The sequence below is a fragment of the Tripterygium wilfordii genome, chromosome 23, assembly GCF_013401445.1.
Source record: "Tripterygium wilfordii isolate XIE 37 chromosome 23, ASM1340144v1, whole genome shotgun sequence".
NCBI classification, from domain to species: Eukaryota; Viridiplantae; Streptophyta; class Magnoliopsida; order Celastrales; family Celastraceae; genus Tripterygium; species Tripterygium wilfordii.
The window spans coordinates 7,248,812-7,825,527 of NC_052254.1; the positions used below are offsets into that span (position 1 = coordinate 7,248,812).

General features: G+C 40.3%; 1 non-coding gene across 1 annotated transcript; it reads right to left on the reverse strand.

Moving 5' to 3' along the window:
- Positions 1–29,686: 29,686 nt before the first annotated feature.
- LOC119993896 lies at positions 29,687–29,791 on the reverse strand. Its single transcript, XR_005466591.1, has one exon. It is a non-coding gene; the product is annotated as a small nucleolar RNA R71 (small nucleolar RNA).
- Between the last annotated feature and the right edge of the window lie 546,925 nt (positions 29,792–576,716).

Sequence of the window (576,716 nt, forward strand, 5' to 3'; positions counted from 1 at the left end):
GTCCACGTTGAATGGGCGTATCCATTGCCACTTCCTCAACCAATCCTTCTTTCCTCAACACCATAAACAACTGGCCCAACGGCATTGCAATCTCTGATACCCATCTTTTTGTAGCACAAAATTCTTCAATGGCATTCACCCCCTCCTTCTCATGATTAGGCAATGGATTGTTGTTGACATTTGGTTTATTGATTGCACTAAGATCCAGCCATTTCGCTTCAATCATCCCCTGGACTATCCTTTTGAATTGTAAACACCCTTCAGTTGAGTGCCCGGGTGTACCTCCGTGATATAAGCATGTAGCATTAGGATCATACCAATGGGGATATGGAGGTTGGTGGACCCGTCCCGGAACAGGAGCCACTGCTCCTTGCGCTTGAAGTTTCGTGAAGCATTCAGCATAGGTTATGGGCAAAGGATCGAAATGCTCAACGGGCCTTCTGGGTCTTTGGTTTTGGAAATTTGGACGAGGATTTTGGTAAGTGTTTGGGTTTTGAAAATTTTGGTAAGTGTTTGGGCTTTGGAAGTTTTGGTAAGTGTTTGGGTTTTGCGAGTATTGATTGGGTGATGGTGTATTGAATCGGGGTGGATAAGGATTTTGGGTGTGGGTATGATTATAGTAGGCTCCTGGGCTTGACATTCTCGGGGCATTGCTTCTAGGGCGATAATCTGAAGTAGGCACACCATAAACAGCTGGATTTGAATCAAAAGTCACAGAATGCACTTCCGCCTTCTTGCCTTTACTTGCTTTAGCCGGGTCTGATTTATCAAGGGTGGGATAATACAGAGTACCTCTCTTCATGCACCGTTCAACTCGTTCGCCTGCTTGTATCATATCAGCCAAGTTATTATGGCCACCTCCCGCCAAATTAGAAGTATAAGGCTCCTGAAGAGCATCAATGAAAGCGTTCAACAAATCTTTTTCTGAAAGGGGCGGAATTATCTGGGCTGCCAAATCCCTCCATCGATGGGCAAATTCCCTAAAGCTTTCCCCACTCTTCATTGTTGTGTTCTGCAGATCGTAAATGGTAGGGATCTTTTCTTCATTATGCTTATACTGCTTCATAAACATTTCAGCCAAATCCTCCCACGAAGCTACTGATGAAGGGTTAAGGGTATTGAACCACCTTTGAGCTGCCCCAGTCAGACTATCTTGGAAATAATGCATCAACACTTTCTCATCGCTTGCATATGGCTGCATGCGTCGACAATACATCGTTAAATGATCCAAAGGGACTCCAGTGCCATCAAACAAACTGAATTTTGGTAATACAAAGTCATGTGGAACATTCAAATTCTTCACCAAGCACAAATTGGCTGGGTTCAGCATCCCTACAGCATTGAAACCCTCCATGGCTCTTAATCTCTTCTCTAACTTCTTAATAGCATCCATTGAGCTACTTTCTTCATTCTGGACTCCCTCAGTTACTACCCCACCAATAAAAGTTCCCGCGGTATCAGCACCAACTGGGAAAGGATTCTCATGCCCAGGAGGATCAACTTGATGAATGTAAGCTGGGTTCTGAGTAGTTGCCTGTTGAGAAACATATTGATGCTGGTGCAAACCTGGCAAAGATTGGTTACGGACAGGAGTGAACCCGGGTGGGTAAACTGGTACTTCTTGGTGCAAATGATTCTCAGGAACCTCTGGTGTTTCAGAATTTTCAACTACTCCCTTTCCTTTCATCAGCAACGCCATATTCTTCATTAATAGGGCCATTTGCTCCTTCAGTTCAGCTATGTCCTGATTCTGGCTATGCTCACCCATTTCCTGCTCCATATTCTGAATAATTCTTGATTGTAGGCGAGTCTGATAGGGGTGTCGATGGTGCTTCTTGGGCGCTATGATTATTTATGATTTTTCTGTGCATTATGAAAACAACAACATTAGTTCTCATTTATTTTAATTTAAAGATGCGCATGCATGTGATTATTATTTATGCAAGTCCTAAGAAATCTTTGCAACCCAAGAAAATAATATTGGCAAAATATCATTCCATTCAAAATATTGTAGCTCGAATTGTTTACATCTTTACTCATCATCAATCTCAATAACATCAGAATTAGCTGACTGCGTTTGAAATATCTTCTCCCTAAGTACATACAAGTCTTTGTGTAAATCTGTCAAAAACAAGGAAACCCCAGCCAATTCCGGCGCCTTAAATGCCCGATTTACTTTCAGATCTTGTACCCGTTTTTCATAGCTGTGAGCCCATTCTGATAATTGCAATGCTCGACTCATAATTAACTTGATCTTGTCCTCTGTGCCTTGTTGCTTCTGTTGAAATTCATTCAATTCATCATGTAAGAAATCATTCTGTTGATTCAATTCTTCTACCTCCGCCTCTTTTTGCTGAATGAAATCTTCATCTGCCTCATACAACTTCTGGAATTTTTGACTTTCTGAAAAGGCATACTCCATTTGTTCTTTCAGAGAGTTGATCTCCACCTTATTCCTCTTTAACTTATCAACTTTGTCAACTATCTCCTTCTTAGCATTGTAGCTTAACTCCTCCAATGTCACAATTGTTCCCTTCATTTGAGTAATTTCCTTTCGCGCCTCTTGAAGTTCTCCTTTCATACTGCTCACTTGCTCCTTCATCTTGGTATACTCTTCCTGAAGATTGCCCCTTTCTTTTTCCATTTGCAAATCTTCTTGCACCTTCATTTTCTTGCTCTTGACAAACTCAGCTTTCATCCTTCTAAACTTTCCTTTATACTTTTTATATTTCTCAGTCATAGTTTGCAGCATTTTCCACATTATCTTCGCCTCTTTGCCAGGATATCCAGATGGTCCTCTAATCATTTCATCATCACTTGATGTGTCCTCCATCTGTAAATCTCCATCCATTTCCTGAATTTCTTCTTCCACCATTACTCCTGCACCTCTGTCTGGGACAAAATCTGGATAAGAAACCCTTCCATCTTCATCTTCTTCCTCAATGACCTCCTTGAGTATGGCTTCATTTTCCTGAGAATGCTTTTCTTCCCCATTATCTCTTCCACCTAACTTTCCTTTTCCTTTCCTTCTTCCCTCATCAGACATATCATAATCTGTATAAGATTTTCCTCTTTTTGCGTGCCATGCCTTGTACTGAACAGTTCCATAAATATTTCGCGGACCTTTTCTTACTCCTTGAGGGGTACTCCAGGCCTCCACTATCTTTCGTACTAACGCCTTTGCTTTTTCCTCTTCAAGGGAGAATTCAAACTCCTTCAACTGAAAAGTGACTGGTCTACATGGATTCCCACCTATTTGTTGGAGAAACATGGCCGGTGCCTGACTTGTAATTCCCCAAGGGCCTATAAGTGGAACCCAATCGAAATCACCACACCTATAAATCAATCCGTCTGTTTTATGCCATGGGGCTCTCATGTATACCTTCTTTTCATCCAAACTAGACAAAAAACAACTCCACTTCTCCATTGAAGGCTTTAAAGGCTGCAATCTTGCCTTTTCGAAATCACTAATAGGATCTCTCAACTGACAATCATCTTTTTGGAACTGCACAAAAGGAGCCCCAACTGTCTTGTCATACTTTAGGTGACTAATAAGCCAGATCCCAAGCAACTGAGCACACCCAATAAACCTCCCTTCCGTAGAAACACGACAGTGATTAAGGGACCGGAAAGTCTCACATAATATGGCAGGCACTGGAGTCGCTTGATGCTTAACATGATTAACCATCTTAATCACACCTCTATCTATATTTCCACCAGCACATGGAAAAATCACGGTACCATATATGACAATTGCAAAAGCAAATCGTCCTTCTTCCTTGTGGAAATTCTCTTTAGCAAAATTCATCAATATTTCTTCTGGAAAAGTCCACCTTGCACCCTTTGTACTTCCCATTTCTTTAATCTTCTTCACTGGTAAACCCAAAAGCTTAGAGATAACTACTTCTGCAAAAGTTTTTTCTCCTGGGTTATAGATTTTATTAGCGTGCAATGTGTACCCCAATAATTCGGCATACTCTTCCATCAATGGTGATAAATCTATTGACCCAAAAGTGAAGCAACGGTATGCTGGATCCCAATACTGCATAGCCGCCTTCAGGAGAGTTACTGGCGTCTGGATAGTCAACAGATGATCAATTCTCCCAAACATACTCCTAAACGCTTTCTTTGTATTCATATCCTGCTTCTGCCAAAACTCAAACAAAGGTTCTGGTGCTCGAGTATGGAATGCAACCTTCTTCACTGGTCTCAACGACTGATCTTCTTTCAAACTATCTCCCAACTCTTCTTGTAGCTTTTCTAACTTGTCTCTGATTTCTACTGGATCACCCAACTCCACCGTGCTTGTTCCTATGGGCTTGATCATTCTGCCAATATTATCTAGTTAGATTGCAAAGATGTGCTCTAACGTGTATGCATGATCAATGATAAAGAAAGAAAAAGAAAAACAATCATGGATATTAACAGCACAGGCTAGGTTAGGATACAAGCAAAACAATATAAGAGAGGGAGTAAGTTACACCAAAAATAATGAGCATGATTAAGGCATATAACAAGAAATACGACATAGTATGGACATGCGAAATAAATAGTTAGGGATAGAGATGCCCCCTTTTGTTCCTAAAATGGGTAATACCGCCTAAAAATGTCTGGAGGTTTAGAACCATGGCTACGGTTTATCTATGGTGCATATGGGTGGTCTAACTAACTAATCACGAGGTCTCTGGATCAGGTGGCTTTTGCTCCATTGGATCACAAAAGCCCATCCCTTAATGTCATAAGAGGACGTCAATCCAGGAAGGTGTCTTCCCCCACCCATACAGGGAAGTGAATCCCATGAAAGTGGTAGGTCAACCTTCACTAATCACTAAGTAATCCGGGTATAGGGTTATGTGTGTGCAATGATAAGTGAATGTGTGTGCGGGGGGCCTACAAACCAATATCCCTAACATTTAAATTCCACAAAGCCCATATCTGATGAGAAAATCTACAACATTGAACAAATCCATCAAATTCTTCAAATTTAATATACAAATACAAATAGAACCTAACATAAAAACTATACAAGAAAAGCACAAAAATCAATCACACAGGCTCAACCCCTTTGGTACAAAAACCAATGTCCCCAGCAGAGTCACCAGTTGTCGCAACCGGGGTCACGACGCGGACCGGCGATGAAAGGATGAAAAATGACTTAGAGTCGCCACCAATTGATTTAAGTGCAATTGGACACTAAAAAAAATGGTCTGCAAACCAGAAAATGGGTAAGGGAGTCTATTGAGTGTGGGGAAGGTGTTAGGCACCCCACACTCCCTAAAAGGTTACCTAGATTGATCTATGTGCTTTTTCTTGAAAAGTTGTTTGTCCAATATAGATGATATTTAGATTTGAAAAGATAACATAATTAAAGCCTAGGCAGGAGCTAAATGTCATCAAGTCCTCCTCCTAATTAACTTCAATTTAGTTACCATTATATTTTCGAGTACAAATGATACATTAATTTGAAGAGATAACATAATTAAAGCCTAGGTAGGAGCTGAATGTCATCAAGTCCTCCTCCTAATGAACTTTAATCTAGGTATCTAATAAATTAATTTATCATTATGTTTAGAAATACAAACGACACTTTAATTTGAAAAGATAACATAATTAAAGCCTAGGCAGGAGCTGAATGTCATCAAGTCCTCCTCCTAATGAACTTTAATTTAGGTATCTAGTAAATTAATTTATCATTTGTTTTTCGTTTAAATAAAGATAACACAATTAAAGTCTAGGCAGGAGCTGAATGTCATCAAGTCCTCCTCCTAATCGACTTTAATGTAGTATCCATTAATTTGTTTTTTATGAAAAGTCGGTAAAGACGCGGTTGTTGAATTGCCGGATTTGCGGAAAATGATCTATGCATACAATTCTAATATAGATTCTAAACATGCATCCTAAACTAATAACCCCTAACATGCATACTAATCAATTTAAATATGCATAAATATAAATTACACTACTCTACACTATTTTCATTATTCCTTCCACTATCCTATTACATGGCTTATATTTACAAGTATAGACATATTCAAATAAAAACAAGATAAAACTATATACAAAATAACAAATAATAAAGAATACGAATACAAATACAAATATGACCACGGAGCCCGGTCCATTGCTAAAACCCAATCCAATCTCCAAATATATGTTTCGGCCCAAATGAAGTCACGTCCGGCCCAAGTGGAATAAAGCCCGGTCCAGGCCCCAATATCGAACACAAAAATAATGGGGTCAAATAGGTATTCAAAACCAATATTAATTCAAATTAAATTAAGTATACATTATAAGCACACACATACAAACACACATATTCAAATACACCTATACAAAGATACAAAACGAGATGTATACATACAATGCACACATATATATACACGCCCACCGCATATATATACACACAAACAAACAAATTCATACATCCCCCACCATATATATATATATACACACACACGGACACAAACCCGTATATATATACATTCACAGATACATGCTCAGATCAAAAAATAACAAAGGCCATATTTCATTCAAGATCAACCATAGATATTCTAGCAACGCACGGACAAGTTAAAATCCAACTCAAATTAGTATATCACATACAGGAGACAGAGTTTCGATCATTCATCACCACCAGATGATAAACACATACGCACGTACTCACACTATGAATCCGAACTAAGCATAATGACATAGAACTACACACACATGGGCATAACAAATATATTTTCAGAAACTTGCAGAAAGGGATTCACAAGTATCTTCAGAAACGGTATCATTAGAAACATAGAGTTTGAGGAAGGTTGAACATATGGGCAAGCTTTTTTACTGTCACAGACATGGAAGCCAACCAATACAAACTAGAATCAAGACACAACAAAGAAATGAAATCAGATTTAGAGGGATGGATAACTACCTTCTTAGGAGGATGAAACCCGATTTACGTCTTAGCTCCTTCCGTCCGTCTTCTTCTCCCAACGGTTCCTTTCTCTTCCCCTTTTCTTCTTTTTTCCTCCCTTTTTCCTCTATATGCCGGTTGCCTTCTTCTCCTTTTCACACCAAGATTCTCCAAACCCTCTTCTCTCTTTTGTTTTTTCCTTTCTTTTTTTTTTTCCTCTCACCCGATTTTCTCCCTCGAGAAACCAAATCCCCTTTTTCTCCCCCTTTTTGTGCGGCTGCCCCTCTCTTTTTAACATATCTTCTATTTCATAAAAATCCCAAAATGCCCCCCAAAACCCTATTTTTCTCACCTTCTCTAAAACCTCAAGACTTACATTTTTGTCTTTTCCTTATTTTTGTGAAACCCTAATAAAGGAACCACCTTTCTCTCTTAAGGATTTTCTTTTGTTTATTATTTATTTAAATGTCCTATTTTTAGATATTTTCTAGGGTTTAGTTATATTGGGCTTGGGTTGGAATTTTTATGGGCTTATGGTCCAAGAAATAGGGTTTAGGATTTTTTGCATGCTTATGGGTCCAAGAAACAGGTTTTGAATTTTTTGTGAGATTACGGGCTCCAGAACGGGCTTTTGATTTATTATTATTATTATTGTAATTTTTTAATTTTGTTTAATTTTTCCTATTTTTAATTTTTAATTTTTAATTTTTTTGGTTTTCTTTTTGGGGCCGGACGAAAACCGGGTACTACAGCTGCCCCCCTTTGTATGTCTTTTATGAAATAAAAGACAAACAAAGGTGTAGTCAACCGAGTTTCGTACGGGAACTGAAATACGCGGGATCACTGTGGCCATTCCCGGCTTGGCCAACTGTTTGTGCAAGAAAATAAGGGGCACGGGATCACAAGGCCATTCCCGGCTTGGCCAAATGTTGGTGCAGAAAAATAAAGGGCACGGGATCACAAGGCCATTCCCGGCTTGGCCAAATGTTTGTGTAGAAAAATAAAGGGCACGGGATCACAAGGCCATTCCCGGCTTGGCCAAATGTTTGTGCAGAAAAATAAAGGGCACGGGATCACAAGGCCATTCCCGGCTTGGCCAAATGTTGGTGCAGAAAAATGAAGGGCACGGGATCACAAGGCCATTCCCGGCTTGGCCAAATGTTTGTGCAGAAAAATAGAGGGCACGGGATCACAAGGCCATTCCCGGCTTGGCCAAATGTTTGTGCAGAAAAATACAGGGCACGGGATCACAAGGCCATTCCCGGCTTGGCCAAATGTTGGTGCAGAAAAATAGAGGGCACGGGATCACAAGGCCATTCCCGGCTTGGCCAAATGTTTGTTTGAATTTATGCAAGAAAATATCCCGGAATGTATGAATGCAATGAAGAAAATTGTATTTTCTTTTATTCTTATCATTTTGAAAATTTGATTTTGGTTAATTGTCGTAAGCACCATCACCCCTATCATCCTACAATCATCCATCATGAGAAGACTGCATCTTTTGATTCCACCCTATCTTCAATCTGCCATGTTACGCTTATGCTTGTATCTTTCATTCTCTTTTTGTCTGGTCTTTCCATCGATTTGCTGCTTCCATCTTATTTCCATCAAATCCGACATACCTTTAATGCCAAACCAAAGCTTTTCGGCTCCAGAATCTCTTGGGCCCCACTATGTCTTTTAACGTCATTTAATTTCTTTTAACTCTCTTAAAATTAAGAACACCACAATCTCTCAGGCTCCACCATGCCTTTTAGCACCATTTAATTTCTTTTAGCTCTTTTTCATTCAAGAACACCAAAATCTCTTCGGCTCCACCATGCCTTTTAGCGTCATTTAATTTCTTTTAGCTCCTTTACAGTCAAGAACACCAAAATCTCACAGGTTCCTGCTAAGAACAATGTCCTAATGCACTTGTCATGATTCTTTTATTACTTCACTTAACTTCCAAATAAATTCAATAGTATGGCAATGTACTACACGAGATTTCTGAAGGCAAGATATATAAGCAATAAAATCGTGAAGAACACAAGCAATGAATAAGGAATTTGGGAATGAACTGAATAACCTCAGAGAATTTTATTTAGAATAGATAGATAACAGGAGAAACTGATCAATTATATATATGATTCAAGAGGGTTAGAAATAAAGGAAATAGCTGAAATTTTTACAGGATATGAGATAACTTTGATACCGCACAAAACTGCCCCAGTTTTGTGTGCCCCCATTTTGCAATTATTGAATCTGACTACTTTCATATCAATCTTCTCCTTCATGGACTCATCATGCATACCCCCGAACATAACCAATTCACCTTTGTATATCCTCGCTATCTGTCATTCATTGTATTCATCTCAAATCACCGAAAGGCCTCTGCCTTCTTCTCCTTAGTTGTTTTCATCACACCTTTCTGATCTCAATATTATTTGAAGCTCCCAGGAAGGGTTTTCATTTTAGTAGAGACTTTTCTTTTTCCCCTAATTTTTGCCTGAATCGCCCACGAGGGGTTTTCACTCCAGCGGGATTTTTATGGCTCTAATTTCTGCCTAGACCGCCCTTTCGGGTTTTCAATCTAGCGAGCTTTTTAACTCTAATTTTTGCCTAGATCGCCCTTTCGGGTTTTCAATCTAGCGAGTTTTTTTTTTTTTTTTTAACTCTAATTTTTGTCTAGACCGCCCTTTCAGGTTTTCAATCTAGCAAGTTTTTTTTTTTATATTTTTTATTTTTATGGGTAATACTTTTTGATGGCGTCTGCATTCACCGGATTAGGCAATTCTTCTCCATCCATTCTTGTCAAAATTAATGCCCCTCCTTCAAAGGCTTTCTTCACCACATATGGTCCCTCATAATTCGGTGTCCACTTCCCTCGGTGATCCTTTTCAGGCGGCAAGATCATCTTCAACACTAAATCTCCTTCCCTGAAACTGCGAGGTCGAACTTTCTTATTATGTGCCTTTATCAATCTTCTTTGATACAATTGCCCTTTACAAATTGCTCATAATCTTCGTTCTTCAATCAAATTCAACTACTCATAACGCATTCGAGTCCATTCTGCTTCTTCCAATCCTGCCTCCATAACTACTCGAAGGGATGGAATCTCCACTTCGATAGGCAAAACCGCTTCCATGCCATACACCAAAGAGAAAGGAGTCTCCCCAGTAGATGTCTGTATTGAGGTCCGGTAACCATATAGAGGAAAAGGAATCTTTTCATGCCAATCTTTGTAATTCTCTGTCGTCTTCCCAATGATCTTCTTGATATTCTTATTCGCCGCTTCGATAGCCCCATTCATCTTCGGACGGTAAGGAGTCGAATTATGGTGATAAATTTTGAACTGGTCACAAAAATCCTTCACCATTTTGCTATTGAAATTCGTGCCATTATCAGTGATAATTCTTTCTGGGACTCCATATCGAAAAACAATCTCTTTTCTCAAAAACCGAACAACCACGCTACTTGTCACATTAGAATACGAAGTAGCCTCCACCCATTTGGTAAAATAATCGATAGCAACCAGAATAAACCGATGCCCATTAGAAGCCTTCGGCTCAATTGGACCAATGACATCTAATCCCCACATTGAAAAAGGCCATGGTGATGTCAACACATGCAATGGATTAACTGGAACATGTGTTCTGTCTGCATAAATCTGACACTTGTGGCATCTGTTTGCATAACTTATACAGTCCCTCTCCATGGTTAACCAATAATACCCTGCACGTATAATCTTCCTTGCCATTGCATATCCTCTGGAATGAGTCCCACATATTCCTTCATGAATTTCCTCCATAATTAGTTTAGCCTCCGCCATATCGACACAACGCAAGAAAACTACCCCATCATTCCTTTTATAAAGCACATTTCCATTCAAGAAGAAAGATCCCGCCAATCTCCGGATGGTGCGCTTATCATTCTCTGATGCCCCTGATGGATATTCTTTCTTTTCAATGTACTGTTGGATATCATGATACCACGGTTTACCATCAGGCTCTCCCTCTAAATTTGAACAGTAACCTCGAATTTCTCGTTTCTCAATTTTAATTAGTTGCACTTCCCCTTTTGGGTCTACATCAAACATTGCCGCCAAAGTTGCCAAAGCATCTGCTATTTGATTTTCTTCCCTGGGGATATGATCAAACTCAATCCAATCAAAAAACTTGACTAACTTTTTGATATGTTGGTAATATGGAATGAGCTTGTCATCTTTAGTTTCCCACTCATCATTCAATTGCCTAATCACCAACTGTGAGTCACCATAGACCTGTAGCCTCCTAATCCTCATATCGATAGCAGCTTGAATTCCCATCGTACATGCTTCATACTCAGCCACATTGTTAGTACATTCGAAATATAACTTAGCTGTAAATGGGATAATATTCTCATCAGGTGATATTAACACCGCACCAATTCCACATCCCATGATATTAGAAGCCCCATCGAACAACATAGTCCATTTTGCCAAATCCTTCTGATTCCCCTCTTCTATCGACACAGTCATGACATCAATATCTGGAAACTTCAAATCCATAGACTGAGTATCATCAATTGCTCCATCTGCCAAATAATCTGCTATTGCACTCCCTTTAATTGCTTTCTGTGTAACATACAAAATATCATATTCTGATAACAACATCTGCCATTTTGCTATTCTCCCTGAAAGAGAAGGTTTCTCAAAAATGTATTTGATAGGATCCATCCTAGAAATCAACCATGTAGTATGATAAAGCATGTATTGTCTAAGCCGATGTGCAGCCCAAACCAAAGAGCAACACGTTTTCTCCAACATCGAATAATTTGCTTCACAACTAGTAAACTTCTTGCTTAAGTAATAAATGGCATGCTCTATCCTTCCCGATGAATCATGCTGTCCAAGCACACATCCCATCGAACTATCTGAGACAGTCAAATAGAGAATAAGCGGCCTGCCAGCTACAGGAGGCATCAACACTGGAGGACTTTTCAAGTATTGCTTGATCTTTTCGAATGCAATCTGACAATCTTCGTTCCACTCAGTAGAGTTACTCTTACGCAATAATTTAAAGATAGGTTCACAAGTAGCTGTCAACTGTGAAATGAATCTGGCAATGTAATTTAACCTTCCCAAGAAACCCCTAACTTCCTTTTCTGTCCGAGGGGGTGGTATCTCCAAGATCGCTTTCACTTTATCAGGATCTACCTCAATTCCTTTCCTGCTTACAATAAAACCTAACAACTTCCCCGAGGTCGCCCCAAATGTGCACTTAGCTGGATTCAACTTCAATTGATGCTTCCTTAATCGATCAAACAACTTCTGGAGATTCACAATATGATCTTCACCTTCTTTGGATTTTGCTATCATATCATCGACATATACTTCCACTTCTCTATGCATCATGTCATGAAACAAAGTGACCATGGCTCGTTGATAAGTAGCACCGGCATTCTTCAGACCAAACGGCATGACTTTATAGCAAAAGGTTCCCCATAGGGTAATAAAAGTCGTTTTCTCACGATCCTCTGGTGCCATCTTGATCTGATTGTAACCCGAAAATCCATCCATGAAAGAGAAAGTTGAATGTCTAGCTGTATTATCCACTAAAACATCAATATGGGGAAGTGGAAAATTATCCTTCGGGCTTGCATGATTGAGATCTCTATAATCGACACACATCCGTACTTTTCCATCCTTCTTGGGAACAGGTACAATATTTGCCACCCATTCAGGGTATCTAGCCACTGCTAAAAAACCAGCATCGAACTGCTTCTTCACTTCATCTCTTATCTTCAAAAGCATATCTGCTTTCAATCTCCTTAACTTTTGTTTCACTGGGGCACATTCTGGAATCAATGGTAGCTTGTGAACCACAATACCTGTATCAAGACCGGGCATGTCCTGATAAGACCATGCAAAGACATCCTGGTAACTATGCAACAAATCTATCAATTTCTTCTTATTCTCTCCTTCGAAGGCAGCTCCTACCTTAACCTCCTTTTTCTCCGTTTCAGTTCCCAAATTAACAACTTTAGTTATCTCTTGGTACGGCTTTATTAGTTTCTCTTCCTGATTGACTTGTCTTAACATTTCAGGTAAAATCTCAATTTCTTCCTCTATTTCATAGTCAGATTCAACATTGCTAATGGGTGCATCAAAATCTGGTTCATTAAGTTCGTCATCTTCGTTATCATCATTTTCAATCCTGTGAAAGAAATGAATAAAAATGGTTTTGAGAATGGAGAACAAAACTTAAATGGAAATGGAGAAACATGAATATGGATGACTGTCAAAAGACTTTCATTTCATGGAAAAGGGAATATGTACAAAGATTGAACATGCAATCGCCATACTATAAGATTTATTGAAAGCAAAGTAAAGCATGCTCATTACAAAAGACCCAAACGAAGGCCGTGAGCTGGGCCCACGATGGTAGTGCACTCGGGATTACTCTTGCAGGTTCTTGAGAGATACTGGGAGCTCCAGACTGGTCCAGTTGCCTAATTTGAAATTTGAAGGACGCGAGATGACAAAGCAAGGTCTAGCAGCTGAACTCTGTTCCTCTTCCACCACAACAACTTGGAACTCCTCAAACAGATCACATATATTTGTCAAAATTGCCCCAGTTACATCAGTCGAGTTTTCAACTGGCAGTTTTCCAAAAACTGCCCCAGTATCAGCCAAACTTATCTTGTTCTGCATCCCTCCATACACAAAACTGTCATAAAGCCAAGGAATCGATTTAGTTTCAACTTCCAACTCCTTTCCTTCCAGACGAGCAAACCTCTTCGCCTGCTTTTCTGCTTGTGCACGGTTCCTATCAGCTCTAGTTGGCTTATAACCCAAACCCCAACGTTCTGGATGTTTCACCATTTCTACTGGCTTCTTAATTCCTTGTCGATTCTTACCGAGTCCTTCTCCCGGGCGAAACCCCTTTTTCAACATAAATTTTGCTACATTCTTCGTAACCTTGGATACTTGTGGCTTTAAGGGAGAAAGTCCTTCCTTCACATAGCTAGCACTAGCAATTTCAAAAGATTGGAATGAACTCTCAATCCCTTATGTCGGAGCATCAATAGGAGAATTATTAGACAAACTAGCAACCATCCATTCTGACTGGCCCTTTACTATATAAACCCTTCCATCATGAACAGACTTGAGCATCTGATGCAATGATGAGGGAACGGCTCCTGCTGTGTGAATCCAAGGTCGTCCCAACAGGCAACTGTAGGTTGGTGAGATATCCATTACCACAAATGGTACATTGAAAGTTACGCTTGCAACCTGTAAAGGTATTTCAATTTCTCCCATAATCTCTCTACGTGTTCCGTCGAATGCTCTTACTACCATCGGCACTGGTCTTAAATAAGATCTGTCAATCGGCAACTTTTCAAAAGTCTCCTTTGGTAAAATATTGAGCGATGACCCGTTATCCACCAAAATACTTGCTAATTCCTTTCCACGACACATGGCTGAAATATGCAAAGCTTTGTTGTGCCCCATCCCTTCAGGCGGAATATCATCCTCAGTAAAGGACAACAAATGGGACGCCAACACATTTCCCACGATGCCATTAAAAGAGTCTGTAGGAATCTTGTCTGATACATACGCCTGATTTAACATTCTCATCAAGACTTGTCGATGCGGTTCAGAACTCATTATCAACTCCAAGATCGAAATCTTTGCAGGGGTTTTCTTCAATTGATCCACTATCATGTACTCACTCTGCCGAATAATTTTCAGGAACTCCTGGACTTCCACATCAGTTACAACTTTCTGTTTCTCCTCTGGGCTTACAAAAAGACCTTCTTCTGGAATAGAACCTGATCCTTCAACTTCAGGTATTGCTTTCCCTTTTCTTTTGCGTTCAGCTTCAAGATCCACTACCGGATTCCCTTCTGGCTCATTTCTCGTGTAACATCTCCCACTCCAGGTAACTCCACTAACACCAGAAATATTATCTACCATTTCTCCTTGCTTTCCTCTAACTTCAGCCTCATAATTCCATGGCACAGCCTTGTCATTCTTGTACAAAGGATCTATCTTTGGTTTGAGTAGCCCAACTGGTGGCGCATCTTCCACATAATACTGCAAGACAAATTGCGGAGCACGGTTCGGCCTAGGCCCCTGATAATATCCTCCTATAACACTGACTTCATTTGATTGGCCTTTCACCTCAAACTTTATTATCTTCAAATCCATCAACTCTTGTACCTTCTCCTGAAAGCCACAACAATTCTCAATAGCATGTCCCCTTTGTCCTCTATGGAACTCACAAGTCTTCATGTCATCCAAAAGTCCACGTTGAATGGGCGTATCCATTGCCACTTCCTCAACCAATCCTTCTTTCCTCAACACCATAAACAACTGGCCCAACGGCATTGCAATCTCTGATACCCATCTTTTTGTAGCACAAAATTCTTCAATGGCATTCACCCCCTCCTTCTCATGATTAGGCAATGGATTGTTGTTGACATTTGGTTTATTGATTGCACTAAGATCCAGCCATTTCGCTTCAATCATCCCCTGGACTATCCTTTTGAATTGTAAACACCCTTCAGTTGAGTGCCCGGGTGTACCTCCGTGATATAAGCATGTAGCATTAGGATCATACCAATGGGGATATGGAGGTTGGTGGACCCGTCCCGGAACAGGAGCCACTGCTCCTTGCGCTTGAAGTTTCGTGAAGCATTCAGCATAGGTTATGGGCAAAGGATCGAAATGCTCAACGGGCCTTCTGGGTCTTTGGTTTTGGAAATTTGGACGAGGATTTTGGTAAGTGTTTGGGTTTTGAAAATTTTGGTAAGTGTTTGGGCTTTGGAAGTTTTGGTAAGTGTTTGGGTTTTGCGAGTATTGATTGGGTGATGGTGTATTGAATCGGGGTGGATAAGGATTTTGGGTGTGGGTATGATTATAGTAGGCTCCTGGGCTTGACATTCTCGGGGCATTGCTTCTAGGGCGATAATCTGAAGTAGGCACACCATAAACAGCTGGATTTGAATCAAAATTCACAGAATGCACTTCCGCCTTCTTGCCTTTACTTGCTTTAGCCGGGTCTGATTTATCAAGAGTGGGATAATACAGAGTACCTCTCTTCATGCACCGTTCAACTCGTTCGCCTGCTTGTATCATATCAACCAAGTTATTATGGCCACCTCCCGCCAAATTAGAAGTATAAGGCTCCTGAAGAGCATCAATGAAAGCGTTCAACAAATCTTTTTCTGAAAGGGGCGGAATTATCTGGGCTGCCAAATCCCTCCATCGATGGGCAAATTCCCTAAAGCTTTCCCCACTCTTCATTGTTGTGTTTTGCAGATCGTAAATGGTAGGGATCTTTTCTTCATTATGCTTATACTGCTTCATAAACATTTCAGCCAAATCCTCCCACGAAGCTACTGATGAAGGGTTAAGGGTATTGAACCACCTTTGAGCTGCCCCAGTCAGACTATCTTGGAAATAATGCATCAACACTTTCTCATCGCTTGCATATGGTTGCATGCGTCGACAATACATCGTTAAATGATCCAAAGGGACTCCAGTGCCATCAAACAAACTGAATTTTGGTAATACAAAGTCATGTGGAACATTCAAATTCTTCACCAAGCACAAATTGGCTGGGTTCAGCATCCCTACAGCATTGAAACCCTCCATGGCTCTTAATCTCTTCTCTAACTTCTTAATTGCATCCATTGAGCTACTTTCTTCATTCTGGACTCCCTCAGTTACTACCCCACCAATAAAAGTTCCCGCGGTATCAGCACCAACTGGGAAAGGATTCTCATGCCCAGGAGGATCAACTTGATGAATGTAAGCTGGGTTCTGAGTAGTTGCCTGTTGAGAAACATATTGATGCTGGTGCAAACCTGGCAAAGATTGGTTACGGACAGGAGTGAACCCGGGTGGGTAAACTGGTACTTCTTGGTGCAAATGATTCTCAGGAACCTCTGGTGTTTCAGAATTTTCAACTACTCCCTTTCCTTTCATCAGCAACGCCATATTCTTCATTAATAGGGCCATTTGCTCCTTCAGTTCAGCTATGTCCTGATTCTGGCTATGCTCACCCATTTCCTGCTCCATATTCTGAATAATTCTTGATTGTAGGCGAGTCTGATAGGGGTGTCGATGGTGCTTCTTGGGCGCTATGATTATTTATGATTTTTCTATGCATTATGAAAACAACAACATTAGTTCTCATTTATTTTAATTTAAAGATGCGCATGCATGTGATTATTATTTATACAAGTCCTAAGAAATCTTTGCAACCCAAGAAAATAATATTGGCAAAATATCATTCCATTCAAAATATTGTAGCTCGAATTGTTTACATCTTTACTCATCATCAATCTCAATAACATCAGAATTAGCTGACTGCGTTTGAAATATCTTCTCCCTAAGTACATACAAGTCTTTGTGTAAATATGTCAAAAACAAGGAAACCCCAGCCAATTCCGGCGCCTTAAATGCCCGATTTACTTTCAGATCTTGTACCCGTTTTTCATAGCTGTGAGCCCATTCTGATAATTGCAATGCTCGACTCATAATTAACTTGATCTTGTCCTCTGTGCCTTGTTGCTTCTGTTGAAATTCATTCAATTCATCATGTAAGAAATCATTCTGTTGATTCAATTCTTCTACCTCCGCCTCTTTTTGCTGAATGAAATCTTCATCTGCCTCATACAACTTCTGGAATTTTTGACTTTCTGAAAAGGCATACTCCATTTGTTCTTTCAGAGAGTTGATCTCCACCTTATTCCTCTTTAACTTATCAACTTTGTCAACTATCTCCTTCTTAGCATTGTAGCTTAACTCCTCCAATGTCACAATTGTTCCCTTCATTTGAGTAATTTCCTTTCGCGCCTCTTGAAGTTCTCCTTTCATACTGCTCACTTGCTCCTTCATCTTGGTATACTCTTCCTGAAGATTGCCCCTTTCTTTTTCCATTTGCAAATCTTCTTGCACCTTCATTTTCTTGCTCTTGACAAACTCAGCTTTCATCCTTCTAAACTTTCCTTTATACTTTTTATATTTCTCAGTCATAGTTTGCAGCATTTTCCACATTATCTTCGCCTCTTTGCCAGGATATCCAGATGGTCCTCTAATCATTTCATCATCACTTGATGTGTCCTCCATCTGTAAATCTCCATCCATTTCCTGAATTTCTTCTTCCACCATTACTCCTGCACCTCTGTCTGGGACAAAATCTGGATAAGAAACCCTTCCATCTTCATCTTCTTCCTCAATGACCTCCTTGAGTATGGCTTCATTTTCCTGAGAATGCTTTTCTTCCCCATTATCTCTTCCACCTAACTTTCCTTTTCCTTTCCTTCTTCCCTCATCAGACATATCATAATCTGTATAAGATTTTCCTCTTTTTGCGTGCCATGCCTTGTACTGAACAGTTCCATAAATATTTCGCGGACCTTTTCTTACTCCTTGAGGGGTACTCCAGGCCTCCACTATCTTTCGTACTAACGCCTTTGCTTTTTCCTCTTCAAGGGAGAATTCAAACTCCTTCAACTGAAAAGTGACTGGTCTACATGGATTCCCACCTATTTGTTGGAGAAACATGGCCGGTGCCTAACTTGTAATTCCCCAAGGGCCTATAAGTGGAACCCAATCGAAATCACCACACCTATAAATCAATCCGTCTGTTTTATGCCATGGGGCTCTCATGTATACCTTCTTTTCATCCAAACTAGACAAAAAACAACTCCACTTCTCCATTGAAGGCTTTAAAGGCTGCAATCTTGCCTTTTCGAAATCACTAATAGGATCTCTCAACTGACAATCATCTTTTTGGAACTGCACAAAAGGAGCCCCAACTGTCTTGTCATACTTTAGGTGACTAATAAGCCAGATCCCAAGCAACTGAGCACACCCAATAAACCTCCCTTCCGTAGAAACACGACAGTGATTAAGGGACCGGAAAGTCTCACATAATATGGCAGGCACTGGAGTCGCTTGATGCTTAACATGATTAACCATCTTAATCACACCTCTATCTATATTTCCACCAGCACATGGAAAAATCACGGTACCATATATGACAATTGCAAAAGCAAATCGTCCTTCTTCCTTGTGGAAATTCTCTTTAGCAAAATTCATCAATATTTCTTCTGGAAAAGTCCACCTTGCACCCTTTGTACTTCCCATTTCTTTAATCTTCTTCACTGGTAAACCCAAAAGCTTAGAGATAACTGCTTCTGCAAAAGTTTTTTCTCCTGGGTTATAGATTTTATTAGCGTGCAATGTGTACCCCAATAATTCGGCGTACTCTTCCATCAATGGTGATAAATCTATTGACCCAAAAGTGAAGCAACGGTATGCTGGATCCCAATACTGCATAGCCGCCTTCAGTAGAGTTACTGGCGTCTGGATAGTCAACAGATGATCAATTCTCCCAAACATACTCCTAAACGCTTTCTTTGTATTCATATCCTGCTTCTGCCAAAACTCAAACAAAGGTTCTGGTGCTCGAGTCTGGAATGCAACCTTCTTCACTGGTCTCAACGACTGATCTTCTTTCAAACTATCTCCCAACTCTTCTTGTAGCTTTTCTAACTTGTCTCTGATTTCTACTGGATCACCCAACTCCACCGTGCTTGTTCCTATGGGCTTGATCATTCTGCCAATATTATCTAGTTAGATTGCAAAGATGTGCTCTAACGTGTATGCATGATCAATGATAAAGAAAGAAAAAGAAAAACAATCATGGATATTAACCTGCACAGGCTAGGTTAGGATACAAGCAAAACAATATAAGAGAGGGAGTAAGTTACACCAAAAATAATGAGCATGATTAAGGCATATAACAAGAAATACGACATAGTATGGACATGCGAAATAAATAGTTAGGGATAGAGATGCCCCCTTTTGTTCCTAAAATGGGTAATACCGCCTAAAAATGTCTGGAGGTTTAGAACCATGGCTACGGTTTATCTATGGTGCATATGGGTGGTTTAACTAACTAATCACGAGGTCTCTGGATCAGGTGGCTTTTGCTCCATTGGATCACAAAAGCACATCCCTTAATGTCATAAGAGGACGTCAATCCAGGAAGGTGTCTTCCCCCACCCATACAGGGAAGTGAATCCCATGAAAGTGGTAGGTCAACCTTCACTAATCACTAAGTAACCCGGGTATAGGGTTATGTGTGTGCAATGATAAGTGAATGTGTGTGCGGGGGGCCTACAAACCAATATCCCTAACATTTAAATTCCACAAAGCCCATATCTGATGAGGAAATCTACAACATTGAACAAATCCATCAAATTCTTCAAATTTAATATACAAATACAAATAGAAACTAACATAAAAACTATACAAGAAAAGCACAAAAATCAATCACACAGGCTCAACCCCTTTGGTACAAAAACCAATGTCCCCAGCAGAGTCGCCAGTTGTCGCAACCGGGGTCACGACGCGGACCGGCGATGAAAGGATGAAAAATGATTTAGAGTCGCCACCAATTGATTTAAGTGCAATTGGACACTAAAAAAAATGGTCTGCAAACCAGAAAATGGGTAAGGGGGTCTATTGAGTGTGGGGAAGGTGTTAGGCACCCCACACTCCCTAAAAGGTTACCTAGATTGATCTATGTGCTTTTTCTTGAAAAGTTGTTTGTCCAATATAGATGATATTTAGATTTGAAAAGATAACATAATTAAAGCCTAGGCAGGAGCTGAATGTCATCAAGTCCTCCTCCTAATGAACTTTAATCTAGGTATCTAATAAATTAATTTATCATTATGTTTAGAAATACAAACGACACTTTAATTTGAAAAGATAACATAATTAAAGCCTAGGCAGGAGCTGAATGTCATCAAGTCCTCCTCCTAATGAACTTTAATTTAGGTATCTAGTAAATTAATTTATCATTTGTTTTTCGTTTAAATAAAGATAACACAATTAAAGTCTAGGCAGGAGCTGAATGTCATCAAGTCCTCCTCCTAATCGACTTTAATGTAGTATCCATTAATTTGGTTTTTATGAAAAGTCGGTAAAGACGCGGTTGTTGAATTGCCGGATTTGCGGAAAATGATCTATGCATACAATTCTAATATAGATTCTAAACATGCATCCTAAACTAATAACCCCTAACATGCATACTAATCAATTTAAATATGCATAAATATAAATTACACTACTCTACACTATTTTCATTATTCCTTCCACTATCCTATTACATGGCTTATATTTACAAGGATAGACATATTCAAATAAAAACAAGATAAAACTATATACAAAATAACAAATAATAAGGAATAGGAATACAAATACAAATATGACCACGGAGCCCGGTCCATTGCTAAAACCCAATCCAATCTCCAAATATATGTTTCGGCCCAAATGAAGTCACGTCCGGCCCAAGTGGAATCAAGCCCGGTCCAGGCCCCAATATCGAACACAAAAATAATGGGGTCAAATAGGTATTCAAAACCAATATTAATTCAAATTAAATTAAGTATACATTATAAGCACACACATACAAACACACATATTCAAATACACCTATACAAATATACAAAACGAGATGTATACATACAATGCACACATATATATACACGCCCACCGCATATATATACACACAAACAAACAAATTCATACATCCCCCACCATATATATATATATATATATATATATACAATATATATATATATATATATGTATATATATATATATATACACACACACGGACACAAACCCGTATATATATACGTTCACAGATACATGCTCAGATCAAAAAATAACAAAGGCCATATTTCATTCAAGATCAACCATAGATATTCTAGCAACGCACGGACAAGTTAAAATCAACCTCAAATTAGTATATCACATACAGGAGACAGAGTTTCGATCATTCATCACCACCAGATGATAAACACATACGCACGTACTCACACTATGAATCCGAACTAAGCATAATGACATAGAACTACACACACATGGGCATAACAAATATATTTTCAGAAACTTGCAGAAAGGGATTCACAAGTATCTTCAGAAACGGTATCATTAGAAACATAGAGTTTGAGGAAGGTTGAACATATGGGCAAGCTTTTTTACTGTCACAGACATGGAAGCCAACCAATACAAACTAGAATCAAGACACAACAAAGAAATGAAATCAGATTTAGAGGGATGGATAACTACCTTCTTAGGAGGATGAAACCCGATTTACGTCTTAGCTCCTTCCGTCCGTCTTCTTCTCCCAACGGTTCCTTTCTCTTCCCCTTTTCTTCTTTTTTCCTCCCTTTTTCCTCTATATGCCGGTTGCCTTCTTCTCCTTTTCACACCAAGATTCTCCAAACCCTCTTCTCTCTTTTGTTTTTTCCTTTCTTTTTTTTTTCCTCTCACCCGATTTTCTCCCTCAAGAAACCAAATCCCCTTTTTCTCCCCCTTTTTGTGCGGCTGCCCCTCTCATTTTAACATATCTTCTATTTCATAAAAATCCCAAAATGCCCCCCAAAACCCTATTTTTCTCACCTTCTCTAAAACCTCAAGACTTACATTTTTGTCTTTTCCTTATTTTTGTGAAACCCTAATAAAGGAACCACCTTTCTCTCTTAAGGATTTTCTTTTGTTTATTATTTATTTAAATGTCCTATTTTTAGATATTTTCTAGGGTTTAGTTATATTGGGCTTGGGTTGGAATTTTTATGGGCTTATGGTCCAAGAAATAGGGTTTAGGATTTTTTGCATGCTTATGGGTCCAAGAAACAGGTTTTGAATTTTTTGTGAGATTACGGGCTCCAGAACGGGCTTTTGATTTATTATTATTATTATTGTAATTTTTTAATTTTGTTTAATTTTTCCTATTTTTAATTTTTAATTTTTTTTTTTGTTTTTTTTTTGGGGCCGGACGAAAACCGGGTACTACACCTAACTACCACAATTTCCTCCTAAGAATAAAACAAACGATAAACTTTAAAGAAATTTCCCTAGACACACAAAAAGTTACTTTTCTTGTCTCCTGCTAGGAAAGTGCTGGCGGCAGAACTGTACAATGATCACGGGCTTGCTGAAATGATTACCCCTCTCGGCCTAGTAGGGGGTCTACATCATAGTCAGAGTCTAGGTTGTCGGCATGCTCTGGATCGTCGGATAAGATTTTGATAGGAGATGAAGTTGATGAGCCGGATGAGTCCAAAGCTTCAAATAGCTGTCTTTTTAGCTCTTCACGAGAATTTCCTTTTAGGAGATCTTTGAAGAGATCAATGAGATTACTATTCTTTTCACTGACCACAGAAGTAGTACTTCAAGGTAGACTAATTACTCCCCTATTTTCAAATATACCCTTCTGATCAAAAAACTGATACTTATCCCACCATTTCACATAGATCCTTCGGTTAAGATAAGTAAAAGCTTCTTCCTGATGGTATTTTTTCAAAGAGTAGGGATAAATATCATAATCCCATTTTACTATCCAAGGAATTTGATAGCATGCAACAAATAGTAAGTTAAGGTTTTTAACCCCTTGGTTGAACTTATAGAATTTTTCTTGAACCTGCGAAACATTTTGGGGTAAACATAATGGAATTAAACCCCAATCCCAAAACCAACGGTAAAACCAGTTTGGAAATTTGTAATGGGCAGGGTCTTTTTCTAACTGGAATTGAATCCACCAGCTAAATTTTCTGGCTTTATTATTGTAAAAGAGAGCGCTGCTCCATGCTTCGACATAGTCGAAATAGTTGTATTGTTTTGGTAAATAACCAAAGTGGCGAAGTTGCCTGAAAGATATCGGACTGGCCAAACCCCAATCTTCAAGAGTCATGATCTTTTTTATTATTAATTTTGAATAGGCCCATTCCGCTCCTTTGACAGTAGGCTCAAAAATAACTGAACCAGATTCTATTAGAACCTGTTGGTAAAAGAACACGTCTTTGGGATGATTTGCAGGATGCATATCCCTGAAAAGGTAGAGCTAGGCAATCTCAAGAGGATTAAGGTTCATATGATTTACCTCCACTGAAACAATTTGTTTGGAAGTAACCTGAATAAACGGGTAGGTAAATTCTTTGTTAGAAGCTGCTGGTGCTGCGAATTTGTAAGCTTCTTCAACTAGTCTGGTAGACTTGTCAGATGACGAAGTTGCCTCTCGTAAAGGAGAATTTCTCGTTTTCTTGAAATTAGGGGATTTCATTACTCCTTTGAGTTTCCTATCCCTGCAAGAATTCTCTGGTTAGAAAATCAGGTAGAGAGTTTAACTCTCCTTTAATATATTCAATATCAAAATCAAACACAGATAGAATTCCTTGCCATCTAGCAAATATTTGTTTAGAAGCTAAATTTTTAACATCCTTAGTAAGAATGTCCTTAGCAGCACTACAATCTATTCATAGCAGGAATTTCTGGTTTATTAAATCATATTCAAATTTCTGAATTTATAAAACTATGGCTAAGACTTCCTTCTTAACAGTAGAATAATTTACTCTACTTCCTGACCATACTCCTGACGTAAATCTAACTAATTTTTCTTTGTTGTCGTATCTTTGCTTTAGTATTCCTCCATAGCCTTTGTCAGAGGCATCGGTTTCGACGATTTTATAAGCATTGGGATCTGGTAATGCTAGGCAAGGAATTTCCTTGGTCTTACTTTTGATCTTCTGCACGGCTCTAGTATGAGCCTCGGACCAATCTGGAGTGTTCTTCTTTTTTAACCTTTCAAATAGTATCTTAGCGTCAATCGCTAGATCTTGGTAAAAATCGGAAAGATAGTTAAGGCTTCCCAGAAATCTCTACAACTGTTTTTTATCAGTTATTTCATCCGGAAATTTTTCCAAAAAACTTATGGCTCTTTCAATGGGCTTAATTGAGCCATATGTTATATCATGCCCCAAGAATCGAATCTCAGTTTGGAATAATTTCATTTTTCTGGCAGATACAACAAGTCCATCTTTCTCAATGATTTTGAGAAAATGTTCCAGATGTTTTACATGCTGGTCTAGCGATTTTGAGAATACTAAAACATCATCAATGTAAACTATCGTAAAGGTTGAATAAGGGTTAAATATTTCATTCATAATCCTTTGGAATTCCGAAGGAGCATTTTTTAAACCGAATGGCATTACATTCCATTCATAGTGCCCAAAAGGAACTGTAAATGCCGTTTTGTAACGGTCCTTTTCGTCAATTTGAATTTGCCAATATCCCGATTTCATATCAAATTTTTAAAAGATAATAGCATCATATAATCTGTTTAACAGATCTCTTTTATTTGGAATGGGGTATCTAATCCATTGAAGCACCTTGTCTAAGGGCTTATAATTTATGACTAGTCTTGGAACGCCTCGTTCCAATTCAGCCGCATTTTCAACATAAAAGGCGGGACAACTCCAAGGACTCGAGCTTTTTCGAATGAGTTTTTCTGTTCTAACTCAGCAATCTCTGTTTTACAGAGTTCCATATGTTTTTCATTCATAGCAATGGGTCTTGCTTTAGTGGGAATTTTTCTCTCATCAAAATCCTTTTCATAAGGCAATTTTACCACATAACTCTTTCTGTCCCAAAAGGCATTCGGAATTTCTGAACATACTCGAGTAACAAAGGACTTAGTGATTTCCTCTATTCTTTTCTTCATCTCAGGAGTAGCTAGTCTTTTAATTAATTTTTTAGACTTTATTTCTTCGCTTAAAGAATTAATAAAGTCTTGTTTATAATTAATAGATGTTAAGATTACATCTACTATTTTCTGAACTGGAGGTTCAATGAAATCGAACCTTATCTTATGCCCCTGAATTTCAGAGCATATTCCTGTTTCATCTATTCTATTAATCAGATAGAGTTTCAGGAGAAACTCATTTCCTAATATTACATCATGTGAAATATTTTTAACCAGAACAAAAGGCACAGAAATACATACCTGCTTCTTTCTTCTGAATGTAGTTGGTGCTGACTTCTTTTTCCTATACTTTGGAGTGAATTCTTTGTAATGTCGTCGATGTTTATATTTATACTTCCTGTTCCCCCCAGATTTTTTCTCTCCAAAGTTAGAGGGATAACCAATTTGGCGGCAGAAATCACCAAGAGCATTTTTGCCCATTTGCTTTTCCTTCTTCAACTGCTTTTGTAATTTAAGTTCATTACATAGGGTAATTCCTTCACGCATAACTTGGTTGGATAATTCTCCCCAAGTAAGCATATTATAGGGTATTACCCCTTTATACTGAGTCATAAGACGATTTCGTATCCTTTCATAGAAAAGGATAGGTAATTCGAAAAGGAATTTTTCCTTCCAAAAATCTGAATTACAATCGCCTCTCTGCATAACTTTAGTAAAGAAGGTATCTTTATACCATTTATAATAAGAAAGATCTGGACATCTTAAATTCATCAAGGTTTCACTTGTCCTGTCTTGGTTTAACCAAGACTCTCCCAGAAAATGATTCAGGATTGTATAAATCAGAGTATTTAAACACTTCTTTTTTGGCAGCCAAAATTTCAGCTTTCCCGGTATCAGAAATACGGTAGTCCCACCAACCGTTTAGTTGGCCTGCGAAGCCTAAGACCAGTGCTTTGGTAATGTCTTCTTCTGATAGTCTTCTAGCATGTGCGGCTGCGGCAAACATAGCCATATGATGGACCTTTGTCAGTATTTGATATTCCGACAATCCATCAATATTCCATTCTACGACTGAAGTACCATCAAAAGATATTTGTTCTCTAATTGGTTCTTCATGTAACATGTCCATTGGGGATGGACGAGGATAATAAGGCTTAGAGCTTGATCCCTTATCGATTTTGTTAACTTCTAAATCATGAATCATTTTTTCTACGTCATGAAGGGCCTCATTATTCTCTGCCACCTCGTCTTCTGTAACTTCTGAGCTACCAACACTCAGCACTGCTATTTCAGGCTTTTTTGACGAAGAACTACTCTCGTCTTTGCTTCGGACGTTACTTAGGATTTCTTCAATCAAGTCCTTATATGGCTCTAATTTTATCTGGTAGTCAGATCTTATCTGAGGTACCTGGGCTGATTTCGTTGTTGACTCAAGTTTTACTTGGTCTTTATCCTTTTGAATAGATCTTTCTATTCTGGTTAATTGCTTTCCTACAGTTTGTAGGAAATAATTTGTATAATTATTTTGATTTAGAACACTCTTAATATCTCCTTCCAATTTGAAGGGAGTAGCAGGAATATCCTGAGCATCCTTTTTAATAATTAAATTCAACGGTGGTGGATGCACTGCAACCATCTCTCTTCCTTGAGTAGTGACGAATTTCGTCTTAATTACCATTACCTCTCTAAAATTTTCTTCGTCCATTTCTAGATTTCTTTCGTTTAATCGATTTGAGGAAAATGGTTCTGAAGTTTTTAAAGTATAAGCAGACTCCGGCCATTGAGGTATATAAGTTTCCCTTTCTACGAAGCCCATCTTCCTGTGCAGCTCTCGATAGAACATCAGAAACGTAGGAGGGTTTAAACCTTGGATTTTATGACGAAAGATACAGGCTGTGTACATAGAGATCCATCTTCGCCTCATTGGCTCCGGGGTTCGTCTGAAAAACCAATGTTGAGCGTAGCTATTCCTTTTAAAGGAATACTGAAGCACCGCTATTTCGGTCTCTGTGAACCCAATAAGATTTTGCCCGATTTGGATCTTTTCTTCTTTGGTTAACGGAGGACCGAACATGGGAATTTCAATTTCATCTACTGTTTTCTTTGAAGATTGTCCTCTTTCGAGAACATTCAAACTGTTCTCATCGATATACCCCATGTCAGATGGGGTTGGAGACGGGACTCTCCTATATGTGGGATGGCTTATATTTTCTTCGGATGTCACTACTCCGTCTATTTTTGGAGTACTACTGATGTGCCAAATATATACATACATTTGCACATCCTTTACACATAAGTTCATCCCATTTTGAGTTGATTAAGAGTTGATATTGCCTAAGAAAGTTATATTTGCATATTGTAGGTGTCAAGGCAAGAAAGGAAGGAAAAGAGTGCAAAATGAAGATTTTTACTCCAGAACCGATTGCCGATCGATCGGAGCCATTCCCGATCGATCGGACCTGCCAAAACAGCCTTTAATTCATGGAGACAGATTGTATTTCCGATCGATCGGACACTGTTCCGATCGATCGGAGGTACTATTCACAGCATGCGTTCGCGAAAAAGTTCCGAATTCACTTGTTTTTAAGCCAAAACGACCCCAACTTGTTTTGAAAACGACATAAGAGTTTGGGGAAGTATAAAAGGGCAAAAAAATAGGGTTTTGGGGAGTTCTTGGATGTTTTTTCATTCTACCGCCATTGGAGAGCTTGGAGCCACCATTGGAGCTTGGAGAAGAAGAGGGTCTACAAGGGGGTTTTCTCTCTCCTTTTCTATCCTAGTTTCTATGGTTGATTTCCTTTGTTTAATGATGTATTTTGCTTCCATGAGTGGCTAGATTTGTTACTAAGGACTTAATGTAACCAAACCTTGAAGATTCAATAAACTTGGTTTCCTTATTTCTTGATTTCTCTCTCTCTCTTGATTGTCTATGGGTGTGATTAATGCTTTTGAATGTTTGGCCATCATTCAATTGATTTGTTGCCTAGATTGAGACCGGAAGGAGATATCTAGGGTTTGCCTCAAGCCATAGATGACATAGGGTGCATGAACCATAGGACTATAGGTTTGTGACGTATGCAATTGCTAAATGATTTCCATAGTTCTTAATGGGTTTTTGATATATTAATCCGATTGTTAGGAATAACAGGGATTTATGTTGAAAATATGTTTGATGTATCTAGGAATAGAACATTGAATAGGTTGGGAAATCGATTGTCATTATAGAGAGAGGAATTAGGGATTAAGGGACCAAGGGAATTGAATTGGATAGGTGAGGTGACGTTAAGTACCTTAGTGCTTTCCATCCTTGATTTCATACTTGTGTTTGATTTGTCTTTGTTCTTTTGCTTTAGTTTAGTTTAAAAACAAAATCAATCTCATATCCGTTTCCCCAATTTGCATAGTTGTTACTAGTTTGAAATTGATCTTGATTGCCAACACATCCCTAGTGGAAACGATAATTTACTCATCTCTTTATTACTTATACGATTTGTGCGCTTGCAATTAAATCCATATCAAGTTTTTGGCGCCGTTGCCGGGGATTGAGGCAATTGTTTTTTGTGTCAAATTAGGTTTTCAATTGAGTTAATTGGTTTTTATTTTTTTGTAGAAATTCTTTCTCTTGTATGAGCTTGGGAAGACGTTCATTTGATCCTGAATTAATTGCTATTGATTTGGAGACTGAAAGGACTCTTCACAATCTTAGACGGGAGCTTATTAATAATCAAATGGAAGGCATGAGAGACAATCAAGGAAGGGGGAATGTTGGTGATCTTGGTGGAGCTTTAATTGTGAATGATGGTAATGGTAATGGTAATGGTGGAGGTGTTAATGGAAGAAATGGTGGTGATGAGGTTGGAGGCCCTCCTAGGCAATTTGATCCTCGCTCTCTTGAGGATTGTGCTAGGCCTACTTGGGATACAAATCCTTCAAGCATCCGTTATCCTCCTATCAATGCTACTAATTTTGAGATCAAGCCGGCTATCATCAACATTATCTCTAACTCGGTGGTTTTCTATGGTCTTCCTCATGAAGAGCCCAATGTCCATCTTCGCTCTTTCTTGCATGTGTGCACTACTTTTGGGATTAACGGAGCTTCTAAGGATGCTATTCTCTTGAGGTTATTTCCATTCTCTTTGAGGGATAAAGCTAAGGCATGGTTGATGTCACTTCCTCCCAATTCCATCACTACATGGGATGAGCTTTCGGAGCAATTTCTATCTAAATTTTTCCCTCCGGCGAAAGCGGTTCAAATCCGGAATGATATCATGACTTTCTCCCAATTTGATCTTGAATCTTTCCATGAAGCTTGGGAGAGGTTCAAAGCTATCTTGAGGAGTTGTCCCAATCACGGACTTGCGGAGTGGATTGTTTATCAAGCTTTTTATTCCGGATTGAGTATGTCCACAAGGAAAATGTTAGATGCAGCTGTGGGTGGTTCTTTTATGACTAAATCTCAAGAGGATGCTCGTAATTTGCTTGAGAAGGTTGCCAAGACGAATACGTCATGGCCTACGGAGAGGCTACCACAAAGGCAAGGCAATTCAAGAGATGCCGATGTGATGTCCGTTTTGGCCGCTATGGCTAAAAAGATTGATGCTTTGACGGTGAATTCTCCTCAAGGAGTGCATGCGGCTCAAGGAATGCCTTTCGTATCTTGTGATTATTGTGGTGCTAGCCATCAAACCGGAGAATGCTTGATTACTAATGCATCTTCTTCTCAAAGTGAGCAAGCTAATGCTATTAGAGGTGGGCACTATAATCGGCCAAGAAATGATTCATACTCAAATTTCTACAATCCGGGATTTAGAAATCATCCAAATTTTTCTTGGAGCAACACTCAAAATGTGCAGAACCCTCCTCCTCAACAAATTCAGCCCCAAGAGAAGAAGAGGGACATCGATGAAATGTTTGCTAAGATGGCCGGGAGTATGGAAGCATTAGCCAACAACACAAACAGCTTCATTAGCAAGACTGATTCTGCATTACAAACTCAAGCATCATTGATTCAAAATCAAGGGGCTTCCATTAGAAATCTCGAGATACAAGTGGGGCAACTAGCTAATGCTTTATCATCTAGAGAAAAAGGGGGACTCCCTAGCCAAACGGAGGTGAATCCGAAAGGGAAAGATCATTGCTATGCTCTTACTCTACGGAATGGGAATCTAGTGAAAACTGCTACTGATCTAGATGCTGAAAAAGCGAAAAAACAAAAAAATGTAGAATTGCAGGAAAATGCAGCTGAAAAGTTACAGAGCCCATCTCCGATCGACCGGACATCCTCTTCGATCGATCGGACCACAATTCCAGCTGAAGATGAAATCGAGACAGAGCCAAAATCCGATCGATCGACCCAATTTTCGATCGATCGGACAATTGCAGATCACGCTGAAAATGTTGAAAAAACACAGAAGAGCAGGGATGTGCAACCCCGGTATGTAGTTGAGTTTGATTGGCCCGATAGTTCTCTTCCTGCACCTCCAATCAAACCTTATGTGCCTCCAATTCCATTTCCTCAAAGTTTAAAGAGCAACAAGAAGAATGATAATCAATTTTCTAAATTTTTGGAGGTATTCAAGAAGCTTCAAGTGAACATCCCCTTTGCCGAAGCTTTAGAGCAAATTCCTTGCTATGCCAAATTCATGAAAGAGATCTTATCCAAGAAGCGAAGGTTGAAGGAGCATGAAAAGATACAATTGACCGAAGAGTGTAGTGCCATTGTGCAACAGAAGCTCCCAATTAAGCAAGATGATCCTGGAAGTTTCACAATCCCGTGCACCATTGGAAACACCTTGATTGAAAGATCTTTATGTGATCTTGGAGCTAGCATCAATTTGATGCCATTATCGGTAGCTAAGCAAATTGGGATGAAGGAGATTAGTCCAACCACGGTGTCTTTGCAAATGGCGGATAGATCTATCAAGTATCCTATTGGCATGGTGGAGGATGTTTTAGTGAAGGTGGGTGATCTTATGTTCCCGGTGGATTTTCTTATCTTGGATATGGAAGCCAATCCCACCACTCCCATAATCTTGGGAAGGCCATTCTTGAGCACCGGGAGAGCTTTGATAGATGTTGAAAAAGGGAAGCTTACTTTGAGAGGTGCGGGAGGTGATCAAATCACTTTTAAAGTGTTTGGCAACAAAAGGCAAGAGGAGGTTTCTCAACAATGCCTCCAAGTGGAGCATATTGACATGGTTATCCCCGACACTCTTAAAAAGGATGCTCCATATATTTCGGTGGAAGTTTTCCTAGGCCAAGACTCCAAAGTGAAGCATGAAATTCCCAAGGCAGCCACCCAAGCTGAGAATGATGTATCAATGTCTCTAGTTGATGAGCCCAAGGAGAAGAAAAAGAAGAGGAAGAAAAAGAAGAAGAAGACCAAGACCAAGAAAATGAAGAAAAATGCATATCCTAAGGAAATGGTGGTGATGAAAGCTTATGCTCCTTGCATGGCACCTAAGCAATCAAATGTCGATCCTAAGAAGCCATCAAGGGGAGTCTACACCACAACCCTCAAGGATCCCGATTGAATTCACAAAGGGGAGTCGGGTTGAAGACTTTAAACCAAGCGCTTTCGGGAGGCAACCCAGGTTTTATTGTTCTATCTCTATCTTCTTATTTCTATTTTCACCTATTCCATGCATTGAGGACATTGCATATTTTAAGTGTGGGGGTGGGAATTTAGGTTTCTAGTTTTTGTAAAAAAAAAATAAAAATTTTGACTTCAAATGCCTTATGCCGTGTCATTCTTGAGTGTATTTGGATGAATTTTTTGATCTTTGAAGCATGGATGAATCTTTCTATGGACATTCTTTCCAATTGAGTCTTCCTATCTTGAAAATTGTTTTGTCCATTGTGTTTTTGTGATATGGAACACTTGATTGTGGGGTAGGAAATATGACTTGACCTTGGCATTTGTGGTTGTTTGAGAACAATTTGATTCTAAGTAGCACTACTTGAGCAATGAAAAAGAAAAAAAATATATAGAAGAGAAAAAGAATAGAAAAAAAGAAAAAAAAATTATGTTTATGAATAAGTGGTTTCTTTCATAAGTTTTCTACTGAGTAACCGGGCCTCTTGCCTAGCAAGCAATGAGTTTCACGTAAAAAGGTAGGAAATGAATGTTAGAGTACCTTGGTGACTAGTTTAACCTCGTAGCCTTTTTGACTCGGGTAATTAGATCCGTTGGGGTGTCTTAACACCTAGTGCCCTAAGCCAACTGGATTGGGAGACATTGGTCGAAAGCTCGTTACATGGGTCATTTAGAAAGCTTAAGGAGGTTGAGCATTGCACAAGTCACCTTTGAGAAGAAAAAGAAAGAAAAAAAAATGTGAATAAGAATGAAGTTTGAATAAATGCTCATTGTATTTGCTCTTTGATTCTTATTGTTCTTGGAAGACTACATGGCCATTGTTTATGTCACTTTGAAGCCAAATATCAAATGAAATCCATTATGTGCATCAATTCTTGAATTTATAAGCAAAGTGGATGAGATAAGATTCTTGAAGGAATGCTTTTATTGCTTTGATTGCCCTAATGCTTGATTTGTTAGTGTGGATAAGGTTGCAATTGAGAATCCATTTTATACTCTTGTTGATGACATGAGTTTTGGCATTGAAGTTGTTTAATGTTTGTGGGTATCATTCTGGTAAACCCTCAGGAGACACAACTCCTCCTATTAGGGGCACCTAGGGGTTTAAAGGCTTGTGGCACATGCTAAGTGTCATCGTGAGCCCTACGAAAGTGGCATAGATTAGTTACTTATTTAGAGTAGGTCTTAGTTGTTTTATTTTTCATTTGAGCTTAACGGAAAATACTCTTTCCCTCCTTCATTCATTCTCAATTTGCTCGAGGACGAGCAAAGATTAAGTGTGGGGGTGTTTGATGTGCCAAATATATACATACATTTGCACATCCTTTACACATAAGTTCATCCCATTTTGAGTTGATTAAGAGTTGATATTGCCTAAGAAAGTTATATTTGCATATTGTAGGTGTCAAGGCAAGAAAGGAAGGAAAAGAGTGCAAAATGAAGATTTTTACTCCAGAACCGATTTCCGATCGATCGGACCTGCCAAAAAAGCCTTGAATTCATGGAGACACGATCGATCGGAACAGTGTCCGATCGATCGGAGGTACTATTCACAGCATGCGCAGTTTCGCGAAAAAGTTCCGAATTCACTTGTTTTTAAGCCAAAACGACCCCAACTTGTTTTGAAAACGACATAAGAGTTTGGGGAAGTATAAAAGGGCAAAAAAATAGGGTTTTGGGGAGTTCTTGGATGGTTTTTCATTCTACCACCATTGGAGAGCTTGGAGCCACCATTGGAGCTTGGAGAAGAAGAGGGTCTACAAGGGGGTTTTCTCTCTCCTTTTCTATCCTAGTTTCTATGGTTGATTTCCTTTGTTTAATGATGTATTTTGCTTCCATGAGTGGCTAGATTTCTTACTAAGGACTTAATGTAACCAAACCTTGAAGATTCAATAAACTTGGTTTCCTTATTTCTTGATTTCTCTCTCTCTCTCTTGATTGTCTATGGGTGTGATTAATGCTTTTGAATGTTTGACCATCATTCAATTGATTTGTTGCCTAGATTGAGACCGGAAGGAGATATCTAGGGTTTGCCTCAAGCCATAGATGACATAGGGTGCATGAACCATAGGACTATAGGTTTGTGACTTATGCAACTGCTAAATGATTTCCATAGTTCTTAATGGGTTTTTGATATATTAATCCGATTGTTAGGAATACCAGGGATTTATGTTAAAAATATGTTTGATGTATCTAGGAATAGAACATTGAATAGGTTGGGAAATCGATTGTCATTATAGAGAGAGGAATTAGGGATTAAGGGACCAAGGGAATTGAATTGGATAGGTGAGGTGACGTTAAGTACCTTAGTGCTTTCCATCCTTGATTTCATACTTGTGTTTGATTTGTCTTTGTTCTTTTGCTTTAGTTTAGTTTAAAAACAAAATCAATCTCATATCCGTTTCCCCAATTTGCATAGTTGTTACTAGTTTGACATTGATCTTGATTGCCAACACATCCCTAGTGGAAACGATAATTTACTCATCTTTTTATTACTTGTACGATTTGTGCGCGTGCAATTAAATCCATATCAACTACTCATTGAAGATATCGATGGTCTTGCTTCTAAAAATTCTTTTTTCAGATTTCCAAGGTCTAGTTTGTCCGATCTGTTTTTAGAGAATTTTATCTCTACACTACCATCATTATTTTCTTTTATTTTTTCTAGCACTCTATTCTCCCTTTTAGGAGGTGTTACTGATGATTCTAACTTCCATGTTTCTGGAAGTTTAAAACTTCATTCCATGAAATCGTTTTTGGAACAACCTTATTCGATTTAGCTATATCTGTTATAAACAGAGTAGTTTCACCCTTTCTATTAGAAAGAGTATGTGGCAGTGGTCTAACCTGGGGGGCTATGGTATTCATAGCTTTGTAACATACCCTGTAGATCAGGGCTACAGGTTCAGATCCGGACTGCATATCCAATCCATTTAACTGGATGTTTAGTTCCAATGATTTTAGTATATTTGTATCTGTCAGCGATACACTAAAATTTGGAAAACGGGCAACGCGACTAGGGATTACTCAATTACGACTCTCTCTTTGAAGATTGTCCTCTTTCGAGAACATTCAAACTGAGTAATCCTTAGTCGCGTTGCCCGTCTGAGCCGAGAAAGGCGTGTTGTGGCGTAAAATCGTTGACAGAAAGGTTATTGACATACCTGGAAGACATCATGAACCTTCTTAATAGGAATAAGACATCTAGCTCAAATACTAATGCTAATAAGAATAAAGAAATTATTAGGTATGATAATATTGAAGAAAAACTGCAAAACTGGAGTCTACCTCCAGTTTCTGCTCAAAAAATTTATAAATCTGTAGGATCTTCTATTTTTAAATGTGATTATATTGTTAAAACTGTTGAAGAAACTATCTCTTTAAAAGAAGGAGATGATACTTTCCGACTCTTATCAGAAAATCTGATAAAAGAACATCAAGAATCATACAAGTATATTCACCTGGACATGGTGCAAATTGCATTGAAACCATTAACCCGGCTCGGGTTAAACACTTCGGTGTTGATATGTGTCAGAGATAAAAGACACAACAAATTTCAAGATTCTCTTCTGGGATGTGTAGAAACTACACTATGCGATGGTCCTGCATATTTTGCCTGTTTTCTGAATTTTAGTGTATCGCTGACAGATACAAATATACTAAAATCATTGGAACTAAACATCCAGTTAAATGGATTGGATATGTAGTCTGGATCTGAACCTGTAGCCCTGATCTACAGGGTATGTTACAAAGCTATGAATACCATAGCCCCCCAGGTTAGACCACTGCCACATACACTTTCTAATAGAAAGGGTGAAACTACTCTGTTTATAACAGATATAGCTAAATCGAATAAGGTTGTTCCAAAAACGATTTCATGGAATGAAGTTAAACTTCCAGAAACATGGAAGTTAGAATCAGCAGTAACACCTCCTAAAAGGGAGAATAGAGTGCTAGAAAAAATAAAAGAAAATAATGATGGTAGTGTAGAGATAAAATTCTCTAAAAACAGATCGGTCAAACTAGACCTTGGAAATCTGAAAAAAGAATTTTTAGAAGCAAGACCATCGATATCTTCAATGAGTAGTACTCCAAAAATAGACGGAGTAGTGACATCCGAAGAAAATAGAAGCCATCCCACATATAGGAGAGTCCCGTCTCCAACCCCATCTGACATGGGGTATATCGATGAGAACAGTTTGAATGTTCTCGAAAGAGGACAATCTTCAAAGAAAATAGTAGATGAAATTGAAATTCCCATGTTCGGTCCTCCGTTAACCAAAGAAGAAAAGATCCAAATCGCGCAAAATCTTATTGGGTTCACAGAGACCGAAATAGCGGTGCTTCAGTATTCCTTTGAAAGGAATAGCTACGCTCAACATTGGTTTTTCAGACGAACCCCGGAGCCAATGAGGCGAAGATGGATCTCTATGTACACAGCCTGTATCTTTCGTCATAAAATCCAAGGTTTAAACCCTCCTACGTTTCTGATGTTCTATCGAGAGCTGCACAGGAAGATGGGCTTCGTAGAAAGGGAAACTTATATACCTCAATGGCCGGAGTCTGCTTATACTTTAAAAACTTCAGAACCATTTTCCTCAAATCGATTAAACGAAAGAAATCTAGAAATGGACGAAGAAAATTTTAGAGAGGTAATGGTAATTGAGACGAAATTCGTCACTACTCAAGGAAGAGAGATGGTTGCAGTGCATCCACCACCGTTGAATTTAATTATTAAAAAGGATGCTCAGGATATTCCTACTACTCCCTTCAAATTGGAAGGAGATATTAAGAGTGTTCTAAATCAAAATAATTATACAAATTATTTCCTACAAACTGTAGGAAAGCAATTAACCAGAATAGAAAGATCTATTCAAAAGGATAAAGAGCAAGTAAAACTTGAGTCAACAACGAAGTCAGCCCAGGTACCTCAGATAAGATCTGACTACCAGATAAAATTAAAGCCATATAAGGACTTGATTGAAGAAATCCTAAGTAACGTCCGAAGCAAAGACGAGAGTAGTTCTTCATCAAAAAAGCCTGAAATAGCAGTGCTGAGTGTTGGTAGCTCAGAAGTTACAGAAGACGAGGTGGCAGAGAATAATGAGGCCCTTCATGACGTAGAAAAAATGATTCACGATTTAGAAGTTAACAAAATCGATAAGGGATCAAGCTCTAAGCCTTATTATCCTCGTCCATCCCCAATGGACATGTTACATGAAGAACCAATTAGAGAACAAATATCTTTTGATGGTACTTCAGTCGTAGAATGGAATATTGATGGATTGTCAGAATATCAAATACTGACAAAGGTCCATCATATGGCTATGTTTGCCGCAGCCGCACATGCTAGAAGACTATCAGAAGAAGACATTACCAAAGCACTGGTCTTAGGCTTCGCAGGCCAACTAAAAGGTTGGTGGGACTACTGTATTTCTGATACCGGGAAAGCTGAAATTTTGGCTGCCAAAAAAGAAGATGGTACAGCAGATTGTTTAAATACTCTGATTTATACAATCCTGAATCATTTTCTGGGAGAGTCTTGGTTAAACCAAGACAGGACAAGTGAAACCTTGACGAATTTAAGATGTCCGGATCTTTCTCATTATAAATGGTATAAAGATACCTTCTTTACTAAAGTAATGCAGAGAGGCGATTGTAATTCAGATTTTTGGAAGAAAAAATTCCTTTCTGGATTACCTATCCTTTTCTATGAAAGGATACGAAATCGTCTTATGACTCAGTATAAAGGGGTAATACCCTATAATATGCTTACTTGGGGAGAATTATCCAACCAAGTTATGCGTGAAGGAATTACCCTATGTAATGAACTTAAATTACAAAAGCAGTTGAAGAAGGAAAAGCAAATGGGCAAAAATGCTCTTGGTGATTTTTGCCGCCAAATTGGTTATCCCTCTAAACTTTGGAGAGAAAAAATCTGGGGGGAACAGGAAGTATAAATATAAACATCGACGACATTACAAAGAATTCACTCCAAAGTATAGGAAAAAGAAGTCAACACCAACTACATTCAGAAGAAAGAAGCAGGGAAAGAGGAGCTTTGCCGGCGGCAATAAAGATAGAAAGCCGGCTACGTGTTACAGGTGCGGACGAATAGGTCACTATGCCAACAGATGTCGAGTAAAGACGGCGATAGACTCCCTGGAACTAGACGAAGGTATGAAGAAATTTTTAGAATTAGCCTTGCTAAATAATAAAGAAGAAGAAAAAAGAATTATGGAATTAACAGATGACTCCGAAATATCGGAAGAATCAGATAGTGAAGGAGAAGAGGAAGACTGTGATTGTGGTCTAAATGTTATAACAAGAGAAGATAATCTAGTATTAGATCTAATAGATCAAATACAAGATCCGGAGACTAGAAGAAAATTCTGGGAAAAGTTATTGCAGTCAAAAGACAGAGGTTTAGCCTCTAAGATAGAAGGTAAAATGACTGCCATCCCATATGATGTAACACAGATTATTAATAAAATAAAAGAAAAATCTGTATCGAGAAAAACCTCTACAGATGATCTTCAACTAGAAGTAAAACTTCTTAAACAAGAAGTAAAATCACTAAAAGATCGGGTTGGCTCTCTAGAAGAGTACTCCATGATAAATCAAGAAAATGAGGATTTAGACCCTATGATGGAAATGTTAAAGAAAGAAGCGATGGGTGAAACTCTAGGAGAAACAAGTGGAACAAAAAATGAGGAAACTCCTCAAATAAGTATAATAGAGTCTACTGGGCAAAAATGGTTTGCTCAAATAACCATTTCAATTCAAAATGAATATGTATTCCAGGCAAAGGCCTTAATTGATTCTGGAGCAGATGTCTGTTGCATTCGAGAAGGCCTAGTACCTTCAAAGTATTTTTCCAAGACCACCCAAGTAATTAGATCGGCTAATCGGCAACCTCTACAGGTAAAGTATAAGCTGGAAAAGGCAGTAGTCTGTAACAATCAGGTATGTATTTCTATGCCTTTTGTTCTGGTTAAAAATATTTCACATGATCTAATATTAGGAAATGAGTTTCTCCTAAAACTCTATCCGATTAATAGAATAGATGAAACAGGAATATGCTCTGAAATTCAGGGGCATAAGATAAGGTTCGATTTCATTGAACCTCCAGTTCAGAAAATAGTAGATGTAATCTTAACATCTATTAATTATAAACAAGACTTTATTAATTCTTTAAGCGAAGAAATAAAGTCTAAAAAATTAATTAAAAGACTAGCTACTCCTGAGATGAAGAAAAGAATAGAGGAAATCACTAAGTCCTTTGTAACTCGAGTATGTTCAGAAATTTCGAATGCCTTTTGGGACAGAAAGAGTTATGTGGTAAAATTGCCTTATGAAAAGGATTTTGATGAGAGAAAAATTCCCACTAAAGCTAGACCAATTGCTATGAATGAAAAACATATGGAACTCTGTAAAACAGAGATTGTTGAGTTAGAAAAGAAAAAACTCATTCGAAAAGCTCGAGTCCTTGGAGCTGGCCCGCCTTTTATGTTGAAAATGCGGCTGAATTGGAACGAGGCGTTCCAAGACTAGTCATAAATTATAAGCCCTTAAACAAGGTGCTTCAATGGATTAGATACCCCTAACAAAGAATTTACCTACCCGTTTATTCAGGTTACTTCCAAACAAATTGTTTCAGTGGAGGTAAATCATATGAACCTTAATCCTCTTGAGATTGCCCAGCTCTACCTTTTCAGGGATATGCATCCTGCAAATCATCCCAAAGACGTGTTCTTTTACCAACAGGTTCTAATAGAATCTGGTTCAGTTATTTTTGAGCCTACTGTCAAAGGAGCGGAATGGGCCTATTCAAAATTAATAATAAAAAAGATCATGACTCTTGAAGATTGGGGTTTGGCCAGTCCGATATCTTTCAGGCAACTTCGCCACTTTGGTTATTTACCAAAACAATACAACTATTTCGACTATGTCGAAGCATGGAGCAGCGCTCTCTTTTACAATAATAAAGCCAGAAAATTTAGCTGGTGGATTCAATTCCAGTTAGAAAAAGACCCTGCCCATTGCAAATTTCCAAACTGGTTTTACCGTTGGTTTTGGGATTGGGGTTTAATTCCATTATAATTACCCCAAAATGTTTCGCAGGTTCAAGAAAAATTCTGTAAGTTCAACCAAGGGGTTAAAAACCTTAACTTACTATTTGTTGCATGCTATCAAATTCCTTGGATAGTAAAATGGGATTATGATGTTTATCCCTACTCTTTGAAAAAATACCATCAGGAAGAAGCTTTTACTTATCTTAACCGAAGGATCTATGTGAAATGGTGGGATAAGTATCAGTTTTTTGATCAGAAGGGTATATTTGAAAATAGGGGAGTAATTAGTCTACCTGGAAGTACTACTTCTGTGGTCAGTGAAAAGAATAGTAATCTCATTGATCTCTTCAAAGATCTCCTAAAAGGAAATTCTTGTGAAGAGCTAAAAAGACAGCTATTTGAAGCTTTGGACTCATCCGGCTCATCAACTTCATCTCCTATCAAAATCTTCTCCTACGATCCAGAGCATTCCAAGGTCTAGTTTGACCGATCTGTTTTTAGAGAATTTTATCTCTACACTACCATCATTATTTTCTTTTATTTTTTCTAGCACTCTATTCTCCCTTTTAGGAGGTGTTACTGCTGATTCTAACTTCCATGTTTTTGGAAGTTTAACTTCATTCCATGAAATCGTTTTTGGAACAACCTTATTCGATTTAGCTATATCTGTTATAAACAGAGTAGTTTCACCCTTTCTATTAGAAAGAGTATGTGGCAGTGGTCTAACCTGGGGGGCTATGGTATTCATAGCTTTGTAACATACCCTGTAGATCAGGGCTACAGGTTCAGATCCGGACTGCATATCCAATCCATTTAACTGGATGTTTAGTTCCAATGATTTTAGTATATTTGTATCTGTCAGTGATACACTAAAATTCAGAAAACAGGCAAAATATGCAGGACCATCGCATAGTGTAGTTTCTACACATCCCAGAAGAGAATCTTGAAATTTGTTGTGTCTTTTATCTCTGACACATATCAACACCCAAGTGTTTAACCCGAGCCGGGTTAATGGTTTCAATGCAATTTGCACCATGCCCAGGTGAATATACTTGTATGATTCTTGATGTTCTTTTATCAGATTTTCTGATAAGAGTCGGAAAGTATCATCTCCTTCTTTTAAAGAGATAGTTTCTTCAGCAGTTTTAACAATATAATCACATTTAAAAATAGAAGATCCTACAGATTTATAAATTTTTTGAGCAGAAACTGGAGGTAGACTCCAGTTTTGCAGTTTTTCTTCAATATTATCATACCTAATAATTTCTTTATTCTTATTAGCATTAGTATTTGAGCTAGATGTCTTATTCCTATTAAGAAGGTTCATGATGTCTTCCAGGTATGTCAATAACCTTTCTGTCAACGATTTTACGCCACAACACGCCTTTCTCGGCTCAAACGGGCAACGCGACTAAAGATTACTCAGTTACGACTCTCTCTGGACACCACTCTCCTCCACAACAGGAAAAAGAAACTTGGCTTCGATACTAAACTAACCAGGATATAGAAATTGAAAAACTAATAACCACTAAGAATATGAAAAATTTCCGGATGAAATAACTGATAAAAAACAGTTGCAGAGATTTCTGGGAAGTCTTAACTATATTTCCGATTTCTACCAAGATCTAGCGATTGACGCTAAGATACTATTTGAAAGGTTAAAAAAGAAGAACACTCCAGATTGGTCCGAGGCTCATACTAGAGCCGTGTAGAAGATCAAAAGTAAGACCAAGGAAATTCCTTGCCTAGCATCAATGTGGACCGTTGTACTCTATTTAGTGTTCTTAAAAGTCTAACTTGCTAGTTGAGCCTATGTGCAACGTTTCGTAAGGTAAAGACGTGAATAGACCAAGTTATGTCTCAAATTGCTCAAAGACGTGAAAAGCTCCTCTATGGAGAGAGTTGAGCAATTCCAAAGCATCAATCTGGACCGTTGTACTTTATTGAGTCCTGTTAAAAGTCTAACTTGCTAGTTGAGCCTTCGTGCAACGTTTCATAAGGTAAAGACGCGAATATACCAAGTTATGTCTCACATTGCTCAAAGACGTGAAAAGCTCCTCTTTGGGGAGAGTTGAGCAATTCCAAATCATCAATGTGGACCGTTGTGCTCTATTGAGTGTTGTTAAAAGTCTAACGTGCTAGTTGAGCCTTCGTGCAACGTTTCGTAAGGTAAAGACGTGAATAGACCAAGTTATGTGTGAAATTGCACAAAAACGTGAAAAGCTCCTCTATGGAGAGAGTTCAGCAATTCCAAAGCATCAATGTGGACCGTTGTACTCTATTTAGTTCTCTTAAAAGTCTAACATGCTAGTTGAGCCTTCGTGCCACGTTTCGTAAGGTAAAGACGTGAATAGACCAAGTTATGTCTCAAATTGCTCAAAAACGTCAAAAGCTCCTCCATGGAGAGAGTTGAGGAATTCTAAAGCATCAACGTGGACCGTTTTACTCTATTTTGTGCTCTTAAAAGTCTAACTTGCTAGCTGAGCCTTCGTGCCACGTTTCGTAAGGTAAAGATGCGAATAGACCAAGTTGTGTTTGAAATTGCACAAAAACGTGAAAACTCCTCTATGGAAAGAGTTGAGCAATTCCAAAGCATCAATGTGGACCGTTGTACTCTATTTAGTGCTCTTAAAAGTCTAACTTGATAGTTGAGCTTTCGTGCCTCGTTTCGTTAGGTAAAGACGCGAATAGACCAAGTTATGTCTCAAATTGCTCAAAAACGTCAAAAGCTCCTGTATGGAGAGAGTTGAGCAATTCCAAAGCATCAATGTGGACTGTCGTACTCTATTTAGTGCTCTTAAAAGTCTAACTTGCTAGTTGAGCCTTCGTGCGACTTTTCGTAAGGTAAAGATGCGAATAGACCAAGTTGTGTTTGAAATTGGACAAAAACGTGAAAACTCCTCCATGGAAAGAGTTGAGCAATTCCAAAGCATCAATGTGGACCGTCGTACTCTATTTAGTGCTCTTAAAAGTCTAACTTGCTAGTTGAGCGTTCGTGCCATGATCATACTATATTTTACATATTTTTTGCACCTCAATTTACACTTATTTTTGTCTCTATTTATGGGAATGGACATGAATATTGCATAATTAATCTTTGGTTTGGTTTGTAGGTTAATTTGCACAAAATGGTGAAAACAAATATTTCTTGGACCTATGATTTAAGGCCAACGGAGAAGCCTACAAATTCAAGGGTTATTTCAAGTCCAATCCTAACCAAACAAGAAAAGAGGGCATTGTAAGGTTTCCTAAAAAGAAGAATAAGAAGAAAATCAAAAGAAGACAAATTAAGCAAAGAAAGGACAAAGGAAGGACTTTTGTTGTTCAACTCAAAGAGACTTCTCGGGCAAGCAAGTTAAGCAAGGAAAGTGAATCTTTTGAAGAGTGAGAGAGGGAAGGCAAAAAAAAAGGAAGCTTTGAAGAACTTTGAAGGAAATATTTTGACAAGAAGAAAAAGGAAACAAAGAGACCGAGTCATACAAGGAATTGGAATTGAAATTTGGCATTAATTGAAGGAAGCTTTTGTCACTATAAAAGGGAGTCCTCTAGCACAATAGAAGACACGAATTTGGAGAGCCACATTCTCTCTAGCTTTTCTTTTTGTTCTTGTTCTTCTCTCTAGCTTTTCTCTTTGTTCTTGTTCTTGATTCATGGTGTTCCCATATTTAGTTTCCTTGTGTTCTTATAACATGAGTAGCTAAACTTCTTTGCTAGGGCTTGATGTAGCCTAGTATGATTATTGCAAGTACTCCAATTAATTGAATGCATAATTTTGGTTCATGATTCTTGTCTTTAATTTCTATGCTTATAATCTATTGTTTGTTTGGTTGATTGGCCACCAATTGAATGTTCAATTAGATTCATCTAGCTAGGACTAAGGAACGAACCGAATTCACCTGTCTTAGTGGAAATGAAATTAGGGAAATCAATTGTCGACTGCCATGAACAAGGTTTAGGGGATTGATTGGTTGTTATAGTTCTCTAGATCGTAATGAGTTATTAGCATTGGATTAAAAACTACGAACCGAACAGGATTAATCCATTGTTATTAATATTTGTTGGCACCGCGAACGAACGAACCAACATATTTAAGAAAAAATCAACCCTTGAATCGGAACCATAATTGTGTGTTTGTTAATTGGATGCTTGTGATAGGATTACTAGGTGAAATCATTGCCCTAGTGTTCTTCTCTTATTGGATACAAAATCTGAATTTTATTTCTTTGTTTTTATTTTATTTTATTACATCAATCATTCTTCCTTTTTCCCCAAATCTCAATCATTCATCACGTTAGGTACATTAATTAGATTAACTATTCTCCGTGGAATCGACCTCGTACTTGCATACACTATACTATTCATAGACTCTTGTGCACTTGCGAGAAATATTACATCATGCCACTTTTTGAAAGGTAAAGACGCGAATAGACCAAGTTGTGTTTGAAATTCCACAAAAACGTGAAAACTCCTCTATGGAAAGAGTTGAGCAATTCCAAAGCATCAATGTGGACCGTCGTACTCTATTTAGTGCTGTTAAAAGTCTAACTTGCTAGTTGAGCCTTCGTGCCACTTTTCGTAAGGTAAAGATGCGAATAGACCAAGTTATGTTTGAAATTGCACAAAAACATGAAAAGCTCCTCTATGGAGAGAGTTGAGCAATTCCAAAGCATCAATGTGGACCGTTGTACTCTATTTAGTGCTCTTAAAAGTCTAACTTGCTAGTTGAGCATTCGTGCCTCGTTTCGTTAGGTAAAGACGCGAATAGACCAAGTTATGTCTCAAATTGCTCAAAAACGTCAAAAGCTCCTGTATGGAGAGAGTTGAGCAATTCCAAACCATCAATGTGGACCGTTGTACTCTATTTAGTGTTCTTAAAAGTCTAACTTGCTAGTTGAGCCTATGTGCGACGTTTCGTAAGGTAAAGATGTGAATAGACCAAGTTATGTCTCAAATTGCTCAAAGACGTGAAAAGCTCCTCTATGGAGAGAGTTGAGCAATTCGAAGGCATCAATGTGAACCGTTGTACTTTATTGAGTGCTGTTAAAAGTCTAACTTGCTAGTTGCGCCTTCGTGCAACGTTTCATAAGGTAAAGACACGAATATACCAAGTTATGTCTCAAATTGCTCAAAGACGTGAAAAGCTCCTCTATGGGGAGAGTTGAGCAATTCCAAATCATCAATGTGGACCGTTGTTCTCTATTGAGTGTTGTTAAAAATCTAACGTGCTAGTTGAGCCTTCGTGCAACGTTTCGTAAGGTAAAGACGCGAATAGACCAAGTTATGTGTGAAATTGCACAAAAACGTGAAAAGCTCCTCTGTGGAGAGAGTTGAGCAATTCCAAAGCACGAATGAGGACCGTTGTACTCTATTTAGTGCTCTTAAAAGTCTAACTTGCTTGTTGAGCCTTCGTGCCACGTTTCTTAAGGTAAAGACGCGAATAAACCAAGTTAAGTCTCAAATTGCTCAAAGACGTGAAAAGCTCTTCTATGGAGAGAGTTGAGGAATTTCAAAGCATCCATGTGGACCGCTGTACTCTATTTAGTGCTCTTAAAAGTCTAACTTGCTAGTTCAGTGTTCGAGCCACGTTTCGTAAGGTAAAGGTGCGAATAGACCAAGTTATGTTTGAAATTGCACAAAAACGTTTCGTAAGGTAAAGACGCGAATAGACCAAGTTATGTGTGAAATTGCACAAAAACGTGAAAAGCTCCTCTACGGAGAGAGTTGAGCAATTGCAAAGCACGAATGTGGACCGTTGTACTCTAATTAGTGCTCTTAAAAGTCTAACTTGCTTGTTGAGCCTTCGTGCCACGTTTCGTAAGGTAAAGACGCGAATAGACCAAGTTAAGTCTCAAATTGCTCAAAGACATGAAAAGCTCCTCTATGGAGAGAGTTGAGGAATTCGAAAGCATCAATGTGGACCGTTGTACTCTATTTAGTGCTCTTAAAAGTCTAACTTGCTAGTTCAGCGTTCGAGCCACGTTTCGTAAGGTAAGGACACGAATAGACCAAGTTATGTTTGAAATTGCACAAAAACGTTTCGTAAGGTAAAGACGCGAATAGACCAAGTTATGTGTGAAATTACACAAAAACGGGAAAAGCTCCTCTATGGAGAGAGTTGAGCAATTCCAAAGCACGAATGTGGACCGTTGTACTCTATTTAGTGCTCTTAAAAGTCTAACTTGCTAGTTCAGCGTTCGTGGCACGTTTCGTATGGTAAAGACGCGAATAGACCAAGTTATGTTTGAAATTGCACAAAAACGTGAAAAGCTCCTCTATGGAGGGAGTTCAGCAATTCCAAAGCATCAATGTGGACCGTTGTACTCTATTTAGTTCTCTTAAAAGTCTAACTTGCTAGCTGAGCATTCGTGCCACGTTTCGTAAGGTAAAGACGCGAATAGACCAAGTTATGTCTCAAATTGCTCAAAAACGTCAAAAGCTCCTTCATGGAGAGAGTTGAGAAATTCCAAAGCATCAACATGGACCGTTTTGCTCTATTTAGAGCTCTTAAAAGTCTAACTTGCTAGTTGAGCCTTCGTGCCACGTTTCGTAAGGTAAAGATGCGAATAGACCAAGTTGTGTTTGAAATTGCACAAAAACGTGATAACTCCTCTATGGAGAGAGTCGAGCAATTCCAAAGCATTATTGTGGACCGTTGTACTCTATTTAGTTCTCTTAAAAGTCTAACTTTCTAGTTGAGCATTCGTGCCACGTTTCGTAAGGTAAAGACGCGAATAGACCAAGTTATGTCTCAAATTGCTAAAAAACGTCAAAAGCTCCTCCATGGAGAGAGTTGAGCAATTCCAAAGCATCAACATGGACCGTTTTGCTCTATTTAGAGCTCTTAAAAGTCTAACTTGCTAGTTAAGCCTTCGTGGCACGTTTCGTAAGGTAAAGATGCGAATAGACCAAGTTGTGTTTGAAATTGCACAAAAACGTGAAAGCTCCTCCATGGAGAGAGTTGAGCAATTCCAAAGCATCAATGTGGACCGTCGTACTCTATTTAGTGCTCTTAAAAGTCTAACTTGCTAGTTGAGCCTTCGTGCCACTTTTCGTAAGGTAAAGATGCGAATAGACCAAGTTGTGTTTGAAATTGCAGAAAAACGTGAAAACTCCTCTATGGAAAGAGTTGAGCAATTCCAAAGCATCAATGTGGACCGTCGTACTCTATTGAGTGCTCTTAAAAGTCTAACTTGCTAGTTGAGCCTTCGTGCCTCGTTTCGTTAGGTAAAGACGCGAATATACCAAGTTCTGTTTGAAATTGCACAAAAACGTGAAAACTCCTCTATGGAAAGAGTTGAGCAATTCCAAAGCATCAATGTGGACCGTCGTACTCTATTTAGTGCTCTTAAAAGTCTAACTTGCTAGTTGAGCCTTCGTGCTACTTTTCGTAAGGTAAAGATGCGAATACACCAAGTTGTATTTGAAATTGCACAAAAACGTGAAAACTCCTCTATGGAAAGAGTTGAGCAATTCCAAATCATCAATGTGGACCGTCGTACTCTATTTAGTGCTCTTAAAAGTCTAACTTGCTAGTTGAGCCTTTGTGCCACTTTTTGTATGGTAAAGATGCGAATAGACCAAGTTACGTTTGAAATTGCACAAAAACGTGAAAAGCTCCTCTATGGAGAGAGTTGAGCAATTCCAAAGCATCAATGTGGACCGTTGTACTCTATTTAGTGCTCTTAAAAGTCTAACTTGCTAGTTGAGCCTTCGTGCCTCGTTTCGTTAGGTAAAGACGCGAATAGACCAAGTTATGTCTCAAATTGCTCAAAAAGTCAAAAGCTCCTGTATGGAGAGAGTTGAGCAATTCCAAAGCATCAATGTGGACCGTTGTACTCTATTTAGTGTTCTTAAAAGTCTAACTTGCTAGTTGAGCCTATGTGCAACGTTTCGTAAGGTAAAGACGTGAATAGACCAAGTTATGTCTCAAATTGCTCAAAGACGTGAAAAGCTCCTCTATGGAGAGAGTTGAGCAATTCCAAAGCATCAATGTGGACCGTTGTACTTTATTGAGTGCTGTTAAAAGTCTAACTTGCTAGTTGAGCCTTCGTGCAACGTTTCATAAGGTAAAGACGCGAATATACCAAGTTATGTCTCAAATTGCTCAAAGACGTGAAAAGCTCCTCTATGGGGAGAGTTGAGCAATTCCAAATCATCAATGTGGACCGTTGTTCTCTATTGAGTGTTGTTAAAAATCTAACGTGCTAGTTGAGCCTTCGTGCAACGTTTCGTAAGGTAAAGACACGAATAGACCAAGTTATGTGTGAAATTGCACAAAAACGTGAAAAGCTCCTCTGTGGAGAGAGTTGAGCAATTCCAAAGCACGAATGAGGACCGTTGTACTCTATTTAGTGCTCTTAAAAGTCTAACTTGCTTGTTGAGCCTTCGTGCCACGTTTCGTAAGGTAAAGACGCGAATAAACCAAGTTAAGTCTCAAATTGCTCAAAGACGTGAAAAGCTCTTCTATGGAGAGAGTTGAGGAATTTCAAAGCATCCATGTGGACCGCTGTACTCTATTTAGTGCTCTTAAAAGTCTAACTTGCTAGTTCAGTGTTCGAGCCACGTTTCGTAAGGTAAAGGTGCGAATAGACCAAGTTATGTTTGAAATTGCACAAAAACGTTTCGTAAGGTAAAGACGCGAATAGACCAAGTTATGTGTGAAATTGCACAAAAACGTGAAAAGCTCCTCTACGGAGAGAGTTAAGCAATTCCAAAGCACGAATGTGGACCGTTGTACTCTATTTAGTGCTCTTAAAAGTCTAACTTGCTTGTTGAGCCTTCGTGCCACGTTTCGTAAGGTAAAGACGCGAATAGACCAAGTTAAGTCTCAAATTGCTCAAAGACATGAAAAGCTCCTCTATGGAGAGAGTTGAGGAATTCGAAAGCATCAATGTGGACCGTTGTACTCTTTTTAGTGCTCTTAAAAGTCTAACTTGCTAGTTCAGCGTTCGAGCCACGTTTCGTAAGGTAAGGACACGAATAGACCAAGTTATGTTTGAAATTGCACAAAAACGTTTCGTAAGGTAAAGACGCGAATAGACCAAGTTATGTGTGAAATTGCACAAAAACGGGAAAAGCTCCTCTATGGAGAGAGTTGAGCAATTCCAAAGCACGAATGTGGACCATTGTACTCTATTTAGTGCTCTTAAAAGTCTAACTTGCTAGTTCAGCGTTCGTGCCACGTTTCGTATGGTAAAGACGCGAATAGACCAAGTTATGTTTGAAATTGCACAAAAACGTGAAAAGCTCCTCTATGGAGGGAGTTCAGCAATTCCAAAGCATCAATGTGGACCGTTGTACTCTATTTAGTTCTCTTAAAAGTTTAACTTGCTAGCTGAGCATTCGTGCCACGTTTCGTAAGGTAAAGACGCGAATAGACCAAGTTATGTCTCAAATTGCTCAAAAACGTCAAAAGCTCCTCCATGGAGAGAGTTGAGAAATTCCAAAGCATCAACATGGACCGTTTTGCTCTATTTAGAGCTCTTAAAAGTCTAACTTGCTAGTTGAGCCTTCATGCCACGTTTCGTAAGGTAAAGATGCGAATAGACCAAGTTGTGTTTGAAATTGCACAAAAACGTGAAAACTCCTCTATGGAGAGAGTCGTGCAATTCCAAAGCATCAATGTGCACCGTTGTACTCTATTTAGTTCTCTTAAAAGTCTAACTTTCTAGTTGAGCATTCGTGCCACGTTTCGTAAGGTAAAGACGCGAATAGACCAAGTTATGTCTCAAATTGCTAAAAAACGTCAAAAGCTCCTCCATGGAGAGAGTTGAGCAATTCCAAAGCATCAACATGGACCGTTTTGCTCTATTTAGAGCTCTTAAAAGTCTAACTTGCTAGTTAAGCCTTCGTGGCACGTTTCGTAAGGTAAAGATGCGAATAGACCAAGTTGTGTTTGAAATTGCACAAAAACGTGAAAGCTCCTCCATGGAGAGAGTTGAGCAAATCCAAAGCATCAATGTGGACCGTCGTACTCTATTTAGTGCTCTTAAAAGTCTAACTTGCTAGTTGAGCCTTCGTGCCACTTTTCGTAAGGTAAAGATGCGAATAGACCAAGTTGTGTTTGAAATTGCAGAAAAACGTGAAAACTCCTCTATGGAAAGAGTTGAGCAATTCCAAAGCATCAATGTGGACCGTCGTACTCTATTGAGTGCTCTTAAAAGTCTAACTTGCTAGTTGAGCCTTCGTGCCTCGTTTCGTTAGGTAAAGACGCAAATATACCAAGTTCTGTTTGAAATTGCACAAAAACGTGAAAACTCCTCTATGGAAAGAGTTGAGCAATTCCAAAGCATCAATGTGGACCGTCGTACTCTATTTAGTGCTCTTAAAAGTCTAACTTGCTAGTTGAGCCTTCGTGCCACTTTTCGTAAGGTAAAGATGCGAATACACCAAGTTGTATTTGAAATTGCACAAAAACGTGAAAACTCCTCTATGGAAAGAGTTGAGCAATTCCAAATCATCAATGTGGACCGTCGTACTCTATTTAGTGCTCTTAAAAGTCTAACTTGCTAGTTGAGCCTTTGTGCCACTTTTCGTATGGTAAAGATGCGAATAGACCAAGTTACGTTTGAAATTGCACAAAAACGTGAAAAGCTCCTCTATGGAGAGAGTTGAGCAATTCCAAAGCATCAATGTGGACCGTTGTACTCTATTTAGTGCTCTTGAAAGTCTAACTTGCTAGTTGAGCCTATGTGCAACGTTTCGTAAGGTAAAGACGTGAATAGACCAAGTTATGTCTCAAATTGCTCAAAGACGTGAAAAGCTCCTCTATGGAGAGAGTTGAGCAATTCCAAAGCATCAATGTGGACCGTTGTACTTTATTGAGTGCTGTTAAAAGTCTAACTTGCTAGTTGAGCCTTCGTGCAACGTTTCATAAGGTAAAGACGCAAATATACCAAGTTATGTCTCAAATTGCTCAAAGACGTGAAAAGCTCCTCTATGGGGAGAGTTGAGCAATTCCAAATCATCAATGTGGACCGTTGTTCTCTATTGAGTGTTGTTAAAAATCTAACGTGCTAGTTGAGCCTTCGTGCAACGTTTCGTAAGGTAAAGACGCGAATAGACCAAGTTATGTGTGAAATTGCACAAAAACGTGAAAAGCTCCTCTGTGGAGAGAGTTGAGCAATTCCAAAGCACGAATGAGGACCGTTGTACTCTATTTAGTGCTCTTAAAAGTCTAACTTGCTTGTTGAGCCTTCGTGCCACGTTTCGTAAGGTAAAGACGCGAATAAACCAAGTTAAGTCTCAAATTGCTCAAAGACGTGAAAAGCTCTTCTATGGAGAGAGTTGAGGAATTTCAAAGCATCCATGTGGACCGCTGTACTCTATTTAATGCTCTTAAAAGTCTAACTTGCTAGTTCAGTGTTCGAGCCACGTTTCGTAAGGTAAAGGTGCGAATAGACCAAGTTATGTTTGAAATTGCACAAAAACGTTTCGTAAGGTAAAGACGCGAATAGACCAAGTTATGTGTGAAATTGCACAAAAACGTGAAAAGCTCCTCTACGGAGAGAGTTGAGCAATTCCAAAGCACGAATGTGGACCGTTGTACTCTATTTAGTGCTCTTAAAAGTCTAACTTGCTTGTTGAGCCTTCGTGCCACGTTTCGTAAGGTAAAGACGCGAATAGACCAAGTTAAGTCTCAAATTGCTCAAAGACATGAAAAGCTCCTCTATGGAGAGAGTTGAGGAATTCGAAAGCATCAATGTGGACCGTTGTACTCTATTTAGTGCTCTTAAAAGTCTAACTTGCTAGTTCAGCGTTCGAGCCACGTTTCGTAGGGTAAGGACACGAATAGACCAAGTTATGTTTGAAATTGCACAAAAACGTTTCGCAAGATAAAGACGCGAATAGACCAAGTTATGTGTGAAATTGGACAAAAACGTGAAAAGCTCCTCTATGGAGAGAGTAGAGCAATTCCAAAGCACGAATGTGGACCGTTGTACTCTATTTAGTGCTCTTAAAAGTCTAACTCGCTTGTTGGGCCTTCGTGTCACGTTTCGTATGGTAAAGACGCGAATAGACCAAGTTAAGTCTCAAATTGCTCAAAGACGTGAAAAGCTCCTCTATGGAGAGAGTTGAGGAATTCCAAAGCATCAATGTGGACCGCTGTACTTTATTTAGTGCTCTTAAAAGTCTAACTTGCTAGTTAAGCGTTCGAGCCACGTTTCCTAAGGTAAGGACGCGAATAGACCAAGTTATGTCTCAAATTGCTCAAAAACGTCAAAAGCTCCTCCATGGAGAGAGTTGAGCAATTCCAAAGCATCAACATGGACCGTTTTGCTCTATTTAGAGCTCTTAAAAGTCTAACTTGCCAGTTGAGCCTTCATGCCACGTTTCGTAAGGTAGAGATGCGAATAGACCGAGTTGTGTTTGAAATTGCACAAAAACGTGAAAACTCCTCTATGGAGAGAGTTGAGCAATTCCAAAGCATCAATGTGGACCGTTGTACTCTATTTAGTTCTCTTAAAAGTCTAACTTGCTAGTTGAGCATTCGTGCCACGTTTCGTAAGGTAAAGACGCGAATAGACCAAGTTATGTCTCAAATTGCTCAAAAACGTCAAAAGCTCCTCCATGGAGAGAGTTGAGCAATTCCAAAGCATCAACATAGACCGTTTTGCTCTATTTAGAGCTCTTAAAAGTCTAACTTGCTAGTTGAGCCTTCGTGCCACGTTTCGTAAGGTACAGATGCGAATAGACCAAGTTGTGTTTGAAATTGCACAAAAACGTGAAAGCTTCTCCATGGAGAGAGTTGAGCAATTCCAAAGCATCAATGTGGACCGTCGTACTCTATTTAGTGCTCTTAAAAGTCTAACTTGCTAGTCGAGCCATCGTGCCACTTTTCGTAAGGTAAAGATGCGAATAGACCAAGTTGTGTTTGAAATTGCACAAAAATGTGAAAACTCCTCTATGGAAAGAGTTGAGCAATTCCAAAGCATCAATGTGGACCGTCGTACTCTATTGAGTGCTCTTAAAAGTCTAACTTGCTAGTTGAGCCTTTGTGCCTCGTTTCGTTAGGTAAAGACGCGAATAGACCATGTTCTGTTTGAAATTACACAAAAACGTGAAAACTTCTCTATGGAAAGAGTTGAGCAATTCCGAAGCATCAATGTGGACCATCGTACTCTATTTAGTGCTCTTAAAAGTCTAACTTGCTAGTTGAGCCTTCGTGCCACTTTTCGTAAGGTAAAGATGCGAATACACCAAGTTGTGTTTGAAATTGCACAAAAACGTGAAAACTCCTCTATGAAAAGAGTTGAGCAATTCCAAAGCATCAATGTGGACCGTCGTAGTCTATTTAGTGCTCTTAAAAGTCTAACTTGCTAGTTGAGCCTTCGTGCCACTTTTCGTATGGTAAAGATGCGAATAGACCAAGTTATGTTTGAAATTGCACAAAAACGTGAAAAGCTCCTCTATGGAGAGAGTTGAGCAATTCCAAAGCATCAATGTGGACCGTTGTACTCTATTTAGTGCTCTTAAAAGTCTAACTTGCTAGTTGAGCCTTCGTGCCTCGTTTCGTTAGGTAAAGACGCGAATAGACCAAGTTATGTCTCAAATTGCTCAAAAGGTCAAAAGCTCCTGTATGGAGAGAGTTGAGCAATTCCAAAGCATCAATGTCGACCGTTGTACTCTATTTAGTGTTCTTAAAAGTCTAACTTGCTAGTTGAGCCTATGTGCAACGTTTCGTAAGGTAAAGACGTGAATAGACCAAGTTATGTCTCTAATTGCTCAAAGACGTTAAAAGCTCCTCTATGGGGAGAGTTGAGCAATTCCAAATCATCAATGTGGACCGTTGTGCTATATTGAGTGTTGTTTAAAGTCTAATGTGCTAGTTGAGCCTTCGTGCAACGTTTCGTAAGGTAAAGACGCGAATAGACCAAGTTATGTGTGAAATTGCACAAAAACGTGAAAAGCTCCTCTATGGAGAGAGTTGAGCAATTCCAGAGCACGAATGTGGACCGTTGTACTCTATTTAGTGCTCTTAAAAGTCTAACTTGCTTGTTGAGCCTTCGTGCCACGTTTCGTATGCTAAAGACGCGAATAGACCAAGTTAAGTCTCAAATTGCTCAAAGACGTGAAAAGCTCCTCCATGGAGAGAGTTGAGGAATTCCAAAGCATCAATGTGCACCGCTGTACTCTATTTAGTGCTCTTAAAAGTCTAAGTTGCTAGTTCAGCGTTCGAGCCACGTTTCGTAAGGTAAAGACGCGAATAGACCAAGTTATGTTTGAAATTGCACAAAAACGTTTCGTAAGGTGACGACGCGAATAGACCAAGTTATGTATGAAATTGCACAAAATCGTGAAAAGCTCCTCTATGGAGAGAGTTGAGGAATTCGAAAGCATCAATGTGGACCGTTGTACTCTATTTAGTGCTCTTAAAAGTCTAACTTTCTAGTTCAGCGTTCGAGCCACGTTTCGTAAGGTAAGGATGCGAATAGACCAAGTTATGTTTGAAATTGCACAAAAACGTTTCATAAGGTAAAGACGCGAATAGACCAATTTATGTGTGAAATTGCACAAAAACGGGAAAAGCTCCTCTATGGAGAGAGTTGAGCAATTCCAAAGCACGAATGTGGACCGTTGTACTCTATTTAGTGCTCTTAAAAGTCTAACTTGCTAGTTCAGCATTCGTGCCACGTTTCGTATGGTAAAGACGCTAATAGACCAAGTTATGTTTGAAATTGCACAAAAACGTGAAATGCTCCTCTATGGAGGGAGTTCAGCAATTCCAAAGCATCAATGTGGACCGTTGTACTCTATTTAGTTCTCTTAAAAGTCTAACTTGCTAGTTGAGCATTCGTGCCACGTTTCATAAGGTAAAGACGCGAATAGACCAAGTTATGTCTCGAATTGCTCAAAAACGTCAAAAACTCCTCCATGGAGAAAGTTGAGCAATTCCAAAGCATCAACATGGACCGTTTTGCTATATTTAGAGCTCTTAAAAGTCTAACTTGCTAGTTAAGCCTTCGTGCCACTTTTCGTATGGTAAAGATGCGAATAGACCTAGTTATGTTTGAAATTGCACAAAAACGTGAAAAGCTTCTCTATGGAGAGAGTTGAGCAATTCCAAAGCATCAATGTGGACCGTTGTACTCTATTAGTGTTCTTAAAAGTCTAACTTGCTAGTTGATCCTATGTGCAACGTTTCATAAGGTAAAGACGTGAATAGACCAAGTTATGTCTCAAATTGTTAAAAGACGTGAAAAGCTCCTCTATGGAGAGAGTTGATCAATTCCAAAGCATCAATGTGGACCGTTGTACTTTATTGAGTGCTGTTAAAAATCTAACTTGCTAGTTGAGCCTTCGTGCAACGTTTCATAAGGTAAAGACGCGAATATACCAAGTTATGTCTCAAATTGCTCAAAGACATGAAAAGCTCATCTATGGGGAGAGTTGAGCAATTCCAAATCATCAATGTGGACCGTTGTGCTCTATTGAGTGTTGTTAAAAGTCTAACGTGCTAGTTGAGCCTTCGTGCAACGTTTCATAAGGTAACTACGCGAATAGACCAAGTTATGTGTGAAATTGCACAAAAACGTGAAAAGCTCCTCTATGGAGAGAGTTGAGCAATTCCAAAGCACGAATGTGGACCGTTGTACTCCATTTAATGCTCTTAAAAGTCTAACTTGCTTGTTGAGCCTTCGTGCCACGTTTCGTAAGGTAAAGACGCGAATAGACCAAGTTAAGTCTCAAATTGCTCAAAGACGTGAAAAGCTCCTCTATGGAGAGAGTTGAGGAATTCCACAGCATCAATGTGGACCGCTGTACTCTATTTAGTGCTCTTAAAAGTCTAACTTGCTAGTTCAGCGTTCGAGCCACGTTTCGTAAGGTAACGGCGCGAATAGACCAAGCTATGTTTGAAATTGCACAAAAACGTTTCGTACGGTAACGACGCGAATAGACCAAGTTATGTATGAAATTGCACAAAAACGTGAAAAGCTCCTCTATGGAGAGAGTTGAGCAATGCCAAAGCACGAATGTGGACCGTTGTACCCTACTTAGTGCTCTTAAAAGTCTAACTTGCTTGTTGAGCCTTCGCGCCACGTTTCGTAAGGTAAAAACGCGAATAGACCAAGTTAAGTGTGAAATTGCACAAAAACGTGAAAAGCTCCTCTACGGAGAGAGTTGAGCAATTCCAAAGCACGAATGTGGACCGTTGTACCCTATTTAGTGCTCTTAAAAGTCTAACTTGCTTGTTGAGCCTTCGTGCCACGTTTCTTAAGGTAAAGACGCGAATAGACCAAGTTAAGTCTGAAATTGCTCAAAGACATGAAAAGCTCCTCTATGGAGAGAGTTGAGGAATTCGAAAGCATCAAGGTGGACCGTTGTACTCTATTTAGTGCTCTTAAAAGTCTAACTTCCTAGTTTAGCGTTCGTGCCACGTTTTGTTTGGTAAAAACGCGAATAGACCAAGTTATGTTTGAAATTGCACAAAAACGTGAAAAGCTCCTCTATGGAGGGGGTTCAGCAATTCCAAAGCATCAATGTGGACCGTTGTACTCTATTTAGTTCTCTTAAAAGTCTAAATTGCTAGTTGAGCCTTCGTGCCACGTTTCGTAAGGTAAAGACGCGAATAGACCTAGTTATGTCTCAAATTGCTCAAAAACGTCAAAAGCTCCTCCATGGAGAGAGTTGAGCAATTCCAAAGCATCAACGCGGACCGTTTTACTGTATTTAGTGCTCTTAAAAGTCTAACTTGCTAGTTGAGCCTTCGTGCCACGTTTCGTAAGGTTAAGATGCCAATAGGCCAAGTTGTGTTTGAAATTGCACAAAAACGTGAAAACTCCTCTATGGAGAGAGTTGAGCAATTCCAAAGCATCAATGTGGGTCGTTGTACTCTATTTAGTGCTCGTAAAAGTCTAACTTGCTAGTTGAGCCTATGTGCAACGTTTAGTAGGGTAAAGACGTGAATAGACGAAGTTATGTCTCAAATTGCTCAAAGATGTGAAAAGCTCCTTTATGGAGAGAGTTGAGCAATTCCAAAGCATCAATGTGGACCGTTGTACTTTATTGAGTGCTGTTAAAAGTTTAACTTGCTAGTTGAGCCTTCGTGCAACGTTTCGAAAGGTAAAGACGCGAATATACCAAGTTATGTCTCAAATTGCTCAATGACGTGAAAAGCTCCTCTATGGTGAGAGTTGAGCAATTCCAAATCATCAATGTGGACCGTTGTGCTCTATTGAGTGCTGTTAAAAGTCTAACGTGCTAGTTGAGCCTTCGTGCCATGTTTCGTAAGGTAAAGACGCGAAAAGACCAAGTTATGTTTGAAATTGCACAAAAACGTGAAAAGTTCCTCTATGGAGAGAGTTGAGCAAATCCAAAGCATCAATGTGGACCGTCGTATTCTATTTAGTGCTCTTAAAAGTCTAACTTGCTAGTTGAGCCTATGTGCGACTTTTCGTAAGGTAAAGATGCGAATAGACAAAGTTGTGTTTGAAATTGCACAAAAAGGTGAAAACTCTTCTATGGAAAGAGTTGAGCAATTCCAAAGAATCAATGTAGACCGTCATACTCTATTTAGTGCTCTTAAAAGTCTAACTTGCTAGTTGAGCGTTCGTGCCACTTTTCGTAAGGTAAAGATGCAAACAGACCAAGTTGTGTTTGAAATTGCACAAAAACGTGAAAACTCCTCTATGGAAAGAGTTGAGCAATTCCAAAGCATCAATGTGGACCGTCGTACTCTATTTAGTGCTCTTAAAAGTCTAACTTGCTAGTTGAGCCTTCGAGCCACTTTTCGTAAGGTAAAGATGCGAATAGACCAAGTTATGTTTGAAATTGCAGAAAAACGTGAAAAGCTCCTCTATGGAGAGAGTTGAGCAATTCCAAAGCATCAATGTAGACCGTTGTACTCTATTTAGTGCTCTTAAAAGTCTAACTTGCTAGTTGAGCCTTCGTGCCTTGTTTCGTTAGGTAAAGAAGCGAATAGACCAAGTTATGTCTCAAATTGCTCAAAAAGTCAAAAGCTCCTGTATGGAGAGAGTTGAGCAATTCCAAAGCATCAATGTGGACCGTTGAACACTATTTAGTGTTCTTAAAAGTCTAACTTGCTAGTTGAGCCTATGTGCAACGTTTTGTAAGGTAAAGACGTGAATAGACCAAGTTATGTCTCAAATTGCTCAAAGACGTGAAAAGCTCCTCTATGGAGAGAGTTGAGCAATTCCAAAGCATCAATGTGGACCGTTGTACTTTATTGAGTGCTGTTACAAGTCTAACTTTCTAGTTGAGCCTTCGTGCAACGTTTCATAAGGTAAAGACGCGAATATACCAAGTTATGTCTCAAATTGCTCAAAGACATGAAAAGCTCCTCTATGGGGAGAGTTGAGCAATTCCAAATCATCAATGTGGACCGTTGTGCTGTATTGAGAGTTGTTAAAAGTCTAACGTGCTAGTTGAGCCTTCGTGCAACGTTTCGTAAGGTAAATACGTGAATAGACCAAGTTATGTGTGAAATTGCACAAAAACGTGAAAAGCTCCTCTATGGAGAGAGTTGAGCAATTCCAAAGCACGAATGTGGACCGTTGTACTCTATTTAGTGCTCTTAAAAGTCTAACTTGCTTGTTGAGCCTTCGTACCACGTTTCGTAAGGTAAAGACGTGAATAGACCAAGTTAAGTCTCAAATTGCTCACAGACGTGAAAAGCTCCTCTATGGAGAGAATTGAGGAATTCCAAAGCATCAATGTGGACCGCTGTACTCTATTTAGTGCTCTTAAAAGTCTAACTTGCTAGTTCAGCGTTCGAGCCACGTTTCGAAAGGTAAAGGCACGAATAGACCAAGTTATGTTTGAAATTGCACAAAAACGTTTCGTAAGGTAACGACGCGAATAGACCAAGTTATGTATGAAATTGCACAAAAACGTGAAAAGCTCCTCTATGGAGAGAGTTGAGCAATGCCAAAGCACGAATGTGGACCGTTGTACCCTATTTAGTGCTCTTAAAAGTCTAACTTGCTTGTTGAGCCTTCGTGCCACGTTTCGTAAGGTAAAGACGCGAATAGACCAAGTTAAGTGTGAAATTGCACAAAAACGTGAAAAGCTCCTCTATGGAGAGAGTTGAGCAATTCCAAAGCACGAATGTGGACCGTTGTACCCTATTTAGTGCTCTTAAAATTCTAACTTGCTTGTTGAGCCTTCGTGCCACGTTTCATAAGGTAAAGACGCGAACAGACCATGTTAAGTCTCAAATTGCTCAAAGACATGAAAAGCTCCTCTATGGAGAGAGTTGAGGAATTCGAAAGCATCAATGTGGACCGTTGTACTCTATTTAGTGCTCTTAAAAGTCTAACTTCCTAGTTCAGCGTTCGTGCCACGTTTTGTTTGGTAAAGACGCGAATAGACCAAGTTATGTTTGAAATTGCACAAAAACGTGAAAAGCTCCTCTATGGAGGGGGTTCAGCAATTCCAAAGCATCAATGTGGAACGTTGTACTCTATTTAGTTTTCTTAAAAGTCTAACTTGCTAGTTGAGTCTTCGTGCCACGTTTTGTAAGGTAAAGACGCGAATAGACCAAGTTATGTCTCAAATTGCTCAAAAACGTCAAAAGCTCCTCCATGGAGAGAGTTGAGCAATTCCAAAGCATCAACGCGGACCGTTTTACTGTATTTAGTGCTCTTAAAAGTCTAACTTGCTAGTTGAGCCTTCGTGCCACGTTTCGTAAGGTTAAGATGCGAATAGGCCAAGTTGTGTTTGAAATTGCACAAAAACGTGAAAACTCCTCTATGGAGAGAGTTGAGCAATTCCAAAGCATCAATGTGGGTCGTTGTCCTCTATTTAGTGCTCGTAAAAGTCTAACTTGCTAGTTGAGCCTATGTGCAACGTTTAGTAAGGTAAAGACGTGAATAGACGAAGTTCTGTCTCAAATTGCTCAAAGATGTGAAAAGCTCCTTTATGGAGAGAGTTGAGCAATTCCAAAGCATCAATGTGGACCGTTGTACTTTATTGAGTGCTGTTAAAAGTCTAACTTGCTAGTTGAGCCTTCGTGCAACGTTTCGAAAGGTAAAGACGCGAATATACCAAGTTATGTCTCAAATTGCTCAATGACGTGAAAAGCTCCTCTATGGAGAGAGTTGAGCAATTCCAAATCATCAATGTGGACCGTTGTGCTCTATTGAGTGCTGTTAAAAGTCTAACGTGCTAGTTGAGCCTTCGTGCCATGTTTCGTAAGGTAAAGACGCGAAAAGACCAAGTTATGTTTGAAATTGCACAAAAACGTGAAAAGTTCCTCTATGGAGAGAGTTGAGAAAATCCAAAGCATCAATGTGGACCGTCGTATTCTATTTAGTGCTCTTAAAAGTCTGACTTGCTAGTTGAGCCTATGTGCGACTTTTCGTCAGGTAGAGATGCGAATAGACAAAGTTGTGTTTGAAATTGCACAAAAAGGTGAAAACTCTTCTATGGAAAGAGTTGAGGAATTCCAAAGAATCAATGTAGACCGTCGTAATCTATTTAGTGCTCTTAAAAGTCTAACTTGCTAGTTGAGCGTTCGTGCCACTTTTCGTAAGGTAAAGATGCAAACAGACCAAGTTGTGTTTGAAATTGCACAAAAACGTGAAAACTCCTCTATGGAAAGAGTTGAGCAATTCCAAAGCATCAATGTGGACCGTCGTACTCTATTTAGTGCTCTTAAAAGTCTAACTTGCTAGTTGAGCCTTCGAGCCACTTTTCGTAAGGTAAAGATGCGAATAGACCAAGTTATGTTTGAAATTGCAGAAAAACGTGAAAAGCTCCTCTATGGAGAGAGTTGAGCAATTCCAAAGCATCAATGTAGACCGTTGTACTCTATTTAGTGCTCTTAAAAGTCTAACTTGCTAGTTGAGCCTTCGTGCCTTGTTTCGTTAGGTAAAGAAGCGAATAGACCAAGTTATGTCTCAAATTGCTCAAAAAGTCAAAAGCTCCTGTATGGAGAGAGTTGAGCAATTCCAAAGCATCAATGTGGACCGTTGTACTCTATTTAGTGTTCTTAAAAGTCTAACTTGCTAGTTGAGCCTATGTGCAACGTTTCGTAAGGTAAAGACGTAAATAGACCAAGTTATGTCTCAAATTGCTCAAAGACGTGAAAAGCTCCTCTATGGAGAGAGTTGAGCAATTCCAAAGCATCAATGTGGACCGTTGTACTTTATTGAGTGCTGTTAAAAGTCTAACTTTCTAGTTGAGCCTTCGTGCAACGTTTCATAAGGTAAAGACGCGAATATACCAAGTTATGTCTCAAATTGCTCAAAGAGATGAAAAGCTCCTCAATGGGGAGAGTTGAGCAATTCCAAATCATCAATGTGGACCGTTGTGCTGTATTGAGAGTTGTTAAAAGTCTAACGTGCTAGTTGAGCCTTCGTGCAACGTTTCGTAAGGTAAATACGTGAATAGACCAAGTTATGTGTGAAATTGCACAAAAACGTGCAAAGCTCCTCTATGGAGAGAGTTGAGCAATTCCAAAGCACGAATGTGGACCGTTGTACTCTATTTAGTGCTCTTAAAAGTCTAACTTGCTTGTTGAGCCTTCGTACCACGTTTCGTAAGGTAAAGACGTGAATAGACCAAGTTAAGTCTCAAATTGCTCACAGACGTGAAAAGCTCCTCTATGGAGAGAATTGAGGAATTCCAAAGCATCAATGTGGACCGCTGTACTCTATTTAGTGCTCTTAAAAGTCTAACTTGCTAGTTCAGCGTTCGAGCCACGTTTCGAAAGGTAAAGGCACGAATAGAACAAGTTATGTTTGAAATTGCACAAAAACGTTTCGTAAGGTAACGACGCGGATAGACCAAGTTATGTATGAAATTGCACAAAAACGTGAAAAGCTCCTCTATGGAGAGAGTTGAGCAATGCCAAAGCATGAATGTGGACCGTTGTACCCTATTTAGTGCTCTTAAAAGTCTAACGTGCTTGTTGAGCCTTCGTGCCACGTTTCGTAAGGTAAAGACGCGAATAGACCAAGTTAAGTGTGAAATTGCACAAAAACGTGAAAAGCTCCTCTATGGAGAGAGTTGAGCAATTCCAAAGCACGAATGTGGACCGTTGTACCCTATTTAGTGCTCTTAAAATTCTAACTTGCTTGTTGAGCCTTCGTGCCACGTTTCATAAGGTAAAGACGCGAACAGACCATGTTAAGTCTCAAATTGCTCAAAGACATGAAAAGCTCCTCTATGGAGAGAGTTGAGGAATTCGAAAGCATCAATGTGGACCGTTGTACTCTATTTAGTGCTCTTAAAAGTCTAACTTCCTAGTTCAGCGTTCGTGCCACGTTTTGTTTGGTAAAGACGCGAATAGACCAAGTTATGTTTGAAATTGCACAAAAACGTGAAAAGCTCCTCTATGGAGGGGGTTCAGCAATTCCAAAGCATCAATGTGGACCGTTGTACTCTATTTAGTTCTCTTAAAAGTCTAACTTGCTAGTTGAGCCTTCGTGCCACGTTTTGTAAGGTAAAGACGCGAATAGACCAAGTTATGTCTCAAATTGCTCAAAAATGTCAAAAGCTCCTCCATGGAGAGAGTTGAGCAATTCCAAAGCATCAACGCGGACCGTTTTACTGTATTTAGTGCTCTTAAAAGTCTAACTTGCTAGTTGAGCCTTCGTGCCACGTTTCGTAAGGTTAAGATGCGAATAGGCCAAGTTGTGTTTGAAATTGCACAAAAACGTGAAAACTCCTCTATGGAGAGAGTTGAGCAATTCCAAAGCATCAATGTGGGTCGTTGTCCTCTATTTAGTGCTCGTAAAAGTCTAACTTGCTAGTTGAGCCTATGTGGAAAGTTTAGTAAGGTAAAGACGTGAATAGACGAAGTTCTGTCTCAAATTGCTCAAAGATGTGAAAAGCTCCTTTATGGAGAGAGTTGAGCAATTCCAAAGCATCAATGTGGACCGTTGTACTTTATTGAGTGCTGTTAAAAGTCTAACTTGCTAGTTGAGCCTTCGTGCAACGTTTCGAAAGGTAAAGACGCGAATATACCAAGTTATGTCTCAAATTGCTCAATGACGTGAAAAGCTCCTCTATGGAGAGAGTTGAGCAATTCCAAATCATTAAGGTGGACCGTTGTGCTCTATTGAGTGCTGTTAAAAGTCTAACATGCTAGTTGAGCCTTCGTGCCATGTTTCGTAAGGTAAAGACGCGAATAGACCAAATTATTTTTGAAATTGCACAAAAACGTAAAAAGTTCCTCTATGGAGAGAGTTGAGCAATTCCAAAGCATCAATGTGGACCGTCGTACTCTATTTAGTGCTCTTAAAAGTCTAACTTGCTAGTTGAGCCTTTGTGCGACTTTTCGTAAGGTAAAGATGCGAATAGACCAAGTTGTGTTTGAAATTGCACAAAAACGTGAAAACTCTTCTATGGAAAGAGTTGAGCAATTCCAAAGAATCAATGTAAACCGTCGTGTTCTATTTAGAGCTCTTAAAAGTCTAACTTGCTAGTTGAGCGTTCGTGCCACTTTTCGTAAGGTAAAGATGCAAATAGACCAAGTTGTGTTTGAAATTGCACAAAAACGTGAAAACTCCTCTATGGAAAGAGTTGAGCAATTCCAAAGCATCAATGTGGACCGTCGTACTCTATTTAGTGCTCTTAAAAGTCTAACTTGCTAGTTGAGCCTTCGAGCCACTTTTCGTAAGGTAAAGATGCGAATAGACCAAGTTATGTTTGAAATTGCAGAAAAACGTGAGAAGCTCCTCTATGGAGAGAGTTGAGCAATTCCAAAGCATCAATGTGGACCGTTGTACTCTATTTAGTGCTCTTAAAAGTCTAACTTGCTAGTTGAGCCTTCGTGCCTCCTTTCGTTAGGTAAAGACGCGAACAGACCAAGTTATGTCTCAAATTGCTCAAAAACGTCAAAAGCTCTTGTATGGAGAGAGTTGAGCAATTCCAAAGCATCAACGTGGACCGTTGTACTCTATTTAGTGTTCTTAAAAGTCTAACTTGCTAGTTGAGCCTATGTGTGACGTTTCGTAAGGTAAAGATGTGAATAGACCAAGTTATGTCTCAAATTGCTAAAAGACGTGAAAAGCTCCTCTATGGAGAGAGTTGAGCAATTCCAAAGCATCAATGTGGACCATTGTACTTTATTGAGTGCTGTTAAAAGTCTAACTTGCTAGTTCCGCCTTCGTGCAACGTTTCATAAGGTAAAGACGCGAATATACCAAGTTATGCCTCAAATTGCTCAAAGACATGAAAAGCTTCTCTATGGGGAGAGTTGAGCAATTCCAAATCATCAATGTGGACCGTTGTGCTCTATTGAGTGTTGTTAAAAATCTAACGTGCTAGTTGAGCCTTCGTGCAACGTTTCGTAAGGTAAAGACGCGAATAGACCAAGTTATGTGTGAAATTGCACAAAAACGTGAAAAGCTCCTATGTGGAGAGAGTTGAGCAATTCCAAAGCACGAATGTCGACCGTTGTACTATAATTAGTGCTCTTAAAAGTCTAACTTGCTTGTTGAGCCTTCGTGCCACGTTTCGTAAGGTAAAGACGCGAATAGACCAAGTTAAGTCTCAAATTGCTCAAAGACGTGAAAAGCTCCTCTATGGAGAGAGTTGAGGAATTTCAAAGCATCCATGTGAACCGCTGTACTCTATTTAGTGCTCTTAAAAGTCTAACTTGCTAGTTCAGCGTTCGAGCCACGTTTCGTAAGGTAAAGACGCGAATAGACCAAGTTATGTGTGAAATTGCACAAAAACGTGAAAAGCTCCTATATGGTGAGAGTTGAGCAATTCCAAGGCACGAATGTGGACCGTTGTACCCTATTTAGTGCTCTGAAAAGTCTAACTTACTTGTTGAGCCTTCGTGCCACGTTTCGTAAGGTAAAGACGTGAATAGACCAAGTTAAGTCTCAAATTGCTCAAAGACATGAAAGCTCCTCTATGGAGAGAGTTGACGAATTCGAAAGCATCAATGTCGACCGTTGTACTCTATTTAGTGCTCTTAAAAGTCTAACTTGCTAGTTCAGCGTTCGTGCCACGTTTCGTAAGGTAAAGACGCGAATAGACCAAGTTATGTTTGAAATTGCACAAAAATGTGAAAAGCTCCTCTATGGAGAGAGTTTAGCAATTCCAAAGCATCAATGTGGACCGTTGTACTCCATTTAGTTCTCTTAAAAGTCTAACTTGCTTGTTGAGCCTTGGTGCCACGTTCCGTAACGTAAAGACGCGAATAGACCAAGTTATGTCTCAAATTGCTCAAAAACGTCAAAAGCTCCTCCATGGAGAGAGTTGAGCAATTCGAAAGCATCAACGTGGACCGTTTTACTCTATTTTGTGCTCTTAAAAGTCTAACTTGCTAGTTGAGCCTTCGTGCCACGTTTCGTTAGGTAAAGATGCGAATAGGCCAAGTTGTGATTGAAATTGCACAAAAACGTGAAAACTCCTCTATGGAAAGAGTTGAGCAATTCCAAAGCATCAATGTGGACCGTTGTACTCTATTTAGTGTTCTGAAAAGTCTAACTATCTAGTTGAGCTTTCGTGCCACGTTTCGTAAGGTAAAGATGCGAATAGACCAAGTTATGTCTCAAATTGCTCAAAAACGTCAAAAGCTCCTGTATGGAGAGAGTTGAGCAATTCCAAAGCATCAATGTGAACCGTTGTACTCTATTTGGTGTTCTTAAAAGTCTAACTTGCTAGTTGAGCCTATGTGCAACGTTTCGTAAGGTAAGGACGTGAATAGACCAAGTTATGTCTCAAATTGCTCAAAGACGTGAAAAGCTCCTCTATGGAAAGAGTTGAGCAATTCCAAAGCATCAATTTCGACCGTTGTACTTTATTGAGTGCTGTTAAAAGTCTAACTTGCTAGTTGAGACTTTGTGCAAAGTTTCGTAAGGTAAAGATGCGAATATACCAAGTTATGTCTCAAATTGCTCAAAGACGTGAAAAACTCCTCTATGAGGAGAGTTGAGCAATTCCAAATCATCAATGTGGACCGTTCTGCTCTATTGAGTGTTGTTAAAAGTCTAACGTGCTAGTTGAGCTTTCGTGCAACGATTCGTAAGGTAAAGCCACGAATAGACCAAGTTATGTGTGAAATTGTACAAAAACGTGAAAAGCTCCTCTATGGAGAGAGTTGAGCAATTCCAAAGCACGAATGTGGACTGTTGTACTCTATTTAGTGCTCTTAAAAGTCTAACTTGCTTGTTGTCTCAAATTGCTCAAAGACGTGAAAAGCTCCTCTATGGAGAGAGTTGAAGAATTCCAAAGCATCAATGTGGACCGCTGTACTCTATTTAGTGCTCTTAAAAGTCTAACTTGCTAGTTCAGCGTTCGAGCCACGTTTTGTAACCTAAGGACGCGAATAGAACAAGTTATGTTTGAAATTGCACAAAAACGTTTCGTAAGTTAAAGACGCTAATAGACCGAGCTATGTGTAAAATTGCACAAAAACGTGAAAAGCTCCTGTATGGAGAGAGTTGAGCAATTCCAAAGCACGAATGTGGACCGTTGTACTCTATTTAGTGCTCTTAAAAGTCTAACTTGCTTGTTGAGCCTTCCTGCCACGTTTCGTAAGGTAAAGACGCGAATGGACCATGTTAAGTCTCAAATTGCTCAAAGACATGAAAAGCTCCTCTATGGAGAGAGTTGAAGAATTCGAAAGCATCAATGTGGACCGTTGTACTCTATTTAGTGCTCTTAAAAGTCTAACTTGCTAGTTCAGCATTCGTGCCACGTTTCATAAGGTAAAGACGCGAATAGACCAAGTTATGTTTGAAATTGCACAAAAACGTGAAAAGCTCCTCTATGGAGAGAGTTCAGCAATTCGAAAGCATCAATGTGGACCGTTGTACTCCATTTAGTTCTCTTAAAAGTCTAACTTGCTAGTTGAGCCTTCGTGCCACGTTTCGTAAGGTAAAGACGCGAATAGACCTAGTTATGTCTCAAATTGCTCAAAAACGTCAAAAGCTCCTCCATGGAGAGAGTTGAACAATTCCAAAGCATCAACGTGGACCGTTTTACTCTATTTTGTGCTCTTAAAAGTCTAACTTGCTAGTTGAGCCTTCGTGCCACGTTTCGTAAGGTAAAGATGCGAATAGACCAAGTTGTGTTTGAAATTGCGCAAAAACGTGAAAACTCCTCTATGGAAAGAGTTGAGCAATTCCAAAGCATCTATGTGGACCGTTGTACTCTATTTAGTGCTCTTAAAAGTCTAACTTGATAGTTGAGCTTTCGTGCCTCGTTTCGATAGGTAAAGACGTGAATAGACCAAGTTACGTCTCAAATTGCTCAAAAACATCAAAAGCTCCTGTATGGAGAGAGTTGAGAATTTCCAAAGCATCAATGTGGACCGTTGTACTCTATTTGGTGTTCTTAAAAGTCTAACTTGCTAGTTGAGCCTATGTGCAACGTTTCGTAAGGTAAAGACGTGAATAGACCAAGTTATGTCTCAAATTGCTCAAAGACGTGAAAAGCTCCTCTATGGAAAGAGTTGAGCAATGCCAAAGCATCAATGTCGACCGTTGTACTTTATTGAGTGCTGTTAAAAGTCTAACTTGCTAGTTGAGCCTTCGTGCAACGTTTCGTACGGTAAAGATGCGAATATACCAAGTGATGTCTCAAATTGCTCAAAGACTTGAAAAACTCCTCTATGGGGAGAGTTGAGCAATTCCAAATCATCAATGTGGACCGTTGTGCTCTATTAAGTGTTGTTAAAAGTCTAACGTGCTAGTTGAGCTTTCGTGCAACGATTCGCAAAGTAAAGCCGCGAATAGACCAAGTTATGTGTGAAATTGCACAAAAACGTGAAAAGCTCCTCTATGGAGAGAGTTGAGCAATTCCAAACCACGAATGTGGACTGTTGTACTCTATTTAGTGCTCTTAAAAGTCTAACTTGCTTGTTGTCTCAAATTGCTCAAAGACGTGAAAAGCTCCTCTATGGAGAGAGTTGAAGAATTCCAAAGCATCAATGTGGACCGCTGTACTCTATTTAGTGCTCTTAAAAGTCTAACTTTCTAGTTCAGCGTTCGAGCCACGTTTCGTAACGTAAGGACGCGAATAGACCAAGTTATGTTTGAAATTGCACAAAAACGTTTCGTAAGGTAAAGACGCGAATAGACCGAGTTATGTGTGAAATTGCACAAAAACGTGAAAAGCACCTGTATGGAGAGAGTTCAGCAATTCCAAAGCACGAATGTGGACCGTTGTACTCTATTTAGTGCTCTTAAAAGTCTAACTTGCTTGTTGAGCCTTCGTGCCACATTTCGTAAGGTAAAGACGCGAATAGACCATGTGAAGTCTCAAATTGCTCAAAGACATGAAAAGCTCCTCTATGGAGAGAGTTGAGGAATTCGAAAGCATCAATGTCGACCGTTGTACTCTATTTAGTGCTCTTAAAAGTCTAACTTGCTAGTTCAGCGTTCGTGCCAGGTTTCGTAAGGTAAAGACGCGAATGTTATGTTTGAAATTGCACAAAAATGTGAAAAGCTCCTCCATGGAGAGAGTTTAGCAATTCCAAAGCATCAATGTGGACCGTTGTACTCCATTTATTTCTCTTAAAAGTCTAACTTGCTTGTTGAGCCTTCGTGCCACGTTTCGTAAGGCAAAGACGCGAATAGACCAAGGTATGTCTCAAATTGCTCAAAAACGTCAAAAGCTCCTCCATGGAGAGAGCTGAGCAATTCGAAAGCATCAACGTGGACCGTTTTACTCTATTTTGTGCTCTTAAAAGTCTAACTTGCTAGTTGAGCCTTCGTGCCACGTTTCGTTAGGTAAAGATGCGAATAGGCCAAGTTGTGATTGAAATTGCACAAAAACGTGAAAACTCTTCTATGGAAAGAATTGAGCAATTCCAAAGCATCAATGTGGACTGTTGTACTCTATTTAGTGTTCTGAAAAGTCTAAGTTGCTAGTTGAGTTTTCGTGCCACGTTTCGTAAGGTAAAGATGCGAATAGGCCAAGTTATGTCTCAAATTGCACGAAAACGTGAAAAGCTCCTCTGTGGAGAGAGTTGAGCAATTCCAAAGAATCAATGTGGACCGTTGTACTCTATTGAGTGCTCTTAAAAGTCTAACTTGCTAGTTGAGCCTTCGTGCCACGTTTCGTAAGGTAAAGATGCGAATAGACCAAGTTATGTTTGAAATTGCACAAAAACGTGAAAGGCTCCTCTATGGAGCTAGTTGAGCAATTCCAAAGCATCAATGTGGACCATTGTACTCTATTTAGTGCTCTTAAAAGTCTAACTTGATAGTTGAGCTTTCGTGCCTCGTTTCGTTAGGTAAAGTCGCGAATAGACCAAGTTATGTCTCAAATTGCTCAAAAGCGTCAAAAGCTCCTATATGGGGAGAGTTGAGCAATTCCACATCATCAATGTGGACCGTTGTACTCTATTTAGTGTTCTTAAAAGTCTAACTTGCTAGTTGAGCCTATGTGCAACGTTTCGTAAGGTAAAGACGTGAATAGACCAAGTTATGTCTCAAATTTTTCAAAGACGTGAAAAGCTCCTCTATGGAGAGAGTTGAGCAATTCCAAAGCATCAATGTGGACCGTTGTTCTTTATTGAGTGTTTTTAAAAATCTAACTTGCTAGTTGAGCCTTCGTGCAACGTTTCATAAGGTAAAGACGCGAATATACCAAGTTATGTCTCAAATTGCTCAAAGACATGAAAAGCTCCTCTATGGGGAGAGTTGAGCAATTCCAAATCGTCAAAGTGGACCGTTGTGCTCTATTGAGTGTTGTTAAAAGTCTAACGTGCTAGTTGAGCCTACGTGCAACGTTTCGTAAGGTAAATACGCGAATAGACCAAGTTATGTGTGAAATTGCACAAAAACGTGAAAAGCTCCTCTATGGTGAGAGTTGAGTAATTCCAAAGCACGAATGTGGACCGTTGTACTCTATTTAGTGCTCTTAAAAGTCTAACTTGCTTGTTGAGCCTTCGTGCCACGTTTCGTAAGGTAAAGACGCGAATAGACCAAGTTAAGTCTCAAATTGCTCAAAGACGTGAAAAGCTCCTCTATGGAGAGAGTTGAGGAATTCCAAAGCATCAACGTGGACCGCTGTACTCTATTTAGTGCTCTTAAAAGTCTAACTTGCTAGTTCAACGTTCGAGCCACGTTTCGTAAGGTAACGGCGCGAATAGACCAAGCTATGTTTGAAATTGCACAAAAACGTTTCGTAAGGTAACGACGCGAATAGACCAAGTAATGTATGAAATTGCACAAAAACGTGAAAAGCTCCTCTATGGAGAGAGTTGAGCAATGCCAAAGCACGAATGTGGGCCGTTGTACCCTACTTAGTGCTCTTAAAAGTCTAACTTGCTTGTTGAGCTTTCGCGCCACGTTTCGTAAGGTAAAGACGCGAATAGACCAAGTTAAGTGTGAAATTGCACAAAAACGTGAAAAGCTCCTCTATGGAGAGAGTTGAGCAATTCCAAAGCACGAATGTGGACCGTTGTACCCTATTTAGTGCTCTTAAAAGTCTAACTTGCTTGTTGAGCCTTCGTGCCACGTTTCGTAAGGATAAGACGCGAATAGACCAAGTTAAGTCTCAAATTGCTCAAAGACATGAAAAGCTCCTCTATGGAGAGAGTTGAGGAATTCGAAAGCATCAATGTGGACCGTTGTACTCTATTTAGTGCTCTTAAAAGTCTAACTTCCTAGTTCAGCGTTCGTGCCACGTTTTGTTTGGTAAAGACGCGAATAGACCAAGTTATGTTTGAAATTGCACAAAAACGTGAAAAGCTCCTCCATGGAGGGGGTTCAGCAATTCCAAAGCATCAATGTGGACCGTTGTACTCTATCTAGTTCTCTTAAAAGTCTAAATTTCTAGTTGAGCCTTCGTGCCACGTTTCGTAAGGTAAAGACGCGAATAGACCAAGTTATGTCTCAAATTGCTCAAAAACGTCAAAAGCTCCTCCATGGAGAGAGTTGTGCAATTCCAAAGCATCAACGTGGACCGTTTTACTCTATTTTGTGCTCTTAAAAGTCTAACTTGCTAGTTGAGCCTTCGTGCCACGTTTCGTTAGGTAAAGATGCGAATAGGCCAAGTTGTGATTGAAATTGCACAAAAACGTGAAAACTCCTCTATGGAAAGAGTTGAGCAATTCCAAAGCATCAATGTGGACCGTTGTACTCTATTTAGTGTTCTGAAAAGTCTAACTTGCTAGTCGAGCTTTCGTGCCACGTTTCGTAAGGTAAAGATGCGAATAGACCAAGTTATGTCTCAAATTGCACGAAAACGTGAAAAGCTCCTCTGTGGAGAGAGTTGAGCAATTACAAAGCATCAATGTGGACCGTTGTACTCTATTGAGTGCTCTTAAAAGTCTAACTTGCTAGTTGAGCCTTCGTGCCACGTTTCGTAAGGTAAAGATGCGAATAGACCAAGTTATGTTTGAAATTGCACAAAAACGTGAAAGGCTCCTCTATGGAGCTAGTTGAGCAATTCCAAAGCATCAATGTGGACCGTTGTACTCTATTTAGTGCTCTTAAAAGTCTAACTTGATAGTTGAGCTTTCGTGCCTCGTTTCGTTAGGTAAAGTCGCGAATAGACCAACTTATGTCTCAAATTGCTCAAAAACGTCAAAAGCTCCTGTATGGAGAGAGTTGAGCAATTCCACATCATCAATGTGGACCGTTGTACTCTATTTAGTGTTCTTAAAAGTCTAACTTGCTAGTTGAGCCTATGTGCAACGTTTCGTAAGGTAAAGACGTGAATAGACCAAGTTATGTCTCAAATTGTTCAAAGACGTGAAAAGCTCCTCTATGGAGAGAGTTGAGCAATTCCAAAGCATCAATGTGGACCGTTGTACTTTATTGAGTGCTGTTAAAAATCTAACTTGCTAGTTGAGCCTTCGTGCAACGTTTCATAAGGTAAAGACGCGAATATACCAAGTTATGTCTCAAATTGCTCAAAGACATGAAAAGCTCCTCTATGGGGAGAGTTGAGCAATTCCAAATCATCAATGTGAACCGTTGTGCTCTATTGAGTGTTGTTAAAAGTCTAACGTGCTAGTTGAGCCTTCGTGCAACGTTTCGTAAGGTAAATACGCGAATAGACCAAGTTATGTGTGAAATTGCACAAAAACGTGAAAAGCTCCTCTATGGAGAGAGTTGAGCAATTCCAAAGCACGAAAGTGGACCGTTGTACTCTATTTAGTGCTCTTAAAAGTCTAACTTGCTTGTTGAGCCTTCGTGCCACGTTTCGTAAGGTAAAGACGCGAATAGACCAAGTTAAGTCTCAAATTGCTCAAAGACGTGAAAAGCTCCTCTATGGAGAGAGCTGAAGAATTCCAAAGCATCAATGTGGACCGCTGTACTCTATTTAGTGCTCTTAAAAGTCTAACTTGCTAGTTCAGCATTCGAGCCACGTTTCGTAAGGTAACGGCGCGAATAGACCAAGCTATGTTTGAAATTGCACAAAAATGTGAAAAGCTCCTCTATGGAGAGAGTTTAGCAATTCCAAAGCATCAATGTGGACCGTTGTACTCCATTTAGTTCTCTTAAAAGGCTAACTTGCTTGTTGAGCCTTCGTGCCACGTTTCGTAAGGTAAAGACGCGAATAGACCAAGTTATGTCTCAAATTGCTCAAAATCGTCAAAAGCTTCTCCATGGAGAGGGTTGAGCAATTCGAAAGCATCAACGTGGACCGTTTTACTCTATTTTGTGCTCCTAAAAGTCTAACTTGCTAGTTGAGCCTTCGTGCCACGTTTCGTAAGGTAAATACGCGAATTGACCAAGTTATGTGTGAAATTGCACAAAAACGTGAAAAGCTCCTCTATGGGGAGAGTTGAGCAATTCCAAAGCACGAATGTGGACCGTTGTACTCTATTTAGTGCTCTTAAAAGTCTAAGTTGCTTGTTGAGCCTTCGTGCCACGTTTCGTAAGGTAAAGACGCGAATAGACCAAGTTAAGTCTCAAATTGCTCAAAGACGTGAAAAGCTCCTCTATGGAGAGAGTTGAGGAATTCCAAAGCATCAATGTGGACCGCTGTACTCTATTTAGTGCTCTTAAAAGTCTAACTTGCTAGTTCAGCGTTCGAGCCACGTTTCGTAAGGTAAAGGCGCGAATAGACCAAGTTATGTTTGAAATTGCACAAAAACATTTCGTAAGGTAACGACGCGAATAGACCAAGTTATGTATGAAATTGCACAAAAACGTGAAAAGCTCCTCTATGGAGAGAGTTGAGCAATGCCAAAGCACGAATGTGGACCGTTGTACCCTATTTAGTGCTCTTAAAAGTCTAACTTGCTTGTTGAGCCTTCGTGCCACGTTTCGTAAGGTAAAGACGCGAATAGACCAAGTTAAGTGTGAAATTGCACAAAAACGTGAAAAGCTCCTCTATGGAGAGAGTTGAGCAATTCCAAAGCACGAATGTGGACCGTTGTACCCTATTTAGTGCTCTTAAAATTCTAACTTGCTTGTTGAGCATTCGTGCCACGTTTCATAAGGTAAAGACGCGAACAGACCAAGTTAAGTCCCAAATTGCTCAAAGACATGAAAAGCTCCTCTATGGAGAGAGTTGAGGAATTCGAAAGCATCAATGTGGACCGTTGTACTCTATTCGTGCCACGTTTTGTTTGGTAAAGACGCGAATAGACCAAGTTATGTTTGAAATTGCACAAAAACGTGAAAAGCTCCTCTATGGAGGGGGTTCAGCAATTCCAAAGCATCAATGTGGACCGTTGTACTCTATTTAGTTCTCTTTAAAGTCTAACTTGCTAGTTGAGCCTTCGTGCCACGTTTCGTAAGGTAAAGACGCGAATAGACCAAGTTTTGTCTCAAATTGCTCAAAAACGTCAAAAGCTCCTTCATGGAGAGAGTTGAGCAATTCCAAAGCATCAATGCGGACCGTTTTACTGTATTTAGTGCTCTTAAAAGTCTAACTTGCTAGTTTAGCCTTCGTGCCACGTTTCGTAAGGTTAAGATGCGAATAGGCCAAGTTGTGTTTGAAATTGCACAAAAACTTGAAAACTCCTCTATGGAGAGAGTTGAGCAATTCCAAAGCATCAATGTGGGTCGTTGTACTCTATTTAGTGCTCGTAAAAGTCTAACTTGCTAGTTGAGCCTTCGAGCCACTTTTCGTAAGGTAAAGATGCGAATAGACCAAGTTATGTTTGAAATTGCAGAAAAACGTGAAAAGCTCCTCTATGGAGAGAGTTGAGCAATTCCAAAGCATCAATGTGGACCGTTGTACTCTATTTAGTGCTATTAAAAGTCTAACTTGCTAGTTGAGCCTTCGTGCCTCGTTTCGTTAGGTAAAGACGCGAACAGACCAAGTTATGTCTCAAATTGCTCAAAAACGTCAAAAGCTCCTGTATGGAGAGAGTTGAGCAATTCCAAACCATCAACGTGGACCGTTGTACTCTATTTAGTGTTCTTAAAAGTCTAACTTGCTAGTTGAGCCTATGTGTGACGTTTCGTAAGTTAAAGATGTGAATAGACCAAGTTATGTCTCAAATTGCTCAAAGACGTGAAAAGCTCCTCTATGGAGAGAGTTGAGCAATTCCAAAGCATCAATGTGGACCATTGTACTTTATTGAGTGCTGTTAAAAGTCTAACTTGCTAGTTCCGCCTTCGTGCAATGTTTCATAAGGTAAAGACGCGAATATACCAAGTTATGCCTCAAATTGCTCAAAGACGTGAATAGCTCCTCTATGGGGAGAGTTGAGAAATTCCAAAGCATCAATGTGGACCGTTGTGCTCTATTGAGTGTTGTTGAAAATCTAACGTGCTAGTTGAGCCTTCGTGCAACGTTTCGTAAGGTAAAGACGCGAATAGACCAAGTTATGTGTGAAATTGCACAAAAACGTGAAAAGCTCCTCTGTGGAGAGAGTTGAGCAATTCCGAAGAACGAATGTGGACCGTTGTACTATATTTAGTGCTCTTTAAAGTCTAACTTGCTTGTTGAGCCTTCGTGCCACGTTTCGTAAGGTAAAGACACGAATAGACCAAGTTAAGTCTCAAATTCTTCAAAGACGTGAAAAACTCCTCTATGGAGAGAGTGGAGGAATTTCAAAGCATCCATGTGGACCGCTGTACTCTATTTAGTGCTCTTAAAAGTCTAACTTGCTAGTTCAGCGTTCGAGCCACGTTTCGTAAGGTAAAGACGCGAATAGACCAAGTTATGTGTGAAATTGCACAAAAACGTGAAAAGCTCCTATATGGTGAGAGTTGAGCAATTCCAAGGCACGAATGTGGACCGTTGTACCCTATTTAGTGCTCTTAAAAGTCTAACTTGCTTGTTGGGCCTTCGTGCCACGTTTCGTAAGGTAAAGACGTGAATAAACCAAGTTAAGTCTCAAATTGCTCAAAGACATGAAAAGCTCCTCTATGGAGAGAGTTGAGGAATTCGAAAGCATCAATGTCGACCGTTGTACTCTATTTAGTGCTCTTAAAAGTCTAACTTGCTAGTTCAGCGTTCGTGCCACGTTTCGTAAGGTAAAGACGCAAATAGACCAAGTTATGTTTGAAATTGCACAAAAATGTGAAAAGCTCCTCTATGGAGAGAGTTTAGCAATTCCAAAGCATCAATGTGGACCGTTGTACTCCATTTAGTTCTCTTAAAAGTCTAACTTGCTTTTTGAGCCTTCGTGCCACGTTTCGTAAGGTAAAGACGCGAATAGACCAAGTTATGTCTCAAATTGCTCAAAACGTCAAAAGCTCCTCCATGGAGAGAGTTGAGCAATTCGAAAGCATCAACGTGGACCGTTTTACTCTATTTTGTGCTCCTAAAAGTCTAACTTGCTAGTTGAGCCTTCGTGCCACGTTTCGTTAGGTAAAGATGCGAATAGGCCAAGTTGTGATTGAAATTGCACGAAAACGTGAAAACTCCTCAATGGAAAGAGTTGAGCAATTCCAAAGCATCAATGTGGACCATTGTACTCTATTTAGTGTTCTGAAAAGTCTAACTTGCTAGTTGAGCTTTCGTGCGACGTTTCGTAAGGTAAAGATGCGAATAGACCAAGTTATGTCTCAAATTGCACGAAAACGTGAAAAGCTCTTCTGTGGAGAGAGTTGAGCAATTCCAAAGCATCAATGTGGACCGTTGTACTCTATTGAGTGCTCTTAAAATTCTAACTTGCTAGTTGAGTTTTCGTGCCACGTTTCGTAAGGTAAAGATGCGAATAGACCAAGTTATGTTTGAAATTGCACAAAAACGTGAAAGGCTCCTCTATGGAGCTAGTTGACCAATTCCAAAGCATCAATGTGGACCGTTGTACTCTATTTATTGCTCTTAAAAGTCTAACTTGATAGTTGAGCTTTCGTGGCTCGTTTCGTTAGGTAAAGTCGCGAATAGACCAAGTTATGTCTCAAATTGCTCAAAAACGTCAAAAGCTCCTGTATGGAGAGAGTTGAGCAATTCCACATCATCAATGTGGACCGTTGTACTCTATTTAGTGTTCTTAAAAGTCTAACTTGCTAGTTGAGCCTATGTGCAACGTTTCGTAAGGTAAAGACGTGAATAGACCAAGTTATGTCTCAAATTGCTCAAAGACGTGAAAAGCTCCTCTATGGAGAGAGTTGAGCAATTCCAAAGCATCAATGTGGACCGTTGTACTTTATTGAGTGCTGTTAAAAGTCTAACTTGCTAGTTGAGCCTTCGTACAACGTTTCGTAAGCTAAAGACGCGAATATACCAAGTTATGTTTCAAATTGCTCAATGACGTGAAAAGCTCCTCTATGGGGAGAGTTGAGCAATTCCAAATCATCAATGTGGACCGTTGTGCTCTATTGAGTGTTGTTAAAAGTCTAACGTGCTAGATGAGCCTTCGTGCAACGTTTTGTAAGGTAAAGACGCGAATAGACCAAGTTATGTGTGAAATTGCACAAAAACGTGAAAAGCTCCTCTATGGAGAGAGTTCAGCAATTCCAAAGCATCAATGTGGATTGTTGTACTCTATTGAGTTCTCTTAAAAGTCTAACTTGCTAGTTGAGCCTTCGTGCCACGTTTCGTAAGGTAAAGACGCGAAGAGACCAAGTTATGTCTCAAATTGCACAAAAACGTCAAAAGCTCCTCCATGGAGAGAGTTGAGCAATTCCAAAGCATCAACGTGGACCATTTTACTCTATTTTGTGCTCTTAAAAGTCTAACTTGCTAGTTGACCCTTCGTGCCAAGTTTCGTAAGGTAAAGATGCGAATAGACCAAGTTGTGTTAGAAATTGCGCAAAAACGTGAAAACTCCTCTATGGAAAGAGTTGAGCAATTCCAAAGCATCTATGTGGACCGTTGTACTCTATTTAGTGCTCTTAAAAGTCTAACTTGATAGTTGAGCTTTTGTGCCTCGTTTCGATAGGTAAAGACGCGAATAGACCAAGTTATGTCTCAAATTGCTCAAAAACGTCAACAGCTCCTGTATGGAGAGAGTTGAGAAATTCCAAAGCATCAATGTGGACCGTTGTACTCTATTTGGTGTTCTTAAAAGTCTAACTTGCTAGTTGAGCCTATGTGCAACGTTTCGTAGGATAAAGACGTGAATAGACCAAGTTATGTCTCAAATTGCTCAAAGACGTGAAAAGCTCCTCTATGGAAAGAGTTGAGCAATTCCAAAGCATCAATGTAGACCGTTTTACTTTATTGAGTGCTGTTAAAAGTCTAACTTGCTAGTTGAGCCTTCGTGCAACGTTTCGTAAGGTAAAGATGCGAATATACCAAGTTATGTCTCAAATTGCTCAAAGACGTGAAAAACTCCTCTATGGGGAGAGTTGAGCAATTCCAAATCATCAATGTGGACCGTTGTGCTCTATTGAGTGTTGTTGAAAGTCTAACGTGCTAGTTGAGCTTCCGTGCAACGATTCGTAAGGTAAAGCCGCGAATAGACCAAGTTATGTGTGAAATTGCACAAAAACGTGAAAAGCTCCTCTATGGAGAGAGTTCAGCAATTCCAAAGCACGAATGTGGACTGTTGTACTCTATTTAGTGCTCTTAAAAGTCTAACTTGCTTGTTGTCTCAAATTGCTCAAAGACGTGAAAAGCTCCTCTATGGAGAGAGTTGAAGAATTCCAAAGCATCAATGTGGACCGCTGTACTCTATTTAGTGCTCTTAAAAGTCGAACTTGCTAGTTCAGCGTTCGAGCCACGTTTCGTAACGTAAGGACGCGAATAGACCAAGTTATGTTTGAAATTGCACAAAAACGTTTCGTAAGGTAAAGACGCGAATAGACCGAGTTATGTGTGAAATTGCACAAAAACGTGAAAAGCTCATGTATGGAGAGAGTTGAGCAATTCCAAAGCACGAATGTGGACCGTTGTACTCTATTTAGTGCTCTTCAAAGTCTAACTTGCTTGTTGAGCCTTCGTGCCACGTTTCGTAAGGTAAAGACGCGAATAGACCATGTTAAGTCTCAAATTGCTCATAGACATGAAAAGCTCCTCTATGGAGAGAGTTGAGGAATTCGAAAGCATCAATGTGGACCGTTGTACTCTATTTAGTGCTCTTAAAAGTCTAACTTGCTAGTTCAGCACTCGTGCCACGTTTCGTAAGGTAAAGACGCGAATAGACCAAGTTATGTTTGAAATTGCACAAAAACGTGAAAAGCTCCTCTATGGAGAGAGTTCAGCAATTTCAAAGCATCAATGTGGACCGTTGTACTCCATTTAGTTCTCTTAAAAGTCTAACTTGCTAGTTGAGCCTTCGTGCCACGTTTCGTAAGGTAAAGACGCGAATAGACCAAGTTATGTCTCAAATTGCTCAAAAACGTCAAAAGCTCCTCCATGGAGAGAGTTGAGCAATTCCAAAGCATCAACGTGGACCGTTTTACTCTATTTTGTGCTCTTAAAAGTCTAACTTGCTAGTTGAGCCTTCGTGCCACGTTTCGTAAGGTAAAGATGCGAATAGACCAAGTTGTGTTTGAAATTGCACAAAAACGTGAAAACTCCTCTATGGAAAGAGTTGAGCAATTCCAAAGCATCTATGTGGACCGTTGTACTCTATTTAGTGCTCTTAAAAGTCTAACTTGATAGTTGAGCTTTCGTGCCTCGTTTCGATAGGTAAAGACGCGAATAGACCAAGTTATGTCTCAAATTGCTCAAAAACGTCAAAAGCTCCTGTATGGAGAGAGTTGAGCAATTCCAAAGCATCAATGTGGACCGTTGTACTCTATTTGGTGTTCCTAAAAGTCTAACTTGCTAGTTGAGCCTATGTGCAACGTTTCGTAAGGTAAAGACGTCAATACACCAAGTTATGTCTCAAATTGCTCAAAGACGTGAAAAGCTCCTCTATGGAAAGAGTTGAGCAATTCCAAAGCATCAATGTCGACCGTTGTACTTTATTGAGTGCTGTTAAAAGTCTAACTTGCTAGTTGAGCCTTCGTGCAACGTTTCGTAAGGTAGAGATGCGAATATACCAAGTTATGTCTCAAATTGCTCAAAGACGTGAAAAACTCCTCTATGGGGAGAGTTGAGCAATTCCAAATCATCAATGTGGACCGTTGTGCTCTATTGAGTGTTGTTAAAATTCTAACGTGCTAGTTGAGCTTTCGTGCAACGATTCGTAAGGTAAAGACGCGAATAGACCAAGTTATGTGTGAAATTGCACAAAAACGTGAAAAGCTCCTCTATGGAGAGAGTTCAGCAATTCCAAAGCATCAATGTGGATTGTTGTACTCTATTGAGTTCTCTTAAAAGTCTAACTTGCTAGTTGAGCCTTCGTGCCACGTTTCGTAAGGTAAAGACGCGAATAGACCAAGTTATGTCTCAAATTGCTCAAAAACGTCAAAAGCTCCTCCATGGAGAGAGTTGAGCAATTCCAAAGCATCAACGACGACCGTTTTACTCTATTTTGTGCTCTTAAAAGTCTAACTTGCTAGTTGAGCCTTCGTGCCACGTTTCGTAAGGTAAAGATGCGAATAGACCAAGTTGTGTTTGAAATTGCGCAAAAACGTGAAAACTCCTCTATGGAAAGAGTTGAGCAATTCCAAAAGCATCTATGAGGACCGTTGTACTCTATTTAGTGCTCTTAAAAGTCTAACTTGATAGTTGAGCTTTCGTGCCTCGTTTCGATAGGTAAAGACGCGAATAGACCAAGTTATGTCTCAAATTGCTCAAAAACGTCAAAATCTCCTGTATGGAGAGAGTTGAGCAATTCCAAAGCATCAATGTGGACCGTTGTACTCTATTTGGTGTTCTTAAAGTTCTAACTTGCTAGTTGAGCCTATGTGCAACGTTTCGTAAGGTAAAGACGTGAATAGACCAAGTTATGTCTCAAATTGCTCAAAGACGTGAAAAGCTCCTCTATGGAAAGAGTTGAGCAATTCCAAAGCATCAATGTAGATCGTTGTACTTTATTGAGTGCTGTTAAAAGTCTAACTTGCTAGTTGAGCCTTCGTGCAACGTTTCGTAAGGTAAAGATGCGAATATACCAAGTTATGTCTCAAATTGCTCAAAGACGTGAAAAACTCCTCTATGGGGAGAGTTGAGCAATTCCAAATCATCAATGTGAACCGTTGTGCTCAATTGAGTGTTGTTAAAAGTCTAACGTGCTAGTTGAGCTTTCGTGGAACGATTCGTAAGGTAAAGCCGCGAATAGACCAAGTTATTTGTGAAATTGCACAAAAACGTGAAAAGCTCCTCTATGGAGAGAGTTGAGCAATTCCAAAGCACGAATGTGGACTGTTGTACTCTATTTAGTGCTCTTAAAGTCTAACTTGAATGTTGTCTCAAATTGCTCAAACACGTGAAAAGCTCCTCTATGGAGAGAGTTGAAGAATTCCAAAGCATCAATGTGGACCGCTGTACTCTCTTTAGTGCTCCTAAAAGTCTAACTTGCTAGTTCAGCGTTCGAGCCACGTTTCATAAGGTAAGGACGCGAATAGACCAAGTTATGTCTGACATTGCACAAAAACGTTTCGTAAGGTAAAGACGCGAATAGACCAAGTTATGTGTGAAATTGCACAAAAACGTGAAAAGCTCCTGTATGGAGAGAGTTGAGCAATTCCAAAGCACGAATGTGGACCGTTGTACTCTATTTAGTGCTCTTAAAAGTCTAACTTGCTTGTTGAGCCTTCGTGCCACGTTTCGTAAGGTAAAGAAGCGAATAGACCATGTTAAGTTTCAAATTGCTCAAAGACATGAAAAGCTCCTCTATGGAGAGAGTTGAGGAATTCGAAAGCATCAATGTGGACCGTTGTACTCTATTTAGTGCTCTTAAAAGTCTAACTTGCTAGTTCAGCATTCGTGCCACGTTTCGTAAGGTAAAGACGCGAATAGACCAAGTTATGTTTGAAATTGCACAAAAACGTGAAAAGCTCCTCTATGGAGAGAGTTCAGCCATTCCAAAGCATCAATGTGGACCGTTGTACTCCATTTAGTTCTCTTAAAAGTCTAACTTGCTAGTTGAGCCTTCGTGCCACGTTTCGTAAGGTAAAGACGCGAATAGACCAAGTTATGTCTCAAAGTGCTCAAAAACGTCAAAAGCTCCTCCATGGAGAGAGTTGAACAATTCCAAAGCATCAACGTGGACCGTTTTACTCTATTTTGTGCTCTTAAAAGTCTAACTTGCTAGTTGAGCCTTCGTGCCACGTTTCGTTAGGTGAAGATGCGAATAAGCCAAGTTGTGTTTGAAATTGCACAAAAACGTGAAAACTCCTCTATGGAAAGAGTTGAGCAATTCCAAAGCATCAATGTGGACCGTTGTACTCTATTTAGTGTTCTGAAAAGTCTAACTTGCTAGTTGAGCTTTCGTGCCACGTTTCGTAAGGTAAAGATGCGAATAGACCAAGTGATGTCTCAAATTGCACGAAAACGTGAAAAGCTCCTCTGTGGAGAGAGTTGAGCAATTCCAAAGCATCAATGTGGACCGTTGTACTCTATTGAGTGCTCTTAAAAGTCTAACTTGCTAGTTGAGCCTTCGTACCACGTTTCGTAAGGTAAAGATGCGAATAAACCAAGTTATGTTTGAAATTGCACAAAAACGTGAAAGGCTCCTCTATGGAGCTAGTTGAGCAATTCCAAAGCATCAATGTGGACCGTTGTACTCTATTTAGTGCTCTTAAAAGTCTAACTTGATAGTTGAGCTTTCGTGCCTCGTTTCGTTAGGTAAAGTCGCGAATAGACCAAGTTATGTCTCAAATTGCTCAAAAACGTCAAAAGCTCCTGTATGGAGAGAGTTGAGCAATTCCACATCATCTATGTGGACCGTTGTACTCTATTTAGTGTTCTTAAAAGTCTAACTTGCTAGTTGAGCCTATGTGCAACGTTTCGTAAGGTAAAGACGTGAATAGACCAAGTTATATCTCAAATTGCTCAAAGACGTGAAAAGCTCCTCTATGGAGAGAGTTGAGCAATTCCAAAGCATCAGTGTGGACCGTTGTACTTTATTGAGTGCTGTTAAAAGTCTAACTTGCTAGTTGAGCCTTCGTGCAACGTTTCGTAAGCAAAAGACGCGAATATACCAAGTTATGTCTCAAATTGCTCAAAGACGTGAAAAGCTCCTCTATGGGGAGAGTTGAGCAATTCCAAATCATCAACGTGGACCGTTGTGCTCTATTGAGTGTTGTGAAAAGTCTAACGTGCTAGTTGAGCCTTCGTGCAACGTTTTGTAAGGTAAAGACGCGAATAGACCAAGTTATGTGAGAAATTGCACAAAAACGTGAAAAGCTCCTCTATGGAGAGAGTTCAGCAATTCCAAAGCATCAATGGGGATTGTTGTACTCTGTTAAGTTCTCTTAAAAGTATAACTTGCTAGTTGAGCCTTCGTGCCACGTTTCGTAAGGTAAAGACGCGAATAGACCAAGTTATGTCTCAAATTGCTCAAAAACGTCAAAAGCTCCTCCATGGAGAGAGTTGAGCAATTCCAAAGCATCAACGTGGACCGTTTTACTCTATTTTGTGCTCCTAAAAGTCTAACTTGCTAGTTGAGCCTTCGTGCCACGTTTCGTAAGGTAAAGATGCGAATAGACCAAGTTGTGTTTGAAATTGCGCAAAAACGTGAAAACTCCTCTTGGGAAAGAGTTGAGCAATTCCAAAGCATCTATGTGGATTGTTGTACTCTATTTAGTGCTCTTAAAAGTCTAACTTGATAGTTGAGCTTTCGTGCCTCGTTTCGATAGGTAAAGACGCGAATAGACCAACTTATGTCTCAAATTGCATAAAAACGTCAAAAGCTCCTGTATGGAGAGAGTTGAGCAATTCCAAAGCATCAATGTGGACCGTTGTACTCTATTTGGTGTTCTTAAAAGTCTAACTTGCTAGTTGAGCCTATGTGCAACGTTTCGTAAGGTAAAGACGTGAATAGACCAAGTTATGTCTCAAATTGCTCAAAGACATGAAAAGCTCCTCTATGGAAAGAGTTGAGCAATTCCAAAGCATCAATGTAGACCGTTGTACTTTATTGAGTGCTGTTAAAAGTCTAACTTGCTAGTTGAGCCTTCGTGCAACGTTTCGTAAGGTAAAGATGCGAATATACCAAGTTATGTCTCAAATTGCTCAAAGACGTGAAAAACTCCTCTATGGGGAGAGTTGAGCAATTCCAAATCATCAATGTGGACCGTTGTGCTCTATTGCGTGTTGTTAAAAGTCTAACGTGCTAGTTGAGCTTTCGTGCAACGATTCTAAGGTAAAGCCGCGAATAGACCAAGTTATTTGTGAAATTGCACAAAAACGTGAAAAGCTCCTCTATGGGGAGAGTTGAGCAATTCCAAAGCACGAATGTGGACTGTTGTACTCTATTTAGTGCTCTTAAAAGTCTAACTTGAATGTTGTCTCAAATTGCTCAAAGACGTGAAAAGCTCCTATATGGAGAGAGTTGAAGAATTCCAAAGCATCAATGTGGACCGCTGTACTCTATTTAGTGCTCTTAAAAGTCTAACTTGATAGTTCAGCGTTCGAGCCACGTTTCGTAAGGTAAGGACGAGAATAGACCAAGTTATATCTGAAATTGCACAAAAACGTTTCGTAAGGTAAAGACGCGAATAGACCAAGTTATGTGTGAAATTGCACAAAAACGTGAAAAGCTCCTGTATGGAGAGAGTTGAGCAATTCCAAAACACGAATGTGGACCGTTGTACTCTATTTAGTGCTCTTAAAAGTCTAACTTGCTTGTTGAGCCTTCGAGCCACGTTTCGTAAAGTAAAGACGTGAATAGACCATGTTAAGTTTCAAATTGCTCAAAGACATGAAAAGCTCCTCTATGGAGAGAGTTGAGGAATTCGAAAGCATCAATGTGGACCGTTGTACTCTATTTAGTGCTTTTAAAAGTCTAACATGCTAGTTCAGCAATCGTGCCATGTTTCGTAAGGTAAAGACGCGAATAGACCAAGTTATGTTTGAAATTGCACAAAAACGTGAAAAGCTCCTCCATGGAGAGAGTTCAGCAATTCCAAAGCATCAATGTGGACCGTTGTACTCCATTTAGTTCTCTTAAAAGTCTAACTTGCTAGTTGAGCCTATGTGCAACGTTTCGTAAGATAAAGACGTGAATAGACCAAGTTATGTCTCAAATTGCTCAAAGACGTGAAAAGCTCCCCTATGGCGAGAGTTGAGCAGTTCCAAATCATCAATGTGGACCGTTGTGCTCTATTGAGTGTTATTAAAAGTCTAACGTGCTAGTTGAGCTTTCGTGCAACGATTCGTAAGGTAAAGCCGCGAATAGACCAAGTTATTTGTGAAATTGCACAAAAACGTGAAAAGCTCCTCTATGGAGAGAGTTGAGCAATTCCAAAGCACGAATGTGGACTGTTGTACTCTATTTAGTGCTCTTAAACGTCTAACTTGAATGTTGTCTCAAATTGCTCAAAGACGTGAAAAGCTCCTCTATGGAGAGAGTTGAAGAATTCCAAAGCATCAATGTGGACCGCTGTACTCTATTTAGTGCTCTTAAAAGTCTAACTTGCTAGTTCAGTGTTCGAGCCACGTTTCATAAGGTAAGGACGCGAATAGACCAAGTTATGTCTGAAATTGCACAAAAACATTTCGTAAGGTAAAGACGCTAATAGACCAAGTTATGTGTGAAATTGCACAAAAACGTGAAAAGCTCCTGTATGGAGAGAGTTGAGCAATTCCAAAGCACGAATGTGGACCGTTGTACTATATTTAGTGCTCTTAAAAGTCTAACTTGCTTGTTGAGCCTTCGTGCCAGGTTTCGTAAGGTAAAGACGCGAATAGACCATGTTAAGGCTCAAATTGCTCAAAGAGATGAAAAGCTCCTCTATGGAGAGAGTTGAGGAATTCGAAAGCGTCAATGTGGACCGTTGTACTCTATTTAGTGCTCTTAAAAGTCTAACTTGCTAGTTCAGCATTCGTGCCACGTTTCGTAAGGTAAAGACGCGAATAGACCAAGTTATGTTTGAAATTACACAAAAACGTGAAAAGCTCCTCTATGGAGAGAGTTCAGCAATTCCAAAGCATCAATGTGGACCGTTGTACTCCATTTAGTTCTCTTAAAAGTCTAACTTGCTAGTTGAGCCTTCGTGCAACGTTTCGTAAGGTAAAGACGCGAATAGACCAAGTTATGTCTCAAATTGCTCAAAAACGTCAAAAGCTCCTCCATGGAGAGAGTTGAACAATTCCAAAGCATCAATGTGGACCTTTGTACTCCATTTAGTTGAGCTTTCATGCCACGTTTCGTAAGGTAAAGATGCGAATAGACCAAGTTATGTCTCAATTTGCACGAAAACGTGAAAAGCTCTTCTGTGGAGAGAGTTGAGCAATTCCAAAGCATCAATGTGGACCGTTGTACTCTATTGAGTGCTCTTAAAAGTCTAACTTGCTAGTTGAGCCTTCGTGCCACGTTTCGTAAGGTAAAGATGCGAATAGACCAAGTGATGTTTGAAATTGCACAAAAACGTGAAAAGGTCTTCTATGGAGCTAGTTGAGCAATTCCAAAGCATCAATGTGAACCGTTGTACTCTATTTAGTGCTCTTAAAAGTCTAACTTGATAGTTGAGCTTTCGTGCCTCGTTTCATTAGGTAAAGACGCGAATAGACCAAGTTATGTCTCAAATTGCTCAAAAATGTCAAAAGCTCCTGTATGCAGAGAGTTGAGCAATTCCACAGCATCAATGTGGATTGTTGTACTCTATTTAGTGTTCTTAAAAGTCTAACTTGCTAGTTGAGCCTATGTGCAACGTTTCGTAAGGTAAAGACGTGAATAGACCAAGTTATGTCTCAAATTGCTCAAAGACGTGAAAAGCTCCCCTATGGCGAGAGTTGAGCAATTCCAAAGCATCAATGTGGACCGTTGTACTTTATTGAGTGCTGTTAAAAGTCTAACTTGCTAGTTGAGCCTTCGTGCAACGTTTCGTAAGGTAAAGACGCGAATAGACCAAGTTATGTGTGAAATTGCACAAAAACGTGAAATGCTCCTCTATGGAGAGAGTTCTGCAATTCCAAAGCATCGATGTGGACCGTTGTACTCTATTTAGTGCTCTTAAAAGTCTAACTTGATAGTTGAGCTTTCGTGCCTCGTTTCGTTAGGTAAAGACGCGAATAGACCAAGTTATGTCTCAAATTGCTCAAAAACGTGAAAAGCTCCTCCATGGAGAGAGTTGAGCCATTCGAAAGCATCAACGTGAACCGTTTTACACTATTTTGTGCTCTTAAAAGTCTAACTTGCTACTTGAGCCTTCGTGCCATGTTTCGTAAGGTAAAGATGCGAATAGACCAAGCTGTGTTTGAAATTGCACAAAACCGTGAAAACTCCTCTCTGGAAAGAGTTGAGCAATTCCAAAGCATCAATGTGGACCGTTGTACTCTATTTAGTGCTCTTAAAAGTCTAACTTGATAGTTGAGCTTTCGTGCCTCGTTTCGTTAGGTAAAGACGCGAATAGACCAAGTTATGTCTCAAATTGCTCAAAAACGTCAAAAGCTCCTGTATGGAGAGAGTTGAGCAATTCCAAAGCATCAATGTTGACCGTTGTACTCTATTTAGTGTTCTTAAAAGTCTAACTTGCTAGTTGAGCCTATGTGCAACGTTTCGTAAGGTAAAGACGTGAATAGACCAAGTTCTGTCTCAAATTGCGCAAAGACGTGAAAAGCTCCTCTATGGAGAGAGTTGAGCAATTCCAAAGCATCAATGTGGACCGTTGTTCTTTATTGAGTGCTGTTAAAAGTCTAACTTGCTAGTTGAGCCTTCGTTCAACGTTTCGTAAGGTAAAGACGCGAATATACCAAGTTATGTCTCAAATTGCTCAAAGACGTGAAAAGCTCCTCTATGGGGAGAGTTGAGCAATTCCAAATCATCAATGTGGACCGTTGTGCTCTATTGAGTGTTGTTAAAAGTCTAGCGTGCTAGTTGAGCCTTTGTGCAACGTTTCGTAAGGTAAAGACGCGAATAGACCAAGTTAAGTCTCAAATTGCTCAAAGACGTGAAAAGCTCCTGTATGGAGAGAGTTGAGGAATTCCAAAGCATCAATGTGGACCGCTGTACTCTATTTAGTGCTCTTAAAAGTCTAACTTGCTAGTTCAGCGTTCGAGCCAGGTTTCGTAAGGTAAAGACGCAAATAGACCAAGTTATGTTTGAAATTGCACAAAAACGTTTCGTAAGGTAAAGACGCGAATAGACCAAGTTACGTGTGAAATTGCACAAAAACGTGAAAAGCTCCTCTATGGAGAGAGTTGAGCAATTCCAAAGCACGAATGTGGACCGTTGTACTCTATTTAACGCTCTTAAAAGTCTAACTTGCTTGTTGAGCTTTCGTGCCACGTTTCGTAAGGTAAAGATGCGAATAGACCAAGTTATGTTTGAAATTGCACAAAAACGTGAAAAGCTCCTCTATGGAGGGAGTTGAGCAATTCCAAAGCATCAATGTGGACCGTTGTACTCTATTTAGTGCTCTTAAAAGTCTAACTTGCTAGTTGAGCCTTCGTGACACGTTTCGTAAGGTAAAGATGTGAATAGACCAAGTTATGTTTGAAATTGCACAAAAACGTGAAAAGCTCCTCTATGGAGGGAGTTGAGCAATTCCAAAGCGTCAATGTGGACCGTTGTACTCTATTTAGTGCTCTTAAAAGTCTGACTTGATAGTTGGGCTTTCATGCCTCGTTTCGTTAGGTAAAGACGCGAATAGACCAAGTTATGGTTGAAATTGCACAAAAACGTGAAAAGCTCGTCTATGGAGAGAGTTCAGCAATTCGAAAGCATCAATGTGGACCGTTGTACTCTATTTAGTTCTCTTAAAAGTCTAACTTGCTAGTTGAGCTTTCGTGCCTCGTTTCGATAGGTAAAGACGCGAATAGACCAAATTATGTCTCAAATTGCTCAAAAACGTCAAAAGCTCCTGTATGGAGAGAGTTGAGCAATTCCAAAGCATCAATGTGGACCGTTGTACTATATTGAGTGCTCTTAAAAGTCTAACTTGCTAGTTGAGCCTTCGTGCCACGTTTCGTAAGGTAAAGATGCGAATAGACCAAGTTATGTTTGAAATTGCACAAAAACGTGAAAAGGTCTTCTATAGAGCTAGTTGAGCAATTCCAAAGCATCAATGTGGACCGTTGTACTCTATTTAGTGCTCTTAAAAGTCTAACTTGATAGTTGAGCTTTCGTGCCTCGTTTCATTAGGTAAAGACGCGAATAGACCAAGTTATGTCTCAAATTGCTCAAAAACGTCAAAAGCTCCTGTATGGAGAGAGTTGAGCAATTCCATAGAATCAATGTGGACCGTTGTACTCTATTTAGTGTTCTTCAAAGTCTAACTTACTAGTTGAGCCTATGTGCAACGTTTCGTAAGGTAAAGACGTGAATAGACCAAGTTATGTCTCAAATTGCTCAAAGACGTGAAAAGCTCCCCTATGGAGAGAGTTTAGCAATTCCAAAGCATCAATGTGGACCGTTGTACTTTATTGAGTGCTGTTAAAAGTCTAACTTGCTAGTTGAGTCTTCGTGCAACGTTTCGTAAGGTAAAGACGCGAATATACCAAGTTATGTCTCAAATTGCTCAAAGACGAGAAAAGCTCCTCTATGGGGAGAGTTGAGCAATTCCAAAGCATCAATGTGGACCGTTGTACTTTATTGAGTGCTGTTAAAAGTCTAACTTGCTAGTTGAGCCTTCGTGCAACGTTTCGTAAGGTAAAGACGCGAATAGACCAAGTTATGTGTGAAATTGCACAAAAACGTGAAAAGCTCCTCAATGGAGAGAGTTCAGCAATTCCAAAGCATCAATGTGGACCGTTGTACTCTATTTAGTTCTCTTAAAAGTCTAACTTGCTAGTTGGGCCTTCGTGCCACGTTTCGTAAGGTAAAGACGCGAATAGACCAAGTTATGTCTCAAATTGCTCAAAAACGTCAAAAGCTCCTCCATGGAGAGAGTTGAGCAATTCCAAAGCATCAACGTGGACCGTTTTACTCTATTTTGTGCTCTTAAAAGTCTAACTTGCTAGTTGAGCCTTCGTGCCACGTTTCGTAAGGTAAAGATGCGAATAGACCAAGCTGTGTTTGAAATTGCACAAAAACGTGAAAACTCCTTTATGGAAAGAGTTGAGCAATTCCAAAGCATCAATGTGGACCGTTGTACTCTATTTGGTGCTCTTAAAAGTCTAACTTGATAGTTGAGCTTTCGTGCCTCGTTTCGTTAGGTAATAATGCGAATAGACCAAGTTATGTCTCAAATTGCTCAAAAACGTCAAAAGCTCTTGTATGGAGAGAGTTGAGCAATTCCAAAGCATCAATGTGGACCGTTGTACTCTATTTAGTGTTCTTAAAAGTCTAACTTGCTAGTTGAGCCTATGTGCAACATTTTGTACGGTAAAGACGTGAATAGACCAAGTTATGTCTCAAATTGCTCAAAGACGTGAAAAGCTCCTCTATTGAGAGAGTTGAGCAATTCCAAAGCATCAATATGGACCGTTGTACTTTATTGAGTGCTGTTAAAAGTCTAACTTGCTAGTTGAGCCATCGTGTAACGTTTCGTAAGGTAAAGACGCGAATAGACCAAGTTATGTTTGAAATTGCACAAAAACGTGAAAAGCTCCTCTATGGAGCTAGTTGAGCAATTCCAAAGCATCAATGTGGACCGTTGTACTCTATTTAGTGCTCTTAAAAGTCTAACTTGATAATTGAGCTTTCGTGCCTCGTTTCATTAGGTAAATACGTGAATAGACCAAGTTATGTCTCAAATTGCTCAAAAACGTCAAAAGCTCCTGTATGGAGAGAGTTGAGGAATTCCACAGCATCAATGTGGACCGTTGTACTCTATTTAGTGTTCTTAAAAGTCTAACTTGCTAGTTGAGCCTATGTGTAACGTTTCGTAAGGTAAAGACGTGAATAGACCAAGTTATGTCTCAAATTGCTCAAAGACGTGAAAAGCTCCCCTATGGAGAGAGTTGAGCAATTCCAAAGCATCCATGTGGACCGTTGTACTTTATTGAGTGCTGTTAAAAGTGTAACTTGCTAGTTGAGCCTTCGTGCAACGTTTCGTAAGTTAAAGACGCGAATATACCAAGTTATGTCTCAAATTGCTCAAAGACGTGAAATGCTCCTCTATGGGGAGAGTTGAGCAGTTCCAAATCATCAATGTGGACCGTTGTGCTCTATTGACTGTTGTTAAAAGTCTAACGTGCTAGTTGAGCCTTCGTGCAACGTTTCGTAAGGTAAAGAAGCGAATAGACCAAGTTATGTGTGAAATTGCACAAAAACGTGAAAAGCTCCTCTATGGAGAGAGTTCAGCAATTCCAATGCATCAATGTGGACCGTTGTACTCTATTTAGTTCTCTTAAAAGTCTAACTTGCTAGTTGAGTCTTCGTGCCACGTTTCGTAAGGTGAAGACGCGAATAGACCAAGTTATGTCTCAAATTGCTCAAAAACGTCAAAAGCTCCTCCATGGAGAGAGTTGAGCAATTCAAATGCATCAACGTGGACCGTTTTACTCTATTTTATGCTCTTAAAAGTCTAACTTGCTAGTTGAGCCTTCGTGCCACGTTTCGTAAGGTAAAGATGCGAATAGACCAAGTTGTGTTTGAAATTGCACAAAAACGTGAGAACTCCTTTATGGAAAGAGTTGAGCAATTCCAAAGCATCAATGTGGACCGTTGTACTCTATTTAGTGCTCTTAAAAGTCTAACTTGATAGTTGAGCTTTCGTGCCTCGTTTCGTTAGGTAAAGACGCGAATAGACCAAGTTATGTCTCAAATTGCTCAAAAACGTCAAAAGCTCCTGTATGGAGAGAGTTGAGCAATTCCAAAGCCTCAATGTGGACCGTTGTACTCTATTTAGTGTTCTTAAAAGTCTAACTTGCTAGTTGAGCCTATGTGCAAAATTTTGTAAGGTAAAGACGTGAATAGACCAAGTTATGTCTCAAATTACTCAAAGACGTGAAAAGCTCCTCTATGGAGAGAGTTGAGCAATTCCAAAGCATCAATGTGGACCGTTGTACTTTATTGAGTGCTGTTAAAAGTCTAACTTGCTAGTTGAGCTTTCGTGCAACGTTTCGTAAGGTAAAGTCGCGAATAGACCAACTTAAGTCTCAAATTGCTCAAAGACGTGAAAAGCTCCTCTATGGAGAGAGTTGAGGAATTCCAAAGCATCAATGTGGACCGTTGTACTCTATTTAGTGCTCTTAAAAGTCTAACATGCTGGTTCAGCGTTCGAGCCACGTTTCGTAAGGTAAGGACGCGAATAGATCAAGTTTTGTTTGAAATTGCACAAAAATGTTTCGTAAGGTAAAGACGCGAATAGACCAAGTTATCTGTGAAATTGCACAAAAACGTGAAAACCTCCTCTATGGAGAGAGTTCAGCAATTCTAAAGCATCGATGTGGACCGTTATACTCTATTTAGTTCTCTTAAAAGTCTAAGTTGCTAGTTGTGCCTTCATGCCACGTTTCGTAAGGTAAAGACGCGAATAGACCAAGTTATGTCTCAAATTTCTCAAAACGTCAAAAGCTCCTCCATGGAGAGAGTTGAGCCATTCGAAAGCATCAACGTGGACCGTTTTACTCTATTTTGTGCTCTTAAAAGTCTAACTTTCTACTTGAGCCTTCGTGCCACGGTTCGTAAGGTAAAGATGCGAATAGACCAAGTTGTGTTTGAAATTGCACAAAAACGTGAAAGCTCCTCTCTGGAAAGAGTTGGGCAATTCCGAAGCATCAATGTGGACCGTTGTACTCTATTTAGTGCTCTTAAAAGTCTAACTTGATAGTTGAGCTTTCGTGCCTCGTTTCGTTAGGTAAAGACGCGAATACACCAAGTTATGTCTCAAATTGCTCAAAAACGTCAAAAGCTCCTGTATGGAGAGAGTAGAGCAATTCCAAAGCATCAATGTTGACCGTTGTACTCTATTTAGTGTTCTTAAAAGTCTAACTTGCTAGTTGAGCCTATGTGCAACGTTTCGTAAGGTAAAGACGTGAATAGACCAAGTTATGTCTCAAATTGCGCAAAGACGTGAAAAGCTCCTCTATGGAGAGAGTTGAGCAATTCCAAAGCATCAATGTGGACCGTTGTTCTTTATTGAGTGCTGTTAAAAGTCTAACTTGCTAGTTGAGCCTTCGTTCGACGTTTCTTAAGGTAAAGACGCGAACATACCAAGTTATGTCTCAAATTGGTCAAACACATGAAAAGCTCCTCTATGGGGAGAGTTGAGCAATTCCAAATCATCAATGTGGACCGTTGTGCTCTATTGAGTGTTGTTAAAAGTCTAACGTGCTAGTTGAGCCTTTGTGCAAAGTTTCGTAAGGTAAAGACGTGAATAGACCAAGTTATGTGTGAAATTGCACAAAAACGTGAAAAGCTCCTCTATGGAGAGAGTTGAGCAATTCCAAAGCACGAATGTGGACCGTTGTACTCTATTTAGTGCTCCTAAAAGTCTAACTTGCTTGTTGAGCCTTCGTGCCACGTTTCGTAAGGTAAAGACGCGAATAGACCAAGTTAAGTCTCAAATTGCTCAAAGACGTGAAAGGCTCCTGTATGGAGAGAGTTGAGGAATTCCAAAACATCAATGTGGACCGCTGTACTCTATTTAGTGCTCTTAAACGTCTAACTTGCTAGTTCAGCGTTCGAGCCACATTTCGTAAGGTAAAGACGCGAATAGACCAAGTTATGTTTGAAATTGCACAAAAACGTTTCGTAAGGTAAAGACGCGAATAGACCAAGTTATGTGTGAAATTGCACAAAAACGTGAAACGCTCCTCTATGGAGAGAGTTGAGCAATTCCAAAGCACAAATGTGGACCGTTGTACTCTATTTAACGCTCTTAAAAGTCTAACTTGCTTGTTGAGCCTTCGTGCCACGTTTCGTAAGGTAAAGATGCGAATAGACCAAGTTATGTTTGAAATTGCACAAAAACGTGAAAAGCTCCTCTATGGAGGGAGTTGAGTAATTCCAAAGCATCAATGTGGACCGTTGTACTCTATTTAGTGCTCTTAAAAGTCTAACTTGCTAGTTGAGCCTTCGTGACACGTTTCGTAAGGTAAAGATGTGAATAGACCAAGTTATGTTTGAAATTGCACAAAAACGTGAAAAGCTCCTCTATGGAGGGAGTTGAGCAATTCCAAAGCGTCAATGTGGACCGTTGTACTCTATTTAGTGCTCTTAAAAGTCTGACTTGATAGTTGGGCTTTCGTGCCTCGTTTCGTTAGGTAAAGACGCGAATAGACCAGGTTATGTGTGAAATTGCACAAAAACGTGAAAAGCTCGTCTATGGAGAGAGTTCAGCAATTCCAAAGCATCAATGTGGACCGTTGTACTCTATTTAGTTCTCTTAAAAGTCTAACTTGCTAGTTGAGCCTTCGTACCACGTTTCGTAAGGTAAAGACGCGAATAGACCAAGTTATGTCTCAAATTGATCAAAAACGTCAAACGCTCCTCCATGGAGAGAGTTGAGCAATTCCAAAGCATCAACGTGGACCGTTTTACTCTATTTTGTGCTCTTAAAAGTCTAACTTGCTAGTTGAGCCTTCGTGCCACGTTTCGTAAGGTAAAGATGCGGATAGACCAAGTTGTGTTTGAAATTGCACAAAAACGTGAAAACTCCTCTATGGAAAGAGTTGAGCAATTCCAAAGCATCAATGTGGATCGTTGTACTCTATTCAGTGCTCTTGAAAGTCTAACTTGATAGTTGAGCTTTCGTGCCTCGTTTCGTTAGGTAAAGACGCGAATAGACCTAGTTATGTCTCAAATTGCTCAAAAACGTCAAAAGCTCCTGTATGGAGAGAGTTGAGAAATTCGAAAGCATCAATGTGGATCGTTGTACTCTATTTAGTGTTCTTAAAAGTCTAACTTGCTAGTTGAGCGTATGTGCAACGTTTCGTAAGGTAAAGACGCGAATAGACCAAGTTAAGTCTCAAATTGCTCAAAGACGTGAAAAGCTCCTCCATGGAGAGAGTTGAGAAATTCCAAAGCATCAATGTGGACCGCTGTACTCTATTTAGTGCTCTTAAAAGTCTAACTTGCTAGTTCAGCGTTCGAGCCACGTTTCGTAAGGTAAGGACGCGAATAGACCAAGTTATGTTTCAAATTGCACAAAAACGTTTCGTAAGGTAAAGACGCGAATAGACCAAGTTATGTGTGAAATTGCACAAAAACGTGAAAAGCCCCTCTATGGAGAGAGTTCAGCAATTCCAAAGCATCGATATGGACCGTTGTACTCTATTTAGTTCTCTTAAAAGTCTAACTTGCTAGTTGAGTCTTCGTGCCCCATTTCGTAAGGTACAGACGCGAATAGACCAAGTTATGTCTCAAATTGCTCAAAAACGTCAAAAGCTCCCCCATGGAGAGAGTTGAGCAATTCCAAAGCATCAACGTGGACCGTTTTACTCTATTTTGTGCTCTTAAAAGTCTAACTTGCTAGTTGAGCCTTCGTGCCACGTTTCGTAAGGTAAAGATGCGAATAGATCAAGTTGTGTTTGAAATTGCACAAAAACGTGAAAACTCCTCTCTGGAAAGAGTTGAGCAAGTCCAAAGCATCAATGTGGACCGTTGTACTCTATTTAGTGCAAGTATAACTTGATAGTTGAGCTTCCGTGCCTCGTTTCGTTAGGTAAAGACGCGAATAGACCAAGTTATGTCTCAAATTGCTCAAAAACGTCAAAAGCTCCTGTATGGAGAGAGTTGCGCAATTCCAAAGCATCAATGTGGACCGTTGTACTCTATTTAGTGTTCTTAAATGTCTAACTTGCTAGTTGAGCCTATGTGCAACGTTTCGTAAGGTAAAGACGTGAATAGACCAAGTTATGTGTCAAATTGCTGAAAGACGTGAAAAGCTCCTCCATGGAGAGAGTTGAGCAATTCCAAAGCATCAATGTGGACCGTTGTGCTTTATTGACTGCTGTTAAAAGTCTAACTTGCTAGTTGAGCCTTCGTGCAACGTTTCGTATGGTAAAGACGCGAATATACCATGTTATGTCTCAAATTGCTCAAAGACGTGAAAAGCTCCTCTATGGAGAGAGTTGAGCAATTCCAAAGCATCAATGTGGACCATTGTACTCTATTTAGTGCTCCTAAAAGTCTAGCTTGCTCGTTGAGCCTTCGTGCTTCGTTTCGTAAGGTAAAGACGCGAATAGACCAAGTTATGTTTGAAATTGCATAAAAACGTTTCGTAAGGTAAAGACGCGAATAGACCAAGTTATGTGTGAAATTGCACAAAAACGTGAACAGCTCCTCAATGGAGAGAGTTGAGCAATTCCAAAGCATGAATGTGGACCATTGTACTCTATTTAGCGCTCTTAAAATTCTAACTTGCTTGTTGAGCCTTCGTGCCACGTTTCGTAAGGTATTGATGCGAATAGACCAAGTTATGTTTGAAATTGCACAAAAACGTGAAAAGCTCCTCTGTGGAGGGAGTTGAGCAATTCCAAAGCGTCAATGTGGACTGTTGTACTCTATTTAGTTCTCTTAAAAGTCTGACTTGATAGTTGACCTTTCGTGCCTCGTTTCGTCAGGTAAAGACGCGAATAGACCAAGTTATGTCTCAAATTGCTCGAAAACGTCAAAAGCTCCTCTATGGAGAGAGTTGTGCAATACCAAAGCATCAATGTGGACCATCGTACTCTATTTAGTGCTCTTAAAAGTCTAACTTGCTAGTTGAGCCTTCGTGACACGTTTCGTAAGGTAAAGATGCGAATAGAGCAAGTTATGTTTGAAATTACACAAAAACGTTAAAAGCTCCTCTATGGAGGGAGTTGAGCAATTCCAAAGCGTCAATGTGGACCGTTGTACTCTATTTAGTGATCTTAAAAGTTTAACTTGATAGTTGAGCTTTCGTGCCTCGTGTCGTTAGGTAAAGACGCGAATAGACCAAGTTATGTCTCAAATTGCTCAAAAACGTCAAAAGCTTCTCTATGGATAGAGTTGAGCAATTCCAAAGCTTCAATGTGGACAGTTGTACTCTATTTAGTGTTCTTAAAAGTCTAACTTGCTAGTTGAGCCTATGTGCAACGTTTCGTAAGGTAAAGACGTGAATAGACCAAGTTATGTTTCAAATTGTTCAAAGACGTGAAAAGCTCGTCTATGGAGAGAGTTGAGCAATTCCAAAGCATCAATGTGGACCGTTGTACTTTATTGAGTGCTGTGAAATGTCTAACTTTCTACTTCAGCGTTTGAGCCACGTTTCGTAAGGTAAAGACGCGAATAGACCAAGTTATGTTTGAAATTGCACAAAAACGTTTCGTAAGGTAAAGACACGAATAGACCAAGTTAGGTGTGAAATTGCACAAAAACGTGAAAAGCTCCACTATGGAGAGAGTTGAGCAATTCCAAAGCACGAATGTGGACCGTTGTACTCTATTTAGCGCTCTTAAAAGTCTAACTTTCTTGTTGAGCCTTCGTGCCACGTTTCGTAAGGTAAAGATGCGAATAGACCGAGTTATGTTTGAAATTACACAAAAACGTGAAAAGCTCCTCTATAAAGGGAGTTGAGCAATTCCAAAGCATCAATGTGGACCGTTGTACTCTATTTAGTGCTCTTAAAAGTCTAACTTGCTTGTTGGGCCTTCGTGCCACGTTTCGTAAGGTAAAGGCGCGAATAGACCAAGTTAAGTCTCAAATTGCTCAAAGACATGAAAAGCTCCTCTATGGCGAGAGTTAAGGAATTCGAAAGCATCAATGTGGACAGTTGTACTCCAATTAGTGCTAGTAAAAGTCTAACTTGCTAGTTCAGCGTTCGTGCCACGTTTCGTGAGGTAAAGACGCGAATAGACCAAGTTATGTTTGAAATTGCACAAAAACGTGAAAAGCTCCTCTATGGAGAGAGTTCAGAAATTCCAAAGCATCAATGTTGACCGTTGTACTCTATTTAGTTCTCTTAAAAGTCTAACTTGCTAGTTGAGCCTTCGTGCCACGTTTCGTAAGGTAAAGGCGCGAATAGACCAAGTTAAGTCTCAAATTGCTCAAAGACATGAAAAGCTCCTCTATGGCGAGAGTTAAGGAATTCGAAAGCATCAATGTGGACAGTTGTACTCCAATTAGTGCTAGTAAAAGTCTAACTTGCTAGTTCAGCGTTCGTGCCACGTTTCGTAAGGTAAAGACGCGAATAGACCAAGTTATGTTTGAAATTGCACAAAAACGTGAAAAGCTTTTCCATGGAGAGAGTTGAGCAATTCCAGAGCATCAATGTGGACTGTTTTACTCTATTCAGTGCTATTAAAAGTCTAACTTGCTAGTTGAGCCTTCGTGCCACGTTTCATAAGGTAAAGATGCGAATAGACCAAGTTGCGTTTGAAATTGCACAAAAACGTGAAAACTCCTCCATGGAAAGAGTTGAACAATTCCAAAGCATCAATGTGGACCGTTGTACTCTATTTAGTGTTCTTAAAAGTCTAACTTGCTAGTCGAGCCTTCGTGCCACGTTTCGTAAGGTAAAGATGCGAAAAGATCAGGTTATGTCTCAAATTGCACGAAAACGTGAAAAGCTCCTCTGTGGAGAGAGTTGAGCAATTCCAAAGCATCAATGTGGAACGTTGTACTCTATTGAGTGCTCTTAAAAGTCTAACTTGCTAGTTGAGCCTTCGTGCCACGTTTCGTAACGTAAAGATGCAAATAGACCAAGTTATGTTTGTAATTGCACAAAAACGTGAAAAGCTCCTCTATGGAGGGAGTTGAGCAATTCCAAAGCATCAATGTGGACCGTTGTACTCTATTTAGTGCTCTTAAAAATCTAACTTGATAGTTGAGCTTTCGTGCCTCGTTTCGTTAGGTAAAGACGCGAATAGACCAAGTTATGTCTCAAATTGCTCAAAAACGTCAAAAGCTCCTCTATGGAGAGAGTTGAGCAATTCCAAAGCATCAATGTGGACCGTTGTGCTCTATTTAGTGCTTTCAAAAGTCTAACTTGCTTGTTGAGCCTTCGTGCCACGTTTCGTAAGGTAAAGACGCGAATAGACCAAGTTATGTGTGGAATTGCACAGAAACGTGAAAAGCTCCTCCATGGAGAGAGCTGAGCAATTCCAAAGCACGAATGTGGACCGTTGTACTCTATTTAGTGCTCTTAAAAGTCTAACTTGCTTGTTGAGCCTTCGTGCCATGTTTCGTAAGGTAAAGACGCGAATACACCAAGCTAAGTCTCAAATTGCTCAAAGACATGAAAAGCTCCTCTATGGAGAGAGTTGAGGAATTCGAAAGCATCAATGTGGACCGTTGTACGCTATTTAGTGCTATTAAATGTCTAACTTGCTAGTTCAGCGTTCGTGCCACGTTTCGTTAGGTATAGACGCGAATAGACCAAGTTATGTTTGAAATTGCACAAAAACGTCAAAAGCTCCTCTATGGAGAGAGTTGAGCAATTGCAAAGGATCAATGTGGACCGTTGTACTCTATTTAGTGCTCTTAAAAGTCCAACTTGCTAGTTGAGCCTTCATGCCACATTTCGTAAGGTAAAGACGCGAATAGACCATGTTATGTTTGAAATTGCACAAAAACGTGAAAAGCTTTTCTATGGGGAGAGTTGAGCAATTCCAAAGCATCAATGTGGACCGTTGTACTCTATTTAGTGCTTCTAAAAGTCTAACTGGCTAGTTGAGCCTTCGTGCCACGTTTCGTAATGTAAAGACGCGAATAGACCAAGTTATGTCTTAAATTGCACAAAAACGTGAAAAGCTCCTCTATGGAGGGAGTTGAGCAATTCCAAAGCATCAATGTGGACCGTTGTACTCTATTTAGTGCTCTTAAAAGTGTAACTTGCAAGTTGAGCCTATGTGCAACGTTTCGTAAGGTAAAGACGCGAATAGACCAAGTTATGTCTCAAATTGCTCAAAGACGTGAGACGCTCATCTATGGAGAGAGTTGAGCAATTGCAAAGGATCAATGTGGACCGTTGTACTCTATTTAGTGCTCTTAAAAGTCCAACTTGCTAGTTGAGCCTTCGTGCCACATTTCGTAAGGTAAAGACGCGAATAGACCATGTTATGTTTGAAATTGCACAAAAACGTGAAAAGCTTTTCTATGGGGAGAGTTGAGCAATTCCAAAGCATCAATGTGGACCGTTGTACTCTATTTAGTGCTTCTAAAAGTCTAACTGGCTAGTTGAGCCTTCGTGCCACGTTTCGTAAGGAAAAGACGCGAATAGACCAAGTTATGTCTTAAATTGCACAAAAACGTGAAAAGCTACTATGTGGAGAGAGTTCAGCAATTCCAAAGCATCAATGTGGACCATTGTACTCTATTGAGTGCTCTGAAAAGTCTAACTTGCTAGTTGAGCCTTCGTGCCACGTTTCGCAAGGTAAAGAGGCGAATAAACCATGTTGTGTTTGAAATTGCACAAAAACGTGAAAACTCTTCTATGGAAAGAGTTGAGCAATTCCAAAGCATCAATATGGGCCGTTGTACTCTATTTAGTGCTCTTAAAAGTCTAACTTGCTAGTTGAGCCGTCGTGCCACGTTTCGTAAGGTAAAGATGCGAATAGACCAAGTTATGTTTGAAATTGCACAAAAACGTGAAAAGCTCCTCTATGGAGAGAGTTGAGCAATTCCAAAGCATCAATGTGGACCGTTGTACTCTATTTAGTGCTCTTAAAAGTCTAACTTCCTAGATGAGCCTTCGTGCCTCGTTTCATTAGGTAAAGACGCGAATAGACAAGTTATGTCTCAAATTGCTCAAAAACGTCAAAAGCTCCTCTATGGAGAGAGTTCAGCAATTCCAAAGCATCAATGTGGACCGTTGTACTCTATTTAGTGTTCTTAAAAGTCTAACTTGCTTGTTGAGCCTATGTGCAACGTTTCGTAAGGTAAAGACGCAAATAGACCATGTTATGTCTCCAATTGCTCAAATACGTGAAAAGCTCATCTATGGAGAGAGTTGAGCAATTCCAAAGCATCAATGTGGACCGTTGTAATCTATTGAGTGCTGTTAAAAGTCCAACTTGCTAGTTGATCCTTCGTGCAACGTTTCGGAAGGTAAAGACGCGAATAGACCAAGTTATGTCTCAAAATGCTCAAAGACGTGAAACGCTCTTCTGTGGAGAGAGTTGAGCAATTCCAAATCATCAATGTGAACCGTTGTACTCTATTGAGTGCTGTTAAAAGTCTAACGTGCTAGGTGAGCCTTCGTGCCATGTTTCGTAAGGTAAAGACGCGAATAGACCAAATTATGTTTGAAATTGCAGAAAAACGTGAAAAGCTCCTCTATGGAGAGAGTTGAGCAATTCCCAAGCATCAATGTGGACCATTGTACTCTATTTAGTGCTCTTAAATGTCTAACTTGCAAGTTGACCCTTCGTTCCACATTTCGTAAGGTAAAGACGCGAATAGTCCATGTTATGTTTGAAATTGCACAAAAACGTGAAAAGCTTTTCTATGGGAAGAGTTGAGCAATTCCAAAGCATCAATGTGGACCGTTGTACTCTATTTAGTGCTTCTAAAAGTCTAACTGGCTAGTTGAGCCTTCGTGCCACGTTTCGTAAGGTAAAGACGCGAATAGACCAAGTTATGTCTTAAATTGCACAAAAACGTGAAAAGCTACTCTGTGGAGAGAGTTGAGCAATTCCAAAGCATCAATGTGGACCATTGTACTCTATTGAGTGCTCTGAAAAGTCTAACTTGCTAGTTGAGCCTTCGTGCCACGTTTCGTAAGGTAAAGAGGCGAATAAACCATGTTGTGTTTGAAATTGCACAAAAACGTGAAAACTCTTCTATGGAAAGAGTTGAGCAATTCCAAAGCATCAATGTGGGCCATTGTACTCTATTTAGTGCTCTTAAAAGTCTAACTTGCTAGTTGAGCCTTCGTGCCACGTTTCGTAAGGTAAAGAGGTGAATAGACCAAGTTACGTTTGAAATTGCACAAAAACGTGACAACTCCTCTATGGAGAGAGTTGAGCAAATCCAAAGCATCAATGTGGGCCATTGTACTCTATTGAGTGCTGCTAAAAGTCCAACTTGCTAGTTGAGCCTTCGTGCAACGTTTCGGAAGGTAAAGACACGAATAGACCAAGTTATGTCTCAAATTGCTCAAAGACGTGAAAAGCTCCTCTATAAAGTGAGTTGAGCAATTCCAAAGCATCAATCTGGACCGTCGTACTCTATTGAGTGCTCTTAAAAGTCTAACTTGCTTGTTGAGCCTTCGTGCCACGTTTCATAAGGTAAAGACATGAATGGACCAAGTTATGTGTGAAATTGCACAAAAACGTGAAGAGCTCCTCTATCGAGAGACTTCAGCAATTCCGAAGCACGAATGTGGACCGTTGTAGTTGATTTAGTGCTCTTAAAATTCTAACCTTCTTGTTGAGCCTTCGTGCCATGTTTCGTAAGGTAAAGACGCGAATAGACCAAGTTATGTCTCAAATTACTCAAAAACGTAAGAACTCCTCCATGGAGAGAGTTGAGCAATTCCAAAGCATCAACGTGCACCGTTGTACTCAATTTAGTGCTCTTAAAAGTCTAACTTGCTAGTGGAGCCTTCGTGCCACTTTTCGTAAGATAAAGACGCAAATAGACCAAGTTATGTCTCAAATTGCTCAAAGACGTCAAAGGCTCCTCTACGGAGAGATTTGAGCAATTCCAAAGCATCAATGTGGACCGTTGTACTCTATTGAGTGCTATTAAAAGTCGAACGTTGCTAGTTGAGCCTATGTGCAACGTTTCGTAAGGTAAAGACGCAAATAGACCAAGTTATGTCTCAAATTGCTCAAAGACGAGAAAAGCTCCTCTACGGAGAGATTTGAGCAATTCCAAAGCATCAATGTGGGCCGTTGTACTCTATTGAGTGCTGTTAAAAGTCCAACGTTGCTAGTTGAGCCTTCGTGCAACGTTTCGGAAGGTAAAGACGCGATTAGACCATGTTATGTCTCAAATTGCTCAAAAACGTCAAAAGCTCCTCTATGGAGAGAGTTGAGCAATTCCAAAGCATCAATGTGGACCGTTGTGCTCTATTTAGTGCTTTCAAAAGTCTAACTTGCTTGTTGAGCCTTCGTGCCACGTTTCGTAAGGTAAAGACGCGAATAGACCAAGTTATGTGTGTAATTGCACAGAAACGTGAAAAGCTCCTCCATGGAGAGAGCTGAGCAATTCCAAAGCACGAATGTGGACCGTTGTACTCTATTTAGTGCTCTTAAAAGTCTAACTTGCTTGTTGAGCCTTCGTGCCATGTTTCGTAAGGTAAAGACGCGAATAGACCAAGCTAAGTCTCAAATTGCTCAAAGACATGAAAAGCTCCTCTATGGAGAGAGTTGAGGAATTCGAAAGCATCAATGTGGACCGTTGTACGCTATTTAGTGCTATTAAATGTCTAACTTGCTAGTTCAGCGTTCGTGCCACGTTTCGTTAGGTAAAGACGCGAATAGACCAAGTTATGTTTGAAATTGCACAAAAACGTCAAAAGCTCCTCTATGGAGAGAGTTGAGCAATTGCAAAGGATCAATGTGGACCGTTGTACTCTATTTAGTGCTCTTAAAAGTCCAACTTGCTAGTTGAGCCTTCATGCCACATTTCGTAAGGTAAAGACGCGAATAGACCATGTTATGTTTGAAATTGCACAAAAACGTGAAAAGCTTTTCTATGGGGAGAGTTGAGCAATTCCAAAGCATCAATGTGGACCGTTGTACTCTATTTAGTGCTTCTAAAAGTCTAACTGGCTAGTTGAGCCTTCGTGCCACGTTTCGTAATGTAAAGACGCGAATAGACCAAGTTATGTCTTAAATTGCACAAAAACGTGAAAAGCTCCTCTATGGAGGGAGTTGAGCAATTCCAAAGCATCAATGTGGACCGTTGTACTCTATTTAGTGCTCTTAAAAGTGTAACTTGCAAGTTGAGCCTATGTGCAACGTTTCGTAAGGTAAAGACGCGAATAGACCAAGTTATGTCTCAAATTGCTCAAAGACGTGAGACGCTCATCTATGGAGAGAGTTGAGCAATTGCAAAGGATCAATGTGGACCGTTGTACTCTATTTAGTGCTCTTAAAAGTCCAACTTGCTAGTTGAGCCTTCGTGCCACATTTCGTAAGGTAAAGACGCGAATAGACCATGTTATGTTTGAAATTGCACAAAAACGTGAAAAGCTTTTCTATGGGGAGAGTTGAGCAATTCCAAAGCATCAATGTGGACCGTTGTACTCTATTTAGTGCTTCTAAAAGTCTAACTGGCTAGTTGAGCCTTCGTGCCACGTTTCGTAAGGAAAAGACGCGAATAGACCAAGTTATGTCTTAAATTGCACAAAAACGTGAAAAGCTACTATGTGGAGAGAGTTCAACAATTCCAAAGCATCAATGTGGACCATTGTACTCTATTGAGTGCTCTGAAAAGTCTAACTTGCTAGTTGAGCCTTCGTGCCACGTTTCGCAAGGTAAAGAGGCGAATAAACCATGTTGTGTTTGAAATTGCACAAAAACGTGAAAACTCTTCTATGGAAAGAGTTGAGCAATTCCAAAGCATCAATATGGGCCGTTGTACTCTATTTAGTGCTCTTAAAAGTCTAACTTGCTAGTTGAGCCGTCGTGCCACGTTTCGTAAGGTAAAGATGCGAATAGACCAAGTTATGTTTGAAATTGCACAAAAACGTGAAAAGCTCCTCTATGGAGAGAGTTGAGCAATTCCAAAGCATCAATGTGGACCGTTGTACTCTATTTAGTGCTCTTAAAAGTCTAACTTCCTAGATGAGCCTTCGTGCCTCGTTTCATTAGGTAAAGACGCGAATAGACAAGTTATGTCTCAAATTGCTCAAAAACGTCAAAAGCTCCTCTATGGAGAGAGTTCAGCAATTCCAAAGCATCAATGTGGACCGTTGTACTCTATTTAGTGCTCTTAAAAGTCTAACTTGCTTGTTGAGCCTATGTGCAACGTTTCGTAAAATAAAGACGCAAATAGACCATGTTATGTCTCCAATTGCTCAAATACGTGAAAAGCTCGTCTATGGAGAGAGTTGAGCAATTCCAAAGCATCAATGTGGACCGTTGTAATCTATTGAGTGCTGTTAAAAGTCCAACTTGCTAGTTGATCCTTCGTGCAACGTTTCGGAAGGTAAAGACGCGAATAGACCAAGTTATGTCTCAAAATGCTCAAAGACGTGAAACGCTCTTCTGTGGAGAGAGTTGAGCAATTCCAAATCATCAATGTGAACCGTTGTACTCTATTGAGTGCTGTTAAAAGTCTAACGTGCTAGGTGAGCCTTCGTGCCATGTTTCGTAAGGTAAAGACGCGAATAGACCAAATTATGTTTGAAATTGCAGAAAAACGTGAAAAGCTCCTCTATGGAGAGAGTTGAGCAATTCCCAAGCATCAATGTGGACCATTGTACTCTATTTAGTGCTCTTAAATGTCTAACTTGCAAGTTGACCCTTCGTTCCACATTTCGTAAGGTAAAGACGCGAATAGTCCATGTTATGTTTGAAATTGCACAAAAACGTGAAAAGCTTTTCTATGGGAAGAGTTGAGCAATTCCAAAGCATCAATGTGGACCGTTGTACTCTATTTAGTGCTTCTAAAAGTCTAACTGGCTAGTTGAGCCTTCGTGCCACGTTTCGTAAGGTAAAGACGCGAATAGACCAAGTTATGTCTTAAATTGCACAAAAACGTGAAAAGCTACTCTGTGGAGAGAGTTGAGCAATTCCAAAGCATCAATGTGGACCATTGTACTCTATTGAGTGCTCTGAAAAGTCTAACTTGCTAGTTGAGCCTTCGTGCCACGTTTCGTAAGGTAAAGAGGCGAATAAACCATGTTGTGTTTGAAATTGCACAAAAACGTGAAAACTCTTCTATGGAAAGAGTTGAGCAATTCCAAAGCATCAATGTGGGCCATTGTACTCTATTTAGTGCTCTTAAAAGTCTAACTTGCTAGTTGAGCCTTCGTGCCACGTTTCGTAAGGTAAAGAGGTGAATAGACCAAGTTATGTTTGAAATTGCACAAAAACGTGACAACTCCTCTATGGAGAGAGTTGAGCAAATCCAAAGCATCAATGTGGGCCATTGTACTCTATTGAGTGCTGCTAAAAGTCCAACTTGCTAGTTGAGCCTTCGTGCAACGTTTCGGAAGGTAAAGACACGAATAGACCAAGTTATGTCTCAAATTGCTCAAAGACGTGAAAAGCTCCTCTATAAAGTGAGTTGAGCAATTCCAAAGCATCAATCTGGACCGTCGTACTCTATTGAGTGCTCTTAAAAGTCTAACTTGCTTGTTGAGCCTTCGTGCCACGTTTCATAAGGTAAAGACATGAATGGACCAAGTTATGTGTGAAATTGCACAAAAACGTGAAGAGCTCCTCTATCGAGAGACTTCAGCAATTCCGAAGCACGAATGTGGACCGTTGTAGTTGATTTAGTGCTCTTAAAATTCTAACCTTCTTGTTGAGCCTTCGTGCCATGTTTCGTAAGGTAAAGACGCGAATAGACCAAGTTATGTCTCAAATTACTCAAAAACGTAAGAACTCCTCCATGGAGAGAGTTGAGCAATTCCAAAGCATCAACGTGCACCGTTGTACTCAATTTAGTGCTCTTAAAAGTCTAACTTGCTAGTGGAGCCTTCGTGCCACTTTTCGTAAGATAAAGACGCAAATAGACCAAGTTATGTCTCAAATTGCTCAAAGACGTCAAAGGCTCCTCTACGGAGAGATTTGAGCAATTCCAAAGCATCAATGTGGACCGTTGTACTCTATTGAGTGCTATTAAAAGTCGAACGTTGCTAGTTGAGCCTATGTGCAACGTTTCGTAAGGTAAAGACGCAAATAGACCAAGTTATGTCTCAAATTGCTCAAAGACGAGAAAAGCTCCTCTACGGAGAGATTTGAGCAATTCCAAAGCATCAATGTGGGCCGTTGTACTCTATTGAGTGCTGTTAAAAGTCCAACGTTGCTAGTTGAGCCTTCGTGCAACGCTTCGGAAGGTAAAGACGCGATTAGACCATGTTATGTCTCAAATTGCTCAAAGACGTGAAAAGCTCCTCTATGGAGAGAGTTGAGCAATTGCAAAGCATCAATGTGGACCGTTGTACTCTATTTAGTGCTTCAAAATTCTAACTTGCTTGTTGAGTCTTCGTGCCACGTTTCATAAGGTAAAGACGCGAATAGACCAAGTTATGTGTGAAATTGCACAAAAACGTGAAAAGCTCCTCTATAGAGAGAGTTAAGCAATTCCAAAGCACGAATGTGGACCGTTGTACTCGATTTAGTGCTCTTAAATGTCTAACTTGCTTGTTGAGCCTTCGTGCCACGTTTCGTAAGGTAAAGACGCGAATAAACCAAGTTATGTCTCAAATCATCAATGTGGACCGTTGTACTCTATTTAGTGCTCTTAAATGTCTAACTTGCTAGTTGAGCCTTCGTGCCACGTTTCGTAAGGTAAAGATGCGAATAGACCAAGTTGTGTTTGAAAATGCACAAAAACGTGAAAACTCCACTATGGAAAGAGTTGAGCAATTCCAAAGCATCAATGTGGACCGTGGTACTCTATTTAGTTTTCTTAAAAGCCTAACTTGCTATTTGAGCCTTCGTGCCATGTTTCGTAAGGTAAAGACGCAAGTAGACCAAGTTTTGTCTCAAATTGCTCAAAAAAGTCAAAAGCTCCTCCATGGAGAGAGTTGAGCAATTCCAAAGCATCAACATGGACCATTGTACTCTATTTACTGCTCTTAAAAGTCTAACTTGCTAGTTGAGCCTTCGTGCCACGTTTCGTAAGGTAAAGATGCGAATAGACCAAGTTGTGTTTGAAAATGCACAAAAACGTGAAAACTCCACTATGGAGAGAGTTGAGCAATTCCAAAGCATCAACATGGACCATTGTACTCTATTCAGTGCTCTTAAAATTCTAACTTGCTAGTTGAGCCTTCGTGCCACGTTTCGTAAGGTAAAGATGCGAATAAACCAAGTTGTGTTTGAAATTGTACAAAAACGTGAAAACTCCTCTATGGAGAGAGTTGAGCAATTCCAAAGCATCAATGTGGGCCGTTGTACTCTATTCAGTGCTGTTAAAAGTCCAACTTTCTAGTTGAGCCTTCGTGCAACGTTTCGGAAGGTAAAGACGCGAATAGACCAAGTTATGTCTCAAATTGCTCAAAGACGTGAAAAGCTCCTCTATGGAGTGAGTTGAGCAATTCCAAAGCATCAATCTAGACCATTGTACTGTATTGTGTGCTCTTAAAAGTCTAACTTGCTAGTTGAGCCTTCGCACCCCATTTCGTAAGGTAAAAATGCAAATAGACCAAGTTCTGTTTGAAATTGCACAAAAACGTGAAAAGCTCCTCTATGGACAGAGTTGAGCAATTCCAAAGCATCAACGTGGACCGTTGTACTCAATTTAGTGCTCTTAAAAGTCTAATGTGCTAGTTGAGCCTTCGTGCCATTTTGGTAAGGTAAAGACGCGAATAGAGCAAGTTATGTTTGAAATTGCACAAAAACGTAAAAAACTCCTCTATGGAGAGAGTTGAGCAATTCCAAAGCATCAATGTAGACCGTTGTACTCTATTTAGTGCTCTTAAAAGTCTAACCTGCAAGTTGAGCCTTCGTGCCACGTTTCGTAAGGTAAAGACGCGAATAGACCAAGTTATGTATGAAAATGCATAAAAACGCGAAAAGCTCCTCTATGGAGAAAGTTGAGCAATTCCAAAGCACGAATGTGGACCGTTGTAGTCTATTTAGTGCTTTTAAAATTCTAACTTGCTTGTTGAGCCTTCGTGCCACGTTTCGTAAGGTAAAGACGCGAATAGACCAAGTTATGTCTCAAATTGCTCAAAAACGTCAAAAGCTCCTCCATGGGGAGAGTTGAGCAATTCCAAAGCATCAACGTGGACCGTTGTACTCTATTTAGTGCTCTTAAATGTCTAACTTGCTAGTTGAGCCTTCGTGCCACGTTTCGTAAGGTAAAGATGCGAATAGACCAAGTTGTGTTTGAAAATGCACAAAAACGTGAAAACTCCTCTATGGAAAGAGTTGAGCAATTCCAAAGCATCAATGTGGACCGTGGTACTCTATTTAGTTTTCTTAAAAGTATAACTTGCTAGTTGAGCCTTCGTGCCACGTTTCGTAAGGTAAAGACGCAAGTAGACCAAGTTTTGTCTCAAATTGCTCAAAAAAGTCAAAAGCTCCTCCATGGAGAGAGTTGAGCAATTCCAAAGCATCAATGTCGACCATTCTACTCTATTTAGTGCTCTTAAAAGTATAACTTGCTAGTTGAGCCTTCGTGCCACGTTTCGTAAGGTAAAGACGCGAATAGACCAAGTTATGTCTCAAATTACTCAAAAACGTCAAAAGCTCCTCCATCGAGAGAGATGAGCAACTCCAAAGCCAACGTGGACCGTTGTACTCAATTTAGTGCTCTTAAAAGTCTAACTTGCTAATGGAGCCTTCGTGCCACTTTTCGTAAGGTAAAGAGGCGAATAGATCAAGTTATGTTTGAAATTGCACAAAAACGTGAAAAGCTCCTCTATGGAGAGAGTTGAACAATTCCAAAGCATCAATGTGGACCGTTGTACTCTTTTTAGTGCTCTTAAAGTCTAACTTGCTAGTTGAGCCTATGCGCAACGTTTCGTAAGGTAAAGACGCGAATAAACCAAGTTATGTCTCAAATTGCTCAAAGACGTGAAAAGCTCCTCTATGGAGAGAGTTGAGCAATTCCAAAGCATCAATGTGGACCGTTATACTCTATTGAGTGCTGTTAAAAGTATAACTTGCTAGTTGAGCCTTCGTGCAACGTTTCGTCAGGTAAAGACGCGAATAGACCAAGTTATGTCTCAAATTGCTCAAAGACGTGAAAAGCTCCTCTATGGAGAGAGTTGAGCAATTCCAAATCATCAATGTGGACCGTTGTACTCTATTGAGTGCTGTTGAAAGTCTAATTTGCTAGTTGAGCCTTCGTGCCATTTTGGTAAGGTAAAGACGCGAATAGAGCAAGTTATGTTTGAAATTGCACAAAAACGTAAAAAACTCCTCTATAGAGAGAGTTGAGCAATTCCAAAGCATCAATGTGGACCGTTGTACTCTATTTAGTGCTCTTAAAAGTCTAACCAGCAAGTTGAGCCTTCGTGCCACATTTCGTAAGGTAAAGACGCGAATAGACTAAGTTATGTGTGAAATTGAACAAAAACGTGAAAAACTCCTCTATGGAGAGAGTTGAGCAATTCCAAAGCATCAATGTGGACCGTTGTACTCTATTTAGTACTTTTAAAAGTCTAACTTGCTTGCTATGCCTTCGTGCCACGTTTCGTAAGGTAAAGACGCGAATAGACCAACTTATGTGTGAAATTGCATAAAAACGTGAAAAGCTCCTCTATGGAGAAAGTTGAGCAATTCCAAAGCACGAATGTGGACCGTTTTACTCTATTTAGTGCTCTTAAAATAACTTGCTTGTTGAGCCTTCGTGCCACATTTCGTAAGGTAAAGACGTGAATAGACCAAGTTAAGTCTCAAATTGCTCATAGACGTGAAAAGCTCCTCTATGGAGAGAGTTGAGCAATTCCAAAGTGTCAATGTGGACCGTTTTACTCTATTTAGTGCTCTTAAAAGTCTAACTTGCTAGTTGAGCCTTCGTGCCACATTTCGTAAGGTAAAGACAGGAATAGACCAAGATATGTCTCAAATTGCTCAAAAACGTCAAAAGCTCCTCCATGGAGAGAGTTGAGCAATTCCAAAGCATCAACGTGGACCGTTGTACTCTATTTAGTGCTCTTAAATGTCTAACTTGCTAGTTGAGCCTTCGTGCCACGTTTCGTAAGGTAAAGATTCGAATAGACCAAGTTGTGTTTGAAAATGCACAAAAACGTGAAAACTCCTCTATGGAAAGAGTTGAGCAATTCCAAAGCATCAATGTGGACCGTGGTACTCTATTTAGTTTTCTTAAAAGTATAACTTGCTAGTTGAGCCTTCGTGCCACGTTTCGTAAGGTAAAGACGCAAGTAGACCAAGTTTTATCTCAAATTGCTCAAAAAAGTCAAAAGCTCCTCCATGGAGAGAGTTGAGCAATTCCAAAGCATCAATGTCGACCATTCTACTCTATTTAGTGCTCTTAAAAGTATAACTTGCTAGTTGAGCCTTCGTGCCACGTTTTCGTAAGGTAAAGACGCGAATAGACCAAGTTATGTTTCAAATTACTCAAAAACGTCAAAAGCTCCTCCATGGAGAGAGATGAGCAACTCCAAAGCCAACGTGGACCGTTGTACTCAATTTAGTGCTCTTAAAAGTCTAACTTGCTAATGGAGCCTTCGTGCCACTTTTCGTAAGGTAAAGAGGCGAATAGACCAAGTTATGTTTGAAATTGCACAAAAACGTGAAATGCTCCTCTGTGGAGAGAGTTGAACAATTCCAAAGCATCAATGTGGACCGTTGTACTCTTTTTAGTGCTCTTAAAGTCTAACTTGCTAGGTGAGCCTACGCGCAACGTTTCGTAAGGTAAAGACGCGAATAAACCAAGTTATGTCTCAAATTGCTCAAAGACGTGAAAAGCTCCTCTATGGAGAGAGTTGAGCAATTCCAAAGCATCAATGTGGACCGTTATACTCTATTGAGTGCTGTTAAAAGTATAACTTGCTAGTTGAGCCTTCGTGCAACGTTTCGTAAGGTAAAGACGCGAATAGACCAAGTTATGTCTCAAATTGCTCAAAGACGTGAAAAGCTCCTCTATGGAGAGAGTTGAGCAATTCCAAATCATCAATGTGGACCGTTGTACTCTATTGAGTGCTGTTGAAAGTCTAATTTGCTAGTTGAGCCTTCGTGCCATTTTGGTAAGGTAAGGACGCGAATAGAGCAAGTTATGTTTGAAATTGCACAAAAACGTAAAAAACTCCTCCATAGAGAGAGTTGAGCAATTCCAAAGCATCAATGTGGACCGTTGTACTCTATTTAGTGCTCTTAAAAGTCTAACCAGCAAGTTGAGCCTTCGTGCCACATTTCGTAAGGTAAAGACGCGAATAGACTAAGTTATGTGTGAAATTGAACAAAAACGTGAAAAACTCCTCTATGGAGAGAGTTGAGCAATTCCAAAGCATCAATGTGGACCGTTGTACTCTATTTAGTACTTTTAAAAGTCTAACTTGCTTGCTATGCCTTCGTGCCACGTTTCGTAAGGTAAAGACGCGAATAGACCAACTTATGTGTGAAATTGGATAAAAACGTGAAAAGCTCCTCTATGGAGAAAGTTGAGCAATTCCAAAGCACGAATGTGGACCGTTTTACTCTATTTAGTGCATTTAAAATTCTAACTTGCTTGTTGAGCCTTCGTGCCACGTTTCGTAAGGTAAAGACGCGAATAGACCAAGTTATGTCTCAAATTGCTCAAAAACGTCAAAATCTCCTCCATGGAGAGAGTTGAGCAATTCCAAAGCATCAACGTGGACCGTTGTACTCTATTTAGTGCTCTTAAATGTCTAACTTGCTAGTTGAGCCTTCGTGCCACGTTTCGTAAGGTAAAGATGCGAATAGACCAAGTTGTGTTTGAAAATGCACAAAAACGTGAAAACTCCTCTATGGAAAGAGTTGAGCAATTCCAAAGCATCAATGTGGACCGTGGTACTCTATTTAGTTTTCTTAAAAGTATAACTTGCTAGTTGAGCCTTCGTGCCACGTTTCGTAAGGTAAAGACGCAAGTACACCAAGTTTGTCTCAAATTGCTCAAAAAAGTCAAAAGCTCCTCCATGGAGAGAGTTGAGCAATTCCAAAGCATCAATGTCGACCATTCTACTCTATTTAGTGCTCTTAAAAGTATAACTTGCTAGTTGAGCCTTCGTGCCACGTTTCGTAAGGTAAAGACGCGAATAGACCAAGTTATGTTTGAAAATGCACAAAAACGTGAAAACTCCTCTATGGAAAGAGTTGAGCAATTCCAAAGCATCAATGTGGACCGTGGTACTCTATTTAGTTTTCTTAAAAGTATAACTTGCTAGTTGAGCCTTCGTGCCACGTTTCGTAAGGTAAAGACGCAAGTACACCAAGTTTTGTCTCAAATTGCTCAAAAAAGTCAAAAACTCCTCCATGGAGAGAGTTGAGCAATTCCAAAGCATCAATGTCGACCATTCTACTCTATTTAGTGCTCTTAAAAGTATAACTTGCTAGTTGAGCCTTCGTGCCACGTTTCGTAAGGTAAAGACGCGAATAGACCAAGTTATGTCTCAAATTACTCAAAAACGTCAAAAGCTCCTCCATCGAGAGAGATGAGCAACTCCAAAGCCAACGTGGACCGTTGTACTCAATTTAGTGCTCTTAAAAGTCTAACTTGCTAATGGAGCCTTCGTGCCACGTTTCGTAAGGTAAAGATGCGAATAGACCAAGTTGTGTTTGAAAATGCACAAAAACGTGAAAACTCCTCTATGGAAAGAGTTGAGCAATTCCAAAGCATCAATGTGGACCGTGGTACTCTATTTAGTTTTCTTAAAAGTATAACTTGCTAGTTGAGCCTTCGTGCCACGTTTCGTAAGGTAAAGACGCAAGTACACCAAGTTTTGTCTCAAATTGCTCAAAAAAGTCAAAAGCTCCTCCATGGAGAGAGTTCAGCAATTCCAAAGCATCAATGTCGACCATTCTACTCTATTTAGTGCTCTTAAAAGTATAACTTGCTAGTTGAGCCTTCGTGCAACGTTTCGTAAGGTAAAGACGCGAATAGACCATGTTATGTCTCAAATTGCTCAAAGACGTGAAAAGCTCCTCTATGGAGAGAGTTGAGCAATTCCAAATCATCAATGTGGACCGTTGTACTCTATTGAGTGCTGTTGAAAGTCTAATTTGCTAGTTGAGCCTTCGTGCCATTTTCGTAAGGTAAAGACGCGAATAGAGCAAGTTATGTTTGAAATTGCACAAAAACGTAAAAAACTCCTCTATAGAGAGAGTTGAGCAATTCCAAAGCATCAATGTGGACCGTTGTACTCTATTTAGTGCTCTTAAAAGTCTAACCAGCAAGTTGAGCCTTCGTGCCACATTTCGTAAGGTAAAGACGCGAATAGACTAAGTTATGTGTGAAATTGAACAAAAACGTGAAAAACTCCTCTATGGAGAGAGTTGAGCAATTCCAAAGCATCAATGTGGACCGTTGTACTCTATTTAGTACTTTTAAAAGTCTAACTTGCTTGCTATGCCTTCGTGCCACGTTTCGTAAGGTAAAGACGCGAATAGACCAACTTATGTGTGAAATTGCATAAAAACGTGAAAAGCTCCTCTATGGAGAAAGTTGAGCAATTCCAAAGCACGAATGTGGACCGTTTTACTCTATTTAGTGCTCTTAAAATTCTAACTTGCTTGTTGAGCCTTCGTGCCACATTTCGTAAGGTAAAGACGTGAATAGACCAAGTTAAGTCTCAAATTGCTCATAGACATGAAAAGCTCCTCTATGGAGAGAGTTGAGCAATTCCAAAGTGTCAATGTGGACCGTTTTACTCTATTTAGTGCTCTTAAAAGTTTAACTTGCTAGTTGAGCCTTCGTGCCACATTTCGTAAGGTAAAGACGGGAATAGACCAAGATATGTCTCAAATTGCTCAAAAACGTCAAAAGCTCCTCCATGGAGAGAGTTGAGCAATTCCAAAGCATCAACGTGGACCGTTGTACTCTATTTAGTGCTCTTAAATGTCTAACTTGCTAGTTGAGCCTATGTGCAACGTTTCGTAAGGTAAAGACGCAAATAGACCAAGTTATGTCTCAAATTGCTCAAAGACGTGAAAAGCTCCTCTATGGAGAGAGTTGAGCAATTCCAAAGCGTCAATGTGGACCGTTGTACTCTATTGAGTGCTGTTAAAAGTCCAACTTGCTAGTTGAGCTTTCGTGCAACGTTTCGGAAGGTAAAGACGCGAATAAACCAAGTTATGTCTCAAATTGCTCAAAGACGTGAAAAGCTCTTCAATGGAGAGAGTTGAGCAATTCCAAATCATCAAGGTTGACCGTTGTACTCTATTGAGTGCTGTTAAAAGTCTAACGTGCTAGTTGAGCCTTCGTGCCATGTTTCGTAAGGTAAAGACGCGAATAGACCAAGTTATGCTTAAAATTACACAAAAACGTGAAAAGCTCCTCTATGGAGAGAGTTGAGCAATTCCAAAGCATCAATGTGGGCCATTGTACTCTATTTAGTGCTCTTAAATGTCTAACTCTCAAGTTGAGCCGTCGTGCCACATTTCGTAAGGTAAAGACGCGAATAGACCAAGTTATGTTTGAAATTGCACAAAAACGTGAAAACTCCTCTATGGAGAGAGTTGAGCAATTCCAAAGCATCAATGTGGACTGTTGTACTCTATTTAGTGCTCTTAAAAGTCTAACTTGCTAGTTGAGCCTTCGTGCCACGTTTCGTAAGGTAAAGACGCGAATAGACCAAGTTATGCTTGCAATTACACAAAAAAGTGAAAAGCTCCTCCATGGAGAGAGTTGAGCAATTGCAAAGCATCAATGTGGACCGTTGTACTCTATTTAGTGCTTTTAAAAGTCTAACTTGCCTGTTGAGCCTTCGTGCCACGTTTCATAAGGTAAAGACGCGAATAGACCAAGTTATGTGTGAAATTGCACAAAAACGTGAAAAGCTCCTCTATCGAGAGAGTTAAGCAATTCCAAAGCACGAATGTGGACCGTTGTACTTGATTTAGTGCTCTTAAAAGTCTAACTTGCTTGTTGAGCCTTTGTGCCACGTTTCGTAAGGTAAAGAAGCGAATAGACCAAGTTATGTCTCAAATTACTAAAAAACGTCAAAAGCTTCTCCATGGAGAGAGTTGAGCAATTCCAAAGCATCAACGTGGACCGTTGTACTCAATTTTGTGCTCTTAAAAGTTTAACTTGCTGGTGGAGCCTATGTGCAACGTTTCGTAAGGTAAAGACGCGAATAAACCAAGTTATGTCTCAAATTGCTCAAAGACGTGAAAAGCTCCTCTATGGAGAGAGTTGAGCAATTCCAAAGCATCAATGTGGACCGTTATACTCTATTGAGTGCTGTTAAAAGTATAACTTGCTAGTTGAGCCTTCGTGCAATGTTTCGTAAGGTAAAGACGCGAATAGACCAAGTTATGTCTCAAATTGTTCAAAGACGTGAAAACCTCCTCCATGGAGAGAGTTGAGCAATTCCAAATCATCAATGTGGACCGTTGTACTCTTTTTAGTGCTCGTAAAGTCTAACTTGCTAGTTGAGCCTATGTGCAACGTTTCGTAAGGTAAAGACGCGAATAAACCAAGTTATGTCTCAAATTGCTTAAAGACGTGAAAAGCTCCTCTATGGAGAGAGTTGAGCAATTCCAAAGCATCAATGTCGACCGTTGTACCCTTTTTAGTGCTCTTAAAGTCTAACTTGCTAGTTGAGCCTATGTGCAACGTTTCGTAAGGTAAAGACGCGAATAAACCAAGTTATGTCTCAAATTGCTCAAAGACGTGAAAAGCTCCTCTATGGAGAGAGTTGAGCAATTCCAAAGCATCAATGTGGACCGTTATATTCTATTGAGTGCTGTTAAAAGTATAACTTGCTAGTTGAGCCTTCGTGCAACGTTTCGTAAGGTAAAGACGCGAATAGACCAAGTTCTGTCTCAAATTGTTCAAAGACGTGAAAAGCTCCTCTATGGAGAGAGTTGAGCAATTCCAAATCATCAATGTGGACCGTTTTACTCTGTTGAGTGCTGTTAAAAGTCTAATTTGCTTGTTGAGCCTTCGTGCCATTTTGGTAAGGTAAAGACGCGAATAGAGCAAGTTATGTTTGAAATTACACAAAAACGTAAAAAACTCCTCTATGGAGAGAGTTGGTCAATTCCAAAGCTTCAATGTGGACCGTTGTACTCTATTTAGTGCTTTTAAATGTCTAACTTGCAAGTTGAGCCGTCGTGCCACATTTCGTAAGGTAAAGACGCGAATAGACCAAGTTATGTTTGAAATTGCACAAAAACGTGACAACTCCTCTATGGAAAGAGTTGAGCAATTCCAAAGCATCAATGTGGGCCATTGTACTCTATTGAGTGCCGTTAAAAGTCCAACTTTCTAGTTGAGCCTTCGTGCAACGTTTCGGAAGGTAAAGATGTGATTAGACCAAGTTATGTCTCAAATTGCTCAAAGACAGGAAAAGCTCCTCTATGGAGTGAGTTGAGCAATTCCAAAGCATCAATCTGGACCGTTGTACTCTATTGTGTGCTCTTAAAAGTCTAACTCGCTAGTTGAGCCTTCGCGCCTTATTTCGTAAGGTAAAAATGCGAATAGACCAAGTTCTGTTTGAAATTGCACAAAAACGTGAAAAGCTCCTCTATGGAGAGAGTTGAACAATTCCAAAGCATCAACGTGGACAGTTGTACTCAATTTAATGCTCTTAAAAGTCTAATGTGCTAGTTGAGCCTTCGTGCCATTTTAGTAAGGTAAAGACGCGAATAGAGCAAGTTATGTTTGAAATTGCACAAAAACGTAAAAAACTCCTCTATGGAGAGAGTTGAGCAATTCCAAAGCTTCAATGTGGACCGTTGTACTCTATTTAGTGCTCTTAAATGTCTAACTTGCAAGTTGAGCCGTCGTGCCACATTTCGTAAGGTAAAGACGCGAATAGACCAAGTTATGTTTGAAATTGCACAAAAACGTGACAACTCCTCTATGGAAAGAGTTGAGCAATTCCAAAGCATCAATGTGGACTGTTGTACTCTATTTAGTGCTCTTAAAAGTCTAACTTGCTAGTGGAGCCTTCGTGCCACTTTTCGTAAGGTAAAGAGGCGAATAGACCAAGTTATGTTTGAAATTGCACAAAAACGTGAAAAGCTTCTCTATGGAGAGAGTTGAACAATTCCAAAGCATCAATGTGGACCGTTGTACTCTTTTTAGTGCTCTTAAAGTCTAACTTGCTAGTTGAGCCTATGTGCAACGTTTCGTAAGGTAAAGACGCGAATAGACCAAGTTATGTCTCAAATTGTTCAAAGACGTGAAAAGCTTCTCTATGGAGAGAGTTGAGCAATTCCAACTCATCAATGTGGACCGTTGTACTCTATTGAGTGCTGTTAAAAGTCTAATTTGCTAGTTGAGCCTTCTTGCCATTTTTGTAAGGTAAAGACGCGAATAGAGCAAGTTATGTTTGAAATTGCACAAAAACGTAAAAAACTCCTCTATGGAGAGAGTTGAGCAATTCCAAAGCATCAATGTAGACCGTTGTACTCCATTTAGTGCTCTTAAAAGTCTAACCTGCTAGTTGAGCCTTCGTGCCACATTTCGTAAGGTAAAGACGCGAATAGACTAAGTTATGTGTGAAATTGAACAAAAACGTGAAAAGCTCCTCTATGGAGAGAGTTTAGCAATTCCAAAGCATCAATGTGGACCGTTGTACTCTATTTAGTGCTTTTAAAAGTCTAACTTGCTTGGTATGCCTTCGTGCCACGTTTCGTAAGGTAAAGACGCGAATAGACCAAGTTATGTGTGAAATTGCATAAAAACGTGAAAAGCTCCTCTATGGTGAAAGTTGAGCAATTCCAAAGCACGAATGTGGACCGTTGTACTCTATTTAGTGCTCTTAAAATTCTAACATGCTTGTTGAGCCTTCGTGCCACGTTTCGTAAGGTAAAGACACGAATAGACCAAGTTATGTCTCAAATTTCTCATAGACGTGAAAAGCTCCTCTATGGAGAGAGTTGAGCAATTCCAAAGCGTCAATGCGGACCGTTTTACTCTATTTAGTGCTCTTAAAAGTCTAACTTGCTAGTTGAGCCTTCGTGCCACATTTCGTAAGGTAAAGACGGGAATAGACCAAGTTATGTCTCAAAGTGCTCAAAAACGTCAAGAGCTCCTCTATGGAGAGAGTTCAGCAATTCCAAAGCATCAATGTGGACCGTTGTACTCTATTTAGTGCTCTTAAAAGTCTAACTTGCTCGTTGAGCCTATGTGCAACGTTTCGTAAGGTAAAGACGCAAATAGACCATGTTATGTCTCAAATTGCACAAAAACGTGAAAAGCTCCTCTATGGCGAGAGTTGAGCAATTCCAAAGCATCAATGTGGACCGTTGTACTCTATTGAGTGCTGTTAAAAGTCCAACTTGCTAGTTGAGCCTTCGTGCAACGTTTCGGAAGGTAAAGACGCGAATAGACCAAGTTATGTCTCAAATTGCTCTAAGACATGAAAAGCTCTTCTATGGAGAGAGGTGAGCAATTCTAAATCATCAATGTGGACCGTTGTACTCTATTGAGGGCTGTTAAATGTCTAACGCGCTAGTTGAGCCTTCGTGCCATGTTTCGTAAGGTAAAGACGCGAATAGACCAAGTTATGTTTGCAATTGCACAAAAACGTGAAAAGCTCCTCTATGGAGAGAGTTGAGCAATTCCAAATCATCAATGTGGACTGTTGTACTCTATTGAGTGCTTTTAAAAGCCTAATGTGCTAGTTGAGCCTTCGTGCCATTTTCGTAAGGTAAAGACGCGAATAGACCAAGTTATGTTTGAAATTGCACAAAAACGTGAAAAGCTCCTCTATGGAGAGAGTTGAGCAATTCCAAATCATCAATGTGGACCGTTGTACTCTATTGAGTGCTGTTAAAAGTCTAACGTGCTAGTTGAGCGTTCGTGCCATGTTTCGTACGGTAAAGACGCGAATAGACCAAGTTATGTGTGAAATTGCCCAAAAACGTGAAAAGCTCCTCTATGGGGTGAGTTGAGCAATTCCAAAGCATCAATGTGGACCGTTTTACTCTATTTAGTGCTCTGAAAAGTATAACTTGCTAGTTGCGCCTTCGTGCCACGTTTCGTAAGTTAAAGACGCGAATGGACCAAGTGATGTCTCAAATTACTCGTAAACCTCAAAAGCTCTTCCATGGAGAGAGTTGAGCAATTCCAAAGCATCAACGGGGACCATTGTACTCTATTTAGTGCTCTTAAAAGTCTAACTCGCTATTTGAGCCTTCGTGCCACGTTTCGTAAGGTAAAGACGCGAATAGACCAAGTTATGTCTCAAATTGCTCAAAGACGTGAAAAGCTCCTCTATGGAGAGAGTTGAGCAATTCCAAATCATCAATGTGGACCGTTGTACTCTATTGAGTGCTGTTAAAAGTCTAACGTGCTAGTTGAGCGTTCGTGCCATGTTTCGTAAGGTAAAGACGTGAATAGACCAAGTTATGTTTGAAATTGCACAAAAAAGTGAAAAGCTCCTCTATGGAGAGAGTTGAGCAATTCCAAAGCATCAATGTGGACCGTTGTACTCTATTTAGTGCTCTTAAAAGTCTAACTTGCTAGTTGAGCCTTCGTGCCTCATTTCGTTAGGTAAAGACGCGAATAGACCAGGTTATGTCTCAAAGTGCTCAAAAACGTCAAAAGCTCCTCTATGGAGAGAGTTCAGCAATTCCAAAGCATCAATGTGGACCGTTGTAGTCTATTTAGTGCTCTTAAAAGTCGAACTTGCTTGTTGAGCCTATGTGCAACGTTTCGTAAGGTAAAGACGCAAATAGGCCATGTTATGTCTCAAATTGCTCAAATACGTGAAAAGCTCCTCTATAGAGAGAGTTGAGCAATTCCAAAGCATCAATGTGGACCGTTGTACTCTATTGAGTGCTGTTAAAAGTCCAACTTGCTAGTTGAGGCTTCATGCAACGTTTCGGAAGGTAAAGACGCGAATAGACCAAGTTATGTCTCAAATTTCTCAAAGACGTGAAAAGCTCTTCTATGGATAGAGGTGTGAGTGCTGTTAAAAGTCTAACATGCTAGATGAGCCTTCGTGCCATGTTTCGTAGGGTAAAGACGCGAATAGACCAAGTTATGTTTGAAATTACACAAAAACGTGAAAAGCTCCTCTATGGAGAGAGTTGAGCAATTCCAAAGCATCAATGTGGACCGTTGTACTCTATTTAGTGCTTTTAAAAGTCTAACTTGCTTGTTGAGCCTTCGTGCCACGTTTCGTACGGTAAAGACGCGAATAGACCAAGTTATGTATGAAATTGCCCAAAAACGTGAAAAGCCCCTCCATGGGGAGAGTTGAGCAATTCCAAAGCATCAATGTGGACTGTTTTACTCTATTTAGTGCTCTTAAAAGCATAACTTGCTAGTTGAGCCTTCGTGCCACGTTTCGTAAGGTAAAGACGCGAATAGACCAAGTTATGTCTCAAATTACTCGAAAACGTCAAAAGCTCCTCCATGGAGAGAGTTGAGCAATTCCAAATCATCAATGTGGACTGCTGTACTCTATTGAGTGCTTTTAAAAGCCTAATGTGCTAGTTGAGCCTTCATGCCATTTTCGTAAGGTAAAGACGCGAATAGACCAAGTTATGTTTGAAATTGCACAAAAACGTGAAAAGCTCCTCTATGGAGAGAGTTGAGCAATTCCAAATCATCAATGTGGACCGTTGTACTCTATTGAGTGCTGTTAAAAGTCTAACGTGCTAGTTGAGCGTTCGTGCCATGTTTCGTACGGTAAAGACGCGAATAGACCAAGTTATGTGTGAAATTGCCCAAAAACGTGAAAATCTCCTCTATGGGGAGAGTTGAGCAATTCCAAAGCATCAATGTGGACCGTTTTACTCTATTTAGTGCTCTTAAAAGTATAACTTGCTAGTTGCGCCTTCGTATCACGTTTCGTAAGGTAAAGACGCGAATAGACCAAGTTATGTCTCAAATTACTCGTAAACCTCAAAAGCTCCTCCATGGAGAGAGTTGAGCAATTCCAAAGCGTCAACGGGGACCATTGTACTCTATTTAGTGCTCTTAAAAGTCTAACTCGCTAGTTGAGCCTTCGTGCCACGTTTCGTAAGGTAAAGACGCGAATAGACCAAGTTATGTCTCAAATTGCTCAAAGACGTGAAAAGCTCCTCTATGGAGAGAGTTGAGCAATTCCAAATCATCAATGTGGACCGTTGTACTCTATTGAGTGCCGTTAAAAGTCTAACGTGCTAGTTGAGCGTTCGTGCCATGTTTCGTATGGTAAAGACGCGAATAGACCAAGTTATGTCTCAAATTGCTCAAAGACGTGAAAAGCTCCTCTATGGAGAGAGTTGAGCAATTCCAAATCATCAATGTGGACCGTTGTACTCTATTGAGTGCCGTTAAAAGTCTAACGTGCTAGTTGAGCGTTCGTGCCATGTTTCGTAAGGTAAAGACGTGAATAGCCCAAGTTATGTTTGAAATTGCACAAAAAAGTGAAAAGCTCCTCTATGGAGAGAGTTGAGCAATTCCAAAGCATCAATCTGGACAGTTGTACTCTATTTAGTGCTCTTAAAAGTCTAACTTGCTAGTTGAGCCTTCGTGCCTCATTTCGTTAGGTAAAGACGCGAATAGACCAGGTTATCTCCCAAAGTGCTCAAAAACGTCAAAAGCTCCTCTATGGAGAGAGTTCAGCAATTCCAAAGCATCAATGTGGACCGTTGTAGTCTATTTAGTGCTCTTAAAAGTCGAACTTGCTTGTTGAGCCTATGTGCAACGTTTCGTAAGTTAAAGACGCGAATAGACCAAGTTATGTCTCAAATTGCTCAAAGACGTGAAAAGCTCTTCTATGGACAGAGGTGTGAGTGCTCTTAAAAGTCTAACATGCTAGTTGAGCCTTCGTGCCATGTTTCGTAGGGTAAAGACGCGAATAGACCAAGTTATGTTTGAAATTACACAAAAACGTGAAAAGCTCCTCCATGGAGAGAGTTGAGCAATTCCAAAGCATCAATGTGGACCATTGCACTCTATTTAGTGCTCTTAAATGTCTAACTTGCAAGTTGAGCCTTCGTGCCACATTTCATAAGGTAAAGACGCGAATAGACTAAGTTATGTGTGAAATTCGACAAAAACGTGAAAAGCTCCTCTATGGAGAGAGTTAAGTAATTGCAAAGCATCAATGTGGACCGTTGTACTCTATTTAGTGCTTTTAAAAGTCTAACTTGCTTGTTGAGCCTTCGTGCCACGTTTCGTACGGTAAAGACGCGAATAGACCAAGTTTTGTGTGAGATTGCCCAAAAACGTGAAAAGCCCCTCTATGGGGAGAGTCGAGCAATTCCAAAGCATCAATGTGGACCATTTTACTCTATTTAGCGCTCTTAAAAGTATAACTTGCTAGTTGAGCCTTCGTGCCACGTTTCGTAAGGTAAAGACGCGAACAGACCAAGTTATGTCTCAAATAACTCGAAAACGTCAAAAGCTCCTCTATGGAGAGAGTTGATCAATTGCAAATCATCAATGTGGACCGCTGTAATCTATTGAGTGCTTTTAAAAGCCTAATGTGCTAGTTGAGCCTTCGTGCCATTTTCGTAAGGTAAAGACGCGAATAGACCAAGTTATGTTTGAAATTGCACAAAAACGTGAAAAGCTCCTCTATGGAGAGAGTTGAGCAATTCCAAAGCATCAATGTGGACCGTTGTACTCTATTTAGTACTTTTAAAAGTCTAACTTGCTTGCTATGCCTTCGTGCCACGTTTCGTAAGGCAAAGACGCGAATAGACCACGTTATGTGTGGAATTGCATAAAAACGTGGAAAGCTCCTCCATGGAGAGAGTTGAGCAATTCCAAAGCCCGAATGTGGACCGTTGTACTCTATTTAGTGCTCTTAAAATTCTAACTTGCTTTTTGAGCCTTCGTGCCACGATTCGTGAGGTAAAGACGCGAATAGACCAAGTTATGTCTCAAATTGCTCAAAGACGTGAAAAGCTCCTCTACCAAAGCGTCAATCTAGACCGTTTTACTCTATTTAGTGCTCTTAAGAGTCCAACTTGCTAGTTGAGCCTTCGTGCCACATTTCGTAAGGAAAAGAAGCGAATTGACCAAGTTATGTCTCAAATATCTCAAAAACGTCAAAAGCTCCTCCATGGAGAGAGTTGAACAATTCCAAAGCATCAACGTGAACCGCTGTACTCTATTTAATGCTCTTAAAAATCTAACTTGCTAGTTGAGCCTATGTGCAACGTTTCGTAAGGTAAAGACGGAAATAGACCAAGTTATGTCTCAAATTGCTCAAAGACGTGAAAAGCTCCTCTATGGAGAGAGTTGAGCAATTCCAAAGCATCAATGTGGACCGTTGTACTCTATTGAGTGCTGTTAAAAGTCCAACTTGCTAGTTGAGCTTTCGTGCAACGTTTCGGAAGGTAAAGACGCGAATAGACCAAGTTATGTCTCAAATTGCTCAAAAACGTGAAAAGCTCTTCTATGGAGAGAGTTGAGCAATTCCAAATCTTCAATGTGGACCGTTGTACTCTATTGAGTGCTGTTAAAAGTCTAACATGCTAGTTGAGCCTTCGTGCCTTGTTTCGTAAGGTAAAGACGCGAATAGACCAAGTTATGTTTGAAATTAGACAAAAACGTGAAAAGCTCTTCTATGGAGAGACTTGAGCAATTCCAAAGCATCAATGTGGACCATTGTGCTCTATTTAGTGCTCTTAAATGTCTAACTTGCAAGTTGAGCCTTCGTGCCACATTTCGTAAGCTAAAGACGCGAATAGACCAAGTTATGTTTGAAATTGCACAAAAACGTGAAAACTCCTCTATGGAAAGAGTTGGGCAATTCCAAAGCATCAATATGGACTGTTGTACTCTATTTAGTGCTCTAAAAAGTCTAACTTGCTAGTTAAGCCTTTGCACCACGTTTCATATGGTAAAGATGCGAATAGACCAAGTTATGTCTCAAATTGCTCAAAGACATGAAAAGCTCCTCTATGGAGAGAGTTGAGCAATTCCAAAGCATCAATGTGGACCATTGTACTCTATTGAGTGCTCTTAAAAATCTAACTTGCTAGTTGAGCCTTCGTGCCACGTTTCGAAAGGCAAAGATGCGAATAGACCAAGTTATGTTTGAAATTGCAGAAAAACGTGAAAAGCTCCTCTATGGAGAGAGTTGAGCAATTCCAAAGCATCAATGTGGACCGTTGTGCTCTATTGAGTGCTCTTAAAAGTCTAACTTGCTAGTGGAGCCTTCGTGCCACGTTTCATAAGGTAAAGATGCGAATAGACCAAGTTATGTCTGAAATTGCTCAAAGACGTGAAAAGCTCCTCTATGGAGAGAGTTGAGCAATTCCAAAGCATCAATGTGGACCGTTGTACTCTATTGAGTGCTCTTAAAAGTCGAACTTGCTAGTTGAGCCTTCGTGCCACGTTTCGTGACGCAAAGACGCGAATAGACCAAGTTATGTTTGAAATTGCACAAAAACGTGAAAAGCTCCTCTATGGAGAGAGTTGAGCAATTCCAAAGCATCCATAAGGACCGTTGTACTCTATTTAGTGCTCTTCAAAGTCTAACTTACTAGTTGAGCCTTCGTGCCTCGTTTCGTTAGGTAAAACGCGAATAGACCAAGTTATGTCTCAAATTGCTCAAAAACGTCAAAAGCTCCTCTATGGGGAGAGTTGAGCAATTCCAAAGCATCAATGTGGACCGTTTTACTCTATTTAGTGCTGTTAAAAGTATAACTTTCTAGTTGCGACTTCGTGCCACGTTTCGTAAGGTAGAGACGCGAATAGACCAAGTTTTGTATCAAATTACTCGTAAACTTCAAAAGCTCCTCCATGGAGAGAGTTGAGCAATTCCAAAGCATCAACGGGGACCATTGTACTCTATTTAGTGCTCTTAAAAGTCTAACTCGCTAGTTGAGCCTTCGTGCCACGTTTCGTAAGGTAAAGACGCGAATAGACCAAGTTATGTCTCAAATTGCTCAAAGACGTGAAAAGCTCCTCTATGGAGAGAGTTGAGCAATTCCAAATCATCAATGTGGACCGTTGTACTCTATTGAGTGCTGTTAAAAGTCTAACATGCTAGTTGAGCCTTCGTGCCATGTTTCGTAAGGTAAAGACGTGAATAGACCAAGTTATGTTTGAAATTGCACAAAAAAGTGAAAAGCTCCTCTATGCAGAGAGTTGAGCAATTCCAAAGCATCAATGTGGACCGTTGTACTCTATTTAGTGCTTTTAAAAGTCGAACTTGCTTGTTGAGCCTATGTGCAACGTTTCGTAAGGTAAAGACGCAAATAGACCATGTTATGTCTCAAATTGCTCAAATACGTGAAAAGCTCCTCTATGGAGAGAGTTGACCAATTCCAAAGCATCAATGTGGACCGTTGTACTCTATTGAGTGCTGTTAAAAGTTCAACTTGCTAGTTGAGCCTTCATGCAACGTTTCGGAAGGTAAAGACGCGAATAGACCAAGTTATGTCTCAAATTGCTCAAAGACGTGAAAAGCTCTTCTATGGAGAGAGGTGTGAGTGCTGTTAAAAGTCTAACATGCTAGTTGAGCCTTCGTGCCATGTTTCGTAGGGTAAAGACGCGAATAGACCAAGTTATGTTTGAAATTACACAAAAACGTGAAAAGCTCCTCTATGGAGAGAGTTGAGAAATTCCAAAGCATCAATGTGGACCGTTGTACTCTATTTAGTACTTTTAAAAGTCAAACTTGCTTGCTATGCCTTCGTGCCACGTTTCGTAAGGTAAAGACGCGAATAGACCAAGTTATGTGTGAAATTGCATAAAAACGTGGAAAGCTCCTTCATGGAGAGAGTTGAGCAATTCCAAAGCACGAATGTGGACCGTTGTACTCTATTTAGTGCTCTTAAAATTCTAACTTGCTTGTTGAGCCTTCGTGCCACGATTCGTGAGGTAAAGACGCAAATAGACCAAGTTATGTCTCAAATTGCTCAAAGACGTGAAAAGCTCTTCTATGGAGAGAGTTGAGCAATTCCAAAGCGTCAATCTGGACCGTGTTACTCTATGTAGTGCTCTTAAGAGTCCAACTTGCTAGTTGAGCCTTCGTGCCACATTTCGTAAGGTAAAGACGCGAATAGACCAAGTTATGTCTCAAATTGCTCAAAAACGTCAAAAGCTCCTCCATGGAGAGAGTTGAGCAATTCCAAAGCATCAACGTGAACCGCTGTACTCTATTTAGTGCTCTTAAAAGTCTAACTTGCTAGTTGAGCCTATGTGCAACGTTTCGTAAGGTAAAGATGGAAATAGACCAAGTTATGTCTCAAATTGCTCAAAGACGTGAAAAGCTCCTCCATGGAGAGAGTTGAGCAATTCCAAAGCATCAATGTGGACCGTTGTACTCTATTGGGTGCTGTTAAAAGTCCAACTTGCTAGTTGAGCCTTCATGCAACGTTTCGGAAGGTAAAGACGCGAATAGACCAAGTTATGTCTCAAATTGCTCAAAGACGTGAAAAGCTCTTCTATGGAGAGAGGTGTGAGTGCTGTTAAAAGTCTAACATGCTAGTTGAGCCTTCGTGCCATGTTTCGTAGGGTAAAGACGCGAATAGACGAAGTTATGTTTGAAATTGCACAAAAACGTGAAAAGCTCCTCTATGGAGAGAGTTGAGCAATTCCAAAGCATCAATGTGGACCATTGTACTCTATTTAGTGCTCTTAAATGTCTAACTTGCAAAATGAGCCTTCGTGTCACATTTCATAAGATAAAGACGCGAATAGACTAAGTTATGTGTGAAATTCGACAAAAACGTGAAAAGCTCCTCTATGGAGAGAGTTAAGTAATTGCAAAGCATCAATGTGGACCGTTGTACTCTATTTGGTGCTTTTAAAAGTCTAACTTTCTTATGGAGCCTTCGTGCCACGTTTCGTACGGTAAAGATGCGAATAGACCAAGTTATGTGTGAAATTGCCCAAAAACGTGATAAGCCCCTCTATGGGGAGAATTGAGCAATTCCAAAGCATCAATGTGGACCGTTTTACTCTATTTAGTGCTCTTAAAAGTATAACTTGCTAGTTGAGCCTTCGTGCCACGTTTCGTAATGTAAAGACGCGAATAGACCAAGTGATGTCTCAAATTACTCGAAAACGTCAAAAGCTCCTCCATGGAGAGAGTTGAGCAATTCCAAATCATCAATGTGGACCGTTGTACTCTATTGAGTGCTGTTAAAAGTCTAACGTGCTAGTTGAGCCTTCGTGCAACGTTTCGTAAGGTAATGACGCGAATAGACCAAGTTATGTCTCAAATTGCTCAAAGACGTGACAAGCTCCTCTATGGAGAGAGTTGAGCAATTCCAAATCATCAATGTGGACCGCTGTACTCTATTGAGTGCTTTTAAAAGTCTAATGTGCTAGTTGAGCCATCGTGCCATTTTCGTAAGGTAAAGACGCGAATAGACCAAGTTATGTTTGAAATTGCACAAAAACGAGAAAAGCTCCTCTAGGGAGAGAGTTGAGCAATTTCAAAGCATCAATGTGGACCGTTGTACTCTATTTAGTACTTTTAAAAGTCAAACTTGCTTGCTATGCCTTCGTGCCACGTTTTGTAAGCTAAAGACGCGAATAGACCAAGTTATGTGTGAAATTGCATAAAAACGTGGAAAGCTCCTCCATGGAGAGAGTTGAGCAATTCCAAAGCACGAATGTGGACCGTTGTACTCTATTTAGTGCTCTTAAAATTCTAACTTGCTTGTTGAGCCTTCGTGCCACGATTCGTGAGGTAAAGACGCAAATAGACCAAGTTATGTCTCAAATTGCTCAAAGACGTGAAAAGCTCTTCTATGGAGAGAGTTGAGCAATTCCAAAGCGTCAATCTGGACCGTGTTACTCTATTTAGGGCTCTTAAGAGTCCAACTTGCTAGTTGAGCCTTCGTGCCACATTTCGTAAGGTAAAGACGCGAATAGACCAAGTTATGTCTCAAATTGCTCAAAAACGTCAAAAGCTCCTCCATGGAGAGGGTTGAGCAATTCCAAAGCATCAATGTGGACCATTGTGCTCTATTTAGTGCTCTTAAATGTCCAACTTGCAAGTTGACCCTTCGTGCCACATTTCGTAAGGTAAAGACGCGAATAAACCAAGTTATGTTTGAAATTGCACAAAAACGTGAAAACTCCTCTATGGAAAGAGTTGAGCAATTCCAAAGCATCAATGTGGATTGTTGTACTCTATTTAGTGCTCTTAAAAGTCTAACTTGCTAGTTGAGCCTTCGTGCCACGTTTCGTAAGGTAAAGACGCGAATAGACCAAGTTATGTCTCAAATTGCTCAAAAACGTCAAAAGCTCCTCCATGGAGAGGGTTGAGCAATTCCAAAGCATCAATGTGGACCATTGTGCTCTATTTAGTGCTCTTAAATGTCCAACTTGCAAGTTGACCCTTCGTGCCACATTTCGTAAGGTAAAGACGCGAATAAACCAAGTTATGTTTGAAATTGCACAAAAACGTGAAAACTCCTCTATGGAAAGAGTTGAGCAATTCCAAAGCATCAATGTGGATTGTTGTACTCTATTTAGTGCTCTTAAAAGTCTAACTTGCTAGTTGAGCCTTCGTGCCACGTTTCGTAAGGTAAAGACGCGAATAGACCAAGTTATGTCTCAAATTGCTCAAAAACGTCAAAAGCTCCTCCATGGAGAGAGTTGAGCAATTCCAAAGCATCAACGTGAACCACTGTAGTCTATTTAGTGCTCTTAAAAGTCCAACTTGCTAGTTGAGCCTATGTGCAACGTTTCGTAAGGTAAAGACGGAAATAGACCAAGTGATGTCTCAAATTACTCGAAAACGTCAAAAGCTCCTCCATGGAGAGAGTTGAGCAATTCCAAATCATCAATGTGGACCGTTGTACTCTATTGAGTGCTGTTAAAAGTCTAACGTGCTAGTTGAGCCTTCGTGCAACGTTTCGTAAGGTAATGACGCGAATAGACCAAGTTATGTCTCAAATTGCTCAAAGACGTGACAAGCTCCTCTATGGAGAGAGTTGAGCAATTCCAAATCATCAATGTGGACCGCTGTACTCTATTGAGTGCTTTTAAAAGTCTAATGTGCTAGTTGAGCCATCGTGCCATTTTCGTAAGGTAAAGACGCGAATAGACCAAGTTATGTTTGAAATTGCACAAAAACGAGAAAAGCTCCTCTAGGGAGAGAGTTGAGCAATTTCAAAGCATCAATGTGGACCGTTGTACTCTATTTAGTACTTTTAAAAGTCAAACTTGCTTGCTATGCCTTCGTGCCACGTTTTGTAAGCTAAAGACGCGAATAGACCAAGTTATGTGTGAAATTGCATAAAAACGTGGAAAGCTCCTCCATGGAGAGAGTTGAGCAATTCCAAAGCACGAATGTGGACCTTTGTACTCTATTTAGTGCTCTTAAAATTCTAACTTGCTTGTTGAGCCTTCGTGCCACGATTCGTGAGGTAAAGACGCAAATAGACCAAGTTATGTCTCAAATTGCTCAAAGACGTGAAAAGCTCTTCTATGGAGAGAGTTGAGCAATTCCAAAGCGTCAATCTGGACCGTGTTACTCTATTTAGTGCTCTTAAGAGTCCAACTTGCTAGTTGAGCCTTCGTGCCACATTTCGTAAGGTAAAGACGCGAATAGACCAAGTTATGTCTCAAATTGCTCAAAAACGTCAAAAGCTCCTCCATGGAGAGGGTTGAGCAATTCCAAAGCATCAATGTGGACCATTGTGCTCTATTTAGTGCTCTTAAATGTCCAACTTGCAAGTTGACCCTTCGTCCCACATTTCGTAAGGTAAAGACGCGAATAAACCAAGTTATGTTTGAAATTGCACAAAAACGTGAAAACTCCTCTATGGAAAGAGTTGAGCAATTCCAAAGCATCAATGTGGATTGTTGTACTCTATTTAGTGCTCTTAAAAGTCTAACTTGCTAGTTGAGCCTTCGTGCCACGTTTCGTAAGGTAAAGACGCGAATAGACCAAGTTATGTCTCAAATTGCTCAAAAACGTCAAAAGCTCCTCCATGGAGAGAGTTGAGCAATTCCAAAGCATCAACGTGAACCACTGTAGTCTATTTAGTGCTCTTAAAAGTCCAACTTGCTAGTTGAGCCTATGTGCAACGTTTCGTAAGGTAAAGACGGAAATAGACCAAGTTATGTCTCAAATTGCTCAAAGACGTGAAAAGCTCCTCGATGGAGAGAGTTGAGCAATTCCAAAGCATCAATGTGGACCGTTGTACTCTATTGAGTGCTGTTAAAAGTCCAACTTGCTAGTTGAGCTTTCGTGCAACGTTTCGGAAGGTAAAGACGCGAATAGACCAAGTTATGTCTCAAATTGCTCAAAAACGTGAAAAGCTCTTCTATGGAGAGAGTTGAGCAATTCCAAATCATCGATGTGGACCTTTGTACTCTATTGAGTGCTGTTAAAAGTCTAACGTGCTAGTTGAGTCTTCGTGCCTTGTTTCGTAAGGTAAAGAAGCGAATAGACCAAGTTATGTTTGAAATTAGACAAAAACGTGAAAAGCTCCTCTATGGAGAGAGTTGAGCAATTCCAAAGCATCAATTTGGACCATTGTGCTCTATTTAGTGCTCTTAAATGTCCAACTTGCAAGTTGACCCTTCGTGCCACATTTCGTAAGGTAAAGACGCGAATAGACCAAGTTATGTTTGAAATTGCACAAAAACGTGAAAACTCCTCTATGGAAAGAGTTGGGCAATTCCAAAGCATCAATATGGACTGTTGTACTCTATTTAGTGCTCTAAAAAGTCTAACTTGCTAGTTGAGCCTTCGTGCCACGTTCATATGGTAAAGATGCGAATAGACCAAGTTATGTCTCAAATTGCTCAAAGACGGGAAAAGCTCCTCTATGGAGAGATTTGAGCAATTCCAAAGCATTAATGTGGACCGTTGTACTCTATTGACTGCTCTTGAAAGTCTAACTCGCTATTTGAGCCTTCGTGCCACATTTCGTAAGGTAAAGACGTGAATAGACTAAATAGTGTTTGAAATTGCACAAAAACGTGAAAACTCCTCTATGGAAAGAGTTGAGCAATTCCAAAGCATCAATGTGGATTGTTGTGCTCTATTTAGTGCTCTTAAAAGTCTAACTTGCTAGTTGAGCCTTCGCGCCACGTTTCATAAGGTAAAGATGCGAATAGACCAAGTAATATCTCAAATTGCTCAAAGACGTGAAAAGCTCCTCTATGGAGAGAGTTGAGCAATTTCAAAGCATCAATGTGGAACGTTGTACTCTATTGAGTGCTCTTAAAAGTCTAACTTGCTAGTTGAGCCTTCGTGCCACGTTTCGAAAGGCAAAGACGCGAATAGACCAAGTTATGTTTGAAATTACAGAAAAACGTGAAAAGCTCCTCTATGGAGAGAGTTGAGCAATTCCAAAGTATCAATGTGGACCGTTGTGCTCTATTGAGTGCTCTTAAAAGTCTAACTTGCTAGTTGAGCCTTCGTGCCACGTTTCATAAGGAAAAGATGCGAATAGACCAAGTTATGTCTGAAATTGCTGAAAGACATGAAAAGCTCCTCTATGGAGAGAGTTGAGCAATTCCAAAGCATCAATGTGGACCGTTGTACTCTATTGAGTGCTCTTAAAAGTCTAACTTGCTAGTTGAGCCTTCGTGCCACGTTTCGTGAGGCAAAGACGCGAATAGACCAAGTTATGTTTGAAATTGCACAAAAACGTGAAAAGCTCCTCTATGGAGAGAGTTGAGCAATTCCAAAGCATCCATAAGGACCGTTGTACTCTATTTAGCGCTCTTAAAAGTCTAACTTGCTAGTTGAGCCTTCGTGCCTCGTTTCGTTAGGTAAAACGCGAATAGACCAAGTTATGTCTCAAATTGCTCAAAAACGTCAAAAGCTCCTCTATGGAGAGAGTTGAGCAATTCCAAAGCATCAATGTGGACCGTTATACTCTATTGAGTGCTGTTAAAAGTCTAACTTGCTAGTTGAGCCTTCGTGCAACGTTTCGTAAGGTAATGACGCGAATAGAGCAAGTTATGTCTCAAATTGCTTAAAGACGTGAAAAGCTTCTCTATGGAGAGAGTTGAGCAATTCCAAATCATCAATGTGGGCCGTGTTACTCTATTGAGTGCTTTTAAAAGTCTAATGTGCTAGTTCAGCCTTCGTGCCATTTTCGTAAGGTAAAGACACGAATAGACCAAGTTATGTTTGAAATTGCACAAAAACGTGAAAAGCTCCTCTATGGAGAGAGTTGAGCAATTCCAAAGCATCAATGTGGACCGTTGTACTCTATCTAGTACTTTTAAAAGTCTAACTTGCTTGCTATGCCTTCGTGCCACGTTTCGTAAGGTAAAGACGCGAATAGACCAAGTTATGTGTGAAATTGCATAAAAACGTGAAAAGCTCCTCTATGGAGAGAGTTGAGCAATTCCAAAGCATCAATATGGACTGTGGTACTCTATTTAGTGCTCTAAAAAGTCTAACTTGCTAGTTGAGCCTTCGTGCTACGTTTCATATGGTAAAGATGCGAATAGACCAAGTTATGTCTCAAATTGCTCAAAGACGGGAAAAGCTCCTCTGTGGAGAGAGTTGAGCAATTCCAAAGCATTAATGTGGACCGTTGTACTCTATTGACTGCTCTTAAAAGTCTGACTCGCTATTTGAGACTTCGTGCCACATTTCGTAAGGTAAAGACGCGAATAGACTAAATTGTTTTTGAAATTGCACAAAAACGTGAAAACTCCTCTATCGAAAGAGTTGAGCAATTCCAAAGCATCAATGTGGATTGTTGTACTCTATTTAGTGCTCTTAAAAGTCTAACTTGCTAGTTGAGCCTTCGTGCCACGTTTCATAAGGTAAAGATGCGAATAGACCAAGTTATGTCTCAAATTGCTCAAAGACGTGAAAAGCTCCTCTATGGAGAGAGTTGAGCAATTCCAAAGCATCAATGTGGACCGTTGTACTCTATTGAGTGCTCTTAAAAGTATAACTTGCTAGTTGAGCCTTCGTGCCACGTTTCGAAAGGCAAAGATACGAATAGACCAAGTTATGTTTGAAATTGCAGAAAAACGTGAAAAGCTCCTCTATGGAGAGAGTTGAGCAATTCCAAAGCATCAATGTGGACCGTTGTGCTCTATTGAGTGCTCTTAAAAGTCTAACTTGCTAGTTGAGCCTTCGTGCCACGTTTCATAAGGTAAAGATGCGAATAGACCAAGTTATGTCTGAAATTGCTCAAAGACGTGAAAAGCTCTTCTATGGAGAGAGTTGAGCAATTCCAAAGCATCAATGTGGACCGTTGTACTCTATTGAGCGCTCTTAAAAGTCTAACTTGCTAGTTGAGCCTTCGTGCCACGTTTCGTGAGGCAAAGACGCGAATAGACCAAGTTATGTTTAAAATTGCACAAAAACGTGAAAAGCTCCTCTATGGAGAGAGTTGAGCAATTCCAAAGCATCCATAAGGACCGTTGTTCTATATTTAGTGCTCTTAAAAGTCTAACTTGCTAATTGAGCCTTCGTGCCTCGTTTCGTTAGGTAAAACGCGAATAGACCAAGTTATGTCTCAAATTGCTCAAAAATGTCAAAAGCTCCTCTATGGAGAGAGTTGAGCAATTCCAAAGCATCAATGTGGACCGTTATACTCTATTGAGTGCTGTTAAAAGTCTAACTTGCTAGTTGAGCCTTCGTGCAACGTTTCGTAAAATAATGACGCGAATAGACCAAGTTATGTCTCAAATTGCTGAAAGACGTGAAAAGCTTCTCCATGGAGAGAGTTGAGAAATTCCAAATCATCAATGTGGGCCGTTGTACTCTATTGAGTGCTTTTAAAAGTCTAATGTGCTAGTTGAGCCTTCGTGCCATTTTCGTAAGGTAAAGACGCGAATAGACCAAGTTATGTTTGAAATTGCAGAAAAACGTGAAAAGCTCCTCTATGGAGAGAGTTGAGCAATTCCAAAGCATCAATGTGGACCGTTGTGCTCTATCTAGTACTTTTAAAAGTCTAACTTGCTTGCTATGCCTTCGTGCCACGTTTCGTAAGGTAAAGACGCGAATAGACCAAGTTATGTGTGAAATTGCATAAAAACGTGAAAAGCTCCTCCATGGAGAGAGTTGAGCAATTCCAAAGCATCCATAAGGTCCGTTGTACTCTATTTAGTGATCTTAAAAGTCTAACTTGCTAGTTGAGCCTTCGTGCCTCGTTTCGTTTGGTACAACGTGAATTGACCAAGTTATGTCTCAAATTGCTCAAAAACGTCAAAAGCTCCTCTATGGAGAGAGTTGAGCAATTCCAAAGCATCAATGTGGACCGTTATACTCTATTGAGTGCTGTTAAAAGTCTAACTTGCTAGTTGAGCCTTCGTGCAACGTTTCGTAAGGTAATGACGCGAATAGACCAAGTTATGTCTCAAATTGCTTAAAGACGTGAAAAGCTTCTCTATGGAGAGAGTTGAGCAATTCCAAATCATCAATGTGGGCCGTTGTACTCTATTGAGTGCTTTTAAAAGTCTAATGTGCTAGTTGAGCCTTCGTGCCATTTTCGTAAGGTAAAGACACGAATAGACCAAGTTATGTTTGAAATTGCACAAAAACGTGAAAAGCTCCTCTATGGAGAGAGTTGAGCAATTCCAAAGCATCAATGTGGACCGTTGTACTCTATTGAGTGCTGTTAAAAGTCTAACTTGCTAGTTGAGCCTTCGTGCCACGTTTCATAAGGTAAAGATGCGAATAGACCAAGTTATGTCTCAAATTGCTCAAAGACGTGAAAAGCTCCTCTATGGAGAGAGTTGAGCAATTCCAAAGCATCAATGTGGACCGTTGTACTCTATTGAGTGCTCTTAAAAGTATAACTTTCTAGTTGAGCCTTCGTGCCACGTTTCGAAAGGCAAAGATACGAATAGACCAAGTTATGTTTGAAATTGCAGAAAAACGTGAAAAGCTCCTCTATGGAGAGAGTTGAGCAATTCCAAAGCATCAATGTGGACCGTTGTGCTCTATTGAGTGCTCTTAAAAGTCTAACTTGCTAGTTGAGCCTTCGTGCCACGTTTCATAAGGTAAAGATGCGAATAGACCAAGTTATGTCTGAAATTGCTCAAAGACGTGAAAAGCTCTTCTATGGAGAGAGTTGAGCAATTCCAAAGCATCAATGTGGACCGTTGTACTCTATTGAGCGCTCTTAAAAGTCTAACTTGCTAGTTGAGCCTTCGTGCCACGTATCGTGAGGCAAAGACGCGAATAGACCAAGTTATGTTTAAAATTGCACAAAAACGTGAAAAGCTCCTCTATGGAGAGAGTTGAGCAATTCCAAAGCATCCATAAGGACCGTTGTTCTATATTTAGTGCTCTTAAAAGTCTAACTTGCTAATTGAGCCTTCGTGCCTCGTTTCGTTAGGTAAAACGCGAATAGACCAAGTTATGTCTCAAATTGCTCAAAAATGTCAAAAGCTCCTCTATGGAGAGAGTTGAGCAATTCCAAAGCATCAATGTGGACCGTTATACTCTATTGAGTGCTGTTAAAAGTCTAACTTGCTAGTTGAGCCTTCGTGCAACGTTTCGTAAAATAATGACGCGAATAGACCAAGTTATGTCTCAAATTGCTGAAAGACGTGAAAAGCTTCTCCATGGAGAGAGTTGAGAAATTCCAAATCATCAATGTGGGCCGTTGTACTCTATTGAGTGCTTTTAAAAGTCTAATGTGCTAGTTGAGCCTTCGTGCCATTTTCGTAAGGTAAAGACGCGAATAGACCAAGTTATGTTTGAAATTGCAGAAAAACGTGAAAAGCTCCTCTATGGAGAGAGTTGAGCAATTCCAAAGCATCAATGTGGACCGTTGTGCTCTATCTAGTACTTTTAAAAGTCTAACTTGCTTGCTATGCCTTCGTGCCACGTTTCGTAAGGTAAAGACGCGAATAGACCAAGTTATGTGTGAAATTGCATAAAAACGTGAAAAGCTCCTCCATGGAGAGAGTTGAGCAATTCCAAAGCATCCATAAGGTCCGTTGTACTCTATTTAGTGATCTTAAAAGTCTAACTTGCTAGTTGAGCCTTCGTGCCTCGTTTCGTTTGGTAAAACGTGAATAGACCAAGTTATGTCTCAAATTGCTCAAAAACGTCAAAAGCTCCTCTATGGAGAGAGTTGAGCAATTCCAAAGCATCAATGTGGACCGTTATACTCTATTGAGTGCTGTTAAAAGTCTAACTTGCTAGTTGAGCCTTCGTGCAACGTTTCGTAAGGTAATGACGCGAATACACCAAGTTATGTCTCAAATTGCTTAAAGACGTGAAAAGCTTCTCTATGGAGAGAGTTGAGCAATTCCAAATCATCAATGTGGGCCGTTGTACTCTATTGAGTGCTTTTAAAAGTCTAATGTGCTAGTTGATCCTTCGTGCCATTTTCGTAAGGTAAAGACACGAATAGACCAAGTTATGTTTGAAATTGCACAAAAACGTGAAAAGCTCCTCTATGGAGAGAGTTGAGCAATTCCAAAGCATCAATGTGGACCGTTGTACTCTATTGAGTGCTGTTAAAAGTCTAACTTGCTAGTTGAGCCTTCTTGCAACGTTTCGTAAGGTAATGACGCGAATAGACCAAGTTATGTCTCAAATTGCTGAAAGACGTGAAAAGCTTCTCTATGGAGAGAGTTGAGCAATTCCAAATCATCAATGAGGGCCGTTGTACTCTATTGAGTGCTTTTAAAAGTCTAATGTGCTAGTTGAGCCTTCGTGCCATTTTCGTGAGGTAAAGACGCGAATAGACCAAGTTATGTTTGAAATTGCACAAAAACGTGAAAAGCTCCTCTATGGAGAGAGTTGAGCAATTCCAAAGCATCAATGTGGACCGTTGTACTCTATCTAGTACTTTTAAAAGTCTAACTTGCTTGCTATGCCTTCCTGCCACGTTTCATAAGGTAAAGACGCGAATAGACCAAGTTATGTGTGAAATTGCATAAAAACGTGAAAAGCTTCTCTATGGAGAGAGTTGAGCAATTCCAACGCACGACCGTGGACCGTTGTACTCTATTTAGTGCTCTTAAAATTCAAACTTGCTTGTTGAGCCTTCGTGCCACGATTCGTGAGGTAAAGACGCGAATAGACCAAGTTATGTCTCAAATTGCTCAAAGACGTGAAAAGCTCCTCTATGGAGAGAGTTGAGCAATTCCAAAGCGTCAATCTGGACCGTTTTACTCTATTTAGTGCTATTAAAAGTCTAACTTGCTAGTTGAGCCTTCGTGCCACATTTCGTAAGGTAAAGCCGCGAATAGACCAAGTTATGTTTGAAATTGCACAAAAACGTGAAAAGCTCCTCTATGGAGAGAGTTGAGCAATTCCAAAGCATCAATGTGGACCGTTGTACTCTATCTAGTACTTTTAAAAGTCTAACTTGCTTGCTATGCCTTCCTGCCACGTTTCGTAAGGTAAAGACGCGAATAGACCAAGTTATGTGTGAAATTGCATAAAAACGTGAAAAGCTTCTCTATGGAGAGAGTTGAGCAATTCCAACGCACGACCGTGGACCGTTGTACTCTATTTAGTGCTCTTAAAAGTCTAACTTGCTAGTTGATCCTATGTGCAACGTTTCGTAGGGTAAAGACGGAAATAGACCAAGTTATGTCTCAAATTGCTCAAAGACGTGAAAAGCTCCTTTATGGAGAGAGTTGAGCAATTCCAAAGCATCAATGTAGACCGTTGTACTCTATTGAGTGCATTTAAAAGTCTAACTTGGTAGTTGAGCTTTCGTGCAACGTTTCGGAAGGTAAAGATGCGAATAGACCAAGTTATGTCTCAAATTGCTCAAAAACATGAAAAGCTCTTCTATGGAGAGACTTGAGCAATTCCAAATCATCAATGTGGACCGTCGTACTCTATTGAGTGCCGTTAAAAGTCTAACGTGCTAGTTGAGCCTTCGTGCCTTGTTTCGTAAGGTAAAGACGCGAATAGACCAAGTTATGTTTGAAATTAGACAAAAACGTGAAAAGCTCCTCTATGGAGAGAGTTGAGCAATTCCAAAGCGTCAATGTGGACCATTGTGCTCTATTTAGTGCTCTTAAATGTCTAACTTGCAAGTTGAGCCGTCGTGCCACATTTCGTAAGTTAAAGACGCGAATAGACCAAGTTATGTTTGAAATTACACAAAAACGTGAAAAGCTACTCTATGGAGAGAGTTGAGCAATTCCAAAGCATCAATGTGGGCCCTTGTACTCTATTTAGTGCTCTTAAAAGTCTAACTTGCTAGTTGAGTCTTCGTGCCACGTTTCATAAGGTAAAGATGCGAATAGACCAAGTTATGTCTCAAATTGCTCAGAGACGTGAAAAGCTCCTCTATGGAGAGAGTTGAGCAATTCCAAAGCATTAATGTGGACCGTTGTACTCTATTGAGTGCTCTTAAAAGTCTAACTCGCTATTTGAGCCTTCGTGCCACATTTCGTAAGGTAAAGACGCGAATAGACCAAATTGAGTTTGAAATTGCACAAAAACGTGAAAACTCCTCTATGGAAAGAGTTGAGCAAATCCAAAGCATCAATGTGCACTGTTGTACTCTATTTGGTGCTCTTAAAAGTCTAACTTGCTAGTTGGGCCTTCGTGCCACGTTTCATAAGGTAAAGATGCGAATAGACCAAGTTATGTCTCAAATTGCTCAAAGATGTGAAAAGCTCCTCTATGGAGAGAGTTGAGCAATTCCAAAGCATCAATGTGGACCGTTGTACTCTATTGAGTGCTCTTAAAAGTCTAACTTGCTAGTTGAGCCTTTGTGCCATGTTTCGTAAGGCAAAGACGCGAATAGACCAAGTTCTGTTTGAAATTGCACAAAAATGTGAAAAGCTCCTCTATGGAGAGAGTTGAGCAATTCCAAAGCATCCATATGGACCGTTGTACTCTATTTAGTGCTCTTAAAAGCCTAACTTGCTAGTTGAGCCTTCGTGCCTCGTTTCGTTAGGTAAAACGCGAATAGACCAAGTTATGTCTCAAATTGCTCAAAAACGTCAAAAGCTCCTCAATGGAGAGAGTTGAGCAATTCCATAGCATCAATGTGAACCGTTATACTCTATTGAGTGCTGTTAAAAGTCTAACTTGCTAGTTGAGCCTTCGTGCAACGTTTGGTAAGGTAATGACGCGAATAGACCAAGTTATGTCTCAAATTACTCAAAGACGTGAAAAGCTCCTCTATTGAGAGAGTTGAGCAATTCCAAATCATCAATGTGGACCGTTGTACTCTATTGAGTGCTTTTAAAAGTCTAATGTGCTAGTTTAGCCTTCGTGCCATTTTCGTAAGGTAAACACGCGAATAGACCAAGTTATGTTTGAAATTGCACAAAAACATGAAAAGCTCCTCTATGGAGAGCGTTGATCAATTCCAAAGCATCAATGTGGACCGTTGTACTCTATTTAGTACTTTTAAAAGTCTAACTTGCTTGCTATGCCTTCGTGCCACGTTTCGTAAGGTAAAGACGGGAATAGACCAAGTTATGTGTGAAATTGCATAAAAACGTGAAAAGCTCCTCTATGGAGAGAGTTGAGCAATTCCAAAGCACGAATGTGGACCGTTGTACTCTATTTAGTGCTGTTAAAAGTCTAACTTGCTTGTTGAGCCCTCGTGCCACGTTTCATAAGGTAAAGACGCAAATAGACCAAGTTTTGTCTCAAATTTCTCAAAGCCGTGAAAAGCTCCTCTATGGAGAGAGTCGAGGAATTTCGAAGCGTCAATGTGGACCGTTGTACTCTTTTTAGTGCTTTTAAATTCTAACTTGTTTGTCGAGCCTTCGTGCCACGTTTCGTAAGGTAAAGACGCAAATAGACCAAGTTATGTCTCAAATTTCTCAAAGACGTGAAAAGCTCCTCTATGAAGAGAGTTGAGCAATTCCAAATCATCAATGTGGACCGTTGTACTCTATTTAGTGCTGTTAAAAGTCTAACGTGCTAGTTGAGCCTTCGTGCCATGTTTCGTAAGATAAAGACGCGAATAGACGAAGTTATGTTTGAAATTAGACAAAAACGTGAAATACTCCTCTATGGAGAGAGTTGAGCAATTCCAAAGCATTAATGTGGACCGTTGTACTCTATTGAGTGCTCTTAAAAGTCTAACTCGCTAGTTGAGCCTTCGTGCCACATTTCATAAGGTAAAGACGCGAATAGACCAAGTTATGTCTCAAATTGCTCAAAGACGTGAAAAGCTCCTCTATGGAGAGAGTTGAGCAATTACAAAGCATCACTGTGGACCGTTGTACTCTATTGAGTGCTGTTAAAAGTCCAACTTGCTAGTTGAGCTTTCGTGCAACGTTTCGGAAGGTAAAGACGCGAATAGACCAAGTTAGTCTCAAATTGCTCAAAGACGTGAAAAGCTCTTCTATGGAGAGAGTTGAGCAATTCCAAATCATCAATGTGGACCGTTGTACTCTATTGAGTGCTGTTAAAAGTCTAACGTGCTAGTTGAGCCTTCGTGCCATGCTTCGTAAGGTTAAGATGTGAATAGACCAAGTTATGTTTGAAATTGCACAAAAACGTGAAAAGCTCCTCCATGGAGAGAGTTGAGCAATTGCAAAGCATCAGTGTGGACCGGTGTACTCTCTTTAGTACTTTTAAAAGTCTAACTTGCTTGTTGAGCCTTCGTGCAACGTTTCGTAAGGTAAAGACGCGAATAGACCAAGTTATGTCTCAAATTGCTCAAAGACGTGAAAAGCTCCTCTATGGAGAGAGTTGAGCAATTCTAAATCATCAATATGGACCGTTGTACTCTATTGAGTGCTGTTAAAAGTCTAACGAGCTAGTTGAGCTTTCGTGCCATGTTTCGTAAGGTAAAGACGTGAATAGACCAAGTTATGTTTGAAATTGCACAAAAATGTGAAAAGCTCCTCTATGGAGAGAGTTGAGCAATTCCAAAGCATCAATGTGGACCGTTGTACTCGATTGAGTGCTCTTAAAACTCCATCTTGCTAGTTGAGCCTTCGTGCCACGTTTCGTAAGGTAAAGAGGCGAATAGACCAAGTTATGTTTGACATTGCACAAACATGTGAAAGCTCTTCTATGGAAAGAGTTGAGCAATTCCAAAGCATCAATGTGGACCGTTTTACTCTATTTAGTGCTCTTAAAAGTATAACTTGCTAGTTGAGCCTTCGTGCCACGTTTCGTAAGGTAAAGAGGTGAATAGACCAAGTTATGTTTGAAATTGCACAAAAACGTGAAAAGCTCCTCTATCGAGAGAGTTGAACAATTCCAAAGCATCAATGTGGACCGTTGTACTCTATTTTATTCTCTTAAAACTCTAACTTGCTATTTCAGCCTTCGTGCCACATTTCGTAAGGTAAAGACGCGAATAGACCAAGTTATGTTTGGAATTGCACAAAAACGTGAAAAGCTCCTCTATGGAGAGAGTTGAGCAATTCCAAAGCATCAATGTGAACCGTTGTACTCTATTTAGTGCTGTTAAAAGTCTAACTTGCTTGTTGAGCCTTCGTGCCACGTTTCATAAGGTAAAGACGCAAATAGACCAAGTTTTGTCTCAAATTTCTCAAAGACGTGAAAAGCTCGTCTATGGAGAGAGTCGAGGAATTCCGAAGCGTCAATGTGGACCGTTGTACTCTTTTTAGTGCTTTTAAAGTCTAACTTGTTTGTCGAGCTTTCGTGCCACGTTTCGTAAGGTAAAGACGCAAATAGACCAAGTTATGTCTCAAATTTCTCAAAGACGTGAAAAGCTCCTCTATGGAGAGAGTTGAGCAATTTCAAATCATCAACGTGGACCGTTGTACTCTATTTAGTGCTGTTAAAAGTCTAACGTGCTAGTTGAGACTTCGTGCCATGTTTCGTAAGGTAAAGACGCGAATAGACGAAGTTATGTTTGAAATTAGACAAAAACGTGAAATACTCCTCTATGGAGAGAGTTGAGCAATTCCAAAGCATCAATGCGGACCATTGTGCTCTATTTAGTGCTCTTAAATGTCTAACTTGCAAGTTGAGCCTTCGTTCCACATTTCGTACGGTAAAGACGCGAAAAGACCAAGTTATGTTTGAAATTGCACAAAAACGTGAAAACTCCTCTACGGAAAGAGTTGGGCAATTCCAAAGCATCAATGTGGACTGTTGTACTCTATTTAGTGCTCTTAAAAGTCTAACTTGCTAGTTGAGCCTTCGTGCCACGTTTCATAAGGTAAAGATGCGAATAGACCAGGTTATGTCTCAAATTGCTCAAAGACGTGAAAAGCTCCTCTATGGAGAGAGTTGAGCAATTCCAAAGCATTAATGTGGACCGATGTACTCTATTGAGTGCTCTTAAAAGTCTAACTCGCTAGTTGAGCCTTCGTGCCACATTTCATAAGCTAGAGACGCGAATAGACCAAATTGTGTTTGAAATTGCACAAAAACGTGAAAACTCCTCTATAGAAAGAGTTGAGCAATTCCAAAGCATCAATGTGGACTGTTGTACTCAATTTAGTGCTCTTAAAAGTCTAACTTGCTAGTTGAGCCTTCATGCCACGTTTCACAAGGTAAAGATGCGAATAGACCAAGTTATGTCTCAAATTGCTCAAAGACGTGAAAAGCTCCTCTATGGAGAGAGTTGAGCAATTACAAAGCATCAATGTGGACCGTTGTACTCTATTGAGTGCTCTTAAAAGTCTAACTTGCTAGTTGAGCCTTCATGCCACGTTTCGTAAGGCAAAGACGCGAATAGACCAAGTTATGTTTGAAATTGCACAAAAACGTGAAAAGCTCCTCTATGGAGAGAGTTGAGCAATTCCAAAGCATCCATATGGACCGTTGTACTCTATTTAGTTCTCTTAAAAGTCTAACTTGCTAGTTGAGCCTTCGTGCCTCGTTTTGTTAGGTAAAACGCGAATAGACCAAGTTATGTCTCAAATTGCTCAAAAACGTCAAAAGCTTCTCTATGGAGAGAGTTCAGCAATTCCAAAGCATCAATGTGGACCGTTGTACTCTATTTAGTGCTCTTAAAAGTCTAACTTGCGAGTTGAGCCTATGTGCAACGTTTCGTAAGGTAAAGACGCAAATAGACCAAGTTATGTCTCACATTGGTCCAAGACGTGAAAAGCTCCTCTATGGACAGAGTTGAGCAATTCCAAAGCGTCACTGTGGACCGTTGTACTCTATTGAGTGCTGTTAAAAGTCCAACTTGCTAGTTGAGCTTTCGTGCAACGTTCCGGAAGGTAAAGACCCGAATAGACCAAGTTACGTGTGAAATTGCACAAAAACGTGAAAAGCTCCTCCATGGAGAGAGTTGAGCAATTGCAATGCATCAATGTGGACCGTTGTACTCTATTTAGTGCTCTTAAAAGTCTAACTTGGTTGTTGAGCCTTCGTTCGACGTTTCGTAAGGTAAAGACGCGAATAGACCAAGTTATGTCTCAAATTGCTCAAAGACGTGAAAAGCTCCTCTATGGAGAGAGTTGAGGAATTCCAAAGCATCAATGTGGACCGTTGCACTCTATTTAGTGCTCCTAAAAGTCTAACTTGCTAGTTAATCGCTCGTGCCACGTTTCGTAATGTAAAGACGCGAATAGACCAAGTTACGTTTGAAATTGCACAAAAACGTGAAAAGCTCGTCTATGGAGAGAGTTGAGCAATTCCAAAGCATCAATGTGGACCGTTTTACTCTATTTAGTGCTTTTAAAAGTCTAACTTGATTGTTGAGCCTTCGTGCCACTTTCATAAGGTAAAGACGCAAATAGACCAAGTTATGTCTCAAATTGCTCAAAGACGTGAAAAGCTCCTCTATGGAGAGAGTTGAGCAATTCTAAATCATCAATGTGGACCGTTGTACTCTATTGAGTGCTGTTAAAAGTCTAACGAGCTAGTTGAGCTTTCGTGCCATGTTTCGTAAGATAAAGACGTGAATAGACCAAGTTATGTTTGAAATTGCACAAAAACGTGAAAAGCTCCTCTATGGAGAGAGTTGAGCAATTCCAAAGCATCAATGTGGACCGTTGTACTCTATTGAGTGCTCTTAAAACTCCATCTTGCTAGTTGAGCCTTCGTGCGACGTTTCGTAAAGTAAAGAGGCGAATAGACCAAGTTATGTTTGAAATTGCACAAAAATGTGAAAGCTCTTCTATGGAAAGAGTTGAGCAATTCCAAAGCATCAATGTGGACCGTTGTACTCCATTGAGTGCTGTTAAAAGTCTAACTTGCTAGTTGAGCCTTCGTGCCACGTTTCGTAAGGTAAAGAGGTGAATAGACCAAGTTATGTTTGAAATTGCACAAAAACGTGAAAAGCTCCTCTATCGAGAGAGTTGAACAATTCCAAAGCATCAATGTGAACCGTTGTACTCTATTTTATTCTCTTAAAAGTCTAACTTGCTATTTGAGCCTTCGTGCCACATTTCGTAAGGAAAAGACGCGAATAGACCAAGTTATGTTTGAAATTGCACAAAAACGTGAAAAGCTCCTCTATGGAGAGAGTTGGGCAATTCCAAAGCAACCATGTGGACCGTTGTACTCTATTTAGTGCTGTTAAAAGTCTAACTTGCTTGTTGAGCCTTCGTGCCACATTTCATAAGGTAAAGACGCAAATAGACCAAGTTTTGTCTCAAATTTCTCAAAGACGTGAAAAGCTCCTCTATGGAGAGAGTCGAGGAATTCCGAAGCGTCAATGTGGACCGTTGTACTCTTTTTAGTACTTTTAAAGTCTAACTTGTTTGTCGAGCCTTCGTGCCACGTTTCGTAAGGTAAAGACGCAAATAGACCAAGTTATGTCTCAAATTTCTCGAAGACGTGAAAAGCTCCTCTATGGAGAGAGTTGAGCAATTCCAAAGCACGAATGTGGACCGTTGTACTCTATTTAGTGCTCTTAAAAGTCTAACTTGCTTGTTGAGCCTTCGTGCCACGTTTCACAAGGTAAAGACGTGAATAGACCAAGTTATGTCTCAAATTACTCAAAAACGTCAAAAGCTCCTCCATGGAGAGAGTTGAGCAATTCCAAAGCATCAACGTGGACCGTTGTACTCTATTTAGTGCTCTTAAAATTGTAACTTGCTAGTGGAGCCTTCGTGCCACGTTTCGTAAGGTAAAGATGCAAGTAAACCAAGATGTGTTTGAAATTACACAAAAACATGAAAACTCCTCTATGGATAGGGTTGAGCAATTCCAAAGCATCAATATGGACCGTTGTACTCTATTTTGTTCTCTTAAAAGTCTAACTTGCTAGTTGAGCATTTGTGCAAGGTTTCATAAGGTAAAGACACGAATAGACCAAGTTATGCTTGAAATTGCACAAATACGTGAAAAGCTTCTCTATGGAGAGAGTTGAGCAATTCCAAAGCATCAATGTGGACCGTTGTACTCTATTTAGCGCTCTTAAAAGTCTAACTTGCTAGTTAAGCGTTCGTGCCACGTTTTGTAAGGTAAAGACGCGAATAGACCAAGTTATGTTTGAAATTGCACAAATACGTGAAAAGCTTCTCTAGGGAGAGAGTTGAACAATTCCAAAGCATCAATCTGGACAATTATACTCTATTTTGTTCTCTTAAAAGTCTAACTTGCTAGTTGAGCCTTCGTGCCACGTTTCATAAGGTAAAGACACGAGTTGACCAAGTTATGTTTGAAATTGCACAAATACGTGAAAAGCTTCTCTATGGAGAGAGTTGAGCAATTCCAAAGCATCAATGTGGACCGTTGTACTCTATTTAGTGCTTTTAGAAGTCTAACTTGCTAGTTAAGCGTTCGTGCCACGTTTTGTAAGGTAAAGATGGGTATAGACCAAGTTATGTTTGAAATTGCACAAAAACGTGAAAAGCTCCTCTATGGAGAGAGTTGAGCAATTCCAAAGCATCAATGTGGACCGTTGTACTCTATTTAGTGCTGTTAAAAGTCTAACTTGCTTGTTGAGCCTTCGTGCCACGTTTCATAAGGTCAAGACGCAAATAGACCAAGTTTTGTCTCAAATTTCTCAAAGACGTGAAAAGCTCCTCTATGGAGAGAGTCGAGGAATTCCAAAGCGTCAATGTGAACCGTTGTACTCTTTTTAGTGCGTTTAAAGTCTAACTTGCTTGTTGAGCCTTCGTGCCACGTTTCGTAAGGTAAAGACGCAAATAGACCAAGTTATGTCTCAAATTTCTCGAAGACGTGAAAAGCTCCTCTATGGAGAGAGTTGAGCAATTCCAAAGCACGAATGTGGACCGTTGTACTCTATTTAGTGCTCTTAAAAGTCTAACTTGCTTGTTGAGCCTTCGTGCCACGTTTCGTATGGTAAAGACGTGAATAGACCAAGTTATGTCTCAAATTACTCAAAAACGTCAAAAGCTCCTCCATGGAGAGAGTTGAGCAATTCCAAAGCATCAACAAGGACCGTTGTACTCTATTTAGTGCTCTTAAAATTGTAACTTGCTAGTGGAGCCTTCGTGCCACGTTTCGTAAGGTAAAGATGCGAATAAACCAAGATGTGTTTGAGATTGCACAAAAACATCAAAACTCCTCTATGGATAGGGTTGAGCAATTCCAAAGCATCAATGTGGACCTTTGTACTCTATTTTGTTCTCTTAAAAGTCTAACTTGCTAGTTGAGCATTTGTGCCACGTTTCATAAGGTAAAGACACGAATAGACCAAGTTATGTTTGAAATTGCACAAATACGTGAAAAGCTTCTCTATGGAGAGAGTTGAGCAATTTCAAAGCATCAATGTGGACCGTTGTACTCTATTTAGTGTTCTTAAAAGTCTAACTTGCTACTTAAGCGTTCGTGCCACGTTTTGTAAGGTAAAGACGCGAATAGACCAAGTTATGTTTGAAATTGCACAAAAACGTGAAAAGCTCCTCTACGGAGAGAGTTGAGCAATTCCAAAGCATCAATGTGGACCGTTGTACTCTATTTAGTGCTGTTAAAAGTCTAACTTGCTTGTTGAGCCTTCGTGCCACGTTTCATAAGGTAAAGACGCAAATAGACCAAGTTTTGTCTCAAATTTCTCAAAGACGTGAAAAGCTCCTCTATGAAGAGAGTCGAGGAATTCCAAAGCGTCAATGTGGACCGTTGTACTCTTTTTAGTGCTTTTAAAGTCTAACTTGCTTGTTGAGCCTTCGTGCCACGTTTCATAAGGTAAAGACGCAAATAGACCAAGTTTTGTCTCAAATTTCTCAAAGACGTGAAAAGCTCCTCTACGGAGAGAGTTGAGGAATTCCAAAGCGTCAATGTGGACCGTTGTACTCTATTTAGTGCTCTTAAAAGTCTATCTTGCTTGTTGAGCCTTCGTGCCACGTTCCGTATGGTAAAGACGTGAATAGACCAAGTTATGTCTCAAATTACTCAAAAACGTCAAAAGCTCCTCCATGGAGAGAGTTGAGCAATTCCAAAGCATCAACAAGGACCGTTGTACTCTATTTTGTTCTCCTAAAAGTCTAACTTGCTAGTTGAGCATTTGTGCCACGTTTCATAAGGTAAAGACACGAATAGACCATGTTATGTTTGAAATTGCACAAAAACATGAAAAGCTCCTCTATGGAGAGAGTTGATCAATTCCAAAGCATCAATGTGGACCGTTGTACTCTATTTAGTACTTTTAAAAGTCTAACTTGCTTGCTATGCCTTCGTGCCTCGTTTCGTAAGGTAAAGACGGGAATAGACCAAGTTATGTGTGAAATTGCATAAAAACGTGAAAAGCTCCTCCATGGAGAGAGTTGAGCAATTCCAAAGCACGAATGTGGACCGTTGTACTCTATTTAGTGCTGTTAAAAGTCTAACTTGCTTGTTGAGCCCTCGTGCCACGTTTCATAAGGTAAAGACGCAAATAGACCAAGTTTTGTCTCAAATTTCTCAAAAACGTGAAAAGCTCCTCTATGGAGAGAGTCGAGGAATTTCGAAGCGTCAATGTGGTCCGTTGTACTCTTTTTAGTGCTTTTAAATTCTAACTTGTTTGTCGAGCCCTCGTGCCACGTTTCGTAAGGTAAAGACGCAAATAGACCAAGTTATGTCTCAAATTTCTCAAAGACGTGAAAAGTTCCTGTATGAAGAGAGTTGAGCAATTCCAAATCATCAATGTGGACCGTTGTACTCTATTTAGTGCTGTTAAAAGTCTAACGTGCTAGTTGAGCCTTCGTGCCATGTTTCGTAAGGTAAAGACGCGAATAGACGAAGTTATGTTTGAAATTAGACAAAAACGTGAAATACTCCTCTATGGAGAGAGTTGAGCAATTCCAAAGCATCAATGTGGACCATTGTGCTCCATTTAGTGCTCTTAAATGTCTAACTTGCAACTTGAGCCTTCGTGCCACATTTCGTAAGGTAAAGACGTGAAAAGACCAAGTTATGTTTGAAATTGCACAAAAACGTGAAAACTCCTCTACGGAAAGAGTTGGGCAATTCCAAAGCATCAATGTGGACTGTTGTACTCTATTTAGTGCTCTTAAAAGTCTAACTTGCTAGTTGAGCCTTCGTGCCACGTTTCATAAGGTAAAGATGCGAATAGACCAGGTTATGTCTCAAATTGCTCAAAGACGTGAAAAGCTCCTCTATGGAGAGAGTTGAGCAATTCCAAAGCATTAATGTGGACCGTTGTACTCTATTGAGTGCTCTTAAAAGTCTAACTCGCTATTTGAGCCTTCGTGCCACATTTCATAAGGTAAAGACGCGAATAGACCAAATTGTGTTTGAAATTGCACAAAAACGTGAAAACTCCTCTATAGAAAGAGTTGAGCAATTCCAAAGCATCAATGTGGACTGTTGTACTCTATTTAGTGCTCTTAAAGGTCTAACTTGCTAGTTGAGCCTTCATGCCACGTTTCACAAGGTAAAGATGTGAATAGACCAAGTTATGTCTCAAATTGCTCAAAGACGTGAAAAGCTCCTCTATGGAGCGAGTTGAGCAATTACAAAGCATCACTGTGGACCGTTGTACTCTATTGAGTGGTGTTAAAAGTCCAACTTGCTAGTTGAGCTTTCGTGCAACGTTTCGGAAGGTAAAGACGCGAATAGACCAAGTTAGTCTCAAATTGCTCAAAGACGTGAAAAGCTCTTCTATGGAGAGAGTTGAGCAATTCCAAATCATCAATGTGGACCGTTGTACTCTATTGAGTGCTGTTAAAAGTCTAACGTGCTAGTTGAGCCAACGTGCTAGTTGAGCCTTCGTGCCATGCTTCGTAAGGTTAAGATGTGAATAGACCAAGTTATGTTTGAAATTGCACAAAAACGTGAAAAGCTCCTCTATGGAGAAAGTTGAGCAATTGCAAAGCATCAGTGTGGACCGTTGTACTCTATTTAGTACTTTTAAAAGTCTAACTTGCTTGTTGAGCCTTCGTGCAACGTTTCGTAAGGTAAAGACGCGAATAGACCAAGTTATCTCTCAAATTGCTCAAAGACGTGAAAAGCTCCTCTATGGAGAGAGTTGAGCAATTCTAAATCATCAATATGGACCGTTGTACTCTATTGAGTGCTGTTAAAAGTCTAACGAGCTAGTTGAGCTTTCGTGCCATGTTTCGTAAGGTAAAGACGTGAATAGACCAAGTTATGTTTGAAATTGCACAAAAACGTGAAAAGCTCCTCTATGGAGAGAGTTGAGCAATTCCAAAGCATCAATGTGGACCGTTGTACTCGATTGAGTGCTCTTAAAACTCCATCTTGCTAGTTGAGCCTTCGTGCCACGTTTCGTAAGGTAAAGAGGCGAATAGACCAAGTTATGTTTGAAATTGCACAAACATGTGAAAGCTCTTCTATGGAAAGAGTTGAGCAATTCCAAAGCATCAATGTGGACCGTTTTACTCTATTTAGTGCTCTTAAAAGTATAACTTGCTAGTTGAGCCTTCGTGCCACGTTTCGTAAGGTAAAGAGGTGAATAGACCAAGTTATGTTTGAAATTGCACAAAAACGTGAAAAGCTCCTCTATCGAGAGAGTTGAACAATTCCAAAGCATCAATGTGAACCGTTGTACTCTATTTTATTCTCTAAAAAGTCTAACTTGCTATTTCAGCCTTCGTGCCACATTTCGTAAGGTAAAGACGCGAATAGACCAAGTTATGTTTGAAATTTCACAAAAACGTGAAAAGCTCCTCTATGGAGAGAGTTGAGCAATTCCAAAGCATCAATGTGAAGCGTTGTACTCTATTTTGTGCTGTTAAAAGTCTAACTTGCTTGTTGAGCCTTCGTGCCACGTTTCATAAGGTAAAGACGCAAATAGACCAAGTTTTGTCTCAAATTTCTCAAAGACGTGAAAAGCTCCTCTATGGAGAGAGTCGAGGAATTCCGAAGCGTCAATGTAGACCGTTGTACTCTTTTTAGTGCTTTTAAAGTCTAACTTGTTTGTCGAGCTTTCGTGCCACGTTTCGTAAGGTAAAGACGCAAATAGACCAAGTTATGTCTCAAATTTCTCAAAGACGTGAAAAGCTCCTCTATGGAGAGAGTTGAGCAATTTCAAATCATCAACGTGGACCGTTGTACTCTATTTAGTGCTGTTAAAAGTCTAACGTGCTAGTTGAGCCTTCGTGCCATGTTTCGTAAGGTAAAGACGCGAATAGACGAAGTTATGTTTGAAATTAGACAAAAACGTGAAATACTCCTCTATGGAGAGAGTTGAGCAATTCCAAAGCATCAATGTGGACCATTGTGCTCTATTTAGTGCTCTTAAATGTCTAACTTGCAAGTTGAGCCTTCGTTCCACATTTCGTACGGTAAAGACGCGAAAAGACCAAGTTATGTTTGAAATTGCACAAAAACGTGAAAACTCCTCTACGGAAAGAGTTGGGCAATTCCAAAGCATCAATGTGGACTGTTGTACTCTATTTAGTGCTCTTAAAAGTCTAACTTGCTAGTTGAGCCTTCGTGCCACGTTTCATAAGGTAAAGATGCGAATAGACCAGGTTATGTCTCAAATTGCTCAAAGACGTGAAAAGCTCCTCTATGGAGAGAGTTGAGCAATTGCAAAGCATTAATGTGGACCGTTGTCCTCTATTGAGTGCTCTTAAAAGTCTAACTCGCTAGTTGAGCCTTCGTGCCACATTTCATAAGGTAGAGACGCGAATAGACCAAATTGTGTTTGAAATTGCACAAAAACGTGAAAACTCCTCTATAGAAAGAGTTGAGCAATTCCAAAGCATCAATGTGGACTGTTGTACTCAATTTAGTGCTCTTAAAAGTCTAACTTGCTAGTTGAGCCTTCATGCCACGTTTCACAAGGTAAAGATGCGAATAGACCAAGTTATGTCTCAAATTGCTCAAAGACGTGAAAAGCTCCTCTATGGAGAGAGTTGAGCAATTACAAAGCATCAATGTGGACCGTTGTACTCTATTGAGTGCTCTTAAAAGTCTAACTTGCTAGTTGAGCCTTCATGCCACGTTTCGTAAGGCAAAGACGCGAATAGACCAAGTTATGTTTGAAATTGCACAAAAACGTGAAAAGCTCCTCTATCGAGAGAGTTGAGCAATTCCAAAGCATCCATATGGACCGTTGTACTCTATTTAGTTCTCTTAAAAGTCTAACTTGATAGTTGAGCCTTCGTGCCTCGTTTTGTTAGGTAAAACGCGAATAGACCAAGTTATGTCTCAAATTGCTCAAAAACGTCAAAAGAGTCTCTATGGAGAGAGTTCAGCAATTCCAAAGCATCAATGTGGACCGTTGTACTCTATTTAGTGCTCTTAAAAGTCTAACTTGCGAGTTGAGCCTATGTGCAACGTTTCGTAAGGTAAAGACGCAAATAGACCATGTTATGTCTCACATTGCTCCAAGACGTGAAAAGCTCCTCTATGGAGAGAGTTGAGCAATTCCAAAGCGTCACTGTGGACCGTTGTACTCTATTGAGTGCTGTTAAAAGTCCAACTTGCTAGTTGAGCTTTCGTGCAACGTTCCGGAAGGTAAAGACGCGAATAGACCAAGTTAGTCTCAAATTGCTCAAAGACGTGAAAAGCTCTTCTATGGAGAGAGTTGAGCAATTCCAAATCATCAATGTGGACCGTTGTACTCTATTGACTGCTGTTAAAAGTCTAACGTACTAGTTGAGCCTTCGTGCCATGCTTCGTAAGGTTAAGATGTGAATAGACCAAGTTATGTTTGAAATTGCACAAAAACGTGAAAAGCTCCTCTATGGAGAGAGTTGAGCAATTGCAAAGCATCAGTGTGGACCGTTGTACTCTATTTAGTACTTTTAAAAGTCTAACTTGCTTGTTGAGCCTTCGTGCCACGTTTCGTACGGTAAAGACGCGAATAGACCAAGTTACGTGTGAAATTGCACAAAAACGTGAAAAGCTCCTCCATGGAGAGAGTTGAGCAATTGCAATGCATCAATGTGGACCGTTGTACTCTATTTAGTGCTCTTAAAAGTCTAAATTGGTTGTTGAGCCTTCGTTCCACGTTTCGTAAGGTAAAGACGCGAATAGACGAAGTTATGTCTCAAATTGCTCAGAGACGTGAAAAGCTCCTCTATGGAGAGAGTTGAGGAATTCCAAAGCATCAATGTGGACCGTTGCACTCTATTTAGTGCTCCTAAAAGTCTAACTTGCTAGTTAATCGCTCGTGCCACGTTTCGTAAAGTAAAGACGCGAATAGACCAAGTTACGTTTGAAATTGCACAAAAACGTGAAAAGCTCGTCTATGGAGAGAGTTGAGCAATTCCAAAGCATCAATGTGGACCGTTTTACTCTATTTAGTGCTTTTAAAAGTCGAACTTGCTTGTTGAGCCTTCGTGCCACTTTCATAAGGTAAAGACGCAAATAGACCAAGTTATGTCTCAAATTGCTCAAAGACGTGAAAAGCTCCTCTATGGAGAGAGTTGAGCAATTCTAAATCATCAATGTGGACCGTTGTACTCTATTGAGTGCTGTTAAAAGTCTAACGAGCTAGTTGAGCTTTCGTGCCATGTTTCGTAAGATAAAGACGTGAATAGACCAAGTTATGTTTGAAATTACAAAAAAACGTGAAAAGCTCCTCTATGGAGAGAGTTGAGCAATTCCAAAGCATCAATGTGGACCGTTGTACTCTATTGAGTGCTCTTAAAACTCCATCTTGCTGGTTGAGCCTTCGTACGACGTTTCGTAAGGTAAAGAGGCGAATAGACCAAGTTATGTTTGAAATTGAACAAAAATGTGAAAGCTCTTCTATGGAAAGAGTTGAGCAATTCCAAAGCATCAATGTGGACCGTTGTACTCCATTTAGTGCTGTTAAAAGTCTAACTTTCTAGTTGAGCCTTCGTGCCACATTTCGTAAGGTAAAGAGGTGAATAGACCAAGTTATGTTTGAAATTGCACAAAAACGTGAAAAGCTCCTCTATCGAGAGAGTTGAACAATTCCAAAGCATCAATGTGAACCGTTGTACTCTATTTTATTCTCTTAAAAGTCTAACTTGCTATTTGAGCCTTCGTGCCACATTTCGTAAGGTAAAGACGCGAATAGACCAAGTTATGTTTGAAATTGCACAAAAACGTGAAAAGCTCCTCTATGGAGAGAGTTGGGCAATTCCAAAGCAACCATGTGGACCGTTGTACTCTATTTAGTGCTGTTAAAAGTCTAACTTGCTTGTTGAGCCTTCGTGCCACGTTTCATAAGGTAAAGACGCAAATAGACCAAGTTTTGTCTCAAATTTCTCAAAGACGTGAAAAGCTCCTCTACGGAGAGAGTCGAGGAATTCCGAAGCGTCAATGTGGACCGTTGTACTCTTTTTAGTACTTTTAAAGTCTAACTTGTTTGTCGAGCCTTCGTGCCACGTTTCGTAAGGTAAAGACGCAAATAGACCAAGTTATGTCTCAAATTTCTCGAAGACGTGAAAAGCTCCTCTATGGAGAGAGTTGAGCAATTCCAAAGCACGAATGTTGACCGTTGTACTCTATTTAGTGCTCTTAAAAGTCTAACTTGCTTGTTGAGCCTTCGTGCCACGTTTCACAAGGTAAAGACGTGAATAGACCAAGTTATGTCTCAAATTACTCAAAAACGTCAAAAGCTCCTCCATGGAGAGAGTTGAGCAATTCCAAAGCATCAACGTGGACCGTTGTACTCTATTTAGTGCTCTTAAAATTGTAACTTGCTAGTGGAGCCTTCGTGCCACGTTTCTTAAGGTAAAGATGCAAGCAAACCAAGATGTGTTTGAAATTGCACAAAAACATGAAAACTCCTCTATGGATAGGGTTGAGCAATTCCAAAGCATCAATATGGACCGTTGTACTCTATTTTGTTCTCTTAAAAGTCTAACTTGCTAGTTGAGTATTTGTGCAAGGTTTCATAAGGTAAAGACACGAATAGACCAAGTTATGTTTGAAATTGCACAAATACGTGAAAAGCTTCTCTATGGAGAGAGTTGAGCAATTCCAAAGCATCAATGTGGACCGTTGTACTCTATTTAGCGCTCTTAAAAGTCTAACTTGCTAGTTAAGCGTTCGTGCCACGTTTTGTAAGGTAAAGACGCGAATAGACCAAGTTATGTTTGAAATTGCACAAATACGTGAAAAGCTTCTCTGTGGAGAGAGTTGAACAATTCCAAAGCATCAATCTGGACAATTATACTCTATTTTGTTCTCTTAAAAGTCTAACTTGCTAGTTGAGCCTTCGTGCCACGTTTCATAAGGTAAAGACACGAATAGACCAAGTTATGTTTGAAATTGCACAAATACGTGAAAAGCTTCTCTATGGAGAGAGTTGAGCAATTCCAAAGCATCAATGTGGACCGTTGTACTCTATTTAGTGCTTTTACAAGTCTAACTTGCTAGTTAAGCGTTCGTGCCACGTTTTGTAAGGTAAAGACGGGTATAGACCAAGTTATGTTTGAAATTGCACAAAAACGTGAAAAGCTCCTTTACGGAGAGAGTTGAGCAATTCCAAAGCATCAATGTGGACCGTTGTACTCTATTTAGTGCTGTTAAAAGTCTAACTTGCTTGTTGAGCCTTCGTGCCACGTTTCATAAGGTCAAGACGCAAATAGACCAAGTTTTGTCTCAAATTTCTCAAAGACGTGAAAAGCTTCTCTATGGAGAGAGTCGAGGAATTCCAAAGCGTCAATGTGAACCGTTGTACTCTTTTTAGTGCTTTTAAAGTCTAACTTGCTTGTTGAGCCTTCGTGCCACGTTTCGTAAGGTAAAGACGCAAATAGACCAAGTTATGTCTCAAATTTCTCGAAGACGTGAAAAGCTCCTCTATGGAGAGAGTTGAGCAATTCCAAAGCACGAATGTGGACCGTTGTACTCTATTTAGTGCTCTTAAAAGTCTAACTTGCTTGTTGAGCCTTCGTGCCACGTTTCGTATGGTAAAGACGTGAATAGACCAAGTTATGTCTCAAATTACTCAAAAACGTCAAAAGCTCCTCCATGGAGAGAGTTGAGCAATTCCAAAGCATCAACGTGGACCGTTGTACTCTATTTAGTGCTCTTAAAATTGTAACTTGCTAGTGGAGCCTTCGTGCCACGTTTCGTAAGGTAAAGATGCGAATAAACCAAGATGTGTTTGAAATTGTACAAAAACATGAAAATTCCTCTATGGATAGGGTTGAGCAATTCCAAAGCATCAATGTGGACCGTTGTACTCTATTTTGTTCTCTTAAAAGTCTAACTTGCTAGTTGAGCATTTGTGCCACGTTTCATAAGGCAAAGACACGAATAGACCAAGTTATGTTTGAAATTGCACAAATACGTGAAAAGCTTTTCTATGGAGAGTGTTGAGCAATTTCAAAGCATCAATGTGGACCGTTGTACTCTATTTAGTGCTCTTAAAAGTCTAACTTGCTAGTTGAGCTTTCGTGCCATGTTTCGTAAGGTAAAGACGTGAATAGACCAAGTTATGTTTGAAATTGCACAAAAACGTGAAAAGCTCCTCTATGGAGAGAGTTGAGCAATTCCAAAGCATCAATGTGGACCGTTGTACTCGATTGAGTGCTCTTAAAACTCCATCTTGCTAGTTGAGCCTTCGTGCCACGTTTCGTAAGGTAAAGAGGCGAATAGACCAAGTTATGTTTGAAATTGCACAAACATGTGAAAGTTCTTCTATGGAAAGAGTTGAGCAATTCCAAAGCATCAATGTGGACCGTTTTACTCTATTTAGTGCTCTTAAAAGTATAACTTGCTAGTTGAGCCTTCGTGCCACGTTTCGTAAGGTAAAGAGGTGAATAGACCAAGTTATGTTTGAAATTGCACAAAAACGTGAAAAGCTCCTCTATCGAGAGAGTTGAACAATTCCAAAGCATAAATGTGGACCGTTGTACTCTATTTTATTCTCTTAAAAGTCTAACTTGCTATTTTAGCCTTCGTGCCACATTTCGTAAGGTAAAGACGCGAATAGACCAAGTTATGTTTGAAATTGCACAAAAACGTGAAAAGCTCCTCTATGGAGAGTGTTGAGCAATTCCAAAGCATCAATGTGAACCGTTGTACTCTATTTAGTGCTGTTAAAAGTCTAACTTGCTTGTTGAGCCTTCGTGCCACGTTTCCTAAGGTAAAGACGCGAATAGACCAAGTTATGTTTGAAATTGCACAAAAACGTGAAAAGCTCCTCTATGGAGAGTGTTGAGCAATTCCAAAGCATCAATGTGAACCGTTGTACTCTATTTAGTGCTGTTAAAAGTCTAACTTGCTTGTTGAGCCTTCGTGCCACGTTTCCTAAGGTAAAGACGCGAATAGACCAAGTTATGTTTGAAATTGCACAAAAACGTGAAAAGCTCCTCTATCGAGAGAGTTGAACAATTCCAAAGCATCAATGTGAACCGTTGTACTCTATTTAGTGCTGTTAAAAGTCTAACTTGCTTGTTGAGCCTTCGTGCCACGTTTCCTAAGGTAAAGACGCGAATAGACCAAGTTATGTTTGAAATTTCACAAAAACGTGAAAAGCTCCTCTATGGAGAGAGTTGAGCAATTCCAAAGCATCAATGTGAAGCGTTGTACTCTATTTAGTGCTGTTAAAAGTCTAACTTGCTTGTTGAGCCTTCGTGCCACGTTTCATAAGGTAAAGACGCAAATAGACCAAGTTTTGTCTCAAATTTCTCAAAGACGTGAAAAGCTCCTCTATGGAGAGAGTCGAGGAATTCCGAAGCGTCAATGTAGACCGTTGTACTCTTTTTAGTGCTTTTAAAGTCTAACTTGTTTGTCGAGCTTTCGTGCCACGTTTCGTAAGGTAAAGACGCAAATAGACCAAGTTATGTCTCAAATTTCTCAAAGACGTGAAAAGCTCCTCTATGGAGAGAGTTGAGCAATTTCAAATCATCAACGTGGACCGTTGTACTCTATTTAGTGCTGTTAAAAGTCTAACGTGCTAGTTGAGCCTTCGTGCCATGTTTCGTAAGGTAAAGACGCGAATAGACGAAGTTAAGTTTGAAATTAGACAAAAACGTGAAATACTCCTCTATGGAGAGAGTTGAGCAATTCCAAAGCATCAATGTGGACCATTGTGCTCTATTTAGTGCTCTTAAATGTCTAACTTGCAAGTTGAGCCTTCGTTCCACATTTCGTACGGTAAAGACGCGAAAAGACCAAGTTATGTTAGAAATTGCACAAAAACGTGAAAACTCCTCTACGGAAAGAGTTGGGCAATTCCAAAGCATCAATGTGGACTGTTGTACTCTATTTAGTGCTCTTAAAAGTCTAACTTGCTAGTTGAGCCTTCGTGCCACGTTTCATAAGGTAAAGATGCGAATAGACCAGGTTATGTCTCAAATTGCTCAAAGACGTGAAAAGCTCCTCTATGGAGAGAGTTGAGCAATTGCAAAGCATTAATGTGGACCGTTGTACTCTATTGAGTGCTCTTAAAAGTCTAACTCGCTAGTTGAGCCTTCGTGCCACATTTCATAAGGTAGAGACGCGAATAGACCAAATTGTGTTTGAAATTGCACAAAAACGTGAAAACTCCTCTATAGAAAGAGTTGAGCAATTCCAAAGCATCAATGTGGACTGTTGTACTCAATTTAGTGCTCTTAAAAGTCTAACTTGCTAGTTGAGCCTTCATGCCACGTTTCACAAGGTAAAGATGCGAATAGACCAAGTTATGTCTCAAATTGCTCAAAGACGTGAAAAGCTCCTCTATGGAGAGAGTTGAGCAATTACAAAGCATCAATGTGGACCGTTGTACTCTATTGAGTGCTCTTAAAAGTCTAACTTGCTAGTTGAGCCTTCATGCCACGTTTCGTAAGGCAAAGACGCGAATAGACCAAGTTATGTTTGAAATTGCACAAAAACGTGAAAAGCTCCTCTATCGAGAGAGTTGAGCAATTCCAAAGCATCCATATGGACCGTTGTACTCTATTTAGTTCTCTTAAAAGTCTAACTTGCTAGTTAAGCCTTCGTGCCTCGTTTTGTTAGGTAAAACGCGAATAGACCAAGTTATGTCTCAAATTGCTCAAAAACGTCAAAAGCTTCTCTATGGAGAGAGTTCAGCAATTCCAAAGCATCAATGTGGACCGTTGTACTCTATTTACTGCTCTTAAAAGTCTAACTTGCGAGTTGAGCCTATGTGCAACGTTTCGTAAGGTAAAGACGCAAATAGACCAAGTTATGTCTCACATTGCTCCAAGACGTGAAAAGCTCCTCTATGGAGAGAGTTGAGCAATTCCAAAGCATCAATGTGGACCGTTGTACTCTATTGAGTGCTCTTAAAAGTCTAACTTGCTAGTTGAGCCTTCATGCCACGTTTCGTAAGGCAAAGACGCGAATAGACCAAGTTATGTTTGAAATTGCACAAAAACGTGAAAAGCTCCTCTATCGAGAGAGTTGAGCAATTCCAAAGCATCCATATGGACCGTTGTACTCTATTTAGTTCTCTTAAAAGTCTAACTTGCTAGTTAAGCCTTCGTGCCTCGTTTTGTTAGGTAAAACGCGAATAGACCAAGTTATGTCTCAAATTGCTCAAAAACGTCAAAAGCTTCTCTATGGAGAGAGTTCAGCAATTCCAAAGCATCAATGTGGACCGTTGTACTCTATTTAGTGCTCTTAAAAGTCTAACTTGCGAGTTGAGCCTATGTGCAACGTTTCGTAAGGTAAAGACGCAAATAGACCAAGTTATGTCTCACATTGCTCCAAGACGTGAAAAGCTCCTCTATGAAGAGAGTTGAGCAATTCCAAAGCGTCACTGTGGACCGTTGTACTCTATTGAGTGCTGTTAAAAGTCCAACTTGCTAGTTGAGCTTTCGTGCAACGTTCCGGAAGGTAAAGACGCGAATAGACCAAGTTAGTCTCAAATTGCTCAAAGACGTGAAAAGCTCTTCTATGGAGAGAGTTGAGCAATTCCAAATCATCAATGTGGACCGTTGTACTCTATTGACTGCTGTTAAAATTCTAACGTACTAGTTGAGCCTTCGTGCCATGCTTCGTAAGGTTAAGATGTGAATAGACCAAGTTATGTTTGAAATTGCACAAAAACGTGAAAAGCTCCTCTATGGAGAGAGTTGAGCAATTGCAAAGCATTAGTGTGGACCGTTGTACTCTATTTAGTACTTTTAAAAGTCTAACTTGCTTGTTGAGCCTTCGTGCCACGTTTCGTACGGTAAAGACGCGAATAGACCAAGTTACGTGTGAAATTGCACAAAAACGTGAAAAGCTCCTCCATGGAGAGAGTTGAGCAATTGCAATGCATCAATGTGGACCGTTGTACTCTATATAGTGCTCTTAAAAGTCTAAATTGGTTGTTGAGCCTTCGTTCCACGTTTCGTAAGGTAAAGACGCGAATAGACCAAGTTATGTCTCAAATTGCTCAGAGACGTGAAAAGCTCCTCTATGGAGAGAGTTGAGGAATTCCAAAGCATCAATGTGGACCGTTGCACTCTATTTAGTGCTCCTAAAAGTCTAACTTGCTAGTTAATCGCTCGTGCCACGTTTCGTAATGTAAAGACGCGAGTAGACCAAGTTACGTTTGAAATTGCACAAAAACGTGAAAAGCTCGTCTATGGAGAGAGGTGAGCAATTCCAAAGCATCAATGTGGACCGTTTTACTCTATTTAGTGCTTTTAAAAGTCGAACTTGCTTGTTGAGCCTTCGTGCCACTTTCATAAGGTAAAGACGCAAATAGACCAAGTTATGTCTCAAATTGCTCAAAGACGTGAAAAGCTCCTCCATGGAGAGAGTTGAGCAATTCTAAATCATCAATGTGGACCGTTGTACTCTATTGAGTGCTGTTAAAAGTCTAACGAGCTAGTTGAGCTTTCGTGCCATGTTTCGTAAGATAAAGACGTGAATAGACCAAGTTATGTTTGAAATTACATAAAAACGTGAAATGCTCCTCTATGGAGAGAGTTGAGCAATTCCAAAGCATCAATGTGGACCGTTGTACTCTATTGAGTGCTCTTAAAACTCCATCTTGCTAGTTGAGCCTTCGTACGACGTTTCGTAAGGTAAAGAGGCGAATAGACCAAGTTATGTTTGAAATTGCACAAAAATGTGAAAGCTCTTCTATGGAAAGAGTTGCGCAATTCCAAAGCATCAATGTGGACCGTTGTACTCCATTTAGTGCTGTTAAAAGTGTAACTTTCTAGTTGAGCCTTCGTGCCACGTTTCGTAAGGTAAAGAGGTGAATAGACCAAGTTATGTTTGAAATTGCACAAAAACGTGAAAAGCTCCTCTATCGAGAGAGTTGAACAATTCCAAAGCATCAATGTGAACCGTTGTACTCTATTTTATTCTCTTGAAAGTCTAACTTGCTATTTGAGCCTTCGTGCCACATTTCGTAAGGTAAAGACGCGAATAGACCAAGTTATGTTTGAAATTGCACAAAAACGTGAAAAGCTCCTCTATGGAGAGAGTTGGGCAATTCCAAAGCAACCATGTGGACCGTTGTACTCTATTTAGTGCTGTTAAAAGTCTAACTTGCTTGTTGAGCCTTCGTGCCACGTTTCATAAGGTAAAGACGCAAATAGACCAAGTTTTGTCTCAAATTTCTCAAAGACGTGAAAAGCTCCTCTATGGAGAGAGTCGAGGAATTCCGAAGCGTCAATGTGGACCGTTGTACTCTTTTTAGTACTTTTAAAGTCTAACTTGTTTGTCGAGCCTTCGTGCCACGTTTCGTAAGGTAAAGACGCAAATAGACCAAGTTATGTCTCAAATTTCTCGAAGACGTGAAAAGCTCCTCTATGGAGAGAGTTGAGCAATTCCAAAGCACGAATGTGGACCGTTGTACTCTATTTAGTGCTCTTAAAAGTCTAACTTGCTTGTTGAGCCTTCGTGCCACGTTTCACAAGGTAAAGACGTGAATAGACCAAGTTATGTCTCAAATTACTCAAAAACGTCAAAAGCTCCTCCATGGAGAGAGTTGAGCAATTCCAAAGCATCAACGTGGACCGTTGTACTCTATTTAGTGCTCTTAAAATTGTAACTTGCTAGTGGAGCCTTCGTGCCACGTTTCGTAAGGTAAAGATGCAAGCAAACCAAGATGTGTTTGAAATTGCACAAAAACATGAAAACTCCTCTATGGATAGGGTTGAGCAATTCCAAAGCATCAATATGGACCGTTGTACTCTATTTTGTTCTCTTAAAAGTCTAACTTGCTAGTTGAGCATTTGTGCAAGGTTTCATAAGGTAAAGACACGAATAGACCAAGTTATGTTTGAAATTGCACAAATACGTGAAAAGCTTCTCTATGGAGAGAGTTGAGCAATTCCAAAGCATCAATGTGGACCGTTGTACTCTATTTAGCGCTCTTAAAAGTCTAACTTGCTAGTTAAGCGTTCGTGCCACGTTTTGTAAGGTAAAGACGCGAATAGACCAAGTTATGTTTGAAATTGCACAAATACGTGAAAAGCTTCTCTATGGAGAGAGTTGAACAATTCCAAAGCATCAATCTGGACAATTATACTGTATTTTGTTCTCTTAAAAGTCTAAGTTGCTAGTTGAGCCTTCGTGCCACGTTTCATAAGGTAAAGACACGAATAGACCAAGTTATGTTTGAAATTGCACAAATACGTGAAAAGCTTCTCTATGGAGAGAGTTGAGCAATTCCAAAGCATCAATGTGGACCGTTGTACTCTATTTAGTGCTTTTGGAAGTCTAACTTGCTAGTTAAGCGTTCGTGCCGCGTTTTGTAAGGTAAAGACGGGTATAGACCAAGTTATGTTTGAAATTGCACAAAAACGTGAAAAGCTCCTCTACGGAGAGAGTTGAGCAATTCCAAAGCATCAATGTGGACCGTTGTACTCTATTTAGTGCTGTTAAAAGTCTAACTTGCTTGTTGAGCCTTCGTGCCACGTTTCATAAGGTCAAGACGCAAATAGACCAAGTTTTGTCTCAAATTTCTCAAAGACGTGAAAAGCTTCTCTATGGAGAGAGTCGAGGAATTCCAAAGCGTCAATGTGAACCGTTGTACTCTTTTTAGTGCTTTTAAAGTCTAACTTGCTTGTTGAGCCTTCGTGCCACGTTTCGTAAGGTAAAGACGCAAATAGACCAAGTTATGTCTCAAATTTCTCGAAGACGTGAAAAGCTCCTCTATGGAGAGAGTTGAGCAATTCCAAAGCACGAATGTGGACCGTTGTACTCTATTTAGTGCTCTTAAAAGTCTAACTTGCTTGTTGAGCCTTCGTGCCACGTTTCGTATGGTAAAGACGTGAATAGACCAAGTTATGTCTCAAATTACTCAAAAACGTCAAAAGCTCTTCCATGGAGAGAGTTGAGCAATTCCAAAGCATCAACATGGACCGTTGTACTCTATTTGGTTCTCTTAAAATTGTAACTTGCTAGTGGAGCCTTCGTGCCACGTTTCGTAAGGTAAAGATGCGAATAAACCAAGATGTGTTTGAAATTGTACAAAAACATGAAAACTCCTCTATGGATAGGGTTGAGCAATTCCAAAGCATCAATGTGGACCGTTGTACTCTATTTTGTTCTCTTAAAAGTCTAACTTGCTAGTTGAGCATTTGTGCCACGTTTCATAAGGCAAAGACACGAATAGACCAAGTTGTGTTTGAAATTGCACAAATACGTGAAAAGCTTTTCTATGGAGAGTGTTGAGCAATTTCAAAGCATCAATGTGGACCGTTGTACTCTATTTAGTGCTCTTAAAAGTCTAACTTGCTAGTTGAGCTTTCGTGCCATGTTTCGTAAGGTAAAGACGTGAATAGACCAAGTTATGTTTGAAATTGCACAAAAACGTGAAAAGCTCCTCCATGGAGAGAGTTGAGCAATTTCAAAGCATCAATGTGGACCGTTGTACTCGATTGAGTGCTCTTAAAACTCCATCTTGCTAGTTGAGCCTTCGTGCCACGTTTCGTAAGGTAAAGAGGCGAATAGACCAAGTTATGTTTGAAATTGCACAAACATGTGAAAGTTCTTCTATGGAAAGAGTTGAGCAATTCCAAAGCATCAATGTGGACCGTTTTACTCTATTTAGTGCTCTTAAAAGTATAACTTGCTAGTTGAGCCTTCGTGCCACGTTTCGTAAGGTAAAGAGGTGAATAGACCAAGTTATGTTTGAAATTGCACAAAAACGTGAAAAGCTCCTCTATCGAGAGAGTTGAACAATTCCAAAGCATAAATGTGGACCGTTGTACTCTATTTTATTCTCTTAAAAGTCTAACTTGCTATTTTAGCCTTCGTGCCACATTTCGTAAGGTAAAGACGCGAATAGACCAAGTTATGTTTGAAATTGCACAAAAACGTGCAAAGCTCCTCTATGGAGAGAGTTGAGCAATTCCAAAGCATCAATGTGAAGCGTTGTACTCTATTTAGTGCTGTTAAAAGTCTAACTTGCTTGTTGAGCCTTCGTGCCACGTTTCATAAGGTAAAGACGCAAATAGACCAAGTTTTGTCTCAAATTTCTCAAAGACGTGAAAAGCTCCTCTATGGAGAGAGTCGAGGAATTCCGAAGCGTCAATGTGGACCGTTGTACTCTTTTTAGTGCTTTTAAAGTCTAACTTGTTTGTCGAGCTTTCGTGCCACGTTTCGTAAGGTAAAGACGCAAATAGACCAAGTTATGTCTCAAATTTCTCAAAGACGTGAAAAGCTCCTCTATGGAGAGAGTTGAGCAATTTCAAATCATCAAAGTGGACCGTTGTACTCTATTTAGTGCTGTTAAAAGTCTAACGTGCTAGTTGAGCCTTCGTGCCATGTTTCGTAAGGTAAAGACGCGAATAGACGAAGTTATGTTTGAAATTAGACAAAAACGTGAAATACTCCTCTATGGAGAGAGTTGAGCAATTCCAAAGCATCAATGTGGACCATTGTGCTCTATTTAGTGCTCTTAAATGTCTAACTTGCAAGTTGAGCCTTCGTTCCACATTTCGTACGGTAAAGACGCGAAAAGACCAAGTTATGTTTGAAATTGCACAAAAACGTGAAAACTCCTCTACGGAAAGAGTTGGGCAATTCCAAAGCATCAATGTGGACTGTTGTACTCTATTTAGTGCTCTTAAAAGTCTAACTTGCTAGTTGAGCCTTCGTGCCACGTTTCATAAGGTAAAGATGCGAATAGACCAGGTTATGTCTCAAATTGCTCAAAGACGTGAAAAGCTCCTCTATGGAGAGAGTTGAGCAATTCCAAAGCATTAATGTGGACCGTTGTACTCTATTGAGTGCTCTTAAAAGTCTAACTCGCTAGTTGAGCCTTCGTGCCACATTTCATAAGGTAGAGACGCGAATAGACCAAATTGTGTTTGAAATTGCACAAAAACGTGAAAACTCCTCTATAGAAAGAGTTGAGAAATTCCAAAGCATCAATGTGGACTGTTGTACTCAATTTAGTGCTCTTAAAAGTCTAACTTGCTAGTTGAGCCTTCATGCCACGTTTCACAAGGTAAAGATGCGAATAGACCAAGTTATGTCTCAAATTGCTCAAAGACGTGAAAAGCTCCTCTATGGAGAGAGTTGAGCAATTACAAAGCATCAATGTGGACCGTTGTACTCTATTGAGTGCTCTTAAAAGTCTAACTTGCTAGTTGAGCCTTCATGCCACGTTTCGTAAGGCAAAGACGCGAATAGACTAAGTTATGTTTGAAATTGCACAAAAACGTGAAAAGCTCCTCTATGGAGAGAGTTGAGCAATTCCAAAGCATCCATATGGACCGTTGTACTCTATTTAGTTCTCTTAAAAGCCTAACTTGCTAGTTGAGCCTTCGTGCCTCGTTTTGTTAGGTAAAACGCGAATAGACCAAGTTATGTCTCAAATTGCTCAAAAACGTCAAAAGCTTCTCTATGGAGAGAGTTCAGCAATTCCAAAGCATCAATGTGGACCGTTGTACTCTATTTAGTGCTCTTAAAAGTCTAACTTGCGAGTTGAGCCTATGTGCAACGTTTCGTAAGGTAAAGACGCAAATAGACCAAGTTATGTCTCTTATTGCTCCAAGACGTGAAAAGCTCCTCTGTGGAGAGAGTTGAGCAATTCCAAAGCGTCACTGTGGACCGTTGTACTCTATTGAGTGCTGTTAAAAGTCCAACTTGCTAGTTGAGCTTTCGTGCAACGTTCCGGAAGGTAAAGACGCGAATAGACCAATTTAGTCTCAAATTGCTCAAAGACGTGAAAAGCTCTTCTATGGAGAGAGTTGAGCAATTCCAAATCATCAATGTGGACCGTTGTACTCTATTGACTGCTGTTAAAAGTCTAACGTACTAGTTGAGCCTTCGTGCCATGCTTCGTAAGGTTAAGATGTGAATAGACCAAGTTATGTTTGAAATTGCACAAAAACGTGAAAAGCTCCTCTATGGAGAGAGTTGAGCAATTGCAAAGCATCAGTGTGGACCGTTGTACTCTATTTAGTACTTTTAAAAGTCTAACTTGCTTGTTGAGCCTTCGTGCCACGTTTCGTACGGTAAAGACGCGAATAGACCAAGTTACGTGTGAAATTGTACAAAAACGTGAAAAGCTCCTCCATGGAGAGAGTTGAGCAATTGCAGTGCATCAAAGTGGACCGTTGTACTCTATTTAGTGCTCTTAAAAGTCTAACTTGGTTGTTGAGCCTTCGTTCCACGTTTCGTAAGGTAAAGACGCGAATAGACCAAGTTATGTCTCAAATTGCTCAAAGACGTGAAAAGCTCCTCTATGGAGAGAGTTGAGGAATTCCAAAGCATCAATGTGGACCGTTGCACTCTATTTAGTGCTCCTAAAAGTCTAACTTGCTAGTTAATCGCTCGTGCCACGTTTCGTAATGTAAAGACGCGAATAGACCAAGTTACGTTTGAAATTGCACAAAAACGTGAAAAGCTCGTCTATGGAGAGAGTTGAGCAATTCCAAAGCATCAATGTGGACCGTTTTACTCTATTTAGTGCTTTTAAAAGTCTAACTTGCTTGTTAAGCCTTCGTGCCACTTTCATAAGGTAAAGACGCAAATAGACCAAGTTATGTCTCAAATTGCTCAAAGACGTGAAAAGCTCCTCTATGGAGAGAGTTGAGCAATTCTAAATCATCAATGTGGACCGTTGTACTCTATTGAGTGCTGTTAAAAGTCTAACGAGCTAGTTGAGCTTTCGTGCCATGTTTCGTAAGATAAAGACGTGAATAGACCAAGTTATGTTTGAAATTGCACAAAAACGTGAAAAGCTCCTCTATGGAGAGAGTTGAGCAATTCCAAAGCATCAATGTGGACCGTTGTACTCTATTGAGTGCTCTTAAAACTCCATCTTGCTAGTTGAGCCTTCGTGCGACGTTTCGTAAGGTAAAGAGGCGAATAGACCAAGTTATGTTTGAAATTGCACAAAAATGTGAAAGCTCTTCTATGGAAAGAGTTGAGCAATTCCAAAGCATCATTGTGGATCGTTGTACTCCATTTAGCGCTGTTAAAAGTCTAACTTGCTAGTTGAGCCTTCGTGCCACGTTTCGTAAGGTAAAGAGGTGAATAGACCAAGTTATGTTTGAAATTGCACAAAAACGTGAAAAGCTCCTCTATCGAGAGAGTTGAACAATTCCAAAGCATCAATGTGAACCGTTGTACTCTATTTTATTCTCTTAAAAGTCTAACTTGCTATTTGAGCCTTCGTGCCACATTTCGTAAGGTAAAGACGCGAATAGACCAAGTTTTGTTTGATATTGCACAAAAACGTGAAAAGCTCCTCTATGGAGAGAGTTGGGCAATTCCAAAGCAACCATGTGGACCGTTGTACTCTATTTAGTGCTGTTAAAAGTCTAACTTGCTTGTTGAGCCTTCGTGCCACGTTTCATAAGGTAAAGACGCAAATAGACCAAGTTTTGTCTCAAATTTCTCAAAGACGTGAAAAGCTCCTCTATGGACAGAGTCGAGGAATTCCAAAGCGTCAATGTGGACCGTTGTACTCTTTTTAGTACTTTTAAAGTCTAACTTGTTTGTCGAGCCTTCGTGCCACGTTTCGTAAGGTAAAGACGCAAATAGACCAAGTTATGTCTCAAATTTCTCAAAGACGTGAAAAGCTCCTCTATGGAGAGAGTTGAGCAATTCCAAAGCACGAATGTGGACCGTTGTACTCTATTTAGTGCTCTTAAAAGTCTAACTTGCTTGTTGAGCCTTCGTGCCACGTTTCACAAGGTAAAGACGTGAATAGACCAAGTTATGTCTCAAATTACTCAAAAACGTCAAAAGCTCCTCCATGGAGAGAGTTGAGCAATTCCAAAGCATTAACGTGGACCGTTGTACTCTATTTAGTGCTCTTAAAATTGTAGCTTGCTAGTGGAGCCTTCGTGCCACGTTTCGTAAGGTATAGATGCAAGTAAACCAAGATGTGTTTGAAATTGCACAAAAACATGAAAACTCCTCTATGGATAGGGTTGAGCAATTCCAAAGCATCAATATGGACCGTTGTACTCTATTTTGTTCTCTTAAAAGTCGAACTTGCTAGTTGAGCATTTGTGCAAGGTTTCATAAGGTAAAGACACGAATAGACCAAGTTATGTTTGAAATTGCACAAATACGTGAAAAGCTTCTCTATGGAGAGAGTTGAGCAATTCCAAAGCATCAATGTGGACCGTTGTACTCTATTTAGCGCTCTTAAAAGTCTAACTTGCTAGTTAAGCGTTCGTGCCACGTTTTGTAAGGTAAAGACGCGAATAGACCAAGTTATGTTTGAAATTGCACAAATACGTGAAAAGCTTCTCTATGGAGAGAGTTGAACAATTCCAAAGCATCAATCTGGACAATTGTACTCTATTTTGTTCTATTAAAAGTCTAACTTGCTAGTTAAGCCTTCGTGCCACGTTTCATAAGGTAAAGACACGAATAGACCAAGTTATGTTTGAAATTGCACAAATACGTGAAAAGCTTCTCTATGGAGAGAGTTGAGCAATTCCAAAGCATCAATGTGGACCGTTGTACTCTATTTAGTGCTTTTAGAAGTCTAACTTGCTAGTTAAGCGTTCGTGCCACGTTTTGTAAGGTAAAGACGGGTATAGACCAAGTTATTTTTGAAATTGCACAAAAACGTGAAAAGCTCCTCTACGGAGAGAGTTGAGGAATTCCAAAGCATCAATGTGGACCGTTGTACTCTATTTAGTGCTGTTAAAAGTCTAACTTGCTTGTTGAGCCTTCGTGCGACGTTTCATAAGGTCAAGACGCAAATAGACCAAGTTTTGTCTCAAATTTCTCAAAGACGTGAAAAGCTCCTTTATGGAGAGAGTCGAGGAATTACAAAGCGTCAATGTGAACCGTTGTACTCTTTTTAGTGCTTTTAAAGTCTAACTTGCTTGTTGAGCCTTCGTGCCACGTTTCGTAAGGTAAAGACGCAAATATACCAAGTTATGTCTCAAATTTCTCGAAGACGTGAAAAGCTCCTCTATGGAGAGAGTTGAGCAATTCCAAAGCACGAATGTGGACCGTTGTACTCTATTTAGTGCTCTTAAAAGTCTAACTTGCTTGTTGAGCCTTCGTGCCACGTTTCGTATGGTAAAGACGTGAATAGACCAAGTTATGTCTCAAATTACTCAAAAACGTCAAAAGCTCCTCCATGGAGAGAATTGAGCAATTCCAAAGCATCAACATGGACCGTTGTACTCTATTTAGTGCTCTTAAAATTGTAACTTGCTAGTGGAGCCTTCGTGCCACGTTTCGTAAGGTAAAGATGCGACTAAACCAAGATGTGTTTGAAATTGCACAAAAACATGAAAACTCCGCTATGGATAGGGTTGAGCAATTCCAAAGCATCAATGTGGACTGTTGTACTCTATTTTGTTCTCTTAAAAGTCTCACTTGCTAGTTGAGCATTTGTGCCACGTTTCATAAGGTAAAGACACGAATAGACCAAGTTATGTTTGAAATTGCACAAATACGTGACAAGCTTCTCTATGGAGAGAGTTGAGCAATTTCAAAGCATCAATGTGGACCGTTGTACTCTATTTAGTGCTCTTAAAAGTCTAACTTGCTAGTTAAGCGTTCGTGCCACGTTTTGTAAAGTAAAGACGCGAATAGACCAAGCTATGTTTGAAATTGCACAAAAACGTGAAAAGCTCCTCTACGGAGAGAGTTGAGCAATTCCAAAGCATCAATGTGGACCGTTGTACTCTATTTAGTGCTGTTAAAAGTCTAACTTGCTTGTTGAGCCTTCGTGCCACGTTTCATAAGGTAAATACGCAAATAGACCAAGTTTTGTCTCAAATTTCTCAAAGACGTGAAAAGCTCCTCTATGGATAGAGTAGAGGAATTCCAAAGCGTCAATGTGGACCGTTGTACTCTTTTTAGTGCTTTTAAAGTCTAACTTGCTTGTTGAGCCTTCGTGCCACGTTTCGTAAGGAAAAGACGCAAATAGACCAAGTTATGTCTCAAATTTCTCGAAGACGTGAAAAGCTCCTCTATGGAGAGAGTTGAGGAATTCCAAAGCACGAATGTGGACCGTTGTACTCTATTTAGTGCTCTTAAAAGTCTAACTTGCTTGTTGAGCCTTCGTGCCACGTTTCGTATGGTAAAGACGTGAATAGACCAAGTTATGTCTCAAATTACTCAAAAACGTCAAAAGCTCTTCCATGGAGAGACTTGAGCAATTCCAAAGCATCAACATGGACCGTTGTACTCTATTTGGTTCTCTTAAAATTGTAACTTGCTAGTGGAGCCTTCGTGCCACGTTTCGTAAGGTAAAGATGCGAGTAAACCAAGATGTGTTTGAAATTGTACAAAAACATGAAAACTCCTCTATGGATAGGGTTGAGCAATTCCAAAGCATCAATGTGGACCGTTGTACTCTATTTTGTTCTCTTAAAAGTCTAACTTGCTAGTTGAGCATTTGTGCCACGTTTCATAAGGCAAAGACACGAATAGACCAAGTTATGTTTGAAATTGCACAAATACGTGAAAAGCTTTTCTATGGAGAGTGTTGAGCAATTTCAAAGCATCAATGTGGACCGTTGTACTCTATTTAGTGCTCTTAAAAGTCTAACTTGCTAGTTAAGCGTTCGTGCCACGTTTTGTAAGGTAAAGACGCGAATAGACCAAGTTATGTTTGAAATTGCACAAAAACGTGAAAAGCTCCTCTATGGGGAGAGTTGAGCAATTCCAAAGCATCAATGTGGACCGTTGTACTCTATTAAGTGCTTTTAAAAGTCTAACTTGCTTGTTGAGCCTTCGTGCCACGTTTCATAAGGTAGAGACGCAAATAGACCAAGTTATGTCTCAAATTTCTCAAAGACGTGAAAAGCTCCTCTATGGAGAGAGTCGAGCAATTCCAAATCACGAATCTAGACCGTTGTACTCTATTTAGTGCTCTTAAAAGTCTAACTTGCTTGTTGAGCTTTCGTGCCACGTTTCGTAAGGTAAAAACGTGAATAGACCAAGTTATGTCTCAAATTACTCAAAAACGTCAAAAGCTCCTCCATGGAGAGAGTTGTGCAATTCCAAAGCATCAACGTGGACCGTTGTACTCTATTTAGTGCTCTTAAAAGTCTATCTTGCTAGTTGAGCCTTCGTGCCACGTTTCGTAAGGTAAAGAGGTGAATAGACCAAGTTATGTTTGAAATTGCACAAAAACGTGAAAACTCTTCTATGGAAAGAGTTGAGCAATTCCAAAGCATCAATGTGGACCGTTGTACTCTATTTAGTGCTTTTAAAGGTCTAACTTGCTAGTTGAGCCTTCGTGCCACGTTTCGTAAGGTAAAGAGGTGAATAGACCAAGTTATATTTGAAATTGCACAAAAACGTGAAAACTCTTCTATGGAAAGAGTTGAGCAATTCCAAAGCATCAATGTGGACCGTTGTACTCTATTTAGTGCTTTTAAAAGTCTAACTTGCTTGTTGAGCATTCGTGCCACGTTTCGTAAGGTAAAGATGCAAATAGACCAAGTTATGTCTCAAATTTCTCGAAGACGTGAAAAGCTCCTCTACGGAGAGAGTTGAGCAATTCGAAAGCACGAATGTGGACCGTTGTACTCTATTTAGTGCTCCTAAAAGTCTATCTTGCTTGTTGAGCCTTCGTGCCACGTTTCGTATGGTAAAGACGTGAATAGACCAAGTTATGTCCCAAATTACTCAAAAACGTCAAAAGCTCCTCCATGGAGAGAGTTGAGCAATTCCAAAGCATCAACAAGGACCGTTGTACTCTATTTAGTGCTCTTAAAATTGTAACTTGCTAGTGGAGCCTTCGTGCCACGTTTCGTAAGGTAAAGATGCGAATAAACCAAGATGTGTTTGAAATTGCACAAAAACATCAAAACTCCTCTATGGATAGGGTTGAGCAATTCCAAAGCATCAATGTGGACCTTTGTACTCTATTTTGTTCTCTTAAAAGTCTAACTTGCTAGTTGAGCATTTGTGCCACGTTTCATAAGGTAAAGACACGAATAGACCAAGTTATGTTTGAAATTGCACAAATACGTGAAAAGCTTCTCTTGGAGAGAGTTGAGCAATTTGAAAGCATCAATGTGGACCGTTGTACTCTATTTAGTGCTGTTAAAAGTCTAACTTGCTTGTTGAGCCTTCGTGCCACGTTTCATAAGGTAAAGACGCAAATAGACCAAGTTTTGTCTCAAATTTCTCAAAGACGTGAAAAGCTCCTCTATGGAGAGAGTCAAGGAATTCCAAAGCGTCAATGTGGACCGTTGTACTCTTTTTAGTGCTTTTAAAGTCTAACTTGCTTGTTGAGTCTTCGTGCCACGTTTCGTAAGGTAAAGACGCAAATAGACCAAGTTATGTCTCAAATTTCTCGAAGACGTGAAAAGCTCCTCTATGGAGAGAGTTGAGCAATTCCAAAGCACGAATGTGGACCGTTGTACTCTATTTAGTGCTCTTAAAAGTCTAACTTGCTTGTTGAGCCTTCGTGCCACGTTTCGTACGGTAAAGACGTGAATAGACCAAGTTATGTCTCAAATTACTCAAAAATGTCAAAAGCTCTTCCATGAAGAGAGTTGAGCAATTCCAAAGCATGAACATGGACCGTTGTACTCTATTTAGTGCTCTTAAAATTGTAACTTGCTAGTGGAGCCTTCGTGCCACGTTTCGTAAGGTAAAGATGCGAATAAACCAAGATGTGTTTGAAATTGTACAAAAACATGAAAACTCCTTAATGGATAGGGTTGAGCAATTCCAAAGCATCAATGTGGACCGTTGTACTCTATTTTGTTCTCTTAAAAGTCTAACTTGCTAGTTGAGCATTTGTGCCACGTTTCATAAGGTAAAGACACCAATAGACCAAGTTATGTTTGAAATTGCACAAATACGTGAAAAGCTTTTCTATGGAGAGAGTTGAGCAATTTCAAAGCATCAATGTGGACCGTTGTACTCTATTTAGTGCTCTTAAAAGTCTAACTTGCTAGTTAAGCGTTCGTGCCACGTTTTCTAAGGTAAAGACGCGAATAGACCAAGTTATGTTTGAAATTGCACAAAAACATAACAAGCTCCTCTACGGGGAGAGTTGAGCAATTCCAAAGCATCAATGTGGACCGTTGTACTCTATTTAGTGCTTTTAAAAGTCTAACTTGCTTGTTGAGCCTTCGTGCCACGTTTCATAAGGTAGAGACGCAAATAGACCAAGTTATGTCTCAAATTTCTCAAAGACGTGAAAAGCTCCTCTATGGAGAGAGTCGAGCAATTCCAAATCACGAATCTAGACCGTTGTACTCTATTTAGTGCTCTTAAAAGTCTAACTTGCTTGTTGAGCTTTCGTACCACGTTTCGTAAGGTAAAGACGTGAATGGACCAAGTTATGTCTTAAATTACTCAAAAACGTCAAAAGCTTCTCCATGGAGAGAGTTGAGCAATTCCAAAGCATCAATGTGGACCGTTGTACTCTATTTAGTGCTTTTAAAAGTCTAACTTGCTAGTTGAGCCTTCGTGCCACGTTTCGTAAGGTAAAGAGGAGAATAGACCAAGTTATGTTTGAAATTGCACAAAAACGTGAAAACTCTTCTATGGAAAGAGTTGAGCAATTCCAAAGCATCAATGTGGACCGTTGTACTCTATTTAGTGCTTTTAAAAGTCTAACTTGCTTGTTGAGCCTTCGTGCCACGTTTCGTAAGGTAAAGACGCAAATAGACCAAGTTATGTCTCAAATTTCTCGAAGACGTGAAAAGCTCCTCTACGGAGAGAGTTGAGCAATTCCAAAGCACGAATGTGGACCGTTGTACTCTATTTAGTGCTCTTAAAAGTCTAAATTGCTTGTTGAGCCTTCGTGCCACGTTTCGTATGGTAAAGACGTGAATAGACCAAGTTATGTCTCAAATTAATCAAAAACGTCAAAAGCTCCTCCATGGAGAGAGTTGAGCAATTCCAAAGCATCAACATGGACCGTTGTACTCTATTTAGTGCTCTTAAAATTGTAACTTGCTAGTGGAGCCTTCGTGCCACGTTTCGTAAGGTAAAGATGCGAATAAACCAAGATGTGTTTGAAATTGCACAAAAACATGAAAACTCCTCTATGGATAGGGTTGAGCAATTCCAAAGCATCAATGTGGACCTTTGTACTCTATTTTGTTCTCTTAAAAGTCTAACTTGCTAGTTGAGCATTTGTGCCACGTTTCATAAGGTAAAGACACGAATAGACCAAGTTATGTTTGAAATTGCACAAATACGTGAAAAGCTTCTCTATGGAGAGAGTTGAGCAATTTCAAAGCATCAATGTGGACCGTTGTACTCTATTTAGTGCTCCTAAAAGTCTAACTTGCTAGTTAAGCGTTCGTGCCACGTTTTGTAAGGTAAAGACGCGAATAGACCAAGTTATGTTTGAAATTGCACAAAAACGTGGAAAGCTCCTCTACGGAGAGAGTTGAGCAATTCCAAAGCATCAATGTGGACCGTTGTACTCTATTTAGTGCTGTTAAAAGTCTAACTTGCTTGTTGAGCCTTCGTGCCACGTTTCATAAGGTAAAGACGCAAATAGACCAAGTTTTGTCTCAAATTTCTCAAAGACGTGAAAAGCTCCTCTATGGAGAGAGTCGAGGAATTCCAAAGCGTCAATGTGGACCGTTGTACTCTTTTTAGTGCTTTTAAAGTCTAACTTGCTTGTTGAGCCTTCGTGCCACGTTTCGTAAGGTAAAGACGCAAATAGACCAAGTTATGTCTCAAATTTCTCGAAGACGTGAAAAGCTCCTCTATGGAGAGAGTTGAGCAATTCCAAAGCACGAATGTGGACCGTTGTACTCTATTTAGTGCTCTTAAAAGTCTAACTTGCTTGTTGAGCCTTCGTGGCACGTTTCGTATGGTAAAGACGTGAATAGAGCAAGTTATGTCTCGAATTACTCAAAAACGTCAAAAGCTCCTCCATGGAGAGAGTTGAGCAATTCCAAAGCATCAACATGGACCGTTGTAGTCTATTTAGTGCTCTTAAAATTGTAACTTGCTAGTGGAGCCTTCGTGCCACGTTTCGTAAGGAAAAGATGCGAATAAACCAAAATGTGTTTGAAATTGCACAAAAACATGAAAACTCCTCTATGGATAGGGTTGAGCAATTCCAAAGCATCAATGTGGACCGTTGTACTCTATTTTGTTCTCTTAAAAGTCTAACTTGCTAGTTGAGCATTTGTGCCACGTTTCATAAGGTAAAGACACGAATAGACCAAGTTATGTTTGAAATTGCACAAATACGTGAAAAGCTTCTCTATGGAGAGAGTTGAGCAATTTCAAAACATCAATGTGGACCGTTGTACTCTATTTAGTGCTCTTAAAAGTCTAACTTGCTAGTTAAGCGTTCGTGCCACGTTTTGTAAGGTAAAGACGGGTATAGACCAAGTTATGGTTGAAATTGCACAAAAACGTGAAAAGCTCCTCTACGGAGAGAGTTGAGCAATTCCAAAGCATTAATGTGGACCGTTGTACTCTATTTAGTGCTGTTAAAAGTCTAACTTGCTTGTTGAGCCTTCATGCCACGTTTCATAAGGTAAAGACGCAAATAGACCAAATTTTGTCTCAAATTTCTCAAAGTCGTGAAAAGCTTATCTATGGAGAGAGTCGAGGAATTCCAAAGCGTCAATGTGGACCGTTGTACTCTTTTTAGTGCTTTTAAAGTCTAACTTGCTTGTTGAGCCTTTGTGCCACGTTTCGTAAGGTAAAGACGCAAATAGACCAAGTTATGTCTCAAATTTCTCGAAGACGTGAAAAGCTCCTCTATGGAGAGAGTTGAGCAATTCCAAAGCACGAATGTGGACTGTTGTACTCTATTTAGTGCACTTAAAAGTCTAACTTGCTTGTTGAGCCTTCGTGCCACGTTTCGTACGGTAAAGACGTGAATAGACCAAGTTATGTCTCAAATTACTCAAAAACGTCAAAAGCTCTTCCATGGAGAGAGTTGAGCAATTCCAAAGCATCAACATGGACCGTTGTACTCTATTTAGTGCTCTGAAAATTGTAACTTGCTAGTGGAGCCTTCGTGCCACGTTTCGTAAGGTAAAGATGCGAATAAACCAAGATGTGTTTGAAATTGTACAAAAACATGAAAACTCCTCTATGGATAGGGTTGAGCAATTTTAAAGCATCAACGTGGACCGTTGTACTCTATTTTGTTCTCTTAAAAGTCTAACTTGCTAGTTGAGCATTTGTGCCACGTTTCATAAGGTAAAGACACGAATAGACGAAGTTATGTTTGAAATTGCACAAATACGTGAAAAGCTTTTCTATGGAGAGAGTTGAGCAATTTCAAAGCATCAATGTGGACCGTTGTACTCTATTTAGTGCTCTTAAAAGTCTAACTTGCTAGTTAAGCGTTCGTGCCACGTTTTGTAAGGTAAAGACGCGAATAGACCAAGTTATGTTTGAAATTGCACAAAAACGTCAAAAGCTCCTCTATGGAGAGAGTTGAGCAATTCCAAAGCATCAATGTGGACTGTTGTACTCTATTTAGTGCTTTTAAAAGTCTAACTTGCTTGTTGAGCCTTCGTGCCACGTTTCATAAGGTAGAGACGCAAATAGACCAAGTTATGTCTCAAATTTCTCAAAGACGTGAAAAGCTCTTCTATGGAGAGAGTCGAGCAATTCCAAATCACGAATCTAGACCGTTGTACTCTATTTAGTGCTCTTAAAAGTCTAACTTGCTTGTTGAGCTTTCGTGCCACGTTTCGTAAGGTAAAGACGTGAATAGACCAAGTTATGTCTCAAATTACTCAAAAACGTCAAAAGCTCCTCCATGGAGAGAGTTGTGCAATTCCAAAGCATCAACGTGGACCGTTGTACTCTATTTAGTGCTCTTAAAAGTCTATCTTGCTAGTTGAGCCTTCGTGCCACGTTTCGTAAGGTAAAGAGGTGAATAGACCAAGTTATGTTTGAAATATTACAAAAACGTGAAAACTCTTCTATGGAAAGAGTTGAGCAATTCCAAAGCATCAATGTGGACCGTTGTACTCTATTTAGTGCTTTTAAAAGTCTAACTTGCTAGTTGAGCCTTCGTGCCACGTTTCGTAAGGTAAAGAGGCGAATAGACCAAGTTATGTTTTAAATTGCACAAAAACGTGAAAAGTTCCTCTATGGAGAGAGTTGAACAATTCCAAAGCATCAATCTGGACTATTGTACTCTATTTTGTTCTCTTAAAAGTCTAACTTGCTAGTTGAGCCTTCGTGCCACATTTCATAAGGTAAAGACACGAATAGACCAAGTTATGTTTGAAATTGCACAAATACGTGAAAAGCTTCTCTATGGAGAGAGTTGAGCAATTCCAAAGCATCAATGTGGACCGTTGTACTCTATTTAGTGCTTTTAGAAGTCTAACTTGCTAGTTAAGCGTTCGTGCCACGTTTTGTAAGGTAAAGACGGGTATAGACCAAGTTATGTTTGAAATTGCACAAAAACGTGAAAAGCTCCTCTACGGAGAGAGTTGAGCAATTCCAAACCATCAATGTGGACCCTTGTACTCTTTTTAGTGCTGTTAAAAGTCTAACTTGCTTGTTGAGCCTTTGTGCCACGTTTCATAAGGTAAAGACGCAAATAGACCAAGTTATGTCTCAAATTTCTCAAAGACGTGAAAAGCTCCTCTATGGAGAGAGTTGTGGAATTCCAAAGCGTCAATGTGGACCGTTGTACTCTTTTTAGTGCTCTTAAAAGTCTAACTTGCTTGTTGAGCCTTCGTGCCACGTTTCGTAAGGTAAAGACGCAAATAGACCAAGTTATGTCTCAAATTTCTCAAAGGCGTGAAAAGCTCCTCTATGGAGAGAGTTGAGCAATTCCAAAGCACGAATATAGACCGTTGTACTCTATTTAGTGCTCTTAAAAGTCTATCTTGCTTGTTGAGCCTTCGTGCCACGTTTCGTAAGGTAAAGAGGTGAATAGACCAAGTTATGTTTGAAATATCACAAAAACGTGAAAACTCTTCTATGGAAAGAGTTGAGCAATTCCAAAGCATCAATGTGGACCGTTGTACTCTATTTAGTGCTTTTAAAAGTCTAACTTGCTAGTTGAGCCTTCGTGCCACGTTTCGTAAGGTAAAGAGGCGAATAGACCAAGTTATGTTTGAAATTGCACAAAAACGTGAAAAGTTCCTCTATGGAGAGAGTTGAACAATTCCAAAGCATCAATCTGGACTATTGTACTCTATTTTGTTCTCTTAAAAGTCTAACTTGCTAGTTGAGCCTTCGTGCCACATTTCATAAGGTAAAGACACGAATAGACCAAGTTATGTTTGAAATTGCACAAATACGTGAAAAGCTTCTCTATGGAGAGAGTTGAGCAATTCCAAAGCATCAATGTGGACCGTTGTACTCTATTTAGTGCTTCTAGAAGTCTAACTTGCTAGTTAAGCGTTCGTGCCACGTTTTGTAAGGTAAAGACGGGTATAGACCAAGTTATGTTTGAAATTGCACAAAAACGTGAAAAGCTCCTCTACGGAGAGAGTTGAGCAATTCCAAACCATCAATGTGGACTCTTGTACTCTTTTTAGTGCTGTTAAAAGTCTAACTTGCTTGTTGAGCCTTCGTGCCACGTTTCATAAGGTAAAGACGCAAATAGACCAAGTTATGTCTCAAATTTCTCAAAGACGTGAAAAGCTCCTCTATGGAGAGAGTTGTGGAATTCCAAAGTGTCAATGTGGACCGTTGTACTCTTTTTAGTGCTCTTAAAAGTATAACTTGCTTGTTGAGCCTTCGTGCCACGTTTCGTAAGGTAAAGACGCAAATAGACCAAGTTATGTCTCAAATTTCTCAAAGGCGTGAAAAGCTCCTCTATGGAGAGAGTTGAGCAATTCCAAAGCACGAACATAGACCGTTGTACTCTATTTAGTGCTCTTAAAAGTCTAACTTGCTTGTTGAGCTTTCGTGCCACGTTTCGTAAGGTAAAGACGTCAATAGACCAAGTTATGTCTCAAATTACTCAAAAACGTCAAAAGCTCCTCCATGGAGAGAGTTGTGCAATTCCAAAGCATCAACGTGGACCGTTGTACTCTATTTAGTGCTCTTAAAAGTCTATCTTGCTAGTTGAGCCTTCGTGCCACGTTTCGTAAGGTAAAGAGGCGAATAGACCAAGTTATGTTTGAAATTGCCCAAAAACGTGAAAAGTTCCTCTATGGAGAGAGTTGAACAATTCCAAAGCATCAATCTGGACTATTGTACTCTATTTTGTTCTCTTAAAAGTCTAACTTGCTAGTTGAGCCTTCGTGCCACGTTTCATAAGGTAAAGACACGAATAGACCAAGTTATGTTTGAAATTGCACAAATACGTGAAAAGCTTCTCTATGGAGAGAGTTGAGCAATTCCAAAGCATCAATGTGGACCGTTGTACTCTATTTAGTGCTTTTAGAAGTCTAACTTGCTAGTTAAGCGTTCGTGCCACGTTTTGTAAGGTAAAGACGGGTATAGACCAAGTTATGTTTGAAATTGCACAAAAACGTGAAAAGCTCCTCTACGGAGAGAGTTGAGCAATTCCAAACCATCAATGTGGACCCTTGTACTCTTTGTAGTGCTGTTAAAAGTCTAACTTGCTTGTTGAGCCTTCGTGCCACGTTTCATAAGGTAAAGGCGAAAATAGACCAAGTTTTGTCTCAAATTTCTCAAAGACGTGAAAAGCTCCTCTATGGAGAGAGTTGTGGAATTCCAAAGCGTCAATGTGGACCGTTGTACTCTTTTTAGTGCTCTTAAAAGTCTAACTTGCTTGTTGAGCCTTCGTGCCACGTTTCGTAAGGTAAAGACGCAAATAGACCAAGTTATGTCTCAAATTTCTCAAAGGCGTGAAAAGCTCCTCTATGGAGAGAGTTGAGCAATTCCAAATCACGAATCTAGACCGTTGTACTCTATTTAGTGCTTTTAAAAGTCTAACTTGCTAGTTGACCCTTCGTGCCACGTTTCGTAAGGTAAAGAGGCGAATAGACCAAGTTATGTTTGAAATTGCACAAAAACGTGAAAAGTTCCTCTATGGAGAGAGTTGAACAATTCCAAAGCATCAATCTGGACTATTGTACTCTATTTTGTTCTCTTAAAAGTCTAACTTGCTAGTTGAGCCTTTGTGCCACGTTTCATAAGGTAAAGACACGAATAGACCAAGTTATGTTTGAAATTGCACAAAAACGTGAAAAGCTCCTCTACGGAGAGAGTTGAGCAATTCCAAACCATCAATGTGGACCCTTGTACTCTTTTTAGTGCTGTTAAAAGTCTAACTTGCTTGTTGAGCCTTCGTGCCACGTTTCATAAGGTAAAGACGCAAATAGACCAAGTTATGTCTCAAATTTCTCAAAGACGTGAAAAGCTCCTCTATGGAGAGAGTTGTGGAATTCCAAAGCGTCAATGTGGACCGTTGTACTCATTTTAGTGCTCTTAAAAGTCTAACTTGCTTGTTGAGCCTTCGTGCCACGTTTCGTAAGGTAAAGACGCAAATAGACCAAGTTATGTCTCAAATTTCTCAAAGGCGTGAAAAGCTCCTCTATGGAGAGAGTTGAGCAATTCCAAAGCACGAATATAGACCGTTGTACTCTATTTAGTGCTCTTAAAAGTCTAACTTGCTGGTTGAGCTTTCGCGCCACGTTTCGTAAGGTAAAGACGTCAATAGACCAAGTTATGTCTCAAATTACTCAAAAACGTCAAAAGCTCCTCCATGGAGAGAGTTGTGCAATTCCAAAGCATCAACGTGGACCGTTGTACTCTATTTAGTGCTCTTAAAAGTCTATCTTGCTAGTTGAGCCTTCGTGCCACGTTTCGTAAGGTAAAGAGGCGAATAGACCAAGTTATGTTTGAAATTACACAAAAACGTGAAAAGTTCCTCTATGGAGAGAGTTGAACAATTCCAAAGCATCAATCTGGACTATTGTACTCTATTTTGTTCTCTTAAAAGTCTAACTTGCTAGTTGAGCCTTCGTGCCACGTTTCATAAGGTAAAGACACAAATAGACCAAGTTATGTTTGAAATTGCACAAATACGTGAAAAGCTTCTCTATGGAGAGAGTTGAGCAATTCCAAAGCATCAATGTGGACCGTTGTACTCTATTTAGTGCTTTTAGAAGTCTAACTTGCTAGTTAAGCGTTCGTGCCACGTTTTGTAAGGTAAAGACGGGTATAGACCAAGTTATGTTTGAAATTGCACAAAAACGTGAAAAGCTCCTCTACGGAGAGAGTTGAGCAATTCCAAACCATCAATGTGGACCCTTGTACTCTTTGTAGTGCTGTTAAAAGTCTAACTTGCTTGTTGAGCCTTCGTGCCACGTTTCATAAGGTAAAGGCGAAAATAGACCAAGTTTTGTCTCAAATTTCTCAAAGACGTGAAAAGCTCCTCTATGGAGAGAGTTGTGGAATTCCAAAGCGTCAATGTGGACCGTTGTACTCTTTTTAGTGCTCTTAAAAGTCTAACTTGCTTGTTGAGCCTTCGTGCCACGTTTCGTAAGGTAAAGACGCAAATAGACCAAGTTATGTCTCAAATTTCTCAAAGGCGTGAAAAGCTCCTCTATGGAGAGAGTTGAGCAATTCCAAATCACGAATCTAGACCGTTGTACTCTATTTAGTGCTTTTAAAAGTCTAACTTGCTAGTTGACCCTTCGTGCCACGTTTCGTATGGTAAAGAGGCGAATAGACCAAGTTATGTTTGAAATTGCACAAAAACGTGAAAAGTTCCTCTATGGAGAGAGTTGAACAATTCCAAAGCATCAATCTGGACTATTGTACTCTATTTTGTTCTCTTAAAAGTCTAACTTGCTAGTTGAGCCTTTGTGCCACGTTTCATAAGGTAAAGACACGAATAGACCAAGTTATGTTTGAAATTGCACAAAAACGTGAAAAGCTCCTCTACGGAGAGAGTTGAGCAATTCCAAACCATCAATGTGGACCCTTGTACTCTTTTTAGTGCTGTTAAAAGTCTAACTTGCTTGTTGAGCCTTCGTGCCACGTTTCATAAGGTAAAGACGCAAATAGACCAAGTTATGTCTCAAATTTCTCAAAGACGTGAAAAGCTCCTCTATGGAGAGAGTTGTGGAATTCCAAAGCGTCAATGTGGACCGTTGTACTCATTTTAGTGCTCTTAAAAGTCTAACTTGCTTGTTGAGCCTTCGTGCCACGTTTCGTAAGGTAAAGACGCAAATAGACCAAGTTATGTCTCAAATTTCTCAAAGGCGTGAAAAGCTCCTCTATGGAGAGAGTTGAGCAATTCCAAAGCACGAATATAGACCGTTGTACTCTATTTAGTGCTCTTAAAAGTCTAACTTGCTGGTTGAGCTTTCGCGCCACGTTTCGTAAGGTAAAGACGTCAATAGACCAAGTTATGTCTCAAATTACTCAAAAACGTCAAAAGCTCCTCCATGGAGAGAGTTGTGCAATTCCAAAGCATCAACGTGGACCGTTGTACTCTATTTAGTGCTCTTAAAAGTCTATCTTGCTAGTTGAGCCTTCGTGCCACGTTTCGTAAGGTAAAGAGGCGAATAGACCAAGTTATGTTTGAAATTACACAAAAACGTGAAAAGTTCCTCTATGGAGAGAGTTGAACAATTCCAAAGCATCAATCTGGACTATTGTACTCTATTTTGTTCTCTTAAAAGTCTAACTTGCTAGTTGAGCCTTCGTGCCACGTTTCATAAGGTAAAGACACAAATAGACCAAGTTATGTTTGAAATTGCACAAATACGTGAAAAGCTTCTCTATGGAGAGAGTTGAGCAATTCCAAAGCATCAATGTGGACCGTTGTACTCTATTTAGTGCTTTTAGAAGTCTAACTTGCTAGTTAAGCGTTCGTGCCACGTTTTGTAAGGTAAAGACGGGTATAGACCAAGTTATGTTTGAAATTGCACAAAAACGTGAAAAGCTCCTCTACGGAGAGAGTTGAGCAATTCCAAACCATCAATGTGGACCCTTGTACTCTTTGTAGTGCTGTTAAAAGTCTAACTTGCTTGTTGAGCCTTCGTGCCACGTTTCATAAGGTAAAGGCGAAAATAGACCAAGTTTTGTCTCAAATTTCTCAAAGACGTGAAAAGCTCCTCTATGGAGAGAGTTGTGGAATTCCAAAGCGTCAATGTGGACCGTTGTACTCTTTTTAGTGCTCTTAAAAGTCTAACTTGCTTGTTGAGCCTTCGTGCCACGTTTCGTAAGGTAAAGACGCAAATAGACCAAGTTATGTCTCAAATTTCTCAAAGGCGTGAAAAGCTCCTCTATGGAGAGAGTTGAGCAATTCCAAATCACGAATCTAGACCGTTGTACTCTATTTAGTGCTTTTAAAAGTCTAACTTGCTAGTTGACCCTTCGTGCCACGTTTCGTAAGGTAAAGAGGCGAATAGACCAAGTTATGTTTGAAATTGCACAAAAACGTGAAAAGTTCCTCTATGGAGAGAGTTGAACAATTCCAAAGCATCAATCTGGACTATTGTACTCTATTTTGTTCTCTTAAAAGTCTAACTTGCTAGTTGAGCCTTTGTGCCACGTTTCATAAGGTAAAGACACGAATAGACCAAGTTATGTTTGAAATTGCACAAAAACGTGAAAAGCTCCTCTACGGAGAGAGTTGAGCAATTCCAAACCATCAATGTGGACCCTTGTACTCTTTTTAGTGCTGTTAAAAGTCTAACTTGCTTGTTGAGCCTTCGTGCCACGTTTCATAAGGTAAAGACGCAAATAGACCAAGTTATGTCTCAAATTTCTCAAAGACGTGAAAAGCTCCTCTATGGAGAGAGTTGTGGAATTCCAAAGCGTCAATGTGGACCGTTGTACTCATTTTAGTGCTCTTAAAAGTCTAACTTGCTTGTTGAGCCTTCGTGCCACGTTTCGTAAGGTAAAGACGCAAATAGACCAAGTTATGTCTCAAATTTCTCAAAGGCGTGAAAAGCTCCTCTATGGAGAGAGTTGAGCAATTCCAAAGCACGAATATAGACCGTTGTACTCTATTTAGTGCTCTTAAAAGTCTAACTTGCTGGTTGAGCTTTCGCGCCACGTTTCGTAAGGTAAAGACGTCAATAGACCAAGTTATGTCTCAAATTACTCAAAAACGTCAAAAGCTCCTCCATGGAGAGAGTTGTGCAATTCCAAAGCATCAACGTGGACCGTTGTACTCTATTTAGTGCTCTTAAAAGTCTATCTTGCTAGTTGAGCCTTCGTGCCACGTTTCGTAAGGTAAAGAGGCGAATAGACCAAGTTATGTTTGAAATTACACAAAAACGTGAAAAGTTCCTCTATGGAGAGAGTTGAACAATTCCAAAGCATCAATCTGGACTATTGTACTCTATTTTGTTCTCTTAAAAGTCTAACTTGCTAGTTGAGCCTTCGTGCCACGTTTCATAAGGTAAAGACACAAATAGACCAAGTTATGTTTGAAATTGCACAAATACGTGAAAAGCTTCTCTATGGAGAGAGTTGAGCAATTCCAAAGCATCAATGTGGACCGTTGTACTCTATTTAGTGCTTTTAGAAGTCTAACTTGCTAGTTAAGCGTTCGTGCCACGTTTTGTAAGGTAAAGACGGGTATAGACCAAGTTATGTTTGAAATTGCACAAAAACGTGAAAAGCTCCTCTACGGAGAGAGTTGAGCAATTCCAAACCATCAATGTGGACCCTTGTACTCTTTGTAGTGCTGTTAAAAGTCTAACTTGCTTGTTGAGCCTTCGTGCCACGTTTCATAAGGTAAAGGCGAAAATAGACCAAGTTTTGTCTCAAATTTCTCAAAGACGTGAAAAGCTCCTCTATGGAGAGAGTTGTGGAATTCCAAAGCGTCAATGTGGACCGTTGTACTCTTTTTAGTGCTCTTAAAAGTCTAACTTGCTTGTTGAGCCTTCGTGCCACGTTTCGTAAGGTAAAGACGCAAATAGACCAAGTTATGTCTCAAATTTCTCAAAGGCGTGAAAAGCTCCTCTATGGAGAGAGTTGAGCAATTCCAAATCACGAATCTAGACCGTTGTACTCTATTTAGTGCTTTTAAAAGTCTAACTTGCTAGTTGACCCTTCGTGCCACGTTTCGTAAGGTAAAGAGGCGAATAGACCAAGTTATGTTTGGAATTGCACAAAAACGTGAAAAGTTCCTCTATGGAGAGAGTTGAACAATTCCAAAGCATCAATCTGGACTATTGTACTCTATTTTGTTCTCTTAAAAGTCTAACTTGGTAGTTGAGCCTTTGTGCCACGTTTCATAAGGTAAAGACACGAATAGACCAAGTTATGTTTGAAATTGCACAAAAACGTGAAAAGCTCCTCTACGGAGAGAGTTGAGCAATTCCAAACCATCAATGTGGACCCTTGTACTCTTTTTAGTGCTGTTAAAAGTCTAACTTGCTTGTTGAGCCTTCGTGCCACGTTTCATAAGGTAAAGACGCAAATAGACCAAGTTATGTCTCAAATTTCTCAAAGACGTGAAAAGCTCCTCTATGGAGAGAGTTGTGGAATTCCAAAGCGTCAATGTGGACCGTTGTACTCATTTTAGTGCTCTTAAAAGTCTAACTTGCTTGTTGAGCCTTCGTGCCACGTTTCGTAAGGTAAAGACGCAAATAGACCAAGTTATGTCTCAAATTTCTCAAAGGCGTGAAAAGCTCCTCTATGGAGAGAGTTGAGCAATTCCAAAGCACGAATATAGACCGTTGTACTCTATTTAGTGCTCTTAAAAGTCTAACTTGCTGGTTGAGCTTTCGCGCCACGTTTCGTAAGGTAAAGACGTCAATAGACCAAGTTATGTCTCAAATTACTCAAAAACGTCAAAAGCTCCTCCATGGAGAGAGTTGTGCAATTCCAAAGCATCAACGTGGACCGTTGTACTCTATTTAGTGCTCGTAAAAGTCTATCTTGCTAGTTGAGCCTTCGTGCCACGTTTCGTAAGGTAAAGAGGCGAATAGACCAAGTTATGTTTGAAATTACACAAAAACGTGAAAAGTTCCTCTATGGAGAGAGTTGAACAATTCCAAAGCATCAATCTGGACTATTGTACTCTATTTTTTTCTCTTAAAAGTCTAACTTGCTAGTTGAGCCTTCGTGCCACGTTTCATAAGGTAAAGACACAAATAGACCAAGTTATGTTTGAAATTGCACAAATACGTGAAAAGCTTCTCTATGGAGAGAGTTGAGCAATTCCAAAGCATCAATGTGGACCGTTGTACTCTATTTAGTGCTTTTAGAAGTCTAACTTGCTAGTTAAGCGTTCGTGCCACGTTTTGTAAGGTAAAGACGGGTATAGACCAAGTTATGTTTGAAATTGCACAAAAACGTGAAAAGCTCCTCTACGGAGAGAGTTGAGCAATTCCAAACCATCAATGTGGACCCTTGTACTCTTTTTAATGCTGTTAAAAGTCTAACTTGCTTGTTGAGCCTTCGTGCCACGTTTCATAAGGTAAAGACACGAATAGACCAAGTTATGTTTGAAATTGCACAAAAACGTGAAAAGCTCCTCTACGGAGAGAGTTGAGCAATTCCAAACCATCAATGTGGACCCTTGTACACTTTTTAGTGCTGTTAAAAGTCTAACTTGCTTGTTGAGCCTTCGTGCCACGTTTCATAAGGTAAAGACGCAAATAGACCAAGTTATGTCTCAAATTTCTCAAAGACGTGAAAAGCTCCTCTATGGAGAGAGTTGTGGAATTCCAAAGCGTCAATGTGGACCGTTGTACTCATTTTAGTGCTCTTAAAAGTCTAACTTGCTTGTTGAGCCTTCGTGCCACGTTTCGTAAGGTAAAGACGCAAATAGACCAAGTTATGTCTCAAATTTCTCAAAGGCGTGAAAAGCTCCTCTATGGAGAGAGTTGAGCAATTCCAAAGCACGAATATAGACCGTTGTACTCTATTTAGTGCTCTTAAAAGTCTAACTTGCTGGTTGAGCTTTCGCGCCACGTTTCGTAAGGTAAAGACGTCAATAGACCAAGTTATGTCTCAAATTACTCAAAAACGTCAAAAGCTCCTCCATGGAGAGAGTTGTGCAATTCCAAAGCATCAACGTGGACCGTTGTACTCTATTTAGTGCTCTTAAAAGTCTATCTTGCTAGTTGAGCCTTCGTGCCACGTTTCGTAAGGTAAAGAGGCGAATAGACCAAGTTATGTTTGAAATTACACAAAAACGTGAAAAGTTCCTCTATGGAGAGAGTTGAACAATTCCAAAGCATCAATCTGGACTATTGTACTCTATTTTGTTCTCTTAAAAGTCTAACTTGCTAGTTGAGCCTTCGTGCCACGTTTCATAAGGTAAAGACACAAATAGACCAAGTTATGTTTGAAATTGCACAAATACGTGAAAAGCTTCTCTATGGAGAGAGTTGAGCAATTCCAAAGCATCAATGTGGACCGTTGTACTCTATTTAGTGCTTTTAGAAGTCTAACTTGCTAGTTAAGCGTTCGTGCCACGTTTTGTAAGGTAAAGACGGGTATAGACCAAGTTATGTTTGAAATTGCACAAAAACGTGAAAAGCTCCTCTACGGAGAGAGTTGAGCAATTCCAAACCATCAATGTGGACCCTTGTACTCTTTTTAATGCTGTTAAAAGTCTAACTTGCTTGTTGAGCCTTCGTGCCACGTTTCATAAGGTAAAGACGCAAATAGACCAAGTTATGTCTCAAATTTCTCAAAGACGTGAAAAACTCCTCTATGGAGAGAGTTGTGGAATTCCAAAGCGTCAATGTGGACCGTTGTACTCTTTTTAGTGCTCTTAAAAGTATAACTTGCTTGTTGAGCCTTCGTGCCACGTTTCGTAAGGTAAAGACGCAAATAGACCAAGTTATGTCTCAAATTTCTCAAAGGCGTGAAAAGCTCCTCTATGGGGAGAGTTGAGCAATTCCAAATCACGAATCTAGACCGTTGTACTCTATTTAGTGCTCTTAAAAGTCTAACTTGCTTGTTGAGCTTTCGTGCCACGTTTCGTAAGGTAAAGACGTGAATAGACCAAGTTATGTCTCAAATTACTCAAAAACGTCAAAAGCTCCTCCATGGAGAGAGTTGTGCAATTCCAAAGCATCAACGTGGACCGTTGTACTCTATTTAGTGCTCTTAAAAGTCTATCTTGCTAGTTCAGCCTTCGTGCCACGTTTCGTAAGGTAAAGAGGTGAATAGACCAAGTTATGTTTGAAATTGCACAAAAACGTGAAAAGTTCCTCTATGGAGAGAGTTGAACAATTCCAAAGCATCAATCTGGACTATTGTACTCTATTTTGTTCTCTTAAAAGTCTAACTTGCTAGTTGAGCCTTCGTGCCACGTTTCATAAGGTAAAGACACGAATAGACCAAGTTATGTTTGAAATTGCACAAATACGTGAAAAGCTTCTCTATGGAGAGAGTTGAGCAATTCCAAAGCATCAATGTGGACCGTTGTACTCTATTTAGTGCTTTTAGAAGTCTAACTTGCTAGTTAAGCGTTCGTGCCACGTTTTGTAAGGTAAAGACGGGTATAGACCAAGTTATGTTTGAAATTGCACAAAAACGTGAAAAGCTCCTCTACGGAGAGAGTTGAGCAATTCCAAACCATCAATGTGGACCCTTGTACTCTTTTTAGTGCTGTTAAAAGTCTAACTTGCTTGTTGAGCCTTCGTGCCACGTTTCATAAGGTAAAGACGCCAATAGACCAAGTTATGTCTCAAATTTCTCAAAGACGTGAAAAGCTCCTCTATGGAGAGAGTTGTGGAATTCCAAAGCGTCAATGTGGACCGTTGTACTCTTTTTAGTGCTCTTAAAAGTCTAACTTGCTTGTTGAGCCTTCGTGCCACGTTTTGTAAGGTAAAGACGCAAATAGACCAAGTTATGTCTCAAATTTCTCAAAGGCATGAAAAGCTCCTCTATGGAGAGAATTGAGCAATTCCAAAGCACGAATATAGACCGTTGTACTCTATTTAGTGCTCTTAAAAGTCTAACTTGCTTGTCGAGCTTTCGTGCCACGTTTCGTAAGGTAAAGACGTCAATAGACCAAGTTATGTTTGAAATTGCAAAAAAACGTCAAAAGCTCCTCCATGGAGAGAGTTGTGCAATTCCAAAGCATCAACGTGGACTGTTGTACTCTATTTAGTGCTCTTAAAAGTCTATCTTGCTAGTTGAGCCTTCGTGCCACGTTTCGTAAGGTAAAGAGGCGAATAGACCAAGTTATGTTTGAAATTGCACAAAAACGTGAAAAGTTCCTCTATGGAGAGAGTTGAACAATTCCAAAGCATCAATCTGGACTATTGTACTCTATTTTGTTCTCTTAAAAGTCTAACTTGCTAGTTGAGCCTTCGTGCCACGTTTCATAAGGTAAAGACGGGTATAGACCAAGTTATGTTTGAAATTGCACAAAAACGTGAAAAGCTCCTCTACGGAGAGAGTTGAGCAATTCCAAACCATCAATGTGGACCCTTGTACTCTTTTTAGTGCTCTTAAAAGTCTAACTTGCTTGTTGAGCCTTCGTGCCACGTTTCATAAGGTAAAGACGCAAATAGACCAAGTTATGTCTCAAATTTCTCAAAGACGTGAAAAGCTCCTCTATGGAGAGAGTTGTGGAATTCCAAAGCGTCAATGTGGACCGTTGTACTCTTTTTAGTGCTCTTAAAAGTCTAACTTGCTTGTTGAGCCTTCGTGCCACGTTTCGTAAGGTAAAGACGCAAATAGACCAAGTTATGTCTCAAATTTCTCAAAGGCGTGAAATGCTCCTCTATGGAGAGAGTTGAGCAATTCCAAAGCACGAATATAGACCGTTGTACTCTATTTAGTGCTTTTAAAAGTCTAACTTGCTTGTTGAGCTTTCGTGCCACGTTTCGTAAGGTAAAGACGTCAATAGACCAAGTTATGTCTCAAATTACTCAAAAACGTCAAAATCTCCTCCATGGAGAGAGTTGTGCAATTCCAAAGCATCAACGTGGACCGTTGTACTCTATTGAGTGCTCTTAAAAGTCTATCTTGCTAGTTGAGCCTTCGTGCCACGTTTCGTAAGGTAAAGAGGCGAATAGACCAAGTTATGTTTGAAATTGCACAAAAACGTGAAAACTCTTCTATGGAAAGAGTTGAGCAATTCCAAAGCATCAATGTGGACCGTTGTACTCTATTTAGTGCTTTTAAAAGTGTAACTTGTTTGTTGAGCCTTCGTGCCACGTTTTATAAGGTAAAGACGCAAATAGACCAAGTTATGTCTCAAATTTCTCAAAGACGTGAAAAGCTCCTCTATGGAGAGAGTCGAGCAATTCCAAATCACGAATCTAGACCGTTGTACTCTATTTAGTGCTCTTAAATGTCTAACTTGCTTGTTGAGCTTTCGTGCCACCTTTCGTAAGGTAAAGACGTGAATAGACCAAGTTATGTCTCAAATTATTCAAAAACGTCAAAAGCTCCTCCATGGAGAGAGTTGTGCAATTTCAAAGCATCAACGTGGACCGTTGTACTCTATTTAGTGCTCTTAAATGTCTATCTTGCTAGTTGAGCCTTCGTGCCACGTTTCGTAAGGTAAAGAGGTGAATAGACCAAGTTATGTTTGAAATTGCACAAAAACGTGAAAACTCTTCTATGGAAAGAGTTGAGCAATTCCAAAGCATCAATGTGGACCGTTGTACTCTATTTAGTGCTTTTAAAAGTCTAACTTGCTAGTTGAGCCTTCGTGCCACGTTTCGTAAGGTAAAGAGGCGAATAGACCAAGTTATGTTTGAAATTGCACAAAAACATGAAAAGTTCCTCTATGGAGATAGTTGAGCAATTCCAAAGCATCAATCTGGACTATTGTACTCTATTTTGTTCTCTTAAAAGTCTAACTTGCTAGTTGAGCCTTCGTGCCACGTTTCATAAGGTAAAGACACGAATAGACCAAGTTATGTTTGAAATTGCACAAATACGTGAAAAGCTTCTCTATGGAGAGAGTTGAGCAATTTCAAAGCATCAATGTGGACCGTTGTACTCTATTTAGTGCTTTTAGAAGTCTAACTTGCCAGTTAAGCGTTCGTGCCACGTTTTGTAAGGTAAAGACGGGTATAGACCAAGTTATGTTTGAAATTGCACAAAAACGTGAAAAGCTCCTCTACAGAGAGAGTTGAGCAATTCCAAACCATCAATGTGGACCCTTGTACTCTTTTTAGTGTTGTTAAAAGTCTAACTTGCTTGTTGAGTCTTCGTGCCACGTTTCATAAGGTAAAGACGCAAATATACCAAGTTATGTCTCAAATTTCTCAAAGACGTGAAAAGCTCCTTTATGGAGAGAGTTGTGGAATTCCAAAGCGTCAATTTGGACCGTTGTACTCTTTTTAGTGCTCTTAAAAGTCTAACTTGCTTGTTGAGCCTTCGTGCCACGTTTCGTAAGGTAAAGACGCAAATAGACCAAGTTATGTCTCAAATTTCTCAAAGGCGTGAAAAGCTCCTCTATGGAGAGAGTTGAGCAATTCCAAAGCACGAATATAGACCGTTGTACTCTATTTAGTGCTCTTAAAAGTCTAACTTGCTTGTTGGGCTTTCGTGCCACGTTTCGTAAGGTAAAGACGTCAATAGACCAAGTTATGTCTCAAATTACTCAAAAACGTCAAAAGCTCCTCCATGGAGAGAGTTGTGCAATTCCAAAGCATCAACGTGGACCGTTGTACTCTATTTAGTGCTCTTAAAAGTCTATCTTGCTAGTTGAGCCTTCGTGCCACGTTTCGTAAGGTAAAGAGGCGAATAGACCAAGTTATGTTTGAAATTGCACAAAAACGTGAAAACTCTTCTATGGAAAGAGTTGAGCAATTCCAAAGCATCAATGTGGACCGTTGTACTCTATTTAGTGCTTTTAAAAGTCTAACTTGCTTGTTGAGCCTTCGTGCCACGTTTTATAAGGTAAAGACGCAAATAGACCAAGTTATGTTTGAAATTGCACAAATACGTGAAAAGCTTCTCTATGGAGAGAGTTGAGCAATTCCAAAGCATCAATGTGGACCGTTGTACTCTATTTAGTGCTTTTAGAAGTCTAACTTGCTAGTTATGCGTTCGTGCCACGTTTTGTAAGGTAAAGACGGGTATAGACCAAGTTATGTTTGAAATTGCACAAAAACGTGAAAAGCTCCTCTACGGAGAGAGTTGAGCAATTCCAAACCATCAATGTGGACCCTTGCACTCTTTTTAGTGCTGTTAAAAGTCTAACTTGCTTGTTGAGACTTCGTGCCACGTTTCATAAGGTAAAGACGCAAATAGACCAAATTATGTCTCAAATTTCTCAAAGACGTGAAAAGCTCCTCTATGGAGAGAGTTGTGGAATTCCAAAGCGTCAATGTGGACCGTTGTACTCTTTTTAGTGCTCTTAAAAGTCTAACTTGCTTGTTGAGCCTTCGTGCCACGTTTCGTAAGGTAAAGACGCAAATAGACCAAGTTATGTCTCAAATTTCTCAAAGGCGTGAAAAGCTCCTCTATGGAGAGAGTTGAGCAATTCCAAAGCACGAATATAGACCGTTGTACTCTATTTAGTGCTCTTAAAAGTCTAACTTGCTTGTTGAGCTTTCGTGCCACGTTTCGTAAGGTAAAGACGTCAATAGACCAAGTTATGTCTCAAATTACTCAAAAACGTCAAAAGCTCCTCCATGGAGAGAGTTGTGCAATTCCAAAGCATCAACGTGGACCGTTGTACTCTATTGAGTGCTCTTAAAAGTCTATCTTGCTAGTTGAGCCTTCGTGCCACGTTTCGTAAGGTAAAGAGGCGAATAGACCAAGTTATGTTTGAAATTGCACGAAAACGTGAAAACTCTTCTATGGAAAGAGTTGAGCAATTCCAAAGCATCAATGTGGACCGTTGTACTCTATTTAGTGCTTTTAAAAGTCTAACTTGCTTGTTGAGCCTTCGTGCCACGTTTTATAAGGTAAAGACGCAAATAGACCAAGTTATGTCTCAAATTTCTCAAAGACGTGAAAAGCTCCTCTATGGAGAGAGTCGAGCAATTCCAAATCACGAATCTAGACCGTTGTACTCTATTTAGTGCTCTTAAATGTCTAACTTGCTTGTTGAGCTTTCGTGCCACGTTTCGTGAGGTAAAGACGTGAATAGACCAAGTTATGTCTCAAATTATTCAAAAACGTCAAAAGCTCCTCCACGGAGAGAGTTGTGCAATTCCAGAGCATCAACGTGGACCGTTGTACTCTATTTAGTGCTCTTAAAAGTCTATCTTGCTAGTTGAGCCTTCGTGCCACGTTTCGTAAGGTAAAGAGGTGAATAGACCAAGTTATGTTTGAAATTGCACAAAAACGTGAAAACTCTTCTATGGAAAGAGTTGAGCAATTCCAAAGCATCAATGTGGACCGTTGTACTCTATTTAGTGCTTTTAAAAGTCTAACTTGCTAGTTGAGCCTTCGTGCCACGTTTCGTAAGGTAAAGAGGCGAATAGACCAAGTTATGTTTGAAATTGCACAAAAACGTGAAAAGTTCCTCTATGGAGAGAGTTGAACAATTCCAAAGCATCAATCTGGACTATTGTACTCTATTTTGTTCTCTTAAAAGTCTAACTTGCTAGTTGAGCCTTCGTGCCACGTTTCATAAGGTAAAGACACGAATAGACCAAGTTATGTTTGAAATTGCACAAATACGTGAAAAGCTTCTCTATGGAGAGAGTTGAGCAATTTCAAAGCATCAATGTGGACCGTTGTACTCTATTTAGTGCTTTTAGAAGTCTAACTTGCTACTTAAGCGTTCGTGCCACGTTTTGTAAGGTAAAGACGGGTATAGACCAAGTTATGTTTGAAATTGCACAAAAACGTGAAAAGCTCCTCTACGGAGAGAGTTGAGCAATTCCAAACCATCAATGTGGACCCTTGTACTCTTTTTAGTGCTGTTAAAAGTCTAACTTGCTTGTTGAGCCTTCGTGCCACGTTTCATAAGGTAAAGACGCAAATATACCAAGTTATGTCTCAAATTTCTCAAAGACGTGAAAAGCTCCTCTATGGAGAGAGTTGTGGAATTCCAAAGCGTCAATTTGGACCGTTGTACTCTTTTTAGTGCTCTTAAAAGTCTAACTTGCTTGTTGAGCCTTCGTGCCACGTTTCGTAAGGTAAAGACGCAAATAGACCAAGTTATGTCTCAAATTTCTCAAAGGCGTGAAAAGCTCCTCTATGGAGAGAGTTGAGCAATTCCAAAGCACGAATGTAGACCGTTGTACTCTATTTAGTGCTCTTAAAAGTCTAACTTGCTTGTTGAGCTTTCGTGCCACATTTCGTAAGGTAAAGACGTCAATGGACCAAGTTATGTTTGAAATTGCACAAAAACGTGAAAAGCTCCTCTATGGAGAGAGTTGAACAATTCCAAAGCATCAATGTGGACCATTGTACTCTATTTTGTTCTCTTGAATGTCTAACTTGCTAGTTGAGCCTTCGTGCCACGTTTCATAAGGTAAAGACACGAATAGACCAAGTTAAGTTTGAAATTACACAAATACATGAAAAGCTTCTCTATGGAGAGAGTTGAGCAATTCCAAAGCATCAATGTGGACCGTTGTACTCTATTTAGTGCTTTTAGAAGTCTAACTTGCTAGTTAAGCGTTCGTGCCACGTTTTGTAAGGTAAAGACGGGTATAGACCAATTTATGTTTGAAATTGCACAAAAACGTGAAAAGCTCCTCTACGGAGAGAGTTGAGCAATTCCAAACCATCAATGTGGACCCTTGTACTCTTTTTAGTGCTGTTAAAAGTCTAACTTGCTTGTTGAGCCTTCGTGCCACGTTTCATAAGGTAAAGACGCAAATATACCAAGTTATGTCTCCAATTTCTCAAAGACGTGAAAAGCTCCTCTATGGAGAGAGTTGTGGAATTCCAAAGCGTCAATTTGGACCGTTGTACTCTTTTTAGTGCTCTTAAAAGTCTAACTTGCTTGTTGAGCCTTCGTGCCACGTTTCGTAAGGTAAAGACGCAAATAGACCAAGTTATGTCTCAAATTTCTCAAAGGCATGAAAAGCTCCTCTATGGAGAGAGTTGAGCAATTCCAAAGCACGAATATAGACCGTTGTACTCTATTTAGTGCTCTTAAAAGTCTAACTTGCTTGTTGAGCTTTCGTGCCACGTTTCGTAAGGTAAAGACGTGAATAGACCAAGTTATGTCTCAAATTACTCAAAAACGTCAAAAGCTCCTCCATGGAGAGAGTTGTGCAATTCCAAAGCATCAACGTGGACCGTTGTACTCTATTTAGTGCTCTTAAAAGTCTATCTTGCTAGTTGAGCCTTCGTGCCACGTTTCGTAAGGTAAAGAGGCGAATAGACCAAGTTATGTTTGAAATTGCACAAAAACGTGAAAACTCTTCTATGGAAAGAGTTGAGCAATTCCAAAGCATCAATGTGGACCGTTGTACTCTATTTAGTGCTTTTAAAATTCTAACTTGCTTGTTGAGCCTTCGTGCCACGTTTTATAAGGTAAAGACGCAAATAGACCAAGTTATGTCTCAAATGTCTCAAAGACGTGAAAAGCTCCTCTACGGAGAGAGTTGAGCAATTCAAAAGCACGAATGTAGACCGTTGTACTCTATTTAGTGCTCTTAAAAGTCTAACTTGCTTGTTGAGCTTTCGTGCCACATTTCGTAAGGTAAAGACGTCAATAGACCAAGTTATGTTTGAATTGCACAAAAACGTGAAAAGCTCTTCTATGGAGAGAGTTGAACAATTCCAAAGCATCAATGTGGACCATTGTACTCTATTTTGTTCTTTTGAATGTCTAACTTGCTAGTTGAGCCTTCGTGCCACGTTTCATAAGGTAAAGACACGAATAGACCAAGTTATGTTTGAAATTGCACAAATACGTGAAAAGCTTCTCTATGGAGAGAGTTGAGCAATTCCAAAGCATCAATGTGGACCGTTGTACTCTATTTAGTGCTCTTAAAAGTCTAACTTGCTAGTTAAGCATTCGTGCCACGTTTTGTAAGGTAAAGACGCGAATAGACCAAGTTATGTTTGAAATTATACAAAAACGTGAAAAGCTCCTCTATGGAGAGAGTTGAGCAATTCCAAAGCATCATTGTGGACCGTTGTACTCTATTTAGTGCTTTTAAAAGTCTAACTTGCTTGTTGAGCCTTCGTGCCACGTTTCATAAGGTAAAGACGCAAATAGACCAAGTTATGTCTCAAATTTCCCAAAGACGTGAAAAACTCCTCTATGGAGAGAGTTGAGCAATTCCAAAGCACGAATGTAGACCGTTGTACTCTATTTAGTGCTCTTAAAAGTCTAACTTGCTTGTTGAGCTTTCGTGCCACGTTTCGTAAGGTAAAGACGTGAATAGACCAAGTTATGTCTCAAATTACTCAAAAACATCAAAAGCTCCTCCATGGAGAGAGTTGAGCAATTCCAAAGCATCAACGTGGACCGTTGTACTCTATTTAGTGCTCTTAAAATTCTAACTTGCAAGTTAAGCGTTCGTGCCACGTTTCGTAAGGTAAAGATGAGAATAAACCAAGTTGTGTTTGAAATTTCATAAAAACGTGAAAACACCTCTATGGATAGAGTTGAGCAATTCCAAAGCATCAATGTGGACTGTTGTACTCCAATTAGTGCTCTTATAAGTCTAACTTGCTAGTTGAGACTTCGTGCCACGCTTCGTAATGTAAAGAAGCGAATAGACCAAGTTATGTCTCAAATTGCTCAAAGACGTGAAAAGCTCCTCTATGGAGAGAGTTGAGCAATTCCAAAGCATCAATGTGGACCGTTGTACTCTCTTGAGTGCTCTTAAAAGTCTATCTTGCTAGTTGAGCCTTCGTGCCACGTTTCGTAAGGTAAAGAGGCGAATAGACCAAGTTATGTTTGAAATTGCACAAAAACGTGAAAACTCTTCTATGGAAAGAGTTGAGCAATTCCAAAGCATCAATGTGGACCGTTGTACTCTATTTAGTGCTTTTAAAATTCTAACTTGCTTGTTGAGCCTTCGTGCCACGTTTTATAAGGTAAAGACGCAAATAGACCAAGTTATGTCTCAAATGTCTCAAAGACGTGAAAAGCTCCTCTATGGAGAGAGTTGAGCAATTCCAAAGCACGAATGTAGACCGTTGTACTCTATTTAGTGCTCTTAAAAGTCTAACTTGCTTGTTGAGCTTTCGTGCCACATTTCGTAAGGTAAAGACGTCAATAGACCAAGTTATGTTTGAAATTGCACAAAAACGTGAAAAGCTCCTCTATGGAGAGAGTTGAACAATTCCAAAGCATCAATGTGGACCATTGTACTCTATTTTGTTCTCTTGAATGTCTAACTTGCTAGTTGAGCCTTCGTGCCACGTTTCATAAGGTAAAGACACGAATAGACCAAGTTATGTTTGAAATTGCACAAATACGTGAAAAGCTTCTCTATGGAGAGAGTTGAGCAATTCCAAAGCATCAATGTGGACCGTTGTACTCTATTTAGTGCTCTTAAAAGTCTAACTTGCTAGTTAAGCATTCGTGCCACGTTTTGTAAGGTAAAGACGCGAATAGACCAAGTTATGTTTGAAATTGCACAAAAACGTGAAAAGCTCCTCTATGGAGAGAGTTGAGCAATTCCAAAGCATCATTGTGGACCGTTGTACTCTATTTAGTGCTTTTAAAAGTCTAACTTGCTTGTTGAGCCTTCGTGCCACGTTTCATAAGGTAAAGACGCAAATAGACCAAGTTATGTCTCAAATTTCTCAAAGACGTGAAAAACTCCTCTATGGAGAGAGTTGAGCAATTCCAAAGCACGAATGTACACCGTTGTACTCTATTTAGTGCTCTTAAAAGTCTAACTTGCTTGTTGAGCTTTCGTGCCACGTTTCGTAAGGTAAAGACGTGAATAGACCAAGTTATGTCTCAAATTACTCAAAAACATCAAAAGCTCCTCCATGGAGAGAGTTGAGCAATTCCAAAGCATCAACGTGGACCGTTGTACTCTATTTAGTGCTCTTAAAATTCTAACTTGCAAGTTAAGCGTTCGTGCCACGTTTCGTAAGGTAAAGATGAGAATAAACCAAGTTGTGTTTGAAATTTCATAAAAACGTGAAAACACCTCTATGGATAGAGTTGAGCAATTCCAAAGCATCAATGTGGACTGTTGTACTCCATTTAGTGCTCTTATAAGTCTAACTTGCTAGTTGAGACTTCGTGCCACGCTTCGTAATGTAAAGAAGCGAATAGACCAAGTTATGTCTCAAATTGCTCAAAGACGTGAAAAGGTCCTCTATGGAGAGAGTTGAGCAATTCCAAAGCATCAATGTGGACCGTTGTACTCTCTTGAGTGCTCTTAAAAGTCTATCTTGCTAGTTGAGCCTTCGTGCCACGTTTCGTAAGGTAAAGAGACGAATAGGCCAAGTTATGTTTGAAATTGCACAAAAACGTGAAAACTCGTCTATGGAAAGAGTTGAGCAATTCCAAAGCATCAATGTGGACCGTTGTACTCTATTTAGTGCTTTCAAAAGTCTAACTTGCTAGTTGAGCCTTCGTCCCACGTTTCGTAAGGTAAAGAGGCGAATAGACCAAGTTATGTTTGAAATTGCACAAAAACGTGAAAAGCTCCTCTATGGAAAGAGTTGAACAACTCCAAAGGATCAATGTTGACCATTGTACTCTATTTTTTTCTCTTAAAAGTCTAACTTGCTAGATGAGCCTTCGTACCGCGTTTCATAAGGTAAAGACGCGAATAGACCAAGTTATGTTTGAAATTGTACAAATACGTGAAAAGCTTCTCTATGGAGAGAGTTGAGCAATTCCAAAGCATCAATGTGGACCGTTGTACTCTATTTAGTGCTTTTAAAAGTCTAACTTGCTTATTGAGCCTTCGTGCCACGTTTCATAAGGTAAAGACGCAAATAGACCAAGTTATGTCTCAAATTTCTCAAAGACGTAAAAAGCTCCTCTATGGAGAGAGTTGTGGAATTCCAAAGCGTCAATGTGGACCGTTGTACTCTTTTTAGTGCTCTTAAAATTCTAACTTCCTTGTTGAGCCTTCGTGCCACGTTTCCTAAGGTAAAGACGTGAATGGACCAAGTTATGTCTCAAATTACTCAAAAACGTCGAAAGCTCCTCCATGGAGAGAGTTGAGCAATTCCAAAGCATCAACGTGGACCGTTGTACTCTATTTAGTGCTCTTAAAATTCTAACTTGCTAGTGGAGCCTTCGTGCCACGTTTCGTAAGGTAGAGATGCGAATAAACCAAGTTGTGTTTGAAATTGCACAAAAACGTGAAAACTCCTCTATGGATAGAGTTGAGCAATTCCAAGGCATCAATGTGGACTGTTGTACTCGATTTACTGCTCTTAAAAGTCTAACTTGCTAGCTGAGCCTTCGTGCCGCGTTTCGTAATGTAAAGAAGCGAATAGACCAAGTTATGTCTCAAATTGCTCAAAGACGTGAAAACCTCCTCTATGGAGAGAGTTGAGCAATTCCAAAGCATCAATGTCGACCGTTGTACTCTATTTAGTGCTTTTAAAAGTCTAACTATCTAGTTGAGCCTTCGTGCCACGTTTCGTAAGGTAAAGAGGCGATAGACCAAGTTATGTTTGAAATTGCACAAAAACGTGAAAAGCTCCTTTATGCAGAGAGTTGAACAATTCCAAAGCATCAATGTGGAAAGTTGTACTCTATTTTGTTCTCTTAAAAGTCTAACTTGCTAGTTGAGCCTTCGTGCCACATTTCATAAGGTAAAGACGCGAATAGACCAAGTTATGTTTGAAATTGCACAAAAACGTCAAAGCTTCTCTGTGGAGAGAGTTGAGCAATTCCAAAGCATCAATGTCGACCGTTGTACTCTATATAGTGCTCTTAAAAGTCTAACTTGCTAGTTAAGCGTTCGTGCCACGTTTGGTAAGGTAAAGACGCGACTAGACCAAGTTATGTTTGAAATTGCACAAAAAAGTGAAAAGCTCCTCTATGGAGAGAGTTGTGCAATTCCAAAGCATCTGCGTGGACCGTTGTACTCTATTTAGTGCTTTCAAAAGTCTAACTTGCTTGTTGAGCCTTCGTGCCACGTTTCGTAAGGTAGAGATGCGAATAAACCAAGTTGTGTTTGAAATTGCACAAAAACGTGAAAACTCCTCTATGGATAGAGTTGAGCAATTCCAAGGCATCAATGTGGACTGTTGTACTCGATTTACTGCTCTTAAAAGTCTAACTTGCTAGCTGAGCCTTCGTGCCGCGTTTCGTAATGTAAAGAAGCGAATAGACCAAGTTATGTCTCAAATTGCTCAAAGACGTGAAAACCTCCTCTATGGAGAGAGTTGAGCAATTCCAAAGCATCAATGTCGACCGTTGTACTCTATTTAGTGCTTTTAAAAGTCTAACTATCTAGTTGAGCCTTCGTGCCACGTTTCGTAAGGTAAAGAGGCGATAGACCAAGTTATGTTTGAAATTGCACAAAAACGTGAAAAGCTCCTTTATGCAGAGAGTTGAACAATTCCAAAGCATCAATGTGGAAAGTTGTACTCTATTTTGTTCTCTTAAAAGTCTAACTTGCTAGTTGAGCCTTCGTGCCACATTTCATAAGGTAAAGACGCGAATAGACCAAGTTATGTTTGAAATTGCACAAAAACGTCAAAGCTTCTCTGTGGAGAGAGTTGAGCAATTCCAAAGCATCAATGTCGACCGTTGTACTCTATATAGTGCTCTTAAAAGTCTAACTTGCTAGTTAAGCGTTCGTGCCACGTTTGGTAAGGTAAAGACGCGACTAGACCAAGTTATGTTTGAAATTGCACAAAAAAGTGAAAAGCTCCTCTATGGAGAGAGTTGTGCAATTCCAAAGCATCTGCGTGGACCGTTGTACTCTATTTAGTGCTTTCAAAAGTCTAACTTGCTTGTTGAGCCTTCGTGCCACGTTTCGTAAGGTAGAGATGCGAATAAACCAAGTTGTGTTTGAAATTGCACAAAAACGTGAAAACTCCTCTATGGATAGAGTTGAGCAATTCCAAGGCATCAATGTGGACTGTTGTACTCGATTTACTGCTCTTAAAAGTCTAACTTGCTAGCTGAGCCTTCGTGCCGCGTTTCGTAATGTAAAGAAGCGAATAGACCAAGTTATGTCTCAAATTGCTCAAAGACGTGAAAACCTCCTCTATGGAGAGAGTTGAGCAATTCCAAAGCATCAATGTCGACCGTTGTACTCTATTTAGTGCTTTTAAAAGTCTAACTATCTAGTTGAGCCTTCGTGCCACGTTTCGTAAGGTAAAGAGGCAATAGACCAAGTTATGTTTGAAATTGCACAAAAACGTGAAAAGCTCCTTTATGCAGAGAGTTGAACAATTCCAAAGCATCAATGTGGAAAGTTGTACTCTATTTTGTTCTCTTAAAAGTCTAACTTGCTAGTTGAGCCTTCGTGCCACATTTCATAAGGTAAAGACGCGAATAGACCAAGTTATGTTTGAAATTGCACAAAAACGTCAAAGCTTCTCTGTGGAGAGAGTTGAGCAATTCCAAAGCATCAATGTCGACCGTTGTACTCTATATAGTGCTCTTAAAAGTCTAACTTGCTAGTTAAGCGTTCGTGCCACGTTTGGTAAGGTAAAGACGCGACTAGACCAAGTTATGTTTGAAATTGCACAAAAAAGTGAAAAGCTCCTCTATGGAGAGAGTTGTGCAATTCCAAAGCATCTGCGTGGACCGTTGTACTCTATTTAGTGCTTTCAAAAGTCTAACTTGCTTGTTGAGCCTTCGTGCCACGTTTCATAAGGTAAAGACGCAAGTAGACCAAGTTATGTCTCAAATTTCTCAAAGACGTGAAAAGCTCCTCTATGGAGAGAGTTGAGGAATTCCAAAGCGTCAATGTGGACCGTTGTACTCCTTTTAGTGCTCTTAAAGGTCTAACTTGCTAGTTAAGCGTTCGTGCCACGTTTCGTAAGGTAAAGACGCGAGTAGACCAAGTTATGTTTGAAATTGCACAAAAACGTGAAAAGCTCCTCTATGGAGAGAGTTTAGCAATTCCAAAGCGTCAATGTGGACCATTGTACTCTATTTAGTGCTTTTAAAAGTCTAACTTGCTTGTTGAGCCTTTGTGCCACGTTTCGTAAGGTAAAGACGTGAATAGACCAAGTTATGTGTGAAATTGCACAAAATCCTGAAATGCTCCTCTATGGAGAGAGTTGAGCAATTCCAAAGCAAGAATGTGGACCGTTGTACTCTATTTAGTGCTCTGAAAAGTCTAACTTGCTTGTTGAGCCTTCGTGCCACGTTTCGAAAGGTAAAGACGCAAATAGACCAAGTTATCTCTCAAATTGCTCAAAGTGGTGAAAAGCTCCTCTATGGAGAGAGTTGAGGAATTCCAAAGCATCAATGTGAACCGTTGTACTCTATTTAGTGCTCTTAAAAGTCTAACCTTCTAGTTGAGCCTTCGTGCCACGTTTCGTAAGGTAAAGATGCGAATAGACTAAGTTCTGTCTGAGATTGCACAAAAACGTGAAAAGCTCCTCTATGGAGAGAGTTGAGCAATTCCAAAGCACGAATGTGGACCGTTGTACTCTATTTAGTGCTCTTAAAATTCTAACTTGCTAGTGGAGCCTTCGTGCCACGTTTCGTAAGGTAAAGATGCGAATAAACCAAGTTGTGTTTGAAATTCCACAAAAACGTGAAAACTCCTCTATGGATAGAGTTGAGCAATTCCAAAGCATCAATGTGGACTGTTGTACTCTATTTAGTGCTCTTAAAAGTCTAACTTGCTAGTTGAGCCTTCGTGCCACGTTTCGGAATGTAAAGAAGCGAATAGACCAAGTTATGTCTCAAATTGCTCAAAGACGTGAAAAGCTCCTCTATGGAGAGAGTTGAGCAATTCCAAAGCATCAATGTGGACCGTTGTACTCTCTTGAGTGCTCTTAAAAGTCTATCTTGCTAGTTGAGCCTTCGTGCCACGTTTCGTAAGGTAAAGAGGCGAATAGGCCAAGTTATGTTTGAAATTGCACAAAAACGTGAAAACTCTTCTATGGAAAGAGTTGAGGAATTCCAAAGCATCAATGTAGACCGTTGTACTCTATTTAGTGCTTTTAAAAGTCTAACTTGCTAGTTGAGCCTTCGTCCCATGTTTCGTAAGGTAAAGAGGCGAATAGACCAAGTTATGTTTGAAATTGCACAAAAACGTGAAAAGCTCCTCTATGGAGAAAGTTGAACAACTCCAAAGCATCAATGTGGACCATTGTACTCTATTTTGTTCTCTTAGAAGTCTAACTTGCTAGTTGAGCGCTCGTGCCGCGTTTCATAAGGTAAAGACGCGAATAGACCAAGTTATGTTTGAAATTGTACAAATACGTGAAAAGCTTCTCTATGGAAAGAGTTGAGCAATTCCAAAGCATCAATGTGGACTGTTGTACTCTATTTAGTGCTCTTAGAAGTCTAACTTGCTAGTTAAGCGTTCGTGCCACGTTTTGTAAGGTACAGACGCGAATAGACCAAGTTATGTTTGAAATTGCACAAAAACGTGAAAAGCTCCTCTATGGAGAGAGTTGAGCAATTCCAAAGCATCAATGCGGACCATTGTACTCTATTTAGTGCTTTTAAAAGTCTAACTTGCTTGTTGATCCTTCGTGCCACGTTTCATAAGGTAAAGACGCAAATAGACCAAGTTATGTCTCAAATTTCTCAAAGACGTAAAAAGCTCATCTATGGAGAGAGTTGTGGAATTCCAAAGCGTCAATGTGGACCGTTGCACTCTTTTTAGTGCTCTTAAAAGTCTAACTTGCTTGTTGAGCCTTCGTGCCACGTTTCGTAAGGTAAAGACGTGAATGGACCAAGTTATGTCTCAAATTACTCAAAAACGTCAAAAGCTCCTCCATGGAGAGAGTTGAGCAATTCCAAAGCATCAACGTGGACCGTTGTACTCTATTTAGTGCTCTTAAAATTCTAACTTGCTAGTGGAGCCTTCGTGCCACGTTTTGTAAGGTAGATATGCGAATAAACCAAGTTGTGTTTGAAATTGCACAAAAACGTGAAAACTCCTCTATGGATAGAGTTGAGCAATTCCAAAGCATCAATGTGGACTGTTGTATTCGATTTACTGCTCTTAAAAGTCTAACTTGCTAGCTGAGCCTTCGTGCCGCGTTTCGTAATGTAAAGAAGCGAATAGACCAAGTTATGTCTCAAATTGCTCAAAGACGTGAAAACCTCCTCTATGGAGAGAGTTGAGCAATTCCAAAGCATCAATGTCGACCGTTGTACTCTATTTAGTGCTTTTAAAAGTCTAACTATCTAGTTGAGCCTTCGTGCCACGTTTCGTAAGGTAAAGAGGCGATAGACCAAGTTATGTTTGAAATTGCACAAAAACGTGAAAAGCTCCTTTATGCAGAGAGTTGAACAATTCCAAAGCATCAATGTGGAAAGTTGTACTCTATTTTGTTCTCTTAAAAGTCTAACTTGCTAGTTGAGCCTTCGTGCCACATTTCATAAGGTAAAGACACGAATAGACCAAGTTATGTTTGAAATTGCACAAAAACGTCAAAGCTTCTATGTGGAGAGAGTTGAGCAATTCCAAAGCATCAATGTCGACCGTTGTACTCTATATAGTGCTCTTAAAATTCTAACTTGCTAGTTAAGCGTTCGTGCCACGTTTGGTAAGGTAAAGACGCGACTAGACCAAGTTATGTTTGAAATTGCACAAAAAAGTGAAAAGCTCCTCTATGGAGAGAGTTGTGCAATTCCAAAGCATCTGCGTGGACCGTTGTACTCTATTTAGTGCTTTCAAAAGTCTAACTTGCTTGTTGAGCCTTCGTGCCACGTTTCATAAGGTAAAGACGCAAGTAGACCAAGTTATGTCTCAAATTTCTCAAAGACGTGAAAAGCTCCTCTATGGAGAGAGTTGAGGAATTCCAAAGCGTCAATGTGGACCGTTGTACTCCTTTTAGTGCTCTTAAAAGTCTAACTTGCTAGTTAAGCGTTCGTGCCACGTTTCGTAAGGTAAAGACGCGAGTAGACCAAGTTATGTTTGAAATTGCACAAAAACGTGAAAAGCTCCTCTATGGAGAGAGTTTAGCAATTCCAAAGCGTCAATGTGGACCGTTGTACTCTATTTAGTGCTTTTAAAAGTCTAACTTGCTTGTTGAGCCTTTGTGCCACGTTTCGTAAGGTAAAGACGTGAATTGACCAAGTTATGTGTGAAATTGCACAAAATCCTGAAATGCTCCTCCATGGAGAGAGTTGAGCAATTCCAAAGCAAGAATGTGGACCGTTGTACTCTATTTAGTGCTCTGAAAAGTCTAACTTGCTTGTTGAGCCTTCGTGCCACGTTTCGAAAGGTAAAGACGCAAATAGACCAAGTTATCTCTCAAATTGCTCAAAGTGGTGAAAAGCTCCTCTATGGAGAGAGTTGAGGAATTCCAAAGCATCAATGTGAACCGTTGTACTCTATTTAGTGCTCTTAAAAGTCTAACCTTCTAGTTGAGCCTTCGTGCCACGTTTCGTAAGGTAAAGATGCGAATAGACCAAGTTCTGTCTGAGATTGCACAAAAACGTGAAAAGCTCCTCTATGGAGAGAGTTGAGGAATTCCAAAGCACGAATGTGGACCGTTGTACTCTATTTAGTGCTCTTAAAATTCTAACTTGCTAGTGGAGCCTTCGTGCCACGTTTCGTAAGGTAAAGATGCGAATAAACCAAGTTGTGTTTGAAATTCCACAAAAACGTGAAAACTCCTCTATGGATAGAGTTGAGCAATTCCAACGCATCAATGTGGACTGTTGTACTCTATTTAGTGCTCTTAAAAGTCTAACTTGCTAGTTGAGCCTTCGTGCCACGTTTCGGAATGTAAAGAAGCGAATAGACCAAGTTATGTCTCAAATTGCTCAAAGACGTGAAAAGCTCCTCTATGGAGAGAGTTGAGCAATTCCAAAGCATCAATGTGGACCGTTGTACTCTCTTGAGTGCTCTTAAAAGTCTATCTTGCTAGTTGAGCCTTCGTGCCACGTTTCGTAAGGTAAAGAGGCGAATAGGCCAAGTTATGTTTGAAATTGCACAAAAACGTGAAAACTCTTCTATGGAAAGAGTTGAGGAATTCCAAAGCATCAATGTAGACCGTTGTACTCTATTTAGTGCTTTTAAAAGTCTAACTTGCTAGTTGAGCCTTCGTCCCATGTTTCGTAAGGTAAAGAGGCGAATAGACCAAGTTATGTTTGAAATTGCACAAAAACGTGAAAAGCTCCTCTATGGAGAAAGTTGAACAACTCCAAAGCATCAATGTGGACCATTGTACTCTATTTTGTTCTCTTAGAAGTCTAACTTGCTAGTTGAGCGTTCGTGCCGCGTTTCATAAGGTAAAGACGCGAATAGACCAAGTTATGTTTGAAATTGTACAAATACGTGAAAAGCTTCTCTATGGAAAGAGTTGAGCAATTCCAAAGCATCAATGTGGACTGTTGTACTCTATTTAGTGCTCTTAGAAGTCTAACTTGCTAGTTAAGCGTTCGTGCCACGTTTTGTAAGGTACAGACGCGAATAGACCAAGTTATGTTTGAAATTGCACAAAAACGTGAAAAGCTCTTCTATGGAGAGAGTTGAGCAATTCCAAAGCATCAATGTGGACCATTGTACTCTATTTAGTGCTTTTAAAAGTCTAACTTGCTTGTTGATCCTTCGTGCCACGTTTCATAAGGTAAAGACGCAAATAGACCAAGTTATGTCTCAAATTTCTCAAAGACGTAAAAAGCTCATCTATGGAGAGAGTTGTGGAATTCCAAAGCGTCAATGTGGACCGTTGCACTCTTTTTTGTGCTCTTAAAAGTCTAACTTGCTTGTTGAGCCTTCGTGCCACGTTTCGTAAGGTAAAGACGTGAATGGACCAAGTTATGTCTCAAATTACTCAAAAACGTCAAAAGCTCCTCCATGGAGAGAGTTTAGCAATTCCAAAGCATCAACGTGGACCGTTGTACTCTATTTACTGCTCTTAAAATTCTAACTTGCTAGTGGAGCCTTCGTGCCACGTTTCGTAAGGTAGAGATGCGATTAAACCAAGTTCTGTTTGAAATTGCACAAAAATGTGAAAACTCCTCTATGGATAGAGTTGAGCAATTCCAAAGCATCAATGTGGACTGTTGTACTCGATTTACTGCTCTTAAAAGTCTAACTTGCTAGCTGAGCCTTCATGCCACATTTCGTAATGTAAAGAAGCGAATAGACCAAGTTATGTCTCAAATTGCTCAAAGACGTGAAAACCTCCTCTACAGAGAGAGTTGAGCAATTCCAAAGCATCAATGTCGACCGTTGTACTCTATTGAGTGCTCTTAAAAGTCTATCTTGCTAGTTGAGCCTTCGTGCCACGTTTCGTAAGGTAAAGAGGCGAATAGACCAACTTATGTTTGAAATTGCACAAAAAGGTGAAAACTCTTCTATGGAAAGGGTTGAGCAATTCCAAAGCATCAATGTGGACCTTTGTACTCTATTTAGTGCTTTTAAAAGTCTAACTTGCTAGTTGAGCCTTCGTGCCACGTTTCGTAAGGTAAAGAGGCGAATAGACCAAGTTATGTTTGAAATTGCACAAAAACGTGAAAAGCTCCTCTATGTAGAGAGTTGAACAATTCCAAAGCATCAATGTGGAAAGTTGTACTCTATTTTGTTCTCTTAAAAGTCTAACTTGCTAGTTGAGCCTTCGTGCCACATTTCATAAGGTAAAGACGCGAATAGACCAAGTTATGTTTGAAATTGCACAAAAACGTGAAATCTTCTCTGTGGAGAGAGTTGAGCAATTTCAAAGCATCAATGTCGACCGTTGTACTCTATATAGTGCTCTTAAAAGTCTAACTTGCTAGTCAAGCGTTCGTGCCACGTTTGGTAAGGTAAAGACGCGACTAGACCAAGTTATGTTTGAAATTGTACAAAAAAGTGAAAAGCTCCTCTATGGAGAGAGTTGAGCAATTCCAAAGCATCTGTGTGGACCGTTGTACTCTATTTAGTGCTTTCAAAAGTCTAACTTGCTTGTTGAGCCTTCGTGCCACGTTTCATAAGGTAAAGACGCAAGTGGACCAAGTTATGTCCCAAATTTCTCAAAGACGTGAAAAGCTCCTCTATGGAGAGAGTTGAGGAATTCCAAAGCGTCAATGTGGACCGTTGTACTCCTTTTAGTGCTCTTAAAACTCTAACTTGCTAGTTAAGCGTTCGTGCCACGTTTCGTAAGGTAAAGACGCGAGTAGACCAAGTTATGTTTGAAATTTCTCAAAGACGTGAAAAGCTCCTCTATGGAGAGAGTTGAGGAATTCCAAAGCGTCAATGTGGACCGTTGTACTCCTTTTAGTGCTCTTAAAACTCTAACTTGCTAGTTGAGCCTATGTGCAACGTTTCGTAAGGTAAAGACGTGAATAGACCAAGTTATGTCTCTAATTGCTCAAAGACGTGAAAAGCTCCTTTATGGAGAGAGAGAGTTGAGCAATTCCAAAGCATCAATGTGGACCGTTTTACTCTATTTAGCGCTCTTAAATGTCTAACTTGCTACTTGAGCCTTCATGCCACGTTTCGTAAGGTACAGACGCGTATAGACCAAGTTATGTCTCAAATTACTCAAAAACGTCAAAAGATCCTCCATGGACAGACTTGAGCAATTCCAAAGCATCAATTTGGACTGTTGTACTCTATTTAGTGCTCTTAAAGTGTAACTTGCTAGTTGAGCCTTTATGCCACGTTTCGTAAGGTAAAGATGCGAATAGACTAAGTTATGTCTCAAATTGCTCAAAGACGTGAAAACCTCCTCTATGGAGAGAGTTGAGCAATTCCAAAGCATCAATATGGACCGTTGTACTCTACTGAGTGCTCTTAAAAATCTAACTTGCTAGTTGAGCCTTCGTACCACGTTTTGTAAGGTAATGAGGCGAATAGACCAAGTTATGTTTCAAATTGCACAAAAACGTAAAAACTCTTTTATGGAAAGAGTTGAGCAATTCCAAAGCATCAATGTGGACTGTTGTACTCTATTTAGTGCTCTTAAAAGTCTAAGTTGCTAGTTGAGGCTTCGTGCCACGTTTCGTAAGGTAAAGATATGAATAGACCAAGTTATGTCTGAAATTGCTCAAAGATGTGAAAAACTCCTCTATGTAGAGAGTTGAGCAATTCCAAAGCATCAATGTGGACCGTTGTACTCTATTGAGTGCTCTTAAAAGTCTTACTTGCTAGTTGAGCCTTCGTGCCACGTTTCGTAAGGTAAAGAGGCGAATAGACCAAGTTATGTTTGAAATAAAGTCTAACTTGCTAGTTGAGCCTTCGTGCCACGTTTCATAAGGTAAATAGGCGAATAGACCAAGTTATGTCTAAAATTGCTCAAAGATGTGAAAAACTCGTATATGTAGAGAGTTGAGCAATTCAAAAGCATCAATGTGGACCGTTGTACTCTATTGAGTGCTCTTAAAAGTCTAACTTGCTAGTTGAGCCTTCGTGCCACGTTTCGTAAGGTAAAGAGGCGAATAGACCAAGTTATGTTTGAAATTGCACAAAAACGTGAAAAGCTCCTCTATGGAGAGAGTTGAACAATTCCGAAGCATCAATGTGGACCGTTGTAATCTATTTAGTGCTCTTAAAAGTATAACTTGCTAGTTGAGCCTTCGTTCCACATTTCTAAGGTAAAGACGCGAATAGACCAAGTTATGTTTGAAATTGCACAAAAACGTGAAAAGCTTCTCTATGGATAGAGTTGGGCAATTCCAAAGCATCAATGTAGACTGTTGTACTCTATATAGTGCTTTTAAAAGTCTTACTTGCATGTTGAGCCTTCGTGCCACGTTTCGTAAGGTACAGACGCAAATAGACCAAGTTAGGTCTCAAATTGCTCAAAGACGTGAAAAGCTCCTCTATGGAGAGAGTTGAGGAATTCCAACGCATAAATGTGGACCGTTGTACTCTTTCTAGTGCTCTTAAAAGTCTAACGTGCTAGTTAAGCGTTCGTGCCACGTTTCGTAAGGTAAAGACGCCAATAGACCAAGTTATGTTTGGAATTGCACAAAAACGTAAAAAGCTCCTCTGTGGAGAGAGTTGAGCAATTCCAAAAGAATCAATGTGAACCGTTGTACTCTATTTAGTGCTTTTAAAGGTCTAACTTGCTGGTTGAGCCTTCGTGCCACCTTTCATAAGGTAAAGACGCAAATAGACCAAGTTATGTCTCAAATTGCTCAAAGACGCGAAAAGCTCCTCTATGGAGAGAGTTGAGGAATTCCAAAGCATCAATGTGTACCCTTGTACTCTTTTTAGTGCTCTTAAAAGTCTAACTTGCTTGTTAAGCGTTCGTGCCATGTTTCGTAAGGTAAAGACGCGAATAAACCAAGTTTTGTTTGAAACCTGCACAAAAACGTGAAAAGCTCCTCTGTGGAGAGAGTTGAGCAACTCCAAAGCGTCAATGTGGACCGTTGTACTCTATTTAGTGCTTTTGAAAGTCTAACTTGCTTGTTGAGCCTTCGTGCCATGTTTCGTAACTTAAAGATGCGAATAGACAAAGTTATGTGTGAAATTGCACAAACACCTGAAATGCTCCTCTTTGGAGAGAGTTGAGCAATTCCAAAGCACGAATGTGGACCGTTGTACTCTATTTAGTGCTCTTAAAAGTCTAACTTGATTGTTGAGCCTTCGTGCCACGTTTCGAAAGGTAAAGATGCGAATAGACCAAGTTATGTCTGAAATTGGACAAAAAAGAGAAAAGCTCCTCTATGAAGAGAGTTGAGCAATTCCAAAGCACGAAGGTGGACCGTTGTACTCTATTTAGTGCTCTTAAAAGTCTAACTTGCTAGTTGAGCCTATGTGCAACGTTTCATAAGGTAAAGACGTGAATAGACCAAGTTATGTCTCAAATTGCTCAAAGACGTGAAAAGCCCCTCTATGGAGAGAGTTGAGCAATTCCAAAGCATCAATGTGGACCGTTTTACTCTATTTAGTGCTCTTAAAAGTCTAACTTGCTAGTTGAGCCTTCGTGCCACGTTTCGTAAGGTAAAGACGCGAATTGACCAAGTTATGTCTCAAATTACTCAAAAACATCAAAAGCTCCTCCATGGACAGAGTTGAGCAATTCCAAAGCATCAATGTGGACTGTTGTACTCTATTTAGTGCTATTAAAAGTCTAACTTTCTAGTTAAGCCTTCATGCCACGTTTCGTAAGGTAAAGATGCGAATAGACTAAGTTATGTCTCAAATTGCTCAAAGACGTGAAAACCTACTCTATGGAGAGAGTTGAGCAATTCCAAAGCATCAATATGGACCGTTGTACTCTATTGAGTGCTCTTAAAAGTCTAACTTGCTAGTTGAGCCTTTGTGGCACGTTTTGTAAGGTAAAGAGGCAAAAAGACCAAGTTATGTTTGAAATTGCACAAAAACGTGAAAACTCTGCTATGGAAAGAGTTGAGCAATTCCAAAGCATCAATGTGGACCGTTGTACTCTATTTAGTGCTCTTTAAAGTCTAACTTTCTAGTTAAGCCTTCGTGCCACGTTTCGTAAGGTAAAGACGCAAATAGACCAAGTTATGTTTCAAATTGCTCAAAGACTTGAAAAGCTCCTCTATGGAGAGAGTTGGGGAATTCCAAAGCATCAATGTGGACCGTTGTACTCTTTCTAGTGCTCTTAAAAGTCTAACCTGCTAGTTAAGCGTTCGTGCGACGTTTCGTAAGGTAAAGACGCGAATAGACCAAGTTATGTTTGAAATTGCACAAAAACGTGAAAAGCTCCTCTGTGGAGAGAGTTGAGCAATTCCAAAGCATCAATGTGAACCGTTGTACTCTATTTAGTGCTTTTAAAAGCCTAACTTGCTTGTTGAGCCTTCGGGCCACGTTTCGTAAGGTAAAGACGCAAATAGACCAAGTTATGTCTCAAATTGCTCAAAGACGTGAAAAGCTCCTCTATGGAGAGAGTTGAGGAATTCCAAAGCATCAATGTGTGCCGTTGTACTCGTTTTAGTGCTCTTAAAACTCTAACTTGCTAGTTAAGCGTTCGTGCCATGTTTCGTAAGGTAAAGACGCGAATAGACCAAGTTATGTTTGAAATTGCACAAAAACGTGAAAAGCTCCTCTGTGGAGAGAGTTGAGAAATTCCGAAGCATCAATGTGGACCGTTGTACGCTATTTAGTGCTTTTAAAAATCTAACTTGCTTCTTGAGCCTTCGTGCCACGTTTCGTAAGATAAAGACGCAAATAGACCAAGTTATGTCTCAAATTGCTCAAAGACGTGAAAAGCTCCTCTATGGAGAGAGTTGAGGAATTCCAAAGCATCAATGTGGACCGGTGTACTCCATTTAGTGCTTTTAAAAGTCTAACTTGCTTGTTGAGCCTTCGTGCCACGTTTCGTAAGGTTAAGACGTGAATAGACCAAGTTATGTCTCAAATTGCTCAAAGACGTGAAAAGCTCCTCTATGGAGAGAGTTGAGGAATTCCAAAGCATCAATGTGGACCGTCGTACTCAATTTAGTGCTCTTAAAAGTCTAACTTGCTAGTTGGGCCTTCGTGCCACGTTTCGTAAGGCAAAGATGCGAATAGACCAAGTTATGTTTGAAATTGCACAAAAACGTGAAAAGCTCCTCTATGGAGAGAGTTGAGCAATTTCAAAGCGCAAATGTGGACCGTAGTACCCTATTTAGTGCTCTTAAAAGTCTAACTTGCTAGTTGAGCCTATGTGCAACGTTTCAAAAGGTAAAGACGAGAATAGACCCAGTTATGTCTCGAATTGCTCAAAGACGTGAAAAGCTCCTCTATGGAGAGAGTTGAGCAATTCCAAAGCATCAATGTGGACCGTTGTACTCTATTTAGTGCTTTTAAAAGCCTAACTTGCTTGTAGAGCCTTCGGGCCACGTTTCGTAAGGTAAAGACGCAAATAGACCAAGTTATGTCTCAAATTGCTCAAAGACGTGAAAAGCTCCTCTATGGAGAGAGTTGAGGAATTCCAAAGCATCAATGTGTGCCGTTGTACTCGTTTTAGTGCTCTTAAAACTCTAACTTGCTAGTTAAGCGTTCCTGCCATGTTTCGTAAGGTAAAGACGCGAATAGACCAAGTTATGTTTGAAATTGCACAAAAACGTGAAAAGCTCCTCTGTGGAGAGAGTTGAGCAATTCCAAAGCATCAATGTGGACCGTTGTACTCTATTTAGTGCTTTTAAAAGTCTAACTTGCTTCTTGAGCCTTCGTGCCACGTTTCGTAAGGTAATGACGCAAATAGACCAAGTTATGTCTCAAATTGCTCAAAGACGTGAAAAGCTCCTCTATGGAGAGAGTTGAGGAATTCCAAAGCATCAATATGTGCCGTTGTACTCTTTTTAGTGCTCCTAAAACTCTAACTTGCTAGTTAAGCGTTCGTGCCATGTTTAGTAAGGTAAAGATGCGAATAGACCAAGTTATGTTTGGAATTGCACAAAAACGTGAAAAGCTCCTCTGTGGAGAGAGTTGAGCAATTCCAAAGCATCAATGTGGACCGTTGTTCTCTATTTAGTTCTCCTAAAAGTCTAACTTGCTAGTTGAGCCTTCGTGCCACGTTTCGTAAGGTAAAGAGGCGAATAGACCAAGTTATGTCTCAAATTGCTCAAAGACGTGAAAAGCTTCTCTATGGATAGAGTTGAGCAATTCCAAAGCATCAATATGGACCGTTGTACTCTATTGAGTGCTCTTAAAAGTCTAACTTGCTAGTTGAGCCTTCGTGCTACGTTTTGTAAGGTAAAGAGGCGAATAGACCAAGTTATGTTTGTAATTGCACAAAAACGTGAAAACTCCTCTACTGAAAGAGTTGAGCAATTCCAAAGCATCAATGTGGACTTTTGTACTCTATTGAGTGCTCTTAAAAGTCTAACTTGCAAGTTGAGCCTTCGTGCCACATTTCTAAGGTAAAGACGCGAATAGACCAAGTTATGTTTGAAATGGCACAAAAACGTGAAAAGCTTCTCTATGGAGAGAGTTGAACAATTCCAAAGCATCAATGTGGACCGTTGTACTCTATTTAGTGCTCCTAAAAGTCTAACTTGCTAGTTGAGCCTTCGTGCCACATTTCTAAGGTAAAGACGCGAATAGACCAAGTTATGTTTGAAATTGCACAAAAACGTGAAAAGCTTCTCTATGGAGAGAGTTGAGCAATTCCAAAGCATCAACGTGGACAGTTGTACTCAATGTAGACCAAGTTATGTTTCAAATTGCTCAAAGATGTGAAAAGCTCCTCTATGGAGAGAGTTGAGGAATTCCAAAGCATCAATGTGGACCAATGTACTCTTTCTAGTGCTCTTTAAAAGTCTAACCTGCCAGGTAACCGTTCATGCGACGTTTCGTAAGGTAAAGACGTGAATAGACCAAGTTATGTTTGAAATTGCACGAAAACGTGAAAAGCTCCTCTGTGGAGAGAGTTGAGGAATTCCAAAGCATCAATGTGTACCGTTGTACTCTTTTTAGTGCTCTTAAAAGTCTAACTTGCTAGTTAAGCGTTCATGCCATGTTTCGTAAGGTAAAGACGCGAATAGACCAAGTTATGTTTGAAATTGCACAAAAAGTGAAAAGCTCCTCTATGGAGAGAGTTGAGCAATTCCAAAGCATCAATGTGGACCGTTGTACTCTATTTAGTGCTTTTAAAAGTCTAACTTCCTTCTTGAGCCTTCGTGCCACGTTTCGTAAGGTAAAGACGCGAATAGACCAAGTTATGTGTGAAATTGCACAAAAACCTGAAAAGCTCCTCTATAGAGAGAGTTGAGCAATTCCAAAGCACGAATATGGACCGTTGTACTTTATTTAGTGCTCTTAAAAGTCTAACTTGCTTGTTGAGCCTTCGTGCCACGTTTCGTAAGGTAAAGACGCGAATAGACCAAGTTATGTATCAACTTGCTCAAAGACGTGAAAAGCTCCTCTATGGAGAGAGTTGAGGAATTCCAAAGCATCAATGTGGACCGTTTTACTCTATTTAGTGCTCTTAAAAGTCTAACGTGCTAGTTGAGCCTTCGTGCCACGTTTCGTAAGGTAAAGAGGCGAATAGACCAAGTTATGTTTGAAATTGCACAAAAACGTGAAATGCTCCTCTATGGAGAGAGTTGAGCAATTCGAAAGCATCAATGTAGACCGTTGTACTCTATTTAGTGCTCTTAAAAGTCTAACTTGCTAGTTGAGCCTTCGTGCCACGTTTCGTAAGGTAAAGACGCAAATAGACCAAGTTATGTTTGAAATTGCACAAAAACGTAAAAAGCTTCTCTATGGAGAGAGTTGAGCAATTCCAAAGCATCAACGTGGACAGTTGTACTCAATGTAGACCAAGTTATGTTTCAAATTGCTCAAAGATGTGAAAAGCTCCTCTATGGAGAGAGTTGAGGAATTCCAAAGCATCAATGTGGACCAATGTACTCTTTCTAGTGCTCTTTAAAAGTCTAACCTGCCAGGTAACCGTTCATGCGACGTTTCGTAAGGTAAAGACGTGAATAGACCAAGTTATGTTTGAAATTGCACGAAAACGTGAAAAGCTCCTCTGTGGAGAGAGTTGAGGAATTCCAAAGCATCAATGTGTACCGTTGTACTCTTTTTAGTGCTCTTAAAAGTCTAACTTGCTAGTTAAGCGTTCATGCCATGTTTCGTAAGGTAAAGACGCGAATAGACCAAGTTATGTTTGAAATTGCACAAAAAGTGAAAAGCTCCTCTATGGAGAGAGTTGAGCAATTCCAAAGCATCAATGTGGACCGTTGTACTCTATTTAGTGCTTTTAAAAGTCTAACTTCCTTCTTGAGCCTTCGTGCCACGTTTCGTAAGGTAAAGACGCGAATAGACCAAGTTATGTGTGAAATTGCACAAAAACCTGAAAAGCTCCTCTATAGAGAGAGTTGAGCAATTCCAAAGCACGAATATGGACCGTTGTACTTTATTTAGTGCTCTTAAAAGTCTAACTTGCTTGTTGAGCCTTCGTGCCACGTTTCGTAAGGTAAAGACGCGAATAGACCAAGTTATGTATCAACTTGCTCAAAGACGTGAAAAGCTCCTCTATGGAGAGAGTTGAGGAATTCCAAAGCATCAATGTGGACCGTTTTACTCTATTTAGTGCTCTTAAAAGTCTAACGTGCTAGTTGAGCCTTCGTGCCACGTTTCGTAAGGTAAAGAGGCGAATAGACCAAGTTATGTTTGAAATTGCACAAAAACGTGAAATGCTCCTCTATGGAGAGAGTTGAGCAATTCGAAAGCATCAATGTAGACCGTTGTACTCTATTTAGTGCTCTTAAAAGTCTAACTTGCTAGTTGAGCCTTCGTGCCACGTTTCGTAAGGTAAAGACGCAAATAGACCAAGTTATGTTTGAAATTGCACAAAAACGTGAAAAGCTGCTCTATGGAGAGAATTGAGGAATTCCAAAGCATCAATGTGGACCGTTGTACTCTATTTAGTGCTCTTAAAAGTCTAACGTGCTAGTTGAGCCTTCGTGCCATGTTTCGTAAGGTAAAGACGCAAATAGACCAAGTTATGTTTGAAATTGCACAAAAACGTGAAAAGCTCCTCTATGGAGAGAGTTGAGCAATTCCAAAGCATCAATGTAGACCGTTGTACTCTATTTAGTGCTCTTAAAAGTCTAACTTGCTAGTTGAGCCTATGTGCAACGTTTAGTAAGGTAAAGACGCGAATAGACCCAGTTATGTCTCGAATTGCTCAAAGACGTGAAAAACTCCTCTATGGAGAGAGTTGACCAATTCCAAAGCATCAATGTGGACCGTTGTACTCCATTGAGTGCTCTTAAAAGTCTAACTTGCTAGTTGAGCCTTCGTGCCACGTTTCGTAAGGTTAAGACGCAAATAGACCAAGTTATGTCTCAAATTGCTCAAAGACGTGAAAAGCTCCTCTATGGAGAGAGTTGAGCAATTCCAAAGCATCAATGTGCACCGTTGTACTCTTTTTAGTGCTCTTAAAAGTCTAACTTGCTAGTTAAGCGTTCGTGCCATGTTTCGTAAGGTAAAGACGCGAATAGACCAAGTTATGTTTGAAATTGCACAAAAACGTGAAAAGCTCCTCTGTGGAAAGAGTTGAGAAATTCCAAAGCATCAATGTAGACCGTTGTACTCTATTGAGTGCTGTTAAAAGTCTAACGTGCTAGTTGAGCCTTCGTGCCGTGTTTTGTAAGGTAAAGACGCAAATAGACCAAGTTATGTATCAACTTGGTCAAAGACGTGAAAAGCTCCTCTATGGAGAGAATTGAGGAATTCCAAAGCATCAATGTGGACCGTTGTACTCAATTTAGTGCTCTTAAAAGTCCAACGTGCTAGTTGAGCCTTCGCGCCATGTTTCGTAAGGTAAAGACGCAAATAGACCAAGTTATGTTTGAAATTGCACAAAAACGTGAAAAACTCCTCTATGGAGAGAGTTGAGCAATTCCAAAGCATCAATGTAGACCGTTGTACTCTATTTAGTGCTCTTAAAAGTCTAACTTGCTAGTTGAGCCTATGTGCAACGTTTCGTAAGGTAAAGACGCGAATAGACCCAGTTATGTCTCGAATTGCTCAAAGACGTGAAAAACTCCTCTATGGAGAGAGTTGACCAATTCCAAAGCATCAATGTGGACCGTTGTACTCTATTGAGTGCTCTTAAAAGTCTAACTTGCTAGTTGAGCCTCCGTGCCACGTTTCGTAAGGTAAAGAGGCGAATCGACCAAGTTATGTTTGAAATTGCACAAAAACATGAAAAGCTCCTCTGTGTAGAGAGTTGAGCAATTTCAAAGCATCAATGTGGATCTTTGTACTCTATTTAGTGCTTTTCAAAGTCTAACTTGCTTGTTGAGCCTTCGTGCCACTATTCGAAGGTAAAGACGCGAAAAGACCAAGTTTTGTGTGAAATTGCACAAAAACCTGAAAAGCTCTTCTATAGAGAGAGTTGAGCAATTCCAAAGCACGAATGTTGACCGTTGTACTCTATTTAGTGCTCCTAAAAGTCTAACTTGCTTGTTGAGCCTATGTGCAACGTTTCGTAAGGTAAAGACGCGATCAGACCAAGTTATGTCTCAAACTGCTCAAAGAAGTGAAAAGCTCCTCTATGGAGAGAGTTGAGCAATTCCAAAGCATCAATGTGGACCGTTGTACTCTATTGAGTGCTGTTAAAAGTCTAACGTGCTAGTTGAGCCTTCGTGCCATGTTTCGTAAGGTAAAGACGCAAATAGACCAAGTTATGTTTGAAATTGCACAAAAACGTGAAAAGCTCCTCTATGGAGAGAGTTGAGCAATTCCAAAGCATCAATGTGGACCGTTGTACTCTATTTAGTGCTCTTAAAAGTCTAACTTGCAAGTTGAGCCTTCGTGCCACATTTCGTAAGGTAAAGACGCTAATAGACTAAGCTATGTGTGAAATTGCACAAAAACGTGAAAAGCTCCTCTATGGAGAGAGTTGAGCAATTCCAAAGCATCAATGTGGACCGTTGTACTCTATGTAGTGCTTTTAAAAGTCTAACTTGCTTGGTGAGCCTTTGTGCCACGTTTCGTAAGGTAACGACGCGAATACACCAATTATGTGTGAAATTGCACAAAAACGTGAAAAGCTCCTCTATGGAGAGAGTTGAGGAATTCCAAAGCATCAATGTGGACCGTTGTACTCTATTCAGTGCTCTTAAAAGTCTAACTTCCTAGTTGAGCCTATGTGCAACGTTTCGTAAGGTAAAGACGCGAATAGACCCAGTTATGTCTCGAATTGCTCAAAGACGTGAAAAACTTCTCTATGGAGAGATTTGACCAATTCCAAAGCATCAATGTGGACTGTTGTACTCTATTGAGTGCTCTTAAAAGTCTAACTTGCTAGTTGAACCTTCGTGCCACGGTTCGTAAGGTAAAGAGGCGAATAGAACAAGTTATGTTTAAAATTGCACAAAAACATGAAAAGCTTCTCTGTGGAGAGAGTTGAGCAATTCCAAAGCATCAATGTGGACCGTTGTACTCTATTTAGTGCTTTTAAAAGTCTAACTTGCTTGTTGAGCCTTCGTGCCACGTTTCGTAAGGTTAAGACGCAAATAGACCAAGTTATGTCTCAAATTGCTCAAAGACGTGAAAACTCCTCTATGGAGAGAGTTGAGCAATTCCAAACATCAATGTGTACCGTTGTACTCTTTTTAGTGCTCTTATAAGTCTAACTTACTAGTTAAGCGTTCGTGCCATGTTTCGTAAGGTAAAGACGCGAATAGACCAAGTTATGTTTGAAATTGCACAAAAACGTGAAAAGCTCCTTTGTGGAAAGAGTTGAGCAATTCCAAAGCACCAATGTGGACCGTTGTACTCTATTTAGTGCTTTTAAAAGTCTAACTTGCTTCTTGAGCCTTCGTGCCACGTTTCGAAGGTAAAGACGCGAATAGACCAAGTTATGTGTGAAATTGCACAAAAACCTGAAAAGCTCTTCTATAGAGAGAGTTGAGCAATTCCAAAGCACGAATGTTGACCGTTGTACTCTATTTAGTGCTCCTAAAAGTCTAACTTGCTTGTTGAGCCTATGTGCAACGTTTCGTAAGGTAAAGACGCGATTAGACCAAGTTATGTCTCAAATTGCTCAAAGAAGTGAAAAGCTCCTCTGTGGAGAGAGTTGAGCAATTCCAAAGCATCAATGTGGACCGTTGTACTCTATTGAGTGCTGTTAAAAGTCTAACGTGCTAGTTGAGCCTTCGTGCCATGTTTCGTAAGGTAAAGACGCAAATAGACCAAGTTATGTTTGAAATTGCACAAAAACGTGAAAAGCTCCTCTATGGAGAGAGTTGAGCAATTCCAAAGCATCAATGTGGACCGTTGTACTCTATTTAGTGCTCTTAAAAGTCTAACTTGCAAGTTGAGCCTTCGTGCCACATTTCGTAAGGTAAAGACGCTAATAGACTAAGCTATGTGTGAAATTGCACAAAAACGTGAAAAGCTCCTCTATGGAGAGAGTTGAGCAATTCCAAAGCATCAATGTGGACCGTTGTACTCTATGTAGTGCTTTTAAAAGTCTAACTTGCTTGGTGAGCCTTTGTGCCACGTTTCGTAATGTAACGACGCGAATACACCAATTATGTGTGAAATTGCACAAAAACGTGAAAAGCTCCTCTATGGAGAGAGTTGAGGAATTCCAAAGCATTAATGTGGACCGTTGTACTCTATTTAGTGCTCTTAAAAGTCTAACTTCCTAGTTGAGCCTATGTGCAACGTTTCGTAAGGTAAAGACGCGAATAGACCCAGTTATGTCTCGAATTGCTCAAAGACGTGAAAAACTTCTCTATGGAGAGAGTTGAGCAATTCCAAAGCATCAATGTGGACCGTTGTACTCTATTTAGTGCTCTTAAAAGTCTAACTTGCAAGTTGAGCCTTCGTGCCACATTTCGTAAGGTAAAGACGCTAATAGACTAAGCTATGTGTGAAATTGCACAAAAACGTGAAAAGCTCCTCTATGGAGAGAGTTGAGCAATTCCAAAGCATCAATGTGGACCGTTGTACTCTATGTAGTGCTTTTAAAAGTCTAACTTGCTTGGTGAGCCTTTGTGCCACGTTTCGTAAGGTAACGACGCGAATACACCAATTATGTGTGAAATTGCACAAAAACGTGAAAAGCTCCTCTATGGAGAGAGTTGAGGAATTCCAAAGCATCAATGTGGACCGTTGTACTCTATTTAGTGCTCTTAAAAGTCTAACTTCCTAGTTGAGCCTATGTGCAACGTTTCGTAAGGTAAAGACGCGAATAGACCCAGTTATGTCTCGAATTGCTCAAAGACGTGAAAAACTTCTCTATGGAGAGATTTGACCAATTCCAAAGCATCAATGTGGACCGTTGTACTCTATTGAGTGCTCTTAAAAGTCTAACTTGCTAGTTGTACCTTCGTGCCACGGATCTTAAGGTAAAGAGGCGAATAGACCAAGTTATGTTTGAAATTGCACAAAAACATGAAAAGCTTCTCTGTGGAGAGAGTTGAGCAATTCCAAAGCATCAATGTGGACCGTTGTACTCTATTTAGTGCTTTTAAAAGTCTAACTTGCTTGTTGAGCCTTCGTGCCACGTTTCGTAAGGTTAAGACGCAAATAGACCAAGTTATGTCTCAAATTGCTCAAAGACGTGAAAACTCCTCTATGGAGAGAGTTGAGCAATTCCAAAGTATCAATGTGGACCGTTGTACTCTATGTAGTGCTTTTAAAAGTCTAACTCGCTTGGTGAGCCTTCTTGCCACGTTTCGTAAGGTAACGACGCGAAGAGACCAAGTTATGTGTGAAATTGCACAAAAACGTGAAAAGCTCCTCTATGGAGAGAGTTGAGCAATTCCAAAGCATGAACGTGGACTGTTGTACTCTATTTAGTGCTCTTAAAAGTCTAACTTGCTTGTTGAGCCTTCGTGCCACGTTTCGTAAGTTAAAGACGCGAATAGACCCAGTTATGTCTCGAATTGCTCAAAGACGTCAAAAGCTCCTCTATGGAGAGAGTTGAACAATTCCAAAGCATCAATGTGGACCGTTGTACTCTATTGAGTGCTCTTAAAAGTCGAACTTGTTAGTTGAGCCTTCGTGCCGCGTTTCGTAAGGTAAAGAGGCGAATAGACCAATTTATGTTTGAAATTGCACAAAAACATGAAAAGCTCCTCTGTGGAGAGAGGTGAGCAATTCCAAAGCATCAATGTGGACCGTTGTACTCTATTTAGTGCTTTTAAAAGTCTAAGTTGCTAGTTAAGCGTTCGTGCCATGTTTCGTAAGGTAAAGACGCGAATAGACCAAGTTATGTTTGAAATTGCACAAAAACGTGAAAAGCTCCTCTGTGGAAAGAGTTGAGCAATTCCAAAGCATCAATGTGGACCGTTGTGCTCTATTTAGTGCTTTTAAAAGTCTAACTTGATTCTTGAGCCTTCGTGCCACGTTTCGAAGGTAAAGACGCGAATAGACCAAGTTATGTGTGAAATTGCACAAAAACGTGAAAGCCTCCTCTGTGGAGAGAGTTGAGCAATTCCAAAGCATCAATGTGGGCCGTTGTACTCTATTTGGTGCTTTTAAAAGTCCAACTTGCTTCGTGAGCCTTCGTTTCGAAGGTAAAGACGCGAATAGACCAAGTTATGTGTGAAATTGCACAAAGACGTGAAAAGCTCCTCTATAGAGAGACTTGAGCAATTCCAAAGCATCAATGTGTACCGTTGTACTCTTTTTAGTGCTCTTAAAATTCTAAATTGCTAGTTAAGCGTTCGTGCCATGTTTCGTAAGGTAAAGACGCGAATAGACCAAGTTATGTTTGAAATTGCACAAAAACGTGAATTGCTCCTCTGTGGACAGAGTTGAGCAATTCCAAAGCATCAATGTGGACCGTTGTACTCTATTTGGTGCTTTTAAAAGTCTAACTTGCTTCTTGAGCCTTCGTGCCACGTTTCGAAGGTAAAGACGCGAATAGACCAAGTTACGTGTCAAATTGCACAAAAACCTGAAAAGCTCTTCTATAGAGAGAGCTGAGCAATTCCAAAGCACGAATGTTGACCGTTGTACTCTATTTAGTGCTCCTAAAAGTCTAACTTGCTTGTTGAGCCTATGTGCAACGTTTCGTAAGGTAAAGACGCGATCAGACCAAGTTATGTCTCAAATTGCTCAAAGACGTGAAAAGCTCCTCTATGGATAGAGTTGAGCAATTCCAAAGCATCAATGTGGACCGTTGTACTCTATTGAGTGCTGTTAAAAGTCTAACGTGCTAGTTGAGCCTTCGTGCCATGTTTCGTAAGGTAAAGACGCAAATAGACCAAGTTATGTTTGAAATTGCACAAAAACGTGAAAAGCTCCTCTATGGAGAGAGTTGAGCAATTCCAAAGCATCAATGTGGACCGTTGTACTCTATGTAGTGCTTTTAAAAGTCTAACTTGCTTGGTGAGCCTTTGTGCCACGTTTCGTAAGGTAACGACGCGAATACACCGATTATGTGTGAAATTGCACAAAAACATGAAAACTCCTCTGTGGAGAGAGGTGAGCAATTCCAAAGCATCAATGTGGACCGTTGTACTCTATTTAGTGCTTTTAAAAGTCTAAGTTGCTAGTTAAGCGTTCGTGCCATGTTTCGTAATGTAACGACGCGAATAGACCAAGTTATGTTTGAAATTGCACAAAAACGTGAAAAGCTCCTCTGTGGAAAGAGTTGAGCAATTCCAAAGCATCAATGTGGACCGTTGTACTCTATTTAGTGCTTTTAAAAGTATAACTTGATTCTTGAGCCTTCGTGCCACGTTTCGAAGGTAAAGACGCGAATAGACCAAGTTATGTGTGAAATTGCACAAAAACGTGAAAGCCTCCTCTGTGGAGAGAGTTGAGCAATTCCAAAGCATCAATGTGGGCCGTTGTACTCTATTTGGTGCTTTTAAAAGTCTAACTTGCTTCTTGAGCCTTCGTGCCACGTTTCGAAGGTAAAGACGCGAATAGACCAAGTTATGTGTGAAATTGCACAAAGACGTGAAAAGCTCCTCTATAGAGAGACTTGAGCAATTCCAAAGCATCAATGTGTACCGTTGTACTCTTTTTAGTGCTCTTAAAATTCTAACTTGCTAGTTAAGCGTTCGTGCCATGTTTCGTAAGGTAAAGACGCGAATAGACCAAGTTATGTTTGAAATTGCACAAAAACGTGAATTGCTCCTCTGTGGACAGAGTTGAGCAATTCCAAAGCATCAATGTGGACCGTTGTACTCTATTTGGTGCTTTTGAAAGTCTAACTTGCTTCTTGAGCCTTCGTGCCACGTTTCGAAGGTAAAGACGCGAATAGACCAAGTTATGTGTGAAATTGCACAAAAACCTGAAAAGCTCTTCTATAGAGAGAGCTGAGCAATTCCAAAGCACAAATGTTGACCGTTGTACTCTATTTAGTGCTCCTAAAAGTCTAACTTGCTTGTTGAGCCTATGTGCAACGTTTCGTAAGGTAAAGACGCGATCAGACCAAGTTATGTCTCAAATTGCTCAAAGACGTGAAAAGCTCCTCTATGGAGAGAGTTGAGCAATTCCAAAGCATCAAAGTGGACCGTTGTACTCTATTGAGTGCTGTTAAAAGTCTAACGTGCTAGTTGAGCCTTCGTGCCATGTTTCGTAAGGTAAACACGCAAATAGACCAAGTTATGTTTGAAATTGCACAAAAACGTGAAAAGCTCCTCTATATAGAGAGTTGAGCAATTCCAAGCATCAATGTGGACCGTTGTACTCTATTTAGTGCTCTTAAAAGTCTAACTTGCAAGTTGAGCCTTCGTGCCACATTTCGTAAGGTAAAGACGCGAATAGACTAAGTTATGTGTGAAATTGCACAAAAACGTGAAAAGCTCCTCTATGGAGAGAGTTGAGCAATTCCAAAGCATCAATGTGGACCGTTGTACTCTATGTAGTGCTTTTAAAAGTCTAACTTGCTTGGTGAGCCTTTGTGCCACGTTTCGTAAGGTAACGACGCGAATACACCGATTATGTGTGAAATTGCACAAAAACGTGAAAAGCTCCTCTATGGAGAGAGTTGAGCAAATCCAAAGCATGAACGTGGACCGTTGTACTCTATTTAGTGCTCTTAAAAGTCTAACTTGCTTGTTGAGCCTTCGTGCCACGTTTCGTAAGGTAAAGACGCGAATAGACCAAGTTATGTATCAACTTGCTCAAAGATGTGAAAAGCTCCTCTATGGAGAGAGTTGAGGAATTCCAAAGTATCAATGTGGACCGTTGTACTCTATTTAGTGCTCTTAAAAGTCTAACGTGCTAGTTGAGCCTTCGTGCCATGTTTCGTAAGGTAAACACGCAAATAGACCAAGTTATGTTTGAAATTGCACAAAAACGTGAAAAGCTCCTCAATGGAGAGAGTTAAGCAATTCCAAAGCATCAATGTGCACCGTTGTACTCTATTTAGTGCTCTTAAAAGTCTAACTTGCAAGTTGAGCCTTCGTGCCACGTTTCGTAAGGTAAAGACGCGAATAGACCAAGTTATGTTTGAAATTGCACAAAAACGTGAAAAGCTCCTCTGTGGAAAGAGTTGAGCAATTCCAAAGCATCAATGTGGACCGTTGTACTCTATTTAGTGCTTTTAAAAGTATAACTTGATTCTTGAGCCTTCGTGCCACGTTTCGAAGGTAAAGACGCGAATAGACCAAGTTATGTGTGAAATTGCACAAAAACGTGAAAGCCTCCTCTGTGGAGAGAGTTGAGCAATTCCAAAGCATCAATGTGGGCCGTTGTACTCTATTTGGTGCTTTTAAAAGTCTAACTTGCTTCTTGAGCCTTCGTGCCACGTTTCGAAGGTAAAGACGCGAATAGACCAAGTTATGTGTGAAATTGCACAAAGACGTGAAAAGCTCCTCTATAGAGAGACTTGAGCAATTCCAAAGCATCAATGTGTACCGTTGTACTCTTTTTAGTGCTCTTAAAATTCTAACTTGCTAGTTAAGCGTTCGTGCCATGTTTCGTAAGGTAAAGACGCGAATAGACCAAGTTATGTTTGAAATTGCACAAAAACGTGAATTGCTCCTCTGTGGACAGAGTTGAGCAATTCCAAAGCATCAATGTGGACCGTTGTACTCTATTTGGTGCTTTTGAAAGTCTAACTTGCTTCTTGAGCCTTCGTGCCACGTTTCGAAGGTAAAGACGCGAATAGACCAATTTATGTGTGAAATTGCACAAAAACCTGAAAAGCTCTTCTATAGAGAGAGCTGAGCAATTCCAAAGCACAAATGTTGACCGTTGTACTCTATTTAGTGCTCCTAAAAGTCTAACTTGCTTGTTGAGCCTATGTGCAACGTTTCGTAAGGTAAAGACGCGATCAGACCAAGTTATGTCTCAAATTGCTCAAAGACGTGAAAAGCTCCTCTATGGAGAGAGTTGAGCAATTCCAAAGCATCAAAGTGGACCGTTGTACTCTATTGAGTGCTGTTAAAAGTCTAACGTGCTAGTTGAGCCTTCGTGCCATGTTTCGTAAGGTAAACACGCAAATAGACCAAGTTATGTTTGAAATTGCACAAAAACGTGAAAAGCTCCTCTATATAGAGAGTTGAGCAATTCCAAGCATCAATGTGGACCGTTGTACTCTATTTAGTGCTCTTAAAAGTCTAACTTGCAAGTTGAGCCTTCGTGCCACATTTCGTAAGGTAAAGACGCGAATAGACTAAGTTATGTGTGAAATTGCACAAAAACGTGAAAAGCTCCTCTATGGAGAGAGTTGAGCAATTCCAAAGCATCAATGTGGACCGTTGTACTCTATGTAGTGCTTTTAAAAGTCTAACTTGCTTGGTGAGCCTTTGTGCCACGTTTCGTAAGGTAACGACGCGAATACACCGATTATGTGTGAAATTGCACAAAAACGTGAAAAGCTCCTCTATGGAGAGAGTTGAGCAAATCCAAAGCATGAACGTGGACCGTTGTACTCTATTTAGTGCTCTTAAAAGTCTAACTTGCTTGTTGAGCCTTCGTGCCACGTTTCGTAAGGTAAAGACGCGAATAGACCAAGTTATGTATCAACTTGCTCAAAGATGTGAAAAGCTCCTCTATGGAGAGAGTTGAGGAATTCCAAAGTATCAATGTGGACCGTTGTACTCTATTTAGTGCTCTTAAAAGTCTAACGTGCTAGTTGAGCCTTCGTGCCATGTTTCGTAAGGTAAACACGCAAATAGACCAAGTTATGTTTGAAATTGCACAAAAACGTGAAAAGCTCCTCAATGGAGAGAGTTAAGCAATTCCAAAGCATCAATGTGCACCGTTGTACTCTATTTAGTGCTCTTAAAAGTCTAACTTGCAAGTTGAGCCTTCGTGCCACGTTTCGTAAGGTAAAGACGCGAATAGACCAAGTTATGTTTGAAATTGCACAAAAACGTGAAAAGCTCCTCTGTGGAAAGAGTTGAGCAATTCCAAAGCATCAATGTGGACCGTTGTACTCTATTTAGTGCTTTTAAAAGTATAACTTGATTCTTGAGCCTTCGTGCCACGTTTCGAAGGTAAAGACGCGAATAGACCAAGTTATGTGTGAAATTGCACAAAAACGTGAAAGCCTCCTCTGTGGAGAGAGTTGAGCAATTCCAAAGCATCAATGTGGGCCGTTGTACTCTATTTGGTGCTTTTAAAAGTCTAACTTGCTTCTTGAGCCTTCGTGCCACGTTTCGAAGGTAAAGACGCGAATAGACCAAGTTATGTGTGAAATTGCACAAAGACGTGAAAAGCTCCTCTATAGAGAGACTTGAGCAATTCCAAAGCATCAATGTGTACCGTTGTACTCTTTTTAGTGCTCTTAAAATTCTAACTTGCTAGTTAAGCGTTCGTGCCATGTTTCGTAAGGTAAAGACGCGAATAGACCAAGTTATGTTTGAAATTGCACAAAAACGTGAATTGCTCCTCTGTGGACAGAGTTGAGCAATTCCAAAGCATCAATGTGGACCGTTGTACTCTATTTGGTGCTTTTGAAAGTCTAACTTGCTTCTTGAGCCTTCGTGCCACGTTTCGAAGGTAAAGACGCGAATAGACCAAGTTATGTGTGAAATTGCACAAAAACCTGAAAAGCTCTTCTATAGAGAGAGCTGAGCAATTCCAAAGCACAAATGTTGACCGTTGTACTCTATTTAGTGCTCCTAAAAGTCTAACTTGCTTGTTGAGCCTATGTGCAACGTTTCGTAAGGTAAAGACGCGATCAGACCAAGTTATGTCTCAAATTGCTCAAAGACGTGAAAAGCTCCTCTATGGAGAGAGTTGAGCAATTCCAAAGCATCAAAGTGGACCGTTGTACTCTATTGAGTGCTGTTAAAAGTCTAACGTGCTAGTTGAGCCTTCGTGCCATGTTTCGTAAGGTAAACACGCAAATAGACCAAGTTATGTTTGAAATTGCACAAAAACGTGAAAAGCTCCTCTATATAGAGAGTTGAGCAATTCCAAGCATCAATGTGGACCGTTGTACTCTATTTAGTGCTCTTAAAAGTCTAACTTGCAAGTTGAGCCTTCGTGCCACATTTCGTAAGGTAAAGACGCGAATAGACTAAGTTATGTGTGAAATTGCACAAAAACGTGAAAAGCTCCTCTATGGAGAGAGTTGAGCAATTCCAAAGCATCAATGTGGACCGTTGTACTCTATGTAGTGCTTTTAAAAGTCTAACTTGCTTGGTGAGCCTTTGTGCCACGTTTCGTAAGGTAACGACGCGAATACACCGATTATGTGTGAAATTGCACAAAAACGTGAAAAGCTCCTCTATGGAGAGAGTTGAGCAAATCCAAAGCATGAACGTGGACCGTTGTACTCTATTTAGTGCTCTTAAAAGTCTAACTTGCTTGTTGAGCCTTCGTGCCACGTTTCGTAAGGTAAAGACGCGAATAGACCAAGTTATGTATCAACTTGCTCAAAGATGTGAAAAGCTCCTCTATGGAGAGAGTTGAGGAATTCCAAAGTATCAATGTGGACCGTTGTACTCTATTTAGTGCTCTTAAAAGTCTAACGTGCTAGTTGAGCCTTCGTGCCATGTTTCGTAAGGTAAACACGCAAATAGACCAAGTTATGTTTGAAATTGCACAAAAACGTGAAAAGCTCCTCAATGGAGAGAGTTAAGCAATTCCAAAGCATCAATGTGCACCGTTGTACTCTATTTAGTGCTCTTAAAAGTCTAACTTGCAAGTTGAGCCTTCGTGCCACGTTTCGTAAGGTAAATACGCGAATAGACCAAGTTATGTATCAACTTGCTCAAAGACGTGAAAAGCTCCTCTATGGAGAGAGTTGAGGAATTCCAAAGCATCAATGTGGACCGTTGTACTCTATTTAGTGCTCTTAAAAGTCTAACGTGCTAGTTGAGCCTTCGTGCCATGTTTCGTAAGGTAAATACGCAAATAGACCAAGTTATGTTTGAAATTGCACAAAAACGTGAAAAGCTCCTCTATGGAGAGAGTTGAGAAATTCCAAAGCATCAATGTAGACCGTTGTACTCTATTTAGTGCTCTTAAAGTTCTAACTTGCTAGTTGAGCCTATGTGCAACGTTTCGTAAGGTAAAGACGCGAATAGACCCAGTTATGTCTCGAATTGCTCAAAGACGTGGAAAGCTCCTCTATGGAGAGAGTTGAACAATTCCAAAGCTTGAACGTGGACCGTTGTACTCTATTTAGTGCTCTTAAAAGTCTAACTTGCAAGTTGAGCCTTCGTGCCACGTTTCGTAAGGTAAATACGCGAATAGACCAAGTTATTAATCAACTTGCTCAAAGACGTCAAAAGCTCCTCCATGGAGAGAGTTGAGGAATTCCAAAGCATCAATGTGGACCGTTGTACTCTATTTAGTGCTCTTAAAAGTCTAACGTGCTAGTTGAGCCTTCGTGGCATGTTTAGTAAGGTAAATACGCAAATAGACCAAGTTATGTTTGAAATTGCACAAAAACGTGAAAAGTTCCTCTATGGAGAGAGTTGAGAAATTCCAAAGCATCAATGTAGACCGTTGTACTCTATTTAGTGCTCTTAAAATTCTAACTTGCTAGTTGAGCCTATGTGCAACGTTTCGTAAGGTAAAGACGCGAATAGACCCAGTTATGTCTCGAATTGCTCAAAGACGTCAAAAGCTCCTCTATGGAGAGAGTTGAACAATTCCAAAGCATCAATGTGGACCGTTGTACTCTATTGAGTGCTCTTAAAAGTCGAACTTGCTAGTTGAGCCTTCGTGCCACGTTTCGTAAGGTAAAGAGGCGAACCGACCAAGTTATGTTTGAAATTGCACAAAAACATGAAAAGCTCCTCTGTGGAGAGAGGTGAGCAATTCCAAAGCATCAATGTGGACCGTTGTACTCTATTTAGTTCTTTTAAAAGGCTAACTTGCAAGTTGAGCCTTCGTGCCACATTTCGTAAGGTAAAGACGCGAATAGACTATGTTATGTGTGAAATTGCACAAAAACGTGAAAAGCTCCTCTATGGAGAGAGTTGAGCAATTCCAAAGCGTCAATGTGGACCGTTGTACTCTATTTAGTGCTCTTAAAAGTCTAACTTGCAAGTTGAGCCTTCGTGCCACATTTCGTAAGGTAAAGACGCGAATAGACTAAGTTATGTGTGAAATTGCACAAAAACGTGAAAAGCTCCTCTATGGAGAGAGTTGAGCAATTCCAAAGCATCAATGTGGACCGTTGTACTCTATTTAGTGCTCCTAAAAGTCTAACTTGCTTGTTGAGCCCATGTGCAACGTTTCGTAAGGTAAAGACGCGATCAGACCAAGTTATGTCTCAAATTGCTCAAAGACGTGAAAAGCTCCTCTATGGAGAGAGTTGAGCAATTCCAAAGCATCAATGTGGACCGTTGTACTCTATTGAGTGCTGTTAAAAGTCTAACGTGCTAGTTGAGCCTTCGTGCCATGTTTCGTAAGGTAAAGACGCAAATAGACCAAGTTATGTTTGAAATTGCACAAAAACGTGAAAAGCTCCTCTATGGAGAGAGTTGAGAAATTCCAAAGCATCAATGTGGACCGTTGTACTCTATTTAGTGCTCTTAAAAGTCTAACTTGCAAGTTGAGCCTTCGTGCCACATTTCGTAAGGTAAAGAAGCGAATAGACTAACTTATGTGTGAAATTGCACAAAAACGTGAAAAGCTCCTCTATGGAGAGAGTTGAGCAATTCCAAAGTATCAATGTGGACCGTTGTACTCTATGTAGTGCTTTTAAAAGTCTAACTTGCTTGGTGAGCTTTCGGGCCACGTTTCGTAAGGTAACGACGTGAATAGATGAAGTTCTGTGTGAAATTGCACAAAAACGTGAAAATTTCCTCTATGGAGAGAGTTAAGCAATTCCAAAGCATGAACGTGGACCGTTGTACTCTATTTAGTGCTCTTAAAAGTCTAACTTGCTTGTTGAGCCTTCGTGCCACGTTTCGTAAGGTAAAGACGCGAATAGACCAAGTTATGTATCAACTTGCTCGAAGACGTGAAAAGCTCCTCTATGTGGAGAGTTGAGGAATTCCAAAGCATCAATGTGGACCGTTGTACTCGATTTAGTGCTCTTAAAAGTCTAACGTGCTAGTTGAGCCTTCGTGCCATGTTTCGTAAGGTAAAGACGCAAATAGACCAAGTTATGTTTGAAATTGCACAAAAACGTGAAAAGCTCCTCTGTGGAGAGAGTTGAGCAATTCCAAAGCATCAATGTGGACCGTGGTGTTCTATTTAGTGCTCTTAAATGTCTAACTTGCACGTTGAGCCTTTGTGCCACATTTCGTAAGGTAAAGACACGAATGGACTAAGTTATGTGTGAAATTGGACAAAAACGTGAAAAGCTCCTCTATGGAGAGAGTTGAGCAATTCCAAAGCATCAATGTGGACGTTGTACTCTATTTAGTGCTTTTAAAAGTCTAACTTGCTTGGTGAGCCTTCGTGCCACGTTTCGTAAGGTAACGACGCGAAGAGACCAAGTTATGTGTGAAATTGCACAAAAACGTGAAAAGCTCCTCTATGGAGAGAGTTGAGCAATTCCAAAGCATGAACGTGGACTGTTGTACTCTATTTAGTGCTCTTAAAAGTCTAACTTGCTTGTTGAGCCTTCGTGCCACGTTTCGTAAGGTAAAGACGCGAATAGACCAAGTTATGTATCAACTTGCTCAAAGGCGTGAAAAGCTCCTCCATGGAGAGAGTTGAGGAATTCCAAAGCATCAATGTGGACCGTTGTACTCTATTTAGTGCTCTTAAAAGTCTAACTTGCTAGTTGAGCCTTCGTGCCACGTTTAATAAGGTAAAGAGGCGAAAAGACCAAGTTATGTTTTAATGATAATGTGGCTGAAAATTTGATGGATAATGCTTTGATTGTTGATGTGAATGGTTCATGTGCCTTGATTTCTCAAGTAGAACCTAGGAATATTGATGATGCTTTGCTTGATGCTAAATGGATTATTGCTATGCAAGATGAGTTAAATCAATTTTCTAGGAATGAAGTTTGGAATCTAGTTCCAAGACCTAAAGACCAAACCATAATTGGAACTAAATGGGTGTTTAAGAACAAAATGAATGAAAATGGTGAAGTTGTGAGAAACAAGGCTAGGTTGGTTGCAGAAGGGTACAACCAAGAGGAAGGGATTGACTATGAAGAAACTTTTGCACCCGTAGCTAGGTTGGAAGCTATTAGGTTGCTTATGGCATTTGCATGTTTCAAAGGTTTTAAAATTTATCAAATGGATGTCAAAAGTGCATTTTTGAATGGTTTTATCAATGAGAATGTGCATGTAAAGCAACCACCCGGATTTGTAGATCCTAACTTTCCAAACCATGTTTATAAATTGACAAAAGCCTTGTATGGTTTGAAACAAGCACCTAGGGCATGGTATGATAGACTTTCCTCATTCTTAATTCAAAATGGTTTTAAAAGAGGAAGAATTGATAGCACTTTGTTCTTAAAGGAAAAAGGTCATAACATGCTTATTGTTCAAATATATGTAGATGACATTATATTTGGTGCTACTAATGAGGCTATGTGCAAAGAGTTTGAGTCTTGCATGAAAAATGAATTTGAGATGTCTATGATGGGTGAACTTACATTCTTTTTAGGGCTGCAAGTTAAACAAACTAAGAAAGGTATACATATTAGTCAAACTAAATATATTCATGATATGCTTAAAAAGTTTGGTTTTGATTCCTTGAATCCTTCTCCTACTCCCATGAGTGTGTCTACTAAGCTTGACAAAGATGAAAATGGACAACCTTATGATTCTAAAATGTATAGGTCCATGATTGGTTCACTTTTGTATTTGACCTTTAGTAGACCCGACATTATGTTTAGTGTATGCATGTGTGCTAGATTTCAAAGTCAGCCTATGCATTCTCATTTCCTAGTGGTTAAGAGAATATTTAGGTATCTTAGGCATACATCAACTCTTGGCTTATGGTATGACAAAAATTCATTGTTTGATTTACATGCATATAGTGATGCCGACTTTGCTGGATGTAAGATAAATAGGAAGAGTACTTAGGGTACATGCCAATTCCTAGGGAGTATGCTTATCTCTTGATTCTCTAAGAAACAACCTTGTGTTGCCCTATCTACCACCGAAGCCGAATATATGGCTATAGGGAGTTGTTGTGCTCAACTCTTATGGATTAGACAACAACTATATGACTTTGGACTTAAATTGAAAGATATTCCTATATATTGTGATAATACTAGTGCCATTAGCCTTTCTAAAAATCCAATGCATCATTCAAAGGCTAAACATATTGAAATTAGGCATCATTTTATTAGAGATCATGTGACTCAAGGGACAATTAAATTAGAGTATGTGGACACAATGAACCAACTTGCGGACATACTAACCAAACCTCTAAACCAAGAGAGATTTGAATTTTTAAGAGGTAATCTAGGCATGAGAATGAGTCCTTGATATGTGTATGAATGTTTATGCATTGCTTATATTGAACACCCTTTTGGATGCATTTACAAAATAAAGGGGGAGAAAATATTGAATGCCACTTTGAATTCAAAAGTTTGTATGCATAGGTTTAGGGGGAGGAACTTGAATGTAATTGTGATATACCTTGCCTATTGATGTTTTATTTGTCTGAATTGCACTTTCCTTGTCTTGATTTTATGCACATGTTTAGGGGGAGTTAATTTGAATGAAGCATGTTGTGAGGGGGAGAGTTTCTCATCAAAATTAAAGAAAATAGTTCAAAGTTACATAGGTTATTTTGTAATCATCAAAAGGGGGAGAATGTTGAATATATATGTTTGAGTGATTACAAAAGCATGATTGATTGAACTTTGATCCATAATGTACATGAGAAATCTTAGACCTATATGTCCTACCCAAAATGCATGGGAATTTGATTTATTGAACTAACATTGCAAGAAGCCCTAACAAGGCTTACATAGCATGTCTTGAGTTTAATTGTGTGTAGGATGATCAAGTATCAACATGGTGACCTTAACCGAACTGTAATGAAGACTTAATCATGGTCAAACATGATTAAGAAAGTCATTTTCGTGGTCAATCATGGTCAGAATATATTGGAGCTTAAATGGAGCCAATTGAAGTAAAGTTGACTTTCTGGTCAGAGTCAAAGTCAACAGACTGACGTGGCAGATGACATGGACGTGATGACATGGCATATGAAGTGGATACATGAAATGGATTAGTGGAGCCAATAAGAGCTACAAGTCAACAATAGAGATTTAAAGCCAAAAAGCAAGAGGAGACATGTAATAAATGCCTCACATTTTCAAAACCTTTTTTGCAACAAAAGAGATATAGTTTGCTGGAAAAGCACTTTGGAAAGAGACAAAGGAAGGTGATTTATTTCAAAGGTTTTCCTCATCCAATGGTCCACATTCCTTCCCTCCAAAATATCTTTTTGATCCATTGGTTCAAGATTAAACCTTTCCACTACACCTTTTTATCCAATGACTATCTTTAAACCTTCCTCATCTAATGGTCATTATTCCTCCCAGTAAAGAGAGACTTGTTGTAATAATTTTCACACTTCTCTAAGCCTTCTAACAGCTATATTGATCCAAGGATCCATATTTTTCATATCTAATCCAATGGCCCTCTTTTCATGAGCTTACACTCCACAATTTCTACAAAAATTAACTCTTTGTCTATGGTGCATAGACTTGGCCGAAAATTACTCTTTCTCTCTTAAGTGTTCTTCATCTCTCAAGATTTCATTCTCTCACTCATTCATTCCTTGATTACATACTTGATTTTGAAGAGAGATCATATACGCTAGCCAAGCAAAGCTTTATTGTTACTCTTGAGCCTTTCAAATCTGATTTTCATCATATTCTCAAGAGTCATTTCCTTTGTGATATAATCTGGTTTCCAGCACTTCTAAGGCTACATTCATCATCTCCATTTCATCATTCAAGCCTTGTGATAACTGATTTTCGTTGGTTGTTACACTACTAAAAGTTTCACAAACCCTAACAACCAAAAATCTCAAATCTGAGTTTTGTGCTTACCATTCCCATTCCAGCTTTTCAAGAGCTTCATTTGAGCCCTATACACTTACAAATACAGCTACAAAAGAGCCAGCCTTTGAACCTAAACTTACCTCATATCCGGCTACACTTAGAGCCATATTTGAGTTTGTATTTGTTGATTGAGTTAGTGTGGTGAGCTATAAACCACACGGTGTGTAAAGTTTGGTGTTTGAGCTACAAAAACACTGGTTGTATGAGTTCCGCTTGACTCGGTTGAACAAGCCATAGTGGAGTGTTTGAAATTCCCAAGTGGGACTTGGGGAGTGGAGTAGACTTGGGTTAAGCCGAACCACTATAAATCTCTTACCTCTTTTACTTTCCAGCAATTTCAATTAGCATTGCATTCTCATATCATACATACTTGAAATTGATCATTTAGGTTGCTAGAGTCAAGCTTGTTCAATTAATTGTCAAATCTGATTTTGTGCCCTAATTACATTTGTTTTGCAAGTGACATATACATACTTGATCATCTTGCTTGATTCTCGATCTTAAAGTTATCTATCTTGCTTATATCAATTGTCCTTGACTTGCTTGAGCTTATTTGATTGCTTTGTGCTCAAATCTGCCATTAGGAGACCATACAATCATATTAGGATTTTATATGTGATTTGCTCAAATTGATTGTTCTACTTGACTTATAGACATCTAGACTAGTACTCAATTTGGTATTTAGCTTCCACTTAGGGTGAAACTGAAAAAAGAGGTGACCTAGTCTAAAATTGACTAAGGACACAATTCATCCCCCTCGTGTGGTGCCATCCGATCCAACAGTTGAGCCATCGTGCCATGTTTCGTAAGGTAAAGATGCGAATAGACCAAGTTATGTTTGAAATTGCACAAAAACATGAAAAGCTCTTCCATGGAGAGAGTTGAGCAATTCCAAAGCACGAATGTGGACCGTTGTACTCTATTTAGTGCTCTTAAAATTCTAACTTGCTTGTTGAGCCTATGTGCAACGTTTCGTAAGGTAAAGACGTGAATAGACCAAGTTATGTCTCAAATTGCTCAAAGATGTGAAAAGCTCCTCTATGGAGAGAGTTGAGCAATTCCAAAGCATCAATGTGGACCGTTGTACTCTATTGAGTGCTGTTAAAAGTCTAACTTGCTAGTTGAGCCTTCGTGCAACGTTTCGTAAGGTAAAGACGCGAATAGACCAAGTTATGTCTAAAATTGCTCAAAGACGTGAAAAGCTCCTCTATGGAGAGAGTTTAGAAATTCCAAATCATCAATGTGGACCGTTGTACTCTATTGAGTACTGTTAAAAGTCTAACGTGCTAGTCGAGCCTTCGTGCCATGTTTCGTAAGGTAAAGACGCGAATAGACTAAGTTATGTTTGAAATTGCACAAAAACGTGAAAAGCTCCTCTATGGAGAGAGTTGAGCAACTCCAAAGCATCAATGCGGACCGTTGTACTCTATTTAGTGCTCTTAAAAGTCTAACTTGCAAGTTGAGCCTTTGTGCCACATTTCGTAAGGTAAAGACGTGAATAGACTAAGGTATGTGTGAAATTGCACAAAAACGTGAAAAGCTCCTCTATGGAGAGAGTTGAGCAATTCCAAAGCATCAATGTGGACCGTTGTACTCTATTTAGTGCTTTTAAAAGTCTAACTTGCTTGTTGAGACTTCGTGCCACGTTTCGTAAGCTAAAGAAGCGAATAGACCAAGTTATGTGTGAAATTGCACAAAAACGTGAAAAGCTCCTCTATGGAGAGAGTTGAGCAATTCCAAAGCATGAATGTGGACCGTTGTACTCTATTGAGTGATCTTCAAATTCTAACTTGCTTGTTGAGCCTTCGTGCCACGTTTCGTAAGCTAAAGACGCGAATAGACAAACTTATGTATCAAATTGGTCAAAGACGTGAAAAGCTCCTCCATGGAGAGAGTTGAGGAATTCCAAAGCATCAATGTCGACTGTTGTACTCTATTTAGTGCTCCTAAAAGTCTAACTTGCTAGATAAGCGTTCGTGCCACGTTTCGTAAGGTAAAGACGCGAATAGACCAAGTTATGTTTGAAATTGCACAAACACGTGAAAAGCTCCTCTAATGAGAGAGTTGAGCAATTCCAAAGCATCAATGTGGACCGTTGTACTCTATTTAGTGCCCTTAAAAGTCTAACTTGCTAGTTAAGCGTTCGTGCCACGTTTCGTAAGGTAAAGACGCGAATAGACCAAGTTATGTTTAAAATTGCACAAACACGTGAAAAGCTCCTCTATGGGGAGAGTTGAGCAATTCCAAAGCATCAATGTAGACCGCTGTACTCTATTTAGTGCTCTTAAAAGTCTAACTTGCTAGTTGAGCCTTCGTGCCACGTTTCGTAAGGCAAAGACGGGAATAGACAAAGTTATGTCTCAAATTGCTCAAAAACATCAAAAGCTCCTCCATGAGAGAGTTGAGCAATTCCAAAGCATCAACGTGGACCGTTGTACTCTACTTAGTCCTCTTAAAAGTCTAACTTGCTAGTTGAGCCTTCGTGCCACATTTTGTAAGGTAAAGATGCGAACAGACCAAGTTGTGTTTGAAATTGCACAAAAACGTGAAAACTGCTCTATGGAAAAAGTTGAGCAATTCCAAAGCATCAATGTGGACCGTTGTACTCTATTTAGTGCTCTTAAAAGTCTAACTTGCTAGTTGAGCCTTCGTGCCACGTTTCGTAAGGTAAAGATGCGAATAGACCAAGTTATGTCTCAAATTGCCCAAAGACGTGAAAAGCTCCTCTGTGGAGAGAGTTGAGCAATTACAAAGCATCAATGTGGACCGTTGTACTATATTGAGTGCTCTTAAAAATCTAACTTGCTAGGTGAACCTTCGCGCCACGTTTCGTAAGGTAAAGACGCGAATAGACCAAGTTATGTCTCAAATTGCTCAAAAACGTCAAAAGCTCCTCCATGGAGAGAGTTGAGCAATTCCAAAGCATCAACGTGGACCGTTGTACTCTATTTTGTGCGCTTAAAAGTCTAACTTGCTAGTTGAGCCTTCGTGCCACGTTTCGTAAGGTAAAGATGCGAATAGACCAAGTTATGTCTCAAATTGCTCAAAGACGTGAAAAGCTCCTCTCTGGAGAGAGTTGAGCAATTCCAAAGCATCAATGTGGACCGTCATACTCTATTGAGTGCTCTTAAAAGTCTAACTTGCTTGTTGAGCCTTCGTGCCACGTTTCGTAAGGGATAGAGGTGAATAGACCAAGTTATGTTTGAAATTGCACAAACACGTGAAAAGCTCCTCTATGGAGAGAGTTGAACAATTGCAAAGCAACAATGTGGGCCGTTGTACTCTATTGAGTGCTCTGAAAAGTCTAACTTGCTAGTTGAGCCTTCGTGCCACATTTCCTAAGGTAAAGACGCGAATAGACCAAGTTATGTTTGAAATTGCACAAAAACGTGAAAAGCTTCTCTATGCAGAGAGTTGAGCAATTCCAAAGCATCAATGTGGACCCTTGTACTCTATTTATTGCTCTTAAAAGTCTAACTTGCTAGTTAAGCGTTCGTGCCACGTTTCTTAAGGTAAAGACGCGAATAGAACAAGTTACGTTTGAAATTGCACAAAAACATGAAAAGCTCCTCTATGGAGAGAGTTGAGCAATTCCAAAGCATCAATGTGGACCGTTGCGTTCTATTTAGTGCTTTTCAAAGTCTAACTTGCTTGTTGTGCCTTCGTGCACGTTTCGTAAGAAAAGGACGCGAATAGACCAAGTTATGTGTGAAATTGCACAAAAACGTGAAAAGCTTCTCTATGGAGAGAGTTGAGCAATTCCAAAGCACGAATGTGGACCGTTGTACTCTATTTAGTGCTTTTAAAAGTTTAACTTGGTTGTTCAGCCTTCGTGCCACGTTTCGTAAGGTAAAGACGCAAATAGACCAAGTTATGTGTGAAATTACACAAACACGTGAAAAGCTCCTCTATGGAGATAGTTGAGCAATTCCAAAGCACGAATGTGGACCCTTGTACTCTATTTACTGCTCTTAAAAGTCTAACTTGCTTGTTGAGCCTTCGTGCCACGTTTCGTAAGATAAAGACGTGAATAGACCAAGTTATGTATCAAATTGCTCAAACACGTGAAAAGATCCTCTATGGAGAGAGTTGAGGAATTCCAAAGCATCAATGTGGACCGTTGTACTCTATTTAGTGCTATTAAATGTCTAACTTGCTAGTGAAGCGTTCGTGCCACGTTTAGTACGGTAAAGACGCTAATAGACCTAGTCATGTTTAAAATTGCACAATAAACGTGAAAAGCTCCTCTATGGAGAGAGTTGAGCAATTCCAAAGCATCAATGTAGACCGCTGTACTCTATTTAGTGCTCTTAAAAATCTAACTTGCTAGTTGAGCCTTCGTGCCACGTTTCGTAAGGTAAACACGCGAATAGACCAAGTTATGTCTCAATTTGCTCAAAAACGTCAAAAGCTCCTCCATGGAGAGATTTAAGCAATTCCAAAGCATCAACGTGGACCGTTGTACTCTATTTAGTGCTCTTAAAATTCTAACTTGCTATTTGAGCCATCGTGCCACGTTTCGTAAGGTAAAGACGCGTATAGACCAAGTTATGTGTGAAATTGCACGAAAACGTGAAAAGCTCCTTTATGGAGAGAGTTGAGCAACTCCAAAGCACGAATGTGGACCGTTGTACTCTATTTAGTGCTCTTAAAAGTCTAACTTGCTTGTTGAGCTTTCGTACCACATTTCGCAAGGTAAAAACGCGAATAGACTATGTTATGTGTGAAATTGCCTAAAAACGTGAAAAGCTCCTCTATGGAGAGAGTTGAGCAATTTCAAAGCATCAATGTGGACCGTTGTACTCTATTTAGTGCTTTTAAAAGTCTAACTTGCTTGTTGAGCCTTCGTGCCACGTTTCGTAAGGTAAAGATGTGAATAGACCAAGTTATGTATCAAATTGCTCAAACACGTGAAAAGATCCTCTATGGAGAGAGTTGGGGAATTCCAAAGCATCAATGTGGACCGTTGTACTCTATTTAGTGCTATTAAATGTCTAACTTGCTAGTGAAGCGTTCGTGCCACGTTTAGTACGGTAAAGACGCTAATATAGGTTCACCAACCTAGGATTTATAGTACTTCGGAGACTCTTCTCCTACATCTACTACCTAGGTTCACCAACCTAGGATTTTTCAACCTCCACTAAGGATGTGGTTTTCTCAAGAGCTCCACAAAACTCACAAGGGTTTTTAGGTCACCCTTAAAACTGAAGATTTCAAGATAATCTTCAAACTTTACAACCAAGGGTTTCAAGCACTCCCTTAAACTCAACCTCAACAAGGTTTTTGCCCAATGAAGGGACTTTTACAAGTGTTCGGTATAAATAGTTCACTCAAGGTTTGCACTAAGCAAATAGGGTTGAGGAACACTCAAGAATCACAATATAACCTCACGGGTTGGATAGAAAATGAAGAATAATGAGGATTTTCGAATCTGAAAATAAGAAGCCAAATGAGAAGCACTCCCTCTTTGCAAAAGCAAAATAGTGAGGAAGCCTTTAGAGTGGCTTTGGGTAGAAGCTTGGATTCAATGGCACAAACTAGCTTGAAAGCTTTGAGAGCAAGAATTTCTTCAATATAATTTTGGCTTCTCCAAGTTGGAATGAGGAAGAACCCCTCTTTATAATTTACCAAGCTCTTGTGATTTCCACCATTGGATCTTTTTCTATCTTCAAATCTCGACCTTCAATTACATGTGCAAATCTTGGCCATTGAATGAATAAATCATTAAATCTTGACCTTACAATATGTAGCCGTTGCACTTGCATTATTTTCCAAGTCTAACTTTCCAAGATTTGAGTTGTCATGTGCACTTGCAGCCATCTTTGACAATTTGATCAAACTTGCACCAAATCTTGACCTTGGTATCTCCAACAATTTTGTCATCTTTGACCATTTGATCAAACTTACACCAAATCTTGGCCTTGGTATCTCCAATGATTTCCTACAAAATGTGTAGCAACTTGCAACAATCTTTGACTCCAAAAATCAAGTAAGATCTTCTTTTAAGTCAAAAATTGCAAGCAAGAATATGGTCTTATGCACAACCATTGGATTCACCTTTTAAATGGTCATCTTAACCCTTCAAGTCTTGTTGTAATCTGATCCATTCATAATTCAAAACAATTCAATCTCAGCCATAGATTAGTGTACCGTTGGAGCTTGTAGTCTTCAAGAATATCTTCATAATCTAAGTCTTGTCTAGTTGCAAAATATACTTTCTCATCTCTTACAAATTTCAACCATTGCATTTGTCCTTTAGCTTCATCAATTGTCTTCTCACAAAAATATGATCATTGACCTCAATAAAGGAAGCATGTGCAAGATCTTGTTTGATGAAGACAAGAGATCCTTCAAGTGACCAAACATGTCCCTCCAATCTTGACTTCAAACTCTGAATTTGGCAGCACCAATATATCCATATTATACAGCTCCAAGGCTAATTCCAAACATCAATCAAAATGCCTTAGTGGAAGGTTGATGAACATAGATTTTTCTTGGTTTTCTAGAGATCCAAGCTCATACTTGAAAACCGGACTTCAATTCACCTGAGCAAACTGAATTCTGAGTGATATAACATCCTCATGATGATTAACCTACAAAGAAATAGGAGGTAGAACTCCCCAATTGCATGTAAGCTCAAAGAGCTTCATATAGAGCGCATAGGTTAATTACATTAGAAAAACAACCCAGAAAATTCGTATTACTGCATGATAAATCATTTTATATATATTAGAATGTCCACATAAAATTTCATAACAATCGGAAATCGTTTGGTCACTCAACCAAGCAAATAAGTCACTAATAGTGAAACCGATAAATTCTAAGTGTAAATTCAATGTTATTTTGCAAACTCAGTGTAAATGACATTTTCTCTTGAACTTTACTAAGTCAAATATGTTCATAGTGATGAAACTAAGATGCACACGAAATTTCATTTAAATCGGAGTTCATTTGGTTCACTACGTTCACAAAGAACACATATGCACAAAATTAGGTAAAACCTAATTTTGACGGAATTTAAGCATATGACCAAATATATATGTGATGCACTTAATTTCTCATGATTATAGTCCTAGAACATATATTAAACCTTCATGTGCATGTGGTTCAAGTTTCAAGTAATTTGGACCTAAGTAAGATAAATTATGATCATTAGAAGATTAATACCCTAACTTAGTCCATGTATATTTATTTTCAAAACTTAATTTCCAGCACTATCTCAAAAATATATAGATACCAAATTCACATAGAGATATGCATAAGCCTTCATTTGTATATGCACAATTAAGATATTAAACAATTAACCAAATAACCATTTAAGCATGTTTTCTAGCATTTTAGGATATGTTCAAGTCAAGCATGCTCACACACATTTTAGTATACAATCATACACAATCATCAAAAACACAATGTTGACTAGACACTAAGTCTTGGTCCAACAATCTCCCCCTTTTTGATGATTCCAAAATGTGCAATGTAGTTTTCTAAAGATGTACCATTTTTTCCAAGAACTACAATCTTTATCCAAAAACTATATTCTTTCTCCCCCCTTTTTGTAATTATCAAAAAGATCTTAAGGTTTAATTGAAATTCTCATTTTATACTCAAATACTTAATTGTTTTCAATCATGCAAATGAAGTGAGCTATAGATCGAGTACAAGGTAATGTTCATATTAGCTCCCCCTCACTTCAAGTATAGTAGCATACATACTTCTCACCAAAACATGCCAAATGCACTCCCCCTTAAACTTTGGTCTATAAACCATTTCATATGTCAGTTCAAGTACTAGTTTAAGGATGCACCATGCTTGATACAAGATAAGTATGTTTTGTCAATAAAAGCTCAAATACTTAATATTGCATGAAAGTATATCAATTTAGAATATGTCATTTTAATGCATCTTTTCTAATCATTATCTCTTCCCTATAATGTAGTCAATCAAGAGGGAATAGGGAGAGGAGTTGACACCAACCAAATACATGCTTTCATGAATTTAATAAAAGCACACCAGAAGTCATGTATTCCACATATTGCTTCCAAATTATAGAGATGCAACAAGTTCACTTAAGAAACTTAGCATGCATTCTATCTTTTTCAATTAATGATAAAACATGAATTCCTAGACTTAGGGCATGCTCCCCCTTCAATCATGCATACCAATGAATATTTGAGAACATATGCATACCACATATAATCAATGTATTCCAATCCAATTAAAAACAACAAGAGATACCAATTAAGCAAATATGCACCCATGATGCTTCATTCAAACTTAATGCACGTATCATCATCATTTAATCATGTCTAAAGCATATATCATCTAAAATCAAACATTCCAAATGCAATTGAGTTAAAGTTAAGCATCTAACAAAAATAATGCAAAGGAGTTTAAAGGTTTAAGAAATGACCGTCGAAACCCTCCTAGCTTTTTGTTTGAGCATCTTGATGATATTCCTTTAATATTTGTTCCTTCCTTAGAGTGTTTGTGCTTGTCCATGTTTTGAATATATTTTCCTTGATTTAAAGTTGCTCCCCCAAGGGTTGCACACTTTCTTCACCAATTGGTGTTGCTTCATCATTTGAGATCTTTATCTTCTTTTGAGCTCTTCACCAATGGTGCATCCTCATCCAAGATAAGTACCCCACGGGTACCATTTGAGATTAACTCCTTGGGATGTCCAAGGTCCTTCAAATCTGAAAATTATTTCTCTACAATCACATTGACCTCAAGTGTGGTTATATCATAAAAATTAACACAAACACTTTCCTTAACCATTCTAGGCTTAGCATCAAAAGCATTGTGTGCACTAGAAAGAGATAAGTAATCAAGAAGTATACAAATATCACTTTTATCATCAAACTTCTCCAGATTTTCTTTTGTATTCAAGAAAAAACATCTTTAAATTAAAACTCCTAAAGTGGATAACTTTAGGTTTTCTTGTCATACAAAAATTACAAAAATAATTTGTTCAATGATTTTCTCATATTCAACCTTTGTCATACATATCATGCATTTCATGCTTAATTTGCAATCTTTTTCAATAAAGATTAAAAATAGTATAAATGGATAACTCTCATACAACAACCAAGCATCATATAACCTAATAAAATCGTTTTCAATGACAATCATTAAAAATCATATTTGGGCAGCCCCTTCATTTAGGTTCTAGCATTCAATCAATTTTATTTTATTTTTATTTTTATTATTTATTATTTTTATTTTTTTTTTTTTAAAAGAAACAAATCAATAAAGCCTAGTATCCCAAACTAATGCATAACACATCTAAATAAAGTGTGATCAAGATGCTTTAGGTATCCAAACCTTGGATCCTTTAGGGTTAGTGGCCACAATTGCATATGCATTAATATTAAAAGAATTCTTCACATATGCTTTCACATCAATATCACACAAACCCTTTGGCACCCACAACCTCCTTAGGTGAACTCTCCTTAGTCTAGGATGAGTTTCCCTAGAGGTACTAGTCTCACCCATGGGATAAGCTAGCTTGGCTTTGCCTTTTGAAGGCTTGGCAATGGTACCAACACTAGTCAAGGTTTCTTTGAGTTTCGTAGGATCAAATCCAAGTCCACTCTTATCAAGGTAGTGTCTTTGAGAGACAAGCAACTCATCAAGCTTTGATGAACTCATAGAGAATTTAGAAAATTGAATTTCTAACATCCTATACTTTTCTTTCACATCATCAAGCTCAAGTTGCAAAGAAGTAGAGTTGTTCAAAATTATACATTCATGCTCATCCCATGTTCTCAACTCTTGTTCTAACTCATTCACTCTAGCATGCAAGGCATCCAAATCATGAATCTTTGAAGTATTACAATTTGTCATGTTACTACTAGAAGTGTGCATAGATAATTGCTTTCTAAGATTTTCATTTTCTTTCATCAAAGCATCAAGAGATAAATATATATTATCATGCTTTGCATTTAGATCAACATACTTATCATTCAAGTCATTAATCTCATCCACATGTGATTTCTCAATTTTCACAAGCCTAGATATTTCTTTTGTAGCATGCTTGTATTTAGAAATTAAGTCACCATGAGCATCACATAATTCATCATACACATCACTCAATTCATCATAAGTGGGTAGTGTAGAATCATTTACCATATCATCCGGAATGGATGATAACTCTTCTTCCTTTGCCACCAAGCAAAGGTTGGCCTTGATTTCATCCTCTTTATCACTAGAGGTCTCCTCCACTTTGGTCACTAGACACACATCGCCATTTGACCTTTCATACTTTCTTTCCATCATTTCCCAAATTTGCTTTGCATTTGTACATCCGGAAATGAGGTCAAGTCCACACCTACTAAGAGAGATATGAAAGAGATTAATAGCATAAACATTTAAGCACATTAATTCAATGTCCTTATTTGTCCATTCATCTCCTCTACTCCTACTAGGACAATGAGGACCATCCTTTACTACCCTCCATACATCTATGCCTCTAGATTTAATAAATATTCTCATTCTATTCTTCCAAAATGGATAGTCACCATCAAAGATAGGTGGAATATCCATAGAAAGGCTTTCGGCCTCAACATGCAAATTTGTGTAAGTCATAAAAATGCTAATAAGGGTGTTAATCCTATGTTTTAGCAAACCGGCTCCGATACCAATTGATGGATCGTACTTAACACAAGAGGGGGGGTGAATTGTGTCCCCAAATTCTGATAGGAATCTCTTTTTAAAATTTAAAAGGAAATCAATGTCAATTAACAATTAGCACACAAATTTGGACTCTAATGATTATCTTAATCAATATTCATTTCAATGCAAGATGTGATACAATATGGTGAATGATCAATTATCAAATAATCAAGGAATTGCAAAAACAGATTTTTTAAACAACACACTGCGCACAGATTTAACAACTCAAATTTCACCTAGCAAATCAAGTCAGAATTCAATGAAATTTGGTATGCAGTATCACAACACCCTAATGAATACTATATCAAAAATTCAGATTAAAATTCAAAGTTTAGCTATGTGAACAGTGCACGGACAGACTAGTGGTTCAGAAAATTCTGCAATCAAAACACTTAATCAATCAACAAGCAAGCAAAGCAATCAAGAAAGTCCACACAGCAATTTATAGTAGTTCGGAGACTCTTCTCCTACATCTACTACCTAGGTTCACCAACCTAGGATTTTTCAACCTCCACTAAGGATGTGGTTTTCTCAAGAGCTCCACAAAACTCACAAGGGTTTTTAGGTCACCCTTAAAACTGAAGATTTCAAGATAATCTTCAAACTTTACAACCAAGGGTTTCAAGCACTCCCTTAAACTCAACCTCAACAAGGTTTTTGCCCAATGAAGGGACTTTTACAAGTGTTCGGTATAAATAGTTCACTCAAGGTTTGCACTAAGCAAATAGGGTTGAGGAACACTCAAGAATCACAATATAACCTCACGGGTTGGATAGAAAATGAAGAATAATGAGGATTTTCGAATCTGAAAATAAGAAGCCAAATGAGAAGCACTCCCTCTTTGCAAAAGCAAAATAGTGAGGAAGCCTTTAGAGTGGCTTTGGGTAGAAGCTTGGATTCAATGGCACAAACTAGCTTGAAAGCTTTGAGAGCAAGAATTTCTTCAATATAATTTTGGCTTCTCCAAGTTGGAATGAGGAAGAACCCCTCTTTATAATTTACCAAGCTCTTGTGATTTCCACCATTGGATCTTTTTCTATCTTCAAATCTCGACCTTCAATTACATGTGCAAATCTTGGCCATTGAATGAATAGATCATTAAATCTTGACCTTACAATATGTAGCCGTTGCACTTGCATTATTTTCCAAGTCTAGCTTTCCAAGATTTGAGTTGTCATGTGCACTTGCAGCCATCTTTGACAATTTGATCAAACTTGCACCAAATCTTGACCTTGGTATCTCCAACAATTTTGTCATCTTTGACCATTTGATCAAACTTACACCAAATCTTGGCCTTGGTATCTCCAATGATTTCCTACAAAATGTGTAGCAACTTGCAACAATCTTTGACTCCAAAAATCAAGTAAGATCTTCTTTTAAGTCAAAAATTGCAAGCAAGAATATGGTCTTATGCACAACCATTGGATTCACCTTTTAAATGGTCATCTTAACCCTTCAAGTCTTGTTGTAATCTGATCCATTCATAATTCAAAACAATTCAATCTCAGCCATAGATTAGTGTACCGTTGGAGCTTGTAGTCTTCAAGAATATCTTCATAATCTAAGTCTTGTCTAGTTGCAAAATATACTTTCTCATCTCTTACAAATTTCAACCATTGCATTTGTCCTTTAGCTTCATCAATTGTCTTCTCACAAAAATATGATCATTGACCTCAATAAAGGAAGCATGTGCAAGATCTTGTTTGATGAAGACAAGAGATCCTTCAAGTGACCAAACATGTCCCTCCAATCTTGACTTCAAACTCTGAATTTGGCAGCACCAATATATCCATATTATACAGCTCCAAGGCTAATTCCAAACATCAATCAAAATGCCTTAGTGGAAGGTTGATGAACATAGATTTTTCTTGGTTTTCTAGAGATCCAAGCTCATACTTGAAAACCGGACTTCAATTCACCTGAGCAAACTGAATTCTGAGTGATATAACATCCTCATGATGATTAACCTACAAAGAAATAGGAGGTAGAACTCCCCAATTGCATGTAAGCTCAAAGAGCTTCATATAGAGCGCATAGGTTAATTACATTAGAAAAACAACCCAGAAAATTCGTATTACTGCATGATAAATCATTTTATATATATTAGAATGTCCACATAAAATTTCATAACAATCAGAAATCGTTTGGTCACTCAACCAAGCAAATAAGTCACTAATAGTGAAACCGATAAATTCTAAGTGTAAATTCAATGTTATTTTGCAAACTCAGTGTAAATGACATTTTCTCTTGAACTTTACTAAGTCAAATATGTTCATAGTGATGAAACTAAGATGCACACGAAATTTCATTTAAATCGGAGTTCATTTGGTTCACTACGTTCACAAAGAACACATATGCACAAAATTAGGTAAAACCTAGTTTTGGCGGAATTTAAGCATATGACCAAATATATATGTGATGCACTTAATTTCTCATGATTATAGTCCTAGAACATATATTAAACCTTCATGTGCATGTGGTTCAAGTTTCAAGTAATTTGGACCTAAGTAAGATAAATTATGATCATTAGAAGATTAATACCCTAACTTAGTCCATGTATATTTATTTTCAAAACTTAATTTCCAGCACTATCTCAAAAATATATAGATACCAAATTCACATAGAGATATGCATAAGCCTTCATTTGTATATGCACAATTAAGATATTAAACAATTAACCAAATAACCATTTAAGCATGTGTTCTAGCATTTTAGGATATGTTCAAGTCAAGCATGCTCACACACATTTTAGTATACAATCATACACAATCATCAAAAACACAATGTTGACTAGACACTAAGTCTTGGTCCAACATAATTTGCTAGTTGAGCCTTCGTGCCACGTTTCGTAAGGTAAACACGCGAATAGACCAAGTTATGCCTCAAATTGCTCAAAAACGTCAAAAGCTCCTCCATGGAGAGATTTAAGCAATTCCAAAGCATCAACGTGGACCGTTGTACTCTATTTAGTGCTCTTAAAAGTCTAATTTACTATTTGAGCCTTCGTGCCATGTTTCGTAAGGTAAAGACGCGAATAGACCAAGTTATGTGTGAAATTGCACAAAAACGTCAAAAGCTTCTTTATGGAGAGAGTTGAGCAACTCCAAAGCACGAATGTTGACCGTTGCACTCTATTTAGTGCTCTTAAAAGTCTAACTTGCTTGTTGAGCCTTCGTGCCATATTTCGTAAGGTAAAAACGCGAATAGAGTATGTTATGTGTGAAATTGCACAAAAACGTGAAAAGCTCCTCTATGGAGAGAGTTCAGCAATTCCAAAGCATCAATTTGGACCGTTGTACTCTATTTAGTGCTTTTAAAAGTCTAACTTGCTTGTTGAGCCTTCGTGCCATGTTTCGTAAGGTAAAGACGCGAATAGACAAGTTATGTCTCAAATTGCTCAAAGACGTGAAAAGCTCCTCTATGGAGAAAGTTGAGGAATTCCAAAGCATCAATGTGGACCGTTGTACTCTATTTAGCGCTTTTAAAAGTCTAACTTGCTTGTTGAGCCTTCGTGCCACGTTTCGTATGGTAAAGACGCGAATAGACCAAGTTATGTGTGAAATTGCACAAAAACGTGAAAAGCTCCTCTATGGAGAGAGTTGAGCAATTCCAAAGCACGAATGTGGACCCTTGTACTCAATTTAGTGTTCTTAAAAGTCTAACTTGCTAGTTAAGCGTTCGTGCCACGTTTCGTTAGGTAAAGACGCGAATAGACCAAGTTATGTTTAAAATTGCACAAAAACGTGAAAAGCTCCTCTATGGAGAGAGTTGAGCAATTCCAAAGCATCAATGTAGACCGCTGTACTCTATTTAGTGCTCTTAAAAGCCTAACTTTCTAGTTGAGCCTTCGTGCCACATTTCGTAAGGTAAAGACCCGAATAGACCAGGTTATGTTTGAAATTGCACAAAAACGTGAAAAGCTTCTCTATGGAGAGAGTTGAGCAATTCCAGAGCATCAATGTGGACCGTTACACTCTATTTAGTGCTCTAAAAAGTCTAACTTGCTAGTTAAGCGCTCGTGTCACGTTTCGTAAGGTAAAGAAGCGAATAGACCAAGTTATGTTTGAAATTGCACGAAAACATGTAAAGCTCCTCTATGGAGAGAGTTGAGCAATTCCAAAGCATCAATGTGGACCGTCGTACTCTATTGAGTGCTCTTAAAAGTCTAACTTGCTTGTTGAGCCCTCGTGCCACGTTTCGTAAGGGATAGAGGCGAATAGACCAAGTTATGTTTGAAATTGCACAAAAACGTGAAAAGCTCCTCTATGGAGAGAGTTGAACAATTGCAAAGCAACAATGTGGGCCGTTGTACTCTATTGAGTGCTCTTAAAAGTCTAACTTGCTAGTTGAGCCTTCGTGCCACATTTCCTAAGGTAAAGACGCGAATAGACCAAGTTATGTTTGAAATTGCACAAAAACGTGAAAAGCTTCTCTATGCAGAGAGTTGAGCAATTCAAAGCATCAATGTGGACCCTTGTACTCTATTTAGTGCTCTTAAAAGTCTAACTTGCTAGTTAAGCGTTCGTGCCACGTTTCTTAAGGTAAAGACGCGAATAGAACAAGTTACGTTTGAAATTGCACGAAAACATGAAAAGCTCCTCTATGGAGAGAGTTGAGCAATTCCAAAGCATCAATGTGGACCGTTGCGTTCTATTTAGTGCTTTTCAAAGTCTAACTTGCTTGTTGTGCCTTCGTGCACGTTTCGTAAGATAAGGACGCGAATAGACCAAGTTATGTGTGAAATTGCACAAAAACGTGAAAAGCTCCTCTATGGAGAGAGTTGAGCAATTCCAAAGCACGAATGTGGACCGTTGTACTCTATTTAGTGCTTTTAAAAGTCTAACTTGGTTGTTCAGCCTTCGTGCCACGTTTCGTAAGGTAAAGACGCAAATAGACCAAGTTATGTGTGAAATTACACAAACACGTGAAAAGCTCCTCTATGGAGATAGTTCGGCAATTCCAAAGCACGAATGTGGACCCTTGTACTCTATTTAGTGCTTTTAAAAGTCTAACTTGCTTGTTGAGCCTTCGTGCCACGTTTCGTAAGGTAAAGATGTGAATAGACCAAGTTATGTATCAAATTGCTCAAACACGTGAAAAGATCCTCTATGGAGAGAGTTGGGGAATTCCAAAGCATCAATGTGGACCGTTGTACTCTATTTAGTGCTCTTAAAAGTCTAACTTTCTAGTGAAGCGTTCGTGCCACGTTTCGTAGGGTAAAGACACGAATAGACCAAGTTATGTTTCAAATTTCACAAAAACGTGAAAATCTCCTCTATGGAGAGAGTTGAGCAATTCCAAAGCATCAATGTAGACCGCTGTTTTCTATTTAGTGCTCTTAAAAGTCTAACTTGCTGGTTGAGCCTTCGTGCCACGTTTCGTAAGGTAAACACGTGAATAGACCAAGTTATGTCTCAAATTGTTCAAAAACGTCAAAAGCTCCTCCATGGAGAGATTTGAGCAATTCCAAAGCATCAACGTGGACCGTTGTACTCTATTTAGTGCTGTTAAAAGTCTAACTTGCTATTTGAGCCTTCGTGCCATGTTTCGTAAGGTAAAGACGCGAATAGACCAAGTTATGTGTGAAATTGCACAAAAACGTCAAAAGCTTCTTTATGGAGAGAGTTGAGCAACTCCAAAGCACGAATGTTGACCGTTGCACTCTATTTAGTGCTCTTAAAAGTCTAACTTGCTTGTTGAGCCTTCGTGCCATATTTCGTAAGGTAAAAACACGAATAGAGTATGTTATGTGTGAAATTGCACAAAAACGTGAAAAGCTCCTCTATGGAGAGAGTTGAGCAATTCCAAAGCATCAATTTGGACCGTTGTACTCTATTTAGTGCTTTTAAAAGTCTAACTTGCTTGTTGAGCCTTCGTGCCACATTTCGTAAGGTAAAGACGCGAATAGACAAGTTATGTCTCAAATTGCTCAAAGACGTGAAAAGCTCCTCTATGGAGAAAGTTGAGGAATTCCAAAGCATCAATGTGGACCGTTGTACTCTATTTAGCGCTTTTAAAAGTCTAACTTGCTTGTTGAGCCTTCGTGCCACGTTTCGTATGGTAAAGACGCGAATAGACCAAGTTATGTGTGAAATTGCACAAAAACGTGAAAAGCTCCTCTATGGAGAGAGTTGAGCAATTCCAAAGCACGAATGTGGACCCTTGTACTCAATTTAGTGTTCTTAAAAGTCTAACTTGCTAGTTAAGCGTTCGTGCCACGTTTCGTTAGGTAAACACGCGAATAAACCAAGTTATGTTTAAAATTGCACAAAAACGCGAAAAGCTCCTCTATGGAGAGAGTTGAGCAATTCCAAAGCATCAATGTAGACCGCTGTACTCTATTTAGTGCTCTTAAAAGCCTAACTTGCTCGTTGAGCCTTCGTGCCACGTTTCGTAAGGTAAAGACCCGAATAGACCAGGTTATGTTTGAAATTGCACAAAAACGTGAAAAGCTTCTCTATGGAGAGAGTTGAGCAATTCCAAAGCATCAATGTGGACCGTTACACTCTATTTAGTGCTCTAAAAAGTCTAACTTGCTAGTTCAGCGCTCGTGCCACGTTTCGTAAGGTAAAGAAGCGAATAGACCAAGTTATGTTTGAAATTGCACGAAAACATGTAAAGCTCCTCTATGGAGAGAGTTGAGCAATTCCAGAGCATCAATGTGGACCGTTGTACTCTATTTAGTGCTTTTAAAAGTCTAACTTGCTTGTTGAGCCTTCGTGCCACGTTTCGTAAGGTAAAGACGCGAATAGACCAAGTTATGTGTCAAATTGCACAAAAGCGTGAAAAGCTCCTCTATGGAGAGAGTTGAGAAATTCCAAAGCGCGAATGTGGACCGTTATACTCTATTTAGTGCTTTTAAAAGTCTAACTTGCTTGTTGAGCCTTCGTGCCACGTTTCGTAAGGTAAAGACGAGAATAGACCAAGTTATGTCTCAAATTGCTCAAAGACGTGAAAAGCTCCTCTATGGAGAGAGTTGAGCAATTCCAAAGCATCAATGTGGACCGTTGTACTCTATTTAGTGCTTTTAAAAGTCTAACTTGCTTGTTGAGCCTTCGTGCCACGTTTCGCAAGGTAAAGACGCAAATAGACTAAGTTATGTGTGAAATCGCACAAAAACGTGAAAAGCTCCTCTATGGAGAGAGCTAAACAATTTCAAAGCAACAATGTGGGCCGTTGTACTCTATTCAGTGCTCTTAAAAGTCTAACTTGCTAGTTGAGCCTTCGTGCCACATTTCCTAAGGTAAAGACGCGAATAGACCAAGTTATGTTTGAAATTGCACAACAACGTGAAAAGCTTCTCTATGGAGAGAGTTGAGCAATTCCAAAGCATCAATGTGGACCCTTGTACTCTATTTAGTGCTCTTAAAAGTCTAACTTGCTAGTTAAGCGTTCGTGCCACGTTTTGTAAGGTAAAGACGCGAATAGAACAAGTTACGTTTGAAATTGCACAAAAACATGAAAAGCTCCTCAATGGAGAGAGTTGAGCAATTCCAAAGCATCAATGTGGACCGTTGCATTCTATTTAGTGCTTTTAAAAGTCTAACTTGCTTCTTGAGCCTTCGTGCCACGTTTCGTAAGGTAAAGACGCGAATAGACCAAGTTATGTGTGAAATTGCACAAAAACGTGAAAAGCTCCTCTATGGAGAGAGTTGAGCAATTCCAAGGCATCAATGTCGACCGTTGTACTCTATTTAGTGCTCTTAATCGTCTAACTTGCAAGTTGAGCCTTCGTGCCACATTTCGTAAGGTAAAGACGCGAATAGACTATGTTAAGTCTGAAATTGCACAAAAACGTCAAAAGCTCCTCTATGGAGAGAGTTGAGCAATTTCAAAGCATCAATGTGGACCGTTGTACTCTATTTAGCGCTTTTAAAAGTCTAACTTGCTAGTTAAGCCTTCGTGCCACGTTTCCTAAGGTAAAGACCCGAATAGACCAAGTTATGTGTGAAATTGCACAAAAACGTGAAAAGCTCCACTATGGAGAGAGTTGAGCAATTCCAAGGCATCAATGTGGACCGTTGTACTCTATTTAGTGCTTTTAAACGTCTAACTTGCTTCTTGAGCCTTCGTGCCACGTTTCGTAAGGTAAAGACGCGAATAGACCAAGTTATGTGTGAAATTGCACAAAAACGTGAAAAGCTCCTCTATGGAGAGACTTGAGCAATTACAAAGCACGAATGTGGACCGTTGTACTCTATTTAGTGCTTTCAAAAGTCTAACTTGCTTGTTCAGCCTTCGTGCCACGTTTCGTAAGGTAAAGACGCGAATAGACCAAGTTATGTGTGAAATTGCACAAAAACGTGAAAAGCTCCTCTATGGAGAGAGTTGAGCAATTCCAAGGCATCATTGTGGACCGTTGTACTCTATTTAGTGCTCTTAATAGTCTAACTTGCTTGTTGAGCCTTCGTGCCACGTTTCGTAAGGTAAAGACGCGAATAGACCAAGTTATGTCTCAAATTGCTCAAAGACGTGAAAAGCTCCTCTATGGGGAGAGTTGAGCAATTCCAAAGCATCAATGTGGACCGTTGTACTCTATTTAGTGCTTTTAAAAGTCTAACTTGCTTGTTGAGCCTTCGTGCCACGTTTCGCAAGGTAAAGACGCGAATAGACTAAGTTATGTGTGAAATCGAACAAAAACGTGAAAAGCTCCTCTATGGAGAGAGCTGAACAATTTCAAAGCAACAATGTGGGCCGTTGTACTCTATTCAGTGCTCTTAAAAGTCTAACTTGCTAGTTGAGCCTTCGTGCCACATTTCGTAAGGTAAAGACGCGAATAGACTATGTTAAGTCTGAAATTGCACAAAAACGTCAAAAGCTCCTCTATGGAGAGAGTTGAGCAATTTCAAAGCATCAATGTGGACCGTTGTACTCTATTTAGCGCTTTTAAAAGTCTAACTTGCTAGTTGAGCCTTCGTGCCACGTTTCCTAAGGTAAAGACCCGAATAGACCAAGTTATGTGTGAAATTGCACAAAAACGTGAAAAGCTCCACTATGGAGAGAGTTGAGCAATTCCAAGGCATCAATGTGGACCGTTGTACTCTATTTAGTGCTTTTAAACGTCTAACTTGCTTCTTGAGCCTTCGTGCCACGTTTCGTAAGGTAAAGACGCGAATAGACCAAGTTATGTGTGAAATTGCACAAAAACGTGAAAAGCTCCTCTATGGAGAGACTTGAGCAATTACAAAGCACGAATGTGGACCGTTGTACTCTATTTAGTGCTTTCAAAAGTCTAACTTGCTTGTTCAGCCTTCGTGCCACGTTTCGTAAGGTAAAGACGCGAATAGACCAAGTTATGTGTGAAATTGCACAAAAACGTGAAAAGCTCCTCTATGGAGAGAGTTGAGCAATTCCAAGGCATCATTGTGGACCGTTGTACTCTATTTAGTGCTCTTAATAGTCTAACTTGCTTGTTGAGCCTTCGTGCCACGTTTCGTAAGGTAAAGACGCGAATAGACCAAGTTATGTCTCAAATTGCTCAAAGACGTGAAAAGCTCCTCTATGGGGAGAGTTGAGCAATTCCAAAGCATCAATGTGGACCGTTGTACTCTATTTAGTGCTTTTAAAAGTCTAACTTGCTTGTTGAGCCTTCGTGCCACGTTTCGCAAGGTAAAGACGCGAATAGACTAAGTTATGTGTGAAATCGAACAAAAACGTGAAAAGCTCCTCTATGGAGAGAGCTGAACAATTTCAAAGCAACAATGTGGGCCGTTGTACTCTATTCAGTGCTCTTAAAAGTCTAACTTGCTAGTTGAGCCTTCGTGCCACATTTCCTAAGGTAAAGACGCGAATAGACCAAGTTATGTTTGAAATTGCACAAAAACGTGAAAAGCTTCTCTATGGAGAGAGTTGAGCAATTCCAAAGCATCAATGTGGACCCTTGTACTCTATTTAGTGCTCTTAAAAGTCTAACTTGCTAGTTAAGCGTTCGTGCCACGTTTTGTAAGGTAAAGACGCGAATAGAACAAGTTACGTTTGAAATTGCACAAAAACATGAAAAGCTCCTCTATGGAGAGAGTTGAGCAATTCCAAAGCATCAATGTGGACCGTTGCATTCTATTTAGTGCTTTTAAAAGTCTAACTTGCTTCTTGAGCCTTCGTGCCACGTTTCGTAAGGTAAAGACGCGAATAGACCAAGTTATGTGTGAAATTGCACAAAAACCTGAAAAGCTCCTCTATGGAGAGAGTTGAGCAATTACAAAGCACGAATGTGGACCGTTGTACTCTATTTAGTGCTTTCAAAAGTCTAACTTGCTTGTTCAGCCTTCGTGCCACGTTTCGTAAGGTAAAGACGCGAATAGACCAAGTTATGTGTGAAATTGCACAAAAACGTGAAAAGCTCCTCTATGGAGAGAGTTGAGCAATTCCAAGGCATCAATGTGGACCGTTGTACTCTATTTAGTGCTTTTAAAAGTCTAACTTGCTTGTTGAGCCTTCGCGCCACGTTTCGTAAGGTAAAGACGCGAATAGACCCAGTTATGTGTCAAATTGCACAAAACCGTGAAAAGCTCCTCTACGGAGAGAGTTGAGCAATTCCAAAGCACGAATGTGGACCGTTATACTCTATTTAGTGCTCTTAAAAGTCTAACTTGCTTGTTGAGCCTTCGTGCCACGTTTCGTAAGGTAAAGACGCGAATAGACCAATTTATGTCTCAAATTGCTCAAAGACGTGAAAAGCTCCTCTATGGAGAGAGTTGAGCAATTCCAAAGCGTCAATGTGGACCGTTGTACTCTATTTAGTGCTTTTAAAAGTCTAACTTTCTTGTTGAGCCTTCGCGCCACGTTTCGTAAGGTAAAGACGCGAATAGACCAAGTTATGTGTGAAATTGCACAAAAACATGAAAAGCTTCTCTATGGAGAGAGTTGAGCAATTCCAAGGCATCAATGTCGACCGTTGTACTCTATTTAGTGCTCTTAATCGTCTAACTTGCAAGTTGAGCCTTCGTGCCACATTTCGTAAGGTAAAGACGCGAATAGACTATGTTAAGTCTGAAATTGCACAAAAACGTCAAAAGCTCCTCTATGGAGAGAGTTGAGCAATTTCAAAGCATCAATGTGGACCGTTGTACTCTATTTAGCGCTTTTAAAAGTCTAACTTGCTAGTTGAGCCTTCGTGCCACGTTTCCTAAGGTAAAGACCCGAATAGACCAAGTTATGTGTGAAATTGCACAAAAACGTGAAAAGCTCCACTATGGAGAGAGTTGAGCAATTCCAAGGCATCAATGTGGACCGTTGTACTCTATTTAGTGCTTGTAAACGTCTAATTTGCTTCTTGAGCCTTCGTGCCACGTTTCGTAAGGTAAAGACGCGAATAGACCAAGTTATGTGTGAAATTGCACAAAAACGTGAAAAGCTCCTCTATGGAGAGACTTGAGCAATTACAAAGCACGAATGTGGACCGTTGTACTCTATTTAGTGCTTTCAAAAGTCTAACTTGCTTGTTCAGCCTTCGTGCCACGTTTCGTAAGGTAAAGACGCGAATAGACCAAGTTATGTGTGAAATTGCACAAAAACGTGAAAAGCTCCTCTATGGAGAGAGTTGAGCAATTCCAAGGCATCATTGTGGACCGTTGTACTCTATTTAGTGCTCTTAATAGTCTAACTTGCTTGTTGAGCCTTCGTGCCACGTTTCGTAAGGTAAAGACGCGAATAGACCAAGTTATGTCTCAAATTGCTCAAAGACGTGAAAAGCTCCTCTATGGGGAGAGTTGAGCAATTCCAAAGCATCAATGTGGACCGTTGTACTCTATTTAGTGCTTTTAAAAGTCTAACTTGCTTGTTGAGCCTTCGTGCCACGTTTCGCAAGGTAAAGACGCGAATAGACTAAGTTATGTGTGAAATCGAACAAAAACGTGAAAAGCTCCTCTATGGAGAGAGCTGAACAATTTCAAAGCAACAATGTGGGCCGTTGTACTCTATTCAGTGCTCTTAAAAGTCTAACTTGCTAGTTGAGCCTTCGTGCCACATTTCCTAAGGTAAAGACGCGAATAGACCAAGTTATGTTTGAAATTGCACAAAAACGTGAAAAGCTTCTCTATGGAGAGAGTTGAGCAATTCCAAAGCATCAATGTGGACCCTTGTACTCTATTTAGTGCTCTTAAAAGTCTAACTTGCTAGTTAAGCGTTCGTGCCACGTTTTGTAAGGTAAAGACGCGAATAGAACAAGTTACGTTTGAAATTGCACAAAAACATGAAAAGCTCCTGTATGGAGAGAGTTGAGCAATTCCAAAGCATCAATGTGGACCGTTGCATTCTATTTAGTGCTTTTAAAAGTCTAACTTGCTTCTTGAGCCTTCGTGCCACGTTTCGTAAGGTAAAGACGCGAATAGACCAAGTTATGTGTGAAATTGCACAAAAACGTGAAAAGCTCCTCTATGGAGAGAGTTGAGCAATTACAAAGCACGAATGTGGACCGTTGTACTCTATTTAGTGCTTTCAAAAGTCTAACTTGCTTGTTCAGCCTTCGTGCCACGTTTCGTAAGGTAAAGACGCGAATAGACCAAGTTATGTGTGAAATTGCACAAAAACGTGAAAAGCTCCTCTATGGAGAGAGTTGAGCAATTCCAAGGCATCAATGTGGACCGTTGTACTCTATTTAGTGCTTTTAAAAGTCTAACTTGCTTGTTGAGCCTTCGCGCCACGTTTCGTAAGGTAAAGACGCGAATAGACCCAGTTATGTGTCAAATTGCACAAAACCGTGAAAAGCTCCTCTACGGAGAGAGTTGAGCAATTCCAAAGCGCGAATGTGGACCGTTATACTCTATTTAGTGCTCTTAAAAGTCTAACTTGCTTGTTGAGCCTTCGTGCCACGTTTCGTAAGGTAAAGACGCGAATAGACCAATTTATGTCTCAAATTGCTCAAAGACGTGAAAAGCTCCTCTATGGAGAGAGTTGAGCAATTCCAAAGCGTCAATGTGGACCGTTGTACTCTATTTAGTGCTTTTAAAAGTCTAACTTTCTTGTTGAGCCTTCGCGCCACGTTTCGTAAGGTAAAGACGCGAATAGACCAAGTTATGTGTGAAATTGCACAAAAACATGAAAAGCTTCTCTATGGAGAGAGTTGAGCAATTCCAAGGCATCAATGTCGACCGTTGTACTCTATTTAGTGCTCTTAATCGTCTAACTTGCAAGTTGAGCCTTCGTGCCACATTTCGTAAGGTAAAGACGCGAATAGACTATGTTAAGTCTGAAATTGCACAAAAACGTCAAAAGCTCCTCTATGGAGAGAGTTGAGCAATTTCAAAGCATCAATGTGGACCGTTGTACTCTATTTAGCGCTTTTAAAAGTCTAACTTGCTAGTTGAGCCTTCGTGCCACGTTTCGTAAGGTAAAGACCCGAATAGACCAAGTTATGTGTGAAATTGCACAAAAACGTGAAAAGCTCCACTATGGAGAGAGTTGAGCAATTCCAAGGCATCAATGTGGACCGTTGTACTCTATTTAGTGCTTTTAAACGTCTAACTTGCTTGTTGAGCCTTCGTACCACGTTTCGTAAGGTAAAGACGCGAATAGACCAAGTTATGTGTGAAATTGCACAAAAACGTGAAAAGCTCCTCTATGGAGAGAGTTGAGAAATTCCAAAGCACGAATGCGGACCGTTGTACTCTAGTTAGTGCTTTTAAAAGTCTAACTTGCTTGTTCAGCCTTCGTGCCACGCTTCGTAAGGTAAAGACGCAAATAGACCAAGTTATGTGTGAAATTACACAAAAACGTGAAAAGCTCCTCTATGGACATAGTTGAGCAATTCCAAAGCATGAATGTGGAACCTTGTACTCTATTTAGTTCTCTTAAAAGTCTAACTTGCTTGTTGAGCCTTCGTGCCACGTTTCGTAGGGTAAAGACGCGAATAGACCAAGTTATGTGTCAAAATAGCACAAAAACGTGAAAAGCTCCTCTATGGAGAGAGTTGAGCAATTCCAAGGCATCAATGTGGACCGTTGTACTCTATTTAGTGCTTTTAAAAGTCTAACTTGCTTGTTGAGCCTTCGTGCCACGTTTCGTAAGGTAAAGACGCGAATAGACCAAGTTATGTGTCAAATTGCACAAAAACGTGAAAAGCTCCTCTATGGAGAGAGTTGAGCAATTCCAAGGCATCAATGTGGACCGTTGTACTCTATTTAGTGCTTTTAAAAGTGTAACTTGCTTGTTGAGCCTTCGTGCCACGTTTCGTAAGGAAAAGACGCGAATAGACCAAGTTATGTGTCAAATTGCACAAAAACGTGAAAAACTCCTCTATGGAGAGAGTTGAGCAATTCCAAGGCATCAATGTGGACCCTTGTACTCTATTTAGTGCTCTTAAAAGTCTAACTTGCTTGTTGAGCCTTTGTGCCACGTTTTGTAAGGTAAAGAAGCGAATAGACCAAGTTATGTGTGAAATTACACAAAAACGTGAAAAGCTCCTCTATGTAGATAGTTGAGCAATTCCAAAGCACGAATGTGGACCCTTGTACTCTATTTAGTGCTCTTAAAAGTCTAACTTGCTTGTTGAGCCTTCGTGCCACGTTTCGTAAGATAAAGACGTGAATAGACCAAGTTATGTATCAAATTGCTCAAACACGTGAAAAGATCCTCTATGGAGAGAGTTGGGGAATTTCAAAGCATCAATGTGGACCGTTGTACTCTATGTAGTGCTCTTAAAAGTCTAACTTGCTAGTGAAGCGTTCGTGCCACGTTTCATAGGGTAAAGACGCGAATAGACCAAGTTATGTTTAAAATTGCACAAAAACGTGAAAAGCTACTCTCTGGAGAGAGTTGAGCAATTCCAAAGCATCAATGTGGACCGCTGTTTTCTATTTAGTGCTCTTAAAAGTCTTACTTGCTGGTTGAGCCTTCGTGCCACGTTTCGTAAGGTAAACACGCGAATAGACCAAGTTATGTCTCAAATTGCTCACAAACGTCAAAAGCTCCTCCATGGAGAGATTTGAGCAATTCCAAAGCATCAACGTGGACCGTTGTACTCTATTTAGTGCTGTTAAAAGTCTAACTTGCTATTTGAGCCTTCGTGCCATGTTTGGTAAGATAAGGACGCGAATAGACCAAGTTATGTGTGAAATTGCACAAAAACGTCAAAAGCTTCTTTATGGAGAGAGTTGAGCAACTCCAAAGCACGAATGTGGACCGTTGTACTCTATTTAGTGCTCTTAAAAGTCTAACTTTCTTGTTGAGCCTTCGTGCCACAAGGTAAAGACGTGAATAGACTATGTTACGTCTGAAATTGCACAAAAACATGAAAAGCTCCTCTATGGAGAGAGTTGAGCAATTTCAAATCATCAATGTGGACCGTTGTACTCTATTTAGCGCTTTTAAAAGTCTAACTTGCTTCTTGAGCCTTCGTGCCACGTTTCGTATGGTAAAGACGCGAATAGACCAAGTTATGTGTGAAATTACACAAAAACGTGAAAAGCTCCCCTATGGAGAGAGTTGAGCAATTCCAAAGCACGAATGTGGATCGTTGTACTCTATTTAGTGCTCCTAAAAGTCTAACTTGCTAGTTAAGCGTTCGTGCCACGTTTCGTTAGGTAAAGACGCGAATTGACCAAGTTATGTTTAAAATTGCACAAAAACGTGAAAAGCTCCTCTATGGAGAGAGTTGAGCAATTCCAAAGCATTAATGTAGACTGTTGTACTCTATTTAGTGCTCTTAAAAGTCTAACTTGCTAGTTGAGCCTTCGTGGCACGTTTCGTAAGGTAAAGAAGCGAATAGACCGAGTTATGTTTGACTCGCTCGTTGAGCCTTCGTGCCACGTTTCGTAAGGTAAAGACGCGAATAGACCAAGTTATGTGTCAAATTGCACAAAAGCGTGAAAAGCTCCTCTATGGAGAGAGTTGCGCAATTTCAAAGCGCGAATGTGGACCGTTATACTCTATTTAGTGCTCTTAAAAGTCTAACTTGCTTGTTGGGCCTTCGTGCCACGTTTCGTAAGGTAAAGACGCGAATAGACCAACTTATGTCTCAAATTGCTCAAAGACGTGAAAAGCTCCTCCATGGAGAGAGTTGAGCAATTCCAAAGCATCAATGTGGACCGTTGTACTCTATTTAGTGCGTTTAAAAGTCTAACTTGCTTGTTGAGCCTTCGTGCCACGTTTCGTAAGGTAAAGACGCGAATAGACCAAGTTACGTGTGAAATTGCACAAAAACGTGAAAAGCTCCTCTATGGAGAGAGTTGAGCAATTTCAAAGCATCAATGTGGACCGTTGTACTCTATTTAGTGCTTTTAAAAGTCTAACTTGCTTGTTGGGCCTTCGTGCCATGTTTCGTAAGGTAAAGACGCGAATAGACAAGTTATGTCTCAAATTGCTCAAAGACGTGAAAAACTCCTCTATGGAGAGAGTTGAGGAATTCCAAAGCATCAATGTGGACCGTTGTTCTCTATTTAGTGCTCTTAATAGTATAACTTGCAAGTTGAGCCTTCGTGCCACATTTCGTACGGTAAAGACGCGAATAGACTATGTTACGTCTGAAATTGCACAAAAACGTGAAAAGCTCCTCTATGGAGAGAGTTGAGCAATTTCAAAGCATCAATGTGGACCGTTGTACTCTATTTAGCGCTTTTAAAAAACTAACTTGCTTGTTGAGCCTTCGTGCCACGTTTCGTATGATAAAGACGCGAATAGACCAAGTTACGTGTGAAATTGCACAAAAACGTGAAAAGCTCCTCTATGGAGAGAGTTGAGCAATTCCAAGGCATCAATGTGGACCGTTGTACTCTATTTAGTGCTTTTAAAAGTCTAACTTGCTTGTTGAGCCTTCGTGCCACGTTTCGTAAGGTAAAGACGCGAATAGACCAAGTTATGTGTCAAATTGCACAAAAACGTGAAAAACTCCTCTATGGAGAGAGTTGAGCAATTCCAAGTCATCAATGTGGACCCTTGTACTCTATTTAGTGCTCTTAAAAGTCTAACTTGCTTGTTGAGCCTTCGTGCCACGTTTTGTAAGGTAAAGAAGCGAATAGACCAAGTTATGTGTGAAATTACACAAAAACGTGAAAAGCTCCTCTATGTAGATAGTTGAGCAATTCCAAAGCACGAATGTGGACCCTTGTACTCTATTTAGTGCTCTTAAAAGTCTAACTTGCTTGTTGAGCCTTCGTGCCACGTTTCGTAAGATAAAGACGTGAATAGACCAAGTTATGTATCAAATTGCTCAAACACGTGAAAACATCCTCTATGGAGAGAGTTGGGGAATTTCAAAGCATCAATGTGGACCGTTGTACTCTATGTAGTGCTCTTAAAAGTCTAACTTGCTAGTGAAGCGTTCGTGCCACGTTTCATAGGGTAAAGACGCGAATAGACCAAGTTATGTTTAAAATTGCACAAAAACGTGAAAAGCTACTCTCTGGAGAGAGTTGAGCAATTCCAAAGCATCAATGTGGACCGCTGTTTTCTATTTAGTGCTCTTAAAAGTCTTACTTGCTGGTTGAGCCTTCGTGCCACGTTTCGTAAGGTAAACACGCGAATAGACCAAGTTATGTCTCAAATTGCTCAAAAACGTCAAAAGCTCCTCCATGGAGAGATTTGAGCAATTCCAAAGCATCAACGTGGACCGTTGTACTCTATTTAGTGCTGTTAAAAGTCTAACTTGCTATTTGAGCCTTCGTGCCATGTTTCGTAAGATAAGGACTCGAATAGACCAAGTTATGTGTGAAATTGCACAAAAACGTCAAAAGCTTCTTTATGGAGAGAGTTGAGCAACTCCAAAGCACGAATGTGGACCGTTGTACTCTATTTAGTGCTCTTAAAAGTCTAACTTTCTTGTTGAGCCTTCGTGCCACAAGGTAAAGACGTGAATAGACTATGTTACGTCTGAAATTGCACAAAAACGTGAAAAGCTCCTCTATGGAGAGAGTTGAGCAATTTCAAATCATCAATGTGGACCGTTGTACTCTATTTAGCGCTTTTAAAAGTCTAACTTGCTTCTTGAGCCTTCGTGCCACGTTTCGTATGGTAAAGACGCGAATAGACCAAGTTATGTGTGAAATTACACAAAAACGTGAAAAGCTCCCCTATGGAGAGAGTTGAGCAATTCCAAAGCACGAATGTGGACCGTTGTACTCTATTTAGTGCTCCTAAAAGTCTAACTTGCTAGTTAAGCGTTCGTGCCACGTTTCGTTAGGTAAAGACGCGAATTGACCAAGTTATGTTTAAAATTGCACAAAAACGTGAAAAGCTCCTCTATGGAGAGAGTTGAGCAATTCCAAAGCATTAATGTAGACTGTTGTACTCTATTTAGTGCTCTTAAAAGTCTAACTTGCTAGTTGAGCCTTCGTGCCACGTTTCGTAAGGTAAAGAAGCGAATAGACCGAGTTATGTTTGACTCGCTCGTTGAGCCTTCGTGCCACGTTTCGTAAGGTAAAGACGCGAATAGACCAAGTTATGTGTCAAATTGCACAAAAGCGTGAAAAGCTCCTCTATGGAGAGAGTTGCGCAATTTCAAAGCGCGAATGTGGACCGTTATACTCTATTTAGTGCTCTTAAAAGTCTAACTTGCTTGTTGGGCCTTCGTGCCACGTTTCGTAAGGTAAAGACGCGAATAGACCAACTTATGTCTCAAATTGCTCAAAGACGTGAAAAGCTCCTCCATGGAGAGAGTTGAGCAATTCCAAAGCATCAATGTGGACCGTTGTACTCTATTTAGTGCGTTTAAAAGTCTAACTTGCTTGTTGAGCCTTCGTGCCACGTTTCGTAAGGTAAAGACGCGAATAGACCAAGTTATGTGTGAAATTGCACAAAAACGTGAAAAGCTCCTCTATGGAGAGAGTTGAGCAATTCCAAGGCATCAATGTGGACCGTTGTACTCTATTTAGTGCTTTTAAAAGTCTAACTTGCTTGTTGAGCCTTCGTGCCACGTTTCGTAAGGTAAAGACGCGAATAGACCAAGTTATGTGTCAAATTGCACAAAAACGTGAAAAGCTCCTCTATGGAGAGAGTTGAACATTTCAAAGCAACAATGTGGGCCGTTGTACTCTATTGAGTGCTCTTGAAAGTCTAACTTGCTAGTTGATCCTTCGTGCCACATTTCCTAAGGTAAAGACGCGAATAGACCAAGCTATGTGTGAAATTGCACAAAAACGTGAAAAGCTTCTCTATGGAGAGAGTTGAGCAATTCCAAAGCATCAATGTGGACCCTTGTACTCTATTTAGTGCTCTTAAAAGTCTAACTTGCAAGTTAAGCGTTCGTGCCACGTTTCATTAGGTAAAGACGCGAATAGACCAAGTTATGTTTAAAATTGCACAAAAACGTGAAAACCTCCTCTATGGAGAGAGTTGAGCAATTCCAAAGCATCAATGTAGACCGCTGTACTCTATTTAGTGCTCTTAAAAGTCTAACTTGCTAGTTGAGCCTTCGTGCCACGTTTCGTAATGTAAAGACCCGAATAGACCAAGTTATGTTTGAAATTGCACAAAAACGTGAAAAGCTTCTCTATGGAGAGAGTTGAGCAATTCCAAAGCATCAATGTGGACCGTTGTACTCTTTTTAGTGCTCTTAAAAGTCTAATTTGCTAGTTAAGCGCTCGTGCCACATTTCGTAAGGTAAAGAAGTGAATAGACCAAGTTATGTTTGAAATTGCACAAAAACATGTAAAGCTCCTCTATGGAGAGAGTTGAGCAATTCCAAAGCATCAATATGGACCGTTGTACTCTATTTAGTGCTTTTAAAAGTCTAACTTGCTTGTTGAGCCTTCGTGCCACGTTTCGTAAGGTAAAGACGCGAATAGACCAAGTTATGTGTGAAATTGCACAAAAACGTGAAAAGCTCCTCTATGGAGAGACTTGAGCAATTTCAAAGCATCAATGTGGACCGTTGTACTCTATTTAGTGCTTTTAAAAGTCTAACTTGCTTGTTGGGCCTTCGTGCCATGTTTCGTAAGGTAAAGACGCGAATAGACAAGTTATGTCTCAAATTGCTCAAAGACGTGAAAAGCTCCTCTATGGAGAGAGTTGAGGAATTCCAAAGCATCAATGTGGACCGTTGTTCTCTATTTAGTGCTCTTAATAGTATAACTTGCAAGTTGAGCCTTCGTGCCACATTTCGTACGGTAAAGACGCGAATAGACTATGTTACGTCTGAAATTGCACAAAAACGTGAAAAGCTCCTCTATGGAGAGAGTTGAGCAATTTCAAAGCATCAATGTGGACCGTTGTACTCTATTTAGCGCTTTTAAAAGACTAACTTGCTTGTTGAGCCTTCGTGCCACGTTTCGTATGATAAAGACGCGAATAGACCAAGTTACGTGTGAAATTGCACAAAAACGTGAAAAGCTCCTCTATGGAGAGAGTTGAGCAATTCCAAAGCACGAATGTGGACCCTTGTACTCTATTTAGTGCTCTTAAAAGTCTAACTTGCTAGTTGAGCCTTCGTGCGACGTTTCGTAAGGTAAAGACCCGAATAGACCAAGTTATGTTTGAAATTGCACAAAAACGTGAAAAGCTTCTCTATGGAGAGAGTTGAGCAATTCCAAAGCATCAATGTGGACCGTTGTACTCTATTTAGTGCTCTTAAAAGTCTAACTTGCTAGTTAAGTGCTCGTGCCACGTTTCGTAAGGTAAAGACGCGAATAGACCAAGTTATGTGTGAAATTACACAAAAACGTCAAAAGCTTCTTTATGGAGAGAGTTGAGCAACTCCAAAGCACGAATGTGGACCGTTGTACTATATATTAGTGCTCCTAAAAGTCTAACTTTCTTGTTGAGCCTTCGTGCCACATGTCGTAAGGTAAAGACGTGAATAGACTATGTTACGTCTGAAATTGCACAAAAACGTGAAAAGCTCCTCTATGGAGAGAGTTGAGCAATTTCAAATCATCAATGTGGACCGTTGTACTCTATTTAGCGCTTTTAAAAGTCTAACTTGCTTCTTGAGCCTTCGTGCCACGTTTCGTATGGTAAAGACGCGAATAGACCAAGTTATGTGTGAAATTGCACAAAAACATGAAAAGCTCCCCTATGGAGAGAGTTGAGCAATTCCAAAGCACGAATGTGGACCGTTGTACTCTATTTAGTGCTCCTAAAAGTCTAACTTGCTAGTTAAGCGTTCGTGCCACGTTTCGTTAGGTAAAGACGCGTATTGACCAAGTTATGTTTAAAATTGCACAAAAACGTGAAAAGCTCCTCTATGGAGAGAGTTGAGAATTCCAAGGCATTAATGTAGACCGTTGTACTCTATTTAGTGCTCTTAAAAGTCTAACTTGCTAGTTGAGCCTTCGTGCCACGTTTCGTAAGGTAAAGACCCGAATAGACCAAGTTATGTTTGAAATTGCACAAAAACTTGAAAAGCTTCTCTATGGAGAGAGTTGAGCAATTCCAAAGCATCAATGTGGACCGTTGTACTCTATTTAGTGCTCTAAAAAGTCTAACTTGCTAGTTAAGCGCTCGTGCCTTGTTTCGTAAGGTAAAGAAGCGAATAGACCAAGTTATGTTTGACTTGCTTGTTGAGCCTTCGTGCCACGTTTCGTAAGGTAAAGACGCGAATAGACCAAGTTATGTGTCAAATTGCACAAAAGCGTGAAAAGCTCCTCTATGGAGAGAGTTGCGCAATTCCAAAGCGCGAATGTGGACCGTTATACTCTATTTAGTGCTCTTAAAAGTCTAACTTGATTGTTGGGCCTTCGTGCCACGTTTCGTAAGGTAAAGACGCGAATAGACCAAGTTATGTCTCAAATTGCTCAAAGACGTGAAAAGCTCCTCTATGGAGAGAGTTGAGCAATTCCAAAGCATCAATGTGGACCGTTGTACTCTATTTAGTGCGTTTAAAAGTCTAACTTGCTTGTTGAGCCTTCGTGCCACGTTTCGTAAGGTAAAGACGGGAATAGACCAAGTTATGTGTGAAATTGCACAAAAACGTGAAAAGCTCCTCTATGGAGAGAGTTGAGCAATTCCAAGGCATCAATGTGGACCGTTGTACTCAGTTTAGTACTTTTAAAAGTCTAACTTGCTTGTTGAGCCTTCGTGCCACGTTTCGTAAGGTAAAGACGCGAATAGACCAAGTTATGTGTCAAATTGCACAAAAACGTGAAAAGCTCCTCTATGGAGAGAGTTGAGCAATTCCAAAGCATCAATGTGGACCGTTGCATTCTATTTAGTGCTTTTAAAAGTCTAACTTGCTTGTTGAGCCTTCGTGCCACGTTTCATATGGTAAAGACGCGAATAGACCAAGTTATGTGTGAAATTACACAAAAACGTGAAAAGCTCCTCCATAGAGAGAGTTGAGCAATTCCAAAGCACGAATGTGGACCCTTGTACTCTATTTAGTGCTCTTAAAAGTCTAACTTGCTAGTTAAGCGTTCATGCCACGTTTCGTTAGGTAAAGAAGCGAATTGACCAAGTTATGTTTAAAATTGCACAAAAAAGTGAAAAGCTCCTCTATGGAGAGAGTTGAGCAATTCCAAAGCACGAATGTGGTACCTTGTACTCTATTTAGTGCTCTTAAAAGTCTAACTTGCTAGTTGAGCCTTCGTGCCACGTTTCGTAATGTAAAGACCCGAATAGACCAAGTTATGTTTAAAATTGCACAAAAACGTGAAAAGCTCCTCTATGGAGAGAGTTGAGCAATTCCAAAGCACGAATGTGGTACCTTGTACTCTATTTAGTGCTCTTAAAAGTCTAACTTGCTAGTTAAGCGTTCGTGCCACGTTTCATTAGGTAAAGACGCGAATAGACCAAGTTATGTTTAAAATTGCACAAAAACGTGAAAAGCTCCTCTATGAAGAGAGTTGAGCAATTCCAAAGCACGAATGTGGTACCTTGTACTCTATTTAGTGCTCTTGAAAGTCTAACCTGCTAGTTGAGCCTTCGTGCCACGTTTCGTAATGTAAAGACCCGAATAGACCAAGTTATGTTTGAAATTGCACAAAAACGTGAAAAGCTTCTCTACGGAGAGAGTTGAGCAATTCCAAAGCATCAATGTGTACCGTTGTACTCTATTTAGTGCGCTTAAAATTCTAACTTGCTAGTTAAGCGCTCGTGCCACGTTTCGTAAGGTAAAGAAGCGAATAGACCAAGTTATGTTTGAAATTGCACGAAAACATGTAAAGCACTTCTATGGAGAGAGTTGAACAATTCCAAAGCATCAATATAGACCGTTGTACTCTATTTAGTGCTTTTAAAAGTCTAACTTGCTTGTTGAGCCTTCGTACCACGTTTCGTAAGGTAAAGACGCGAATAGACCAAGTTATGTGTGAAATTGCACAAAAACGTGAAAAACTCCTCTATGGACAGAGTTGAGCAATTTCAAAGCATCAATGTGGACCGTTGTACTCTATTTAGTGCTTTTAAAAGTCTAACTTGCTTGTTGAGCCTTTCGTGCCATGTTTCGTAAGGTAAAGACGCGAATAGACAAGTTATGTCTCAAATTGCTCAAAGACGTGAAAAGCCCCTCTATGGAGAGAGTTGAGGAATTCCAAAGCATCAATGTGGACCGTTGTTCTCTATTTAGTGCTCTTAATAGTCTAACTTGCAAGTTGAGCCTTCATGCCACATTTCGTACGGTAAAGACGCGAATAGACTATGTTACGTCTGAAATTGCACAAAAACGTGAAAAGCTCCTCTATGGAGAGAGTTGAGCAATTTCAAAGCATCAATGTGGACCGTTGTACTCTATTTAGCGCTTTTAAAAGTCTAACTTGCTTATTGAGCCTTCGTGCCACGTTTCGTATGGTAAAGACGCGAATAGACCAAGTTATGTGTGAAAGTGCACAAAAACGTGAAAAGCTCCTCTATGGAGAGAGTTGAGCAATTCCAAAGCACGAATGTGGACCCTTGTACTCTATTTAGTGCTCTTAAAAGTCTAACTTTCTAGTTAAGCGTTCGTGCCACGTTTCGTTAGGTAAAGACGCGAATTAACCAAGTTATGTTAAAAATTGCACAAAAACGTGAAAAGCTCCTATATGGAGAGAGTTGAGCAATTCCAAAGCATAAATGTAGACCGCTGTACTCCACTTAGTGCTCTTAAAAGTCTAACTTGCTAGTTGAGCCTTCGTGGCACATTTCGTAAGGTAAAGACCCGAATAGACCAAGTTATGTTTGAAATTGCACAAAAACGTGAAAAGCTTCTCTATGGAGAGAGTTGAGCAATTCCAAAGCATCAATGTGGACCGTTGTACTCTATTTAGTGCTCTTAAAAGTCTAACTTGCTAGTTATGCGCTCGTGCCACGTTTCGTATGGTAAAGACGCGAATAGACCAAGTTATGTTTGAAATTGCACAAAAACATGAAAAGCTCCTCTATGGAGAGAGTTGAGCAATTTCAAATCATCAATGTGGACCGTTGTACTCTATTTAGCGCTTTTAAAAGTCTAACTTGCTTGTTGAGCCTTCGTGCCACGTTTCTATGGTAAAGACGCGAATAGACCAAGTTATGTGTGAAATTGCACAAAAACGTGAAAAGCTCCTCTATGGAGAGAGTTGAGCAATTCCAAAGCACGAATGTGGACCCCTGTACTCTATTTAGTGCTCTTAAAAGCCTAACTTGCTAGTTAAGCGTTCGTGCCACATTTCGTTAGGTAAAGACGCGTATAGACCAAGTTATGTTTAAAATTGCACAAAAACGTGAAAAGCTCCTATATGGAGAGAGTTGAGCAATTCCAAAGCATCAATGTAGACCGCTGTACTCTATTTACTGCTCTTAAAAGTCTAACTTGCTAGTTGAGCCTTCGTGCCACGTTTCGTAAGGTAAAGACCCGAATAGACCAAGTTATGTTTGAAATTGCACAAAAACGTTAAAAGCTTCTCTATGGAGAGAGTTGAGCAATTCCAAAGCATCAATGTGGACCGTTGTACTCTATTTAGTGCTCTTAAAAGTCTAACTTGCTAGTTAAGCGCTCGTGCCACGTTTTGTAAGGTAAAGAAGCAAATAGACCAAGTTATGTTTGAAATTGCACAAAAACGTGAAAAGCTCCTGTATGGAGAGAGTTGAGCAATTCCAAAGCATTAATGGAGACTGTTGTACTCTATTTAGTGCTTTTAAGAGTCACACTCTCTTGTTGAGCCTTCGTGCCGCGTTTCGTAAGGTAAAGACGCGAATAGACCAAGTTATGTGTGAAATTGCACAAAAACGTGAAAAGCTCCTCTATGGAGAGAGTTGAGCAATTCCAAGAAATCAATGTGGACCGTTGTACTCTATTTAGTGCTCTTAATAGTCTAACTTGCAAGTTGAGCCTTCGTGCCCCATTTCGTAAGGTAAATACGCGAATAGACTATCTTACGTCTGAAATTACACAAAAACGTGAAAAGCTCCACTATGGAGAAAATTGAGCAATTTCCAAGCATCAATGTGGACCGTTGTACTCTATTTAGCGCTTTTAAAAGTCTAACTTGCTAGTTAAGCGCTCGTGCCACGTTTCGTAAGGTAAAGAAGCGAATAGACAAAGTTATGTTTGAAATTGCACAAAAACATGTAAAGCTCCTCTATGGAGAGAGTTGAGCAATTCCAGAGCATCAATGTGGACCGTTGTACTCTATTTAGTGCGTTTAAAAGTCTAACTTGCTTGTTGAGCCTTCGTGCCACGTTTTGTAAGCTAAAGACGCGAATAGACCAAGTTATGTGTGAAATTCAACAAAAACGTGAAAAGCTCCTCTATGGAGAGAGTTGAGCAATTTCAAAGCATCAATGTGCACCGTTGTGCTCTATTCAGTGCTTTTAAAAGTCTAACTTGCTTATTAAGCCTTCGTGCCACGTTTCGTAAGGTAAAGACGCGAATAGACAAGTTATGTCTCAAATTGCTCAAAGACGTGAAAAGCTCCTCTATGGAGAGAGTTGAGGAATTCCAAAGCATCAATGTGGACCGTTGTTCTCTATTTAGTGCTCTTAATAGTCTAACTTGCAATTTGAGCCTTCGTGCCACATTTCGTAAGGTAAAGACGCGAATTGACTACGTTACGTCTGAAATTGCACAAAAAGGTGAAAAGCTCCTCTATGGAGAGAGTTGAGCAATTTCAAAGCATCAATGTGGACCGTTGTACTCTATTTAGCGCTTTTAAAAGTCTAACTTGCTTGTTGAGCTTTCGTGCCACGTTTCGTATGGTAAAGACGCGAATAGACCAAGTTATGTGTGAAATTGCACAAAAACGTGAAAAGCTCCGCTATGGAGAGAGTTGAGCAATTCCAAAGCACGAATGTGGACCCTTGTACTCTATTTAGTACTCTTAAAAGTCTAACTTGCTTGTTGAGCCTTCGTGCCACGTTTTGTATGGTAAAGACACGAATAGACCAAGTTATGTGTGAAATTGCACAAAAACGTGAAAAGCTCCTCTATGGAGAGAGTTGAGCAATTCCAACGCACGAATGTGGACCCTTGTACTCTATTTAGTGCTCTTAAAAGTCTAACTTGCTAGTTAAGCGTTCGTGCCACGTTTCGTTAGGTAAAGACGCGAATAGACCAAGTTATGTTTAAAATTGCACAAAAACGTGAAAAGCTCCTCTATGGAGAGAGTTGAGCAATTCCAAAGCATCAATGTGGACCGTTGTACTCTATTTAGTGCTCTTAAAAGTCTAACTTGCTAGTTAAGTGCTCGTGCCACGTTTCGTAAGGTAAAGAAGCGAATAGACCAAGTTATGTTTGAAATTGCACAAAAACTTGTAAAGCTTCTCTATGGAGAGAGTTGAGCAATTCCAAAGCATCAATGTGGACCGTTGTACTCTATTTAGTGCTTTTAAAAGTCAAACGCTCTTGTTGAGCCTTCGTGACACGTTTCGTAAGGTAAAGACGCGAATAGACCAAGTTATGTGTGAAATTGCACAAAAACGTGAAAAGCTCCTCTATGGAGAGAGTTGAGCAATTCCAACGCACGAATGTGGACCCTTGTACTCTATTTAGTGCTCTTAAAAGTCTAACTTGCTAGTTAAGCGTTCGGGCCACGTTTCGTTAGGTAAAGACGCGAATAGACCAAGTTATGTTTAAAATTGCACAAAAACGTGAAAAGCTCGTCTATGGAGAGAGTTGAGCAATATCAAAGCATCAATGTGGACCGTTGTACTCTATTTAGCGCTTTTAAAAGTGTAACTTGCTAGTTAAGCGCTCGTGTCACGTTTCGTAAGGTAAAGAAGCGAATAGACCAAGTTATGTTTGAAATTGCACAAAAACAAGTAAAGCTCCTCTATGGAGAGAGTTGGGCAATTCCAAAGCATCAATGTGGACCGTTGTACTCTATCTAGTGCTCTTAATAGTCTAACTTGCAAGTTGAGCCTTCGTGCTCCATTTCGTAAGGTAAAGACGCGAATAGACTATGTTACGTCTGAAATTGCACAAAAACGTGAAAAGCTCCTCTATGGAGAGAGTTGAGCAATTTCAAAGCATCAATGTGGACCGTTGTACTCTATTTAGCGCTTTTAAAAGTCTAACTTGCTAGTTAAGCGCTCGTGCCACGTTTCGTAAGGTAAAGAAGCGAATAGACCAAGTTATGTTTGAAATTGCACAAAAACAACTAAAGCTCCTCTATGGAGAGAGTTGGGCAATTCCAAAGCATCAATGTGGACCGTTGTACTCTATTTAGTGCTCTTAATAGTCTGACTTGCAAATTGAGCCTTCGTGCCCCATTTCGTAAGGTAAAGACGCGAATAGACTATGTTACGTCTGAAATTGCACAAAAACGTGAAAAGCCCGTCTATGGAGAGAGTTGAGCAATTTCAAAGCATCAATGTGGACCGTTGTACTCTATTTAGCGCTTTTAAAAGTCTAACTTGCTAGTTAAGCGCTCGTGCCACGTTTCGTAAGGTAAAGAAGCGAATAGACCAAGTTATGTTTGAAATTGCACAAAAACAGGTAAAGCTCCTCTGGGGAGAGAGTTGGGCAATTCCAAAGCATCAATGTGGACCGTTGTACTCTATTTAGTGCTTTTAAAAGTCTAACATGCTTGTTGAGCCTTCGTGCCACGTTTCGTAAGGTAAAGATGCGAATAGACCAAGTTATGTGTGAAATTGCACAAAAACGTGAAAAGCTCCTCTATGGAGAGAGTTGAGCAATTCCAAGGCATCAATGTGGACCATTGTACTCTATTTAGTGCTCTTAACAGTCTAACTTGCAAGTTGAGCCTTCGTGCCACATTTCGTAAGGTACAGACGCGAATAGACTATGTTAAGTCTGATATTGCACAAAAACATGAAAAGCTCCTCTATGGAGAGAGTTGAGCAATTTCAAAGCATCAATGTGGACCGTTGTACTCTATTTAGCGCTTTGAAAAGTCTAACTTGCTAGTTGAGCCTTCGTGCCACGTTTCGTAAGGTAAAGACCCGAATAGACCAAGTTATGTTTGAAATTGCACAAAAACGTGAAAAGCTCCTCTATGGAGAGAGTTGAGCAATTCCAACGCACGAATGTGGACCCTTGTACTCTATTTAGTGCTCTTAAAAGTCTAACTTGCTAGTTAAGCATTCGTGCTACGTTTCGTTAGGTAAAGACGCGAATAGACCAAGTTATGTTTAAAATTGCACAAAAACGTGAAAAGCTCCTCTATGGAGAGAGTTGAACAATTCCAAAGCATCAATGTAGACCGCTGTACTCTATTTAGTGCTCTTAAAAGTCTAACTTGCTAGTTGAGCCGTCGTGCCACGTTTCGTAAGGTAAAGACCCGAATAGACCAAGTTATGTTTCAAATTGCACAAAAACGTGAAAAGCTTCTCTATGGAGAGAGTTGAGCAATTCCAAAGCATCAATGTGGTCCGTTGTACTCTATTTAGTGCTCTTAAAAGTCTAACTTGCTAGATAAGCGCACGTGCCACGTTTCGTAAGGTGAAGAAGCGAATAGACCAAGTTATGTTTGAAATTGCACAAAAACATGTAAAGCTTCTCTATGGAGAGAGTTGAGCAATTCCAAAGCATCAATGTGGACCGTTGTACTCTATTTAGTGCTTTTACAAGTCAAACTCTCTTGTTGAGCCTTCGTGCCATGTTTCGTAAGGTAAAGACCCGAATAGACCAAGTTATGTGCGAAATTGCACAAAAACGTGAAAAGCTCCTCTATGGAGAGAGTTCAGCAATTTCAAAGCATCAATGTGGACCGTTGTACTCTATTTAGCGCTTTTAAAAGTCTAACTTGCTAGTTAAGCGCTCGTGCCACGTTTCGTAAGGTAAAGAAGCGAATAGACCAAATTATTTTTGAAATTGCACAAAAACATGTAAAGCTCCTCTATGGAGAGAGTTGGGCAATTCCAAAGCATCAATGTGGACCGTTGTACTCTATTTAGTGCTTTTAAAAGTCTAACTTGCTTGTTGAGCCTTCGTGCCACGTTTCGTAAGGTAAAGACGCGAATAGAAAGTTATGTTTGAAATTGCAGGAAAACATGTAAAGCTCCTCTATGGAGAGAGTTGGGCAATTCCAAAGCATCAATGTGGACTGTTGTACTCTATTTAGTGCTTTTAAAAGTCTAACTTGCTTATTGAGCCTTCGTGCCACGTTTCGTAAGGTAAAAACGCGAATAGACAAGTTATGTCTCAAATTGCTCAAAGGCGTGAAAAGCTCCTCTATGGAGAGAGTTGGGCAATTCCAAAGCATCAATGTGGACCGTTGCACTCTATTTAGTGCTTTTAAAAGTCTAACTTGATTATTGAGCATTCATGCCACGTTTCGTAAGGTAAAGACGCGAATAGACAAGTTATGTCTCAAATTGCTCAAAGACGTGAAAAGCTCCTCTATGGAGAGAGTTGGGCAATTCCAAAGCATCAATGTGGACCGTTGTACTCCATTTAGTGCTTTTAAAAGTCTAACTTGCTTGTTGAGCCTTCGTGCCACGTTTCGTAAGGTAAGGACCCGAATAGACCAAGTTATGTTTGAAATTGCACAAAAACGTGAAAAGCTCCTCTATGGAGAGAGTTGAGCAATTCCAAGGCATCAATGTGGACCGTTGTACTCTTTTTAGTGCTCTTAATAGTCTAACTTGCAAGTTGAGCCTTCGTGCCACATTTCGTAAGGTAAAAATGCGAATAGACTATGTTAAGTCTGAAATTGCACAAAAACGTGAAAAGCTCCTCTATGGAGAGAGTTGGGCAATTCCAAAGCATCAATGTGGACCGTTGTACTCTATTTAGTGCTTTTAAAAGTCTAACTTGCTTATTGAGCCTTCGTGCCACGTTTCGTAAGGTAAAGACGCGAATAGACAAGTTATGTCTCAAATTGCTCAAAGACGTGAAAAGCTCCTCTATGGAGAGAGTTGGGCAATTCCAAAGCATCAATGTGGACCGTTGTACTCTATTTAGTGCTTTTAAAAGTCTAACTTGCTTCTTGAGCCTTCGTGCCACGTTTCGTAAGGTAAAGACCCGAATAGACCAAGTTATATTTGAAATTGCACACAAACGTGAAAAGCTTCTCTATGGAGAGAGTTGAGCAATTCCAAAGCATCAATGTGGACCGTTGTACTCTATTTAGCGCTTTTAAAAGTCTAACTTGCTAGTTAAGCGCTCGTGCCACGTTTCGTAAGGTAAAGAAGTGAATAGACCAAGTTATGTTTGAAATTGCACAAAAACATGCCAAGCTCCTCTATGGAGAGAGTTGAGCAATTCCAACGCACGAATGTGGACCCTTGTACTCTATTTAGTGCTCTTAAAAGTCTAACTTGCTAGTTAAGCGTTCTTGCCACGTTTCGTTAGGTAAAGACGCGAATAGACAAGTTATGTCTCAAATTGCTCAAAGGCGTGAAAAGCTCCTCTATGGAGAGAGTTGGGCAATTCCAAAGCATCAATGTGGACCGTTGTACTCTATTTAGTGCTTTTAAAAGTCTAACTTGATTATTGAGCATTCGTGCCACGTTTCGTAAGGTAAAGACGCGAATAGACAAGTTATGTCTCAAATTGCTCAAAGACGTGAAAAGCTCCTCTATGGAGAGAGTTGGGCAATTCCAATGCATCAATGTGGACCGTTGTACTCCATTTAGTGCTTTTAAAAGTCTAACTTGCTTGTTGAGCGTTCGTGCCACGTTTCGTAAGGTAAAGACCCGAATAGACCAAGTTATGTTTGAAATTGCACAAAAACGTGAAAAGCTCCTCTATGGAGAGATTTGAGCAATTCCAAGGCATCAATGTGGACCGTTGTACTCTATTTAGTGCTCTTAATAGTCTAACTTGCAAGTTGAGCCTTCGTGCCACATTTCGTAAGGTAAAAATGCGAATAGACTATGTTAAGTCTGAAATTGCACAAAAACGTGAAAAGCTCCTCTATGGAGAGAGTTGGGCAATTCCAAAGCATCAATGTGGACCGTTGTACTCCATTTAGTGCTTTTAAAAGTCTAACTTGCTTATTGAGCCTTCGTGCCACGTTTCGTAAGGTAAAGACGCGAATAGACAAGTTATGTCTCAAATTGCTCAAAGACGTGAAAAGCTCCTCTATGGAGAGAGTTGAGCAATTCCAAAGCATCAATGTAGACCGCTGTACTCTATTTAGTGCTCTTAAAAGTCTAACTTGCTAGTTGAGCCTTCGTGCCACGTTTCGTAAGGTAAAGACCCGAATAGAACAAGTTATGTATGAAATTGCACAAAAACGTGAAAAGCTTCTCTATGGAGAGAGTTGAGCAATTCCAAAGCATCAATGTGGACCGTTGTACTCTATTTAGTGCTTTTAAAAGTCTAACTTGCTTGTTGAGCCTTCGTGCCACGTTTCGTAAGGTAAAGTCGCGAATAGACCAAGTTATGCGTGAAATTGCACAAAAACGTGAAAAGCTCCTCTATGGAGAGAGTTGAGCAATTCCAAAGCACGAATGTGGACCCTTTTACTCTATTTAGTACTCTTAAAAGTGTAACTTGCTTGTTGAGACTTCGTGCCACGTTTTGTATGGTAAAGGCACGAATAGACCACGTTATGTGTGAAATTGCACAAAAACGTGAAAAGCTCCTCTATGGAGAGAGTTGAGCAATTCCAACGCACGAATGTGGACCCTTGTACTCTATTTAGTGATCTTAAAAGTCTAACTTGCTAGTTAAGCGTTCGTGCCACGTTTCGTTAGGTAAAGACGCGAATAGACCAAGTTTGTTTAAAATTGCACAAAAACGTGAAAAGCTCCTCTACGGAGAGAGTTGAGCAACTCCAAAGCATCATTGTAGACCGCTGTACTTTATTTAGTGATCTTAAAAGTCTAACTTGCTAGTTGAGCCCTCGTGCCGCGTTTCGTAAGGTAGAGACCCGAATAGACCAAGTTATGTTTGAAATTGCACAAAAACGTGAAAAGCTTCTCTATGGAGAGAGTTGAGCAATTCCAAAGCATCAATGTGGACCGTTGTACTCTATTTAGTGCTCTTAAAAGTCTAACTTGCTAGTTAAGCGCTTGTGCCACGTTTCGTAAGGTAAAGAAGCGAATAGACCAAGTTATGTTTGAAAATGCACAAAAACATGTAAAGCTTCTCTATGGAGAGAGTTCTGCAATTCCAAAGCATCAATGTGGACCGTTGTACTCTATTTAGTGCTTTTAAAAGTCAAACTCTCTTGTTGAGCCTTCGTGCCACGTTTCGTAAGGTCAAGACGCGAATAGACCAAGTTATGTGTGAAATTGGACAAAAACGTGAAAAGCTCCTCCATGGAGAGAGTAGAGCAATTCCAAGGCATCAATGTAGACCGTTGTACTCTATTTAGTGCTCTTAATAGTCTAACTTGCAAGTAGAGTTTTCGTGCCCAAGTTTGTAAGGTAAAGACGCGAATAGACTATGTTACATCTGAAATTGCACAAAAACGTGAAAAGCTCGTCTATGGAGAGAGTTGAGCAATTTCAAAGCATCAATGTGGACCGTTGTGCTCTATTTAGCGCTTTTAAAAGTCTAACTTGCTAGTTAAGCGCTCGTGCCACGTTTCGTAAGGTAAAGAAGCGAATAGACCAAGTTATGTTTGAAATTGCACAAAAACATGTAAAGCTCCTCAATGGAGAGAGTTGGGCAATTCCAAAGCATCAATGTGGACTGTTGTACTCTATTTAGTGCTTTTAAAAGTCTAACTTGCTTGTGGAGCCTTCGTGACACGTTTCGTAAGGTAAAGACGCGAATAGACAAGTTATGTCTCAAATTGCTCAAAGACGTGAAAAGCTCTTCTATGGAGAGAGTTGGGCAATTCCAAAGCATCAATGTGGACCGTTGTACTCTATTTAGTGCTTTTAAAAGTCTAACTTGCTTGTTGAGCCTTCGTGCCACGTTTCGTAAGGTAAAGACGCGAATAGACCAAGTTATGTGTGTAATTGCACAAAAACGTGAAAAGCTCCTCTATGGAGAGAGTTGAGCAATTCCAAGGCATCAATGTGGACCGTTGTACTCTATTTAGTGCTCTTAATAGTCTAACTTGCAAGTTAAGCCTTCGTGCCACATTTCGTAAGGTAAAGATGCGAATAGACTATGTTAAGTCTGAAATTGCACAAAAACGTGAAAAGCTCCTCTATGGAGAGAGTTGAGCAATTTCAAAGTATCAATGTGGACCGTTGTACTCTATTTATCGCTTTTAAAAGTCTAACTTTATAGTTGAGCCTTCGTGCCACGTTTCGTAAGGTAAAGACCCGAATAGACCAAGTTATGTTTGAAATTGCACAAAAACGTGAAAAGCTTCTCTATGGAGAGATTTGAGCAATTCCAAAGCATCAATGTGGACCTTTGTACTCTATTTAGTGCTCTTAAAAGTCTAACTTGCTAGTTAAGCACTCGTGCCACGTTTCGTAAGGTAAAGAAGCTAATAGACCAAGTTATGTGTGAAATTGCACAAACACGTGTAAAGCTCCTCTATGGAGAGAGTTGAGCAATTCCAAAGAGCGAATGTGGACCGTTGTACTCTATTTAGTGCTCTTAAAAGTCTAACTTTCTTGTTGAGCCTTCGTGCCACGTTTCGTCAGGCAAAGACGCGAATAGACCAAGTTATGTCTGAAATTGCACAAAAACATGAAAAGCTGCTCTATGGAGAGAGTTCAGCAATTCCAAAGCATCAATGTGGACCGTTGAACTCTATTTAGTGCTTTTAAAAGTCTAACTTGCTTGTTGAGCCTTCGTGCCACGTTTCGTAAGGTAAAGACGCGAATAGACCAAGTTATGTGTGAAATTGCACAAACACGTGAAAAGCTCCTCTATGGAGAGAGTTGAGCAATTCCAAAGCATCAATGTGGACCGTTGTACTCTATTTAGTGCTTTTAAAAGTCTAACTTGCTTGTTGAGCCTTCGTGCCACGTTTCGTAAGGTAAAGACGCGAATAGACCAAGTTATGTGTGTAATTGCACAAAAACGTGAAAAGCTCCTCTATGGAGAGAGTTGAGCAATTCCAAGGCATCAATGTGGACCGTTGTACTCTATTTAGTGCTCTTAATAGTCTAACTTGCAAGTTGAGCCTTCGTGCCACATTTCGTAAGGTAAAGATGCGAATAGACTACGTTAAGTCTGAAATTGCACAAAAACGTGAAAAGCTCATCTATGGAGAGAGTTGAGCAATTTCAAAGTATCAATGTGGACCGTTGTACTCTATTTATCGCTTTTAAAAGTCTAACTTTATAGTTGAGCCTTCGTGCCACGTTTCGTAAGGTAAAGACCCAAATAGACCAAGTTATGTTTGAAATTGCACAAAAACGTGAAAAGCTTCTCTATGGAGAGATTTGAGCAATTCCAAAGCATCAATGTGGACCTTTGTACTCTATTTAGTGGTCTTAAAAGTCTAACTTGCTAGTTAAGCACTCGTGCCACGTTTCGTAAGGTAAAGAAGCTAATTGACCAAGTTATGTGTGAAATTGCACAAACACGTGTAAAGCTCCTCTATGGAGAGAGTTGAGCAATTCCAAAGAGCGAATGTGGACCGTTGTACTCTATTTAGTGCTCTTAAAAGTCTAACTTTCTTGTTGAGCCTTCGTGCCACGTTTCGTCAGGCAAAGACGCGAATAGACCAAGTTATGTCTGAAATTGCACAAAAACATGAAAAGCTGCTCTATGGAGAGAGTTCAGCAATTCCAAAGCATCAATGTGGACCGTTGAACTCTATTTAGTGCTTTTAAAAGTCTAACTTGCTTGTTGAGCCTTCGTGCCACGTTTCGTAAGGTAAAGACGCGAATAGACCAAGTTATGTGTGAAATTGCACAAACACGTGAAAAGCTCCTCTATGGAGAGAGTTGAGCAATTCCAAAGCATCAATGTGGACCGTTGTACTCTATTTAGTGCTTTTAAAAGTCTAACTTGCTTTTTGAGCCTTCGTGCCATGTTTCGTAAGGTAAAGACGTGAATTGACAAGTTATGTCTCAAATTGCTCAAAGACGTGAAAAGATCCTCTATGGAGAGAGTTGAGGAATTCCAAAGCGTCAATGTGGACCGTTGTTCTCTATTTAGTGCTCTTAATAGTCTAACGTGCAAGTTGAACCTTCATGCCACATTTCGTAAGGTAAAGATGCGAATAGACTATGTTACGTCTGAAATTGCACAAAAACGTGAAAAGCTCCTCTATGGAGAGAATTGAGCAATTTCAAAGCATCAATGAGGACCGTTGCACTCTATTTAGCGCTTTCAAAAGTCTAACTTGCTTGTTGAGTCTTCGTGCCACGTTTCGTATGGTAAAGACGCGAATAGACCAAGTTATGTGTAAAATTGCACAAAAATGTGAAAAGCTCCTCTATGGAGAGAGTTGAGCAATTCCAAAGCACGAATGTGGACCCTTGTACTCTATTTAGTGCTCTTAAAAGTCTAACTTGCTAGTTAAGCGTTCATGGCACGTTTCGTTAGGTAAAGACGCGAATTGACCAAGTTATGTTTAAAATTGCACAAAAACGTGAAAATCTCCTCTATGGAGAGAGTTGAGCAATTCCAAAGCATCAATGTAGACCGTTGTACTCCATTTAGTGCTCTTAAAAGTCTAACTTGCAAGTTGAGCCTTCGTGCCCTTTTTCGTAAGGTAAAGACGCGAATAGACTATGTTACGTCTGAAATTGCACAAAAACGTGAAAAGCTCCTCAATGGAGAGAGTTGACCAATTTCAAAACATCAATGTGGACCGTTGTACTCTATTTAGCGCTTTTAAAAGTCTAACTTGCTAGTTAAGCGCTCGTGCCACGTTTCGTAAGGTAAAGAAGCGAATAGACCAAGTTATGTTTGAAATTGCACAAAAACATGTAAAGCTCCTCTATGGAGAGAGTTGTGCAATTTCAAAGCATCAATGTGGACCGTTGTACTCTATTGAGCGCTTTTAAAAGTCTAACTTGCTAGTTGAGCCTTCGTGCCACGTTTCGTAAGGTAAAGACCCGAATAGACCAAGTTATGTTTGAAATTGCACAAAAACGTGAAACGCTTCTCTATGGAGAGAGTTGAGCAATTCCAAAGCATCAATGTGGACCGTTGTACTCTATTTAGTGCTCTTAAAAGTCTAACTTGCTAGTTAAGCGCTCGTGCCACGTTTCGTAAGGTAAAGAAGCGAATAGACCAAGTTATGTGTGGAATTGCACAAACACGTGAAAAGCTCCTCCATGGAGAGAGTTGAGCAATTCCAAAGAGCGAATGTAGACCGTTGCACTCTATTTAGTGCTCTTAAAAGTCTAACTTTCTTGTTGAGCCTTCGTGCCACGTTTCGTCTGGTAAAGACGCGAATAGACCAAGTTATGTGTGAAAAGATCCTCTATGGAGAGAGTTCAGCAATTCCAAAGCATCAATGTGGACCATTGTACTCTATTTATTGCTTTTAAAAGTCTAACTTGCTTGTTGAGCCTTCGTGCCACGTTTCACAAGGTAAAGACACGAATAGACCAAGTTATGTGTGAAATTGCACAAACACGTGAAAAGCTCCTCTATGGAGAGAGTTCAGCAATTCCAAAGCATCAATGTGGACCGTTGTACTCTATTTAGTGATTTTAAAAGTCTAACTTGCTTGTTGAGCCTTCGTGCCACGTTTCGTAAGCTAAAGACGCGAATAGACCAAGTTATGTGTGAAATTGCACAAACACGTGAAAAGCTCCTCTATGGAGAGAGTTGAGCAATTCCAAAGCACGAATGTGGACCCTTGTACTCTATTTAGTGCTCTTAAAAGTCTAACTTGCTAGTTAAGCGTTCATGGCACGTTTCGTTAGGTAAAGACGCTAATTGACCAAGTTATGTTTAAAATTGCACAAAAACGTGAAAATCTCCTCTATGGAGAGAGTTGAGCAATTCCAAAGCATCAATGTAGACCGCTGTACTCCATTTAGTGCTCTTAAAAGTCTAACTTGCAAGTTGAGCCTTCGTGCCCCTTTTCGTAAGGTAAAGACGCGAATAGACTATGTTACGTCTGAAATTGCACAAAAACGTGAAAAGCTCCTCTATGGAGAGAGTTGAGCAATTTCAAAGCATCAATGTGGTCCCTTGTACTCTATTTAGCGCTTTTAAAAGTCTAACTTGATAGTTAAGCGCTCGTGCCACGTTTCGTAAGGTAAAGAAGCGAATAGACCAAGTTATGTTTCAAATTGCACAAAAACATGTAAAGCTCCTCTATGGAGAGAGTTGAGCAATTTCAAAGCATCAATGTGGACCGTTGTACTCTATTTAGCGCTTTTATAAGTCTAACTTGCTTGCTAAGCCTTCGTGCCACGTTTCGTAAGGTAAAGACGCGAATAGACCAGGTTATGTGTGAAATTGCACAAAAACGTGAAAAGCTCCTCTATGGAGAGAGTTGAGCAATTCCAAGGCATCAATGTGGACCGTTGTACTCTATTTAGTGCTCTTCATAGTCTAACTTGCAAGTTGAGCCTTCGTGCCACATTTCGTCAGGTAAAGATGCGAATAGACTATGTTAAGTCTGAAATTGGACAAAAACGTGAAAAGCTCCTCTATCGAGAGAGTTGAGCAATTTCAAAGCATCAATGTGGACCGTTGTACTCTATTTAGCGCTTTTAAAAGTCTAACTTGCTAGTTGAGCCTTCGTGCCACGTTTCGTAAGGTAAAGACCCGAATAGACCAAGTTATGTTTGAAATTGCACAAAAACGTGAAAAGCTTCTCTATGGAGAGAGTTGAGCAATTCCAAAGCATCAATGTGGACCGTTGTACTCTATTTAGTGCTCTTAAAAGTCTAACTTGCTAGTTAAGCGCTCGTGCCACGTTTCGTAAGGTAAAGAAGCGAATAGACCAAGTTATGTGTGAAATTGCACAAACACGTGAAAAGCTCTTCTATGGAGAGAGTTGAGCAATTCCAAAGAGCGAATGTAGACCGTTGCACTCTATTCAGTGCTCTTAAAAGTCTAACTTTCTTATTGAGCCTTCGTGCCACGTTTCGTCTGGTAATGACGCGAATAGACCAAGTTATGTGTGAAATTGCACAAAAACATGAAAAGCTCCTCTATGGAGAGAGTTCAGCAATTTCAAAGCATCAATGTGGACCGTTGTACTCTATTTAGTGCTTTTAAAAGTCTAACTTGCTTGTTGAGCCTTCGTGCCACGTTTCGTAAGGTAAAGACACGAATAGACCAAGTTATGTGTGAAATTGCACAAACACGTGAAAAGCTCCTCGATGGAGAGAGTTCAGCAATTCCAAAGCATCAATGTGGACCGTTGTACTCTTTTTAGTGCTTTTAAAAGTCTAACTTGCTTGTTGAGCCTTCGTGTCACGTTTCGTAAGGTAAAGACACGAATAGACCAAGTTATGTGTGAAATTGCACAAACACGTGAAAAGCTCCTCGATGGAGAGAGTTCAGCAATTTCAAAGCATCAATGTGGACCGTTGTACTCTATTTAGCGCTCTTAAAAGTCTAACTTGCTAGTTAAGCGCTCGTGCCACGTTTCGTAAGGTAAAGAAGCGAATAGACCAATTTAAGTTTGAAATTGCACAAAAACATGTAAAGCTCCTCTATGGAGAGAGTTGAGCAATTTCAAAGCATCAATGTGGACCGTTGTACTCTATTTAGCGCTTTTAAAAGTCTAACTTGCTTGCTGAGCCTTCGTGCCACGTTTCGTAAGGTAAAGATTGAATAGACCAAGTTATGTGTGAAATTGCACAAAAACGTGAAAAGCTCCTCTATGGAGAGAGTTGAGCAATTCGAAGGCATCAATGTGGACCGTTGTACTCTATTTAGTGCTCTTAATAGTCTAACTTGCAAGTTGAGCCTTCGTGCCACATTTTGTCAGGTGAAGATGCGAATAGACTATGTTAAGTCTGAAATTGCACAAAAACGTGAAAAGCTCCTCTATGGAAAGAGTTGATTAATTTCAAAGCATCAATGTGGACCGTTGTACTCTATTTAGCGCTTTTAAAAGTCTAACTTGCTAGTTGAGCCTTCGCGCCACGTTTCGTAAGGTAAAGACCCGAATAGACCAAGTTATGTTTGAAATTGTACAAAAACGTGAAAAGCTTCTCTATGAAGAGAGTTGAGCAATTCCAAAGCATCAATGTGGACCGTTGTACTCTATTTAGTGCTCTTAAAAGTCTAACTTGCTAGTTAAGCGCTCGTGCCACGTTTCGTAAGGTAAAGAAGCGAATATACCAAGTTATGTGTGAAATTGCACAAACACGTAAGAAGCTCCTCCATGGAGAGAGTTGAGCAATTCCAAAGAGCGAATGTGGACCGTTGTACTCTATTTAGTGCTCTTAAAAGTCTAACTTTCTTGTTGAGCCTTCGTGCCACGTTTCGTCAGGCAAATACGCGAATAGACCAAGTTATGTGTGAAATTGCACAAACACGTGAAAAGCTCCTCTATGGAGAGAGTTGAGCAATTCCAAAGAGCGAATGTGGACCGTTGTACTCTATTTAGTGCTCTTAAAAGTCTAACTTTCTTGTTGAGCCTTCGTGCCACGTTTCGTCTCGTAAAGACGCGAATAGACCAAGTTATGGGTGAAATTGCACAAAAACATGAAAAGCTCCTCTATGGAGAGAGTTCAGCAATTCCAAAGCATCAATGTGGACCGTTGTACTCTATTTAGTGATTTTAAAAGTCTAACTTGCTTGTTGAGCCTTCGTGCCACGTTTCGTAAGCTAAAGACGCGAATAGACCAAGTTATGTGTGAAATTGCACAAACACGTGAAAAGCTCCTCTATGGAGAGAGTTGAGCAATTCCAAAGCACGAATGTGGACCCTTGTACTCTATTTAGTGCTCTTAAAAGTCTAACTTGCTAGTTAAGCGTTCATGGCACGTTTCGTTAGGTAAAGACGCTAATTGACCAAGTTATGTTTAAAATTGCACAAAAACGTGAAAATCTCCTCTATGGAGAGAGTTGAGCAATTCCAAAGCATCAATGTAGACCGCTGTACTCCATTTAGTGCTCTTAAAAGTCTAACTTGCAAGTTGAGCCTTCGTGCCCCTTTTCGTAAGGTAAAGACGCGAATAGACTATGTTACGTCTGAAATTGCACAAAAACGTGAAAAGCTCCTCTATGGAGAGAGTTGAGCAATTTCAAAGCATCAATGTGGTCCCTTGTACTCTATTTAGCGCTTTTAAAAGTCTAACTTGATAGTTAAGCGGTCGTGCCACGTTTCGTAAGGTAAAGAAGCGAATAGACCAAGTTATGTTTCAAATTGCACAAAAACATGTAAAGCTCCTCTATGGAGAGAGTTGAGCAATTTCAAAGCATCAATGTGGACCGTTGTACTCTATTTAGCGCTTTTATAAGTCTAACTTGCTTGCTAAGCCTTCGTGCCACGTTTCGTCAGGTAAAGACGCGAATAGACCAGGTTATGTGTGAAATTGCACAAAAACGTGAAAAGCTCCTCTATGGAGAGAGTTGAGCAATTCCAAGGCATCAATGTGGACCGTTGTACTCTATTTAGTGCTCTTCATAGTCTAACTTGCAAGTTGAGCCTTCGTGCCACATTTCGTCAGGTAAAGATGCGAATAGACTATGTTAAGTCTGAAATTGGACAAAAACGTGAAAAGCTCCTCTATCGAGAGAGTTGAGCAATTTCAAAGCATCAATGTGGACCGTTGTACTCTATTTAGCGCTTTTAAAAGTCTAACTTGCTAGTTGAGCCTTCGTGCCACGTTTCGTAAGGTAAAGACCCGAATAGACCAAGTTATGTTTGAAATTGCACAAAAACGTGAAAAGCTTCTCTATGGAGAGAGTTGAGCAATTCCAAAGCATCAATGTGGACCGTTGTACTCTATTTAGTGCTCTTAAAAGTCTAACTTGCTAGTTAAGCGCTCGTGCCACGTTTCGTAAGGTAAAGAAGCGAATAGACCAAGTTATGTGTGAAATTGCACAAACACGTGAAAAGCTCTTCTATGGAGAGAGTTGAGCAATTCCAAAGAGCGAATGTAGACCGTTGCACTCTATTCAGTGCTCTTAAAAGTCTAACTTTCTTATTGAGCCTTCGTGCCACGTTTCGTCTGGTAATGACGCGAATAGACCAAGTTATGTGTGAAATTGCACAAAAACATGAAAAGCTCCTCTATGGAGAGAGTTCAGCAATTTCAAAGCATCAATGTGGACCGTTGTACTCTATTTAGTGCTTTTAAAAGTCTAACTTGCTTGTTGAGCCTTCGTGCCACGTTTCGTAAGGTAAAGACACGAATAGACCAAGTTATGTGTGAAATTGCACAAACACGTGAAAAGCTCCTCGATGGAGAGAGTTCAGCAATTCCAAAGCATCAATGTGGACCGTTGTACTCTATTTAGTGCTTTTAAAAGTCTAACTTGCTTGTTGAGCCTTCGTGTCACGTTTCGTAAGGTAAAGACACGAATAGACCAAGTTATGTGTGAAATTGCACAAACACGTGAAAAGCTCCTCGATGGAGAGAGTTCAGCAATTTCAAAGCATCAATGTGGACCGTTGTACTCTATTTAGCGCTCTTAAAAGTCTAACTTGCTAGTTAAGCGCTCGTGCCACGTTTCGTAAGGTAAAGAAGCGAATAGACCAATTTAAGTTTGAAATTGCACAAAAACATGTAAAGCTCCTCTATGGAGAGAGTTGAGCAATTTCAAAGCATCAATGTGGACCGTTGTACTCTATTTAGCGCTTTTAAAAGTCTAACTTGCTTGCTGAGCCTTCGTGCCACGTTTCGTAAGGTAAAGATTGAATAGACCAAGTTATGTGTGAAATTGCACAAAAACGTGAAAAGCTCCTCTATGGAGAGAGTTGAGCAATTCGAAGGCATCAATGTGGACCGTTGTACTCTATTTAGTGCTCTTAATAGTCTAACTTGCAAGTTGAGCCTTCGTGCCACATTTTGTCAGGTGAAGATGCGAATAGACTATGTTAAGTCTGAAATTGCACAAAAACGTGAAAAGCTCCTCTATGGAAAGAGTTGATTAATTTCAAAGCATCAATGTGGACCGTTGTACTCTATTTAGCGCTTTTAAAAGTCTAACTTGCTAGTTGAGCCTTCGCGCCACGTTTCGTAAGGTAAAGACCCGAATAGACCAAGTTATGTTTGAAATTGTACAAAAACGTGAAAAGCTTCTCTATGAAGAGAGTTGAGCAATTCCAAAGCATCAATGTGGACCGTTGTACTCTATTTAGTGCTCTTAAAAGTCTAACTTGCTAGTTAAGCGCTCGTGCCACGTTTCGTAAGGTAAAGAAGCGAATATACCAAGTTATGTGTGAAATTGCACAAACACGTAAGAAGCTCCTCCATGGAGAGAGTTGAGCAATTCCAAAGAGCGAATGTGGACCGTTGTACTCTATTTAGTGCTCTTAAAAGTCTAACTTTCTTGTTGAGCCTTCGTGCCACGTTTCGTCAGGCAAATACGCGAATAGACCAAGTTATGTGTGAAATTGCACAAACACGTGAAAAGCTCCTCTATGGAGAGAGTTGAGCAATTCCAAAGAGCGAATGTGGACCGTTGTACTCTATTTAGTGCTCTTAAAAGTCTAACTTTCTTGTTGAGCCTTCGTGCCACGTTTCGTCTCGTAAAGACGCGAATAGACCAAGTTATGGGTGAAATTGCACAAAAACATGAAAAGCTCCTCTATGGAGAGAGTTCAGCAATTCCAAAGCATCAATGTGGACCGTTATACTCTATTTAGGGCTTTTAAAAGTCTAACTTGCTTGTTGAGCCTTCGTGCCACGTTTCGTAAGGTAAAGACACGAATAGACCAAGTTATGTGTGAAATTGCACAAACACGTGAAAAGCTCCTCGATGGAGAGAGTTCAGCAATTCCAAAGCATCAATGTGGACCTTTGTACTCTATTTAGTGCTTTTAAAAGTCTAACTTGCTTGTTGAGCCTTCGTGCCACGTTTCGTAAGGTAAAGACACGAATAGACCAAGTTATGTGTGAAATTGCACAAACACGTGAAAAGCTCCTCGATGGAGAGAGTTCAGCAATTTCAAAGCATCAATGTGGACCGTTGTACTCTATTTAGCGCACTTAAAAGTCTAACTTGCTAATTAAGCGCTCGTGCCACGTTTCGTAAGGTAAAGAAGCGAATAGACCAATTTAAGTTTGAAATTGCACAAAAACATGTAAACCTCCTCTATGGAGAGAGTTGAGCAATTTAAAAGCATCAATGTGGACCGTTGTACTCTATTTAGCGCTTTTAAAAGTCTAACTTCCTTGCTGAGCCTTCGTGCCACGTTTCGTAAGGTAAAGATTGAATAGACCAAGTTATGTGTGAAATTGCACAAAAACGTGAAAAGCTCCTCTATGGAGAGAGTTGAGCAATTCGAAGGCATCAATGTGGACCGTTGTACTCTATTTAGTGCTCTTAATAGTCTAACTTGCAAGTTGAGCCTTCGTGCCACATTTCGTAAGGTGAAGATGCGAATAGACTATGTTAAGTCTAAAATTGCACAAAAACGTGAAAAGCTCCTCTATGGAGAGAGTTGAGCAATTTCAAAGCATCAATGTGGACCGTTGTATTCTATTTAGCGCTTTTAAAAGTCTAACTTGCTAGTTGAGCCTTCGTGCCACGTTTCGTAAGGTAAAGACCCGACTAGACCAAGTTATGTTTGAAATTGTACAAAAACGTGAAAAGCTTCTCTATGAAGAGAGTTCAGCAATTCCAAAGCATCAATGTGGACCGTTGTTCTCTATTTAGTGCTCTTAAAAGTCTAACTTGCTAGTTAAGCGCTCGTGCCACGTTTCGTAAGGTAAAGAAGCGAATATACCAAGTTATGTGTGAAATTGCACAAACACGTAAGAAGCTCCTCTATGGAGAGAGTTGAGCAATTCCAAAGAGCGAATGTGGACCGTTGTACTCTATTTAGTGCTCTTAAAAGTCTAACTTTCTTGTTGAGCCTTCGTGCCACGTTTCGTCAGGTAAATACGCGAATAGACCAAGTTATGTGTGAAATTGCACAAACACGTGAAAAGCTCCTCTATGGAGAGAGTTGAGCAATTCCAAAGAACGAATGTGGACCGTTGTACTCTATTTAGTGCTCTTAAAAGTCTAACTTTCTTGTTGAGCCTTCGTGCCACGTTTCGTCAGGTAAAGACGCGAATAGACCAAGTTATGTGGGAAATTGCACAAAAACATGAAAAGCTCCTCTATGGAGAGAGTTCAGCAATTCCAAAGCATCAATGTGGACCGTTGTACTCTATTTAGTGATTTTAAAAGTCTAACTTGCTTGTTGAGCCTTCGTGCCACGTTTCGTAAGGTAAAGACGCGAATAGACCAAGTTATGTGTGAAATTGCACAAACACGTGAAAAGCTTCTCTATGGAGAGAGTTGAGCAATTTCAAAGCATCAATGTGGACCGTTGTACTCTATTTAGCGCTTTTAAAAGTCTAACTTGCTAGTTAAGCGCTCGTGCCACGTTTCGTAAGGTAAAGAAGCGAATAGACCAAGTTATGTTTGAAATTGCACAAAAACATGTAAAGCTCCTCTATGGAGAGAGTTGAGCAATTTCAAAGCATCAATGTGGACCGTTGTACTCTATTTAGCGCTTTTAAAAGTCTAACTTGCTTGCTGTGCCTTCGTGCCACGTTTCGTAAGGTAAAGACGCGAATAGACCAAGTTATGTGTGAAATTGCACAAAAACGTGAAAAGCTCCTCTATGGAGAGAGTTGAGAAATTCCAAGTCATCAATGTGGACCGTTGTACCCTATTTAGTGCTCTTAATAGTCTAACTTGCTTGATGAGCCTTCGTGCCATGTTTCGTCAGGTAAAGACGCGAATAGACCAAGTTATGTGTGAAATTGCACAAACACGTGAAAAGCTCCTCTATGGTGAGAGTTGAGCAATTCCAAGGCATCAATGTGGACCGTTGTACTCTATTTAGTGCTCTTAATAGTCTAACTTGCAAGTTGAGCCTTCGTGCCACATTTCGTAAGGTGAAGATGCAAATAGACTATGTTAAGTCCGAAATTGCACAAAAACGTGAAAAGCTCCTCCATGGAGAGAGTTGATCAATTTCAAAGCATCAATGTGGACCGTTGTACTCTATTTAGCGCTTTTAAAAGTATAACTTGCTAGTTGAGCCTTCGTGCCACGTTTCGTAAGGTAAAGACCCGAATAGACCAAGTTATGTTTGAAATTGCACAAAAACGTGAAAAGCTTCTCTATGGAGAGAGTTGACCAATTCCAAAGCATCAATGTGGACCGTTGTACTCTATTTAGTGCTCTTAAAAGTCTAACTTGCTAGTTAAGCGCTCATGCCACGTTTCGTAAGGTAAAGAAGCGAATAGACCAAGTTATGTGTGAAATTGCACAAACACGTGAAAAGCTCCTCTATGGAGAGAGTTGTGCAATTCCAAAGAGCGAATGTGGACCGTTGTACTCTATTTAGTGCTCTTAAAAGTCTAACTTTCTTGTTGAGCCTTCGTGCCACGTTTCGTAAGGTAAAGACGCGAATAGACCAAGTTATGTGTGAAATTGCACAAACACGTGAAAAGCTCCTCTATGGAGAGAGTTGAGCAATTCCAAAGAGCGAATGTGGACCGTTGTACTCTATTTAGTGCTCTTAAAAGTCTAACTTTCTTGTTGAGCCTTCGTGCCACGTTTCGTCAGGTAAAGACGCGAATAGACCAAGTTATGTGTGAAATTGCACAAACACGTGAAAAGCTCCTCTATGGAGAGAGTTGTGCAATTCCAAAGAGCGAATGTGGACCGTTGTACTCTATTTAGTGCTCTTAAAAGTCTAACTTTCTTGTTGAGCCTTCGTGCCACATTTCGTAAGGTAAAGACGCGAATAGACCAAGTTATGTGTGAAATTGCACAAACACGTGAAAAGCTCCTCTATGGAGAGAGTTCAGCAATTCCAAAGAGCGAATGTGGACCGTTGTACTCTATTTAGTGCTCTTAAAAGTCTAACTTTCTTGTTGAGCCTTCGTGCCACGTTTCGTCAGGTAAAGACGCGAATAGACCAAGTTATGTGTGAAATTGCACAAAAACATGAAAAGCTCCTCTATGGAGAGAGTTCAGCAATTCCAAAGCATCAATGTGGACCGTTGTACTCTATTTAGTGCTTTTAAAAGTCTAACTTGCTTGTTGAGCCTTCGTGCCACGTTTCGTAAGGTAAAGACGCGAATGGACCAAGTTATGTGTGAAATTGCACAAACACGTTAAAAGCTCCTCTATGGAGAGAGTTGAGCAATTTCAAACCATCAATATGGACCGTTGTACTCTATTAAGCGCTTTTGAAAGTCTAACTTGCTAGTTAAGCGCTCATGCCACGTTTCGTAAGGTAAAGAAGCGAATAGACCAAGTTATGTTTGAAATTGCACAAAAATATGTAAAGCTCCTCTATGGAGAGAGTTGAGCAATTTCAAAGCATCAACATGGACCGTTGTACTCTATTTAGCGCTTTTAAAAGTTTAACTTGCACGCTGAGCCTTCGTGCCACGTTTCGTAAGGTAAAGACGCGAATAGACCAAGTTATGTGTGAAATTGCACAAAAACGTGAAAAGCTCATCTATGAAGAGAGTTGAGAAATTCCAAGGCATCAATGTGGACCGTTGTACTCTATTTAGTGCTCTTAATAGTCTAACTTGCTTGCTGAGCCTTCGTGCCATGTTTCGTCAGGTAAAGACGCGAATAGACCAAGTTATGTGTGAAATTGCACAAACACGTGAAAAGCTCCTCTATGGAGAGAGTTGAGCAATTCCGAAGAGCGAATGTGGACCGTTGTACTCTATTTAGTGCTCTTAAAAGTCTAACTTTCTTGTTGAGACTTCGTGCCACGTTTCGTCAGGTAAAGACGCGAATAGACAAAGTTATGTGTGAAATTGCACAAAAACATGAAAAGCTCCTCTATGGAGAGAGTTGAGCAATTCCAAGGCATCAATGTGGACTGTTGTACTCTATTTAGTGCTCTTAATAGTCTAACTTGCAAGTTGAGCCTTCGAGCCACATTTAGTAAGGTAAAGACGCGAATAGACTATGTTAAGTCTGAACTTGCACAAAAACGTCAAAAGCTCCTCTATGGAGAGAGTTGAGCAATTCCAAAGCATCAATGTGGACCGTTGTACTCTATTTAGTGCTCTTAAAAGTCTAACTTGCTAGTTAAGCGCTCGTGCCACGTTTCGTAAGGTAAAGAAGCGAATAGACCAAATTATGTGTGAAATTGTACAAAAACGTGAAAAGCTCCTCTATGGAGAGAGTTCAGCAATTCCAAACCATCAATATGGACCGTTGTACTCTATTTAGTGCTTTTAAAAGTCTAACTTGCTTGTTGAGCCTTCGTGCCACGTTTCGTAAGGTAATGACGCGAATAGACCAAGTTATGTGTGAAATTGCACAAACACGTGAAAAGCTCACCTATGGAGAGAGTTGGGCAATTCCAAAGCATCAATGTGGACCGTTGTACTCTATTTAGTGCTTTTAAAAGTCAAACTCTCTTATTGAGCCTTCGTGCCACGTTTCGTAAGGTAAAGACGCGAAGAGACCATGTTACGTGTGAAATTGCACAAAAACGTGAAAGCTCCTCTATGGAGAGAGTTGAGCAATTCCAAAGCATCAATGTGGAACGTTGTACTCTATTTAGTGCTCCTAAAAGTCTAACTTGCTAGTTAAGCGCTCGTGCCACGTTTCGTAAGGTAAAGAAGCGAATAGACCAAGTTATGTTTGAAATTGCGCAAAAACATGTAAAGCTCCTCTACGGAGAGAGTTGACCAACTCCAAAGCATCAATGTGGACCGTTGTACTCTATTTAGTGCTTTTAAAAGTCAAACTCTCTTGTTGAGCCTTCGTGCCACGTTTCGTAAGGTAAAGACGCGAATAGACCAAGTTATGTGTGAAATTGCACAAAAACGTGAAAAGCTCCTCTATGGAGAGAGTTGAGCAATTCCAAGGCATCAATGTGGACCGTTGTACTCTATTTAGTGCTTTTAAAAGTCAAACTCTCTGGTTGAGCCTTCGTGCCACGTTTCGTAAGGTAAAGACCCGAACAGACCAAGTTATGTTTTAAAATGCACAAAAACGTGAAAAGCTTCTCTATGGAGAGAGTTGAGCAATTCCAAAGCATCAATGTGAACTGTTGTACTCTATTTAGTGCTCTTAAAAGTCTAACTTGCTAGTTAAGCGCTCGTGCCACATTTCGTAAGGTAAAGACGCGAATAGACCAAGTTATGTTTGAAATTGCACAAAAACATGAAAAGCTCCTCCATGGAGAGACTTGAGCAATTTCAAAGCATCATTGTGGACCGTTGTACTCTATTTAGTGCTTTTAAAAGTCTAACTTGCTTGTTGAGCCTTCGTGCCACGTTTCGTAAGGTAAAGACGCGAATAAACCAAGTTATGTGTGAAATTGCACAAACACGTGAAAAGCTCCTCTATGGAGAGAGTTGAGCAATTCCAAAGCATCAATGTGGACCGCTGTACTCTATTTAGTGCTTTTAAAAGTCAAACTCTCTGGTTGAGCCTTCGTGCCACGTTTCGTACGGTAAAGACGCGAATAGACCAAGTTATGTGTGAAATTGCACAAAAACGTGAAAAGCTCCTCTATGGAGAGAGTTGAGCAATTCCAAGGCATCAATGTGGACCGTTGTACTCTATTTAGCGCTTTTAAAAGTCTAACTTGCCAGTTAAGCGCTCATGCCACGTTTCGTAAGGTGAAGAAGCGAATAGAACAAGTTATGTTTGAAATTGCACAAAAACATGTAAAGCTCCTCTATGGAGAGAATTGAGCAATTCCAAAGCGTCAATGTGGACCGTTGTACTCTATTTAGAGCTTTTAAAAGTCTAACTTGCTTGTTGAGGCTTCGTGCCACGTTTCGTAAGGTTAAGACGCGAATAGACCAAGTTATGTGTGAAATTGCACAAAAACGTGAAAAGCTCTTCTAAGGAAAGAGTTGAGCAATTTCAAAGCATCAATGTGTACCGTTGTACTCTATTTAGTGTTTTTAAATGTCTAACTTGCTTGTTGAGCCTTCGTGCCACGTTTCGTAAGGTAAGGACGTGAATATACAAGTTATGTCGCAAATTGCTCAAAGACGTGAAAAGCTCCTCTATGGAGAGAGTTGAGGAATTCCAAAGCATCAATGTGGACCGTTCTTCTCTATTTAATGCTCTTGATAGTCTAACTTGCAAGTTGAGCCTTCGTGCCACATTTCGTAAGGTAAAGACGCGAATAGACTATGTTACGTCTGAAATTGCACAAAAACGTGAAAAGCTCCTCTATGGAGAGAGTTGAGCAATTTCAAAGCATCAATGTGGACCGTCATACTCTATTTAGCGCTTTTAAAAGTCTAACTTGCTTGTTGAGCCTTCGTGCCACGTTTCGTATGGTAAAGACGCGAATAGACCAAGTTATGTGTGAAATTCCACAAAAACGTGAAAAGCTCCTCTATGGAGAGAATTGAGCAATTCCAAAACACGAATGTGGACGCTTGTACTCTATTTAGTACTCCGAAAAATCTAACTTGCTAGTTAAGCGTTCGTGCCACGTTTCGTAAGGTAAAGACGCGAATAGACCAAGTTATGTTTAAAGTTGCACAAAAACGTGAAAAGCTCCTCTATAGAGAGAGTTGAGCAATTCCAAAGCATCAATGTAGACCGCTGTACTCCATTTAGTGCTCTTAAAAGTCTAACTTGCAAGTTGAGCCTTCGTGCCCCATTTCGTTAGGTAAAGACGCGAATAGACTATGTTACGTCTGAAATTGCACAAAAACGTGAAAAGCTCCTCCATGGAGAGAGTTGAGCAATTTCAAAGCATCAATGTGGTCCCTTGTACTCTATTTAGCGCTTTTAAAAGTCTAACTTGATAGTTAAGCGCTCGTGCCACGTTTCGTAAGGTAAAGAAGCGAATAGACCAAGTTATGTTTCAAATTGCACAAAAACATGTAAAGCTCCTCTATGGAGAGAGTTGAGCAATTTCAAAGCATCAATGTGGACCGTTGTACTCTATTTAGCGCTTTTATAAGTCTAACTTGCTTGCTGAGCCTTCGTGCCACGTTTCGTAAGGTAAAGACGCGAATAGACCAAGTTATGTGTGAAATTGCACAAAAACGTGAAAAGCTCCTCTATGGAGAGAGTTGAGTATTTCCAAGGCATCAATGTGGACCGTTGGACTCTATTTAGTGCTCTTAATAGTCTAACTTGCAAGTTGAGCCTTCGTGCCACATTTCGTCAAGTAAAGATGCGAATAGACTATGTTAAGTCTGAAATTGCACAAAAACGTGAAAAGCTCCTCTATGGAGAGAGTTGAGCAATTTCAAAGCGTCAATGTGGACCGTTGTACTCTATTTAGCGCTGTTAAAAGTCTAACTTGCTAGTTGAGCCTTCGTGCCACGTTTCATAAGGTAAAGACCCGAATAGACCAAGTTATGTTTGAAATTGCACAAAAACGTGAAAAGCTTCTCTATGGAGAGAGTTGAGCAATTCCAAAGCATCAATGTGGACCGTTGTACTCTATTTAGTGCTCTTAAAAGTCTAACTTGCTAGCTAAGCGCTCGTGCCACGTTTCGTAAGGTAAAGAAGCGAATAGACCAAGTTATGTGTGAAATTGCACAAACACGTGAAAAGCTCCTCTATGGAGAGAGTTGAGCAATTCCAAAGAGCGAATGTAGACCGTTGCACTCTATTTAGTGCTCTTAAAAGTCTAACTTTCTTGTTGAGCCTTCGTGCCACGTTTCGTAAGGTAAAGACACGAATAGACCAAGTTATGTGTGAAATTGCACAAACACGTGAAAAGCTCCTCGATGGAGAGAGTTCAGCAATTCCAAAGCATCAATGTGGACCGTTGTACTCTATTTAGTGCTTTTAAAAGTCTAACCTGCTTGTTGAGCCTTCGTGCCACGTTTCGTAAGGTAAAGACGCGAATAGACCAAGTTATCTGTGAAATTGCACAAACACGTGAAAAGCTCCTCTATGGAGAGAGTTGAGCAATTCCAAAGCATCAACGTGGACCGTTGTACTCTATTTAGTGCTTTTAAAAGTCTAACTTGCTTGTTGAGCCTTCGTGCCATGTTTCGTCAGGTGAAGACGTGAATAGACAAGTTATGTCTCAAATTGCTCAAAGACGTGAAAAGATCCTCTATGGAGAGAGTTGGGGAATTCCAAAGCATCAATGTGGACCGTTGTTCTCTATTTAGTGCTCTTAATAGTCTAACTTGCAAGTTGAGCCTTCATGCGACATTTCGTAAGGTAAAGACGCGAATAGACTATGTTACGTCTGAAATTGCACAAAAACGTGAAAAGCTCCTCTATGGAGAGAATTGAGCAATTTCAAAGCATCAATGTGGACCGTTGTATTCTATTTAGCGCTTTCAAAAGTCTAACTTGCTTGTTGAGCCTTCGTGCCACGTTTCGTATGGTAAAGACGCGAATAGACCAAGTTATGTGTGAAATTGCACAAAAACGTGAAAAGCTCCTCTATAGAGAGAGTTGAGCAATTCCAAAGCACGAATGTGGACCCTTGTACTCTATTTAGTGCTCTTAAAAGTCTAACTTGCTAGTTAAGCGTTCATGCCACGTTTCGTTAGGTAAAGACGCGAATTGACCAAGTTATGTTTAAAATTGCACAAAAAAGTGAAAAGCTCCTCTATGGAGAGAGTTGAGCAATTCCAAAGCATCAATGTAGACCGCTGTACTCCATTTAGTGCTCTTAAAAGTCTAACTTGCAAGTTGAGCCTTCGTGCCCCATTTCGTAAGGTAAAGACGCGAATAGACTATGTTACGTCTGAAATTCTACAAAAAAGTGAAAAGCTCCTCTATGGAGAGAGTTGAGCAATTCCAAAGCATCAATGTAGACCGCTGTACTCCATTTAGTGCTCTTAAAAGTCTAACTTGCAAGTTGAGCCTTCGTGCCCCATTTCGTAAGGTCAAAACGCGAATAAACTATGTTACGTCTGAAATTGCACAAAAACGTGAAAAGCTCCTCTATGGAGAGAGTTGAGCAATTTCAAAGCATCAATGTGGTCCCTTGTACTCTATTTAGCGCTTTTAAAAGTCTAACTTGATGGTTAAGCGCTCGTGCCACGTTTCGTAAGGTAAAGAAGCGAATAGACCAAGTTATGTTTCAAATTGCACAAAAACATGTAAAGCTCCTCTATGGAGAGAGTTGAGCAATTTCAAAGCATCAATGTGGACCGTTGTACTCTATTTAGCGCTTTTATAAGTCTAACTTGCTTGCTGAGCCTTCGTGCCACGTTTCGTAAGGTAAAGACGCGAATAGACCAAGTTATGTGTGAAATTGCACAAAAACGTGAAAAGCTCCTCTATGGAGAGAGTTGAGTATTTCCAAGGCATCAATGTGGACCGTTGGACTCTATTTAGTGCTCATAATAGTCTAACTTGCAAGTTGAGCCTTCGTGCCACATTTCGTCAAGTAAAGATGCGAATAGACTATGTTAAGTCTGAAATTGCACAAAAACGTGAAAAGCTCCTCTATGGAGAGAGTTGAGCAATTTCAAAGCGTCAATGTGGACCGCTGTACTCTATTTAGCGCTTTTAAAAGTCTAACTTGCTAGTTGAGCCTTCGTGCCACGTTTCATAAGGTAAAGACCCGAATAGACCAAGTTATGTTTGAAATTGCACAAAAACGTGAAAAGCTTCTCTATGGAGAGAGTTGAGCAATTCCAAAGCATCAATGTGGACCGTTGTACTCTATTTAGTGCTCTTAAAAGTCTAACTTGCTAGTTAAGCGCTCGTGCCACGTTTCGTAAGGTAAAGAAGCGAATAGACCAAGTTATGTGTGGAATTGCACAAACACGTGAAAAGCTCCTCTATGGAGAGAGTTGAGCAATTCCAAAGAGCGAATGTAGACCGTTGCACTCTATTTAGTGCTCTTAAAAGTCTAACTTTCTTGTTGAGCCTTCGTGCCACGTTTCGTCTGGTAAAGACGCGAATAGACCAAGTTATGTGTGAAATTGCACAAAAACATGAAAAGCTCTTCTATGGAGAGAATTCAGTAATTCCAAAGCATCAATGTGGACCGTTGTACTCTATTTAGTGCTTTTAAAAGTCTAACTTGCTTGTTGAGCCTTCGTGCCACGTTTCGTAAGGTAAAGACACGAAAGACCAAGTTATGTGTGAAATTGCACAAACACGTGAAAAGCTCCTCGATGGAGAGAGTTCAGCAATTCCAAAGCATCAATGTGGACCGTTGTACTCTATTTAGTGCTTTTAAAAGTCTAACTTGCTTGTTGAGCCTTCGTGCCACGTTTCGTAAGGTAAAGACGCGAATAGACCAAGTTATCTGTGAAATTGCACAAACACGTGAAAAGCTCCTCTATGGAGAGAGTTGAGCAATTCCAAAGCATCAACGTGGACCGTTGTACTCTATTTAGTGCTTTTACAAGTCTAACTTGCTTGTTGAGCCTTCGTGCCATGTTTCGTCAGGTGAAGACGTGAATAGACAAGTTATGTCTCAAATTGCTCAAAGACGTGAAAAGATCCTCTATGGAGAGAGTTGGGGAATTCCAAAGCATCAATGTGGACCGTTGTTCTCTATTTAGTGCTCTTAATAGTCTAACTTGCAAGTTGAGCCTTCATGCGACATTTCGTAAGGTAAAGACGCGAATAGACTATGTTACGTCTGAAATTGCACAAAAACGTGAAAAGCTCCTCTATGGAGAGAATTGAGCAATTTCAAAGCATCAATGTGGACCGTTGTATTCTATTTAGCGCTTTCAAAAGTCTAACTTGCTTGTTGAGCCTTCGTGCCACGTTTCGTATGGTAAAGACGCGAATAGACCAAGTTATGTGTGAAATTGCACAAAAATGTGAAAAGCTCCTCTATAGAGAGAGTTGAGCAATTCCAAAGCACGAATGTGGACCCTTGTACTCTATTTAGTGCTCTTAAAAGTCTAACTTGCTAGTTAAGCGTTCATGCCACGTTTCGTTAGGTAAAGACGCGAATGGACCAAGTTATGTTTAAAATTGCACAAAAAAGTGAAAAGCTCCTCTATGGAGAGAGTTGAGCAATTCCAAAGCATCAATGTAGACCGCTGTACTCCATTTAGTGCTCTTAAAAGTCTAACTTGCAAGTTGAGCCTTCGTGCCCCATTTCGTAAGGTAAAGACGCGAATAGACTATGTTACGTCTGAAATTGCACAAAAACGTGAAAAGCTCCTCTATGGAGAGAGTTGAGCAATTTCAAAGCATCAATGTGGACCGTTGTACTCTATTTAGCGCTCTTAAAAGTCTAACTTGCTAGTTAAGCGCTCGTGCCACGTTTCGTAAGGTAAAGAAGCGAATAGACCAATTTATGTTTGAAATTGCACAAAAACATGTTAAGCTCCTCTATGGAGAGAGTTGAGCAATTTCAAAGCATCAATGTGGACCGTTGTACTCTATTTAGCGCTTTTAAAAGTTTAACTTGCTTGCTGAGCCTTCGTGCCACGTTTCGTAAGGTAAAGATTGAATAGACAAAGTTATGTGTGAAATTGCACAAAAACGTGAAAAGCTCCTCTATGGAGAGAGTTGAGCAATTCGAAGGCATCAATGTGGACCGTTGTACTCTATTTAGTGCTCTTAATAGTCTAACTTGCAAGTTGAGCCTTCGTGCCACATTTCGTAAGGTGAAGATGCGAATAGACTATGTTAAGTCTGAAATTGCACAAAAACGTGAAAAGCTCCTCTATGGAGAGAGTTGAGCAATTTCAAAGCATCAATGTGGACCGTTGTACTCTATTTAGCGCTTTTAAAAGTCTAACTTGCTAGTTGAGCCTTCGTGCCACGTTTCATAAGGTAAAGACCCGAATAGACCAAGTTATGTTTGAAATTGCACAAAAACGTGAAAAGCTTCTCTATGGAGAGAGTTGAGCAATTCCAAAGCATCAATGTGGACCGTTGTACTCTATTTAGTGCTCTTAAAAGTCTAACTTGCTAGTTAAGCGCTCGTGCCACGTTTCGTAAGGTAAAGAAGCGAATAGACCAAGTTATGTGTGGAATTGCACAAACACGTGAAAAGCTCCTCTATGGAGAGAGTTGAGCAATTCCAAAGAGCGAATGTAGACCGTTGCACTCTATTTAGTGCTCTTAAAAGTCTAACTTTCTTGTTGAGCCTTCGTGCCACGTTTCGTAAGGTAAAGACGCGAATAGACCAAGTTATGTGTGAAATTGCACAAAAACATGAAAAGCTCTTCTATGGAGAGAATTCAGTAATTCCAAAGCATCAATGTGGACCGTTGTACTCTATTTAGTGCTTTTAAAAGTCTAACTTGCTTGTTGAGCCTTCGTGCCACGTTTCGTAAGGTAAAGACACGAAAGACCAAGTTATGTGTGAAATTGCACAAACACGTGAAAAGCTCCTCGATGGAGAGAGTTCAGCAATTCCAAAGCATCAATGTGGACCGTTGTACTCTATTTAGTGCTTTTAAAAGTCTAACTTGCTTGTTGAGCCTTCGTGCCACGTTTCGTAAGGTAAAGACGCGAATAGACCAAGTTATCTGTGAAATTGCACAAACACGTGAAAAGCTCCTCTATGGAGAGAGTTGAGCAATTCCAAAGCATCAACGTGGACCGTTGTACTCTATTTAGTGCTTTTAAAAGTCTAACTTGCTTGTTGAGCCTTCGTGCCATGTTTCGTCAGGTGAAGACGTGAATAGACAAGTTATGTCTCAAATTGCTCAAAGACGTGAAAAGATCCTCTATGGAGAGAGTTGGGGAATTCCAAAGCATCAATGTGGACCGTTGTTCTCTATTTAGTGCTCTTAATAGTCTAACTTGCAAGTTGAGCCTTCATGCGACATTTCGTAAGGTAAAGACACGAATAGACTATGTTACGTCTGAAATTGCACAAAAACGTGAAAAGCTCCTCTATGGAGAGAATTGAGCAATTTCAAAGCATCAATGTGGACCGTTGTATTCTATTTAGCGCTTTCAAAAGTCTAACTTGCTTGTTGAGCCTTCGTGCCACGTTTCGTATGGTAAAGACGCGAATAGACCAAGTTATGTGTGAAATTGCACAAAAACGTGAAAAGCTCCTCTATAGAGAGAGTTGAGCAATTCCAAAGCACGAATGTGGACCCTTGTACTCTATTTAGTGCTCTTAAAAGTCTAACTTGCTAGTTAAGCGTTCATGCCACGTTTCGTTAGGTAAAGACGCGAATTGACCAAGTTATGTTTAAAATTGCACAAAAAAGTGAAAAGCTCCTCTATGGAGAGAGTTGAGCAATTCCAAAGCATCAATGTAGACCGCTGTACTCCATTTAGTGCTCTTAAAAGTCTAACTTGCAAGTTGAGCCTTCGTGCCCCATTTCGTAAGGTAAAGACGCGAATAGACTATGTTACGTCTGAAATTGCACAAAAACGTGAAAAGCTCCTCTATGGAGAGAGTTGAGCAATTTCAAAGCATCAATGTGGACCGTTGTACTCTATTTAGCGCTCTTAAAAGTCTAACTTGCTAGTTAAGCGCTCGTGCCACGTTTCGTAAGGTAAAGAAGCGAATAGACCAATTTATGTTTGAAATTGCACAAAAACATGTTAAGCTCCTCTATGGATAGAGTTGAGCAATTTCAAAGCATCAATGTGGACCGTTGTACTCTATTTAGCGCTTTTAAAAGTCTAACTTGCTTGCTGAGCCTTCGTGCCACGTTTCGTAAGGTAAAGATTGAATAGACAAAGTTATGTGTGAAATTGCACAAAAACGTGAAAAGCTCCTCTATGGAGAGAGTTGAGCAATTCGAAGGCATCAATGTGGACCGTTGTACTCTATTTAGTGCTCTTAATAGTCTAACTTGCAAGTTGAGCCTTCGTGCCACATTTCGTAAGGTGAAGATGCGAATAGACTATGTTAAGTCTGAAATTGCACAAAAACGTGAAAAGCTCCTCTATGGAGAGAGTTGAGCAATTTCAAAGCATCAATGTGGACCGTTGTACTCTATTTAGCGCTTTTAAAAGTCTAACTTGCTAGTTGAGCCTTCGTGCCACGTTTCGTAAGGTAAAGACCCGAATAGACCAAGTTATGTTTGAAATTGTACAAAAACGTGAAAAGCTTCTCTATGAAGAGAGTTGAGCAATTCCAAAGCATCAATGTGGACCGTTGTACTTTATTTAGTGCTCTTAAAAGTCTAACTTGCTAGTTAAGCGCTCGTGCCACGTTTCGTAAGGTAAAGAAGCGAATAGACCAAGTTATGTGTGAAATTGCACAAACACGTAAGAAGCTCCTCTATGGAGAGAGTTGAGCAATTCCAAAGAGCGAATGTGGACCGTTGTACTCTATTTAGTGCTCTTAAAAGTCTAACTTTCTTGTTGAGCCTTCGTGCCACGTTTCGTCAGGTAAATACGCGAATAGACCAAGTTATGTGTGAAATTGCACAAACACGTGAAAAGCTCCTCTATGGAGAGAGTTGAGCAATTCCAAAGAGCGAATGTGGACCGTTGTACTCTATTTAGTGCTCTTAAAAGTCTAACTTTCTTGTTGAGCCTTCGTGCCACGTTTCGTCAGGTAAAGACGCGAATAGACCAAGTTATGTGGGAAATTGCACAAAAACATGAAAAGCTCTTCTATGGAGAGAGTTCAGCAATTCCAAAGCATCAATGTGGACCGTTGTACTCTATTTAGTGATTTTAAAAGTCTAACTTGCTTGTTGAGCCTTCGTGCCACGTTTCGTAAGGTAAAGACGCGAATAGACCAAGTTATGTGTGAAATTGCACAAACACGTGAAAAGCTTCTCTATGGAGAGAGTTGAGCAATTTCAAAGCATCAATGTGGACCGTTGTACTCTATTTAGCGCTTTTAAAAGTCTAACTTGCTAGTTAAGCGCTCGTGCCACGTTTCGTAAGGTAAAGAAGCGAATAGACCAAGTTATGTTTGAAATTGCACAAAAACATGTAAAGCTCCTCTATGGAGAGAGTTGAGCAATTTCAAAGCATCAATGTGGACCGTTGTACTCTATTTAGCGCTTTTAAAAGTCTAACTTGCTTGCTGAGCCTTCGTGCCACGTTTCGTAAGGTAAAGACGCGAATAGACCAAGTTATGTGTGAAATTGCACAAAAACGTGAAAAGCTCCTCTATGGAGAGAGTTGAGAAATTCCAAGTCATCAATGTGGACCGTTGTACCCTATTTAGTGCTCTTAATAGTCTAGCTTGCTTGATGAGCCTTCGTGCCATGTTTCGTCAGGTAAAGACGCGAATAGACCAAGTTATGTGTGAAATTGCACAAACACGTGAAAAGCTCGTCTATGGAGAGAGTTGAGCAATTCCAAGGCATCAATGTGGACCGTTGTACTCTATTTAGTGCTCTTAATAGTCTAACTTGCAAGTTGAGCCTTCGTGCCACATTTCGTAAGGTGAAGATGCAAATAGACTATGTTAAGTCCGAAATTGCACAAAAATGTGAAAAGCTCCTCCATGGAGAGAGTTGAGCAATTTCAAAGCATCAATGTGGACCGTTGTACTCTAATTAGCGTTTTTAAAAGTATAACTTGCTAGTTGAGCCTTCGTGCCACGTTTCGTAAGGTAAAGACCCGAATAGACCAAGTTATGTTTGAAATTGCACAAAAACGTGAAAAGCTTCTCTATGGAGAGAGTTGACCAATTCCAAAGCATCAATGTGGACCGTTGTACTCTATTTAGTGCTCTTAAAAGTCTAACTTGCTAGTTAAGCGCTCATGCCACGTTTCGTAAGGTAAAGAAGCGAATAGACCAAGTTATGTGTGAAATTGCACAAACACGTGAAAAGCTCCTCTATGGAGAGAGTTGTGCAATTCCAAAGAGCGAATGTGGACCGTTGTACTCTATTTAGTGCTCTTAAAAGTCTAACTTTCTTGTTGAGCCTTCGTGCCACGTTTCGTAAGGTAAAGACGCGAATAGACCAAGTTATGTGTGAAATTGCACAAACACGTGAAAAGCTTCTCTATGGAGAGAGTTGAGCAATTCCAAAGAGCGAATGTGGACCGTTGTACTCTATTTAGTGCTCTTAAAAGTCTAACTTTCTTGTTGAGCCTTCGTGCCACGTTTCGTCAGGTAAAGACGCGAATAGACCAAGTTATGTGTGAAATTGCACAAAAACATGAAAAGCTCCTCTATGGAGAGAGTTCAGCAATTCCAAAGCATCAATGTGGACCGTTGTACTCTATTTAGTGCTTTTAAAAGTCTAACTTGCTTGTTGAGCCTTCGTGCCACGTTTCGTAAGGTAAAGACGCGAATGGACCAAGTTATGTGTGAAATTGCACAAACACGTTAAAAGCTCCTCTATGGAGAGAGTTGAGCAATTTCAAAGCATCAATTTGGACCGTTGTACTCTATTAAGCGCTTTTAAAAGTCTAACTTGCTAGTTAAGCGCTCATGCCACGTTTCGTAAGGTAAAGAAGCGAATAGACCAAGTTATGTTTGAAATTGCACAAAAATATGTAAAGCTGCTCTATGGAGAGAGTTGAGCAATTTCAAAGCATCAACGTGGACCGTTGTACTCTATTTAGCGCTTTTAAAAGTCTAACTTGCACGCTGAGCCTTCGTGCCACGTTTCGTAAGGTAAAGACGCGAATAGACCAAGTTTTGTGTGAAATTGCACAAAAACGTGAAAAGCTCCTCCATGAAGAGAGTTGAGAAATTCCAAGGCATCAATGTGGACCGTTGTACTCTATTTAGTGCTCTTAATAGTCTAACTTGCTTGCTGAGCCTTCGTGCCATGTTTCGTCAGGTAAAGACGCGAATAGACCAAGTTATGTGTGAAATTGCACAAACACGTGAAAAGCTCCTCTGTGGAGAGAGTTGAGCAATTCCAAAGAGCGAATGTGCACCGTTGTACTCTATTTAGTGCTCTTAAAAGTCTAACTTTCTTGTTGAGCCTTCGTGCCACGTTTCGTCAGGTAAAGACGCGAAGAGACAAAGTTATGTGTGAAATTGCACAAAAACATGAAAAGCTCCTCTATGGAGAGAGTTGAGTAATTCCAAGGCATCAATGTGGACCGTTGTACTCTATTTAGTGCTCTTAATAGTCTAACTTGCAAGTTCAGCCTTCGAGCCACATTTAGTAAGGTAAAGACGCGAATAGACTATGTTAAGTCTGAACTTGCACAAAAACATCAAAAGCTCCTCTATGGAGAGAGTTGAGCAATTCCAAAGCATCAATGTGGACCGTTGTACTCTATTTAGTGCTCTTAAAAGTCTAACTTGCTAGTTAAGCGCTCGTGCCACGTTTCGTAAGGTAAAGAAGCGAATAGACCAAATTATGTGTGAAATTGTACAAAAACGTGAAAAGCTCCTCTATGGAGAGAGTTCAGCAATTCCAAACCATCAATATGGACCGTTGTACTCTATTTAGTGCTTTTAAAAGTCTAACTTGCTGGTTGAGCCTTCGTGCCACGTTTCGTAAGGTAATGACGCGAATAGACCAAGTTATGTGTGAAATTGCACAAACACGTGAAAAGCTCACCTATAGAGAGAGTTGGGCAATTCCAAAGCATCAATGTGGACCGTTGTACTCTATTTAGTGCTTTTAAAAGTCAAACTCTCTTATTGAGCCTTCGTGCCACGTTTCGTAAGGTAAAGACGCGAAGAGACCAAGTTACGTGTGAAATTGCACAAAAACGTGAAAGCTCCTCTATGGAGAGAGTTGAGCAATTCCAAAGCATCAATGTGGAACGTTGTACTCTATTTAGTGCTCTTAAAAGTCTAACTTGCTAGTTAAGCGCTCGTGCCACGTTTCGTAAGGTAAAGAAGCGAATAGACCAAGTTATGTTTGAAATTGCGCAAAAACATGTAAAGCTCCTCTACGGAGAGAGTTGACCAACTCCAAAGCATCAATGTGGACCGTTGTACTCTATTTAGTGCTTTTAAAAGTCAAACTCTCTTGTTGAGCCTTCGTGCCACGTTTCGTAAGGTAAAGACGCGAATAGACCAAGTTATGTGTGAAATTGCACAAAAACGTGAAAAGCTCCTCTATGGAGAGAGTTGAGCAATTCCAAGGCATCAATGTGGACCGTTGTACTCTATTTAGCGCTTCTAAAAGTCTAACTTGCCAGTTAAGCGCTCGTGCCACGTTTCGTAAGGTGAAGAAGCGAATAGAACAAGTTATGTTTGAAATTGCACAAAAACATCTAAAGCTCCTCTATGGAGAGAGTTGAGCAATTCCAAAGCGTCAATGTGGACCGTTGTACTCTATTTAGAGCTTTTAAAAGTCTAACTTGCTTGTTGAGCCTTCGTGCCACGTTTCGTAAGGTTAAGACGCGAATAGACCAAGTTATGTGTGAAATTGCACAAAAACGTGAAAAGCTCTTCTATGGAAAGAGTTGAGCAATTTCAAAGCATCAATGTGTACCGTTGTACTCTATTTAGTGTTTTTAAATGTCTAACTTGCTTGTTGAGCCTTCGTGCCACGTTTCGTAAGGTAAGGACGCGAATATACAAGTTATGTCGCAAATTGCTCAAAGACGTGAAAAGCTCCTCTATGGAGAGAGTTGAGGAATTCCAAAGCATCAATGTGGACCATTCTTCTCTATTTAATGCTCTTGATAGTCTAACTTGCAAGTTGAGCCTTCGTGCCACATTTCGTAAGGTAAAGACGCGAATAGACTATGTTACGTCTGAAATTGCACAAAAACGTGAAAAGCTCCTCCATGGAGAGAGTTGAGCAATTTCAAAGCATGAATGTGGACCGTTATACTCTATTTAGCGCTTTTAAAAGTCTAACTTGCTTGTTGAGCCTTCGTGCCACGTTTCGTATGGTAAAGACGCGAATAGACCAAGTTATGTGTGAAATTGCACAAAAACGCGAAAAGCTCCTCTATGGAGAGAGTTGAGCAATTCCAAAGCACGAATGTGGACGCTTGTACTCTATTTAGTACTCCTAAAAGTCTAACTTGCTAGTTAAGCGTTCGTGCCACGTTTCGTAAGGTAAAGACGCGAATAGACCAAGTTATGTTTAAAGTTGCACAAAAACGTGAAAAGCTCCTCTATAGAGAGAGTTGAGCAATTCCAAAGCATCAATGTAGACCACTGTACTCTATTTAGTGCTCTTAAAAGTCTAACTCTCTAGTTGAGCCTTCGTGCCACGTTTCGTAAGGCAAAGACCCGAATAGACCAAGTTATGTTTGAAATTGCACAAAAACGTGAAAAGCTTCTCTATGGAAAGAGTTGAGCAATTCCAAAGCATCAATGTGGACCATTGTGCTCTATTTAGTGCTCTTAAAAGTCTAACTTGCTAGTTAAGCGCTCGTGCCACGTTTTGTAAGGTAAAGAAGCGAATAGACCAAGTTATGTTTGAAATTGCACAAAAACATGTAAAGCTCCTCTATGGAGAGAGTTGAGCAATTCCAAAGCATCAATGCGGACCGTTGTACTGTATTTAGTGCTTTTAAAAGTCTAACTTGCTTGTTGAGCCTTCGTGCCACGTTTCGTAAGGTAAAGACACGAATAGACCAAGTTATGTTTGAAATTGCACAAAAACATGAAAAGCTCCTCCATGGAGAGAGTTGAGCAATTTCAAAGCATCAATGTGGACCATTGTACTCTAGTTAGCGCTTTTAAAAGTCTAACTTGCTTGTTGAGCCTTCGTGCCACGTTTCGTATGGTAAAGACACGAATAGACGAAGTTATGTGTGAAATTGCACAAAGACGTGAAAAGCTCCTCAATGGAGAGAGTTGAGCAGTTCCAAAGCACCAATGTGGACCCTTGTACTCTATTTAGTACTCCTAAAAGTCTAACTTGCTAGTTAAGCGTTCGTGCCACGTTTCGTAAGGTAAAGACGCGAATAGACCAAGTTATGTTTAAAGTTGCACAAAAACGTGAAAAGCTCCTCTATAGAGAGAGTTGAGCAATTCCAAAGCATCAATGTAGACCACTGTACTCCATTTAGTGCTCTTAAAAGTCTAACATGCTAGTTGAGCCTTCGTGCGACGTTTCGTAAGGCAAAGACCCGAATAGACCAAGTTATGTTTGAAATTGCACAAAAACGTGAAAAGCTTCTCTATGGAGAGAGTTGAGCAATTCCTAAGCATCAATGTGGACCGTGGTGCCCTATTTAGTGCTCTTAAAAGTCTAACTTGCTAGTTAAGCGCTCGTGCCACGTTTCATAAGGTAAAGAAGCGAATAGACTATGTGTACGTTTGAAATTGCACAAAAACGTGAAAAGCTCCTCTATGGAGAGAGTTGAGCAATTTCAAAGCATCAATGTGGACCGTTGTACTCTAGTTAGCGCTTTTCAAAGTCTAACTTGCTTGTTGAGCATTCGTGCCACGTTTCGTATGGTAAAGACACGAATAGACGAAGTTATGTGTGAAATTGCACAAAAACATGAAAAGCTCCTCAATGGAGAGAGTTGAGCAGTTCCAAAGAACCAATGTGGACCCTTGTACTCTATTTAGTACTCCTAAAAGTCTAACTTGCTAGTTAAGCGTTCGTGCCACGTTTCGTCAGGTAAAGACGCGAATAGACCAAGTTATGTTTAAAGTTGCACAAAAACGTGAAAAGCTCCTCTATAGAGAGAGTTGAGCAATTCCAAAGCATCAATGTAGACCACTGTACTCCATTTAGTGCTCTTAAAAGTCTAACTTGCTAGTTGAGCCTTCGTGCGACGTTTCGTGAGGCAAAGACCCGAATAGACCAAGTTATGTTTGAAATTGCACAAAAACGTGAAAAGCTTCTCTATGGAGAGAGTTGAGCAATTCCAAAGCATCAATGTGGACCGCTGTGCTCCATTTAGTGTTCTTAAAAGTCTAACTTGCTAGTTAAGCGCTCGTGCCACGTTTCGTAAGGTAAAGAAGCGAATAGACCAAGTTATGTTTGAAATTGCACAAAAACATGTAAAGCTCCTCTATGGAGAGAGTTGAGCAATTCCAAAGCATCAATGTGGACCGTTGTACTCTATTTAGTACTTTTAAAAGTCTAACTTGCCTGTTGAGCCTTCGTGCCACGTTTCGTAAGGTAAAGACGCGAATAGACCAAGTTATGTGTGAAATTGCACAAAAACGTGAAAAGCTCCTCTATGGAAGGAGTTGAGCAATTTCAAAGCATCAATGTGGACCGTTGTACTCTATTTAGTGCTCTTAAAAGTCTAACTTGCTAGTTAAGCGTTTGTGCCACGTTTCGTTAGGTAAAGACGCGAATAGACCAAGTTATGTTTAAAGTTGCACAAAAACGTGAAAAGCACCTCTTTGGAGAGAGTTGATCAATTCCAAAGCATCAATGTAGACAGTTGTACTCTATTTAGTGCTCTTAAAAGTCTAACTTGCTAGATGATCCTTCGTGCGACGTTTCGTAAGGCAAAGACCCGAATAGACCAAGTTATGTTTGAAATTGCACAAAAACGTGAAAAGCTTCTCTATGGAGAGAGTTGAGCAATTCCAAAGCATCAATGTGGACCGTTGTGCTCTATTTAGTGCTCTTAAAAGTCTAACTTGCTAGTTAAGCATTCGTGCCACATTTCGTAAGGTAAAGAAGCGAATAGACCAAGTTATGTTTGAAATTGCACAAAAACGTGAAAAGCTTCTCTATGGAGAGAGTTGAGCAATTCCAAAGCATCAATGTGGACCGTTGTACTCTATTTAGTGCTCTTGAAAGTCTAACTTGCTAGTTAAGCGCTCGTGCCACGTTTCGTAAGGTAAAGACGCGAATAGACCAAGTTATGTTTGAAATTGCACAAAAACATGAAAAGCACCTCTATGGAGAGAGTTGAGCAATTTCAAAGCATCAGTGTAGACCGTTGTACTCTATTTAGCGCTTTTAAAAGTCTAACTTGCTTGTTGAGTCTTCGTGCCACGTTTCGTATGGTAAAGACGCGAATAGACCAAGTTATGTGTGAAATTGCACAAAAACGTGAAAAGCTCCTCAATGGAGAGAGTTGAGCAATTCCAAAGCACGAATGTGGACCCTTGTACTCTATTTAGTGCTCTTAAAAGTCTAACTTGCTAGTTAAGCGTTTGTGCCACGTTTCGTTAGGTAAAGACGCGAATAGACCAAGTTATGTTTAAAGTTGCACAAAAACGAGAAAAGCACCTCTTTGGAGAGAGTTGATCAATTCCAAAGCATCAATGTAGACAGTTGTACTCTATTTAGTGCTCTTAAAAGTCTAACTTGCTAGATGAGCCTTCGTGCGACGTTTCGTAAGGCAAAGACCCGAATAGACCAAGTTATGTTTGAAATTGCACAAAAACGTGAAAAGCTTCTCTATGGAGAGAGTCGAGCAAATCCAAAGCATCAATGTGGACCGTTGTGCTCTATTTAGTGCTCTTAAAAGTCTAACTTGCTAGTTAAGCATTCGTGCCACATTTCGTAAGGTAAAGAAGCGAATAGACCAAGTTATGTTTGAAGTTGCACAAAAACATGTAAAGCTCCTCTATGGAGAGAGTTGAGCAATTCCAAAGCATCAATGTGGACCGTTGTACTCTATTTAGTGCTTTTAAAAGTCTAACTTGCTTTTTGAGCCTTTGTGCCACGTTTCGTAAGGTAAAGAAGCGAATAGACCAAGTTATGTGTGAAATTGCACAAACACGTGAAAAGCTCCTCTATGGAGAGAGTTGAGCAATTCCAAAGCGCGAATGTGGACCGTTGTACTCTATTTAGTGCTCTTAAAAGTCTAACTTTCTTGTTGAGCCTTCGTGCCACGTTTCGTCAGGTAGAGACGCGAATAGACCAAGTTATGTCTTAAATTGCCGAAGACGTGAAAAGCTCCTCTATGGAGAGAGTTGAGGTATTCTAAAGCATTAATGTGGTCCGTTGTAATCTATTTAGTGCTTTTAAAAGTCTAACTTTCTTGTTGAGAATTCGTGCCACGTTTCATAAGGTAAACACGCGAATAGACCAAGTTATGTGTGAAATTGCACAAAAACGTGAAAAGCTCCTCTATGGAGAGAGTTGAGCAATTCCAAAGCATCAATGTGAACCGTTGTACTCTATTTAGTGCTTTTAAAAGTCTAACTTGCTTTTTGAGCCTTTGTGCCACGTTTCGTAAGGTAAAGAAGCGAATAGACCAAGTTATGTGTGAAATTGCACAAACACGTGAAAAGCTCCTCTATGGAGAGAGTTGAGCAATTCCAAAGCACGAATGTGGACCGTTGTACTCTATTTAGTGCTCTTAAAAGTCTAACTTTCTTGTTGAACCTTCGTGCCACGTTTCGTCAGGTAAAGACGCAAATAGACCAAGTTATGTCTTAAATTGCGCAAAGACGTGAAAAGCTCCTCCATGGAGAGAGTTGAGCAATTCCAAAGCATCAATGTGGACCGTTGTACTCTATTTAGTGCTCTTAAAAGTCTAACTTGCAAGTTGAGCCTTCGTGCCACATTTCGTAAGGTAAAAACGCGAATAGACTATGTTATGTGTGAAATTGCACAAAAACGTGAAAATCTCCTCTATGGAGAGAGTTGAGCAACTTCAAAGCATCAATGTAGACCGTTGTACTCTATTTAGCGCTTTTAAAAGTCTAACTTGCTTGTTGAGCCTTCGTGCCACGTTTCGTATGGTAAAGACACGAATAGACCAAGTTATGTGTGAAATTGCACAAAAACGTGAAAAGCTCCTCAATGGAGAGAGTTGAGCAATTCCAAAGCACGAATGTGGACCCTTGTACTCTATTTAGTGCTCTTAAAAGTCTAACTTGCTAGTTAAGCGTTCGTGCCACGTTTCGTTAGGTAAAGACGCGAATAGACCAAGTTATGTTTAAAGTTGCAAAAAAACGTGAAAAGCTCCTCTTTGGAGAGAGTTGATCAATTCCAAAGCATCAATGTAGACCGTTGTACTCTATTTAGTGCTCTTAAAAGTCTAACTTGCTAGATGAGCCTTCGTGCGACGTTTCGTAAGGCAAAGACCCGAATAGACCAAGTTATGTTTGAAATTGCACAAAAACGTGAAAAGCTTCTCCATGGAGAGAGTTGAGCAATTCCAAAGCATCAATGTGGACCGTTGTGCTTTATTTAGTGCTCTTAAAAGTCTAACTTGCTAGTTAAGCACTCGTGCCACATTTCGTAAGGTAAAGAAGCGAATAGACCAAGTTATGTTTGAAATTGCACAAAAACATGTAAAGCTCCTATATGGAGAGAGTTGAGCAATTCCCAAGCATCAATGCGGACCGTTATACTCTATTTAGTGCTTTTAAAAGTCTAACTTGCATGTTGTGCCTTCCTGCCACGTTTCGTAAGGTAAAGACGTGAATAGACCAAGTTATGTGTGAAATTGCACAAAAACGTGAAAAGCTCCTCTATGGAGAGAGTTGAGCAATTCCATAGCACGAATGTGGACCCTTGTACTCTATTTAGTGCTCTTAAAAGTCCAACTTGCTAGTTAAGCGTTCGTGCCACGTTTCGTTAGGTAAAGACACGAATAGACCACGTTATGTTTAAAATTGCACAAAAACGTGAAAAGCTCCTCTATGGAGAGAGTTGAGCAATTCCAAAGCATCAACCTAGACCGCTGTACTCTATTTAGTGCTCTTAAAAGTCTAACTTGCTAGTTCGGCCAATTGCACAAAAACGTGAAAAGCATCTCTATGGAGAGAGTTGAGCAATTCCAAAGCATCAATGTGGACCGTTGTACTCTATTTAGTGCTCTTAAAAGTCTAACTTGCTAGTTAAGCGCTCGTGCCACGTTTCGTAAGGTAAAGAAGCGAATAGACCAAGTTATGTTTGAAATTGCACAAAAACATGTAAAGCTCCTCTATGGAGAGAGTTGAGCAATTCCAAAGCATCAATGTGGACCGTTGTACTCTATTTAGTGCTTTTAAATGTCTAACTTGCCTTTTGAGCCTTTGTGCCACGTCTCGTAAGGTAAAGAAGCGAATAGACCAAGTTATGTGTGAAATTGCACAAACACGTGAAAAGCTCCTCTATGGAGAGAGTTGAGCAATTCCAAAGCACGAATGTGGACCGTTGTACTCTATTTAGTGGTCTTAAAAGTCTAAATTTCTTGTTGAGCCTTCGTGCCACGTTTCGTCAGGTAAAGACGCGAATAGACCAAGTTATGTCTTAAATTGCCGAAGATGTGAAAAGCTCCTCTATGGAGAGAGTTGAGGAATTCCAAAGCATTAATGTGGACCGTTGTAATCTATTTAGTGCTTTTAAAAGTCTAACTTTCTTGTTGAGAATTCGTGCCACGTTTCATAAGGTAAACACGTAAATAGACCAAGTTATGTGTGAAATTGTACAAAAACGTGAAAAGCTGCTCTATGGAGAGAGTTGAGCAATTCCAAAGCATCGATGTGGACCGTTGTACTCTATTTAGTGCTTTTAAAAGCCTAACTTGCTTTTTGAGCCTTTGTGCCACGTTTCGTAAGGTAAAGAAGCGAATAGACCAAGTTATGTGTGAAATTGCACAAACACGTGAAAAGCTCCTCTATGGAGAGAGTTGAGCAATTCCAAAGCACGAATGTGGACCGTTGTACTCTATTTAGTGCTCTTAAAAGTCTAACTTTCTTGTTGAACCTTCGTGCCACGTTTCGTCAGGTAAAGACGCAAATAGACCAAGTTATGTCTTAGATTACGCAAAGACGTGAAAAGCTCCTCTATGGAGAGAGTTGAGCAATTCCAAAGCATCAATGTGGACCGTTGTACTCTATTTAGTGCTCTTAAAAGTCTAACTTGCAAGTTGAGCCTTCGTGCCACATTTCGTTAGGTAAAAACGCGAATAGACTATGTTATGTGTGAAATTGCACAAAAACGTGAAAATCTCCTCTATGGAGAGAGTTGGGCAATTCCAAAGCATCAATGTGGACCGTTGTACTCTATTTAGTGCTTTTAAAAGTCTAACTTGCTTGTTGAGCCTTCGTGCCACGTTTCGTAAGGTAAAGACGCGAATTGACCAAGTTATGTTTAAAATTGCTCAAAAACGTGAAAAGCTCCTCTATGGAGAGAGTTGAGCAATTCCAAAGCATCAATGTGGACCGTGTACCCTATTTAGTGCTTTTAAAATTCTAACTTGCTAGTTGAGCCTTCGTGCCACGTTTCGTAAGGTAAAGACGCGAATAGACCAAGTTATGTTTGAAATTGCACAAAAATGTGAAAAGCTTCTCTATGGAGAGAGTTGAGCAATTCCAAAGCATCAATGTGGACCGTTGTACTCTATTTTGTTCTCTTAAAAGCCCAACTTGCTAGTTAAGCGTTCGTACCACGTTTCGTGAGGTAAAGACGCGAATAGACCGAGTTATGTTTGAAATTGCACAAAAAAATGAAAAGCTCCTCTATGGAGAGAGTTGAGCAATTCCAAAGCATTAATGTGGACCGTTGTACTCTATTTAGTGCTTTTAAAAGTCTAACTTTCTTGTTGAGCATTCGTGCCACGTTTCGTCAGGTAAAGACACGAATAGACCAAGTTATGTCTAAAATTGCTCAAAGACGTGTAAAGCTCCTCTATGGAGAGAGTTGAGGAATTCCAAAGCATCAATGTGGAGCGTTGTACTCTATTTAGTGCCCTTAAAAGTCTAACTTGCAAGTTAAGCCTTCGTGCCACGTTTCATAAGGTAAAGACTCGAATAGACCAAGTTATGTGTGAAATTGCACAAAAACGTGAAAAGCTCCTCTATGGAGAGAGTTGAGCAATTCGAAAGCACGAATGTGAACCCTTGTACTCTATTTAGTGCTCTTAAAAGTCTAACTTGCTTGTTGAGCCTTCGTGCCACATTTTTGAAGATAAAGACGCGAATAGACCAAGTTATGTATCAAATTGCTTAAAGACGTGAAAATCTCCTCTATGGAGAGAGTTGAGCAAGTCCAAAGCATCAATGTGGACCGTTGTACTCTATTTAGTGCACTTAAAAGTCTAACTTGCTAGTTAAGCGTTCGTGCAACGTTTCATGAGGTAAAGGCGCGAATAGACCAAGTTCTGTTTAAAATTGCACAAAAAAGTGAAAAGCTCCTCTATGAAGAGAGTTGAGCAATTCCAAAGCATTATTGTGAACCGTTGTACTCTGTTTAGTGCTTTTAAAAGTCCAACTTTCTTGTTGAGCATTCGTGCCACGTTTCATAAGGTAAAGATGCGAACAGACTAAGTTATGTTTGAAATTGCGCAAAAACGTGAAAAGCTTCTCCATGGAGAGAGTTGAGCAATTCCAAAGCATCAATGTGGACCGTTGTACTCTATTTAGTGCTCTTAAAAGTCTAACTTGCTAGTTAAGCGTTCGTGCCACGTTTCGTGAGGTAAAGACGCGAATAGGACAAGTTATGTTTGAAATTGCACAAAAACATGAAAAGCTCCTCTATGGAGAGAGTTGAGCAATTCCAAAGCATTAATGTGGACCGTTGTACTCTATTTAGTACTTTTAAAAGTCTAACTTTCTTGTCGAGCATTCGTGCCACGTTTCGTAAGGTAAAGACGCAAATCGACCAAGTGATGTGTGAAATTGCACAAAAACGTGAAAAGCTCCTCCATGGAGAGAGTTGAGCAATTCCAAAGCATCAATGTTGATCGCTGTACTCTATTTAGTACTGTTAAAAGTCTAACTTGCTCGTTGAGCCTTCATGCCACGTTTCGTAAGGTAAAGACGCGAATAGACCAAGTTATGTCTCAAATTGCTCAAAGACGTGAAAAGCTCCTCTATGGAGAGAGTTGAGGAATTCCAAAGCATCAATGTGGACCGTTGTACTCTATTTAGTGCTCTTAAAAGTCTAACTTGCTAGTTAAGCGTTCGTGCCACGTTTCGTAAGGTAAAGACGCGAATAGACCAAGTTATGTTTGAAATTGTACAAACACGTGAAAAGCTCCTCTATGGAAAGAGTTGAGCAATTCCAAAGCATCAATGTGGACCGTTGTACTCTATTTGGTGCTTTTAAAAGTCTAACTTACTTGTTGAGCCTTCGTGCCACATTTCGTAATGTAAAGACGCGAATAGACCAAGTTATGTGTGAAATCGCACAAAAACGTGAAAAGCTCCTCTACGGAGAGAGTTGAGCAATTCCAAAGCACAAATGTGGACCGTTGTACTCTATTTAGTGCTCTTAAAAGTCTAACTTGCTAGTGGAGCCTATGTGCAACGTTTCGTAAGGTAAAGACACAAATAGACCAAGTTATATCTCGAATTGCTCAAAGACGTTAAAAGCTCCTCTATGGAGAGAGTTGAGGCATTCCAAAGCATCAATGTGGACCGTTGTACTCTATTTAGTGCTCTTAAAAGTCTAACTTGGTAGTTAAGCGTTTGTGCCACGTTTCGTAAGGTAAATAGGCGAATAGACCAAGTTATGTTTGAAATTGCACAAACACGTGAAAAGCTCCTCTGTGGAAAGAGTTGAGCAATTCCAAAGCACGAATGTGGACCGTTGTACTCTATTTAGTGCTCTTAAAAGTCGAACTTGCTAGCTGAGCCTATGTGCAAGGTTTCGTAAGGTAAAGACGCGAATAGACCAAATTATATCTCAAATTGCTCAAATACGTGAAAAGCATTTCTATGGAGAGAGTTGAGCAATTCCAAAGCATCTATGAGGACCGTTGAACTCCATTGAGTGCTGTTAAAAGTCTAACGTGCTAGTTGAGCCTTCGTGCCATGTTTCGTAAGGTAAAGACGCGAATAGACCAAGTTATATTTGAAATTGCATAAAAAAGTGAAAAGCTCCTCTATGGAGAGAGTTGAGCAACTCCAAAGCAACAATGTGGACCGTTGTACTCTATTTTGTGCTGTGAAAAGTCTAACTTGCTAGTTGAGCCTTCGTGCCACGTTTCGCAAGGTAAAGATGCGAATAGACCAAGTTATGTCTCAAATTGCTCAAAGACGTGAAAAACTCCTCTATGGAGAGAGTTGAGCAATTCCAAAGCATCAATGTGGACCGTTGTACTCTATTTAGTGCTCTTAAAAGTCTAACTTGCTAGTTAAGCGTTCGTGCCACGTTTCGTTAGGTAAAGACACGAATAGACCAAGTTATGTTTGAAATTGCACTAAAACAAGAAAAGCTCCTCTATGGAGAGAGTTGAGGAATTCCAAAGCATCAATGTGGACCGTTGTACTCTATTTAGTGCTCTTAAAAGTCTAACTTGCAAGTTGAGCCTTCGTGCCACGTTTCGTAAGGTAAAGACGCGAATAGACTAAGTTATGTGTGAAATTGCACAAAAACGTGAAAGACTCTTCTATGGAGAGAGTTGAGCAATTTCAAAGCATCAATGTGGACCGTTGTACTCTATTTAGTGCTTTTAAATGTCTAACTTGCTAGTTGAGCCTTCGTGCCACGTTTCGTAAGGTAAAGACGCGAATAGACCAAGTTATGTTTGAAATTGCACAAAAACGTGAAAAGCTTCTCTATGGAGAGAGTTCAGCAATTCCAAAGCATCAATGTGGACCGTTGTACTATATTTAGTGCACTTAAAAGTCTAACTTGCTAGTTAAGCGTTCGGGCCACGTTTCGTGAGGTAAAGGCGCGAATAGACCAAGTTATGTTTAAAATTGCTCAAAAACGTCAAAAGCTCCTCTATGGAGAGAGTTGAGGAATTCCAAAGCATTATTGTGGACCGTTGTACTCTATTTAGTGCTTTTAAAAGTCCAAATTTCTTGTTGAGCATTCGTGCCACGTTTCGTAAGGCAAAGATGCGAATAGACCAAGTTATGTTTGAAATTGCACAAAAACGTGAAAAGCTTCTCCATGGAGAGAGTTGAGCAATTCCAAAGCATCAATGTGGACCGTTGTACTCTATTTAGTGCTCTTAAAAGTCTAACTTGCTAGTTAAGCGTTCGTGCCACGTTTCGTGAGGTAAAGACGCGAATAGGCCAAGTTATGTTTGAAATTGCACAAAAACATGAAAAGCACCTCTATGGAGAGAGTTGCGCAATTCCAAAGCATTAATGTTGACCGTTGTACTCTATTTAGTGCTTTTAAAAGTCTAACTTTCTTGTTGAGCAATTGTGCCACGTTTCGTAAGGTAAAGACGCGAATAGACCAAGTGATGTGTGAAATTGCACAAAAACGTGAAAAGCTCCTCCATGGAGAGAGTTGAGCAATTCCAAAGCATCAATGTAGATCGCTGTACTCTATTTGGTACTCTTAAAAGTCTAACTTCCTCGATGAGCCTTCATGCCACGTTTCGTAAGGTAAAGACGCGAATAGACCAAGTTATGTCTCAAATTGCTCAAAGACGTGAAAAGCTCGTCTATGGAGAGAGTTGAGGAATTCCAAAGCATGAATGTGGACCATTGTACTCTATTTAGTGCTCTTAGAAGTCTAACTTGCTAGTTAAGCGTTCGTGCCACGTTTCATAAGGTAAATACGCGAATAGACCAAGTTATGTTTGAAATTGCACAAACACGTGAAAAGCTCCTCTATGGAAAGAGTTGAGCAATTCCAAAGCATCAATGTGGACCGTTATACTGTATTTGGTGCTTTTAAAAGTCTAACTTGCTTGTTGAGCCTTCGTACCACATTTCGTAATGTAAAGACGCGAATAGACCAAGTTATGTGTGAAATTGCACAAAAACGTGAAAAGCTCCTCTATGGAGAGAGTTGAGCAGTTCCAAAGCACAAATGTGGACCGTTTTACTCTATTTAGTGCTCTTAAAAGTCTAACTTGCTAGTGGAGCCTATGTGCAACGTTTCGTAAGGTAAAGACACGAATAGACCAAGTTATATCTCGAATTGCTCAAAGACGTGAAAAGCTCCTCTATGGAGAGAGTTGAGGCATTCCAAAGCATCAATGTAGACCGTTGTACTCTATTTAGTGCTCTTAAAAGTCTAATTTGCTAGTTGAGCCTTCGTGCCATGTTTCGTAAGGTAAAGAAGCGAATAGTCCAAGTTATGTTTGACATTGCACAAACACGTGAAAAGCTCCTCTGTGGAAAGAGTTGAGAAATTCCAAAGCACGAATGTGGACCGTTGTACTCTATTTAGTGCTCTTAAAAGTCTAACTGTCTAGCTGAGCCTATGTGCAAGGTTTCGTAAGGTAAAGACGCGAATAGACCAAATTATATCTCAAATTGCTCAAGGACGTGAAAAGCACCTCTATGGAGTGAGTTGAGCAATTCCAAAGCATCAATGAGGACCGTTGTACTCTATTGAGTGCTGTTAAAAGTCTAACGTGCTAGTTGAGCCTTCATGCCATGTTTCGTAAGGTAAAGACGCGAATAGACCAAGTTATGTTTGAAATTGCACAAAAAAGTGAAAAGCTCCTCTATGGAGAGAGTTGAGCAACTCCAAAGCAACAATGTGGACCGTTGTTGTTGTAGATTATATTCGCAAGCGGGCAAAATCGCACAAGTAATAAAGAGTGAATAGAGTATCGTCCCACAAGGATGTTTTGGCAATCTCAAATTAATGACAAAATAAGCAGTTAGCACACTAAAGTGGTAAGCGAATTGTTGCTTTGGTTTTTTACCTAGTACTAAACAAGTGAATTGAAAGAGAACTAAGTACACTTAAATGATTAGCAAAGCAACAAACCAGAATTTTTGTTTCAAGCAAAGTAGGCAGTAAGGTTCCTAATTTCACCACTTCTTATCCAACTAAACTCCATTGGTTCATTAATTCTCATTTCTCAATTTAGTTGTTGACAATAGATTTCCCAAATTATCCAATGCTCTATTCCTAGATACACTGAAAGTATTTTCAATAGAATCCTTGTTATTCCTAACATTCGGGTTCATATCAAAAATCCCTTAAGCATAATGGAAATCAATTAAAGATTGCATAAGTCTTGAACCTATATTCCTATGGTTCATACAACCTATGTCTTCTATGGATTATTGCAACCCTAGGTTTATCCTTCCGGTTTCAACCTAGACTAGACATCATTCAAATGGTGATCAAGCATTTGAAAGCAATAAGCATATCCACAGAAAATCAACAACGTAAAAAGAGATTCAAGAACAAGAAACCAATTTCATTTAATCTTCAAAGAAGGGTTCCATTAGGATCCTTAGTTAGAGGATTAGTTCCTCATAACTAAGGAATACACTTCAAAATTAGAAATGACAGTCATTAAAATACAAGAATAAAGAGAAGAGAAGGAAAAACCCCTTAACCCCCTTTCGCTTGCAACAATGGCTGCTGTAGAGAGGTCTCTCCAAAAACCCTAAGTTTTTGCTCCCCAAGATCCAAAAATCCCCTAAAACCCTAGGAATCTAAGCTTATATACCCCCCACGACCCAGAGTCGTTTATCTCACACTTCTATGTCGTTTTGAGCTGGTCTCCCTTGACTTTTGGTTAATTTCGGACAATTGAAGGCCTCAGAAGTCGCGAGATTTCTCTGGCCGATCGATCGGTTTTTGGTCCGATCGATCGGAATTCTCTACTGTCCAATTCAGCTAAATCAGCGTCCGATCGATCGGAATTCTGGTCCGATCGATCGGAATTCTCCACTGTCCAATTCTTGCTCATTCCTATCCATTAAGCTGCTTTTCTCCCATTTATGCTCCGGAACCTGAAATGTGCAAATAACATTCTTTAAGCAGCATATAATTCGAATTAACTCTTAAACAATGCAAGATTTCATATAAAATGATGCACAATTATATGAATATAATTGGCATATCAAATACCCCCACACTTAATCTTTGCTCGTCCTCGAGTAACTCCAGAATCAAGAATGAAAGGAATTTTAAAACTTTCCCACACTCTCAGGAATGAAAATAATTCAAGACAAAGGAGAAGCACCAACAAAACTGTAGCTCAGTAATTTTTTTATAAAATGTCGAGCAGCCTTAGGATCAAAAATCAAACTCTAGCAGAAAACACAGCACATTACAAAGTTTTTAGCTTCAACTTCAAGCCTCACAGATATTCACTCGCAAGCAAAATCGCACTGAAGTGGCTAAGTGTTTCTCTCAAGTGCATGTGGGCGGAATATTATAAACAAGAACTCAGAATTCCCACATGAAATAATGTAATGAAAGCTTAAGAAACAAATGAAATGATCTCATGAATGGATGTCACTTAACCAAGCAATTGACCAACATCCTCATTCACCAACTCGTGTTCAAATTCAAAGCATTCTCAAAATCAAGTGGGACTTTTTAAGCTTGTAATGTAAGGTAAAGGCTAGATGAGAAGGGCAAAGGGTATAGAATTTTGAATTAGTGGAGGATCATTATACAAAGAAATGTCATTCAAATTTTTCTCCATACTTCACTATCTTTCCATTCTTCCATCATTCCCTTTCCTTCACAATCAATTCACAACTATAGCGTCACATGCAATTGCAATTGGTTTTTTTTTTTTTTTTTTTTTTTAAAGAAGAAGCCAATTGCATGCTCCTGTTTCTTCTTTTCTATCAGTCAATACCCCCCACACTTCTTCCAAAAGAAACTACAACATCCATCCACACTCCCTCGATGATCAAAAGAAATTCAGCATATATCATCCTAATTTTTCATTTAACATAAATAATTCTTCCTCCACAATAAGAAGCATGGAAGTTGGCTATGAATAAAAGGTCAGTGTTTGGCTTCAAAAAGGGTGCAATGGATAGCATGTATAAAATATGATGAAAGAGGTATTTATAGATCCAAAAATGGCCTTACTCTCATCTTTCAAGAACACTATTGAATTTCCCACATGAAAGTGATTTGGATGTAATGTCATGCAATGAGTACTTAGCAAGCAACCGAGATGAAGAATAATGAGATCAAGCAAATATTATAGTGAGCGGAATAAAAACAATAGAGTTGATTTATATCACTCATTAAGAAACGAATGGCTCAAAAACTCACATTGGTTCAAGTCTCCACAATTTGCTAAATAATGGATGTGCACTACCAAAAAGTTTTCAATTTGATCCTTTGGCCACAAGTGTTTTTTTTTTTTTTTTTTTTTTTTTTTTTTCAAGAAACAACAATATCAACTTTCTAAGCTACAATTCATCAATTCATCTCCAATGCATTGAACACATCAATAGGAAGCATCATAGAGGGGGAAAGCAACACTAAAAGTTTCTAAAGAAAAAGTTACACTACCATAAAATTCAAAGGTTCTAAAAGAAAAGAAAAACACAATAAAAAGAAGAAACATGATCTAATAAAAAGTTTTTCCTTCCCACCCCCACACTTGATGGGAACACTGTCCTCAGTGTTGCAAACTATGAGTACACAGTAGGGAGGAGAGGAACAAAACAACCTGGGCGATCTCAGAAGGAACGACGTCTGGACGGAAGAGAAACAGTGGATGGCCCAGCAGAAGCAGGTGCAGGAGCAGCTGGCGCGGAAGAAGACTGCATGGACAGCTGGCGTAGAAGAGCAACCATCTCCGACTGCTGAGCACGAATGGCAGCCAGCTGGTCACATGTCTCTATCTGAAACATCTCAATGGCCTCTAACCGCTCCTCAGTAGAGCGAACATGTGATGGAGCAGCCGGACTGGACGGGGAACTGGAATCAGCCGGCTCAGCAGCCGGATCAACAGCTGGAGGGAGATGACCTGTACGCAGATTCCAGTCGGCTGGGGAGAGCTCAGAAACAAGAGGATCAGCATCACCGGTCTCTGGTAGCTGGTGCCCCAAATGGCTGAGCAAACGAGTGATCAACCGGGGAAAGAACAACTGCATCTTCTTCCCCTGACGCACCTCCGTGGTGCATTGCAGCATGGAGCGCACAAAATAATAGCCAATATCAAACCAGCACTCCTGATGGAAGAAATAAAGTAACTCCAAGGCTGGGCCGCGTCTCTCAGATTTATGGCCATGGGACCATAAATTTTTCTTCATCATACTGTCAATAATCCAAAGACGAGAGGGAATAGAGCCTCTCGTGGCAGCATGCCTATTTCTTTGACGTACAGCTGGGTCTGGAACTAACGTGTGGAACATGGTAGTGTGATCCACCTCTACCGGAGGGCCGACTGGAAGATCCTCTGAATAAGAAGCAGGATAGCCAAGAGCATCACAAATATCAGCAGTAGTGAATGTATAAGAAACGGCTCCTTTGTCTGTCTTGGGTATTCTCACAGTGTAATGCTCGGGGCCGTCGTCGCCCTCGCGGGAATCAACCGTGCGTAGAGTACGGTAGAAAGCACGAATTAAAGTGGAGTATACATCAAGCCGGAAATAGCGGTAGTTCCATAGAAAATCTAGCCGGGCTCGACTCAAGTACCCCGCGGCCCAGGAATTCAGTGGCTCGTCCATGATACGGGAGTCGAGCCTCCAATCATTCGCAATGCGAGCCGAAGCAAAATTATCCTCCGATGGCCGCGGACGCGGAGGTGCCAAAGTTTTCTTCTTAGTGCCCCGCGCTCGCTTGGGGGAGGGTGGGGGTGTGGTGGAACCGGACGCCTCAGCTGCCTTGCGTCGTCCCATGCTGCAAAAGACGAAAACAAATGAGAGCACGATGCAAAAATATGGAAAACACAAGGACAACAAGGTCGGATACATCTAACAAGCTCAAGTTCCCACAGGCATCCATTTCAAAATAGTATAATCATTCAAACAAACCCCGCACTTCAAATGTGGAAGACATAATCTCACCCAAAACCCCACGCATCAGAAACTGTGCGCAAAAATCAATAATGGGCAAATAAACACCAAAAGTCCTCAATGCACGACCCAACATGATATATATGTATATAATGGAGCAATGGACGTGAGCATACAAAGAAACGTATGTGAATTCGCAATTTCAAACAAAGAAAAGTGGGTGACACATTTTACTAAGCTCGTTATGCATGAAAATGAGAACTTGAGCGCAGGCATATTCCAATAGTGAAGAACAGTTCAAATTGGCAAGAAAACACTCATACAGGTCACTAGAGCATATCAAAATTGGAACGTGATAATTGCAAGCACTCAAACATGGTTGGGACATTTCATCGAACACAATGTGTGCATAATGAATACAAGTCAAGAACAAAGTGCAAAATAGTCATGGCTTCCCTTGTATCCTAGAAAGAATGATGGAATAAGAGCAAACAAAACATTCAGACACTTCGAATCCATGTTCAATCAATCCATACAGCCCACCTCCCCCAAATCTCCAATTATCAGGAAATATCAACATATGGCAGCACACAATCTCAAAATTTAAATGCGAAGGAGGAGTGAAGGCATCATACCTGAGAGGGAGATGAACCCAAGTGAGAGAAATGAGTGAATGAAAGAAAACGTGAAAGAAAAATGATGAAAAATGGTTGATGGAGTCGGGTTCGGGTGAGAGAACAAGAGAGAAAAGAGAGAAAAGGTAAAAGGGGAAGGGCGCGGCGCGGGCTGGGGTCTTTAAAAACCCTGGCCCGCGCGTCCGATCGATCGGAAGTAAGGTCCGATCGATCTGATTTTCCCACGGGTCAATTGGGTGCTTACCCGCTCCGATCGATCGGACATCCATTCCGATCGATCGGATTTTGCCTCTGTCCATATTTGCACAATTCTGCATATCCTGCACCAAAACACTTCCAATCCAACCCAGACAGTTTTTTTTTTTTTTTTTTTTTTTTTTTAAAACAATCAAAACAAATATGTACATGAAAATAAAGCAATGCAAAAGAAATTAGGGAACGAAAGTACCCCGGTTAGGTTGCCTCCCAACAAGCGCCTAGTTTATAGTCGATGGCCCGACTATGGCTTGCTCATTGTTGTGGATTTTTGAGAGGAAGAGTGACCTTCCCTCCAGAAAATTCAGCTTCATAATAAGGCTTCAATCTCTGCCCATTCACCTTGAATGAAGTTCCCATTGTTTCATGCTTGATCTCAACGGCGCCATGAGGAAACACCGCGGTAACTAGAAAAGGTCCGGACCATCTTGATTTGAGCTTGCCCGGAAATAGACGGAGTCTTGAATTGAATAACAGCACTTGTTGCCCCACCTTGAACTCTTTCCGAACAATGTGACTATCATGCCATTTCTTGGTCCGCTCCTTATAGATTTTTGCATTCTCATAAGCATCAAGGCGAATTTCATCAAGCTCATTCAATTGCAATAACCGTTGTTCTCCCGCACTAGCCATGTCAAAATTCAGAAATTTAATAGCCCAAAAGGCTTTGTGCTCCAATTCAACCGGGAGATGACAAGCTTTCCCAAATACCAAGCGGAAGGGAGACATGCCAATAGGAGTTTTGAAAGCCGTACGGTAAGCCCACAAAGCATCATCGAGCTTTAAAGACCAATCCTTCCTTGAGGCATGGACCGTTTTTTCAAGAATTTTCTTCAACTCTCTATTAGAAATCTCCACTTGGCCACTTGTTTGAGGATGGTAAGGAGTAGCTACCTTGTGAGTAATGCCATATTTGGCAAGCAAGGAATTGAATTGCCGGTTGCAAAAGTGGGTACCCCCATCACTAATAATCGCCCTCGGGGTACCAAATCTTGTAAAAATGTTCTTCTTCAAAAACTTCAACACCCCTTTGGAATCATTGGTGGGCAATGCCATGGCCTCCACCCATTTAGAAACATAGTCAACCGCCACAAGGATATAGTAATTGCCCGAAGAGTTAGGGAATGGCCCCATAAAATCTATCCCCCACACATCAAAGAGTTCCACCTCGAGAATATTGGTCAAGGGCATTTGATTTCGATTGGAAATGTTCCCCGTACGTTGACATTCATCACAAGCAAGAACAAATGAGTGGGCATCCTTGAATAAAGTAGGCCAATAGAAACCGGATTGCAAGACCTTAGCCGCTGTCTTGTTTCCCCCAAAATGACCACCACATTGAAATGAGTGGCAATGTCGCAAGATACTAACCATCTCTTCCTCCGGAACACACCGACGAATAATTTGATCCGCACATTGCTTCCACAAGAAAGGCTCCTCCCAATAATAGAACCGAACAAGATAAAGAAATCTTTTTCTTTGTGCGTGAGATAAGTCCGGAGGAAGGATCTCCTTGGCCAAATAATTGACAAAATCAGCATACCAAGGAGTTGTAGAGGAGTGAATAGCAAGTAATTGTTCATCCGGAAATGTTTCTTTGATAGGAATGGTGGCTTCCTCCCGGCCTTCCAACAATCTAGACAAATGATCCGCCACCACATTCTCGGATCCCCTCTTGTCTCGAATTTCCAAATCAAATTCTTGTAGAAGAAGAATCCATCGAATCAACCTTGGCTTGGCTTCCTTTTTCGTCAGTAAGTACCGCAAGGCTGCATGATCGGTATACACAATGACTTTAGAGCCAATCAAGTATGAGCGGAACTTGTCAAGAGCAAAGACAACCGCCAAAAGTTCTTTCTCCGTTGTTGTGTAATTAAGTTGAGCATCATTGAGAGTGCGGCTAGCATAGTAGATAACATATAAAATTTTATTCTTCCTTTGACCAAGAACCGCTCCCATAGCATAATCACTAGCATCACACATGAGCTCAAATGGAATGTTCCAATCCGGAGAAGTAATAATAGGGGCTGTCGTAAGCCTTTCCTTAAGAGTGGTATAGGCTTCCAAGCATTCCTTTGTGAAATGAAACTTGACATCCTTCAACAATAGCTCACACAAAGGTTTGGTTATTTTAGAGAAATCCTTTATGAAACGCCGATAGAAACCCGCATGCCCCAAGAAACTTCGCACCTCTTTAACCGAAGTTGGTGGAGGGAGTTTCTCAATAAGTTCAATCTTAGCTCTATCCACTTCAATGCCCTTTTGAGAAATCCGATGCCCCAAGACTATTCCTTCTTGCACCATAAAATGGCATTTCTCCCAATTAAGCACTAGATTGGTCTCCTCACATCTTTGAAGTACCACGGATAGATTTTTCAAACAAGTATCAAATGATGAGCCAAAAACAGAAAAGTCATCCATGAACACCTCAATTGTGTGCTCCACCATATCACTGAAAATACTCATCATACACCGTTGGAAGGTGGCTGGTGCATTGCATAGACCGAAAGGCATCCTTTTGTAAGCAAAAGTGCCAAAAGGACAAGTGAAAGTAGTCTTTTCTTGATCTTCCGGAGCAATGGGGATTTGATTGTACCCCGAATAACCATCCAAGAAACAATAGTAAGAATGCCCCGCAAGCCTCTCTAGCATTTGATCAATAAAGGGCAAAGGAAAGTGATCCTTCCTAGTGGCATTGTTGAGCTTCCTATAATCAATGCAAACTCGCCAACCGGTAGTAGTTCGGGTGGGAATCAATTCATTCTTCTCATTCTTCACCACCGTGATTCCACCCTTTTTGGGAACTACTTGCACCGGACTTACCCAAGAACTATCCGAGATAGGGTAAATAATTCCTGCATCAAGAAGTTTCAAAATTTCAGCTTTCACCACCTCTTTCATATTGGGATTGAGTCGGCGTTGATGTTCCACCGAAGACTTGTAATCCTCCTCCATCAAAATACGATGCATGCACATAGTGGGGCTAATTCCCCGAATGTCCGCTATTGTCCATCCCAAAGCCATTTTATGCTCCCTCAACACTCTTAAAAGCTTGTCCTCTTCCTCCATATTCAAATTCGAAGAGATAATAACCGGCAAGGTATTAGAGTTTCCCAAATAAGCGTAGCGAAGATGAGATGGAAGAGGTTTCAAAGTAAGTGTCAGAGCTTCCACAATACTTGGTTGTGGTCTAGAAGGTAAGACACCAAGAGGCTCGATTTTCTGGAACCTTCTTGGTTTAGAGTCTTTCATAGATTCTAAACAATTCATGAATTCCACCGCATCATCATCACCATATTCTATAGCATCCTCATTCACCAAGCAAGACTCAAGAGGATCTTTGCAAGAAGTTATGGCAAAAGTATGTGCTACTATATGATCCACCGTGTCTATACGAAAACAAGATTCCCCATCCTCCGGGTACTTGGTAGTTTCAAGGATTTTGAATGTGACTTGCTCATCCGCAATTCTCAATACCAAAGTTCCCTTCTCAACATCAATAAGAGTTCTCCCCGTACGCAAGAAAGGTCACCCCAAAATAATTGGAGTATTGGCATCTTCCTCCATATCAAGAATAACAAAGTCCACTGGAAATACCAATTTGTCCACCTTGACAAGAACATCCTCAATGACACCACGGGGATATTTAACTGACCGATCCGCCATAACAAGAGACATTGTAGTGGGGCTGATTTCATGCAAACCAATGAGCTTGGCTATTGATAGTGGCATCAAGTTGATACTAGCTCCCAAATCACATAGCGCCCTTTCAATTACCGTACTACCAATGGTGCAAGGAATGGTGAAACTTCCTGGATCTTTCTTCTTAATTGGAAGCTTTTGCTGCACGATGGCACTACACTCCTCCGTTAATTGGACACTCTCATAATCCTTCAACCTCCGCTTCTTAGAAAGAATTTCCTTCATAAACTTGACATAGCTAGGCATTTGCTCCAAAGCTTCTGCAAAAGGTATATTGATCTGCAATTTCTTGAACACCTCAAGGAATTTTGAGAATTGAGAATCATTCTTGGTTTTCTTCAACCTTTGTGGAAAAGGAATTGGAGGCACATACGCTTTAACCGGAGGTGCTGGCAATGAACTATCGGGCCAATCCATTTCAATTGCATATCGAGACTCCAAATTCTTGCTTTTCTGCATTTTTTCAACTTTCTCATTCTGGGCTACAGTGGTCCGATCGATCGGAATTGGGACCGATCGATCGGATTTAGGCTCTGTCCCATTTTCAATTTCTGATGTAGTGGTCCGATCGATCGGGGTTGAGGTCCGATCGATCGGGGTTGAGGTCCGATCGATCGGATTTGAGCTCTGTCCTTCCTCAACTGTATTTTTCTGCAATTCTTCATCTTTCAGTTTTTTCGCTTTTTCAGCATCTAGATCGGCATCAGTTTTCACAAGATTACCATTCCGTAGAGTAATAGCATAACAATGATCCTTCCCTTTCGGATTCACTTCCGTTTGGCTAGGAAGTCCCCCTTTTTCTCTAGAAGATAAAGCATTAGCTAATTGCCCCACTTGTATCTCAAGATTTCTAATGGAAGCCCCTTGATTGTGAATCTGTGATGCTTGGGTTTGTAATGCAGAATCAGTCTTGCTGATGAAGTTGTTTGTGTTGTTGGCTAATGCCTCCATACTCCCGACCATCTTAGCAAACATTTCATCAATGTCCCTCTTCTTCTCTTGGGGCTGCATTTGTTGAGGAGGAGGGTTTTGCACGTTTTGATTGTTGCTCCAAGAAAAATTTGGATGATTTCTAAATCCCGGATTGTAGAAATTTGAGTATGGATCATTTCTTGGCCGATTATAGTGCCCACCTCCAATAGCATTAGCTTGCTCACTTTGAGAGGAAGATGCATTAGTAATCAAGCATTCTCCGGTTTGATGGCTAGCACCACAATAATCACAAGATACGAAAGGCATTCCTTGAACCGCATGCACTCCTTGAGAAGAATTCACCGTCAGAGCATCAATCTTTTTCGCCATAGCAGCCAAGGCGGACATCACATCGGCATCTCTTGGATTACCTTGCCTTTGTGGTAGCCTCTCCGTAGGCCAAGAAGTATTCGTCTTAGCAACCTTTTCAAGCAAATTTCGAGCATCCTCTTGAGATTTAGTCATAAAAGAACCACCCGCGGCGGCATCTAACATTTGCCTCGTTGGCATACTCAATCCGGAATAAAAAGCTTGATAAACAATCCACTCCGCAAGTCCATGATTGGGACAACTCCTCAAAATGGCTTTGAACCGCTCCCAAGCTTCATGGAAAGATTCAAGATCGAATTGAGAGAAAGTCATGATATCATTCCGGATTTGAACCGCTTTCGCCGGAGGGAAAAATTTAGATAGAAATTGCTCCGAAAGCTCATCCCATGTATTTATGGAGTTCGGAGGAAGTGACATCAACCATGCCTTAGCTTTATCCCGCAATGAGAATGGAAATAACCTCAAGAGAATTGCATCATGTGAAGCTCCATGAATATCAAATGTAGCACAAATATGCAAGAATGAAGCAATGTGCACATTTGGTTCTTCATGAGGAAAGCCATGGAACACAACGGAGTTGGAGATCATAGTGATAATAGCAGGCTTGATTTCAAAGTGAGTGGAGTTGATAGGCGGATACCGGATACTAGAAGGAGTGGTATCCCAAGTTGGTCTAGCACATTCCTCCAAAGAACGAGGATCGATTTGCCGTGGGGGACCATCCACCTCATTGACTCCATTTCCACCATTTCCATTATAAGCACCTCTGCCATTATCATTTATTTCATTCAAACCATTTCCACCAAGGACGCCCGCACCATTTCTTCCCTCCAAGTTGTCCCCCATGCCTTCGATTTGGTTATTATGTTGTTCCCGTCTAAGCATACGAAACGTTCTCTCAATCTCCGGATCAAAATCAATCACATCCGAGCTAAGAGCACGTCTTCCTAAGCTCATACAATAGAAAGAATTTCTGCAGAAAATTAAAACCAAATTAGCACAAAAATTACCTAGATTGACACCAAAAATAAAATTGCCTCAATCCCCGGCAACGGCGCCAAAAACTTGTTGTAGATTATATTCGCAAGCGGACAAAATCGCACAAGTAATAAAGAGTGAATAGAGTATCGTCCCACAAGGATGTTTTGGCAATCTCAAATTAATGACAAAATGAGCAATTAGCACACTAAAGTGGTAAGCGAATTGTTGCTTTGGTTTTTTACCTAATACTAAACAAGTGAATTGAAAGAGAACTAAGTACACTTAAATGATTAGCAAAGCAACAAACCAGAATTTTTGTTTCAAGCAAAGTAGGCACTAAGGTTCCTAATTTCACCACTTCTTATCCAACTAAACTCCATTGGTTCATTAATTCTCATTTCTCAATTTAGTTGTTGACAATAGATTTCCCAAATTATCCAATGCTCTATTCCTAGATACACTGAAAGTATTTTCAATAGAATCCTTGTTATTCCTAACATTCGGGTTCATATCAAAAATCCCTTAAGCATAATGGAAATCAATTAAAGATTGCATAAGTCTTGAACCTATATTCCTATGGTTCATACAACCTATGTCTTCTATGGATTATTGCAACCCTAGGTTTATCCTTCCGGTTTCAACCTAGACTAGACATCATTCAAATGGTGATCAAGCATTTGAAAGCAATAAGCATATCCACAGAAAATCAACAACGTAAAAAGAGATTCAAGAACAAGAAACCAATTTCATTTAATCTTCAAAGAAGGGTTCCATTAGGATCCTTAGTTAGAGGATTAGTTCCTCATAACTAAGGAATACACTTCAAAATCAGAAATGGCAGTCATTAAAATACAAGAATAAATAGAAGAGAAGGAAAAACCCCTTAACCCCCTTTCGCTTGCAACAATGGCTGCTGTAGAGAGGTCTCTCCAAAAACCCTAAGTTTTTGCTCCCTAAGATCCAAAAATCCCCTAAAACCCTAGGAATCTAAGCTTATATACCCCCCACGACCCAGAGTCATTTATCTCACACTTCTACGTCGTTTTGAGCTGGTCTCCCTTGACTTTTGGTTAATTTCGGACAATTGAAGGCCTCAGAAGTCGCGAGATTTCTCTGGCCGATCGATCGGAATTCTGGTCCGATCGATCGGAATTCTCCACTGTCCAATTCTTGCTCATTCCTATCCATTAAGCTGCTTTTCTCCCATTTATGCTCCGGAACCTGAAATGTGCAAATAACATTCTTTAAGCAGCATATAATTCGAATTAACTCTTAAACAATGCAAGATTTCATATAAAAGGATGCACAATTATATGAATATAATTGACATATCAGTTGTACTCTATTTTGTGCTCTTAAAAGTCTAACTTGCTAGTTGAGCCTTCGTGCCACGTTTCGCAAGGTAAAGATGCGAATAGACCAAGTTATGTCTCAAATTGCTCAAAGACGTAAAAAGCTCCTCTATGGAGAGAGTTGAGCAATTGCAAAGCATCAATGTGGACCGTTGTACTCTATTGAGTGCTCTTGAAAGTCTAACTTGCTAGTTGAGCCTTCGTGCTACGTTTCGTAAGGTAAAGAGGCGAATAGACCAAGTTATGTTTGAAATTGCACAAAAACGTGAAAAGCTCCTATATTGAAAGAGTTGAGCAATTTCAAAGCATCAATGTGGACCGTTGTACTCTATTTAGTGCTCTTAAAAGTGTAACTTGCTAGTTGAGCCTTCGTGCTACGTTTCGTAAGGTAAAGCGGCGAACAGACCAAGTTATGTTTGAAATTGCACAAAAACGTGAAAAGCTCTTCTATGGAAAGAGTTGAGCAATTCCAAAGCATCAATGTGGACCGTTAGACTCTATTTAGTGCTCTTAAAAGTCTAACTTGCAAGTTGAGCCTTCGTGCCACATTTCGTAAGGTAAAGACGCGAATAGACTAAGTTATGTGTGAAATTACGCAAAAACGTGAAAAGCTCCTCTATGGAGAGAGTTGAGCAATTCCAAAGCATCAATGTGGACCGTTGTACTCTATTTAGGGCTTTTAAAAGTCTAACTTGCTTGTTGAGCCTTCGTGCCATGTCTCGTAAGGTAAAGACGCGAATAGACCAAGTTATGTGTGAAATTGCACAAAATCGTGAAAAGCTCCTCCATGGAGAGAGTTGAGCAATTCCGAAGCACGAATGTGGACCGTTTTACTCTATTTAGTGCTCTTAAAAGTCTAACTTGCTTGTTGAGCCTTCGTGCCACGTTTCGTAAGGTAAAGACGTGAATAGACCAAATTATGTCTCAAATTGCTCAAAGACGTGAAAAGCTCCTCTATGGAGAGAGTTGAGGAATTCCAAAGCATCAATATGGACCGTTGTTCTCTACTTAGTGCTCTTAAAAGTCTAACTTGCTAGTTAAGCGTTCGTGCCACGTTTCGCAAGGTAAAGATGCGAATAGACTTAGTTATGTTTGAAATTGCACAAAAACGTGAAAAGCTCCTCTATGGAAAGAGTTGAGCAATTCCAAAGCATCAATGTGGACCGTTGTACTCTATTTAGTGCTCTGAAAAGTGTAACTTGCTAGTTGAGCCTTCGTGCCACGTTTCGTAAGGTAAGGGCGCGAATAGACCATGTTACGTCTCAAATTGCTCAAAAACGTCAAAAGCTCCTCCATGGAGAGAGTTGAGCAATTCCAAAGCATCAACGTGGACCGCTGCACTCAATTTAGTGCTCTTAAAAGTCTAACTTGCTAGTTGAGACTTCGTGCCACGTTTCGTGAGGTAAAGATGCGAATAGACCAAGTTGTGTTCGAAATTGCACAAAAACCTGAAAACCTGTCTATGGAAGGAGTTGAGCAATTCCAAAGCATCGATGTGGACCATTGTACTCTATTTAGTGCTCTTAAAAGTCTAACTTGCAAGTTGAGCCTTCGTGCCACATTTCGTAAGGTAAAGACGCGAATAGACTAAGTTATGCGTGAAATTGCACAAAAACGTGAAAAGCTCCTCTATGGAGAGAGTTGAGCAATTCCAAAGCATCAATGTGGACCGTTCTACTCTATTTAGTGCTCTTAAAAGTCTAACTTGCAAGTTGAGCTTTCGTGCCACATTTCGTAAGGTAAAGACGCGAATAGACTAAGTTATGTGTGAAATTACACAAAAACGTGAAAAGCTCCTCTATGGAGAGAGTTGAGCAATTCCAAATCATCAATCTGGACCGTTGTACTCTATTTAGTGCTTTTAAAAGTCTAACTTGCAAGTTGAGCCTTCGTGCCACATTTCGTAAGGTAAAGACGCGAATAGACTAAGTTATGTGTGAAATTGCACAAAAAAGTGAAAAGCTCCTCTATGAAGAGAGTTGAGCAATTCCAAAGCATCAATGTGGACCGTTCTACTCTATTTAGTGCTCTTAAAAGTCTAACTTGCTTGTTGAGTCTTCGTGCCACATTTCGTAAGGTAAAGACGCGAATAGACCAAGTTATGTGCCAAATTGCACAAAAACGTGAAAAGCTCCTCTATGGAGAGAGTTGAGCAATTCCAAAGCATCAATGTGGACCGTTCTACTCTATTTAGTGCTCTTAAAAGTCTAACTTGCTTGTTGAGCCTTCGTGCCACGTTTCGTAAGGTAAAGACGCGAATAGACCAAGTTATGTGCCAAATTGCACAAAAACGTGAAAAGCTCCTCTATGGAGAAAGTTGAGCAATTCCAAAGCGTGAATGTGGACCGTTATACTCTATTTAGTGCTCTTAAAAGTCTAAATTGCTTGTTGAGCCTTCGTGCCACGTTTCGTAAGGTAAAGACGCGAATAGACCAAGTTATGTCTCAAATTGCTCAAAGACGTGAAAAGCTCCTTTATGGAGAGAGTTGAGCAATTCCAAAGCATTAATGTGGACCGTTGTAATCTATTTAGTGCTTTTAAAAGTCTAACTTTCTTGTTGAGCATTCGTGCCACGTTTCGTAAGGTAAAGACGCGAATAGACCAAGTTATGTGTGAAATTGCACAAAAACGTGAAAAGCTCCTCTGTGGAGAGAGTTGAGCAATTCCAAGGCATCAATGTAGACCGTTGTACTCTATTTAGTGCTCTTAATAGTCTAACTTTCAAGTTGAGCCTTCGTGCCCCATTTCGTAAGGTAAAGATGCGAATAGACTATGTTACGTCTGAAATTGCACAAAAACGTGAAAATCTCCTCTATGGAGAGAGTTGAGCAATTTCAAAGCATCAATGTGGACCGTTGTACTCTATTTAGCGCTTTTAAAAGTCTAACTTGCTAGTTAAGCCCTCGTGCCACGTTTCGTAAGGTAAAGAAGCGAATAGACCAAGTTATGTTTGAAATTGCACAAAAACATGTAAAGCTCCTCTATGGAGAGAGTTGAACAATTCCAAAGCATCAATGTGGACTGTTGTACTCTATTTAATGCTTTTAAAAGTCTAACTCGCTTGTTGAGCCTTCGTGCCACGTTTCGTAAGGTAAAGACGCGAATAGACCAAGTTATGTGTGAAATTGCACAAAAACGTGAAAAGCTCCTCTATGGAAAGAGTTGAGCAATTTCAAAGCATCAATGTGGACCGTTGTACTCTATTTCGTGCTTTTAAAAGTCTAACTTGCTTGTTGAGCCTTCGTGCCACGTTTCGTACGGTAAAGACTTGAATAGACCAAGTTATCTGTGAAATTGCACAAAAACGTGAAAAGCTCCTCTATGGAGAGAGTTGAGCAATTCCAAAGCACGAATGTGGACCCTTGTACTCTATTTAGTACTCTTAAAAGTCTAACTTGCTAGTTAAGTGTTTGTGCCACGTTTCGTTAGGTAAAGACGCGAATAGACCAAGTTATGTTTAAAGTTGCACGAAAACGTGAAAAGCTTCTCTATGGAGAGAGTTGAGCAATTCCAAAGCATCAATAAAGACCGTTGTTCTCTATTTAGTGCTCTTAATAGTCTAACTTGCAAGTTGAGTCTTCGTGCCACATTTCGTAAGGTAAAGACGCGAATAGACTATGTTACGTCTGAAATTGCACAAAAACGTGAAAAGCTCCTCTATGGAGAGAGTTGAGCAATTTCAAAGCATCAATGTGGACCGTTGTACTCTATTTAGCGCTTTTAAAAGTCTAACTTGCTTGTTGAGCCTTCGTGCCACGTTTCGTATGGTAAAGACGCGAATAGACCAAGTTATGTGTGAAATTGCACAAAAACGTGAAAAGCTCCTCTATGGAGAGAGTTGAGCAATTCCAAAGCACGAATGTGGACCCTTGTACTCTATTTAGTACTCTTAAAAGTCTAACTTGCTAGTTAAGCGTTCGTGCCACGTTTCGTTAGGTAAAGACGCGAATAGACGAAGTTACGTTTAAAGTTGCACAAAAACGTGAAAAGCTCCTCTATGGAGAGAGTTGAGCAATTCCAAACCATCAATGTAGACCGCTGTACTCTATTTAGTGCTCTTAAAAGTCTAACTTGCTAGTTGAGCCTTCGTGCGATGTTTCGTAAGGCAAAGACCCGAATAGACCAAGTTAGGTTTGAAATTGCACAAAAACGTGAAAAGCTTCTCTATGGAGTGAGTTGAGCAATTGCAAATCATCAATGTGGACCGTTGTGCTCTATTTAGTGCTCTTAAAAGTCTAACTTGCTAGTTAAGCGCTCGTGCCACGTTTCGTAAGGTAAAGACACGAATAGACCAAGTTATGTGTGAAATTGCACAAAAACGTGAAAAGCTCCTCAATGGAGAGAGTTGAGCAATTCCAAAGCACAAATGTGGACCCTTGTACTCTATTTTGTGCTCTTAAAAGTCTAACTTGCTAGTTAAGCATTCGTGCCACGTTTTGTTAGGTAAAGACACGAATAGACCAAGTTATGATTAAAATTGCACAAAAACGTGAAAAGCTCCTCAATGGAGAGAGTTGAGCAATTCCAAAGCACAAATGTGGACCCTTGTACTCTATTTTGTGCTCTTAAAAGTCTAACTTGCTAGTTAAGCATTCGTGCCACGTTTTGTTAGGTAAAGACACGAATAGACCAAGTTATGATTAAAATTGCACAAAAACGTGAAAAGCTCCTCTATGGAGAGAGTTGAGCAATTCCAAAGCATCAATGTATACCGCTGTACACTATTTAGTGCTCTTAAAAGTCTAACTTGCTAGTTGAGCCTTCGTGCCACGTTTCATAAGGTAAAGACACGAATAGACCAAGTTATGTGTGAAATTGCACAAAAACGTGAAAAGCTTCTCAATGGAGAGAGTTGAGCAATTCCAAAGCACAAATGTGGACCCTTGTACTCTATTTTGTGCTCTTAAAAGTCTAACTTGCTAGTTAAGTGTTTGTGCCACGTTTCGTTAGGTAAAGACGCGAATAGACCAAGTTATTATTAAAGTTGCACAAAAACGTGAAAAGCTTCTCTATGGAGAGAGTTGAGCAATTCCAAAGCATCAATAAAGACCGTTGTTCTCTATTTAGTGCTCTTAATAGTCTAACTTGCAAGTTGAGTCTTCGTGCCACATTTCGTAAGGTAAAGACGCGAATAGACTATGTTACGTCTGAAATTGCACAAAAACGTGAAAAGCTCCTCTATGGAGAGAGTTGAGCAATTTCAAAGCATCAATGTGGACCGTTGTACTCTATTTAGCGCTTTTAAAAGTCTAACTTGCTTGTTGAGCCTTCGTGCCACGTTTCGTATGGTAAAGACGCGAATAGACCAAGTTATGTGTGAAATTGCACAAAAACGTGAAAAGCTCCTCTATGGAGAGAGTTGAGCAATTCCAAAGCACGAATGTGGACCCTTGTACTCTATTTAGTACTCTTAAAAGTCTAACTTGCTAGTTAAGCGTTTGTGCCACGTTTCGTTAGGTAAAGACGCGAATAGACCTAGTTATGTTTAAAATTGCACAAAAACGTGAAAAGCTTCTCTATGGAGAGAGTTGAGCAATTCCAAAGCATCAATGTAGACCGTTGTACTCTATTTAGTCCTCTTAAAAGTCTAACTTGCTAGTTAAGCACTCGTGCCACGTTTCGTAAGGTAAAGACGCGAATAGACCAAGTTATGTTTGAAATTGCACAAAAACTTGAAAAGCTCCTCTATGGAGAGAGTTGAGCAATTTCAAAGCATCAATGTCGACCGTTGTCCTCTATTTAGCGCTCTTAAAACTCTAACTTGCTTGTTGAGCCTTCCTGCCACGTTTCGTATGGTAAAGACACGAATAGACCAAGTTATGTGTGAAATTGCACAAAAACGTGAAAAGCTCCTCAATGGAGAGAGTTGAGCCATTCCAAAGCACGAATGTGGACCCTTGTACTCTATTTAGTGCTCTTAAAAGTCTAACTTGCTAGTTAAGCGTTCGTGCCACGTTTCGTTAGGTAAAGACGCGAATAGACGAAGTTACGTTTAAAGTTGCACAAAAACGTGAAAAGCTCCTCTATGGAGAGAGTTGAGCAATTCCAAACCATCAATGTAGACCGCTGTACTCTATTTAGTGCTCTTAAAAGTCTAACTTGCTAGTTGAGCCTTCGTGCGACGTTTCGTAAGGCAAAGACCCGAATAGACCAAGTTAGGTTTGAAATTGCACAAAAACGTGAAAAGCTTCTCTATGGAGTGAGTTGAGCAATTGCAAAGCATCAATGTGGACCGTTGTGCTCTATTTAGTGCTCTTAAAAGTCTAACTTGCTAGTTAAGCGCTCGTGCCACGTTTCGTAAGGTAAAGACACGAATAGACCAAGTTATGTGTGAAATTGCACAAAAACGTGAAAAGCTCCTCAATGGAGAGAGTTGAGCAATTCCAAAGCACAAATGTGGACCCTTGTACTCTATTTTGTGCTCTTAAAAGTCTAACTTGCTAGTTAAGCATTCGTGCCACGTTTTATTAGGTAAAGACACGAATAGACCAAGTTATGATTAAAATTGCACAAAAACGTGAAAAGCTCCTCAATGGAGAGAGTTGAGCAATTCCAAAGCACAAATGTGGACCCTTGTACTCTATTTTGTGCTCTTAAAAGTCTAACTTGCTAGTTAAGCATTCGTGCCACGTTTTGTTAGGTAAAGACACGAATAGACCAAGTTATGATTAAAATTGCACAAAAACGTGAAAAGCTCCTCTATGGAGAGAGTTGAGCAATTCCAAAGCATCAATGTATACCGCTGTACACTATTTAGTGCTCTTAAAAGTCTAACTTGCTAGTTGAGCCTTCGTGCCACGTTTCGTAAGGTAAAGACACGAATAGACCAAGTTATGTGTGAAATTGCACAAAAACGTGAAAAGCTCCTCAATGGAGAGAGTTGAGCAATTCCAAAGCACAAATGTGGACCCTTGTACTCTATTTTGTGCTCTTAAAAGTCTAACTTGCTAGTTAAGCGTTCGTGGCACGTTTTGTTAGGTAAAGACACGAATAGACCAAGTTATGATTAAAATTGCACAAAAACGTGAAAAGCTCCTCTATGGAGAGAGTTGAGCAATTCCAAAGCATCAATGTATACCGCTGTACACTATTTAGTGCTCTTAAAAGTCTAACTTGCTAGTTGAGCCTTCGTGCCACGTTTCGTAAGGTAAAGACACGAATAGACCAAGTTATGTGTGAAATTGCACAAAAACGTGAAAAGCTCCTCAATGGAGAGAGTTGAGCAATTCCAAAGCACAAATGTGGACCCTTGTACTCTATTTTGTGCTCTTAAAAGTCTAACTTGCTAGTTAAGCGTTCGTGGCACGTTTTGTTAGGTAAAGACACGAATAGACCAAGTTATGATTAAAATTGCACAAAAACGTGAAAAGCTCCTCTATGGAGAGAGTTGAGCAATTCCAAAGCGTCAATGTAGACCGCTGTACACTATTTAGTGCTCTTAAAAATCTAACTTGCTAGTTGAGCCTTCGTGCCACGTTTCGTTAGGTAAAGACCCGAATAGACCAAGTTACGTTTGAAATTGCACAAGAACGTGAAAAGCTTCTCTATGGAGAGAGTTGAGCAATTCCAAAGCATCAATGTGGACCGTTGTACTCTACTTAGTGCTCTTAAAAGTATAACTTGCAAGTTGAGCATTTGTGCCACGTTTCGTAAGGTAAAGACGCGAATAGACCAAGTTATGTGTGAAATTGCACAAAAACGTGAAAAGCTCCTCTATGGAGAGAGTTGAGCAATTCCAAGGCATCAATGTAGACCGTTGTACTCTATTTAGTGCTCTTAATAGTCTAACTTGCAAGTTGAGCCTTCGTGCCCCATTTCGTAAGGTAAAGATGCGAATAGACTATGTTACGTCTGAAATTGCACAAAAACGTGAAAAGCTCCTCTATGGAGAGAGTTGAGCAATTTCAAAGCATCAATGTGGACCGTTGTACTCTATTTAGCGCTTTTAAAAGTCTAACTTGCTAGTTAAGCCCTCGTGCCACGTTTCGTAAGGTAAAGAAGCGAATAGACCAAGTTATGTTTGAAATTGCACAAAAACATGTAAAGCTCCTCTATGGAGAGAGTTGAGCAATTCCAAAGCATCAATGTAGACCGTTGTACTCTATTTAGTCCTCTTAAAAGTCTAACTTGCTAGTTAAGCACTCGTGCCACGTTTCGTAAGGTAAAGACGCGAATAGACCAAGTTATGTTTGAAATTGCACAAAAACTTGAAAAGCTCCTCTATGGAGAGAGTTGAGCAATTTCAAAGCATCAATGTCGACCGTTGTCCTCTATTTAGCGCTCTTAAAACTCTAACTTGCTTGTTGAGCCTTCCTGCCACGTTTCGTATGGTAAAGACACGAATAGACCAAGTTATGTGTGAAATTGCACAAAAACGTGAAAAGCTCCTCAATGGAGAGAGTTGAGCCATTCCAAAGCACGAATGTGGACCCTTGTACTCTATTTAGTGCTCTTAAAAGTCTAACTTGCTAGTTAAGCGTTCGTGCCACGTTTCGTTAGGTAAAGACGCGAATAGACGAAGTTACGTTTAAAGTTGCACAAAAACGTGAAAAGCTCCTCTATGGAGAGAGTTGAGCAATTCCAAACCATCAATGTAGACCGCTGTACTCTATTTAGTGCTCTTAAAAGTCTAACTTGCTAGTTGAGCCTTCGTGCGACGTTTCGTAAGGCAAAGACCCGAATAGACCAAGTTAGGTTTGAAATTGCACAAAAACGTGAAAAGCTTCTCTATGGAGTGAGTTGAGCAATTGCAAAGCATCAATGTGGACCGTTGTGCTCTATTTAGTGCTCTTTAAAGTCTAACTTGCTAGTTAAGCGCTCGTGCCACGTTTCGTAAGGTAAAGACACGAATAGACCAAGTTATGTGTGAAATTGCACAAAAACGTGAAAAGCTCCTCAATGGAGAGAGTTGAGCAATTCCAAAGCACAAATGTGGACCCTTGTACTCTATTTTGTGCTCTTAAAAATCTAACTTGCTAGTTAAGCATTCGTGCCACGTTTTGTTAGGTAAAGACACGAATAGACCAAGTTATGATTAAAATTGCACAAAAACGTGAAAAGCTCCTCAATGGAGAGAGTTGAGCAATTCCAAAGCACAAATGTGGACCCTTGTACTCTATTTTGTGCTCTTAAAAGTCTAACTTGCTAGTTAAGCATTCGTGCCACGTTTTGTTAGGTAAAGACACGAATAGACCAAGTTATGATTAAAATTGCACAAAAACGTGAAAAGCTCCTCTATGGAGAGAGTTGAGCAATTCCAAAGCATCAATGTATACCGCTGTACACTATTTAGTGCTCTTAAAAGTCTAACTTGCTAGTTGAGCCTTCGTGCCACGTTTCGTAAGGTAAAGACACGAATAGACCAAGTTATGTGTGAAATTGCACAAAAACGTGAAAAGCTCCTCAATGGAGAGAGTTGAGCAATTACAAAGCACAAATGTGGACCCTTGTACTCTATTTTGTGCTCTTAAAAGTCTAACTTGCTAGTTAAGCGTTCGTGGCACGTTTTGTTAGGTAAAGACACGAATAGACCAAGTTATGATTAAAATTGCACAAAAACGTGAAAAGCTCCTCTATGGAGAGAGTTGAGCAATTCCAAAGCGTCAATGTAGACCGCTGTACACTATTTAGTGCTCTTAAAAGTCTAACTTGCTAGTTGAGCCTTCGTGCCACGTTTCGTTAGGTAAAGACCCGAATAGACCAAGTTACGTTTGAAATTACACAAAAACGTGAAAAGCTTCTCTATGGAGAGAGTTGAGCAATTCCAAAGCATCAATGTGGACCGTTGTACTCTACTTAGTGCTCTTAAAAGTCTAACTTGCAATTTGAGCATTTGTGCCACGTTTCGTAAGGTAAAGACGCGAATAGACCAAGTTATGTGTGAAATTGCACAAAAACGTGAAAAGCTCCTCTATGGAGAGAGTTGAGCAATTCCAAGGCATCAATGTAGACCGTTGTACTCTATTTAGTGCTCTTAATAGTCTAACTTGCAAGTTGAGCCTTCGTGCCCCATTTCGTAAGGTAAAGATGCGAATAGACTATGTTACGTCTGAAATTGCACAAAAACGTGAAAAGCTCCTCTATGGAAAGAGTTGAGCAATTTCAAAGCATCAATGTGGACCGTTGTACTCTATTTCGTGCTTTTAAAAGTCTAACTTGCTTGTTGAGCCTTCGTGCCACGTTTCGTATGGTAAAGACGCGAATAGACCAAGTTATGTGTGAAATTGCACAAAAACGTGAAAAGCTCCTCTATGGAGAGAGTTGAGCAATTCCAAAGCACGAATGTGGACCCTTGTACTCTATTTAGTACTCTTAGAAGTCTAACTTGCTAGTTAAGCGTTTGTGCCACGTTTCGTTAGGTAAAGATGCGAATAGACCAAGTTATGTTTAAAATTGCACAAAAACGTGAAAAGCTTCTCTATGGAGAGAGTTGAGCAATTCCAAAGCATCAATGTAGACCGTTGTACTCTATTTAGTCCTCTTAAAAGTCTAACTTGCTAGTTAAGCACTCGTGCCACGTTTTGTAAGGTAAAGACGCGAATAGACCAAGTTATGTTTGAAATTGCACAAAAACATGAAAAGCTCCTCTATGGAGAGAGTTGAGCAATTTCAAAGCATCAATGTCGACCGTTGTCCTCTATTTAGCGTTCTTCAAACTCTAACTTGCTTGTTGAGCCTTCCTGCCACGTTTCGTATGGTAAAGACACGAATAGACCAAGTTATGTGTGAAATTGCACAAAAACGTGAAAAGCTCCTCAATGGAGAGAGTTGAGCAATTCCAAAGCACGAATGTGGACCCTTGTACTCTATTTAGTGCTCTTAAAAGTCTAACTTGCTAGTTAAGCGTTCGTGCCACGTTTCGTTAGGTAAAGACGCGAATAGACGAAGTTACGTTTAAAGTTGCACAAAAACGTGAAAAGCTCCTCTATGGAGAGAGTTGAGCAATTCCAAACCATCAATGTAGACCGCTGTACTCTATTTAGTGCTCTTAAAAGTCTAACTTGCTGGTTGAGCCTTCGTGCGACGTTTCGTAAAGCAAAGACCCGAATAGACCAAGTTAGGTTTGAAATTGCACAAAAACGTGAAAAGCTTCTCTATGGAGTGAGTTGAGCAATTGCAAAGCATCAATGTGGACCGTTGTGCTCTATTTAGTGCTCTTAAAAGTCTAACTTGCTAGTTAAGCGCTCGTGCCACGTTTCGTAAGGTAAAGACACGAATAGACCAAGTTATGTGTGAAATTGCACAAAAAGGTGAAAAGCTCCTCAATGGAGAGAGTTGAGCAATTCCAAAGCACAAATGTGGACCCTTGTACTCTATTTTGTGCTCTTAAAAGTCTAACTTGCTAGTTAAGCGTTCGTGGCACGTTTTGTTAGGTAAAGACACGAATAGACCAAGTTATGATTAAAATTGCACAAAAACGTGAAAAGCTCCTCTATGGAGAGAGTTGAGCAATTCCAAAGCGTCAATGTAGACCGCTGTACACTATTTAGTGCTCTTAAAAGTCTAACTTGCTAGTTGAGCCTTCGTGCCACGTTTCGTTAGGTAAAGACCCGAATAGACCAAGTTACGTTTGAAATTGCACAAAAACGTGAAAAGCTTCTCTATGGAGAGAGTTGAGCAATTCCAAAGCATCAATGTGGACGGTTGTACTCTACTTAGTGCTCTTAAAAGTCTAACTTGCAAGTTGAGCTTTCGTGCCACATTTCGTAAGGTAAAGACGCGAATAGACTAAGTTATGTGTGAAATTACACAAAAAAGTGAAAAGCTCCTCTATGGAGAGAGTTGAGCAATTCCTAAGCATCAATGTGGACCGTTGTACTCTATTTAGTACTTTTAAAAGTCTAACTTGCTTGTTGAGCCTTCGTGCCATGTCTCGTAAGGTAATGACGCGAATAGACCAAGTTATGTGTGAAATTGCACAAAAACGTGAAACGCTCCTCTATGGAGAGAGTTGAGCAATTCCAAAGCACTAAAGTGGACCGTTTTACTCTATTTAGTGCTCTTAAAAGTCTAACTTGCTTGTTTAGCCTTCGTGCCACGTTTCGTAAGGTAAAGACGTGAATAGACCAAATTATGTCTCAAATTGCTCAACGACTTGAAAAGCTCCTCTATGGAGAGAGTTGAGCAATTCCAAAGCATCAATGTGGACCGTTGTACTCGATTTAGTGCTCTTAAAAGTCTAACTTGCTAGTTAAGCGTTCGTGCCACGTTTCGTAAGGTAAAGACGCGAATAGACCAAGTTATGTTTGAAATTGCACAAAAATGTGAAAAGCTCCTCTATGAAAAGAGTTAAGCAATTCCAAAGCATCAATGTAGACCGCTGTACTCTATTTAGTGCTCTTAAAAGTCTAACTTGCAAGTCGAGCTTTCGTGCCACATTTCGTAAGGTAAAGACGCAAATAGACTAAGTTATGCGTGAAATTACACAAAAACGTGAAAAGCTTCTCTATGGAGAGAGTTGAGCAATTCCAAAACATCAATGTGCACCGTTGTACTCTATTTAGTGCTCTTAAAAGTCTAACTTGCTAATTAAGCGCTCGTGCCACGTTTCGTAAGGTAAAGATGCGAATAGACCAAGTTAAGTTTGAAATTCCACAAAAACAGGAAAAGCTCCTCTACGGAGAGAGTTGAGCAATTCGAAAGCATCAATGTGGACTGTTGTACTCTATTTAGTGCTTTTAAAAGTCTGACTTGCTTGTTGAGCCTTCGTGCCACGTTTCGTAAGGTAAAGACGCAAATAGACCAAGTTATGTGCCAAATTGCACAAAAACGTGAAAAGCTCCTCAATGGAGAGAGTTGAGCAATTCCAAAGCACGAATGTGGACCCTTGTACTCTATTTTGTGCTCTTAAAAGTCTAACTTGCTAGTTAAGCGTTCGTGCCACGTTTTGTTAGGTAAAGACACGAATAGACCAAGTTATGTTTAAAATTGCACAAAAACGTGAAAAGCTCCTCTATGGAGAGAGTTGAGCAATTCCAAAGCATCAATGTAGACCTCTGTACACTATTTAGTGCTCTTAAAAGTCTAACTTGCTAGTTGAGCCTTCTTGCCACGTTTCGTAAGGTAAATACCCGAATAGACCAAGTTATGTTTGAAATTGCACAAAAACGTAAAAAGCTTCTCTATGAAGAGAGTTAAGCAATTCCAAAGCATCAATGTGGACCGTTGTACTCTATTTAGTGCTCTTAAAAGTCTAACTTGCAAGTTGAGCTTTCGTGCCACATTTCGTAAGGTAAAGACGCGAATAGACTAAGTTATGTGTGAAATTACACAAAAACGTGAAAAGCTCCTCTATGGAGAGAGTTGAGCAATTCCTAAGCATCATTGTGGACCGTTGTACTCTATTTAGTACTTTTAAAAGTCTAACTTGCTTGTTGAGCCTTCGTGCCATGTCTCGTAAGGTAAAGACGCGAATAGACCAAGTTATGTGTGAAATTGCACAAAAACGTGAAACGCTCCTCTATGGAGAGAGTTGAGTAATTTCAAAGCATCAATGTGGACCGTTGTACTCTATTTAGCGCTTTTAAAAGTCTAACTTGCTAGTTAAGCCCTCGTGCCACGTCTCGTAAGGTAAAGAAGCGAATAGACCAAGTTATGTTTGAAATGGCACAAAAACAAGTAAAGCTCCTCTATGGAGAGAGTTGAGCAATTCCAAAGCATCAATGTAGACCGTTGTACTCTATTTAGTGCTTTTAAAAGTCTAACACGCTTGTTGAGCCTTCGTGCCACGTTTCGTAAGGTAAAGACGCGAATAGACCAAGTTATGTGTGAAATTACACAAAAACGTGAAAAGCTCCTCTATGGAAAGAGTTGAGCAATTTCAAAGCATCAATGTGGACCGTTGTACTCTATTTCGTGCTTTTAAAAGTCTAACTTGGTTGTTGAGCCTTCGTGCCACGTTTCGTAAGGTAAGGACGCGAATAGACAAGTTATGTCTCAAATTGGTCAAAGACATGAAAAGCTCCTCTATGGAGAGAGTTGATGAATTCCAAAGCATCAATGTGGACCGTTGTTCTCTATTTAGTGCTCTTAATAGTCTAACTTGCAAGTTGAGTCTTCGTGCCACATTTCGTAAGGTAAAGACGCGAATAGACTAAGTTATGTGTGAAATTACACAAAAACGTGAAAAGCTCCTCCATGGAGAGAGTTGAGCAATTCCTAAGCATCAATGTGGACCGTTGTACTCTATTTAGTACTTTTAAAAGTCTAACTTGCTTGTTGAGCCTTCGTGCCATGTCTCGTAAGGTAAAGACGCGAATAGACCAAGTTATGTGTGAAATTGCACAAAAACGTGAAACGCTCCTCTATGGAGAGAGTTGAGCAATTCCAAAGCACGAATGTGGACTGTTTTACTCTATTTAGTGCTCTTAAAAGTCTAACTCGCTTGTTGAGCCTTCGTGCCACGTTTCGTAAGGTAAAGACGTGAATAGACCAAATTATGTCTCAAATTGCTCAACGACTTGAAAAGCTCCTCTATGGAGAGAGTTGAGGAATTCCAAAGCATCAATGTGGACCGTTGTACTCTATTTAGTGCTCTTAAAAGTCTACCTTGCTAGTTAAGCGTTCGTGCCACGTTTCGTAAGGTAAAGACGCGAATAGACCAGGTTATGTTTGAAATTGCACAAAAATGTGAAAAGCTCCTCTATGGAAAGAGTTGAGCAATTCCAAAGCCTCAATGTAGACCGCTGTACTCTATTTAGTGCTCTTAAAAGTCTAACTTGCAAGTTAAGCCTTCGTGCCACATTTCGTAAGGTAAAGACGCGAATAGACTAAGTTATGCGTGAAATTACACAAAAACGTGAAAAGCTTCTCTATGGAGAGAGTTGAGCAATTCCAAAGCATCAATGTGCACCGTTGTACTCTATTTAGTGCTCTTAAAAATCTAACTTGCTAGTTAAGCGCTCGTGCCACGTTTCGTAAGGTAAAGACGCGAATAGACCAAGTTAAGTTTGAAATTGCACAAAAACATGAAAAGCTCCTCTATGGAGAGAGTTGAGCAATTCGAAAGCATCAATGTGGACTGTTGTACTCTATTTAGTGCTTTTAAAAGTCTAGCTTGCTTGTTGAGCCTTCGTGCCACGTTTCGTAAAGTAAAGACGCGAATAGACCAAGTTATGTGCCAAATTGCACAAAAATGTGAAAAACTCCTCAATGGAGAGAGTTGAGCAATTCCAAAGCACGAATGTGGACCGTTGTACTCTATTTAGTGCTCCTAAAAGTCTAACTTGCAAGTTGAGCCTTCGTGCCACATTTCGTAAGGTAAAGACGCGAATAGACTAAGTTATGTGTGAAATTGCACAAAAACGTGAAAAGTTCCTCTATGGAGAGAGTTGAGCAATTCCAAAGCATCAATGTGGACCGTTCTACTCTATTTAGTGCTCTTAAAAGTCTAACTTGCAAGTTGAGCTTTCGTGCCACATTTCGTAAGGTAAAGACGCGAATAGACTAAGTTATGTGTGAAATTACACAAAAACGTGAAAAGCTCCTCTATGGAGAGAGTTGAGCAATTCCAACGCATCAATGTGGACCGTTGTACTCTATTTAGTGCTTTTAAAAGTTTAACTTGCTTGTTGAGCTTTCGTGCCACGTTTCGTAAGGTAAAGACGCGAATAGACCAAGTTACGTGCCAAATTGCACAAAAACATGAAAAGCTCCTCTATGGAGAGAGTTGAGCTATTCCAAAGCGCGAATGTGAACCGTTATGCTCTATTTAGTGCTCTTAAAAGTCTAAATTGCTTGTTGAGCCTTCGTGCCACGTTTCGTAAGGTAAAGACGCGAATAGACCAAGTTATGTCTCAAATTGCTCAAAGACGTGAAAAGCTCCTCTATGGAGAGAGTTGAGCAATTCCAAAGCATTAATATGGACCGTTGTAATCTATTTAGTGCTTTTAAAAGTCTAACTTTCTTGTTGAGCATTCGTGCCACGTTTCGCAAGGTAAAGACGCGAATAGACCAAGTTATGTGTGAAATTGCACAAAAACGTGAAAAGCTCCTCTATGGAGAGAGTTGAGCAATTCCAAGGCATCAATGTGGACCGTTGTACTCTATTTAGCGCTTTTAAAAGTCTAACTTGCTAGTTAAGCCCTCGTGCCACGTTTCGTAAGGTAAAGACGCGAATAGACCAAGTTAAGTTTTAAATTGCACAAAAACATGAAAAGCTCCTCTATGGAGAGAGTTGAGCAATTCGAAAGCATCAATGTGGACTGTTGTACTCTATTTAGTGCTTTTAAAAGTCTAGCTTGCTTGTTGAGCCTTCGTGCCACGTTTCGTAAGGTAAAGACGCGAATAGACCAAGTTATGTGCCAAATTGCACAAAAACGTGAAAAACTCCTCAATGGAGAGAGTTGAGCAATTCCAAAGCACGAATGTGGACCGTTGTACTCTATTTAGTGCTCTTAAAAGTCTAACTTGCAAGTTGAGCCTTCGTGCCACATTTCGTAAGGTAAAGACGCGAATAGACTAAGTTATGTGTGAAATTGCACAAAAACGTGAAAAGCTCCTCTATGGTGAGAGTTGAGCAATTCCAAAGCATCAATGTGGACCGTTCTACTCTATTTAGTGCTCTTAAAAGTCTAACTTGCAAGTTGAGCTTTCGTGCCACATTTCGTAAGGTAAAGACGCGAATAGACTAAGTTATGTGTGAAATTACACAAAAACGTGAAAAGCTCCTCTATGGAGAGAGTTGAGCAATTCCAAAGCATCAATGTGGACCGTTGTACTCTATTTAGTGCTTTTAAAAGTCTAACTTGCTTGTTGAGCCTTCGTGCCACGTTTCGTAAGGTAAAGACGCGAATAGACCAAGTTACGTGCCAAATTGCACAAAAACGTGAAAAGCTCCTCTATGGAGAGAGTTGAGCAATTCCAAAGCGCGAATGTGAACCGTTATGCTCTATTTAGTGCTCTTAAAAGTCTAAATTGCTTGTTGAGCCTTCGTGCCACGTTTCGTAAGGTAAAGACGCGAATAGACCAAGTTATGTCTCAAATTGCTCAAAGACGTGAAAAGCTCCTCTATGGAGAGAGTTGAGCAATTCCAAAGCATTAATGTGGACCGTTGTAATCTATTTAGTGCTTTTAAAAGTCTAACTTTCTTGTTGAGCATTTGTGCCACGTTTCGTAAGGTAAAGATGCGAATAGACAAAGTTATGTGTGAAATTGCACAAAAACGTGAAAAGCTCCTCTATGGAGAGAGTTGAGCAATTCCAAGGCATCAATGTGGACCGTTGTACTCTACTTAGTGCTCTTAATAGTCTAACTTGCAAGTTGAGCCTTCGTGCCCCATTTCGTAAGGTAAAGACACGAATAGACTATGTTACGTCTGAAATTGCACAAAAACGTGAAAAGCTCCTCTATGGAGAGAGTTGAGCAATTTCAAAGCATCAATGTGGACCGTTGTACTCTATTTAGCGCTTTTAAAAGTCTAACTTGCTAGTTAAGCCCTCGTGCCACGTTTCGTAAGGTAAAGAAGCGAATAGACCAAGTTATGCTTGAAATTGTACAAAAACATGTAAAGCTCCTCTATGGAGAGAGTTGAGCAATTCCAAAGCATCAATGTGGACCGTTGTACTCTATTTAGTGCTTTTAAAAGTCTAACACGCTTGTTGAGCCTTCGTGCCACGTCTCGTATGGTAAAGACGCGAATAGACCAAGTTATGTGTGAAATTGCACAAAAACGTGAAAAGCTCCTCTATGGAGAGAGTTGAGCAATTCCAAAGCACGAATGTGGACTCTTGTACTCTATTTAGTACTCTTAAAAGTCTAACTTGCTAGGTAAGCGTTTGTGCCACGTTTCGTTAGGTAAAGACGCGAATAGACCAAGTTATGTTTAAAATTGCACAAAAACGTGAAAAGCTTCTCTATGGAGAGAGTTGAGCAATTCCAAAGCATCAATGTGGACCGTTGTACTCTATTTAGTCCTCTTAAAAGTCTAACTTGCTAGTTAAGCGCTCCTGCCACGTTTCGTAAGGTAAAGACGCGAATAGACCAAGTTATGTTTGAAATTGCACAAAAACATGAAAAGCTCCTCTATGGAGAGAGTTGAGCAATTTCAAAGCATCAATGTGGACCGTTGTCCTCTATTTAGCGCTTTTAAAACTCTAACTTGCTTGTTGAGCCTTCGTGCCACGTTTCGTATGGTAAAGACACGAATAGACCAAGTTATGTGTGAAATTGCACAAAAACGTGAAAAGCTCCTCAATGGAGAGAGTTGAGCAATTCCAAAGCACGAATGTGGACCCTTGTACTCTATCTAGTGCTCTTAAAAGTCTAACTTGCTAGTTAAGCGTTCGTGCCACGTTTCGTTAGGTAAAGACGCGAATAGACCAAGTTACGTTTAAAGTTGAACAAAAACGTGAAAAGCTCCTCTATGGAGAGAGTTGAGCAATTCCAAAGCATCAATGTAGACCGCTGTACTCTATTTAGTGCTCTTAAAAGTCTAACTTGCTAGTTGAGCCTTCGTGCGACGTTTCGTAAGGCAAAGACCCGAATAGACCAAGTTATGTTTGAAATTACACAAAAACGTGAAAAGCTTCTCTATGGAGTGAGTTGAGCAATTGCAAAGCATCAATGTCGACCGTTGTGCTCTATTTAGTGCTCTTAAAAGTCTAACTTGCTAGTTAAGCGCTCGTGCCACGTTTCGTAAGGTAAAGACACGAATAGACCAAGTTATGTGTGAAATTGCACAAAAACGTGAAAAGCTCCTCAATGGAGAGAGTTAAGCAATTCCAAAGCACGAATGTGGACCCTTGTACTCTATTTTGTGCTCTTAAAATTCTAACTTGCTAGTTAAGCGTTCATGCCACGTTTTGTTAGGTAAAGACACGAATAGACCAAGTTATGTTTAAAATTGCACAAAATCGTGAAAAGCTCCTCTATGGAGAGAGTTGAGGAATTCCAAAGCATCAATGTAGACCGCTGTACACTTTTTAGTGCTCTTAAAAGTCTAACTTGCTAGTTGAGCTTTCGTGCCACGTTTCGTAACGTAAAGACCCGAATAGACCAAGTTATGTTTGAAATTGCACAAAAACGTGAAAAGCTTCTCTATGGAGAGAGTTGAGCAATTCCAAAGCATAAATGTGGACCGTTGTACTCTATTTAGTGCTCTTAAAAGTCTAACTTGCAAGTTGAGCTTTCGTGCCACATTTCGTAAGGTAAAGATGCGAATAGACTAAGTTATGTGTGAAATTACACAAAAACGTGAAAAGCTCCTCTATGGAGAGAGTTGAGCAATTCCTAAGCATCAATGTGGACCGTTGTACTCTATTTAGTACTTTTAAAAGTCTAACTTGCTTGTTGAGCCTTCGTGCCATGTCTCGTAAGGTACAGACGCGAATAGACCAAGTTATGTGTGAAATTGCACAAAAACGTGAAACGCTCCTCTATGGAGAGAGTTGAGCAATTCCAAAGCACGAATGTCGACCGTTTTACTCTATTTAGTGCTCTTAAAAGTCTAACTTGCTTGTTGAGCCTTCGTGCCACGTTTCGTAAGGTAAAGACGTGAATAGACCAAATTATGTCTCAAATTGCTCAACGACTTGAAAAGCTCCTCTACGGAGAGAGTTGAGGGATTCCAAAGCATCAATGTGGACCGTTGTACTCTATTTAGTGCTCTTAAAAGTCTAACTTGCTAGTTAAGCGTTCGTGCCACGTTTTGTAAGGTAAAGACGCGAATAGACCAAGTTATGTTTGAAATTGCACAAAAATGTGAAAAGCTCCTCTATGGAAAGAGTTGAGCAATTCCAAAGCATCAATGTAGACCGCTGTACTCTATTTAGTGCTCTTAAAAGTCTAACTTGCAAGTTGAGCCTTCGTGCCACATTTCGTAAGGTAAAGACGCGAATAGACTAAGTTATGCGTGAAATTACACAAAAACGTGAAAAGCTTCTCTATGAAGAGAGTTGAGCAATTCCAAAGCATCAATGTGGACTGTTGGACTCCACTTAGTGCTCTTAAAAGTCTAACTTCCTAGTTAAGCGCTCGTGCCACGTTTAAGGTAAAGACGCGAATAGACCAAGTTAAGTTTGAAATTGCACAAAAACATGAAAAGCTCCTCTATGGAGAGAGTTGAGCAATTCGAAAGCATCAATGTGGGCCGTTGTACACTCTATTTAGTGCTTTTAAAAGTCTAACTTGCTTGTTGAGCCTTCGTGCCACGTTTCGTAAGGTAAAGACGCGAATAGACCAAGTTATGTGTCAAATTGCACAAAAACGTGAAAAGCTCCTCAATGGAGAGAGTTGAGCATTTCCAAAGCACGAATGTGGACCCTTGTACTCTATTTAGTGCTCTTAAAAGTCTAACTTGCTAGTTCAGCGTTCGTGCCACGTTTCGTTAGGTAAAGACGCGAAAAGACCAAGTTACGTTTAAAGTTGCACAAAAACGTGAAAAGCTCCTCTATGGAGAGAGTTGAGCAATTCCAAAGCATCAATGTAGACCGCTGTACCCTATTTAGTGCTCTTAAAAGTCTAACTTGCTAGTTGAGCCTTCGTGCGACGTTTCGTAAAACAATGACCCGAATAGACCAAGTTATGTTTGAAATTGCACAAAAACGTGAAAAGCTTCTCTATGGAGTGAGTTGAGCAATTCCAAAGCATCAATGTGGACCGTTGTGCTCTATTTTGTGCTCTTAAAAGTCTAACTTCCTTGTTGAGCCTTCGTGCCACGTGTCGTAAGGTAAGAACGCGAATAGACAAGTTATGTCTGAAATTGGTCAAAGACGTGAAAAGCTCCTCTATGGAGAGAGTTGATGAATTCCAAAGCATCAATGTGGACCGTTGTTCTCTATTTAGTGCTCTTAATAGTCTAACTTGCAAGTTGAGTCTTCGTGCCACATTTCGTAAGGTGAAGACGCGAATAGACTATGTTACGTCACAAATTGCACAAAAACGTGAAAAGCTCCTCTATGGAGAGAGTTGAGCAATTTCAAAGCATCAATGTGGACCGTTGTACTCTATTTAGCGCTTTTAAAAGTCTAACTTGCTTGTTGAGCCTTCGTGTCACGTTTCGTATGGTAAAGGCGCGAATAGACCAAGTTATGTGTGAAATTGCACAAAAACGTGAAAAGCTCCTCTATGGAGAGAGTTGAGCAATTGCAAAGCATCAATGTGGACCGTTGTCCTCTATTTAGCGCTTTTAAAACTCTAACTTGCTTGTTGAGCCTTGCTGACACGTTTCGTATGGTAACGACACGTATAGACCAAGTTATGTGTGAAATTGCACAAAAACGTGAAAAGCTCCTCAATGGAGAGAGTTGAGCAATTCCAAAGCACGAATGTGGACCCTTGTACTCTACTTAGTACTCTTAAAAGTCTAACTTGCTAGTTTAGCGTTCGTGGCACGTTTCGTTAGGTACAGACGCGAATAGACCAAGTTATGTTTAAAATTGCACAAAAACGTGAAAAGCTTCTCTATGGAGAGAGTTGAGCAATTCCAAAGCATCAATGTGGACCGTTGTACTCTATTTAGTCCTCTTAAAAGTCTAACTTGCTAGTTAAGCGCTCGTGCCACGTTTCGTAAGGTAAAGACGCGAATAGACCAAGTTATGTTTGAAATTGCACAAAAACATGAAAAACTCCTCTATGGAGAGAGTTGAGCAATTGCAAAGCATCAATGTGGACCGTTGCCCTCTATTTAGCGCTTTTAAAACTCTAACTTGCTTGTTGAGCCTTGCTGACACGTTTCGTATGGTAAAGACACGTATAGACCAAGTTATGTGTGAAATTGCACAAAAACGTGAAAAGCTCCTCAATGGAGAGAGTTGAGCAATTCCTAAGCACGAATGTGGACCCTTGTACTCTATTTAGTGCTCTTAAAAGTCTAACTTGCTAGTTAAGCGTTCGTGCCACGTTTCGTTAGGTAAAAACGCGAATAGACCAAGTTACGTTTAAAGTTGCACAAAAACGTGAAAAGCTCCTCTATGGAGAGAGTTAAGCAATTCCAAAGCATCAATGTAGACCGCTGTACTCTATTTAGTGCTCTTAAAAGTCTAACTTGCTAGTTGAGCCTTCGTGCGACGTTTCGTAAGGCAAAGACACGAATAGACCAAGTTATGTTTGCAATTGCACAAAAACGTGAAAAGCTTCTCTATGGAGTGAGTTGAGCAATTGCAAAGCATCAATGTGGACCGTTGTGCTCTATTTAGTGCTCTTAAATGTCTAACTTGCTAGTTAAGCGCTCGTGCCACGTTTCGTAAGGTAAAGACACGAATAGACCAAGTTATGTGTGAAATTGCACAAAAACGTAAAAAGATCCTCAATGGAGAGAGTTGAGCAATTCCAAAGCACGAATGTGGACCCTTGTACTCTATTTTGTGCTCTTAAAAGTCTAACTTGCTAGTTAAGCGTTCGTGCCACGTTTTGCTAGGTAAAGACACGAATAGACCAAGTTATGTTTAAAATTGCACAAAAACGTGAAAAGCTCCTTTATGGAGAGAGTTGAGGAATTCCAAAGCATCAATGTAGATCGCTGTACACTATTTAGTGCTCTTAAAAGTATAACTTGCTATTTGAGCCTTCGTGCCACGTTTCGTAAGGTAAAGACCCGAATAGACCAAGTTATGTTTGAAATTGCTCAAAAACGTGAAAAGCTTCTCTATGGAGAGAGTTGAGCAATTCCAAAGCATCAATGTGGACCGTTGTACTCTATTTAGTGCTCTTAAAAGTCTAACTTGCAAGTTGAACTTTCGTGCCACATTTCATAAGGTAAAGACGCGAATAGACTAAGTTATGTGTGAAATTACACAAAAACGTGAAAAGCTCCTCTACGGAGAGAGTTGAGCAATTCCTAAGCATCAATGTGGACCGTTGTACTCTATTTAGTACTTTTAAAAGTCTAACTTGCTTGTTGAGCCTTCGTGCCATGTCTCGTAAGGTAAAGACGCGAATAGACCAAGTTATGTGTGAAATTGCACAAAAACGTGAAACGCTCCTCTATGAAGAGAGTTGAGCAATTCCAAAGCACGAATGTGGACCGTTTTACTCTATTTACTGCTCTTAAAAGTCTAACTTGCTTGTTGAGCCTTCGTGCCACGTTTCGTAAGGTAAAGACGTGAATAGACCAAATTATGTCTCAAATTGCTCAACGACTTGAAAAGCTCCTCTATGGAGAGAGTTGAGGAATTCCAAAGCATCAATGTGGACCGTTGTACTCTATTTAGTGCTCTTAAAAGTCTAACTTGCTTGTTAAGCCTTCGTGCCACGTTTCGTAAGGTAAAGACGTGAATAGACCAAATTATGTCTCAAATTGCTCAACGACTTGAAAAGCTCCTCTATGGAGAGAGTTGAGCGATTCCAAAGCATCAATGTAGACCGCTGTACTCTATTTTGTGCTCTTAAAAGTCTAACTTGCAAGTTGAGCCTTCGTGCCACATTTCGTAAGGTAAAGACGCGAATAGACTAAGTTATGCGTGAAATTACACAAAAATGTGAAAAGCTTCTCTATGGAGAGAGTTGAGCAATTCCAAAGCATCAATGTGGACCGTTGTACTCTATTTAGTGCTCTTAAAAGTCTAACTTGCTAGTTGAGCGCTCGTGCCACGTTTCGTAAGGTAAAGACGCGAATAGACCAAGTTAAGTTTGAAATTGCACAAAAACATGAAAAGCTCCACTACGGAGAGAGTTGAGCAATTCGAAAGCATCAATGTGGACCGTTGTACTCTATTTAGTGCTTTTAAAAGTCTAACTTGCTTGTTGAGCCTTCGTGCCACGTTTCGTAAGGTAAAGACGCGAATAGACCAAGTTATGTGCCAAATTGCACAAAAACGTGAAAAGCTCCTCAATGGAGAGAGTTGAGCAATTCCAAAGCACGAATGTGGACCCTTGTACTCTATTTAGTGCTCTTAAAAGTCTAACTTGCTAGTTCAGCGTTCGTGCCACGTTTCGTTAGGTAAAGACGCGAATAGACCAAGTTACGTTTAAAGTTGCACAAAAACGTGAAAAGCTCCTCTATGGAGAGAGTTGAGCAATTCCAAAGCATCAATGTAGACCGCTGTACTCTATTTAGTGCTCTTATAAGTCTAACTTGCAAGTTGAGCCTTCGTGCGACGTTTCGTAAGGCAAAGACCCGAATAGACCAAGTTATGTTTGAGATTGCACAAAAACGTGAAAAGCTTCTCTATGGAGTGAGTTGAGCAATTCCAAAGCATCAATGTGGACCGTTGTGCTCTATTTAGTGCTCTTAAAAGTCTAACTTGCTAGCTAAGCGCTCGTGCCACGTTTCGTAAGGTAAAGAAGCGAATAGACCAAGTTATGTTTGAAATTGCACAAAAACATGTAAAGCTCCCATATGGAGAGAGTTGAGCAATTCCAAAGCATCAATGTGGAGCGTTGTACTCTATTTAGTGGTTTTAAAAGTCTAACTTGCTGGTTGAGCCTTCGTGCCACGTTTCGTAAGGTAAAGACGCGAATGGACCAAGTTATGTGTGAAATTGCACAAAAACGTGAAAAGCTCCTCTATGGAGAGAGTTGAGCAATTCCAAAGCACGAATGTGGACCCTTGTACTCTATTTAGTGCTCTTAAAAGTCTAACTTGCAAGTTGAGCCTTCGTGCGACGTTTCGTAAGGCAAAGACCCGAATAGACCAAGTTACGTTTGAAATTGCACAAAAATGTGAAAAGCTTCTCTATGGAGTGAGTTGAGCAATTCCAAATCATCAATGTGGACCGTTGTGCTCTATTTAGTGCTCTTAAAAGTCTAACTTGCTAGTTAAGCGCGCGTGCCACGTTTCGTAAGGTAAAGAAGCGAATAGACCAAGTTATGTTTGAAATTGCACAAAAACATGTAAAGCTCCCATATGGAGAGAGTTGAGCAATTCCAAAGCATCAATGTGGAGCGTTGTACTCTATTTAGTGCTTTTAAAAGTCTAACTTGCTGGTTGAGCCTTCGTGCCACGTTTCGTAAGGTAAAGACGCGAATATACCAAGTTATGTGTGAAATTGCACAAAAACGTGAAAAGCTCCTCTATGGAGAGAGTTGGGCAATTCCAAAGCACGAATGTGGACCCTTGTACTCTATTTAGTGCTCTTAAAAGTCTAACTTGCTAGTTAAGCGTTCGTGCCACGTTTTGTTAGGTAAAGACGCGAATAGACCAAGTTATGTTTAAAATTGCACAAAAACGTGAAAAGCTCCTCTATGGAGAGAGTTGAGCAATTCCAAAGCATCAATGTAGACCGCTGTACACTATTTAGTGCTCTTAAAAGTCTAACTTGCTAGTTGAGCCTTCGTGCCACGTTTCGTAAGATAAAGACCTGAATAGACCAAGTTATGTTTGAAATTGCACAAAAAAGTGAAAAGCTTCTCTATGGAGAGAGTTGAGCAATTCCAAAGCATCAATGTGGACCGTTGTACTCTATTTAGTGCTCTTCAAAGTCTAACTTTCAAGTTGAGCTTTCGTGCCACATTTCGTAAGGTAAAGACGCGAATAGACTAAGTTATGTGTGAAATTACACAAAAACGTGAAAAGCTCCTCTATGGAGAGAGTTGAGCAATTCATAAGCATCAATGCGGACCGTTGTACTCTATTTAGTACTTTTAAAAGCCTAACTTGCTTGTTGAGCCTTCGTGCCATGTCTCGTAAGATAAAGACGCGAATAGACCAAGTTATGTGTGAAATTGAACAAAAACGTGAACCGCTCCTCTATGGAGAGAGTTCAGCAATTCCAAAGCACGAATGTGGACCACTTTACTCTATTTAGTGCTCTTAAAAGTCTAACTTGCTTGTTAAGCCTTCGTGCCACGTTTCGTAAGGTAAAGACGTGAATAGACCAAATTATGTCTCAAATTGCTCAACGACTTGAAAAGCTCCTCTATGGAGAGAGTTGAGCAATTCCAAAGCATCAATGTAGACCGCTGTACTCTATTTAGTGCTCTTAAAAGTCTAACTTGCAAGTTGAGCCTTCGTGCCACATTTCGTAAGGTAAAGACGCGAATAGACTAAGTTATGCGTGAAATTACACAAAAATGTGAAAAGCTTCTCTATGAAGAGAGTTGAGCAATTCCAAAGCATCAATGTGGACCGTTGTACTCTATTTAGTGCTCTTAAAAGTCTAACTTGCTAGTTGAGCGCTCGTGCCACGTTTCGTAAGGTAAAGACGCGAATAGACCAAGTTAAGTTTGAAATTGCACAAAAACGTGAAAAGCTCCTCTACGGAGAGAGTTGAGCAATTCGAAAGCATCAATGTGGACCGTTGTACTCTATTTAGTGCTTTTAAAAGTCTAACTTGCTTGTTGAGCCTTCGTGCCACGTTTCGTAAGGTAAAGACGCGAATAGACCAAGTTATGTGCCAAATTGCACAAAAACGTGAAAAGCTCCTCAATGGAGAGAGTTGAGCAATTCCAAAGCACGAATGTGGACCCTTGTACTCTATTTAGTGCTCTTAAAAGTCTAACTTGCTAGTTCAGCGTTCGTGCCACGTTTCGTTAGGTAAAGACGCGAATAGACCAAGTTACGTTTAAAGTTGCACAAAAACGTGAAAAGCTCCTCTATGGAGAGAGTTGAGCAATTCCAAAGCATCAATGTAGACCGCTGTACTCTATTTAGTGCTCTTATAAGTCTAACTTGCAAGTTGAGCCTTCGTGCGACGTTTCGTAAGGCAAAGACCCGAATAGACCAAGTTATGTTTGAGATTGCACAAAAACGTGAAAAGCTTCTCTATGGAGTGAGTTGGGCAATTCCAAAGCATCAATGTGGACCGTTGTGCTCTATTTAGTGCTCTTAAAAGTCTAACTTGCTAGTTAAGCGCTCGTGCCACGTTTCGTAAGGTAAATAAGCGAATAGACCAAGTTATGTTTGAAATTGCACAAAAACATGTAAAGCTCCCATATGGAGAGAGTTGAGCAATTCCAAAGCATCAATGTGGAGCGTTGTACTCTATTTAGTGCTTTTAAAAGTCTAACTTGCTGGTTGAGCCTTCGTGCCACGTTTCGTAAGGTAAAGACCCGAATAGACCAAGTTATGTGTGAAATTGCACAAAAACGTGAAAAGCTCCTCTATGGAGAGAGTTGAGCAATTCCAAAGCACGAATGTGGACCCTTGTACTCTATTTAGTGCTCTTAAAAGTCTAACTTGCAAGTTGAGCCTTCGTGCGACGTTTCGTAAGGCAAAGACCCGAATAGACCAAGTTATGTTTGAAATTGCACAAAAACGTGAAAAGCTTCTCTATGGAGTGAGTTGAGCAATTCCAAAGCATCAATGTGGACCGTTGTGCTCTATTTACTGCTCTTAAAAGTCTAACTTGCTAGTTAAGCGCTCGTGCCACGTTTCGTAAGGTAAAGAAGCGAATAGACCAAGTTATGTTTGAAATTGCACAAAAACGTGAAAAGCTTCTCTATGGAGTGAGTTGAGCAATTCCAAAGCATCAATGTGGACCGTTGTGCTCTATTTAGTGCTCTTAAAAGTCTAACTTGCTAGTTAAGCGCTCGTGCCACGTTTCGTAAGGTAAAGAAGCGAATAGACCAAGTTATGTTTGAAATTGCACAAAAACATGTAAAGCTCCCATATGGAGAGAGTTGAGCAATTCCAAAGCATCAATGTGGAGCGTTGTACTCTATTTAGTGCTTTTAAAAGTCTAACTTGCTGGTTGAGCCTTCGTGCCACGTTTCGTAAGGTAAAGACGCGAATAGACCAAGTTATGTGTGAAATTGCACAAAAACGTGAAAAGCTCCTCTATGGAGAGAGTTGGGCAATTCCAAAGCACGAATGTGGACCCTTGTACTCTATTTAGTGCTCTTAAAAGTCTAACTTGCTAGTTAAGCGTTCGTGCCACGTTTTGTTAGGTAAAGACGCGAATAGACCAAGTTATGTTTAAAATTGCACAAAAACGTGAAAAGCTCCTCTATGGAGAGAGTTGAGCAATTCCAAAACATCAATGTAGACCGCTGTACACTATTTAGTGCTCTTAAAAGTCTAACTTGCTAGTTGAGCCTTCGTGCCACGTTTCGTAAGATGAAGACCTGAATAGACCAAGTTATGTTTGAAATTGCACAAAAAAGTGAAAAGCTTCTCTATGGAGAGAGTTGAGCAATTCCAAAGCATCAATGTGGACCGTTGTACTCTATTTAGTGCTCTTCAAAGTCTAACTTTCAAGTTGAGCTTTCGTGCCACATTTCGTAAGGTAAAGACGCGAATAGACTAAGTTATGTGTGAAATTACACAAAAACGTGAAAAGCTCCTCTATGGAGAGAGTTGAGCAATTCATAAGCATCAATGTGGACCGTTGTACTCTATTTAGTACTTTTAAAAGCCTAACTTGCTTGTTGAGCCTTCGTGCCATGTCTCGTAAGATAAAGACGCGAATAGACCAAGTTATGTGTGAAATTGAACAAAAACGTGAACCGCTCCTCTATGGAGAGAGTTCAGCAATTCCAAAGCACGAATGTGGACCATTTTACTCTATTTAGTGCTCTTAAAAGTCTAACTTGCTTGTTAAGCCTTCGTGGCACGTTTCGTAAGGTAAAGACGTGAATAGACCAAATTATGTCTCAAATTGCTCAACGACTTGAAAAGCTCCTCTATGGAGAGAGTTGAGCAATTCCAAAGCATCAATGTAGACCGCTGTACTCTATTTAGTGCTCTTAAAAGTCTAACTTGCAAGTTGAGCCTTCGTGCCACATTTCGTAAGGTAAAGACGCGAATAGACTAAGTTATGCGTGAAATTACACAAAAATGTGAAAAGCTTCTCTATGAAGAGAGTTGAGCAATTCCAAAGCATCAATGTGGACCGTTGTACTCTATTTAGTGCTCTTAAAAGTCTAACTTGCTAGTTGAGCGCTCGTGCCACGTTTCGTAAGGTAAAGACGCGAATAGACCAAGTTAAGTTTGAAATTGCACAAAAACATGAAAAGCTCCTCTACGGAGAGAGTTGAGCAATTCGAAAGCATCAATGTGGACCGTTGTACTCTATTTAGTGCTTTTAAAAGTCTAACTTGCTTGTTGAGCCTTCGTGCCACGTTTCGTAAGGTAAAGACGCGAAAAGACCAAGTTATGTGTCAAATTGCACAAAAACGTGAAAAGCTCCTCAATGGAGAGAGTTGAGCAATTCCAAAGCACGAATGTGGACCCTTGTACTCTATTTAGTGCTCTTAAAAGTCTAACTTGCTAGTTCAGCGTTCGTGCCACGTTTCGTTAGGTAAAGACGCGAATAGACCAAGTTACGTTTAAAGTTGCACAAAAACGTGAAAAGCTCCTCTATGGAGAGAGTTGAGCAATTCCAAAGCATCAATGTGGACCGTTGTACTCTATTTAGTGCTCTTCAAAGTCTAACTTTCAAGTTGAGCTTTCGTGCCACATTTCGTAAGGTAAAGACGCGAATAGACTAAGTTATGTGTGAAATTACACAAAAACGTGAAAAGCTCCTCTATGGAGAGAGTTGAGCAATTCATAAGCATCAATGTGGACCGTTGTACTCTATTTAGTACTTTTAAAAGCCTAACTTGCTTGTTGAGCCTTCGTGCCATGTCTCGTAAGATAAAGACGCGAATAGACCAAGTTATGTGTGAAATTGAACAAAAACGTGAACCGCTCCTCTATGGAGAGAGTTCAGCAATTCCAAAGCACGAATGTGGACCATTTTACTCTATTTACTGCTCTTAAAAGTCTAACTTGCTTGTTAAGCCTTCGTGCCACGTTTCGTAAGGTAAAGACGTGAATAGACCAAATTATGTCTCAAATTGCTCAACGACTTGAAAAGCTCCTCTATGGAGAGAGTTGAGCAATTCCAAAGCATCAATGTAGACCGCTGTACTCTATTTAGTGCTCTTAAAAGTCTAACTTGCAAGTTGAGCCTTCGTGCCACATTTCGTAAGGTAAAGACGCGAATAGACTAAGTTATGCGTGAAATTACACAAAAATGTGAAAAGCTTCTCTATGAAGAGAGTTGAGCAATTCCAAAGCATCAATGTGGACCGTTGTACTCTATTTAGTGCTCTTAAAAGTCTAACTTGCTAGTTGAGCGCTCGTGCCACGTTTCGTAAGGTAAAGACGCGAATAGACCAAGTTAAGTTTGAAATTGCACAAAAACATGAAAAGCTCCTCTACGGAGAGAGTTGAGCAATTCGAAAGCATCAATGTGGACCGTTGTACTCTATTTAGTGCTTTTAAAAGTCTAACTTGCTTGTTGAGCCTTCGTGCCACGTTTCGTAAGGTAAAGACGCGAAAAGACCAAGTTATGTGTCAAATTGCACAAAAACGTGAAAAGCTCCTCAATGGAGAGAGTTGAGCAATTCCAAAGCACGAATGTGGACCCTTGTACTCTATTTAGTGCTCTTAAAAGTCTAACTTGCTAGTTCAGCGTTCGTGCCACGTTTCGTTAGGTAAAGACGCGAATAGACCAAGTTACGTTTAAAGTTGCACAAAAACGTGAAAAGCTCCTCTATGGAGAGAGTTGAGCAATTCCAAAGCATCAATGTAGACCGCTGTACTCTATTTAGTGCTCTTATAAGTCTAACTTGCAAGTTGAGCCTTCGTGCGACGTTTCGTAAGGCAAAGACCCGAATAGACCAAGTTATGTTTGAGATTGCACAAAAACGTGAAAAGCTTCTCTATGGAGTGAGTTGAGCAATTCCAAAGCATCAATGTGGACCGTTGTGCTCTATTTAGTGCTCTTAAAAGTCTAACTTGCTAGTTGAGCCTTCGTGCCACGTTTCGTAAGATAAAGACACGAATAGACCAAGTTATGTTTGAAATTGCACAAAAAAGTGAAAAGCTTCTCTATGGAGAGAGTTGAGCAATTCCAAAGCATCAATGTGGACCGTTGTACTCTATTTAGTGCTCTTCAAAGTCTAACTTTCAAGTTGAGCTTTCGTGCCACATTTCGTAAGTTAAAGACGCGAATAGACTAAGTTATGTGTGAAATTACACAAAAACGTGAAAAGCTCCTCTATGGAGAGAGTTGAGCAATTTATAAGCATCAATGTGGACCGTTGTACTCTATTTAGTACTTTTAAAAGCCTAACTTGCTTGTTGAGCCTTCGTGCCATGTCTCGTAAGGTAAAGACGCGAATAGACCAAGTTATGTGTGAAATTGAACAAAAACGTGAACCGCTCCTCTATGGAGAGAGTTCAGCAATTCCAAAGCACGAATGTGGACCATTTTACTCTATTTAGTGCTCTTAAAAGTCTAACTTGCTTGTTAAGCCTTCGTGCCACGTTTCGTAAGGTAAAGACGTGAATAGACCAAATTATGTCTCAAATTGCTCAACGACTTGAAAAGCTCCTCTATGGAGAGAGTTGAGCGATTCCAAAGCATCAATGTAGACCGCTGTACTCTATTTTGTGCTCTTAAAAGTCTAACTTGCAAGTTGAGCCTTCGTGCCACATTTCGTAAGGTAAAGACGCGAATAGACTAAGTTATGCGTGAAATTACACAAAAATGTGAAAAGCTTCTCTATGGAGAGCGTTGAGCAATTCCAAAGCATCAATGTGGACCGTTGTACTCTATTTAGTGCTCTTAAAAGTCTAACTTGCTAGTTGAGCGCTCGTGCCACGTTTCGTAAGGTAAAGACGCGAATAGACCAAGTTAAGTTTGAAATTGCACAAAAACATGAAAAGCTCCTCTACGGAGAGAGTTGAGCAATTCGAAAGCATCAATGTGGACCGTTGTACTCTATTTAGTGCTTTTAAAAGTCTAACTTGCTTGTTGAGCCTTCGTGCCACGTTTCGTAAGGTAAAGATGCGAATAGACCAAGTTATGTGCCAAATTGCACAAAAACGTGAAAAGCTCCTCAATGGAGAGATTTGAGCAATTCCAAAGCACGAATGTGGACCCTTGTACTCTATTTAGTGCTCTTAAAAGTCTAACTTGCTAGGTCAGCGTTCGTGCCACGTTTCGTTAGGTAAAGACGCGAATAGACCAAGTTACGTTTAAAGTTGCACAAAAACGTGAAAAGCTCCTCTATGGAGAGAGTTGAGCAATTCCAAAGCATCAATGTAGACCGCTGTACTCTATTTAGTGCTCTTATAAGTCTAACTTGCAAGTTGAGCCTTCGTGCGACGTTTCGTAAGGCAAAGACCCGAATAGACCAAGTTATGTTTGAGATTGCACAAAAACGTGAAAAGCTTCTCTATGGAGTGAGTTGAGCAATTCCAAAGCATCAATGTGGACCGTTGTGCTCTATTTAGTGCTCTTAAAAGTCTAACTTGCTAGTTAAGCGCTCGTGCCACGTTTCGTAAGGTAAAGAAGCGAATAGACCAAGTTATGTTTGAAATTGCACAAAAACATGTAAAGCTCCCATATGGAGAGAGTTGAGCAATTCCAAAGCATCAATGTGGAGCGTTGTACTCTATTTAGTGCTTTTAAAAGTCTAACTTGCTGGTTGAGCCTTCGTGCCACGTTTCGTAAGGTAAAGACGCGAATAGACCAAGTTATGTGTGAAATTGCACAAAAACGTGAAAAGCTCCTCTATGGAGAGAGTTGAGCAATTCCAAAGCACGGATGTGGACCCTTGTACTCTATTTAGTGCTCTTAAAAGTCTAACTTGCAAGTTGAGCCTTCGTGCGACGTTTCGTAAGGCAAAGACCCGAATAGACCAAGTTATGTTTGAAATTGCACAAAAACGTGAAAAGCTTCTCTATGGAGTGAGTTATGCAATTCCAAAGCATCAATGTGGACCGTTGTGCTCTATTTAGTGCTCTTAAAAGTCTAACTTGCTAGTTAAGCGCGCGTGCCACGTTTCGTAAGGTAAAGAAGCGAATAGACCAAGTTATGTTTGAAATTGCACAAAAACATGTAAAGCTCCCATATGGAGAGAGTTGAGCAATTCCAAAGCATCAATGTGGAGCGTTGTACTCTATTTAGTGCTTTTAAAAGTCTAACTTGCTGGTTGAGCCTTCGTGCCACGTTTCGTAAGGTAAAGACGCGAATAGACGAAGTTATGTGTGAAATTGCACAAAAACGTGAAAAGCTCCTCTATGGAGAGAGTTGGGCAATTCCAAAGCACGAATGTGGACCCTTGTACTCTATTTAGTGCTCTTAAAAGTCTAACTTGCTAGTTAAGCGTTCGTGCCACGTTTTGTTAGGTAAAGACGCGAATAGACCAAGTTATGTTTAAAATTGCACAAAAACGTGAAAAGCTCCTCTATGGAGAGAGTTGAGCAATTCCAAAACATCAATGTAGACCGCTGTACACTATTTAGTGCTCTTAAAAGTCTAACTTGCTAGTTGAGCCTTCGTGCCACGTTTCGTAAGATAAAGACCTGAATAGACCAAGTTATGTTTGAAATTGCACAAAAAAGTGAAAAGCTTCTCTATGGAGAGAGTTGAGCAATTCCAAAGCATCAATGTGGACCGTTGTACTCTATTTAGTGCTCTTCAAAGTCTAACTTTCAAGTTGAGCTTTCGTGCCACATTTCGTAAGGTAAAGACGCGAATAGACTAAGTTATGTGTGAAATTACACAAAAACGTGAAAAGCTCCTCTATGGAGAGAGTTGAGCAATTCATAAGCATCAATGTGGACCGTTGTACTCTATTTAGTACTTTTAAAAGCCTAACTTGCTTGTTGAGCCTTCGTGCCATGTCTCGTAAGATAAAGACGCGAATAGACCAAGTTATGTGTGAAATTGAACAAAAACGTGAACCGCTCCTCTATGGAGAGAGTTCAGCAATTCCAAAGCACGAATGTGGACCATTTTACTCTATTTAGTGCTCTTAAAAGTCTAACTTGCTTGTTAAGCCTTCGTGGCACGTTTCGTAAGGTAAAGACGTGAATAGACCAAATTATGTCTCAAATTGCTCAACGACTTGAAAAGCTCCTCTATGGAGAGAGTTGAGCAATTCCAAAGCATCAATGTAGACCGCTGTACTCTATTTAGTGCTCTTAAAAGTCTAACTTGCAAGTTGAGCCTTCGTGCCACATTTCGTAAGGTAAAGACGCGAATAGACTAAGTTATGCGTGAAATTACACAAAAATGTGAAAAGCTTCTCTATGGAGAGAGTTGAGCAATTCCAAAGCATCAATGTGGACCGTTGTAATGTATTTAGTGCTCTTAAAAGTCTAACTTGCTAGTTGAGCGCTCGTGCCACGTTTCGTAAGGTAAAGACGCGAATAGACCAAGTTAAGTTTGAAATTGCACAAAAACATGAAAAGCTCCTCTACGGAGAGAGTTGAGCAATTCGAAAGCATCAATGTGGACCGTTGTACTCTATTTAGTGCATTTAAAAGTCTAACTTGCTTGTTGAGCCTTCGTGCCACGTTTCGTAAGGTAAAGACGCGAATAGACCAAGTTATGTGCCAAATTGCACAAAAACGTGAAAAGCTCCTCAATGGAGAGAGTTGAGCAATTCCAAAGCACGAATGTGGACCCTTGTACTCTATTTAGTGCTCTTAAAAGTCTAACTTGCTAGTTCAGCGTTCGTGCCACGTTTCGTTAGGTAAAGACGCGAATAGACCAAGCTACGTTTAAAGTTGCACAAAAACGTGAAAAGCTCCTCTATGGAGAGAGTTGAGCAATTCCAAAGCATCAATGTAGACCGCTGTACTCTATTTAGTGCTCTTATAAGTCTAACTTGCAAGTTGAGCCTTCGTGCGATGTTTCGTAAGGCAAAGACCCGAATAGACCAAGTTATGTTTGAGATTGCACAAAAACGTGAAAAGCTTCTCTATGGAGTGAGTTGGGCAATTCCAAAGCATCAATGTGGACCGTTGTGCTCTATTTAGTGCTCTTAAAAGTCTAACTTGCTAGTTAAGCGCTCGTGCCACGTTTCGTAAGGTAAATAAGCGAATAGACCAAGTTATGTTTGAAATTGCACAAAAACATGTAAAGCTCCCATATGGAGAGAGTTGAGCAATTCCAAAGCATCAATGTGGAGCGTTGTACTCTATTTAGTGCTTTTAAAAGTCTAACTTGCTGGTTGAGCCTTCGTGCCACGTTTCGTAAGGTAAAGACCCGAATAGACCAAGTTATGTGTGAAATTGCACAAAAACGTGAAAAGCTCCTCTATGGAGAGAGTTGAGCAATTCCAAAGCACGAATGTGGACCCTTGTACTCTATTTAGTGCTCTTAAAAGTCTAACTTGCTAGTTCAGCGTTCGTGCCACGTTTCGTTAGGTAAAGACGCGAATAGACCAAGTTACGTTTAAAGTTGCACAAAAACGTGAAAAGCTCTTCTATGGAGAGAGTTGAGCAATTCCAAAGCATCAATGTAGACCGCTGTACTCTATTTAGTGCTCTTATAAGTCTAACTTGCTAGTTGAGCCTTCGTGCCACGTTTCGTAAGGTAAAGACCCGAATAGACCAAGTTATGTTTGAGAATTGCACAAAAACGTGAAAAGCTTCTCTATGGAGATGAGTTGAGCAATTCCAAAGCATCAATGTGGACCGTTGTACTCTATTTAGTGCTCTTAAAAGTCTAACTTGCTAGTTAGCGCTTCGTGCCACGTTTCGTAAGGTAAAGAAGCGAATAGACCAAGTTATGTTTGAAATTGCACAAAAACATGTGAAAAGCTCCTCATATGGAGAGAGTTGAGCAATTCCAAAGCATCAATGTGGACCGTTGTACTCTATTTAGTGCTTTTAAAAGTCTAACTTGCTGGTTGAGCCTTCGTGCCACGTTTCGTAAGGTAAAGACGCGAATAGACCAAGTTATGTGTGAAATTGCACAAAAACGTGAAAAGCTCCTCTATGGAGAGAGTTGAGCAATTCCAAAGCACGAATGTGGACCCTTGTACTCTATTTAGTGCTCTTAAAAGTCTAACTTGCAAGTTGAGCCTTCGTGCGACGTTTCGTAAGGCAAAGACCCGAATAGACCAAGTTATGTTTGAAATTGCACAAAAACGTGAAAAGCTTCTCTATGGAGTGAGTTGATGCAATTCCAAAGCATCAATGTGGACCGTTGTACTCTATTTAGTGCTCTTAAAAGTCTAACTTGCTAGTTAAGCGCTCGTGCCACGTTTCGTAAGGTAAAGAAGCGAATAGACCAAGTTATGTTTGAAATTGCACAAAAACATGTAAAGCTCCCATATGGAGAGAGTTGAGCAATTCCAAAGCATCAATGTGGAGCGTTGTACTCTATTTAGTGCTTTTAAAAGTCTAACTTGCTGGTTGAGCCTTCGTGCCACGTTTCGTAAGGTAAAGACGCGAATAGACCAAGTTATGTGTGAAATTGCACAAAAACGTGAAAAGCTCCTCTATGGAGAGAGTTGGGCAATTCCAAAGCACGAATGTGGACCCTTGTACTCTATTTAGTGCTCTTAAAAGTCTAACTTGCTAGTTAAGCGTTCGTGCCACGTTTTGTTAGGTAAAGACGCGAATAGACCAAGTTATGTTTAAAATTGCACAAAAACGTGAAAAGCTCCTCTATGGAGAGAGTTGAGCAATTCCAAAAGCATCAATGTAGACCGCTGTACACTATTTAGTGCTCTTAAAAGTCTAACTTGCTAGTTGAGCCTTCGTGCCACGTTTCGTAAGATAAAGACCTGAATAGACCAAGTTATGTTTGAAATTGCACAAAAAAGTGAAAAGCTTCTCTATGGAGAGAGTTGAGCAATTCCAAAGCATCAATGTGGACCGTTGTACTCTATTTAGTGCTCTTCAAAGTCTAACTTTCAAGTTGAGCTTTCGTGCCACATTTCGTAAGGTAAAGACGCGAATAGACTAACTTATGTGTGAAATTACACAAAAACGTGAAAAGCTCCTCTATGGAGAGAGTTGAGCAATTCATAAGCATCAATGTGAACCGTTGTACTCTATTTAGTACTTTTAAAAGCCTAACTTGCTTGTTGAGCCTTCGTGCCATGTCTCGTAAGGTAAAGACCCGAATAGACCAAGTTATGTGTGAAATTGCACAAAAACGTGAAAAGCTCCTCTATGGAGAGAGTTTAGCAATTCCAAAGCACGAATGTGGACCCTTGTACTCTATTTAGTGCTCTTAAAAGTCTAACTTGCAAGTTGAGCCTTCGTGCGACGTTTCGTAAGGCAAAGACCCGAATAGACCAAGTTATGATTGAAATTGCACAAAAACGTGAAAAGCTTCTCTATGGAGTGAGTTGAGCAATTCAAAAGCATCAATGTGGACCGTTGTGCTCTATTTAGTGCTCTTAAAAGTCTAACTTGCTAGTTAAGCGCTCGTGCCACGTTTCGTAAGGTAAAGAAGCGAATAGACCAAGTTATGTTTGAAATTGCACAAAAACATGTAAAGCTCCCATATGGAGAGAGTTGAGCAATTCCAAAGCATCAATGTGGAGCGTTGTACTCTATTTAGTGCTTTTAAAAGTCTAACTTGCTGGTTGAGCCTTCGTGCCACGTTTCGTAAGGTAAAGACGCGAATAGACCAAGTTATGTGTGAAATTGCACAAAAACGTGAAAAGCTCCTCTATGGAGAGAGTTGGGCAATTCCAAAGCACGAATGTGGACCCTTGTACTCTATTTAGTGCTCTTAAAAGTTTAACTTGCTAGTTAAGCGTTCGTGCCACGTTTTGTTAGGTAAAGACGCGAATAGACCAAGTTATGTTTAAAATTGCACAAAAACGTGAAAAGCTCCTCTATGGAGAGAGTTGAGCAATTCGAAAGCATCAATGTAGACCGTCTGTACACTATTTAGTGCTCTTAAAAGTCTAACTTGCTAGTTGAGCCTTCGTGCCACGTTTCGTAAGATAAAGACCCGAATAGACCAAGTTATGTTTGAAATTGCACAAAAAAGTGAAAAGCTTCTCTATGGAGAGAGTTGAGCAATTCCAAAAGCATCAATGTGGACCGTTGTACTCTATTTAGTGCTCTTCAAAGTCTAACTTTCAAGTTGAGCTTTCGTGCCACATTTCGTAAGGTAAAGACGCGAATAGACTAAGTTATGTGTGAAATTACATAAAAACGTGAAAAGCTCCTCTATGGAGAGAGTTGAGCAATTCATTAGCATCAATGTGGACCGTTGTACTCTATTTAGTACTTTTAAAAGCCTAACTTGCTTGTTGAGCCTTCGTGCCATGTCTCGTAAGGTAAAGACCCGAATAGACCAAGTTATGTGTGAAATTGCAAAAAAACTTGAAAAGCTCCTCTATGGAGAGAGTTGAGCAATTCCAAAGCACGAATGTGGACCCTTGTACTCTATTTAGTGCTCTTAAAAGTCTAACTTGCAAGTTGAGCCTTCGTGCGACGTTTCGTAAGGCAAAGACCCGAATAGACCAAGTTATGATTGAAATTGCACAAAAACGTGAAAAGCTTCTCTATGGAGTGAGTTGAGCAATTCCAAAGCATCAATGTGGACCGTTGTGCTCTATTTAGTGCTCTTAAAAGTCTAACTTGCTAGTTAAGCGCTCGTGCCACGTTTCGTAAGGTAAAGAAGCGAATAGACCAAGTTATGTTTGAAATTGCACAAAAACATGTAAAGCTCCCATATGGAGAGAGTTGAGCAATTCCAAAGCATCAATGTGGAGCGTTGTACTCTATTTAGTGCTTTTAAAAGTCTAACTTGCTGGTTGAGCCTTCGTGCCACGTTTCGTAAGGTAAAGACGCGAATAGACCAAGTTATGTGTGAAATTGCACAAAAACGTGAAAAGCTCCTCTATGGAGAGAGTTGGGCAATTCCAAAGCACGAATGTGGACCCTTGTACTCTATTTAGTGCTCTTAAAAGTTTAACTTGCTAGTTAAGCGTTCGTGCCACGTTTTGTTAAGGTAAAGACGCGAATAGACCAAGTTATGTTTAAAATTGCACAAAAACGTGAAAAGCTCCTCTATGGAGAGAGTTGAGCAATTCGAAAGCATCAATGTGGACCGCTGTACTCTATTTAGTGCTCTTAAAAGTCTAACTTGCTAGTTGAGCCTTCGTGCCACGTTTCGTAAGATAAAGACCCGAATAGACCAAGTTATGTTTGAAATTGCACAAAAACGTGAAAAGCTTCTCTATGGAGAGAGTTGAGCAATTCCAAAGCATCAATGTGGACCGTTGTACTCTATTTAGTGCTCTTCAAAGTCTAACTTGCTAAGTTGAGCCTTTCGTGCCACATTTCGTAAGGTAAAGACGCGAATAGACTAAGTTATGTGTGAAATTACACAAAAACGTGAAAAGCTCCTCTATGGAGAGAGTTGAGCAATTCATAAGCATCAATGTGACCGTTGTACTCTATTTAGTACTTTTAAAAGCCTAACTTGCTTGTTGAGCCTTCGTGCCATGTCTCGTAAGGTAAAGACCCGAATAGACCAAGTTATGTGTGAAATTGCACAAAAACGTGAAAAGCTCCTCTATGGAGAGAGTTCAGCAATTCCAAAGCACGAATGTGGACCCTTGTACTCTATTTAGTGCTCTTAAAAGTCTAACTTGCTAAGTTGAGCCTTCGTGCGACGTTTCGTAAGGCAAAGACCCGAATAGACCAAGTTATGATTGAAATTGCACAAAAACGTGAAAAGCTTCTCTATGGAGTGAGTTGAGCAATTCAAAAGCATCAATGTGGACCGTTGTGCTCTATTTAGTGCTCTTAAAAGTCTAACTTGCTAGTTAAGCGCTCGTGCCACGTTTCGTAAGGTAAAGAAGCGAATAGACCAAGTTATGTTTGAAATTGCACAAAAACATGTAAAGCTCCCATATGGAGAGAGTTGAGCAATTCCAAAGCATCAATGTGGAGCGTTGTACTCTATTTAGTGCTTTAAAAGTCTAACTTGCTAGGTTGAGCCTTCGTGCCACGTTTCGTAAGGTAAAGACGCGAATAGACCAAGTTATGTGTGAAATTGCACAAAAACGTGAAAAGCTCCTCTATGGAGAGAGTTGGGCAATTCCAAAGCATCGAATGTGGACCCTTGTACTCTATTTAGTGCTCTTAAAAGTCTAACTTGCTAGTTAAGCGCTCGTGCCACGTTTCGTAAGGTAAAGACGCGAATAGACCAAGTTATGTTTAAAATTGCACAATAACGTGAAAAGCTCCTCTATGGAGAGAGTTGAGCAATTCGAAAGCATCAATGTGGACCGTTGTACTCTATTTAGTGCTCTTAAAAGTCTAACTTGCTAGTTGAGCCTTCGTGCCACGTTTCGTAAGGTAAAGACACGAATAGACCAAGTTATGTTTGAAATTGCACAAAAACGTGAAAAGCTTCCTCTATGGAGAGAGTTGAGCAATTCCAAAGCATCAATGTGGACCGTTGTACTCTATTTAGTGCTCTTCAAAGTCTAACTTTCAAGTTGAGCTTTCGTGCCACATTTCGTAAGGTAAAGACGCGAATAGACTAAGTTATGTGTGAAATTACATAAAAACGTGAAAAGCTCCTCTATGGAGAGAGTTGAGCAATTCAATTAGCATCAATGTGGACCGTTGTACTCTATTTAGTACTTTTAAAAGTCCTAACTTGCTTAGTTAGCCTTCGTGCCATGTCTCGTAAGGTAAAGACCCGAATAGACCAAGTTATGTGTGAAATTGCAAAAAAACGTGAAAAGCTCCTCTATGGAGAGAGTTGAGCAATTCCAAAGCACGAATGTGGACCCTTGTACTCTATTTAGTGCTCTTAAAAGTCTAACTTGCTAGTTGAGCCTTCGTGCGACGTTTCGTAAGGCAAAGACCCGAATAGACCAAGTTATGATTGAAATTGCACAAAAACGTGAAAAGCTTCTCTATGGAGTGAGTTGAGCAATTCCAAAGCATCAATGTGGACCGTTGTGCTCTATTTAGTGCTCTTAAAAGTCTAACTTGCTAGTTAAGCGCTCGTGCCACGTTTCGTAAGGTAAAGACGCGAATAGACCAAGTTATGTTTGAAATTGCACAAAAACATGTAAAGCTCCTCATATGGAGAGAGTTGAGCAATTCCAAAGCATCAATGTGGAGCGTTGTACTCTATTTAGTGCTTTTAAAAGTCTAACTTGCTGGTTGAGCCTTCGTGCCACGTTTCGTAAGGTAAAGACGCGAATAGACCAAGTTATGTGTGAAATTGCACAAAAACGTGAAAAGCTCCTCTATGGAGAGAGTTGAGCAATTCCAAAGCACGAATGTGGACCCTTGTACTCTATTTAGTGCTCTTAAAAGTTAACTTGCTAGTTAGAGCGTTCGTGCCACGTTTCGTAGGTAAAGACGCGAATAGACCAAGTTATGTTTAAAATTGCACAAAAACGTGAAAAGCTCCTCTATGGAGAGAGTTGAGCAATTCCAAAGCATCAATGTAGACCGCTTGTACTCTATTTAGTGCTCTTAAAAGTCTAACTTGCTAGTTGAGCCTTCGTGCCACGTTTCGTAAGATAAAGACCCGAATAGACCAAGTTATGTTTGAAATTGCACAAAAACGTGAAAAGCTTCTCTATGGAGAGAGTTGAGCAATTCCAAAGCATCAATGTGGACCGTTGTACTCTATTTAGTGCTCTTCAAAGTCTAACTTTCTAGTTGAGCTTCGTGCCACATTTCGTAAGGTAAAGACGCGAATAGACCAAGTTATGTGTGAAATTACACAAAAACGTGAAAAGCTCCTCTATGGAGAGAGTTGAGCAATTCCATAAGCATCAATGTGAACCGTTGTACTCTATTTAGTACTTTTAAAAGTCTAACTTGCTTGTTGAGCCTTCGTGCCATGTTTCGTAAGGTAAAGACCCGAATAGACCAAGTTATGTGTGAAATTGCACAAAAACGTGAAAAGCTCCTCTATGGAGAGAGTTGGGCAATTCCAAAGCACGAATGTGGACCCTTGTACTCTATTTAGTGCTCTTAAAAGTCTAACTTGCTAGTTGAGCCTTCGTGCGACGTTTCGTAAGGCTAAAGACCGCGAATAGACCAAGTTATGTGTGAAATTGCACAAAAACGTGAAAAGCTCCTCTATGGAGAGAGTTGGGCAATTCCAAAGCACGAATGTGGACCGTTGTACTCTATTTAGTGCTCTTCAAAGTCTAACTTTCAAGTTGAGCTTTCGTGCCACATTTCGTAAGGTAAAGACGCGAATAGACTAAGTTATGTGTGAAATTACATAAAAACGTGAAAAGCTCCTCTATGGAGAGAGTTGAGCAATTCATTAGCATCAATGTGGACCGTTGTACTCTATTTAGTACTTTTAAAAGCCTAACTTGCTTGTTGAGCCTTCGTGCCATGTCTCGTAAGGTAAAGACCCGAATAGACCAAGTTATGTGTGAAGTTGCAAAAAAACGTGAAAAGCTCCTCTATGGAGAGAGTTGAGCAATTCCAAAGCACGAATGTGGACCCTTGTACTCTATTTAGTGCTCTTAAAAGTCTAACTTGCAAGTTGAGCCTTCGTGCGACGTTTCGTAAGGCAAAGACCCGAATAGACCAAGTTATGATTGAAATTGCACAAAAACGTGAAAAGCTTCTCTATGGAGTGAGTTGAGCAATTCCAAAGCATCAATGTGGACCGTTGTGCTCTATTTAGTGCTCTTAAAAGTCTAACTTGCTAGTTAAGCGCTCGTGCCACGTTTCGTAAGGTAAAGAAGCGAATAGACCAAGTTATGTTTGAAATTGCACAAAAACATGTAAAGCTCCCATATGGAGAGAGTTGAGCAATTCCAAAGCATCAATGTGGAGCGTTGTACTCTATTTAGTGCTTTTAAAAGTCTAACTTGCTGGTTGAGCCTTCGTGCCACGTTTCGTAAGGTAAAGACGCGAATAGACCAAGTTATGTGTGAAATTGCACAAAAACGTGAAAAGCTCCTCTATGGAGAGAGTTGGGCAATTCCAAAGCACGAATGTGGACCCTTGTACTCTATTTAGTGCTCTTAAAAGTTTAACTTGCTAGTTAAGCGTTCGTGCCACGTTTTGTTAGGTAAAGACGCGAATAGACCAAGTTATGTTTAAAATTGCACAAAAACATGAAAAGCTCCTCTTTGGAGAGAGTTGAGCAATTCGAAAGCATCAATGTAGACCGCTGTACACTATTTAGTGCTCTTAAAAGTCTAACTTGCTAGTTGAGCCTTCGTGCCACGTTTCGTAAGATAAAGACCCGAATAGACCAAGTTATGTTTGAAATTGCACAAAAAAGTGAAAAGCTTCTCTATGGAGAGAGTTGAGCAATTCCAAAGCATCAATGTGGACCGTTGTACTCTATTTAGTGCTCTTCAAAGTCTAACTTTCAAGTTGAGCTTTCGTGCCACATTTCGTAAGGTAAAGACGCGAATAGACTAAGTTATGTGTGAAATTACACAAAAACGTGAAAAGCTCCTCTATGGAGAGAGTTGAGCAATTCATAAGCATCAATGTGAACCGTTGTACTCTATTTAGTACTTTTAAAAGCCTAACTTGCTTGTTGAGCCTTCGTGCCATGTCTCGTAAGGTAAAGACCCGAATAGACCAAGTTATGTGTGAAATTGCACAAAAACGTGAAAAGCTCCTCTATGGAGAGAGTTCAGCAATTCCAAAGCACGAATGTGGACCCTTGTACTCTATTTAGTGCTCTTAAAAGTCTAACTTGCAAGTTGAGCCTTCGTGCGACGTTTCGTAAGGCAAAGACCCGAATAGACCAAGTTATGATTGAAATTGCACAAAAACGTGAAAAGCTTCTCTATGGAGTGAGTTGAGCAATTCCAAAGCATCAATGTGGACCGTTGTGCTCTATTTAGTGCTCTTAAAAGTCTAACTTGCTAGTTAAGCGCTCGTGCCACGTTTCGTAAGGTAAAGAAGCGAATAGACCAAGTTATGTTTGAAATTGCACAAAAACATGTAAAGCTCCCATATGGAGAGAGTTGAGCAATTCCAAAGCATCAATGTGGAGCGTTGTACTCTATTTAGTGCTTTTAAAAGTCTAACTTGCTGGTTGAGCCTTCGTGCCACGTTTCGTAAGGTAAAGACGCGAATAGACCAAGTTATGTGTGAAATTGCACAAAAACGTGAAAAGCTCCTCTATGGAGAGAGTTGGGCAATTCCAAAGCACGAATGTGGACCCTTGTACTCTATTTAGTGCTCTTAAAAGTTTAACTTGCTAGTTAAGCGTTCGTGCCACGTTTTGTTAGGTAAAGACGCGAATAGACCAAGTTATGTTTAAAATTGCACAAAACGTGAAAAGCTCCTCTTTGGAGAGAGTTGAGCAATTCGAAAGCATCAATGTAGACCGCTGTACACTATTTAGTGCTCTTAAAAGTCTAACTTGCTAGTTGAGCCTTCGTGCCACGTTTCGTAAGATAAAGACCCGAATAGACCAAGTTATGTTTGAAATTGCACAAAAAAGTGAAAAGCTTCTCTATGGAGAGAGTTGAGCAATTCCAAAGCATCAATGTGGACCGTTGTACTCTATTTAGTGCTCTTCAAAGTCTAACTTTCAAGTTGAGCTTTCGTGCCACATTTCGTAAGGTAAAGACGCGAATAGACTAAGTTATGTGTGAAATTACACAAAAACGTGAAAAGCTCCTCTATGGAGAGAGTTGAGCAATTCATAAGCATCAATGTGAACCGTTGTACTCTATTTAGTACTTTTAAAAGCCTAACTTGCTTGTTGAGCCTTCGTGCCATGTCTCGTAAGGTAAAGACCCGAATAGACCAAGTTATGTGTGAAATTGCACAAAAACGTGAAAAGCTCCTCTATGGAGAGAGTTGGGCAATTCCAAAGCACGAATGTGGACCCTTGTACTCTATTTAGTGCTCTTAAAAGTCTAACTTGCAAGTTGAGCCTTCGTGCGACGTTTCGTAAGGCAAAGACCCGAATAGACCAAGTTATGATTGAAATTGCACAAAAACGTGAAAAGCTTCTCTATGGAGTGAGTTGAGCAATTCCAAAGCATCAATGTGGACCGTTGTGCTCTATTTAGTGCTCTTAAAAGTCTAACTTGCTAGTTAAGCGCTCGTGCCACGTTTCGTAAGGTAAAGAAGCGAATAGACCAAGTTATGTTTGAAATTGCACAAAAACATGTAAAGCTCCCATATGGAGAGAGTTGAGCAATTCCAAAGCATCAATGTGGAGCGTTGTACTCTATTTAGTGCTTTTAAAAGTCTAACTTGCTGGTTGAGCCTTCGTGCCACGTTTCGTAAGGTAAAGACGCGAATAGACCAAGTTATGTGTGAAATTGCACAAAAACGTGAAAAGCTCCTCTATGGAGAGAGTTGGGCAATTCCAAAGCACGAATGTGGACCCTTGTACTCTATTTAGTGCTCTTAAAAGTTTAACTTGCTAGTTAAGCGTTCGTGCCACGTTTTGTTAGGTAAAGACGCGAATAGACCAAGTTATGTTTAAAATTGCACAAAAACGTGAAAAGCTCCTCTATGGAGAGAGTTGAGCAATTCCAAAGCATCAATGTAGACCGCTGTACACTATTTAGTGCTCTTAAAAGTCTAACTTGCTAGTTGAGCCTTCGTGCCACGTTTCGTAAGATAAAGACCCGAATAGACCAAGTTATGTTTGAAATTGCACAAAAAAGTGAAAAGCTTCTCTATGGAGAGAGTTGAGCAATTCCAAAGCATCAATGTGGACCGTTGTACTCTATTTAGTGCTCTTCAAAGTCTAACTTTCAAGTTGAGCTTTCGTGCCACATTTCGTAAGGTAAAGACGCGAATAGACTAAGTTATGTGTGAAATTACATAAAAACGTGAAAAGCTCCTCTATGGAGAGAGTTGAGCAATTCATTAGCATCAATGTGGACCGTTGTACTCTATTTAGTACTTTTAAAAGCCTAACTTGCTTGTTGAGCCTTCGTGCCATGTCTCGTAAGGTAAAGACCCGAATAGACCAAGTTATGTGTGAAATTGCACAAAAACGTGAAAAGCTCCTCCATGGAGAGAGTTCAGCAATTCCAAAGCACGAATGTGGACCCTTGTACTCTATTTAGTGCTCTTAAAAGTCTAACTTGCAAGTTGAGCCTTCGTGCGACGTTTCGTAAGGCAAAGACCCGAATAGACCAAGTTATGATTGAAATTGCACAAAAACGTGAAAAGCTTCTCTATGGAGTGAGTTGAGCAATTCCAAAGCATCAATGTGGACCGTTGTGCTCTATTTAGTGCTCTTAAAAGTCTAACTTGCTAGTTAAGCGCTTCGTGCCACGTTTCGTAAGGTAAAGAAGCGAATAGACCAAGTTATGTTTGAAATTGCACAAAAACATGTAAAGCTCCCATATGGAGAGAGTTGAGCAATTCCAAAGCATCAATGTGGAGCGTTGTACTCTATTTAGTGCTTTTAAAAGTCTAACTTGCTGGTTGAGCCTTCGTGCCACGTTTCGTAAGGTAAAGACGCGAATAGACCAAGTTATGTGTGAAATTGCACAAAAACGTGAAAAGCTCCTCTATGGAGAGAGTTGGGCAATTCCAAAGCACGAATGTGGACCCTTGTACTCTATTTAGTGCTCTTAAAAGTTTAACTTGCTAGTTAAGCGTTCGTGCCACGTTTTGTTAGGTAAAGACGCGAATAGACCAAGTTATGTTTAAAATTGCACAAAAACGTGAAAAGCTCCTCTTGGAGAGAGTTGAGCAATTCGAAAGCATCAATGTAGACCGCTGTACACTATTTAGTGCTCTTAAAAGTCTAACTTGCTAGTTGAGCCTTCGTGCCACGTTTCGTAAGATAAAGACCCGAATAGACCAAGTTATGTTTGAAATTGCACAAAAAAGTGAAAAGCTTCTCTATGGAGAGAGTTGAGCAATTCCAAAGCATCAATGTGGACCGTTGTACTCTATTTAGTGCTCTTCAAAGTCTAACTTTCTAAGTTGAGCTTTCGTGCCACATTTCGTAAGGTAAAGACGCGAATAGACTAAGTTATGTGTGAAATTACATAAAAACGTGAAAAGCTCCTCTATGGAGAGAGTTGAGCAATTCATTAGCATCAATGTGGACCGTTGTACTCTATTTAGTACTTTTAAAAGCCTAACTTGCTTGTTGAGCCTTCGTGCCATGTCTCGTAAGGTAAAGACCCGAATAGACCAAGTTATGTGTGAAATTGCACAAAAACGTGAAAAGCTCCTCTATGGAGAGAGTTGGGCAATTCCAAAGCACGAATGTGGACCCTTGTACTCTATTTAGTGCTCTTAAAAGTCTAACTTGCAAGTTGAGCCTTCGTGCCGACGTTTCGTAAGGTCAAAGACGCGAATAGACCAAGTTATGTTTGAAATTGCACAAAAACGTGAAAAGCTTCTCTATGGAGTGAGTTGAGCAATTCCAAAGCATCAATGTGGACCGTTGTGCTCTATTTAGTGCTCTTAAAAGTCTAACTTGCTAGTTAAGCGCTTCGTGCCACGTTTCGTAAGGTAAAGAAGCGAATAGACCAAGTTATGTTTGAAATTGCACAAAAACATGTAAAGCTCCTCATATGGAGAGAGTTGAGCAATTCCAAAGCATCAATGTGGAGCCGTTGTACTCTATTTAGTGCTTTTAAAAGTCTAACTTGCTGGTTGAGCCTTCGTGCCACGTTTCGTAAGGTTAAAGACGCGAATATACCAAGTTATGTGTGAAATTGCACAAAAACGTGAAAAGCTCCTCTATGGAGAGAGTTGGGCAATTCCAAAGCACGAATGTGGACCCTTGTACTCTATTTAGTGCTCTTAAAAGTTTAACTTGCTAGTTAAGCGTTCGTGCCACGTTTGTTAGGTAAAGACGCGAATAGACCAAGTTATGTTTAAAATTGCACAAAAACGTGAAAAGCTCCTCTATGGAGAGAGTTGAGCAATTCCAAAGCATCAATGTGGACCGTTGTACTCTATTTAGTGCTCTTCAAAGTCTAACTTTCAAGTTGAGCTTTCGTGCCACATTTCGTAAGGTAAAGACGCGAATAGACTAAGTTATGTGTGAAATTACACAAAAACGTGAAAAGCTCCTCTATGGAGAGAGTTGAGCAATTCATAAGCATCAATGTGGACCGTTGTACTCTATTTAGTACTTTTAAAAGCCTAACTTGCTTGTTGAGCCTTCGTGCCATGTCTCGTAAGGTAAAGACCCGAATAGACCAAGTTATGTGTGAAATTGCACAAAAACGTGAAAAGCTCCTCCATGGAGAGAGTTCAGCAATTCCAAAGCACGAATGTGGACCCTTGTACTCTATTTAGTGCTCTTAAAAGTCTAACTTGCAAGTTGAGCCTTCGTGCGACGTTTCGTAAGGCAAAGACCCGAATAGACCAAGTTATGTTTGAAATTGCACAAAAACGTGAAAAGCTTCTCTATGGAGTGAGTTGAGCAATTCCAAAGCATCAATGTGGACCGTTGTGCTCTATTTAGTGCTCTTAAAAGTCTAACTTGCTAGTTAAGCGCTCGTGCCACGTTTCGTAAGGTAAAGAAGCGAATAGACCAAGTTATGTTTGAAATTGCACAAAAACATGTAAAGCTCCCATATGGAGAGAGTTGAGCAATTCCAAAGCATCAATGTGGAGCGTTGTACTCTATTTAGTGCTTTTAAAAGTCTAACTTGCTGGTTGAGCCTTCGTGCCACGTTTCGTAAGTTAAAGACGCGAATAGACCAAGTTATGTGTGAAATTGCACAAAAACGTGAAAAGCTCCTCTATGGAGAGAGTTGGGCAATTCCAAAGCACGAATGTGGACCCTTGTACTCTATTTAGTGCTCTTAAAAGTTTAACTTGCTAGTTAAGCGTTCGTGCCACGTTTTGTTAGGTAAAGACGCGAATAGACCAAGTTATGTTTAAAATTGCACAAAAACGTGAAAAGCTCCTCTATGGAGAGAGTTGAGCAATTCCAAAGCATCAATGTGGACCGTTGTACTCTATTTAGTGCTCTTCAAAGTCTAACTTTCAAGTTGAGCTTTCGTGCCACATTTCGTAAGGTAAAGACGCGAATAGACTAAGTTATGTGTGAAATTACACAAAAACGTGAAAAGCTCCTCTATGGAGAGAGTTGAGCAATTCATAAGCATCAATGTGGACCGTTGTACTCTATTTAGTACTTTTAAAAGCCTAACTTGCTTGTTGAGCCTTCGTGCCATGTCTCGTAAGGTAAAGACCCGAATAGACCAAGTTATGTGTGAAATTGCACAAAAACGTGAAAAGCTCCTCCATGGAGAGAGTTCAGCAATTCCAAAGCACGAATGTGGACCCTTGTACTCTATTTAGTGCTCTTAAAAGTCTAACTTGCAAGTTGAGCCTTCGTGCGACGTTTCGTAAGGCAAAGACCCGAATAGACCAAGTTATGATTGAAATTGCACAAAAACGTGAAAAGCTTCTCTATGGAGTGAGTTGAGCAATTCCAAAGCATCAATGTGGACCGTTGTGCTCTATTTAGTGCTCTTAAAAGTCTAACTTGCTAGTTAAGCGCTCGTGCCACGTTTCGTAAGGTAAAGAAGCGAATAGACCAAGTTATGTTTGAAATTGCACAAAAACATGTAAAGCTCCCATATGGAGAGAGTTGAGCAATTCCAAAGCATCAATGTGGAGCGTTGTACTCTATTTAGTGCTTTTAAAAGTCTAACTTGCTGGTTGAGCCTTCGTGCCACGTTTCGTAAGGTAAAGACGCGAATAGACCAAGTTATGTGTGAAATTGCACAAAAACGTGAAAAGCTCCTCTATGGAGAGAGTTGGGCAATTCCAAAGCACGAATGTGGACCCTTGTACTCTATTTAGTGCTCTTAAAAGTTTAACTTGCTAGTTAAGCGTTCGTGCCACGTTTTGTTAGGTAAAGACGCGAATAGACCAAGTTATGTTTAAAATTGCACAAAACGTGAAAAGCTCCTCTTTGGAGAGAGTTGAGCAATTCGAAAGCATCAATGTAGACCGCTGTACACTATTTAGTGCTCTTAAAAGTCTAACTTGCTAGTTGAGCCTTCGTGCCACGTTTCGTAAGATAAAGACCCGAATAGACCAAGTTATGTTTGAAATTGCACAAAAAAGTGAAAAGCTTCTCTATGGAGAGAGTTGAGCAATTCCAAAGCATCAATGTGGACCGTTGTACTCTATTTAGTGCTCTTCAAAGTCTAACTTTCAAGTTGAGCTTTCGTGCCACATTTCGTAAGGTAAAGACGCGAATAGACTAAGTTATGTGTGAAATTACATAAAAACGTGAAAAGCTCCTCTATGGAGAGAGTTGAGCAATTCATTAGCATCAATGTGGACCGTTGTACTCTATTTAGTACTTTTAAAAGCCTAACTTGCTTGTTGAGCCTTCGTGCCATGTCTCGTAAGGTAAAGACCCGAATAGACCAAGTTATGTGTGAAATTGCAAAAAAACGTGAAAAGCTCCTCTATGGAGAGAGTTGAGCAATTCCAAAGCACGAATGTGGACCCTTGTACTCTATTTAGTGCTCTTAAAAGTCTAACTTGCAAGTTGAGCCTTCGTGCGACGTTTCGTAAGGCAAAGACCCGAATAGACCAAGTTATGTTTGAAATTGCACAAAAACGTGAAAAGCTTCTCTATGGAGTGAGTTGAGCAATTCCAAAGCATCAATGTGGACCGTTGTGCTCTATTTAGTGCTCTTAAAAGTCTAACTTGCTAGTTAAGCGCTCGTGCCACGTTTCGTAAGGTAAAGAAGCGAATAGACCAAGTTATGTTTGAAATTGCACAAAAACATGTAAAGCTCCTCATATGGAGAGAGTTGAGCAATTCCAAAGCATCAATGTGGAGCGTTGTACTCTATTTAGTGCTTTTAAAAGTCTAACTTGCTGGTTGAGCCTTCGTGCCACGTTTCGTAAGTTAAAGACGCGAATATACCAAGTTATGTGTGAAATTGCACAAAAACGTGAAAAGCTCCTCTATGGAGAGAGTTGGGCAATTCCAAAGCACGAATGTGGACCCTTGTACTCTATTTAGTGCTCTTAAAAGTTTAACTTGCTAGTTAAGCGTTCGTGCCACGTTTGTTAGGTAAAGACGCGAATAGACCAAGTTATGTTTAAAATTGCACAAAAACGTGAAAAGCTCCTCTATGGAGAGAGTTGAGCAATTCCAAAGCATCAATGTGGACCGTTGTACTCTATTTAGTGCTCTTCAAAGTCTAACTTTCAAGTTGAGCTTTCGTGCCACATTTCGTAAGGTAAAGACGCGAATAGACTAAGTTATGTGTGAAATTACACAAAAACGTGAAAAGCTCCTCTATGGAGAGAGTTGAGCAATTCATAAGCATCAATGTGGACCGTTGTACTCTATTTAGTACTTTTAAAAGCCTAACTTGCTTGTTGAGCCTTCGTGCCATGTCTCGTAAGGTAAAGACCCGAATAGACCAAGTTATGTGTGAAATTGCACAAAAACGTGAAAAGCTCCTCCTATGGAGAGAGTTCAGCAATTCCAAAGCACGAATGTGGACCCTTGTACTCTATTTAGTGCTCTTAAAAGTCTAACTTGCAAGTTGAGCCTTCGTGCGACGTTTCGTAAGGCAAAGACCCGAATAGACCAAGTTATGTTTGAAATTGCACAAAAACGTGAAAAGCTTCTCTATGGAGTGAGTTGAGCAATTCCAAAGCATCAATGTGGACCGTTGTGCTCTATTTAGTGCTCTTAAAAGTCTAACTTGCTAGTTAAGCGCTCGTGCCACGTTTCGTAAGGTAAAGAAGCGAATAGACCAAGTTATGTTTGAAATTGCACAAAAACATGTAAAGCTCCCATATGGAGAGAGTTGAGCAATTCCAAAGCATCAATGTGGAGCGTTGTACTCTATTTAGTGCTTTTAAAAGTCTAACTTGCTGGTTGAGCCTTCGTGCCACGTTTCGTAAGTTAAAGACGCGAATAGACCAAGTTATGTGTGAAATTGCACAAAAACGTGAAAAGCTCCTCTATGGAGAGAGTTGGGCAATTCCAAAGCACGAATGTGGACCCTTGTACTCTATTTAGTGCTCTTAAAAGTTTAACTTGCTAGTTAAGCGTTCGTGCCACGTTTTGTTAGGTAAAGACGCGAATAGACCAAGTTATGTTTAAAATTGCACAAAAACGTGAAAAGCTCCTCTATGGAGAGAGTTGAGCAATTCCAAAGCATCAATGTGGACCGTTGTACTCTATTTAGTGCTCTTCAAAGTCTAACTTTCAAGTTGAGCTTTCGTGCCACATTTCGTAAGGTAAAGACGCGAATAGACTAAGTTATGTGTGAAATTACACAAAAACGTGAAAAGCTCCTCTATGGAGAGAGTTGAGCAATTCATAAGCATCAATGTGGACCGTTGTACTCTATTTAGTACTTTTAAAAGCCTAACTTGCTTGTTGAGCCTTCGTGCCATGTCTCGTAAGGTAAAGACCCGAATAGACCAAGTTATGTGTGAAATTGCACAAAAACGTGAAAAGCTCCTCCATGGAGAGAGTTCAGCAATTCCAAAGCACGAATGTGGACCCTTGTACTCTATTTAGTGCTCTTAAAAGTCTAACTTGCAAGTTGAGCCTTCGTGCGACGTTTCGTAAGGCAAAGACCCGAATAGACCAAGTTATGATTGAAATTTCACAAAAACGTGAAAAGCTTCTCTATGGAGTGAGTTGAGCAATTCCAAAGCATCAATGTGGACCGTTGTGCTCTATTTAGTGCTCTTAAAAGTCTAACTTGCTAGTTAAGCGCTCGTGCCACGTTTCGTAAGGTAAAGAAGCGAATAGACCAAGTTATGTTTGAAATTGCACAAAAACATGTAAAGCTCCCATATGGAGAGAGTTGAGCAATTCCAAAGCATCAATGTGGAGCGTTGTACTCTATTTAGTGCTTTTAAAAGTCTAACTTGCTGGTTGAGCCTTCGTGCCACGTTTCGTAAGGTAAAGACGCGAATAGACCAAGTTATGTGTGAAATTGCACAAAAACGTGAAAAGCTCCTCTATGGAGAGAGTTGGGCAATTCCAAAGCACGAATGTGGACCCTTGTACTCTATTTAGTGCTCTTAAAAGTTTAACTTGCTAGTTAAGCGTTCGTGCCACGTTTTGTTAGGTAAAGACGCGAATAGACCAAGTTATGTTTAAAATTGCACAAAAACGTGAAAAGCTCCTCTTTGGAGAGAGTTGAGCAATTCGAAAGCATCAATGTAGACCGCTGTACACTATTTAGTGCTCTTAAAAGTCTAACTTGCTAGTTGAGCCTTCGTGCCACGTTTCGTAAGATAAAGACCCGAATAGACCAAGTTATGTTTGAAATTGCACAAAAAAGTGAAAAGCTTCTCTATGGAGAGAGTTGAGCAATTCCAAAGCATCAATGTGGACCGTTGTACTCTATTTAGTGCTCTTCAAAGTCTAACTTTCAAGTTGAGCTTTCGTGCCACATTTCGTAAGGTAAAGACGCGAATAGACTAAGTTATGTGTGAAATTACATAAAAACGTGAAAAGCTCCTCTATGGAGAGAGTTGAGCAATTCATTAGCATCAATGTGGACCGTTGTACTCTATTTAGTACTTTTAAAAGCCTAACTTGCTTGTTGAGCCTTCGTGCCATGTCTCGTAAGGTAAAGACCCGAATAGACCAAGTTATGTGTGAAATTGCAAAAAACGTGAAAAGCTCCTCTATGGAGAGAGTTGAGCAATTCCAAAGCACGAATGTGGACCCTTGTACTCTATTTAGTGCTCTTAAAAGTCTAACTTGCAAGTTGAGCCTTCGTGCGACGTTTCGTAAGGCAAAGACCCGAATAGACCAAGTTATGTTTGAAATTGCACAAAAACGTGAAAAGCTTCTCTATGGAGTGAGTTGAGCAATTCCAAAGCATCAATGTGGACCGTTGTGCTCTATTTAGTGCTCTTAAAAGTCTAACTTGCTAGTTAAGCGCTCGTGCCACGTTTCGTAAGGTAAAGAAGCGAATAGACCAAGTTATGTTTGAAATTGCACAAAAACATGTAAAGCTCCCATATGGAGAGAGTTGAGCAATTCCAAAGCATCAATGTGGAGCGTTGTACTCTATTTAGTGCTTTTAAAAGTCTAACTTGCTGGTTGAGCCTTCGTGCCACGTTTCGTAAGGTAAAGACGCGAATAGACCAAGTTATGTGTGAAATTGCACAAAAACGTGAAAAGCTCCTCTATGGAGAGAGTTGGGCAATTCCAAAGCACGAACGTGGACCCTTGTACTCTATTTAGTGCCCTTAAAAGTCTAACTTGCATGTTGAGCCTTTGTGCCACATTTCGTAAGGTAAAGACGCGAATAGACTAAGTTATGCGTGAAATTACACAAAAACGTGAAAAGCTTCTCTATGGAGAGAGTTGAGCAATTCCAAAGCATCAATGTGGGCCGTTGTACTCTATTTAGTGCTCTTAAAAGTCTAACTTGCTAGTTAAGCGCTCGTGCCACGTTTTGTAAGGTAAAGACGCGAATAGACCAAGTTAAGTTTGAAATTGCACAAAAACATGAAAAGCTCCTCTATGGAGAGAGTTGAGCAATTCGAAAGCATCAATGTGGACCGTTGTACTTTATTTAGTGCTTTTAAAAGTCTAACTTGCTTGTTGAGCCTTCGTGCCACGTTTCGTAAGGTAAACACGTGAATAGACCAAGGTATGTGCCAAATTGCACAAAAACGTGAAAAGCTCCTCAATGGAGAGAGTTGAGCAATTCCAAAGCACGAATGTGGACCCTTGTACTCTATTTAGTGCTCTTAAAGGTCTAACTTGCTAGTTCAGCGTTCGTGCCACGTTTCGTTAGGTAAAGACGCGAATAGACCAAGTTACATTTAAAGTTGCGCAAAAACGTGAAAAGCTCCTCTATGGAGAGAGTTGAGCAATTCCAAAGCATCAATGTAGACCGCTGTACTCTAGTTAGTGCTCTTAAAATTCTAACTTGCTAGTTGAGCCTTCGTGCGACGTTTCGTAAGGCAAAGACCCGAATAGACCAATTTATGTTTGGAATTGCACAAAAACGTGAAAAGCTTCTCTATGGAGTGAGTTGAGCAATTCCAAAGCATCAATGTGGACCGTTGTGCTCTATTTAGTGCTCTTAAAAGTCTAACTTTCTAGTTAAGCGCTCGTGCCACGTTTCGTAAGGTAAAGACACGAATAGACCAAGTTATGTGTGAAATTGCACAAAAACGTGAAAAGCTCCTCAATGGAGAGAGTTGAGCAATTCCAAAGCACGAATGTGGACCCTTGTACTCTATTTTGTGCTCTTAAAAGTCTAACTTGCTAGTTGAGCCTTCGTGCCACGTTTTGTAAGATAAAGACCCGAATAGACCAACTTATGTTTGAAATTATACAAAAACGTGAAAAGCTTCTCTATGGAGAGAGTTGAGTAATTCCAAAGCATCAATGTGGACCATTGTACTCTATTTAGTGCTCTTAAAAGTCTAACTTTCAAGTTGAGCTTTCGTGCCACATTTCGTAAGGTAAAGACGCGAATAGACTATGTTATGTGTGAAATTACACAAAAACGTGAAAAGCTCCTCTATGGAGAGAGTTGAGCAATTCCTAAGCATCAATGTGGACCGTTGTACTCTATTTAGTACTTTTAAAAGTCTAACTTGCTTGTTGAGCCTTCGTGCCATGTCTCGTAAGGTAAAGACGCGAATAGACCAAGTTATGTGTGAAATTGCACAAAAACGTGAAACGCTCCTCTATGGAGAGAGTTGAGCAATTCCAAAGCACGAATGTGAACCGTTTTACTCTATTTAGTGCTCTTAAAAGTCTAACTTGCTTGTTGAGCCTTCGTGCCACGTTTTGTAAGGTAAAGACGAGAATAGACCAAATTATGTCTCAAATTGCTCAACGACTTGAAAAGCTCCTCTATGGAGAGAGTTGAGGAATTCAAAAGCATCAATGTGGACCGTTGTACTCTATTTAGTGCTCTTAAAAGTCTAACTTGCTAGTTAAGCGCTCGTGCCACGTTTCGTAAGGTAAAGACGCGAATAGACCAAGTTAAGTTTGAAATTGCACAAAAACATGAAAAGCTCCTCTATGGAGAGAGTTGAGCAATTCGAAAGCATCAATGTGGACCGTTGTACTCTATTTAGTGCTTTTAAAAGTCTAACTTGCTTGTTGAGCCTTCGTGCCACGTTTCGTAAGGTAAACACGCGAATAGACCAAGTTATGTGCCGAATTGCACAAAAACGTGAAAAGCTCCTCAATGGAGAGAGTTGAGCAATTCCAAAGCACGAATGTGGACCCTTGTACTCTATTTAGTGCTCTTAAAAGTCTAACTTGCTAGTTCAGCGTTCGTGCCACGTTTCGTTAGGTAAAGACGCGAATAGATCAAGTTACGTTTAAAGTTGCACAAAAACGTGAAAAGCTCCTCTATGGAGAGAGTTGAGCAATTCCAAAGCATCAATGTAGACTGCTGTACTCTATTTAGTGCTCTTAAAAGTCTAACTTGCTAGTTGAGCCTTCGTGCGACGTTTCGTAAGGCAAAGACCCGAATAGACCAAGTTATGTTTGAGATTGCACAAAAACGTGAAAAGCTTCTCTATGGAGTGAGTTGAGCAATTCCAAAGCATCAATGTGGACCGTTGTGCTCTATTTAGTGCTCTTAAAAGTCTAACTTTCTAGTTAAGCGCTCGTGCCACGTTTCGTAAGGTAAAGACACGAATAGACCAAGTTATGTGTGAAATTGCACAAAAACGTGAAAAGCTCCTCAATGGAGAGAGTTGAGCAATTCCAAAGCACGAATGTGGACCCTTGTACTCTATTTTGTGCTCTTAAAAGTCTAACTTGCTAGTTGAGCCTTCGTGCCACGTTTTGTAAGATAAAGACCCGAATAGACCAACTTATGTTTGAAATTATACAAAAACGTGAAAAGCTTCTCTATGGAGAGAGTTGAGTAATTCCAAAGCATCAATGTGGACCATTGTACTCTATTTAGTGCTCTTAAAAGTCTAACTTTCAAGTTGAGCTTTCGTGCCACATTTCGTAAGGTAAAGACGCGAATAGACTATGTTATGTGTGAAATTACACAAAAACGTGAAAAGCTCCTCTATGGAGAGAGTTGAGCAATTCCTAAGCATCAATGTGGACCGTTGTACTCTATTTAGTACTTTTAAAAGTCTAACTTGCTTGTTGAGCCTTCGTGCCATGTCTCGTAAGGTAAAGACGCGAATAGACCAAGTTATGTGTGAAATTGCACAAAAACGTGAAACGCTCCTCTATGGAGAGAGTTGAGCAATTCCAAAGCACGAATGTGAACCGTTTTACTCTATTTAGTGCTCTTAAAAGTCTAACTTGCTTGTTGAGCCTTCGTGCCACGTTTTGTAAGGTAAAGACGAGAATAGACCAAATTATGTCTCAAATTGCTCAACGACTTGAAAAGCTCCTCTATGGAGAGAGTTGAGGAATTCAAAAGCATCAATGTGGACCGTTGTACTCTATTTAGTGCTCTTAAAAGTCTAACTTGCTAGTTAAGCGTTCGTGCCACGTTTCGTAAGGTAAAGACGCGAATAGACCAAGTTATGTTTGAAATTGCACAAAAATGTGAAGAGCTCCTCTATGGAAAGAGTTGAGCAATTCCAAAGCATCAATGTAGACCGCTGTACTCTATTTAGTGCTCTTAAAAGTCTAACATGCATGTTGAGCCTTCGTGCCACATTTCGTAAGGTAAAGACGCGAATAGACTAAGTTATGCGTGAAATTACACAAAAACGTGAAAAGCTTCTCTATGGAGAGAGTTGAGCAATTCCAAAGCATCAATGTGGGCCGTTGTACTCTATTTAGTGCTCTTAAAAGTCTAACTTGCTAGTTAAGCGCTCGTGCCACGTTTCGTAAGGTAAAGACGCGAATAGACCAAGTTAAGTTTGAAATTGCACAAAAACATGAAAAGCTCCTCTATGGAGAGAGTTGAGCAATTCGAAAGCATCAATGTGGACCGTTGTACTCTATTTAGTGCTTTTAAAAGTCTAACTTGCTTGTTGAGCCTTCGTGCCACGTTTCGTAAGGTAAACACGCGAATAGACCAAGTTATGTGCCGAATTGCACAAAAACGTGAAAAGCTCCTCAATGGAGAGAGTTGAGCAATTCCAAAGCACGAATGTGGACCCTTGTACTCTATTTAGTGCTCTTAAAAGTCTAACTTGCTAGTTCAGCGTTCGTGCCACGTTTCGTTAGGTAAAGACGCGAATAGATCAAGTTACGTTTAAAGTTGCACAAAAACGTGAAAAGCTCCTCTATGGAGAGAGTTGAGCAATTCCAAAGCATCAATGTAGACTGCTGTACTCTATTTAGTGCTCTTAAAAGTCTAACTTGCTAGTTGAGCCTTCGTGCGACGTTTCGTAAGGCAAAGACCCGAATAGACCAAGTTATGTTTGGAATTGCACAAAAACGTGAAAAGCTTCTCTATGGAGTCAGTTGAGCAATTCCAAAGCATCAATGTGGAGCGTTGTACTCTATTTAGTGCTTTTAAAATTCTAACTTGCTGGTTGAGCCTTCGTGCCACGTTTCGTAAGGTAAAGACGCAAATAGACCAAGTTATGTGTGAAATTGCACAAAAACATGAAAAGCTCCTCTATGGAGAGAGTTGAGCAATTCCAAAGCACGAATGTGGACCCTTGTACTCTATTTAGTGCTCTTAAAAGTCTAACTTGCTAGTTAAGCGTTCGTGCCACGCTTTGTTAGGTAAAGACGCGAATAGACCAACTTATGTTTAAAATTGCACAAAAACGTGAAAAGCTCCTCTATGGAGAGAGTTGAGCAATTCCAAAGCATCAATGTAGACCGCTGTACGCTATTTAGTGCTCTTAAAACTCTAACTTGCTAGTTGAGCCTTCGTGCCACGTTTCGTAAGATAAAGACCCGAATAGACCAAGTTATGTTTGAAATTGCACAAAAACGTGAAAAGCTTCTCTATGGAGAGAGTTGAGCAATTCCAAAGCATCAATGTGGACCGTTGTACTCTATTTAGTGCTCTTAAAAGTCTAACTTTCAAGTTGAGCTTTCGTGCCACATTTCGTATGGTAAAGACGCGAATAGACTAAGTTATGTGTGAAATTACACAAAAACGTGAAAAGCTCCTCTATGGAGAGAGTTGAGCAATTCCTAAGCATCAATGTGGACCGTTGTACTCTATTTAGTACTTTTAAAAGTCTAACTTGCTTGTTGAGCCTTCGTGCCATGTCTCGTAAGGTAAAGACGCGAATAGACCAAGTTATGTTTGAAATTGCACAAAAACGTGAAACGCTCCTCTATGGAGAGGGTTGAGAAATTCCAAAGCACGAATGTGGACCATTTTACTCTATTTAGTGCTCTTAAAAGTCTAACTTGCTTGTTAAGCCTTCGTGCCACATTTCGTAAGGTAAAGACGTGACTAGACCAAATTATGTCTCAAATTGCTCAACGACTTGAAAAGCTCCTCTATGGAGAGAGTTGAGGAATTCAAAAGCATCAATGTGGACCGTTGTACTCTATTTAGTGCTCTTAAAAGTCTAACTTGCTAGTTAAGCGTTCGTGCCGCGTTTCGTAAGGTAAAGACGCGAATAGACCAAGTTATGTTTGAAATTGCACAAAAATGTGAAAAGCTCCTCTATGGAAAGAGTTGAGCAATTCCAAAGCATCAATGTAGACCGCTGTACTCTATTTAGTGCTCTTAAAAGTCTAACTTGCAAGTTGAGCCTTCGTGCCACATTTCATAAGGTAAAGACGCGAATAGACTAAGTTATGCGTGAAATTACACAAAAACGTGAAAAGCTTCTCTATGGAGAGAGTTGAGCAATTCCAAAGCATCAATGTGGGCCGTTGTACTCTATTTAGTGCTCTTAAAAGTCTTACTTGCTAGTTAAGCGCTCGTGCCACGTTTCGTAAGGTAAAGACGCGAATAGACCAAGTTAAGTTTGAAATTGCACAAAAACATGAAAAGCTCCTCTATGGAGAGAGTTGAGCAATTCGAAAGCATCAATGTGGACCGTTGTACTCTATTTAGTGCTTTTAAAAGTCTAACTTGCTTGTTGAGCCTTCGTGCCAGGTTTCGTAAGGTAAACACGTGAATAGACCAAGTTGTGTGCCAAATTGCACAAAAACGTGAAAAGCTCCTCAATGGAGAGAGTTGAGCAATTCCAAAGCACGAATGTGGACCCTTGTACTCTATTTAGTGCTCTTAAAGGTCTAACTTACTAGTTCAGCGTTCGTGCCACGTTTCGTTAGGTAAAGACGTGAATAGACCAAGTTACGTTTAAAGTTGCGCAAAAACGTGAAAAGCTCCTCTATGGAGAGAGTTGAGCAATTCCAAAGCATCAATGTTGACCGCTGTACTCTAGTTAGTGCTCTTAAAAGTGTAACTTGCTAGTTGAGCCTTCGTGCGACGTTTCGTAAGGCAAAGACCCGAATAGACCAAGTTATGTTTGGAATTGCACAAAAACGTGAAAAGCTTCTCTATGGAGTGAGTTGAGCAATTCCAAAGCATCAATGTGGACCGTTGTGCTCTATTTAGTGCTCTTCAAAGTCTAACTTTCTAGTTAAGCGCTCGTGCCACGTTTCGTAAGGTAAAGACACGAATAGACCAAGTTATGTGTGAAATTGCACAAAAACGTGAAAAGCTCCTCAATGGAGAGAGTTGAGCAATTCCAAAGCACGAATGTGGACCCTTGTACTCTATTTAGTGCTCTTAAAAGTCTAACTTGCTAGTTAAGCGCTCGTGCCACGTTTCGTAAGGTAAAGACGCGAATAGACCAAGTTAAGTTTGAAATTGCACAAAAACATGAAAAGCTCCTCTATGGAGAGAGTTGAGCAATTCGAAAGCATCAATGTGGACCGTTGTACTCTATTTAGTGCTTTTAAAAGTCTAACTTGCTTGTTGAGCCTTCGTGCCACGTTTCGTAAGGTAAACACGCGAATAGACCAAGTTATGTGCCGAATTGCACAAAAACGTGAAAAGCTCCTCAATGGAGAGAGTTGAGCAATTCCAAAGCACGAATGTGGACCCTTGTACTCTATTTAGTGCTCTTAAAAGTCTAACTTGCTAGTTCAGCGTTCGTGCCACGTTTCGTTAGGTAAAGATGCGAATAGACCAAGTTACGTTTAAAGTTGCACAAAAACGTGAAAAGCTCCTCTATGGAGAGAGTTGAGCAATTCCAAAGCATCAATGTAGACCGCTGTACTCTATTTAGTGCTCTTAAAAGTCTAACTTGCTAGTTGAGCCTTCGTGCGACGTTTCGTAAGGCAAAGACCCGAATAGACCAAGTTATGTTTGAAATTGCATAAAAACGTGAAAAGCTTCTCTATGGAGTGAGTTGAGCAATTCCAAAGCATCAATGTGGACCGTTGTGCTCTATTTAGTGCTCTTAAAAGTCTAACTTACTAGTTAAGCGCTCGTGGCACGTTTCGTAAGGTAAAGACACGAATAGACCAAGTTATGTGTGAAATTGCACAAAAACGTGAAAAGCTCCTCAATGGAGAGAGTTGAGCAATTCCAAAGCATCAATGTAGACCGCTGTACTCTATTTAGTGCTCTTAAAAGTCTAACTTGCTAGTTGAGCCTTCGTGCGACGTTTCGTAAGGCAAAGACCCGAATAGACCAAGTTATGTTTAAAATTGCACAAAAACGTGAAAAGCTCCTCCATGGAGAGAGTTGAGCAATTCCAAAGCATCAATGTTGACCGCTGTACACTATTTAGTGCTCTTAAAAGTGTAACTTGCTAGTTGAGCCTTCGTGCCACGTTTCGTAAGGTAAAGACCCGAATAAACCAAGTTATGTTTGAAATTGCACAAAAACGTGAAAAGCTTCTCTATGGAGAGAGTTGAGCAATTCCAAAGCATCAATGTGGACCGTTGTACTCTATTTAGTGCTCTTAAAAGTCTAACTTGCAAGTTGAGCTTTCGTGCCACATTTCGTAAGGTAAAGACGCGAATAGACTAAGTTATGTGTGAAATTACACAAAAACGTGAAAAGCTCCTCTATGGAGAGAGTTGAGCAATTCCTAAGCCTCAATGTGGACCGTTGTACTCTAGTTAGTACTTTTAAAAGTCTAACTTGCTTGTTGAGCCTTCGTGCCATGTCTCGTAAGGTAAAGACGCAAATAGACCAAGTTATAAGTGAAATTGCACAAAAACATGAAACGCTCCTCTATGGAGAGAGTTGAGCAATTCCAAAGCACGAATGTGGACCGTTTTACTCTATTTAGTGCTCTTAAAAGTCTAACTTGCTTGTTGAGCCTTCGTGCGACGTTTCGTAAGGTAAAGACGTGAATAGACCAAATTATGTCTCAAATTGCTCAACGACTTGAAAAGCTCCTCTATGGAGAGACTTGAGGAATTCCAAAGCATCAATGTGGACCGTTGTACTCTATTTAGTGCTCTTAAAAGTCTAACTTCCTAGTTAAGCGTTCGTGGCACGTTTCGTAAGGTAAAGACGCGAATAGACCAAGTTATGTTTGAAATTGCACAAAAATGTGAAAAGCTCCTCTATGGAAAGAGTTGAGCAATTCCAAAGCATCAATGTAGACCGCTGTACTCTATTTAGTGCTCTTAAAAGTCTAACTTGCAAGTTGAGCCTTCGTGCCACATTTCGTAAGGTAAAGACGCGAATAGACTAAGTTATGCGTGAAATTACACAAAAACGTGAAAAGCTTCTCTATGGAGAGAGTTGAGCAATTCCAAAGCATCAATGTGGACCGTTGTACTCTATTTAGTGCTCTTAAAAGTCTAACTTGCTAGTTAAGCGCTCGTGCCACGTTTCGTAAGGTAAAGACGCGAATAGACCAAGTTAAGTTTGAAATTGCACAAAAACATGAAAAGCTCCTCTATGGAGAGAGTTGAGCAATTCGAAAGCATCAATGTGGACCGTTGTACTCTATTTAGTGCTTTTAAAAGTCTAACTTGCTTGTTGAGCCTTCGTGCCACGTTTCGTAAGGTAAAGACGCGAATAGACCAAGTTATGTGCCAAATTGCACAAAAACGTGAAAAGCTCCTCAATGGAGAGAGTTGAGCAATTCCAAAGCACGAATGTGGACCCTTGTACTCTATTTAGTGCTCTTAAAAGTCTAACTTGCTAGTTTAGCGTTCGTGCCACGTTTCGTTAGGTAAAGACGCGAATAGACCAAGTTACGTTTAAAGTTGCACATAAACGTGAAAAGCTACTCTATGGAGAGAGTTGAGCAATTCCAAAGCATCAATGTGGAGCGTTGTACTCTATTTAGTGCTCTTAAAAGTCTAACTTGCTAGTTAAGCGCTCGTGCCACGTTTCGTAAGGTAAAGACGCGAATAGACCAAGTTATGTTTGAAATTGTACAAAAATATGAAAAGCTCCTCTATGGATAGAGTTGAGCAATTTCAAAGCATCAATGTGGAGCGTTGTACTCTATTTAGTGCTTTTAAAAGTCTAACTTGATGGTTGAGCCTTCATGCCACGTTTCGTAAGGTAAAGACGCGAATAGACCAAGTTATGTGTGAAATTGCACAAAAAGGTGAAAAGCTCCTCCATGGAGAGAGTTGAGCAATTCCAAAGCACGAATGTGGACCCTTGTACTCTATTTAGTGCTCTTAAAAGTCTAACTTCCTAGTTCAGCGTTCGTGCCACGTTTCGTTAGGTAAAGACGCGAATAGACCAAGTTACGTTTAATGTTGCACATAAACGTGAAAAGCTCCTCTATGGAGAGAGTTGAGCAATTCCAAAGCATCAATGTAGACCGCTGTACTCTATTTAGTGCTCTTAAAAGTCTAACTTGCAAGTTGAGCCTTCGTGCGACGTTCCGTAAGACAAAGACCCGAATAGACTAAGTTATGTTTGAAATTGCACAAAATCGTGAAAAGCTTCTCTATGGAGTGAGTTGAGCAATTCCAAAGCATCAATGTGGACCGTTGTGCTCTATTTAGTGCTCTTAAAAGTCTAACTTGCTAGTTAAGCGCTCGTGCCACGTTTCGTAAGGTAAAGAAGCGAATAGACCAAGTTATGTTTGAAATTGCACAAAAACATGTAAAGCTCCCATATGGAGAGAGTTGAACAATTCCAAAGCATCAATGTGGAGCGTTGTACTCTATTTAGTGCTTTTAAAAGTCTAACTTGATGGTTGAGCCTTCGTGCCGCGTTTCGTAAGGTAAAGACGCGAATAGACCAAGTTATGTGTGAAATTGCACAAAAAGGTGAAAAGCTCCTCTATGGAGAGAGTTGAGCAATTCCAAAGCACGAATGTGGACCCTTGTACTCTATTTAGTGCTCTTAAAAGTCTAACTTGCTAGTTAAGCGTTCGTGCCACGTTTTGTTAGGTAAAGACGCGAATAGACTAAGTTATGTTTAAAATTGCACAAAAACGTGAAAAGCTGCTCTATGGAGAGAGTTGAGCAATTCCAAAGCATCAATGTAGACCGCTGTACACTATTTAGTGCTCTTAAAATTCTAACTTGCTAGTTGAGCCTTCGTGCCACGTTTTGTAAGATAAAGACCCGAATAGATCAAGTTATGTTTGAAATTGCTCAAAAACGTGAAAAGCTTCTCTATGGAGAGAGTTGAGCAATTCCAAAGCATCAATGTGGACCGTTGTACTCTATTTCGTGCTTTTAAAAGTCTAACTTGCTTGTTTAGCCTTCGTGCCATGTTTCGTGAGGTAAAGACGCGAATAGACTAAGTTATGTGTGAAATTACGCAAAAACGTGAAAAGCTCCTCTATGGAGAGAGTTGAGCAATTCATAAGCATCAATGTGGACCGTTGTACTCTATTTAGTGCTTTTAAAAGTCTAACTTGCTTGTTGAGCTTTCGTGCCATGTCTCGTAAGGTAAAGACGCGAATAGCCCAAGTTATGTGTGAAATTGCACAAAAACGTGAAAAGCTCCTCTATGGAGAGAGTTGAGCAATTCCAAAGCACGAATGTGGACCCTTGTACTCTATTTAGTACTCTTAAAAGTCTAACTTGCTAGTTAAGCGTTCGTGCCACGTTTCGTTACTTAAAGACGCGAATAGACCAAGTTATGTTTGAAATTGCACAAAAACGTGAAAAGCTTCTCTATGGAGAGAGTTGAGCAATTCCAAAGCATCAATGTGGACCGTTGTACTCTATTTAGTGCTCTTAAAAGTCTAACTTGCTAGTTAAGCGCTCGTGCCACGTTTCGTAAGGTAAAGACGCGAATAGACCAAGTTATGTTTGAAATTGCACAAAAATATGAAAAGCTCCTCTATGGATAGAGTTGAGCAATTTCAAAGCATCAATGTGGACCGTTGTACTCTATTTAGCGCTTTTAAAAGTCTAACTTGCTTGTTGAGTCTTCGTGCCACGTTTCGTATGGTAAAGACACGAATAGACCAAGTTATGTGTGAAATTGCCCAAAAACGTGAAAAGCTCCACAATGGAGAGAGTTGAGCAATTCCAAAGCACGAATGTGGACCCTTGTACTCTATTTAGTGCTCTTAAAAGTCTAACTTGCTAGTTAAGCGTTCGTGCCACGTTTCGTTAGGTAAAGACGTGAATAGACCAAGTTACGTTTAAAGTTGCACAAAAACGTGAAAAGCTCCTCTATGGAGAGAGTTGAGCAATTCCAAAGCATCAATGTAGACCGCTGTACTCTATTTAGTGATCTTAAAAGTCTAACTTGCTAGTTGAGCCTTCGTGCGACGTTTCGTGAGGCAAAGACACGAATAGACCGAGTGATGTTTGAAATTGCATAAAAACGTGAAAAGCTTCTCTATGGAGAGAGTTGAGCAATTCCAAAGCATCAATATGGACCGTTGTGCTCTATTTAGTGCTCTTAAAAGTCTAAGTTCCTAGTTAAGCGCTCGTGCCACGTTTCGTAAGGTAAAGAAGCGAATAGACCAAGTTATGTTTGAAATTGCACAAAAACGTGAAAAGCTTCTCTATGGAGAGAGTTCAGCAATTCCAAAGCTTCAATGTGGACCGTTGTACTCTATTTAGTGCTCTGAAAAGTCTAACTTGTAAGTTGAGCTTTCGTGCCACATTTCGTAAGGTAAAGACGTGAATAGACTAAGTTATGTGTGAAATTACACAAAAACGTGAAAAGCTCCTCTATGGAGAGAGTTGAGCAATTCCTAAGCATCAATGTGGACCGTTGTACTCTATTTAGTACTTTTAAAAGTCTAACTTGCTTGTTGAGCCTTCGTGCCATGTCTCGTAAGGTAAAGACGCGAATAGACCAAGTTATGTGTGAAATTGCACAAAAACGTGAAAAGCTCCTCCATGGAGAGAGTTGAGCAATTCCAAAGCACGAATGTGGACCGTTTTACTTTATTTAGTGCTCTTAAAAGTCTAATTTGCTTGTTGAGCGTTCGTGCCACGTTTCGTAAGGTAAAGACGTGACTAGACCAAATTATGTCTCAAATTGCTCAACGACGTGAAAAGCTCCTCTATGGAGAGAGTTGAGGAATTCCAAAGCATCAATGTGGACCGTTGTACTCTATTTAGTGCTCTTAAAAGTCTAACTTCCTAGTTAAGCGTTCGTGGCACGTTTCGTAAGGTAAAGACGCGAATAGACCAAGTTATGTGCCAAATTGCACAAAAACGTGAAAAGCTCTTCTATGGAGAGAGTTGAGCAATTCCAAAGCTCGAATGTGAACCGTTATACTCTATTTAGTGCTCTTAAAAGTCTAAATTGCTTGTTGAGCCTTCGTGCCACGTTTCGTAAGGTAAAGATGCGAATAGACCAAGTTATGTCTCAAATTGCTCAAAGACGTGAAAAGCTCCTCTATGGAGAGAGTTGAGCAATTCCAAAGCATTAATGTGGACCATTGTAATCTATTTAGTGCTTTTAAAAGTCTAACTCTCTTGTTGAGCATTCGTTCCACGTTTCGTAAGGTAAAGACGCGAGTAGACCAAGTTATGTGTGAAATTGCACAAAAAAGTGAAAAGCTCCTCTATGGAGAGAGTTGAACAATTCCAAAGCATCAATGTGGGCCGTTGTACTCTATTTAGTGCTTTTAAAAGTCAAACTCTCTTGTTGAGCCTTCGTGCCACGTTTCGTAAGGTAAAGACGCGAATAGACCAAGTTATGTGTGAAATTGCACAAAAACGTGAAAAGCTCCTCTACGGAGCAAGTTGGGCAATTCCAAGGCATCAATGTGGACCGTTGTACTCTATTCAGTGCTCTTAATAGTCTAACTTGCAAGTTGAGCCTTCGTGCCCCATTTCGTAAGGTAAAGACGCGAATAGACTATGTTACGTCTGAAATTGCACAAAAACGTGAAAAGCTCCTCTATGGAGAGAGTTGAGCAATTCCAAAGCATCAATCTGGACCGTTGTACTCTATTTAGTGCTTTTAGAAGTCTAACTTGCTTGTTGAGCCTTCGTGCCACGTTTCGTAAGGTAAAGACGCGAATAGACCAAGTTATGTGTGAAATTGCACAAAAACGTGAAAAGCTCCTCTATGGAGAGAGTTGAGCAATTTCAAAGCATCAATGTGGACCGTTGTACTCTATTTAGCGCTTTTAAAAGTCTAACTTGCTTGTTGAGCCTTCGTGCCACGTTTCGTATGGTAAAGACGCGAATAGACCAAGTTATGTGTGAAATTGCACAAAAACGTGAAAAGCTCCTCTATGGAGAGAGTTGAGCAATTCCAAAGCACGAATGTGGACCCTTGTACTCTATTTAGTACTCTTAAAAGTCTAACTTGCTAGTTAAGCGTTCGTGCCACGTTTCGTTAGGTAAAGACGCGAATAGACCAAGTTATGTTTGAAATTGCACAAAAACGTGAAAAGCTTCTCTATGGAGAGGGTTGAGCAATTCCAAAGCATCAATGTGGACCGTTGTACTCTATTTAGTGATCTTAAAAGTCTAACTTGCTAGTTAAGCACTCGTGCCACGTTTCGTAAGGTAAAGACGCGAATAGACCAAGTTATGTTTGAAATTGCACAAAAACATGAAAAGCTCCTCTATGGAGAGAGTGGAGCAATTTCAAAGCATCAATGTGGACCGTTGTACTCTATTTAGCGCTTTTAAAAGTCTAACTTGCTTGTTGAGCCTTCGTGCCACGTTTCGTATGTTAAAGACACGAATAGACCAAGTTATGTGTGAAATTGCACAAAAACGTGAAAAGCTCCTCAATGGAGAGAGTTGAGCAATTCGAAAGCACGAATGTGGACCCTTGTACTCTATTTAGTGCTCTTAAAAGTCTAACTTGCTAGTTAAGCGTTCGTGCCACGTTTCGTTAGGTAAAGACGCGAATAGACCAAGTTACGTTCAAAGTTGCACAAAAACGTGAAAAGCTTTTCTATGGAGAGAGTTGAGCAATTCCAAAGCATCAATGTAGACCGCTGTACTCTATTTAGTGATCTTAAAAGTCTAACTTGCTAGTTGAGCCTTCGTGCGTCGTTTCGTAAGGCAAAGACCCGAATAGATCAAGTTATGTTTGAAATTGCAGAAAAACGTGAAAAGCTTCTCTATGGAGAAAGTTGAGCAATTCCAAAGCATCAATATGGACCGTTGTGCTCTATTTAGTGCTCTTAAAAGTCTAAGTTGCTAGTTAAGCGCTCGTGCCACGTTTCATAACGTAAAGAAGCGAACACACCAAGTTATGTTTGAAATTGCACAAAAACATGTAAAGCTCCTCTATGTTAGGATGTATGGCACCACAAGAGGGGGGGTGAATTGTGTCCTTAGTCAAATTTAGACTAGGTCACTCCTTTTTCGTTTTCAATGAATTATATCAAATTTCACCCTAAGCGGAAGCTAAATACCAAATTAAATTCTAGTGTATATGTATATGAGTCAAGGAGAACAATCAATTTAAACAAACTTGAATCTAGCAACCTAAATATCCAATTTCAAGTATGTATGATATGAGAATGCAATGCTAATTGAAATTGCTGGAAAGTAAAAGAGGCAAGAGATTTATAGTGGTTCGGCTTAACCCAAGCCTACTCCACTCCCCAAGTCCCACTTGGGAATTTCAAACTCTCCACTATAGCTTGTTCAACCGAGTCAAGCGGAACTCATACAACCAGTGTTTTTGTAGCTCAAACACCAAACTTTACACACCGTGTGGTTTATAGCTCACCACACCAAACTCTACACACCGTGTGGTTTGTAGCTCACCACACTAACTCAATCAGCAAAATACAAGCTCAAAAATGGCTCTAAGAATAGCCGGGTATGAGATAAGTTTAGGCTCAAAGGCTGGCTCTTTAGTAGCTGGATTTGTAAGTGTCTAAGGCTCAAATGAAGCTCTTGAAAAGCTGGAATGGGAATGGTAAGCACAAAACTCAGATTTGAGAATTTTTTGGTTGCTAGGGTATGTGAAATTTTGAGTAGTGTATCAACCAACGAAAATCAGTTGTGATAAGGCTTGAATGGTGAAATGGAGATATAGAATGAAGCCTTATAGGTGCTGGAAATCAGATTGCTCAAGCAAGTAGAATGACTCTTGAGGAAATGATAAGAATCTGGTAAGAAAGGCTCAAGAGTAACAATAAAGCTTTACTTGGCTAGTGTGTATGATCTCTCTTCAAAATCAAGTATGTAATCAAGGAATGAATGAGTGAAAGAATGAAAGCTTAGAAGATGAAGAACACTTAAGAGAGAAAGAGTAATTTTCGGCCAAGTGTATAGAGCCAAGAAACTAGTGTTTGCTTTATAGTAAAAATGAAGTGATGGTCTCTTGAAATTTCAGCCATTGGATTTAAAGGATGAAATCATGGCCTTTAGATGAATATAGACGTTAGAGACACACTAATTGACTTTAAAGAAAGATTTGTCTTTTAGGTGGAGTAAATCATGGCTTTTGGATGGATATAGACTTTAGATGCATCTTGAAAGATACAACAATTGACTTGAGAAAAGTTTGTCTCTTAGGTGGAATAAATGATGGCCTTTGGATCAAATGAAGATTCAATTTTGGCCATAGGATGTAAAGTAGGAGAGATAAGAATAAAGCTTGAATCTTTGGCCATTGGATTAAAATGTGATTTTGATGTAGAGAGAATATGATCCATTGGATGTGGAGTGTCTTGGTGGGAAAGAGAAATGGTTTTGAAATAAAGCTTCCCACACATGTGAAGAGAAAAACTTGTCATAAGACTTGTTGTACCTCTTGTCTCCTCCTTTCAAATTAACTTTTCCTTCTCTTCTCTTTTTGGCTCCAAGTCTTCCAGTTAAGATGTAACTATGGTTAACTTGTCTTCTTTGCCATGTCATCAATGCCATGTCATTAATGCCGTGTCAACAATGCCATGTCAGCTGCCACGTCACGTCCGTCGATTCTGACTTTGACTAGAAAGTTAATTTTACTTCAATTGATCCCAATTAAGCTTCAAGACATCTTTGGCAAAACTTGATTATGTTGACCACGAAATTGACTTTCTTAATCATGTTTGACACTGATTAAGTCTTCATTACAGTTCGGTTAAGGTCACCATGTTGATACATGGCCAACTTGATCATCCTACACACAATTAAACTCAAGACATGCTATGTAAACCCTTTTAGGATTTCTTGCAATTAGTTCATGTTAGTTCAATAATCAAATCATCAAATAAGCACAATTGAACTAGTTTAATATAAGTCTTGAATTCCTAAACTAATCAAGTAGGCATATGCACCTATGTTTCTCAATACAATCAATAGATCAAAGTTCAATCAAGCATGCCATTGTAATCACTCAAACATATATTCAACATTCTCCCCCTTTTGATGATTACAAAATAACTTATGTAACTTTGAGCTATTTTCTTTAATTCACATGAGAAACTCTCCCCCTCACATTATGCTTCACACAAATAAACTTTCTATAAGCATATGCTTCAATAAACACAAGGGAATTGCAATTCAAGACAAGTAAAGTATCAGGCAAGGTATATACAATATGACATTCAAGTTCCTCCCCCTTAGCCTATGCATACCAAACTTTAAAGTTCAAAGTTCTATATTTCTCCCCCTTTATTTTGTAAATGCATCCAAAAGGTGTTCAATATAAACAATGTATAAATTTCATACACATATCAAGGACTCATTCTCATGCCAAGATTACCTCTTAAAAATTCAAATCTCTCTTGGTTTAGAGGTTTCGTTAGTATGTCCGCAAGTTGGTTCATTGTGTCCACATAATCTAATTTAATTGTCCCTTGAGTCACATGGTCTCTAATAAAATGATGTCTAATTTCAATATGTTTAGCTTTAGAATGATGCACCGGATTTTTAGAAAGACTAATGGCACTAGTATTATCACAATATATAGGAATATCTTTTAATTTAAGTCCAAAATCATTTAGTTGTTATCTAATCCATAAGAGTTGAGCACAACAACTTCCTATAGCCATATATTCAGCTTCGGTGGTAGATAGGGCTACACAAGGTTGTTTCTTGGAGAACCAAGAAATAAGCATACTTCCTAGGAATTGACATGTACCCGAAGTACTCTTTCTATTTATTTTACACCCAGCAAAATCAGCATCACTATATGCATATAAATCAAACAAAGAATTTTTATCATACCATATGCCAAGAGTTGATGTATGCCTAAGGTACCTAAATATTCTCTTAACCGCTAGAAAATGAGAATGCATAGGTTGACTTTGAAATCTAGCACACATGCATACACTAAACATAATGTCGGGTCTACTAGATGTCAAATATAAAAGTGAACCAATCATGGACCTATACATTTTAGAATCATAAGGTTGTCCATCTTCATCTTTTTCAAGTTTAGTTGACACACTCATAGGAGTAGGAGAAGGATTCAAGGAATCAAAACCAAACTTTTTAAGCATATCATGAATATATTTAGTTTGACTAATATGTATACCTTTCTTAGTTTGTTTAACTTGCAGCCCTAAAAAAGAATGTAAGTTCACCCATCATAGACATCTCAAATTCATTTTTCATGCAAGACTCAAACTCTTTGCACATAGCCTCATTAGTAGCACCAAATATAATGTCATCTACATATATTTGAACAATAAGCATGTCATGACCTTTTTCTTTTAAGAGCAAAGTGCTATCAATTCTTCCTCTTTTAAAACCATTTTGAATTAAGAATGAAGAAAGTCTATCATACCATGCCCTAGGTGCTTGTTTCAAACCATACAAGGCTTTTGTCAATTTATAAACATGGTTTGGAAAGTTAGGATCTTCAAATCCGGGTGGTTGCTTTACATATACATTCTCATTGATAAAACCATTCAAAAATGCACTTTTGACATCCATTTGATAAAGTTTAAAACCTTTGAAACATGCAAATGCCATAAGCAACCTAATAGCTTCTAACCTAGCTACGGGTGCAAATGTTTCTTCATAGTCAATCCCTTCTTCTTGGTTGTACCCTTGTGCAACCAACCTAGCCTTGTTTCTAATAACTTCACCATCTTCATTCATTTTGTTCTTAAACACCCATTTAGTTCCAATTATGGTTTGGTCTTTAGGTCTTGGAACTAAATGCCAAACTTCATTCCTAGTGAATTGATTCAACTCATCTTGCATAGCAATAATCCATTTATCATCAAGCAAAGCATCATCAATGTTTCTAGGTTCTATTTGAGAAATTAAGGCATACGAACCATGCACATCAACAATTAAAGCAGCATTCATTAAATTTGCAGTCACATTATCTACCACATTAGCATGCATATCATTATCATTAGGAGCTAAGTGAGATCTACGAGTCCTTACCCCTTGATGCAAATCGCCAATTATGAGTTGTTTGGGATGCTTGTGTTTGTCCTTCACTTGCAGCCATGATGTAGGAGCTGTAGTTTCATTATTGGAGGCCACAGGTGCAACCTCACTTTCTTCCAAGCCCATTGGTGCATCACTATTTTGTGTCTCCTCGTGTTCATTTCCTCCCTCTTTGCTTGGTCCATCATCTTTAGGTGTAGGAGAGTCATCTTTATCATCTTTTAAGCTCAACTTCTCCAAACCTAACTCAATATCATCATTCTCAAGCAAAGGGTCAAGTGCAAGAGTTTCAATAAATTTAACATGAATGGACTCTTCTATTCTCCTAGATTTTGGATTGTAAACTCTATAAGCTCTAGAAGTTAAAGCATAGCCAACAAATACACAAGGGGTAGATTTTGCATCAAATTTATCTAAGTCATCCTTAGTGTTTAATACATAACATTTGCAACCAAAAACTCTAAAGTAGTCAACCTTAGGTTTTCTATCATTCCAAATCTCATAAGGTGTCTTATTTATCTTCTTTCTAATAGACAACCTATTTGTAACATAGCATGCACAATTAATGGCCTCGGCCCACAAGAACTTAGGCAAATCATGTTCACAAAGCATAGTCCTAGCAATTTCTTGCAAAGTTCTATTTTTCCTTTCTACTACCCCATTTTGTTGGGGTGTTCTAGGTGAAGAGAAATCATGTCTAATGCCATATTCATTACATAGATCAATAAATGCATGATTATCAAATTCTCCTCCATGATCACTCCTAATCTTGCTAATGCTTATGTTCTTTTCATTTTGAAGCCTCTTGATTAGTTTTGAAAACTCATGAATGGTCTCATGTTTATGTGCAATGAAAATCACCCAAGTATATCTAGAATAGTCATCAACAATCACGAAGGCATAGGATCTACCACCTAGACTTTTTACTCTACTTGGACCAAACAAATCAAGATGCAAAAGTTCTAAAACCCTAGTAGTTGAAATCTGGTTTTTAGACTTGAAAGACTCTCTAGTGTGCTTTCCTTTAATGCAAGGCTCACAAACATCATACATGTCAAAGTTCAAAGAAGGTATGCCTCTAACTAGATTATTTCTAACCAATTTTTCAATTGTAGAAATTCCTATATGTCCTAATCTTCTATGCCATATATTCACATCACTAACATTGGAAATCAAGCATTTAAGCTTGCAATCATTCAAGTCTTTCAAATTAATAGAATACACATTACCATCTCTTTTTCCTACAAGCACACATTCATTCATGGCATTTAAAAACTCACACTTTGAATCATCAAAACATATGCGCAAGCCACCATCACACAATTGAGAAATACTAAGAAGGTTAAAAGATAATCCATCAACTAATTGCACATTAGAGATAGAGAAAGAAGATACATCACCTATGGATCCTTGACCAAGGATCCTACCCTTCTTGTTGTCACCAAAAGTCACATGACCACCATTAGAGAACTTCTTGAGAGAAGAAAAAGAACTTGAGTTCCCGGTCATGTGTCTTGAGCAACCACTATCCAAGTACCACTTGGAAGCCTTAGAACTTTTGATTTTCAAGAACACCTACATTAATTCAATTCGCTTTAGGTACCCAATTTCTTTTGGGTCCTACGAGGTTAGCATCAAGAATCTTGGTTCCCTTTGGAACCCACATTTGCGTAACTTTCTTGCCAAACACATATTGAAACTTTAGAAAAACTTTGGCATTCAAGTTATGCATATATGTATCATTTGAAGAATGAAATGAAGTGCTAGCATACATAGAGCCTTGTGGAGCTCTAGGAACCCTAGAATACCTTATGGGTTGCCCTAATTTCTTAGGAAACCCTACGGGTCTCTTGGGACCAGATTTGATATCCTTCTTCAAAGGCGGATTTGGCACACCCCTAATGGGAATAGGCATATGTCCCACGGATTGGACAAATGATACATGTTCATGATGTGATTTCGAAGTACTAGCATGCATATCATTCAAAGCATTGTAGTTAGGAGGTGAAAAAATCATTTTCTTAGGAAAACAATCCTCCTTCATGTCATTCAAGGAATGCAAATATCCATGTGATACGAAAGATGTAGAAATATCATGCATATCACATTTCTTCAATTTTACATCATCACCAACATAACCTAAACCCGATTTGTCCAAAGATTGTCTAAGGCATGATAAGAGTGAATCAAGTCTAGAAGATCCCACACTAAACTTTGAGAAAGATTTCTCTAGATCCTCATATCTTAATTTCAAAGCATCTAATTCATTTTGAACAATAGAGTCATCATGTGACTCTTGGTTCTCATTAGGCACAATAGCAATCAATTTCAAATCATCATACTCTTCTTGCAAGGTACTAAGTTTAAATTGCAAATCTTCAATCAAGGGTTCATGATCACACTTAGATATGTTATTAGCACACATGGCAGCAAGCATATCGCACTTTTCATCACATTTAGCATTTAGATCATCAATGGTCTTTTCATGCTCTTCTACCTTAGCATTTAAACAATCAATCTCATTTTTTAATTGTTTCTTTTCCTTATGCATTTTCCTATTCTTAGCATTCATGTCATTGAGTAAGGAAAGCAAATCATCAATAGACACATCATCATCATCATGATCAAAAGAATTTACCTCCTCATCCGGATTGGATGAGTTTCCTTTGGCCATCAAGCAAAATCTAGCAAACTCATCCTCACTTGAAGAGCTTTCGGAGTCCGAATCACTCCAAGTAGCTTTGAAGGCTCTCTTGGTTTGCTCCTTGCTCTTTTCTTTCTTCTTTGGACACTCATACTTCATGTGTCCCTTCTTACCACACTCAAAGCACCTCAAATCTTTCTCTTGCTCCTCATGGTTCCCTTTTGAGTCGTTTTGATCCCCATGGCCAGATTTGAAGTTGTCCCTCCTTGAGTGGCCAAAAAGTCTACCACCTTGCTTCTTCTTGTTTATCAAGTATCTCTTGAATCTTCTTGTCATTAGGGCTACTTCCTCATCACTCAAATCATCTCCACTATCACCCTTGGAGGCAAAAGCAATGCTCTTCTTTTTGGTGTCCTCTTTTTGAGCTTCTCTTGCCTTCAAATTTGTCTCATATACCAGAAGTGATCCTACAAGCTCATCCAACTTCAAAACTTTGAGATCTTTAGCTTCTTGGATGCCTGTCACTTTGGCATCCCATGCTTCCGGAAGACTTCTCAAGTACTTTTGCACCTTTTCTTGATTGGAGAATGTCTTCCCTAAAGATTCAAGAGAATTCAGAATTTTGGTTAGTCTAATATTCATATCGGTAATAGACTCATGTGAAAGCATAGTGAACAATTCATATGAATGCATGAGCATGTTAATCTTAGACTCCTTTACTTGATTAGTTCCCTCATGCTTCATCTCTAACCTAGTCCACATATCTTGAGCCGAAATGCATGTAGAAATATGTTTAGCTTCAATTGAATTCAATGCATTAAATAAAATAGACATAGCTTTAGCATTCAAAGAAATCTTTTTCTTATCATTATCATCCCATTTATCCCTAGGTTTTGAAATCTCTTTTTCGACATCACCAATCTTGGTGGTGATGGTAGGCTCATAAGGTCCATCCTCTATGACATACCACAAATCAATATCTAGAGACATGAAATAAAGTTTCATTCTCATCTTCCAATGGTCATAGTCTTCTCCATCAAAGTATGGAGGTCTACCACTAGATTGACCCTCTAATACATGATCATGTCTACCACTAGTAGATGCCATATCAAGAATTACAAATAATGCACAAGACAATTACTTCTATATGCAAGTAACCTGCTCCGATACCACTTGTTAGGATGTATGGCACCACAAGAGGGGGGGTGAATTGTGTCCTTAGTCAAATTTAGACTAGGTCACTCCTTTTTCGTTTTCAATGAATTATATCAAATTTCACCCTAAGCGGAAGCTAAATACCAAATTAAATTCTAGTGTATATGTATATGAGTCAAGGAGAACAATCAATTTAAACAAACTTGAATCTAGCAACCTAAATATCCAATTTCAAGTATGTATGATATGAGAATGCAATGCTAATTGAAATTGCTGGAAAGTAAAAGAGGCAAGAGATTTATAGTGGTTCGGCTTAACCCAAGCCTACTCCACTCCCCAAGTCCCACTTGGGAATTTCAAACTCTCCACTATAGCTTGTTCAACCGAGTCAAGCGGAACTCATACAACCAGTGTTTTTGTAGCTCAAACACCAAACTTTACACACCGTGTGGTTTATAGCTCACCACACCAAACTCTACACACCGTGTGGTTTGTAGCTCACCACACTAACTCAATCAGCAAAATACAAGCTCAAAAATGGCTCTAAGAATAGCCGGGTATGAGATAAGTTTAGGCTCAAAGGCTGGCTCTTTAGTAGCTGGATTTGTAAGTGTCTAAGGCTCAAATGAAGCTCTTGAAAAGCTGGAATGGGAATGGTAAGCACAAAACTCAGATTTGAGAATTTTTTGGTTGTTAGGGTATGTGAAATTTTGAGTAGTGTATCAACCAACGAAAATCAGTTGTGATAAGGCTTGAATGGTGAAATGGAGATATAGAATGAAGCCTTATAGGTGCTGGAAATCAGATTGCTCAAGCAAGTAGAATGACTCTTGAGGAAATGATAAGAATCTGGTAAGAAAGGCTCAAGAGTAACAATAAAGCTTTACTTGGCTAGTGTGTATGATCTCTCTTCAAAATCAAGTATGTAATCAAGGAATGAATGAGTGAAAGAATGAAAGCTTAGAAGATGAAGAACACTTAAGAGAGAAAGAGTAATTTTCGGCCAAGTGTATAGAGCCAAGAAACTAGTGTTTGCTTTATAGTAAAAATGAAGTGATGGTCTCTTGAAATTTCAGCCATTGGATTTAAAGGATGAAATCATGGCCTTTAGATGAATATAGACGTTAGAGACACACTAATTGACTTTAAAGAAAGATTTGTCTTTTAGGTGGAGTAAATCATGGCTTTTGGATGGATATAGACTTTAGATGCATCTTGAAAGATACAACAATTGACTTGAGAAAAGTTTGTCTCTTAGGTGGAATAAATGATGGCCTTTGGATCAAATGAAGATTCAATTTTGGCCATAGGATGTAAAGTAGGAGAGATAAGAATAAAGCTTGAATCTTTGGCCATTGGATTAAAATGTGATTTTGATGTAGAGAGAATATGATCCATTGGATGTGGAGTGTCTTGGTGGGAAAGAGAAATGGTTTTGAAATAAAGCTTCCCACACATGTGAAGAGAAAAACTTGTCATAAGACTTGTTGTACCTCTTGTCTCCTCCTTTCAAATTAACTTTTCCTTCTCTTCTCTTTTTGGCTCCAAGTCTTCCAGTTAAGATGTAACTATGGTTAACTTGTCTTCTTTGCCATGTCATCAATGCCATGTCATTAATGCCGTGTCAACAATGCCATGTCAGCTGCCACGTCACGTCCGTCGATTCTGACTTTGACTAGAAAGTTAATTTTACTTCAATTGATCCCAATTAAGCTTCAAGACATCTTTGGCAAAACTTGATTATGTTGACCACGAAATTGACTTTCTTAATCATGTTTGACACTGATTAAGTCTTCATTACAGTTCGGTTAAGGTCACCATGTTGATACATGGCCAACTTGATCATCCTACACACAATTAAACTCAAGACATGCTATGTAAACCCTTTTAGGATTTCTTGCAATTAGTTCATGTTAGTTCAATAATCAAATCATCAAATAAGCACAATTGAACTAGTTTAATATAAGTCTTGAATTCCTAAACTAATCAAGTAGGCATATGCACCTATGTTTCTCAATACAATCAATAGATCAAAGTTCAATCAAGCATGCCATTGTAATCACTCAAACATATATTCAACACTCTATGGAGAGAGTTGAGCAACTCCAAAGCATCAATCTGGACCGTTGTACTCTATTTAGTGCTTTTAAAAGTCTAACTTGCTCGTTGAGCCTTCGTGCCGCGTTTCGTAAGGTAAAGACGCGAATAGACCAAGTTATGTGTGAAATTGCACAAAAACGTGAAAAGCTCCTCTATGGAGAGAGTTGAGCAATTCCAAAGCTCGAATGTGGACCCTTGTACTCTATTTAGTGCTCTTAAAAGTCTAACTTGCTAGTTAAGCGTTCGTGCCACGTTTTGTTAGGTAAAGACGCGAATAGACCAAGTTATGTTTAAAATTGCACAAAAACGTGAAAAGCTCCTCTATGGAGAGAGTTGAGCAATTCCAAAGCATCAATGTAGACCGCTGTACTCTATTTAGTGCTCGTAAAAGTCTAACTTGCTAGTTGAGCCTTCGTGCCACGTTTCGTAAGGTAAAGACCCGAATAGACCAAGTTATGTTGGAAATTGCACAAAAACGTGAAAAGCTTCTCTATGGAGAGAGTTGAGCAATTCCAAAGCATCAATGTGGACCGTTGTACTCTATTTAGTGCTCTTAAAAAGTCTAACTTGCTAGTTAAGCGCTCGTGCCACGTTTCGTAAGGTAAAGAAGCGAATAGACTAGGTTATGTTTGAAATTGCACAAAAACATGTAAAGCTCCTCTATGGAGAGAGTTGAGCAATTCCAAGGCATCAATGTGGACCGTTGTACTCTATTTAGTGCTTTTAAAAGTCTAACTTGCTTGTTGAGCTTTCGTGCCACGTTTCGTAAGGTAAAGACGCGAATAGACCAAGTTATGTGCCAAATTGCACAAAAACGTGAGAAGCTCCTCTATGGAGAGAGTTGAGCAATTCCAAAGCGCGAATGTGGACCGTTATACTCTATTTAGTGCTCTTAAAAGTCTAACTTGCTTGTTGAGCCTTCGCGCCACGTTTCGTAAGGTAAAGACGCGAATAGACCAAGTTACGTGTGAAATTGCACAAAAAGGTGAAAATCTCCTCTATGGAGAGAGTTGAGCAATTCCAAAGCATCAATGTGGACCGTTGTACTGTATTTAGTGCTCTTAAAAGTCTAACTTGCTAGTTAAGCGTTCGTGCCATGTTTCGTAATGTAAAGACGCGAATAGACCGAGTTATGTTTGAAATTGCACAAAAACATGAAAAGCTCCTCTATGGAGAGAGTTGAGCAATTCCAAAGCATTAATGTGGACCGTTGTACTCCATTTAGTGCTTTTAAGAGTCTAACTTTCTTGTTGAGCATTCGTGCCACGTTTCGTAAGGTAAAGACGCGAATAGACCAAGTGATGTGTGAAATTGCACAAAAATGTGAAAAGCTCCTCCATGGAGAGAGTTGAGCAATTCCAAAGCATAAATGTGGACCGTTGTACTCTATTTAGTGCTTTTAAAAGTCTAACTTGCTTGTTGAGCCTTCGTGCCACGTTTCGTAAGGTAAAGACGCGAATAGACCAAGTTATGTGTGAAATTGCACAAACACGTGAAAAGCTCCTCTATGGAGAGAGTTGAGCAATTCCAAAGCGCGAATGTGGACCGTTGTACTCTATGTAGTGCTCTTAAAAGTCTAACTTGCTTGTTGAGCCTTCGTGCCACGTTTCGTCAGGTAAACACGCGAATAGACCAAGTTATGTCTCAAATTGCTCAAAGACATGAAAAGCTCCTCTATGGAGAGTGTTGAGGAATTCCCAAGCATCAATGTGGACAGTTGTACTCTATTTAGTGCTCTTAAAAGTCTAACTTGCAAGTTGAGCCTTCGTGCCACATTTCATAAGGTAAAAACGCGAATAGACTATGTTATGTGTGAAATTGCACAAAAATGTGAAAAGCTCCTCTATGGAGGGAGTTGAGCAATTTCAAAGCATCAATGTGGACCGTTGTACTCTATTTAGTGCTTTTAAAAGTCTAACTTGCTTGTTGAGCCTTCGTGCCACGTTTCGTAAGGTAAAGACGCGAATAGACCAAGTTATGTTTAAAATTGCTGAAAAACGTGAAAAGCTCCTCTATGGAGAGAGTTGAGAAATTCCAAAGCATCAATGTGGACCGCTGTACCCTATTTAGTGCTTTTAAAATTTTAACTTGCTAGTTGAGCCTTCGTGCCACGTTTCGTAAGGTAGAGACGCGAATAGACCAAGTTATGTTTGAAATTGCAGAAAAATGTGAAAAGCTTCTCTATGGAGAGAGTTGAGCAATTCCAAAGCATCAATGTGGACCGTTGTACTCTATTTTGTGCTCTTAAAAGTCCAACTTGCTAGTTAAGCGTTCGTGCCACGTTTCGTAAGGTAAAGAAGCGAATAGACCAAGTTATGTTTGAAATTGGACAAAAACATGTAAAGCTCCTCTATGGAGAGAGTTGAGCAATTCCATGGCATCAATGTGGACCGTTGTACTCTATTTAGTGCTTTTAAAAGTCTAACTTGCTTGTTGAGCTTTCGTGCCACGTTTCGTAAGGTAAAGACGCGAATAGACCAAGTTATGTGCCAAATTGCACAAAAACGTGAAAAGCTCCTCTATGGAGAGAGTTGAGCAATTCCAAAGCGCGAATGTGGACCGTTATACTCTATTTAGTGCTCTTAAAAGTCTAACTTGCTTGTTGAGCCTTCGCGCCACGTTTCGTAAGGTAAAGACGCGAATAGACCAAGTTACGTGTGAAATTGCACAAAAAGGTGAAAATCTCCTCTATGGAGAGAGTTGAGCAATTCAAAAGCATCAATGTGGACCGTTGTACTGTATTTAGTGCTCTTAAAAGTCTAACTTGCTAGTTAAGCGTTCGTGCCATGTTTCGTAATGTAAAGACGGGAATAGACCGAGTTATGTTTGAAATTGTACAAAAACATGAAAAGCTCCTCTATGGAGAGAGTTGAGCAATTCCAAAGCATTAATGTGGACCGTTGTACTCCATTTAGTGCTTTTTAGAATCTAACTTTCTTGTTGAGCATTCGTGCCACGTTTCGTAAGGTAAAGACGCGAATAGACCAAGTGATGTGTGAAATTGCACAAAAATGTGAAAAGCTCCTCCATGGAGAGAGTTGAGCAATTCCAAAGCATAAATGTGGACCGTTGTACTCTATTTAGTGCTTTTAAAAGTCTAACTTGCTTGTTGAGCCTTCGTGCCACATTTCGTAAGGTAAAGACGCGAATAGACCAAGTTATGTGTGAAATTGCACAAACACGTGAAAAGCTCCTCTATGGAGAGAGTTGAGCAATTCCAAAGCTCGAATGTGGACCCTTGTACTCTATTTAGTGCTCTTAAAAGTCTAACTTGCTAGTTAAGCGTTCGTGCCACGTTTCGTAAGGTAAAGACGCGAATAGACCAAGTCATGTGTGAAATTGCACAAAAATGTGAAAAGCTCCTCCATGGAGAGAGTTGAGCAATTCCAAAGCATAAATGTGGACCGTTGTACTCTATTTAGTGCTTTTAAAAGTCTAACTTGCTTGTTGAGCCTTCGTGCCACGTTTCGTAAGGTAAAGACGCGAATAGACCAAGTTATGTGTGAAATTGCACAAACACGTGAAAAGCTCCTCTATGGAGAGAGTTGAGCAATTCCAAAGCTCGAATGTGGACCCTTGTACTCTATTTAGTGCTCTTAAAAGTCTAACTTGCTAGTTAAGCGTTCGTGCCACGTTTTGTTAGGTAAAGACGCGAATAGACCAAGTTATGTTTAAAATTGCACAAAAACGTGAAAAGCTCCTCTATGGAGAGAGTTGAGCAATTCCAAAGCATCAATGTAGACCACTGTACTCTATTTAGTGCTCGTAAAAGTCTAACTGTCTAGTTGAGCCTTCGTGCCACGTTTCGTAAGGTAAAGACCCGAATAGACCAAGTTATGTTGGAAATTGCACAAAAACGTGAAAAGCTTCTCTATGGAGAGAGTTGAGCAATTCCAAAGCATCAATGTGGACCGTTGTACTCTATTTAGTGCTCTTAAAAAGTCTAACTTGCTAGTTAAGCGCTCGTGCCACGTTTCGTAAGGTAAAGAAGCGAATAGACTAGGTTATGTTTGAAATTGCACAAAAACATGTAAAGCTCCTCTATGGAGAGAGTTGAGCAATTCCAATGCATCAATGTGGACCGTTGTACTCTATTTAGTGCTTTTAAAAGTCTAACTTGCTTGTTGAGCTTTCGTGCCACGTTTCGTAAGGTAAAGACGCGAATAGACCAAGTTATGTGCCAAATTGCACAAAAACGTGAGAAGCTCCTCTATGGAGAGAGTTGAGCAATTCCAAAGCGCGAATGTGGACCGTTATACTCTATTTAGTGCTCTTAAAAGTCTAACTTGCTTGTTGAGCCTTCGCGCCACGTTTCGTAAGGTAAAGACGCGAATAGACCAAGTTACGTGTGAAATTGCACAAAAAGGTGAAAATCTCCTCTATGGAGAGAGTTGAGCAATTCCAAAGCATCAATGTGGACCGTTGTACTGTATTTAGTGCTCTTAAAAGTCTAACTTGCTAGTTAAGCGTTCGTGCCATGTTTCGTAATGTAAAGACGCGAATAGACCGAGTTATGTTTGAAATTGCACAAAAACATGAAAAGCTCCTCTATGGAGAGAGTTGAGCAATTCCAAAGCATTAATGTGGACCGTTGTACTCCATTTAGTGCTTTTAAGAGTCTAACTTTCTTGTTGAGCATTCGTGCCACGTTTCGTAAGGTAAAGACGCGAATAGACCAAGTGATGTGTGAAATTGCACAAAAATGTGAAAAGCTCCTCCATGGAGAGAGTTGAGCAATTCCAAAGCATAAATGTGGACCGTTGTACTCTATTTAGTGCTTTTAAAAGTCTAACTTGCTTGTTGAGCCTTCGTGCCACGTTTCGTAAGGTAAAGACGCGAATAGACCAAGTTATGTGTGAAATTGCACAAACACGTGAAAAGCTCCTCTATGGAGAGAGTTGAGCAATTCCAAAGCGCGAATGTGGACCGTTGTACTCTATGTAGTGCTCTTAAAAGTCTAACTTGCTTGTTGAGCCTTCGTGCCACGTTTCGTAAGGTAAAGACGCGAATAGACCAAGTTATGTGTGAAATTGCACAAACACGTGAAAAGCTCCTCTATGGAGAGAGTTGAGCAATTCCAAAGCTCGAATGTGGACCCTTGTACTCTATTTAGTGCTCTTAAAAGTCTAACTTGCTAGTTAAGCGTTCGTGCCACGTTTCGTAAGGTAAAGACGCGAATAGACCAAGTGATGTGTGAAATTGCACAAAAATGTGAAAAGCTCCTCCATGGAGAGAGTTGAGCAATTCCAAAGCATAAATGTGGACCGTTGTACTCTATTTAGTGCTTTTAAAAGTCTAACTTGCTTGTTGAGCCTTCGTGCCACGTTTCGTAAGGTAAAGACGCGAATAGACCAATTTATGTGTGAAATTGCACAAACACGTGAAAAGCTCCTCTATGGAGAGAGTTGAGCAATTCCAAAGCTCGAATGTGGACCCTTGTACTCTATTTAGTGCTCTTAAAAGTCTAACTTGCTAGTTAAGCGTTCGTGCCACGTTTTGTTAGGTAAAGACGCGAATAGACCAAGTTATGTTTAAAATTGCACAAAAACGTGAAAAGCTCCTCTATGGAGAGAGTTGAGCAATTCCAAAGCATCAATGTAGACCGCTGTACTCTATTTAGTGCTCGTAAAAGTCTAACTGTCTAGTTGAGCCTTCGTGCCACGTTTCGTAAGGTAAAGACCCGAATAGACCAAGTTATGTTGGAAATTGCACAAAAACGTGAAAAGCTTCTCTATGGAGAGAGTTGAGCAATTCCAAAGCATCAATGTGGACCGTTGTACTCTATTTAGTGCTCTTAAAAAGTCTAACTTGCTAGTTAAGCGCTCGTGCCACGTTTCGTAAGGTAAAGAAGCGAATAGACTAGGTTATGTTTGAAATTGCACAAAAACATGTAAAGCTCCTCTATGGAGAGAGTTGAGCAATTCCAATGCATCAATGTGGACCGTTGTACTCTATTTAGTGCTTTTAAAAGTCTAACTTGCTTGTTGAGCTTTCGTGCCACGTTTCGTAAGGTAAAGACGCGAATAGACCAAGTTATGTGCCAAATTGCACAAAAACGTGAGAAGCTCCTCTATGGAGAGAGTTGAGCAATTCCAAAGCGCGAATGTGGACCGTTATACTCTATTTAGTGCTCTTAAAAGTCTAACTTGCTTGTTGAGCCTTCGCGCCACGTTTCGTAAGGTAAAGACGCGAATAGACCAAGTTACGTGTGAAATTGCACAAAAAGGTGAAAATCTCCTCTATGGAGAGAGTTGAGCAATTCCAAAGCATCAATGTGGACCGTTGTACTGTATTTAGTGCTCTTAAAAGTCTAACTTGCTAGTTAAGCGTTCGTGCCATGTTTCGTAATGTAAAGACGCGAATAGACCGAGTTATGTTTGAAATTGCACAAAAACATGAAAAGCTCCTCTATGGAGAGAGTTGAGCAATTCCAAAGCATTAATGTGGACCGTTGTACTCCATTTAGTACTTTTAAGAGTCTAACTTTCTTGTTGAGCATTCGTGCCACGTTTCGTAAGGTAAAGACGCGAATAGACCAAGTGATGTGTGAAATTACACAAAAATGTGAAAAGCTCCTCCATGGAGAGAGTTGAGCAATTCCAAAGCATAAATGTGGACCGTTGTACTCTATTTAGTGCTTTTAAAAGTCTAACTTGCTTGTTGAGCCTTCGTGCCACGTTTCGTAAGGTAAAGACGCGAATAGACCAAGTTATGTGTGAAATTGCACAAACACGTGAAAAGCTCCTCTATGGAGAGAGTTGAGCAATTCCAAAGCGCGAATGTGGACCGTTGTACTCTATGTAGTGCTCTTAAAAGTCTAACTTGCTTGTTGAGCCTTCGTGCCACGTTTCGTAAGGTAAAGACGCGAATAGACCAAGTTATGTGTGAAATTGCACAAACACGTGAAAAGCTCCTCTATGGAGAGAGTTGAGCAATTCCAAAGCTCGAATGTGGACCCTTGTACTCTATTTAGTGCTCTTAAAAGTCTAACTTGCTAGTTAAGCGTTCGTGCCACGTTTTGTTAGGTAAAGACGCGAATAGACCAAGTTATGTTTAAAATTGCACAAAAATGTGAAAAGCTCCTCTATGGAGAGAGTTGAGCAATTCCAAAGCATCAATGTAGACCGCTGTACTCTATTTAGTGCTCGTAAAAGTCTAACTGTCTAGTTGAGCCTTCGTGCCACGTTTCGTAAGGTAAAGACCCGAATAGACCAAGTTATGTTGGAAATTGCACAAAAACGTGAAAAGCTTCTCTATGGAGAGAGTTGAGCAATTCCAAAGCATCAATGTGGACCGTTGTACTCTATTTAGTGCTCTTAAAAAGTCTAACTTGCTAGTTAAGCGCTCGTGCCACGTTTCGTAAGGTAAAGAAGCGAATAGACTAGGTTATGTTTGAAATTGCACAAAAACATGTAAAGCTCCTCTATGGAGAGAGTTGAGCAATTCCAATGCATCAATGTGGACCGTTGTACTCTATTTAGTGCTTTTAAAAGTCTAACTTGCTTGTTGAGCTTTCGTGCCACGTTTCGTAAGGTAAAGACGCGAATAGACCAAGTTATGTGCCAAATTGCACAAAAACGTGAGAAGCTCCTCTATGGAGAGAGTTGAGCAATTCCAAAGCGCGAATGTGGACCGTTATACTCTATTTAGTGCTCTTAAAAGTCTAACTTGCTTGTTGAGCCTTCGCGCCACGTTTCGTAAGGTAAAGACGCGAATAGACCAAGTTACGTGTGAAATTGCACAAAAAGGTGAAAATCTCCTCTATGGAGAGAGTTGAGCAATTCCAAAGCATCAATGTGGACCGTTGTACTGTATTTAGTGCTCTTAAAAGTCTAACTTGCTAGTTAAGCGTTCGTGCCATGTTTCGTAATGTAAAGACGCGAATAGACCGAGTTATGTTTGAAATTGCACAAAAACATGAAAAGCTCCTCTATGGAGAGAGTTGAGCAATTCCAAAGCATTAATGTGGACCGTTGTACTCCATTTAGTGCTTTTAAGAGTCTAACTTTCTTGTTGAGCATTCGTGCCACGTTTCGTAAGGTAAAGACGCGAATAGACCAAGTGATGTGTGAAATTACACAAAAATGTGAAAAGCTCCTCCATGGAGAGAGTTGAGCAATTCCAAAGCATAAATGTGGACCGTTGTACTCTATTTAGTGCTTTTAAAAGTCTAACTTGCTTGTTGAGCCTTCGTGCCACGTTTCGTAAGGTAAAGACGCGAATAGACCAAGTTATGTGTGAAATTGCACAAACACGTGAAAAGCTCCTCTATGGAGAGAGTTGAGCAATTCCAAAGCGCGAATGTGGACCGTTGTACTCTATGTAGTGCTCTTAAAAGTCTAACTTGCTTGTTGAGCCTTCGTGCCACGTTTCGTAAGGTAAAGACGCGAATAGACCAAGTTATGTGTGAAATTGCACAAACACGTGAAAAGCTCCTCTATGGAGAGAGTTGAGCAATTCCAAAGCTCGAATGTGGACCCTTGTACTCTATTTAGTGCTCTTAAAAGTCTAACTTGCTAGTTAAGCGTTCGTGCCACGTTTCGTAAGGTAAAGACGCGAATAGACCAAGTGATGTGTGAAATTGCACAAAAATGTGAAAAGCTCCTCCATGGAGAGAGTTGAGCAATTCCAAAGCATAAATGTGGACCGTTGTACTCTATTTAGTGCTTTTAAAAGTCTAACTTGCTTGTTGAGCCTTCGTGCCACGTTTCGTAAGGTAAAGACGCGAATAGACCAAGTTATGTGTGAAATTGCACAAACACGTGAAAAGCTCCTCTATGGAGAGAGTTGAGCAATTCCAAAGCTCGAATGTGGACCCTTGTACTCTATTTAGTGCTCTTAAAAGTCTAACTTGCTAGTTAAGCGTTCGTGCCACGTTTTGTTAGGTAAAGACGCGAATAGACCAAGTTATGTTTAAAATTGCACAAAAACGTGAAAAGCTCCTCTATGGAGAGAGTTGAGCAATTCCAAAGCATCAATGTAGACCGCTGTACTCTATTTAGTGCTCGTAAAAGTCTAACTGTCTAGTTGAGCCTTCGTGCCACGTTTCGTAAGGTAAAGACCCGAATAGACCAAGTTATGTTGGAAATTGCACAAAAACGTGAAAAGCTTCTCTATGGAGAGAGTTGAGCAATTCCAAAGCATCAATGTGGACCGTTGTACTCTATTTAGTGCTCTTAAAAAGTCTAACTTGCTAGTTAAGCGCTCGTGCCACGTTTCGTAAGGTAAAGAAGCGAATAGACTAGGTTATGTTTGAAATTGCACAAAAACATGTAAAGCTCCTCTATGGAGAGAGTTGAGCAATTCCAATGCATCAATGTGGACCGTTGTACTCTATTTAGTGCTTTTAAAAGTCTAACTTGCTTGTTGAGCTTTCGTGCCACGTTTCGTAAGGTAAAGACGCGAATAGACCAAGTTATGTGCCAAATTGCACAAAAACGTGAGAAGCTCCTCTATGGAGAGAGTTGAGCAATTCCAAAGCGCGAATGTGGACCGTTATACTCTATTTAGTGCTCTTAAAAGTCTAACTTGCTTGTTGAGCCTTCGCGCCACGTTTCGTAAGGTAAAGACGCGAATAGACCAAGTTACGTGTGAAATTGCACAAAAAGGTGAAAATCTCCTCTATGGAGAGAGTTGAGCAATTCCAAAGCATCAATGTGGACCGTTGTACTGTATTTAGTGCTCTTAAAAGTCTAACTTGCTAGTTAAGCGTTCGTGCCATGTTTCGTAATGTAAAGACGCGAATAGACCGAGTTATGTTTGAAATTGCACAAAAACATGAAAAGCTCCTCTATGGAGAGAGTTGAGCAATTCCAAAGCATTAATGTGGACCGTTGTACTCCATTTAGTGCTTTTAAGAGTCTAACTTTCTTGTTGAGCATTCGTGCCACGTTTCGTAAGGTAAAGACGCGAATAGACCAAGTGATGTGTGAAATTGCACAAAAATGTGAAAAGCTCCTCCATGGAGAGAGTTGAGCAATTCCAAAGCATAAATGTGGACCGTTGTACTCTATTTAGTGCTTTTAAAAGTCTAACTTGCTTGTTGAGCCTTCGTGCCACGTTTCGTAAGGTAAAGACGCGAATAGACCAAGTTATGTGTGAAATTGCACAAACACGTGAAAAGCTCCTCTATGGAGAGAGTTGAGCAATTCCAAAGCGCGAATGTGGACCGTTGTACTCTATGTAGTGCTCTTAAAAGTCTAACTTGCTTGTTGAGCCTTCGTGCCACGTTTCGTCAGGTAAAGACGCGAATAGACCAAGTTGCTTGTTAGTTAAGCGTTCGTGCCACGTTTCGTAAGGTAAAGAAGCGAATAGACCAAGTTATGTTTGAAATTGCACAAAAACATGTAAAGCTCCTCTATGGAGAGAGTTGAGCAATTCCAAAGCATCAATGTGGACCGTTGTACTCTATTTAGTGCTCTTAAAAGTCTAACTTGCCAGTTAAGCGTTCGTGCCACGTTTCGTTAGGTAAAGACGCGAATAGACCAAGTTACATTTAAAGTTGCACAAAAACGTGAAAAGCTCCTCTATGGAGAGAGTTGAGCAATTCCAAAGCATCAATGTACACCGCTGTACTCTATTTAGTGATCTTAAAAGTCTAACTTGCTAGTTGAGCCTTCGTGCGACGTTTCGTAAGGCAAAGACCCGAATAGACCAAGTTATATTTGAAATTGCAGAAAAACGTGAAAAGCTTCTCTATGGAGAGAGTTGAGCAATTCCAAAGCATCAATATGGACCGTTGTGCTCTATTTAGTGCTCTTAAAAGTCTAAGTTGCTAGTTAAGCGCTCGTGCCACGTATCGTAACGTAAAGAAGTGAATAGACCAAGTTATGTTTGAAATTGCACAAAAACATGTAAAGCTCCTCTCTGGAGAGAGTTGAGCAATTCCTAAGCATCAATGTGGACCGTTGTACTCTATTTAGTGCTTTTAAAAGTCTAACTTGCTCGTTGAGCCTTCGTGCCGCGTTTCGTAAGGTAAAGACGCGAATAGACCAAGCTATGTGTGAAATTGCACAAAAACGTGAAAAGCTCCTCTATGGAGAGAGTTGAGCAATTCCAAAGCACGAATGTGGACCCTTGTACTCTATTTAGTTCTCTTAAAAGTCTAACTTGTTAGTTAAGCGTTCGTGCCACGTTTTGTAAGGTAAAGACGCGAATAGACCAAGTTATGTTTAAAATTGCACAAAAACGTGAAAAGCTCCTCTATGGAGAGAGTTGAGCAATTCCAAAGCATCAATGTAGACCGCTGTACTCTATTTAGTGCTCGTAAAAGTCTAACTTGCTAGTGGAGCCTTCGTGCCACGTTTCATATGGAAAAGACCCGAATAGACGAAGTTATGTTGGAAATTGCACAAAAACGTGAAAAGCTTCTCTATGGAGAGAGTTGAGCAATTCCAAAGCCTCAATGTGGACCGTTGTACTCTATTTAGTGCTTTTAAAAGTCTAACTTGCTCGTTGAGCCTTCGTGCCGCGTTTCGTAACGTAAAGAAGCGAATAGACCAAGTTATGTTTGAAATTGCACAAAAACATGTAAAGCTCCTCTATGGAGAGAGTTGAGCAATTCCAAAGCATCAATGTGGACCGTTGTACTCTATTTAGTGCTTTTAAAAGTCTAACTTGCTCGTTGAGCCTTTGTGCCGCGTTTCGTAAGGTAAAGACGCGAATAGACCAAGCTATGTGTGAAATTGCTCAAAAACGTGAAAAGCTCCTCTATGGATAGAGTTGAGCAATTCCAAAGCATTAATGTGGACCGTGCTAATCTATTTAACACTTTTAAAAGTCTAACTTTCTTGTTGAGCATTCGTGCCACGTTTTGTAAGGTAAAGACGCGAATAGACCAAGTTACGTGTCAAATTGCACAAAAACGTGAAAAGCTCCTCTATGGAGAGAGTTGAGCAATTCCAAAGCATCAATGTGGACCGTTGTACTCTATTTAGTGCTTTTAAAAGTCTAACTTGCTTGTTGAGCCTTCGTGCCACGTTTCGTAAGGGAAAGACACGAATAGACCAAGTTATGTGTGAAATTGCACAAACACGTGAAAAGCTCCTCTATGGAGAGAGTTGAGCAATTCCAAAGCACGAATGTGGACCGTTGTACTCTATTTAGTGCTCTTAAAAGTCTAATTTTCTTGTTGAGCCTTCGTGCCACGTTTCGTCAGGTAAAGACGTGAATAGTCCAAGTTATGTCTCAAATTGCGCAAAGACGTGAAAAGCTCGTCTATGGAGAGAGTTGAGGAATTCCAAAGCATCAATGTGGACAGTTGTACTCTATTTATTGATCTTAAAAGTCTAACTTGCAAGTTGAGCCTTCGTGCCACATTTCGTAAGGTAAAAACGCGAATAGACTATGTTATGTGTGAAATTGCACAAAAACGTGAAAAACACCTTTATGGAGAGAGTTGAGCAATTTCAAAGCATCAATGTGGACCGTTGTACTCTATTTAGTGCTTTTTAAAGTCTAAATTGCTTGTTGAGACTTCGCGCCACGTTTCGTAAGGTAAAAACGCGAATAGACCAAGTTACGTGTGAAATTGCACAAAAAGGTGAAAATGTCCTCTATGGAGAGAGTTGAGCAATTACAAAGCATCAATGTGGACCGTTGTACTGTATTTAGTGCTCTTAAAAGTCTAACTTGCTAGTTAAGCGTTCGTGCCACGTTTCGTAATGTAAAGACGCGAATAGACCGAGTTCTGTTTGAAATTGCACAAAAACATGAAAAGCTCTTCTATGGAGAGAGTTGAGCAATTCCAAAGCATTAATGTGGACCGTTGTACTCTATTTAGTGCTTTTAAAAGTCTAACTTTCTTGTTGAGCATTCGTGCCACGTTTCGTAAGGTAAAGACGCGAATAGACCAAGTGATGTGTGAAATTGCACAAAAACGTGAAAAGCTCCTCCATGGAGAGAGTTGAGCAATTCCAAAGCATAAATGTGGACCGTTGTACTCTATTTAGTGCTTTTAAAAGTCTAACTTGCTTGTTGAGCCTTCGTGCCACGTTTCGTAAGGTAAAGACGCGAATAGACCAAGTTATGTGTGAAATTGCACAAACACGTGAAAAGCTCCTCTATGGAGAGAGTTGAGCAATTCCAAAGCACGAATGTGGACCGTTGTACTCTATGTAGTGCTCTTAAAAGTCTAACTTGCTTGTTGAGCCTTCGTGCCACGTTTCGTCAGGTAAAGACGCGAATAGACCAAGTTATGTCTCAAATTGCTCAAAGACGTGAAAAGCTCCTCTATGGAGAGATTTGAGGAATTCCCAAGCATCAATGTGGACAGTTGTACTCTATTTAGTGCTCCTAAAAGTCTAACTTGCAAGTTGAGCCTTCGTGCCACATTTCGTAAAGTAAAAACGCGAATAGACTATGTTATGTATGAAATTGCACAAAAATGTGAAAAGCTCCTCTATAGAGGGAGTTGAGCAATTTCAAAGCATCAATGTGGACCATTGAACTCTATTTAGTGCTTTTAAAAGTCTAACTTGCTTGTTGAGCCTTCGTGCCACGTTTCGTAAGGTAAAGACGCGAATAGACCAAGTTATGTTTAAAATTGCTCAAAAACGTGAAAAGCTCCTCTATGGAGAGAGTTGAGCAATTCCAAAGCATCAATGTGGACCGCTGTACCCTATTTAGTGCTTTTAAAATTCTAACTGGCTAGTTGAGCCTTCGTGCCACGTTTCGTAAGGTAGAGACGCGAATAGACCTAGTTATGTTTGAAATGGCACAAAAATGTGAAAAGCTTCTCTATGGAGAGAGTTGAGCAATTCCAAAGCATCAATGTGGACCGTTGTACTCTATTTTGTGCTCTTAAAAGTCCAACTTGCTAGTTAAGCGTTCGTGCCACGTTTCATAAGGTAAAGAAGCGAATAGACCAAGTTATGTTTGAAATTGCACAAAAACATGTAAAGCTCCTCTATGGAGAGAGTTGAACAATTCCAAAGCATCAATGTGGACCGTTGTACTCTATTTAGTGCTTTTAAAAGTCTAACTTGCTCGTTGAGCCTTCGTCCCGCGTTTCGTAAGGTAAAGACGCGAATAGACCAAGTTATGTGTGAAATTGCACAAAAACGTGAAAAGCTCCTCTATGGAAAGAGTTGAGCAATTCCAAAGCACGAATGTGGACCCTTGTACTCTATTTACTGCTCTTAAAAGTCTAACTTGCTAGTTAAGCGTTCGTGCCACGTTTTGTTAGGTAAAGACGCGAATAGACCAAGTTATGTTTAAAATTGAACAAAAACGTGAAAAGCTCCTCTATGGAGAGAGTTGAGCAATTCCAAAGCATCAATGTAGACCGCTGTACTCTATTTAGTGCTCGTAAAAGTCTAACTTGCTAGTTGAGCCTTCGTGCCACGTTTCGTAAGGTAAAGACCCGAATAGACCAAGTTATGTTTGAAATTGCACAAAAACGTGAAAAGCTTCTCTATGGAGAGAGTTGAGCAACTCCAAAGCATCAATGTGGACCGTTGTACTTTATTTAGTGCTCTTAAAAGTCTAACCTGCTAGTTAAGCGCTCGTGCCACGTTACGTCGAATGGACCAGGTTATGTTTGAAATTGCACAAAAACATGTAAAGCTCCTCTATGGAGAGAGTTGAGCAATTCCAAGGCATCAATGTGGACCGTTGTACTCTATTTAGTGCTTTTGAAAGTCTAACTTGCTTGTTGAGCCTTCGCGCCACGTTTCGTAAGGTAAAGACGCGAATAGACCAAGTTATGTGCCAAATTGCACAAAAACGTGAAAAGCTCCTCTATGGAGAGAGTTGAGCAATTCCAAAGCGCGAATGTGGACCGTTATACTCTATTTAGTGCTCTTAAAAGTCTTACTTGCTTGTTGAGCCTTCGTGCCACGTTTCGTAAGGTAAAGACGCGAATAGACCAAGTTATGTCTCAAATTGCTCAAAAACGTGAAAAGCTCCTCTATGGAGAGAGTTGAGCAATTCCAAATCATGAATGTGGACCGTTGTAATCTATTTAGTGCTTTTAAAACTCTAACTTTCTTGTTGAGCATTCGTGCCACGTTTCGTAAGGTAAAGACGCGAATAGACCAAGTTATGTGTGAAATTGCACAAAAACGTGAAAAGCTCCTCTATGGAGAGAGTTGAGCAATTCCAAAGCATCAATGTGGACCGTTGTACTCTATTTAGTGCTTTTGAAAGTCTAACTTGCTTGTTGAGCCTTCGTGCCACGTTTCGTAAGGGAAAGACGCGAATAGACCAAGTTATGTGTGAAATTGCACAAACACGTGAAAAGCTTATCTATGGAGAAAGTTGAGCAATTCCAAAGCACGAATGTGGACCGTTGTACTCTATTTAGTGCTCTTAAAAGTCTAACTTGGTTGTTGAGCCTTCGTGCCACGTTTCGTAAGGTAAAGACGCGAATAGACCAAGTTATGTCTCAAATTGCTCAAAAACGTGAAAAGCTCCTCTATGGAGAGAGTTGAGCAATTCCAAATCATGAATGTGGACCGTTGTAATCTATTTAGTGCTTTTAAAACTCTAACTTTCTTGTTGAGCATTCGTGCCACGTTTCGTAAGGTAAAGACGTGAATAGACCAAGTTATGTGTGAAATTGCACAAAAACGTGAAAAGCTCCTCTATGGAGAGAGTTGAGCAATTCCAAAGCATCAATGTGGACCGTTGTACTCTATTTAGTGCTTTTAAAAGCCTAACTTGCTTGTTGAGCCTTCGTGCCACGTTTCGTATAGGAAAGACGTGAATAGACCAAGTTATGTCTCAAATTGCGCAAAGACGTGAAAAGCTCCTCTATGGAGAGAGTTGAGAAATTACTAAGCATCAATGTGGACAGTTGTACTCTATTTAGTGATCTTAAAAGTCTAACTTGCAAGTTGAGCCTTCGTGCCACATTTCGTAAGGTAAAAACGCGAATAGACTATGTTATGTGTGAAATTGCACAAAAACGTGAAAAACTACTTTATGGAGAGAGTTGAGCAATTTCAAAGCATCAATGTGGACCGTTGTACTCTATTTAGTGCTTTTAAAAGTCTAACTTGCTTGTTTAGCCTTCGTCCCGCGTTTCGTAAGGTAAAGACGCGAATAGACCAAGCTATGTGTGAAATTGCACAAAAACGTGAAAAGCTCCTCTATGGAGAGAGTTGAGCAATTTCAAAGCATCAATGTGGACCGTTGTACTCTATTTAGTGCTTTTAAAAGTCTAACTTGCTCGTTTAGCGTTCGTCCCGCGTTTCGTAAGGTAAAGACGCGAATAGACCAAGTTATGTGTGAAATTGCACAAAAACGTGAAAAGCTCCTCTATAGAGAGAGTTGAGCAATTCCAAAGCATCAATGTGGACCGTTGTACTCTATTTAGTGCTTTTAAAAGCCTAACTTGCTTGTTGAGCCTTCGTGCCACGTTTCGTAAGGGAAAGACGTGAATAGACCAAGTTATGTCTCAAATTGCGCAAAGACGTGAAAAGCTCCTCTATGGAGAGAGTTGAGAAATTACTAAGCATCAATGTGGACAGTTGTACTCTATTTAGTGATCTTAAAAGTCTAACTTGCAAGTTGAGCCTTCGTGCCACATTTCGTAAGGTAAAAACGCGAATAGACTATGTTATGTGTGAAATTGCACAAAAACGTGAAAAACTACTTTATGGAGAGAGTTGAGCAATTTCAAAGCATCAATGTGGACCGTTGTACTCTATTTAGTGCTTTTAAAAGTCTAACTTGCTTGTTGAGCCTTCGCGCCACGTTTCGTAAGGTAAAGACGCGAATAGACCAAGTTACGTGTGAAATTGCACAAAAAGGTGAAAATCTCCTCTATGGAGAGAGTTGAGCAATTCCAAAGCATCACTGTGTTTAGTGCTCTTAAAATTCTAACTTGCTAGTTAAGCGTTCGTGCCACGTTTCGTAATGTAAAGACGCGAATAGACCGAGTTATGTTTGAAATTGCACAAAAACATGAAAAGCTCCTCCATAGAGAGAGTTGACCAATTCCAAAGCATTAATGTGGACCGTTGTACTCTATTTAGTGCTTTTAAAAGTCTAACTTTCTTGTTGAGCATTCGTGCCACGTTTCGTAAGGAAAAGACGCGAATAGACCAAGTGATGTGTGAAATTGCACAAAAACGTGAAAAGCTCCTCCATGGAGAGAGTTGAGCAATTCCAAAGCATAAATGTGGACCGTTGTACTCTATTTAGTGCTTTTAAAAGTCTAACTTGCTTGTTGAGCCTTCGTGCCACGTTTCGTAAGGTAAAGACACGAATAGACCAAGTCATGTGTGAAATTGCACAAACACGTGAAAAGCTCCTCTATGGAGAGAGTTGAGCAATTCCAAAGCGCGAATGTGGACCGTTGTACTCTATTTAGTGCTCTTAAAAGTCTAACTTGCTTGTTGAGCCTTCATGCCACGTTTCGTCAGGTAAAGACGCGACTAGACCAAGTTATGTCTCAAATTGCTCAAAGACGTGAAAAGCTCCTCTATGGAGAGAGTTGAGGAATTCCCAAGCATCAATGTGGACAGTTGTACTCTATTTAGTGCTCTTAAAAGTCTAACTTGGAAGTTGAGCCTTCGTGCCACATTTCGTAAGGTAAAAACGCGAATAAACTATGTTATGTGTGAAATTGCACAAAAATGTGAAAAGCTCCTCCATGGAGGGAGTTGAGCAATTTCAAAGGATCAATGTGGACCGTTGTACTCTATTTAGTGCTTTTAAAAGTCTAACTTGCTTGTTGAGCCTTCGTGCCACGTTTCTTAAGGTAAAGACGCGAATAGACCAAGTTATGTTTAAAATTGCTCAAAAACGTGAAAAGCTCCTCTATGGAGAGAGTTGAGCAATTCCAAAGCATCAATGTGGACCGCTGTACCCTATTTAGTGCTTTTAAAATTTTAACTTGCTAGTTGAGCCTTCGTGCCACGTTTCGTAAGGTAAAGACGTGAATAGACCATGTTATGTCTCAAATTGCTCAAAGACGTGAAAAGCTCTTCTATGGAGAGAGTTGAGGAATTCCAAAGCACCAATGTGGAGCGTTGTACTCTATTTAGTGCTCTTAAAAGTCTAACTTGAAAGTTGAGCCTTCGTGACACATTTCGTAAGGTAAAGACGCGAATAGACTATGTAATGTGTGAAATTGCACAAAAACGTTAAAAGCTCCTCTATGGAGAGAGTTGAGGAATTCCAAAGCATCAATGTGGAGCGTTGTACTCTATTTAGTGCTCTTAAAAGTCTAACTTGCAAGTTGAGCCTTCGTGCCACGTTTCATAAGGTAAAGACGTGAATAGACCAAGTTATGTTTGAAATTGCACAAAAACATGAAAAGCTCCTCTATGGAGAGAGTTGAGCAATTCCAAAGCATCAATGTAGACCACTGTACTCTATTTAGTGATCTTAAAAGTCTAATCTGCTAGTTGAGCCTTCGTGCCACGTATTGTAAGGTAAAGACGCGAATAGACCAAGTTATGTGTCAAATTGCTGAAAGACGTGAAAATCGCCTCCATGGAAAGAGTTGAGCAATTCCAAAGCACGAACGTGGACCTTTGTACTCTATTTAGTGCTCTTAAAAGTCTAACTTGCTTGTTGAGCCTTCGTGCAACGTTTTGTAAGGTAAAGACGTGAATAGACCAAGTTATTTGTCAAATTGCTCAAAGACGTGAAAATCGCCTCTATGGAGAGAGTTGAGTAATTCCAAAGCATCAATGTGGACCGTTGTACTCTATTTAGTGCTCTTAAACGTCTAACTTGCTAGTTAAGCGTTCGTGCCACGTTTCGTTAGGTAAAGACGCGAATAGACCAAGTTATGTTTGAAATTGCACAAAAACATGAAAATCTCCTCTATGGAGAGAGTTGAGCAATTCCAAAGCATCAATGTAGACCACTGTACTCTATTTAGTGATCTTCAAAGTCGAACCTGCTAGTTGAGCCATCGTGCCACGTTTTGTAAGTTAAAGACGCGAATAGACCAAGTTATGTTTGAAATTGCCCAAAAACATGAAAAGCTCCTCTATGGAGAGAGTTGAGCAATTCCAAAGCAACAATGTAGACCGTTGTACTCTATTTAGTGATCTTAAAAGTCTAACCTGCAAGTTGAGCCTTCGTGCCACGTTTTGTAAGGTAAAGACGCGAATAGACCAAGTTATGTGTGAAATTGCACAAAAACGTGAAAAGCTCCTCTATGGAGAGAGTTGAGCAATTCCAAAGCACGAATGTGGACCCTTGTACTCTATTTAGTGCTCGTAAAAGTCTAACTTGCTTGTTGAGCCTTCGTGCCACGTTTTGTAAGGTAAAGACGTGAATAGACCAAGTTATGTATCAAATTGCTCAAAGATGTGAAAATCACCTCTAGGGAGAGAGTTGAGCAATTCCAAAGCATCAATGTAGACCGCTGTACTCTGTTTAGTGCTCTTAAAAGTTTAACTTGCTTGTTGAGCCTTCGTGCCACGTTTTGTAAGGTAAAGACGCGAATAGAGCAAGTTATGTATCAAATTGCTCAAAGACGTGAAAAGCTCCTCAATGGAGAGAGTTGAGCAATTCCAAAGCACGAATGTGGACCCATGTACTCCATTTAGTGCTCTTAAAAGTCTAACTTGCTAGTTAAGCGTTCGTGCCACGTTTCGTTAGGTAAAGACGCGAATAGACCAAGTTACGTTTATAGTTGCACAAAAACATGAAAAGCTCCTCTATGGAGAGAGTTGAGCAATTCCAAAGCATCAATGCAGACCGCTGTAGTCTATTTAGTGATCTTAAAAGTCTAACTTGCTAGTTGAGCCTTCGTGCGACGTTTCGTAAGGCAAAGACCCGAATACACCAAGTTATGTTTGAAATTGCTGAAAAACGTGAAAAGCTTCTCTATGGAGAGAGTTGAGCAATTCCAAAGCATCAATATGTACCGTTGTGCTCTATTTAGTGCTCTTAAAAGTCTAAGTTGCTAGCTAAGCGCTCGTGCCACGTTTCGTAAGGTAAAGAAGCGAATAGACCAAGTTATGTTTGAAATTGCACAAAAACATGTAAAGCTCCTCTATGGAGAGAGTTGAGCAATTCCAAAGCATCAATGTGGACCGTTGTACTCTATTTAGTGCTTTTAAATGTCTAACTTGCTCGTTGAGCCTTCGTTCCGCGTTTCGTAAGGTAAAGACGCGAATAGACCAAGTTATGTGTGAAATTGCACCAAAACGTGAAAAGCTCCTCAATGGAGAGAGTTGAGCAATTCCAAAGCACGAATGTGGACCCTTGTACTCTATTTAGTGCTCTTAAAAGCCTAACTTGCTAGTTAAGCGTTCGTGCCACGTTTTGTTAGGTAAAGACGCGAATAGACCAAGTTATGTTTAAAATTGCACAAAAACGTGAAAAGCTCCTCTATGGAGAGAGTTGAGCAATTCCAAAGCATCAATGTAGACCGCTGTACTCTATTTAGTGCTCGTAAAAGTCTAACTTGCTAGTTGAGCCTTCGTGCCACGTTTCGTAAGGTAAAGACCCGAATAGACCAAGTTATGTTTGATATTGCACAAAAACGTGAAAAGCTTCTCCATGGAGAGAGTTTAGCAATTCCAAAGCATCAATGTGGACCGTTGTACTCTATTTAGTGCTCTTAAAAGTCTAACTTGCTAGTTAAGCGCTCGTGCCACGTTTCGTAAGGTAAAGAAGCGAATACACCAAGTTATGTTTGAAATTGCACAAAAACATGTAAAGCTCCTCTATGGAGAGAGTTGAGGAATTCCAAGGCATCAATGTGGACCGTTGTACTCTATTTAGTGCTTTTAAAAGTCTAACTTGCTTGTTGAGCCTTCGTGCCACGTTTCGTAAGGTAAAGACGCGAATATACCAAGTTACGTGCCAAATTGCACAAAAACGTGAAAAGTTCCTCTATGGATAGAGTTGAGCAATTCCAACGCGCGAATGTGGACCGTTATACTCTATTTAGTGCTCTGAAAAGTCTAACGTGCTTGTTGAGCCTTCGTGCCACGTTTCGTAAGGTAAAGACGCGAATAGACCAAGTTATGTCTCAAATTGCTCAAAAACGTGAAAAACTCCTCTATGGAGAGAGTTGAGCAATTCCAAAGCATTAATGTGGACCGTTGTAATCTATTTAGTGCTTTTAAAAGTCTAACTTTCTTGTTGAGCATTCGTGCCACGTTTCGTAAGGTAAAGACGCGAATTGACCAAGTTATGTTTGAAATTGCACAAAAAAGTGAAAAGCTAATCTATGGAGAGAGTTGAGCAATTCCAAAGCATCAATGTGGACCGTTGTACTCTATTTAGTGCTTTTAAAAGTCTAACTTTCTTGTTGAACCTTCGTGCCACGTTTCGTAAGGGAAAGACGCGAATAGACCAAGTTATGTGTGAAATTGCACAAACACGTGAAAAGCTCCTCTATGGAGAGAGTTGAGCAATTCCAAAGCTTGAATGTGGACCGTTGTACTCTATTTTGTGCTCTTAAAAGTCTAATTTTCTTGTTGAGCCTTCGTGCCACATTTCGTCAGGTAAAGATGTGAATAGACCAAGTTATGTCTCAAATTGCGCAAAGACGTGAAAAACTCCTCTATGGAGAGAGTTGAGGAATTCCAAAGCATCAATGTAGACCGCAGTACTCTATTTAGTGATCTTAAAACTCAAACCTGCTAGTTGAGCCTTCGTGCCACGTTTTGTAAGGTAAGGACGCGAATAGACCAAGTTATGTGTGAAATTGCACAAAAACGTGAAAAGCTCCTCTATGGAGAGAGTTGAGCAATTCCAAAGCACGAATGTGGACCCTTGTACTCTATTTAGTGCTCTTAAAAGTCTAACTTGCTTGTTGAGCCTTCGTGCCACGTTTTGTAAGGTAAAGACGTGAATAGACCAAGTTATGCATCAAATTGCTCAAAGACGTGAAAATTTCCCTATATGGAGAGAGTTGAGCAATTCCAAAGCATCAATGTAGACCGCTGTACTCTATTTAGTGCTCTTAAAAGTCTAACTTGCTTGTTGAGCCTTCGTGCCACGTTTTGTAAGGTAAAGACGCGAATAGACCAAGTTATGTTTAAAGTTGCACAAAAACGTGAAAAGCTCCTCTATGGAGAGAGTTGAGCAATTCCAAAGCATCAATGTAGACCGCTGTACTCTATTTAGTGCTCTTAAAAGTCTAACTTGCTTGTTGAGCCTTCGTGCCACGTTTTGTAAGGTAAAGACGCGAATAGACCAAGTTATGTTTAAAGTTGCACAAAAACGTGAAAAGCTCCTCTATGGAGAGAGTTGAGCAATTCCAAAGCATCAATGTAGACCGCTGTACTCTATTTAGTGCTCTTAAAAGTCTAACTTGCTTGTTGAGCCTTCGTGCCACGTTTCGTAAGGTAAAGACGTGAATAGACCAAGTTATGTGCCAAATTGCACAAAAACGTGAAAAGTTCCTCTATGGAGGGAGTTGAGCAATTCCAACGCACGAATGTGGACCGTTATACTCTATTTAGTGCTCTTAAAAGTCTAACTTGCTTGTTGAGCCTTCGTGCCACGTTTCGTAAGGTAAAGACGCGAATAGACCAAGTTATGTCTCAAATTGCTCAAAAACGTGAAAAGCTCCTCTATGGAGAGAGTTGAGCAATTCCAAAGTATTAATGTGGACCGTTGTAATCTATTTAGTGCTTTTAAAAGTCTAACTTTCTTGTTGAGCATTCGTGCCACGTTTCGTAAGGTAAAGACGCGAATAGACCAAGTTATGTGTGAAATTGCACAAAAAAGTGAAAAGCTCCTCTATGGAGAGAGTTGAGCAATTCCAAAGCATCAATGTGGACCGTTGTACTCTATTTAGTGCTTTTAAAAGTCTAACTTGCTTGTTGAGGCTTCGTGCCACGTTTCGTAATGGAAAGACGCGAATAGACCAAGTTATGTGTGAAATTGCACAAACACGTGAAAAGCTCCTCTATGGAGAGAGTTGAGCAATTCCAAAGCATGAATGTGGACCGTTGTACTCTATTTAGTGCTCTTAAAAGTCTAATTTTCTTGTTGAGCCTTCGTGCCACATTTCATCAGGTAAAGACGTGAATAGACCAAGTTATGTCTCAAATTGCGCAAAGACAGGAAAAGCTCCTCTATGGAGAGAGTTGAGGAATTCCAAAGCATCAATGTGGACAGTTGTACTCTATTTAGTGATCTTAAAAGCCTAACTTGCAAGTTGAGCCTTCGTGCCACACTTCGTAAGGTAAAAACGCGAATAGACTATGTTATGTGTGAAATTCCACAAAAACGTGAAAAACTCCTTTATGGAGTGAGTTGAGCAATTTCAAAGCATCAATGTGGACCGTTGTACTCTATTTAGTGCTTTTAAAAGTCTAACTTGCTTGTTGACCCTTCGCGCCACGTTTCGTAAGGTAAAGACGCGAATAGACCAAGTTACGTGTGAAATTGCACAAAAAGGTGAAAATCTCCTCTATGGAGAGAGTTGAGCAATTCCAAAGCATCAATGTGGACCGTTGTACTGTATTTAGTGCTCTTAAAAGTCTAACTTGCTAGTTAAGCGTTCGTGCCACGTTTCGTAATGTAAAGACGCGAATAGACCGAGTTATGTTTGAAATTGCACAAAAACATGAAAAGCTCCTCTATGGAGAGAGTTGAGCAATTCCAAAGCATTAATGTGGTCCGTTGTATTCTATTTAGTGCTTTTAAACGTCTAACTTGCTTGTTGAGCCTTCGTGCCACGTTTCGTCAGGTAAAGACACGAATAGACCAAGTTATGTCTCAAATTGCTCAAAGACGTGAAAAGCTCCTCTATGGAGAGAGTTGAGGAATTCCAAAGCACCAATGTGGAGCGTTATACTCTATTTAGTGCTCTTAAAAGTCTAACTTGCAAGTTGAGCCTTCGTGCAGATTTCGTTAGGTAAAGACGCGAATAGACTATGTTATGTGTGAAATTGCACAAAAACGTTAAAAGCTCCTCTATGGAGAGAGTTGAGCAATTCCAAAGCATCAATGTGGAGCGTTGTACTCTATTTAGTGCTCTTAAAAGTCGAACTTGCAAGTTGAGCCTTCGTGCCACGTTTCATAAGGTAAAGACGTGAATAGACCAAGTTATGTGTGAAATTGCACAAAACGTGAAAAGCTCCTCCATGGAGAGAGTTGAGCAATTCCAAAGCACGAATGTGGACCGTTGTACTCTATTTAGTGCTCTTAAAAGTCTAACTTGCTTGTTGAGCCTTCGTGCCACGTTTTGTAAGGTAACGACGCGAACAGACCAAGTTATGTATCAAATTGCTCAAAGACGTGAAAATCTCCTCTATGGAGAGAGTTGAGCAATTCCAAAGCATCAATGTGGACCGTTGTACTCTATTTAGTGCTCTTAAAAGTCTAACTTGCTAGTTAAGCGTTCGTGCCACGTTTCGTTAGGTAAAGACGCGAATAGACCAAGTTATGTTTGAAATTGCACAAAAACCTGAAAAGCTCCTCTATGGAGAGAGTTAAGGAATTCCAAAGCATCAATGTGGACCGTTGTACTCTATTTAGTGCTCTTAAAAGTCTATCTTGCAAGTTGAGCCTCCGTGCCACGTTTCGTTAGGTAAAGACGCGAATAGACCAAGTGATGTGTGAAATTGCACAAAAACGTTAAAAGCTCCTCCATGGAGAGAGTTGAGCAATTCCAAAGCATCAATGTAGATCGCTGTACTCTGTTTAGTGCTCTTAAAAATCTAACTTGCTCGTTGAGCCTTCATGCCACGTTTCGTAAGGTAAAGACGCGAATAGACCAAGTTATGTCTCAAATTGCTCAAAGACGTGAAAAGCTCCTCTATGGAGAGAGTTGAGGAATTCCAAAGCATCAATGTGGACCGTTGTACTCTATTTGGTGCTTTTAAAAGTCTAACTTGCTTGTTGAGCCTTCGTGCCACATTTCGTAATGTAAAGACGCGAATAGACCAAGTTATGTGTGAAATTGCACAAAAACGTGAAAAGCTGCTCTATGGAGAGAGTTGAGCAATTCCAAAGCACAAATGTGGACCGTTGTACTCTATTTAGTGCTCTTAAAAGTCTAACTTGCTAGTGGAGCCTTTGTGCAACGTTTCGTAAGGTAAAGACGCGAATAGACCAAGTTATATCTCGAATTGCTCAAAGACGTGAAAAGCTCATCTATGGAGAGAGTTGAGGCATTCAAAAGCATCAATGTGGACCGTTGTACAATATTTAGTGCTCTTAAAAGTCTAAGTAGCTAGTTAAGCGTTCGTGCCACGTTTCGTAAGGTAAAGAAGCGAATAGACCAAGTTAAGTTTGAAATTGCACAAACACGTGAAAAGCTCCTCTGTGGAAAGAGTTGAGCAATTCCAAAGCATAAATGTGGACCGTTGTACTCTATTTATTGCTTTTAAAAGTCTAACTTGCTTGTTGAGCCTTCGTGCCACGTTTCGTAAGGTAAAGACGCGAATAGACCAAGTTATGTGTGAAATTGCACAAACACGTGAAAAGCTCCTCTATGGAGAGACTTAAGCAATTCCAAAGCGCGAATGTGGACCGTTGTACTCTATTTAGTGCTCTTAAAAGTCTAACTTGCTAGTTAAGCGTTCGTGCCACGTTTCGTAAGGTAAAGACGCGAATAGACCAAGTTATGTTTGAAATTGCACAAACACGTGAAAAGCTCCTCTATGGAGAGAGTTGAGCAATTCCAAAGCATCAATGTGGACCGTTGTACTCTATTTGGTGCTTTTAAAAGTCTAACTTGCTTGTTGAGCCTTCGTGCCACATTTCGTAATGTAAAGACGCGAATAGATCAAGTTATGTGTGAAATTGCACAAAAACGTGAAAAGCTCCTCTATGGAGAGAGTTGAGCAATTCCAAAGCACAAATGTGGACCGTTGTACTCTATTTAGTGCTCTTAAAAGTCTAACTTGCTAGTGGAGCCTATGTGCAACGTTTCGTAAGGTAAAGACAAGAATAGACCAAGTTATATCTCGAATTGCTCAAAGACGTGAAAAGCTCATCTATGGAGAGAGTTGAGGCATTCCAAAGCATCAATGTGGACCGTTGTACTCTATTTAGTGCTCTTAAAAGTCTAACTTGCTAGTTAAGCGTTCGTGCCACGTTTCGTAAGGTAAAGACGCGAATAGACCAAGTTATGTTTGAAATTGCACAAACACGTGAAAAGCTCCTCTATGGAGAGACTTAAGCAATTCCAAAGCGCGAATGTGGACCGTTGTGCTCTATTTAGTGCTCTTAAAAGTCTAACTTGCTTGTTGAGCCTTCGTGCCACGTTTCGTCAGGTAAAGACGCAAATAGACCGAGTTATGTGTGAAATTGCACAAACACGTGAAAAGCTCCTCTATGGAGAGACTTAAGCAATTCCAAAGCGCGAATGTGGACCGTTGTACTCTATTTAGTGCTCTTAAAAGTCTAACTTGCTAGTTAAGCGTTCGTGCCACGTTTCGTAAGGTAAAGAAGCGAATAGACCAAGTTATGTTTGAAATTGCACAAACACGTGAAAAGCTCATCTGTGGAAAGAGTTGAGCAATTCCAAAGCACGAATGTGGACCGTTGTACTCTATTTAGTGCTTTTAAAAGTCTAACTTGCTTGTTGAGCCTTCGTGCCACGTTTCGTCAGGTAAAGACGCGAATAGACCAAGTTATGTCTCAAATTGCTCAAAGACGTGAAAAGCTCCTCTATGGAGAGAGTTGAGGAATTCCCAAGCATCAATGTGGACAGTTGTACTCTATTTAGTGCTCTTAAAAGTCTAACTTGCAAAATAACCCTTCGTGCCACATTTCGTAAGGTAAAAAAGCGAATAGACTATGTTTTGTGTGAAATTGCACAAAAATGTGAAAATCTCCTCTATGGAGGGAGTTGAGCAATTTCAAAGCATCAATGTGGGCCGTTGTACTCTATTTAGTGCTTTTAAAAGTCTAACTTGCTTGTTGAGCCTTCGTGCCACGTTTCGTAAGGTAAAGACGCGAATAGACCAAGTGATGTGTGAAATTGCACAAAAACGTGAAAAGCTCCTCCATGGAGAGAGTTGAGCAATTCCAAAGCATCAATGTAGATCGTTGTACTCTGTTTAGTGCTCTTAAAAGTCTAACTTGCTCGTTGAGCCTTCATGCCACGTTTCGTAAGGTAAAGACGCAAATAGACCAAGTTATGTCTCGAATTGCTCAAAGACGTGAAAAGCTCCTCTATGGAGAGAGTTGAGGAATTCCAAAGCATCAATGTGGACCGTTGTACTCTATTTAGTGCTCTTAAAAGTCTAACTTGCTAGTTAAGCGTTCGTGCCACGTTTCGTAAGGTAAAGATGCGAATAGACCAAGTTATGTTTGAAATTGCACAAACACGTGAAAAGCTCCTCAATGGAAAGAGTTGAGCAATTCCAAAGCATCAATGTGGACCGTTGTACTCTATTTGGTGCTTTTAAAAGTCTAACTTGCTTGTTGAGCCTTTGTGCCACATTACGTAATGTAAAGACGCGAATTGACCAAGTTATGTGTGAAATTGCACAAAAACGTGAAAAGCTCCTCTATGGAGAGAGTTGAGCAATTCCAAAGCACAAATGTCGACCGTTGTACTCTATTTAGTGCTCTTAAAAGTCTAACTTGCTAGTGGAGCCTATGTGCAACGTTTCGTAAGGTAAAGACACGAATAGACCAAGTTATATCTCGAATTGCTCAAAGACGTGAAAAGCTCCTCTACGGAGAGAGTTGAGGCATTCCAAAGCATCAATGTGGACCGTTGTACTCTATTTAGTGCTCTTAAAAGCCTAAGTTGCTGGTTAAGCGTTTGTGCCACGTTTCGTAAGGTAAAGAAGCGAATAGACCAAGTTATCTCTCGAATTGCTCAAACACGTGAAAAGCTCCTCTGTGGAAAGAGTTGAGCAATTCCAAAGCACGAATGTGGACCGTTGTACTCTATTTAGTGCTTTTAAAAGTCTAACTTTCTTGTTCAGCATTCGTGCCACGTTTCGTAAGGTAAAGACGCGAATAGACCAAGTGATGTGTGAAATTGCACAAAAACGTGAAAAGCTCCTCCATGGAGAAAGTTGAGCAATTCCAAAGCATAAATGTGGACCGTTGTACTCTATTTAGTGCTTTTAAAAGTCTAACTTGCTTGTTCAGCCTTCGTGCCACGTTTCGTAAGGTAAAGACGCGAATAGACCAAGTGATGTGTGAAATTGCACAAAAACGTGAAAAGCTCCTCCATGGAGAGAGTTGAGCAATTCCAAAGCATCAATGTGGACCGTTGTACTCTATTTCGTGCTTTTAAAAGTCTAACTTGCTTGTTGAGCCTTCGTGCCACGTTTTGGTAAGGTAAAGACGCGAATAGACCAAGTGATGTGTGAAATTGCACAAAAACGTGAAAAGCTCCTCTATGGACAGAGTTGAGCAATTCCAAAGCATCAATGTGGACCGTTGTACGCTATTTGGTGCTTTTAAAAGTCTAACTTGCTTGTTGAGCCTTCGTGCCACGTTTCGTAAGGTAAAGACGCGAATAGACCAAGTGATGTGTGAAATTGCACAAAAACGTGAAAAGCTCCTCTATGGAAAGAGTTGAGCAATTCCAAAGCATCAATGTGGACAGTTGTACTCTATTTGGTGCTTTTAAAAGTCTAACTTGCTTGTTGAGCCTTCGTGCCACATTACGTAATGTAAAGACGCGAATAGACCAAGTTATGTGTGAAATTGCACAAAAACGTGAAAAGCTTCTCCATGGAGAGAGTTGAGCAATTCCAAAGCATAAATGTGGACCGTTGTACTCTATTTAGTGCTCTTAAAAGTCTAACTTGCTTGTTGAGCCTTCGTGCCACGTTTCGTTAGGTAAAGATGCGAATAGACCAAGTTATGTCTCAAATTGCTCAAAGACGTGAAAAGCTCCTCTATGGGGAGAGTTGAGGAATTCCCAAGCATCAATGTGGACAGTTGTACTCTATTTAGTGCTCTTAAAAGTCTAACTTGCAAGTTGAGCCTTCGTGCCACATTTCGTAAGGTAAAAACGCGAATAGACTATGTTATGTGTGAAATTGCACAAAAATGTGAAAAGCTCCTCTATGGAGGGAGTTGAGCAATTTCAAAGCATCAATGTGGACCGTTGTACTCTATTTAGTGCTTTTAAAAGTCTAACTTGCTTGTTGAGCCTTCGTGCCACGTTTCGTAAGGTAAAGACACGAATAGACCAAGTTATGTTTAAAATTGCTCAAAAACGTGAAAAGCTCCTCTATGGAGGGAGTTGAGCAATTTCAAAGCATCAATGTGGACCGTTGTACTCTATTTAGTGCTTTTAAAAGTCTAACTTGCTTGTTGAGCCTTCGTGCCACGTTTCGTAAGGTAAAGACACGAATAGACCAAGTTATGTTTAAAATTGCTCAAAAACGTGAAAAGCTCCTCTATGGAGAGAGTTGAGCAATTCCAAAGCATCAATGTGGACCGCTGTACCCTATTTAGTGCTTTTAAAATTCTAACTTGCTAGTTGAGCCTTCGTGCCACGTTTCGTAAGGTAGAGACGCGAATAGACCAATTAATGTTTGAAATTGCACAAAAATGTGAAAAGCTTCTCTATGGAGAGAGTTGAGCAATTCCAAAGCATCAATGTGGACCGTTGTACTCTATTTTGTGTTCTTAAAAGTCCAACTTGCTAGTTAAGCATTCGTGCCACGTTTCGTAAGGTAAAGACGCGAATACACCAAGTTACGTGTGAAATTGCACAAAAAGGTGAAAATCTCCCCTATGGAGAGAGTTGAGCAATTCCAAAGCATCAATGTGGACCGTTGTACTGTATTTAGTGCTCTTAAAAGTCTACCTTGCTAGTTAAGCGTTCGTGCCACGTTTCGTAATGTAAAGACGCGAATAGACCGAGTTATGTTTGAAATTGCACAAAAACATGAAAAGCTCCTCTATGGAGAGAGTTAAGCAATTCCAAAGCATTAATGTGGACCGTTGTACTCTATTTAGTGCTTTTAAAAGTCTAACTTTCTTGTTGAGCATTCGTGCCACGTTTCGTAAGGTAAAGACGCGAATAGACCAAGTGATGTGTGAAATTGCACAAAAACGTGAAAAGCTCCTCCATGGAGAGAGTTGAGCAATTGCAAAGCATCAATGTAGATCGTTGTACTCTGTTTGGTGCTCTTAAAAGTCTACCTTGCTCGTTGAGCCTTCATGCCACGTTTCGTAAGGTAAAGACGCGAATAGACCAAGTTATGTCTCGAATTGCTCAAAGACGTGAAAAGCTCCTCTATGGAGAGAGTTGAGGAATTCCAAAGCATCAATGTGGACCGTTGTACTCTATTTAGTGCTCTTAAAAGTCTAACTTGCTAGTTAAGCGTTCGTGCCACGTTTCGTAAGGTAAAGATGCGAATAGACCAAGTTATGTTTGAAATTGCACAAACACGTGAAAAGCTCCTCTATGGAAAGAGTTGAGCAATTCCAAAGCATCAATGTGGACCGTTGTACTCTATTTAGTGCTTTTAAAAGTCTAACTTGCTTGTTGAGCCTTCGTGCCACGTTTCATAAGGTAAAGACGCGAATAGACCAAGTTATGTTTAAAATTGCTCAAAAACGTGAAAAGCTCCTCTATGGAGAGAGTTGACCAATTCCAAAGCATCAATGTGGACCGCTGTACCCTATTTAGTGCTTTTAAAATTCTAACTTGCTAGTTGAGCCTTCGTGCCACGTTTCGTAAGGTAGAGACGCGAATAGACCAAGTTATGTTTGAAATTGCACAAAAATGTGAAAAGGTTCTCTATGGACAGAGTTGAGCAATTTCAAAGCATCAATGTGGACCGTTGTACTCTATTTTGTGCTCTTGAAAGTCCTACTTGCTAGTTAAGCGTTCGTGCCACGTTTTGTGAGGTAAAGACGCGAATAGGCCGAGTTATGTTTATAATTGCACAAAAACATGAAAAGCTCCTCCATGGAGAGAGTTGAGCAATTCCAAAGCATCAATGTAGATCTCTGTACTCTGTTTAGTGCTCTTAAAAGTTTAACTTGCTCGTTGAGCCTTCATGCCACGTTTCGTAAGATAAAGATGCGAATAGACCAAGTTATGTCTCAAATTGCTCAAAGACGTGAAAAGCTCCTCTATGGAGAGAGTTGTGGAATTCCAAAGCATCAATGTGGACCGTTGTACTCTATTTAGTGCTCTTAAAAGTCTAACTTGCTAGTTAAGCGTTCGTGCCACGTTTCGTAAGGTAAAGACGCGAATAGACCAAGTTATGTTTGAAATTGCACAAACACGTGAAAAGCTCCTCTATGGAAAGAGTTGAGCAATTCCAAAGCATCAATGTGGACCGTTATACTCTATTTGGTGCTTTTAAAAGTCTAACTTGCTTGTTGAGCCTTCGTGCCATATTTCGTAATGTAAAGACGCGAATAGACCAAGTTATGTGTGAAATTGCACAAAAACGTGAAAAGCTCCTCTATGGAGAGAGTTGAGCAATTCCAAAGCACAAATGTGGACCGTTGTACTCTATTTAGTGCTCTTAAAAGTCTAACTTGCTTGTGGAGCTTATGTGCAACGTTTCGTAAGGTAAAGACACGAATAGACCAAGTTATATCTCGAATTGCTCAAAGACGTGAAAAGCTCCTCTATGGAGAGAGTTGAGGCATTCCAAAGCATCAATGTGGACTGTTGTACTCTATTTAGTGCTCTTAAAAGTCTAAGTTGCTAGTTAAGCGTTCGTGCCACGTTTCGTAAGGTAAAGAAGCGAATAGACCAAGTTATGTTTGAAATTGCACAAACACATGAAAAGCTCCGCTGTGGAAAGAGTTGAGCAATTCCAAAGCATGAATGTGGACCGTTGTTCTCTATTTAGTGCTCTTAAAAGTCTAACTTGCTAGCTGAGCCTATGTGCAAGGTTTCGTAAGGTAAGACGCGAATAGACCAAATTATATCTCAAATTGCTCAAAGACGTGAAAAGCACCTCTATGGAGAGAGTTGAGCAATTCCAAAGCATCAATGTGGACCGTTGTACTCTATTGAGTGCTGTTAAAACTCTAACGTGCTAGTTGAGCCTTCGTGCCATGTTTCGTAAGGTAAAGACGCGAATAGACCAAGTTATGTTTGAAATTGCACAAAAAAGTGAAAAGATCCTCTATGGAGGGAGTTGAGCAACTCCAAAGCATCGATTTGTACCGGTGTACTCTATTTAGTGCTCTTAAAAATCTAACTTGCAAGTTGAGCATTCGTGCCACGTTTCGTAAGGTAAAGACGCGAATAGACCAAGTTATGTTTGAAATTGCACAAAAACGTGAAAAGCACATCCATGGAGAGAGTTGAGCAATTCCAAAGCATCAATGTGGACCGTTGTACTCTATTTAGTGCTCTGAAAAGTCTAACTTGCTAGTTAAGCGTTCGTGCCACGTTTCGTGAGGTAAAGACGCGAATAGGCCAAGTTATGTTTGAAATTGCACAAAAACATGAAAAGCTCCTCTATGGAGAGAGTTGAGCAATTCCAAAGCATTAATGTGGACCGTTGTACTCTATTTTGTGCTTTTAAAAGTCTAACTTTCTTGTTGAGCATTCGTGCCACGTTTCGTAAGGTAAAGACGCGAATAGACAAAGTGATGTGTCAAATTCCACAAAAACGTGAAAAGCTCCTCCTTTGAGAGAGTTGAGCAATTCCAAAGCATCAATGTAGATCGCTGTACTCTGTTTAGTGCTCTTAAAAGTCTAACTTGCTCGTTGAGCCTTCATGCCACGTTTCGTAAGGTAAAGACGCGAATAGACCAAGTTATGTCTCAAATTGCTCAAAGACGTGAAAAGCTCCTCTATGGAGAGAGTTGAGGAATTCCAAAGCATCAATGTGGACCGTTGTACTCTATTTAGTGCTCTTAAAAGTCTAACTTGCTAGTTAAGCGTTCGTGCCACGTTTCGTAAGGTAAAGACGCGAATAGACCAAGTTATGTTTGAAATTTCACAAACACGTGAAAAGCTCCTCTATGGAAAGAGTTGAGCAATTCCAAAGCATCAATGTGGACCGTTGTACTCTATTTGGTGCTTTTAAAAGTCTAACTTGCTTGTTGAGCCTTCGTGCCACATTTCGTAATGTAAAGACGCGAATAGACCAAGTTATGTGTGAAATTGCACAAAAACGTGAAAAGCTCCTCTATGGAGAGAGTTGAGCAATTCCAAAGCACAAATGTGGACCGTTGTACTCTATTTAGTGCTCTTAAAAGTCTAACTTGCTAGTGGAGCTTATGTGCAACGTTTCGTAAGGTAAAGACACGAATAGACCAAGTTATATCTCGAATTGCTCAAAGACATGAAAACCTCCTCTATGGAGAGAGTTGAGGCATTCCAAAGCATCAATGTGGACCGTTGTACTCTATTTAGTGCTCTTAAAAGTCTAAGTTGCTAGTTAAGCGTTCGTGCCACGTTTCGTAAGGTAAAGAAGCGAATAGACCAAGTTATGTTTGAAATTGCACAAACACGTGAAAAGCTCCTCTGTGGAAAGAGTTGAGCAATTCCAAAGCACGAATGTGGACCGTTGTACTCTATTTAGTGCTCTTAAAAGTCTAACTTGCTAGCTGCGCTTATGTGCAAGGTTTCGTAAGGTAAAGACGCGAATAGACCAAATTATATCTCAAATTGCTCAAAGACGTGAAAAGCACCTCTATGGAGAGAGTTGAGCAATTCCAAAGCATCAATGTGGACCGTTGTACTCTATTGAGTGCTATTAAAAGTCTAACGTGCTAGTTGAGCCTTCGTGCCATGTTTCGTAAGGTAAAGACGCGAATAGACCAAGTTATGTTTGAAATTGCACAAAAAAGTGAAAAGCTCCTCTATGGAGAGAGTTGAGCAACTCCAAAGCATCGATTTGTACCGGTGTACTCTATTTAGTGCTCTTAAAAGTCTAACTTGCAAGTTGAGCATTCGTGCCACGTTTCGTAAGGTAAAGACGCGAATAGACCAAATTATGTTTGAAATTGCACAAAAACGTGTAAAGCACCTCCATGGAGAGAGTCGAGCAATTCCAAAGCATCAATGTGGACCGTTGTACTCTATTTAGTGCTCTTAAAAGTCTAACTTGCTAGTTAAGCGTTCGTGCCACGTTTCGTGAGGTAAAGACGCGAATAGGCCAAGTTATGTTTGAAATTGCACAAAAACATGAAAAGCTCCTCTATGGAGAGAGTTGAGCAATTCCAAAGCATTAATGTGGACCGTTGTACTCTATTTAGTGCTTTTAAAAGTCTAACTTTCTTGTTGAGCATTCGTGCCACGTTTCGTAAGGTAAAGACGCGAATAGACCAAGTGATGTGTGAAATTGCACAAAAACGTGAAAAGCTCCTCCATGGAGAGAGTTGAGCAATTCCAAGGCATCAATGTAGATCGCTGTACTCTGTTTAGTGCTCTTAAAAGTCTAACTTGCTCGTTGAGCCTTCATGCCACGTTTCGTAAGGTAAAGACGCGAATAGACCAAGTTAAGTCTCAAATTGCTCAAAGACGTGAAGAGCTCCTCTATGGAGAGAGTTGAGGAATTCAAAAGCATCAATGTGGACCGTTGTACTCTATTTAGTGCTCTTAAAAATCTAACTTGCTATTTAAGCATTCGTGCCACGTTCAAATGAAGATTCAATTTTGGCCATAGGATGTAAAGTAGGAGAGATAAGAATAAAGCTTGAATCTTTGGCCATTGGATTCAAATGTGATTTTGATGTAGAGAGAATATGATCCATTGGATGTGGAGTGTCTTGGTGGGAAAGAGAAATGGTTTTGAAATAAAGCTTCCCACACATGTGAAGAGAAAAACTTGTCATAAGACTTGTTGTACCTCTTGTCTCCTCCTTTCAAATTAACTTTTCCTTCTCTTCTCTTTTTGGCTCCAAGTCTTCTAGTTAAGATGTAACTATGGTTAACTTGTCTTCTTTGCCATGTCATCAATGCCATGTCATTAATGCCGTGTCAACAATGCCATGTCAGCTGCCACGTCACGTCCGTCGATTCTGACTTTGACTAGAAAGTTAATTTTACTTCAATTGATCCCAATTAAGCTTCAAGACATCTTTGGCAAAACTTGATTATGTTGACCACGAAATTGACTTTCTTAATCATGTTTGACACTGATTAAGTCTTCATTACAGTTCGGTTAAGGTCACCATGTTGATACATGGCCAACTTGATCATCCTACACACAATTAAACTCAAGACATGCTATGTAAACCCTTTTAGGATTTCTTGCAATCAGTTCATGTTAGTTCAATAATCAAATCATCAAATAAGCACAATTGAACTAGTTTAATATAAGTCTTGAATTCCTAAACTAATCAAGTAGGCATATGCACCTAGGTTTCTCAATACAATCAATAGATCAAAGTTCAATCAAAACATGCCGTTGTAATCACTCAAACATATATTCAACAAGTTAGACTTTTAACAGCACTCAATAGAGTACAACGGTCCACATTGATGCTTTGGAATTGCTCAACTCTCTCCATGGAGAAGCTTTTCATGTTTTTGTGCAATTTCAAACATAACTTTGTCAATTCACATCTTTACCTTACGAAACGTCGCACGAAGGCTGAACTAGCAAGTTAGACTTTTAAGAGCACTCAATAGAGTACAACGGTCCACATTGATGCTTTGGAATTGCTCAACTCTCTCCATAGAGAAGCTTTTCACGTTTTTGTGTAATTTCACACATAACTTGGTCTATTAGCGTCTTTACCTTACGAAACGTGGCACGAAGGCTCAACTAGCAAGTTAGAATTTGAAGAGCACTCAATAGAGTACAATGGTCCACATTGATGCTTTGGAATTGCTCAACTCTCTCCATAGAGGAGCTTTTCACATCTTTGAGCAATTTGAGACATAACATGGTCTATTCGCGCCTTTAGCTTACGAAACGTGGCACGAAGGCTCAACAAGCAAGTTAGACTTTTAAGAGCACTAAATAGAGTACAACGGTGCACATTGATGCTTTGCAATTGCTCAACTCTCTCCATAGAGGAGCTTTTCACGTCTTTGAGCAATTTGAGACATAACTTGGTCTATTCGCGCCTTTACCTTACGAAACGTGGCACGAAGGCTCAACTAGGAAGTTAGACTTTTAAGAGCACTCAATAGAGTACAACGGTCCACATTGATGCTTTGGAATTGCTCAACTCTTTCCATAGAGGTGCTTTTCACGTTTTTGTGCAATTTCAAACATAACTTGGTCTATTCGCGTCTTTACCTGACAAAACGTGGCACGAAGGCTCAACAAGCGAGATAGACTTTTAAAAGCACTAAATAGAGTACAATGGTCCACATTGATGCTTTGGAATTGCTCAACTCTCTCCATAGAGGAGCTTTTCACGTTTTTGTGCAATTTCACACATAACCTGGTCTATTCGCATCTTTACCATAGGAAACGTGGCACGAAGACTCAACTAGCAAGTTAGACTTTTCAGAGCACTCAATAGAGTACAACGGTCCACATTGATGCTTTGGAATTCCTCAACTCTCTCCATAGAGGAGCTTTTCACATCTTTGAGCAATTTGAGACATAACTTGGTCTATTCGTGCCTTTACCTTATGAAACGTGGCACGAAGGCTCAAGCAGCAAGTTTGACTTTTAAGAGCACTCAATAGAGTACAACGGTCCACATTGATGCTTTGGAATTGCTCAACTCTTTCCATAGAGGTGCTTTTCACGTTTTTGTGCAATTTCAAACATAACTTGGTCTATTCGCGTCTTTACCTGACGAAACGTGGCACGAAGGCTCAACAAGCGAGATAGACTTTTAAGAGAACTAAATAGAGTATAATGGTCCACATTGATGCTTTGGAATTGCTCAACTCTCTCCATAGAGGAGCTTTTCACGTTTTTGTGCAATTTCACACATAACCTGGTCTATTCGCGTCTTTACCATACGAAACGTGGCACGAAGGCTCAACAAGCAAGTTAGACTTTTAAAAGCACTAAATAGAGTACAACGGTGCACATTGACGCTTTGCAATTGCTCAACTCTCTCCATGGAGGAGCTTTTCACGTCTTTGAGCAATTTGAGACATAACTTGGTCTATTCGCGCCTTTACCTTACCAAACGTGGCACGAAGCCTCAACTAGCAAGTTAGACTTTTAACAGCACTCAATAGAGTACAACGGTCCACATTGATGCTTTGGAATTGCTCAACTCTCTCCATAGAGGAGCTTTTCACATCTTTGAGCAATTTGAGACATAACTTGGTCTATTCGTGCCTTTACCTTACGAAACGTGGCACGAAGGCTCAACCAGCAAGTTAGACTTTTAAGAGCACTCAATAGAGTACAACGGTCCACATTGATGCTTTGGAATTGCTCAACTCTCTCCATGGAGGAGCTTTTCATGTTTTTGTGCAATTTCAAACATAACTTTGTCAATTCGCATCTTTACCTTACGAAACGTCGCACGAAGGCTGAACTAGCAAGTTAGACTTTTAAGAGCACTCAATAGAGTACAACGGTCCACATTGATGCTTTGGAATTGCTCAACTCTCTCCATAGAGGAGCTTTTCACGTTTTTGTGTAATTTCACACATAACTTGGTCTATTAGCGTCTTTACCTTACGAAACGTGGCACGAAGGCTCAACTAGCAAGTTAGAATTTGAAGAGCACTCAATAGAGTACAATGGTCCACATTGATGCTTTGGAATTGCTCAACTCTCTCCATAGAGGAGCTTTTCACATCTTTGAGCAATTTGAGACATAACATGGTCTATTCGCGCCTTTAGCTTACGAAACGTGGCACGAAGGCTCAACAAGCAAGTTAGACTTTTAAGAGCCCTAAATAGAGTACAACGGTGCACATTGATGCATTGCAATTGCTCAACTCTCTCCATAGAGGAGCTTTTCACGTCTTTGAGCAATTTGAGACATAACTTGGTCTATTCGCGCCTTTACCTCACGAAACGTGGCACGAAGGCTCAACTAGCAAGTTAGACTTTTAACAGCACTCAATAGAGTACAACGGTCCACATTGATGCTTTGGAATTGCTCAACTCTCTCCATAGAGGAGCTTTTCACATCTTTGAGCAATTTGAGACATAACTTGGTCTATTCGTGCCTTTACCTTACGAAACGTGGCACGAAGGCTCAACTAGCAAGTTAGACTTTTAACAGCACTCAATAGAGTACAACGGTCCACATTGATGCTTTGGAATTGCTCAACTCTCTCCATGGAGAAGCTTTTCATGTTTTTGTGCAATTTCAAACATAACTTTGTCAATTCACATCTTTACCTTACGAAACGTCGCACGAAGGCTGAACTAGCAAGTTAGACTTTTAAGAGCACTCAATAGAGTACAACGGTCCACATTGATGCTTTGGAATTGCTCAACTCTCTCCATAGAGAAGCTTTTCACGTTTTTGTGTAATTTCACACATAACTTGGTCTATTAGCGTCTTTACCTTACGAAACGTGGCACGAAGGCTCAACTAGCAAGTTAGAATTTGAAGAGCACTCAATAGAGTACAATGGTCCACATTGATGCTTTGGAATTGCTCAACTCTCTCCATAGAGGAGCTTTTCACATCTTTGAGCAATTTGAGACATAACATGGTCTATTCGCGCCTTTAGCTTACGAAACGTGGCACGAAGGCTCAACAAGCAAGTTAGACTTTTAAGAGCACTAAATAGAGTACAACGGTGCACATTGATGCTTTGCAATTGCTCAACTCTCTCCATAGAGGAGCTTTTCACGTCTTTGAGCAATTTGAGACATAACTTGGTCTATTCGCGCCTTTACTTTACGAAACGTGGCACGAAGGCTCAACTAGGAAGTTAGACTTTTAAGAGCACTCAATAGAGTACAACGGTCCACATTGATGCTTTGGAATTGCTCAACTCTTTCCATAGAGGTGCTTTTCACGTTTTTGTGCAATTTCAAACATAACTTGGTCTATTCGCGTCTTTACCTGACAAAACGTGGCACGAAGGCTCAACAAGCGAGATAGACTTTTAAAACCACTAAATAGAGTACAATGGTCCACATTGATGCTTTGGAATTGCTCAACTCTCTCCATAGAGGAGCTTTTCACGTTTTTGTGCAATTTCACACATAACCTGGTCTATTCGCATCTTTACCATAGGAAACGTGGCACGAAGGCTCAACTAGCAAGTTAGACTTTTCAGAGCACTCAATAGAGTACAACGGTCCACATTGATGCTTTGGAATTCCTCAACTCTCTCCATAGAGGAGCTTTTCACATCTTTGAGCAATTTGAGACATAACTTGGTCTATTCGTGCCTTTACCTTACGAAACGTGGCACGAAGGCTCAACCAGCAAGTTAGACTTTTAAGAGCACTCAATAGAGTACAACGGTCCACATTGATGCTTTGGAATTGCTCAACTCTTTCCATAGAGGTGCTTTTCACGTTTTTGTGCAATTTCAAACATAACTTGGTCTATTCGCGTCTTTACCTGACGAAACGTGGCACAAGGCTCAACAAGCGAGATAGACTTTTAAGAGCACTAAATAGAGTATAATGGTCCACATTGATGCTTTGGAATTGCTCAACTCTCTCCATAGAGGAGCTTTTCACGTTTTTGTGCAATTTCACACATAACCTGGTCTATTCGCGTCTTTACCATACGAAACGTGGCACGAAGGCTCAACAAGCAAGTTAGACTTTTAAAAGCAGTAAATAGAGTACAACGGTGCACATTGACGCTTTGCAATTGCTCAACTCTCTCCATGGAGGAGCTTTTCACGTCTTTGAGCAATTTGAGACATAACTTGGTCTATTCGCGCCTTTACCTTACCAAACGTGGCACGAAGCCTCAACTAGCAAGTTAGACTTTTAACAGCACTCAATAGAGTACAACGGTCCACATTGATGCTTTGGAATTGCTCAACTCTCTCCATAGAAGAGCTTTTCACATCTTTGAGCAATTTGAGACATAACTTGGTCTATTCGTGCCTTTACCTTACGAAACGTGGCACGAAGGCTCAACCAGCAAGTTAGACTTTTAAGAGCACTCAATAGAGTACAACGGTCCACATTGATGCTTTGGAATTGCTCAACTCTCTCCATAGAGGAGCTTTTCACATCTTTGAGCAATTTGAGACATAACATGGTCTATTCGCGCCTTTAGCTTACGAAACGTGGCACGAAGGCTCAACAAGCAAGTTAGACTTTTAAGAGCACTAAATAGAGTACAACGGTGCACATTGATGCTTTGCAATTGCTCAACTCTCTCCATAGAGGAGCTTTTCACGTCTTTGAGCAATTTGAGACATAACTTGGTCTATTCGCGCCTTTACCTTACGAAAAGTGGCACGAAGGCTCAACTAGGAAGTTAGACTTTTAAGAGCACTCAATAGAGTACAACGGTCCACATTGATGCTTTGGAATTGCTCAACTCTCTCCATAGAGGAGCTTTTCACGTTTTTGTGCAATTTCACACATAACCTGGTCTATTCGCGTCTTTACCATACGAAACGTGGCACGAAGGCTCAACAAGCAAGTTAGACTTTTAAAAGCACTAAATAGAGTACAACGGTGCACATTGATGCTTTGCAATTGCTCAACTCTCTCCATGGAGGAGCTTTTCACGTCTTTGAGCAATTTGAGACATAACTTGGTCTATTCGCGCCTTTACCTTACCAAACGTGGCACGAAGTCTCAACTAGCAAGTTAGACTTTTAACAGCCCTCAATAGAGTACAACGGTCCACATTGATGCTTTGGAATTGCTCAACTCTCTCCATAGAGGAGCTTTTCACATCTTTGAGCAATTTGAGACATAACTTGGTCTATTCGTGCCTTTACCTTACGAAACGTGGCACGAAGGCTCAACTAGCAAGTTAGACTTTTAAGAGCACTCAATAGAGTACAACGGTCCATATTAATGCTTTGGAATTGCTCAACTCTCTTCATGGACGAGCTTTTCATGTTTTTGTGCAATTTCAAACATAACTTGGTCAATTCGCATCTTTACCTTACGAAACGTCGCACGAACGCTGAACTAGCAAGTTAGACTTTTAAGAGCACTCAATAGAGTACAACGGTCCACATTGATGCTTTGGAATTGCTCAACTCTCTCCATAGAGGAGCTTTTCACGTTTTTGTGTAATTTCACACATAACTTGGTCTATTAGCGTCTTTACCTTACGAAACGTGGCACGAAGGCTCAACTAGCAAGTTAGAATTTGAAGAGCACTCAATAGAGTACAATGGTCCACATTGATGCTTTGGAATTGCTCAACTCTCTCCATAGAGGAGCTTTTCACATCTTTGAGCAATTTGAGACATAACATGGTCAATTCGCGCCTTTAGCTTACGAAACGTGGCACGAAGGCTCAACAAGCAAGTTAGACTATTAAGAGCACTAAATAGAGTACAACGGTGCACATTGATGCTTTGCAATTGCTCAACTCTCTCCATGGAGGAGCTTTTCACGTCTATGAGCAATTTGAGACATAACTTGGTCTATTCGCGCCTTTACCTTACGAAACGTGGCACGAAGGATCAACTAGCAAGTTAGACTTTTAAGAGCACTCAATAGAGTACAACGGTCCACATTGATGCTTTGGAATTGCTCAACTCTTTCCATAGAGGTGCTTTTCACGTTTTTGTGCAATTTCAAACATAACTTGGTCTATTCGCGTCTTTACCTGACGATACGTGGCACGAAGGCGCAACAAGCGAGATAGACTTTTAAGAGCACTAAATAGAGTACAATGGTCCACATTGATGCTTTGGAATTGCTCGACTCTCTCCATAGAGGAGCTTTTTACGTTTTTGTGCAATTTCACACATAACCTGGTCTATTCGCGCCTTTAGCTTACGAAACGTGGCACGAAGGCTCAACAAGCAAGTTAGACTTTTAAGAGCACTAAATAGAGTACAACGGTGCACATTGATGCTTTGCAATTGCTCAACTCTCTCCATAGAGGAGCTTTTCACGTCTTTGAGCAATTTGAGACATAACTTGGTCTATTCGCGCCTTTACTTTACGAAACGTGGCACGAAGGCTCAACTAGGAAGTTAGACTTTGAAGAGCACTCAATAGAGTACAACGGTCCACATTGATGCTTTGGAATTGCTCAACTCTTTCCATAGAGGTGCTTTTCACGTTTTTGTGCAATTTCAAACATAACTTGGTCTATTCGCGTCTTTACCTGACAAAACGTGGCACGAAGGCTCAACAAGCGAGATAGACTTTTAAAACCACTAAATAGAGTACAATGGTCCACATTGATGCTTTGGAATTGCTCAACTCTCTCCATAGAGGAGCTTTTCACATCTTTGAGCAATTTGAGACATAACATGGTCTATTCGCGCCTTTAGCTTACGAAACGTGGCACGAAGGCTCAACAAGCAAGTTAGACTTTTAAGAGCCCTAAATAGAGTACAACGGTGCACATTGATGCATTGCAATTGCTCAACTCTCTCCATAGAGGAGCTTTTCACGTCTTTGAGCAATTTGAGACATAACTTGGTCTATTCGCGCCTTTACCTCACGAAACGTGGCACGAAGGCTCAACTAGCAAGTTAGACTTTTAACAGCACTCAATAGAGTACAACGGTCCACATTGATGCTTTGGAATTGCTCAACTCTCTCCATAGAGGAGCTTTTCACATCTTTGAGCAATTTGAGACATAACTTGGTCTATTCGTGCCTTTACCTTACGAAACGTGGCACGAAGGCTCAACTAGCAAGTTAGACTTTTAACAGCACTCAATAGAGTACAACGGTCCACATTGATGCTTTGGAATTGCTCAACTCTCTCCATGGAGAAGCTTTTCATGTTTTTGTGCAATTTCAAACATAACTTTGTCAATTCACATCTTTACCTTACGAAACGTCGCACGAAGACTGAACTAGCAAGTTAGACTTTTAAGAGCACTCAATAGAGTACAACGGTCCACATTGATGCTTTGGAATTGCTCAACTCTCTCCATAGAGAAGCTTTTCACGTTTTTGTGTAATTTCACACATAACTTGGTCTATTAGCGTCTTTACCTTACGAAACGTGGCACGAAGGCTCAACTAGCAAGTTAGAATTTGAAGAGCACTCAATAGAGTACAATGGTCCACATTGATGCTTTGGAATTGCTCAACTCTCTCCATAGAGGAGCTTTTCACATCTTTGAGCAATTTGAGACATAACATGGTCTATTCGCGCCTTTAGCTTACGAAACGTGGCACGAAGGCTCAACAAGCAAGTTAGACTTTTAAGAGCACTAAATAGAGTACAACGGTGCACATTGATGCTTTGCAATTGCTCAACTCTCTCCATAGAGGAGCTTTTCACGTCTTTGAGCAATTTGAGACATAACTTGGTCTATTCGCGCCTTTACTTTACGAAACGTGGCACGAAGGCTCAACTAGGAAGTTAGACTTTTAAGAGCACTCAATAGAGTACAACGGTCCACATTGATGCTTTGGAATTGCTCAACTCTTTCCATAGAGGTGCTTTTCACGTTTTTGTGCAATTTCAAACATAACTTGGTCTATTCGCGTCTTTACCTGACAAAACGTGGCACGAAGGCTCAACAAGCGAGATAGACTTTTAAAAGCACTAAATAGAGTACAATGGTCCACATTGATGCTTTGGAATTGCTCAACTCTCTCCATAGAGGAGCTTTTCACGTTTTTGTGCAATTTCACACATAACCTGGTCTATTCGCATCTTTACCATAGGAAACGTGGCACGAAGGCTCAACTAGCAAGTTAGACTTTTCAGAGCACTCAATAGAGTACAACGGTCCACATTGATGCTTTGGAATTCCTCAACTCTCTCCATAGAGGAGCTTTTCACATCTTTGAGCAATTTGAGACATAACTTGGTCTATTCGTGCCTTTACCTTACGAAACGTGGCACGAAGGCTCAACCAGCAAGTTAGACTTTTAAGAGCACTCAATAGAGTACAACGGTCCACATTGATGCTTTGGAATTGCTCAACTCTTTCCATAGAGGTGCTTTTCACGTTTTTGTGCAATTTCAAACATAACTTGGTCTATTCGCGTCTTTACCTGACGAAACGTGGCACAAGGCTCAACAAGCGAGATAGACTTTTAAGAGCACTAAATAGAGTATAATGGTCCACATTGATGCTTTGGAATTGCTCAACTCTCTCCATAGAGGAGCTTTTCACGTTTTTGTGCAATTTCACACATAACCTGGTCTATTCGCGTCTTTACCATACGAAACGTGGCACGAAGGCTCAACAAGCAAGTTAGACTTTTAAAAGCAGTAAATAGAGTACAACGGTGCACATTGACGCTTTGCAATTGCTCAACTCTCTCCATGGAGGAGCTTTTCACGTCTTTGAGCAATTTGAGACATAACTTGGTCTATTCGCGCCTTTACCTTACCAAACGTGGCACGAAGCCTCAACTAGCAAGTTAGACTTTTAACAGCACTCAATAGAGTACAACGGTCCACATTGATGCTTTGGAATTGCTCAACTCTCTCCATAGAGGAGCTTTTCACATCTTTGAGCAATTTGAGACATAACTTGGTCTATTCGTGCCTTTACCTTACGAAACGTGGCACGAAGGCTCAACCAGCAAGTTAGACTTTTAAGAGCACTCAATAGAGTACAACGGTCCACATTGATGCTTTGGAATTGCTCAACTCTCTCCATAGAGGAGCTTTTCACATCTTTGAGCAATTTGAGACATAACATGGTCTATTCGCGCCTTTAGCTTACGAAACGTGGCACGAAGGCTCAACAAGCAAGTTAGACTTTTAAGAGCACTAAATAGAGTACAACGGTGCACATTGATGCTTTGCAATTGCTCAACTCTCTCCATAGAGGAGCTTTTCACGTCTTTGAGCAATTTGAGACATAACTTGGTCTATTCGCGCCTTTACCTTACGAAAAGTGGCACGAAGGCTCAACTAGGAAGTTAGACTTTTAAGAGCACTCAATAGAGTACAACGGTCCACATTGATGCTTTGGAATTGCTCAACTCTCTCCATAGAGGAGCTTTTCACGTTTTTGTGCAATTTCACACATAACCTGGTCTATTCGCGTCTTTACCATACGAAACGTGGCACGAAGGCTCAACAAGCAACTTAGACTTTTAAAAGCACTAAATAGAGTACAACGGTGCACATTGATGCTTTGCAATTGCTCAACTCTCTCCATGGAGGAGCTTTTCACGTCTTTGAGCAATTTGAGACATAACTTGGTCTATTCGCGCCTTTACCTTACCAAACGTGGCACGAAGTCTCAACTAGCAAGTTAGACTTTTAACAGCCCTCAATAGAGTACAACGGTCCACATTGATGCTTTGGAATTGCTCAACTCTCTCCATAGAGGAGCTTTTCACATCTTTGAGCAATTTGAGACATAACTTGGTCTATTCGTGCCTTTACCTTACGAAACGTGGCACGAAGGCTCAACTAGCAAGTTAGACTTTTAAGAGCACTCAATAGAGTACAACGGTTCACATTAATGCTTTGGAATTGCTCAACTCTCTTCATGGATGAGCTTTTCATGTTTTTGTGCAATTTCAAACATAACTTGGTCAATTCGCATCTTTACCTTACGAAACGTCGCACGAACGCTGAACTAGCAAGTTAGACTTTTAAGAGCACTCAATAGAGTACAACGGTCCACATTGATGCTTTGGAATTGCTCAACTCTCTCCATAGAGGAGCTTTTCACGTTTTTGTGTAATTTCACACATAACTTGGTCTATTAGCGTCTTTACCTTACGAAACGTGGCACGAAGGCTCAACTAGCAAGTTAGAATTTGAAGAGCACTCAATAGAGTACAATGGTCCACATTGATGCTTTGGAATTGCTCAACTCTCTCCATAGAGGAGCTTTTCACATCTTTGAGCAATTTGAGACATAACATGGTCAATTCGCGCCTTTAGCTTACGAAACGTGGCACGAAGGCTCAACAAGCAAGTTAGACTATTAAGAGCACTAAATAGAGTACAACGGTGCACATTAATGCTTTGCAATTGCTCAACTCTCTCCATGGAGGAGCTTTTCACGTCTATGAGCAATTTGAGACATAACTTGGTCTATTCGCGCCTTTACCTTACGAAAAGTGGCACGAAGGCTCAACTAGGAAGTTAGACTTTTAAGAGCACTCAATAGAGTACAACGGTCCACATTGATGCTTTGGAATTGCTCAACTCTCTCCATAGAGGAGCTTTTCACGTTTTTGTGCAATTTCACACATAACCTGGTCTATTCGCGTCTTTACCATACGAAACGTGGCACGAAGGCTCAACAAGCAACTTAGACTTTTAAAAGCACTAAATAGAGTACAACGGTGCACATTGATGCTTTGCAATTGCTCAACTCTCTCCATGGAGGTGCTTTTCACGTCTTTGAGCAATTTGAGACATAACTTGGTCTATTCGCGCCTTTACCTTACCAAACGTGGCACGAAGTCTCAACTAGCAAGTTAGACTTTTAACAGCCCTCAATAGAGTACAACGGTCCACATTGATGCTTTGGAATTGCTCAACTCTCTCCATAGAGGAGCTTTTCACATCTTTGAGCAATTTGAGACATAACTTGGTCTATTCGTGCCTTTACCTTACGAAACGTGGCACGAAGGCTCAACTAGCAAGTTAGACTTTTAAGAGCACTCAATAGAGTACAACGGTTCACATTAATGCTTTGGAATTGCTCAACTCTCTTCATGGATGAGCTTTTCATGTTTTTGTGCAATTTCAAACATAACTTGGTCAATTCACATCTTTACCTTACGAAACGTCGCACGAACGCTGAACTAGCAAGTTAGACTTTTAAGAGCACTCAATAGAGTACAACGGTCCACATTGATGCTTTGGAATTGCTCAACTCTCTCCATAGAGGAGCTTTTCACGTTTTTGTGTAATTTCACACATAACTTGGTCTATTAGCGTCTTTACCTTACGAAACGTGGCACGAAGGCTCAACTAGCAAGTTAGAATTTGAAGAGCACTCAATAGAGTACAATGGTCCACATTGATGCTTTGGAATTGCTCAACTCTCTCCATAGAGGAGCTTTTCACATCTTTGAGCAATTTGAGACATAACATGGTCAATTCGCGCCTTTAGCTTACGAAACGTGGCACGAAGGCTCAACAAGCAAGTTAGACTATTAAGAGCACTAAATAGAGTACAACGGTGCACATTAATGCTTTGCAATTGCTCAACTCTCTCCATGGAGGAGCTTTTCACGTCTATGAGCAATTTGAGACATAACTTGGTCTATTCGCGCCTTTACCTTACGAAACGTGGCACGAAGGATCAACTAGCAAGTTAGACTTTGAAGAGCACTCAATAGAGTACAATGGTCCACATTGATGCTTTGGAATTGCTCAACTCTCTCCATAGAGGAGCTTTTCACATCTTTGAGCAATTTGAGACATAACATGGTCTATTCGCGCCTTTAGCTTACGAAACGTGGCACGAAGGCTCAACAAGCAAGTTAGACTTTTAAGAGCACTAAATAGAGTACAACGGTGCACATTGATGCTTTGCAATTGCTCAACTCTCTCCATAGAGGAGCTTTTCACGTCTTTGAGCAATTTGAGACATAACTTGGTCTATTCGCGCCTTTACTTTACGAAACGTGGCACGAAGGCTCAACTAGGAAGTTAGACTTTTAAGAGCACTCAATAGAGTACAACGGTCCACATTGATGCTTTGGAATTGCTCAACTCTTTCCATAGAGGTGCTTTTCACGTTTTTGTGCAATTTCAAACATAACTTGGTCTATTCGCGTCTTTACCTGACAAAACGTGGCACGAAGGCTCAACAAGCGAGATAGACTTTTAAAAGCACTAAATAGAGTACAATGGTCCACATTGATGCTTTGGAATTGCTCAACTCTCTCCATAGAGGAGCTTTTCACGTTTTTGTGCAATTTCACACATAACCTGGTCTATTCGCATCTTTACCATAGGAAACGTGGCACGAAGGCTCAACTAGCAAGTTAGACTTTTCAGAGCACTCAATAGAGTACAACGGTCCACATTGATGCTTTGGAATTCCTCAACTCTCTCCATAGAGGAGCTTTTCACATCTTTGAGCAATTTGAGACATAACTTGGTCTATTCGTGCCTTTACCTTACGAAACGTGGCACGAAGGCTCAACCAGTAAGTTAGACTTTTAAGAGCACTCAATAGAGTACAACGGTCCACATTGATGCTTTGGAATTGCTCAACTCTTTCCATAGAGGTGCTTTTCACGTTTTTGTGCAATTTCAAACATAACTTGGTCTATTCGCGTCTTTACCTGACGAAACGTGGCACAAGGCTCAACAAGCGAGATAGACTTTTAAGAGCACTAAATAGAGTATAATGGTCCACATTGATGCTTTGGAATTGCTCAACTCTCTCCATAGAGGAGCTTTTCACGTTTTTGTGCAATTTCACACATAACCTGGTCTATTCGCGTCTTTACCATACGAAACGTGGCACGAAGGCTCAACAAGCAAGTTAGACTTTTAAAAGCAGTAAATAGAGTACAACGGTGCACATTGACGCTTTGCAATTGCTCAACTCTCTCCATGGAGGAGCTTTTCACTTCTTTGAGCAATTTGAGACATAACTTGGTCTATTCGCGCCTTTACCTTACCAAACGTGGCACGAAGCCTCAACTAGCAAGTTAGACTTTTAACAGCACTCAATAGAGTACAACGGTCCACATTGATGCTTTGGAATTGCTCAACTCTCTCCATAGAGGAGCTTTTCACATCTTTGAGCAATTTGAGACATAACTTGGTCTATTCGTGCCTTTACCTTACGAAACGTGGCACGAAGGCTCAACCAGCAAGTTAGACTTTTAAGAGCACTCAATAGAGTACAACGGTCCACATTGATGCTTTGGAATTGCTCAACTCTCTCCATAGAGGAGCTTTTCACATCTTTGAGCAATTTGAGACATAACATGGTCTATTCGCGCCTTTAGCTTACGAAACGTGGCACGAAGGCTCAACAAGCAAGTTAGACTTTTAAGAGCACTAAATAGAGTACAACGGTGCACATTGATGCTTTGCAATTGCTCAACTCTCTCCATAGAGGAGCTTTTCACGTCTTTGAGCAATTTGAGACATAACTTGGTCTATTCGCGCCTTTACCTTACGAAAAGTGGCACGAAGGCTCAACTAGGAAGTTAGACTTTTAAGAGCACTCAATAGAGTACAACGGTCCACATGGATGCTTTGGAATTGCTCAACTCTCTCCATAGAGGAGCTTTTCCGGTTTTTGTGCAATTTCACACATAACCTGGTCTATTCGCGTCTTTACCATACGAAACGTGGCACGAAGGCTCAACAAGCAAGTTAGACTTTTAAAAGCACTAAATAGAGTACAACGGTGCACATTGATGCTTTGCAATTGCTCAACTCTCTCCATGGAGGAGCTTTTCACGTCTTTGAGCAATTTGAGACATAACTTGGTCTATTCGCGCCTTTACCTTACCAAACGTGGCACGAAGTCTCAACTAGCAAGTTAGACTTTTAACAGCCCTCAATAGAGTACAACGGTCCACATTGATGCTTTGGAATTGCTCAACTCTCTCCATAGAGGAGCTTTTCACATCTTTGAGCAATTTGAGACATAACTTGGTCTATTCGTGCCTTTACCTTACGAAACGTGGCACGAAGGCTCAACTAGCAAGTTAGACTTTTAAGAGCACTCAATAGAGTACAACGGTTCACATTAATGCTTTGGAATTGCTCAACTCTCTTCATGGATGAGCTTTTCATGTTTTTGTGCAATTTCAAACATAACTTGGTCTATTCGCGTCTTTACCTGACGAAACGTGGCACAAGGCTCAACAAGCGAGATAGACTTTTAAGAGCACTAAATAGAGTATAATGGTCCACATTGATGCTTTGGAATTGCTCAACTCTCTCCATAGAGGAGCTTTTCACGTTTTTGTGCAATTTCACACATAACCTGGTCTATTCGCGTCTTTACCATACGAAACGTGGCACGAAGGCTCAACAAGCAAGTTAGACTTTTAAAAGCAGTAAATAGAGTACAACGGTGCACATTGACGCTTTGCAATTGCTCAACTCTCTCCATGGAGGAGCTTTTCACTTCTTTGAGCAATTTGAGACATAACTTGGTCTATTCGCGCCTTTACCTTACCAAACGTGGCACGAAGCCTCAACTAGCAAGTTAGACTTTTAACAGCACTCAATAGAGTACAACGGTCCACATTGATGCTTTGGAATTGCTCAACTCTCTCCATAGAGGAGCTTTTCACATCTTTGAGCAATTTGAGACATAACTTGGTCTATTCGTGCCTTTACCTTACGAAACGTGGCACGAAGGCTCAACCAGCAAGTTAGACTTTTAAGAGCACTCAATAGAGTACAACGGTCCACATTGATGCTTTGGAATTGCTCAACTCTCTCCATAGAGGAGCTTTTCACATCTTTGAGCAATTTGAGACATAACATGGTCTATTCGCGCCTTTAGCTTACGAAACGTGGCACGAAGGCTCAACAAGCAAGTTAGACTTTTAAGAGCACTAAATAGAGTACAACGGTGCACATTGATGCTTTGCAATTGCTCAACTCTCTCCATAGAGGAGCTTTTCACGTCTTTGAGCAATTTGAGACATAACTTGGTCTATTCGCGCCTTTACCTTACGAAAAGTGGCACGAAGGCTCAACTAGGAAGTTAGACTTTTAAGAGCACTCAATAGAGTACAACGGTCCACATTGATGCTTTGGAATTGCTCAACTCTCTCCATAGAGGAACTTTTCACGTTTTTGTGCAATTTCACACATAACCTGGTCTATTCGCGTCTTTACCATACGAAACGTGGCACGAAGGCTCAACAAGCAAGTTAGACTTTTAAAAGCACTAAATAGAGTACAACGGTGCACATTGATGCTTTGCAATTGCTCAACTCTCTCCATGGAGGAGCTTTAAACGTCTTTGAGCAATTTGAGACATAACTTGGTCTATTCGCGCCTTTACCTTACCAAACGTGGCACGAAGTCTCAACTAGCAAGTTAGACTTTTAACAGCCCTCAATAGAGTACAACGGTCCACATTGATGCTTTGGAATTGCTCAACTCTCTCCATAGAGGAGCTTTTCACATCTTTGAGCAATTTGAGACATAACTTGGTCTATTCGTGCCTTTACCTTACGAAACGTGGCACGAAGGCTCAACTAGCAAGTTAGACTTTTAAGAGCACTCAATAGAGTACAACGGTTCACATTAATGCTTTGGAATTGCTCAACTCTCTTCATGGATGAGCTTTTCATGTTTTTGTGCAATTTCAAACATAACTTGGTCAATTCGCATCTTTACCTTACGAAACGTCGCACGAACGCTGAACTAGCAAGTTAGACTTTTAAGAGCACTCAATAGAGTACAACGGTCCACATTGATGCTTTGGAATTGCTCAACTCTCTCCATAGAGGAGCTTTTCACGTTTTTGTGTAATTTCACACATAACTTGGTCTATTAGCGTCTTTACCTTACGAAACGTGGCACGAAGGCTCAACTAGCAAGTTAGAATTTGAAGAGCACTCAATAGAGTACAATGGTCCACATTGATGCTTTGGAATTGCTCAACTCTCTCCATAGAGGAGCTTTTCACATCTTTGAGCAATTTGAGACATAACATGGTCAATTCGCGCCTTTAGCTTACGAAACGTGGCACGAAGGCTCAACAAGCAAGTTAGACTATTAAGAGCACTAAATAGAGTACAACGGTGCACATTAATGCTTTGCAATTGCTCAACTCTCTCCATGGAGGAGCTTTTCACGTCTATGAGCAATTTGAGACATAACTTGGTCTATTCGCGCCTTTACCTTACGAAACGTGGCACGAAGGATCAACTAGCAAGTTAGACTTTTAAGAGCACTCAATAGAGTACAATGGTCCACATTGATGCTTTGGAATTGCTCGACTCTCTCCATAGAGGAGCTTTTTACGTTTTTGTGCAATTTCACACATAACCTGGTCTATTCGCGTCTTTACCATACGAAACGTGGCACGAAGGCTCAACAAGCAAGTTAGACTTATAAGAGCACTAAATAGAGTACAACGGTGCACATTGACGCTTTGCAAATGCTCAACTCTCTCCATAGAGGAGCTTTTCACGTCTTTGAGCAATTTGAGACATAACTGGGTCTATTCGTGCCTTTACCTTACGAAACGTGGCACGAAGGCTCAACTAGGAAGTTAGACTTTTAAGAGCACTCAATAGAGTACAATGGTCCACATTGATGCTTTGGAATTGCTCAACTTTTTCCATAGAGGTGCTTTTCACGTTTTTGTGCAATTTCAAACAGAAGTTGGTCGATTCGCATGTTTACCTTACGAAACGTCGCACGAAGGCTGAACTAGTAAAACAGACTTTTAAGAGCACTCAATAGAGTACAACAGTCCACATTGATGCTTTCGAATTGCTCAACTCTCTCCATAGAGGAGCTTTTCGCCTCATTGAGCAATCTGAGACATAACATGGTCTATTCGCGCCTTTAGCTTACGAAACGTGGCACGAAGGCTCAACAAGCAAGTTAGACTTTTAAGAGCACTAAATAGAGTACAACGGTGCACATTGATGCTTTGTAATTGCTCAACTCTCTCCATAGAGGAGCTTTTCACGTCTTTGAGCAATTTGAGACATAACTTGGTCTATTCGCGCCTTTACCTTACGAAACGTGGCACGAAGGCTCAACTAGGAAGTTAGACTTTTAAGAGCACTCAATAGAGTACAACGGTCCACATTGATGCTATGGAATTGCTCAACTCTTTCCATAGAGGTGCTTTTCACGTTTTTGTGCAATTTCAAACATAACTTGGTCTATTCGCGTCTTTACCTGACAAAACGTGGCACGAAGGCTCAACAAGCGAGATAGACTTTTAAAAGCACTAAATAGAGTACAATGGTCCACATTGATGCTTTGGAATTGCTCAACTCTCTCCATAGAGGAGCTTTTCACGTTTTTGTGCAATTTCACACATAACCTGGTCTATTCGCATCTTTACCATAGGAAACGTGGCACGAAGGCTCAACTAGCAAGTTAGACTTTTCAGAGCACTCAATAGAGTACAACGGTCCACATTGATGCTTTGGAATTCCTCAACTCTCTCCATAGAGGAGCTTTTCACATCTTTGAGCAATTTGAGACATAACTTGGTCTATTCGTGCCTTTACCTTGCGAAACGTGGCACGAAGGCTCAACCAGCAAGTTAGACTTTTAAGAGCACTCAATAGAGTACAACGGTGCACATTGATGCTTTGCAATTGCTCAACTCTCTCCATAGAGGAGCTTTTCACGTCTTTGAGCAATTTGAGACATAACTTGGTCTATTCGCGCCTTTACCTTACGAAACGTGGCACGAAGGATCAACTAGCAAGTTAGACTTTTAAGAGCACTCAATAGAGTACAACGGTCCACATTGATGCTTTGGAATTGCTCAACTCTTTCCATAGAGGTGCTTTTCACGTTTTTGTGCAATTTCAAACATAACTTGGTCTATTCGCGTCTTTACCTGACGATACGTGGCACGAAGGCTCAACAAGCGAGATAGACTTTTAAGAGCACTAAATAGAGTACAATGGTCCACATTGATGCTTTGGAATTGCTCGACTCTCTCCATAGAGGAGCTTTTTACGTTTTTGTGCAATTTCACACATAACCTGGTCTATTCGCGTCTTTACCATACGAAACGTGGCACGAAGGCTCAACAAGCAAGTTAGACTTATAAGAGCACTAAATAGAGTACAACGGTGCACATTGACGCTTTGCAAATGCTCAACTCTCTCCATAGAGGAGCTTTTCACGTCTTTGAGCAATTTGAGACATAACTGGGTCTATTCGTGCCTTTACCTTACGAAACGTGGCACGAAGGCTCAACTACCAAGTTAGACTTTTAAGAGCACTCAATAGAGTACAAGGGTCCACATTGATGCTTTGGAATTGCTCAACTTTTTCCATAGAGGTGCTTTTCACGTTTTTGTGCAATTTCAAACAGAAGTTGGTCGATTCGCATGTTTACCTTACGAAACGTCGCACGAAGGCTGAACTAGTAAGTTAGACTTTTAAGAGCACTCAATAGAGTACAACAGTCCACATTGATGCTTTCGAATTGCTCAACTCTCTCCATAGAGGAGCTTTTCGCCTCATTGAGCAATCTGAGACATAACTTGGTCTATTCGCGCCTTTACCTTACGAAACGTGGCGCGAAGGCTCAACTAGCAAGTTAGACTTTTAATAGCACTAAATAGAGTACAACGGTCCACATTGATGCTTTGGAATTGCTCAACTCTCTCCATAGAGGAGCTTTTCACGTCTTTGAGCAATTTGAGACATAAGTTGGCCTATTCGCGTCTTTACCTTACGAAACGTGGCACGAAGCCTCAACAAGCAAGTTAGAATTTTAAGAGCACTAAATAGAGTACAACGGTGCACATTGACGCTTTGCAATTGCTCAACTCTCTCCATAGAGGAGCTTTTCACGTCTTTGAGCAATTTGAGACATAACTTGGTCTATTCGCGCCTTTACCTCACGAAACGTGGCACGAAGGCTCAACTAGCAAGTTAGAATTTTAACAGCACTCAATAGAGTACAACGGTCCACAATGATGGTTTGGAATTGCTCAACTCTCTCCATGGAGGAGCTTTTCACGTCTTTGAGCAATTTGAGACATAACTTGGTCTATTCGCGCCTTTACCTCACGAAACGTGGCACGAAGGCTCAACTAGCAAGTTAGACTTTTAACAGCACTCAATAGAGTACAACGGTCCACATTGATGATTTGGAATTGCTCAACTCTCTCCATGGAGGAGCTTTTCACATCTTTGAGCAATTTGAGACATAACTTGGTCTATTCGTGCCGTTACCTTACGAAACGTGGCACGAAGGCTCAACTAGCAAGTTAGACTTTTAACAGCACTCAATAGAGTACAACGGTCCACATTGATGCTTTGGAATTGCTCAACTCTCTCCATGGAGAAGCTTTTCATGTTTTTGTGCAATTTCAAACATAACTTTGTCAATTCGCATCTTTACCTTACGAAACGTCGCACGAAGGCTGAACTAGGAAGTTAGACTTTTAAGAGCACTCAATAGAGTACAACGGTCCACATTGATGCTTTGGAATTGCTCAACTCTCTCCATAGAGAAGCTTTTCACGTTTTTGTGTAATTTCACACATAACTTGGTCTATAAGCGTCTTTACCTTACGAAACGTGGCACGAAGGCTCAACTAGCAAGTTAGAATTTTAACAGCACTCAATAGAGTACAACGGTCCACATTGATGGTTTGGAATTGCTCAACTCTCTCCATGGAGGAGCTTTTCACGTCTTTGAGCAATTTGAGACATAACTCGGTCTATTCGCGCCTTTACCTCACGAAACGTGGCACGAAGGCTCAACTAGCAAGTTAGACTTTTAAGAGCACTCAATAGAGTACAACGGTCCACATTGATGCTTTGGAATTGCTCAACTCTCTCCATAGAGAAGCTTTTCACGTTTTTGTGTAATTTCACACATAACTTGGTCTATTAGCGTCTTTACCTTACGAAACGTGGCACGAAGGCTCAACTAGCAAGTTAGAATTTGAAGAGCACTCAATAGAGTACAATGGTCGACATTGATGCTTTGGAATTGCTCAACTCTCTCCATAGAGGAGCTTTTCACATCTTTGAGCAATTTGAGACATAACATGGTCTATTCGCGCCTTTAGCTTATGAAACGTGGCACGAAGGCTCAACAAGCAAGTTAGACTTTTAAGAGCACTAAATAGAGTACAACGGTGCACATTGATGCTTTGCAATTGCTCAACTCTCTCCATAGAGGAGCTTTTCACGTCTTTGAGCAATTTGAGACATAACTTGGTCTATTCGCGCCTTTACCTTACGAAACGTGGCACGAAGGCTCAACTAGGAAGTTAGACTTTTAAGAGCACTCAATAGAGTACAACGGTCCACATTGATGCTATGGAATTGCTCAACTCTTTCCATAGAGGTGCTTTTCACGTTTTTGTGCAATTTCAAACATAACTTGGTCTATTCGCGTCTTTACCTGACAAAACGTGGCACGAAGGCTCAACAAGCGAGATAGACTTTTAAAAGCACTAAATAGAGTACAATGGTCCACATTGATGCTTTGGAATTGCTCAACTCTCTCCATAGAGGAGCTTTTCACGTTTTTGTGCAATTTCACACATAACCTGGTCTATTCGCATCTTTACCATAGGAAACGTGGCACGAAGGCTCAACTAGCAAGTTAGACTTTTCAGAGCACTCAATAGAGTACAACGGTCCACATTGATGCTTTGGAATTCCTCAACTCTCTCCATAGAGGAGCTTTTCACATCTTTGAGCAATTTGAGACATAACTTGGTCTATTCGTGCCTTTACCTTACGAAACGTGGCACGAAGGCTCAACCAGCAAGTTAGACTTTTAAGAGCACTCAATAGAGTACAACGGTGCACATTGATGCTTTGCAATTGCTCAACTCTCTCCATAGAGGAGCTTTTCACGTCTTTGAGCAATTTGAGACATAACTTGGTCTATTCGCGCCTTTACCTTACGAAACGTGGCACGAAGGATCAACTAGCAAGTTAGACTTTTAAGAGCACTCAATAGAGTACAACGGTCCACATTGATGCTTTGGAATTGCTCAACTCTTTCCATAGAGGTGCTTTTCACGTTTTTGTGCAATTTCAAACATAACTTGGTCTATTCGCGTCTTTACCTGACGATACGTGGCACGAAGGCGCAACAAGCGAGATAGACTTTTAAGAGCACTAAATAGAGTACAATGGTCCACATTGATGCTTTGGAATTGCTCGACTCTCTCCATAGAGGAGCTTTTTACGTTTTTGTGCAATTTCACACATAACCTGGTCTATTCGCGTCTTTACCATACGAAACGTGGCACGAAGGCTCAACAAGCAAGTTAGACTTATAAGAGCACTAAATAGAGTACAACGGTGCACATTGACGCTTTGCAAATGCTCAACTCTCTCCATAGAGGAGCTTTTCACGTCTTTGAGCAATTTGAGACATAACTGGGTCTATTCGTGCCTTTACCTTACGAAACGTGGCACGAAGGCTCAACTACCAAGTTAGACTTTTAAGAGCACTCAATAGAGTACAACGGTCCACATTGATGCTTTGGAATTGCTCAACTTTTTCCATAGAGGTGCTTTTCACGTTTTTGTGCAATTTCAAACAGAAGTTGGTCGATTCGCATGTTTACCTTACGAAACGTCGCACGAAGGCTGAACTAGTAAGTTAGACTTTTAAGAGCACTCAATAGAGTACAACAGTCCACATTGATGCTTTCGAATTGCTCAACTCTCTCCATAGAGGAGCTTTTCGCCTCATTGAGCAATCTGAGACATAACTTGGTCTATTCGCGCCTTTACCTTACGAAACGTGGCACGAAGGCTCAACTAGCAAGTTAGACTTTTAATAGCACTAAATAGAGTACAACGGTCCACATTGATGCTTTGGAATTGCTCAACTCTCTCCATAGAGGAGCTTTTCACGTCTTTGAGCAATTTGAGACATAAGTTGGCCTATTCGCGTCTTTACCTTACGAAACGTGGCACGAAGCCTCAACAAGCAAGTTAGAATTTTAAGAGCACTTAATAGAGTACAACGGTCCACATTGATGCTTTGGAATTGCTCAACTCTCTCCATAGAGGAGCTTTTCACGTTTTTGTGCAATTTCACACATAACCTGGTCTATTTGCGTCTTTACCATACGAAACGTGGCACGAAGGCTCAACAAGCAAGTTAGACTTTTAAAAGCACTAAATAGAGTACAACGGTGCACATTGACGCTTTGCAATTGCTCAACTCTCTCCATAGAGGAGCTTTTCACGTCTTTGAGCAATTTGAGACATAATTTGGTCTATTCGCGCCTTTACCTCACGAAACGTGGCACGAAGGCTCAACTAGCAAGTTAGAATTTTAACAGCACTCAATAGAGTACAACGGTCCACATTGATGGTTTGGAATTGCTCAACTCTCTTCATGGAGGAGCTTTTCACGTCTTTGAGCATTTTGAGACATAACTTGGTCTATTCGCGCCTTTACCTCACGAAACGTGGCACGAAGGCTCAACTAGCAAGTTAGACTTTTAACAGCACTCAATAGAGTACAACGGTCCACATTGATGATTTGGAATTGCTCAACTCTCTCCATAGAGGAGCTTTTCACATCTTTGAGCAATTTGAGACATAACTTGGTCTATTCGTGCCTTTACCTTACGAAACGTGGCACGAAGGCTCAACTAGCAAGTTAGACTTTTAACAGCACTCAATAGAGTACAACGGTCCACATTGATGCTTTGGAATTGCTCAACTCTCTCCATGGAGAAGCTTTTCATGTTTTTGTGCAATTTCAAACATAACTTTGTCAATTCGCATCTTTACCTTACGAAACGTCGCACGAAGGCTGAACTAGCAAGTTAGACTTTTAAGAGCACTCAATAGAGTACAACGGTCCACATTGATGCTTTGGAATTGCTCAACTCTCTCCATAGAGAAGCTTTTCACGTTTTTGTGTAATTTCACACATAACTTGGTCTATAAGCGTCTTTACCTTACGAAACGTGGCACGAAGGCTCAACTAGCAAGTTAGAATTTTAACAGCACTCAATAGAGTACAGCGGTCCACATTGATGGTTTGGAATTGCTCAACTCTCTCCATGGAGGAGCTTTTCACGTCTTTGAGCAATTTGAGACATAACTCGGTCTATTCGTGCCTTTACCTCACGAAACGTGGCACGAAGGCTCAACTAGCAAGTTAGACTTTTAACAGCACTCAATAGAGTACAACGGTCCACATTGATGCTTTGGAATTGCTCAACTCTCTCCATAGAGGAGCTTTTCACATCTTTGAGCAATTTGAGACATAACTTGGTCTATTCGTGCCTTTACCTTACGAAACGTGGCACGAAGGCTCAACTAGCAAGTTAGACTTTTAACAGCACTCAATAGAGTACAACGGTCCACATTGATGCTTTGGAATTGCTCAACTCTCTCCATGGAGAAGCTTTTCATGTTTTTGTGCAATTTCAAACATAACTTTGTGAATTCACATCTTTACCTTACGAAACGTCGCACGAAGGCTGAACTAGCAAGTTAGACTTTTAAGAGCACTCAATAGAGTACAACGGTCCACATTGATGCTTTGGAATTGCTCAACTCTCTCCATAGAGAAGCTTTTCACGTTTTTGTGTAATTTCACACATAACTTGGTCTATTAGCGTCTTTACCTTACGAAACGTGGCACGAAGGCTCAACTAGCAAGTTAGAATTTGAAGAGCACTCAATAGAGTACAATGGTCCACATTGATGCTTTGGAATTGCTCAACTCTCTCCATAGAGGAGCTTTTCACATCTTTGAGCAATTTGAGACATAACATGGTCTATTCGCGCCTTTAGCTTACGAAACGTGGCACGAAGGCTCAACAAGCAAGTTAGACTTTTAAGAGCACTAAATAGAGTACAACGGTGCACATTGATGCTTTGCAATTGCTCAACTCTCTCCATAGAGGAGCTTTTCACGTCTCTGAGCAATTTGAGACATAACTTGGTCTATTCGCGCCTTTACCTTACGAAACGTGTCACGAAGGCTCAACTAGGAAGTTAGACTTTTAAGAGCACTCAATAGAGTACAACGGTCCACATTGATGCTATGGAATTGCTCAACTCTTTCCATAGAGGTGCTTTTCACGTTTTTGTGCAATTTCAAACATAACTTGGTCTATTCGCGTCTTTACCTGACAAAACGTGGCACGAAGGCTCAACAAGCGAGATAGACTTTTAAAAGCACTAAGTAGAGTACAATGGTCCACATTGATGCTTTGGAATTGCTCAACTCTCTCCATAGAGGAGCTTTTCACGTTTTTGTGCAATTTCACACATAACCTGGTCTATTCGCATCTTTACCATAGGAAACGTGGCACGAAGGCTCAACTAGCAAGTTAGACTTTTCAGAGCACTCAATAGAGTACAACGGTCCACATTGATGCTTTGGAATTCCTCAACTCTCTCCATAGAGGAGCTTTTCACATCTTTGAGCAATTTGAGACATAACTTGGTCTATTCGTGCCTTTACCTTACGAAACGTGGCACGAAGGCTCAACCAGCAAGTTAGACTTTTAAGAGCACTCAATTGAGTACAACGGTCCACATTGATGCTTTGGAATTGCTCAACTCTTTCCATAGAGGTGCTTTTCACCTTTTTGTGCAATTTCAAACATAACTTGGTCTATTCGCGTCTTTACCTGACGAAACGTGGCACGAAGGCTCAACAAGCGAGATAGACTTTTAAGAGCACTAAATAGAGTATAATGGTCCACATTGATGCTTTGGAATTGCTCAACTCTCTCCATAGAGGAGCTTTTCACGTTTTTGTGCAATTTCACACATAACCTGGTCTATTCGCGTCTTTACCATACGAAACGTGGCACGAAGGCTCAACAAGCAAGTTAGACTTTTAAAAGCACTAAATAGAGTACAACGGTGCACATTGACGCTTTGCAATTGCTCAACTCTCTCCATGGAGGAGCTTTTCACGTCTTTGAGCAATTTGACACATAACTTGGTCTATTCGCGCCTTTACCTTACCAAACGTGTCACGAAGGCTCAACTAGCAAGTTAGACTTTTAACAGCACTCAATAGAGTACAACGGTCCACATTGATGCTTTGGAATTGCTCAACTCTCTCCATAGAGGAGCTTTTCACATCTTTGAGCAATTTGAGACATAACTTGGTCTATTCGTGCCTTTACCTTACGAAACGTGGCACGAAGGCTCAACCAGCAAGTTAGACTTTTAAGAGCACTCAATAGAGTACAACGGTCCACATTGATGCTTTGGAATTGCTCAACTCTCTCCATGGAGGAGCTTTTCATGTTTTTGTGCAATTTCAAACATAACTTTGTCAATTCGCATCTTTGCCTTACGAAACGTCGCACGAAGGCTGAACTAGCAAGTTAGACTTTTAAGAGCACTCAATAGAGTACAACGGTCCACATTGATGCTTTGGAATTGCTCAACTCTCTCCATAGAGGAGCTTTTCACGTTTTTGTGTAATTTCACACATAACTTGGTCTATTAGCGTCTTTACCTCACGAAACGTGGCACGAAGGCTCAACTAGCAAGTTAGAATTTGAAGAGCACTCAATAGAGTACAATGGTCCACATTGATGCTTTGGAATTGCTCAACTCTCTCCATGGAGGAGCTTTTCACATCTTTGAGCAATTTGAGACATAACATGGTCTATTCGCGCCTTTAGCTTACGAAACGTGGCACGAAGGCTCAACAAGCAAGTTAGACTATTAAGAGCACTAAATAGAGTACAACGGTGCACATTGATGCTTTGCAATTGCTCAACTCTCTCCATAGAGGAGCTTTTCACGTCTTTGAGCAATTTGAGACATAACTTGGTCTATTCGCGCCTTTACCTTACGAAAAGTGGCACGAAGGCTCAACTAGGAAGTTAGACTTTTAAGAGCACTCAATAGAGTACAACGGTCCACATTGATGCTTTGGAATTGCTCAACTCTCTCCATAGAGGAGCTTTTCACGTTTTTGTGCAATTTCACACATAACCTGGTCTATTCGCGTCTTTACCATACGAAACGTGGCACGAAGGCTCAACAAGAAAGTTAGACTTTTAAAAGCACTAAATAGAGTACAACGGTGCACATTGACGCTTTGCAATTGCTCAACTCTCTCCATGGAGGAGCTTTTCACGTCTTTGAGCAATTTGAGACATAACTTGGTCTATTCGCGCCTTTACCTTACCAAACGTGGCACGAAGTCTCAACTAGCAAGTTAGACTTTTAACAGCACTCAATAGAGTACAACGGTCCACATTGATGCTTTGGAATTGCTCAACTCTCTCCATAGAGGAGCTTTTCACATCTTTGAGCAATTTGAGACATAACTTGGTCTATTCGTGCCTTTACCTTACGAAACGTGGCACGAAGGCTCAACTAGCAAGTTAGACTTTAAAGAGCACTCAATAGAGTACAACGGTCCACATTAATGCTTTGGAATTGCTCAACTCTCTTCATGGAGTAGCTTTTCATGTTTTTGTGCAATTTCAAACATAACTTGGTCAATTCGCATCTTTACCTTACGAAACGTCGCACGAACGCTGAACTAGCAAGTTAGACTTTTAAGAGCACTAAATAGAGTACAACGGTCCACATTGATGCTTTGGAATTGCTCAACTCTCTCTATAGAGGAGCTTTTCACGTTTTTGTGTAATTTCACACATAACTTGGTCTATTAGCGTCTTTACCTCACGAAACGTGGCACGAAGGCTCAACTAGCAAGTTAGAATTTGAAGAGCACTCAATAGAGTACAATGGTCCACATTGATGCTTTGGAATTGCTCAACTCTCTCCATGGAGGAGCTTTTCACATCTTTGAGCAATTTGAGACATAACATGGTCTATTCGCGCCTTTAGCTTACGAAACGTGGCACGAAGGCTCAACAAGCAAGTTAGACTATTAAGAGCACTAAATAGAGTACAACGGTGCACATTGATGCTTTGCAATTGCTCAAGTCTCTCCATAGAGGAGCTTTTCACGTCTTTGAGCAATTTGAGACATAACTTGGTCTATTCGCGCCTTTACCTTACGAAACGTGGCACGAAGGATCAACTAGCAAGTTAGACTTTTAAGAGCACTCAATAGAGTACAACGGTCCACATTGATGCTTTGGAATTGCTCAACTCTTTCCATAGAGGTGCTTTTCACGTTTTTGTGCAATTTCAAACATAACTTGGTCTATTCGCGTCTTTACCTGACGATACGTGGCACGAAGGCGCAACAAGCGAGATAGACTTTTAAGAGCACTAAATAGAGTACAATGGTCCACATTGATGCTTTGGAAATGCTCGACTCTCTCCATAGAGGAGCTTTTTACGTTTTTGTGCAATTTCACACATAACCTGGTCTATTCGCGTCTTTACCATACGAAACGTGGCACGAAGGCTCAACAAGCAAGTTAGACTTATAAGAGCACTAAATAGAGTACAACGGTGCACATTGACGCTTTGCAAATGCTCAACTCTCTCCATAGAGGAGCTTTTCACGTCTTTGAGCAATTTAAGACATAACTTGGTCTATTCGTGCCTTTACCTTACGAAACGTGGCACGAAGGCTCAACTACCAAGTTAGACTTTTAAGAGCACTCAATAGAGTAGAACGGTCCACATTGATGCTTTGGAATTGCTCAACTTTTTCCATAGAGGTGCTTTTCACGTTTTTGTGCAATTTCAAACAGAAGTTGGTCGATTCGCATGTTTACCTTACGAAACGTCGCACGAAGGCTGAACTAGTAAGTTAGACTTTTAAGAGCACTCAATAGAGTACAACAGTCCACATTGATGCTTTTGAATTGCTCAACTCTCTCCATAGAGGAGCTTTTCGCGTCATTGAGCAATCTGAGACATAACTTGGTCTATTCGCGCCTTTACCTTACGAAACGTGGCACGAAGGCTCAACTAGCAAGTTAGACTTTAAAGAGCACTCAATAGAGTACAACGGTCCACATTAATGCTTTGGAATTGCTCAACTCTCTTCATGGAGTAGCTTTTCATGTTTTTGTGCAATTTCAAACATAACTTGGTCAATTCGCATCTTTACCTTACGAAACGTCGCACGAACGCTGAACTAGCAAGTTAGACTTTTAAGAGCACTAAATAGAGTACAACGGTCCACATTGATGCTTTGGAATTGCTCAACTCTCTCTATAGAGGAGCTTTTCACGTTTTTGTGTAATTTCACACATAACTTGGTCTATTAGCGTCTTTACCTCACGAAACGTGGCACGAAGGCTCAACTAGCAAGTTAGAATTTGAAGAGCACTCAATAGAGCACAATGGTCCACATTGATGCTTTGGAATTGCTCAACTCTCTCCATGGAGGAGCTTTTCACATCTTTGAGCAATTTGAGACATAACATGGTCTATTCGCGCCTTTAGCTTACGAAACGTGGCACGAAGGCTCAACAAGCAAGTTAGACTATTAAGAGCACTAAATAGAGTACAACGGTGCACATTGATGCTTTGCAATTGCTCAAGTCTCTCCATAGAGGAGCTTTTCACGTCTTTGAGCAATTTGAGACATAACTTGGTCTATTCGCGCCTTTACCTTACGAAACGTGGCACGAAGGATCAACTAGCAAGTTAGACTTTTAAGAGCACTCAATAGAGTACAACGGTGCACATTGACGCTTTGCAATTGCTCAACTCTCTCCATGGAGGAGCTTTTCACGTCTTTGAGCAATTTGAGACATAACTTGGTCTATTCGCGCCTTTACCTTACCAAACGTGGCACGAAGTCTCAACTAGCAAGTTAGACTTTTAACAGCACTCAATAGAGTACAACGGTCCACATTGATGCTTTGGAATTGCTCAACTCTCTCCATAGAGGAGCTTTTCACATCTTTGAGCAATTTGAGACATAACTTGGTCTATTCGTGCCTTTACCTTACGAAACGTGGCACGAAGGCTCAACTAGCAAGTTAGACTTTAAAGAGCACTCAATAGAGTACAACGGTCCACATTGATGCTTTGGAATTGCTCAACTCTCTCCATAGAGGAGCTTTTCACGTCTTTGAGCAATTTGAGACATAACTTGGTCTATTCGCGCCTTTACCTTACGAAAAGTGGCACGAAGGCTCAACTAGGAAGTTAGACTTTTAACAGCACTCAATAGAGTACAACGGTCCACATTGATGCTTTGGAATTGCTCAACTCTCTCCATGGAGGAGCTTTTCACATCTTTGAGCAATTTGAGACATAACATGGTCTATTCGCGCCTTTAGCTTACGAAACGTGGCACGAAGGCTCAACAAGCAAGTTAGACTATTAAGAGCACTAAATAGAGTACAACGGTGCACATTGATGCTTTGCAATTGCTCAACTCTCTCCATAGAGGAGCTTTTCACGTCTTTGAGCAATTTGAGACATAACTTGGTCTATTCGCGCCTTTACCTTACGAAAAGTGGCACGAAGGCTCAACTAGGAAGTTAGACTTTTAAGAGCACTCAATAGAGTACAACGGTCCACATTGATGCTTTGGAATTGCTCAACTCTCTCCATAGAGGAGCTTTTCACATCTTTGAGCAATTTGAGACATAACTTGGTCTATTCGTGCCTTTACCTTACGAAACGTGGCACGAAGGCTCAACTAGCAAGTTAGACTTTTAACAGCACTCAATAGAGTACAACGGTCCACATTGATGCTTTGGAATTGCTCAACTCTCTCCATGGAGGAGCTTTTCACATCTTTGAGCAATTTGAGACATAACATGGTCTATTCGCGCCTTTAGCTTACGAAACGTGGCACGAAGGCTCAACAAGCAAGTTAGACTATTAAGAGCACTAAATAGAGTACAACGGTGCACATTGATGCTTTGCAATTGCTCAACTCTCTCCATAGAGGAGCTTTTCACGTCTTTGAGCAATTTGAGACATAACTTGGTCTATTCGCGCCTTTACCTTACGAAAAGTGGCACGAAGGCTCAACTAGGAAGTTAGACTTTTAAGAGCACTCAATAGAGTACAACGGTCCACATTGATGCTTTGGAATTGCTCAACTCTCTCCATAGAGGAGCTTTTCACGTTTTTGTGCAATTTCACACATAACCTGGTCTATTCGCGTCTTTACCATACGAAACGTGGCACGAAGGCTCAACAAGAAAGTTAGACTTTTAAAAGCACTAAATAGAGTACAACGGTGCACATTGACGCTTTGCAATTGCTCAACTCTCTCCATGGAGGAGCTTTTCACGTCTTTGAGCAATTTGAGACATAACTTGGTCTATTCGCGCCTTTACCTTACCAAACGTGGCACGAAGTCTCAACTAGCAAGTTAGACTTTTAACAGCACTCAATAGAGTACAACGGTCCACATTGATGCTTTGGAATTGCTCAACTCTCTCCATAGAGGAGCTTTTCACATCTTTGAGCAATTTGAGACATAACTTGGTCTATTCGTGCCTTTACCTTACGAAACGTGGCACGAAGGCTCAACTAGCAAGTTAGACTTTAAAGAGCACTCAATAGAGTACAACGGTCCACATTAATGCTTTGGAATTGCTCAACTCTCTTCATGGAGTAGCTTTTCATGTTTTTGTGCAATTTCAAACATAACTTGGTCAATTCGCATCTTTACCTTACGAAACGTCGCACGAACGCTGAACTAGCAAGTTAGACTTTTAAGAGCACTAAATAGAGTACAACGGTCCACATTGATGCTTTGGAATTGCTCAACTCTCTCTATAGAGGAGCTTTTCACGTTTTTGTGTAATTTCACACATAACTTGGTCTATTAGCGTCTTTACCTCACGAAACGTGGCACGAAGGCTCAACTAGCAAGTTAGAATTTGAAGAGCACTCAATAGAGTACAATGGTCCACATTGATGCTTTGGAATTGCTCAACTCTCTCCATGGAGGAGCTTTTCACATCTTTGAGCAATTTGAGACATAACATGGTCTATTCGCGCCTTTAGCTTACGAAACGTGGCACGAAGGCTCAACAAGCAAGTTAGACTATTAAGAGCACTAAATAGAGTACAACGGTGCACATTGATGCTTTGCAATTGCTCAAGTCTCTCCATAGAGGAGCTTTTCACGTCTTTGAGCAATTTGAGACATAACTTGGTCTATTCGCGCCTTTACCTTACGAAACGTGGCACGAAGGATCAACTAGCAAGTTAGACTTTTAAGAGCACTCAATAGAGTACAACGGTCCACATTGATGCTTTGGAATTGCTCAACTCTTTCCATAGAGGTGCTTTTCACGTTTTTGTGCAATTTCAAACATAACTTGGTCTATTCGCGTCTTTACCTGACGATACGTGGCACGAAGGCGCAACAAGCGAGATAGACTTTTAAGAGCACTAAATAGAGTACAATGGTCCACATTGATGCTTTGGAATTGCTCGACTCTCTCCATAGAGGAGCTTTTTACGTTTTTGTGCAATTTCACACATAACCTGGTCTATTCGCGTCTTTACCATACGAAACGTGGCACGAAGGCTCAACAAGCAAGTTAGACTTATAAGAGCACTAAATAGAGTACAACGGTGCACATTGACGCTTTGCAAATGCTCAACTCTCTCCATAGAGGAGCTTTTCACGTCTTTGAGCAATTTAAGACATAACTTGGTCTATTCGTGCCTTTACCTTACGAAACGTGGCACGAAGGCTCAACTACCAAGTTAGACTTTTAAGAGCACTCAATAGAGTAGAACGGTCCACATTGATGCTTTGGAATTGCTCAACTTTTTCCATAGAGGTGCTTTTCACGTTTTTGTGCAATTTCAAACAGAAGTTGGTCGATTCGCATGTTTACCTTACGAAACGTCGCACGAAGGCTGAACTAGTAAGTTAGACTTTTAAGAGCACTCAATAGAGTACAACAGTCCACATTGATGCTTTTGAATTGCTCAACTCTCTACATAGAGGAGCTTTTCGCGTCATTGAGCAATCTGAGACATAACTTGGTCTATTCGCGCCTTTACCTTACGAAACGTGGCACGAAGGCTCAACTAGCAAGTTAGACTTTTAATAGCACTAAATAGAGTACAACGGTCCACATTGATGCTTTGGAATTGCTCAACTCTCTCCATAGAGGAGCTTTTCACGTCTTTGAGCAATTTGAGACATAAGTTGGCCTATTCGCGTCTTTACCTTACGAAACGTGGCACGAAGCCTCAACAAGCAAGTTAGAATTTTAAGAGCACTAAATAGAGTACAACGGTCCACATTGATGCTTTGGAATTGCTCAACTCTCTCCATAGAGGAGCTTTTCACGTCTTTGAGCAATTTGAGACATAACTTGGTCTATTCGCGCCTTTACCTTACGAAACGTGGCACGAAGGCTCAACAAGCAAGTTAGACTTTTAATAGCACTAAATAGAGTACAACGGTGCACATTGACGCTTTGTAATTTCTCAACTCTCTCCATAGAGAAGCTTTTCACGTCTTTGAGCAATTTGAGACATAACTTGGTCTATTCGCGCCTTTACCTTACGAAACGTGGCACGAAGGCTCAACTATCAAGTTAGACTTTTAAGAGCACTCAATAGAGTACAACGGTTCACATTGATGCTTTGGAATTGCTCAACTTTTTCCATAGAGGTGTTTTTCACGTTTTTGTGCAATTTCAAACAGAAGTTGGTCGATTCGCATCTTTACCTTACGAAACGTCGCACGAAGGCTGAACTAGTAAGTTAGACTTTTAAGAGCACTCAATAGAGTACAACAGTGCACATTGATGCTTTCGAATTGCTCAACTCTCTCCATTGAGGAGCTTTTCGCGTCTTTGAGCAATCTGAGACATAACTTGGTCTATTCGCGCCTTTACCTTACGAAACGTGGCACGAAGGCTCAACTAGCAAGTTAGACTTTTAATAGCACTAAATAGAGTACAACGGTCCACATTGATGCTTTGGAATTGCTCAACTCTCTCCATAGAGGAGCTTTTCACGTCTTTGAGCAATTTGAGACATAAGTTGGCCTATTCGCGTCTTTACCTTACGAAACGCGGCACGAAGCCATAACAAGCAAGTTAGACTTTTAAGAGCACTAAGTAGAGTACAACGGTCCACATTGATGCTTTGGAATTTCTCAACTCTCTCCATAGAGGAGCTTTTCACGTCTTTGAGCAATTTGAAACATAACTTGGTCTATTCGCGCCTTTACCTTACGAAAAGTGGCACGAAGGCTCAACTAGCAAGTTAGACTTTTAATAGCACTAAATAGAGTACAACGGTCCACATTGATGCTTTGGAATTGCTCAGCTCTCTCCATGGAGGAGCTTTTCATTTTTTTGTGCAATTTCAAACATAACTTCGTCAATTCGCATCTTTACCTTGCGAAACGTGGCACGAAGGCTCAACTAGCAAGTTAGACTTTTAATAGCACTAAATAGAGTACAACGGTCCACATTGATGCTTTGGAATTGCTCAACTCTCTCCATAGAGGAGCTTTTCGCGTCTTTGAGCAATCTGAGACATAACTTGGTCTATTCGCGCCTTTACCTTACGAAACGTGGCACGAAGGCTCAACTAGCAAGTTAGACTTTTAATAGCACTAAATAGAGTACAACGGTCCACATTGATGCTTTGTAATTTCTCAACTCTCTCCATAGAGGAGCTTTTCGCGTCTTTGAGCAATCTGAGACATAACTTGGTCTATTCGCGCCTTTACCTTACGAAACGTGGCACGAAGGCTCAACTAGCAAGTTAGACTTTTAATAGCACTAAATAGAGTACAACGGTCCACATTGATGCTTTGGAATTGCTCAACTCTCTCCATAGAGGAGCTTTTCACGTCTTTGAGCAATTTGAGACATAAGTTGGCCTATTCGCGTCTTTACCTTACGAAACGCGGCACGAAGCCATAACAAGCAAGTTAGACTTTTAAGAGCACTAAGTAGAGTACAACGGTCCACATTGATGCTTTGGAATTTCTCAACTCTCTCCATAGAGGAGCTTTTCACGTCTTTGAGCAATTTGAAACATAAGTTGGCCTATTCGCGTCTTTACCTTACGAAACGTGGCACGAAGCCTCAACAAGCAAGTTAGAATTTTAAGAGCACTAAATAGAGTTCAACGGTCCACATTGATGCTTTGGAATTGCTCAACTCTCTCCATAGAGGAGATTTTCACGTCTTTGAGCAATTTGAGACATAACTTGGTCTATTCGCGCCTTTACCTTACGAAACGTGGCACGAAAGCTCAACAAGCAAGTTAGACTTTTAATAGCACTAAATAGATTACAACGGTGCACATTGACGCTTTGCAATTTCTCAACTCTCTCCATGGAGGAGCTTTTCACGTCTTTGAGCAATTTGAGACATAACTTGGTCTATTCGCGCCTTTACCTTACGAAACGTGGCACGAAGGCTCAACTAGCAAGTTAGACTTTTAAGAGCACTCAATAGAGTACAACGGTCCACATTGATGCTTTGGAATTGCTCAGCTCTCTCCATGGAGGAGCTTTTCATTTTTTTGTGCAATTTCAAACATAACTTCGTCAATTCGCATCTTTACCTTGCGAAACGTCGCCCGAGGGCTGAACTAGAAAGTTAGACTTTTAAGAGCACTCAATAGAGTACAACAGTGCACATTGATGCTTTCGAATTGCTCAACTCTCTCCATAGAGGAGCTTTTCGCGTCTTTGAGCAATCTGAGACATAACTTGGCCTATTCGCGCCTTTACCTTACGAAAGGTGGCACGAAGGCTCAACTAGCAAGTTAGACTTTTAATTGCACTAAATAGAGTACAACGGTCCACATTGATGCTTTGGAATTGCTCAACTCTCTCCATAGAGGAGCTTTTCACGTCTTTGAGCAATTTGAGACATAAGTTGGCCTATTTGCGTCTTTACCTTACGAAACGTGACACGAAGCCATAACAAGCAAGTTAGACCTTTAAGAGCACTAAGTAGAGTACAACGGTCCACATTGATGCTTTGGAATTTCTCAACTCTCTCCGTAGAGGAGCTTTTCACGTCTTTGAGCAATTTGAGACATAACTTGGTCTATTCGCGCCTTTACCTTACGAAAAGTGGCACGAAGGCTCAACTAGCAAGTTAGACTTTTAATAGCACTAAATAGAGTACAACGATCCACATTGATGCTTTGGAATTGCTCAACTCTCTCCATGGAGGAGCTTTTCATGCCTTTGAGCAATTTGAGACATAAGTTGGCCTATTCGCGTCTTTACCTTACGAAACGTGGCACGAAGCCTCAACAAGCAAGTTAGACTTTTCAGAGCACTAAATAGAGTACAACGGTCCACATTGATGCTTTGGAATTGCTCAACTCTCTCCATAGAGGTGCTTTTCACGTCTTTGAGCAATTTGAGATATAACTTGGTCTATTCTTGCCTTTACCTTACGAAACGTGGCACGAAGGCTCAACAAGCAAGTTAGACTTTTAAGAGCACTAAATAGAGTACAACGGTGCACATTGACGCTTTGCAATTGCTCAATTCTCTCCATAGAAGAGCTTTTCACGTCTTTGAGCAATTTGAGACATAACTTGGTCTTTTCGCGCCTTTACCTTACGAAACGTGGCGCGAAAGGTCAACTACAAGTTAGACTTTTAACAGCACTCAATAGAGTACAACGGTCCACATTGATGCTTTGGAATTGCTCAACTCTTTCCATAGAGGTGCTTTTCACGTTTTTGTGCAATTTCAAACATAACTTGGTCTATTCGCGTCTTTACCTGACGAAATGTGGCACGAAGGCTCAACAAGCGAGATAGACTTTTAAGAGCACTAAATAGAGTAGAATGGTCCACATTGATGCTTTGGAATTGCTCAACTCTCTCCATGGAAGAGCTTTTTACGTTTTTGTGCAATTTCACACATAAGCTGGTATCTTCGCGTCTTTAGCATACGAAACGTGGCACGAAGGGTCAACTAGCAAGTTAGACTTTTAAGAGCACTCAATAGAGTACAACGGTCCACATTGATGCTTTGGAATTGCTCAACTCTCTCCATGGAAGAGCTTTTCACATCTTTGAGCAATTTGAGACATAACATGGTCTATTCGTGCCTTTACCTTACTAAACGTGGCACGAAGGCTGAACAAGCATGTTAGACTTTTAAGAGCACTAAATGGAGTACAACGGTGCACATTGACGCTTTGCAATTGCTCAACTCTTTCCATAGAGGAGCTTTTCACGTCTCTGAGCAATTTGAGACATAACTTGGTCTATTCGCGCCTTTACCTTACGAAACGTGGCACGAAGGCTCAACAAGCAAGTTAGGATTTTAAGAGCACTAAATAGAGTACAACGGTCCACATTGATGCTTTCGAATTGCTCAACTCTCTCCATAGAGGAGCTTTTCACGCCTTTGAGCAATTTGAGACATAAGTTGGCCTATTCGCGTCTTTACCTTACGAAACGTGGCACGAAGCCTCAACAAGCAAGTTAGACATTTAAGAGCACTAAATAGAGTACAACAGTCCACATTCATGCTTTCGAATTTCTCAACTCTCTCCATAGAGGAGCTTTTCACGTCTTTGAGCAATTTGAGACATAAGTTGTCCTATTCGCGTCTTTACCTTACGAAACGTGGCACGAAGCCTCAACAAGCAGGTTAGACTTTTAAGAGCACTAAATAGAGTACAACGGTCCACGCTGATGCTTTGGAATTGCTCAACTCTCTCCATGGAGGAGCGTTTTACGTCTTTGAGCAATTTGAGACACAACTTGGTCTATTCGCGCCTTTACCTTACGAAACGTGGCACGAAGGCTCAACTAGCAAGTTAGACTTTTAACAGCACTCAATAGAGTACAACGGTCCACGTTGATGCTTTGGAATTGCTCAACTCTTTCCATAGAGGTGCTTTTCACGTTTTTATGCAATTTCAAACATAATTTGGTCTATTCGCGTCTCTACCTGACGAAATGTGGCACGAAGGCTCAACAAGCGAGATAGACTTTTAAGAGCACTAAATAGAGTACTATGGTCCACATTGATGCTTTGGAATTGCTCAACTCTCTCCATGGAGGAGCTTTTTACGTTTTTGTGCAATTTGACACATAAGCTGGTCTATTCGCGTCTTTACCATAGGAAACGTGGCACGAAGGGTCAACTAGCAAGTTAGACTTTTAAGAGCACTCAATAGAGTACAACGGTCCACATTGATGCTTTGGAATTGCTCAACTCTCTCCATAGAGGAGCTTTTCACATCTTTGAGCAATTTGAGACATAACATGGTCTATTCGCGCCTTTACCTTACGAAACGTGGCACGAAGGCTCAACAAGCAAGTGAGACTTTTAAGAGCACTAAATAGAGTACAACGGTGCACATTGACGCGTTGCAATTGCTCAACTCTCTCCATAGAGGAGCTTTTCACATCTTTGAACAATTTGACACATAAGCTGGTCTATTCGCGCCTTTACCTTATGAAACGTGGCACGAAGGCTCAACTAGCAAGTTAGACTTTTAAGAGCACTCAATAGAGTACAACGGTCCACATTGATGCTTTGGAATTGCTCAACTATTTCCATAGAGGTGCTTTTCACGTTTTTGTGCAATTTGAAACATAAGTTGGTCGATCCGCATCTTTACCTTACGAAACGTCGCATGAACGCTGAACTAGCAAGTTAGACTTTTAAGAGCACTCAATAGAGTACAACAGTCCACATTGATGCTTTCGAATTGCTCAACTCTCTCCATAGAGGAGCTTTTCACGTCTTTGAGCAATTTGAGACATAACTTGGTCTATTCGCGCCTTTACCTTACGAAACGTGGCACGAAGGCTCAACTAGCAAGTTAGACTTCTAATAGCACTAAATAGAGTACAACGGTGCACATTGACGCGTTGCAATTGCTCAACTCTCTCCATAGAGGAGCTTTTCACATCTTTGAACAATTTGACACATAAGCTGGTCTATTCGCGCCTTTACCTTATGAAACGTGGCACGAAGGCTCAACTAGCAAGTTAGACTTTTAAGAGCACTCAATAGAGTACAACGGTCCACATTGATGCTTTGGAATTGCTCAACTATTTCCATAGAGGTGCTTTTCACGTTTTTGTGCAATTTGAAACATAAGTTGGTCGATCCGCATCTTTACCTTACGAAACGTCGCATGAACGCTGAACTAGCAAGTTAGACTTTTAAGAGCACTCAATAGAGTACAACAGTCCACATTGATGCTTTCGAATTGCTCAACTCTCTCCATAGAGGAGCTTTTCACGTCTTTGAGCAATTTGAGACATAACTTGGTCTATTCGCGCCTTTACCTTACGAAACGTGGCACGAAGGCTCAACAAGCAAGTGAGACTTTTAAGAGCACTAAATAGAGTACAACGGTGCACATTGACGCGTTGCAATTGCTCAACTCTCTCCATAGAGGAGCTTTTCACATCTTTGAACAATTTGACACATAAGCTGGTCTATTCGCGCCTTTACCTTATGAAACGTGGCACGAAGGCTCAACTAGCAAGTTAGACTTTTAAGAGCACTCAATAGAGTACAACGGTCCACATTGATGCTTTGGAATTGCTCAACTATTTCCATAGAGGTGCTTTTCACGTTTTTGTGCAATTTGAAACATAAGTTGGTCGATCCGCATCTTTACCTTACGAAACGTCGCATGAACGCTGAACTAGCAAGTTAGACTTTTAAGAGCACTCAATAGAGTACAACAGTCCACATTGATGCTTTCGAATTGCTCAACTCTCTCCATAGAGGAGCTTTTCACGTCTTTGAGCAATTTGAGACATAACTTGGTCTATTCGCGCCTTTACCTTACGAAACGTGGCACGAAGGCTCAACTAGCAAGTTAGACTTCTAATAGCACTAAATAGAGTACAACGGTGCACATTGACGCGTTGCAATTGCTCAACTCTCTCCATAGAGGAGCTTTTCACATCTTTGAACAATTTGACACATAAGCTGGTCTATTCGCGCCTTTACCTTATGAAACGTGGCACGAAGGCTCAACTAGCAAGTTAGACTTTTAAGAGCACTCAATAGAGTACAACGGTCCATATTGATGCTTTGGAATTGCTCAACTATTTCCATAGAGGTGCTTTTCACGTTTTTGTGCAATTTGAAACATAAGTTGGTCGATCCGCATCTTTACCTTACGAAACGTCGCATGAACGCTGAACTAGCAAGTTAGACTTTTAAGAGCACTCAATAGAGTACAACAGTCCACATTGATGCTTTCGAATTGCTCAACTCTCTCCATAGAGGAGCTTTTCACGTCTTTGAGCAATTTGAGACATAACTTGGTCTATTCGCGCCTTTACCTTACGAAACGTGGCACGAAGGCTCAACAAGCAAGTGAGACTTTTAAGAGCACTAAATAGAGTACAATGGTGCACATTGACGCGTTGCAATTGCTCAACTCTCTCCATAGAGGAGCTTTTCACATCTTTGAACAATTTGACACATAAGCTGGTCTATTCGCGCCTTTACCTTATGAAACGTGGCACGAAGGCTCAACTAGCAAGTTAGACTTTTAAGAGCACTCAATAGAGTACAACGGTCCACATTGATGCTTTGGAATTGCTCAACTATTTCCATAGAGGTGCTTTTCACGTTTTTGTGCAATTTGAAACATAAGTTGGTCGATCCGCATCTTTACCTTACGAAACGTCGCATGAACGCTGAACTAGCAAGTTAGACTTTTAAGAGCACTCAATAGAGTACAACAGTCCACATTGATGCTTTCGAATTGCTCAACTCTCTCCATAGAGGAGCTTTTCACGTCTTTGAGCAATTTGAGACATAACTTGGTCTATTCGCGCCTTTACCTTACGAAACGTGGCGCGAAGGCTCAACTAGCAAGTTAGACTTTTAACAGCACTCAATAGAGTACAACGGTCCACATTGATGCTTTGGAATTGCTCAACTCTTTCCATAGAGGTGCTTTTCACGTTTTTGTGCAATTTCAAACATAACTTGGTCTATTCGCGTCTTTACCTGACGAAATGTGGCACGAAGGCTCAACAAGCGAGATAGACTTTTAAGAGCACTAAATAGAGTAGAATGGTCCACATTGATGCTTTGGAATTGCTCAACTCTCTCCATGGAGGAGCTTTTCACGTTTTTGAGCAATTTCACAAATAAGCTGGTCTATTCGCGTCTTTACCATACGAAACGTGGCACGAAGGGTCAACTAGCAAGTTAGACTTTTAAGAGCACTCAATAGAGTACAACGGTCCACATTGATGCTTTGGAATTGCTCAACTCTCTCCATACAGGAGCTTTTCACATCTTTGAGCAATTTGCGACATAACAAGGTCTATTCGCGCCTTTACCTTACGAAACGTGGCACGAAGGCTCAACAAGCAAGTTAGACTTTTAAGAGCACTAAATAGAGTACAACGGTGCACATTGACGCTTTGCAATTGCTCAACTCTCTCCATAGAGGAGCTTTTCACGTCTTTGAGCAATTTGAGACATAACTTGGTCTATTCGCGCCTTTACCTTACGAAACGTGGCACGAAGGCTCATCTAGCAAGTTAGACTTTTAAGAGCACTCAATAGAGTACAACGGTCCACATTGATGCTTTGGAATTGCTCAACTCTTTCCATAGAGGTGCTTTTCACGTTTTTGTGCAATTTCAAACATAAGTTGGTCGATTCGCATCTTTACCTTACGAAACGTCGTACGAAGGCTGAACTAGTATGTTAGACTTTTAAGAGCACTCAATAGAGTACAACAGTCCACATTGATGCTTTCGAATTGCTCAACTCTCTCCATGGAGGAGCTTTTCACGTCTTTGAGCAATTTGAGACATAACTTGGTCTATTCGCGCCTTTACCTTACGAAACGTGGCACGAAGGCTCAACTAGAAGGTTACACTTTTAATAGCACTAAATAGAGTACAACGGTCCACATTGATGCTTTGGAATTGCTCAACTCTCTCCATAGAGGAGCTTTTCACGCCTTTGAGCAATTTGAGACATAAGTTGGCCTATTCGCGTCTTTACCTTACGAAACGTGGCACGAAGGCTCAACAAGCAAGTTAGACTTTTAAGAGCACTAAATAGAGTACAACGGTCCACATTGATGCTTTGGAATTGCTCAACTCTCTCCATAGAGGAGCTTTTCACGCCTTTGAGCAATTTGAGACATAAGTTGGCCTATTCGCGTCTTTACCTTACGAAACGTGGCACGAAGCCTCCACAAGCAAGTTAGACTTTTAAGAGCACTAAATAGAGTACAACAATCCACATTCATGCTTTCGAATTTCTCAACTCTCTCCATAAAGGAGCTTTTCGCGTCTTTGAGCAATTTGAGACATAACTTGGTCTATTCGAGCCTTTACCTTACGAAACGTGGCACGAAGGCTCAACTAGCAAGTTAGACTTTTAATAGCACTAAATAGAGTACAACGGTCCATATTGATGCTTTGGAATTGCTCAACTTTCTCCAAAGAGGAGCTTTTCACGTCTTTGAGCAATTTGAGACATAAGGAGGCCTATTCGCGTCTTTACCTTACGAAACATGGCACGAAGCCTAAACAAGCAGGTTAGACTTTTAAGAGCACTAAATAGAGTACAACGGTCCACATTGATGCTTTGGAATTGCTCAACTCTCTCCATAGAGGAGCTTTTCACGTCTTTGAGCAATTTGAGACATAACTTGGTCTATTCGCGCCTTTACCTTACGAAACGTGGCACGAAGGCTCAACTAGCAAGTTAGACTTTTAACAGCACTCAATAGAGTACAACGGTCCACATTGATGCTTTGGAATTGCTCAACTATTTCCATAGAGGTGCTTTTCACTTTTTTGGGCAATTTGAAACATAAGTTGGTCGATTCGCATCTTTACCTTACGAAACGTCGCATGAAGGCTGAACTAGCAAGTTAGACTTTTAAGAGCACTCAATAGAGTACAACAGTCCACATTGATGCTTTCGAATTGCTCAACTCTGTCCATAGAGGAGCTTTTCACGTCTTTGAGCAATTTGAGACATAACTTGGTCTATTCGCGCCTTTACCTTACGAAACGTGGCACGAAGGCTCAACTAGCAAGTTAGACTTTTAATAGCACTAAATAGAGTACAACGGTCCACATTGATGCTTTGGAATTGCTCAACTTTCTGCATAGAGGAGCTTTTCACGTCTTTGAGCAATTTGAGACATAACTTGGTCTATTCGCGCCTTTACCTTACGAAACGTGGCACGAAGGCTCAACTAGCAAGTTAGACTTTTAATGGCACTAAATAGAGTACAACGGTCCATATTGATGCTTTGGAATTGCTCAACTTTCTCCATAGAGGAGCTTTTCACGTCTTTGAGCAATTTGAGACATAAGGAGGCCTATTCGCGTCTTTACCTTACGAAACGTGGCACGAAGCCTCAACAAGCAGGTTAGACTTTTAAGAGCACTAAATAGAGTACAACGGTCCACATTGATGCTTTGGAATTGCTCAACTCTCTCCATAGAGGAGCTTTTCACGTCTTTGAGCAATTTGAGACATAACTTGGTCTATTCGCGCCTTTACCTTACGAAACGTGGCACGAAGGCTCAACTAGCAAGTTAGACTTTTAACAGCACTCAATAGAGTACAACGGTCCACATTGATGCTTTGGAATTGCTCAACTATTTCCATAGAGGTGCTTTTCACGTTTTTGTGCAATTTGAAACATAAGTTGGTCGATCCGCATCTTTACCTTACGAAACGTCGCATGAAGGCTGAACTAGCAAGTTAGACTTTTAAGAGCACTCAATAGAGTACAACAGTCCACATTGATGCTTTCGAATTGCTCAACTCTCTCCATAGAGGAGCTTTTCACGTCTTTGAGCAATTTGAGACATAACTTGGTCTATTCGCGCCTTTACCTTACGAAACGTGGCACGAAGGCTCAACTAGCAAGTTAGACTTTTAATAGCACTAAATAGAGTACAACGGTCCATATTGATGCTTTGGAATTGCTCAACTTTCTCCATAGAGGAGCTTTTCACGTCTTTGAGCAATTTGAGACATAACTTGGTCTATTCGCGTCTTTACCTTACGAAACGTGGCACGAAGGCTCAACTAGCAAGTTAGACTTTTAACAGCACTCAATAGAGTACAACGGTCCACATTGATGCTTTGGAATTGCTCAACTTTCTGCATAGAGGAGCTTTTCACGTCTTTGAGCAATTTGAGACATAACTTGGTCTATTCGCGCCTTTACCTTACGAAACGTGGCACGAAGGCTCAACTAGCAAGTTAGACTTTTAATGGCACTAAATAGAGTACAACGGTCCATATTGATGCTTTGGAATTGCTCAACTTTCTCCATAGAGGAGCTTTTCACGTCTTTGAGCAATTTGAGACATAAGGAGGCCTATTCGCGTCTTTACCTTACGAAACGTGGCACGAAGCCTCAACAAGCAGGTTAGACTTTTAAGAGCACTAAATAGAGTACAACGGTCCACATTGATGCTTTGGAATTGCTCAACTCTCTCCATAGAGGAGCTTTTCACGTCTTTGAGCAATTTGAGACATAACTTGGTCTATTCGCGCCTTTACCTTACGAAACGTGGCACGAAGGCTCAACTAGCAAGTTAGACTTTTAACAGCACTCAATAGAGTACAACGGTCCACATTGATGCTTTGGAATTGCTCAACTATTTCCATAGAGGTGCTTTTCACGTTTTTGTGCAATTTGAAACATAAGTTGGTCGATTCGCATCTTTACCTTACGAAACGTCGCATGAAGGCTGAACTAGCAAGTTAGACTTTTAAGAGCACTCAATAGAGTACAACAGTCCACATTGATGCTTTCGAATTGCTCAACTCTCTCCATAGAGGAGCTTTTCACGTCTTTGAGCAATTGGAGACATAACTTGGTCTATTCGCGCCTTTACCTTACGAAACGTGGCACGAAGGCTCAACTAGCAAGTTAGACTTTTAATAGCACTAAATAGAGTACAACGGTCCATATTGATGCTTTGGAATTGCTCAACTTTCTCCATAGAGGAGCTTTTCACGTCTTTGAGCAATTTGAGACATAACTTGGTCTATTCGCGTCTTTACCTTACGAAACGTGGCACGAAGGCTCAACTAGCAAGTTAGACTTTTAACAGCACTCAATAGAGTACAACGGTCCACATTGATGCTTTGGAATTGCTCAACTCTCTCCATAGAGGAGCTTTTCACGCCTTTGAGCAATTTGAGACATAAGTTGGCCTATTCGCGTCTTTACCTTACGAAACGTGGCACGAAGCCTCAACAAGCAAGTGAGACTTTTAAGAGCACTAAATAGAGTACAACAATCCACATTCATGCTTTCGAATTTCTCAACTCTCTCCATAGAGGAGCTTTTCGCGTCTTTGAGCAATTTGAGACATAACTTGGTCTATTCGAGCCTTTACCTTACGAAACGTGGCACGAAGGCTCAACTAGCAAGTTAGACTTTTAATAGCACTAAATAGAGTACAACGGTCCATATTGATGCTTTGGAATTGCTCGACTTTCCCCATAGAGGAGCTTTTCACGTCTTTGAGCAATTTGAGACATAAGGAGGCCTATTCGCGTCTTTACCTTACGAAACGTGGCACGAAGCCTCAACAAGCAGGTTAGACTTTTAAGAGCACTAAATAGAGTACAACGGTCCACATTGATGCTTTGGAATTGCTCAACTCTCTCCATAGAGGAGCTTTTCACGTCTTTGAGCAATTTGAGACATAACTTGGTCTATTCGCGCCTTTACCTTATGAAACGTGGCATGAAGGCTCAACTAGCAAGTTAGACTTTTAACAGCACTCAATAGAGTACAACGGTCCACATTGATGCTTTGGAATTGCTCAACTATTTCCATAGAGGTGCTTTTCACGTTTTTGTGCAATTTGAAACATAAGTTGGTCGATTCGCATCTTTACCTTACGAAACGTCGCATGAAGGCTGAACTAGCAAGTTAGACTTTTAAGAGCACTCAATAGAGTACAACAGTCCACATTGATGCTTTCGAATTGCTCAACTCTCTCCATAGAGGAGCTTTTCACGTCTTTGAGCAATTTGAGACATAACTTGGTCTATTCGCGCCTTTACCTTACGAAACGTGGCACGAAGGCTCAACTAGCAAGTTAGACTTTTAATAGCACTAAATAGAGTACAACGGTCCACATTGATGCTTTGGAATTGCTCAACTTTCTGCATAGAGGAGCTTTTCACGTCTTTGAGCAATTTGAGACATAACTTGGTCTATTCGCGCCTTTACCTTACGAAACGTGGCACGAAGGCTCAACTAGCAAGTTGGACTTTTAATAGCACTAAATAGAGTACAACGGTCCATATTGATGCTTTGGAATTGCTCAACTTTCTCCATAGAGGAGCTTTTCACGTCTTTGAGCAATTTGAGACATAAGGAGGCCTATTCGCGTCTTTACCTTACGAAACGTGGCACGAAGCCTCAACAAGCAGGTTAGACTTTTAAGAGCACTAAATAGAGTACAACGGTCCACATTGATGCTTTGGAATTGCTCAACTCTCTCCATAGAGGAGCTTTTCACGTCTTTGAGCAATTTGAGACATAACTTGGTCTATTCGCGCCTTTACCTTACGAAACGTGGCACGAAGGCTCAACTAGCAAGTTAGACTTTTAACAGCACTCAATAGAGTACAACGGTCCACATTGATGCTTTGGAATTGCTCAACTATTTCCATAGAGGTGCTTTTCACGTTTTTGTGCAATTTGAAACATAAGTTGGTCGATTCGCATCTTTACCTTACGAAACGTCGCATGAAGGCTGAACTAGCAAGTTAGACTTTTAAGAGCACTCAATAGAGTACAACAGTCCACATTGATGCTTTCGAATTGCTCAACTCTCTCCATAGAGGAGCTTTTCACGTCTTTGAGCAATTTGAGACATAACTTGGTCTATTCGCGCCTTTACCTTACGAAACGTGGCACGAAGGCTCAACTAGCAAGTTAGACTTTTAATAGCACTAAATAGAGTACAACGGTCCATATTGATGCTTTGGAATTGCTCAACTTTCTCCATAGAGGAGCTTTTCACGTCTTTGAGCAATTTGAGACATAAGGAGGCCTATTCGCGTCTTTACCTTACGAAACGTGGCACGAAGCCTCAACAAGCAGGTTAGACTTTTAAGAGTACTAAATAGATTACAACAATCCACATTGATGCTTTGGAATTGCTCAACTCTCTCCATAGAGGAGCTTTTCACGTCTTTGAGCAATTTGAGACATAACTTGGTCTATTCGCGCCTTTACCTTACGAAACGTGGCACGAAGGCTCAACTAGCAAGTTAGACTTTTAACAGCACTCAATAGAGTACAACGGTCCACATTGATGCTTTGGAATTGCTCAACTATTTCCATAGAGGTGCTTTTCACGTTTTTGTGCAATTTGAAACATAAGTTGGTCGATCCGCATCTTTACCTTACGAAACGTCGCATGAAGGCTGAACTAGCAAGTTAGACTTTTAAGAGCACTCAATAGAGTACAACAGTCCACATTGATGCTTTCGAATTGCTCAACTCTCTCCATAGAGGAGCTTTTCACGTCTTTGAGCAATTTGAGACATAACTTGGTCTATTCGCGCCTTTACCTTACGAAACGTGGCACGAAGGCTCAACTAGCAAGTTAGACTTTTAACAGCACTCAATAGAGTACAACGGTCCACATTGATGCTTTGGAATTGCTCAACTATTTCCATAGAGGTGCTTTTCACGTTTTTGTGCAATTTGAAACATAAGTTGGTCGATTCGCATCTTTACCTTACGAAACGTCGCATGAAGGCTGAACTAGCAAGTTAGACTTTTAAGAGCACTCAATAGAGTACAACAGTCCACATTGATGCTTTCGAATTGCTCAACTCTCTCCATAGAGGAGCTTTTCACGTCTTTGAGCAATTGGAGACATAACTTGGTCTATTCGCGCCTTTACCTTACGAAACGTGGCACGAAGGCTCAACTAGCAAGTTAGACTTTTAATAGCACTAAATAGAGTACAACGGTCCATATTGATGCTTTGGAATTGCTCAACTTTCTCCATAGAGGAGCTTTTCACGTCTTTGAGCAATTTGAGACATAACTTGGTCTATTCGCGTCTTTACCTTACGAAACGTGGCACGAAGGCTCAACTAGCAAGTTAGACTTTTAACAGCACTCAATAGAGTACAACGGTCCACATTGATGCTTTGGAATTGCTCAACTCTCTCCATAGAGGAGCTTTTCACGCCTTTGAGCAATTTGAGACATAAGTTGGCCTATTCGCGTCTTTACCTTACGAAACGTGGCACGAAGCCTCAACAAGCAAGTGAGACTTTTAAGAGCACTAAATAGAGTACAACAATCCACATTCATGCTTTCGAATTTCTCAACTCTCTCCATAGAGGAGCTTTTCGCGTCTTTGAGCAATTTGAGACATAACTTGGTCTATTCGAGCCTTTACCTTACGAAACGTGGCACGAAGGCTCAACTAGCAAGTTAGACTTTTAATAGCACTAAATAGAGTACAACGGTCCATATTGATGCTTTGGAATTGCTCGACTTTCCCCATAGAGGAGCTTTTCACGTCTTTGAGCAATTTGAGACATAAGGAGGCCTATTCGCGTCTTTACCTTACGAAACGTGGCACGAAGCCTCAACAAGCAGGTTAGACTTTTAAGAGCACTAAATAGAGTACAACGGTCCACATTGATGCTTTGGAATTGCTCAACTCTCTCCATAGAGGAGCTTTTCACGTCTTTGAGCAATTTGAGACATAACTTGGTCTATTCGCGCCTTTACCTTATGAAACGTGGCATGAAGGCTCAACTAGCAAGTTAGACTTTTAACAGCACTCAATAGAGTACAACGGTCCACATTGATGCTTTGGAATTGCTCAACTATTTCCATAGAGGTGCTTTTCACGTTTTTGTGCAATTTGAAACATAAGTTGGTCGATTCGCATCTTTACCTTACGAAACGTCGCATGAAGGCTGAACTAGCAAGTTAGACTTTTAAGAGCACTCAATAGAGTACAACAGTCCACATTGATGCTTTCGAATTGCTCAACTCTCTCCATAGAGGAGCTTTTCACGTCTTTGAGCAATTTGAGACATAACTTGGTCTATTCGCGCCTTTACCTTACGAAACGTGGCACGAAGGCTCAACTAGCAAGTTAGACTTTTAATAGCACTAAATAGAGTACAACGGTCCACATTGATGCTTTGGAATTGCTCAACTTTCTGCATAGAGGAGCTTTTCACGTCTTTGAGCAATTTGAGACATAACTTGGTCTATTCGCGCCTTTACCTTACGAAACGTGGCACGAAGGCTCAACTAGCAAGTTGGACTTTTAATAGCACTAAATAGAGTACAACGGTCCATATTGATGCTTTGGAATTGCTCAACTTTCTCCATAGAGGAGCTTTTCACGTCTTTGAGCAATTTGAGACATAAGGAGGCCTATTCGCGTCTTTACCTTACGAAACGTGGCACGAAGCCTCAACAAGCAGGTTAGACTTTTAAGAGCACTAAATAGAGTACAACGGTCCACATTGATGCTTTGGAATTGCTCAACTCTCTCCATAGAGGAGCTTTTCACGTCTTTGAGCAATTTGAGACATAACTTGGTCTATTCGCGCCTTTACCTTACGAAACGTGGCACGAAGGCTCAACTAGCAAGTTAGACTTTTAACAGCACTCAATAGAGTACAACGGTCCACATTGATGCTTTGGAATTGCTCAACTATTTCCATAGAGGTGCTTTTCACGTTTTTGTGCAATTTGAAACATAAGTTGGTCGATTCGCATCTTTACCTTACGAAACGTCGCATGAAGGCTGAACTAGCAAGTTAGACTTTTAAGAGCACTCAATAGAGTACAACAGTCCACATTGATGCTTTCGAATTGCTCAACTCTCTCCATAGAGGAGCTTTTCACGTCTTTGAGCAATTTGAGACATAACTTGGTCTATTCGCGCCTTTACCTTACGAAACGTGGCACGAAGGCTCAACTAGCAAGTTAGACTTTTAATAGCACTAAATAGAGTACAACGGTCCATATTGATGCTTTGGAATTGCTCAACTTTCTCCATAGAGGAGCTTTTCACGTCTTTGAGCAATTTGAGACATAAGGAGGCCTATTCGCGTCTTTACCTTACGAAACGTGGCACGAAGCCTCAACAAGCAGGTTAGACTTTTAAGAGTACTAAATAGATTACAACAATCCACATTGATGCTTTGGAATTGCTCAACTCTCTCCATAGAGGAGCTTTTCACGTCTTTGAGCAATTTGAGACATAACTTGGTCTATTCGCGCCTTTACCTTACGAAACGTGGCACGAAGGCTCAACTAGCAAGTTAGACTTTTAACAGCACTCAATAGAGTACAACGGTCCACATTGATGCTTTGGAATTGCTCAACTATTTCCATAGAGGTGCTTTTCACGTTTTTGTGCAATTTGAAACATAAGTTGGTCGATCCGCATCTTTACCTTACGAAACGTCGCATGAAGGCTGAACTAGCAAGTTAGACTTTTAAGAGCACTCAATAGAGTACAACAGTCCACATTGATGCTTTCGAATTGCTCAACTCTCTCCATAGAGGAGCTTTTCACGTCTTTGAGCAATTTGAGACATAACTTGGTCTATTCGCGCCTTTACCTTACGAAACGTGGCACGAAGGCTCAACTAGCAAGTTAGACTTTTAACAGCACTCAATAGAGTAAAACGGTGCACATTGATGCTTTGGAATTGCTCAACTATTTCCATAGAGGTGCTTTTCACGTTTTTGTGCAATTTGAAACATAAGTTGGTCGATTCGCATCTTTACCTTACGAAACGTCGCATGAAGGCTGAACTAGCAAGTTAGACTTTTAAGAGCACTCAATAGAGTACAACAGTCCACATTGATGCTTTCGAATTGCTCAACTCTCTCCATAGAGGAGCTTTTCACGTCTTTGAGCAATTTGAGACATAACTTGGTCTATTCGCGCCTTTACCTTACGAAACGTGGCACGATGGCTCAACTAGCAAGTTAGACTTTTAATAGCACTAAATAGAGTACAACGGTCCACATTGATGCTTTGGAATTGCTCAACTTTCTGCATAGAGGAGCTTTTCACGTCTTTGAGCAATTTGAGACATAAGTTGGCCTATTCGCATCTTTACCTTCCGAAACGTCGCACGAAGGCTCAACTAGCAAGTTAGACTTTTAAGAGCACTCAATAGAGTACAACGGTCCACATTGATGCTTTGGAATTGCTCAACTCTCTCCATAGAGGAGCTCTTCACGTTTTTGTGTAATTTCACACATAACTTGGTCTATTAGCGTCTTTACCTTACGAAACGTGGCACGAAGGCTCAACTAGCAAGTTAGAATTTTAAGAGCACTCAATAGAGTACAACGGTGCACATTGATGCTTTGGAATTGCACAACTCTTTCCATAGAGGTGCTTTTCACGTTTTTGTGCAATTTCAAACATAACTTGGTCTATTCGCATCTTTACCTGACGAAACGTGGTACGAAGGCTCAACAAGCGAGTTAGACTTTTAAGAGCACTAAATAGAGTACAATGGTCCACGTTGATGCTTTGGAATTTCTCAACTCTCTCCATAGAAGAGCTTTTCACGTTTTTGTGCAATTTCACACATAACCTGGTCTATTCGCGTCTTTACCATACGAAACGTGGCACGAAGGCTCAATTAGCAAGTTAGACTTTGAAGAGCACTCAATAGAGTGCAAAGGTCCACATTGATGCTTTGAAATTGCTCAACTCTCTCCATAGAGGAGCTTTTCACATCTTTGAGCAATTTGAGACGTAACATGGTCTATACGCGCCTTTAGCTTACGAAACGTGGCACGAAGGCCCAACAAGCAAGTTAGACTTTTAAGAGCACCAAATAGAGTACAACGGTGCACATTGATGCTTTGCAATTGCTCAACTCTCTCCATAGAGGTGCTTTTCACGTCTTTGAGCAATTTGAGACATAACTTGGTCTATTCGCGCTTTTACCTTACGAAACGTGGCACGAAGGCTCAACAAGCAAGTTAGACTTTTAATAGCACTAAATAGAGTACAACGGTGCACATTGACGCTTTGCAATTGCTCAACTCTCTCCATAGAGGAGCTTTTGACGTCTTTGAGCAATTTGAGACATAACTTGGTCTATTCGCGCCTTTACCTTACGAAACGTGGCACGAAGGCTCAACGAGCAAGTTAGACTTTTAACCGCACTCAATAGAGTACAACGGTCCACATTGATGCTTTGGAATTGCTCAACTCTTTCCATAGAGGTGCTTTTCACGTTTTTGTGCAATTTCAAACATAATTTGGTCTATTCGCGTCTTTACCTGACGAAATGTGGCACGAAGGCTCAACAAGCGAGATAGACTTTTAAGAGCACTAAATAGAGTATTATGGTCCACATTGATGCTTTGGAATTGCTCAACTCTCTCCATGGAGGAGCATTTCACGTTTTTGTGCAATTTGACACATAAGCTGGTCTATTCGCGTCTTTACCATACGAAACGTGGCACGAAGGGTCAACTAGCAAGTCAGACTTTTAAGAGCACTCAATAGAGTACAACGGTCGACATTAATGCTTTGGAATTGCTCAACTCTCTCCATAGAGGAGCTTTTCACATCTTTGAGCAATTTGAGACATAACATGGTCTATTCGTGCCTTTACCTTACGAAACGTGGCACGAAGGCTCAACAAGCAAGTTAGACTTTTAAGAGCACTAAATAGAGTACAACGGTGCACATTGACGCGGTTCAATTGCCCAACTCTCTCCATAGAGGAGCTTTTGACGTCTTTGAGCAATTTGAGACATAACTTGGTCTATTCGCGCCTTTACCTTATGAAACGTGGCACGAAGGCTCAACGAGCAAGTTAGACTTTTAACAGCACTCAATAGAGTACAACGGTCCACATTGATGCTTTGGAATTGCTCAACTCTTTCCATAGAGGTGCTTTTCACGTTTTTGTGCAATTTCAAACATAATTTGGTCTATTCGCGTCTTTACCTGACGAAATGTGGCACGAAGGCTCAACAAGCGAGATAGACTTTTAAGAGCACTAAATAGAGTACTATGGTCCACATTGATGCTTTGGAATTGCTCAACTCTCTCCATGGAGGAGCATTTCACGTTTTTGTGCAATTTGACACATAAGCTGGTCTATTCGCGTCTTTACCATACGAAACGTGGCACGAAGGGTCAACTAGCAAGTCAGACTTTTAAGAGCACTCAATAGAGTACAACGGTCTACATTAATGCTTTGGAATTGCTCAACTCTCTCCATAGAGGAGCTTTTCACATCTTTGAGCAATTTGAGACATAACATGGTCTATTCGTGCCTTTACCTTAGGAAACGTGGCACGAAGGCTCAACAAGCAAGTTAGACTTTTAAGAGCACTAAATAGAGTACAACGGTGCATATTGACGCGTTGCAATTGCTCAACTCTCTCCATAGAGGAGCTTTTCACGTCTTTGAGCAATTTGAGACATAACTTGGTCTATTCGCGCCTTTACCTTACGAAACGTGGCACGAAGGCTCAACTAGCAAGTTAGACTTGTAAGAGCACTCAATAGAGTACAACGGTCCACATTGATGCTTTGGAATTGCTCAACTATTTCCATAGAGGTGCTTTTCACGTTTTAGTGCAATTTGAAACATAAGTTGGTCGATTTGCATCTTTACCTTACGAAACGTCGCACGAAGGCTGAACTAGCAAGTTAGACTTTTAAGAGCACTCAATAGAGTACAACAGTCCACATTGATGCTTTGAATTGCTCAACTCTCTCCATAGAGGAGCTTTTCACGTCTTTGAGCAATTTGAGACATAACTTGGTCTATTCGTGCCTTTACCTTACGAAACGTGGCACGAAGGCTCAACTAGCAAGTTAGACTTTTAATAGCACTAAATAGAGTACAACGGTCCACATTGATGCTTTGGAATTGCTCAACTCTCTCCATAGAGGTGCTTTTCACGTCTTTGAGCAATTTGAGACATAACTTGGTCTATTCGCGCTTTTACCTTACGAAACGTGGCACGAAGGCTCAACAAGCAAGTTAGACTTTTAATAGCACTAAATAGAGTACAACGGTGCACATTGACGCTTTGCAATTGCTCAACTCTCTCCATAGAGGAGCTTTTGACGTCTTTGAGCAATTTGAGACATAACTTGGTCTATTCGCGCCTTTACCTTACGAAACGTGGCACGAAGGCTCAACGAGCAAGTTAGACTTTTAACAGCACTCAATAGAGTACAACGGTCCACATTGATGCTTTGGAATTGCTCAACTCTTTCCATAGAGGTGCTTTTCACGTTTTTGTGCAATTTCAAACATAATTTGGTCTATTCGCGTCTTTACCTGACGAAATGTGGCACGAAGGCTCAACAAGCGAGATAGACTTTTAAGAGCACTAAATAGAGTATTATGGTCCACATTGATGCTTTGGAATTGCTCAACTCTCTCCATGGAGGAGCATTTCACGTTTTTGTGCAATTTGACACATAAGCTGGTCTATTCGCGTCTTTACCATACGAAACGTGGCACGAAGGGTCAACTAGCAAGTCAGACTTTTAAGAGCACTCAATAGAGTACAACGGTCGACATTAATGCTTTGGAATTGCTCAACTCTCTCCATAGAGGAGCTTTTCACATCTTTGAGCAATTTGAGACATAACATGGTCTATTCGTGCCTTTACCTTACGAAACGTGGCACGAAGGCTCAACAAGCAAGTTAGACTTTTAAGAGCACTAAATAGAGTACAACGGTGCACATTGACGCGGTTCAATTGCCCAACTCTCTCCATAGAGGAGCTTTTGACGTCTTTGAGCAATTTGAGACATAACTTGGTCTATTCGCGCCTTTACCTTATGAAACGTGGCACGAAGGCTCAACGAGCAAGTTAGACTTTTAACAGCACTCAATAGAGTACAACGGTCCACATTGATGCTTTGGAACTGCTCAACTCTTTCCATAGAGGTGCTTATCACGTTTTTGTGCAATTTCAAACATAATTTGGTCTATTCGCGTCTTTACCTGATGAAATGTGGCACGAAGGCTCAACAAGCGAGATAGACTTTTAAGAGCACTAAATAGAGTACTATGGTTCACATTGATGCTTTGGAATTGCTCAACTCTCTCCATGGAGGAGCTTTTCACGTTTTTGTGCAATTTGACACATAAGCTGGTCTATTCGCGTCTTTACCATACAAAACGTGGCACGAAGGGTCAACTAGCAAGTTAGACTTTTAATAGCACTCAATAGAGTACAACGGTCCACATTGATGCTTTGGAATTGCTCAACTCTCTCCATAGAGGAGCTTTTCACATCTTTGAGCAATTTGAGACATAACATGGTCTATTCGTGCCTTTACCTTACGAAACGTGTCACGAAGGCTCAACAAGCAAGTTAGACTTTTAAGAGCACTAAATAGAGTACAACGGTGCATATTGACGCGTTGCAATTGCTCAACTCTCTCCATAGAGGAGCTTTTCACATCTTTGAGCAATTTGAGACATAACTTGGTCTATTCGCGCCTTTACCTTACGAAACGTGGCACGAACGCTCAACTAGCAAGTTAGACTTGTAAGAGCACTCAATAGAGTACAACGGTCCACATTGATGCTTTGGAATTGCTCAACTATTTCCATAGAGGTGCTTTTCACGTTTTAGTGCAATTTGAAACATAAGTTGGTCGATTCGCATCTTTACCTTACGAAACGTCGCACGAAGGCTGAACTAGCAAGTTAGACTTTTAAGAGCACTCAATAGAGTACAACTGTCCACATTGATGCTTTCGAATTGCTCAACTCTCTCCATAGAGGAGCTTTTCACGTCTTTGAGCAATTTGAGACATAACTTGGTCTATTCGCGCCTTTACCTTACGAAACGTGGCACGATGGCTCAACTAGCAAGTTATACTTTTAATAGCACTAAATAGAGTACAACGGTCCACATTGATGCTTTGGAATTGCTCAACTTTCTCCATAGAGAAGCTTTTCACGTGTTTGAGCAATTTGAGACATAAGTTAGCCTATTTGCATCTTTACCTTACGAAACGTCGCACGAAGGCTCAACTAGCAAGTTAGAATTTTAAGAGCACTCAATAGAGTACAACGATCCACATTGATGCTTTGGAATTGCTCAACTCTTTCCATAGAGGTGCTTTTCACGTTTTTGTGCAATTTCAAACATAACTTGGTGGTCTATTCACGTCTTTACCTGACGAAACGTGGTACGAAGGCTCAACAAGCGAGTTAGACTTTTAAGAGCACCAAATAGAGTACAATGGTCCACGTTGATGCTTTGGAATTTCTCAACTCTCTCCATAGAAGAGCTTTTCACGTTTTTGTGCAATTTCACACATAACCTGGTCTATTCGCGTCTTTACCATACGAAACGTGGCACGAAGGCTCAACTAGCAAGTTAGACTTTTAAGAGCACTCAATAGAGTGCAACGGTCCACATTGATGCTTTGAAATTGCTCAACTCTCTCCATAGAGGAGCTTTTCACATCTTTGTGCAATATGAGACGTAACATGGTCTATACGCGCCTTTAGCTTACGAAACGTGGCACGAAGGCCCAACAAGCAAGTTAGACTTTTAAGAGCACTAAATAGAGTACAACGGTGCACATTGATGCTTTGCAATTGCTCAACTCTCTCCATAAAGGAGCTTTTCACGTCTTTGAGCAATTTGAGACATAACTTGGTCTATTCGCGCCTTTACCTTACGAAACGTGGTATGAAGGCTCAACAAGCAAGTTAGACTTTTAATAGCACTAAATAGAGTACAACGGTGCACATTGACGCTTTGCAATTGCTCAACTCTCTCCATAGAGGAGCTTTTGACGTCTTTGAGCAATTTGAGACATAACTTGGTCTATTCGCGCCTTTACCTTACGAAACGTGGCACGAAGGCTCAACTAGCAAGTTAGACTTTTAAGAGCACTCAATAGAGTACAACGGTCCACATTGATGCTTTGGAATGGCTCAACTCTCTCCATAGAGGAGCTTTTCACATCTTTGAGCCGTTTGAGACATAACATGGTCTATTCGCGCCTTTACCTTACGAAACGTGGCACGAAGGCTCAACATGCAAGTTAGAATTTTAAGAGCACTAAATAGAGTACAACGGTGCACATTGACGCTTTGCAATTGCTCAACTCTCTCCATAGAGGAGCTTTTCACGTCTTTGAGCAATTTGAGACATAACTTGGTCTATTCGCGCCTTTACCTTACGAAACGTGGCACGAAGGCTCAACTAGCAAGTTAGACTTTTAAGAGCACTCAATAGAGTACAATGGTCCACATTGATGCTTTGGAATTGCTCAACTCTTTCCATAGAGGTGCTTTTCACGTTTTTGCGCAATTTGAAACATAAGTTGGTCTATTCGCGTCTTTACCTGACGAAACGTGGTACGAAGGCTCAACAAGTGAGGTAGACTTTTATGAGCACCAAATAGAGTACAATGGTCCACGTTGATGCTTTGGAATTTCTCAACTCTCTCCATAGAAGAGCTTTTCACGTTTTTGTGCAAATTCACACATAACCTTGTCTATTCGCGTCTTTACCATACGAAACGTGGCACGAAGGCTCAACTAGCAAGTTAGACTTTTAAGGGCACTCAATAGAGTGCAACGGTCCACATTGATGCTTTGAAATTGCTCAACTCTCTCCATAGAGGAGCTTCTCACATCTTTGTGCAATTTGAGACGTAACATGGTCTATACGCGCCTTTAGCTTACGAAACGTGGCACGAAGGCCCAACAAGCAAGTTAGACTTTTAAGAGCACTAAATAGAGTACAACGGTGCACATTGATGCTTTGCAATTGCTCAACTCTCTCCATAGAAGAGCTTTTCACGTCTTTGAGCAATTTGAGACATAACTTGGTCTATTCACGACTTTACCTTACGAAACGTGGCACGAAGGCTCAACTAGCAAGTTAGACTTTTAAGAGCACTCAATAGAGTACAACGGTCCACATTGATGCTTTGGAATTGCTCAACTCTTTCCATAGAGGTGCTTTTCACGTTTTTGTGCAATTTGAAACATAAGTTGGTCGATTCGCATCTTTACCTTACGAAACGTCGCACGAAGGCTGAACTAGCAAGTTAGACTTTTAAGAGCACTCAATAGAGTACAAAAGTCCACATTGATGCTTTCGAATTGCTCAACTCTCTCCATAGAGAAGCTTTTCACGTCTTCGAGCAATTTGAGACATAACTTGGTCTATTCGCGCCTTTACCTTACGAAACGTGGCACGAAGGCTCAACAAGCAAGTTAGACTTTTAATAGCACTAAATAGAGTACAACGGTGCACATTGACGCTTTGCAATTGCTCAACTCTCTCCATAGAGGAGCTTTTCACATCTTTGAGCAATTTGAGACATAACTTGGTCTATTCGCGCCTTTACCTTACGAAACGTGGCACGAAGGCTCAACTAGCAAGTTAGAATGTTAAGAGCACTCAATAGAGTACAACGGTCCACATTGATGCTTTGGAATGGCTCAACTCTCTCCATAGAGGAGCTTTTCACATCTTTGAGCAGTTTGAGACATAACATGGTCTATTCGCGCCTTTACTTTACGAAACGTGGCACGAAGGCTCAACATGCAAGTTAGAATTTTAAGAGCACTAAATAGAGTACAACGGTGCACATTGACGCTTTGCAATTGCTCAACTCTCTCCATAGAGGAGCTTTTCACGTCTTTGAGCAATTTGAGACATAACTTGGCTATTCGCGCCTTTACCTTACGAAACGTGGCACGAAGGCTCAACAAGCAAGTTAGACTTTTAATAGCACTAAATAGAGTACAACGGTGCACATTGACACTTTGCAATTGCTCAACTCTCTCCATAGAGGAGCTTTTGACGTCTTTGAGCAATTTGAGACATAACTTGGTCTATTCGCGCCTTTACCTTACGAAACGTGGCACGAAGGCTCAACTAGCAAGTTAGACTTTTAAGAGCACTCAATAGAGTACAACGGTCCACATTGATGCTTTGGAATGGCTCAACTCTCTCCATAGAGGAGCTTTTCACATCTTTGAGCAGTTTGAGACATAACATGGTCTATTCGCGCCTTTACCTTACGAAACGTGGCACGAAGGCTCAACATGCAAGTTAGAATTTTAAGAGCACTAAATAGAGTACAACGGTGCACATTGACGCTTTGCAATTGCTCTACTCTCTCCATAGAAGAGCTTTTCTTGTCTTTGAGCAATTTGAGACATAACTTGGTCTATTCGCGCCTTTACCTTACGAAACGTGGCACGAAGGCTCAACTAGCAAGTTAGGCTTTTAAGAGCACCCAATAGAGTACAACGGTCCACATTGATGCTTTGGAATTGCTCAACTATTTCCATAGAGGTGCTTTTCACGTTTTAGTGCAATTTGAAACATAAGTTGGTCGATTCGCATCTTTACCTTACGAAACGTCGCACGAAGGCTGAACTAGCAAGTTAGACTTTTAAGAGCACTCACTAGAGTACAACAGTCCACATTGATGCTTTCGAATTGCTCAACTCTCTCCATAGAGGAGCTTTTCACGTCTTTGAGCAATTTGAGACATAACTTGGTCTATTCGCGCCTTTACCTTACGAAACGTGGCACGAAGGCTCAACTAGCAAGTTATACTTTTAATAGCACTAAATAGAGTACAACGGTCCACATTGATGCTTTGGAATTGCTCAACTCTCTCCATAGAGGAGCTTTTCACGTTTTTGAGCAATTTGAGACATAAGTTGGCCTATTCGCATCTTTACCTTACGAAACATCGCACGAAGGCTCAACTAGCAAGTTAGACTTTTAAGAGCACTCAATAGAGTACAACAGTCCACATTGATGCTTTGGAATTGCTCAACTCTCTCCATAGAGAAGCTTTTCACGTTTTTGTGTAATTTCACACATAACTTGGTCTATTAGCGTCTTTACCTTACGAAACGTGGCACGAAGGCTCAACTAGCAAGTTAGAATTTTAAGAGCACTCAATAGTGTACAACGGTCCACATTGATGCTTTGGAGTTGCTCAACTCTTTCCATAGAGTTGCTTTTCACGTTTTTGTGCAATTTCAAACATAACTTGGTCTATTCACGTCTTAACCTGACGAAACGTGGTACGAAGGCTCAACAAGCGAGTTAGACTTTTAAGAGCACTAAATAGAGTACAATGGTCCACGTTGATGCCTTCGAATTTCTCAACTCTCTCCATAGAGGGGCTTTTCGCATCTTTGAGCAATTTGAGACGTAACATGGTCTATACGCGCCTTTAGCTTACGAAACGTGGCACGAAGGTTGAACTAGCATGTTAGACTTTTAAGAGCACTCAATTGAGTACAACAGTCCACATTGATGCTTTCGAATTGCTCAACTCTCTCCATAGAGGAGCTTTTCACGTCTTTGAGCAATTTGAGACATAACTTGGTCTATTCGCGCCTTTAGCTTACGAAACGTGGCACGAAGGCCCAACAAGCAAGTTAGACTTTTAAGAGCACCCAATAGAGTACAACGGTCCACATTGATGCTTTGGAATTGCTCAACTATTTCCATAGAGGTGCTTTTCACGTTTTAGTGCAATTTGAAACATAAGTTGGTCGATTCGCATCTTTACCTTACGAAACGTCGCACGAAGGCTGAACTAGCAAGTTAGACTTTTAAGAGCACTCACTAGAGTACAACAGTCCACATTGATGCTTTCGAATTGCTCAACTCTCTCCATAGAGGAGCTTTTCACGTCTTTGAGCAATTTGAGACATAACTTGGTCTATTCGCGCCTTTACCTTACGAAACGTGGCACGAAGGCTCAACTAGCAAGTTATACTTTTAATAGCACTAAATAGAGTACAACGGTCCACATTGATGCTTTGGAATTGCTCAACTCTCTCCATAGAGGAGCTTTTCACGTTTTTGAGCAATTTGAGACATAAGTTGGCCTATTCGCATCTTTACCTTACGAAACATCGCACGAAGGCTCAACTAGCAAGTTAGACTTTTAAGAGCACTCAATAGAGTACAACAGTCCACATTGATGCTTTGGAATTGCTCAACTCTCTCCATAGAGAAGCTTTTCACGTTTTTGTGTAATTTCACACATAACTTGGTCTATTAGCGTCTTTACCTTACGAAACGTGGCACGAAGGCTCAACTAGCAAGTTAGAATTTTAAGAGCACTCAATAGTGTACAACGGTCCACATTGATGCTTTGGAGTTGCTCAACTCTTTCCATAGAGTTGCTTTTCACGTTTTTGTGCAATTTCAAACATAACTTGGTCTATTCACGTCTTAACCTTACGAAACGTGGCACGAAGGCTCAACTAGCAAGTTAGACTTTTAGGAGCACTCAATAGATTGCAACGGTCCACATTGATGCTTTGGAATTGCTCAACTCTCTCCATAGAGGGGCTTTTCGCATCTTTGAGCAATTTGAGACGTAACATGGTCTATACACGCCTTTAGCTTACGAAACGTGGCACGAAGGTTGAACTAGCATGTTAGACTTTCAAGAGCACTCAATTGAGTACAACAGTCCACATTGATGCTTTCGAATTGCTCAACTCTCTCCATAGAGGAGCTTTTCACGTCTTTGAGCAATTTGAGACATAACTTGGTCTATTCGCGCCTTTAGCTTACGAAACGTGGCACGAAGGCCCAACAAGCAAGTTAGACTTTTAAGAGCACTAAATAGAGTACAACGGTGCACATTGATGCTTTGCAATTGCTCAACTCTCTCCATAAAGGAGCTTTTCACGTCTTTCAGCAATTTGAGACATAACTTGGTCTATTCGCGCCTTTACCTTACGAAACGTGGCACGAAGGCTCAACAAGCAAGTTAGACTTTTAATAGCACTAAATAGAGTACAACGGTGCACATTGACGCTTTGCAATTGCTCAACTCTCTCAATAGAGGAGCTTTTGACGTCTTTGAGCAATTTGAGACATAACTTGGTCTATTCGCGCCTTTACCTTACGAAACGTGGCACGAAGGCTCAACTAGCAAGTTAGACTTTTAAGAGCTCTCAATAGAGTACAACGGTCCACATTGATGCTTTGGAATTGCTCAACTCTCTCCATAGAGGAGCTCTTCACGTTTTTGTGTAATTTCACACATAACTTGGTCTATTAGCGTCTTTAACTTACGAAACGTGGCACGAAGGCTCAACTAGCAAGTTAGAATTTTAAGAGCACTCAATAGAGTACAACGGTAAACATTGATGCTTTGGAATTGCTCAACTCTTTCCATAGAGGTGCTTTTCACGTTTTTGTACAATTTCAAACATAACTTGGTCTATTCGCGTCTGTACCTGACGAAACGTGGTACGAAGGCCCAACAAGCGAGTTAGACTTTTAAGAGCACCAAATAGAGTACAATGGTCCACGTTGATGCTTTGGAATTTCTCAACTCTCTCGATAGAAGAGCTTTTCACGTTTTTGTGCAATTTCACACATAACCTGGTCTATTCGCGTCTTTACCATACGAAACGTGGCACGAAGGCTCAACTAGCAAGTTAGACTTTTAAGAGCACTCAATAGAGTGCAACGGTCCACATTGATGCTTTGAAATTGCTCAACTCTCTCCATAGAGGAGCTTTTCACATCTTTGTGCAATTTGAGACGTAACATGGTCTATACGCGCCTTTAGCTTACGAAACATGGCACGAAGGCCCAACAAGCAAGTTAGACTTTTAAGAGCACTAAATAGAGTACAACGGTGCACATTGATGCTTTGCAATTGCTCAACTCTCTCCATAAAGGAGCTTTTCACGTCTTTCAGCAATTTGAGACATAACTTGGTCTATTCGCGCCTTTACCTTACGAAACGTGGCACGAAGGCTCAACAAGCAAGTTAGACTTTTAATAGCACTAAATAGAGTACAACGGTGCACATTGACGCTTTGCAATTGCTCAACTCTCTCCATAGAGGAGCTTTTGACGTCTTTGAGCAATTTGAGACATAACTTGGTCTATTCGCGCCTTTACCTTACGAAACGTGGCACGAAGGCTCAACTAGCAAGTTAGACTTTCAAGAGCACTCAATAGAGTACAACGGTCCACATTGTTGCTTTGGAATGGCTCAACTCTCTCCATAGAGGAGCTTTTCACATCTTTGAGCCGTTTGAGACATAACATGGTCTATTCGCGCCTTTACCTTACGAAACGTGGCACGAAGGCTCAACATGCAAGTTAGAATTTTAAAAGCACTAAATAGAGTACAACGGTGCACATTGACGCTTTGCAATTGCTCAACTCTCTCCATAGAGGAGCTTTTCACGTCTTTGAGCAATTTGAGACATAACTTGGTCTATTCGCGCCTTTACCTTACGAAACGTGACACGAAGGCTCAACTAGCAAGCTAGACTTTTAAGAGCACTCAATAGAGTACAACGGTCCACATTGATGCTTTGGAATTGCTCAACTCTTTCCATAGAGCTGCTTTTCACGTTTTTGTGCAATTTGAATTATAAGTTGGTCTATTCGCGTCTTTACCTGACGAAACGTGGTACGAAGGCTCAACAAGCGAGGTAGACTTTTAAGAGCACCAAATAGAGTACAATGGTCCACGTTGATGCTTTGGAATTTCTCAACTCTCTTCATAGAAGAGCTTTTCACGTTTTTGTGCAATTTCACACATAACCTTGTCTATTCGCGTCTTTACCATACGAAACGTGGCACGAAGGCTCAACTAGCAAGTTAGACTTTTAAGAGCACTCAATGGAGTGCAACGGTCCACATTGATGCTTTGAAATTGCTCAACTCTCTCCATGGAGGAGCTTTTCTAATCTTTGTGCAATTTGAGACGTAACATGGTCTATACGCGCCTTTAGCTTACGAAACGTGGCACGAAGGCCCAACAAGCAAGTTAGACTTTTAAGAGCACTAAATAGAGTACAACGGTGCACATTGATGCTTTGCAATTGCTCAACTCTCTCGATAGAGGACCTTTTGACGTCATTGAGCAATTTGAGACATAACTTGGTCTATTCGCGCCTTTACCTTACGAAACGTGGCACGAGGGCTCAACAAGCAAGTTAGACTTTTAATAGCACTAAATAGAGTACAACGGTGCACATTGACGCTTTGCAATTGCTCAACTCTCTCCATAGAGGAGCTTTTCACGTCTTTGAGCAATTTGAGACATAACTTGGTCTATTCGCGCCTTTACCTTACGAAACGTGGCACGAAGGCTCAACTAGCAAGTTAGACTTTTAAGAGCACTCAATAGAGTACAACGGTCCACATTGATGCTTTGGAATTGCTCAACTCTTTCCATAGAGGTGCTTTTCACGTTTTTGTGCAATTTGAAACATAAGTTGGTCGATTCGCATCTTTACCTTACGAAACGTCGCACGAAGGCTGAACTAGCAAGTTAGACTTTTAAGAGCACTCAATAGAGTACAACGGTCCACATTGATGCTTTGGAATGTCTCAACTCTCTCCATAGAGGAGCTTTTCACATCTTTGAGCAGTTTGAGACATAACATGGTCTATTCGCGCCTTTACCTTACGAAACGTGGCACGAAGGCTCAACATGCAAGTTAGAATTTTAAGAGCACTAAATAGAGTACAACGGTGCACATTGACGCTTTGCAATTGCTTTACTCTCTCCATAGAGGAGCTTTTCACGTCTTTGAGCAATTTGAGACATAACTTGGTCTATTCGCGCCTTTACCTTTCGAAACGTGGCACGAAGCCTCAACTAGCAAGTTAGACTTTTAAGAGCACTCAATAGAGTACAACGGTCCACATTGATGCTTTGGAATTGCTCAACTCCTTCCATAGAGGTGCTTTTCACGTTTTTGTGCAATTTGAAACATAAGTTGGTCTATTCGCGTCTTTGCCTGACGAAACGTGGTACGCAGGCTCAACAAGCGAGGTAGACTTTTAAGAGCACCAAATAGAGTAGAATGGTCCACGTTGATGCTTTGGAATTTCTCAACTCTCTCCATAGAAGAGCTTTTCACGTTTTTGTGCAATTTCACACATAACCTTGTCTATTCGCGTCTTGACCATACGAAACGTGGCACGAAGGCTCAACTAGCAAGTTAGACTTTTAAGAGCACTCAATAGAGTGCAACGGTCCACATTGATGCTTTGAAATTGCTCAACTCTCTCCATAGAGGAGCTTTTCACATCTTTGTGCAATTTGAGACGTAACATGGTCTATACGCGCCTTTAGCTTACGAAGCGTGGCACGAAGGCCCAACAAGCAAGTTAGACTTTTAAGAGCACTAAATAGAGTACAACGGTGCACATTGATGCTTTGCAATTGCTCAACTCTCTCCATAAAAGAGCTTTTCACGTCTTTGAGCAATTTGAGACATAACTTGGTCTATTCGCGCCTTTACCTTACGGAACGTGGCACGAAGGCTCAACAAGCAAGTTAGACTTTTAATAGCACTAAATAGAGTACAACGGTGCACATTGACGCTTTGCAATTGCTCAACTCTCTCCATAAAGGAGCTTTTGACGTCTTTGAGCAATTTGAGACATAACTTGGTCTATTCGCGCCTTTACCTTACGAAACGTGGCACGAATGCTCAACTAGCATGTTAGACTTTTAAGAGCACTCAATAGAGTACAACGGTCCACATTGTTGCTTTGGAATGGCTCAACTCTCTCCATAGAGGGGCTTTTCACATCTTTGAGCAGTTTGAGACATAACATGGTCTAGTCGCGCCTTTACCTTACGAAACGTGGCACGAAGGCTCAACATGCAAGGTAGAATTTTAAGAGCACTAAATAGAGTACAACGGTGCACATTGACGCTTTGCAATTGCTCAACTCTCTCCATAGAGGAGTTTTTCACGTCTTTGAGCAATTTGAGACATAACTTGGTCTATTCGCGCCTTTACCTTACGAAACGTTGCACGAAGGCTCAACTAGCAAGTTAGAATGTTAAGAGCACTCAATAGAGTACAACGGTCCACACTGATGCTTTGGAATGGCTCAACTCTCTCCATAGAGGAGCTTTTCACATCTTTGAGCAGTTTGAGACATAACATGGTCTATTCGCGCCTTTACCTTACGAAACGTGGCACGAAGGCTCAACATGCAAGTTAGAATTTTAAGAGCACTAAATTGAGTACAACGGTTCACATTGACGCTTTGCAATTGCTCAACTCTCTCCATAGAGGAGCTTTTCACGTCTTTGAACAATTTGAGACATAACTTGGTCTATTCGCGCCTTTACCTTACGAAACGTGGCACGAAGGCTCAACAAGCAAGTTAGACTTTTAATAGCACTAAATAGAGTACAACGGTGCACATTGACGCTTTGCAATTGCTCAACTCTCTCCATAGAGGAGCTTTTGACGTCTTTGAGCAATTTGAGACATAACTTGGTCTATTCGCGCCTTTACCTTACGAAACGTGGCACGAATGCTCAACTAGCAAGTTAGACTTTTAAGAGCACTCAATAGAGTACAACGGTCCACATTGATGCTTTGGAATGGCTCAACTCTCTCCATGGAGGAGCTTTTCACATCTTTGAGCAGTTTGAGACATAACATGGTCTATTCGCGCCTTTACCTTACGAAACGTGGCACAAAGGCTCAACATGCAAGTTAGAATTTTAAGAGCACTAAATAGAGTACAACGGTGCACATTGACGCTTTGCAATTGCTTTACTCTCTCCATAGAGGAGCTTTTCACGTCTTTGAGCAATTTGAGACATAACTTGGTCTATTCGCGCCTTTACCTTACGAAACGTGGCACGAAGCCTCAACTAGCAAGTTAGACTTTTAAGAGCACTCAATAGAGTACAACGGTGCACATTGATGCTTTGGAATTGTTCAACTCTTTCCATAGAGGTGCTTTTCACGTTTTTGTGCAATTTGAAACATAAGTTGGTCTATTCGCGTCTTTACCTGACGAAACGTGGTACGAAGGCTAAACAAGCGAGGTAGACTTTTAAGAGCACCAAATAGAGTAGAATGGTCCACGTTGATGCTTTGGAATTTCTCAACTCTCTCCATAGAAGTGCTTTTCACGTTTTTGTCAATTTCACACATAACCTTGTCTATTCGCGTCTTTACCATACGAAACGTGGCAAGAAGGCTCAACTAGCAAGTTAGACTTTTAAGAGCACTCAATAGAGTGCAACGGTCCACATTGATGCTTTGAAATTGCTCAACTCTCTCCATAGAGGAGCTTTTCACATCTTTGTGCAATTTGAGACGTAACATGTCTATACGCGCCTTTAGCTTACGAAACGTGGCACGAAGGCCCAACAAGCAAGTTAGACTTTTAAGAGCACTAAATAGAGTACAACGGTGCACATTGATGCTTTGCAATTGCTGAACTCTCTCCATAAAAGAGCTTTTCACGTCTTTGAGCAATTTGAGACATAACTTGGTCTATTCGCGCCTTTACCTTACGGAACGTGGCACGAAGGCTCAACAAGCAAGTTAGACTTTTAATAGCACTAAATAGAGTGCAACGGTGCACATTGACGCTTTGCAATTGCTCAACTCTCTCCATAGAGGAGCTTTTGACGTCTTTGAGCAATTTGAGACATAACTTGGTCTATTCGCGCCTTTACCTTACGAAACGTGGCACGAAGGCTCAACTAGCAAGTTAGACTTTTAAGAGCACTCAATAGAGTACAACGGTCCACATTGTTGCTTTGGAATGGCTCAACTCTCTCCATAGAGGAGCTTTTCACATCTTTGAGCAGTTTGAGACATAACATGGTCTATTCGCGCATTTACCTTACGAAACGTGGCACGAAGGCTCAACATGCAAGTTAGAATTTTAAGAGCACTAAATAGAGTACAACGGTGCACATTGACGCTTTGCAATTGCTCAACTCTCTCCATAGAGGAGCTTTTCACGTCTTTGAACAATTTGAGACATAACTTGGTCTATTCGCGCCTTTACCTTACGAAACGTGGCACGAAGGCTCAACAAGCAAGTTAGACTTTTAATAGCACTAAATAGAGTACAACGGTGCACATTGACGCTTTGCAATTGCTCAACTCTCTCCATAGAGGAGCTTTTGACGTCTTTGAGCAATTTGAGACATAACTTGGTCTATTCGCGCCTTTACCTTACGAAACGTGGCACGAAGGCTCAACTAGCAAGTTAGACTTTTAAGAGGACTCAATAGAGTACAACGGTCTACATTGATGCTTTGGAATTGCTCAACTCTCTCCATAGAGAAGCTTTTCACGTTTTTGTGTAATTTCACACATAACTTGGTCTATTAGCGTCTTTACCTTACGAAACGTGGCACGAAGGCTCAACTAGCAAGTTAGAATTTTTAGAGCACTCAATAGAGTACAACGGTCCACATTGATGCTTTGGAATTGCTCAACTCTTTCCATAGAGGTGCTTTTCACGTTTTTGTGCAATTTCAAACATAACTTGGTCTATTCACGTCTTTACCTGACGAAACGTGGTACGAAGGCTCAACAAGCGAGTTAGACTTTCAACAGCACTAAATACAGTACAATGGTCCACGTTGATGCCTTCGAATTTCTCAACTCTGTCCATAGAGGAGCTTTCCACGTTTTTGTGCAATTTCACACATAACTTGGTCTATTCGCATCTTTACCTTACGAAACGTGGCACGATGGCTCAACAAGCAAGTTAGACTTTTAAGAGCACTCAATAGAGTACAACGGTCCGCATTGATGCTTCGGAATTGCTCAACTCTCTCCACAGTGGAGCTTTTCACGTTTTTGTGCAATTTGAGACACAACTTGGTCTATTCGCATCTTTACCTTACGAAACGTGGCACGAAGGCTCAACTAGCAAGTTAGACTTTGAAGAGCACTAAATAGAGTACTATGGTCCACATTGATGCTTTGGAATTGCTCAACTCTCTCCATAGAGCATCTTTTCACGTCTTTGAGCAATTTGAGACATAACTTGGTCTATTCGCGCCTTTACCTTACGAAACGTGGCACGAAGGCTCAACTAGCAAGTTAGACTTTTAAGAGCACTCAATAGAGTACAACGGTCCACATTGATGCTTTGGAATTGCTCAACTCTTTCCATAGAGGTGCTTTTCACGTTTTTGTGCAATTTCAAACATAACTTGGTCTATTCGCGTCTTTATTTGACAAAACGTGGCACGAAGGCTCAACAAGTGAGATAGACTTTTAAGAGCACTAAATAGAGTACAATGGTCCACATTGATGCTTTGGAATTGCTCAACTCTCTCCATAGAGGAGCTTTTCACGTTTTTGTGCAATTTCACACATAACCTGGTCTATTCGCGTCTTTACCATACGAAACGTGGCACGAAGGCTCAACTAGCAAGTTAGACTTTTAAGAGCACTCAATAGAGTACAACGGTCCACATTGATGCTTTGGAATTGCTCAACTCTCTCCATAGAAGAGCTTTTCACATCTTTGAGCAATTTGAGACATAACATGGTCTATTCGCGCATTTACCTTACGAAACGTGGCACGAAGGCTCAACAAGCAAGTTAGACTTTTAAGAGCACTAAATAGAGTACAACAGTGCACGTTCACACTTTGCAAATTCTCAATTCTCTCCATAGAGGAGCTTTTCACGTCTTTGAGCAATTTGAGACATAACTTGGTCTATTCGCGCCTTTACCTTACGAAAAGTGGCACGAAGGCTCAACTAGAAAGTTAGACTTTTAAGAGCACTCAATAGAGTACAACGGTCCATATTGATGTTTTGGAATTGCTCAACTCTTTCCATAGAGGTGCTTCTCACGTTTTTGTGCTATTTCAAACATAAGTTGGTCGATTCGCATCTTTACCTTACGAAACGTCGCACGAAGGCTGAACTAGCAAGTTAGACTTTTAAGAGCACTCAATAGAGTACAACAGTCCACATTGATGCTTTCAAATTGCTCAACTCTCTCCTTGGAGGAGCTTTTCACGTCTTTGATCAATTTGAGACAAAACTTGGTCTATTCGCGCCTTTACCTTACGAAACGTGGCACGAAGGCTCAACTAGCAAGTTAGACTTTTATTAGCACTAAATAGAGTACAACGGTCCACATTGATGCTTTGGAATTGCTCAACTCTCTCCATAGAGGAGCTTTTCACGTCTTTGAGCAATTTGAGACATAAGTTGGCCTATTCGCGTCTTTACCTTACGAAACGTGACACGAAGCCTCAACAAGCAAGTTAAACTTTTAAGAGCACTAAATAGAGTACAACGGTCCACATTGATGCTTTGCAATTGCTCAACTCTCTACATGGAGGAGCTTTTCACGTCTTTGAGCAATTTGAGACATAACTTGGTCTATTCGCGCCTTTACCTTACGAAACGTGGCACGAAGGCTCAACAAACAAGTTAGACTTTTAATAGCACTAAATAGAGTACAACGGTCCACATTGACGCTTTGCAATTGCTCAACTCTCTCCATAGAGGAGCTTTTGACGTCTTTGAGCAATTTGAGACATAACTTGGTCTATTCGCGCCTTTACCATACGAAACGTGGCACGAAGGCTCAACTAGCAAGTTAGACTTTTAAGAGCACTCAATAGAGTACAACGGTCCACATTGATGCTTTGGAATTGCTCAACTCTTTCTATAGAGGTGCTTTTTACGTTTTTGTGCAATGTCAAACAGAAGTTGGTCGATTCGCATCTTTACCTTACGAAACGTTGCAAGAAGGCTGAACTAGCAACTTAGACTTTTAAGAGCAATCAATAGAGTACAACAGTCCACATTGATGCTTTCGAATTGCTCAACTCTCTCCATAGAGGAGCTTTTCGCAACTTTGAGCAATTTGAGACATAACTTGCTCTATTCGCGCCTTTACCTTACGAAACGTGGAACGAAGGCTCAACTAGAAATTTAGACTTTTAATAGCACTAAATAGAGTACAACGGTCCACATTGATGCTTTGGAATTGCTCAACTCTCTCCATAGAGGAGCTTTTCACGTCTTTGAGCAATTTGAGACATAAGTTGGCCTATTCGCGTCTTTACCTTACCAAACGTGGCACGAAGCGTCAACAAGCAAGTTAGACTTTTAATAGCACTAAATAGAGTACAACGGTCCACATTGATGCTTTGGAATTGCTCAACTCTCTCCATAGAGGAGCTTTTCACGTCTTTGAGCAATTTGAGACATAAGTTGGCCTATTCGCGTCTTTACCTTACGAAACGTGGCACGAAGCCTCAACAAGCAAGTTAGACTTTTAAGAGCACTAAATAGAGTACAACGGTCCACATTGATGCTTTGGAATTGCTCAACTCTCTCCATAGAGGAGCTTTTCACGTCTTTGAGCAATTTGAGACATAACTTGGTCTATTCGCGCCTTTACCTTACGAAACGTGGCACGAAGGCTCAACTAGCAAGTTAGACTTTTAACAGCACTCAATAGAGTACAACGGTCCACATTGATGCTTTGGAATTGCTCAACTCTTTCCATGGAGGTGCTTTTCACGTTTTTGTGCAATTTCAAACATAACTTGGTCTATTCGCGTCTTTACCTGACGAAATGTGGCACGAAGGCTCAACAAGCGAGATAGACTTTTAAGAGCACTAAATAGAGTATAATGGTCCACATTGATGCTTTAGAATTGCTCAACTCTCTCCATGGAGGAGCTTTTCACGTTTTTGTGCAATTTCACACATAAGCTGGTCTATTCGCGTCTTTACCATACGAAACGTGGCACGAAGGCTCAACTAGCAAGTTAGACTTTTAAGAGCACTCAATAGAGTACAACGGTCCACATTGATGCTTTGGAATACCTCAACTCTCTCAATGGAGGAGCTTTTCACATCTTTGAGCAATTTGAGACATAATATGGTCTATTCGCGCCTTTACCTTACGAAACGTGGCACGAAGGCTCAACAAGCAAGTTAGACTTTTAAGAGCACTAAATAGAGTACAACGGTGCACATTGACGCTTTGCAATTGCTCAACTCTCTCCATAGAGGAGCTTTTCACGTCTTTGAGCAATTTGAGACATAACTTGGTCTATTCGCGCCTTTACCTTACGAAACGTGGCACGAAGGCTCAACTAACAAGTTAGACTTTTAAGAGCACTCAATAGAGTACAACGGTCCACATTGATGCTTTGGAATTGCTCAACTCTTTCCATAGAGGTGCTTTTCACGTTTTTGTGAAATTTGAAACATAAGTTGGTCGATTCGCATCTTTACCTTACGAAACATCGCACGAAGGCTGAACTAGCAAGTTAGACTTTTAAGAGCACTCAATAGAGTACAACAGTGCACATTGATGCTTTCGAATTGCTCAACTCTCTCCATAGAAGAGCTTTTCACGTCTTTGAGCAATTTGAGACATAACTTGGTCTATTCGAGCCTTTACCTTACGAAACGTGGCACGAAGGCTCAACTAGCAAGTTAGACTTTTAATAGCACTAAATAGAGTACAACGGTCCACATTGATGCTTTGGAATTGCTCAACTCTCTCCATAGAGGAGCTTTTCACGTCTTTGAGCAATTTGAGACATAAGTTGGCTTATTCGCATCTCTGCCTTACGAAACGTCGCACGAAGGCTCAACTAGCAAGTTAGACTTTTAAGAGCACTCAATAGAGTACAACGGTCCACATGGATGCTTTGGAATTGCTCAACTCTCTCCATAGGGGAGCTTTTGAAGTCTTTGAGCAATTTGAGACGCAACTTGGTCTATTCGTGTCTTTACCTTACGAAACATGGCACGAAGGCTCAACTAGCAAGTTTGACTTTAAAGAGCACTAAATAGAGTACAACGGTGCACATTGATGCTTTGCAATTGCTCAACTCTCTCCATAGAAGAGCTTTTCACGTTTTTGTGCAATTTCAAACATAACTTGGTCTATTAGCGTCTTTACCTTACGAAACGTGGCACGAAGGCTCAACTAGCAAGTTAGAATTTTAAGAGCACTCAATAGAGTACAACGGTCCACATTGATGCTTTGGAATTGCTCAACTCTTTCAATAGAGGTGATTTTCACGTTTTTGTGCAATTTTAAACATAACTTGGTATATTCGCGTCTTTACCTGACGAAACGTGGCACGAATTCTCCACTAGCAAGTTAGACTTTTAAGAGCACTCAATAGAGTACAATGGTCCACATTGACGCTTTGGAATTTCTCAACTCTCTCCATAGAGGAGCTTTTCACGTCTTTGAGCAATTTGTGACATAACTTGGTCTATTCACGTCTTTACCATACGAAACGTGGCAAGAAGGCTCAACTAGCAAGTTAGACTTTTAAGAGCACTCAATAGAGTACAACGGTCCACATTGATGCTTTGGAAGTGCTCAACTCTTTCCATAGAGGTGATTTTCACGTTTTTGTGCAATTTCAAACATAACTTGGTATATTCGTGTCTTTACCTTACGAAACGTGGCACGAAGGCTCAACTAGCAAGTTAGACTTTTAAGAGCACTCAATAGAGTACAACGGTGTACATTGATGCTTTGAAATTGCTCAACTCTCTCCATAGAGGAGCTTTTCACGTTTTTGTGCAATGTCAAACATAACTTGGTCTATTCGCATCTTTACCTTACGAAACGTGGCACGAAGGCTCAACTAGCAAGTTAGACTTTTAAGAGCACTCAATAGAGTACAACGGTCTACATTGATGCTTTGAAATTGCTCAACTCTCACCATAGAGGAGCTTTTCACGTCTTTGAGCAATTTCAAACATAAAATGGTCTATTCGCATGTTTACCTTACGAAACGTGGCACGAAGGCTCAACAAGCAAGTTAGACTTTTAAGAGCACTCAATAGAGTACAACGGTTCGCATTGATGCTTCGGAATTGCTCAACTCTCTCCACAGAGGAGCTTTTCACGTTTTTGTGCAATTTGAGACATAACTTGGTCTATTCGCATCTTTACCTTACGAAACGTGACACGAAGGCTCAACTAGCAAGTTAGACTTTGAAGAGCACTAAATAGAGTACAATGGTCCACATTGATGTTTTGGAATTGCTCAACTCTCTCCATAGAGGAGCTTTTCACGTCTTTGAGCAATTTGAGACACAACGTGGTCTATTCGCGTCTTTACGTTACGAAACCTGGCACGAAGGTTCAACTAGCCAGTTAGACTTTGAAGAGCACTAAATAGAGTACAATGGTCCACATTCATGCTTTGGAATTGCTCAACCCTCTCCATAGAGGAGCTTTTCACGTTTTTGTGCAATTTCACACATAACTTGGTCAATTCGCATCTTTACCTTACGAAACGTCGCACGAAGGCTCAACAAGCAAGTTAGCCTTTTAAGTGCACTAAATAGAGTAGAACGGTCCACATTGATGCTTTGGAATTGTTCAACTCTCTCAATAGAGGAGCTTTTCACGTGTTTGTGCAATTTCAAACATAACTTGGTCTATTCGCCCCTTTACCTTACGAAACGTGGTACGAAGGCTCAACTAGCAAGTTAGACTTTTAAGAGCACTCAATAGAGTACAACGGCCCACATTGATGCTTTGGAATTGCTCAACACTCTCCAGAGAGGAGCTTTTCACGTCTTTGAGCAATTTCAGACACAACTTGGTCTATTCGCGTCTTTACTTTACGAAACGTGGCACGAAGGCTCAACTAGCAAGTTAGACTTTCAACAGCACTAAATAGAGTACAATGGTCCCCATTCGTGCATTGGAGTTGCTCAACTCTCTCCATAGAGGAGCTTTTCACGTTTTTGTGCAATTTCAAAAATAACTTGGTCTATTCGCATCTTTACCTTACGAAACGTGGCACGAAGGCTCAACAAGCAAGTTAGACTTTTAAGAGCACTCAATAGAGTACAACGGTCCACATTGATGCGTCGGAATTGCTCAACTCTCTCCACAGAGAGGCTTTTCATGTTTTTCTAAAATTTGAGACATAACTTGGTCTATTCGCGTCTTTACCCTACGAAACGTGGCACGAAGGCTCAACTAACAAGTTAGACTTTGAAGAGCACTAAATAGAGTACAATGGTCCACATTGATGCTTTGGAATTGCTCAACTCTCTCCATAGAGGAACTTTTCACGTCTTTGAGCAATTTGAGACACAACTTGGTCTATTCGCGTCTTTACGTTACGAAACGTGGCACGAAGGCTCAACTAGCAAGTTAGACTTTTAACAGCACTAAATAGAGTACAACAGTTCACATTGATGCTTTGGAATTGCTCAACTCCCTCCATAGGGATGCTTTTCACGTTTTTGTGCAATTTCAAACATAACTTGGTCTATTCGTGTCTTTACCTTATGAGATGTGACACGAAGGCTCAACTAGCAAGTTAGACTTTGAAGAGCACTAAATAGAGTACAATGGTCCCCATTCGTGCTTTGGAGTTGCTCAACTCTCTCCATAGAGGAGCTTTTCACGTTTTTGTGCAATTTGAGACATAGCTTCGTCTATTTGCGCCTTTACCTTACGAAACGTGGCACGAAGGCTCAACTAGCAAGTTAGACTTTGAAGAGCACTAAATAGAGTACAATGGCCCACATTGATGCTTTGGAATTGCTCAACTCTCTCCATAGAGGAGCTTTTCACGTCTTTGAGCAATTTCAGACACAACTTGGTCTATTCGCGTCTTTACCTTACGAAACGTGGCACGAAGGCTCAACTAGCAAGTTAGACTTTTAAGAGCACTAAATAGAGTACAATGGTCCCCATTCGTGCTTTGATGTTGCTCAACTCTCTCCATAGAGGAGCTTTTCACGTTTTTCTGCAATTTCAAACATAACTTGGTCTATTCGCATCTTTACCTTACGAAACGTGGCACGAAGGCTAAACAAGCAAGTTATACTTTTAAGAGCACTCAATAGAGTACAACGGTCCGCATTGATGCTTCGGAATTGCTCAACTCTCTCCACAGAGAAGCTTTTCATGTTTTTGTGCAATTTGAGACATAACTTGGTCTATTCGCGTCTTTACCTTTCGAAACGTGGCACGAAGGCTCAACTAACAAGTTAGACTTTGAAGAGCACTAAATAGAGTACAATGGTCCCCATTCGTGCTTTGGAGTTGCTCAACTCTCTCCATAGAGGAGCTTTTCACGTTTTTGTGCAATTTCAAAAATAACTTGGTCTATTCGCATCTTTACCTTACGAAACGTGGCACGAAGGCTCAACAAGCAAGTTAGACTTTTAAGAGCACTCAATAGAGTACAACGGTCCACATTGATGCGTCGGAGTTGCTCAACTCTCTCCACAGAGAGGCTTTTCATGTTTTTCTGCAATTTGAGACATAACTTGGTCTATTCGCGTCTTTACCTTACGAAACGTGGCACGAAGGCTCAACTAACAAGTTAGACTTTGAAGAGCACTAAATAGAGTACAATGGTCCACATTGATGCTTTGGAATTTCTCAACTCTCTCCATAGAGTAACTTTTCACGTCTTTGAGCAATTTGAGACACAACTTGGTCTATTCGCGTCTTTACGTTACGAAACGTGGCACGAAGGCTCAACTAGCAAATTAGACTTTTAAGAGCACTAAATAGAGTGCAACAGTTCACATTGATGCTTTGGAATTGCTCAACTCCCTCCATAGGGGAGCTTTTCACGTCTTTGAGCAATTTGAGACACAACTTGGTCTATTCACGTCTTTACCTTACGAAACGTGGCACGAAGGCTCAACTAGCAAGTTAGACTTTGAAGAGCACTAAATAGAGTACAATGGTCCACATTCGTGTTTTGGAGTTGCTCAACTCTCTCCATAGAGGAGCTTTTCACGTTTTCGTGCAATTTCAAACATAACTTAGTCTATTCGCGTCTTTGCCTTACAAAACGTGGCACGAAGACTCAACTAGCAAGTTAGACTTTTAAGAGCACTAAATAGAGTACAACGGTCCAGATTGATGCTTTAGAATTGCTCAACTCTCTCCGTAGAGGAGCTTTTCACGTTTTTGTGCAATTTGAGACATAGCTTGGTCTATTCACGCCTTTACCTTACGAAACGTGGCACGAAGGCTCAACTAGCAAGTTATACTTTTAGGAGCACTAAATAGAGTACAACGGTCCACATTGATGCTTTGGAATTGCTCAACTCCCTCCATAGGGAAGCTTTTCACGTTTTTGTGCAAATTCAAACATAACTTGGTCTATTCGCGTCTTTACCTTCTGAAATGTGGCACGAAGGCTCAACTAGCAAGTTAGACTTTTAAGAGCACTAAATAGAGTACAACGGTCGACATTGATGCTTTGGAATGGCTCAACTCTCTCCATAGAGGAGCTTTTCACGTTTTTGTGGAATTTCAAACATAACTTGGTCTATTCGCGTCTTTACCTTATGAAATGTGGCACGAAGGCTCAACTAGCAAGTTAGACTTTTAAGAGCACTAGATAGAGTACAACGGTCCATGTTGATGCTTTGGAATTGCTCAACTCTCTCCATGGAGGAGTTTTTGACGTTTTTAAGCAATTTGAGACATAACTTGGTCTATTCGCGCCTTTACCTTACGAAACGTGGCACGAAGGCTCAACTAGCAAGTTAGACTTTTAAGAGCACTCAATAGAGTACAACGGTCCACATTGATGCTTTGGAATACCTCAACTCTCTCAATGGAGGAGCTTTTCACATCTTTGAGCAATTTGAGACATAATATGGTCTATTCGCGCCTTTACCTTACGAAACGTGGCACGAAGGCTCAACAAGCAAGTTAGACTTTTAAGAGCACTCAATAGAGTACAACGGTCTACATTGATGCTTTGAAATTGCTCAACTCTCTCCATAGAGGAGTTTTTCACGTCTTTGAGCAATTTCAAACATAACATGGTCTATTCGCATGTTTACCTTACGAAACGTGGCACGAAGGCTCAACAAGCAAGTTAGACTTTTAAGAGCACTCAATAGAGTACAACGGTTCGCATTGATGCTTCGGAATTGCTCAACTCTCTCGACAGAGGAGCTTTTCACGTTTTTGTGCAATTTGAGACATAACTTGGTCTATTCGCATCTTTACCTTACGAAACGTGGCACGAAGGCTCAACTAGCAAGTTAGACTTTGAAGAGCACTAAATAGAGTACAATGGTCCACATTGATGTTTTGGAATTGCTCAACTCTCTCCATAGAGGAGCTTTTCACGTCTTTGAGCAATTTGAGACACAACGTGGTCTATTCGCGTCTTTACGTTACGAAACCTGGCACGAAGGTTCAACTAGCCAGTTAGACTTTGAAGAGCACTAAATAGAGTACAATGGTCCACATTCATGCTTTGGAATTGCTCAACCCTCTCCATAGAGGAGCTTTTCACGTTTTTGTGCAATTTCACACATAACTTGGTCAATTCGCATCTTTACCTTACGAAACGTCGCACGAAGGCTCAACAAGCAAGTTAGCCTTTTAAGTGCACTAAATAGAGTAGAACGGTCCACATTGATGCTTTGGAATTGTTCAACTCTCTCAATAGAGGAGCTTTTCACGTGTTTGTGCAATTTCAAACATAACTTGGTCTATTCGCCCCTTTACCTTACGAAACGTGGTACGAAGGCTCAACTAGCAAGTTAGACTTTTAAGAGCACTCAATAGAGTACAACGGCCCACATTGATGCTTTGGAATTGCTCAACACTCTCCAGAGAGGAGCTTTTCACGTCTTTGAGCAATTTCAGACACAACTTGGTCTATTCGCGTCTTTACTTTACGAAACGTGGCACGAAGGCTCAACTAGCAAGTTAGACTTTGAACAGCACTAAATAGAGTACAATGGTCCCCATTCGTGCATTGGAGTTGCTCAACTCTCTCCATAGAGGAGCTTTTCACGTTTTTGTGCAATTTCAAAAATAACTTGGTCTATTCGCATCTTTACCTTACGAAACGTGGCACGAAGGCTCAACAAGCAAGTTAGACTTTTAAGAGCACTCAATAGAGTACAACGGTCCACATTGATGCGTCGGAATTGCTCAACTCTCTCCACAGAGAGGCTTTTCATGTTTTTCTAAAATTTGAGACATAACTTGGTCTATTCGCGTCTTTACCTTACGAAACGTGGCACGAAGGCTCAACTAACAAGTTAGACTTTGAAGAGCACTAAATAGAGTACAATGGTCCACATTGATGCTTTGGAATTGCTCAACTCTCTCCATAGAGGAACTTTTCACGTCTTTGAGCAATTTGAGACACAACTTGGTCTATTCGCGTCTTTACGTTACGAAACGTGGCACGAAGGCTCAACTAGCAAGTTAGACTTTTAAGAGCACTAAATAGAGTACAACAGTTCACATTGATGCCTTGGAATTGCTCAACTCCCTCCATAGGGATGCTTTTCACGTTTTTGTGCAATTTCAAACATAACTTGGTCTATTCGTGTCTTTACCTTATGAGATGTGACACGAAGGCTCAACTAGCAAGTTAGACTTTGAAGAGCACTAAATAGAGTACAATGGTCCCCATTCGTGCTTTGGAGTTGCTCAACTCTCTCCATAGAGGAGCTTTTCACGTTTTTGTGCAATTTGAGACATAGCTTCGTCTATTTGCGCCTTTACCTTGCGAAACGTGGCACGAAGGCTCAACTAGCAAGTTAGACTTTGAAGAGCACTAAATAGAGTACAATGGCCCACATTGATGCTTTGGAATTGCTCAACTCTCTCCATAGAGGAGCTTTTCACGTCTTTGAGCAATTTCAGACACAACTTGGTCTATTCGCGTCTTTACCTTACGAAACGTGGCACGAAGGCTCAACTAGCAAGTTAGACTTTTAAGAGCACTAAATAGAGTACAATGGTCCCCATTCGTGCTTTGGTGTTGCTCAACTCTCTCTATAGAGGAGCTTTTCACGTTTTTCTGCAATTTCAAACATAACTTGGTCTATTCGCATCTTTACCTTACGAAACGTGGCACGAAGGCTAAACAAGCAAGTTATACTTTTAAGAGCACTCAATAGAGTACAACGGTCCGCATTGATGCTTCAGAATTGCTCAACTCTCTCCACAGAGAAGCTTTTCATGTTTTTGTGCAATTTGAGACATAACTTGGTCTATTCGCGTCTTTACCTTTCGAAACGCGGCACGAAGGCTAAACTAACAAGTTAGACTTTGAAGAGCACTAAATAGAGTACAATGGTCCCCATTCGTGCTTTGGAGTTGCTCAACTCTCTCCATAGAGGAGCTTTTCACGTTTTTGTGCAATTTCAAAAATAACTTGGTCTATTCGCATCTTTACCTTACGAAACGTGGCACGAAGGCTCAACAAGCAAGTTAGACTTTTAAGAGCACTCAATAGAGTACAACGGTCCACATTGATGCGTCGGAATTGCTCAACTCTCTCCACAGAGAGGCTTTTCATGTTTTTCTGTAATTTGAGACATAACTTGGTCTATTCGCGTCTTTACCTTACGAAACGTGGCACGAAGGCTCAACTAACAAGTTAGACTTTGAAGAGCACTAAATAGAGTACAATGGTCCACATTGATGCTTTGGAATTGCTCAACTCTCTCCATAGAGGAACTTTTCACGTCTTTGAGCAATTTGAGACACAACTTGGTCTATTCGCGTCTTTACGTTACGAAACGTGGCACGAAGGCTCAACTAGCAAATTAGACTTTTAAGAGCACTAAATAGAGTGCAACAGTTCACATTGATGCTTTGGAATTGCTCAACTCCCTCCATAGGGGAGCTTTTCACGTCTTTGAGCAATTTGAGACACAACTTGGTCTATTCACGTCTTTACCTTACGAAACGTGGCACGAAGGCTCAACTAGCAAGTTAGACTTTGAAGAGCACTAAATAGAGTACAATGGTCCACATTCGTGTTTTGGAGTTGCTCAACTCTCTCCATAGAGGAGCTTTTCACGTTTTCGTGCAATTTCAAACATAACTTGGTCTATTCGCGTCTTTGCCTTACGAAACGTGGCACGAAGACTCAACTAGCAAGTTAGACATTTAAGAGCACTAAATAGAGTACAACGGTCCAGATTGATGCTTTAGAATTGCTCAACTCTCTCCGTAGAGGAGCTTTTCACGTTTTTGTGCAATTTGAGACATAGCTTGGTCTATTCACGCCTTTACCTTACGAAACGTGGCACGAAGGCTCAACTAGCAAGTTATACTTTTAGGAGCACTAAATAGAGTACAACGGTCCACATTGATGCTTTGGAATTGCTCAACTCCCTCCATAGGGAAGCTTTTCACGTTTTTGTGCAAATTCAAACATAACTTGGTCTATTCGCGTCTTTACCTTCTGAAATGTGGCACGAAGGCTCAACTAGCAAGTTAGACTTTTAAGAGCACTAAATAGAGTACAACGGTCGACATTGATGCTTTGGAATGGCTCAACTCTCTCCATAGAGGAGCTTTTCACGTTTTTGTGCAATTTCAAACATAACTCTGTCTATTCGCGTCTTTACCTTATGAAATGTGGCACGAAGGCTCAACTAGCAAGTTAGACTTTTAAGAGCACTAAATAGAGTACAACGGTCCATGTTGATGCTTTGGAATTGCTCAACTCTCTCCATGGAGGAGTTTTTGACGTTTTTAAGCAATTTGAGACATAACTTGGTCTATTCGCGTCTTTACCTTACGAAACGTGGCACGAAGGCTCAACTAACAAGTTAGACTTTTAGGAGCACTAAATAGAGTACAACGGTCCACCTTGATGCATTGGAATCGCTCAACTCTTTCCATAGAAGAGTTTTCATGTGTTTCTGCAATTTCAAACACAACTTAGTCTATTCGCATCTTTACCTTACGAAACGTGGCACGAAGGCTCAACTAGCAAGTTAGACTTTTAAGAGCACTAAATAGAGTACAACGGTCCACATTGATGCTTTGGAATTCCTCAACTCTCTCCATAGAGGAGCTTTTCATGTCTTTGAGCAATTTAAGACATAACTTGGTCTATTCGCGTCTTTACCTTACGAAACGTGGCACGAAGGCTCAACTAGAAAGTTAGACTTTTAGGAGCACTAAATAGAGTACAACGGTCCACCTTGATGCTTTGGAATCGCTCAACTCTTTCCATAGAAGAGTTTTCACGTGTTTGTGCAATTTCAAACACAACTTGGTTTATTCGCATCTTTACCTTACGAAATGTGGCACGAAGGCCCAACTAGAAAGTTAGACTTTTAAGAGCACTAAATAGAGTACAACGGTCCACATTGATGCTTTAGAATTGCTCAACTCTCTTCATAGAGGAGCTTTTCACGTTTTTGTGCAATTTGAGACATAGCTTGGTCTATTCGCGCCTTTACCTTACGAAACGTGGCACGAAGCCTCAACTAGCAAGTTAGACTTTTAAGAGCACTCAATAGAGTACAATGGTCCACATTGATGCTTTGGAAGTGCTCAACTCTCTCCATAGAGGAGCTTTTCACGTCTTTGAGCGATTTGAGACATAACTTGGTCTATTCACGTCTTTACCTTATGAAACGTGGCACGAAGGCTCAACTAGCAAGTTAGACTTTGAAGGGCACTAAATAGAGTATAACGGTCCACACGGATGCTTTAGAATTGCTCAACTCTCTCCATAGAGGAGCTTTTCAAGTCTTTGAGCAATTTGAGATGCAACTTGGTCGATTCGTGTCTTTACCTTACGAAATGTGGCACGAAGGCTCAACTAGCAAGTTAGACATTGAAGAGCACTAAATAGAGTACAATTGTCTACATTGATGCTTTGGAATTGCCCAACTCTCTCCATGGAGGAGCTTTTCACGTGTTTGTGCAATGTCAAACATAACTTGGTCTATTCGCATATTTACCTTACGAAACGTGGCACGAAGGCTCAACTAGCAAGTTAGACTTTTAAGAGCACTCAATAGAGTACAACGGTCCACATTGATGCTTTGAAATTGCTCAACTCTCTCCATGGAGGAGCTTTTCACGTCTTTGAGCAATTTCAAACATAACTTGGTCTATTCGCATCTTTACCTTACGAAACGTGGCACGAAGGCTCAACAAGCAAGTTAGACTTTTAAGAGCACTCAATAGAGTACAACGGTCCGCATTGATGCTTCGGAATTGCTCAACTCTCTCCACAGAGGAGCTTTTCACGTTTTTGTGCAATTTGAGACATAACTTGGTCTGTTCGCGTCTTTACCTTACGAAACGTGGCACGAAGGCTCAACTTGCAAGTTAGACTTTGAAGAGCACTAAATATAGTACAATGGTCTACATTGATGCTTTAAAATTGCTCAACTCTCTCCATAGAGGAGCTTTTCATGTCTTTGAGCAATTTGAGACATAGCTTGGTCTATTCGCGTCTTTACCTTACGAAACTTGCCACGAAGGCTCAAATTGCAAGTTAGACTTTTAAGAGCACTAAATAGAGTACAACAGTCCACATTGATGCTTTGGAATTGCTCAACTCTCTCCATAGAGGAGCTTTTCACGTCTTTGAGCAATTTGAGACACAACTTGGTCTATTCACGTCTTTACCTTACGAAACGTGGCACGAAGGCTCAACTAGCAAGTTAGACTTTGAAGAGCACTAAATAGAGTACAATGGTCCACATTCGTGCTTTGGAGTTGGTCAACTCTCACCATAGAGGAGCTTTTCACGTTTTCGTGCAATTTCAAACATAACTTGGTCTATTCGCGTCTTTGCCTTACGAAACGTGGCACGAAGGCTCAACTAGCAAGTTAGACCTTTAAGAGAAATAAATAGAGTAAAACGGTCCAGATTGATGCTTTAGAATTGCTCAACTCTCTCCGTAGAGGAGCTTTTCACGTTTTTGTGCAATTTGAGACATAGCTTGGTCTATTCGCGCCTTTACCTTACGAAACGTGGCACGAAGGGTCAACTAGCAAGTTATACTTTTAGTAGCACTAAATAGAGTACAACGGTCCACATTGATGCTTTGGAATTGCTCAACTCCCTCCATAGGGAAGCTTTTCACGTTTTTGTGCAATTTCAAACATAACTTGGTCTATTGGCGTCTTTACCTTATGAAATGTGGCACGAAGGCTCAACTAGCAAGTTAGACTTTCTAGAGCACTAAATAGAGTACAACGGTCGACATTGATGCTTTGGAATTGCTCAACTCTCTCCATAGAGGAGCTTTTCACGTTTTTGTGCAATTTCAAACATAACTTGGTCTATTCGCGTCTTTACCTTATGAAATATGGCACGAAGGCTCAACTAGCAAGTTAGACTTTTAAGAGCACTAAATAGAGTACAACGGTCCACGTTGATGCTTTGGAATTGCTCAACTCTCTCCATAGAGGAGCTTTTCACGTTTTTGTGCAATTTGAGACATAACTTGGTCTGTTCGCGTCTTTACCTTACGAAACGTGGCACGAAGGCTCAACTAGCAAGTTAGACTTTGAAGAGCACTAAATATAGTCCAATGGTCTACATTGATGCTTTAAAATTGCTCAACTCTCTCCATAGAGGAGCTTTTCATGTCTTTGAGCAATGTGAGACATAGCTTGGTCTATTCGCGCCTTTACCTTACGAAACTTGCCACGAAGGCTCAAATTGCAAGTTAGACTTTTAAGAGCACTAAATAGAGTACAACGGTCCACATTGATGCTTTGGAATTGCTCAACTCTCTCCATAGAGGAGCTTTTCACGTCTTTGAGCAATTTCAAACACAACTTGGTCTATTCGCATCTTTACCTTACGAAACGTGGCACGAAGGCTCAACAAGCAAGTTAGACTTTTAAGAGCACTCAATAGAGTACAACGGTCCACATTGATGCTTCGGAATTGCTCAACTCTCTCCAGAGAGGAGCTTTTCACGTTTTTGTGCAATTTGAGACATAACTTGGTTTGTTCGCGTCTTTACCTTACGAAACGTGGCACGAAGGCTCAACTTGCAAGTTAGACTTTGAAGAGCACTAAATATAGTACAATGGTCTACATTGATGCTTTAAAATTGTTCAACCCTCTCCATAGAGGAGCTTTTCATGTCTTTGAGCAATTTGAGACATAACTTGGTCTATTCGCGTCTTTACCTTACGAAACTTGCCACGAAGGCTCAAATTGCAAGTTAGACTTTTAAGAGCACTAAATAGTGTACAACGGTCCACATTGATGCTTTGGAATTGCTCAACTCTCTCCATAGAGGAGCTTTTCACGTCTTTGAGCAATTTGAGACACAACTTGGTCTATTCACGTCTTTACCTTACGAAACGTGGCACGAAGGCTCAACTAGCAAGTTAGACATTGAAGAGCACTAAATAGAGTACAATGGTCCACATTCGTGCTTTGGAGTTGGTCAACTCTCACCAAAGAGGAGTTTTTCACGTTTTCGTGCAATTTCAAACATAACTTGGTCTATTCGCGTCTTTGCCTTACGAAACGTGGCACGAAGGCTCAACTAGCAAGTTAGACCTTTAAGAGAACTAAATAGAGTACAACGGTCCAGATTGATGCTTTAGAATTGCTCAACTCTCTCCGTAGAGGAGCTTTTCACGTTTATGTGCAATTTGAGACATAGCTTGGTCTATTCGCGCCTTTACCTTACGAAACGTGGCACGAAGGGTCAACTAGCAAGTTATACTTTTAGTAGCACTAAATAGAGTACAACGGTCCACATTGATGCTTTGGAATTGCTCAACTCCCTCCATAGGGAAGCTTTTCACGTTTTTGTGCAATTTCAAACATAACTTGGTCTATTGGCGTCTTTACCTTATGAAATGTGGCACGAAGGCTCAACTAGCAAGTTAGACTTTTAAGAGCACTAAATAGAGTACAACGGTCGACATTGATGCTTTGGAATTGCTCAACTCTCTCCATAGAGGAGCTTTTCACGTTTTTGTGCAATTTCAAACATAACTTGGTCTATTCGCGTCTTTACCTTATGAAATATGGCACGAAGGCTCAACTAGCAAGTTAGACTTTTAAGAGCACTAAATAGAGTACAACGGTCCACGTTGATGCTTTGGAATTGCTCAACTCTCTCCATAGAGGAGCTTTTCACTTTTTTGTGCAATTTGAGACATAACTTGGTCTGTTCGCGTCTTTACCTTACGAAACGTGGCACGAAGGCTCAACTAGCAAGTTAGACTTTGAAGAGCACTAAATATAGTACAATGGTCTACATTGATGCTTTAAAATTGCTCAACTCTCTCCATAGAGGAGCTTTTCATGTCTTTGAGCAATTTGAGACAGAGCTTGGTCTATTCGCGCCTTTACTTTACGAAACTTGCCACGAAGGCTCAAATTGCAAGTTAGACTTTTAAGAGCACTAAATAGAGTACAACGGTCCACATTGATGCTTTGAAATTGCTCAACTCTCTCCATAGAGGAGCTTTTCACGTCTTTGAGCAATTTCAAACATAACTTGGTCTATTCGCATCTTTACCTTACGAAACGTGGCACGAAGGCTCAACAAGCAAGTTAGACTTTTAAGAGCACTCAATAGAGTACAACGGTCCGCATTGATGCTTCGGAATTGCTCAACTCTCTCCACAGAGGAGCTTTTCACGTTTTTGTGCAATTTGAGACATAACTTGGTCTGTTCGCGTCTTTACCTTACGAAACGTGGCACGAAGGCTCAACTTGCAAGTTAGACTTTGAAGAGCACTAAATATAGTACAATGGTCTACATTGATGCTTTAAAATTGCTCAACTCTCTCCATAGAGGAGCTTTTCATGTCTTTGAGCAATTTGAGACATAGCTTGGTCTATTTGCGTCTGTACCTTACGAAACTTGCCACGAAGGCTCAAATTGCAAGTTAGACTTTTAAGAGCACTAAATAGAGTACAACGGTCCACATTGATGCTTTGGAATTGCTCAACTCTCTCCATAGAGGAGGTTTTCACGTCTTTGAGCAATTTGAGACACAACTTGGTCTATTCACGTCTTTACCTTACGAAACGTGGCACGAAGGCTCAACTAGCAAGTTAGACTTTGAAGAGCACTAAATAGAGTACAATGGTCCACATTCGTGCTTTGGAGTTGGTCAACTCTCACCATAGAGGAGCTTTTCACGTTTTCGTGCAATTTCAAACATAACTTGGTCTATTCGCGTCTTTGCCTTACGAAACGTGGCACGAAGGCTCAACTAGCAAGTTAGACCTTGAAGAGAACTAAATAGAGTACAACGGTCCAGATTGATGCTTTAGAATTGCTCAACTCTCTCCGTAGAGGAGCTTTTCACGTTTTTGTGCAATTTGAGACATAGCTTGGTCTATTCGCGCCTTTACCTTACGAAACGTGGCACGAAGGGTCAACTAGCAAGTTATACTTTTATTAGCACTAAATAGAGTACAACGGTCCACATTGATGCTTTGGAATTGCTCAACTCCCTCCATAGGGAAGCTTTTCACGTTTTTGTGCAATTTCAAACATAACTTGGTCTATTCGCGTCTTTACCTTATGAAATGTGGCACGAAGGCTCAACTAGCAAGTTAGACTTTTAAGAGCACTAAATAGAGTACAACGGTCGACATTGATGCTTTGGAATTGCTCAACTCTCTCCATAGAGGAGCTTTTCACGTTTTTGTGCAATTTCAAACATAACTTGGTCTATTCGCGTCTTTACCTTATGAAATATGGCACGAAGGCTCAACTAGCAAGTTAGACTTTTAAGAGCACTAAATAGAGTACAACGGTCCACGTTGATGCTTTGGAATTGCTCAACTCTCTCCATAGAGGAGCTTTTCACGTTTTTGTGCAATTTGAGAAATAACTTGGTCTGTTCGCGTCTTTACCTTACGAAACGTGGCACGAAGGCTCAACTAGCAAGTTAGACTTTGAAGAGCACTAAATATAGTACAATGGTCTACATTGATGCTTTAAAATTGCTCAACTCTCTCCATAGAGGAGCTTTTCATGTCTTTGAGCAATTTGAGGCATAGCTTGGTCTATTCGCGCCTTTACCTTACGAAACTTGCCACGAAGGCTCAAATTGCAAGTTAGACTTTTAAGAGCACTAAATAGAGTACAACGGTCCACATTGATGCTTTGGAATTGCTCAACTCTCTCCATAGAGGAGCTTTTCACGTCTTTGAGCAATTTGAGACACAACTTGGTCTATTCACGTCTTTACCTTACGAAACGTGGCACGAAGGCTCAACTAGCAAGTTAGACTTTGAAGAGCACTAAATAGAGTACAATGGTTCACATTCGTGCTTTGGAGTTGGTCAACTCTCACCATAGAGGAGCTTTTCACGTTTTCGTGCAATTTCAAACATAACTTGGTCTATTCGCGTCTTTGCCTTACGAAACGTGGCACGAAGGCTCAACTAGCAAGTTAGACCTTTAAGAGAACTAAATAGAGTACAACGGTCCAGATTGATGCTTTAGAATTGCTCAACTCTCTCCGTAGAGGAGCTTTTCACGTTTTTGTGCAATTTGAGACATAGCTTGGTCTATTCGCGCCTTTACCTTACGAAACGTGGCACGAAGGGTCAACTAGCAAGTTAGACTTTTAAGACCACTAAATAGAGTACAACGGTCGACATTGATGCTTTGGAATTGCTCAACTCTCTCCATAGAGGAGCTTTTCACGTTTTTGTGCAATTTCAAACATAACTTGGTCTATTCGCGTCTTTACCTTATGAAATATGGCACGAAGGCTCAACTAGCAAGTTAGACTTTTAAGAGCACTAAATAGAGTACAACGGTCCACGTTGATGCTTTGGAATTGCTCAACTCTCTCCATGGAGGAGCTTTTGACGTTTTTGAGCAATTTGAGACATAACTTGGTCTATTCGCGTCTTTACCTCATGAAACGTGGCACGAAGGCTCGCCTAGCAAGTTAGACTCTTAGGAGCACTAAATAGAGTACAACGGTCCACCTTGATGCTTTGGAATCGCTCAACTCTTTCCATAGAAGAGTTTTCATGTGTTTCTGCAATTTCAAACACAACTTGGTCTATTCGCATCTTTACCTTACGAAACGTGGCACGAAGGCTCAACTAGCAAGTTAGACTTTTAAGAGCACAAAATAGAGTACAACGGTCCACATTCGTGCTTTGGAATTCCTCAACTCTCTCCATAGAGGAGCTTTTCACGTTTTCGTGCAATTTCAAACATAACTTGGTCTATTCGCGTCTTTGCCTTACGAAACGTGGCACGAAGGCTCAACTAGCAAGTTAGACTTTTAAGAGCACTAAATAGAGTACAACGGTCCAGATTGATGCTTTAGAATTGCTCAACTCTCTCCGTAGAGGAGCTTTTCACGTTTTTGTGCAATTTGAGACATAGCTTGGTCTATTCACGCCTTTACCTTACGAAACGTGGCACGAAGGCTCAACTAGCAAGTTATACTTTTAGGAGCACTAAATAGAGTACAACGGTCCACATTGATGCTTTGGAATTGCTCAACTTTCTCCATAGGGAAGCTTTTCACGTTTTTGTGCAAATTCAAACATAATTTGGTCTATTCGCGTCTTTACCTTCTGAAATGTGGCACGAAGGCTCAACTAGCAAGTTAGACTTTTAAGAGCACTAAATAGAGTACAACGGTCGACATTGATGCTTTGGAATTGCTCAACTCTCTCCATAGAGAAGCTTTTCACGTTTTTGTGCAATTTCAAACATAACTTGGTCTATTCGCGTCTTTACCTTATGAAATATGGCACGAAGGCTCAAAGAGCAAATTAGACTTTTAAGAGCACTAAATAGAGTACAACGGTCCACGTTGATGCTTTGGAATTGCTCAACTCTCTCCATGGAGGAGCTTTTGACGTTTTTGAGCAATTTGAGACATAACTTGGTCTATTCGCGTCTTTACCTTATGAAACGTGGCACGAAGGCTCACCTAGCAAGTTAGACTCTTAGGAACACTAAATAGAGTACAACGGTCCACCTTGATGCTTTGGAATCGCTCAACTCTTTCCATAGAAGAGTTTTCATGTGTTTCTGCAATTTCAAACACAACTTGGTCTATTCGCATCTTTACCTTACGAAACGTGGCACGAAGGCTCAACTAGCAAGTTAGACTTTTAAGAGCACAAAATAGAGTACAACGGTCCACATTCGTGCTTTGGAATTCCTCAACTCTCTCCATAGAGGAGCTTTTCACGTTTTCGTGCAATTTCAAACATAACTTGGTCTATTCGCGTCTTTGCCTTACGAAACGTGGCACGAAGGCTCAACTAGCAAGTTAGACTTTTAAGAGCACTAAATAGAGTACAACGGTCCAGATTGATGCTTTAGAATTGCTCAACTCTCTCCGTAGAGGAGCTTTTCACGTTTTTGTGCAATTTGAGACATAGCTTGGTCTATTCACGCCTTTACCTTACGAAACGTGGCACGAAGGCTCAACTAGCAAGTTATACTTTTAGGAGCACTAAATAGAGTACAACGGTCCACATTGATGCTTTGGAATTGCTCAACTTCCTCCATAGGGAAGCTTTTCACGTTTTTGTGCAAATTCAAACATAACTTGGTCTATTCGCGTCTTTACCTTCTGAAATGTGGCACGAAGGCTCAACTAGCAAGTTAGACTTTTAAGAGCACTAAATAGAGTACAATGGTCCACATTCGTGCTTTGGAGTTGCTCAACTCTCTCCATAGAGGAGCTTTTCACGTTTTCGTGCAATTTCAAACATAACTTGGTCTATTCGCGTCTTTGCCTTACGAAACGTGGCACGAACACTCAACTAGCAAGTTAGACTTTTAAGAGCACTAAATAGAGTACAACGGTCCAGATTGATGCTTTAGACTTGCTTAACTCTCTCCATAGAGGAGCTTTTCACGTTTTTGTGCAATTTGAGACAAAGCTTGGTCTATTCACGCCTTTACCTTACGAAACGTGGCACGAAGGCTCAACTAGCAAGTTATACTTTTAGGAGCACTAAATAGAGTACAACGGTCCACATTGATGCTTTGGAATTGCTCAACTCTCTCCATAGAGGAGCTTTTCACGTTTTTGTGCAAATTCAAACATAACTTGGTCTATTCGCGTCTTTACCTTCTGAAATGTGGCACGAAGGCTCAACTAGCAAGTTAGACTTTTAAGAGCACTAAATAGAGTACAACGGTCGACATTGATGCTTTGGAATTGCTCAACTCTCTCCATAGAGGAGCTTTTCACGTTTTTGTGCAATTTCAAACATAACTTGGTCCATTCGCGTCTTTACCTTATGAAATGTGGCACGAAGGCTCAACTAGCAAGTTAGACTTTTAAGAGCACTAAATAGAGTACAACGGTCCACGTTGATGTTTTGGAATTGCTCAACTCTCTCCATGAAGGAGTTTTTGACGTTTTTAAGCAATTTGAGACATAACTTGGTCTATTCGCGTCTTTACCTTACGAAACGTGGCACGAAGGCTCAACTAGCAAGTTAGACTTTTAGGAGCACTAAATAGAGTACAACGGTCCACATTGATGCTTTGGAATTGCTCAACTCTCTCCATAGAGGAGCTTTTCACGTCTTTGAGCAATTTGAGACACAACTTGGTCTATTCACGTCTTTACCTTACGAAACGTGGCACGAAGGCTCAACTAGCAAGTTAGACTTTGAAGAGCACTAAATAGAGTACAATGGTTCACATTCGTGCTTTGGAGTTGGTCAACTCTCACCATAGAGGAGCTTTTCACGTTTTCGTGCAATTTCAAACATAACTTGGTCTATTCGCGTCTTTGCCTTACGAAACGTGGCACGAAGGCTCAACTAGCAAGTTAGACCTTTAAGAGAACTAAATAGAGTACAACGGTCCAGATTGATGCTTTAGAATTGCTCAACTCTCTCCGTAGAGGAGCTTTTCACGTTTTTGTGCAATTTGAGACATAGCTTGGTCTATTCGCGCCTTTACCTTACGAAACGTGGCACGAAGGGTCAACTAGCAAGTTAGACTTTTAAGACCACTAAATAGAGTACAACGGTCGACATTGATGCTTTGGAATTGCTCAACTCTCTCCATAGAGGAGCTTTTCACGTTTTTGTGCAATTTCAAACATAACTTGGTCTATTCGCGTCTTTACCTTATGAAATATGGCACGAAGGCTCAACTAGCAAGTTAGACTTTTAAGAGCACTAAATAGAGTACAACGGTCCACGTTGATGCTTTGGAATTGCTCAACTCTCTCCATGGAGGAGCTTTTGACGTTTTTGAGCAATTTGAGACATAACTTGGTCTATTCGCGTCTTTACCTCATGAAACGTGGCACGAAGGCTCGCCTAGCAAGTTAGACTCTTAGGAGCACTAAATAGAGTACAACGGTCCACCTTGATGCTTTGGAATCGCTCAACTCTTTCCATAGAAGAGTTTTCATGTGTTTCTGCAATTTCAAACACAACTTGGTCTATTCGCATCTTTACCTTACGAAACGTGGCACGAAGGCTCAACTAGCAAGTTAGACTTTTAAGAGCACAAAATAGAGTACAACGGTCCACATTCGTGCTTTGGAATTCCTCAACTCTCTCCATAGAGGAGCTTTTCACGTTTTCGTGCAATTTCAAACATAACTTGGTCTATTCGCGTCTTTGCCTTACGAAACGTGGCACGAAGGCTCAACTAGCAAGTTAGACTTTTAAGAGCACTAAATAGAGTACAACGGTCCAGATTGATGCTTTAGAATTGCTCAACTCTCTCCGTAGAGGAGCTTTTCACGTTTTTGTGCAATTTGAGACATAGCTTGGTCTATTCACGCCTTTACCTTACGAAACGTGGCACGAAGGCTCAACTAGCAAGTTATACTTTTAGGAGCACTAAATAGAGTACAACGGTCCACATTGATGCTTTGGAATTGCTCAACTTTCTCCATAGGGAAGCTTTTCACGTTTTTGTGCAAATTCAAACATAATTTGGTCTATTCGCGTCTTTACCTTCTGAAATGTGGCACGAAGGCTCAACTAGCAAGTTAGACTTTTAAGAGCACTAAATAGAGTACAACGGTCGACATTGATGCTTTGGAATTGCTCAACTCTCTCCATAGAGAAGCTTTTCACGTTTTTGTGCAATTTCAAACATAACTTGGTCTATTCGCGTCTTTACCTTATGAAATATGGCACGAAGGCTCAAAGAGCAAATTAGACTTTTAAGAGCACTAAATAGAGTACAACGGTCCACGTTGATGCTTTGGAATTGCTCAACTCTCTCCATGGAGGAGCTTTTGACGTTTTTGAGCAATTTGAGACATAACTTGGTCTATTCGCGTCTTTACCTTATGAAACGTGGCACGAAGGCTCACCTAGCAAGTTAGACTCTTAGGAACACTAAATAGAGTACAACGGTCCACCTTGATGCTTTGGAATCGCTCAACTCTTTCCATAGAAGAGTTTTCATGTGTTTCTGCAATTTCAAACACAACTTGGTCTATTCGCATCTTTACCTTACGAAACGTGGCACGAAGGCTCAACTAGCAAGTTAGACTTTTAAGAGCACAAAATAGAGTACAACGGTCCACATTCGTGCTTTGGAATTCCTCAACTCTCTCCATAGAGGAGCTTTTCACGTTTTCGTGCAATTTCAAACATAACTTGGTCTATTCGCGTCTTTGCCTTACGAAACGTGGCACGAAGGCTCAACTAGCAAGTTAGACTTTTAAGAGCACTAAATAGAGTACAACGGTCCAGATTGATGCTTTAGAATTGCTCAACTCTCTCCGTAGAGGAGCTTTTCACGTTTTTGTGCAATTTGAGACATAGCTTGGTCTATTCACGCCTTTACCTTACGAAACGTGGCACGAAGGCTCAACTAGCAAGTTATACTTTTAGGAGCACTAAATAGAGTACAACGGTCCACATTGATGCTTTGGAATTGCTCAACTTCCTCCATAGGGAAGCTTTTCACGTTTTTGTGCAAATTCAAACATAACTTGGTCTATTCGCGTCTTTACCTTCTGAAATGTGGCACGAAGGCTCAACTAGCAAGTTAGACTTTTAAGAGCACTAAATAGAGTACAATGGTCCACATTCGTGCTTTGGAGTTGCTCAACTCTCTCCATAGAGGAGCTTTTCACGTTTTCGTGCAATTTCAAACATAACTTGGTCTATTCGCGTCTTTGCCTTACGAAACGTGGCACGAACACTCAACTAGCAAGTTAGACTTTTAAGAGCACTAAATAGAGTACAACGGTCCAGATTGATGCTTTAGACTTGCTTAACTCTCTCCATAGAGGAGCTTTTCACGTTTTTGTGCAATTTGAGACAAAGCTTGGTCTATTCACGCCTTTACCTTACGAAACGTGGCACGAAGGCTCAACTAGCAAGTTATACTTTTAGGAGCACTAAATAGAGTACAACGGTCCACATTGATGCTTTGGAATTGCTCAACTCTCTCCATAGAGGAGCTTTTCACGTTTTTGTGCAAATTCAAACATAACTTGGTCTATTCGCGTCTTTACCTTCTGAAATGTGGCACGAAGGCTCAACTAGCAAGTTAGACTTTTAAGAGCACTAAATAGAGTACAACGGTCGACATTGATGCTTTGGAATTGCTCAACTCTCTCCATAGAGGAGCTTTTCACGTTTTTGTGCAATTTCAAACATAACTTGGTCCATTCGCGTCTTTACCTTATGAAATGTGGCACGAAGGCTCAACTAGCAAGTTAGACTTTTAAGAGCACTAAATAGAGTACAACGGTCCACGTTGATGTTTTGGAATTGCTCAACTCTCTCCATGAAGGAGTTTTTGACGTTTTTAAGCAATTTGAGACATAACTTGGTCTATTCGCGTCTTTACCTTACGAAACGTGGCACGAAGGCTCAACTAGCAAGTTAGACTTTTAGGAGCACTAAATAGAGTACAACGGTCCACCTCGATGCTTTGGAATCGCTCAACTCTTTCCATAGAAGAGTTTTCATGTGTTTCTGGAATTTCAAACACAACTTAGTCTATTCGCATCTTTACCTTACGAAACGTGGCACGAAGGCTCAACTAGAAAGTTAGACTTTTAAGAGCACTAAATAGAGTACAACGGTCCACATTGATGCTTTGGAATTCCTCAACTCTCTCCATAGAGGAGCTTTTCACGTCTTTGGGCAATTTGAGACATAACTTAATCAATTCGCGTCTTTACCTTACGAAACGTGGCACGAAGGCTCAACTAGCAAGTTAGACTTTTAGGAGCACTAAATAGAGTACAACGGTCCACCTTGATGCTTTGGAATCGCTCAACTCTTTCCATAGAAGAGTTTCCACGTGTTTGTGCAATTTCAAACACAACTTGGTCTCTTCACATCTTTACCTTACGAAATATGGCATGAAGGCCCAACTAGCAAGTTAGACTTTTAAGAGCACTAAATAGAGTACAACGGTCCACATTGATGCTTTAGAATTGCTCAACTCTCTCCATAGAGGAGCTTTTCACGTTTTTGTGCAGTTGGAGACATAGCTTGGTCTATTCGCGCCTTTACCTTGTGAAACGTGGCACGAAGCCTCAACTAGCAAGTTATACTTTTAAGAGCACTCAATAGAGTACAACGGTCCACATTGATGCTTTGGAAGTGCTCAACTCTCTCCATAGAGGAGCTTTTCACGTCTTTGAGCAATTTGAGACATAACTTGGTCTATTCACGTCTTTACCTTATGAAACGTGGCACGAAGGCTCAACTAGCAAGTTAGACTTTGAAGGGCACTAAATAGAGTACAACGGTCCACATGGATGCTTTGGAATTGCTCAACTCTCTCCATAGAGGAGCTTTTCAAGTCTTTGAGCAATTTGAGACACAACTTGGTCTATTCGTGTCTTTACCTTACGAAACATGGCACGAAGGCTCAACTAGCAAGTTAGACTTTGAAGAGCACTAAATAGAGTACAATGGTCCACATTGATGCTTTGGAATTGCTCAACTCTTGCATCGAGGAGCTTTTTACGTTTTTGTGCAATGTCAAACATAACTTGGTCTATTCGCATCTTTACCTTACGAAACGTGGCACGAAGGCTCAACAAGCAAGTTAGACTTTTAAGAGCACTCAATAGAGTACAACGGTCCGCATTGATGCTTCGGAATTGCTCAACTCTCTCCACAGAGGAGCTTTTCACGTTTTTGTGCAATTTAAGACATAACTTGGTCTATTCGCGACTTTACCTTACGAAACGTGGCAGGAAGGCTCAACTAGCAAGATAGACTTTGAAGAGCACTAAATATAGTACAATGGTCCACATTGATGCTTTGAAATTGCTCAACTCTCTCCATAGAGGAGCTTTTCACGTCTTTGAGCAATTTGAGACATAGCTTGGTCTATTCGCGTCTTTACCTTACGAAACTTGCCACGAAGGCTCAACTAGCAAGTTATACTTTTAGGAGCACTAAATAGAGTACAACGGTCCACATGGATGCTTTGGAATTGCTCAACTCTCTCCATAGAGGAGCTTTTCACGTCTTTGAGCAATTTGAGACATAGCTTGGTCTATTCGCGTCTTTACCTTACGAAACTTGCCACGAAGGCTCAAATTGCAAGTTAGACTTTTAAGAGCACTAAATAGAGTACAACGGTCCACATTGATGCTTTCGAATTGCTCAACTCTCTCCATAGAGGAGCTTTTCACGTCGTTGAGCAATTTGAGACACAACTTGGTCTATTCACGTCTTTACCTTAGGAAACGTGGCACGAAGGCTCAACTGGCAAGTTAGACTTTGAAGAGCACTAAATAGAGTACAATGGTCCACATTCGTGCTTTGAAGTTGCTCAACTCTCTCCATAGAGGAGCTTTTCACGTTTTCGTGCAATTTCAAACATAACTTGGTCTACTCGCATCTTTGCCTTACGAAACGTGGGACGAAGGCTCAACTAGCAAGTTAGACTTTTAAGAGCACTAAATAGAGTACAACGGTCCAGATTGATGCTTTGGAATTCCTCAACTCTCTCCGTAGAGGAGCTTGTCACGTTTTTGTGCAATTTGAGACATAGCTTGGTCTATTCGCGCCTTTACCTTACGAAACGTGGCACGAAGGCTCAACTAGCAAGTTAGACTTTTAGGAGCACTAAATAGAGTACAACGGTCCACCTTGATGCTTTGGAATCGCTCAACTCTTTCCATAGAAGAGTTTCCACGTGTTTGTGCAATTTCAAACACAACTTGGTCTCTTCACATCTTTACCTTACGAAATATGGCATGAAGGCCCAACTAGCAAGTTAGACTTTTAAGAGCACTAAATAGAGTACAACGGTCCACATTGATGCTTTAGAATTGCTCAACTCTCTCCATAGAGGAGCTTTTCACGTTTTTGTGCAGTTGGAGACATAGCTTGGTCTATTCGCGCCTTTACCTTGTGAAACGTGGCACGAAGCCTCAACTAGCAAGTTACACTTTTAAGAGCACTCAATAGAGTACAACGGTCCACATTGATGCTTTGGAAGTGCTCAACTCTCTCCATAGAGGAGCTTTTCACGTCTCTGAGCAATTTGAGACATAACTTGGTCTATTCACGTCTTTACCTTATGAAACGTGGCACGAAGGCTCAACTAGCAAGTTAGACTTTGAAGGGCACTAAATAGAGTACAACGGTCCACATGGATGCTTTGGAATTGCTCAACTCTCTCCATAGAGGAGCTTTTCAAGTCTTTGAGCAATTTGAGACACAACTTGGTCTATTCGTGTCTTTACCTTACGAAACGTGGCACGAAGGCTCAACTAGCAAGTTAGACTTTGAAGAGCACTAAATAGAGTACAATGGTCCACATTGATGCTTTGGAATTGCTCAACTCTTGCATCGAGGAGCTTTTTACGTTTTTGTGCAATGTCAAACATAACTTGGTCTATTCGCATCTTTACCTTACGAAACGTGGCACGAAGGCTCAACAAGCAAGTTAGACTTTTAAGAGCACTCAATAGAGTACAACGGTCCGCATTGATGCTTCGGAATTGCTCAACTCTCTCCACAGAGGAGCTTTTCACGTTTTTGTGCAATTTAAGACATAACTTGGTCTATTCGCGACTTTACCTTACGAAACGTGGCAGGAAGGCTCAACTAGCAAGATAGACTTTGAAGAGCACTAAATATAGTACAATGGTCCACATTGATGCTTTGAAATTGCTCAAGTCTCTCCATAGAGGAGCTTTTCACGTCTTTGAGCAATTTGAGACATAGCTTGGTCTATTCGCGTCTTTACCTTACGAAACTTGCCACGAAGGCTCAAATTGCAAGTTAGACTTTTAAGAGCACTAAATAGAGTACAACGGTCCACATTGATGCTTTGGAGTTGCTCAACTCTCTCCATAGAGGAGCTTTTCACGTCGTTGAGCAATTTGAGACACAACTTGGTCTATTCACGTCTTTACCTTAGGAAACGTGGCACGAAGGCTCAACTGGCAAGTTAGACTTTGAAGAGCACTAAATAGAGTACAGTGGTCCACATTCGTGCTTTGAAGTTGCTCAACTCTCTCCATAGAGGAGCTTTTCACGTTTTCGTGCAATTTCAAACATAACTTGGTCTACTCGCATCTTTGCCTTACGAAACGTGGGACGAAGGCTCAACTAGCAAGTTAGACTTTTAAGAGCACTAAATAGAGTACAACGGTCCAGATTGATGCTTTGGAATTCCTCAACTCTCTCCGTAGAGGAGCTTGTCACGTTTTTGTGCAATTTGAGACATAGCTTGGTCTATTCGCGCCTTTACCTTACGAAACGTGGCACGAAGGCTCAACTAGCAAGTTAGACTTTTAGGAGCACTAAATAGAGTACAACGGTCCACCTTGATGCTTTGTAATCGCTCAACTCTTTCCATAGAAGAGTTTTCACGTGTTTGTGCAATTTCAAACACAACTTGGTTTATTAGCATCTTTACCTTACGAAATGTGGCACGAAGGCTCAACTAGCAAGTTAGACTTTGAAGAGCACTAAATAGAGTAGAATGGTCCACATTGATGCTTCGAAATTGCTCAACTCTCTCCATAGAGGAGCTTTTCACGTCTTTGAGCAATTTGAGACATAGCTTGGTCTATTCGCGTCTTTACCTTACGAAACTTGCCACGAAGGCTCAAATTGCAAGTTAGACTTTTAAGAGCACTAAATAGAGTACAATGGTCCACATTGATGCTTTGGAATTGCTCAACTCTCTCCATAGAGGAGCTTTTCACGTGCTTGTGCAATGTCAAAGATAACTTGGTCTATTCGCGCCTTTACCTTACGAAACGTGGCACGAAGGCTCAACTAGCAAGTTAGACTTTTAAGAGCACGCAATAGAGTACAACGGCCCACATTGATGCTTTGAAATTGCTGAACTCTCTCCATAGGGGAGCTTTTCACGTCTTTGAGCAATTTCAAAGATAACTTGGTCTATTCGCATCTTTACCTTACAAAACGTGGCACGAAGGCTCAACAAGCAAGTTAGACTTTTAAGAGCACTCAATAGAGTACAACGGTTCGCATTGATGCTTCGGAATTGCTCAACTCTCTCCACAGAGGAGCTTTTCACGTTTTTGTGCAATTTCAAACATAACTTGGTCTATTCGCGTCTTTACCTTATGAAATATGGCACGAAGGCTCAACTAGCAAGTTAGACTTTTAAGAGCACGCAATAGAGTACAACGGCCCACATTGATGCTTTGAAATTGCTCAACTCTCTCCATAGGGGAGCTTTTCACGTCTTTGAGCAATTTCATACATAACTTGGTCTATTCGCATCTTTACCTTACAAAACGTGGCACGAAGGCTCAACAAGCAAGTTAGACTTTTAAGAGCACTCAATAGAGTACAACGGTCCGCATTGATGCTTCGGAATTGCTCAACTCTCTCCACAGAGGAGCTTTTCACGTTTTTGTGCAATTTGAGACATAACTTGGTCTATTCGCGTCTTTACCTTACGAAACGTGGCACGAATGCTCACCTAACAAGTTATACTTTTAAGAGCACTAAATAGAGTACAACGGTCCACATTGATGCTTTGGAATTCCTCAAGTCTCTCCATAGAGGAGCTTTTCACGTCTTTGAGCGATTTGAGACATAAGTTGGTCTATTCGCGTCTTTAACTTACGAAACGTGGCACGAAGGCTCAACTTGCAAGTTAGACTTTTAGGAGCACTAAATACAGTACAACGGTCCACCTTGATGGTTTGGAATCGCTCAACTCTTTCCATAGAAGAGTTTTCACGTGTTTGTGCAATTTCAAACACAACTTGGTCTCTTCACATTTTTACCTTACGAAATGTGGTACGAAGGCCCAACTAGCAAGTTATACTTTTAAGAGCACTAAATAGAGTACAACGGTCCACATTGATGCTTTAGAATTGCTCAACTCTCTCCATAGAGGAGCTTTTCACGTTTTTGTGCAGTTTGAGACATAGCTTGGTCTATTCGCGCCTTTACCTTACGAAACGTGGCACGAAGCCTCAACTAGCAAGTTATACTTTTAAGAGCACTCAATAGAGTACAATGCTCCATATTGATGCTTTGGAAGGGCTCAACTCTCTCCATAGAGGAGCTTTTCACCTTTGTGCAATTTGAGACATAACTTGGTCTATTCACGTCTTTACCTTATGAAACGTGGCACGAAGGCTCAACTAGCAAGTTAGACTTTGAAGGGCACTAAATAGAGTACAACGGTCCACATGGATGCTTTGGAAATTCTCAACTCTCTCCATAGAGGAGCTTTCCAAGTCTTTGAGAAATTTGAGACGCAACTTGGTCTATTCGTGTCTTTACCTTACGAAACGTGGCACGAAGGCTCAACTAGCAAGTTAGACTTTGAAGAGTACTAAATAGAGTACAATGGTCCACCTTGATGCTTTGGAATCGCTCAACTCCCTCCATAGGGAAGCTTTTCACGTCTTTGTGCAATTTCAAACATAACTTGGTCTATTCGCGTCTTTACCATATAAAATGTGGCACGAAGGCTCAACTAGCAAGATAGACTTTTAAGAGCACTAAATAGAGTACAATGGTGCACATTGATGCTTTGGAATTGCTCAGCTCTCTCCATAGAGGAGCTTTTCACGTTTTTGTGCAATTTTAAACATAACTTCGTCTATTCGCGTCTTTACCTTACGAAACGTGGCACGAAGGCTCAACTAGCAAGTTAGACTTTTAAGAGCACTAAATAGAGTACAATGGTCCACATTCGATCTTTATAATAGCTCAACTCTCTCCATAGAGGAGCTTTTCACGTTTTTGTGCAATTTCACACATAACTTGGTCTATTCAAGTTTTACCTTACGAAACGTGGCACGAACGCTTAACAAGACAGTTAGACTTATAAAAGCACTACATAGAGTACAACGGTCTTGATTGATGCTTTGGAATTGCTCAACTCTCTCCATAGAGGAGCTTTTCACGTTTTTGTGCAATTTCAAACATAACTTGGTCTGTTCTCATATTTACCTTACGAAACGTGGCATGAACGCTTAACTAGCAAGTTAGACTTTCAAGAGCACTAAATAGAGTACAACGGTCCACATTGATGCTTTGGAATTGCTCAACTCTCTCCATAGAGGAGATTTTCACGTTTTTGTGCAATTTCAGACATAACTTGGTCTATTCGCGTCTTGACCTTATGAAATATGGCACGAAGGCTCAACTTGCAAGTTAGACTTTTAATAGCCCTAAATAGAGTAGAACGGTCCACATTGATGCTTTGGAATTGTTCAACTCTTTCCATAGAGGAGCTTTTCACGTTTTTGTGCAATTTCACACACAACTTGGTCTATTCGCATCTTTACCTTATCAAACGTGGCACGAAGGCGCAACTAGCAAGTTAGACTTTTAAGAGCACTAAATAGAGTACAACGGTCGACGTTGATGCTTCGGAATTGCTCAACTCTCTACATGGAGGAGCTTTTGACGTTTTTGAGCAATTTGAGACATAACTTGGTCTATTCGCGTCTTTACCTTACGAAACGTGGCACGAACGCTCAAATTGCAAGTTAGACTTTTAAGAGCCCTAAATAGAGTAGAACGGTCCACATTGATGCTTTGGAATTGTTCAACTCTTTCCATAGACGAGCTTTTCACGTTTTTGTGCAATTTCAAACATAACTTGGTCTATTCGCCTTTTTACCTTATGAAACATGGCACGAAAGCTCAACTAGCAAGTTAGACTTTCAAGAGCACTCAATGGAGTACAACGGTCCACATTGATGCTTTGGAATTGCTCAACTCTCTCCATAGAGGAGCTTTTCACGTCTTTGAGCAATTTGAGACATAACTTGGTCTATTCGCATCTTTACCGTACGACACGTGGCACGAAGGCTCAACTAGCAAGTTAGACTTTCAAGAGCACTAAATAGAGTTCAACGGTCCACAATGATGCTTTCGAATTGATCAACTCTTTCCATAGAGGAGTTTTCACGTTTTTGTGCAATTTCACACACAACTTGGTCTATTCGCATCTTTACCTTACGAAACGTGGCACGAAGGCTCAACTAGCAAGTTAGACTTTTAAGAGCACTAAATAGAGTACAACGGTCCACATTGATGCTTTGGAATTGCTCAACTCTCTCCATAGAGGAGCTTTTCACGTCTTCGAGCAATTTGAGACATAACTTGGTCTATTCGCATTTTTACCTTACGAAACGTGGCACAAAGGCTCAACTAGCAAGTTAGACTTTCAAGAGCACTAAATAGAGTTCAACGGTCCACAATGATGCTTTCGAATTGATCAACTCTTTCCATAGAGGAGTTTTCACGTTTTTGTGCAATTTCACACACAACTTGGTCTATTCGCATCTTTACCTTACGAAACGTGGCACGAAGGCGCAACTAGCAAGTTAGAATTTTAAGAGCACTAAATAGAGTACAACGGTCGACGTTGAAGCTTCGGAATTGCTCAACTCTCTACATGGAGGAGCTTTTGACGTTTTTGAGCAATTTGAGACATAACTTGGTCTATTTGCGTCTTTACCTTACGAAACGTGGCACGAACGCTCAAATTGCAAGTTAGACTTTTAAGAGCCCTAAATAGAGTAGAACGGTCCACATTGATGCTTTGGAATTGTTCAACTCTTTCCATAGACGAGCTTTTCACGTTTTTGTGCAATTTCAAACATAACTTGGTCTATTCGCCTTTTTAGCTTACGAAACATGGCACGAAAGCTCAACTAGAGAGTTAGACTTTCAAGAGCACTCAATGGAGTACAACGGTCCACATTGATGCTTTGGAATTGCTCAACTCTCTCCATAGAGGAGCTTTTCACGTCGTTGAGCAATTTGAGACATAACTTGGTCTATTCGCATTTTTACCGTACGACACGTGGCACGAAGGCTCAACTAGCAAGTTAGACTTTCAAGAGCACTAAATAGAGTTCAACGGTCCACATTGATGCTTTCGAATTGATCAACTCTTTCCATAGAGGAGTTTTCACGTTTTTGTGCAATTTCACATACAACTTGGTCTATTCGCATCTTTACCTTACGAAACGTGGGACGAAGGCTCAACTAGCAAGTTAGACTTTTAAGAGCACTAAATAGAGTACAACGGTCCACATTGATGCTTTGGAATTGCTCAACTCTCTCCATAGAGGAGCTTTTCACGTCTTCGAGCAATTTGAGACATAACTTGGTCTATTCGCATTTTTACCTTACGAAACGTGGCACGAAGGCTCAACTAGCAAGTTAGACTTTCAAGAGCCATAAATAGAGTTCAACGGTCTATATTGATGCTTTTGAATTTATCAACTCTTTCCGTAGAGGAGTTTTCACGTTTTTGTGCAATTTCACACAGAACTTGGTCTATTCACATCTTTACCTTACGAAACGTGGCACGAAGGCGCAACTAGCAAGTTAGACAATTAAGAGCACTAAATAGAGTACAACGGTCGACGTTGATGCTTCGGAATTGCTCAACTCTCTACATGGAGGAGCTTTTGACTTTTTTGAGCAATTTGAGACATAACTTGGTCTATTCGAGTCTTTACCTTACGAAACGTGGCACGAAGGCTCAACTAGCAAGTTAGACTTTTAGGAGCACTAAATAGAGCACAACGGTCCACATTGATGCTTTGGAATTACTCAACTCTTTCCATAGAAGAGTTTTCACGTTTTTGTGCAATTTGAAACACAACTTGGTCTATTCGCATCTTTACCTTACGAAACGTGGCACAAAGGCTCAACTAGCAAGTTAGACTTTTAAGAGCACTGAATAGAGTACAACGGTCCACATTGATGCTTTGGAATTCCACAACTCTCTCCATAGAGGAGCTTTTCACTTCTTTGAGCAATTTGAGACATAACTTGGTCTATTTGCGTCTTCACATTACAAAACGTGGCACGAAGGCTCAACTAGCAAGTTAAACTTTTAAGAGCACTAAATAGAGTACAACGGTCCACATTCGTGTTTTGGAATTGCTCAACTATCCATAGAGGAGCTTTTCACTTTTTTGTACAATTTCACACATAACTTGGTCTATTCGCGTCTTTACCTTACGAAACGTGGCACGAAGGCTTAACAAGCAAGTTAGACTTTTAAGAGCACTAAATAGAGTACAACGGTCCACATTGATGCTTTGGAATTGCTCAACTCTCTCCATAGAGGAGGTTTTCACGTTTTTGTACAATTTCAAACATAACTTGGTCTATTTGCGTCTTTACCTTACCAAACGTGACTCGAAGGCTCAACTAGAAAATTAGACTTTTAAGAGCACTAAATAGAGTACAACGGTCCACAATGATGCTTTGGAATTGTTCAACTCTTTCCATAGAAGAGTTTTCACGTTTTTGTGCAATTTCAAACATAACTTGGTCTATTCGCCTCTTCACCTTACGAAACGTGGCACGAAGGCTCAACTAGCAAGTTAGACTTTCACGAGCACTCAATAGAGTACAACGGTCCACATTGATGCTTTGGAATTGCTAACTCTCTCCATAGAGGAGCTTTTCACGTCTTTGAGCAATTTGAGACATAACTTGGTCTATTCGCATCTTTACCTTACGAAGGCTCAACTAGCAAGTTAGACTTTTAAGAGCACTAAATAGAGTTCAACGGTCCACATTGATGCTTTGGAATTGCTTAACTCTTTCCATAGAAGAGTTTTCACATTTTTGTGCAATTTCAAACATAACCTGGTCTATTCGCCTCTTTACCTTACGAAACGTGGCACGAAGGCTCAACTAGCAAGTTAGACTTTCACGAGCACTCAATAGAGTAAAACGGTCCACATTGATGCTTTGGAATTGCTCAACTCTCTCCATAGAGTAGCTTTTCACGTCTTTGAGCAATTTGAGACATAACTTGGTCTATTCGAATCTTTACCTTATGAAGGCTCAACTAGCAAGTTAGACTTTTAAGAGCACTAAATAGAGTTCAACGGTCCGCATTGACGATTTGGAATTGCTCAACTCTTTCCATGGAGGAGCTTTCACGTTTTTGTGCAATTTCAAACACAACTTGGTCTATTCGCATCTTTACGTTACGAAACGTGGCACGAAGGCTCAACTAGCAAGTTAGACTTTTAACAGCACTAAATAGAGTACAACGGTCCACGTTGATGCTTTGGAATTGCCTAACTCTCTCCATGGAGGAGCTTTTGACGTTTTTGAGCAATTTGAGACATAACTTGGTCTATTCGCGTCTTTACCTTACGAAACGTGGCACGAAGGCTCAACTAGCAAGTTAGACTTTTAGGAGCACTATATAAAGTACAATGGTCCACATTGATGCTTTGGAATTTCTCAACTCTTTCCGTAGAAGAGTTTTCACGTTTTTGTGCAATTTCAAACACAACTTGGTCTATTCGCGTCTTTACCTTACGAAACGTGGCACGAAGGCTCAACTAGCAAGTTAGACTTTTAGGAGCACTATATAGAGTACAATGGTCCACATTGATGCTTTGGAATTTCTCAACTCTTTCCGTAGAAGAGTTTTCACGTTTTTGTGCAATTTCACTCATAACTTGGTCTATTCGCGTCTTTACCTTGCGAAACGTGGCACGAAGGCTCAACTAGCAAGTTAGACTTTTAAGAGCACTAAATAGAGTACAACGGCCCACAACGATGCTTTGGAATTGCTCAACTCTCTCCATAGAGGAGCTTTTCACGTCTTTGAGCAATTTGAGACATAACTTGGGCTATTCGCATCTTTACCTTACGAAGGCTCAACTAGCAAGTTAGACGTTTAAGAGCACTAAATAGAGTTCAACGGTCCACATTGATTCTTTGGAATTGCTCAACTCTTTCCATAGAGGAGTTTTCACGTTTTTGTGCAATTTCAAACACAACTAGGTCTATTCGACTCGTTACCTTACGAAACGTGGCACGAAGGCTCAACTAGCAAGTAAGACTTTTAAGAGCACTCAATTGAGTACAACGGTCCACATTGATGCTTTGGATTTGCTCAACTCTCTCCATAGAAGAGCTCTTCCAGCCTTTGAGCAATTTGAGACATAACTTGGTCTATCCCGTCTTTACCTTACGAAACGTTGCACGAATGCTCAATTAGCGAGATAGACTTTTAAGAGCACTAAATAGAGTACAGCGGTCCACATTGATGCTTTGGAATTGCTCAAGTCTTTACATAGAGGAGCTTTTCACGTTTGTGTGCAATTTGAAAGATAACTTGGTCTATTCGCATCTTTACCTGACGAAATGTGGCACGAAGGCTCAACTAGCAAGTTAGACTTTGAAGAGCACTCAATAGAGTACAACAGTCCGCATTGATGCTTTGGAATTGCTCAACTTTCTCCACAGAAGAGCTTTTCAAGTTTTTGTGCAATTTGAGACATAGCTTGGTCTATTCGCGCATTTACCTTACGAAACGTGGCACGAAGGCTCAACTAGGAAGTTAGACTTTTAGGAGCACTAAATAGAGTACAATGGTCCACATTGATGCTTTGGAATTGCTCAACTCTCTCCGCAGGGAAGCTTTTCACTTTTTTGTGCAATGTGAAACATAACTTGGTCTATTCGCGTCTTTACGTTACGAAACGTGGCACGAAGGCTCAACAACCAAGTTAGACTTTTAACAGCACTAAATAGAGTACAACGGTCCACATTCGTGCTTTGGAATTGGTCAACTCTCTCCATAGAGGAGCTTTTCACGTGTTTGTGCAATTTCACACATAACTTGGTCTATTCGCATCTTTACCATACGAAACGTGGCACGAACGATTAACTAGCAAGTTAGACTTTTAAGAGCACTAAATAGAGTACAACGGTCCACATTGATGCTTCGGAATTGCTCAACTCTGTCCATAGAGAAGCTTTTCACTTTTTTGTGCAATTTCAAACATAACTTGGTCTATTCGCCTCTTTACCTTACGAAACGTGGCACGAAGGCTCAACTAGCAAGTGTGACTTTTAAGAGCACTCAACAGAGTACAACGGTTGACATTGATGCTTTGGAATTGCTCAACTTTCTCCATAGAGGGGCTTCTCAAGTCTTTGAACAATTTGAGACATAACTTGGTCTATTCGCGTCTTTACCTTACGAAACGTTGCACGAATGCTCAACTAGCGAGATAGACTTTTAAGAGCACTAAATAGAGTACAACGGTCCACATTGATGCTTTGGAATTTCTCAAGTCTTTCCATAGAGGAGCTTTCCACATTTTTGTGCAATTTAAAGCATAACTTGGTCTATTTGCATCTTTACCTTACGAAACGTGGCACGAAGGCTCAACTAGCAAGTTAGACTTTTAAGAGCACTCAATAGAGTGCAACGGTCCGCATTGATGCTTTGGAATTGGTCAACTCTCTCCACAGAGCAGCTTTTCAAGTTTTTGTGCAATTTGGGACATAGCTTGGTCTATTCACGCCTTACCTTACGAAACGTGGCACGAAGGCTCAACTAGCAAGTTAAACTTTTACGAGCACTAAATAGAGTACAACGGTCCACATTGATGCTTTGGAATTGCTCAACTCTCTCCATCGGGAAGGTTTTCACTTTTTTGTGCAATTTCAAACATAGCTTGGTCTATTAGCGTCTTTACCTTATGAAATGTGGCACGAAGGCTCAACTAGCAAGTTAGACATTTCAGAGCACTAAATAGAGTACAACGGTCCACATTGATGCTTTGGAAATGCTCAACTCTCTCCATAGAGGAGCTTTTCACATTTTTGTGCAATTTCGAAAATAACTTGGTCTATTCGCCTCTTTACCTTACGAAACGTGGCACGAAGGCTCAACTAGCAAGTTAGACTTCTAGGAGCACTAAATAGAGTACAACGGTCCACATTGATGCTTTGGAATTGCTCAACTCTCTCCATAGGGAAGGTTTTCACTTTTTTGTGCAATTTCAAACATAACTTGGTCTATTCGCGTCTTTACCTTATGAAATGTGGCACGAAGGCTCAACTAGCAAGTTAGACATTTAAGAGCACTAAATAGAGTACAACGGTCCACATTGATGCTTTGGAAATGCTCAACTCTCTCCATAGAGGAGCTTTTCACGTTTTCGTGCAATTTCGACCATAACTTGGTCTTTTCGCCTCTTTACCTTACGAAACGTGGCACGAAGGCTCAACTGGCAAGTTAGACTTTTAAGAGCACTAAATAGAGTACAACGGTCCACATTGTTGCTTTGGAATTCCTCAACTCTCTCCATAGAGGAGTTTTTCACGTCTTTTAGCAATTTGACACATAACTTGGTGTATTCACGTCTTTAACTTACGAAACGTGGCACGAAGGCTCAACTAGCAAGTTAGACTTTTAGGAGCACTAAATAGAGTACAACGGTCCACATTGTTGCTTTGGAATTGCTCAACTCTCTCCATAGAAAAGCTTTGCACGTCTTTGAGCAATTTGAGACATAACTTGGTCTATTCGCATCTTTACCTTACGAAACATGGCACGAAGGCTCAACTAGCAAGTTAGACTTTTAAGAGCACTCAATGGAGTACAACGGTCCACATTGATGCTTTGGAATTGCTCAACTCTCTCCATAGAGGAGCTTTTCACGTCTTTGAGCAATTTGAGAAACAACTTGGTCTATTCGCGTCTTTACTTTACGAAACGTGGCACGAGAGCCCAACTAGCAAGTTAGACTTTGAGGAGCAATAAATATAGTACAATGGTCCACATTGATGCTTTGGAATAGCTCAACTCTCTCCATAGAGGAGCTTTTCACGTTTTTGTGCAATTTCAAACATAACTTGGTCTATTCGCATCTTTGCCTTACGAAACGTGGCACGAAGGCTCAACTAGAAAGTAAGACTTTTAAGAGCACTCAATAGAGTACAACGGTCCACATTGTTGCTTTGGAATTGCTCAACTCTCTCCATAGAGGAGCTTTTCAAGTCTTTGAGCAATTTGAGACATAACTTGGTCTAGTCGCGTCTTTACCTTACGAAACGTTGCACAAATGCCCAACTAGCGAGACAGACTTTTAAGAGCACTAACTAGAGTACAACGGTCCACATTGATGCTTTGGAATTGCTCAAGTCTTTCCATAGAGGAGCTTTTCACGTTTTTGTGCAATTTCAAACATAACTTGGTCTATTCGCATCTTTACCTTACGAAACGTGGCACGAATGCTCAACTAGCAAGTTAGACTTTTAAGAGCACTCAATAGAGTACAACGGTCCACATTGATGCTTTGGAATTGCTCAACTCTCTCCATAGAGGAGCTTTTCAAGTCTTTGAGCAATTTGAGACATAACTTGGTCTAGTCGCGTCTTTACCTTACGAAACATTGCACAAATGCTCAACTAGCGAGATAGACTTTTAAGAGCACTCAATAGAGTACAACGGTCCACATTGATGCTTTGGAATTGCTCAACTCTCTCCATAGAGGAGCTTTTCAAGTCTTTGAGCAATTTGAGACATCACTTGGTCTAGTCGCGTCTTTACCTTACGAAACATTGCACAAATGCTCAACTAGCGAGATAGACTTTTAAGAGCAGTAAATAGAGTACAACGGTCCACATTGATGCTTTGGAATTGCTCAAGTCTTTCCATAGAGGAGCTTTTCACGTTTTTGCGCAATTTCAAACATAACTTGGTCTATTCGCATCTTTACCTTACGAAACGTGGCACGAAGGCTCAACTAGCAAGTTAGACTTTTAAGAGCACTAAATAGAGTACAACGGTCCACATTGATGCTTTGGAATTCCTCAACTCTCTCCTTAGAAGAGCTTTTCACATCTTTCAGCAATTTGAGACATAACTTGGTCTATTCGCGTCTTTACCTTACGAAACGTGCCACGAAGGCTCAACAACCAAGTTAGACTTTTAACAGCACTAAATAGAGTACAACGGTCCACATTCGTGCTTTGGAATTGCTCAACTCTTTCCATAGAGGAGCTTTTCACGTTTTTGTGCAATTTCACACAGAACTTGGTCTATTCGCATCTTTACCTTACGAAACGTGGCACGAACGATTAACTAGCAAGTTAGACTTTTAAGAGCACTCAATAGAGTACAACGGTCCACATTGATGCTTTGGAATTGCTCAAGTATTTCCATAGAGGAGCTTTTCACGTTTTTGTGCAATTTCAAACATAACTTGGTCTATTCGCATCTTTACCTTACGAAACGTGGCACGAAGGCTCAACTAGCAAGTTAGACTTTTAAGAGCACTCAATAGAGTACAACGGTCCACATTGATGCTTTGGAATTGCTCAACTCTCTCCATAGAGGAGCTTTTCAAGTCTTTGAGCAATTTGAGACATAACTTGGTCTAGTCGCGTCTTTACCTTACGAAACATTGCACAAATGCTCAACTAGCGAGATAGACTTTTAAGAGCACTCAATAGAGTACAACGGTCCACATTGATGCTTTGGAATTGCTCAACTCTCTCCATAGAGGAGCTTTTCAAGTCTTTGAGCAATTTGAGACATCACTTGGTCTAGTCGCGTCTTTACCTTACGAAACATTGCACAAATGCTCAACTAGCGAGATAGACTTTTAAGAGCAGTAAATAGAGTACAACGGTCCACATTGATGCTTTGGAATTGCTCAAGTCTTTCCATAGAGGAGCTTTTCACGTTTTTGCGCAATTTCAAACATAACTTGGTCTATTCGCATCTTTACCTTACGAAACGTGGCACGAAGGCTCAACTAGCAAGTTAGACTTTTAAGAGCACTAAATAGAGTACAACGGTCCACATTGATGCTTTGGAATTCCTCAACTCTCTCCTTAGAAGAGCTTTTCACATCTTTCAGCAATTTGAGACATAACTTGGTCTATTCGCGTCTTTACCTTACGAAACGTGCCACGAAGGCTCAACAACCAAGTTAGACTTTTAACAGCACTAAATAGAGTACAACGGTCCACATTCGTGCTTTGGAATTGCTCAACTCTCTCCATAGAGGAGCTTTTCACGTTTTTGTGCAATTTCACACAGAACTTGGTCTATTCGCATCTTTACCTTACGAAACGTGGCACGAACGATTAACTAGCAAGTTAGACTTTTAAGAGCACTCAATAGAGTACAACGGTCCACATTGATGCTTTGGAATTGCTCAAGTATTTCCATAGAGGAGCTTTTCACGTTTTTGTGCAATTTCAAACATAACTTGGTCTATTCGCATCTTTACCTTACGAAACGTGGCACGAAGGCTCAACTAGCAAGTTAGACTTTTAAGAGCACTCAATAGAGTACAACGGTCCGCATTGATGCTTTAGAATTGGTCAACTCTCTCCACAGAGGAGCCTTTTAAGTTTTTGTGCAATTTGAGACATAGCTTGGTCTATTCGCGCATTTACCTTACGAAACGTGGCACGAAGGCTCAACTTGGAAGTTAGACTTTTAGGAACACTAAATAGAGTACAACGGTCCACATTGATGCTTTGGAATTGCTCAACTCTCTCCATAGGGAAGGTTTTCAATTTTTTGTGCAATTTCAAACATAACTTGGTCTATTCGCCTCTTCACCTTACGAAACGTGGCACGAAGGCTCGACCAGCAAGTTAGACTTTTAAGAGCACTAAATAGAGTGCAACAGTCCACATTGATGCTTTGGAATTGCCCAACTCTCTCCATAGAGGAGCTTTTCACGTCTTTGAGCAATTTGAGACATAACTTGGTGTATTCACGTCTTTAACTTACGAAACGTGGCACGAAGGCTCAACTAGCAAGTTAGACTTTTAGGAGCACTAAATAGAGTACAACGGTCCACATTGATGCTTTGGAATTGCTCAACTCTCTCCATAGAGGAGCTTTTCACGTCTTTGAGCAATTTGAGACATAACTTGCTCTATTCGCATCTTTACCTTACGAAACGTGGCACGAAGGCTCAACTAGCAAGTTCGACTTTTAAGAGCACTCAATGGAGTACAATGATCCACATTGATGCTTTGGAATTGCTCAACTCTCTCCATAGAGGAGCTTTTCACGTCTTTGAGCAATTTGAGACATAGCTTGGTCTATTCGCGTCTTTACCTTACGAAACGTGCACGAACGCTCAAATTGCAAGTTAGACATTTAAGAGCATAAAATAGAGTACAACGGTCCACATTGATGCCTTGGAATTGCTCATCTCTCTCCATAGAGGAGCTATTCACGTCTTTGAGCAATTTATGAAACAACTTGGTCTATTCGCGTCTTTACCTTACGAAACGTGGCACGAGAGCTCAACTAGCAAGTTAGACTTTGAAGAGCAATAAATAGGGTACAATGGTCCACATTGATGCTTTGGAATTGCTCAACTCTCTCCATAGAGGAGCTTTTCACGTTTTTGCGCAATTTCAAGCATAACTTGGTCTATTCGCATCTTTGCCTTACGAAACGTGGCACGAAGGCTCAACTAGCAAGTTAAACTTTTAAGGGCACTCATAGAGTACAACGGTCCACATTGATGCTTTGGAATTGCTCAACTCTCTCCATTGAGGAGCTTTTCAAGTCTTTGAGCAATTTGAGACATAACTTGGTCTAGTCGCGTCTTTACCTTACAAAACGTTGCACAAATGCTCAACTAGCGAGATAGACTTTTAAGAGCAGTAAATAGAGTACAACGGTCCACATTGATGCTTTGAAATTGCTCAAGTCTTTCCATGGAGGAGCTTTTCACGTTTTTGCGCAATTTCAAACATAACTTGGTCTATTCGCATCTTTACGTTACGAAACGTGGCACGAAGGCTCAACTAGAAAGTTAGACTTTTAAGAGCACTAAATAGAGTACAACGGTCCACATTGATGCTTTGGAATTCCTCAACTCTCTCCTTAGAAGAGCTTTTCACATCTTTGAGCAATTTGAGACATAACTTGGTCTATTCGCGTCTTTACCTTACGAAACGTGCCACGAAGGCTCAACAACCAAGTTAGACTTTCAACAGCACCAAATAGAGTACAACGGTCCACATTCGTGCTTTGGAATTGCTCAACTCTCTCCATAGAGGAGCTTTTCACGTTTTTGTGCAATTTCACACAGAACTTGGTCTATTCGCATCTTTACCTTACGAAACGTGGCACGAACGATTAACTAGCAAGTTAGACTTTTAAGAGCACTAAATAGAGTACAACGGTCCACATTGATGCCTTGGAATTGCTCAACTCTCTCCATAGAGAAGCTTTTCACGTTTTTGTGCAATTTCAAACATGACTTGGTCTATTCGCGTCTTTACCTTATGAAAGGTGGCACGAAGGCACAACTTCCAACTTAGACTTTTAAGTGCCCAAAATAGAGTAGAACGGTCCCCATTGCTGCTTTGGAATTGTTCAACTCTTTCCATAGGGGAGCTTTTCACGTTTTTGTGCAATTTCAAACATAACATGGTCTATTCGCCTCTTTAGCTTACGAAACGTGGCACGAAGGCTCAACTAGCAAGTTAGACTTTTAAGAGCACTCAATAGAGTACAACGGTCGACATTGATGCTTTGGAATTGCTCAAGTATTTCCATAGAGGAGCTTTTCACGTTTTTGTGCAATTTCAAACATAACTTGGTCTATTCGCATCTTTACCTTACGAAACGTGGCACGAATGCTCAACTAGCAAGTTAGACTTTTAAGGGCACTCAATAGAGTACAACGGTCCGCATTGATGCTTTAGAATTGGTCAACTCTCTCCACAGAGGAGCCTTTCAAGTTTTTTTGCAATTTGAGACATAGCTTGGTCTATTCGCGCATTTACCTTACGAAACGTGGCACGAAGGCTCAACTAGGAAGTTAGACTTTTAGGAGCACTAAATAGAGTACAACGGTCCACATTAATGCTTTGGAATTGCTCAACTCTCTCCATAGGGAAGGTTTTCACTTTTTTGTGCAATTTCAAACATAACTTGGTCTATTCGCCTCTTCACCTTACGAAACGTGGCACGAAGGCTCGACCAGCAAGTTAGACTTTTAAGAGCACAAAATAGAGTACAACGGTCCACATTGATGCCTTGGAATTGCTCATCTCTCTCCATAGAGGAGCTATTCACGTCTTTGAGCAATTTATGAAACAACTTGGTCTATTCGCGTCTTTACCTTACGAAACGTGGCACGAGAGCTCAACTAGCAAGTTAGACTTTGAAGTGCAATAAATAGGGTACAATGGTCCACATTGATGCTTTGGAATTGCTCAACTCTCTCCATAGAGGAGCTTTTCACGTTTTTGCGCAATTTCACGCATAACTTGGTCTATTCGCATCTTTGCCTTACGAAACGTGGCACGAAGGCTCAACTAGCAAGTTAAACTTTTATGGGCGCTCAATAGAGTACAGCGGTCCACATTGATGCTTTGGAATTGCTCAACTCTCTCCATTGTGGAGCTTTTCAAGTCTTTGAGCAATTTGAGACATAACTTGGTCTAGTCGCGTCTTTACCTTACAAAACGTTGCACAAATGCTCAACTAGCGAGATAGACTTTTAAGAGCAGTAAATAGAGTACAACGGTCCACATTGATGCTTTGAAATTGCTCAAGTCTTTCTATGGAGGAGCTTTTCACGTTTTTGCGCAATTTCAAACATAACTTGGTCTATTCGCATCTTTACGTTACGAAACGTGGCACGAAGGCTCAACTAGCAAGTTAGACTTTTAAGAGCACTAAATATAGTACAACGGTCCACATTGATGCTTTGGAATTCCTCAACTCTCTCCTTAGAAGAGCTTTTCACATCTTTGAGCAATTTGAGACATAACTTGGTCTATTCGCGTCTTTACCTTACGAAACGTGCCACGAAGGCTCAACAACCAAGTTAGACTTTTAACAGCACCAAATAGAGTACAACGGTCCACATTCGTGCTTTGGAATTGCTCAACTCTCTCCATGGAGGAGCTTTTCACGTTTTTGTGCAATTTCACACAGAACTTGGTCTATTCGCATCTTTACGTTACGAAACGTGGCACGAACGATTAACTAGCAAGTTAGACTTTTAAGAGCACTAAATAGAGTACAACGATCCACATTGATGCCTTGGAATTGCTCAACTCTCTCCATAGAGAAGCTTTTCACGTTTTTGTGCAATTTCAAACATGACTTGGTCTATTCGCGTCTTTACCTTATGAAAGGTGGCACGAAGGCACAACTTCCAACTTAGACTTTTAAGAGCCCAAAATAGAGTAGAACGGTCCCCATTGCTGCTTCGGAATTGTTCAACTCTTTCCATAGGGGAGCTGTTCACGTTTTTGTGCAATTTCAAACATAACATGGTCTATTCGCCTCTTTAGCTTACGAAACGTGGCACGAAGGCTCAACTAGCAAGTTAGACTTTTAAGAGCACTCAATAGAGTCCAACGGTCGACATTGATGCTTTGGAATTGCTCAAGTATTTCCATAGAGGAGCTTTTCACGTTTTTGTGCAATTTCAAACATAACTTGGTCTATTCGCATCTTTACGTCACGAAACGTGGCACGAATGCTCAACTAGCAAGTTAGACTTTTAAGGGCACTCAATAGAGTACAACGGTCCGCATTGATGCTTTAGAATTGGTCAACTCTCTCCACAGAGGAGCCTTTCAAGTTTTTTTGCAATTTGAGACATAGCTTGGTTTATTCGCGCATTTACCTTACGAAACGTGGCACGAAGGCTCAACTAGGAAGTTAGACTTTTAGGAGCACTAAATAGAGTACAACGGTCCACATTAATGCTTTGGAATTGCTCAACTCTCTCCATAGGGAAGGTTTTCACTTTTTTGTGCAATTTCAAACATAACTTGGTCTATTCGCCTCTTCACCTTACGAAACGTGGCACGAAGGCTCGACCAGCAAGTTAGACTTTTAAGAGCACTAAATAGAGTACAACGGTCCACATTGATGCTTTGGAATTGCTCAAATCTCTCCATAGAGGAGCTTTTCACGTCTTTGAGCAATTTGAGACATAACTTGGTGTATTCACGTCTTTAACTTACGAAACGTGGCACGAAGGCTCAACTAGCAAGTTAGACTTTTAGGAGCACTAAATAGAGTACAACGGTCCACATTGATGCTTTGGAATTGCTCAACTCTCTCCATAGGGAAGGTTTTCACTTTTTTGTGCAATTTCAAACATAACTTGGTCTATTCGTGTCTTTACCTTATGAAACGTGGCACGAAGGCTCAACAAGGAAGTTAGACATTAAAGAGCACTCAATAGAGTACAACGGTCCACATTGATGCTTTGGAATTGCTCAACTCTCTCCATAGAGGAGCTCTTCAAGTCTTTGAGCAATTTGAGACATAACTTGGTCTATTCGCGTCTTTACCTTACGAAACGTTGCACGAATGCTCAACTAGCGAGATATACTTTTAATAGTACTAAATAGAGTACAACGGTCCAAATTGATGCTTTGGAATTGGTCAAGTCTTTCCATGGAGTAGCTTTTCACGTTTTTGTGCAATTTTAAACATAACTTGGTCTATTCGCATCTTTACCTTACGAAACGTGGCACGAAGGCTCAACTAGCAAGTTAGACTTTCAAGAGCACTCAATAGAGCACAACGGTCCGCATTGATGCTTTGGAATTGGTCACCTCTCTCCACAGAGGAGCTTTTCAAGTTTTTGTGCAATTTGAGACATAGCTTGGTCTATTCACGCCTTTACCTTACGAAACGTGGCACGAAGGCTCAACTAGTAAGTTAGACTTTTGGGAGCACTAAATAGAGTACAACGGTCCACATTGATGCTTTGGAATTGCTCAACTCTCTCCATAGGGAAGGTTTTCACTTTTTTGTGCAATTTCAAACATAACTTGGTCTATTCGCGTCTTTACCTTATGAAAGGTGGCACGAAGGCTCAACTAGCAAGTTAGACATTTAACAGCACTAAATAGAGTACAACGGTCCACATTGATGCTTTGGAAGTGCTAAACTCTCTCCATGGAGGAGCTTTTCACATTTTTGTGCAATTTCAAACATAACTTGGTCTATTCGCCTCTTTACCTTACGAAACGTGGCACGAAGGCTCAACTAGCAAGTTAGACTTTTAAGAGCACTAAATAGAGTACAACGGTCCACATTGATGCTTTGGAATTGCTCAACTCTCTCCATAGAGGAGCTTTTCACGTCTTTGAGCAATTTGAGACATAACTTGGTGTATTCATGTCTTTAACTTACGAGACGTGGCACGAAGGCTCAACTAGCAAGTTAGACTTTTAGGAGCACAAATAGAGTACAACTGTCCACATTGATGCTTTGGAATTGCTCAACTCTCTCCATAGAGGAGCTTTTCACGTCTTTGAGCAATTTGAGACATAACTTTGTCTATTCGCATCTTTACCTTATGAAACGTGGCACGAAGGCTCAACTATCAAGTTAGACTTTTAAGAGCACTCAATGGAGTACAACGGTCCACATTGATGCTTTGGAATTGCTCAACTCTCTCCATAGAGGAGCTTTTCACGTCTTTGAGAAATTTGAGAAACAACTTGGTCTATTCGCGTCTTTACCTTACGAAACGTGGCACGAGAGCTCAACTAGCAAGTTAGACTTTGAAGAGCAATAAATAGGGTACAATGGTCCACATTGATGCTTTGGAAATTCTCAACTCTCTCCATAGAGGAGCTTTTCACGTTTTTGTGCAATTTCAAACATAACTTGGTCTATTCGCATCTTTGCCTTACGAAACGTGGCACGAAGGCTCAACTAGCAAGTTAGACTTTTAAGAGCACTCAATAGAGTACAACGGTCTGCATTGATGCTTTGGAATTGGTCAACTCTCACCACAGAGGAGCTTTTCAAGTTTTTGTGCAATTTGAGACATAGCTTGGTCTATTCGCGCCTTTACCTTACGAAACGTGGCACGAAGGCTCAACTACCAAGTTAGACTTTTAGGAGCACTAAATAGCGTACAACGGTCCCCATTGATGCTTTGGAATTGCTCAACTCTCTCCATAGCGAAGGTTTTCACTTTTTTGTGCAATTTCAAACATAACTTGGTCTATTCGTGTCTTTACCTTATGAAATGTGGCACGAAGGCTCAACTGGCAAGTTAGACATTTAAGAGCACTAAATAGAGGACAACGGTCAACATTGATATTTTGGAAATGCTCAACTCTCTCCATAGAGGAGCTTTTCACATTTTTGTGCGATTTCAAACATAACTTGGTCTACTCGCCTCGTTACCTTACGAAACGTGGCACGAAGGCTCAACTAGCAAGTTAGACTTTTAGGAGCACTAAATAGAGTACAACGGTCCACATTGATGCTTTGGAATTGCTGAACTCTCTCCATAGAGGAGCTTTTCACGTCTTTGAGCAATTTGAGACATAACTTGGTCTATTCGCATCTTTACCTTACGAAACGTGGCACGAAGGCTCAACTAGCAAGTTAGACTTGTAAGAGCACTAAATAGAGTACAACGGTCCACATTGATGCTTTGGAATTGCTCAACTCTCTCCGTAGAGGAGCTTTTCACGTCTTTGAGCAATTTGAGACATAACTTGCTGTATTCATGTCTTTAACTTACAAGATGTGGCACGAAGGCTCAACTAGCAAGTTAGACTTTTAGGAGCACAAATAGAGTACAACGGTCCACATTGATGTTTTGGAAATGCTCAACTCTCTCCATAGAGGAGCTTTTCACATTTTTGTGCGATTTCAAACATAACTTGTTCTATTCGCATCTTTACCTTACGAAACGTGGCACGAAGGCTCAACTAGCAAGTTAGACTTTTAGGAGCACTAAATAGAGTACAACGGTCTACATTGATGCTTTGGAATTGCTGAACTCTCTCCATAGAGGAGCTTTTCACGTCTTTGAGCAATTTGAGACATAACTTGGTCTATTCGCATCTTTACCTTACGAAACGTGGCACGAAGGCTCAACTAGCAAGTTAGACTTGTAAGAGCACTAAATAGAGTACAACGGTCCACATTGATGCTTTGGAATTCCTCAACTCTCTCGATAGAGGAGCTTTTCACGTCTTTGTGCAATTTGAGACATAACTTGGCGTATTCACGTCTTTAACTTATGAAACGTGGCACGAAGCCTCAACTAACAAGTTAGACTTTTTGGAGCACTAAATAGAGTACAACGGTCCACATTGATGCTTTGGAATTGATCAACTCTCTCCATAGAGGAGCTTTTCACATTTTTGTGCAATTTCAAACATAACTTGGTCTATTCGCCTCTTTACCTTACGAAACGTGGCACGAAGGCTCAACTAGCAAGTTAGACTTTTAAGAGCACTAAATAGAGTACAACGGTCCACATTGATGCTTTGGAATTGCTCAACTCTCTCCATAGAGGAAGGTTTTCACTTTTTTGTGCAATTTCAAACATAACTTGGTCTACTCGCCTCTTTACCTTACGAAACGTGGCACGAAGGCTTAACTAGCAAGTTAGACCTTCAAGAGCACTAAATAGAGTACAACGGTCCACATTGATGCTTTGGAATTCCTCAACTCTCTCCATAGAGGAGCTTTTCACGTCTTTGAGAAATTTCAGACATAACTTCGTCTATTCACATCTTTACCTTAGGAAACGTGGCACGAAGGCTCAACTAGCAAGTTAGACTTTTAAGAGCACTCAATGGAGTACAACGGTCCACATTGATGCTTTGGAATTGCTCAACTCTCTCCATAGAGGAAGGTTTTCACTTTTTTGTGCAATTTCAAACATAACTTGGTCTACTCGCCTCTTTACCTTACGAAACGTGGCACGAAGGCTTAACTAGCAAGTTAGACCTTCAAGAGCACTAAATAGAGTACAACGGTCCACATTGATGCTTTGGAATTCCTCAACTCTCTCCATAGAGGAGCTTTTCACGTCTTTGAGCAATTTGAGACATAACTTGGTGGTATTGACGTCTTTAACTTACGAAACGTGGCACGAAGGCTCAACTAGCAAGTTAGACTTTTAGGAGCACAAATAGAGTACAATGGTCCCCATTGATGCTTTGGAATTGCTCAACTCTCTCCATAGGGAAGGTTTTCACTTTTTTGTGCAATTTCAAACATAACTTGGTCTACTCGCCTCTTTACCTTGCGAAACGTGGCACGAAGGCTTAACTAGCAAGTTAGACCTTCAAGAGCACTAAATAGAGTACAACGGTCCACATTGACGCTTTGGAATTCCTCAACTCTCTCCATACAGGAGCTTTTCACGTCTTTGAGCAATTTGAGACATAACTTGGAGGTATTGACGTCTTTAACTTACGAAACGTGGCACGAAGGTTCAACTAGCAATTTAGACTTTTAGGAGCACTAAATAGAGTACAACGGTCCACATTGATGCTTTGGAATTGCTGAACTCTCTCCATAGAGGAGCTTTTCACGTCTCTGAGCAATTTGAGACATAACTTGGTGTATTCACGTCTTTAACTTACGAAACGTGGCACGAAGGCTCAACTAGCAAGTTAGACTTTTAGGAGCACTAAATAGAGTGCAACGGTCCACATTGATGCTTTGGAATTGCTCAACTCTCTCCATAGAGGTGCTGTTCACCGTTTTGTGCAATTTCACACATAACTTGGTCTATTCGCGTCTTTACCAAACGAAACGTGGCACGAAGACTCAACAAGCAAGTTAGACTTTTAAAAGCACTAAATAGAGTAGAACTGTCCACATGAATGCTTTGGATTTGCTCAACTCTCTCCATAGAGAAGCTTTTCACGTTTTTGTGTAATTTCAAGCATAACTTGGTCTATTCGCGTCTTTACCTTACGAAACGTGGCACGAACGCCTAACTAGCAAGTTAGGCTTTTACGAGCACTAGATAGAGTACAACGGTTCACATTGATGCTTTGGAATTGTTCAACTCTCACCATAGAAGAGCTTTTCACGTTTTTGTGGAATTTCAAACATAACTTGGTCTATTCACCTGTTTACCTTACGAAACGTGGCACGAAGGCTCAACTAGCAGGTTAGACATTTAAGAGCACCAAATAGAGTACAACGGTCCACATTGATGCTTTGGAATTGCTCAACTCTCTCCATAGAGGTGCTGTTCACCGTTTTGTGCAATTTCACACATAACTTGGTCTATTCGCGTCTTTACCAAACGAAACGTGGCACGAAGACTCAACAAGCAAGTTAGACTTTTAAAAGCACTAAATAGAGTAGAACTGTCCACATGAATGCTTTGGATTTGCTCAACTCTCTCCATAGAGAAGCTTTTCACGTTTTTGTGTAATTTCAAGCATAACTTGGTCTATTCGCGTCTTTACCTTACGAAACGTGGCACGAACGCCTAACTAGCAAGTTAGGCTTTTACGAGCACTAGATAGAGTACAACGGTTCACATTGATGCTTTGGAATTGTTCAACTCTCACCATAGAAGAGCTTTTCACGTTTTTGTGGAATTTCAAACATAACTTGGTCTATTCACCTGTTTACCTTACGAAACGTGGCACGAAGGCTCAACTAGCAGGTTAGACATTTAAGAGCACCAAATAGAGTACAACGGTCCACATTGATGCTTTGGAATTCCTCAACTCTCTCCATAGAGGAGCTTTTCACGTCTTTGACCAATTTGAGAAATAACATGGACTATTCGCATCTTTACCTTATGAAACGTGGCACGAAGGCTCAACTAGCAAGTTAGACTTTTAAGAGCACTAAATAGAGTACAACGGTCCACGTTGATGCTTTGGAATTGCTCAACTCTCTCCATGGAGGAGCTTTTGACGTTCTTGAGCAATTTGAGACATAAGTTGGTCTATTCGCGTCTTTACCTTACGTAACGTGGCACGAAGGCTCAACTAGCAAGTTAGACTTTTAGGAGCACTAAATAGAGTACAACGGTCGAAATTGATGCTTTGGAATTGCTCAACTCTCTCCATAGTGAAGCTTTTTCACTTTTTTCTGCATTTTCAAACATAACTTGGTCTATTCGCGTCTTTACCTTACGAAATGTGCCACGAATGCTCAACTAGCAAGTTAGACTTTTAAGAGCACTAAATAGAGTAGAACGGTCCACATTGATGCTTTGGAATTGTTCAACTCTCTCCATAGAAGAGCTTTTCACGTTTTTGTGCAATTTCAAACTTAACTTGGCCTATTCACCTGTTTACCTTACGAAACGTGGCACGAAGGCTCAACTAGAAACTTAGACTTTTAAGAGCACTAAATAGAGTACAACCGTCCACATTGATGCTTTGGAATTGCTCAACTCTCTCCGTAGAGGAGCTTTTCACGTTTTTGAGCAATTTGAGACATAACTTGGTCTATTCGCATATTTACCTTATGAAACGTGCCACGAAGGCTCAACTAGCAAGTTAGACTTTGAAGAGCACTAAATAGAGTACAACGGTCCACGTTCATGCTTTGGAATTGCTCAACTCTCTCCATGGAGGAGCGTTTGATGTTTTTGAGCAATTTGAGACATAACTTGGTCTATTCGCGTCTTTACCTTACGTAACGTGGTACGAAGGCTCAACTAGAAAGTTACACTTTTAGGAGCACTAAATAGAGTACAACGGTCCACATTGATGCTTTGGAATTGTTCAACTCTCTCCATAAAAAAACTTTTCACGTTTTTGTGCAATTTCAAACATAACTTGGTCTATTCACCTGTTTACCTTACGAAACGTTGCACGAAGGCTCAACTAGCAAGTTAGACTTTTAAGAGCACTAAATAGAGTACAACGGTCCACACTGATGCTTTGGAATTCATCACCTCTCTCCATAGAGGAGCTTTTCACGTCTTTGAGCAATTTGAGACGTAACTTGGTCTATTCGCGTCTTTACCTTACGAAACGTGGCACGAAGGCTCAACAAGCAAGTTAGACTTTTAAAAGCACTAAACAGAGTACAACGGTCCACATTCGTGCTTTGGAATAGCTCGACTCTCTCCATAGAGGAGCTTTTCACGTTTTTGTGCAATTTCAAACATAACTTGGTCTATTCGCGTCTTTACCTTACGAAATGTGGGACGAAGGCTCAGCAAGCAAGTTAGACTTTTAAGAGCACCAAATAGAGTACACCGGTCCACATTCGTGCTTTGGAATTGCTCTACACTCTCTATAGAGGAGCTTTTCACGTTTTTGTGCAATTTCACACAAAACTTGGTGTATTCGCGTCTTTACCTTACGAAACGTGGCACGAAGGCTTAACAAGCAAGTTAGACTTTTAAAAGCACTAAATAGAGAACAACGGTCCACATTGCCTCTTTGGAATTGCTCAACTCTCTCCATAGAGGAGCTTTTCACGTTTTTGTGCAATTTCAAACATAACTTGGTCTATTCGCCTCTTTACCTTACGAAACGTGGCACGAACGCTTAGCTAGAAAGTTGCACTTTTAAGAGCACTAAATAGAGTACAACGGACCACATTGATGCTTTGGAATTCCTCAACTCTCTCCATAGAGGAGGTCTTCGCGTCTTTGAGCAATTTGAGACACAACATGGTATATTTGCGTCTTTACCTTACGAAACGTGGCACGAAGGCTCAACAAGCAAGTTAGACTTTTAAGTGCACTAAATAGAGTACAAAGGTCCACATTCGTGCTTTGGAATTGCTCAACTCTCTCCATAGAGGAGCTTTTCACCTTTTTGTGCAATTTCACACATAACTTGGTCTATTCGCGTCTTTACCTTACGAAACGTGGCACGAAGGCTCAACAGGCAAGTTAGACTTTTAAAAGCACTAAATAGAGTACAACGGTCCACATGAATGCTTTGGATTTGCTCAACTCTCTCCATAGAGGAGATTTTCACGTTTTTGTGCAATTTCAAACATAACTTGGTCTATTCGCGTCTTTACCTTACGAAATGTGGCACGAAGGCTCAACTAGCAAGTTAGACTTTTAAGAGCACTAAATAGAGTAGAACGGTCCACATTGATGCTTTGGAATTGTTCAACTCTCTCCATAGAAGAACTTTTCACGTTTTTGTGCAATTTCAAACATAACTTGGTCTATTCACCTGTTTACCTTACGAAACGTGGCACGAAGGCTCAACTAGCAAGTTAGACTTTTAAGAGCACTAAATAGAGTACAACGGTCCACATTGATGCTTTGGAATTGCTCAACTCTTTTCGTAGTGGAGCTTTTCACGTCTTTGAGCAATTTGAGACATAACTTGGTCTATTCGCGTCTTTACCTTACGAAATGTGGCACGAAGGCTCAACTAGCAAGTTAGACTTTTAAGAGCACTAAATAGAGTAGAACGGTCCACATTGATGCTTTGGAATTGTTGAACTCTCTCCATAGAAGAACTTTTCACGTTTTTGTGCAATTTCAAACATAACTTGGTCTATTCACCTGTTTACCTTACGAAACGTGGCACGAAGGCTCAACTAGCAAGTTAGTTTTTTAAGAGCACTAAATAGAGTAAAACGGCCCACGTTGATGCTTTGGAACTGCTCAACTCTTTTCGTAGAGGAGCTTTTCACTTCTTTGAGCAATTTGAGACATAACTTGGTCTATTCGCATCTTTACCTTATGAAACGTGGCACGAAGGCTCAACTAGCAATTTAGACTTTTAAGAGCACTAAATAGAGTACAACGGCCCACGTTGATGCTTTGGAATTGCTCAAGTCTCTCCATGGAGGAGCTTTTGACGTTTTTGAGCAATTTGAGACATAACTTGGTCTATTCGCGTCTTTACCTTACGTAACGTGGCACGAAGGCTCAACTAGCAAGTTAGACTTTTAGGAGCACTAAATAGAGTACAACGGTCCACGTTGATGCTTTGGAATTGCTCCGCTCTCTCCATGGAGGAGCTTTTGACGTTTTTGAGCAATTTGAGACATAACTTGGTCTATTCACGTCTTTACCTTACGAAACGTAGCACGAAGGCTCAACAAGCAAGTTAGACTTTTAAGAGCACTAAACAGAGTACAACGGTCCACATTCGTGCTTTGGAATTGCTCAACTCTCTCCATAGAGGAGCTTTTCACGTTTTTGTGCAATTTCAAACATAACTTGGTCTATTCGCGTCTTTACCTTACGAAACGTGGAACGAAGGCTCAGCAAGCAAGTTAGACTTTTAAAAGCACCAAATAGAGTACACCGGTCCACATTCGTGCTTTGGAATTGCTCTACTCTCTCTATAGAGGAGCTTTTCACGTTTTTGTGGAATTTCACACATAACTTGGTCTATTCACGTCTTTACCTTACGAAACGTGGCACGAAGGCTAAACAAGCAAGTTAGACTTTTAAGAGCACTAAACAGAGTACAACGGTCCACATTTGTGCTTTGGAATTGCTCGACTCTCTCCATTGAGGAGCTTTTCACGTTTTTGTGCAATTTCAAACATAACTTGGTCTATTCGCGTCTTTACCTTACGAAACGTGGGACGAAGGCTCAGCAAGCAAGTTAGACTTTTAAGAGCACCAAATAGAGTACACCGGTCCACATTCGTGCTTTGGAATTGCTCTACACTCTCTATAGAGGAGCTTTTCACGTTTTTGTGCAATTTAACACATGACTTGGTGTATTCGCATCTTTACCTTACGAAAAGTGGCACGAAGGCTTAACAAGCAAGTTAGAGTTTCAAAAGCATTAAATAGAGTACAACGGTCCACATTGCCGCTTTGGAATTGCTCAACTCTCTCCATAGAGGAGCTTTTAACGTTTTTGTGCAATTTCAAACATAACTTGGTCTATTCGCGTCTTTACCTTACGAAACGTGGCACGAACGCTTAGCTAGAAAGTTGCACTTTTAAGAGCACTAAATAGAGTACAACGGTCCACATTGATGCTTTGGAATTCCTCAACTCTCTCTATTGAGGAGCTCTTCGCGTCTTTGAGCAATTTGAGACACAACTTGGTCTATTTGCGTCTTTACCTTACGAAACGTGGCACGAAGGCTGAACAAGCAAGTTAGACTTTTAAGTGCACTAAATAGAGTACAAAGGTCCACATTCGTGCTTTGGAATTGCTCAACTCTCTCCATAGAGGACCTTTTCACCTTTTTGTGCAATTTCACACATAACTTGGTCTATTCACGTCTTTACCTTACGAAACGTGGCACGAAAGCTAAACAAGCAAGTTAGACTTTTAAAAGCACTAAATAGAGTACAACGGTCCACATGAATGCTTTGGATTTGCTCAACTCTCTCCATAGAGGAGATTTTCATGTTTTTGTGCAATTTCAAACATAACTTGGTCTATTCGCGTCTTTACCTTACGAAATGTGGCACGAAGGCTCAACTAGCAAGTTAGACTTTGAAGAGCACTAAATAGAGTAGAACGGTCCACATTGATGCTTTGGAATTGTTCAACTCTCTCCATAGAGGAACTTTTCACGTTTTTGTGCAATTTCAAACATAACTTGGTCTATTCACCTGTTTACTTTACGAAACGTGGCACGAAGGCTCAACTAGCAAGTTAGACTTTTAAGAGCACTAAATAGAGTACAACGGTCCACATTGATGCTTTGGAATTGCTCAACTCTTTTCGTAGAGGAGCTTTTCACGTCTTTGAGCAATTTGAGACATAACTTGGTCTATTCGCATCTTTACCTTATGAAACGTGGCACGAAGGCTCAACTAGCAAGTTAGACTTTTAAGAGCACTAAATAGTGTACAACTGCCCACGTTGATGCTTTGGAATTGCTCAAGTCTCTCCATGGAGGAGCTTTTGACGTTTTTGAGCAATTTGAGACATAACTTGGTCTATTCACGTCTTTACCTTACGAAACGTGGCACGAAGGCTCAACAAGCAAGTTAGACTTTTAAGAGCACTAAATAGAGTACAACGGTCCACATTCGTGCTTTGGAATTGCTCGACTCTCTCCATAGAGGAGCTTTTCACGTTTTTGTGCAATTTCAAACATAACTTGGTCTATTCGCGTCTTTACCTTACGAAACGTGGGACGAAGGCTCAGCAAGCAAGTTAGACTTTTAAGAGCACCAAATAGAGTACACCGGTCCACATTCATGCTTTGGAATTGCTCTACTCTCTCTATAGAGGAGCTTTTCACGTTATTGTGGAATTTCACACATAACTTGGTCTATTCGCGTCTTTACCTTACGAAACGTGGCACGAAGGCTCAACAAGCAAGTTAGACTTTTAAGAGCACTAAACAGAGTACAAGGGTCCACATTCGTGCTTTGGAATTGCTCGACTCTCTCCATAGAGGAGCTTTTCACGTTTTTGTGCAATTTCAAACACAACTTGGTCTATTCGCGTCTTTACCTTACGAAACGTGGGACGTAGGCTCAGCAAGCAAGTTAGACTTTTAAGAGCACCAAATAAAGTACACCGGTCCACATTCGTGCTTTGGAATTGCTCTACACTCTCTATAGAGGAGCTTTTCACGTTTTTGTGCAATTTCACACGTAACTTGGTGTCTTCGCGTCTTTACCTTACGAAACGTGGCACGAAGGCTTAACAAGCAAGTTAGACATTAAAAAGCACTAAATAGAGTACAACGGTCCACATTGCCGCTTTGGAATTGCTCAACTCTCTCCATAGAGGAGCTTTTCACGTTTTTGTGCAATTTCAAACATAACTTGGTCTATTCGCGTCTTTACCTTACGAAACGTGGCACGAACGCTTACCTAGAAAGTTGCACTTTTAAGAGCACTAAATAGAGTACAACGGTCCACATTGATGCTTTGGAATTCCTCAACTCTCTCCATAGAGGAGCTCTTCGCGTCTTTGAGCAATTTGAGCCACAACTTGGTCTATTGGCGTCTTTACCTTACGAAACGTGGCACGAAGGCTCAACAAGCAAGTTAGACTTTTAAATGCACTAAATAGAGTACAAAGGTCCACATTCGTGCTTTGGAATTGCTCAACTCTCTCCATGGAGGAGCTTTTCACCTTTTTGTGCAATTTCACACATAACTTGGTCTATTCGCGTCTTTACCTTACGAAACGTGGCACGAAGCCTCAACAAGCAAGTTAGACTTTTAAAAGCACTAAATGGAGTACAACGGTCCACATGAATGCTTTGGATTTGCTCAACTCTCTCCATAGACGAGATTTTCACGTTTTTGTGCAATTTCAAACATAACTTGGTCTATTCGCGTCTTTAACTTACGAAATGTGGCACGAAGGCTCAACTAGCAAGTTAGACTTTTAAGAGCACTAAATAGAGTAGAACGGTCCACATTGATGCTTTGGAATTGTTCAACTCTCTCCATAGAAGAAATTTTCACGTTTTTGTGCAATTTCAAACATAACTTGGTCTATTCACCTGTTTACCTTACGAAACGTGGCACGAAGGCTCAACTAGCAAGTTAGACTTTTAGGAGCACTAAATAGAGTACAACGGTCCACATTGATGCTTTGGAATTGCTCAACTCTTTTCGTAGAGGAGCTTTTCACGTCTTTGAGAAATTTGAGACATAACTTGGTCTATTCGCATCTTTACCTTCTGAAACGTGGCACGAAGGCTCAACTAGCAAGTTAGACTTTTAGGAGCACTAAATAGAGTACAACAGCCCACGTTGATGCTTTGGAATTGCTCAACTCTCTCCATGGAGGAGCTTTTGACGTTTTTGAGCAATTTGAGACATAACTTGGTCTATTCGCGTCTTTACCTTACGTAACGTGGCACGAAGGCTCAACTAGCAAGTTAGACTTTTAGGAGCACTAAATAGAGTACAACGGTCCACGTTGATGCTTTGGAATTGCTCAACTCTCTCCATGGAGGAGCTTTTGACGTTTTTGAGCAATTTGAGACATAACTTGGTCTATTCACGTCTTTACCTTACGAAACGTAGCACGAAGGCTCAACAAGCAAGTTAGACTTTTAAGAGCACTAAACAGAGTACAACGGTCCACATTCGTGCTTTGGAATTGCTCGACTCTCTCCATAGAGGAGCATTTCACGTTTTTGTGCAATTTCAAACATAACTTGGTCTATTCGCGTCTTTACCTTACGAAACGTGGGACGAAGGCACAGCAAGCAAGTTAGACTTTTAAGAGCACCAAATAGAGCACACCGGTCCACATTCGTGCTTTGGAATTGCTCTACTCTCTCTATAGAGGAGCTTTTCACGTTTTTGTGGAATTTCACACATAACTTGGTCTATTCGCGTCTTTACCTTACGAAACGTGGCACGAAGGCTTAACAAGCAAGTTAGACTTCTAAAAGCACTAAATAGAGTACAACGGTCCACATGGATGCTTTGGAATTGCTCAACTCTCTCTATAGAGGAGCTTTTCACGTTTTTGTGTAATTTCAAACAAAACTTGGTCTATTTGCGTCTTTACTTTACGAAACGTGGCACGAAGGCTCAACAAGCAAGTTAGACTTTTAAAAGCACTAAATAGATTACAACGGTCCACATGGATGCTATGGAATTTCTCAACTCTCTCCATAGAGGAGCTTTTCACGTTTTTGTGCAATTTCAAACGTAACTTGGTCCATTCGCCTCTTTACCTTACGAAACGTGGCACGAAGGCTCAACTAGCAAGTTAGACTTTTTAGAGCACTAAATAGAGTTCAACGGTCCACATTGATGCTTTGGAATTGCTCAACTCTTTCCATAGAGGAGTTTTGACGTTTTTGTGCAATTTCAAACACAACTTGGTCTATTCGCATCTTCATCTTACGAAACGTGGCACGAAGGCTCAACTAGCAAGTTAGACTTTTAAGAGCACTAAATAGAGTTCAACGGTCCACATGGATGCTTTGGAATTTCTCAACTCTCTCCATAGAGGAGCTTTTCACGTTTTTGTGCAATTTCAAATATAACTTAGTCTATTCGCCTCTTTACCTTACGAAACGTGGCGTGAAGGCTCAACTAGCAAGTTAGACTTTCAAGAGCACTCAATAGCGTACAAAGGTCCACATTGACGCTTTGTAATTGCTCAACTCTCTCAATAGAGGAGCTTTTCACGTCTTTGAGCAATTTGAGACATAACTTGGTCTATTCGCATCTTTACCTTACGGAACGTGGCACGAAAGCTCAACTAGCAAGTTAGACTTTTAAGAGCACTAAATAGAGTTCAGCGGTCCACATTGATGCTTTGGAATTGCTCAACTCTTTCCATAGAGGAGTTTTCACGTTTTTGTGCAATTTCAAACACAACTTGGTCTATTCGCATCTTCATCTTACGAAACGTGGCACGAAGGCTCAACTAGCAAGTTAGACTTTTAAGAGCACTAAATAGAGTACAACTGTCCACGTTGATGCTTTGGAATTGCTCAACTCTCTACATAGAGGAGCTTTTCACGTTTTTGTGCAATTTCCAACATAACTTAGTCCATTTGCCTCTTTACCTTACGAAACGTGGCACGAAGGCTCAACTAGCAAGTTAGACATTCAAGAGCACTCAATAGAGTACAACGGTCAAAATTGATGCTTTGGAATTGCTCAACTCTCTCAATAGAGGAATTTTTCACGTGTTTGAGCAATTTGAGACATAACTTGGTCTATTCGCATCTTTACCTTACGAAACGTGGCACGAAGGCTCAACTAGCAAGTTAGACTTTCAAGAGCGCTAAATAGAGTACAACGGTTCACGTTGATGCTTTGGAATTGCTCAACTCTCTCAATAGAGGAGCTTTTCACGTCTTTGAGCAATTTGAGACATAACTTGGTCTATTCGCATCTTTACCTTACGAAACGTGGCACGAAGGCTCAACTAGCAAGTTCGACTTCTAAAAGCACTAAATAGAGTATAACGGTCCACACGGATGCTTTGGAATTTCTCAACTCTCTTCATAGAGGAGCTATTCACGTTTTTGTGCAATTTCAAACATAACTTGGTCTATTCGCCTCTTTACCTTACGAAACGTGGCACGAAGGCTCAACTAGCAAGTTAGACTTTCAAGAGCACTCAATAGAGTACAACGGTCCACACTGATGCTTTAGAATTGGTCAACTCTCTCAATAGAGGAGCTTTTCACGTCTTTGAGCAATTTGAGACATAACTTGGTCTATTCGCATCTTTACCTTACGAAACGTGGCACGAAGGCTCAGCTAGAAAGTTAGACCTTTAAGAGCACTAAATAGAGTTCAACGGTCCACATTGATGCTTTGGAATTGCTCAACTCTTTCCATAGAGGAGTTTTGACGTTTTTGTGCAATTTCAAACACAACTTGGTCTATTCGCATCTTCATATTACGAAACGTGGCACGAAGGCTCAACTAGCAAGTTAGACTTTTAAGAGCACTAAATAGAGTACAACGGTCCACGTTGATGCTTTGGAATTGCTCAACTCTCTCCATAGAGGAGCTTTTCACGTTTTTGTGCAATTTCAAACAAAGCTTGGTCTATTCGCGTCTCTACCTTACGAAACATGGCACGAAGGCTCAACTAGCAAGTTCGACTTCTAAAAGCACTAAATAGAGTATAACGGTCCACACGGATGCTTTGGAATTTCTCAACTCTCTTCACAGAGGAGCTTTTCACGTTTTTGTGCAATTTCAAACATAACTTGGTCTATTCGCCTCTTTACCTTACGAAACGTGGCACGAAGGCTCAACTAGCAAGTTAGACTTTCAAGAGCACTCAATAGAGTACAACGGTCCACACTGATGCTTTAGAATTGGTCAACTCTCTCAATAGAGGAGCTTTTCACGTCTTTGAGCAATTTGAGACATAACTTGGTCTGTTCGCATCTTTACCTTACGAAACGTGGCACGAAGGCTCAGCTAGAAAGTTAGACCTTTAAGAGCACTAAATAGAGTTCAGCGGTCCACATTGATGCTTTGGAATTGCTCAACTCTTTCCATAGAGGAGTTTTCACGTTTTTGTGCAATTTCAAACACAACTTGGTCTATTCGCATCTTCATCTTACGAAACGTGGCACGAAGGTTCAACTAGCAAGTTAGACATTTAAGAGCACTAAATAGAGTATAACTGTCCACGTTGATGCTTTGGAATTGCTCAACTCTCTCCATAGAGGAGCTTTTCACGTTTTTGTGCAATTTCAAACATAACTTGGTCCATTCGCCTCTTTACCTTACGAAACGTGGCACGAAGGCTCAACTAGCAAGTTAGACATTCAAGAGCACTCAATAGAGTACAACGGTCCACATTGATGCTTTGGAATTGCTCAACTCTCTCAATAGAGAAGCTTTTCACGTCTTTGAGCAATTTGAGACATAACTTGGTCTATTCGCATCTTTACCTTACGAAACGTGGCACGAAGGCTCAGCTAGAAAGTTAGACCTTTAAGAGCACTAAATAGAGTTCAGCGGTCCACATTGATGCTTTGGAATTGCTCAAATCTTTCCATAGAGGAGTTTTCACGTTTTTGTGCAATTTCAAACACAACTTGGTCTATTCGCATCTTCATCTTACGAAACGTGGCACGAAGGTTCAACTAGCAAGTTAGACATTGAAGAGCACTAAATAGAGTATAAATGTCCACGTTGATGCTTTGGAATTGCTCAACTCTCTCCATAGAGGAGCTTTTCACGTTTTTGTGCAATTTCAAACATAACTTGGTCCATTCGCCTCTTTACCTTACGAAACGTGGCACGAAGGCTCAACTAGCAAGTTAGACATTCAAGAGCACTCAATTGAGTACAACGGTCCACATTTATGCTTTGGAATTGCTCAACTCTCTCAATAGAGGAGCTTTTCACGTCTTTGTGCAACTTGAGACATAACTTGGTCTATTCGCATCTTTACCTTTCGAAACGTGGCACGAAGGCTCAACTAGCAAGTTCGACTTTTAAGAGCACTAAATAGAGTTCAATGGTCCATAGAGGAGTTTTCACTTTTTTGTGCAATTTCAAACACAACTTGGTCTATTCGCATCTTCATCTTACGAAACGTGGCACGAAGGCTCATCTAGCAAGTTAGACTTTTAAGAGCACTAAATAGAGTACAACGGTCCACGTTGATGATCTGGAATTGCTCAACTCTCTCCAATGAAGAGCTTTTGACGTTTTTGAGCAATTTGAGACATAACTTGGTCCATTCGCATCTTTACCTTACGAAACGTGGCACGAAGGCTCAACTAGCAAGTTAGACTTTTAAAAGCACTAAATAGAGTACAACGGTCCACATTCGTGCTTTGGAATTGCTCAACTCTCTCCATAGAGGAGCTTTTCACGTTTTTGTGCAATTTCACACATAACTTGGTCTATTCGCGTCTTTACCTTACGAAACTTGGCACGAAGGCTAAACAAGCAAGTTAGACTTCTAAAAGCACTAAATAGAGTACAACGGTCCACATGGATGCTTTGGAATTGCTCAACTCTCTCTATAGAGGAGCTTTTCACGTTTTTGTGTAATTTCAAACAAAACTTGGTCTATTTGCGTCTTTACCTTACGAAACGTGGCACGAAGGCTCAACAAGCAAGTTAGACTTTTAAAATCACTAAATAGATTACAACGGTCCACATGGATGCTATGGAATTTCTCAACTCTCTCCATAGAGGAGCTTTTCACGTTTTTGTGCAATTTCAAACATAACTTGGTCTATTCGCCACTTTACCTTACGAAACGTGGCGCGAAGGCTCAACTAGCAAGTTAGACTTTCAAGAGCACTCAATAGCGTACAACGGTCCACATTGATGCTTTGTAATTGCTCAACTCTCTCAATAGAGGAGCTTTTCACGTCTTTGAGCAGTTTGAGACATAACTTGGTCTATTCGCATCTTTATCTTACGAAACGTGGCATGAAAGCTCAACTAGCAA